Genomic DNA, 493771 nt, shown 5'->3' on the forward strand with positions numbered 1-493771 from the left:
TCTCTGGGTTCAAGCAGGTTCTTGGCCAGAAGCAGAAAAACAGCACAAGCCCGGCTGTTGAATTGGTTGTGCCCCTCGGAAGTTTGGGGTTAAAATCAGGTTGCAAGATTTTAAAGGCCAGCTGAGAAGGGTTCAGCTTTAGGATTGGGCCTTCTGCTTCAGAGTTCTGGAGTGTGGATCTGGATTCTCCTTCAGAGCGCTTCGCGAGTAGATCAGTTGATGGGTGTATGTGTGTCTGTCGCTGGGCCCTCAACAGTCAATATTTATGTATTCCCCAAGGGGGTGGATAGGCTGATCATACTATGCCCACCCTCTAGGAAACCGATTGGTCCAAGTATTCCCTCTCTCCTGATTTGAGAAGGAACAGTGTGTCATGATGTGTCATGTTTATGGTCCAGGGAGAAAACCCTCCCCTTTGTTTCTGTACACTATATCTTATTTTTCACAAAAAGCATATTTATAATATCACCAACTTACTAATACTACATATTTACATCCCAAATTAAATAAAGTACGTATCTGTTCAAGTCCCATCTTCTTAAGAGTTTCGGTTCACAAATGACAGTTTTTCACTCTTTTAGTCGGTTACCCAGTGTCAGATCATGGGAGACATGAGTGGGGGCCTGGTGGAGGGTGCCCCTGGATGCTGGGGGCTGGGGGTGCAGGGAGACATGAGTGGGGGCCTGGTGGAGGGTGCCTCTGGATGCTGGTGGGTGGGGGTCCAGGGGGACATGAGTGGGGGACTGGTGGAGGGTGCCCTGCACTGCTGGGGGGTGGGGGTGATGGGAGACATGAGTGGGGGCCTGGTGGAGGATGCCCTGCACTGCTGGGGGGTGGGGGTGATGGGAGAAATGAGTGGGGGCCTGGTGGAGGGTGCCCCTGGATGCTGGGGGGTGGGGGTGCAGGGGGACATGAGTGGGGACCTGGTGGAGGGTGCCCCTGGATGCTGGGGGGTGGGGGTGCTGGGAGACATGAGTTGGTCATGAGTGGGGGCCTGGTGGAGGGTGCCCTGCACTGCTGGGGGGTGGGGGTGATTGGAGACATGAGTGGGGGCCTGATGGAGGGTGCCCCTGGATGCTGGGGGTTGGGGATGCAGGGGGACTTGAGTGGGGGCCTGGTGGAGGGTGCCCCACAGTGCTAGGGGGTGGGGGTGATGGGAGACATCAGTTGGACATGTGTGGGGGCCTGGTGGAGGGTGCCCTGCACTGTTGGGGGGTGGGGGTGCTGGGAGACATGAGTTGGACATGAGTGGGGGCCTGATGGAGGGTGCCCTGCACTGCTGGGGGGTGGGGGTGATGGGAGACATGAGTGGGGGCCTGGTGGATGGTGCCCCTGGATGCTGGTGGGTGGGGGTGCTGGGAGACATGAGTGGGGGCCTGGTGGAGGGTGCCCCTGGATGCTGGGGGCTGGGGGTGCAGGGAGACATGAGTTGGACATGAGTGGGGGCCTGGTGGAGGGTGCCCTGCACTGCTGGGGGGTGGGGGTGCTGGGAGACATGAGTTGGACATGAGTGGGGGCCTGGTGGAGGGTGCCCTGCACTGCTGGGGGGTGGGGGTGATGGGAGGCATGAGTGGGGGCCTGGTGGAGGGTGCCCCTGGATGCTGGGGGGTGGGGGTGCAGGGGGACATGAGTGGGGGCCTGGTGGAGGGTGCCCCACAGTGCTGGGGGTGGGGGTGATGGGAGACATGAGTTGGACATGAGTGGGGGCCTGCTGGAGGATGCCCTGCACTGCTGGGGGGTAGGGGTGCTGGGAGACATGAGTTGGACATGAGTGGGGGCCTTGTGGAGGGTGCCCTGCACTGCTGGGGGGTGGGGGTGATGGGAGACATTAGTGGGGGCCTGGTGGAGGGTGCCCCTGGATGCTGGTGGGTGGGGGTGCTGGGAGACATGAGTGGGGGCCTGGTGGAGGGTGCCCCTGGATGCTGGGGGGTTGGGGGTGCTGGGAGACATGAGTGGGGGCCTGGTGGAGGGTGCCCCTGACTGGTGGGTGGTGGGGGTGCAGGGAGACATGAGTGGGGGCCTGGTGGAGGGTGCCCCTGGATGCTGGGGGGTGGGGGTGCAGGGGGACATGAGTGGGGACCTGGTGGAGGGTGCCCCTGGATGCTGGGGGTTGGGGGTGCTGGGAGACATGAGTTGGTCATGAGTGGGGGCCTGGTGGAGGGTGCCCTGCACTGCTGGGGGGTGGGGGTGATGGGAGACATGAGTGGGGGCCTGATGGAGGGTGCCCCTGGATGCTGGGGGTTGGGGATGCAGGGGGACTTGAGTGGGGGCCTGGTGGAGGGTGCCCCACAGTGCTAGGGGGTGGGGGTGATGGGAGACATCAGTTGGACATGTGTGGGGGCCTGGTGGAGGGTGCCCTGCACTGCTGGGGGGTGGGGGTGATGGGAGACATGAGTGGGGGCCTGGTGGATGGTGCCCCTGGATGCTGGTGGGTGGGGGTGCTGGGAGACATGAGTGGGGGCCTGGTGGAGGGTGCCCCTGGATGCTGGGGGCTGGGGGTGCAGGGAGACATGAGTGGGGGCCTGGTGGAGGGTGCCTCTGGATGCTGGTGGGTGGGGGTCCAGGGGGACATGAGTGGGGGCCTGGTGGAGGGTGCCCTGCAATGCTGGGGGGTGGGGGTGATGGGAGACATGAGTGGGGGCCTGGTGGAGGATGCCCCTGGATGCTGGGGGGTGGGGGTGCAGGGGGACATGCGTGGGGGCCTGGTGGAGGGTGCCCCTGGATGCTGGTGGGTGGGGGTGCAGGGGTACATGAGTGGGGGTCTGGTGGAGGGTGCCCTGCACTGCTGGGGGGTGGGGGTGCAGGGGGACATGAGTGGGGGCCTGGTGGAGGGTGCCCTGCACTGCTGGGTGGTGGGGGTGATGGGAGACATGAGTTGGACATGAGTGGGTCCTAGTGGAGGGTGCCCTGCACTGTTGGGGGGTGGGGGTGATGGGAGACATGAGTTGGACATGAGTGGGGGCCTGGTGGAGGGTGCCCTGCACTGCTGGGGGGTGGGGGTGAAGGGAGACATGAGTGGGGGCCTGGTGGAGGGTGCCCCTGGATGCTGGTGGGTGGGGGTGCAGGGGGACATGAGTGGGGGCCTGGTGGAGGGTGCCCCTGGATGCTGGTGGGTGGGGGTGCATGGGGAAATGAGTGGGGGCCTGGTGGAGGGTGCCCCTGGATGCTGGTGGGTGGGGGTGATGGGAGACATGAGTTGGATATGAGTGGTGGCCTGGTGGAGGGTGCCCCTGGATGCTGGTGGGTGGGGGTGCAGGGGGACATGAGTGGGGGCCTGGTGGAGCGTGCCCTGCACTGCTGGGGGGTGCGGGTGGTGGGAGACATGAGTTGGACATGAGTGGGGGCCTGGTGGAGGGTGCCCTGCACTGCTGGGGGGTGGGGGTGCTGGGAGACATGAGTTGGACATGAGTGGGGGCCTGGTGGAGGGTGCCTCTGGATGCTGGGGGGTGGGGGCGAAGGGGGACATGAGTGGGGGCCTGGTGGAGGGTGCTCTCTACTGCTGGGGGGTGGGGGTGCAGGGGGACATGAGTGGGGGCCTGGTGGAGGGTGCCCTGCACTGCTGGGGGGTGGGGGTGATGGGAGGCATGAGTTGGACATGAGTGGGGGCCTGGTGGAGGGTGCCCTGCACTGCTGGGGGGTGGGGGTGATGGGAGACATGAGTTGGACATGAGTGGGGGTCTGGTGGAGGGTGCCCTGCACTGCTGGGGGTTGGGGGTGATGGGAGACATGAGTGGGGGCCTGGTGAAGGGTGCCCCTGGATGCTGGTGGGTGGGGGCGCAGGGGGACATGAGTGGGGGCCTGGTGGAGGGTGCCCCTGGATGCTGGTGGGTGGGGGTGATGGGAGACATGAGTTGGACATGAGTGGGGGCCTGGTGGAGGGTGCCCCTGGATGCTGGTGGGTGGGGGTGCAGGGGGACATGAGTGGGGGCCTGGTGGAGGGTGCCCTGCACTGCTGGGGGGTGGGGGTGGTGGGAGACATGAGTTGGACATGAGTGGAGGCCTGGTGGAGGGTGCCCCTGGATGCTGGGGGGTGGGGGTGCAGGGGGACATGAGTTGGACATGAGTGGGGGCCTGGTGGAGGGTGTCCTGCACTGCTGGGGGGTGGGGGTGCTGGGGGACATGAGTTGGACATGAGTGGGGGCCTGGTGGACGGTGCCCCTGGATGCTGGCAGGTGGGGGTGGGGGTGCAGGGGGACATGAGTGGGGGCATGGTGGAGGTTGCCGCTGGATGCTGGGGGGTGGGGGTGCAGGGGGACATGAGTGGGGACCTGGTGGAGGGTGCCCTGCACTGCTGGGGGGTGGGGGTGCAGGGGGACATGAGTGGGGGCCTGGTGGAGGGTGCCCTGCACTGCTGGGGGGTGGGGGTGATGGGAGACATGAGTTGGACATGAGTGGGGGCCTGGTGGAGGGTGTCCTGCACTGCTGGGGGGTGGGGGTGATGGGAGACATGAGTTGGACATGAGTGGGGGCCTGGTGGAGGGTGCCCTGCACTGCTGAGGGTGGGGGTGATGGGAGACATGAGTGGGTGCCTGGTGGAGGGTGCCCCTGGATGCTGGTGGGTGGGGGTGCAGGGGGACATGAGTGGGGGCCTGGTGGAGGGTGCCTCTGGATGCTGGGGGGTGGGGGCGAAGGGGGGCATGAGTGGGGGCCTAGTGGAGGGTGCCCTCTACTGCTGGGGGGTGGGGGTGCAGGGGGACATGAGTGGGGGCCTGGTGGAGGGTGCCCTGCACTGCTGGGGGGTGGGGGTGATGGGAGACATGAGTTGGACATGAGTGGGGGCCTGGTGGAGGGTGCCCTGCACTGCTGGGGGGTGGGGGTGATGGGAGACATGAGTGGGGGCCTGGTGAAGGGTGCCCCTGGATGCTGGTGGGCGGGGGTGCAGGGGGACATGAGTGGGGGCCTGGTGGAGGGTGCCCCTGGATGCTGGTGGGTGGGGGTGATGGGAGACATGAGTTGGACATGAGTGGGAGCCTGGTGGAGGGTGCCCCTGGATGCTGGTGGGTGGGGGTGCAGGGGGACATGAGTGGGGGCCTGGTGGAGGGTGCCCCGCACTGCTGGGGAGTGGGGGTGGTGGGAGACATGAGTTGGACATGAGTGGGGGCCTGGTGGAGGGTGCCCCTGGATGCTGGGGGGTGGGGGTGCAGGGGGACATGAGTTGGACATGAGTGGGGGCCTGGTGGAGGGTGTCCTGCACTGCTGTGGGGTGGGGGTGCTGGGGGACATGAGTTGGACATGAGTGGGGGCCTGGTGGAGGGTGCCCCTGGATGCTGGGGGTGGGGGTGGGGGTGCAGGGGGACATGAGTGGGGACCTGGTGGAGGGTGCCCCTGAATGCTGGGGGGTGGGGGTGCAGGGGGACATGAGTGGGGGCCTGGTGGAGGGTGCCCTGCACTGCTGGGGGGTGGGGGTGATGGGAGACATGAGTTGGACATGAGTGGGGGCCTGGTGGAGGGTGCCCTGCACTGCTGGGGGTGGGGGTGATGGGAGACATGAGTGGGGGCCTGGTGGAGGGTGCCCCTGGATGCTGGTGGGTGGGGGTGCAGGGGGACATGAGTGGGGGCCTGGTGGAGGGTGCCCCTGGATGCTGGGGGGTGGGGGTGCAGGGGGACATGAGTGGGGACCTGGTGGAGGGTGCCCCTGGATGCTGGGGGGTGGGGGTGCTGGGAGACATGAGTTGGTCATGAGTGGGGGCCTGGTGGAGGGTGCCCTGCACTGCTGGGGGGTGGGGGTGATGGGAGACATGAGTGGGGGCCTGATGGAGGGTGCCCCTGGATGCTGGGGGTTTGGGATGCAGGGGGACTTGAGTGGGGGCCTGGTGGAGGGTGCCCCACAGTGCTAGGGGGTGGGGGTGATGGGAGACATCAGTTGGACATGTGTCGGGGCCTGATGGAGGGTGCCCTGCACTGCTGGGGGGGTGGGGGTGATGGGAGAAATGAGTGGGGGCCTGGTGGATGGTGCCCCTGGATGCTGGTGGGTGGGGGTGCAGGGAGACATGAGTGGGGGCCTGGTGGAGGGTGCCTCTGGATGCTGGTGGGTGGGGGTCCAGGGGGACATGAGTGGGGGCCTGGTGGAGGGTGCCCTGCACTGCTGGGGGGTGGGGGTGATGGGAGACATGAGTGGGGGCCTGGTGGAGGATGCCCTGCACTGCTGGGGGGTGGGGTGATGGGAGAAATGAGTGGGGGCCTGGTGGAGGGTGCCCCTGGATGCTGGGGGGTGGGGGTGCAGGGGGACATGAGTGGGGACCTGGTGGAGGGTGCCCCTGGATGCTGGGGGGTGGGGGTGCTGGGAGACATGAGTTGGTCATGAGTGGGGGCCTGGTGGAGGGTGCCCTGCACTGCTGGGGGGTGGGGGTGATGGGAGACATGAGTGGGGGCCTGGTGGAGGGTGCCCCTGGATGCTGGGGGCTGGGGGTGCAGGGAGACATGAGTGGGGGCCTGGTGGAGGGTGCCTCTGGATGCTGGTGGGTGGGGGTCCAGGGGGACATGAGTGGGGGACTGGTGGAGGGTGCCCTGCACTGCTGGGGGGTGGGGGTGATGGGAGACATGAGTGGGGGCCTGGTGGAGGATGCCCTGCACTGCTGGGGGGTGGGGGTGATGGGAGAAATGAGTGGGGGCCTGGTGGAGGGTGCCCCTGGATGCTGGGGGGTGGGGGTGCAGGGGGACATGAGTGGGGACCTGGTGGAGGGTGCCCCTGGATGCTGGGGGGTGGGGGTGCTGGGAGACATGAGTTGGTCATGAGTGGGGGCCTGGTGGAGGGTGCCCTGCACTGCTGGGGGGTGGGGGTGATGGGAGCATGAGTGGGGGCCTGATGGAGGGTGCCCCTGGATGCTGGGGGTTGGGGTTGCAGGGGGACTTGAGTGGGGGCCTGGTGGAGGGTGCCCCACAGTGCTAGGGGGTGGGGGTGATGGGAGACATCAGTTGGACATGTGTGGGGGCCTGGTGGAGGGTCCCCCTGGATGCTGGGGGGTGGTGGTGCAGGGGGACATGAGTGGGGGCCTGGTGGAGGGTGCCCCTGGATGCTGGTGGGTGGGGGTGCAGGGGGACATGAGTGGGGGCCTGGTGGAGGGTGCCCTGCACTGCTGGGGGGTGGGGGTGATGGGAGACATGAGTGGGGGCCTGGTGGAGGGTGCCCCTGGATGCTGGGGGGTGGGGGTGCAGGGGGACATGAGTGGGGACCTGGTGGAGGGTGCCCCTGGATGCTGGGGGTTGGGGGTGCTGGGAGACATGAGTTGGTCATGAGTGGGGGCCTGGTGGAGGGTGCCCTGCACTGCTGGGGGGTGGGGGTGATGGGAGACATGAGTGGGGGCCTGATGGAGGGTGCCCCTGGATGCTGGGGGTTGGGGATGCAGGGGGACTTGAGTGGGGGCCTGGTGGAGGGTGCCCCACAGTGCTAGGGGGTGGGGGTGATGGGAGACATCAGTTGGACATGTGTGGGGGCCTGGTGGAGGGTGCCCTGCACTGTTGGGGGGTGGGGGTGCTGGGAGACATGAGTTGGACATGAGTGGGGGCCTGATGGAGGGTGCCCTGCACTGCTGGGGGGTGGGGGTGATGGGAGACATGAGTGGGGGCCTGGTGGATGGTGCCCCTGGATGCTGGTGGGTGGGGGTGCTGGGAGACATGAGTGGGGGCCTGGTGGAGGGTGCCCCTGGATGCTGGGGGCTGGGGGTGCAGGGAGACATGAGTGGGGGCCTGGTGGAGGGTGCCTCTGGATGCTGGTGGGTGGGGGTCCAGGGGGACATGAGTGGGGGCTTGGTGGAGGGTGCCCTGCAATGCTGGGGGGTGGGGGTGATGGGAGACATGAGTGGGGGCCTGGTGGAGGATGTCCCTGGATGCTGGGGGGTGGGGGTGCAGGGGGACATGCGTGGGGGCCTGGTGGAGGGTGCCCCTGGATGCTGGTGGGTGGGGGTGCAGGGGTACATGAGTGGGGGCCTGGTGGAGGGTGCCCTGCACTGCTGGGGGGTGGGGGTGCAGAGGGACATGGGTGGGGGCCTGGTGGAGGGTGCCCTGCACTGCTGGGTGGTGGGGGTGATGGGAGACATGAGTTGGACATGAGTGGGTCCTAGTGGAGGGTGCCCTGCACTGTTGGGGGGTGGGGGTGATGGGAGACATGAGTTGGACATGAGTGGGGGCCTGGTGGAGGGTGCCCTGCACTGCTGGGGGGTGGGGGTGAAGGGAGACATGAGTGGGGGCCTGGTGGAGGGTGCCCCTGGATGCTGGTGGGTGGGGGTGCAGGGGGACATGAGTGGGGGCCTGGTGGAGGGTGCCCCTGGATGCTGGTGGGTGGGGGTGCATGGGGAAATGAGTGGGGGCCTGGTGGAGGGTGCCCCTGGATGCTGGTGGGTGGGGGTGATGGGAGACATGAGTTGGATATGAGTGGTGGCCTGGTGGAGGGTGCCCCTGGATGCTGGTGGGTGGGGGTGCAGGGGGACATGAGTGGGGGCCTGGTGGAGCGTGCCCTGCACTGCTGGGGGGTGCGGGTGGTGGGAGACATGAGTTGGACATGAGTGGGGGCCTGGTGGAGGGTGCCCTGCACTGCTGGGGGGTGGGGGTGCTGGGAGACATGAGTTGGACATGAGTGGGGGCCTGGTGGAGGGTGCCTCTGGATGCTGGGGGGTGGGGGCGAAGGGGGACATGAGTGGGGGCCTGGTGGAGGGTGCTCTCTACTGCTGGGGGGTGGGGGTGCAGGGGGACATGAGTGGGGGCCTGGTGGAGGGTGCCCTGCACTGCTGGGGGGTGGGGGTGATGGGAGACATGAGTTGGACATGAGTGGGGGCCTGGTGGAGGGTGCCCTGCACTGCTGGGGGGTGGGGGTGATGGGAGACATGAGTTGGACATGAGTGGGGGTCTGGTGGAGGGTGCCCTGCACTGCTGGGGGTTGGGGGTGATGGGAGACATGAGTGGGGGCCTGGTGAAGGGTGCCCCTGGATGCTGGTGGGTGGGGGCGCAGGGGGACATGAGTGGGGGCCTGGTGGAGGGTGCCCCTGGATGCTGGTGGGTGGGGGTGATGGGAGACATGAGTTGGACATGAGTGGGGGCCTGGTGGAGGGTGCCCCTGGATGCTGGTGGGTGGGGGTGCAGGGGGACATGAGTGGGGGCCTGGTGGAGGGTGCCCTGCACTGCTGGGGGGTGGGGGTGGTGGGAGACATGAGTTGGACATGAGTGGAGGCCTGGTGGAGGGTGCCCCTGGATGCTGGGGGGTGGGGGTGCAGGGGGACATGAGTTGGACATGAGTGGGGGCCTGGTGGAGGGTGTCCTGCACTGCTGGGGGGTGGGGGTGCTGGGGGACATGAGTTGGACATGAGTGGGGGCCTGGTGGACGGTGCCCCTGGATGCTGGCAGGTGGGGGTGGGGGTGCAGGGGGACATGAGTGGGGGCATGGTGGAGGTTGCCGCTGGATGCTGGGGGGTGGGGGTGCAGGGGGACATGAGTGGGGACCTGGTGGAGGGTGCCCTGCACTGCTGGGGGGTGGGGGTGCAGGGGGACATGAGTGGGGGCCTGGTGGAGGGTGCCCTGCACTGCTGGGGGGTGGGGGTGATGGGAGACATGAGTTGGACATGAGTGGGGGCCTGGTGGAGGGTGTCCTGCACTGCTGGGGGGTGGGGGTGATGGGAGACATGAGTTGGACATGAGTGGGGGCCTGGTGGAGGGTGCCCTGCACTGCTGAGGGTGGGGGTGATGGGAGACATGAGTGGGTGCCTGGTGGAGGGTGCCCCTGGATGCTGGTGGGTGGGGGTGCAGGGGGACATGAGTGGGGGCCTGGTGGAGGGTGCCTCTGGATGCTGGGGGGTGGGGGCGAAGGGGGGCATGAGTGGGGGCCTAGTGGAGGGTGCCCTCTACTGCTGGGGGGTGGGGGTGCAGGGGGACATGAGTGGGGGCCTGGTGGAGGGTGCCCTGCACTGCTGGGGGGTGGGGGTGATGGGAGACATGAGTTGGACATGAGTGGGGGCCTGGTGGAGGGTGCCCTGCACTGCTGGGGGGTGGGGGTGATGGGAGACATGAGTGGGGGCCTGGTGAAGGGTGCCCCTGGATGCTGGTGGGCGGGGGTGCAGGGGGACATGAGTGGGGGCCTGGTGGAGGGTGCCCCTGGATGCTGGTGGGTGGGGGTGATGGGAGACATGAGTTGGACATGAGTGGGAGCCTGGTGGAGGGTGCCCCTGGATGCTGGTGGGTGGGGGTGCAGGGGGACATGAGTGGGGGCCTGGTGGAGGGTGCCCCGCACTGCTGGGGAGTGGGGGTGGTGGGAGACATGAGTTGGACATGAGTGGGGGCCTGGTGGAGGGTGCCCCTGGATGCTGGGGGGTGGGGGTGCAGGGGGACATGAGTTGGACATGAGTGGGGGCCTGGTGGAGGGTGTCCTGCACTGCTGTGGGGTGGGGGTGCTGGGGGACATGAGTTGGACATGAGTGGGGGCCTGGTGGAGGGTGCCCCTGGATGCTGGGGGTGGGGGTGGGGGTGCAGGGGGACATGAGTGGGGACCTGGTGGAGGGTGCCCCGCACTGCTGGGGAGTGGGGGTGGTGGGAGACATGAGTTGGACATGAGTGGGGGCCTGGTGGAGGGTGCCCCTGGATGCTGGGGGGTGGGGGTGCAGGGGGACATGAGTTGGACATGAGTGGGGGCCTGGTGGAGGGTGTCCTGCACTGCTGTGGGGTGGGGGTGCTGGGGGACATGAGTTGGACATGAGTGGGGGCCTGGTGGAGGGTGCCCTGCACTGCTGGGGGGTGGGGGTGATGGGAGACATGAGTTGGACATGAGTGGGGGCCTGGTGGAGGGTGCCCTGCACTGCTGGGGGTGGGGGTGATGGGAGACATGAGTGGGGGCCTGGTGGAGGGTGCCCCTGGATGCTGGTGGGTGGGGGTGCAGGGGGACATGAGTGGGGGCCTGGTGGAGGGTGCCCCTGGATGCTGGGGGGTGGGGGTGCAGGGGGACATGAGTGGGGACCTGGTGGAGGGTGCCCCTGGATGCTGGGGGGTGGTGGTGCTGGGAGACATGAGTTGGTCATGAGTGGGGGCCTGGTGGAGGGTGCCCTGCACTGCTGGGGGGTGGGGTGATGGGAGACATGAGTGGGGGCCTGATGGAGGGTGCCCCTGGATGCTGGGGGTTTGGGATGCAGGGGGACTTGAGTGGGGGACTGGTGGAGGGTGCCCCACAGTGCTAGGGGGTGGGGGTGATGGGAGACATCAGTTGGACATGTGTCGGGGCCTGGTGGAGGGTGCCCTGCACTGTTGGGGGGTGGGGGTGCTGGGAGACATGAGTTGGACATGAGTGGGGGCCTGATGGAGGGTGCCCTGCACTGCTGGGGGGTGGGGGTGATGGGAGAAATGAGTGGGGGCCTGGTGGATGGTGCCCCTGGATGCTGGTGGGTGGGGGTGCAGGGAGACATGAGTGGGGGCCTGGTGGAGGGTGCCTCTGGATGCTGGTGGGTGGGGGTCCAGGGGGACATGAGTGGGGGCCTGGTGGAGGGTGCCCTGCACTGCTGGGGGGTGGGGGTGATGGGAGACATGAGTGGGGGCCTGGTGGAGGATGCCCTGCACTGCTGGGGGGTGGGGTGATGGGAGAAATGAGTGGGGGCCTGGTGGAGGGTGCCCCTGGATGCTGGGGGGTGGGGGTGCAGGGGGACATGAGTGGGGACCTGGTGGAGGGTGCCCCTGGATGCTGGGGGGTGGGGGTGCTGGGAGACATGAGTTGGTCATGAGTGGGGGCCTGGTGGAGGGTGCCCTGCACTGCTGGGGGGTGGGGGTGATGGGAGACATGAGTGGGGGCCTGGTGGAGGGTGCCCCTGGATGCTGGGGGCTGGGGGTGCAGGGAGACATGAGTGGGGGCCTGGTGGAGGGTGCCTCTGGATGCTGGTGGGTGGGGGTCCAGGGGGACATGAGTGGGGGACTGGTGGAGGGTGCCCTGCACTGCTGGGGGGTGGGGGTGATGGGAGACATGAGTGGGGGCCTGGTGGAGGATGCCCTGCACTGCTGGGGGGTGGGGGTGATGGGAGAAATGAGTGGGGGCCTGGTGGAGGGTGCCCCTGGATGCTGGGGGGTGGGGGTGCAGGGGGACATGAGTGGGGACCTGGTGGAGGGTGCCCCTGGATGCTGGGGGGTGGGGGTGCTGGGAGACATGAGTTGGTCATGAGTGGGGGCCTGGTGGAGGGTGCCCTGCACTGCTGGGGGGTGGGGGTGATGGGAGACATGAGTGGGGGCCTGATGGAGGGTGCCCCTGGATGCTGGGGGTTGGGGATGCAGGGGGACTTGAGTGGGGGCCTGGTGGAGGGTGCCCCACAGTGCTAGGGGGTGGGGGTGATGGGAGACATCAGTTGGACATGTGTGGGGGCCTGGTGGAGGGTCCCCCTGGATGCTGGGGGGTGGTGGTGCAGGGGGACATGAGTGGGGGCCTGGTGGAGGGTGCCCCTGGATGCTGGTGGGTGGGGGTGCAGGGGGACATGAGTGGGGGCCTGGTGGAGGGTGCCCTGCACTGCTGGGGGGTGGGGGTGATGGGAGACATGAGTGGGGGCCTGGTGGAGGGTGCCCCTGGATGCTGGGGGGTGGGGGTGCAGGGGGACATGAGTGGGGACCTGGTGGAGGGTGCCCCTGGATGCTGGGGGTTGGGGGTGCTGGGAGACATGAGTTGGTCATGAGTGGGGGCCTGGTGGAGGGTGCCCTGCACTGCTGGGGGGTGGGGGTGATGGGAGACATGAGTGGGGGCCTGATGGAGGGTGCCCCTGGATGCTGGGGGTTGGGGATGCAGGGGGACTTGAGTGGGGGCCTGGTGGAGGGTGCCCCACAGTGCTAGGGGGTGGGGGTGATGGGAGACATCAGTTGGACATGTGTGGGGGCCTGGTGGAGGGTGCCCTGCACTGTTGGGGGGTGGGGGTGCTGGGAGACATGAGTTGGACATGAGTGGGGGCCTGATGGAGGGTGCCCTGCACTGCTGGGGGGTGGGGGTGATGGGAGACATGAGTGGGGGCCTGGTGGATGGTGCCCCTGGATGCTGGTGGGTGGGGGTGCTGGGAGACATGAGTGGGGGCCTGGTGGAGGGTGCCCCTGGATGCTGGGGGCTGGGGGTGCAGGGAGACATGAGTGGGGGCCTGGTGGAGGGTGCCTCTGGATGCTGGTGGGTGGGGGTCCAGGGGGACATGAGTGGGGGCTTGGTGGAGGGTGCCCTGCAATGCTGGGGGGTGGGGGTGATGGGAGACATGAGTGGGGGCCTGGTGGAGGATGTCCCTGGATGCTGGGGGGTGGGGGTGCAGGGGGACATGCGTGGGGGCCTGGTGGAGGGTGCCCCTGGATGCTGGTGGGTGGGGGTGCAGGGGTACATGAGTGGGGGCCTGGTGGAGGGTGCCCTGCACTGCTGGGGGGTGGGGGTGCAGAGGGACATGGGTGGGGGCCTGGTGGAGGGTGCCCTGCACTGCTGGGTGGTGGGGGTGATGGGAGACATGAGTTGGACATGAGTGGGTCCTAGTGGAGGGTGCCCTGCACTGTTGGGGGGTGGGGGTGATGGGAGACATGAGTTGGACATGAGTGGGGGCCTGGTGGAGGGTGCCCTGCACTGCTGGGGGGTGGGGGTGAAGGGAGACATGAGTGGGGGCCTGTTGGAGGGTGCCCCTGGATGCTGGTGGGTGGGGGTGCAGGGGGACATGAGTGGGGGCCTGGTGGAGGGTGCCCCTGGATGCTGGTGGGTGGGGGTGCATGGGGACATGAGTGGGGGCCTGGTGGAGGGTGCCCCTGGATGCTGGTGGGTGGGGGTGATGGGAGACATGAGTTGGATATGAGTGGGGGCCTGGTGGAGGGTGCCCCTGGATGCTGGTGGGTGGGGGTGCAGGGGGACATGAGTGGGGGCCTGGTGGAGCGTGCCCTGCACTGCTGGGGGGTGGGGGTGGTGGGAGACATGAGTTGGACATGAGTGGGGGCCTGGTGGAGGGTGCCCTGCACTGCTGGGGGGTGGGGGTGCTGGGAGACATGAGTTGGACATGAGTGGGGGCCTGGTGGAGGGTGCCCTGCACTGCTGGGGGGTGGGGGTGATGGGAGACATGAGTGGGGGCCTGGTGGAGGGTGCCTCTGGATGCTGGGGGGTGGGGGCGAAGGGGGACATGAGTGGGGGCCTGGTGGAGGGTGCCCTCTACTGCTGGGGGGTGGGGGTGCAGGGGGACATGAGTGGGGGCCTGGTGGAGGGTGCCCTGCACTGCTGGGGGGTGGGGGTGATGGGAGACATGAGTTGGACATGAGTGGGGGCCTGGTGGAGGGTGCCCTGCACTGCTGGGGGGTGCGGGTGATGGGAGACATGAGTTGGACATGAGTGGGGGTCTGGTGGAGGGTGCCCTGCACTGCTGGGGGTTGGGGGTGATGGGAGACATGAGTGGGTGCCTGGTGAAGGGTGCCCCTGGATGCTGGTGGGTGGGGGCGCAGGGGGACATGAGTGGGGGCCTGGTGGAGGGTGCCCCTGGATGCTGGTGGGTGGGGGTGATGGGAGACATGAGTTGGACATGAGTGGGGGCCTGGTGGAGGGTGCCCCTGGATGCTGTTGGTTGGGGTGCAGGGGGACATGAGTGGGGGCCTGGTGGAGGGTGCCCTGCACTGCTGGGGGGTGGGTGTGGTGGGAGACATGAGTTGGACATGAGTGGAGGCCTGGTGGAGGGTGCCCCTGGATGCTGGGGGGTGGGGGTGCAGGGGGACATGAGTTGGACATGAGTGGGGGCCTGGTGGAGGGTGTCCTGCACTGCTGGGGGGTGGGGGTGCTGGGGGACATGAGTTGGACATGAGTGGGGGCCTGGTGGAGGGTGCCCCTGGATGCTGGCAGGTGGTGGTGCAGGGGGACATGAGTGGGGTCATGGTGGAGGGTGCCCCTGGATGCTGGGGGGTGTGGGTGCAGGGGGACATGAGTGGGGACCTGGTGGAGGGTGCCCTGCACTGCTGGGGGGTGGGGGTGCAGGGGGACATGAGTGGGGGCCTGGTGGAGGGTGCCCTGCACTGCTGGGGGTGGGGGTGATGGGAGACATGAGTTGGACATGAGTGGGGGCCTGGTGGAGGGTGCCCTGCACTGCTGAGGGTGGGGGTGATGGGAGACATGAGTGGGTGCCTGGTGGAGGGTGCCCCTGGATGCTGGTAGGTGGGGGTGCAGGGGTACATGAGTGGGGGCCTGGTGGAGGGTGCCTCTGGATGCTGGGGGGTGGGGGCGAAGGGGGGCATGAGTGGGGGCCTAGTGGAGGGTGCCCTGCACTGCTGGGGGGTGGGGGTGATGGGAGACATGAGTGGGGGCCTGGTGGATGGTGCCCCTGGATGCTGGTGGGTGGGGGTGCTGGGAGACATGAGTGGGGGCCTGGTGGAGGGTGCCCCTGGATGCTGGGGGCTGGGGGTGCAGGGAGACATGAGTGGGGGCCTGGTGGAGGGTGCCTCTGGATGCTGGTGGGTGGGGGTCCAGGGGGACATGAGTGGGGGCCTGGTGGAGGATGCCCTGCACTGCTGGGGGGTGGGGGTGCAGGGGGACATGCGTGGGGGCCTGGTGGAGGGTGCCCCTGGATGCTGGGGGGTGGGGGTGCAGGGGTACATGAGTGGGGCCTGGTGGAGGGTGCCCTGAACTGCTGGGGGGTGGGGGTGCAGGGGGACATGAGTGGGGGCCTGGTGGAGGGTGCCCTGCACTGCTGGGTGGTGGGGGTGATGGGAGACATGAGTTGGACATGAGTGGGTCCTAGTGGAGGGTGCCCTGCACTGTTGGGGGGTGGGGGTGATGGGAGACATGAGTTGGACATGAGTGGGGGCCTGGTGGAGGGTGCCCTGCACTGCTCGGGGGTGGGGGTGAAGGGAGACATGAGTGGGGGCCTGGTGGAGGGTGCCCCTGGATGCTGGTGGGTGGGGGTGCAGGGGGACATGAGTGGGGGCCTGGTGGAGGGTGCCCCTGGATGCTGGTGGGTGGGGGTGCATGGGGACATGAGTGGGGGCCTGGTGGAGGGTGCCCCTGGATGCTGGTGGGTGGGGGTGATGGGAGACATGAGTTGGATATGAGTGGGGGCCTGGTGGAGGGTGCCCCTGGATGCTGGTGGGTGGGGGTGCAGGGGGACATGAGTGGGGGCCTGGTGGAGCGTGCCCTGCACTGCTGGGGGGTGGGGGTGATGGGGGACATGAGTTGGACATGAGTGGGGGCCTGGTGGAGGGTGCCCTGCACTGCTGGGGGGTGGGGGTGCTGGGAGACATGAGTTGGACATGAGTGGGGGCCTGGTGGATGGTGCCCTGCACTGCTGGGGGGTGGGGGTGATGGGAGACATGAGTGGGGGCCTGGTGGAGGGTGCCCCTGGATGCTGTGTGGTGGGGGTGCAGGGGGACATGAGTGGGGGCCTGGTGGAGGGTGCCTCTGGATGCTGGGGGTTGGGGGCGAAGGGGGACATGAGTGGGGGCCTGGTGGAGGGTGCCCTCTACTGCTGGGGGGTGGGGGTGCAGGGGGACATGAGTGGGGGCCTGGTGGAGGGTGCCCTGCACTGCTGGGGGGTGGGGGTGATGGGAGACATGAGTTGGACATGAGTGGGGGCCTGGTGGAGGGTGCCCTGCACTGCTGGGGGGTGGGGGTGATGGGAGACATGAGTTGGACATGAGTGGGGGTCTGGTGGAGGGTGCCCTGCACTGCTGGGGGGTGGGGGTGACGGGAGACATGAGTGGGGGCCTGTTGAAGGGTGCCCCTGGATGCTGGTGGGTGGGGGTGCAGGGGGACATGAGTGTGGGCCTGGTGGAGGGTGCCCCTGGATGCTGGTGGGTGGGGGTGATGGGAGACATGAGTTGGACATGAGTGGGGGCCTGGTGGAGGGTGCCCCTGGATGCTGGTGGGTGGGGGTGCAGGGGGACATGAGTGGGGGCCTGGTGGAGGGTGTCCCTGGCTGCTGGGGGGTGGGGGTGATGGGAGACATGAGTGGAGGCCTGGTGGAGGGTGCCCCTGGATGCTGGGGGGTGGGGGTGCAGGGGGACATGAGTTGGACATGAGTGGGGGCCTGGTGGAGGGTGTCCTGCACTGCTGGTGGGTGGGGGTGCTGGGGGACATGAGTTGGACATGAGTGGGGGCCTGGTGGAGGGTGCCCCTGGATGCTGGCAAGTGGGGGTGGGGGTGCAGGGGGACATGAGTGGGGGCATGGTGGAGGCTGCCCCTGGATGCTGGGGGGTGGGGGTGCAGGGGGACATGAGTGGGGACCTGGTGGAGGGTGCCCTGCACTGCTGGGGGGTGGGGGTGCAGGGGGACATGAGTGGGGGCCTGGTGGAGGGTGCCCTGCACTGCTGGGGGGTGGGGGTGATGGGAGACATGAGTTGGACATGAGTGGGGGCCTGGTGGAGGGTGTCCTGCACTGCTGGGGGGTGGGGGTGCAGGGGGACATGAGTGGGGGCCTGGTGGAGGGTGCCCTGCACTGCTGGGGGGTGGGGGTGATGGGAGACATGAGTTGGACATGAGTGGGGGCCTGGTGGAGGGTGTCCTGCACTGCTGGGGGGTGGGGGTGATGGGAGACATGAGTTGGACATGAGTGGGGGCCTGGTGGAGGGTGCCCTGCACTGCTGAGGGTGGGGGTGATGGGAGACATGAGTGGGTGCCTGGTGGAGGGTGCCCCTGGATGCTGGTGGGTGGGGGTGCAGGGGGACATGAGTGGGGGCCTGGTGGAGGGTGCCTCTGGATGCTGGGGGGTGGGGGCGAAGGGGGGCATGAGTGGGGGCCTAGTGGAGGGTGCCCTCTACTGCTGGGGGGTGGGGGTGCAGGGGGACATGAGTGGGGGCCTGGTGGAGGGTGCCCTGCACTGCTGGGGGGTGGGGGTGATGGGAGACATGAGTTGGACATGAGTGGGGGCCTGGTGGAGGGTGCCCTGCACTGCTGGGGGGTGGGGGTGATGGGAGACATGAGTGGGGGCCTGGTGAAGGGTGCCCCTGGATGCTGGTGGGCGGGGGTGCAGGGGGACATGAGTGGGGGCCTGGTGGAGGGTGCCCCTGGATGCTGGTGGGTGGGGGTGATGGGAGACATGAGTTGGACATGAGTGGGGGCCTGGTGGAGGGTGCCCCTGGATGCTGGTGGGTGGGGGTGCAGGGGGACATGAGTGGGGGCCTGGTGGAGGGTGCCCCGCACTGCTGGGGAGTGGGGGTGGTGGGAGACATGAGTTGGACATGAGTGGGGGCCTGGTGGAGGGTGCCCCTGGATGCTGGGGGGTGGGGGTGCAGGGGGACATGAGTTGGACATGAGTGGGGGCCTGGTGGAGGGTGTCCTGCACTGCTGTGGGGTGGGGGTGCTGGGGGACATGAGTTGGACATGAGTGGGGGCCTGGTGGAGGGTGCCCCTGGATGCTGGGGGTGGGGGTGGGGGTGCAGGGGGAAATGAGTGGGGACCTGGTGGAGGGTGCCCCTGAATGCTGGGGGGTGGGGGTGCAGGGGGACATGAGTGGGGGCCTGGTGGAGGGTGCCCTGCACTGCTGGGGGGTGGGGGTGATGGGAGACATGAGTTGGACATGAGTGGGGGCCTGGTGGAGGGTGCCCTGCACTGCTGGGGGTGGGGGTGATGGGAGACATGAGTGGGGGCCTGGTGGAGGGTGCCCCTGGATGCTGGTGGGTGGGGGTGCAGGGGGACATGAGTGGGGGCCTGGTGGAGGGTGCCCCTGGATGCTGGGGGGTGGGGGTGCAGGGGGACATGAGTGGGGACCTGATGGAGGGTGCCCCTGGATGCTGGGGGGTGGGGGTGCTGGGAGACATGAGTTGGTCATGAGTGGGGGCCTGGTGGAGGGTGCCCTGCACTGCTGGGGGGTGGGGGTGATGGGAGACATGAGTGGGGGCCTGATGGAGGGTGCCCCTGGATGCTGGGGGTTTGGGATGCAGGGGGACTTGAGTGGGGGCCTGGTGGAGGGTGCCCCACAGTGCTAGGGGGTGGGGGTGATGGGAGACATCAGTTGGACATGTGTCGGGGCCTGGTGGAGGGTGCCCTGCACTGTTGGGGGGTGGGGGTGCTGGGAGACATGAGTTGGACATGAGTGGGGGCCTGATGGAGGGTGCCCTGCACTGCTGGGGGGTGGGGGTGATGGGAGAAATGAGTGGGGGCCTGGTGGATGGTGCCCCTGGATGCTGGTGGGTGGGGGTGTTGGGAGACATGAGTGGGGGACTGGTGGAGGGTGCCCCTGGATGCTGGGGGCTGGGGGTGCAGGGAGACATGAGTGGGGGCCTGGTGGATGGTGCCTCTGGATGCTGGTGGGTGGGGGTCCAGGGGGACATGAGTGGGGGCCTGGTGGAGGGTGCCCTGCACTGCTGGGGGGTGGGGGTGATGGGAGACATGAGTGGGGGCCTGGTGGAGGATGCCCTGCACTGCTGGGGGGTGGGGTGATGGGAGAAATGAGTGGGGGCCTGGTGGAGGGTGCCCCTCTATGCTGGGGGGTGGGGGTGCAGGGGGACATGAGTGGGGACCTGTTGGAAGGTGCCCCTGGATGCTGGGGGGTGGGGGTGCTGGGAGACATGAGTTGGTCATGAGTGGGGGCCTGGTGGAGGGTGCCCTGCACTGCTGGGGGGTGGGGGTGATGGGAGACATGAGTGGGGGCCTGGTGGAGGGTGCCCCTGGATGCTGGGGGCTGGGGGTGCAGGGAGACATGAGTGGGGGCCTGGTGGAGGGTGCCTCTGGATGCTGGTGGGTGGGGGTCCAGGGGGACATGAGTGGGGGACTGGTGGAGGGTGCCCTGCACTGCTGGGGGGTGGGGGTGATGGGAGACATGAGTGGGGGCCTGGTGGAGGATGCCCTGCACTGCTGGGGGGTGGGGGTGATGGGAGAAATGAGTGGGGGCCTGGTGGAGGGTGCCCCTGGATGCTGGGGGGTGGGGGTGCAGGGGGACATGAGTGGGGACCTGGTGGAGGGTGCCCCTGGATGCTGGGGGGTGGGGGTGCTGGGAGACATGAGTTGGTCATGAGTGGGCGCCTGGTGGAGGGTGCCCTGCACTGCTGGGGGGTGGGGGTGATGGGAGACATGAGTGGGGGCCTGATGGAGGGTGCCCCTGGATGCTGGGGGTTGGGGATGCAGGGGGACTTGAGTGGGGGCCTGGTGGAGGGTGCCCCACAGTGCTAGGGGGTGGGGGTGATGGGAGACATCAGTTGGACATGTGTGGGGGCCTGGTGGAGGGTCCCCCTGGATGCTGGGGGGTGGTGGTGCAGGGGGACATGAGTGGGGGCCTGGTGGAGGGTGCCCCTGGATGCTGGTGGGTGGGGGTGCAGGGGGACATGAGTGGGGGCCTGGTGGAGGGTGCCCTGCACTGCTGGGGGGTGGGGGGATGGGAGACATGAGTGGGGGCCTGGTGGAGGGTGCCCCTGGATGCTGGGGGGTGGGGGTTCAGGGGGACATGAGTGGGGACCTGGTGGAGGGTGCCCCTGGATGCTGGGGGTTGGGGGTGCTGGGAGACATGAGTTGGTCATGAGTGGGGGCCTGCTGGAGGGTGCCCTGCACTGCTGGGGGGTGGGGGTGATGGGAGACATGAGTGGGGGCCTGATGGAGGGTGCCCCTGGATGCTGGGGGTTGGGGATGCAGGGGGACTTGAGTGGGGGCCTGGTGGAGGGTGCCCCACAGTGCTAGGGGGTGGGGGTGATGGGAGACATCAGTTGGACATGTGTGGGGGCCTGGTGGAGGGTGCCCTGCACTGTTGGGGGGTGGGGGTGCTGGGAGACATGAGTTGGACATGAGTGGGGGCCTGATGGAGGGTGCCCTGCACTGCTGGGGGGTGGGGGTGATGGGAGACATGAGTGGGGGCCTGGTGGATGGTGCCCCTGGATGCTGGTGGGTGGGGGTGCTGGGAGACATGAGTGGGGGCCTGGTGGAGGGTGCCCCTGGATGCTGGGGGCTGGGGGTGCAGGGAGACATGAGTGGGGGCCTGGTGGAGGGTGCCTCTGGATGCTGGTGGGTGGGGGTCCAGGGGGACATGAGTGGGGGCCTGGTGGAGGGTGCCCTGCAATGCTGGGGGGTGGGGGTGATGGGAGACATGAGTGGGGGCCTGGTGGAGGATGTCCCTGGATGCTGGGGGGTGGGGGTGCAGGGGGACATGCGTGGGGGCCTGGTGGAGGGTGCCCCTGGATGCTGGTGGGTGGGGGTGCAGGGGTACATGAGTGGGGGCCTGGTGGAGGGTGCCCTGCACTGCTGGGGGGTGGGGGTGCAGAGGGACATGAGTGGGGGCCTGGTGGAGGGTGCCCTGCACTGCTGGGTGGTGGGGGTGATGGGAGACATGAGTTGGACATGAGTGGGTCCTAGTGGAGGGTGCCCTGCACTGTTGGGGGGTGGGGGTGATGGGAGACATGAGTTGGACATGAGTGGGGGCCTGGTGGAGGGTGCCCTGCACTGCTGGGGGGTGGGGGTGAAGGGAGACATGAGTGGGGGCCTGTTGGAGGGTGCCCCTGGATGCTGGTGGGTGGGGGTGCAGGGGGACATGAGTGGGGGCCTGGTGGAGGGTGCCCCTGGATGCTGGTGGGTGGGGGTGCATGGGGACATGAGTGGGGGCCTGGTGGAGGGTGCCCCTGGATGCTGGTGGGTGGGGGTGATGGGAGACATGAGTTGGATATGAGTGGGGGCCTGGTGGAGGGTGCCCCTGGATGCTGGTGGGTGGGGGTGCAGGGGGACATGAGTGGGGGCCTGGTGGAGCGTGCCCTGCACTGCTGGGGGGTGGGGGTGGTGGGAGACATGAGTTGGACATGAGTGGGGGCCTGGTGGAGGGTGCCCTGCACTGCTGGGGGGTGGGGGTGCTGGGAGACATGAGTTGGACATGAGTGGGGGCCTGGTGGAGGGTGCCCTGCACTGCTGGGGGGTGGGGGTGATGGGAGACATGAGTGGGGGCCTGGTGGAGGGTGCCTCTGGATGCTGGGGGGTGGGGGCGAAGGGGGACATGAGTGGGGGCCTGGTGGAGGGTGCCCTCTACTGCTGGGGGGTGGGGGTGCAGGGGGACATGAGTGGGGGCCTGGTGGAGGGTGCCCTGCACTGCTGGGGGGTGGGGGTGATGGGAGACATGAGTTGGACATGAGTGGGGGCCTGGTGGAGGGTGCCCTGCACTGCTGGGGGGTGCGGGTGATGGGAGACATGAGTTGGACATGAGTGGGGGTCTGGTGGAGGGTGCCCTGCACTGCTGGGGGTTGGGGGTGATGGGAGACATGAGTGGGGGCCTGGTGAAGGGTGCCCCTGGATGCTGGTGGGTGGGGGCGCAGGGGGACATGAGTGGGGGCCTGGTGGAGGGTGCCCCTGGATGCTGGTGGGTGGGGGTGATGGGAGACATGAGTTGGACATGAGTGGGGGCCTGGTGGAGGGTGCCCCTGGATGCTGTTGGTTGGGGTGCAGGGGGACATGAGCGGGGGCCTGGTGGAGGGTGCCCTGCACTGCTGGGGGGTGGGGGTGGTGGGAGACATGAGTTGGACATGAGTGGAGGCCTGGTGGAGGGTGCCCCTGGATGCTGGGGGGTGGGGGTGCAGGGGGACATGAGTTGGACATGAGTGGGGGCCTGGTGGAGGGTGTCCTGCACTGCTGGGGGGTGGGGGTGCTGGGGGACATGAGTTGGACATGAGTGGGGGCCTGGTGGAGGGTGCCCCTGGATGCTGGCAGGTGGTGGTGCAGGGGGACATGAGTGGGGTCATGGTGGAGGGTGCCCCTGGATGCTGGGGGGTGGGGGTGCAGGGGGACATGAGTGGGGACCTGGTGGAGGGTGCCCTGCACTGCTGGGGGGTGGGGGTGCAGGGGGACATGAGTGGGGGCCTGGTGGAGGGTGCCCTGCACTGCTGGGGGGTGGGGGTGATGGGAGACATGAGTTGGACATGAGTGGGGGCCTGGTGGAGGGTGCCCTGCACTGCTGAGGGTGGGGGTGATGGGAGACATGAGTGGGTGCCTGGTGGAGGGTGCCCCTGGATGCTGGTAGGTGGGGGTGCAGGGGGACATGAGTGGGGGCCTGGTGGAGGGTGCCTCTGGATGCTGGGGGGTGGGGGCGAAGGGGGGCATGAGTGGGGGCCTAGTGGAGGGTGCCCTGCACTGCTGGGGGGTGGGGGTGATGGGAGACATGAGTGGGGGCCTGGTGGATGGTGCCCCTGGATGCTGGTGGGTGGGGGTGCTGGGAGACATGAGTGGGGGGCTGGTGGAGGGTGCCCCTGGATGCTGGGGGCTGGGGGTGCAGGGAGACATGAGTGGGGGCCTGGTGGAGGGTGCCTCTGGATTCTGGTGGGTGGGGGTCCAGGGGGACATGAGTGGGGGCCTGGTGGAGGGTGCCCTGCACTGCTGGGGGGTGGGGGTGATGGGAGACATGAGTGGGGGCCTGGTGGAGGATGCCCCTGGATGCTGGGGGGTGGGGGTGCAGGGGGACATGCGTGGGGGCCTGGTGGAGGGTGCCCCTGGATGCTGGGGGGTGGGGGTGCAGGGGTACATGAGTGGGGGCCTGGTGGAGGGTGCCCTGAACTGCTGGGGGGTGGGGGTGCAGGGGGACATGAGTGGGGGCCTGGTGGAGGGTGCCCTGCACTGCTGGGTGGTGGGGGTGATGGGAGACATGAGTTGGACATGAGTGGGTCCTAGTGGAGGGTGCCCTGCACTGTTGGGGGGTGGGGGTGATGGGAGACATGAGTTGGACATGAGTGGGGGCCTGGTGGAGGGTGCCCTGCACTGCTCGGGGGTGGGGGTGAAGGGAGACATGAGTGGGGGCCTGGTGGAGGGTGCCCCTGGATGCTGGTGGGTGGGGGTGCAGGGGGACATGAGTGGGGGCCTGGTGGAGGGTGCCCCTGGATGCTGGTGGGTGGGGGTGCATGGGGACATGAGTGGGGGCCTGGTGGAGGGTGCCCCTGGATGCTGGTGGGTGGGGGTGATGGGAGACATGAGTTGGATATGAGTGGGGGCCTGGTGGAGGGTGCCCCTGGATGCTGGTGGGTGGGGGTGCAGGGGGACATGAGTGGGGGCCTGGTGGAGCGTGCCCTGCACTGCTGGGGGGTGGGGGTAATGGGGGACATGAGTTGGACTTGAGTGGGGGCCTGGTGGAGGGTGCCCTGCACTGCTGGGGGGTGGGGGTGCTGGGAGACATGATTTGGACATGAGTGGGGGCCTGGTGGATGGTGCCCTGCACTGCTGGGGGGTGGGGGTGATGGGAGACATGAGTGGGGGCCTGGTGGAGGGTGCCCCTGGATGCTGTTTGGTGGGGGTGCAGGGGGACATGAGTGGGGGCCTGGTGGAGGGTGCCTCTGGATGCTGGGGGTTGGGGGCGAAGGGGGACATGAGTGGGGGCCTGGTGGAGGGTGCCCTCTACTGCTGGGGGGTGGGGGTGCAGGGGGACATGAGTGGGGGCCTGGTGGAGAGTGCCCTGCACTGCTGGGGGGTGGGGGTGATGGGAGACATGAATTGGACATGAGTGGGGGCCTGGTGGAGGGTGCCCTGCACTGCTGGGGGGTGGGGGTGATGGGAGACATGAGTTGGACATGAGTGGGGGTCTGGTGGAGGGTGCCCTGCACTGCTGGGGGGTGGGGGTGACGGGAGACATGAGTGGGGGCCTGGTGAAGGGTGCCCCTGGATGCTGGTGGGTGGGGGTGCAGGGGGACATGAGTGGGGGCCTGGTGGAGGGTGCCCCTGGATGCTGGTGGGTGGGGGTGATGGGAGACATGAGTTGGACATGAGTGGGGGCCTGGTGGAGGGTGCCCCTGGATGCTGGTGGGTGGGGGTGCAGGGGGACATGAGTGGGGGCCTGGTGGAGGGTGTCCCTGGCTGCTGGGGGGTGGGGGTGATGGGAGACATGAGTGGAGGCCTGGTGGAGGGTGCCCCTGGATGCTGGGGGGTGGGGGTGCAGGGGGACATGAGTTGGACATGAGTGGGGGCCTGGTGGAGGGTGTCCTGCACTGCTGGTGGGTGGGGGTGCTGGGGGACATGAGTTGGACATGAGTGGGGGCCTGGTGGAGGGTGCCCCTGGATGCTGGCAAGTGGGGGTGGGGGTGCAGGGGGACATGAGTGGGGGCATGGTGGAGGGTGCCCCTGGATGCTGGGGGGTGGGGGTGCAGGGGGACATGAGTGGGGACCTGGTGGAGGGTGCCCTGCACTGCTGGGGGGTGGGGGTGCAGGGGGACATGAGTGGGGGCCTGGTGGAGGGTGCCCTGCACTGCTGGGGGGTGGGGGTGATGGGAGACATGAGTTGGACATGAGTGGGGGCCTGGTGGAGGGTGTCCTGCACTGCTGGGGGGTGGGGGTGATGGGAGACATGAGTTGGGCATGAGTGGGGGCCTGGTGGAGGGTGCCCTGCACTGCTGAGGGTGGGGGTGATGGGAGACATGAGTGGGTGCCTGGTGGAGGGTGCCCCTGGATGCTGGTGGGTGGGGGTGCAGGGGGACATTAGTGGGGGCCTGGTGGAGGGTGCCTCTGGATGCTGGGGGGTGGGGGCGAAGGGGGGCATGAGTGGGGGCCTAGTGGAGGGTGCCCTCTACTGCTGGGGGGTGGGGGTGCAGGGGGACATGAGTGGGGGCCTGGTGGAGGGTGCCCTGCACTGCTGGGGGGTGGGGGTGATGGGAGACATGAGTTGGACATGAGTGGGGGCCTGGTGGAGGGTGCCCTGCACTGCTGGGGGGTGGGGGTGATGGGAGACATGAGTGGGGGCCTGGTGAAGGGTGCCCCTGGATGCTGGTGGGCGGGGGTGGAAGGGGACATGAGTGGGGGCCTGGTGGAGGGTGCCCCTGGATGCTGGTGGGTGGGGGTGATGGGAGACATGAGTTGGACATGAGTGGGGGCCTGGTGGAGGGTGCCCCTGGATGCTGGTGGGTGGGGGAGCAGGGGGACATGAGTGGGGGCCTGGTGGAGGGTGCCCTGCACTGCTGGGGGGTGGGGGTGGTGGGAGACATGAGTTGGACATGAGTGGGGGCCTGGTGGTGGGTGCCCCTGGATTCTGGGGGGTGGGGGTGCAGGGGGACATGAGGTGGACATGAGTGGGGGCCTGGTGGAGGGTGTCCTGCACTGCTGTGGGGTGGGGGTGCTGGGGGACATGAGTTGGGCATGAGTGGGGGCCTGGTGGAGGGTGCCCCTGGATGCTGGGGTTGGGGGTCCTGGTGCAGGGGGACATGAGTGGGGACCTGGTGGAGGGTGCCCCTGAATGCTGGGGGGTGGGGGTGCAGGGGGACATGAGTGGGGGCCTGGTGGAGGGTGCCCTGCACTGCTGGGGGGTGGGGGTGATGGGAGACATGAGTTGGACATGAGTGGGGGCCTGGTGGAGGGTGCCCTGCACTGCTGTGGGGTGGGGGTGATGGGAGACATGAGTGGGGGCCTGGGGAAGGGTGCCCCTGGATTCTGGTGGGCGGGGGTGGAGGGGGACATGAGTGGGGGCCTGGTGGAGGGTGCCCCTGGATGCTGGTGGGTGGGGGTGATGGGAGACATGAGTTGGACATGAGTGGGGGCCTGGTGGAGGGTGCCCTGCACTGCTGGGGGGTGGGGGTGGTGGGAGACATGAGTTGGACATGAGTGGGGGCCTGGTGGAGGGTGCCCCTGGATTCTGGGGGGTGGGGGTGCAGGGGGACATGAGTTGGACATGAGTGGGGGCCTGGTGGAGGGTGTCCTGCACTGCTGTGGGGTGGGGGTGCTGGGGGACATGCGTTGGGCATGAGTGGGGGCCTGGTGGAGGGTGCCCCTGGATGCTGGGGTTGGGGGTCCTGGTGCAGGGGGACATGAGTCGGGACCTGGTGGAGGGTGCCCCTGAATGCTGGGGGGTGGGGGTGCAGGGGGACATGAGTGGGGGCCTGGTGGAGGGTGCCCTGCACTGCTGGGGGTGGGGGTGATGGGAGACATGAGTTGGACATGAGTGGGGGCCTGGTGGAGGGTGTCCTGCACTGCTGGGGGGTGGGGTGATGGGAGACATGAGTTGGACATGAGTGGGGGCCTGGTGGAGGGTGCCCTGCACTGCTGGGGGTGGGGGTGATGGGAGACATGAGTGGGGGCCTGGTGGAGGGTGCCCCTGGATGCTGGTGGGTGGGGGTGCAGGGGGACATGAGTGGGGGCCTGGTGGAGGGTGCCCCTGGATGCTGGGGGTGCAGGGGAACATGAGTGGGGGCCTGGTGGAGGGTGCCCTGCACTGCTGGGGGGTGGGGGTGCAGGGAGACATGAGTTGGACATGAGTGGGGGCCTGGTGGAGGGTGCCCGGCACTGCTGGGGGGTGGGGGTGATGGGAGACATGAGTGGGGGCCTGGTGGAGGGTGCCCCTGGATGCTGGGGGGTGGGGGTGCAGGGGGACATGAGTGGGGTCCTGGTGGAGGGTGCCCCTGGATGCTGGGGGGTGGGGGTGCAGGGGGACATGAGTGGGGGCCTGGTGGAGGGTGCCCTGCACTGCTGGGGGGTGGGGGTGCAGGGGGACATGAGTGGGGTCCTGGTGGAGGGTGCCCTGCACTGCTGGGGGTTGGGGGTGATGGGAGACATGAGTGGGGGCCTGGTGGAGGGTGCCCCTGGATGCTGGGGGGTGGGGGTGCAGGGGGACATGAGTGGGGTCCTGGTGGAGGGTGCCCCTGGATGCTGGGGGGTGGGGGTGCAGGGGGACATGAGTGGGGGCCTGGTGGAGGGTGCCCTGCACTGCTGGGGGGTGGGGGTGCAGGGGGACATGAGTGGGGTCCTGGTGGAGGGTGCTCTGCACTGCTGGGGGTTGGGGGTGCAGGGGGACATGAGTGGGGGCCTGGTGGAGGGTGCCCCTGACTGGTGGGGGGTGGGGGTGCAGGGGGACATGAGTGGGGTCCTGGTGGAGGGTGCCCCTGGATGCTGGGGGGTGGGGGTGCAGGGGGACATGAGTGGGGGCCTGGTGGAGGGTGCCCTGCACTGCTGGGGGGTGGGGGTGCAGGGGGACATGAGTGGGGTCCTGGTGGAGGGTGCCCTGCACTGCTGGGGGCTGGGGGTGCAGGGGGACATGAGTGGGGGCCTGGTGGAGGGTGCCCCTGACTGGTGGGGGGGGTGCAGGGAGACATGAGTGGGGGCCTGGTGGAGGGTGCCCCACAGTGCTGGGGGGTGGGGGTGCAGGGGGACATGAGTGGGGGCCTGGTGGAGGGTGCCCTGCACTGCTGGGGGTTGGGGGTGCAGGGGGACATGAGTGGGGGTCTGGTGGAGGGTGCCCCTGACTGGTGGGGGGTGGGGGTGCAGGGAGACATGAGTGGGGGCCTGGTGGAGGGTGCCCCACAGTGCTGGGGGGTGGGGGTGCTGGGAGACATGAGTGGGGGCCTGGTGGAGTGTGCCCCTGACTGGTGAGGGGTGGGGGTGCTGGGAGACATGAGTGGGGGGCTGGTGGAGGGTCTTCCATGAATCGATGTGCGCTGGTTTCCCTGCGATTTTCGCACATGCACTGCGATTTTCGCACTTTTACTGCGATTTGCACGTTTTGGCACCTCTGCGCGGGAATTTTTGGCGCACATTAATTCCATGAATCGGCACCCTAGGTGTGGTAGTCAACAGGGGCAGGAAGCAGTACGCAGGTAAATGTCCCACCAGCACTACTCCATGTGGCTGTTCACCCACCCTTGCGGGCGAACATTGGCAGAATCCCTTTGTATCGCCATGGTCAGAGCTGAAGTAACAGAGACCGAAGAGGAGCACCTGTTCAAGAACAGGAGGGTGTCAGTGGAGCTACTTCAGTGTACTGGTCTGATGTTGATGGGGGTCAGGGCAGTCTGGAGGGCAGCAAATGGCCTGAGGGAGGCGCCACTGGGCGAGCCCTGTTAGACATGTATGGAGGCAGGGCTCATGGGGAAGGAGGCGGCAGCTAACTGTGAACATGTTTCGAAGGAGGCCAGCCTGGTGACAGAGCATGCTTTCTAATTCAATACATAAGAAGATTGTTGAGAGTCAAGGCTGAAACCCAAAACGACTTAAGAATGTTAGACTTTGGACACAGGCAGAGGAGAGTGCCACCAAAGGCTCCTTCAGCTGGCAGATGGTCCATACTAACCCTGGGCATGCCCGGTGACAAGCCCCATCACTCAGCTGCTAGAGCAGGCCAGGTGCGGCCTACGGGGAGAATGGCTCAAACAGCACAGGGACAGAGGTTGCCCCTTCCTAAAAGTAGAGGAAAGTATTCTTGGGCTAGTCGCAAGGCAGCGCGTGGAGCAAGAATGTGGGCAGTTGAACGCGTTGGATTTTTAAGGGGACAGGGTGATACGTCCACATGTTATACTCAATACTCACACTTACAGAGACTTTCTGGTCTATATTACTGTGAAAGTTATATGTATTCAGTCATCCGTGTCATTTTATACCTGCATTGTAGCTCATGTCCGGCAGCATGTTTTGCATTTGCCCATGCTTCCCATTCATATCCGTGTCCCGGGGTGGCATGGGTGAATTTCTCCACATGGCTATATTTGGCAAGAGGCAGCACAATGCTACAGTACAAAACACCTTATCTGTTTTACACTGTAGTTTTAGTCTAGTCTGTTTTGAGCAATTCAGCAGCTTTTGAGGATCCTAAATGCTCTGTCATTGGTATTGCGGTTCTTGATGTGTGCATTGTTGAAAGGGTACTAGGAGAAGGTGACATGTGCCTCAACTGGGCTATCAGCCAAGGATGCTATGGGTTAGATAAAGACTAACCCATGAGAATGGACATTTGCCTGTAGGCCATGCACAATCACTGTTACATCATCCATGCTTCAGTGGGGCATGTATTGTCAAATTTCACCAATTTATAGTGGGGGCAAATGTGTGTTTGCCTGGTGTTGGCTGGTGTATTTTTCTGCGGGTGTTTGAATAGCCTTTTCTACTTTGACCTCTCTAGTGTTGCCTGTTCACAGGCTCATAGGTCAAAAAAAGAAGGACAAAGTGTGACTTCATCGACCGTGTGGTTTTTTGAGGGCATGGCTGGATCCACCACGCACTCTAGAAGCGACACTTAGGAAGTAGGAGGAGTAAGGTTTTTAGAGGTCAGGCACTTGATTGGGGATATGAGCAGGGGTAGTATTCCCTTTGATACGGACTCCAGTATGGTCAAATACAATTTCTCTCAGTGAAAGCGAGTAGCTATGGCACGTGACGCCCATTTCTCATTTGGAACTGTGGCTTAATCTGGTTTGTGTTGCAGGGCCTTTGCCATGTGGACCATTGACCTCTTTCTACAGTCGTGCAACACCAGTTGAGTCCATTAGAAATTGTTATTGACGAATCTGAATGTGGCCTGCCCCCACACAATGTGAGATACTAATATGTGGGGATACTACTATGATGGTATAGATAAATACTATCCAGGTGTCTGCAGTTGGCTCTCAGCAAGTTCTTAAAGGTTTGCATTTCTCCTTACAAGTAAGGAGCCTCGCGTGAAGTATTGCCTTCTGTAGGGGTCGTCAGATAGCCTACAGTTTTATGCATGTTTTTCTTTAGAGTGATTTCTTTAGAGTGATGAAAGGAGAGAATTGATGGTTTAAATATATACTGTTCACCTTTTCTACTTTTCAGAAAATGTGCAGAGCATTTAAAAATAACTTAGTTTACCTATTTCTGTTCTGAACGCAATCATTGTTGTTATAGGATCTCTCTCAGGTACACAGGAAGGCATGAGCCCCTGTCTTCCAGATTCTGGGATCAAGGATGAGGAAAACCTAAAATATCAAATCTGGAACAATATATTTGCAAATCAATGTGAATATTGCACGAAAAAATATATCAGCTTTTGTTTATAGTTCATGAAAAAAGGAACACATCAATGGTACATACAACAGCAAAGAAATGGGTGATAAAACAAAATTCAACCTAAAACCCAATCAAATCACAAACATCACATTCAATCATACCATGTATGCCTATGCATATATATATATATATATATATATATATATATATATATATATATATATATATGCCTATGGCTATGCATATAATTGTCTATAGTTATAATTACTTTAATCCACATGAAATTGCTGATCTCACAAGGCTTCAAGGTGACCTACTTCATACTTCTATATTTCTAGTCTAACTTGCATAAGAAAGGAACGCATATGCGATATTCATCCATGAAAGCCTTTTCTGACCCAGAGTCATCCTTCCCAGAACTAACATAGCCTACAACCGTTGGCGGCCTGCAACTATGGGCTGGGGGCACCGCCCTTCCCCTGAATGGCTGACAGTACAGTCCCCCATGCGCGTTATTTGCACTGGGGACTCTGCTGTCTGCCTCTGAGCAGGGGAATATCCCCAGCTATGCATTTTGCTTTCTTGCAGAGCCCTTTTGGCTCTGCAACAAACACAGAATATAATAGTTGGAGGCGGTGGGAAGTCGAAAGACTGACCCTGTCGGCTCCCATTATTACAGCAAAGACACACTGACTGACAGGATAGGAGACCACTCCTGTCAAGAATTTCTCCTCCTTACCCATCCCAATAGTGCATTGCCTCTCTGTGCCATTCTGGGTGGTTCTAGTTGTCACCAGGAGAAGATTTGACCTAATCATAAGTACAGCCCTCCTACACTCATGAGATTTTATTTTTGTCACAAAGTTTGTGGATACTCCGTCTATGCAAGTCTCACTATAAAGTCTTATGGAAGGCAGCCTCATGATGCGCAACTGGGTATTCTCAAACTCCTCTTTTTCGGGGCATTTCTTGATCAACTTTTTCTGTTGCTGTTTTGTCATATATCTACCTCAATTAGCTCCGATTTTGACATGAAAGCGATCCCCTTGTATTCCCGAGTAACATTGATACTTCCCTTGTGCAGCGGATCAAGCCATCTGCTTATAGGCATCCCCTATGTTTGGATTCATTACGGAATCAAACTGCACTTTAAGAGAAAACTGCCGGAAGCAAATCTGTGCCCGACACCCTCGTGCCCCTAACTCTCGTCGTAGCGTGTCTCCTGGTGTTGCTGGTGATAACCCTACTAATCGCCTTAGAAACATGTTCTTTATAGTTTCCGACCTTGTACAGGAGGAAAAGCCCCATGAATGACTTCCACATATCATGGCCATGCGAGTTCTGAGCTTTAAAACAGAGGCATTTATCCAGCATTTTTCCCCGCGTAGAGATAACAAAATCGTAAGAGAGCCTTGAAACTTTCTTCCACCTGCTTAACTGTCAGCTTAATATAGTTCTTACAACTCACATCCATAGAAAATACCAACCATAAATAGCTATATGAGTTGAACACCTCTATTTGATGCACCATTTACCCTGTCACCTTCCTTTTCCAAATACCGTGATCTTAGTTTTTAGTAGATTTAAAAAAATGGATCTGCATATAGAAGACTCTTCTATAGCCCCTCCCCCTCTTCTACAGCCCCTCCCCCTTCTGTAAGATCAATCAGCGCAGTATCGTCAGCATACAGCTGGGAAAAAACCTTGGCTAGAGCATATAGAAGACTCTTCTATAGCCCCTCCCCCTTCTGTAAGATCAATCAGCGCAGTATCGTCAGCATACAGCAGGGAAAAAACCTTGGATAGAGCATATAGAAGACTCTTCTATAGCCCCCCCTTCTGTAAGATCAATCAGCGCAGTATCGTCAGCATACAGCAGGGAAAAAACCTTGGCTAGAGCATATAGAAGACTCTTCTATAGCCCTCCCCTTCTGTAAGATCAATCAGCGCAGTATCGTCAGCATACAGCAGGGAAAAAACCTTGGCTAGAGCATATAGAAGACTCTTCTATAGCCCCCCCCTTCTGTAAAATCAATCAGCGCAGTATCGTCAGCATACAGCAGGGAAAAAACCTTGGCTAGAGCATATAGAAGACTCTTCTATAGCCCTCCCCTTCTGTAAGATCAATCAGCGCAGTATCGTCAGCATACAGCAGGGAAAAAACCTTGGCTAGAGCATATAGAAGACTCTTCTATAGCCCCCCCTTCTGTAAAATCAATCAGCGCAGTATCGTCAGCATACAGCAGGGAAAAAACCTTGGCTAGAGCATATAGAAGACTCTTCTATAGCCCCCCCCCTTCTGTAAGATCAATCAGCGCAGTATTGTCAGCATACAGCAGGGAAAAAACCTTGGCTAGAGCATATAGAAGACTCTTCTATAGCCCCCCCCTTCTGTAAGATCAATCAGCGCAGTATCGTCAGCATACAGCAGGGAACAAACCTTGGCTAGAGCACCATGTGGGTTGAAATCCAATAAAAACAAGGTAAATGACGGTGGGGCTACTGAGCACCCCTGTTTGACCCCTCTATTAGTGCAGATAACCTCTGAGCATTCATTTACCCCTGAGCAGCGCATTGCTACTGAAGTGTCCACATGGACTAGCTGAATAAGCTTCAGTAGCCCTGAAGGTGCGGCCAGTTGGTCTAACATCTTCCATAGCAGATTCCTCCCAATTGAATCAAGGGCCTTAGAAAGATCAAGAAAAGCTACATATACCTCTGATCTTGGTATACTTCTCCACTTTTGTGTGCAGCAAGAGGAGTTGATCTAGTGTGGAGAATCTTTTTCTAAAACCAGCTTGATTATCTGATAGCACATTATTATCTAACGGCCAGTTCTGTATCCTGGTTGCCAGGCAACCTGCAAATATCTTGCTTGAGACTTCTGGTAGTGATATCGGTTGATAGCAGTGGGGATCAGCTGCCATATCCTTTTTGAATACAGGGATAATAGGCTCCTCTTCCACGATAATGGGCAGTTCTGTCTCTGGGAAATTGCATTAAATGCGCGCATCAGCGCTGGGGCACCCCACTTGTACAAGCATATACATCTCTGATTGCCTAACTGCCATTCAAGATTGGTGTTCTGCCAATGATCTTTGAATGGCAGCAAGATGGAGATCCTCCTCATCGGCACACCTTCACCATCCTTTCCCCTCACTCTCTGGCTGGCCTCCCTTGGCCCTCCTCCTATCCCCACCTGCAAGGCTAAGAACCTCGGGGTCATCTTTGACTCCACCCTTTCCTTCTCCGCCCACATCTCTGCGGTCTCTAAAAAGTAAAATTTCCGACTGCAGCTCCTCAGAGGTACTCTGCCTTTCCTCTCCTTCCCCCAGAAGCTCATGGTATCCCAAGCTCTGGTTCTCTCTAGCTTGGACTATTGTAACAGCCTCTTTCTAAATCTACCTGCCTCTACTCTCCGCCCTCTGCAATTAATCCAGAACAGGACTGCAAGACTTGTCCTTGGCCTCAAGCCCTGGGATTATATTTCTCCAGCTCAGAAATCTCTCCACTGGCTCCCAGTGGATGCAAGGATTAAATTCAAAACCCTCTGCATTGTCCACAAGGCTTTCTGGGGCCTGGGTCCAAAATACCTTCAGCTATCCCTCCGCAAATACCTCCCCTCTCGAGCTCTTCACTCCTCTATCTCCAACTCCCTCAGGGTCAGTCGTTTTTCAAAGAAACGAGCTGGGGGTAGATCTCTGTCTTCGGCTGGGGCCTCCCTCTGGAATGGCCTCCCTGCCACTCTTAAACTTGAGGAGAACCATCTCCGGTTCCGGAAGCACCTCAAGACCTTCCTCTTTTCTTCTGCCTTCGCTCCCCCTCTCCCCTGCTGATCTGTTTTCTCTTGGTACTGTGCACCTGGCCACCCTCTGTCCTTCGGGCCCAGGTACCTGCTCACCCTGCCACCCTCCCACACTGCTTCTGGGCCACCCCTTGCACTAGGGTCTGTATCTGTACCCATACACCTCGCCCTTTTTTCTTCCTGCACTTATCAGACCTACCCTGTCTGCTGCCTTAAACCTAGCACTTGCAAATTGCTGGCTGCATTACCACTGTTTGTTGCCTTTATTATTTATTTATTGTTATTTATCTGTTTCTCCTCTGCTCCGCACTTTCCACTTCTCCCTCCTTCCATGCACTTTTCTCCTCCCGCTCTCCCATGCACTTGCACATTCTCAATGTCACTGGGCCTAGTAAGATCGCTGTTTTGTTCTCTCCTGTTCCCCTCCCTTACCTTGTCGCGCTCTGAAACACTTGTGTACGAGCGCGATAGAAATAAAATATCAATCAATCAATATAAATATTTCAGGCCTTCCCCATAAGGGCTTGCAACTTTGCCAGTTTTCATCGTATGGATGTGGGTAGCAATTTCTTCCTGAGATAAAAGTAACTTTCCAGAGGATTTTAAATCAATTGCTTTGTACCTATGGCTCTCAGGTTCCTTCTTAAACAGGACCCCATGAAAGTGCGATCTCAACACAGGGGGTGGTATAGATCATTGGTCAGCTTCCCCATTTTCCCCAAACCCTATTGTTACCATTCCCCAACATGCCTTAACATTATTCTCTTGAATTACCCTGTCTAACTGTTCCCATTGTTGTTCGATAAATGGATGTTTCTTATTCCATAAAATGTTCTTATACGCAATCTTTTTTGCATGCATAAAGTAGCTCTTAAGGCGCCCTCCCTCGATTCTGAGTTCAGTACCCTTTCAGCATGCATGCACTCTGAGTCAAGCTAGGGTGCTCTGATTACCTCTTTCACTTTACCTCTGTATGGATAATAATAATAATGGTGTCAACTGAGGCTGAAAGTTTTATTGTGTGATTCTGTATACAGACTGGTATCATTGTAAACTGACCTGATGATGATCATAACATCGAAGTCTCTGCAAAATTATGGTATACATAGTATCACTCTGATGTGTTAATGTAAAGAATTCTACAAATGTGGGTGTTCGACATTAGTCTCTCACCTGTTTCTCACTCACCTCACTATTGTAAGCGATTGCGTTGAAAGAGTGTCGTTCCTCGTGTTTGCATTGACTCCCTCTGTGGCAAAGTCATTATTTGGAAATGCAAATCGAGTGGTCAAAAATCACGCGATGATAATGTTGAAATGATCCGTGAGATTGTACTTGTGTGATCTAAATGTTATAATCTGTCGTGCTTCTTACCAGGGAGAGCCATCAATGTGTTCCCTTTGAACGCTGCTGGGACGCGTTGTGCAAAGAAGTAGTTAATCTAAGCAACGATGCGTTGTCATAGTAACTAGAATGCTTGTCAAAGACGCACGGGTCGGCCATCTTTGAATGGTCGGAGAGCGCCTCTAATCCATGCAGAGTTTCACAAAAAGGGGGGATAGAAGAATTCTTACCTACTCGGCTTGCCACAATATTTTATAATATGCATCGGCGGTCTGTACAATAGAATATTGTACTAATCTAAACAATCAAGAGTCTAAATTTATGATGTATAGTAACTGTATATTTACTCTAATCCTCAATGCAATTGGGTATCACTAAAGCGTGCACAGTGCCATACTATTCACATATGTAATGGACGGCCGTCATTGTTAGTATGTCTGTGGTAGACACAGATACATTATAATTTGTGCCTGATTGTAACGTGTCTTGTACCTAAATCACTGTCAATGTTGTGCACTCAAGTGTTCAATTCCATGTGTATATATTATGTATGTATTCTCATAAAGTACGAGTTGAAGTCTATAGGTGCGATATGCAATAGGCTTGATACTCTTATGGTCATAGCTGTAGTCAAAGCTATGTTCTCCATATCAATTGGCCACCTATTATGATGGTGTGTAGTGCAAAATGGTGCAGATTCTTTGCAAGCAATTCTTGATTCTCAATGTGAGGTGCATCAAACAATATAGATGTCACTTCACAAGGGCTAATGATATTATGATAATGGCTATTGCACTGCTACAGTGTGAATGAATGATTTCTAACAAAACTAGAGTCTATATACTAGATATCTTTGTGATGCATTATTCTGTATCTTAGTTATTATACATTGATAGTTTTATAGAAAACAAATCAAGTCCAATTCCTCATTAATTCCACCAGGGGAAAGAGAATCTAATCTCTCAATCCAGAAAGCCTCTTTTTGGGCTCTTCTTTTTTATGTCTGTGCTGTAACCTCTCGATTGTACATTTTCTAGCACTATGAATCGCAGTTGTGGCACAGAGTGTCTCTTTTCTGTAAAATATCTAGCCACTGCTGATGCTTGATTGTTGTTCCTAATGCAGAATTTATGCTCTTTGATCCGTAGTCTCGATGTTTCACCAACATAATAGATCCCACATGGGCATCTAATGCTGTATAAGACATTCTCAGATAGGCACTTGGCATGATGTTTCAGTTGGATTATCTCGCCAGTTCTTGGGTGTGACACTGTTGCGCCCTTAATGATGTTATTGTAGTTCCTGCAGCTGAGACATGGAAAGGTTCCTGGATGTTTATCTGGTTTTTGGAGGGTTGCTCTATCTCGGGTGGTGACTAACATATTTCGAAGGTTGTTGCTTTTCTGTTAGCAAATACAGGTGAATGTGGAAATAGGTCCTTCGTTCTGGTGTCACTAGTCAGAATACTCCATCGGTGCATGATATTTTGCTTGTTTTTTCAGCTTTGTATAGAATATGTAGTTACAAAAACTAGATCTGGACTCTCTCATTTTGGTGTGTTCAGTAGAAGGTTTTCACGTCCGTTGGTGTTTGTTTTAGATAATGCCATTTCTAAGTCACGGTCGGGATATCCTCTTGTGCGCAATATTTCTTGTAGTTTGGGTAACTGTGCCTCACACTCCTCTGGATCAATAACGATCCTCTTCACTTTCTGCATTTGTCTGTATGGTAAGTTGCAGAAGATGTTTGGAGGATGAAAACTCATTCTATGTAATAATGTAATCCTGTCAGTCACTTTTGTGAATAAAGTTGTGGTGATTTTAGATCCTTTGATTTTGGTTTGTACCTCCAAATAATATACATCTGAATCTCCGATTTCCATGGTAAATTGGATATGGTTGTCAATACTGTTCAAATAGCCCAAGAATTCCTCTAATTCCTTTTTGTTTCCACTCCATACTTCAAAAATGTTGTCGATGTAACAGACCCATTTTTTAATGAATTTGTTCCAGCGTTGGTTTTCTAATATGTGCATTGTCTCAAATCGGAATATGAAGGTGTTTGAAAAAGTGGTGCCATTGTGGCCCTCATAGCTGTTCCTGATGTTTGCAAGTAGTATTTTGGTTATATTCAAAGTGAAACCAGAAGTACACACCAATACCTGGTTCACACCAGACCTGCAGACCTTGCGAGCGACCAAAACGTCCACCGAATGTAATTGTCTAAAATCACCAACACCTGCAAACAAAGCCATCTTTCAAACTCTAGCCAACAATTACAAGGAAATTCATCAAAGCTAAAAGCTCTCACAATCTGAGAATTCAGAATGCCCAATCAAACTCCAAAGAATTATTTGCCATTCACTGTGAGCTGGAGTCACCAGCCCTGACCCTCGACCACTCCACCAAAAATCAGCAATGGGGCACTAATTTGTAAAAGGCTCTAGCAGACAAAATCACGCTCCTGCAAAATAAATTGTAGATAAAAAAAACTAAACTCAGTTTAGGCCTTGCCCCCCAAACTACACCTTCAAGCGTAGAACCACAAGTGGTGAATAAATTCACGTTAAAACCAGTGTTCATAGCAGAAACCAGTAACATCATCAAAGGTCTAAAACCTTCGAGATGTAAAGTGGACACCTGCCATGCCAACTTCATAAAAGAGTGTGCTAATGAACTGGCACCATTTATCACCTCCATCATTAATAGCTCATTCGCCACCAGCTAAGTACACGATGACCTAAAAGAACTCGAGGTACTACCCCTGCTATAAAAAAAACACCTTTGACCCTAACATCCAAACCAATTTCCGACCGATCACTACAGTCCCATTTCCATAAAAAATCCTCGACCGAGCAGCCTACCTGCAGATCCAACAATTCTTGGAAACCAACAAACTTTGAGGACTGAGACAATCTGGGTTTAGACCTGGTCATGGAACAGAGATGGCTCTACTGGACTTTAAAACAGAAATGAACCAATTTAGGGAGAGAGGAGACCTCTGTATCCTTCTCCTACTAGAGCTCTCCGCAGCCTTCGTCTGGTCAATCACAAAATCCCATGCCACCATCTCGAAACTGCAGTCCACTTCTCCCCTGAAGCCATCAAATGGATCAAATCTTTTCTGTCCAATCGTACAATGAGAGTCTTTTGCACCTCATCAGCAGCCTCACCAGTTCCAGCAACATGCAGCTTACCGCAAGGTTCCTTTGTTTCACCAACGTTGTATAATGCTTTCACGAAGTTGCTATTTGACAAACTAGACAAAATGGGTTATGTATACTAATTATTCAGATGATACGCAAATACTCATACCTATCACAGGTTGCTATGACACAAAACACTGATAGCCTCAACAAAATCTACCTTGCCAACCAGGCCTGGATGGCTCAAAATGAATTATGCCCCAACAATGACAAGACAGAGGTAATCTTAATAGGAAACAAATCCAAACTGAACAACCTCCCAAAACAATACAAATCTTTCAATATTGATGGCAATACCATCAATGTCGCCAATGAAATAATAAACCTTGGGGTCTACATTGACTCCTCCCGCACCCTTACCAGGCAGGTCAATGCCATTGTCTCGTCGTCAGGCTACAAGTCTAAACTTATTAGACTGAGTAGACCTTTCCTCTCGACAGATAACAGTATTATCTTAGCTAGAGCACTGAGCCTCTCGAGGATAGACTATTGTAATTCCCTATTTGCAGGAACTAGTACTAGAAACATCAAAAATCTCCAAATAGTACAGAATAACGCTATCAGAGCTGCGCTGAACACACCCAAGAATTAGCATAGTTCATCAATCAGACAACACATTCACTGGCTTCCTGTCCAAGATGGGATCAATTTTAAAATCCTTACCCTCACCCACAAAGGTCTTGCCAACAATGCACCAGCTTATCACAGCAATAATATTGTCAAAACTCAGTCTAATAGACCTACTCGACCCTCATATGCTAACCTCATTGTTACACTGAGATTCAGGAGACAGAAAGAAGGTGGGTCCAGCTTTCCGGTAGTAGCGGCCAAACAGTGGAACACCTTGCCACCCCAAACGACCCATGTCTCTGGTCCTTCAGAAAAAGCCTGAAAACTAGACTCTTCTGGCTGGACTCCCAACATTGAGTCATCAGACCCAGATTAGACAGTTCACGCCCAACATACCACCTAGCCATATTATTTATTTCACAATACATAGTACATAGATACTGTTAGTACCACCTGCCCGAACAACAATCACCCTTGAGGTAACTAGTTTAACCATACATGTCATGCCTGCTTTGTATATCTGCATACCATGTATTCTGTAAGTTTAAAATTCATATGTCAATGTGAAACTGTAACTGCTAACTTCTCTCTTGTAACCAATTTCTTATGATCCAGCGCCTAGATGCCTCTGTGTTTTGTGCGCTCTACAAATGTAAAAATAAATAAATAGGATGGCATCTGCCTGTTCGGTTGAAAAGCCTAATGCCGTTGCTCTATTGTCCATTAGGTGATCTAACTCTTCATAAAACATTTTAGGGCGTGCAACCACTCAAATTGTTCACGGATGTACGGCTAAAGGGTGGTGAGTGTGCGCAACCTCTGTTTTATGTTCACTTTCATTAAAGTTTTTAAATTCAAGTAGTTAGTCTGCTTGGGGTGCGCACTCACTGAAAAGGTGCCTCCGTGAAAAGCACTCCAAATACAAGCAAAAACAAGACGTTGGCTACAAAGCCAACGATGTGGGCTGCACTCCCAAAAACCACATACTGGTATGTGTTATAGTTGATTAATTTGAAAGACAAAATGCATGTGTTAAAAAAATCTGATTATTCAATATTCTTTAATTCTTAAGTAATCTTAGAAGATAATTTCATCGATAGTCAGCAGATGCAAAATAGAGCCAGGACCTAGGCATTTCGAAAAGTAATATCCTTCATCAGGGCCAGTGCTGTTTATTCATTAGGTCAGATAATTATAATTAATTGTCCATAACCAAATATTATTTGTTTATTTGATCCACATTATTAAAGTCCAAATTAGTGTTCATTTAGTGCACAGTACATTTCCGCATATTTTATGTACCATTTGTATGATACAGAGTGCCAGCTTGCGTTTGTAAAAAATAAGACAAGTATGACAAACATGGATAACATTGTTATAAGGTTCATAAGTACATCATACCTACGTTCAGTCGCATTGCATAGGTGGAAGAAAGAAAAAATCAATTGTATTAATTGAGGCTGAAAGTTGTATGGTGTAATTCTGTATACAGCCTGGTATCATTGTAAACTGACCTGATGATGATCATAACATCGATGTCCCTGCAAAATTATAGTATACATGGGGCCTCATTACGAGTCCGGCGGTAACCGCGGCGGTAAAACCGCCTGGTTACCGCCGGACTCGTATTACCATTCTGCCTCCGTGATTCCCGGAATTACCAGGGCATTACAACCCCGGTTTTCTGGGAATCACAGAGGCGGAATGGTGTTAATCCCCATTCCATCGAGTCCTATGGGACTCGATGGGAATGGGGATCATGGAAACACTGGCAGCATCTCGTAATGCTGCCGGTGTTTCCTCGTCCACCTGCAGGCGGGCGGTGTTAAACCCGCCAGGTCACACCTGGCGGGAACATCACCTCCCGCCTGCAGGAGTCGGGATCAGGCAGTCCGGAAACAATAATGGTGGCGGGTTTACCGCCACTGTTATTTCCGGACCGCCTGAGTTATAATGAGGCCCATAGTATCACTCTAATGTGTTAGCGTTAAGAATTCTACCAATGTGGGTGTGCGACAAATACATTACTCTTACCTGTTTTTTACTCAACCAGCGATTGTAAGAGACTGTGTTGAAAAAGTGTCATTCCTCGTGTTTGCATGGGCTCCAACTGTGGTGAAGTCACTATTTGGAAATGCGAATCGAGGGGTCAAATATTGTGCGATAATAATGTTAAAATGATCAGTGAGATTGTACTCGTGTGATCTAAATGTTATAATCTGTTGTGCTTCTTACCACAGAGAGCGATCAATGTGTCCTCTTTGAACGCTGCAGGGACGCATTGTGTGAAGCGGTAGTTAATCTAAGCTACAATGCCTTGTCATAGTAACTAGTATGCTTCTAAAAGCCGCACATGGTCGGCCATCTTGGAATGGTTGGAACGTGCCTCTAATCCATGTAGAGTTTCACAAAAAGTGGATATATTCATTATGTATCAACTCCAAAATCTATGATCTTCCATTGATGTGGATAAAAGAATTCTTATCTACTCAAGCGGCCATGATGTTTTATAATGTGTATCAGCGGTCTGTACAGTAGAATATTGTGATAATCAAAACAATCATGAATCTTGTGCTCCTGCACCCTGCCGAACACGCACTCTCTGCATGCACCTTTACCATCTGTACAGCTGTTTTTTCCTCTAGTCCTGAAGATCCCGCGCTCTGTGTGTGCACCTCTAACCAGGATCAGCTGTGCCTTTCTGAAACACTATGGACCACGCACTCTCTGCATGCACCTTTGCCATCATCAGCTGTTTCTGCATTCAGAGGCTGAGCTTGTGCACTCAACGCATTCCAAACCCCTGATCAGCTGTGCAGTATTCATCTCCACAGCGTTCCTGTGATGCTTACTGTGAAGCTGTAAATGCATCGGAGGGACAGGGCCTCCGTATCCTTGTCCTTTACTGTTTTTTATTGTGTGTTCTGTTGTGTTTTCCACGCAGGAGTTCCTGTGGGACTCTTGGCAGTGCAGCTCTCTCTTATAGCACCCATGGGTGGGGGTACAACCCTGTGCCCCTAGTCTATGTTTTTGGGCACCTGCGTGGGGCCCACAGAGCAGGGTATGGGCTGGTGGTGGCTCCATGCTGAATTTGACAGGTGCTCTGAGTATCCTCAATTTTGGGTATACCCAGGCCCTGCCATTGGAATCAGTTGATTCCTGATAGGAAACAAGATGCACCCTGTGGCCTCTTGCGTTCTATTGCCTGTTACCTTGTTTTCCCAAGGTCCTGGGAAGCCTTGACTCTGTCCCTTCCCCCTGACCGGCTGTTGGGTGGAAGTTCCATATAAGGTGGTGTTGTGAATTCCAGGCCAGACTGGCTGGAGCCTTCCCAGTGACTGTTGTGGGTTCACCCTGTGGGTGGGACCTGGGTGAATGGATTGGGTGACCAATATGTACTTCTTGTTGTGGATGTCTAGTTTCTGGTGTTTGACACAATGACTGAGACAGCCCTGCCTGAAACTGGTATGAATGCAGTGTGGAGTGTTGAATGGCTGGGTACATAAACATAACTTGTTGTGAGTGTCTGGAGAGAAGTGAATGGCCTGAATGCACAAGCACCTGATTGGCTGCCTTCTGCATGAATGCCCTTCGGACCGATTGGTTGCCTGAGTGTGACCCAGCAGAATGAATGGGACATCAACTAGTGTATCTGGGGGCTCTCACTGCTAGAATTCGTGTTCAGAAGCTGAAGAGAAAATGGAGTTGAAACTGAAGCTTAACCTTGAAGCCCTGCTGGAAGAGAAGTCTTGCTGCTGCTCTACTTCACCAATCTGAAAGCTGCTGTTTCTCCAAGGACTGACCCAGAGAGGACCTGGTTAGGTGCCCTCTTCCCGAGCTACGAGGGACCATCGTGCACTGCTAATCTTTGCCAGCACTCCATGGTAGACAGACCTACGACAGGCTGCCGACCGGAGATGGGGACTGCCGCGGAATCACAAGGAGAAGTGCCCAAACACTGCTGTACATCACCGTTGACGACTGTCATCGCCGACGGGAGCCTGCCGGGCTCCCTTATCCTAAGTAACATTTGATCCAAGGACGCTCTCACCTGCACCGTCGACCGTTTTGTCCCACCGGAGAAAGTCTAGGCCGCTGACGCGCCAAGGAACATCCGCTGGTGGGTTTCCCACCACCTGAAGACCACAGAGACACCGACGACTCGATGCCCTTGCTGGACCACAGTTCTTCAAACTCTTTGCGGTCCTGAACTATCATCACCGAGGTGCCCCGCATGCCTCTTCCTCGCAGGACGTCAACGCTCCGTTGTCACGGAGCACCACTAGGAACGAAGCGGCCACCTCCCCGTCGTCGTTCAACCCTTTTCTTTGTGGGAGATCTACGATCTGTGGCTCCTGCTTTAAAGGGAGCCGCTCAAGAAGGATCCGTCGATGACCTGACGTCGAACTGTGCTATTCCAGGTACATTGGGGTGATAGAAACATTATAGTAGGAAATAACTTATAGAACAATATATGGACTGGGCTTGTGATACATCTTTGCTTTACAGGTTGCCCAGGTGGGGGGATCTCCACACATAACTGTGTCTAGGTAATGGGGCCAGTATTCTGCCAATTGTTCTAACCAACTGCTTTCCTCCTATGTCTATTGTTGGTTACCTCTATTCATTGATTTGTGTGACTTTTACCGAGCGTACAGTTGATGCACTTTAAAAGAATCTAATAATAACTGTGGTACCACTTAGATCCGTATATATTTGCCATTGTAAATTCACTGAGCACAAAGTGAGTTATTGTGATTGTGTACATAACCTTGAATTTAATTATATAAAGACTGTGTTTTAACTAATACAGTGTGTGGACATTCCTTTATGGGGGCTTGGGGACTACACTGTACTTAAGAGCCTTGTCCACCATTGCAGTTGGCTTTTACCCCTTTCCAAGATGTCTGTGTGATGGTGTAGAGCAGCCTGTGCAGCTTGGCCTGGGCCCTTGCCCATTGGCTGTTTGTGGTCTCATCCACCAATCGATTGGATCAGGAGGCGGGAGGCGGGAGCCTTCCCTTTGCCCAAAGGCCCATTTCTAAGGCCCCTGTCAGCTCCTGTCTGATAACGGGACGCTACATGATTCCACTGCTGCTACCCGACCCTCCCTGGGGCTGCAGGCTCACTCAGTAATGAAACTGGACTACCAAGACTCTCTTACTTCCCTCTCTATGTTCTAGTTCCCTCCTTCTGCTTCCCCTCTCATGCCTTCAAGTTCCTTCACTCTCCCCTCTGCCTGCTCAAATTTGGGTGTGTTTTTGAAGTAAAATGTGGGTGTGTTTTTGAAAGTCAAATTTGGGTGTGTTTCCATAAGTCAAATTTGGCTGTGTTTTCATAAGTCAAATTTGGGTGTGTTTTCATTAGTCAAATTTGGGTGTGTTTTTGAATGTCAAATTTTGGTGTGTTTCCATAAGTCAAATTTGGGTGTGTTTTCATAAGTCAAATTTGGGTGTGTTTTTCATTTGAACTTTTGGCCCTCAATTGTTACCTGCTAGCCCAGTGACTGTTCCTTTACTGCTGTTCTTGCATATTTCAACTACTGCCTCCACTCTCCACTGCCCCACAGCGTCATCTGTTTCTCCTATCTACTCCAACTGCTTCCCTATCAACAATCCTTCAATTCTTACTAAGTCTGGTAAGAAGAAACTTAAAAAGGGTATCTTGGCCTCCAACCCAGGTCTCCCCATTGCTGATACCTATTCAAGCGCCTCTGCCAGACAAACCCTCACTGACAACCCTTTGTCGTTCCTTCGCCAGCTCTCTCGACCCCTCATATGTTCTCTGTGCTCTGTCCTGTCTCCTCCTCTCCCATTAATGGTGGCACCCGCTGGGAAGTCCTCATGGATTCTTTCGACTCCTCCAGAGTCATCATTAATGTCTACCTAAATGGCACTGACATGGTGCAAGGCCCTCAGGCCAATCTCCTCCTCTTTGATAGGTGGATCCCTCACCTCATCAACTTCATCTCATCTCCAGCTGTCCCTTACTCTCCTCCCTTTCCTTCCTCCTATGTCCCATTTCATGCTCCCTCCACACCTGCACAGGGTGTACCCCTAATTTGTACCCCTCCCCAGAAGGTCTTTAAGGCTGGCAACCTTCTTCACCTTGCCACTCTCAACTCTCGCTCTGCTGTCAAACTCTCCTCTGACATCTGCCACCTCTTTGAAGAACTTGACCTTGATTTCCTCAGTCTTACTGAGACATAGTTCACAACCTGTGTGTCAAAAGCTTTGACACTCTCCTTCCTGACGGCTCCAAGATCCTCTCCGCCCCCAGATCCACCCGGCACAGAGGAGGAGTTGCTCTGATCTTTCCTGAGTGTGTTCCTGCCACTATCATCCCCAATCAAACATATTCCTCTTTCGAATGCCTTGTCTGTAGGCTCTCTCTCTCTCCCCTAGGCACTCTCTTACTGTTGCTACTCTCTACTATCAAACTGGTCAAATAAACTCTTTTCTCTCTGAGTGGGCAAACCTATCCTCCTCCCTCCTGGCCTCAACCACTCAACTTCTCCTTGGTGACCTCAACATCCATCTTGATTTTCCCTGTTCCTCATCTGCGCTCTTTCTTTTGCAACCTCAGCAATTTGCTCTCCCTCTCTATCCTCCCCTCCGGCCCGACTTACTCTGCTGGTCACACACTTCCTCAGACCACTCCTCTCTCCTGGAGTGATCACTGCCTCCTCTCTTCCCATCTTTCCATCTCCTCCCCTCAAGCCAAGCCTACCCCAAAACTGACACCCACCTTCTCGGACATCCTGCCCATGAAGCGTGTGTCAGTCGAGGCTTTTGCTGCCAACTTCTCTGCCCCCTCCACCCTCTGCTAACTCACACTCTGACACAGACCTGTCCCTGATTTACTCCTCTCTTTCTGCTACTCTTGATGCTCTTGCCCCCATCATGAGTATCCATTTTAAGTCCAAAGCCAAGTGCAATTCTTGGTACGACACTGACCTAGCTACACTCAAACGTAAGTGTAGGGTGGCTGAGAGGAAATGGAGGGCTTCTTGCACATCTTCTGACAAACTGGCCTGCCGCCTGCTCCAAAGGCAATACCGACTCTCTGTCTGCATCAAGAAGAGAGTCCACATTCAAGCCCCTGTCTCTGCGCATCTAACTACTCGGATGAACTCTTTAAGGAGCTGGCCAACACTGCTGCAGCCTCCACCCCTCCTCTCGCCTCCCAGGATCTTTGCAATGTCCTTGCCTCTCACTTTATCTCTAAAACTCAGGACAGCTTGTCCACCCTCTCCTACTCTCCCCCTTCTCTCCCCTCTCCTTCTCTTCTTAATGGCCCCCCTTCAGCTAATACCCTCCCTCTTTCTCCTCCTTTCCTCTTTTCTCCCCTGAAGAGGTCACTAGACAAGTCCGATCTATGAAAGCCTCATCAAAACAGGTCCATCCCTGTTCCTCAAAACACATTAAGGACCACATTGATACCTTCACTCTGGCCCTTGCCAATTTTTGCAACCTCTCTTTTGCCTCTGGTTTTTTCCTCTCCCCTATGAAGCACTCCCTTGTGCATCCTATCCTCAAGAAACCCTCAGCTGATCCTTTTTGTCTGGCTAACTATCGCCCAATTTCCATTACTCCCTTTTTGGACAAACTCCTGGAACAACTGTCTATCTCCCAGCTTAACCTTCATTCTGATGCTGTTGGCTCTCTCCATGACCACCAATCTGGTGTTGGAGCTGCCAGAAGCACGGAAACTGCTCTCCTGAACTTCTGTGAAGACCTGCTCTCCAACCTTGACTCTAACATTCCCTCTGTCCTCATCCTACTTGATCTCTCCTCTGCCTTTGACATGGTCAACCATACCACCCTGCTCAACCGCCTCCATGACAACCTGGGTATCACCGATCAGGCTCTGGCCTGGTTGACCTCTTTCCTTTCCAATTGACCCTCCCAGGTTCAACTGGGTTCCTTCCTATCCTCTATCTCCCTCTCTACCTATGGTGTTCCCCAGGGGTCTAACCTCGTGCCCTGGCTTTTCAACCAATTCCTTGCAACTCTCGCCTACTTCATCCCCATTTTCTGCTCAAATTTCCAGTGCTATGCTGATGACACCCAACTAATTTTCAGGATTCTTTCAGCCACCTCCTCTCCTTTCCTCATCTCTGATTGCCTAATCGCCAATCCAAATTGGTGTGCCACCAAGGATCTTTGTCTAAATGCCAACAAGACTGAGATCCTCCTCATTGGTACCCCTTCACCATCCTTTCCCCTCACTCTCTGGCCAGCCTCCCTTGGTCCTCCTCCTACATCCAAGTCGGAGGCTAAGAACCTTGGTGTCATCTTTGACTCTACACTGTTCTTCTCTTCACACATCTCTGGAGTATCTAAAAAAATATAACTTCCTAATGCATCTCCTCAGAGGTACTCTGCTTTTCCTCTCCTTCCCTCAAAAGCTCACTGTCTCCCGATCTTCGGTTCTCTCCAGATTGCACTAGTGCAACAGTCTAAATTTACCTGCCTCCACTCTCCGCCCTTTACAACTAATCTAGAACAGGACTGCATGACTTGTCCTTTGTCTCAAGCCCTGGGATCGTATCTCTCCAGCTTGGAAATCCCTCCATTGGCTCCCAGTCGATCCAAGGATTCAATTTAAAACCTCCTGCATTGTCCACAAGGCTTTCTTGGGCCTGGGTCCAAAATACCTTCAACTATCCCTCCGCAAATGCCTCCCCGCTCAAGCCCTTTGCTCCTCTACTTCTAAGTCCATCAGGGTCAGTCATTTTTCAAACATGCCAGGGGTAGATATCTGTGTTTGTCTGGGGCCTCCCTCTGGAGCAGCCTTCCGGCCATCATGATCCTTGAGGAGAACCATCTCCGGTTCATGAAGCACCTCAAGACTTTCCTCTTTGGCTCTGCTTTTTCCCCTCTTCTACCCTCCTGATTCTTCTCTCGTCACCATGAACCTGGCCACACTCTGTCCCTCGGGCCCAGGTACCTGCTCACCCTGCCACCCTCCTGCACTGCCTCCGGGCCACCACTTGCACTGGGGTCTGTATCTGTACCCATACAGTGCCCCACCCACTTTTTATTTTTTTCTGCACTTATCAGATATACCCTATCTGACTAACCTAGCACTTGCCAATTGCTCGCTGCACTACCATTGTTTATTCGTCTTTAATTATATATTTATCTTACTTATTAATATCTATTCTGAATCTCTCCCCTGATCCGCGCTTTCCATTCCTCCCCCTTCCATGCACTTTCCCCCTTTTCTCTTTCCCATGCACTTGCATGCTCTTAAAGTCACTGGGCCTAGTAAGATTATTGTTTTTACTCTCCCCTGTTCCGCTCCCTTTGCCTGGTCGCGCTCTGAAACACTTGTGTATCAGCGCAATATAAATAAAATATAATTACATTTAATTGCATCTAAATTTATGATGTATAGTAACTGTATATTTATTCTAATACTCAATGCGGGTGGGGGGTAAGTAAAGCGTGCACAGTGCTGTACTATTCACATTTTTAATGGACGGCCATCATTGTTGGTATGTCTGCGGTTGACATGGATACATTATAATTTGTGCCTTATTGTAACGTGTCTTGTACCTAAATCGTTGTCAATGTTGCACACTCAAGTGTTCAATTCCATTTGTATGCTTTATGTATGCATTCTCATAAAGTGTGAGATGAAGTCTAAGGGCCACATTACGAGGAAAGAGGTAACCATGATGCTTTTTGCAGCATGGCTAACTCCATTCCAGGTACCGGGTCTGGGTTCCCTGAATGGGGAAATACCGGGCCATTCCAACCTTGGAGGGCCCGGTATTTCCCCATTCAGGGAACCCAGACCCGGTACATCCCCATTCCCATTTCAGCCCCCATAAGGCTCAATGGGAATGGAGATGATGCTAACAATGGGCCCATTAATGATGGGCCTGTTAATGACAGGCCCGTTGTTAGCATCCTGGTCTGCTCGCGGTACCCGCTAATGACGCCTGGTAAAACCAGGCGTCATTAGTGGGTCCTGCGAGCAGACCTCGTAATGGGGCGGTAAGGGGATAACGGCTCTGGCACCTTTACCGGAGCCGTTAACCCCTTACCACATACCTCGTAATGAGGCCCCAGGTGTGTATGCAATAGGCGTGATACTCCTATGATCATAACTGTATTCAAAGCTATGGTCTCCATATCAATTGATTATGATGGTGTGTAGTGTAAAATGGTGCAGATTATATGCAGGCATTTTTTGGCTCTCAATGTGAGGAGCATCAAACAATACAGATGTCACTTCACAAGAGCTAATGATATTATGGTCATAGCTATTGTGCTGCTAGAGTGTGGATGAATGATTACTAAGAAAATTAGTAACAGCAAAATTTATGGCTGTTTTTTTATGCTGTTCCTTATAGGGTCATGGGTGAAAATTATTAACACGAAGAGTGAAAGATAAAGAAAAACCTGCATGTCTAATTTGTTTTTCCCCTGACGAAGTTCTAGTATTGATGTAAATGAATGTTGTAGAACGAAACATGTTGGGCAAGGTTGTTGCCACGTCATAAGGCAACATTTATTAATCGATTATTTAGTTGATCAGAACCTAGAGTAGCAAGGATTCACCAAATCAGGACATTATGGGTGAGGAGAGAGCAACTCAGAGTTTTGAGAGCTTTCTGGAGAGTTATATTCAACGTTTGAATGGATTTTAGTGGATGGTGAATTGAGTATGAGTCAACAAGCGAACGCATGGTGTGCGGTTTGAAAGGAGGCAATTTTTGCACTTTGTGTGTTTTACCATATTGTAATATGAATTGTAGACAGCTTTCAGTTGGCAGTGAGTTTTTTTTATTGAGGTTGATTTCATATATTTAAAAAAAAATACATTGTCTTAATAAAATAATTTTTGTATTGTACAAGTAAATGTTTCTAGTGTTCAAGTGCTTTTTTGTAATGTTTCTGGGTATTTGAACCTAATGGTGTTTGTCGTCCCCTTCATAAGGTTCAGCATAAAGGCAACAAGGTTCCTAAGTTAAGTAGCTTTCGCTAGTTGTCCAGAAGGGATGAATCTCGAGGCCGGTAAATAATTCCCCTCAATCGTTCGATTGTATTTGTATGTATAGAGTGGGTTATCCCCGTAAGATCTAACAAGTAGGTAATCATCTGTTGTGGTTTCACCCAGTAGGTTTGCCACACGGTTCACAGCTCAAGCATTAGCGTAGATTTATTATTCAAGCAATAACGCAGTGTCTAGGTACTATAAATCCATAACTAGTGACTGTAGACATCCCACTTATTCCTGAACATAACCACAATCATGACAGCTGAACGCACAAAGAGTTATGATGATAAGTATGTCCTTTAACTTTTAGCACCGACCACCCTCTTTTCAGATGAGGGTGAAGGGTTGTGATTGACCAACCTGAGTAATTGGGATGAGTTGCTGCAACTCAAGAAAAGACTGATACACACTGAATTGCATGGCTCGATAAGGATAGAGTATTTACGATCAGGGACTCTACCACAGGGTTTAGTGGTCCGAGATGAGCCTCACTTGTTCTTGGATACCAAAGAATTTATTATACAATGGAGTTACATTGCAAATAAGTGCAGCCGTGATTGGACGATTTTTATCATAGATACAGCTCACGAAATGACAATAAAGATTTCTGGTGATCTAGATAAGATGGAAGAAGAGATTAAAAAATTGGTACCACTTGAAACCTATAAGAAACGTCTGGAGGAGATCACTAAAGAAATCTCAGAGTTCAAGAGCTTTTGCACCCAAGACCGGATAGGAAGAATGAAGAAAGATTTACTTCAGTTCTCACATGAAAATGCTTTCTGATATGCAAAAGAATGGTACGACCCGTTTGCAAATCGTCAACAACAAGGAGGCCAAAACCAAACCAGACAAGTGAACTTTGGGAACACTTCATTCAGTTCAGCTAGTTATAATGGTGGTTCCTCTTCTAACCAAAGAGGGTACAGAGGGTCTCGCCAATGTGGTAGGAATCAAGGCCGTCAAGGAAGACCTGCACGGAACAAAATGAATTTCCATACTGGGAATCAGGGCAATACGGTTGGTGGTCTGCCACAACAGCAGCAACCACAATCTTTTTTAGATCCACGCCAGTTTCCCGACAATTGGGATGAACCGAGACAGTTACGCAGCAGCAGACCCTATTAGTGAACCTCTCCTCTTACCTACCGATTGTAGAGGAAGAGGCTTTGATTAATAGATGTTTTGGTTTTGTACCGACTGTCAGTTAAGACAAATTTCGCACTTGTGTAGAAATTGAAAAGTTATTGCGTAAAATCCACCTATGACAATTCTTTTTCCAGCAAGCTTTCGATGTTGAGAAAAATGAAAGTGGGTTTAGAAATACATTTTCCTTCAGTCCGCCGGTTGGCAGTTACCCGCCAGAAGCAGTGGTTTTTACCAAGAGAGTCTGGAAGGAAATTCAACAACTGGAAGCTCAGGGTTTTAAACGGCCGTTTCAAAATATTTCTCAAACAGAGAAAACAGCCCTAAAGAGTCTGGCCTCTAATCCGGATATCATCTTGCGGAAGGTAGACAAGGGTGGTGCAATTGTCATGCTCAACCGCCAGGCATACATAATAGAATGCCACAGCCAACTGGAAGACAGACATTTTTACCAACCGATCAAGGAAGACCCAACCAACAGACTTGCAATACTGATTAACCACAAAGTTGATAAAGCTTGTGCTAGAGGCTGGATCTGTCTGCAGGAGAGTGATTTTCTTAAGGTTAAGAATCCTACAATACCAAAATGTTACATTCTCTCTAAAATTCATAAGACACTGGTAAACCCCCCGGGTCGTCCCATAGTCTCGGGGACTGGTACCTTATTGGAACCATTGTCTAAATTTGCTGACTGGTATCTTAAACCCTTTGTGGACACTATGGGCCTCATTACACGGTAATGCCGGTAAAATACCGGCACCGCCTTGGCGGAAAGGGGATTTACCGCCCCATTCCAAGGTTGGAGGGGCGGTAAATCCCCTTTCCGCCATTGCCCTTCCCCATTCCCATTTCTGCCCCATAGGGCTCTATGGAAATGGGGAAGGCGCTAATTACGGCACCGCAATTTGGCGGTGCCGTAATTAGCTCCGAGGTCCCTTAGCGGGTTGGATTTTAACGCCTGCAAGAAGCAGGCGTTAAATCCTCCAACCCCCGTTTTGTGACCTCGTAGTACGGCGGTAATGGTTAACGGTCACCGTTGCCATTAACGGTGACCGTTAACGCTTACCGCCGTCCCTGTAATGAGGCCCAATGTATTCGTTTGTACAGGATACCACAGAAATGACCAATATAGTTGAAGAGATGCAGTTTGATCCAACCACACAATTGCTTGTAAGCTTGGATATAGTGTCATTGTATAACTGTATCCCGCAACAAGAAACTTTACAGGTGATAGAGGAGATACTCCCCACTAAAAGAACAGAGGGGAGTACACCACATAGTTTCATCCTTTGGTGTGCCGAAATGGCACTTACCGAGAACTACTTTAGTTTGAATGGACAGCTTTATCACCAGTCCCATGGGACAGCAATGGGCTCGTCAGTATCCCCTTCGAGTTTTGAACATCAGGTCATCTATAGCTCACTAACCCGTACTTTTCTAAATTGGGTTTGTGGCGCCATTATATAGACGATATTCTGATTGTGTGGGACGGTTCTGTTGAACAGTTCAATTAATTCATGACATGGATTAATTGTTAAAGTCCTAATCTTAAATTTACTTCCACACAAAGCAACCTAGAGATTAACTTCCTAGATATTACAATTTGGGTAGATGTTAGGCATAACATTCTCCAGGTAAAACCATATCATAAACCAACTGACCGTAACTCCCTGTTAGAGTTTGACAGTTGTCACCCACGCCACACAAGGGAGAATCATCCGTTTGGCCAGTTCCTGCGTCTTAAACGTAATAGCTCTATAAAGGAAATGTTCCTGTCAGAAGCAGATACCCTGAGTTCAAAATTAGTCCCAAGAATATATCCGACTAAGATAGTACGTTGTGCACTCAAAAGATCTAAGAATAGCAATCACGAAGGGTTGCTAGTGTATAACGACAGACCTAAAGACAAGGACGGCATACTATTTGTTAGTACATTCACCCCCCAAACAAATCAAATTATTAAGATCTTTAAGAAGAATTGGCATGTCCTGCAAGGTGGCGACTGTCCCTTGGACATGCCGCTTTGTACTTTCAAAAGAGGTCCAAACCTCAAAGATCTTCTTACTAAAAATGACATCACGAGAGAACCAGCCAAACAGAAAAGTGTCACATATACATGGGGGTTATCTAAAACTGTAGGACATACCTCTTGTGGACAGTGTGTCAATTGTCACTTAACAAGTCGTACTAAACAAGTAGATATAGGTCTGGCGAAATCTTGGTCTCAAATAACGCTCACCAATTGTAATACCAGCAACGTGATCTACGCGATATGGTGTCCGTGCGGGAAGCTCTATATAGGGATGATGAAACGAAGGATTAAAGTCCGTATTTCAGAACATAGGAGTTGTATTAAGAACAAAGTCACCACGGCCGTGATGGTCAACCACTTTATGATGATGGACCACGGGAGTAATTATCTAAAATGGTCAGTTTTACTTCATATCCAATGCCATAATGGTATAGACATAACCAAGAGGTTACAAGCGAAAGAGCTATGGCTCTTTTTTTTATGTCAAACAGTGTTAACCTGACTTAATGAAGGTTATGAGGTAAGCAAGTATGATATTTTTTTTTCCAATGAGGGTCTAAGATTTGTTCGAAATCTTGTTTGTTCTCCATTGTTGGATCTTTTGATAATTTAGAGTATGTTCTTTGGTCTTATAATTGTTGCATGCATTCCCGGTGGTAATTGTCTGTGTCTTGAATTATGATAGCACCTTCTTTGCCGGCAGTTCAGATTGTTATGGAGTTGTCCAAAAATAAGGATTTGATCTGTGAGAGTTCTCCTCTGTTAAGATTATGCATTTTGGGATTTTTTAATTGGATTTTCTTGAGGTCACTCAGGACCATTTTATGAAATTTTCAATAGATGGTACGTTAACCAGTGCTTAGAAAGTACTTTTTGGATTTAATTCAATGTATTTGTTAATGTCTTCATGAGGTTCTGTGGATGTGGGTAACTCAGCAATAACACTTTCAATTTGCATATTAATATATATACTTCACTTGAGTGTTAAATCTATTGCTACTGTAAGTGGGTATGAATTTCAACCCTTTTTCTAGTGTTTTGATTTCATGTGCAGGTAATGGTCCTTTTGACAAATTCACCACTAGGTCCGTTGTGTCTGTAACCGGGTGAGCATTCCTTGCTTTTTTCTTCTTCCCTCTCCTTGTCCTCTTCCTCTTTGGTTTTGTTCTAAACAAGGAACAGTTGTATCCTTTATAAGACCTACTACCGTTGAAATTATCTTCTAATATGAATTGTGAATAAAAGAATATTGAATAATCAGATTACTATACTATGTATGCTATAATTTTTCAGAGACATCATCATCAGGTCAGTTTACAATGATATCAGCCTGTATACAGAATTGCATCATACAACTTTCAGCCTCAGTTGACACCATTGTTTTTCCTTTCTTTCCACCTTTGCAATGCGACTATACGTACGTATGAACCTTATAACAATGTTATCTATATTTGACTTACTTGTCTTATTTTTTACAAACGCAAGCTGGCACTCTGTATCATACAAATGGTACATAATATATGCAGAAATGTACTGTGCAGCAAATGAACATACATTTTGACTTTAACAATGTGGATCATATAAACAAATAATGTTTGGTCATGGATAATCAATTATAATTATCTGACCTAATGAATAAACAGCACTGGCCCTGATGAAGGACATTACTCTCCGAAATAGCTAGGTCCTGGCTCTTATATGCATCTGCTGACTACCAATGACATTATCTTCTAAGATGAATTGTGAATAAAAGAATATTGAATAATCAGATTTTTGAACATATACATTTTGTCTTCCGAAATAATCCAGAATAACACATACCACTACATGGTTTTTGGGACTGCAGCCCACACTGTTGGCTTTATAGCCAAGGTCTTATTTTTGCTTGTATTTGGAGTGCTTTTCACGGAGGCACCTTTTCAGTGAGTTTGTACCGCACGCAGAGTAACTACTTGAATTTAAAAACTTAAATGAAAGGGAACAGAAAACAAAGCTTGTGCACACTCACCACCCTTTAACCAGCTCATCTTTCCCTGCACCGCTCGTGGGCTGACGTTCCAAGAGTCCACCCTGTTTCTGGGGCCTTAGCTTAGAGAGAGCCTGCATCTTCCACTATACTACTAACAGGGTATGATCACTCTCTGACCTGAAGAATCATGAAGTGTTTTATTTTATGAAACAAGAAGCAGTTTACAAAATAATAATCGATTATTGATTTTGTACTGCCACATTTTAACGTATATTTGGGTGGCATGTCCCAAGTACATCTGGCGTTTATTATGACTAAAAGATAATGGGCATCATTACGAGTAAAGTGGTAAGGGATACCGGGCACCGGTAAGGAGACCGGTACCGGTAATCACTTACCACCCTACTACGAGTTCCCTTAGCGAGTCTCTCCTTTAACGCCTGGTCTGACCAGGCGTTATGGACGGGACCCATTAAGGGAAATCAGAGTCAATAACGGTACCACAAATTGCAGTACCGTTATTAGCTACTTCCCCATTCCCATTGAGCTCTGTGAGGGCTCAATGGGAATGAGGAATGTTTTTTTCAATGGGGACTCACCGGTCCCGCAAAGGTCAGACTACACCGGTAAGTCCCCATTGAATGAGACCGGTGCCGGTACCGTTATTGGAGGCAGTCATGACACAAATAGCGCCATGACTACCTCCAATCTCGGAATGAGGCCCAATGATTCAGAAAGTGATCAAAAGTGCGGCCCCTTCTGTCATGATCTGTATTAAAACTGTTCCTTTTTGGTATGCTATGCAATTCCTCTATGATTCTTTTCGTTCGGATTGTATAAAATCGTTCCCTAATCTGACATTAAAATCCCCTAAAAACAATTGTACTTGTCTCTCGTACTTCAACTAAAGCTATAGAAAGTGGACTGCACTCCTTAAAAATACTTATAGCAATGAATTTAGGCAGGATATTTATATGTATTAGTACAAAATGTACATATGTTTCACAGCCAGTACTGGGGGAGGGCTCCACATTGAAGTGGCCAGACGCCTCCTCCAGTGACCCTTACTGCATTTACTGAATAGACCTTGCACCCAACAAGCAGATCCCTGAGAATACCGTCGTCCTTCAAACAGGTTTCCTGAAGACATATGATATCATAGCTGCTTAGCCAATGTATCCACCCTACATCAGACGCTTTATTCTTCAGTTCAGCGATGTTCTGACTGATTATCCTCAGAGTTTCAATGTTTAAAGGGGCACCCAGTCCAAGTTTTGCTCTCCCCTCTATCCTTCCTCTTGATGAAATATTAATAATATCTAAAGAGAATAACAATTCAGCCCCCCTATACACTCCCTCAGGATTGAAATGGTGGAGCGCAATTGATGCAGCGATACACACTGGGCCTCATTACGACCCAGGCGGTAATCTTCCGTCATTACCGCCATGGCATAATGAGCGTTTACGCCGTGGGCCGATGGCGTAAAGAGCACCACATTACGACCCATCGCGCACGAGAATTACGCCATGGCGGTAATGCAATTAACGCCATGGCGGAAAAGGCCCCTACCGGCATCGTAAAGCGAGCAAGGTGCACTTCCGCCACCGTAATTAGCGGCCACCGTAATTTGCGGTGGCCGTAAAAAGCAGGACCGGAAATAGCGTCATCGCGCCGGAACGGGAAACAGTACGTCGGCCATCTTTAAAAACACAATCCATTGCCATCCTACAGAACAACACCAGATCCAACCCTGACACCTGTCCCAACAAATCACCCACCCATCCAAGTACCCGAAAATGCCTAAAGTTGTAAAGAAGGCATGTGACCGCCAGCGCCAGGAGAGATTCAGCCGGGAGGAACTCTGCATGCTTGCGGAGACCCTGCAAGACAACGCAGGTGTCGTTTTCTCCCCGGAAATGACCAGGACAGCGATAGCGAAGAAGAAGGCCATCTGGGCCCTGGTGGCCGAGCGCGTCAGCGCGGTGGGGACCGTACCCCGCACCCCACAGCAGTGCAGGAAGCGCTGGGATGACCTACGCATACGGGTCAGAGCCGTCATCTCTGCAAACCGCAACCTTGCCCTGAGTACCGGTGGAGGGTCGGAATCCCCACTAAAACTCCAACCGTGGGAGGAGATCTGTGCAACCACGATTGGCATGGAATCCATTGAAGGCGTCGGAGGGATGGAAAGGGGAGCTCCGACATCAGGCGATGAAGGTAGGTGCCTCAAACAAGACATGCCATAGTCACTGCAGTCCATTCATGTGTAGCACAAGGTTGCCCTACATTGTAAATGCAACACATTTCAACACTGCCCATAGCCACATGCGAGCACCACCCTGTATACACTGCTGGCACCCGCATACCTGCATCCACATTCCACACAAAAAGGAGACAACCTGCATGGCCCTGCCTGAAATCTGCCTCATCTACTGACCAGAATAATGTCAATCATTGTCATTCCAAAGTTCGCAGACCCATCAATAACGCCCTCCCTCCTTTGCTCCACCACAGGCACAGATTCACACCCCGAGGACCAGGACACCCCTGCGACGAAGAGAGCCAAGAAGGCCATCAATACCGTCCCCGCACCCTCAACCTCAGCTGCAGTGAGGCAGACCCCACAACAAGCAGGACCCACTGCGAGCATACCGGACGTCCCACCGGCAAGCACCCCTGTAGGCAGCAGGCCAGCAGCAGCTGCTCCACCTCTACCGACATTGCCTGCCACAGAAGGCACCGGGTCAGCGGCCAGCAGCAACATCGGTGAGACAGCTGCAATAGCTGCATGTTCAGACTCAGACATGGAGCACGAGGTCAGAAGCCCCACTGACCTACTACATTCCCCCTGTTTCTCTGATGCCAGCCCCCATGAGGATCACACACAGGGGCACACAGAGGTAGAGGAGTGGCCTTCCACCCCATGCCCAGTCCTCACTCCACAGGAGGGGAGCAGCCCCTCCATCACACCACCAGCACTGGCCATGGGCCAGCAGGGGCAGCAGTCCCTCGAGGACATCACAGAACGGCAGCAACAACTGTCCACGATGCTGACTGAGCATGCCGCAGAATGTGTGGGGGCTAGGGCAACCATTGAATAGGCCACGGAGACCCTAAGGGCCGAAGTAGCGCAGAGCACTGCCACCCTGAGGGATGCCATGCAGGCCATGTCCAGGGACATCTGTGCTGAACTTGCCGGCTTGCGTCGTGCGCTCACTGAGCTCACCCACACCCTACAGGACGTGCATGCACGGGGGCAGGCAGGGACATCCTCCACTGCCAGTTCTGCACAGAGCAGCCCCGTGTGACGTTCCGGACGTAACCTGCGCTCCACAGCCAGGGGTGCCCCCGGGGCCGGGAGAGGGGGCTTGTAACAGCCTGTGGCCACTGTCACAGGCATCTGTTGACACCTACATGGGGTGTGTTGGGGTGTGCAGGGGGGAGGTGGGAGGGGGTGTGTTGGGGTGTGCAGGGGGGAGGTGGGAAGGGGTGTGTTGGGGTGTGCAGGGGGGAGGTGGGAGGGGGTGTGTTGGGGTGTGCAGGGGGGAGGTGGGAGGGGGTGTGTTGGGGTGTGCAGGGGGGAAGTGGGAGGGGGTGTGTTGGGTGTGCAGGGGGGAGGTGGGAGGGGGTGTGTTGGGGTGTGCAGGGGGGAGGTGGGAGGGGGTGTGTTGGGGTTTGCAGGGGGGAGGTGGGAGGGGGTGTGTTGGGGTGTGCAGGGGGAGGTGGGAGGGGGTGTTTTGGGGTGTGCAGGGGGGAGGTGGGAGGGGGTGTGTCACGACGTTTCATAGTTTGAATACACTTTTTTCTTTCCGAAAAAGAAATGTGTGGACATTTTCATTGCGTATGTGTGCTTTATTGGTGTACAGTCCACAGTGTGCATGTCCCAGAGCCACACAGTGCCCCAAGTGCAGTCACCATGTGATACGCACCAGCCGTGTGTGCTAGAAGCAGTGGTCGATGATACTTTGGCGCATTGCACGCCCCTCCTGTGCATCGCCTCCTCCATGGGGTGCCGCCCCATCTGCACCCTCCTCATCCTCATCGTCAGGTGGTTGCAGTTCTGCGTCAGAGGGCAGGGGCACATTCCGTCTGACGCACATATTGTGTAGCATGACACATGCCATGACGATCTTTGCCACCTTCTCATGGCCATACAGGAGTGCCCCACCAGACCTGCTGAGGCTTCGGAACCGTGCCTTCAATAGGCCGAATGTCTGCTCTATGACCACACGAGTACGTGTATGTGCACGGTTGAAGCCCTCCTCGTGCTGGTTCTGCGGGTTCCGGACTGGTGTAAGGAGCCACCTCTTCAGGGGATAGCCTGCATCACCTGTATGTAGGCGAGAATGTATGTGTCAGTCATGTTGTCTGATGAAGAACATGATGTTCCACCATGGCTTGCATCCAACTGTTACTTTGGCTCACTTCTACATGCACTAATTGATTCACACAATGCAACCAGTATATGCTCATGGCTCCCATGGCCTGTTTTGCATGCCATCACCCAATGTATGCAGAGGGGTTGTGTGCATTGTGAGTGCCCATCCTCTGTCTCCGTTCTCTGTGTTACTCACAGCCAGGTGGCGTATGCATCCACCCCCCTTTCAGCCAGGTGGAGTATGCATCATCCCCCCCCCTTTCAGCCAGGTGGAGTATGCATCACCCCCCACCCCCTTTCAGGCAGGTGAAGTATGCATCATCCCCCCCCCCTTCAGCCAGGTGGAGTATGCATCGGTACGTCATTCACCTGCCCACTTCCATGACATTGGACTCACCGAGTAGCCAGGATCTTGGCCCTGCATGTCGCTCCATGTAGCGTGGTATTGTGGAGTTCCTCAGGACCATAGAATCATGGGTTGATCCGGGGAATCGGGCACAACAATGTGTGATGATCTTGTTGGAGTCACAGACCATTTGCACGTTGATTGAGTGGAACTGTTTCCGGTTGCGGTACGGTACCTCCATGGCACGTGGAACCACCAATTCCACATGGGTGCAGTCGATGGCACCAATGCAACCGGGTATGCCGGCTAGTGCATGGAAACCCACTTTGGTGTTTGCAATCTCCTGGCCAGTCCGTGGTAATGAGATGTGGTCATCTGTGTGCTTGAGGAGGGCATCAAGCACTTGGATGAGTGTTCGTGAGAATAATGGTTGTGAAATGCCATGCAGGTGCCCCACTGTGTGCTGGTAGGTGCCTGTGGCCAGGAAGTGGAGTACAGACACTACCTTCAGTAGGGGGGGGGTGGCGGTTGGAGTTTCTATCATGCTGACGATGTCGTTGTGTGTCATGTCTACGATGGCGGTGATGGTGTCCCGGTCCAAACGGTACAGGGTGTGGATCTGCTCAGCAGTGAGGTTGAATGGATTGGCTCTGATGCGTGGGATTGGGGGCTGCCTGCGTGGTGGCACTGGCTGTGCTGGTGGGGCTTGCTGGGCCTGCCTTGCCCTCCTTCTCCTCCTGCGTCTCCTCTGTGCTGCCTGTTGTTGTTGTTGCTGTTGTAGCACATGCATTGCTATCAGGTCCTCCAGCCCCAACATTGCTAGTCGTATTGGTATCATTGTGGAGTGTGACTGGGTGTGGGAAGGGGTGGGGTGTGCTCTTTTTGTACTTCCTGAGTCTGTATTGCCTTCACCTGTGCTGTTTCTGTGCACCTGTGGCAGCTGCATTCACTTAACATGGCCCTTTACGGTTGGTTCGCGATGGCGTTATTAGCACCATGGCGGTAAGGTACTTAACGGGCTGGGTGATGGCGTTAGGTGCATGTCCGCTTGGGTCGGCATTTGCGTACCTTTCCGCCATGGCGCTAAGTACGGTGTGGGCGGTCGCGTGCGTGCACCCTTAGCGCAGTTAGCGGCAGCATTAACTACGATGCCGCTAATGGCATCGTAGTTAACGGTCACGGGTCATGATCGGACCTGGCGGAAAACGATGGCGGTAACCATTTACCGCCATCGTTTTTCACTTAGCGCCAGGGTCGTAATGAGGCCCACTATCTGATGCTTTACTCGAGATGCAATTTTGACCATAGTTCTTTCTTAGCAATTGTTCCAGTTATTGGATCGATCAACCTAATAGCAAGGTCTTAGGGATCGTTTCCATATGAACTTTGCGTGCTCCTGCTTTCCGAGACGATAAAGACAGAGTTCCATTAATAGATGTGTGGCAAGCATCATGTGAGTGACATATTTTGAACAATGATCTACAAACACAACAACCCCCCTTGCTTTGAGTGCTTCCTTACAGTTTAGTATGCAAAGTCTAATATAAGGATTCACAAAGCCAACTCGCACACTACATCCATTGCAAAATATGTAATCAGACAGGAGCCAGAGTTCTTAAAAGATTTTACATGTATATACACAGACACCTTTGTTTATACATTAGTCTGTTTGGAAGGCTCTGCACTGCTCTTTTCTACACACTCTTGGTGGGAAGTTGTGTTGCATTGTGCAATAGCATGCTGCTCTTCCAGCAGTTTCCCATACAATACTGACTCCGTCTCTGATGTTCCATCAGCCGTGATTATTTCAACTCTGTCCTGTCTGACGACTAGGCTGCAGCACTTGTCGACCAAGTAAAGCTCTTGTCAGCCTCTCAATATCACCAACACACTTATGCAGGAGCAATTCATCCCTGTGCCTTCATTGCCCTACTCATACATTGTCTGCATATAATTGTTCAGCTCCCTGGACATGGTGTCAACTCTTGCTGCCGTGGCAAGAAGGGAAACTGAAATATCCTCTTTCCGCTTATCTTTGGGGTCTGCTGCCATCCATTATTCTATCCATTGAACCACAGTTTTGAGGGGAGAATAGATCTCGTCTTAGGGTATATTTCTTGAGCTCGCAGAAGAGAGAAACTATCTTCCCTATCACCCTCATCATCCCCAGTAGGATCTGTCAAGGTCACTTCCCTGCCAACTCCAGGAGGACCATGGACCCTATCAGGGGCCAGAGCATTGGGGATCGCCCATGTGGCTATCTATCTGTAATAATAGAATTCATCATTGGGATTTCTGCAAAGGATGCTAGTATCGCAGTCTTATGTTGGCCCGCTGCTGCATTTCCAATGTTAATGGGGTGGGGCACTACTTCTGCTTCGACGTAACCCCCTGTATTCCTCCCAGCTCCCCTGTTATCAAGGACCTCCAGGCAGTTTTCAACATACATGTGGTCGATTGAGTGATCTAATGCTTCAACAAGAATCCATTTGTCAGATGGGATATCATGAGATGGAGTATCCTGAGATGTGCCAGCAGCGTCTACAGTTTGTGGGGAATTATTCCTTAGCTCTTTGCTGCCCACACCTGAGCCGTCTAGTGCCATCACTAACTGAGGGCCCTCTTTTACACTCACTGTGATCTCCATCATCATTTCCATCCCACCCAACAGGTTCACCTCTGCACTATCAATGGCAGTCATGTTTGACAGTGGATTGGTAGCTGTATCGGTGCCGGTGTCTGCACCAGTGACCAGGTTAGATCTTATGCTGACTTTAGAATTATACTCATCTTATCTGTTTTAAGGCCAGAAGCTGACAGCTTCTGACTCCTCAATGTTCATTTGAGTGTTGATTACATGTATTTAGTCATGCCATGCAAGTTGAACAGCCGTGTTGGCTCCTTCGTTCTCCTTTTCCTTGCAGTAGGCACCCTCTTTGTTTTAGATGTCAGTGCCATTTTTTCCAGATTTTACTGTTCTTAATGGCTATTCATGCTCAGCACTATTTCCTTGCACCCCTAGGCTCTAGACTTTAGGTGTGCTAAAGGACCCTATGGGGGCCTGACCGTGTACGACTTCAGCCTACTGCTGCCAGGCACTAGATAGCGTACACTCGTGTACAATAGTGAGCAACCCTACCCCTCTGCAGTTATCTTTTTCCCTTGCTCAGGGATACTAAATGTCAGTCAGGGTCCCACTGGGACAAGCTTTATCGTAACCCAGCACCAACAGCCAGCAGACGGTCCAGTGTGCGCCACCTAAACGGGAGCTAGGCCAGAACCCCCATTCCAGGCAGCCATGCAGTGTACTGCCACCTGCTCACCACCAGAGCAACTGTGGATCAGATTTAATGGGGCAAAGTAACTCCACAGCTGCCCAGCACGCACTTGGCATACTGCATCAGCAACCTTCTGTGGAGCCAGCAGACTGGTAGCAGACTGGTAGGCGGTCCCAACTCCCATTGCAGTTTTGTCGCCCTATAATTCTCTGTATAGCATGTGTAAATGTTGGAAAGGGAAATTATTTTGGGAAAGAGATGCTAAATTCCCTGTTCAATGGACCCCAGGAAAAAGTTAGGTAACCGATTGGTTTGTCATTTCTGATGGATGTGTGACGAGAAAAATGTTTTTCTCATGGCCAACAAGGATTCACATATTGACCAACCAGTCATCCACTTTCAAATGGATTGGAGATGTTAAGGATTTCAATCAGCGACACATACCTTGGTCTGGGCCTAGTATGCAGAGCATGACTGAAATGCTTATCTTTTTATATTGATTCAATATTGAGATGGTACCCCACTCATATCACACGTCCTTTTCAAATACCCCGGGTCACTACGGACCAATAACCATGCTGGTTGGTAAAATACAATATTTATTTAATTATTTTAAAATTCAAAATAAATCATACACATTTAATATGGGGCTGCAATCACCAATGGGGTGATAATTACAATGAGAATGTGAGCAATGCTTTTAACCTTCTAGTGGAACATAGACACAGCACAGCGAAATAGGAGCACTTTTTGATTTAGGAAAGATAGCATCTAAGTTAGAATGTCCCCCTGCAATGTTCCCTCAACCCGCAAATAATCAATTCTGAGTGGATAAACAGATTTTAAGCCCATTGCAATGTTATAAAATGACACAAGGAAATGGACAAGTAAATAATTAATGTGTGTTAAAAACCTTGAAGCAAATATAATTCCTCACTAAAGCAAAAATGCAAAGACACTAACAATCACAAACAATGGATTACCCAAAACATACAGTTTGAAAATGAGTGGAAAGTTTAAAACAGATTGTAGCAAAATGACATGTGTGAAAGTTTCAATTTTTCCATTCCTGCCTAAAATTCACCAAACGGTTTTTAATAAAAACAGGTGAAAGACACTGATTCGGACACAGTAAACTCAAGGGTTGATTCACAAGTTCAACCCTCTCCCCCCAGCGTCCAACCTTGGCGGAACTATTCCGATCACTCGAAATAGGACTAATGGCTTAGGATTACACAAGTCAAAATTACTAAAGAGGTGGTGCTAGCACCAGAATCAAGGGCAGGGTTGCAAGAATTATCCTGACAGTTTTAACAAGTTAGCAGGGTAAGGATAGGATGACTTAGAGAGTGGAATGAGAACAAAGACAAGATAGGCTATGGGTTTAGTTGGGGTGGCGATACTTACAGTCCACTTTTAGTTTGGGATTTTGGACCATCAAGGGTTCTGGTCACTACACGGCAGGGCGGCTGGCAAACGTCTGTGCAGTTCTGGTCACCGGATGGCACTCCTGGACTGGCAATTGTGGTCATTGGAAACTAAAGGTCAAGTGGATGGCAGGATTGCAGCAGGCATGCAGTTAGGTGCATCAGGATGCTTCCCAAAAACACCACAGCTTTCCCCTTTGGTTATTTGGGAATGGTAGTGGGTTTTCAGAATTGAGGCCTTGCTGGAGCAGGATCAGCAATGCTTGGGTTTTGTAGTGGGTCGTGGAGTAGGGTCAGCAATGTTTTGGCCTTGTAGTTGGGATCTGGAATCTGGATGGATGAAACAGGAACAGCACGCCGGCGCAGGTAAATAAGGAAGAGTGTGTGTGTCTGTCTAGAGTCTTGTCAGGGACTCTTATTTTGAATGCCTTGTGACATCATCAAAGTATATGAATGGGCCAGGCTTAACTAAGCATGCCTCTAACAACGGGATTGGACAAGGGTGATAGTCTCCGCCTCGCTCTCAGCTGGTTGAATTTCAGGAAAATGATGTCAGATTTATGGTGTGAGTTTTACAATGTCCAAAAACCTCCCACAGTTACTTTAACTAAAATCCGATTTTGCCACAAACATACATTTATAGAATTGCAATCTCTTAGCAAATGATATACACAGGTTACATATTTTGTGCAGCACAATACAGTCCAATCCCCTAGTCTGTTAGACCTTGTTACGCCCTTCTACCAGTTTTTTGAGATTTTCAATGGGAATTATATTACTCAAAATTCTATAACTTTATACATGGGAGTAGATTATCATAAGGGATGTATGTACAAAAATTTGCATTTGCAACACGGATGCTTTTCTTGTGATCCGCTATACTTCACCATTTCTGTCCCCAAGGTGTCAATGAATTCTACCAAGTTTTAAAAGAAAGCCCGAATTTCACTTTTACGCTGCAACAATTCTAAATTTTTACAAAGTCTTGCTGCAGAGATAAAAGTCTTTAAGGTTTATTTATGAAATAGTCTTTGGACACCAATGGCAGTCCTTGCCACTGGATCATTTTTATTTCCTTCCGTCCACGGTTACCAACTGTCATTTCCTTCAAAGCAAGGTGGGGGTATCTCAGCTTAGTTGAAGGTTTTATTGCCCCTTCACACTTCAAACTTTCTTGCCCTGCGAGTTCCATTGTCAATGGGTTAGCCTAGCCTAGATTCTTCCCACACTATAATTATCAGTGGGGTGCTAGTCTCTGCTGAGAGTTTATGGTGTGTCTCCCTTCCTTAGAGGAAGGCTTTTAGCTAAGCCATCTGGAATAACTGGTTTTTGAGAGCTTGCAAATTCTAGCCTATGTGTTTTAAAATCTTTATTTTCTTATTTTGGGTCTGGACTTAAAACGAACCTGTGTAATAAGATAGCCTATGTGTGTATTATTACCAGCTACAAACCTCTTCACATTACTAGGTAATGCAAGCTTTTCTTCAACAATGAAGGTGTCAATGAATTCTACCAAGTTTTAAAAGAATGCCCAAATTTCACTTTTACGCTGCAACAATTCTACAATTTTACAAAGTCTTGCTGCAGAGATAAAAGTCTTTAAGGTTTATTTATGAAATAGTCTTTGGACACCAATGGCAGTCCTTGCCACTGGATCATTTTTATTTCCTTCCGTCCACGGTTACCAACTGTCATTTCCTTCAAAGCAAGGTGTGGGTATCTCAGCTTAGTTGAAGGTTTTATTGCCCCTTCACACTTCAAACTTTCTTGCCCTGCGAGTTCCATTGTCAATGGGTTAGCCTAGCCTAGATTCTTCCCACACTATAATTATCAGTGGGGTGCTAGTCTCTGCTGAGAGTTTATGGTGTGTCTCCCTTCCTTAGAGGAAGGCTTTTAGCTAAGCCATCTGGAATAACTGGTTTTTGAGAGCTTGCAAATTCTAGCCTATGTGTTTTAAAATCTTTATTTTCTTATTTTGGGTCTGGATTTAAAACAAACCTGTGTAATAAGATAGCCTATGTGTGTATTATTACCAGCTACAAACCTCTTCACATTACTAGGTAATGCAAGCTTTTCTTCAACAGTTTCCTTTTTTAAATTGGCATTTTCCTCCTTCAGTTTTGCAAAAGCCCATTTTTACCCATGTGTTGAAAACTGCTAGCATTTCCTTTCAAATTCGATTTTGCATCTTCATCAGATTCCCACACTGTCTTGCAGCTATAGTTATTTTCCTGAATGCAGGAGTTTTGTCTGGAGCACAGATACCTTGAAACTGACCTGGTTCAGATAGCTGGAGTCTCTTTTGAACTACTGAGCTTTGATACATTTGTAATGAAATTGACGCGTTTTCCCGTGCCAGTAAAAGTGTAAGTTCCTTGTTGATTTCTTTCAGAGTTGGTTTGATAGGGCCTGTCATTCAGGAATTATGCCTGGGTTTGGTGAAGCACAATGAAATATCCTAGGCATGGCAGGGCCTTTTGAATCACAGTAGTTTAAGACAGAACAGATGCAATTAATGTCAAAGCAGCATTTTTAAAGAGTGAAAAAGTTTCATTTTGAAGGGTAATTTTGGGTTTTCAGCAAAGCAGTGCTCCCTTTTCACTTTATTCCATTTATATGTTTCAGAACACACTATCACGCTCCTTCAGTGTAACTGTAACGCTCACCTGATTCCCACGGAGGCGCTGGTCTTGGCAGGAAGGTGTCTGTGACCCGAAAAGTGATGTGCAGGACTCGATTTGCTTCTGGGGCCGAACCTCTTCGCACTGTGTGTCGAACTCGAAGAGTGAGATTTCTGCAGGTGAAAGAATATGGGGGTTAATGATCTGGGTTGTTGAATGTCCCTCTCTCTCTCTCTCTTCTTAGCTTCTCCGTAGAGTCCCCAGGTCAACGTGCTCACCTTAGATAGGTGAATGCTGGACTCTCCATCTGTGTCTGGTGCAGGGTGCCGTTGCCAGTTCCTTCACTGGTGAAACATAGGCCTCTTGACATCAGAGGATCGCTACCGTCGTTAACTGCACGAGCGGTGAGTTTCTGGACACCTTTTTAGTCCTTTTAGTCTTTAGGTGCGCGGGCACGTTAATATAGAACAGGACTCTGTATAATGCTTTTTCCTATTTGTCTTGCAGGGCTCTTGAGATAGGAGATGGTGTGAAGAGAGCCGAAGTTGGAGCCAGAGCCTTGGAATAAAGCGCTTGGAAATGCGTAAGTAAATGCAAGCGCTCTAACTGTCTCTTTTCCCTTGCAGCTGTGAGTTCGTGCTGAAGAGATGCTGGAAAACGCCGGAGTATTTGCAGGCGTTCTACTGTGGCGAGCGCGATGGACGTGAGTAAATACCTGTCTAATGTCTCTTCGTTTGTCTTTCAGATGCTGGGTTGCAGATTTGAAGAAATCCGGAATTCGCGGAGTGCCGGTAAGTAATAACCATGCTTTTGTCTTCACAGGCGGAGGTGCAGCGTGAAGAAATGTTCGCTGCCGATGGATCAGGTGAGGAAAGCGCTGCGTGTAAAGGTTGCAGTGCTAACCTGTTGTTTCTTGTCTTTGCAGGTGCTGCTGAATACTGGATACAGGAGTGGTAAGTATTGTTCTTGCAGGTTCAGGATCGGAAGGAAGAAAGGCTGGAACAGACTCGGTGAGCGTTCTGCTGCAGATGCAGAATAACGCGAAGCACGTTTGTTCAATCGGGTGTGGTTTAAATAGCCTTGGAGTGATGAGGTGTCTTCCTCCACGGCCCCGCCTAGGTAAGAAAAGAGTTCCAGTTCCAGAAGAGTTCCCGTGTTGTATCCAGGGAGTGGAGCTTGCCCCACCCAGGTAAGAAAGTAGTTCCTGTTCACAGAGGATTCCTATGTGGCTGGTAAGTAAGCAGCATGGTCTGCTGCAGGTAAGTCCACCCAAGCATCTTCATACATATTATGAGCCTGGCGCTTCCAGTGCCGGGATCGATGGCTTTGATGAGCCTGGTGCCACCGGCGCCAGGACAAGGTCCAAAAGGTCCCAGTGGGGACCGGCTGGTGCCTAAGATAACGGTTAGGGGCCTGCTTCCAAGGAGTTGGGCTGTTCCTGACTCCTTGGAAGCAGTGATCATGGCAGCACCCCCCCTCAAGGCCCCTCCCAAGCGTGTCTTCTCCGGGGGTTTTGGCTTGTCGGGGTGATTCAAATGGAATTTCTTGACCAGACGAGGTGCGTGGACATGCTCTGAGGGTTCCCAAGACCTTTCCTGGGGGCCGTATCCTTTCCAATCAACCAGGTAATATAATTTAGATTTGGAGATTTTGGAGTCTAGGATGTTCTTTACTTCGAACTCAAGTTCTCCATCTACTAAAACAGGTTCCGGGAGTTCGGTCAATCGGGTTCCTGGTTGCACTGGTTTTAGTAAGGAGACATGGAATACTGGATGTATTTTCATATGCGAAGGCAATTCCAATTTAATAGCCACCGGATTAATTATGGTAGAGATAAGATAGGGTCCAAGGTATCTCGGGATGAAAGTGCGGGGTCCATTTAGAGGTAGGTGCTTAGTGGATAACCAGACCTGATCTCCCACTGCGTAGTGAGGGGCCTCTTTACGGTGCTGATCTGCTCCTTTCTTAAATTGAGCTTTAGCTCTTTGCAGAAGGGCAGTGGCTTCCTTAAAAGCACAAGTGATCTCCGAGTGCAAGTGATCCACAGCAGGTGTTTCGAATTCTTGGGGAGGATCCAGGTTAGAGGTTCTAGGATGGTGTCCGTATAATAGGAAGAAGGGAGTCTTCCCGGTTCCAGAATGAGTCGAATTGTTATAGGCGTATTCAGCGATCCAAAGAATGTCCTTCCAAGGGTTTTCAGTTTGTTGGAGCATGCAACGTAGATATTGCTCTAGAGTTTGATTTGTCCTCTCGGTTTGTCCGTCAGTTTGGGGATGGTGACTGGTAGAAAGTCTCACATCAATGTGGGCTAAACGACAGCAACTTCGCCAAAAGTGGGAAATGAATTGACTTCCCCTATCGGAGACCAAAACCGAGGGGAAACCGTGTAACCGAACAATGTTTTCTAAGAATTCTCGGGCTAATACTGAAGCTGAAGGTAGGCCCTTCAGGGGAATGAAGTGAGCCATCTTGGAGAATAGATCCACGACTACTAAAATGGTATTATACCCTGAGCATGGAGGTAAGTCCGTGATGAAATCCATGGACAGGGTATGCCATGGACAGGGAGGGATGTCTAGTGGGTGTAAGAGACCGGCTGGTTTCTCCTTCTGACTCTTATTCTGGGCACACACACCGCAGGAGATTACAAAGTCTCTAATGTCCTTCTTCCATGATGGCCACCAGAAATGTCTTTTGACCTTTTCCATGGTTTTGGTTATGCCAGGGTGACCCTCCATTAGTGAATCGTGATAACAGGAGATTACCTGTTTTTGTATTTTCTCACTGGGCAAGTACAATCGTCCTCGGAAATATGGTAGGTCTTGATCCACTGAGAATTCTTTTGCTTTTAATTGCCAGTTCTGTAAGTCGACCGGAGTTAAAAGTGATTTGACTGTAGTCTTAATATCTTCAAAGGATTGAGCGCTGACCAAGCCCAAAATCCTTTGTTCTGGGATTATGGGTATTGGTTCTGGATTGGTCAAATGTTCATCTATTCCCAACCGGGAGAGGGCATCTGCTTTTCCATTTTTACTGCCTGGTCGATAAGTAATTATAAAGTCAAACTCAGCCAAAAACAGAGCCCAGCGAAGCTGCCTGGAAGACTGAGCTTTGGCTGTCTTCAGATACTGTAAGTTGCGGTGATCAGTCATTACGGTGACTGTGTGTCTGGCTCCCAAAAGATAATGCCGCCAGGCTTTAAAGGCCTATCTGATAGCTAAAAGTTCCTTGTCTGTAATTGAATAGTTGATCTCGGGAGCCGAGAATTTGCGGGACCAAAAGGCTACAGGATGTAATTGGTGTGTGACCGGATCCCTTTGTGATAAAACTGCCCCCATAGCAAGACTAGAAGCATCTGTTTCTACGATGTAGGGGAGTTCTGGGCGAGGATGTTTTAGAACAGGTGCAGAAATGAATTTAGTCTTTAAATCCTGAAAAGCTTGTTCTGCCTCGGTAGACCACTCAAAACGTTTGTTTTTCTTTAACAGAGCGGTGATGGGCTGGACTATTCGAGAGAATTCAGGGATGAATCTGCGGTAAAAGTTAGCGAAGCCTAACATGCTTTGGACTCCTTTTACAGAGGTTGGTGAAGGCCACTTGATGATTGCATCGACTTTCTTTGAATCCATATGGACTCCGTTAGGTGACAATATGAATCCCAGGAACTCAACTTCAGTTACGTTGAAAACGCATTTTTCGAGCTTAGCAAAAAGGTTATGTTGACGTAATCTCTCGAGGACCTCTCTAACGTGTTTCCGATGTTCTTCTTCAGATGATGAATAGACGAGGATGTCATCAATGTAGACAACAACACACACATCAATGAGTTCTCTAAGGACATCATTCATAAAATACTGGAAGGCGGCAGGAGCGTTGCAAAGTCCAAAGGGCATAACCTGATATTCAAACAGCCCATACTTAGTGCGGAAGGCCGTCTTCCATTCATCGCCCTCTTTTATTCGTACCAAATGGTAGGCTCCTCTGAGATCCAACTTTGTATATATACATGCGTCTTTGACTTGGTCCAGGAGTTCAGGGATCAAAGGTAACGGGTATCTGTTTTTAACAGTGATTTGATTCAGGGCGCGGTAATCTATACAAGTCCTAAGGTCTCCTTCCTTTTTCGGAACGAAGAACAAAGCCGAGGAAGCTGGAGATTTTGAAGGACGGATAAACCCGTTAGCTAGGTACTGGTCCAGATATTGTCTGAGGTGAAGATTCTCTGGCTCGGTGAGGGCATAAATCCTACTGCAAGGAGGAGTTGTTCCGGGTATCAGATCTATTTGACAGTCGTAAGACCTATGAGGAGGCAGGGTGTTAGCTTGGTCCTTCCGAAAGACGTCTTGGAATTCCTGGTATTCGGGAGGTAGTTTGGGAACCTCAGAAGAGATTGCCGCCAGTGAAACATCAGGCCGAGGATAACAAGTGGTAAAACATTCTGGAAACTGAACCGTCTTTGCTCGCCAATCGATCTGAGGATTGTGCTTCTCTAACCAAGGGATTCCCAGAATGATCTGGAAGTCAGGGGCCTTGATCACATCGAACACTATTTTCTCCCGGTGTCCATCTTGGCTCACTAACGTCACTTCTTGGGTGGCGTGCGTTACTGGTCCAGAGGCTATCTCCGTGCCATCCACTGTAGTAATGACGTCTTTTACTGCCTTAGGGACAAGGGGTAGATTCATCCTTGATACCAGTTCACGGTCCACATAATTACCGATTGCTCCGCTGTCGATGTAAGCTTCAATTGCATGCAAACGATCTGGACGTTCAGGACTAATGAGGACCATAGGCACCACGAAATGCGAGGTCAAGGGACAGATTTTAACGCTCGGCAAGAGGACCTCTACACTTGTCGGGCTAGGTCGTTTCCCTGCTCAGAATTTGTGGTACAGGTATCTGCGGCTCCTACAGCCTTCTTAGCTGGTTTCACTGGACAGTCTCGAAGAAAGTGCCCCGAGTTTCCGCAAAAGAAGCATAATTGTAGCTGTCTTCTTCTTTCCCGCTCCTTTTGGGTTAAAGGTCCTTTCATGCCCCCTATTTGCATGGGTTCCACAGTGTCAGCTCCCCTAGTAGAGGTCTGTGGTTTAGAAAACATTCGGGTATCAAATTTGGAACGATCAGCCTTCCTGTTCTGTAATCTGTGGTCCAATTGGACAACTAAGTCAATATAGTCTGAGCATTCTTGTGGAGGATTCACGACTTGAGCTAACACATCCTTGAGCTCTCCACGCAGGCCTCTGTAGAAGAGCGTTATTCTCTTATCCTCAGGCCATTGAGTTTCCACTATAAGTCTGTTGAATGAGGCTATATAAGTCAAGAGTTCTTGATTACCCTGTCGTAACGAAAGAAGTTCATTGTCCAAGTCCTGCCCTTGTGCATGTCTTGCGAACAGTTTCTCCATGCTGGACTGGAAGGCCTGGAAATCATGCAGAACCGGATCATCCTGAGTGACTAAAGGGATCGACCAATCTGCGGCGCTGCCACTGAGATAAGAAAGCACGAAAGCCACCTTGGTCTGATCTGTTGGGAAGGCAGCTGGTCCACATAAGAAGTGTAGGCGGCACTGGTTAATGAACACTGCAAATTTCTTTGGGTCACCAGAAAAGCGTTCGGGCGGAGCCAAGGGCACATTGCCGGGTAGATTGATTTGCACAGGATTTAAGGATGATGCAGAAGGATAACTTCCTCCTGGAGCGGGCAAAGGTGTCTGTCCTGCCTGCGTTTGTAGCAATTGCCTAGCAAGGTCCTCTGTTCGCTCCTTGGAAATTATCAGCTCTCTTCTTAGAGAGTTTGTTTCCTGACAAGCTGCATGCACTTCTGCTTTTAGTTCCCCAAGCAACTGGGCTAATTGATCAGTGTCTGAGGTCTCCATTGCGCCTGGGTAGGAGTTTTGCGGTGGGCTTCGCGTTCTGTAACGCTCACCTGATTCCCACGGAGGCGCTGGTCTTGGCAGGAAGGTGTCTGTGACCCGAAAAGTGATGTGCAGGACTCGATTTGCTTCTGGGGCCAAACCTCTTCGCACTGTGTGTCGAACTCGAAGAGTGAGATTTCTGCAGGTGAAAGAATATGGGGGTTAATGATCTGGGTTGTTGAATGTCCCTCTCTCTCTCTCTCTTCTTAGCTTCTCCATAGAGTCCCCAGGTCAACGTGCTCACCTTAGATAGGCGAATGCTGGACTCTCCATCTGCGTCTGGTGCAGGGTGCCGTTGCCAGTTCCTTCACTGCTGAAACATAGGCCTCTTGACATCAGAGGATCGCTACCGTCGTTAACTGCACGAGCGGTGAGTTTCTGGACACCTTTTTAGTCCTTTTAGTCTTTAGGTGCGCGGGCACGTTAATATAGAACAGGACTCTGTATAATGCTTTTTCCTATTTGTCTTGCAGGGCTCTTGAGATAGGAGATGGTGTGAAGAGAGCCGAAGTTGGAGCCAGAGCCTTGGAATGAAGCGCTTGGAAATGCGTAAGTAAATGCAAGCGCTCTAACTGTCTCTTTTCCCTTGCAGCTGTGAGTTCGTGCTGAAGAGATGCTGGAAAACGCCGGAGTATTTGCAGGCGTTCTACTGTGGCGAGTGCGATGGACGTGAGTAAATACCTGTCTAATGTCTCTTTGTTTGTCTTTCAGATGCTGGGTTGCAGATTTGAAGAAATCCGGAATTCGCGGAGTGCCGGTAAGTAATAACCATGCTTTTGTCTTCACAGGCGGAGGTGCAGCGTGAAGAAATGTTCGCTGCCGATGGATCAGGTGAGGAAAGCGCTGCGTGTAAAGGTTGCAGTGCTGACCTGTTGTTTCTTGTCTTTGCAGGTGCTGCTGAATACTGGATACAGGAGTGGTAAGTATTGTTCTTGCAGGTTCAGGATCGGAAGGAAGAAAGGCTGGAACAGACTCGGTGAGCGTTCTGCTGCAGATGCAGAATAACGCGAAGCACGTTTGTTCAATCGGGTGTGGTTTAAATAGCCTTGGAGTGATGAGGTGTCTTCCTCCACGGCCCCGCCTAGGTAAGAAAAGAGTTCCAGTTCCAGAAGAGTTCCCGTGTTGTATCCAGGGAGTGGAGCTTGCCCCACCCAGGTAAGAAAGTAGTTCCTGTTCACAGAGGATTCCTATGTGGCTGGTAAGTAAGCAGCATGGTCTGCTGCAGGTAAGTCCACCCAAGCATCTTCATACATATTATGAGCCTGGCGCTTCCAGTGCCGGGATCGATGGCTTTGATGAGCCTGGTGCCACCGGCGCCAGGACAAGGTCCAAAAGGTCCCAGTGGGGACCGGCTGGTGCCTAAGATAACGGTTAGGGGCCTGCTTCCAAGGACGTTGGGCTGTTCCTGACTCCTTGGAAGCAGTGATCATGGCAGCACCCCCCCTCAAGGCCCCTCCCAAGCGTGTCTTCTCCGGGGGTTTTGGCTTGTCGGGGTGATTCAAATGGAATTTCTTGACCAGACGAGGTGCGTGGACATGCTCTGAGGGTTCCCAAGACCTTTCCTGGGGGCCGTATCCTTTCCAATCAACCAGGTAATATAATTTAGATTTGGAGATTTTGGAGTCTAGGATGTTCTTTACTTCGAACTCAAGTTCTCCATCTACTAAAACAGGTTCCGGGAGTTCGGTCAATCGGGTTCCTGGTTGCACTGGTTTTAGTAAGGAGACATGGAATACTGGATGTATTTTCATATGCGAAGGCAATTCCAATTTAATAGCCACCGGATTAATTATGGTAGAGATAAGATAGGGTCCAAGGTATCTCGGGATGAAAGTGCGGGGTCCTTTTAGAGGTAGGTGCTTAGTGGATAACCAGACCTGATCTCCCACTGCGTAGTGAGGGGCCTCTTTACGGTGCTGATCTGCTCCTTTCTTAAATTGAGCTTTAGCTCTTTGCAGAAGGGCAGTGGCTTCCTTAAAAGCACGAGTGATCTCCGAGTGCAAGTGATCCACAGCAGGTGTTTCGAATTCTTGGGGAGGATCCAGGTTAGAGGTTCTAGGATGGTGTCCGTATAATAGGAAGAAGGGAGTCTTCCCGGTTCCAGAATGAGTCGAATTGTTATAGGCGTATTCAGCGATCCAAAGAATGTCCTTCCAAGGGTTTTCAGTTTGTTGGAGCATGCAACGTAGATATTGCTCTAGAGTTTGATTTGTCCTCTCGGTTTGTCCGTCAGTTTGGGGATGGTGACTGGTAGAAAGTCTCACATCAATTTGGGCTAAACGACAGCAACTTCGCCAAAAGTGGGAAATGAATTGACTTCCCCTATCGGAGACCAAAACCGAGGGGAAACCGTGTAACCGAACAATGTTTTCTAAGAATTCTCGGGCTAATACTGAAGCTGAAGGTAGGCCCTTCAGGGGAATGAAGTGAGACATCTTGGAGAATAGATCCACGACTACTAAAATGGTATTATACCCTGAGCATGGAGGTAAGTCCGTGATGAAATCCATGGACAGGGTATGCCATGGACAGGGAGGGATGTCTAGTGGGTGTAAGAGACCGGCTGGTTTCTCCTTCTGACTCTTATTCTGGGCACACACACCGCAGGAGATTACAAAGTCTCTAATGTCCTTCTTCCATGATGGCCACCAGAAATGTCTTTTTGACCTTTTCCATGGTTTTGGTTATGCCAGGGTGACCCTCCATTAGTGAATCGTGATAACAGGAGATTACCTGTTTTTGTATTTTCTCACTGGGCAAGTACAATCGTCCTCGGAAATATGGTAGGTCTTGATCCACTGAGAATTCTTTTCCTTTTAATTGCCAGTTCTGTAAGTCGACCGGAGTTAAAAGTGATTTGACTGTAGTCTTAATGTCTTCAAAGGATTGAGCGCTGACCAAGCCCAAAATCCTTTGTTCTGGGATTATGGGTATTGGTTCTGGATTGGTCAAATGTTCATCTATTCCCATCCGGGAGAGGGCATCTGCTTTTCCATTTTTACTGCCTGGTCGATAAGTAATTATAAAGTCAAACTCAGCCAAAAACAGAGCCCAGCGAAGCTGCCTGGAAGACTGAGCTTTGGCTGTCTTCAGATACTGTAAGTTGCGGTGATCAGTCATTACGGTGATTGTGTGTCTGGCTCCCAAAAGATAATGCCGCCAGGCTTTAAAGGCCTATCTGATAGCTAAAAGTTCCTTGTCTGTAATTGAATAGTTGATCTCGGGAGCCGAGAATTTGCGGGACCAAAAGGCTACAGGATGTAATTGGTGTGTGACCGGATCCCTTTGTGATAAAACTGCCCCCATAGCAAGACTAGAAGCATCTGTTTCTACGATGTAGGGGAGTTCTGGGCGAGGATGTTTTAGAACAGGTGCAGAAATGAATTTAGTCTTTAAATCCTGAAAAGCTTGTTCTGCCTCGGTAGACCACTCAAAACGTTTGTTTTTCTTTAACAGAGCGGTGATGGGCTGGACTATTCGAGAGAATGCAGGGATGAATCTGCGGTAAAAGTTAGCGAAGCCTAACATGCTTTGGACTCCTTTTACAGAGGTTGGTGAAGGCCACTTGATGATTGCATCGACTTTCTTTGAATCCATATGGACTCCGTTAGGTGACAATATGAATCCCAGGAACTCAACTTCAGTTACGTTGAAAACGCATTTTTCGAGCTTAGCAAAAAGGTTATGTTGACGTAATCTCTCGAGGACCTCTCTAACGTGTTTCCGATGTTCTTCTTCAGATGATGAATAGACGAGGATGTCATCAATGTAGACAACAACACACACATCAATGAGTTCTCTAAGGACATCATTCATAAAATACTGGAAGGCGGCAGGAGCGTTGCAAAGTCCAAAGGGCATAACTTGATATTCAAACAGCCCATACTTAGTGCGGAAGGCCGTCTTCCATTCATCGCCCTCTTTTATTCGTACCAAATGGTAGGCTCCTCTGAGATCCAACTTTGTATATATACATGCGTCTTTGACTTGGTCCAGGAGTTCAGGGATCAAAGGTAACGGGTATCTGTTTTTAACAGTGATTTGATTCAGGGCGCGGTAATCTATACAAGTCCTAAGGTCTCCTTCCTTTTTCGGAACGAAGAACAAAGCCGAGGAAGCTGGAGATTTTGAAGGACGGATAAACCCGTTAGCTAGGTACTGGTCCAGATATTGTCTGAGGTGAAGATTCTCTGGCTCGGTGAGGGCATAAATCCTACTGCAAGGAGGAGTTGTTCCGGGTATCAGATCTATTTGACAGTCGTAAGACCTATGAGGAGGCAGGGTGTTAGCTTGGTCCTTCCGAAAGACGTCTTGGAATTCCTGGTATTCGGGAGGTAGTTTGGGAACCTCAGAAGAGATTGCCGCCAGTGAAACATCAGGCCGAGGATAACAAGTGGTAAAACATTCTGGAAACTGAACCGTCTTTGCTCGCCAATCGATCTGAGGATTGTGCTTCTCTAACCAAGGGATTCCCAGAATGATCTGGAACTCAGGGGCCTTGATCACATCGAACACTATTTTCTCCCGGTGTCCATCTTGGCTCACTAACGTCACTTCTTGGGTGGCGTGCGTTACTGGTCCAGAGGCTATCTCCGTGCCATCCACTGTAGTAATGACGGCTTTTACTGCCTTAGGGACAAGGGGTAGATTCATCCTTGATACCAGTTCACGGTCCACATAATTACCGATTGCTCCGCTGTCGATGTAAGCTTCAATTGCATGCAAACGATCCGGACGTTCAGGACTAATGAGGACCATAGGCACCACGAAATGCGAGGTCAAGGGACAGATTTTAACGCTCGGCAAGAGGACCTCTACACTTGTCGGGCTAGGTCGTTTCCCTGCTCAGAATTTGTGGTACAGGTATCTGCGGCTCCTACAGCCTTCTTAGCTGGTTTCACTGGACAGTCTCGAAGAAAGTGCCCCGAGTTTCCGCAAAAGAAGCATAATTGTAGCTGTCTTCTTCTTTCCCGCTCCTTTTGGGTTAAAGGTCCTTTCATGCCCCCTATTTGCATGGGTTCCACAGTGTCAGCTCCCCTAGTAGAGGTCTGTGGTTTAGAAAACATTCGGGTATCAAATTTGGAACGATCAGCCTTCCTGTTCTGTAATCTGTGGTCCAATTGGACAACTAAGTCAATATAGTCTGAGCATTCTTGTGGAGGATTCACGACTTGAGCTAACACATCCTTGAGCTCTCCACGCAGGCCTCTGTAGAAGAGCGTTATTCTCTTATCCTCAGGCCATTGAGTTTCCACTATAAGTCTGTTGAATGAGGCTATATAAGTCAAGAGTTCTTGATTACCCTGTCGTAACGAAAGAAGTTCATTGTCCAAGGCCTGCCCTTGTGCATGTCTTGCGAACAGTTTCTCCATGCTGGACTGGAAGGCCTGGAAATCATGCAGAACCGGATCATCCTGAGTGACTAAAGGGATCGACCAATCTGTGGCGCTGCCACTGAGATAAGAAAGCACGAAAGCCACCTTGGTCTGATCTGTTGGGAAGGCAGCTGGTCCACATAAGAAGTGTAGGCGGCACTGGTTAATGAACACTGCAAATTTCTTTGGGTCACCAGAAAAGCGTTCGGGCGGAGCCAAGGGCACATTGCCGGGTAGATTGATTTGCACAGGATTTAAGGATGATGCAGAAGGATAACTTCCTCCTGGAGCGGGCAAAGGTGTCTGTCCTGCCTGCGTTTGTAGCAATTGCCTAGCAAGGTCCTCTGTTCGCTCCTTGGAAATTATCAGCTCTCTTCTTAGAGAGTTTGTTTCCTGACAAGCTGCATGCACTTCTGCTCTTAGTTCCCCAAGCAACTGGGCTAATTGATCAGTGTCTGAGGTTTCCATTGCGCCTGGGTAGGAGTTTTGCGGTGGGCTTCGCGTTCTGTAACGCTCACCTGATTCCCACGGAGGCGCTGGTCTTGGCAGGAAGGTGTCTGTGACCCGAAAAGTGATGTGCAGGACTCGATTTGCTTCTGGGGCCAAACCTCTTTGCACTGTGTGTCGAACTCGAAGAGTGAGATTTCTGCAGGTGAAAGAATATGGGGGTTAATGATCTGGGTTGTTGAATGTCCCTCTCTCTCTCTCTCTTCTTAGCTTCCCCGTAGAGCCCCCAGGTCAATGTGCTCACCTTAGATAGGTGAATGCTGGACTCTCCATCACATTCCACACTAAAAGGAGACAACCTGCATGGCCCTGCCTGAAATCTGCCTCATCTACTGACCAGAATAATGTCAATCATTGTCATTCCAAAGTTCGCAGACCCATCAATAACGCCCTCCCTCCTTTGCTCCACCACAGGCACAGATTCACACCCCGAGGACCAGGACACCCCTGCGACGAAGAGAGCCAAGAAGGCCATCAATACCGTCCCCGCACCCTCAACCTCAGCTGCAGTGAGGCAGACCCCACAACAAGCAGGACCCACTGCGAGCATACCGGACGTCCCACCGGCAAGCACCCCTGTAGGCAGCAGGCCAGCAGCAGCTGCTCCACCTCTACCGACATTGCCTGCCACAGAAGGCACCGGGTCAGCGCCCAGCAGCAACATCGGTGAGACAGCTGCAATAGCTGCATGTTCAGACTCAGACATAGAGCACGAGGTCAGAAGCCCCACTGACCTACTACATTCCCCCTGTTTCTCAGATGCCAGCCCCCATGAGGATCACACACAGGGGCACACAGAGGTAGAGGAGTGGCCTTCCACCCCATGCCCAGTCCTCACTCCACAGGAGGGGAGCAGCCCCTCCATCACACCACCAGCACTGGCCATGGGCCAGCAGGGGCAGCAGTCCCTCGAGGACATCACAGAACGGCAGCAACAACTGTCCACGATGCTGACTGAGCATGCCGCAGAATGTGTGGGGGCTAGGGCAACCATTGAATAGGCCACGGAGACCCTAAGGGCCGAAGTAGCGCAGAGCACTGCCACCCTGAGGGATGCCATGCAGGCCATGTCCAGGGACATCTGTGCTGAACTTGCCGGCTTGCGTCGTGCGCTCACTGAGCTCACCCACACCCTACAGGACGTGCATGCACGGGGGCAGGCAGGGACATCCTCCACTGCCAGTTCTGCACAGAGCAGCCCCGTGTGACGTTCCGGACGTAACCTGCGCTCCACAGCCAGGGGTGCCCCCGGGGCCGGGAGAGGGGGCTTGTAACAGCCTGTGGCCACTGTCACAGGCATCTGTTGACACCTACATGGGGTGTGTTGGGGTGTGCAGGGGGGAGGTGGGAGGGGGTGTGTTGGGGTGTGCAGGGGGGAGGTGGGAAGGGGTGTGTTGGGGTGTGCAGGGGGGAGGTGGGAGGGGGTGTGTTGGGGTGTGCAGGGGGGAGGTGGGAGGGGGTGTGTTGGGGTGTGCAGGGGGGAAGTGGGAGGGGGTGTGTTGGGTGTGCAGGGGGGAGGTGGGAGGGGGTGTGTTGGGGTGTGCAGGGGGGAGGTGGGAGGGGGTGTGTTGGGGTTTGCAGGGGGGAGGTGGGAGGGGGTGTGTTGGGGTGTGCAGGGGGAGGTGGGAGGGGGTGTGTTGGGGTGTGCAGGGGGGAGGTGGGAGGGGGTGTGTCACGACGTTTCATAGTTTGAATACACTTTTTTCTTTCCGAAAAAGAAATGTGTGGACATTTTCATTGCGTATGTGTGCTTTATTGGTGTACAGTCCACAGTGTGCATGTCCCAGAGCCACACAGTGCCCCAAGTGCAGTCACCATGTGATACGCACCAGCCGTGTGTGCTAGAAGCAGTGGTCGATGATACTTTGGCGCATTGCACGCCCCTCCTGTGCATCGCCTCCTCCATGGGGTGCCGCCCCATCTGCACCCTCCTCATCCTCATCGTCAGGTGGTTGCAGTTCTGCGTCAGAGGGCAGGGGCACATTCCGTCTGACGCACATATTGTGTAGCATGACACATGCCATGACGATCTTTGCCACCTTCTCATGGCCATACAGGAGTGCCCCACCAGACCTGCTGAGGCTTCGGAACCGTGCCTTCAATAGGCCGAATGTCTGCTCTATGACCACACGAGTACGTGTATGTGCACGGTTGAAGCCCTCCTCGTGCTGGTTCTGCGGGTTCCGGACTGGTGTAAGGAGCCACCTCTTCAGGGGATAGCCTGCATCACCTGTATGTAGGCGAGAATGTATGTGTCAGTCATGTTGTCTGATGAAGAACATGATGTTCCACCATGGCTTGCATCCAACTGTTACTTTGGCTCACTTCTACATGCACTAATTGATTCACACAATGCAACCAGTATATGCTCATGGCTCCCATGGCCTGTTTTGCATGCCATCACCCAATGTATGCAGAGGGGTTGTGTGCATTGTGAGTGCCCATCCTCTGTCTCCGTTCTCTGTGTTACTCACAGCCAGGTGGCGTATGCATCCACCCCCCTCCTTTCAGCCAGGTGGAGTATGCATCATCCCCCCCCCCTTTCAGCCAGGTGGAGTATGCATCACCCCCCGCCCCCTTTCAGGCAGGTGAAGTATGCATCATCCCCCCCCCTTCAGCCAGGTGGAGTATGCATCGGTACGTCATTCACCTGCCCACTTCCATGACATTGGACTCACCGAGTAGCCAGGATCTTGGCCCTGCATGTCACTCCATGTAGCGTGGTATTGTGGAGTTCCTCAGGACCATAGAATCATGGGTTGATCCGGGGAATCGGGCACAACAATGTGTGATGATCTTGTTGGAGTCACAGACCATTTGCACGTTGATTGAGTGGAACTGTTTCCGGTTGCGGTACGGTACCTCCATGGCACGTGGAACCACCAATTCCACATGGGTGCAGTCGATGGCACCAATGCAACCGGGTATGCCGGCTAGTGCATGGAAACCCACTTTGGTGTTTGCAATCTCCTGGCCAGTCCGTGGTAATGAGATGTGGTCATCTGTGTGCTTGAGGAGGGCATCAAGCACTTGGATGAGTGTTCGTGAGAATAATGGTTGTGAAATGCCATGCAGGTGCCCCACTGTGTGCTGGTAGGTGCCTGTGGCCAGGAAGTGGAGTACAGACACTACCTTCAGTAGGGGGGGGGTGGCGGTTGGAGTTTCTATCATGCTGACGATGTCGTTGTGTGTCATGTCTACGATGGCGGTGATGGTGTCCCGGTCCAAACGGTACAGGGTGTGGATCTGCTCAGCAGTGAGGTTGAATGGATTGGCTCTGATGCGTGGGATTGGGGGCTGCCTGCGTGGTGGCACTGGCTGTGCTGGTGGGGCTTGCTGGGCCTGCCTTGCCCTCCTTCTCCTCCTGCGTCTCCTCTGTGCTGCCTGTTGTTGTTGTTGCTGTTGTAGCACATGCATTGCTATCAGGTCCTCCAGCCCCAACATTGCTAGTCGTATTGGTATCATTGTGGAGTGTGACTGGGTGTGGGAAGGGGTGGGGTGTGCTCTTTTTGTACTTCCTGAGTCTGTATTGCCTTCACCTGTGCTGTTTCTGTGCACCTGTGGCAGCTGCATTCACTTAACATGGCCCTTTACGGTTGGTTCGCGATGGCGTTATTAGCACCATGGCGGTAAGGTACTTAACGGGCTGGGTGATGGCGTTAGGTGCATGTCCGCTTGGGTCGGCATTTGCGTACCTTTCCGCCATGGCGCTAAGTACGGTGTGGGCGGTCGCGTGCGTGCACCCTTAGCGCAGTTAGCGGCAGCATTAACTACGATGCCGCTAATGGCATCGTAGTTAACGGTCACGGGTCATGATCGGACCTGGCGGAAAACGATGGCGGTAACCATTTACCGCCATCGTTTTTCACTTAGCGCCAGGGTCGTAATGAGGCCCACTATCTGATGCTTTACTCGAGATGCAATTTTGACCATAGTTCTTTCTTAGCAATTGTTCCAGTTATTGGATCGATCAACCTAATCGCAAGGTCTTAGGGATCGTTTCCATATGAACTTTGCGTGCTCCTGCTTTCCGAGACGATAAAGACAGAGTTCCATTAATAGATGTGTGGCAAGCATCATGTGAGTGACATATTTTGAACAATGATCTACAAACACAACAACCCCCCTTGCTTTGAGTGCTTCCTTACAGTTTAGTATGCAAAGTCTAATATAAGGATTCACAAAGCCAACTCGCACACTACATCCATTGCAAAATATGTAATCAGACAGGAGCCAGAGTTCTTAAAAGATTTTACATGTATATACACAGACACCTTTGTTTATACATTAGTCTGTTTGGAAGGCTCTGCACTGCTCTTTTCTACACACTCTTGGTGGGAAGTTGTGTTGCATTGTGCAATAGCATGCTGCTCTTCCAGCAGTTTCCCATACAATACTGACTCCGTCTCTGATGTTCCATCAGCCGTGATTATTTCAACTCTGTCCTGTCTGACGACTAGGCTGCAGCACTTGTCGACCAAGTAAAGCTCTTGTCAGCCTCTCAATATCACCAACACACTTATGCAGGAGCAATTCATCCCTGTGCCTTCATTGCCCTACTCATACATTGTCTGCATATAATTGTTCAGCTCCCTGGACATGGTGTCAACTCTTGCTGCCGTGGCAAGAAGGGAAACTGAAATATCCTCTTTCCGCTTATCTTTGGGGTCTGCTGCCATCCATTATTCTATCCATTGAACCACAGTTTTGAGGGGAGAATAGATCTCGTCTTAGGGTATATTTCTTGAGCTCGCAGAAGAGAGAAACTATCTTCCCTATCACCCTCATCATCCCCAGTAGGATCTGTCAAGGTCACTTCCCTGCCAACTCCAGGAGGACCATGGACCCTATCAGGGGCCAGAGCATTGGGGATCGCCCATGTGGCTATCTATCTGTAATAATAGAATTCATCATTGGGATTTCTGCAAAGGATGCTAGTATCGCAGTCTTATGTTGGCCCGCTGCTGCATTTCCAATGTTAATGGGGTGGGGCACTACTTCTGCTTCGACGTAACCCCCTGTATTCCTCCCAGCTCCCCTGTTATCAAGGACCTCCAGGCAGTTTTCAACATACATGTGGTCGATTGAGTGATCTAATGCTTCAACAAGAATCCATTTGTCAGATGGGATATCATGAGATGGAGTATCCTGAGATGTGCCAGCAGCGTCTACAGTTTGTGGGGAATTATTCCTTAGCTCTTTGCTGCCCACACCTGAGCCGTCTAGTGCCATCACTAACTGAGGGCCCTCTTTTACACTCACTGTGATCTCCATCATCATTTCCATCCCACCCAACAGGTTCACCTCTGCACTATCAATGGCAGTCATGTTTGACAGTGGATTGGTAGCTGTATCGGTGCCGGTGTCTGCACCAGTGACCAGGTTAGATCTTATGCTGACTTTAGAATTATACTCATCTTATCTGTTTTAAGGCCAGAAGCTGACAGCTTCTGACTCCTCAATGTTCATTTGAGTGTTGATTACATGTATTTAGTCATGCCATGCAAGTTGAACAGCCGTGTTGGCTCCTTCGTTCTCCTTTTCCTTGCAGTAGGCACCCTCTTTGTTTTAGATGTCAGTGCCATTTTTTCCAGATTTTACTGTTCTTAATGGCTATTCATGCTCAGCACTATTTCCTTGCACCCCTAGGCTCTAGACTTTAGGTGTGCTAAAGGACCCTATGGGGGCCTGACCGTGTACGACTTCAGCCTACTGCTGCCAGGCACTAGATAGCGTACACTCGTGTACAATAGTGAGCAACCCTACCCCTCTGCAGTTATCTTTTTCCCTTGCTCAGGGATACTAAATGTCAGTCAGGGTCCCACTGGGACAAGCTTTATCGTAACCCAGCACCAACAGCCAGCAGACGGTCCAGTGTGCGCCACCTAAACGGGAGCTAGGCCAGAACCCCCATTCCAGGCAGCCATGCAGTGTACTGCCACCTGCTCACCACCAGAGCAACTGTGGATCAGATTTAATGGGGCAAAGTAACTCCACAGCTGCCCAGCACGCACTTGGCATACTGCATCAGCAACCTTCTGTGGAGCCAGCAGACTGGTAGCAGACTGGTAGGCGGTCCCAACTCCCATTGCAGTTTTGTCGCCCTATAATTCTCTGTATAGCATGTGTAAATGTTGGAAAGGGAAATTATTTTGGGAAAGAGATGCTAAATTCCCTGTTCAATGGACCCCAGGAAAAAGTTAGGTAACCGATTGGTTTGTCATTTCTGATGGATGTGTGACGAGAAAAATGTTTTTCTCATGGCCAACAAGGATTCACATATTGACCAACCAGTCATCCACTTTCAAATGGATTGGAGATGTTAAGGATTTCAATCAGCGACACATACCTTGGTCTGGGCCTAGTATGCAGAGCATGACTGAAATGCTTATCTTTTTATATTGATTCAATATTGAGATGGTACCCCACTCATATCACACGTCCTTTTCAAATACCCCGGGTCACTACGGACCAATAACCATGCTGGTTGGTAAAATACAATATTTATTTAATTATTTTAAAATTCAAAATAAATCATACACATTTAATATGGGGCTGCAATCACCAATGGGGTGATAATTACAATGAGAATGTGAGCAATGCTTTTAACCTTCTAGTGGAACATAGACACAGCACAGCGAAATAGGAGCACTTTTTGATTTAGGAAAGATAGCATCTAAGTTAGAATGTCCCCCTGCAATGTTCCCTCAACCCGCAAATAATCAATTCTGAGTGGATAAACAGATTTTAAGCCCATTGCAATGTTATAAAATGACACAAGGAAATGGACAAGTAAATAATTAATGTGTGTTAAAAACCTTGAAGCAAATATAATTCCTCACTAAAGCAAAAATGCAAAGACACTAACAATCACAAACAATGGATTACCCAAAACATACAGTTTGAAAATGAGTGGAAAGTTTAAAACAGATTGTAGCAAAATGACATGTGTGAAAGTTTCAATTTTTCCATTCCTGCCTAAAATTCACCAAACGGTTTTTAATAAAAACAGGTGAAAGACACTGATTCGGACACAGTAAACTCAAGGGTTGATTCACAAGTTCAACCCTCTCCCCCCAGCGTCCAACCTTGGCGGAACTATTCCGATCACTCGAAATAGGACTAATGGCTTAGGATTACACAAGTCAAAATTACTAAAGAGGTGGTGCTAGCACCAGAATCAAGGGCAGGGTTGCAAGAATTATCCTGACAGTTTTAACAAGTTAGCAGGGTAAGGATAGGATGACTTAGAGAGTGGAATGAGAACAAAGACAAGATAGGCTATGGGTTTAGTTGGGGTGGCGATACTTACAGTCCACTTTTAGTTTGGGATTTTGGACCATCAAGGGTTCTGGTCACTACACGGCAGGGCGGCTGGCAAACGTCTGTGCAGTTCTGGTCACCGGATGGCACTCCTGGACTGGCAATTGTGGTCATTGGAAACTAAAGGTCAAGTGGATGGCAGGATTGCAGCAGGCATGCAGTTAGGTGCATCAGGATGCTTCCCAAAAACACCACAGCTTTCCCCTTTGGTTATTTGGGAATGGTAGTGGGTTTTCAGAATTGAGGCCTTGCTGGAGCAGGATCAGCAATGCTTGGGTTTTGTAGTGGGCCGTGGAGTAGGGTCAGCAATGTTTTGGCCTTGTAGTTGGGATCTGGAATCTGGATGGATGAAACAGGAACAGCACGCCGGCGCAGGTAAATAAGGAAGAGTGTGTGTGTCTGTCTAGAGTCTTGTCAGGGACTCTTATTTTGAATGCCTTGTGACATCATCAAAGTATATGAATGGGCCAGGCTTAACTAAGCATGCCTCTAACAACGGGATTGGACAAGGGTGATAGTCTCCGCCTCGCTCTCAGCTGGTTGAATTTCAGGAAAATGATGTCAGATTTATGGTGTGAGTTTTACAATGTCCAAAAACCTCCCACAGTTACTTTAACTAAAATCCGATTTTGCCACAAACATACATTTATAGAATTGCAATCTCTTAGCAAATGATATACACAGGTTACATATTTTGTGCAGCACAATACAGTCCAATCCCCTAGTCTGTTAGACCTTGTTACGCCCTTCTACCAGTTTTTTGAGATTTTCAATGGGAATTATATTACTCAAAATTCTATAACTTTATACATGGGAGTAGATTATCATAAGGGATGTATGTACAAAAATTTGCATTTGCAACACGGATGCTTTTCTTGTGATCCGCTATACTTCACCATTTCTGTCCCCAAGGTGTCAATGAATTCTACCAAGTTTTAAAAGAAAGCCCGAATTTCACTTTTACGCTGCAACAATTCTAAATTTTTACAAAGTCTTGCTGCAGAGATAAAAGTCTTTAAGGTTTATTTATGAAATAGTCTTTGGACACCAATGGCAGTCCTTGCCACTGGATCATTTTTATTTCCTTCCGTCCACGGTTACCAACTGTCATTTCCTTCAAAGCAAGGTGGGGGTATCTCAGCTTAGTTGAAGGTTTTATTGCCCCTTCACACTTCAAACTTTCTTGCCCTGCGAGTTCCATTGTCAATGGGTTAGCCTAGCCTAGATTCTTCCCACACTATAATTATCAGTGGGGTGCTAGTCTCTGCTGAGAGTTTATGGTGTGTCTCCCTTCCTTAGAGGAAGGCTTTTAGCTAAGCCATCTGGAATAACTGGTTTTTGAGAGCTTGCAAATTCTAGCCTATGTGTTTTAAAATCTTTATTTTCTTATTTTGGGTCTGGACTTAAAACGAACCCGTGTAATAAGATAGCCTATGTGTGTATTATTACCAGCTACAAACCTCTTCACATTACTAGGTAATGCAAGCTTTTCTTCAACAGTTTCCTTTTTTAAATTGGCATTTTCCTCCTTCAGTTTTGCAAAAGCCCATTTTTACCCATGTGTTGAAAACTGCTAGCATTTCCTTTCAAATTCGATTTTGCATCTTCATCAGATTCCCACACTGTCTTGCAGCTATAGTTATTTTCCTGAATGCAGGAGTTTTGTCTGGAGCACAGATACCTTGAAACTGACCTGGTTCAGATAGCTGGAGTCTCTTTTGAACTACTGAGCTTTGATACATTTGTAATGAAATTGACGCGTTTTCCCGTGCCAGTAAAAGTGTAAGTTCCTTGTTGATTTCTTTCAGAGTTGGTTTGATAGGGCCTGTCATTCAGGAATTATGCCTGGGTTTGGTGAAGCACAATGAAATATCCTAGGCATGGCAGGGCCTTTTGAATCACAGTAGTTTAAGACAGAACAGATGCAATTAATGTCAAAGCAGCATTTTTAAAGAGTGAAAAAGTTTCATTTTGAAGGGTAATTTTGGGTTTTCAGCAAAGCAGTGCTCCCTTTTCACTTTATTCCATTTATATGTTTCAGAACACACTATCACGCTCCTTCAGTGTAACTGTAACGCTCACCTGATTCCCACGGAGGCGCTGGTCTTGGCAGGAAGGTGTCTGTGACCCGAAAAGTGATGTGCAGGACTCGATTTGCTTCTGGGGCCGAACCTCTTCGCACTGTGTGTCGAACTCGAAGAGTGAGATTTCTGCAGGTGAAAGAATATGGGGGTTAATGATCTGGGTTGTTGAATGTCCCTCTCTCTCTCTCTCTTCTTAGCTTCTCCGTAGAGTCCCCAGGTCAACGTGCTCACCTTAGATAGTTGAATGCTGGACTCTCCATCTGCGTCTGGTGCAGGGTGCCGTTGCCAGTTCCTTCACTGGTGAAACATAGGCCTCTTGACATCAGAGGATCGCTACCGTCGTTAACTGCACGAGCGGTGAGTTTCTGGACACCTTTTTAGTCCTTTTAGTCTTTAGGTGCGCGGGCACGTTAATATAGAACAGGACTCTGTATAATGCTTTTTCCTATTTGTCTTGCAGGGCTCTTGAGATAGGAGATGGTGTGAAGAGAGCCGAAGTTGGAGCCAGAGCCTTGGAATGAAGCGCTTGGAAATGCGTAAGTAAATGCAAGCGCTCTAACTGTCTCTTTTCCCTTGCAGCTGTGAGTTCGTGCTGAAGAGATGCTGGAAAATGCCGGAGTATTTGCAGGCGTTCTACTGTGGCGAGCGCGATGGACGTGAGTAAATACCTGTCTAATGTCTCTTCGTTTGTCTTTCAGATGCTGGGTTGCAGATTTGAAGAAATCCGGAATTCGCGGAGTGCCGGTAAGTAATAACCATGCTTTTGTCTTCACAGGCGGAGGTGCAGCGTGAAGAAATGTTCGCTGCCGATGGATCAGGTGAGGAAAGCGCTGCGTGTAAAGGTTGCAGTGCTAACCTGTTGTTTCTTGTCTTTGCAGGTGCTGCTGAATACTGGATACAGGAGTGGTAAGTATTGTTCTTGCAGGTTCAGGATCGGAAGGAAGAAAGGCTGGAACAGACTCGGTGAGCGTTCTGCTGCAGATGCAGAATAACGCGAAGCACGTTTGTTCAATCGGGTGTGGTTTAAATAGCCTTGGAGTGATGAGGTGTCTTCCTCCACGGCCCCGCCTAGGTAAGAAAAGAGTTCCAGTTCCAGAAGAGTTCCCGTGTTGTATCCAGGGAGTGGAGCTTGCCCCACCCAGGTAAGAAAGTAGTTCCTGTTCACAGAGGATTCCTATGTGGCTGGTAAGTAAGCAGCATGGTCTGCTGCAGGTAAGTCCACCCAAGCATCTTCATACATATTATGAGCCTGGCGCTTCCAGTGCCGGGATCGATGGCTTTGATGAGCCTGGTGCCACCGGCGCCAGGACAAGGTCCAAAAGGTACCAGTGGGGACCGGCTGGTGCCTAAGATAACGGTTAGGGGCCTGCTTCCAAGGAGTTGGGCTGTTCCTGACTCCTTGGAAGCAGTGATCATGGCAGCACCCCCCCTCAAGGCCCCTCCCAAGCGTGTCTTCTCCGGGGGTTTTGGCTTGTCGGGGTGATTCAAATGGAATTTCTTGACCAGACGAGGTGCGTGGACATGCTCTGAGGGTTCCCAAGACCTTTCCTGGGGGCCGTATCCTTTCCAATCAACCAGGTAATATAATTTAGATTTGGAGATTTTGGAGTCTAGGATGTTCTTTACTTCGAACTCAAGTTCTCCATCTACTAAAACAGGTTCCGGGAGTTCGGTCAATCGGGTTCCTGGTTGCACTGGTTTTAGTAAGGAGACATGGAATACTGGATGTATTTTCATATGCGAAGGCAATTCCAATTTAATAGCCACCGGATTAATTATGGTAGAGATAAGATAGGGTCCAAGGTATCTCGGGATGAAAGTGCGGGGTCCATTTAGAGGTAGGTGCTTAGTGGATAACCAGACCTGATCTCCCACTGCGTAGTGAGGGGCCTCTTTACGGTGCTGATCTGCTCCTTTCTTAAATTGAGCTTTAGCTCTTTGCAGAAGGGCAGTGGCTTCCTTAAAAGCACGAGTGATCTCCGAGTGCAAGTGATCCACAGCAGGTGTTTCGAATTCTTGGGGAGGATCCAGGTTAGAGGTTCTAGGATGGTGTCCGTATAATAGGAAGAAGGGAGTCTTCCCGGTTCCAGAATGAGTCGAATTGTTATAGGCGTATTCAGCGATCCAAAGAATGTCCTTCCAAGGGTTTTCAGTTTGTTGGAGCATGCAACGTAGATATTGCTCTAGAGTTTGATTTGTCCTCTCGGTTTGTCCGTCAGTTTGGGGATGGTGACTGGTAGAAAGTCTCACATCAATGTGGGCTAAACGACAGCAACTTCGCCAAAAGTGGGAAATGAATTGACTTCCCCTATCGGAGACCAAAACCGAGGGGAAACCGTGTAACCGAACAATGTTTTCTAAGAATTCTCGGGCTAATACTGAAGCTGAAGGTAGGCCCTTCAGGGGAATGAAGTGAGCCATCTTGGAGAATAGATCCACGACTACTAAAATGGTATTATACCCTGAGCATGGAGGTAAGTCCGTGATGAAATCCATGGACAGGGTATGCCATGGACAGGGAGGGATGTCTAGTGGGTGTAAGAGACCGGCTGGTTTCTCCTTCTGACTCTTATTCTGGGCACACACACCGCAGGAGATTACAAAGTCTCTAATGTCCTTCTTCCATGATGGCCACCAGAAATGTCTTTTGACCTTTTCCATGGTTTTGGTTATGCCAGGGTGACCCTCCATTAGTGAATCGTGATAACAGGAGATTACCTGTTTTTGTATTTTCTCACTGGGCAAGTACAATCGTCCTCGGAAATATGGTAGGTCTTGATCCACTGAGAATTCTTTTGCTTTTAATTGCCAGTTCTGTAAGTCGACCGGAGTTAAAAGTGATTTGACTGTAGTCTTAATGTCTTCAAAGGATTGAGCGCTGACCAAGCCCAAAATCCTTTGTTCTGGGATTATGGGTATTGGTTCTGGATTGGTCAAATGTTCATCTATTCCCAACCGGGAGAGGGCATCTGCTTTTCCATTTTTACTGCCTGGTCGATAAGTAATTATAAAGTCAAACTCAGCCAAAAACAGAGCCCAGCGAAGCTGCCTGGAAGACTGAGCTTTGGCTGTCTTCAGATACTGTAAGTTGCGGTGATCAGTCATTACGGTGACTGTGTGTCTGGCTCCCAAAAGATAATGCCGCCAGGCTTTAAAGGCCTATCTGATAGCTAAAAGTTCCTTGTCTGTAATTGAATAGTTGATCTCGGGAGCCGAGAATTTGCGGGACCAAAAGGCTACAGGATGTAATTGGTGTGTGACCGGATCCCTTTGTGATAAAACTGCCCCCATAGCAAGACTAGAAGCATCTGTTTCTACGATGTAGGGGAGTTCTGGGCGAGGATGTTTTAGAACAGGTGCAGAAATGAATTTAGTCTTTAAATCCTGAAAAGCTTGTTCTGCCTCGGTAGACCACTCAAAACGTTTGTTTTTCTTTAACAGAGCGGTGATGGGCTGGACTATTCGAGAGAATTCAGGGATGAATCTGCGGTAAAAGTTAGCGAAGCCTAACATGCTTTGGACTCCTTTTACAGAGGTTGGTGAAGGCCACTTGATGATTGCATCGACTTTCTTTGAATCCATATGGACTCCGTTAGGTGACAATATGAATCCCAGGAACTCAACTTCAGTTACGTTGAAAACGCATTTTTCGAGCTTAGCAAAAAGGTTATGTTGACGTAATCTCTCGAGGACCTCTCTAACGTGTTTCCGATGTTCTTCTTCAGATGATGAATAGACGAGGATGTCATCAATGTAGACAACAACACACACATCAATGAGTTCTCTAAGGACATCATTCATAAAATACTGGAAGGCGGCAGGAGCGTTGCAAAGTCCAAAGGGCATAACTTGATATTCAAACAGCCCATACTTAGTGCGGAAGGCCGTCTTCCATTCATCGCCCTCTTTTATTCGTACCAAATGGTAGGCTCCTCTGAGATCCAACTTTGTATATATACATGCGTCTTTGACTTGGTCCAGGAGTTCAGGGATCAAAGGTAACGGGTATCTGTTTTTAACAGTGATTTGATTCAGGGCGCGGTAATCTATACAAGTCCTAAGGTCTCCTTCCTTTTTCGGAACGAAGAACAAAGCCGAGGAAGCTGGAGATTTTGAAGGACGGATAAACCCGTTAGCTAGGTACTGGTCCAGATATTGTCTGAGGTGAAGATTCTCTGGCTCGGTGAGGGCATAAATCCTACTGCAAGGAGGAGTTGTTCCGGGTATCAGATCTATTTGACAGTCGTAAGACCTATGAGGAGGCAGGGTGTTAGCTTGGTCCTTCCGAAAGACGTCTTGGAATTCCTGGTATTCGGGAGGTAGTTTGGGAACCTCAGAAGAGATTGCCGCCAGTGAAACATCAGGCCGAGGATAACAAGTGGTAAAACATTCTGGAAACTGAACCGTCTTTGCTCGCCAATCGATCTGAGGATTGTGCTTCTCTAACCAAGGGATTCCCAGAATGATCTGGAACTCAGGGGCCTTGATCACATCGAACACTATTTTCTCACGGTGTCCATCTTGGCTCACTAACGTCACTTCTTGGGTGGCGTGCGTTACTGGTCCAGAGGCTATCTCCGTGCCATCCACTGTAGTAATGACGTCTTTTACTGCCTTAGGGACAAGGGGTAGATTCATCCTTGATACCAGTTCACGGTCCACATAATTACCGATTGCTCCGCTGTCGATGTAAGCTTCAATTGCATGCAAACGATCTGGACGTTCAGGACTAATGAGGACCATAGGCACCACGAAATGCGAGGTCAAGGGACAGATTTTAACGCTCGGCAAGAGGACCTCTACACTTGTCGGGCTAGGTCATTTCCCTGCTCAGAATTTGTGGTACAGGTATCTGCGGCTCCTACAGCCTTCTTAGCTGGTTTCACTGGACAGTCTCGAAGAAAGTGCCCCGAGTTTCCGCAAAAGAAGCATAATTGTAGCTGTCTTCTTCTTTCCCGCTCCTTTTGGGTTAAAGGTCCTTTCATGCCCCCTATTTGCATGGGTTCCACAGTGTCAGCTCCCCTAGTAGAGGTCTGTGGTTTAGAAAACATTCGGGTATCAAATTTGGAACGATCAGCCTTCCTGTTCTGTAATCTGTGGTCCAATTGGACAACTAAGTCAATATAGTCTGAGCATTCTTGTGGAGGATTCACGACTTGAGCTAACACATCCTTGAGCTCTCCACGCAGGCCTCTGTAGAAGAGCGTTATTCTCTTATCCTCAGGCCATTGAGTTTCCACTATAAGTCTGTTGAATGAGGCTATATAAGTCAAGAGTTCTTGATTACCCTGTCGTAACGAAAGAAGTTCATTGTCCAAGGCCTGCCCTTGTGCATGTCTTGCGAACAGTTTCTCCATGCTGGACTGGAAGGCCTGGAAATCATGCAGAACCGGATCATCCTGAGTGACTAAAGGGATCGACCAATCTGCGGCGCTGCCACTGAGATAAGAAAGCACGAAAGCCACCTTGGTCTGATCTGTTGGGAAGGCAGCTGGTCCACATAAGAAGTGTAGGCGGCACTGGTTAATGAACACTGCAAATTTCTTTGGGTCACCAGAAAAGCGTTCGGGCGGAGCCAAGGGCACATTGCCGGGTAGATTGATTTGCACAGGATTTAAGGATGATGCAGAAGGATAACTTCCTCCTGGAGCGGGCAAAGGTGTCTGTCCTGCCTGCGTTTGTAGCAATTGCCTAGCAAGGTCCTCTGTTCGCTCCTTGGAAATTATCAGCTCTCTTCTTAGAGAGTTTGTTTCCTGACAAGCTGCATGCACTTCTGCTCTTAGTTCCCCAAGCAACTGGGCTAATTGATCAGTGTCTGAGGTTTCCATTGCGCCTGGGTAGGAGTTTTGCGGTGGGCTTCGCGTTCTGTAACGCTCACCTGATTCCCACGGAGGCGCTGGTCTTGGCAGGAAGGTGTCTGTGACCCGAAAAGTGATGTGCAGGACTCGATTTGCTTCTGGGGCCAAACCTCTTCGCACTGTGTGTCGAACTCGAAGAGTGAGATTTCTGCAGGTGAAAGAATATGGGGGTTAATGATCTGGGTTGTTGAATGTCCCTCTCTCTCTCTCTCTTCTTAGCTTCTCCGTAGAGTCCCCAGGTCAACGTGCTCACCTTAGATAGGTGAATGCTGGACTCTCCATCTGCGTCTGGTGCAGGGTGCCGTTGCCAGTTCCTTCACTGGTGAAACATAGGCCTCTTGACATCAGAGGATCGCTACCGTCGTTAACTGCACGAGCGGTGAGTTTCTGGACACCTTTTTAGTCCTTTTAGTCTTTAGGTGCGCGGGCACGTTAATATAGAACAGGACTCTGTATAATGCTTTTTCCTATTTGTCTTGCAGGGCTCTTGAGATAGGAGATGGTGTGAAGAGAGCCGAAGTTGGAGCCAGAGCCTTGGAATGAAGCGCTTGGAAATGCGTAAGTAAATGCAAGCGCTCTAACTGTCTCTTTTCCCTTGCAGCTGTGAGTTCGTGCTGAAGAGATGCTGGAAAACGCCGGAGTATTTGCAGGCGTTCTACTGTGGCGAGCGCGATGGACGTGAGTAAATACCTGTCTAATGTCTCTTTGTTTGTCTTTCAGATGCTGGGTTGCAGATTTGAAGAAATCCGGAATTCGCGGAGTGCCGGTAAGTAATAACCATGCTTTTGTCTTCACAGGCGGAGGTGCAGCGTGAAGAAATGTTCGCTGCCGATGGATCAGGTGAGGAAAGCGCTGCGTGTAAAGGTTGCAGTGCTGACCTGTTGTTTCTTGTCTTTGCAGGTGCTGCTGAATACTGGATACAGGAGTGGTAAGTATTGTTCTTGCAGGTTCAGGATCGGAAGGAAGAAAGGCTGGAACAGACTCGGTGAGCGTTCTGCTGCAGATGCAGAATAACGCGAAGCACGTTTGTTCAATCGGGTGTGGTTTAAATAGCCTTGGAGTGATGAGGTATCTTCCTCCACGGCCCCGCCTAGGTAAGAAAAGAGTTCCAGTTCCAGAAGAGTTCCCGTGTTGTATCCAGGGAGTGGAGCTTGCCCCACCCAGGTAAGAAAGTAGTTCCTGTTCACAGAGGATTCCTATGTGGCTGGTAAGTAAGCAGCATGGTCTGCTGCAGGTAAGTCCACCCAAGCATCTTCATACATATTATGAGCCTGGCGCTTCCAGTGCCGGGATCGATGGCTTTGATGAGCCTGGTGCCACCGGCGCCAGGACAAGGTCCAAAAGGTCCCAGTGGGGACCGGCTGGTGCCTAAGATAACGGTTAGGGGCCTGCTTCCAAGGACGTTGGGCTGTTCCTGACTCCTTGGAAGCAGTGATCATGGCAGCACCCCCCCTCAAGGCCCCTCCCAAGCGTGTCTTCTCCGGGGGTTTTGGCTTGTCGGGGTGATTCAAATGGAATTTCTTGACCAGACGAGGTGCGTGGACATGCTCTGAGGGTTCCCAAGACCTTTCCTGGGGGCCGTATCCTTTCCAATCAACCAGGTAATATAATTTAGATTTGGAGATTTTGGAGTCTAGGATGTTCTTTACTTCGAACTCAAGTTCTCCATCTACTAAAACAGGTTCCGGGAGTTCGGTCAATCGGGTTCCTGGTTGCACTGGTTTTAGTAAGGAGACATGGAATACTGGATGTATTTTCATATGCGAAGGCAATTCCAATTTAATAGCCACCGGATTAATTATGGTAGAGATAAGATAGGGTCCAAGGTATCTCGGGATGAAAGTGCGGGGTCCTTTTAGAGGTAGGTGCTTAGTGGATAACCAGACCTGATCTCCCACTGCGTAGTGAGGGGCCTCTTTACGGTGCTGATCTGCTCCTTTCTTAAATTGAGCTTTAGCTCTTTGCAGAAGGGCAGTGGCTTCCTTAAAAGCACGAGTGATCTCCGAGTGCAAGTGATCCACAGCAGGTGTTTCGAATTCTTGGGGAGGATCCAGGTTAGAGGTTCTAGGATGGTGTCCGTATAATAGGAAGAAGGGAGTCTTCCCGGTTCCAGAATGAGTCGAATTGTTATAGGCGTATTCAGCGATCCAAAGAATGTCCTTCCAAGGGTTTTCAGTTTGTTGGAGCATGCAACGTAGATATTGCTCTAGAGTTTGATTTGTCCTCTCGGTTTGTCCGTCAGTTTGGGGATGGTGACTGGTAGAAAGTCTCACATCAATTTGGGCTAAACGACAGCAACTTCGCCAAAAGTGGGAAATGAATTGACTTCCCCTATCGGAGACCAAAACCGAGGGGAAACCGTGTAACCGAACAATGTTTTCTAAGAATTCTCGGGCTAATACTGAAGCTGAAGGTAGGCCCTTCAGGGGAATGAAGTGAGCCATCTTGGAGAATAGATCCACGACTACTAAAATGGTATTATACCCTGAGCATGGAGGTAAGTCCGTGATGAAATCCATGGACAGGGTATGCCATGGACAGGGAGGGATGTCTAGTGGGTGTAAGAGACCGGCTGGTTTCTCCTTCTGACTCTTATTCTGGGCACACACACCGCAGGAGATTACAAAGTCTCTAATGTCCTTCTTCCATGATGGCCACCAGAAATGTCTTTTTGACCTTTTCCATGGTTTTGGTTATGCCAGGGTGACCCTCCATTAGTGAATCGTGATAACAGGAGATTACCTGTTTTTGTATTTTCTCACTGGGCAAGTACAATCGTCCTCGGAAATATGGTAGGTCTTGATCCACTGAGAATTCTTTTCCTTTTAATTGCCAGTTCTGTAAGTCGACCGGAGTTAAAAGTGATTTGACTGTAGTCTTAATGTCTTCAAAGGATTGAGCGCTGACCAAGCCCAAAATCCTTTGTTCTGGGATTATGGGTATTGGTTCTGGATTGGTCAAATGTTCATCTATTCCCATCCGGGAGAGGGCATCTGCTTTTCCATTTTTACTGCCTGGTCGATAAGTAATTATAAAGTCAAACTCAGCCAAAAACAGAGCCCAGCGAAGCTGCCTGGAAGACTGAGCTTTGGCTGTCTTCAGATACTGTAAGTTGCGGTGATCAGTCATTACGGTGATTGTGTGTCTGGCTCCCAAAAGATAATGCCGCCAGGCTTTAAAGGCCTATCTGATAGCTAAAAGTTCCTTGTCTGTAATTGAATAGTTGATCTCGGGAGCCGAGAATTTGCGGGACCAAAAGGCTACAGGATGTAATTGGTGTGTGACCGGATCCCTTTGTGATAAAACTGCCCCCATAGCAAGACTAGAAGCATCTGTTTCTACGATGTAGGGGAGTTCTGGGCGAGGATGTTTTAGAACAGGTGCAGAAATGAATTTAGTCTTTAAATCCTGAAAAGCTTGTTCTGCCTCGGTAGACCACTCAAAACGTTTGTTTTTCTTTAACAGAGCGGTGATGGGCTGGACTATTCGAGAGAATGCAGGGATGAATCTGCGGTAAAAGTTAGCGAAGCCTAACATGCTTTGGACTCCTTTTACAGAGGTTGGTGAAGGCCACTTGATGATTGCATCGACTTTCTTTGAATCCATATGGACTCCGTTAGGTGACAATATGAATCCCAGGAACTCAACTTCAGTTACGTTGAAAACGCATTTTTCGAGCTTAGCAAAAAGGTTATGTTGACGTAATCTCTCGAGGACCTCTCTAACGTGTTTCCGATGTTCTTCTTCAGATGATGAATAGACGAGGATGTCATCAATGTAGACAACAACACACACATCAATGAGTTCTCTAAGGACATCATTCATAAAATACTGGAAGGCGGCAGGAGCGTTGCAAAGTCCAAAGGGCATAACTTGATATTCAAACAGCCCATACTTAGTGCGGAAGGCCGTCTTCCATTCATCGCCCTCTTTTATTCGTACCAAATGGTAGGCTCCTCTGAGATCCAACTTTGTATATATACATGCGTCTTTGACTTGGTCCAGGAGTTCAGGGATCAAAGGTAACGGGTATCTGTTTTTAACAGTGATTTGATTCAGGGCGCGGTAATCTATACAAGTCCTAAGGTCTCCTTCCTTTTTCGGAACGAAGAACAAAGCCGAGGAAGCTGGAGATTTTGAAGGACGGATAAACCCGTTAGCTAGGTACTGGTCCAGATATTGTCTGAGGTGAAGATTCTCTGGCTCGGTGAGGGCATAAATCCTACTGCAAGGAGGAGTTGTTCCGGGTATCAGATCTATTTGACAGTCGTAAGACCTATGAGGAGGCAGGGTGTTAGCTTGGTCCTTCCGAAAGACGTCTTGGAATTCCTGGTATTCGGGAGGTAGTTTGGGAACCTCAGAAGAGATTGCCGCCAGTGAAACATCAGGCCGAGGATAACAAGTGGTAAAACATTCTGGAAACTGAACCGTCTTTGCTCGCCAATCGATCTGAGGATTGTGCTTCTCTAACCAAGGGATTCCCAGAATGATCTGGAACTCAGGGGCCTTGATCACATCGAACACTATTTTCTCCCGGTGTCCATCTTGGCTCACTAACGTCACTTCTTGGGTGGCGTGCGTTACTGGTCCAGAGGCTATCTCCGTGCCATCCACTGTAGTAATGACGTCTTTTACTGCCTTAGGGACAAGGGGTAGATTCATCCTTGATACCAGTTCACGGTCCACATAATTACCGATTGCTCCGCTGTCGATGTAAGCTTCAATTGCATGCAAACGATCCGGACGTTCAGGACTAATGAGGACCATAGGCACCACGAAATGCGAGGTCAAGGGACAGATTTTAACGCTCGGCAAGAGGACCTCTACACTTGTCGGGCTAGGTCGTTTCCCTGCTCAGAATTTGTGGTACAGGTATCTGCGGCTCCTACAGCCTTCTTAGCTGGTTTCACTGGACAGTCTCAAAGAAAGTGCCCCGAGTTTCCGCAAAAGAAGCATAATTGTAGCTGTCTTCTTCTTTCCCGCTCCTTTTGGGTTAAAGGTCCTTTCATGCCCCCTATTTGCATGGGTTCCACAGTGTCAGCTCCCCTAGTAGAGGTCTGTGGTTTAGAAAACATTCGGGTATCAAATTTGGAACGATCAGCCTTCCTGTTCTGTAATCTGTGGTCCAATTGGACAACTAAGTCAATATAGTCTGAGCATTCTTGTGGAGGATTCACGACTTGAGCTAACACATCCTTGAGCTCTCCACGCAGGCCTCTGTAGAAGAGCGTTATTCTCTTATCCTCAGGCCATTGAGTTTCCACTATAAGTCTGTTGAATGAGGCTATATAAGTCAAGAGTTCTTGATTACCCTGTCGTAACGAAAGAAGTTCATTGTCCAAGGCCTGCCCTTGTGCATGTCTTGCGAACAGTTTCTCCATGCTGGACTGGAAGGCCTGGAAATCATGCAGAACCGGATCATCCTGAGTGACTAAAGGGATCGACCAATCTGTGGCGCTGCCACTGAGATAAGAAAGCACGAAAGCCACCTTGGTCTGATCTGTTGGGAAGGCAGCTGGTCCACATAAGAAGTGTAGGCGGCACTGGTTAATGAACACTGCAAATTTCTTTGGGTCACCAGAAAAGCGTTCGGGCGGAGCCAAGGGCACATTGCCGGGTAGATTGATTTGCACAGGATTTAAGGATGATGCAGAAGGATAACTTCCTCCTGGAGCGGGCAAAGGTGTCTGTCCTGCCTGCGTTTGTAGCAATTGCCTAGCAAGGTCCTCTGTTCGCTCCTTGGAAATTATCAGCTCTCTTCTTAGAGAGTTTGTTTCCTGACAAGCTGCATGCACTTCTGCTCTTAGTTCCCCAAGCAACTGGGCTAATTGATCAGTGTCTGAGGTTTCCATTGCGCCTGGGTAGGAGTTTTGCGGTGGGCTTCGCGTTCTGTAACGCTCACCTGATTCCCACGGAGGCGCTGGTCTTGGCAGGAAGGTGTCTGTGACCCGAAAAGTGATGTGCAGGACTCGATTTGCTTCTGGGGCCAAACCTCTTCGCACTGTGTGTCGAACTCGAAGAGTGAGATTTCTGCAGGTGAAAGAATATGGGGGTTAATGATCTGGGTTGTTGAATGTCCCTCTCTCTCTCTCTCTTCTTAGCTTCCCCGTAGAGCCCCCAGGTCAATGTGCTCACCTTAGATAGGTGAATGCTGGACTCTCCATCTGCGTCTGGTGCAGGGTGCCGTTGCCAGTTCCTTCACTGCTGAAACATAGGCCTCTTGACATCAGAGGATCGCTACCGTCGTTAACTGCACGAGCGGTGAGTTTCTCGACACCTTTTTAGTCCTTTTAGTCTTTAGGTGCGCGGGCACGTTAATATAGAACAGGACTCTGTATAATGCTTTTTCCTATTTATCTTGCAGGGCTCTTGAGATAGGAGATGGTGTGAAGAGAGCCGAAGTTGGAGCCAGAGCCTTGGAATGAAGCGCTTGGAAATGCGTAAGTAAATGCAAGCGCTCTAACTGTCTCTTTTCCCTTGCAGCTGTGAGTTCGTGCTGAAGAGATGCTGGAAAACGCCGGAGTATTTGCAGGCGTTCTACTGTGGCGAGCGCGATGGACGTGAGTAAATACCTGTCTAATGTCTCTTTGTTTGTCTTTCAGAAGCTGGGTTGCAGCGTTGAAGAAATCCGTAATTCGCGGAGTGCCGTTAAGTAATAACCATGCTTTTGTCTTCACAGGCGGAGGTGCAGCAAGAAGAAATGTTCGCTGCCGATGGATCAGGTGAGGAAAGCGCTGCGTGCAAAGGTTGCAGTGCTAACCTGTTGTTTCTTGTCTTTGCAGGTGCTGCTGAATACTGGATACAGGAGTGGTAAGTATTGTTCTTGCAGGTTCAGGATCGGAAGGAAGAAAGGCTGGAACAGACTCGGTGAGCGTTCTGCTGCAGATGCAGAATAACGCGAAGCACGTTTGTTCAATCGGGTGTGGTTTAAATAGCCTTGGAGTGATGAGGCATCTTCCTCCACGGCCCCGCCTAAGTAAGAAAAGAGTTCCAGTTCCAGAAGAGTTCCCGTGTTGTATCCAGGGAGTGGAGCTTGCCCCACCCAGGTAAGAAAGTAGTTCCTGTTCACAGAGGATTCCTATGTGGCTGGTAAGTAAGCAGCATGGTCTGCTGCAGGTAAGTCCACCCAAGCATCTTCATACATATTATGAGCCCGGCGCTTCCAGTGCCGGGACCGATGGCTTTGATGAGCCTGGTGCCACCGGCGCCAGGAAAAGGTCCAAAAGGTCCCAGTGGGGACCGGCTGGTGCCTAAGATAACGGTTAGGGGCCTGCTTCCAAGGACGTTGGGCTGTTCCTGACTCCTTGGAAGCAGTGATCATGGCAGCACCCCCCCTCAAGGCCCCTCCCAAGCGTGTCTTCTCCGGGGGTTTTGGCTTGTCGGGGTGATTCAAATGGAATTTCTTGACCAGACGAGGTGCGTGGACATGCTCTGAGGGTTCCCAAGACCTTTCCTGGGGGCCGTATCCTTTCCAATCAACCAGGTAATATAATTTAGATTTGGAGATTTTGGAGTCTAGGATGTTCTTTACTTCGAACTCAAGTTCTCCATCTACTAAAACAGGTTCCGGGAGTTCGGTCAATCGGGTTCCTGGTTGCACTGGTTTTAGTAAGGAGACATGGAATACTGGATGTATTTTCATATGCGAAGGCAATTCCAATTTAATAGCCACCGGATTAATTATGGTAGAGATAAGATAGGGTCCAAGGTATCTCGGGATGAAAGTGCGGGGTCCTTTTAAAGGTAGGTGCTTAGTGGATAACCAGACCTGATCTCCCACTGCGTAGTGAGGGGCCTCTTTACGGTGCTGATCTGCTCCTTTCTTAAATTGAGCTTTAGCTCTTTGCAGATGGGCAGTGGCTTCCTTAAAAGCACGAGTGATCTCCGAGTGCAAGTGATCCACAGCAGGTGTTTCGAATTCTTGGGGAGGATCCAGGTTAGAGGTTCTAGGATGTTGTCCGTATAATAGGAAGAAGGGAGTCTTCCCGGTTCCAGAATGAGTCGAATTGTTATAGGCGTATTCGGCGATCCAAAGAATGTCCTTCCAAGGGTTTTCAGTTTGTTGGAGCATGCAACGTAGATATTGCTCGAGAGTTTGATTTGTCCTCTCGGTTTGTCCATCAGTTTGGGGATGGTGACTGGTAGAAAGTCTCTCATCAATTTGGGCTAAACGACAGCAACTTCGCCAAAAGTGGGAAATGAATTGACTTCCCCTATCGGAGACCAAAACCGAGGGGAAACCGTGTAACCGAACAATGTTTTCTAAGAATTCTCGGGCTAATACTGAAGCTGAAGGTAGGCCCTTCAGGGGAATGAAGTGAGCCATCTTGGAGAATAGATCCACGACTACTAAAATGGTATTATACCCTGAGCATGGAGGTAAGTCTGTGATGAAATCCATGGACAGGGTATGCCATGGACTGGGAGGGATGTCTAGTGGGTGTAAGAGACCGGCTGGTTTCTCCTTCTGACTCCTATTCTGGGCACACACACCGCAGGAGATTACAAAGTCTCTAATGTCCTTCTTCCATGATGGCCACCAGAAATGTCTTTTGACCTTTTCCATGGTTTTGGTTATGCCAGGGTGACCCTCCATTAGTGAATCGTGATAACAGGAGATTACCTGTTTTTGTATTTTCTCACTGGGCAAGTACAATCGTCCTCGGAAATATGGTAGGTCTTGATCCACTGAGAATTCTTTTGCTTTTAATTGCCAGTTCTGTAAGTCGACCGGAGTTAAAAGTGATTTGACTGTAGTCTTAATGTCTTCAAAGGATTGAGCGCTGACCAAGCCCAAAATCCTTTGTTCTGGGATTATGGGTATTGGTTCTGGATTGGTCAAATGTTCATCTATTCCCAACCGGGAGAGGGCATCTGCTTTTCCATTTTTACTGCCTGGTCGATAAGTAATTATAAAGTCAAACTCAGCCAAAAACAGAGCCCAGCGAAGCTGCCTGGAAGACTGAGCTTTGGCTGTCTTCAGATACTGTAAGTTGCGGTGATCAGTCATTACGGTGACTGTGTGTCTGGCTCCCAAAAGATAATGCCGCCAGGCTTTAAAGGCCGATCTGATAGCTAAAAGTTCATTGTCTGTAATTGAATAGTTGATCTCGGGAGCCGAGAATTTGCGGGACCAAAAGGCTACAGGATATTATTGGTGTGTGACCGGATCCCTTTGTGATAAAACTGCCCCCATAGCAAGACTAGAAGCATCTGTTTCTACGATGTAGGGGAGTTCTGGGCGAGGATGTTTTAGAACAGGTGCAGAAATGAATTTAGTCTTTAAATCCTGAAAAGCTTGTTCTGCCTCGGTAGACCACTCAAAACGTTTGTTTTTCTTTAACAGAGCGGTGATGGGCTGGACTATTCGAGAGAATTCAGGGATGAATCTGCGGTAAAAGTTAGCGAAGCCTAACATGCTTTGGACTCCTTTTACAGAGGTTGGTGAAGGCCACTTGATGATTGCATCGACTTTCTTTGAATCCATATGGACTCCGTTAGGTGACAATATGAATCCCAGGAACTCAACTTCAGTTACGTTGAAAACGCATTTTTCGAGCTTAGCAAAAAGGTTATGTTGACGTAATCTCTCGAGGACCTCTCTAACGTGTTTCCGATGTTCTTCTTCAGATGATGAATAGACGAGGATGTCATCAATGTAGACAACAACACACACATCAATGAGTTCTCTAAGGACATCATTCATAAAATACTGGAAGGCGGCAGGAGCGTTGCAAAGTCCAAAGGGCATAACTTGATATTCAAACAGCCCATACTTAGTGCGGAAGGCCGTCTTCCATTCATCGCCCTCTTTTATTCGTACCAAATGGTAGGCTCCTCTGAGATCCAACTTTGTATATATACATGCGTCTTTGACTTGGTCCAGGAGTTCAGGGATCAAAGGTAACGGGTATCTGTTTTTAACGGTGATTTGATTCAGGGCGCGGTAATCTATACAAGTCCTAAGGTCTCCTTCCTTTTTCGGAACGAAGAACAAAGCCGAGGAAGCTGAAGATTTTGAAGGACGGATAAACCCGTTAGCTAGGTACTGGTCCAGATATTGTCTGAGGTGAAGATTCTCTGGCTCGGTGAGGGCATAAATCCTACTGCAAGGAGGAGTTGTTCCGGGTATCAGATCTATTTGACAGTCGTAAAACCTATGAGGAGGCAGGGTGTTAGCTTGGTCCTTCCGAAAGACGTCTTGGAATTCCTGGTATTCGGGAGGTAGTTTGGGAACCTCAGAAGAGATTGCCGCCAGTGAAACATCAGGCCGAGGATAACAAGTGGTAAAACATTCTGGAAACTGAACCGTCTTTGCTCGCCAATCGATCTGAGGATTGTGCTTCTCTAACCAAGGGATTCCCAGAATGATCTGGAACTGAGGGGCCTTGATCACATCGAACACTATTTTCTCCCGGTGTCCATCTTGGCTCACTAACGTCACTTCTTGGGTGGCGTGCGTTACTGGTCCGGAGGCTATCTCTGTGCCATCCACTGTAGTAATGACGTCTTTTACTGCCTTATGGACAAGGGGTAGATTCATCCTTGATACCAGTTCACGGTCCACATAATTACCGATTGCTCCGCTGTCGATGTAAGCTTCAATTGCATGCAAACGATCCGGACGTTCAGGACTAATGAGGACCATAGGCACCACGAAATGCGAGGTCACGGGACAGATTTTAACGCTCGGCAAGAGGACCCCTACACTTGTCGGGCTAGGTCGTTTCCCTGCTCAGAATTTGTGGTACAGGTATCTGCGGCTCCTACAGCCTTCTTAGCTGGTTTCACTGGACAGTCTCGAAGAAAGTGCCCCGAGTTTCCGCAATAGAAGCATAATTGCAGCTGTCTTCTTCTTTCCCGCTCCTTTTGGGTTAAAGGTCCTTTCATGCCCCCTATTTGCATGGGTTCCACAGTGTCAGCTCCCCTAGTAGAGGTCTGTGGTTTAGAAAACATTTGGGTATCAAATTTGGAACGATCAGCCTTCCTGTTCTGTAATCTGTGGTCCAATTGGACAACTAAGTCAATATAGTCTGAGCATTCTTGTGGAGGATTCACGACTTGAGCTAACACATCCTTGAGCTCTCCACGCAGGCCTCTGTAGAAGAGCGTTATTCTCTTATCCTCAGGCCATTGAGTTTCCACTATAAGTCTGTTGAATGAGGCTATATAAGTCAAGAGTTCTTGATTACCCTGTCGTAACGAAAAAAGTTCATTGTCCAAGGCCTGCCCTTGTGCATGTCTTGCGAACAGTTTCTCCATGCTGGACTGGAAGGCCTGGAAATCATGCAGAACCGGATCATCCTGAGTGACTAAAGGGATCGACCAATCTGCGGCGCTGCCACTGAGATAAGAAAGCACGAAAGCCACCTTGGTCTGATCTGTTGGGAAGGCAGCTGGTCCACATAAGAAGTGTAGGCGGCACTGGTTAATGAACACTGCAAATTTCTTTGGGTCACCAGAAAAGCGTTCGGGTGGAGCCAAGGGCACATTGCCGGGTAGATTGATTTGCACAGGATTTAAGGATGATGCAGAAGGATAACTTCCTCCTGGAGCGGGCAAAGGTGTCTGTCCTGCCTGCGTTTGTAGCAATTGCCTAGCGAGGTCCTCTGTTCGCTCCTTGGAAATTATCAGCTCTCTTCTTAGAGAGTTTGTTTCCTGACGAGCTGCATGCACTTCTGCTCTTAGTTCCCCAAGCAACTGGGCTAATTGATCAGTGTCTGAGGTTTCCATTGCGTATGGGTAGGAGTTTTGCGGTGGGCTTCGCGTTCTGTAACGCTCACCTGATTCCCACGGAGGCGCTGGTCTTGGCAGGAAGGTGTCTGTGACCCGAAAAGTGATGTGCAGGACTCGATTTGCTTCTGGGGCCAAACCTCTTCGCACTGTGTGTCGAACTCGAAGAGTGAGATTTCTGCAGGTGAAAGAATATGGGGGTTAATGATCTGGGTTGTTGAATGTCCCTCTCTCTCTCTCTCTTCTTAGCTTCTCCGTAGAGCCCCCAGGTCAACGTGCTCACCTTAGATAGGTGAATGCTGGACTCTCCATCTGCGTCTGGTGCAGGGTGCCGTTGCCAGTTCCTTCACTGGTGAAACATAGGCCACTTGACATCAGAGGATCGCTACCGTCGTTAACTGCACGAGCGGTGAGTTTCTGGACACCTTTTTAGTCCTTTTAGTCTTTAGGTGCGCGGGCACGTTAATATAGAACAGGACTCTGTATAATGATTTTTCCTATTTGTCTTGCAGGGCTCTTGAGATAGGAGATGGTGTGAAGAGAGCCGAAGTTGGAGCCAAAGCCTTGGAATGAAGCGCTTGGAAATGCGTAAGTAAATGCAAGCGCTCTAACTGTCTCTTTCCCTTGCAGCTGTGAGTTCGTGCTGAAGAGATGCTGGAAAACGCCAGAGTATTTGCAGGCGTTCTACTGTGGCGAGCGCGATGGACGTGAGTAAATACCTGTCTAATGTCTCTTCGTTTGTCTTTCAGATGCTGGGTTGCAGCGTTGAAGAAATCCGGAATTCGCAGAGTGCCGGTAAGTAATAACCATGCTTTTGTCTTCACAGGCGGAGGTGCAGCGTGAAGAAATGTTCGCTGCCGATGGATCAGGTGAGGAAAGCGCTGCGTGTAAAGGTTGCAGTGCTAACCTGTTGTTTCTTGTCTTTGCAGGTGCTGCTGAATACTGGATACAGGAGTGGTAAGTATTGTTCTTGCAGGTTCAGGATCGGAAGGAAGAAAGGCTGGAACAGACTCGGTGAGCGTTCTGCTGCAGATGCAGAATAACGCGAAGCACGTTTGTTCAATCGGGTGTGGTTTAAATAGCCTTGGAGTGATGAGGCGTCTTCCTCCACGGCCCCGCCTAAGTAAGAAAAGAGTTCCAGTTCCAGAAGAGTTCCCGTGTTGTATCCAGGGAGTGGAGCTTGCCCCACCCAGGTAAGAAAGTAGTTCCTGTTCACAGAGGATTCCTATGTGGCTGGTAAGTAAGCAGCATGGTCTGCTGCAGGTAAGTCCACCCAAGCATCTTCATACATATTATGAGCCCGGCGCTTCCAGTGCCGGGACCGATGGCTTTGATGAGCCTGGTACCACCGGCGCCAGGACAAGGTCCAAAAGGTCCCAGTGGGGACCGGCAGGTGCCTAAGATAACGGTTAGGGGCCTGCTTCCAAGGACGTTGGGCTGTTCCTGACTCCTTGGAAGCAGTGATCATGGCAGCACCCCCCCTCAAGGCCCCTCCCAAGCGTGTCTTCTCCGGGGGTTTTGGCTTGTCGGGGTGATTCAAATGGAATTTCTTGACCAGACGAGGTGCGTGGACATGCTCTGAGGGTTCCCAAGACCTTTCCTGGGGGCCGTATCCTTTCCAATCAACCAGGTAATATAATTTAGATTTGGAGATTTTGGAGTCTAGGATGTTCTTTACTTCGAACTCAAGTTCTCCATCTACTAAAACAGGTTCCGGGAGTTCGGTCAATCGGGTTCCTGGTTGCACTGGTTTTAGTAAGGAGACATGGAATACTGGATGTATTTTCATATGCGAAGGCAATTCCAATTTAATAGCCACCGGATTAATTATGGTAGAGATAAGATAGGGTCCAAGGTATCTCGGGATGAAAGTGCGGGGTCCTTTTAGAGGTAGGTGCTTAGTGGATAACCAGACCTGATCTCCCACTGCGTAGTGAGGGGCCTCTTTACGGTGCTGATCTGCTCCTTTCTTAAATTGAACTTTAGCTCTTTGCAGATGGGCAGTGGCTTCCTTAAAAGCATGAGTGATCTCCGAGTGCAAGTGATCCACAGCAGGTGTTTCGAATTCTTGGGGAGGATCCAGGTTAGAGGTTCTAGGATGGTGTCCGTATAATAGGAAGAAGGGAGTCTTCCCGGTTCCAGAATGAGTCGAATTGTTATAGGCGTATTCAGCGATCCAAAGAATGTCCTTCCAAGGGTTTTCAGTTTGTTGGAGCATGCAACTAGATATTGCTCTAGAGTTTGATTTGTCCTCTCGGTTTGTCCGTCAGTTTGGGGATGGTGACTGGTAGAAAGTCTCACATCAATTTGGGCTAAACGACAGCAACTTCGCCAAAAGTGGGAAATGAATTGACTTCCCCTATCGGAGACCAAAACCGAGGGGAAACCGTGTAACCGAACAATGTTTTCTAAGAATTCTCGGGCTAATACTGAAGCTGAAGGTAGGCCCTTCAGGGGAATGAAGTGAGCCATCTTGGAGAATAGATCCACGACTACTAAAATGGTATTATACCCTGAGCATGGAGGTAAGTCCGTGATGAAATCCATGGACAGGGTATGCCATGGACAGGGAGGGATGTCTAGTGAGTGTAAGAGACCGGCTGGTTTCTCCTTCTGACTCCTATTCTGGGCACACACACCGCAGGAGATTACAAAGCCTCTAATGTCCTTCTTCCATGATGGCCACCAGAAATGTCTTTTGACCTTTTCCATGGTTTTGGTTATGCCAGGGTGACCCTCCATTAGTGAATCGTGATAACAGGAGATTACCTGTTTTTGTATTTTCTCACTGGGCAAGTACAATCGTCCTCGGAAATATGGTAGGTCTTGATCCACTGAGAATTCTTTTGCTTTTAATTGCCAGTTCTGTAAGTCGACCGGAGTTAAAAGTGATTTGACTGTAGTCTTAATGGGCCTCATTACGACCCTGGCGCTAAGTAAAAAACGATGGCGGTAAATGGTTACCGCCATCGTTTTCCGCCAGGTACGATCATGACCCGTGACCGTTAACTACGATGCCATTAGCGGCATCGTAGTTAACGCTGGCGCTAACTGCGCCAAGGGTGCGCGCACGCGACCGGCCACACCGTACTTAACGCCATGGCGGAAAGGTACGCAAATGCCAACCCAAGCGGACATGCACCTAACGCCATCACCCAGCCCGTTAAGTACCTTACCGCCATGGTGCAAATAACGCCATCGCGAGCCAACCGTAAAGGGCCATGTTAAGTGAATGCAGCTGCCACAGGTGCACAGAAACAGCACAGGTGAAGGCAATACAGACTCAGGGAAGCACAAAAAGAGCACACCCCACCCCTTCCCACACCCAGTCACACTCCACAATGATGGCAATACGACTAGCAATGTTGGGGCTGGAGGACCTGATAGCAATGCATGTGCTACAACAGCAACAACAACAACAACAACAGGCAGCACAGAGGAGACGCAGGAGGAGAAGGATGGCAAAGCAGGCCCAGCAAGCCCCACCAGCACAGCCAGTGCCACCACGCAGGCAGCCCCCAATCCCACGCATCAGAGCCAATCCATTCAACCTCACTGCTGAGCAGATCCACACCCTGTACCGTTTGGACCGGGACACCATCACCGCCATCGTAGACATGACACACAACGACATCGTCAGCATGATAGAAAGTCCAACTGCCACCCCCCCCCCCCTACTGAAGGTAGTGTCTGTACTCCACTTCCTGGCCACAGGCACCTACCAGCACACAGTGGGGCACCTGCATGGCATTTCACAACCATTATTCTCACGAACACTCATCCAAGTGCTCGATGCCCTCCTCAAGCACACAGACGACCACATCTCATTACCACGGACTGCCCAGGAGATTGCAAACACCAAAGTGGGTTTCCATGCACTAGCCGGCATACCCGGTTGCATTGGTGCCATCGACTGCACCCATGTGGAATTGGTGGTTCCACGTGCCATGGAGGTACCATACCGCAACCGGAAACAGTTCCACTCAATCAACGTGCAAATGGTCTGTGACTCCAACAAGATCATCACACATTGTTGTGCCCGATTCCCCAGATCAACCCATGATTCAATGGTCCTGAGGAACTCCACAATACCACGCTACATGGAGCGACATGCAGGCCCAAGATCCTGGCTACTCGGTGAGTCCAATGTCATGGAAGTGGGCAGGTGAATGACGTACCGATGCATACTCCACCTGGCAGAAAGGGGGGGGGGATGATGCATACTCCACCTGGCAGAAAGGGGGGGGATGATGCATACTCCACCTGGCAGAAAGGGGGGGGTGATGCATACTCCACCTGGCAGAAAGGGGGGGGTGATGCATACTCCACCTGGCAGAAAGGGGGGGGGATGATGCATACTCCACCTGGCAGAAAGGGGGGGGGATGATGCATACTCCACCTGGCAGAAAGGGGGGGGGGATGATGCATACTCCACCTGGCAGAAAGGGGGGGGGATGATGCATACTCCACCTGGCTGTGAGTAACACAGAGAACGGAGACAGCGGATGTGCACTCACAATGCACACAACCCCTCTGCATACATTGGGTGATGGCATGCAAAACAGGCCATGGGAGCCATGAGCATATACTGGTTGCATTGTGTGAATCAATCAGTGCATGTAGAAGTGAGCCAAAGTAACAGTTGGATGCGAGCCATGGCGGAACATCATGTTCCTGATCAGACAACATGACTGACACATACATTCTCGCCTACATACAGGTGATGCAGGCTATCCCCTGAAGAGGTGGCTCCTTACACCAGTCCGGAACCCGCAGAACCAGCACGAGGAGGACTTCAACCGTGCACATACACGTACTCGTGTGGTCATAGAGCAGACATTCGGACTATTGAAGACACGGTTCCGAAGCCTCAGCAGGTCTGGTGGCGCACTCCTGTATGGCCATGAGAAGGTGGCAAAGATCGTCATGGCATGTGTCATGCTACACAATATGTGCGTCAGACGGAATGTGCCCCTGCCCCCTGACGCAGAACTGCAACCACCTGACGATGAGGATGAGGAGGGTGCAGATGGGGCGGCACCCCATGGAGGAGGCGATGCACAGGAGGGGCGTGCAATGCGCCAAAGTATCATCGACCACTGCTTCTAGCACACACGGCTGGTGTTTATCACATGGAGACTGCACTTGGGGCACTGTGTGTCTCTGGGACATGCATACTGTGGACTGTACACCAATAAAGCACACATACGCAATGAAAATGTCCACACATTACTTTTTTTGAAAGACTAAAGTGTATTGAAACCATGAAATGTCGTGTCACACCCCCTCCCACCTCCCCCCTGCACACCCCAACACACCCCCTCCCACCTCCCCCCTGCACACCCCAACACACCCCCTCCCACCTCCCCCCTGCACACCCCAACACACCCCCTCCCACCTCCCCCCTGCACACCCCAACACACACCCTATAGGTGTCAACAGATGCCTGTGACAGTGGCCACAGGCTGTTACAAGCCCCCTCTCCCGGCCCCCGGGGCACCCCTGGCTGTGGAGCGCAGGTTACGACCGGAACGTCGCACGGGGCTGCTCTGCGCAGAACTGGCAGTGGAGGATGTCCCTGGCTGCCCCTGTGCATGCACGTCCTGTCGTGTGTGGGTGAGGCCAGTGACCGCACGACGCAAGGCCGCAAGTTCTGCACAGATGTCCCTGGACATGGCCTGCATGGCATCCCTCAGGGTGGCAGTGCTCTGCGCCACTTCGGCCCTTAGGGTCTCCGTGGCCTGTTCAATGCTAGACCTAGCCCCCACACATTCCGCGGCATGCTCATCCAGCATTGCGGACAGTTGATGCTGCCGTTGAGTGATGTCCTGTAGGGACTGCTGGCCGTGCTGGCCCATGGCCAGTGCTGGTGGAGTGATGGAGGGGCTGCTCCCCTCCTGTGGAGTGTGGACAGGGCATGGGGTGGATGGCCACTCCTCTACCTCTGTGTGCCCCTGTGTGTGACCCTCATGTGGGCTGGCGTCTGAGAAACAGGGGGAATGTAGTAGGTCAGTGGGGCTTCTGACCTCGTGCTCCATGTCCGAGTCTGAACATGCAGCTGTTGCAGCTGTCTCCCCGATGTTGCTGCTGGCCGCTGACCCCCTGCCTCCTGTGGCAGGCAATGTCGGTGGAGGTGGAGCATCTGCTGCTGGCCTGCTGCCAACAGGGGTGCTTGCCGGTGGGACCTCCGGTATGCCTGCAGTGGGACCTGCTTGTTGTGGGGTCTGCCTCACTGCAGCTGAGGTTGAGGGTGCAGGGCCGTTGTTGATGGCCTTCTTGGCTCTCTTTGGCGCAGGGGTGTCCTGGTCCTCTGGGTGTGAATCTGTGCCTGTGGTGGAGCAAAGGAGGGAGGGCGTTATTGATGGGTCTGCGTACTTTGGAATGAAATGTTTGACATTATTGTGGTCAGTGGATGAGGAAGATTTCAGGCAGTGCCATGCAGGTTGTCTCCTTTTGGTGTGGAATGTGGATGCAGGTATGCGGGTGCCAGCAGTGTATGCAGGGTGGTGCTCGCATGTGGCTATGGGCAGTGTTGATATGTGTTGCATTTACACTCTAGGGCAACCTTGTGCTACACATGATTGGACTGCTGTGACTATGGCATGTCTTGTTTGAGGCACCTACCTTCATCGCCTGATGTCGGAGCTCCCCTTTCCATCCCTCCGACGCCTTCAATGGATTCCATGCCAATCATGGTTGCACAGATCTCCTCCCACGGTTGGAGTTTCAGGGGGGATTCCGACCCTCCACCGGTACCCAGGGCAAGGTTGCGGTTTGCTGAGATGACGGCTCTGACCCGTATGCGTAGGTCATCCCAGCGCTTCCTGCACTGCTGTTGGGTGCGGGGTACGGTCCCTACCGCGCTGACGCGCTCAGCCACCAGGGCCCAGATGGCCTTCTTCTTCCCGATCGCTGTCCTGGTCATGTCCGGGGAGAAAACGACACCTGCGTTGTCTTGCAGGGTCTCCGCAAGCATGCAGAGTTCCTCCCGGCTGAATCTCTCCTGGCGCTGGCGGTCACATGCCTTTTTCACAGATTTAGGCATTTTCGGGTACTTGGATGGGTGGGTGGTTGGTTGGGACAGGTGTCAGGGTTGGGCCTGGTGTTGTTTGGTAGGATGGCGATGGATTGTGTTTTTCAAGATGGCCGACGGGCTGTTTCCCGTTCCGGCGCGATGACGCTATTTCCGGTTCGACTTTTTACGGCCGCCGCTAATTACGGCCGCCGCTACTTACGGTGGCCGCTACTTACGGTGGCCGCTACTTACGGTGGCGGAAGTGCACCTTGCTCGCTTAACGATGCCGGTAGGGGCCTTTTCCGCAATGGCGTTAATTGCATTACCGCCATGGCGTAATGCTCGTGCGCAATGGGTCGTGATGTGGCGCTCTTTACGCCATCGTCCCACGGCGTAAACGCTCATTACGCCATGGCGGTAATGACGGGCGATTACCGCCAGGGTCGTAATGAGGCCCAATGTCTTCAAAGGATTGAGCGCTGACCAAGCCCAAAATCCTTTGTTCTGGGATTATGGGTATTGGTTCTGGATTGGTCAAATGTTCATCTATTCCCATCCGGGAGAGGGCATCTGCTTTTCCATTTTTACTGCCTGGTCGATAAGTAATTATAAAGTCAAACTCAGCCAAAAACAGAGCCCAGCGAAGCTGCCTGGAAGACTGAGCTTTGGCTGTCTTCAGATACTGTAAGTTGCGGTGATCAGTCATTACGGTGACTGTGTGTCTGGCTCCCAAAAGATAATGCCGCCAGGCTTTAAAGGCCGATCTGATAGCTAAAAGTTCATTGTCTGTAATTGAATAGTTGATCTCGGGAGCCGAGAATTTGCGGGACCAAAAGGCTACAGGATGTAATTGGTGTGTGACCGGATCCCTTTGTGATAAAACTGCCCCCATAGCAAGACTAGAAGCATCTGTTTCTACGATGTAGGGGAGTTCTGGGCGAGGATGTTTTAGAACAGGTGCAGAAATGAATTTAGACTTTAAATCCTGAAAAGCTTGTTCTGCCTCGGTAGACCACTCAAAACGTTTGTTTTTCTTTAACAGAGCGGTGATGGGCTGGACTATTCGAGAGAATTCAGGGATGAATCTGCGGTAAAAGTTAGCGAAGCCTAACATGCTTTGGACTCCTTTTACAGAGGTTGGTGAAGGCCACTTGATGATTGCATCGACTTTCTTTGAATCCATATGGACTCCGTTAGGTGACAATATGAATCCCAGGAACTCAACTTCAGTTACATTGAAAACGCATTTTTCGAGTTTAGCAAAAAGGTTATGTTGACGTAATCTCTCGAGGACCTCTCTAACGTGTTTCCGATGTTCTTCTTCAGATGATGAATAGACGAGGATGTCATCAATGTAGACAACAACACACACATCAATGAGTTCTCTAAGGACATCATTCATAAAATACTGGAAGGCGGCAGGAGCGTTGCAAAGTCCAAAGGGATTAACTTGATATTCAAACAGCCCATACTTGGTGCGGAAGGCCGTCTTCCATTCATCGCCCTCTTTTATTCGTACCAAATGGTAGGCTCCTCTGAGATCCAACTTTGTATATATACATGCGTCTTTGACTTGGTCCAGGAGTTCAGGGATCAAAGGTAACGGGTATCTGTTTTTAACAGTAATTTGATTCAGGGCGCAGTAATCTATACAAGTCCTAAGGTCTCCTTCCTTTTTCGGAACGAAGAACAAAGCAGAGGAAGCTGGAGAATTTGAAGGACGGATAAACCCGTTAGCTAGGTACTGGTCCAGATATTGTCTGAGGTGAAGATTCTCTGGCTCGGTGAGGGCATAAATCCTACTGCAAGGAGGAGTTGTTCCGGGTATCAGATCTATTTGACAGTCGTAAGACCTATGAGGAGGCAGGGTGTTAGCTTGGTCCTTCCGAAAGACGTCTTGGAATTCCTGGTATTCGGGAGGTAGTTTGGGAACCTCAGAAGAGATTGCCGCCAGTGAAACATCAGGCTGAGGATAACAAGTGGTAAAACATTCTGGAAACTGAACCGTCTTTGCTCGCCAATCGATCTGAGGATTGTGCTTCTCCAACCAAGGGATTCCCAGAATGATCTGGAACTGAGGGGCCTTGATCACATCGAACACTATTTTCTCCCGGTGTCCATCTTGGCTCACTAACGTCACTTCTTGGGTGGCGTGCGTTACTGGTCCGGAGGCTATCTCCGTGCCATCCACTGTAGTAATGACGTCTTTTACTGCCTTAGGGACAAGGGGTAGATTCATCCTTGATACCAGTTCACGGTCCACATAATTACCGATTGCTCCGCTGTCGATGTAAGCTTCAATTGCATGCAAACGATCCGGACGTTCAGGACTAATGAGGACCATAGGCACCACGAAATGCGAGGTCACGGGACAGATTTGAACGCTCGGCAAGAGGACCTCTACACTTGTTGGGCTAGGTCGTTTCCCTGCTCAGAATTTGTGGTACAGGTATCTGCGGCTCCTACAGCCTTCTTAGCTGGTTTCACTGGACAGTCTCGAAGAAAGTGCCCCGAGTTTCCGCAATAGAGGCATAATTGCAGCTGTCTTCTTCTTTCCCGCTCCTTTGGGTTAAAGGTCCTTTCATGCCCCCTATTTACATGGGTTCCACAGTGTCAGCTCCCCTAGTAGAGGTCTGTGGTTTAGAAAACATTCGGGTATCAAATTTGGAACGATCAGCCTTCCTGTTCTGTAATCTGTGGTCCAATTGGACAACTAAGTCAATATAGTCTGAGCATTCTTGTGGAGGATTCACGACTTGAGCTAACACATCCTTGAGCTCTCCACGCAGGCCTCTGTAGAAGAGCGTTATTCTCTTATCCTCAGGCCATAGAGTTTCCACTATAAGTCTGTTGAATGAGGCTATATAAGTCAAGAGTTCTTGATTACCCTGTCGTAACGAAAAAAGTTCATTGTCCAAGGCCTGCCCTTGTGCATGTCTTGCGAACAGTTTCTCCATGCTGGACTGGAAGGCCTGGAAATCATGCAGAACCGGATCATCCTGAGTGACTAAAGGGATCGACCAATCTGCGGCGCTGCCACTGAGATAAGAAAGCACGAAAGCCACCTTGGTCTGATCTGTTGGGAAGGCAGCTGGTCCACATAAGAAGTGTAGGCGGCACTGGTTAATGAACACTGCAAATTTCTTTGGGTCACCAGAAAAGCGTTCGGGCGGAGCCAAGGGCACATTGCCGGGTAGATTGATTTGCACAGGATTTAAGGATGATGCAGAAGGATAACTTTCTCCTGGAGCGGGCAAAGGTGTCTGTCCTGCCTGCGTTTGTAGCAATTGCCTAGCGAGGTCCTCTGTTCGCTCCTTGGAAATTATCAGCTCTCTTCTTAGAGAGTTTGTTTCCTGACGAGCTGCATGCACTTCTGCTCTTAGTTCCCCAAGCAACTGGGCTAATTGATCAGTGTCTGAGGTTTCCATTGCGCCTGGGTAGGAGTTTTGCGGTGGGCTTCGCGTTCTGTAACGCTCACCTGATTCCCACGGAGGCGCTGGTCTTGGCAGGAAGGTATCTGTGACCCGAAAAGTGATGTGCAGGACTCGATTTGCTTCTGGGGCCGAACCTCTTCGCACTGTGTGTCGATCTCGAAGAGTGAGATTTCTGCAGGTGAAAGAATATGGGGGTTAATGATCTGGGTTGTTGAATGTCCCTCTCTCTCTCTCTCTTCTTAGCTTCTCCGTAGAGCCCCCAGGTCAACGTGCTCACCTTAGATAGGTGAATGCTGGACTCTCCATCTGCGTCTGGTGCAGGGTGCCATTGCCAGTTCCTTCACTGGTGAAACATCGGCCTCTTGACATCAGAGGATCGCTACCGTCGTTAACTGCACGAGCGGTGAGTTTCTGGACACCTTTTTAGTCCTTTTAGTCTTTAGGTGCGCGGGCACGTTAATATAGAACAGGACTCTGTATAATGCTTTTTCCTATTTGTCTTGCAGGGCTCTTGAGATAGGAGATGGTGTGAAGAGAGCCGAAGTTGGAGCCAAAGCCTTGGAATGAAGCGCTTGGAAATGCGTAAGTAAATGCAAGCGCTCTAACTGTCTCTTTCCCTTGCAGCTGTGAGTTCGTGCTGAAGAGATGCTGGAAAACGCCGGAGTATTTGCAGGCGTTCTACTGTGGCGAGCGCGATGGACGTGAGTAAATACCTGTCTAATGTCTCTTCGTTTGTCTTTCAGATGCTGGGTTGCAGCGTTGAAGAAATCTGGAATTCGCGGAGTGCCGGTAAGTAATAACCATGCTTTTGTCTTCACAGGCGGAGGTGCAGCGTGAAGAAATGTTCGCTGCCGATGGATCAGGTGAGGAAAGCGCTGCGTGTAAAGGTTGCGGTGCTAACCTGTTGTTTCTTGTCTTTGCAGGTGCTGCTGAATACTGGATACAGGAGTGGTAAGTATTGTTCTTGCAGGTTCAGGATCGGAAGGAAGAAAGGCTGGAACAGACTCGGTGAGCGTTCTGCTGCAGATGCAGAGTAACGCGAAGCACGTTTGTTCAATCGGGTGTGGTTTAAATAGCCTTGGAGTGATGAGGCTTCTTCCTCCACGGCCCCGCCTAGGTAAGAAAAGAGTTCCAGTTCCAGAAGAGTTCCCGTGTTGTATCCAGGGAGTGGAGCTTGCCCCACCCAGGTAAGAAAGTAGTTCCTGTTCACAGAGGATTCCTATTTGGCTGGTAAGTAAGCAGCATGGTCTGCTGCAGGTAAGTCCACCCAAGCATCTTCATACATATTATGAGCCCGGCACTTCCAGTGCCGGGACCGATGACTTTGATGAGCCTGGTGCCACCGGCGCCAGGACAAGGTCCAAAAGGTCCCAGTGGGGACCGGCTGGTGCCTAAGATAACGGTTAGGGGCCTGCTTCCAAGGACGTTGGGCTGTTCCTGACTCCTTGGAAGCAGTGATCATGACAGTAACCCCTTGTTCCATCCTGCCTAAAGTGTGCCTGTGTCATGCCTGCGCCATGGGCGCATTCATTTGCGCTCAATATGGACTATTTGTTTATCATTTATTTACAACAGACTCTTGGATCAATCTATATTTACTTTGGGGACTTTATTTCCCATTTGCAAGACTTTGGTGCTTTATTATTTTTTCCAACAAACTACGCATACCACAATGCACTTGGCTATAAGCATCGATTCCTGGCTGTTCCTATTGGTCATCAAAGGAACTACACCCCCCAGAAGCCCTAGGGATTGGCTCTGCTTCCACCAACTCAGGAACAGAGAGGGAGGTGGCCGATTGTCTGCAGGTGTGCTTAGCCAGGTGCAACCAATTAGCCTGCCTCTGTGCTGGGCTAGGCAGTATAAAAGGCTGCTGCCTGCAGTGGCTCAGCCTCTTGCATTGAGAGACCTTCCTCCACCTTTCGTGGTTTTCTACGGATCTTTGTATGCTGTTTACCATCACTCCTGCTTGGACCCTGCCTTGCAGCTTGCTTCACCCTGCTGCCTACAGCCCTAGCCTTCTGGGCTCCCTGCCTCAGTCCAGCTCCTTTGGGCTTCCTGCCTTGCAGCCTGTTACTCTTCGCTGCCTACAGCCATAGCCTTCCAGGCTCTCTTCCTCACAGCCCTGCTCCTCCGGGCTCTCCACATTGCAGCCGATCACGCTCTGCTGCCTTCCAGCCTCCGCCCTTGCCCTACCGGGCTTTCTACATTGCAGCTGATCACGCTCTGCTGCCTTCCAGCCTCCGCCCTTGCCCTGCCGGGCTCTCCACATTGCAGCCGATCACGCTCTGCTGCCTTCCAGCCTCCGCCCTTGCCCTACCAGGCTTTATAGATTGCAGCTGATCACGCTCTGCTGCCTTCCAGCCTCCGCCCTTGCCCTGCCGGGCTCTCCACATTGCAGCTGATCACGCTCTGCTGCCTTCCAGCCTCCGCCCTTGCCCTACCGGGCTTTCTACATTGCAGCTGATCACGCTCTGCTGCCTTCCAGCCTCCGCCCTTGCCCTGCCGGGCTCTCCACATTGCAGCCGATCACGCTCTGCTGCCTTCCAGCCTCCGCCCTTGCCCTACCGGGCTTTCTACATTGCAGCTGATCACGCTCTGCTGCTTTCCAGTCTCAGCCCTTGTCCTCTGGGCTCCCTGCTCTGCAGCCTGCCTGACTCCGGCTGCCTACAGCCCTTGTCCTCTTGGCTTCCTACTTTGCAGCTGGTCACGCTCCGCTGCTTACTACCTTCCTTTTTCCGCTGGGTTCTTGGCCTAGCAGCCCTCTACAGTCCTCTGCAACCTTCTACGGTCAGCGGCCCTGCCCTTCAGGGCTCACTCCTTGCTGCCCGGTCCTTCTGGGTTCCTTGCCGTGCAGCCTGCTTTACTCTGCTGCCCTAAGCCCTTTCCCTCTGGGCTCTCTACCTTACAGCCCTGCTCCTGTGGGCTTGCTCATTGCTTTCCTGCTCCTCTGAGCTCTCAACCTTGTTCCTTACTGTCCTCTGCTATCCTATCCTGTTACACGACTTTCCCTTCATTTCCTTCTGCGAGTTTGCTATCAACCTCCTTTTCCTGGATTTGTCTGTAAGTATCTTCTCTTGTCCTGTTTGTAGACCCTTTTGTACAGAGCTTGTCTGTTGGTTCCCATCAGTCAACCTCTGCCCCTTCCCTTGTCTCATTTCTACATTACAGACACCCATAGCTGCTGTTCCAAGTCATGAGCAAACAGCGTGGGCCTCTGTTATAGCAAACTGTGCAGAAGGCTTGAGTATTTCCTAAGGTTCGTGGAATACTCTTTTCCTATATCTGCATACACCCCAAGAGGGAATTCATTCTGTACCTTTCCTTGCTACTCTTGCCTACTCTTCGTTCTCTTTCCTTTCTGCTGTGTGTGGGCTTCTCTGTCCACTTTATTTAGGCACAACCACCCAAACCCTTTTTGAGTGTCCTGTGCCACTCTTAATAGAGTGCCATCCCTGACAGCCTGGCAGGATGGTGCCGCCATCTTTCTGTTTGTGCAGAAACACAGTTTTGAGGTCCTGGTGCACACAGGAGCCAGTGCAGGCATTTGCTGTTTTCTGCAGACAGGCAGCTTGGTGATATGGTGAAATACTGTTGCGTGAGTCAATATATCCCACAGAGATTTCCGAAGTTGAAGAATATTCTACTTTCCCACACTCACTGCCTTGAGCAGAAATGTCTTTCCACCCCGAGCTGCTCTTCTAGAAGGCTGGGCTACACTCAGAGGAGGGAGAGGCTTGCATTGGCTATAGTAAAATCCAAAGTCAGATTCACTCTTGCAAATACATCAGCCCAAAAGCTATATGACTGACCACAATCCAATAACATATGACAGAGGCCCACTTGTTACTCTCTGCATGTCAACTGTGTATCTTCTGTTTTAAGCACTACTTAGAAAACTTATGGCATGATCAGTAAATCCAGAAGTAGACATTTTTCTACAGCAGGCAGAGATTGTTATCTATTGTGAAGTGAATGGACGTGATAACATCTATGCCCATTTTTCTTCAGAAATATCACATCCTAGTTATTCTGAACACTTTCCCCTAAGATCTCTACTGTCTAACCGTGATACCTATTTAACCTGTAATGTGTAATTCGAGAAGGCTGAGCATAGTCTGGGCACCATGGTGGCTATTAAAGTGGGGTATTGTCCAGATGAGATCTCTGCACTCAATCAGGCCTAGAATCGTAGTTAATACAGGAAGTTTATATTTAAAGGAGAGGAGCCAAAAATAAAGACTTATATCTGCACCCCAGACATGTGCCACCAGCCAAATTGCCATAGATACCCAGGTACATTAATGGGATTGTATTTAACAGCGGCCATCAACCTTTGGCTCTCCAGATGTTTTAGACTACAACTACCACAAGAACAAGCCAATGCATTCAGTGGTGAAAGAATGTGCAAGTCATAATTTGAAATGTTGGGAGAGCCACACGTTCCAGACCCTCAGTCTATAAGTGTGATGAATCTGGGGACATCATCATTCCTTTTCTGTGGAGAGTCTCTCCTCATGTGGCCAGGGTAGGGCAGAGCTGCCTGATACTGACCCTGGGGTTGGCTATCTACCGGAGGACCACATGGGGGCAGGTAGCCCTTGGAGGAGAAGTGGGGAATTCCCAGATGAGACATGGTATCCCCCATTCCCTTTTAGGGACACCCCTTCAGTACCTCTGGCCCTCATAACATATTGAGGCAGCAACCCTCAATATTCTCCAACACTTAGTCGTAGAATATTCAAACATCACATTGTTGCATCAGTGGCAAAGACTAACACGAGGAAGAGAGTAACCGTAATGAAGATTACTCAGCTAGACTGAAGTGAGCTGTCTAGATGTTCGAGGTATCTGAATGGCTCCACACAGCTCTTTTCTGTAACTTGGGAGATCAAAGATAGAGCCTTGGAGAACTGCAGAGAGACCTGACCAGCTAGTGACTGTCGGGGAAGCGAATCTGTCAGGTGGACACACAAGCGAAGGAGCGGCCAGAAGAAAGAGAGAGGCATGGCATCTGGACCGGAGATGCATTCTTGCTGGTAGGAGAGACGCCAAAGCGGTACATGAGGCATATGAGCTTTGAATCGGCAAGAAAAGCCGGCGCAATGTGCAGACCACCACCTTGCAGAGACACGCTGCCCAAAGTGGAGAGAGAAAGCAGAAGCTGAGAAGAACCCGAGAGAGTCAGAGAAGCCAAGGAAGCTGTCCTAAAATCGGTGAGACCAGACTGGAAGGTTTGGGCCCCTGGAGGGAGCTGGAAATGCCACTGCTTGCCACTAATTGAATGGGGGAAAATTCCCTATGGCTTACATAATGAACTGAGTTTCATATGTCCCTGTATTTGGGGGGATACAAATACACCACTGATAAAAGGAACTTGGGGAAAAGCATATGCCCTCAGAGAACATGGCAGAAAAGTATATCAGGCGGTTAAATTACATCAAGAAAATATATGAGAGAACCTGGCAGGAGTGCATACCAGGTGTTCTGTGAGTCTCAGACCCGCACCCAAGCTACATTAAGGAGCTGTATGAGAAGAACCTGGCAGGAGAGTATACCAGAGAGTCAGAGAATTCCCAAGGAAGATTCATGTCCTTATGATTTTTAATTGTATTTGTGGTACTTTGAAGAAAGAAAATCCCAAGTAAGATTCATGGCCTTAGGATTGTGAATTGTATTTGTGGTATTTTGAAAAAAGAATCCCAAGGAAGATTCATGGCCTTAGGATTGTGAATTACATTGAATGGGGAAAATACCTGGGGAAAGGAGTGTAGGAATTTTTGTCTTATTGGGGCAAATTCAGGATTTGGCAGTATTTTCCTTACGTACCATTTTGGTGGTAAATTAGCAGTAAACTGGCCTTACATTTAGAGCGGTTTTGATACTACTCTATTTTGGTGATTATATATTGTCAGCTTGTGTTGGTGGTAATTTTAGTGGTATTTTACTTTGTTGTATTTTCAGGATTACCTTATTTTCGTGGTATAGTGATGAGCGTGTTTTTTTTATACTACAACCCCATCATAAAACAAACCTTTCCTTTCAATTAGAATGTCTTTTAGTCACCTGTAGAGAGCCCCCAGACTTATGACACTTCAGAGAACCCAATGAGTTTATTCATAATGCCACCTATGGTTTGTGGCTGATATTACTGGCTTATGTACATCCAGTAATCTATGTGTCTTATTTGACAATGCCTTATTTTTCAGCATGCAAAGAAGGTATCACTCGCAACACTTACACACACCATCCTACCTTGCAAGTATCTGCTCACTTTTCCTTGCTTGCTATTTTAGCTAGAATTGTAAATTGGTAAATGCTTTACCACTCTGGTATAAACATCAAACCCCTGTGATTCCCCTATATAGAAATCATTCACAGACACATGAATGACACCAAAATCCCAACCTTTGTTTTCTTTTTTTTTATACTCAGTATTATGATAACTATTATAAACAGGAATACATCTTACCACATGATATTACAGCATCACCTAAAAAATATAAAAGAGAACAGAAACAAACAGGCAAGCATTGCAAGCAAAACAAATTTGATTTTAAATACTTTAAACAAGCAGCATTTTTCTTTTTTCTAAACTCTCTGCACCGCCAATAAATTGTATCAATTCGCAGTCATTCTATTTTCCTCACTTGGCACTAACTCACCAAGGCCAGTGAAATTTGAAGACCCTGTATGACCTCGCCGCTTTGCAGACCCAGTGCCAAACTCCTTCGCATGTGTGGGGAGCTGCCAGCTGTTTAGGTTTGTAGCTAGCCCTCACTCCTACATGGAGTTCATCAGATGTAGCACTGTCTGTCTCTCTGCCCAACACAAACTGATTCCTCGCTTCCTTAAGAAAACTCTAAGTCATCCCTCTGTTGACGTGGATTATCCACCTACAACCCCTACCAATCAGAACAACAAGAATGTGCCCTGTACCAGCCTTCAGTTTTCAAGACAATGAAGATTTCAGTTGCAATGCAACTGTTTCTGTTTTCCTTTCCTGCTGGTGTATATTTCTGCTCTCCACAAGAGAAGAGAAAAATAAACGCTCACATAAACTGAGTGTGCATCTCTTCATGGAAAAATGAATTTCAAACTGTGCATGTAAAACATAGAATGCATTTCATTGTGCACCAAAAACTTAATTATAATGTTATGGGGTGAAATTAGTATATTAGTAATGGAGTTAGTACAAGGTTAATCAGTTATGTATTTCTAATGCACTTTGCACACATGAAAACATCCAATGTATGCACCTATGCACCTCCTTATTTTAAAATGGCTGCACACTGTGCTAAAACATTTTTTTTTTTTACTAAATGTTCTGAGAAATTTTACTGCTGGTTCTTACTGAAATAATGTCTGTCATTTGAAAAACTGGGCCAGGCTGCATTTCCATGCCGCATGTTGCATGCTGACAATAAAACCCCATATATATCCTTACTTACCCTCCTTTTTCCGACAATTCTGGCTAACAAACCCATAATTTAGGGAAACCTTTTAAAATGTACATCTCTCTTTTTCCATTCTATGAATCACAATTGAAATAATAGCATCTTAATAAAATGTACAATTAAACATTTCAGAACAAACCATGGCTAAATCATAACAAAAGTAAAACAGATCCCAAATGGTCCCATTAGTCCTCATACACATGTGCATGTGCATGCATAATGGAATATATTCCACGTATATTTCCAACCGAAGTGTCCACGTATGTTTGAATGTCTTTTCAATCATAGTCTTTATATTTGTGTGAAATCAACATTTCTCATATATGACAACAAAATAATAAAATAAAATAAATAGATAAAACAAATGACTAACATAACTAACTAAAACAAATAATTTAAATAACAAACTTGTGAGTCTCCATTACTCCCATTTCCAGTCACATAGTACAATACTATGCCCCATCAGCAACACTGCAGAATTAAGTTCAACTCACTACTGTTCCATTGATGGCATTTACCATCTTCATGACCGCACCTCGTAGATGTCCTGATCACCAAATTTCCATTATATCATCCTTTCGGTGGAATTCTTTCATCCTGGCGCTCTTGGGCGTTTTTCCACAGAAATCATTTCTTTTGGCATCCCAGTCTCTTTGTCTTCACCTCCATACTTCGGTTCGGAGGCTTTACTTGTGCTTCCTCCCGTGGACTCCAGGAATCCATCATCTCTTGTACCCTCTGGTCCTGAGTCCTCTGACCCCTACCAATATATCATTTAGTTGTTTCTAAATCAAATAGAAAAGGAACAGATTAAGTACGTAGCGCAATACCAATTTTACCCTTTCTACTACTTTGCCAAAAACATAAATGTGACCCAAAACATTATGATCTTTTACTTCCGAATACCTGCAACTAAGCATATGTTAGAGAGAAAACAATAATATTTACATTTCACATTATTATACATCACAACAATTTCCATGCAAAATACTCGTTCAGCACCTTCCATCAATGCATATTACCACACTTTTTCCAAATGTGGTACTTTCATTGGCATTTATCTCCACACTAAACAATATATCCGGTTTCTCATGGCATGAGACATATCTCACCCTATCATTAAGTTACATGGATTATGAAATAGTCAACTGCATCTTTCTTTTCCATGTAATTAATACACTTAACCTGTCTCTACCTGCTCAAGTCTCCTGACTTCATGTTTCGGATAACAGAGATTAATTTGGTTAACATGAACAAATTGTTCTCTCACCATTTCACCCTCTTTCTTTAATATTTTATAGACTAGCAGGGACACTTTATCCACTATTTCAAAGTGACCATGCCATGCTACCAGAAATTCTGAATTTTTATGTTTACCTTTCCCAAAATGAAACTTATATACCCGATCACCTATTTTGTACTCTTTCACAGATGTCTTTTTATCGTAATATGACTTCGGACTATCAGCAGCTCTTTACAAATTTTGCTGCACAAATGCAAATGCATGTTGTAAATGCGTTCTCAGTTCTTCCACATATTCATGAACTGTAGATGCACTTACAAGTGTCTGCTCATGTGTCCTCTATAATAAATGTTGTGGCAGTACCATTTTCCTTCCTGTCAACACCTCATGAGGACTTACACCTGTCGCTTTAGCAGGAGTCGTTCTAATGGCCATCAATACTAAACATAATCACAAATCCCAACTAGAACCTGCCTCCGCTACAAACTTCTTAGTACCTCCCTGACAGATCTGTTGCAACGTTCAACATTCCCAGAAGAGGCGGGCCGATATGCAATATGCAATTTCCTTTTTACCCCCAATATCTGCCATACTTTGCTCATTAAGGTGCTCGTGAAATGACTTCCTCTGTCTGACTCTATTCTTTGTGGTAACCCAAGTCCTGAAAATATGTGATTTACCAGCAATGTAGCTGCTGTCTGCGCACTACAATCTGGTGCCGGAATACATTCTACCCATTTCAACATCAAACATACCACAGTTAAAAGATAACAGTTTCCCCTACTCGATCTCTTTACAGGCCCTACATAGTCGATTTGTAAATCTAGCCATGGAAGAGTTAAACCTCTTTTCATTAATGGAGCACTATGCATTTGTGAAGCTGGCTTTAATTGTGCAAAAACCAGACACCCCCTGGTATATAATTCCACATCTTGGGACATGTGTGGCCAGTAAGCATAATCTTTCAGTATCTCTAAAGTTTTTTGTGAGCCTCTGTAACACGCAGTTATTGCATCATGTGCACTGTGTAACATTAGCCCTCTGAATGAAAGAGGTACCACCCACTGTATCTGCGCTGTTATGGATTCCCTGATCATCAGACCATCCTGTATTTTAATTCATTTTTTGTTCTTTAATAACACTCTCAACTCTTCTTTTCCTGTACAATCATTTTCAGTTAAAGGATTTAGTTCGGTGTCCATCAAATAATTATAATAGACCGCCAATACTGGGTCATCTTTTTGTGCCTTAATCAGATCCTGATCTGGTGTATCATAACTCCATTGCACTACGGGTTGTTCAACTTCTTTTGGAACTTTAGAGCGTGTAACTGCATCTATTTGTATTTCACCAATTAAGTGTTCAATGGGCAACAACTCTCCCATAACAGCCCCAATCTTGGCCAATTGATCTGCTTTATCATTTCCCTCCTTATCCTCTCCTGGTGTTTTCAAATGTCCCCACATTTTTCTCCAGTATACTGTTAAATCATTCTCTGACACTAATTTGTCTATAGCTTGTATCATTTTCCCATGTTTGAGGGGCGTTTTGTTATATGTGAGCATGCCTCTTGCTTTCCAGCCAGGCAAATATTCTACAAAGCTATTTCATGCATAATCAGAATCAGTCACCACGACAATTTCACTGAATTTGTTATCAACTGCAGAAGTAATTGCTTTATAAATGGCCGCTAACTATGCTACCTGGCTACTCCTAGCCCCAATTCTCATTCCTATACTAGGAATGTCCTCACATCTCAACCAGACATTTCCTATCCCTGACACCAACTGTTTATTGCTGTCAATTTTCCATGTGAAAAGCACATCTATTGACATATGCAATTGGCAATTCCTTGCATGTATTTTCATCAAAGGCTTTGGGGGTCATTACAACCCAGGCGCTAATTGCGCCAACTTTACCACCATGGTGTAAACTACATTTACACCATGGTGGATGGCGGATTTACCGCCCCATTCCAAGGTGAGTGGGGCGGTAAATCCCCATTTCCCATTTTCCCTTCCCCATTCCCATTTTTGCCCCATAGGGCAGGGAGTGGGGAAGGGGCTAATTACGCCACCGTAAATTACGGTGGCGTAATTAGCATCATGGCAGGTTAGCGCCATGGATTTTAACGGCTGCTAAAAGCAGCCGTTAAAATCGGAATAGGCGTTAAGGGTTAACGACGGCGTTAACCCTTAACGCCTGGGTCGTAATGAGGCCCTTTGTGTAGTGATTGTTCAAACTCCTGCAAATTGGACTCCACCTCTACTTCATCTGATACACATTCAGCTGCACAGTCATATAAATCTGCTAACCCTTGAGCAATTGGGCTCTTTTCATTCTGGCCATATCTCACTTCTACAGGAAAGCCCTGCAATGCTTATGTCCATGAAGTACTTCTGGACTGTGCTAGATTGCCTGATGTAATCGTTTTACTCTGTAAAAACTGCAATGGTTGATGATTTGTCTCAATGATCACCTTCTCCCCTTGTTGTAACGCCCCTACAGTGGTCAGAAGAGCCTTTTCACATTCACTGAATTTAATTTCAACCTGAGAAAATGCCTTACTTGCATAAGCAATAGTTTTATGGTTCAAATCATGTTTTTGAGATAACACTGCTGACATACAATGCTCAATGAATACTCTTTCTATAAAGAAATATTTGTTGTTTATGGGATAGGCCAAGCATGGTGCCTTTACGAGGCATTTTTTCAATTTAGCAACTGCCTCAGATTGCTCCTTTTCCCATTTCCAGGGTGTATTCAGTTCAATAGTTCAGTCAATGGTTGAGTGAATTCAGCATAATTTTCAATAAATTTCTTGTTATATCCCGTCATTCCTAATAAACTTTTTAAACCTTTCATATTTCTAGGATCATTCAATTTCTGTATGGCCCCTACCTTTTTATTTTGTGGATTTAACCCGTGTTCAGTTACTTCATGGCCTAGGAAATTCACCCTTTTCTCGCACCATTGGGCTTTCTGTAAAGATACTTCGGCACCCGCCTTTTGCAATTGCTCAAGTACATGTCTAATTTCATCGAAATTACTTTATAAGTTTTCATTTTTTATCAGGACATCATCTACATAGACTATGAACCCTCTTTCCGTTGCATCTGGCATAGCTTTTCTCAAAAATATGCCAAATTCGCTCCCACTATTGACATACCCAAATGGTGTTCTGAACCAAGCGTATTGCGTTTTAGCAAATGAAAATGCAACTAAATTCTGAATATTTTCTGCCAATGGCACACACCAGTACCCAGATGTAAGATCTAATGTGGTAAATACCTTTGACCCATGCACTTGAGCAATGCCTTGATCATTGAATGGCAGTAGACATCTAGACACTGGCACTCTTTTATTTAATTCCCTCAGGTCTGCACACAGACACCATTGCCCATTTGGCTTAAATACACCCAAAATGGGATGGTTGGAGGTACTATGAATGGGTTTGATAATTCCTCTAGACTCCAAATTTTTTATTATCTCTACCAACGAGTCTTAGCATGCCAGTGGCAATCGATATTGGTGCACAAATACTGGATTTCTACCACACCCCTCCGGTAATGTGGCAACGTGTAAATCAGTTATGCCGCAATCATATGCATCTTTGGCAAAAACATCCTTAAATTCCATAAATATTTTTCTGAATTCATTCTTATCCTCTTCGCTATCACAGGCATCTGCTAACAGAATCTGCTCCTCTACCATTTTTGAAAATTCTAGGAAATTCTTCAATGAAGGAACCTCTGTGCTTTCTCCCAACTTTGTGGTTGTATCTCTCTGCAAAGCTGCCACTTTTAAATATTTTGGCAAATCAGCATCCATTTCAATGTGCTGATTTCCTGTTTCATTTTCATTTAAGTCAAACAATATACAATTCTCTTGGTGACAACACACTGTCTCATTGGAATCATAATGGTATACAGATTGAATCTTGAACATCCCTTTCGGTTGAGAATCCAAGTACTGTGGCAACAAATCCTGTGCATCTACATATCTCCGAGGGATATTTCCAATCACCATATTATTGAAATCTGCAGTATAATGTGATTTTTGTATGGCCATTCCTAGCAAGGAATTCCCTTCTAAATGAACATCTTGACATCCTCTATTATCTACCATAATTTTGATAGACCACTCCCCAACATCTATCAATGGGGTATATTCATAATCCAGCCCTTGCTGTTTCATGGATTCATTCAAGCACACAAATGCATCATAATCCTTCATTTGCTGTCCATTCTTGCGCTTTAGTGTTATAGCAACCTGCTTGGTGAATGCAGGAACAGTAATATCCTTCTTCAGCTGTAGTTCAAATACATATGGCACCAATTGTGCACAATGATAAGCCTTTCTTTTGTTTTCAAATTCGGGTGCAGGCCCACCTAGCCGGGACCATACCTTTTGGTTAAGGAAATCTAACACCATGCACATCCTGTGCATAATATCATTGCCCAGATAAAAATCATATTGTGTTCCACTCACTATCCACACATTGTGGTAGATGGTTTTTTGTCCAACATTAATCTTTAGCATGCACCTTCCAGCAATTCGATTTTCAACATCTGGATTGTCCAAACTAGAGATGTATTGGTTTTTGATTCTAAATTTTGGGATCTCCTCTCTTTCCATTATTCTCTGCAGTAGTTTCTCATTAATAAAACTCCTTTCTTGTTCTAGCACCAAAGTGGCTTTTAACATTATAGAATAGCCTTTTATACGAATATGAATCCATAGCTGCTCATCTTTCAGATGTAATAGCACACAGCTATTCTGGAGGTACACCTCCACTGCATCATTCCATTTGGCAACAGTATGGCATTCATTTACACTGCTGTTTTGTGACTTTATTTTCTTAAACCTTAATGGTGTTTTGGTTAAGGACCACAGAACCCCATTTACCGCATAAATGAGAGGAGACAATCTTTTCAGGCAATCTGTTCCAATCAAGAATGGAATTTCACAAATAGATGTGATCAATACTTCCTGTTTCATTCTGTGTTTTCCTATCTTTATATCAACTTCAGTGACACCTTTGATAGGTACCTCCTCACCATGAAAGTTATGTACTGGGCCTTCACTCTGTCTCACTTTGATCTGATTCTGTGACGATCTCCCTTCATTGATAATTTTTACCAATTCTTTGGACATAACTGTGGCCTGTGCACCTGTGTCAATCATTGCAAATGTATTGCACTTCTCCTCCACAGTAAGGGAGCACAATATCTGTCTTCAACTTCCTCTAATACACACAAAAAGTGAGAATTGTTACTGATTTCAGGATTCACTTTTCTCAGAATCTTTTCACTCTTGGCTAAGCACATTGGTAAATGAAAGGACATTTTTCCCTCCTTTCTTTCCATTTCCATTTGAGAAAACATACTCATCTCCCCGTGTTCAGAGGTCTCTTGGAGTGTGGCCACTGTTCGCCCTTCCATCCGGGGATCATCAGAAGTCACACTGCAATTCTCCGACTGAATATGCATTTAAACATCACCTGATAAGTTGTCATTTTCTAATTCTGGGCATTTGTGGGTATTTGGTATGATACCAGTCTTTTTAATCTCTTCAAAAATCTGTGGCTCAAAGAACTCTTCAGGTGACTGAACTTTACCCTCCTTTTTAGTACTTATTCTTCCTGCCTGTATTTCATTAGCATCTTCATTGTCTAGGGAGGGTGTTCTAACATTCACATCTACTCCCTCATCAATTATTTTATCCGTGCATGAGTTGTCTTTTTTAAATCAGTCTCTTTGTTCCTTTCGAATTTCATGTTCTTCTCGTTTTCTTTTTTCATTTGTACAAATTTCCAACGTTTGATTCAACGCCAGGTTAAACCAAACCTCTTTTTTAGATGTGTTTGCAATTTCTGCCTCATGTTCATTTGCAAGTATTTTCATTTTTAAATCATTAAAATCTCAGGGTCATTATGCAAAACCGGATCAGGGGAATCTGTCTTTTTATCATTGCAGGTGTCATGAATATTTAGTCACTTATTATCAGATGTCACCAGGTCACTTCTATGACCTTCTGCCCCTTCATTTGATGACAGTTTTTGAGCTGTACAGAGTTTTTCTGTTTGTTCAGCCAACATTTTTACTTGGGCCTTGAGACACTGGAATCTTTCCATTTCTCTAGAATCTTCTCTTTGCGGCCTATGCCGATATTGGTTGTTCTCCCCCTGGTTAAATCTATTCTGGTATCTCTCAAGAGAGTGATTCCTATTTGAGTTGTTTCTGAACTCTTGATTCATGTGGGGCAGGGTGAGGGGTGTACCCATTCTTTGGTTGTAATCTCCTGGTGGCAGTGATTGATTGTATTAATGCGGAGCATAGTTCATATTCTGTCTCGTGTCCTGTCTCTCATTTTGTGAGTACTGTCCCCTATGCTGATTCCCATTTTCAGTAAATCAATCCACATACCGGGGTCTGTCCTGGTTACCATATATCATGGTGTTGGGGTCAAATCTGCTATTCATCCCCAATGTCTGGTAGGGACTATTACTTCTTTGATCTTGATTTTGTCTCTGATTATTGTTCATGCCTGACATATCGGGTCGATATCCTGCCCTGGGCCTGTCTCCTAAGTACCATGGGCTAACATAACTCTCCCTATTATTAGGATCATGTGACTGAAACATCGGTGCCAAGGGAAGCAACCTCTGTGGAGTACCCCTCTGTTAGAAGTCAGATTATTTTTGCCTGGATGTTGAGCGGATTCAAGTGACATTTTAGCCGACCTGATCTCCATTACTGTTTTGTACTTTGGTGCACAATCCATTCAAAGGACTTCTCACAATCAAATTCGTGGACTAACTGTGATATAATGTCTTTCTGCAAACCATAAAAATAGGCAGTTTTAAACTCATTGGAATTTACGATCAAAAGATACATCAAAACGAAAAAAAGCTCTTTTTAAGTCTTGAAGAAATTGGTGAGGGGACGTATTTGGCCCAGCTGTAATCATGTATGCAACTTTCTTTGCCTCTTAAAATGACTGGAATGGAGCAAAATGATGCCTAATCTCTTTTTCAAATTCTACCCATGACATGTTCTGCTGTTCATTTAATCCCCTGATGATGCTCGCTGTGGGGGCATCCAGAGTTAAGTGAAAGTATTGTCTGTATTATTTCTTAGGTATGTGTAGGGCTTTAAATATATTGTGCACCACTTCTAAGTGGTCCTCTGTACAGCACTCCCCTCCTTTTTTGAACGGTTTGATCAGGGCCTTCATTGACTTCATTATCTTGATAGCATTACTTGGCGCTATATTTGGGATTGCACTACTTTGTGGTTCAACCCTTGTCTCAGGTGTACAGGATTTGTGACAACCCCAATGGGTGTTTCAAACCCCCCAAAGGCGCTGCAACCAAGCTCAGACACTGGCACAGCCACTGGGGCGCTACCTCCCCATGTAGAAATGGAATTCACTTCAATCCCATTGAATGTGGTGCCCTGTCGCTTGTCCTGGGACCTGAAAGTGCTTATCTGCTGTTCCAGATCCTTGCACTTTTTAAGGAGTCGATCTGCCTCATTACGCAAGTAATTGTTTTCATCACCCATCTTATTAATCACATTTTGCATATCGCTAATTTGAATTTGACATTCATTAAACTCTTTGACTCGCTTGTCTCTTTCTTTAAACATTTTAGCTATCTCTTGTTCAACAGTTTGAAGCTCACCTTCTTCCTCTAAATTCTCTTTTAGTAAAACATGTATTTCTAAAATAGCCTCGTCTTTATCTTGTCTAATGTGTCCTACCAATCCTTTCAAGTGTTTTAATTCTTGCTCACTGTCCTCAAATAGTTTTTTCCTTTGAGACAATTGAGTGTCAAATTCTTTACACATTGATTGCATGTCCTTTTGACATATCTCCAGTTCTGCTCTTAACTTTGTTCTCCTTTTCACTAGCTCCATCTAATTTGCCTTTTGTCTGCTAATTAGCTTGGAATCATTTTCCTGCATCCACAGAAACCTATTTAGAATAAACCATGTTTTGGAACATAGCCGTATCAGACAATCTTTCTCTGCAGGTTTGTCAGCAGAATTTAATAATCTCAGAAGACAAACTTGAATTATGCTACCCTCTTCAAAGATGTTGTCCAATGGTTCTTTCTGAACCTTCCCATAGATACGGTCATGCCACTCTGTGGCATTATTTGATGACCATGTTCCATGTGCATATAATTTTGCCTCCAAATATTTCACCAACTCTGGGAATGTGGCATCAATTTGAGACATTCTGAGATTCACCTTCAGTGTCACACTGCTCTCACAAAATGAGTTCCCTTTAATGCACGTATAATGCTCTACAGTCTGTTTCCCAGCCAACGCACCATTTCTGTAGGAATTTTTGTCTTATTGGGGTAAATTCGGGATATGGCAGTATTTTCCTTACCATACTATTTTGGTGGTAAATTGCCAGTAAACTGGCCTTACATTTAGAGCGGGTTTGGTATTACTCTATTTTGGTGATTATATATTGTTAGCTTGTGTTGGTGGTAATTTTAGTGGTATCTTACTTCGTGGTATTTTCAGGATTACCTTATTTTTGTGGTATAGTGGTAAGCGTGGTTTTTTATACTGCAACCCCATCATAAAACAAACCTTTCCTTTCTATTAGAATGTTTTTTATTTGCCCTGTAGGGAGCCCCCAGACGTAAGACACTTCAGAGAACCCAATGAGTTTATTCATAACACCACCTATGGTTTGTGGCTGATATTACTGGCTTATGTACATCCAGTAATCTATGTGTCTTATTTGACACTGTCTTCTTTTTCAGCATGCAAAGAAGGTATCACTCGCAACACTTACATACACCTTCCTACCTTGCAAGTATCTGTTCACTTTACCATGCTTGCTACTTTAGCTATAATTGTAAATCGGTAAATGCTTTACCGCTCTGGTATAAACGTCAAACCCATGTGATTCCCCTATATAGAAATCCTTCACAGACACATGAATGACACCAAAATCCCGACCTTTGTTTTCTTTTTTTTATACTTTTATACTCAGTATTATGATAACAATTATAAACAGCAATACATATTACCACATGATATTACAGCATCACCTAAAAAATATAAAAGAGAACAGAGCAAACACGCATATTGCAAGAAAAACAAATTTGATTTTAAACACTTTAAACATAGAGAAAAATAAACATACAGTAATTTTCTTTTTTTAAATCTCTGTGCACTGTCAATTAATTGTATCAACTTGCATTCATTCTATTTTCCTCACTTGGCACTAACTCACCAAGGCCAGTGAAATTGAAGTCCCCGTACGAACTGGCCGCTTTGCAGACCCAGTGCAAAACTCCTTTGCATGTGTGGGGAGCTGCCAGCTGTTTAGGTTCGTAGCTAGCCCTCACTCCCACATGGAGTTCATCAGATGTAGCACTGTCTGTCTCTCTGCCCAGCACAAACTGAATTCTCCCTCCTGTACGTTCCTTAAGAAAACTCTAAGTCAGCCCTCTGTTGACGTGGATTATCCACCTACAACCCCTACCAATCAGAACAACAAGAATGTGCCCTGTACCAGCCTTCAATTTTCAAGACAATGAAGATTTCAGTTGCAATGCAACTGTTTCTGTTTTCCTTTCCTGCTGGTGTATATTTCTGCTCTCCACAAGAGAAGAGAAAAATAAACGCTCGCATAAACTGAGTGTGCATCTCTTCATGGAAAAATGAATTTCAAACTGTGCACGTAAAACATTGAATGCATTTCATTGTGCACCAAAAACTGCATTATAATGTTATGGGTTGAAATTAGTATATTAGTAATGGAGTTAGTAGAAGGTAAATCAGTTATGTTTAAGGTTTTTTTATTGTTGTTTTTTTTAACTAAATATTCTGAAATAATGGCTGCCATTTGAAAAATTGGGCCTGGCTGCATTTCCATGCCACATGTTGCATGCTGGCAATAAAACCCCATATATATCCTTACAGGAGCCATTTCCCCTGGAGTGAATTGCAACACCAAAAGAAGGGGGTTATCCTCTTTGGCTACAAAGAACTTGGTTATTCTTTTGAACTTTTGTTTTGATGGAGAGAAACCTGGGGCAGCGAGCCATTCCCTGGAACTGTGAACATTATCCATTTGGAACCTTTGTTGGATGTATATCTATTCGTTGTCCTTGAACATTTGTCCACTTTTCAAGCCGAAGAAAATACTGTGAACACCTTAGAGTTACTTTTAGAATGAGGGCTAGTATAGGATTTCGGATACCGGACATTTTTGCTTTGGACATCTTTACACAGGCCAGTCCCTTTGTGTTTTTGGTTGAGGTAGGGAAAGACCTACTAGATTAGGGACAGTGAGGCATTTACCAAACCTTTTTTTATTTAATAAATGTGTATACCAATCATCATGAGTCCTCTGTGTCTCTCTTTCATTCCTGGTTCCTCAAAAAGCATTTATCACAACAAGCCCACCTGTCTAAGCCCTTGCTGCACATCTCTGTAGGCCCTAACAGATTCCACCATGGCATTCTTTCTGTGCGGCTCATTAAGAAGCACATTTTGGAGAAAATTGACTAGATCAGGGGTATGCAACCTTTTGCTCTCCAGATATTTTGTACTATAAATTCCTTCAGCCCTCTTTGGCGTGGTGAATAGTGAGATCCATGGGAGTCACAGTCCAAAACATCTAAAGAGCTGCAGGTTGCAGAACTCTGCTCTAGATCATGAGGATGGAAAATACATTTCTCAACATCCACCCAAATATGCCTCTTTTCTCCTTGGATTATATCAGATAATTTATAAAGGTAAGATGGCAGCGTTGAGGAGTAAAAGTTATGGAACTAGAAGCCACCATCACACATGTCAGCATATAAGGTCCTGCATGGGTATAGTGTCCTTTTTGCCCGCAACCCACAAGAATTTGTTCACATAGTTGTAAAACACCCTTTGATCACTTTAGAGCATGTAAAAGATGACTCACTAAAGATACTTTGACACATCATCAATTTTCAGTGTATGTGTCTTGCCGCAGAGGTTTAGGTTTAATGCAGCCCAGTGTTTAAAATCCCCCATAGCCTTATCGGTAACCATCTTCATACTGCTACTCATGACTTCTCTATAGTGAGTACTACATGTACACCCATTCATCCGACATCCCACCTGCTCACATCACCTGTGTAACCTTAGTGAGATGTTAAACTCAAACATAATTTGGACTTTTTACACTTACAATTTTTCAAATCATTCAAACTTAGTAGCAATTGCATATGATTCGAGTAATAAGACACGTATAGCAGTGACCGTAGGCCACTTCCATAGTCATAATCATCAGCCTGCTGTTTAACTAATTCATATAGATATCTTCAAGGTTCTTTCAATTTCTGACCATACTCTAAAGGTGGCAATCTGCAGCTGAATACTCTGAGTGTTCATGAGGCGTTGCCAGAAGGCAGGATCCCTGATGTACTCCGCATCATGTACAAAATTGCTAAAATTTACTAAATAAGAGTCCATCATATTTACACATCTAGAGAGAACATGCTGAGCAGTTTCTTGACATCCTTTATTCTTACAAAGTCTGCAGTATCTTTCTGCAGAGATTAAACCATTATATTTGCTTTTGTTGGTTCGCAGCGGTAGATTATCAACCCTCAAAAGGAGTAGGAATCGTCTAAGCCTACTAGAGGGGCAAAGAGATAAGTATGGCTGCATTTGTTTAAATGTATAAAGCATATAATGAATAAATTTATATTTTTGAAGCTTCTCAAGATGTGCATAATTTTCTAACCAATCCCAGAGATCGATTTTTTTAGATAATGCTTTTTTTTGAGGATCGTTGAGTTTCTCTTCGCTCATGGTCCAACATATTGTCCTCAGAAGGTCTTCAGTCTCCTTTTTCATATGGCATTTGGTGGATTCCTTTATGCTTTCCATACTGAATTCTTTTAATAGCCGAGACTCGGGTTGATTGGACATCCTTAGATACAGTTCTGCTCTCCTTTTCAGGACGATAGATCCCAGTGAGGAAACCCCAACTTCCAATCTTAGCAATGCCATTGGAATAGATTGAGGGAGACCTAGTATTCTCCTCCAGAACTTCCCCTCAATCACTTGGAGCCAGCTTAAGTTCATCTGTAATAGCGCTTCCAGGCCATAGACCACCATTGGGGTTAATACCTGGGTATAGATTTGACGGATACCATAAAGTGACATACCGCAATTCTGCCTTGCAAATTGGCTGATCAGCGACGTCACTTGAGCTGCCCGATGTTTTCTTGTTTGAATGCAGCTATTGTATCCCAACTTGGCGTCTATTTCGACCCCCAGACACAATTGTATTAATAGGCTGGAAGGTCGGAAGCGGCCTCAGTGCAATTCGTACGTACGTACGTGCTTTGGAGAGGTGCGGCTTGACTTCCGGTTCTCAGATTTGCGTCGCTCGAGGCTTTGGACGCTTCTGCGGTTCTGCGGCTGCGACGGAGTGAGAGGGGCCGCGAGCTGCAAGCTGAGAGTGGGCCGTGAATTGCAGGCGGGCTGGCCTGACGCGTGTGGGCGTTTGAGCGGGCGTCCGGACGATTCTGGATTGCTTCTGGCTCGGGTGGAGGCTCATCTGAGGGCTGGCCCCGTTGTTGACAGGCACTTGCAGACTTGGACAACTGAACCGCGGCATTTGGATCCCTTGCGGATCAGCTGGAGGCTTGCCGCGGATCGGTCTGCAAGTCCGGTACTTGGAGTCTCTGTGGTTTGGTCGGAGGCTTGTTTTAAAAAAAAAGTAAGTGAGCTGTTATGTTGCGGGGGGTTGATTTATTACGTATCACCCCTCAGCAGCAATAGACAGCTGGAATCGGGGCCAGAGTGTGTGTGGCGCCCGGAGCGCTTTGAGCCTGCTGGAAGTTTGTTTTGGAGGCGAGTAAAAAAGGCACCGCCATAGGAATCCGACTTTAAGGGAGGCGGTAAAATTATTACTTAGGACCCTATTTTAAAGTTCTGGACCTACAGCAGCACATCACAAGCTATATATTTTTTTTTTTTTTTATTCTAAGTGCACCTATTGTGACCCTGAAGCTAATATTGCACTGCTGAATCTATAATCACTTAGTGCGGATTAAATCCAGACAGCCCAGTAATATACACCAATAAACGTTTAAAAAATAAATTAACTATATGCCTCCACGTAAGAAGCTTCAAGCACCCTATAATCTGCGACAGCGGAAAACTGGGAATAGTCCAACGAAAGGCGAAAGAACGATGGACAATGAGAAGCCAACAAAGTTAGCACCTGTTACCAAAGGTGCAATAACTGACTTTTTCCCTGTGAACCTGCATCCCGAAAATAACTCCACCACCATGGACGAGGGTGAGGCAAATAAGACGGACCTGCAGGATCAAGAGAGCTTTGGAGATATCGATAACAACTCCCTATTGGAGTTATGTCTCTCAATGCAAAGATCAATGACACCTGCAGCGATCAAAACATTACAACCGGCTCCGAGAGATCAAATTGATGGAACTATTTTACCACCGAATGCTGGTCTTGTGAGATTATCTACAACACCTAATTTAGAAATCCTCAATGACTCCGAGCTAGAACCCCGAAAGGAGGATGCAAGCTGTACCATATCATCCAGCCCTATAGAACTGGCTGAACTGCAATCATCGGTTGCATCTGTACAATTTGCACTCAAGATTTTACTAAAATTATGTGGCCGCATATTAGAAACCACACTAAGTCTACATACGCAAAATCCTGCTGCAGAAATAACTATTATCAGCTCTCCAGAGAAGAACCCGGGCCCTATTCCAACAGTACCCGAGATAGTGGACAACCTAGAAAGGTCTCCTAGCATAGCTAACACATTTGAAGTATTTCTCTCTCGTAAACAGCGGAGATTGGCTAAAAGAGCGGCAAAGAGGAAGAAGGCTGGCGAAGTGATACCCCCGGTATTGGAGATCGAGACATTAGGGAATAATAAGAAAAAACCGAAGAAACCAATTACAGGAGGGGGCAAACGTACAAAGAAGCAAGCTGGCTATTTAACAAGCTGGGCATTGTCAGAGGATGAAGGGGACCATGATATTGAAAGGGGCACTACCCCTACACCTGTCAATACAGCTGACATTGAACAGCCAGAGGAAATTTATGTAATGGATGGCGAAGGTAACACATCAGCTGAGGGCGATCAAAGCAATATGAAAACTATGGCCAACCCTAAGAATAAGGAGGTTCCCCCCAAAGAGAACAGGATATGCCTCATTAAAAACCTGTACCAACAAAATGAAAACTGCTGGCTTGCTAGAACTGAGTTAATGACTAGACTACATGCTGTTCCACAACTTCGAGTATTAAGATCAGATGATTTTGAATTCGTTGAGCCGCTGCAAGTGCCTAATTCCAATGTCTCTGCCATCCACTGTAAATTTATTTCTTCTGCCCAACTGATGCGCAATTACAAAGAAAGTCTTCGAGATGTCGACATCGAAGTTGATACCGATCCTGACCAGGAGGATCCAAACTGGCCACGTAAAACGCCTTTAGTGGTAAAAGAATCCTCCGAAAGTCTGCCAAAATTGAAAAGTGACCAGGTAGCGATAGCTGATGTCCAAAATGTGTTAACATGGCTAGTATCAGCACTACCAAAGGTAGTAAACTCAAATTGAACTTCCACACTTGTATCATGGAACTGCAGAGGTTTTAAGCATTTATTTGCCACGGTAGGTTCGCTCCAGCTCTTGACTGAAAACATTTGTATATGCTTGCAAGAGACTTGGCTGAGGACACCTATTATCCTTAATGGCTATTCAATTTACCAATCTCCGGCGATGAAGGGAAAGAGAGGAAGACCTTATGGAGGGTTGATTATAGGCATTAGAAACACTGTTACTTCTAGACAGCTGAAGACATTATCCAGCGATAAAGTGATGGCAGTGGAAATGGAGAGTATAAGTGATGTAGGCAAAGAAAACATACTTATCATTAATCTATATAGCCCACCTAATGGAAATGGAACTGAACCCCTTCAAGAAGCAATCCATGAATTACTAGCAGCATGGGTGCTCGATCCAGCTAATAAATCGGTAATTATTGTCGGGGACTTTAATTGTCATATGCCAGGTACAACTGTCCCCACGAATAATCCTCTGCTGAACTCAACAAATAATTTGAAGCATAAAATTGAAGATTCAATTGGTATTTCCTGGCAGTCATTTTTTAAGGAATGGGAAATGGAGATGATAAATGGCAGAACCATCAGTGACAATCCTGGAAATTACACCTGGCATAGTAGGAATGCAAAAAGTACCCTGGATTATATATTTGTGAGCCCTCAGATGGCTCTGAACGTAAGAGATTTAAAGATCACCACAAATGAATGGAGTGATCACTCCACACTCATGCTAAAGTGTAATATAGGTGTGACAGCTACATATATTAAACCCCTGGGGGATATGTCATCTAATTACGCGGGTACACGAATACGCTGGTCGGATAAAAACATCAACGCAGCTGTACACTCCATACAAACTATGGACGATAACATATTGTCCCAGCTCCAAAGCATGTCCTTAAATGAGTTGGAACAATGGGCCGCCACTTTTTCCGCTGTTCATGCGACATCGGCAGTAAATCAGATAGCGACAGAGGATAGAATATCAGTAACATACGATAAAAGTATAAGAGATGCTAAGCGCAAGTTGAGAGCTGAAATTCGGCAGGCGAAATATACTAGTGCAACCTTTGGAGGCTACCATGGAGTATGCAGGACCCTAAAAAATAAATATAGAGGGTGGATTAAAGCCAAAAGAAATGAGCAAAAACTTAAACAATGGCAGTCAATGGTTCAAATCATATGCTCCAAAAACACGAGAAGCATATGGTCATTATTGAGCCAAGCAAGGGGTAGTGGTTGTAGGGATATGATCAATCCGATAAGTGCAAGTGAATGGTCAGATTTCCTTATATGCCGAAATATCCCCGATGAAGAAGTAGGTAAGCCGGTAGAAAAGATGACACCAAGATCCGTCCCATTCAACTTAACAAATGATCATTTAATTTGTAAAATTAAAAAGCTTAAATCATCTAGGGCGCCTGGGCCCAATGGTCTCTCAAATGCCGTGTTGAGGAGCCAGCCGGAATTCTGGGCCAAATTTGTAAGTATACTATTTGGTAAAGTGCTAGCAGTTGGGAGGATTCCTAAATCATGGCAGCATGCTTATTTAATTCCAGTTTATAAGAAGGGAGTCAAGAAGGATCCCTGTAATTACAGACTACTTTCAATGTTAGACTGCACTGGAAAACTTTTTGCAGCCCTTCTATTGGAAAAATTAGAAGAATGGGTGTCCAAAACTGAAATATTCAATACATTTCAAAGTGGTTTCCGGAGAGGATATTCAACAACCCACAACATTATTATCTTGGACACCCTGCGCACAAAAGCAATGAGGAAAGGAAATCCACCTTTATATGCTATGTTTGTAGATTTTAAAGCAGCTTTTGACTCGGTCCGGCGTGAGAAACTGTGGGCAAAACTTGAATTATTAGGCTGCCCCGAGAGCCTCTTGTACTATTTAAAATTACTACACGAGGATAACACAGTGGCCTGTAGACTTAGTAGTCAGGGGGTTTTTACAGCGAAGATCCCACAAAATCGAGGTGTTAAGCAGGGTTGTGTGACGGCCCCATTCTTGTACAATTTGTTTACATATGATTTACCAGGGGTTATTTTAAGCGAACAAAATTGTCCTCCTGCTATCGGCTCTACTCATTGCGCGGTACTAGCATATGCCGATGATCTGATTATTATGGATCACACATTTAGTGGCTTACGGAGGTCCGCACTGAAACTCTGGGAATATGCATTAAATAACAATCTAATCATCAACCAGGAGAAAACTCAGGTGATGGTCTTCTCAAATAAGAAGATAGCACGACCCAGATTAATTCTGCATGATATAGAAATTAAATATACCCAACAATATAAATATCTGGGGGTCGAAATAGACGCCAAGTTGGGATACAATAGCTGCATTCAAACAAGAAAACATCGGGCAGCTCAAGTGACGTCGCTGATCAGCCAATTTGCAAGGCAGAATTGCGGTATGTCACTTTATGGTATCCGTCAAATCTATACCCAGGTATTAACCCCAATGGTGGTCTATGGCCTGGAAGCGCTATTACAGATGAACTTAAGCTGGCTCCAAGTGATTGAGGGGAAGTTCTGGAGGAGAATACTAGGTCTCCCTCAATCTATTCCAATGGCATTGCTAAGATTGGAAGTTGGGGTTTCCTCACTGGGATCTATCGTCCTGAAAAGGAGAGCAGAACTGTATCTAAGGATGTCCAATCAACCCGAGTCTCGGCTATTAAAAGAATTCAGTATGGAAAGCATAAAGGAATCCACCAAATGCCATATGAAAAAGGAGACTGAAGACCTTCTGAGGACAATATGTTGGACCATGAGCGAAGAGAAACTCAACGATCCTCAAAAAAAAGCATTATCTAAAAAAATCGATCTCTGGGATTGGTTAGAAAATTATGCACATCTTGAGAAGCTTCAAAAATATAAATTTATTCATTATATGCTTTATACATTTAAACAAATGCAGCCATACTTATCTCTTTGCCCCTCTAGTAGGCTTAGACGATTCCTACTCCTTTTGAGGGTTGATAATCTACCGCTGCGAACCAACAAAAGCAAATATAATGGTTTAATCTCTGCAGAAAGATACTGCAGACTTTGTAAGAATAAAGGATGTCAAGAAACTGCTCAGCATGTTCTCTCTAGATGTGTAAATATGATGGACTCTTATTTAGTAAATTTTAGCAATTTTGTACATGATGCGGAGTACATCAGGGATCCTGCCTTCTGGCAACGCCTCATGAACACTCAGAGTATTCAGCTGCAGATTGCCACCTTTAGAGTATGGTCAGAAATTGAAAGAACCTTGAAGATATCTATATGAATTAGTTAAACAGCAGGCTGATGATTATGACTATGGAAGTGGCCTACGGTCACTGCTATACGTGTCTTATTACTCGAATCATATGCAATTGCTACTAAGTTTGAATGATTTGAAAAATTGTAAGTGTAAAAAGTCCAAATTATGTTTGAGTTTAATAATATTTTCTTTTTCTTTTCTTTTTATATTCTCTTTTAATATGTAATATGCAATATGATGAATTTGTATATTTATCAGTATGTGTAAAGTTTAAATATAAACTGTAACACATTATTAATAAATTAGTGAGATGTGCATCACTTCAGTTCTTGCCATTTTATGCATATGTCCAGAGACATCATTAATATCCTGGGTTTGCTATGGGACAACCACTGGCGCTTCAAGGGGAGGATCAAGAAAAAAGAGGATATCCCGTGCACACTGTAGTCGTTTATACTCCTGTTCCTTCACTGTTAAAACTATCTGATATGTTGGTCCTTCAAATACTTTGGTGCAAGAGTTCTAAAACCAGAATAAATAGGGTAGGGTAAATGGGGCAGCCGAGACTGCTACGCCCTCCCAGCAGAACTCCCTGGATATGTGTCCACTGGCCAACAGCTTTGCCCATGCTCTGCAATAAATATATAATTTTACACTCGACGGACTATGGGGTCAAAATGTGGTAGGAACTGTTATAATAGTGCCAGTTCACCCAGTCAAAGGCCTTCTCAGATCAAGACTGACTGCTGCCATGTGTTCAGCTCTGTCCTTTGAATCTTGATTTTGCTTTTGATTTCATCTATCATTTCAACAAATGTCTCCTTTCAGGCACGCAAATTCAGGTGCTAGAGAAGGAGCCTTTGTGGGGTGTCTGCTGTTTTCTCTTTGGAGAACCGATTTGCATTTTTGCTAATAGTACGTCTGTTAATTAATGCCGGCAAACTTGAGATTACATGACATAAATGGGTTATTTGGAATTGCAGCCAACACCCATCTCGCAATTTGAATGGAAAGCTAAAATCACTGTTGGCAATGGCTCTGGTATGCACTTAAACAACTGGCAGACATGTTCACTCCACTCTCTGCTGATTAGAATTAATTTCTGGAATCTCAAACGAGTTGCTCATTGGCCAAAGAGTTTTGACCCATTATATTAAAGTGTACGGGCCATAGCTGAGGTCTTTGGATTTTCTTAAGTCCCCAAATGAGTCTTCAGAAGACAGAACCCGATCATGCACTGTGATCAATTGATCCTAAACTCACATAAAAAACAATGGCCTAAAATAAACAATGATGAGTATTTCTTTTTTAAGGGTATGGCTACTACCTTAGCGTCACAGAGAGTGAGGAAAGTTATCATTATTCCACTTTCGAATGATGCCCTCGTTATGAAAATACCGAAGATATTCTAGTAAAAAGGCTCTGCCCACCTATGTCACTGTATGACATAATGCCAACTAGGAGAGTGGAAAGTTATGAGCTTGTTTGATTTGATTTTGCTTTATAATAAAAATGATTCTATTAAGTGTTATCTGCTTTTAAGACCTTACTTTTAAAAATGCTTCGTGCTGAAACGTTTAGTGCAAACATGCAACTCTGCTGAGTCTACTGACACCCCCTAGCCACTGCCTTGTCATTTGGAAACATGGCAGTTACACAGTGGCATGCACGTTCATGGAAACAGCTTGATGGAACACAAAGTTCCAACAGCCAAGAATTGCATTTTACAATGGGCAAACTTGAGCTAAATTCTACAACTGTGTGCTTCCAGGGTCTGGTGGCATAATTACAATCTAAAATTAAGTTATGTCTAGTTTTGTACATGGTGGTCTCTGGGAATCCACAATCAAATAGGCCAAACCCGTTTTCTACCATTTTATTGTTGCCTTGGTTGCTAGCAGGCTGCCAGGGCCTTTTGTGTATCAGCACGTCTGGCACTGGGTTTCACTCAAAAAAAAACATCTGGGTCCAGACCAGGGAAACTCTTTTTGATCTCTGTTGGAAGGCTTTCCCAGAAAAAAGGAAATCTCCCCAATAGGTTAGCTGGTAAGCAGTGCTCGAATGGTGAGCCCTTGTGAAGCACGGTATCTCGACGCTGTTGAGGGACTGTTCGCTGTGGGCTATGCAGCTAAACGCTTTGTGGCTTTGGGATTCCAGAATGGCTGCGACGTGGAGAAGGAGCTGACCTCAGAACAGTCCCATTGAGTATACATAGAAGGTCAACCGGAGACCCGCTCCCTGCACCTTGGACCAGCTTCCCTGGATTAATGTGAAACAGGACAACGACAAGCGCTGAATCAGGGATCTGGATTACTGCGAGGACAGGCAGTGACAGCAGATGCTGGCAAGATGGAAGGCCACGGCAGTCAGGTGGAATGGAACAGAGTGAAGGAAGGCAGGCAAGAGGGTCAGGCCAGGAAGGGAAAAGAACCTGGCAGGTCAAGCTAAGAGTGGAAAAAAGCAGGACTGCAACTCAGAGGGAATCCAAAAATAATGGGGCCAAGAAGGTAGAATGGAAAGACAGGGAGTGTTCAGGAGTCTGGGTGCACAAAAAGGGGGAACTAGAAGCAGAGACGTCTTTATGGCAGGGCAAATGGGGCACTTGCCCCAGGCCCCAATGTTGGAGGGGGCCACGCAAGGCTACCTGATTTAAAGAAGTCTATTCCATTGTTTAACAAACTTAAATAGCACACGTCAGGATATTTGATGTCATGTTGCTGAGGCTCTAAAGCTATTGCCTTTTTGTTGTTGATAAGTACATTCTGCTCTGATCAATTCATCCTGTAATGTATTCTGTAAACACTGTGGTATACAAAGCTTTTGCATGCACTACGGCACAACTCGTGTAGCATTCTCACCTTTCTGCAGAATTATATTGATTATGTGCAATAGCCAAAGTTGAAATGCATGTTGATATATTTTATTGCCACAATAGCTCAGTGTGATAAACACTATTTGCAGAGATCTGTGTTCACATGCAATATTACAATATCAAATTACAGCAAGGTCGACTCACCCTTTCCTATTCTCAAGATGATGAACATGCAAGTATAGTTACTTTGTTTTGTAGCACAACAGGTGCTATTATCAGCAATTTACATGAACCAGATAGCGGTTTCTATAATAAAAGCAAACATACCATCAGTATGGAGAAGCTCTAGAAAATGGTTTGTTCAGATGCGTACATGTAAAACATATGCAGTCACCTCCAATGATGAGCATAAAGTGTTCACCCCAGAGGTGATTCGGTATCCATATTCAAGACTGTGGAATCAAAGCGTTGATGCATTATCCTGGCTTTGCCGGCAGACTATACAGTGATCTTGGCCAAATCATCTTATATCACTGACATTACTGTGCTGTATTGTGTGGAAAGGTTGGCCTTCTCACATTCTGGTGGCATTGTTTAGCGCATTATCTGATCTTGATTTTTATCTTGGCCATTTGAGTGAAAGAGGATCTAGAAAGAAGCGAGTGAACCTGATATTGCATGCATCTGGCATGCATATGTTAAGGTATGCTCATTTGACACAAAAGAAACAGTTTCCTTTTTTTGTACAATTCAAGGATTGTTCTGCTCATTTATAAATATTTTACAAGCCCATGTGTGTGGCTTATTTAAACCTTTAAAATACAAAATACATCAATGTGTATGCTGCTACTTTCATACTTCCCTTGAGGTTGGAGACACTGATGCTAGAATCATTCCCAAAAGGCCATGTTATGTTAAGTGATTTGTGCACTTTCAAAATCAGGTCTATAAAATTGGATTGTTTTAGTTCATGGTAAAAAGAGTCAGAACAAATCCCAGCTGCACCGCTTAACTGATGTGTGATCCTGGGCATCTCATTTAATCTTGTATTGCCTAATCTTTCAAAATGTCCAGTCCCTAAACTTTTCAAAATTGCCACCCTTCAGAGTGATTTATTTCACAGGTATGTGATTGCTTCCGCTATAACATTAGTGAGCATTAACATATCATGCAACACATGTTCTCTAATGGCAACACCACTTGTAAACCATGCCCCTCTTCTAAGCTCAGTCTGTCTGGAAAAGGACACTTTACTAGTAGCTTCTTATCTTCATCTACTATCTGTGGTATGGTATGTGTAGCTTTATCCTTGCTTCCAATTGGTCTCCTGTATCCATGCTTAAGCATGTTTGCATTCTGGGAAGAAGCTTATCTAAGTGTGTCTATTTTGGATTATGTGGACCTTTTTCATATGATCTATTTCCTGCATTTATATGATGGATATAGCTTGAAATGCTGCCTCTCACGTGTACTCTCCTGCAGGCCCCTTAACCTCTTCATTCTTGCTGTAATCGAATTATAAACAAGTTGCATTTCAAAGGCAACATTATCAGTGCGTGAATAGGATACTTGTGTTCTAGCATAGAGGTAGGACACTTCACATGTGTGGCTTGGAGCATCATGCCAAATACCCCTGAAACTACTTTTAATGAAAACATATTACTAATTTATGTTCAGACCATGCACAGAATTAAATACTTATAAAATGTGATGTCCTCACTTTGCTTGGTCTATTTAAGCTGAAATACAGATAGTGTTGATGTCCACATGGCAGCGAGATACACCAGCAAACCTTAGCTTGATAGGTCCACCCCTCTGCTTCGCGGTTTGGTGGGAGTCTGCAGTCTTTGTAAGGCCACTCTTTGGCTGATTTCAGCTGGCATTTTATTTGTAAAATGTCCAGAGCTGAAATACAGCTCGTATTTCTCCAAATTCAAATGCAGGCCCTTCTTTGTGCTCAGGAAGACGTGCGCCTCCAGTTTTTAATGCCATCAGAAACATGCCCCAGAATCAAACAGCCAAAGGTCCTTCTCTCTTCATCTTTGCCCTCTTCCTTCTCGTTTTCTTCTTTTTTAGGGAAACATGCAGTCACTTTTTATATCCACTCCTTCTGCCACACATTCCATAAGAATCTATGTGCTCATCCAATGAGAATGCCTGTGTTCATCTACTCCAAATGTCCTAAATACATAATGTTATCTGATGGATTATTACTTCTGATCAAAAGAACCCTTGTTAGAACATTTCTATCTAATTGTATTTCTGATTCCCCCTTTTTGCAGAACGATACTGTAACCAATCTTTTCCTTGTCATCTCCAGCAACACCGCTTCTGTTTACAGCTCACCCATTGAGATTCCTGGCGTTTCCCCCTTCACCTTTAATTTTACATTTGCCATCTTATTACAATGTAACCATTCCCTGGCTAAGCCATCTCCAGGATTGTGGGCTTTAGTAACATGCCACACTGATTTTTACAGTATTTTAGAACATGCGTTTTATTTCTTAGCACTTAGCCTCTACAGCTCAGCAAATCATTTGTTAATGTGTTCACAATTAAAAGCATTCAATATATTTCCCATTATTATGTTATTTGCATTTAGTTATCAGAGTGTCCATACTACTTAAGTGGTTAATATTCATGTAATACACTTCCCTCACATTTTACACCCATCTCATGGTACTCCTTTCATCTTTTGTCCTTTTTGTCCTGACAGAACCATCACCAAATCAATGACTGCCTCACTCGTATTCAAAGTCAAATGAAACTAAAATGCATCTGGTGAAATATCAAGGACGGAAGTCCATGTTCCAGCCTTTTATGTGGCTACCTCATGGATTTCCCGCTTCTCGATAGCAGAGTCTATCTGGTAAGCCAAACCCCAGTCCTTCTAGGCGCAGAGAGAGTTTGAATGGAGTCACAACTTTCCCTGCCACGTCCCTGAATGCCTCCAACCCTGCTCATCTCCCCTACTCCACTGGTACGGTTTGGGGGAGTGCAGGAAAGTATCACTCGTTCCCTGTGACCTGCTTCTCCACTGTGCAGTTCAGAGGAGAGGAGTACAGCATGCCTGTTCTCTGCTGCCCCAGGTTGCTTCACACTTCTCTGCAGAGACAGCAGGGCTAGAAAGGTTATTACCTGGCTGTATGGGAGAAGAGACAGACATGTTGTGCTACTTCTGTGGCTGCAAAAACCTGTGCATATCATCCCAATGCCTTGCAAGTGGTGTGAGTTCATGTTTTTATGGCATGAACAGGCAATGGTGTGAGTATAAAGGGAAATGTGTGATAATACATGGTAATGGTGCTGCTACACATGATAAGGTTGTGAGTTACTATCCTTTTAATGGCGTCACCCCTCAGTGATGTGAGAAACTGGGATTTAAGTATCAATTCCCGTAATTGCCTGAGTATGTTATGTTATGTTATGTTAATTTGTGTTATGTTAGTGTAGAGGAGCAGTTACATCTCTCTGCATGAAATCCCAACCCCTACCTCCTTTATGTTGGAAGTCTGAGATTGTGCCATGCTTAACACCAGCAGTTGTGCCAATTCTGCAGCAAGTATTCGAAAGAAGGTATTCTCTAAGAAAACCCTATCAAATGTATTCCCAACGAGAAGACAATCTGAGGGAGGAACTCCCTGAAGGAATATGAAAAAGAGTGAAAGAGAAACCAGTGATGTCACATGAGACGAGCATGACACAGTGAGAATTCTGGCTGAAGAGAATGCATGGAGCTTACAGAAACTGATGACGAAGTTAAGAATAGAGTAAATTTTCAAATGTGAAAAGAAGATTGCACGTGTGCGAAGCACTGCAGAAAATGCAATCATTCGATGATTGTACAGTTGCTGAAATGGAAGTAGATTAAGTAATCTTAGAAGCTGGCTATATGTAGTGAATAGACTGCAGGTGAAGCCACCATTGTATAGAAACTGGACATCGGTGTCATGAATTTAGTATGCCAGGACCCATGGAGAGAAAAAGCGAGAACTGTGTTGCAGCAAGAATAAGCTGAGATCGTGAAAACAAATGGTGAGGATGTTTGGCCTGGTGTCAAAGCTGAAGCAGCCAAGGTTGGTTATATATTCTTCAAGGAAGTGAAAAGGAGAAGCTGAATCATCTCTTGTTAAGGTGGCAAGAGAGAACACCAAGTGTGTCAAGTTGTATTCATTTAAGACATTTAAATGCTGCAAAATGGACCAAATCGTGGTCTCCTGTCACGTGAGGCAAGGATGGAAATAGAGTTGAGCGTGGTGTCCTAGAACAATGATAGTGAGTGCTCCCACTCCCATATATTCCCAGGGACAAGAATACTTTGCAAGGCCAAGTTCAAAGACAATCTGCATGGCAGAAGGGATGGGTGATGAGAGATGTCGGGCTAATTGAGTGGGGAGGTAAAGTCAAGTCCACCTCCTGGCACCTAGGTCTGAGTTTACGTGCTGCTGAGTGAACTGAATGTTCCAGACATGGCACTACCGTGCCAATCAAATATAGAGGGCCATATAACAAAGGGCCTTATAGTTTGAGAGCCAACGATATATTGTGTACTTAATAGTGTTGAAGATTATGGGCCTCATTACAAGTATTGCGGAATGGGTTAATGGGTGCCGCTAATGGTGGCGGACCCGTTAAACCCATTCCGCAATATTACGAGGTTCCCTTGCGGGACACGATGTGGACGTCTGGTTTTACCAGACGTCCTTAACGGGTCCCGACAGGGGACCAGGGAGCTAACAACGGGCCGGTCGTAATCGGCCAGTTGTTAGCTCCTGCGCCCATTCCCATTGAGCCCTGTGGGGGCTCAAATGGGAATGGGGAAGGTCCGGGCCCATGTTCCCTGAGGGAGGAATTACCAGGCCCTCCAAACTCGGAATGGCCCGGTAATTCCCCATTGAGGGAACCCGGACCCAGACAAGGTTTTGGAGGCAGCCATGCCCTTATTAAGGGCATAGCTACCTCCAAAGTCGTAATGAGGCCCAATATGTTTTAGAGGTAGGCATAAATTGTCCACCTGACAGTGGACAGCCAATCACAATCCCAGCCCTTATAGAAAGTATGCTTAGCTGTTCCCCTTGAATGTATCACAATCCCTCATAGGTTTTTCTTATTTGCCACCTATTATGACAACACAGCTGACTTTTTTTTGCATACAAGGACGTTTTTATAAGAAATGCACAGAGAGCTCAAGCGTCCATTGATGTCTGTTGTAAGTAGCTGTTTTAGATAATTGTGAATAAAACAGCAACTTTGCCATCTTCCTGAGTTGGTTCGATTATTTGGTGTCTGAATTATTCTGCATCCCGAAAGTCCATATGCTCATTATTGAGTTTTATAGAGTACTTATGCCATTGTCATGATTTCATAATGCTTTAGGACCTGACCAGAAAAGGTATTGGGTTTGGTTAGAAAATAAGTGGTAGTGCAGATTGCTTAGCAGTCATGTTGATGTCTGCTTATCGAAAGGAGCCAGGCTTAGTGTGCTGAAACATTTCTAGGTGAGTTATGGAGAGGGCCCTTGGAGTGTGTCTGTCCATAAGGGAGCTCCAGGTGCAGAAATTCGGCTTGGTTTCCTACTAATGAATTCTGCTTTAAGAAAGAGGAAGGGAAGAAGGTTGTGGAAGTGCTGTCGGTCACACACTTGTTAGTGTGAGCACGGGAGGTGGTATCTGCTGATGTCACCTGCTGTCTGTGAGGGGCGAGCTGATCTAGAATATTGAAAAGGTTAGGGGCTCAGACAAGTAAGATGCCACTTATGGGAAGATACAACATGGCACAGCAGGGCGTGACAACTCATGACAAGTTAACGCAAGGCCTCTTCCTCTCCTCATACACCCCTACAACTGGATTCTGCAGACAACACCCATTTCACTTAGCCTCTGTCAACTCTTCTCTCTCTCTCTCTTTCTCTTTCTCTGTCTCTCTTTTGTTCATATAGATTTATAGATACATTGTACACCATCTGCTACAGAGATCGGGAGGACAGATGAGGGAAGTGTTTTTACGTATATTATAGCACTAGGGGTAACGGGAAGAATGCACATTTTGGTTCAAAGAGAGAGCTTCCAAGATATGGAAACCCCCAGCGCTCCTCTCAGCTTCCTTGGTATTTTTGTGAAGAGCAGGAATGTTGCATATGCTAGCTCTAGGCTAACTCTTTTTGTCTTACAGCTTTGAAAAAGAAAAGCTCTTTGGCAGAACATTTGAAAGAATACAGGGAAGATGCAAAGTTTGGGTTAGACTCCTGAAGAATGCTAAATGATGATGGCAGAAACATGCGGGTTTAAGAGCACTGGTAAGCACGCAAGTTCTGCTTGAAAACATGTCCTTTCTTTTGATACTGTTTATCAGAACAATTCTATGCCTATCCCCTCGCAAACAACTTTGTAATGTAACACAATGACTCCCCATTTCTTGTTTGTTCTTTCCCCAGTTGAAAGGGGAAGGTGGCCTAATTTAGCTGATAAAATAGGGGTTTTATAGACGGGCAGCTCCACTCCCACTTTCAAGGGATAATAATCCATCCACTCTGTTCAAACATCGTTGGTCCACGATAGAGAGTGACCTTTTAATTATCTTGCTTGCCAAGTACTCGATGATGCCAACTGGACTGAGTCGGCATACGGCACAACTTGACCTTGGGGAATTTCAGTAGTGACCCAGTTCATGACCAGATGCAGCTTACTAAATATTTTGGGGGGATTCTAAATATGTGTTAAGTAATACAATAAATCCACAAGATCCGCTTGGGATCTCTATGCCAGTTAATGTACAGTACCTGCAGTGGGACTGACTCCTTTCAGATGTCCAGCCAGGGGGCTACTGAAACGTGCTTGGTGGAATGTGGTGCTTCCAAAAGCAACATAAAGACAATTGTATCCATAGAGTATTCTTGAAAGTCATGTGCACTTGAACGCCTTTTTTAATGGTGTAACTTGGCTCACATGCTGTGCAAAGGTTATGGAGTATTACTGAGAAGCAGAGAGCAAAATCCCATTGCCTGTGCCAAGGCAGTACCTTATTAAACATAAATAGTATCTCTAAAATACCTGTACTGCAGAGTCCATTATACGTTGGGCTTCAATGCATTATGTAAAATGCTATGAAGAATCATCATCACCTAATAAGTGCACATAGGATGCACTTTTTTTAGATGACCTTTTTTTTTTTAAATCACAGGTCATTTTCAAGTGCCATTTCTTAGTAACATCCTAAAGGGTATCTAAGTGACTGAAGTCAATAGAGGCGAAGAAAGATAACACATCCTTAAAACCAGTGCTTGAAATGGAAAAAATGTATTGTGGGACCCTCACATCCTTGGATGGATGTGGGTCCCAGGACACGTCATGCAATAGATTATCTCTTCATAGAGCCCAATCCTGGCGATTTGCATAAAAGCAAAGAGCATTATGGGAACATAAGAATGACCAAAATGTTTAAATTGAAACATGCTAAATGTTAAATTTTAAAGGTATTTGTACCGTGCACCGTCACCAACGGAGTTGGTCCCCAGGCACTCTGGCGGATCTGTAAACGAGAAGGTGGGATGGGTTAGTAGGTGAAGCGGGAGTAGGATAGTGAGAGGAGTGGTATTCTGTTGGCAGCTTCAACTCGGTATACACCGGGTGCTGAGCTTTAGTGCGAGCATCGGATCAATGTCAATCCTCCTGTGCTGTTGGTGTGGCGTATGTGTTGATGCGGTGTTGTGAAGTGCGTGCGGGTTGCTGTGCGAGAGATGGTTGTGTGAAATTTTTGAGTGAGATACATCTGCAGAATTGCTGAGTTTTTTGTTAGTGGGTTATATGAAGTTTAATATGCTAACATTCAGAGCTCTGTCCGAGTGTGGCGCTCACCAATCCTCCCAATCTCATCAGTGTGAGTGAAGGGGTTATGCCTAGGAGGGTTTTAGGTTTGTGTGAGGCACTCCCTGTGCTGTTCTAACGTGCTCTGTAAGTGTTCTATTTGCTCCTCGCCGTTCTATTCTAGCGAGTTCTGTAGGAGTTCTAATGCTTATGGATTGATTAGTGTTGGTTGGGTGTCTATTCTCCTCCTCTGGTGCTGGAGCTGGTGTTGTGGTCTCCTCTCACAAACTTTCAATCTAAATGTGTCTGCTGTGGGTTTGGATATGGTACATCTGGGGGGCAGTGAATGAGTTGTTCAAGGGCTTTCGTCTCGGTCTGAGTATGTGATCAGTCTATGGTGACGTCCTTTTGTGGCTATTTCCCATAATATTTTATGGTCTGTCGTGGGGTCCGTTCTTTGGGTTCTGTGTATGTCCATTTTGGGAGTGACCGAGCTTGGTGTTTTTTTCCATCGTTGTTTAACGGGGTGGGCATTCTAGTGCATCACTGTTGTAGTTACGCTGTGAAGAGCCATGATTTGAGGAGTTTCTTGAATGCTAGGTGGTTTGTTGTGTTCCGTATATTCTTAGGTAGGTCATTCCAGGTTTTCGGTGCCTGGTTAGAGAATGAGGATCCTCCAAGTTTTCTTCTGTTATAAAGTCTTGGTTCCAGGCAGATGTCGGTGTTTGATCTCAGTGTTCTTGTTGGTTGATGTAGGCGTAGTTTATCGCTTAGGAATTCTGCGCCTTGTTTGTGTATTGCTCTGCGCATGATGCACATGGACTTGAACTTTATTTGCTGTTTTAATGGTAGACAGTGTAGTATTTTTAGCGCAGGTCTGATGTGTTCTCTTCTGTGTAACTTGAGGAGGAGTCTGGCTGCCGCATTTTGTATGCATTGTAGTTTTTTAGAAGTCATTCGTGGCATGCCCAGGTATAGGCTATTGGAGTAATCTACTTTGGACATGATCAGAGCGATGATGCTAAGTGTTTTGTTGGCGAATGACAGGAACTGTAGGATTTGTTTTGCTGCTCGCAGGAGGAAGAAACATTTATTGAGTAGAGTGTCTACTTGTGGCTCTAGGGTGAGGTTGTTATCCATCAGGACCCCTAGGTTTTTTACAGTTGATGATGGTGCTGGTGTGGTGCCGAGCTCTTTTGGCCACGGGATGTAGCTGATGTCTCCTCCCTTTTTTGAAACAATCATTATCTCTGTTTTGCCTGGGTTGATTTTGAGGTGGTTGAGGTTCATCTAGCTGAATATATCATGAAGGCAATTCTCTAGTGTAGTGTTTTCTTCTCGGGTGTCTTGTATGTTGAAGATTATTTGAGTATTGTTGGCGTAGTTGTAGCATGTGAGACCGTGTTTTTTAATGAGTTTGATTAATAGGTACATGTAGATGTTGAATAGAAGCGGGGAGAAAGATGATCCTTGTGGTACTCAGCAAGTGGAGACTCTAGGTTCGGACTTAAAAGGTTTTAACCATACAGTTTCGGTTCTGTTTGTTAGGAAGGATTTGATCCATAGTAGGGCGGTGTCTGTTATTCCTAGTCCTTCTAATCTCTTTATGGGGATGTCGTGGTTGACAGTGTCGAAAGCTGCAGATAGATCAAGAAGAATCAGGGCGGTACTATTGTCTGAGTCTGCGTTAATTTTTAGGTTGTCCCATATTGAGAGGAGAGCTGATTCTGTTCCTCCCATTGGTCTGAAACCAACTTGTGCCTGGTCTAGTAGGCAGTGCTCGTCTATGAATTCTTGGGTTATTTTATAGATGTACATTACTAGTAGTTTGGCTATGAAGGGTATGTTGGAAATGGGTCTGTAGTTAGATAAGTCCTCTACGTTTCCTGTTGTGTCTTTGAGTAGCGGGTTGATGTAAGCCAATTTGAAGGCCTGTGGTACTTTACTGTTGAGATTGAGAGGTTGAAGAGATTCTTGTCGTATTCCATGGGGGTTCCTTGTTTGAGAATTGTTTCGTATATGTCTGGGGGGCAGGGGTCTTCAGGAGAGCCTGATTTGTTGCTTTGGTTTACCAGTTTGACGAAAGTCTCCACTGATATTTCTGGGAAGCTTCGTAGCTTGTTTTTATATTCCTCGTCGGTGTCGATGGGGTTTGAGGTGTGATCGCTTGGTCTGTTTTGTATGGTGCGTTGGATGGAAGTTATTTTGTTTTGAACTGGTCTCCTAGGTCATCGCAATGTTTCATCGATGGAATTGGAATTTTGTTGCAGCCGGTGGGTTTTTTATTTAGTTTAAGATTTTTAAGAGTTCTTTTTGGGTGTTTGGTGCTCTGAAGATTCGGTTGTCATAGTGTTTCCTCTTCGCTTTTTGTATTTCCTTTTTATATGAGTGGATCAGTTGCAGAAATTTCAATTTGTTTGCAGTGGTGTTGTTGGTCCTCCATTCAGATTCTAGTTTTTGTTTTTTTCTTTTCATGGCGCTGGGGTGAACCATTTTTCTGTTGTTTTTTACGTGATGGGGTGAAGGGTTTTTCTTTGACAATGTCATCTAGAGTTGTTAGGATCCAGGTATGGAGTAAGGTAACTTTTTTGTTTAGGTCAGCTTCTTCCATGGTTGTTGCTTGTGGTTTGCTGAGTTCCAGGAGCTCGGTTAGGTTGGAGTTTTTTATGGTTCTCCAATTTCTTTTCATCATGATCAGTGTTTTTTCTTGTTGCTTCTTTGTTGGAGCAGTCGTTGTGATTATGAATGGAATGATGAGGTGGTCACTCCAGAATATTTGAATTGGGGGTGCCGTGGTGATGAGATCCTTGTTGGCAAAGATTGCATCAAGTGTGTGCTCTGCTGAGTGTTGTTGTAGGTTCATGGCTGCTAGTTGGGCGGTTAAGGATTTTTGTGTGGTTGTGGTTCTTCGTCGAACCAGATGTTGAAATCTCCGAGGATGATCAGATGATTGTACTTGATGTCTAGGATGGTGATTGCTTCTGTGAAGGCATCTATGAAAGTCGCATCGTAGGTTGGTGATCTGTATATCAGTATGAATTTCAGGTTTGTTTTGAGGGTTTACTGATAGCCGTAGTATTAAGGATTTGCATTCATCGATGTTTAGTGATCTTCCATTTTGATGGCCAGTTGCTCCTTGTGGATGATCGTTAGTCCCCCCCTCTTTTAGATTTCCTGCTTTCTTGGATGCATTTGAAGTTTTCAGGCAGGCAGTTGTTGAGGGTGATCTTGTAGTTGTCGTCTAGCCATGTTTCGGTTACAAATAGGATGTCTATGCCTCCTTCTGATAGGAGGTTGTATATTTTGATTGAATGTTTGGACATTGACCTTGCGTTTATTAAGTTACAGTGGATTCTCTGGGTGTGATTTTGTTTTGTGGTTATTCATTGTTCAGGTTTGTAGTTGTCCGGTCGTGGTGTTTTTCCACATTGATGTTGGTAGGATGAAGAACGGCGACAGCTGCTTCTTCTTTGAAGCGGTCCAATAGGTTGATAACAGGGCTGATCAATCGTGGTGCTTCTGTTGTGATGATGCTCGGTTGAAGATCAGCGATGGCTTCTTCTTCATTGAGTCCAATTGTTAGGTTGGAGGTAGCATTGTTGGTTGTCGGGGCTTCATCGTATTGTGTGGGGTGTTGTGGAAATCGATGGTGCCCCTCTGTTCTTGTGATGTAAGGGGTAATGAGATTGGAGTCATCCCACTCTATTGTTGAGTGCTCCTGCCTTTTTTCTGGGTGTTTCAGGAAATTCTTTGCATGTCTCGAGGTTTCCGTGTTGAGGTGTCGGTGTTCCGTGGTTGTCGCGAGGTAAGGTGTGAGGTATAAGGATTTTTCTCTTACATAATTTGTTCCAGTTATGACTGCGTTAGGAGTGTTTCCTGTCGATGAGGCTGCTTCTTCTGGGTTCTGTTGATGTTGTGTGTTCGTGGCCCTTGTTGCACGATCTTGCTCTCTTTCTCAGCATCCTTTTCTGGGTAAGCCCATTTTTCAGTTCAAGGTGCAGACATAGGGCCTCATCACGACTTGGGCGGTAACGGTAACGCTATTAGCGCGGGCGGTATTAGCCCTACCGCCGAACTCCACGGCGCTAATAGCGCCGGATCACGAGTTCGGCGGTAATGTCAGTCCCCATTCCCCACTGAGCCCATTCGGGAATGCCCCATTCCCCATTGGGCTCAATGGGGAATCTTTGCGCTATTACTGCCGGCGGATTTCCCGCCGGCGGTAATAGCGCGAATTTTCGGCGGATTTCCCCCCAGCTCAGAGCTGGGGAGAAATCCGCCGAAGTCCTGCTTTGGCAGACCCTTAAATCCGGCGGTAATAGCGCTACCGCCAGATTTAAGGGTTACCGCCAAAGTCGTGATGAGGCCCATAGTAGGGTAGTTGGTCCTCTATGCTGTGTTGTGCAGGTGCAGTAATCTTGGTTTTTCCTTCTCTGGACACGCTAAGGTGTTCTCTGGTTCAGTCTGTCGTTTCTGTCGGTGGGTAGGGTGTGTTTCCTAAGGGTGCACTGTCGGGGAGGGTTATGGGCGTTAAATGGTCTGGTGGTATGGGACTCAATTAAGCTAGGTAGTAATGGGTTTCTGGGATTAATAGAGTACCGAACTAAACACAGTTGTATTAGCGGCTCTGTATATTGGGAGAAAGGCCTACGCCTAAGAAGGTGACAGAGTACTGGACCCAACACACCTAGATTTGAGGGCCAGCCGAAACAGTGGAGCGCGATACCAAGCACAGCTAGAGTTGACGGTCCTGCACCGTGGGAGAGAGGCCCACGCCTAGGAGAGCAACAGGGTATCAGACTAAACACAGCTAGATTTGAGGGTCAGTTGAAGCAGTACTGTCTGATGCCAAACACAGCTAGATTTGGGGGTAAGCCGAAACAGTGGAGCACGATACCAAGCACAGATAGACTCGAGAGTCCTGCACCGAGGGAGAGAGGCCCACGCCTAGGAGAGCAACATGGTATCAGACCAAACACAACTATATTTGAGGGTCAGCTGAAACAGTACTGTATGATACCAAACACCGCTAGATCTGAGGGTAAATTGAAGCAGTGGAGCGCGATACCAAACGCAGCTAGATCTGGGTGTCCTGCACAGTGGACGTCTCCCTGAACGTGGTTCACTGCGGTGAGCTAGCCATGTAGGTTCGGGGGGAACATGTACTAGTTGAGGAGTGAGTTTGAGGGGCACAGCTAGGACTTACTCCATTAATGCAATCCGGCCACAGAAGTCCTGCTAGATTTGAGAGACAGGCCTCACACTGCAGTCTGAGCATCATACAATGCGATCTAGACACCAAACCAAACTGGATTTGAGAGACCTGTATAGTGGGAGACAGGACTATCAATGCAATCTAAACATCATACAATGCAATTTAGAGACAGAACCCTTTGGTAAACTGGAGAGACCTGTATAGTGGGAGAGAGCCCTATCAATGCAATCTAAATATCAATCAATGCAATCTGGACACAAAACCCAACTGGATGTGAGAGATCTGTGTAGTGGAAGAGAGGTCTATCAATGCAATCTGAATATCATACAATGCAATCTGGATATGAAAACCCAACTAGATTTGTGAGACCTGTATATTTGGAGAGAGGGCTATCAATGCAATCTAAATATCATACAATGCAGTTTGGAGACAAAACCCCTGCTAAATTTGAGAGACCTGTATATTGGGAGAGATGCCTATCAGTGCAATCTAAATATCATAAAATGCAATTTGGAGACAGAAGCCCTGCTAAATTTGAGAGACCTGTATAGAGGGAGTGAGGCCTATCAATGCAATCTAAATATCATACAATGCAGTTTGGAGATCGAAACCCTGCTAAATTTGATAGACTTGTGTTGTGGGAGAGAGGCCTATTCATGCATACTAGCTATCACTTAATGCAATGTGGACTTAGAAGCCCTGCTATATTTGAGAGACAGGCCTATCAATGCAATCTAAATATCATACAATGCAATCTGGACACAAAACCCAACTAGATCTGAGAGATCTGTGTAGTGGGAGAGAGTTCTATCAATGCAATCTGAATATCATACAATGCAATCTGGACACAAAACCCAACTAGATTTGAGAGACCTGTATATCTGGAAAGAGGCCTATCAATGCAATCTAAATATCATACAATGCAGTTTTGAGACAGAACCCCTGATACATTTGTGATACCTGTATATTTGGAGAGAGGCCTATCAATGAAATCTAAATATCATACAATGCAATCTGGATACAAAACCCAACTAGATTTGAGAGACTTGTATATTTGTAGAGAGGCCTATCAATGCAATCTAAATATCATACAATGCAGTTTGGAGACAGAACCCCTGATACATTTTAGAGACCTGTATAGTGGGAGAGAGGCCTATCAATGCAACCTAAATATCATACAATGCAGTTAGTTTGGACAGACCCGTGCTAAACTGGAGAGACTTGTATAGTGGGAGAGAGGCCTATTAATGCAATCTAAATATCATACAATGCAATTTGGACAGAATACCTGCTAAATTTGAGAGACCTGTATAGGTCTATAGAGAGGAAGGGGGTCTGTGCCTAGCCAGATTGGTACAGTATTAAATAATGATTCAATTTGAGGGTGAGGGAAAGAGAGATGCAGAGGGAAGTAATCAACTTGTTTACTATGGGTTTGGTAAGTGGCTCGGAATCTAGGGTAGAGTAGTTGCTCTACTCCTGTCCCAGGCCACTCCTACCTTACTGGTCCTTGTAGATTATGGTTGACGGCTGGCCACTGCTTCCCCTGCAGACACCTGCTGACACTTCTTGGAGCCGCCTCTGTTGGAGCTGCCCTTGGCCTTGGGGCCCTTAGAAACAGGGCTGCACGGGCAGAGGGCTGCCCTGGGAAGACAGGTGATGAAGGTTGGGAGGACCAATCAGAGTGGGGGTAGGCGGGTCTGGAGGCGGGAGGGGCTGCAACCAGGAAGAGAGTGTGTGTGTGGGAGAGGACGGCAGCAGGGGGAGCAAAGGGCATGGGGGGGTCTAAACAAGATGTAACAGTCAAATGGGTGCCCGAATTGGGAATATAGTTAGATGCACTCACCGCGCTTCCACTTGAAATGTGGAGGCGGGTGGGAGCGGGGAAGTGAGGAATTGGATGCAAGGGGGGGTTGGGGAGACTGGAGCAACGGCGCTGCAAGCGCAAGGCTACGCCCCAAGAGAGTCAAGAAAGAGGGCCATGGGGGCTCTTCAGGCACGAGCCCACACTCACCTGCCTCGGATGGCACAAGGCGAACGGCGGCTTCTGCAGGTCACTAGGCCTGCAGGCTCTGGCGATATTCCACCAATCAGGGGAGGTGGTAGGTCTGGGAGGCGGGTGGGAGCGGGGAAGTGAGGAAGTGGATGCAAGGGGGGTGTGGGGGAGACTGGAGCAACGGCGCTGTAAGCGCAAGGCTATGGCCCAAGAGAGTCAAGAAAGAGGGCCCTGTGGGCTCTTCAGGCACGAGCCCACACTCACCTGCCTCAGATGGCACAAGGCGAGCGGCAGCTGCTGCAGGTCACTAGGCTTGCAGGCTACGGCGATATTCCACCAATCAGGGGAGGTGGGAGATCCGGGAGGCGGGTGGGAGCGGGGAAGTGAGGAAGTGGATGCAAGAGCGGTTGGGGGAGACTGGAGCAACAGCGCTGTAAGCGCAAGGCTACGGCCCAAGAGAGTCAATAAAGAGGGCCATGGGGACTCTTCAGGCACGAGCCCTCACTCAACATGTGTTATAGTGATTTAGTAATAAACACGTTTCAGTGAATAATGGAAGTTGGGCTCTGCAGTTTTAATTGGTCAGTGGGTCACCCGAAGGAGAACATGTCTGTACATTGCAGGATATGCAGTTTGGACAGTGGAACCGTGCAAAGTGTATTTTGCCGTACAAAGTCCGGACAAAGTCAGCACATAGTCATTTTTGCAGTACAAATTGACTTTGCCCGTACTTTGCACGGCAAAAATACACTTTGGACAGTTCCATGAATCTGGGTTTGTGTCGGCAGTGCAAAGTCACTTTTCAGCATTGCAAATTCACTTTGAACCGGGCAAATAGTCTATGAATCAGGCCCAAAGTGTCTGCTTGCTGAAACGTGTGTTTCCTCGTGCATGTGATAACTTGGCTTCAGGGCCGATATCGCTGGGAATACCCTGTTCTGAATCCGAGTTTTATGCACAAGCAACGAGCAGACCGCTTGTGCCAGGCCGAGTGGGATAACTGGCTTCAGAGCAGATCTGGTGAATGTCGGGGAAAAGCCCCTGGGTCTGGGAATAGGGCAGGGATCCAGTAAGACAAGGCTTGCAGGAGGGCTGCTCTGTCTTATTGCAGCCCATTTCCTGCACTGCTAAAAACAACTGTGTCTTTAGTGACAACTTCTGCACAAAGGTGACCTGCCCATTTCATGAAGACCGTGTGCTAGCATAAATGATATGGTGGTCTGACCCTTGAAGATACCATGCTGACGCACACACCTGACACTACAGTGTCTCTGTATATTTCAGCATGACAGTGCTTAAAGGACTTGTCATGACTTGTCCAGGAACATTTAAAAAAAATACATTTCTGTCCTTGTTTAAGGGGCAGAAATGAAAGTGGGACGTCAGTGGTGCATTCCAATGCTGTCCCGGTTTTAAGTAATACATAAATGCTGGAATATGCTGCTGGCAGAGCAACGTTAGTGTCAGGACTGAAGGGTCATAAGTACACTCCTTTTTGCTGTGCATCCTCTTTTTACATTTTAGACACATACAATCAGAGGTCGTTTGTGAATAAGACACATCTACCCAGTTGCTTTTAAAACATGGTTTCTTTGTAAATATGGATCTTAGTTACTATTATTAGATATGGATTGTCCAACCCATGAAATGCCTTCAGTGTGTACAATACATTGCACAGTGTCCTCACTGAACCGACCGCCATGTGGGGACCTGCACCGAAGGATAGGACTCAAGCTCGAAAGCACAAGTGGTAAGGGGCACACCCCTTGACACTGTGCTTGCTATTTCTTCGCGCAATCCTCCCTTGAACAAACGTTTAACGGGAGATACCATTGGACCAAAACAACAGGAAGCTTCACAGGTCAGGAAACCTTGAGCCAAATGTAGTAAAGATGGCCAAGTGTGTCCGCCATTACGTCATTCAAGTCAATTGACTCGGCTCCCGGAAGTATTCGCGCACCTGTGTTCCGGGCGGGCGCACACATTGTTGGTGGTCATACTTTGTACAGTCAGGCAGCTGAAGCAAGCTATGTGAGGTCCCATTAGCACCCCTCGCCTATGTGCTACCCAAAATACACGTGGGTGGCGGCTCTGCAAACATTCCCAGCTTGATAAGCACTTTGTGAGGTCTCGGTCAGGTGCCCAGAGGGCCCACATGCTGCTAGAGACAAAACATTGCACCCTAAAGTCAATGCAAACAGCTCCCTGTGGGAAATCTCTTTTCTGTGGAGCACTTCTAATTCGCCAGCAATGCAAACAGCATAAATTGGCCATACGGTTGCAAATAGAGCTCTCTAATGGACAGCTGACAAAACACACAGTTGCAAGGGTGTCCTGCGGAAACGGTAAACAGTCAGGGTACCAGAGCCGGGTAACGAGATTGCACCTGCACGCAAAGGCCGTCACGGAGCACAGAGTCCCCCGAGCCTGAGAGCGATACATCACAAGCAATAACCGTGGAAGGATTTTAGAGTGGGACAGTTGTGACATACTTGAAATGCGTGATATATGCACAGAGAGGAGTGCAGTAAGTGCTCAACACACGGATCTATCCACGGTGGCCTGCAGCCACACGCCGCTATCCTTTAACTGAGAAACTCACCGAAGTCACGTTTATGGTGACCCGCCACACACCTCAGTCCCAGTTCTAGAGCCAGGGCTCGAGTCATAAAACAAACTGTGGGATTGACGTCCCATGAAGTGCGTATATCGTGAAGTGCAGTGTGGACATTTAATTCAACTTGTTTTTTCCAATTGAAGAAAACCGCATAAGCATAACTGGGAAGCACAGATTGTACTATTATGTTGCTGGCTCAGTGTAAAGCATACGCACCTTTTCATAACTAAAAACAGTAACACAACGTTATGCATTTCAGAATGTCAATATGGGCCGTTTCACTGTTTCACAGTAAGAGATTTTGTATTGTTGGGGCTAAGTCTCTCACTGGACGACCTCAGTTCAAATCCCAACGCAGCACTTTACACAGTGGTAAATTATTGTCTTTTTTATATTACTTAAATACTCTGGGGAAGGTGTCAGGGCCGTCATTTCACCAAAATGCCAGGGGTAGCGGAAGTGGCATCACACAACCCTTCACCTCTGATGACATCACAGGACGTGATGTCATTTGACCTCACCCTGAAGGGACATCACGAGAAGCGAGCGAACACGACCTTTCACCACTTGAAAAAACAGGAAGTGGCATCACATCACATTGGCCCTCATCACAGGGTTGGCGCTCCGGTAAGAACGGCACCGGTAAAGCAATACCGGCATCCATTACCGGGCCGGTGTATCATGACCCTAGATGCCGTTGCTACTGGCATCGTCAAGGACCCGCTGTGGCCGTGCACCACCGTACCGGCATGCTGGCACATGCGCAGATGGGGAGGCCTTAATACCGGCATGCCGGAAAGAAGGGGACACCACAAGTCGTACGTACAAGTACATACCGTCATCAAGATGCCGGTAAGAAGAGCCACCATGATGCCGGCAATACCGGCATCGCGAACCACCCGTAAACTGCAAACTGCTGTGTAACCAAGTGCCACAGGTGCACACAATCAACACAGGTGGAGGCAATGGAGTCAGTCAGCACAAAAGGAGCACACCCACACACCACACCCCCTTCCAATCCAAAATGCTACCACTTGTACTTGCCATACTGGGCCTGGAGGACATGCCTGCACTGCTACTCCTTGACCAGGCAGTACAACAGGAAACACAGAGGAGACGCAGGAGGAAAAGGAGAGTGAGACATGCCCAGCAAATCTCACCAGTGCAGGCAGTCGCTCACCGCAGACAGCCAACAATCCCAAGTATAAGGGCCAATCCATTTGACTTAACCCCAGCACAGATCCACAACCTGTACCGCCTGGACAGAGACACCATCACCAACATTGTGGAATTAATACAAGATGACTTGGTCAGCCTGATCAACATCCGCACAGCCATCCCCCCTTTGCTGAAGGTGGCATCTGTGCTCCACTTCCGGGCCACAGGCACTTACCAACACACAGTGGCCCAAATGCATGGCATGTCCCAATCATGCTTCTCTGTTGTGTTAAACCAAGTGCTGGATGCACTACTGAAGCACGCAAGTGCCCACATATCCTTACCAAGGACACCACAGGAGGCAAATGCCACCAAAATAGCATTCCATGCACTGGCAGGCATGCCCAATGTAATTGGTGCCCTCGACTATACCCATGTAGAGTTGGTAGTCCCACATGCTGTGGAGGCGGTGTACCTTAATCGGAAGCTATACCATTCCATCAATGTGCAGATGGTGTGTGATGCCAGCCAGATAATAACACATTGCTGTGCCAGATACCCAGGATCCACGCATGATGCCATGGTGCTGCAGAACTCCTCACTACCCCGCTACATGGAAGGAGACTTGTACGAAGTGGCTGGCTGTTGGGTGAGTCTGCCCTCTGGGCCATGGGGGCAGATGGATTGGGGGGGTACATGCAAATGTAAGGGGAATGCCCTCTGGGCCATGGGGGCAGATGGATTGGGGGGGGTACATGCATATGCAAGGGGAATGCCCTCTGGGGCATGGGGGCAGATGGATTGGGGGGTGCATGCATATGCAAGGGGAATGCCCTCTGGGCCACGGGGGCAGATGGATTGGGGGGGTACATGCATATGCAAGGGGAATGCCCTCTGGGCCATGGGGGCAGATGAATTGGGGGAGGGGTACATGCATATGCAAGGGGAATGGCCTGTGGGCCATGGGGGCAGATGGATTGGGGGGTACATGCATATACAGGGCTGACAGTCATGTGGATGTGGCTGCCAATGACGAGATTGTGCATATGAACTTGAATGATGTACAGGCTGAGCACACCTATCAACTGAGCCTCATCCTCACACATACCTCCATTTGCTCCCATGTAGGTGATGCTGGATATCCTCTGAAGCCGTGGCTACTCACCCCTGTCAGGAACCTGCAGAACAGGCACGAGGAGGACTTCAATCTTGCACATACACGTACACATGTGGTCATTGAGCAGACGTTTGGCCTTTTGAAGGCACGGTTTCGCTGCATCAGCAGGTCGGGAGGGGGACTCACATATGGGCCTGAGAAGGTGGGCAAGATCATCACGCATGTGCAATGCTGAATAACATGTGCATCCGGCAGAACATACTCCCACCACCTGACGTGGAGCTGCCACCACCTGGTGAAGTAGAAGGAGAGGAAGGAGTAGAAGTAGGACATAGGCCAGGACGCGAAACACGTGAGGGTCGCGCAGTGCGCCAAGTGGTCATAGACCAATCATTCTGATGTACTTTGATGCAGAGGGTGCCATGTGTTGTGAACTGTGGGCACTGGGTGTGTGGGCACATGTGCACGAATCACCATGAAGCAATAAATTGACATACAAAAAAGCCGTAATGTACATTCATGTGATGTTTACTACACTACTGGTGTATTCGTGAGGAATTTAGTACAACATGATTCAACAATCCACGCCCCCACCACCCCTCCACCTCCCCCTACCCTACTCCCATGCCCCAAACACCCTAGTACTACACACTACACCCACCACCCCTCCACCTCCCCCCACCCTACTCCCATGCCCCCAAACACCCCCCTACTACACACTACAGCCACCACCCCTCCACCTCCCCCCACCCTACTCCCATGCCCCCAAACACCCCAGTACTACACACTACACCCACCACCACCCTCCACCCACCCCCTAACACACAAAGTCAACTATGGCACGACATGTGTCTGGATGTATACCCAAAGAGATTCTGCAGGGTGGCCCTGCTACTGTTGAGCCCCCTTTGGAGATGGGGGTTGGACCTCTGAGCGGCGGGAACTCCGCAGGGACATGCGCATGGGGCTGGTCTGCCTCAAGCTCGATTGGCATGGATGATGCAGATGACCCAGATGGTTGTGATCCCAGGGGCAGGGTTTGCCGTTGGTCCATGCTGTCAGCAATCCTGGTGAGGATCTGACCCAAGACATTGAAGCCATCACGCACTTGCTGTGCACTTGAGTTAATGGCCTGGATTACGGCCGCAGTGCTGTCCTGGATGATACGGCGTGTTGGTTCCCCTTCAGCAAGGTACTGCTGCACACAGCCTTGCATCACCTCCTGCCGGGCCTCCATCCTGGAGAGACATCCCTCAAGGTCCCGATGGCAGTGTGGGTTGTGGTCGGTGGGTGATGTGGTGGCACAGCATGAATCATGGGTCTGTGCATGGCCGGAGACCACTCTCCATGGCTGCCCTGGTCGGATGAGTCCCACCGAGGTGTGTCCTGTGGGGTGGCCTGATGTGTGCACTACAGGCTCTGAGTGGACAAGTCCTGCATCACCCTCATTGTCCGGCTCAGCTCCCTCATCAGCACTATGATCTGCCAATGCAGCCATCTCCCCAATTGTGCTGGCAGCAGCAGACTGTGTGCCTTCCTCCATGCCTGCTGTGTCCTCAGCCAGTGTGGATGGTGTGACCAGGGGTGCAGGGGCAGGTGTCTGCTCGTCCTGTGTGGTTGTCTGTGTGGCTGTATTGGCACCGGTTGTTGACCCGCTTCCCGCTTGGCCCATCCTTGGTCCACTTGAGGTTGATGGTCCTGTGCCATCAGCTTGCTCGTAGGCCTTTTGGCTGCTGTTGTGCATTGTGCCCAGTATTACGGCCATTTGGGGGTTGAATCCGATTGTGGATCACTACCCTTGTGGCTCATGTGGAGTTTGTAAATTGACCAAGAAGACAACAGAGGTGGATATAGGGACTGGTAAATCTTGACAACAGAAAACCATGACAAATTGTAATTCGGACCATGTAATATATCTAATTAGATGTAAATGTGGGTTGCCCTATGTAGGTAAAATGACTAGAAAAATCAAAACAAGAATAATGGAGCACCGAAGCTGTTTAAAGAACAACACCGAAAATGCACCGATGGTTCAACATTTCCTCTCGATCAAACATGGGCATGCAGATTTTACATGGACAATTCTACAGATGGTGAAAGGAGGTACGTTTAGTAGTGACTCCAAATTGTTCAAACTTGAACATGAGATGATTTTTAGAATGAGGAGTGATCAACGAGGACTGAATGAATCCATAGAGTGGAATAAAATAAAAAACTGATGTTTGGGAGTAGGTTATTTATTATTCTTGTACAGCTATAACTCACTTGATCCCAAATAGAGTTTAGAGATCTGGGGTTTGGGGTTCCACTTTTGGAGAGTTTAGATGACAAAAGTATGCTTCCTGTTCCCTCTCCCAAGGATAGGAGTTAGCGAGTACTGTGTTAAGATGCATTATGGGAAACAAGCTATGAGTGATGGAACAAGTCTAAAACATGTATATGATTATTGCTGACTAAACTTCTAAATTGAATTCCTTTTGTACCACCTTTTTTGTTTATCATGTTTATATTATTCTTTTGATCCACCAGACCTGAGTCAGTCTCCATCACGCTCTTTGAATTTGTTGTAATGGAGTGGTCCACCGGTTCCTAGTGTGGGCTCTAGTGGGTGAAGTTAACCACAGTTCATGAGGACATGAAGTGTCGTTTGACTGTGATTATTCACTTGTTTTCACTTCACTTTAATTTAAGATTTTGGCCGTTTGACCGGCAGATTAAAGATTGTGTATTTTTATTACTGGTCCAATCTTCCATTCTTCTGCCATTTTTCTGCATTTTTCTGCATTTTGTGTCCCCTATGCGAGTTGTGTGTAGCTGGTTGCAAGTGGTCTTTGCCCGCAGGCTCGCAGTGGGTAGGTGCCGGGCTTCATTTAAATATGGTGCTTAGGTTTTCGTAATTTATACGTACCACACGATTGCAGTTGAGCTTGACACTTGCTTATGGGTTACCATAGTAACCGGGACGCCATAAATGGAAGTCCGTCTTCCTTTCCTTTGCCATACGCAAGTGATTTTTCGACTCGACGCAGACGTGGAAGTGAAGCAGTGGTTTTCGAGGACCTAGACCGGAGAGGTTACGAAGGTAAGGGTGTACTTTGCAATCACCTGTGACCCCCTCCTGCATAGTTTAGTGCTTGGGTAGACCATACGAAGAGATAGTTTAACATTCTGCTCATAAGTGGGTGTACGCGTTAAGGTGCTAGTGGGATTGCTCGCCTAGTGGTGGTCTAACCCGGCCTTCCTAGAGACGTATGTTTGTTGATTTTACCACGAGGGTACAGGCTTGAGCGTTGTATATGTATATGTGTTTACATACTCAGGGATTTTTTCTCTTGGTTTTTGTAGGAGGAGTGATGTCCCTTCAGTGACGTAGTGATTACCAGCTGTCTACTGACTATTAGCTGTATGTGGGATTTACTACTGCAGGTATTTGGAATTGTAATGGAGTATCTCTACCTTTGCTATGTTCTAAATGGGTATTTTCACTCACTGTGGTTTAGGGGTGTGGTCAACACTGAGTCTGTGAGTTTCTGAGTATGCATTCTGTCTCTGTCTCTGTTTGTACTGGGAACACGTGAGTCCTAGGCTGCCCACGGTGTTTGGGTTAATTACAAACTTTTCCTCTCTACATTATAGAGGATGATAGGACGAGTGGGCTAAGCGATACGCCCATTGATACCAGTGTTTACAAGTATTGCGACACTTTACCCGGCTACGGAGAAGGATAATTATCTGACGGCTCCCCTATATTCCTTGAATGAGAGATTCTTGACACAGGTGGGTGTTGTTTATCTGATTTTCTGATAATTTGCCTCGAGCATGCCACTTTTTTCATTTTGCGTTTGTCTAATTCAGACTTTGTGCTCTATTTTTGTAGTTGCCACTGAGTGGGAGAGTAGTGTACCCCACCTCAATTCATTGCAAGAATTGTTCGCCCCCGCAAGAACCCCCTGAGGTAATTTTGTGATCTTAGGTGGAGGGTTCTGAGTTCATTAATGAACCTTTTGAGACTAATTCTAGCAATTATAGCTGACCAGTGCACTTTTCTTTTAAATCTGGACAGGTTGTGTATGGTTTGTGGTTTTAACTTTACTCAAACTGGATGCACAATATGAACTGGATGCACACTATTTTCTCCTGATGAAAGTTCTATATTTATGACATAAAGAACTGAAACATGTCGAGATGAGTTATCTGTGTGGAAGAACAGAGTGTTAATAGAGACATCTACTGTTAAAATTGATTAATGATTGTGAAACATGATGGATCATTTTTTGCCTTCTTTCTATGCTCCAAATTGGTGTAGCCTATGAATGGGCTTTATATTAAGACATTTGTATTCTGAATATATCTGATTTAATATTGGTTTTATTTTTATATGTGATTGTATTATTAAAATATCAAAACAGTTTTTTTCACTGACCTGTCCTTCTAGTTCTATTTTTCTTATACCAGAATAGATAGAACAGACACGTGTAGCAGGTGCTTATATAGTGTCTACTGGGTTTCCTTCTCTATCTCCATGCTGTGCATTGTGCACTCCCATGTGCTTCATCACTGTCTACATCCGTACCTATGGGGGACAAAGTGTGGCAGGGCATCAGTGATTGCGGAGCATGCATTATGCATGCATTGGTCTTTGGGCATGTGGCGCCATCTGATCAGTTGCATTCCTGGCTTTTTAGGGGACTGTGTACATGCAATGTTGGAGGGTGCATTTTGAAAGCGTAGTCGTGTTCACATGTACACCATGTTGGCTGCTGTTGGGCCTTGATGTGTGTTGGGAGTGTCGTCCTGGGTGACACATGTCCGTAATATGTGTGTCGGGTGTGTATTCGTGTATGGGCCAAACATGCATTTGGATGGGATAGTGGTGGACCCGGCATGTGAATATGGATATGTGTAGGTGTGCATGATGGGCCATGTATCGGCTGGCGTTGCTGCCACATTTGGGGGACAATGATTTTGATTAGTTATCGTGTTTTTCTAGGGACACTCACCTTCATCTGCCGATGTTGGCACGCTAAACTCTGCTCCACCAACTCCTTCGATTGACCCCACGTCTATGACGGAGCTGCAGGTCTCCTCCCATCTGGCCAATTTCAGTGGTGAGTGTGGTCCTCCTCCTGTTGCCAGCCCCTGGCTCCGATTGGCCGACAATATGTGCCGGACTCTCAGCCTGAGGTCGTCCCACCTTTTTTTACAATCGCGCACTGTGCGTGCTATGGTGCCGACTGCACTTACTTTCTGGGCAACTTCTTCCCAGATGGCCTTCTTCTTTAGCTGGGCTGGACGCCTGAGGTCATTGCAGAACACCACTTCAGCATTTGACATTAGGGTGTCGGCTAACATGTTGAGCTCATCGTCCGTGAAACGTGGTTTGCGCAGGCGGGCCGTGCTTTTCCGGGTGGCCTTCGACATGTTGTCCGTGGTGGCCTAGGAGTTGTGGTCTAGAAGGTTCTGTAGGTGGGGGATGGCAATGGATGGTGTTTTTGAAGATGGCCGCCATGGCATTTCCCGTTCCGGCGCGATGACGTTACTTCCGGGTCCGGTATTAACAGACCCGTTATTAGCACTATGTTCATAATGGTAGCGCTATTTAGGGGTTGCCGAGGCCAGAGGCGTTCTGTGTGTATTGGTCAATGCCGCTATCTGGGGGGTTTGAGGGTCGTTAACGGCATGCCGGTTTGGCCGTTACCGGCATGCAGGGGTGCGCATGCTCGCGCACTCTTGATCTCCCGCTATTTGCGGGTTGGTGCCAAGCCAGACATGTTTTTACTGCCATGCTGGTACAGGCTGATTTTTAGCGCCAACCTTATGATGAGGCCCATTGCATTGTTCCTAAGTACACAATGGAAAATATGGTTACAATATCACTGAAATGTGATATACATTGCATGCAAGAATGGATCACCATATGCATTGTTAAAATCAGTGTGTATAGGCCCAAATTACCAAATCACTGTGAATGCAAGCAGATGTCCAAGGCCAAATGATTATTTGTTTATTAATTTATGTATTTGTATTTGTAGAGCGCGCACCAGCCTGAGGGCATCATGGTGCTTGTTACAGAGAGTGATCAGAGCTTAGTTACACATGAAAAACACATACAGGCATGATTATTGTACAATTTGCATAGGACAGTTCGTACAGCAGGTAGTAGCGAGCGTTTTAGTTAAAGAGAGCAGTTTTCAGGTTTTTTCTAAAGGCATGGAGAGAAGTCTCTGCACGGAGAGCAGTGGGGAGTGCATTCTAGAGCTTTGGGGATAAATATGGGAAGCCTATCCCTCTTGCTTTTGCCCTGTTAATGCGCGGTACAGTGTGTTGGTTGGTGTAGCATATTCTAGTAGGCCTGGTAGAGATGGATCTGTGGAGTGTGTCTGAAAGATAGGGCGGCGCTGGGTGGTTGATGCATTTATGTGTAGTCGTCAGGAACTTGAACGTGATGCGTTCTTTGACTGGGAGCCAGTGAGAAGACTGTCTTGCTTGGGAGATGTGGTCTCTTTTTGGAATGCTTAAGGCTGCTCTTAGTGAGTTATTTTGGGTGATTTGGAGTCTGTTTAAGTTTTTAGAGGAAGTGCTGCCTAAGAGTGCATTGCAGTAGTCAAGCTTTGCACCTATGGTTGCTCTAGCTATTGAGAGACAGTTTTCCTTAATTAAGAAGGTTTTAATGGCGTTGATGAATTTAGTATTAAAGGCGGAGGCAGAGACAATAGCGCTGACTTGCTTGTTCATAGTCAATGTAGCATCAATGTGGACCGCTAGAGTTTTGACAGATGATCAGACTGGGATGATGCAGTTGTCAATGTTGAAGTTGGAATAAAGACAGTCTAGCTTGGCTAGAGTGGCCTTTTGGTCAAGAATAAGAATCTCAGTCTTGTCCCCGTTGACGCATAGGCCGTTAGTGGCCATCCAAGCTTGGATGGTGGTGTAGATTTGCCTTAGCGCTGTGGCGACCTGGTGATATGAGCCTGTTAACGGAAGGAGTACCTGGGTATCATCTGCATAATTTGTATATGCGATCCCAAGTGCATCAAGTTTGTCAAAGAGAGGATTTGTGAAGAGATTGTATAGCGTGGGAGCAGTACAGGATCCCTGTGGGACACCGCAGTGTATGATGGTATGGGCTGCATTAGCTGTGTTTGAGAAGACTTTAATTGCTCTTCCTTCTAAGAACGAGGTGATACAGGAAGCAGCTTGGTCGGAAAAGTGTGCTCAATGCGTGAGGTATGCGGTGAGAGTTTTATGGTCAACAGATCAAACGCCGCTGCGAGGTCTAGGAGGAGAAGGAGGGCGGGCTTACCATTGTCCAGGATTTGAGTAATTAATTTTTTTTAGATCCAGCAGGGCGGTTTCGGTTCCGTGCCCTTCATGGAAGCCCGACTGTCTATTTCCTAGGATAGAGAATGATGTGTTGTTATATACCACTTACACTTAAGTGCTTTATATAGAACAGACATACATACAATATCAACCAACCTGTGTTGGGACTCATCAACCTCAGAAGGATGAAAGGCTGATTTGGCCTTGCCTGCCGGGATTCAAACCTGCAACCTGCAGATCTGACACACATTGAAGCAGCAGGACTCGACAAACTGAGCTATCTTACCAGCTGTAGCTATCTTACTGGCTACGAGCAATTCCATGTCTGAATGTTCTCAAAATCAGAAAGCAAATGACACTCTCTAGTGGATACCATTAAACTGGTGACTGAGATTTAACAGCAGGCCAGTTCATCTGCAGGTCTGGTGCAAAGTTGGCCACATGTCAAGCCTGGCTGGATCTACTTTTCAGGCTTCAGAGATTGGCAAAATACATACCATTGGGAGGGTTCATAACTGTGCATTAAAGAATTTAGAGTGGCGCAGGGAAAGCAGCGCACTAACACGGCTTCCCGTACTCTGGGCACTACCTCATACATGCAAACAAATATCCTGAACAGCATGCCATGGAGATAGGAAACATAAACACATTACAACAAAGTATTAATTGTGGCAAAATGAAATCAAGGGCCACTTTATGCGCTATGTTCAAACATTTCTACACTTTACACAAGCTTTTAGGCACAAGGATTTTTTCAAGTAACCGAGGACACTGAGATGAAATGTCTTGTAACAGAGATAGCGGCAGAAAAAAACATGCTATAACTGCAAATTGCAAAAAGCAAAATACATAGTCCGAAATGGATGCTTATACTACTCTATACTACTCTTAATGCTTTTTGCAAGTTTTTGTCTGCATTGTGAATTTGTGGTGTTTAAGAACAAACTAAATCAGTGACTCGGCCCCTGAAGTGTGCCTGAAATAAACCTTTAATGAGTCTAGCAATTATTGTATATTCTTTCTTATTTAGGGTCACTACTCAAAGTGTGGAACCCCTTTTAGCAGTAGCAAGGGAGACCACATGGGTAGCAAGTCCAGCTTGTTCCCTGGATGTGAGCCCTGTGACAGAGCTTTTAGTGCTTTTGGCTTACATCAAATTTAGGTGTGTTACCAATTTGCTAACTGATCGGTATTTCTCAGCATCTCCAACATGCTCAATAATCTCTGTCTGCTTGGCCGCCTGGTGTGATTATACTGTTGCACAGTGCTTGACCTTCTCCCCTGCTATCCTCTGGCTCCACCTCCACCTCTTCTCTACCTCCATGGCACTCTCTGTCTCCCCTATATTTTCTAACTGCCTCTCCATCTCCTATCCTCCCACTCTTACAAAGACTGGAAGGAAGAAACTAAAAAAGGCATTCCTGAGTTCCAACACTGATCTGCCCATCACCAACACCTACATCAATGTCTCCTCTAGACAGACCATCACTGACATTCTCTTTGCTGTTCCTTCTTCTAACCTGTGGACCCCACATATGGTGTCTGTCCTCTCCCCTTTCTCCGGGTCTCCCATTACTGGTGGCACCAGATGGGAAGTTTTTTTGGCGTACCTTGCATCTTCCAAATGCACCATTAATGTCTGTTATAATGTTACTACCATGGCCCAGGGCTCTCAGACCAACCTCCACCTTCTTGACGGGTGTCTTCCTTCTCTCTTCAACTTCCTTCCCTCTCCTTCCACCCCTCCTTCCTTCATCCCCCTTCTCCCCTTCCCTCCAATGGTGACCCCCAACCCCTGTGCCCCCCTCGCAAATATTTTAAAGGAGGAAACCAGCTTCACTTAGCCATATTCAATTCTTCTCTGCTATCAAACATTCCTTTGACATCTGTCACCTCTTTGAAGACCTTGAGCTTGAAGTCCTTTCTCGCACTGAGACGTGGTTCAAGGCCAGCTCCATCACTTCTTTTGACACTTTCCCCATGAAAACTACAAGATCCTGGTCAATCCAGGGCCCTACCAGGCTGGTGGTTGAGTGGCTCTGATCTTCCCTGAGTCGGTTCCTGCCTCCATAATCCCTACTCAAACCTACACATCCATTGAAAGACTAGTCTGCAGGCTGTCTGTCTCACCTACTTTCTCTCTTACTCTCGCTACCATCTACAGACCCCCAAGAACATCCCCCTTCTTCCTCTCTGAATGAGCCGATGTGTCCTCCTCCCTTCTTGCCTCCTACTCCAAACTTAACTTCCTTGGGGACTTCAAAATCCATCTTGACTCTCTCGATGAGGCCACTGTTCTCTTCTGCAACCTTTGCAACACTCTTTCCCTCTCTATCCTTGCTTCTGGCCCAACCCACTCGGCTGTACACACTCTTGATGCGCTCATCTCAAAAGACATCCCTCTCACCAACCCTCTTACTACCCTTCAGTCCTGGTGACAACTTTCTCCTCTCTTCCCACCTTGGCTTTCCCTGTCCCCTGACGCCTAAACCCACACCGCCAGTCTCCTTCTTCATCATTCAACCAATAAAGCGGGAGGGGAGCCTGGCGCATAATCCTGGTGGAATATCAGGGTCATACTGTTAATTCCAGCCACCACCAGAGTTTCCAGCTTAACGTGCGGGCGAGTCAAAGAGCTAGGGTACCAGTAAGTGGCATATTGGGCTTGTGGGGTATCCAGTATAGTGTTAGGTCCGGAGCTGTGAATCCCCCTTTCTCGTATGGGAGCGTCATGTCCAGCCATTTCTTACGGACCTCACCCGAGTGACACAAAAACTGTGCACACGATGTATGCAATCTAGCAAAGAATTGTTTCCCAGGCCAGATGGGTACGTTACTAAAGATGTAAAGCAATTTGGGGACCAGGATCATCTTGATGAGGAAGAGTTTCCCTGCAAGTTACAGCAGAAGAGAACACCATCGCAACATTTTCGACTCAGCTAGTTGCGCTACGGTCGAGTAGTTATCTGCCAATAGAGTGGACCTAGACAGGGACATCTGGACTCCCAAATACTTGATTCCATAGGGGGCCCAGCGTAGTGGATATTCCGAGGCAGGTTGTTGGGTAGCATGCATGAGTGGAAGAATCTCCGACTTGGAGTAGTTGATTGTGAAACCCGAGAAGGTACCTGCACGTGTGATATCGCGCAAGACTTGGTCAAGGTGGGTAGCTGGGGTCTCTGAGATATATTAACACATCATTAGCATATAAGGATATTATCTCGGGTGAACCTTTCAATTGTATTCCTCTATATATATGACGCTTTTGAATATGGTACGCCATTGGCTCTATCACCAATGCAAAAATGTTCGGGGAGAATGGGCAACTTTGTTGGGTACCCCTGAAGAGCATGAATAATTTGAATGTTAAAGAGTTGACTCAGACTCTCACCATCGGATTAGTGTATAGCAGTTTAATGTATCTAATCATGCTGGGGCCAATCCCCATTGTCTCTAGAACCAGCCACATGTATTTCCATGAGACCATGTCAAATGCCTTTTGAGCATCAAGTGTAACAGCGACAGCACTCCTGTCCTGGTCAACTCTGGACATCACATTGAAAAGCCACCGAATGTTATGGGAAGTGGATCTCCCAGGTACAAATCACCCTTGTTCCTCATGGACCAGGTATGTCATGATCGGGAGGAATCGATTCGCTATTACTTTGGCAAAGATCTTGGTGTCGATGTTCATGAGGGAGAGGGGCCTGTATGAGCCCCATTCGTCACTAGGTTTGTCAGGCTTAAGTAAAACCGTTATGACGGCTTCACACAGGGAGGGAGGGAGGATAGAAATATGGAGTGATTCATCCCAGAACTCCAGCAATTTGGGAGCGAGGATAGTGACATGTTCCTGGTACAACTCAGGGGTGAGCCCGTCGGGGCCTGGCACTCTACCCTTCGGAAGTTCAGAGATGGCTTTGACTATTTCTTCCAGTAAAATTGAGGAGTCTAGTTGGTCCCTGGTTGCGGGGGAAATGCATGTTGTGGGGATCTGATCGATGAAATTTGTAATGTGCTGCTCACTATGTTCCGGGAGTAATGCATAGAGATTTTTTTAAAACTCAGCAAAAATCTTTAGTATTTGCTGATCTGACCATAACTGATCACCCTGTGTGTCTCTGATGGACACAATCTGAGCCTGGCCCCACTCCCCTCTCTTTAGTTTTTCTAGCGTCTTACTCGGTCTCTCACCCTCGCCGTATTTCCATGCATCTTGTTGGCGACGGCAGTATCAAACCTCCCTCATGGCGTGTATCTCAAAGGTCCTGAGTTCGTCACTGATTTGTGCGAGTTTGGCAGGGGTGGCTGCTGATGAGCAATCCCACGCCAACTCCCGTAGCCTGGCATCAGAACGATTCAGGTTGTTTCTAATAGTTTTCAATACTCCCGCCTCCCTCAAGATGGACATCCCCCTTATATACACTTCGAAAGCATCCCAGCGAACCCAAGCAGTGGTGGCCTGTAGGGAGTTACATTCAAAATAGGTCTCAATGTCTGCCAGTATGTCTGCCTTAAATACTAAATCAAGAAGAGCAGCAGACTTGAAAAGCCATGTACTACAAGTAGGCGCGGCCATTCCAAAGTCCACTGACAGGGTGATCGGGGCATGGTCTGACAGTGTGCGGGTAAGTATTTGTGCCTCGTTGACCCATCCGATCAAGCTCCCAGACACCAAGATGAGGTCAATCCTAGAGGAGCTATCGTGTGCGGGTGAGTAATAGGTATATTCACGCCGGTGGGGGTGAAAGGCTCTCCAAACATCACAGATATCCAGTGTTGTGCTATGCATATGTAGTCTGCATGCCGTGCGCGACAAAGTTCTTGGTGCAGTTCCCGTTCTGTCCAAGGTGGTATTAAGTATAAGGTTCATATCGCCTCCCCAGATGATTTGAACTCCCACATACCCCAATAGTATAGAAGCGATGGCATCAACAAAATCTGGGGTGTCTACGTTGAGACCATAAGTGTTCACCAGGAGGTATTCTCTATTTACTATTGTGCAGTGTTGGACAACATACCTGCCTTCGGGGTCAATGTAACTCTTCTGGAGAGTAAATTTAATGGATTTATGAATCAATGTCAGCACGCCTCTAGCCTGTGTAGAGTAGGTCATGTAGTATCTATTTGGCCCCCAGGAAGGTGCAATACTTATCGCCAGGCGTCCCCGAGAATGAGTTTCGGGTAACATGAGTATCTTGATGCCATGTCTCTGGGCATAAACCGCAATCTTGTGGCCCTTGGTGTAGTTACTCAATCCCTGTATATTCCAGGACATTATTTTTATGGACATTTCAGTATCCCAGGGTACATCACAGGTGGTACGACCTTGCGTGTATTTGCAGTTAAGAGTATATCTATTGTGATGCCCTAACATGATGTGGAATTCCGTTTCGCCTCTGCCCTTTTCAATATAAATTCCCAAAACAACACCTCCGCCCCATCACAGCTGGCAGTGTCCCCACCCTCCCACTTCCCAATTAAGCTAATAGATCCCTTAAAACAGGAGTCAGCGGGCCAATCCCAACATGGATCAGTCACACTGCTGGCCCAACAAGGGCCAACAACTAACAAATCCTCTAAGATGGCCATTGCAACTGCAGCGGGGTGCGCTGTTGCCATGCAGTTAACTTGAAAAGGAGCAATGGAGTACCGGCTTGGTACTTAGGGCCGGCAGTATATATAATTAGAACACAGTTTCCATTACACTGACACATGCCATAACAGGGAACAGTGGTACAGCCACTGGGTATGCAGTCTATCAGGTGCAAATAACATAGGCAAATCAAAATGCAACAATGGGTAGAAATACAGACCGGTATCACATTGTAGCTGACATAATATTCACCGGGAAATGCCTAGCGTCAACCCAGTCAACCAGATGCACCCCAATTCAGAACACTATTAGTACATGTGGTGAAAAGCATGTAAAGTAGGTGCTGCAATCAACTCAACAGTTAAAGGATAATAATCATCAAGCCCCTGTGGGGTCAAGTACAACTCAGTAAAGTCTAGACAGTGCTCATAGGGTCTATGGCCGGATTGTTAAGTGGTATCCGTGCCTCAATAAGCTTCACCGCTTCATCAGGGACCGGTAAGTCAGTCGCTGTCCGTGAGGTCTGCGGCCAGATTATTGAGCGGAATCTGTGCTTCTATAAACTTTACTGCTTCATCAGGGACTGTAAAGAAATATAGTTTCTCCCTGAAGGAGAATTTTAGTCGTGCCGGGAACAGCATTGCGTAGGTGATGTTTGAATCCCTTAACATCTTTTTCACACCCAGAAACTGGCTTCTCTCCTGCTGCACTCCTACAGAGAAGTTGGGGAAGATCCTGATGGCATTGGAGCCAAGGCTCAGTTCCCCCTTCTCACGGGACAGACGAAGGATAAGGTCCTGTGCTCCGGGACCCCCAACCGGCCCATAGAGCTGGGGTTTGCCCAGAAGCACTTTAAGACACGATAGCAGCACCCTTGAGATGGATGAGGGTGCAGATGTAATACTACACCAAATCAATAATGACAACTCGACATTTTGGCAAAGGGAGTCCGTTTAATGACAAGTACAAAAAACGGGGAGTCTCACGAATATCAGCGGATGCGTGATCTTCTCTCTCGCTTCACAACTCCAACAAACTTCATAAAACACATAACATTTATACTGAAAACTCGTCATCATTGAGGTGTAACACTTAAAAGTTGGCATGCACTTTTATCGGTTCAGGAAAGGTAACTTTAATATAGGTACTATAACTGTATATGGTAATGGAGTAAGGAGATTGGGTAAACACTGTCAGGTGGGGCATCTAAGCCCGTCCTTCAAAATAGCTACTGTAGACATCACTAAAAGTACGACGTCCTATTGGTTCTAGTAACTATAGGACCCTAGTTTTCTTGGTCCATTGTGATTGGGTTGGAATCAATCCCACTCATATTGCTCCACTTTGCTTAGCAGCACGCAGAATGGTCATCCAGGTGCAGGGTGCCCCCCTAGATCCCCCGGACTTCCTCCAATTATTGTTACAATCAATCATCACTTTAGTGGCCATGTGTCAATTATTTCACTGTGGTTAGCCTCGAGACTGCATCTCCTGTCTGGAAAAGTTCAGGTATCTTCCCCTGGCCTGGTACATGCGTAGGTGTGAAGGTCCAACTTCTCATTGCTCGGCTGGTCACGTTATTCAGAGACCGTGAATTTGCCTCTTGTTCGTGTAATTCGTGTATTTGATTTTTGTTTCACCCACCACCTGCCTTTAGTTTCTTATCTTGACCTTTCTGAAGCAGGATATTCTATTCTTAGCTTCAATTAATTGTAGCTACTGTTTGTCTATTCTACTGATACGACCTTGGTTCTGCTGGCACGGGTTGCCTCTGCTGAGTTTCGTTTGTGCCACTTATTCTTTATTTTGCTAAATATGAAGCTCTTCTCGTGTGGCCTTTAGTAACCTTTGGTTAATTCTGCTTCTTGTGCAAAGTAGATGTATACTTATAGAACGTGCTTCCTTTGAGGTAGATATGTATAGGTGGCACTTGCCACACTATCTTTCTACTAAGCATCGCAAGCCACACGATTTCCTTAACTTTCTTGTGGTTCCAAGCATATGTACATGCGTAAACTGGTCGAATATCTTCATCAGGCTTATGGTTTAGGCTTCTTACATTTGACATCGTACTTCCACTTTAGGTTCATGATATCCCTGCCCATGGCATTTCGTCTCTTTACGTCATTCTCGGTCATCATTTCTTCCATATGTGAGTCAGTTCGGGTTTTCGTGTCGTCACCATTCGTCTTCCATTAAGACCTTATTGGTTTCTTCAGGGACTGTACTTAGACGATCTTCATTTCGTTTTATGTATTGTTGTTGTTGATATGGTTTTCTCAATGGGTACATTACTGTTCATGGTTTCCTTGGTATCGGTACTTCAATAGGAGCTGTTCTTCCGATAGGTACTGGACAGAGCCCCACTGCGGCACTCTGCTGGTCTATTTGCTCATCATACATTATATATTTCAGCATGAACGTTCCTGGTACTTCAAAATGGACGGTTGGAGTGCGGGCTGACTTTGGGACCTCCTCTACACTCCCTATCTCTATAGCTCAGAATTTTGGCGATGACAGGCCTAGGGAAGTCTCTGGGCTTGGGGCGGGGAGACGGGCTCAGGTGCCAGTATAGGATTGTCCAACAGTTCTCTGATCAGGTTTTAAACTGCCAGTTCCATGCATCCTTTAAGGGCATGTTCCGGGACACCTATAATTCATATATTGTTCCTTTGAGACCTGGACTCCAAATCATCGCATTTCGCTTTAACGAATTTCATGTCCCGAGTAGGAGAGGCAACCGTATCCTGGAGAGCGTGTAATCCATCCTCATTGGCACTGATTCTGGACTCCGCCTTGGTGATCCTAGTGCTGGCTTGATCTAACTGAGATTTTAGTGATGCGACGTTAGCGTTAATATCGTCTAATTTTTCGTGGCAAGAGGCAACGTTTTCAGCCATGGATTCCATCATCACTGTGAGTTCTGGAGCCAGATTAACTGAGGGTGGAACAGGCTCTTCCTGGTCGGATGATGAGCGGCCCATCTCCGGCCTAGGCGCCACTTTGGCAAACTTATCCATAACACCCCGGGATCTATTCGACATCACTATTCAGAGAGGAGTGCGGTTGAGTTCCGATAAGTGAAGCTGAGCTGAAGTGTTAGTATACGCTCCCCGAACTAGGGTCACAATGGCCGCAGCAGGTGGTGGTGAAGGACTAGGGAAGGAGCACAGTATGCCAAGGGCAGTTGATTGGAGCAGGTCCCTTGATTATACAGTGACCGTGGCTGGCCGGTGGGTGTCACTTGAGCAAGGTAAGTCTATGTGCAGTGGTCACCATAGTTGGTGATGCGAACCAGGGGGGGAGGCCCCGCGGAGAGGGGAATACCAGTTATAGCCAATCCTCCAGTCGCTAGGCGGCCAGGGCTGGTCGAGCAGTTCAGTATAGGGGGAGTCAAAATGATAGCATGGCCCGCCCAGCAGAACCCAACCCGGGAGAATGGGGGTAGAGGGAATTAAAGATACTGGCCTTACCCTCTGCCCCAGGTCCACCACAGAAGTATAAGTGGGATATATATATATGTGCTGCACACTCTTTAAGGCCCCTAGATGATCAGGTTCTGGCAAGCAACTGTGCACGTAGATATCCATATGTGAATGGGGTGTAATGTACTGTAGATCTGTGGTGGGGCCGTGTGGATGATCAGAGGAACCACAGGGGTGGCATGTATGCAATATGAGGGTTCTTGAAGCAACAAAGCATGCACACATGGCCACCGATTACAGCCAAGGCAGGGACGGCGCCAGTGAGGACGGTAGAGGGGAAAGGAACCCCAGCACCTCCACGGGTTCAGCACATCTGTAGGAGGGACCTAGATCATAGAAGGTCTGCGCACCCAGGACCCCGCGTGGAGCAACGGTGGGGGACGCTTTCAGGCGGAGCCCAGGAGCAGCCCACGGTGACCAGGATCCAGATGTGAATAGCCACGGCTGCGGCGCAGCCCACATCATTGTCCCCAGCCGGATGAAGGCGCGGTCGAGCTACAGCAGTATTGGAAACAGTCCGCGGCCGACCTCCTGACCAAGGCAGCGGCCACGGGAGCCACAAGGACCGCCCACCCCAACCAACAGGCACTGGCACGGGCGCCCACCCCAACCAACAGGCACAGGCACGGGTGTGGTGACCGATGTTGTGAGGGACGGGGGCACCCGAAGGAGGGGGGACACTAGAGCGTGGGCACTCCTCACTGCTTTGGTCGGTGGCGGCGTAGGCAGGCCGCGGGTTTTACGAGTGGGGCCTCCAGTAAGTTGAGCTTTCACCCCATAGCCGGGATTAGGATAGAGCTGCATGTGAGCCACCACGGTGTCCACCGAGGCGGCTAGCAGATGGGGAGTCGCAGTTCCGGGTGGCAGCAAGTACGGATGCCTCAAGCTGCAGAGGGCAACGGCCCAAAATCAGTCCACGGTTCCGGGGGTGGCCGTGCTGCGGCCTCGCAGGGCCCAGGAAATCCCAGCTGGTGCCTCGGCCCCCAACGCCAAATACAATCAGCCACAGCTTGGGTATGGAAGTCCGATTATCTTCGGGATTCGGCGCAGAGGAGCCTTAGGCACTATATTACATATGATGAAAGTTATGGCTGGCAAATATAGAGAAATACGCCGATTTAGTCGGATTGGTCCTGAAGGTGCACAGAGCTTACGAGCTAAGCGGCCATTTTCCAGGCAGCACAACTGCGCCCCCCTTGGATCGACATTTTGATGTGCATGTGAGTACTGTGTTGGAAAGGTATAATTTTGGTATGCGAGTGCATCATGAGGGAGAGTGTGTGGAGGAATATATTACTGCTTTGGGGCAACTAGCTCTGACTTGTAAATTTGAAGAATAATTGGGTGAGTACATCTGTGACGAATTCATGTTGCATTGTTCCAACGATAAAATACGGGAAGAAATTTGACTAAAGGATGACCCTGATTTGGAGGAGGAGGTTAGGTTAGCAAAAAGGGTCGAACATACAATGCTGCGTGTGGCAAAGTTAAACCGCAAGGAGTCACAATCAAATGATTTACTGTGGGTGAGTGACTATAAAAAAGAACAGCACAAAGGTGTGAAGAAGAAGGGTATAGACAAGGCAGCTCCTAGGGTGGGAGAGACTGCAACAGAAAAACTGCCATATGAGAAGGGAAATAAAAGGGAGGCAAGGCTATGTTTCCTTTGTGCGAGTCCTAAACACTTTGCAAATTCGCCAGTGTGTCAAGGAAGGAGAGCTATGTGTAATAACTCTAAGAGATGGGGACATTTGCAAATTTCTGCAAACATTAGGCATTTGGCGATGGGAGGAAGGTGCTGTATGTAGGAGAGGATGCACAACAATCGTCGGGAGATGATAATGAAAGAGTTGAAGTTGTCACGGTATTTATGGTTATGTGTGCAGGTGAGGGAGAATGTGAAAGTCCTTTTTTCAAATATTTTAGCAAATGGTTAAATGGTGCGTATGATGGCAGACTAAGGCACCAAGTTGTCTCTGATGTCACGTGAAGTATACAAAGGCGTGGTGGGTGGAAATGTGGAAGAATTACTGCCATCTGACAAGAGGGCTGGGGACTATAACTGTAGCAGGATTGATGTGATTGGGTATTTCATTGCCACATTCCAATTCAAAGGAAGGGAGACAAAAGGGAAAATATATGTAACAAGGAGTGGAGAAGATCTTCTTGGATGCAGAGAACAGAAGGTGTGGAAGATACAGTTTGGACCCCAATACTGAAGAACAAGTTTTGAACATAATAGATAACCATCACGTCATTGATAGTTTCCCAGAGGTGCTCTCGAGAGAGGTGGGATGTGCCAAGGGCATGGTATATAAGATTGAAATATCGGAGGAAGGTCTCGAGCCGAAAAAGGAGCTGGTTGAAGGTATTAAGTAAATTAGATCTCCAAGGGATAAAGCCGAGTTGCGGTCCTTTATGGGCATGGTCGAATTCTATCACAGTTTTGTGGATAACTTTGCGCATAGGGCTGATAGAATGAGGAATTTGTTGGAGAAGGGAGAGGAGTTTAAATGGGCCAAAGCATGTAAGTGGGGTTTCAAGGCATAAAAGGAAGGATTGATATGGCCAAAGCATTAGCCATGTTTGATACTACATAAAGGTGTGTTATATCAGTTGATGCCAGTGAGTCCAGCATTGGAGCTGTTTTGTCTCAAATTGGTGAGCATGGAGAAGATAATGTAACGCATGCATTTAGGATGTTGAAAGGAGCGGAGAAAAACGATTCAGTTTTGGAGAAGGAGGCTCTGGCATGCCACTGGGGAATTGAAAGGTTTCGGAATTTTATTTGGGGTTTGGAATTCACATTGAGGATGGATCACAAACCACTAAAATGCATATTGGAAAAGAAGGGATTGAACAAAGTGTCTAGGAGAGTAGCGTGTTGTGTGGCGAGGCTACAGGGGCACAAATTCAAGATTTAAGGGATTTCAGGGAAGGAAAATGCTAAAGCTGATCTTGCGTCAAGGATGTGGGATGGGAGTGTTGATATACCATCAGGTGTGAAAGATGGTCCCACATATATGGTGTTTGTGTCTCATGATGGTGTGATTAATCGTGCAGAATGGGAGTGTGCGCTGTGTTCGAGTGAGGTCTAGAGGCAGACATAAGACTTTATTCGACAGGGATGGCCTGAGAAGAGGCTGTTGAATGGTGAAGGGAGAGCAACATGGGAGGTCAGGGAGGAACTTAGTGTGAGGAATGAGATTGTGTACCGGTGGGATCGTGTGGCTGTCCCAGGGAGTTTGCACAGAAGATTAATTGAGATTGGCCATCAGGGTCATATTGGTGTATATATAAGACCAAAGAGGTGCTTAGAAGTGACTATTACTGGCCGGGTTTCGATCGTAATATAGAGAGAGTGGTAACATCATGTGTCGAGTGTGAAGCATCTGCAAAAAATGGCAACCGATGATGAAGGTTGATGCCTCGGTGGGGGTGTGGTGTGACCTGCACATGGATGTCATTGGTCCTATGGATCTGGGAAGTGGACGGGGGAGGTTTGTAGTTGTGGTAGTAGATTTATTTTCTGGGCGGATGGAGTTTAATATTGTGAGAGACGTAACGTCTCAGTGCATGATTGAATTTTTACAAAGTATTTTTGAAAGGGAAGGTTTACCCAGATCCATTTTAACAGACAATGGTAGACAGTTTGTGGGTGAGTTGTTTCAGAAGTATTTGAGGTTGAGTGGGATCAAATGCAAGAGAACGGCTTTGTAACAACCTCAAACAAATGGAATGGCAGAAAGGGTTAATCGTTGCATTATGGATGCTGTACGCATGTGTGGTGTAACAGGTAAAGACAAGAAGACTGCAATAAGAACATGGATATTTGCGTTGCGGTTAGCGCCTTGTGCAGAGACAGGTGTCAGTGCTTTCGAATTAATGAGGGGTAGGAAACCCAACACAGTGGTATCACTGCCGTGGTTAGGCAGGGCAAAGGAATCTGATTGTGTAGTCGAAGAAGTGAGGAAGAGGATGGATGAGGGGAGGTATAGTCGGGTGAGGAAGGCGAACGAGAAAATGTCAGGGAGAGCAACTAGTGCTGAAGTAGGAGATTGGGTGCATGTAAAAAAGGTGTTGTTAAGAGGAAAGTACATATGATGTATTCTGACGCAATGTTGGTGACCAAAGAGTTGAGAGGTGCGGTAAGAATACAAAATGGACAAGTTTGGAATATGTCTAGAGTCGTGAAAGTAAGGCCGAATGCTGATAGGGAACGAGAGGTAGGAGTGTGAAGGACTTCCACTAACATGTGTAGGTAATAGGCGTTTTTTTCCTGACGTCACATCACAATATTTTGTTGAATGTAAGTAGTTTAATTATGTATATTTACTTCTGTTCTGTTAGACTTGTTCTTCGTTGCATGAGAAAATAAAGGGGGAGATGTGTTGTGTATTATGTCTTTAGGGCAGGAGTGGAATTGCATTGTGGAAGCCTAGGAAGGAGTTCTAAGATTGCGGAAGTTTGTTTAGGCAGTTGCTGAAGGATTTCTTAGATGAAGGGTGGGGGTCTTTTTTATGCTATGTAACTTGCAAATAAAGAGTGATCATCCATGCATGGAGATCTCCTTCATCACACCCTGCTTCCAGAATAGCCTGCAATGGCTTGCTCTGTAAACAATCAGGTGGAGACCACCCTTACACCAGTTGTACAGCTGTCATTGGTACCTTGTGTTGCAGTGTTGTTACCTACATAGAAAGCTGTGTAGATTGGACATGTCATGACTCTTATCTTTTGCGTGTACGCAATCATGGATGCTGACATTCGAAGGGCCCTCATCTCCTTCTCCACACAAACCCGGCTCTATGTCATCAAGATGATAGTTCAATTGGTTGGGGCCATTGGGTTGAGTGGGTGCTGTGGGTGTCTACACTGATCATGATGGGACAAGGGTGAATGTGCAAGAACACATTTGATTATTAGTGGGTTGTGGGACCAAGACACTGCATGTCACCACTTTAAAAGTCGCATGGGCTTACATTTCAATGAACTGCTGTAGCATACATACTCACGTGAGGTTTGGGTAACCACGGATTTCAGCAAGTGCTGTGCACCTCCAGGACACTTGTGTTTTGTACTGGGTTCAGAGTATGAGGGTGATGTGAAGGAATGACCATTGCCTTCCACCCATCCACTACAACAGACCCATGTCTTGAATACACACATGCATGATACTATGAGGGAGTATCTGGTGCATATGTACCATATGTGCACATGACGTACTATCACGCCCTTTGAGGCTTGGCCAATCTATGTGATTTCATTGGAATCACTGGGAGTACATGTACATTTTGGCTTGCACACATTCATGTGTCCACAGGGTGCAGTTCAGTGATGACTTCATGTCCCCTGCGAGGTAGCAAAGGGGTGTAGGCCACTGGTATGTGTGCTCTGCTGTTCACCAGATGTTGGAATTTATGTGACAATGACTATTTTTCAATGAAGCTGCCAGACATGGCTTGGATTCCTGAGTGTGGTAGGTTCCATGTCATTTCATCATGGGATTTTTTTTCTCGGGGTTTTTACGGAGGATTTTTTAACGAAAAAACAAATCGAATTGGGCCCCCTCCATCGAACCCCAAATATATCTTTTTCTAACACTGCTGTAAAAGAAACCACGAAAAAACACCCCGCGCTGAAAGGACGTCATACCAGTGCGGTCATGGGTACACACACATTTCTTTAATCTCATGTGGTCATCATCCTCCCATGTGGACACGGGCATGTGTAAATTGGCAGCAGGGACAGGACTTGAGGTGCATACATTGTTAATGTCAAATGTCCACATTGACAGTCATGGGGGGGTATGTTTTGGGAGCCCATGCTGATATTTGGGAGGATTGCCCACTCATACGCTTCACCCAAGTAGATATGTCAAATGCATGCAGTGGGCTCATTTCCAGTCCCAAACTCGACTACTCTAATTCCTGCAAGGATGCTGACATCCATGATGGTCAGTGCTTGCTCCTCCCATGGCTACAGGACCAGGCATGGCAGTAGTGAGCCATCTCCTGTTACCTGGCACTCACTACTGTGTTCGGCGACTATTTTCCAGACAGTCCTCTTCAGGTCCTGCCAGTGTTTCTAGATCTGAGCCATTCTGCTAGAGCACTGACATTGTGCAGGATGGCCTAGATTTCTTTGCTCTGGACCTACGAGGCCTGCAGCCTCCTTTGCAACTCCCTCCACCAGGACCTTCAACTCCACATCCGAAAACGTGGCACAGCATTGTTGCGGCATGGTCCTGGTGTGTGCCCTTATTTGAGAGGGTGGGAAGGGAGCACAGTGGTCAGGCAGGGACTTAGCCAGTGGCATCAAGAGCTGGGAAATGGGGATAATGGGGAGTGTCTGAGGATGTTCATGCGGCAACTCTGGGGCGTGCACAAACAGATTGGAGGTGCCAGTTTATGGATGATGGTGCCACGAGTAGAGGGGCGTGGGTGTCTGCAGGGATGAGATGGCACAGCATTTGGAGATTCAAATGGATATCACATATGCAAATTAGGCGTGTCACCTATCCATGAGAATGTCATGGGCAAAACAGAGTCAGCCGCCTAATGTCAGGGGAAAAACGGGGGCGTCACCTGTCTCCAAATGCTGTGCCATCTCATCCCTGCACACACCCACGCCCCTCTACTCGTGGCATCACCATCCAGGGGGCAGCAGGAGTCAGGGAGGCCAGGTTGCAGAGGTAGTTAGGGGAGCCAGGTCCATAGGAACCCACAGCATTTTCCTCAGCATGAAAACATCATGCCGGCGTACATGCTGGTGCACGGAACGGCAGAGAGAATGGGAGGCAGGGGGTGCAAACATTGATATTCCTTTCCTTGCCCTCTCTGCCATAGAAATGAATGAAAATACGGCGTGGAATAAGAATCATGCGTAACATGTTTATGCAGACATTTTCCACACGATTTATACTCTGCACCATAATAAACAAAAGCTCAGTTAGGCAAATAACAGAGGAGCATACAAAAAAAAAATACAGGAGGCGGAGCAGGCCTTGGAAAAAGGATTGAAGGCTAGTCGATTAGTAACCAAACAGGTCATGAGATGACCTCACGAAAACAATTAGAAATCAGATAAATCGCCAAGGTTTTTTCCAAACACCACTGTGCATGGAAATCCTTAGTTGGAAAGCTTTCCAAAGCTGCCAATTTACCCAATTCCTCTTTCTAAATACATTCTAATCCATTACAGTCGCATTCCTCTTCTTGCCTCCCTTTCATCTGCGCGCGCTCCCATGCCACGCATGCGAAGCACTTACTTTCATCCCTCTTATAATTGCATCTGATCTGGGACCATACTTCCCCGGATTTTTTTTCTCCAGATTTGAAAGTGAGCCGGGCGTGATGACGACAGGACCCGAGGAGACTGGCTGCGCGCCAGCACCGGGGGACCAGCTCTCCTAAAGATTCCATGCACTGATCACGTCTAGCTCTGCATTCTTTTCATGCTGTGTCTTGATTGTTCCCTCATGCTAGACAATGACCTTTTGCATTTCCTATTCCCAGATTTCCAGCCTCTGGGAGGTGGGATCCAGACGTGCTGTAAGTTATTTGTTGCAGGAGGCCAAGATTGGGGCATTAAGGAACCTACCAGTTGTCCTTTTCCTGACATTACATGAAAAGAGCATCCTTGGATATTTTATTTTACACCTCACCCACTTCACAGCAATAGAAACATATTTCAGTAACCCTTCCTAGAAAAGGCAAAGAGTTAACTGCATGAGTTGCTGCCAACTATTACTTTGTGTGCATATAACATGCAATATAGTATGGAGCTCTTTTTGCACAATAGAGTAATTTGACTTCAGGCACCTGGTACGTTTGCATTCAGGCGTAGCCATGTCCCTTCCATCAAATTCTCTTCATTTGCATGGCGGAGGGGGAAATGTGCAGGGCAAAAGGCATGCACTTATGCCAGGCATTGTTTACTTTTCATTGTTAGCTCCACTTGCCATGCTTGCATGTTGGGCAGCATTGAATTCTAATTGTAAACGCTACCTGTCGAACATGGCAAGCAGCATTTACAATGGATCCCTACGGGGAAGACATACTTTATGCTGGTGCATAAAGGGTCAGGCACACATATAGATGATTTGGACAGAGCTTGTCACCTTGTTAGACATTGACCGTATTTGTTTTCCCTGAGTGTTGGTTGATGTTCAGTTGTCAAATAGTGCCTGCTGGTTTAATGTTATCAGATAATGTTAATTTATCTCTATGAGATTTGATCTAACCCTACAAGATTATCAGACGTGAATGTCACGTGCTTCATAATAATTGTACATCTTTCTGTTTACAAAGCAAAAAAATAACAACATGAAATCGTTCAGCATTGATTCTTGTATGAGACTGAATAAATGTTTGGGCAGCTACTTCAGCTTTCAAGACCACATATGTCCCTTATCGTAAGTGCACTAGAAAGGGTCCTGTGTGGTCTTGAAAGCTAGCGACTAAAATATCTGTTAGCGTCACAAAGGCGTAATCTCTGCTGGAGAGCATTCTTTTTGTTTTTAAACAACAGGCTGCATTTTTAAGCTGGCGGACTAAAATGTACCTCCAACCAGGTCTTAAATGCACTGCTAAGGGAAAGGTTTTGATGCAGCTCAGGAGTGCATAGAAGCTTCTTAAAATCGGTAGCGAGCAGCAGAGTGTGAAAGATCACGGGTAACGATAGCACAAATTACAAAAGTACGAGTTGGGAGTTCCAAACAGAGAGCTCCAAAAGCTATGAAAACGTACAGTTTAGTTTAATGTTCATAACGTGCCAAAGGTCAGTAGGCAAAAGGGCGCACATATAAATCAAAGACAAGCAATGCACCACGACAAGTGAGGGATGACAAGAGTAGTACGATGATTGTAAACAACCATACAGGAAATGGGTCAAATTTAGATTAATAAACCAACATATAGATCAAGAGTTTAAGTGACGAAGAAGGTCTTTAAAGCCTTTGTAAAGATTGAGAGAGAACGTAATTCTCAGAAATTGGGAGGCTGCTCCATACACAAGGCGCTATGGAATCAAATGCCAGATTACCGGCTCTAACTAGTGTTACCCGTGGTTTGACCAGAAGATTGGAGTTGTTGGATCGCAGCACACAGGAATTTGGTTTAAAGGCTCATCTATTTTGCAAGCAGATGGGAGCCTTCCTGTATAGACACTTATTCCTGATGGTAATGACCCTGAAAGCAATGCGCTCCCTTACAGGCACAGCAGACCTCACTGATATGGTCCCTGTGTTTGAGTTGATTAATAATCTGCACATCACTATTTTGAAATGTTTGAAGTTTGGGCATTATTACCCAGAGATGAGCCAAATAACAGGCTGCTGCCGTAGTCTATTTTCTCCCCAATAATAGCTCATGCCAAATGGGAACAGTTCTCCTTAGATCAGAAGGTACAAATGCAAGAGAGAAGCTTCACGTATTAGGAGGTTGTTGAGACAATATGATTGGTGTGCGCTTTTATGTTCAATAAGGTCTTAACTTTGTCTTCCACTGGAATAGAGCAGCCAGCAATTGTAAACTGCTTGTACTTAATCGGTAGCTTATTTAACCTCTTCTGTGTACCGACAATCAGGAGATCGGTTTTGGAGTCATTGAGGGCCACTTTCTTGTGGGCCATTCAGTTCTGGATAAAGTTGTAGATCTTATTGATGTAATCAAAGTCATGCCTATAGATCCCAGATAACAGATATAGTACCTGAGTGTGATCCACATAATTGGTGTAGAAAACACCTAAATCATCCATGATTTCAAAGAGGGGCTTAGTGAATATACTTTACAGCGTTGGGGACAAGCATGATCCTTGCAGAACTCCGCAACCAAGTGGAACTGGAACTGCTGCTGCTAAATCACTAAATGCTCTTGCGGAATGTTCAGATAGAAAGGAATGTATCCAACTACCCTCCTTGGATGAAAAGTGAGCTGAGGTACATAATCTCTCTGTTAGTATTTCATGATCAAGCAAGTCAAAAGCAGCTGAAAGGAAGGAGCATAAGCAATGCTTATCCTCCTTTCAGCATTGTCTGTAGCATGCTGGATTTAAGATCCAGGGAGACGGTCTCCGAAACACGTGCCACACTAAAACCCTACTGCCTATGACCAAAAAAGAATACTCTTCTAGGTAGGACTGTACTTGCAGATAAGCAGTCCTAGCAATGATTTTTGTATTAAAAAGGGCGGTGTTATTATAGGCCGGTAGTCGGTAGACACCCTAGGATTAAGGGACTATTTTTCAGCAAAGGGGTAATTGAAGATGGAATAGTGTTATATTCTGTCTCTCTACCTGCCACCTCAGAAGATGACAATATTTCACTGGCGTCAAGGATGGGAAGGTAGATTTGTGGGGCAATCTTCTGCGGAATGTCAGTTACGCCTGGTTGGGTCTATCTATCTGCATCTGTCGTTGGCTGTGTTGTGAATAGGGTTGTGTGGTGCAGAGCATTTGTTGGGTTCTGTTGTAGGAAGGAAGGTGTGTTGTGTTCCCTCCTCAGTGTACTGCTTTGTCCAACTTGTGCATTAGTGTTTCTTGTGGTCTGCTGAAGAAAGGGGAGTGGTGTCACGACTGAATGTCCTGCAAGTGCATGACATTTTTGGGATTATTATTTGTTTGTAATTGTGTGAGAGTTCCACCTGAGGCAATTGGAGATATGCAGCCTGGGCGGTGGGCGCCATTGAGCTCTCCTGAAGGTGTTGTTCCTGATCCCCATAACTTGGTGTCCTGTATGTGGCCTGATTTACCCTGTAGCAATAAAGGACCTTAAGGACTTACCTGCCGCCTCAGAAGATGAATTTATTTCAGAATAGTGGGTTACCTAAAGGATGCATTCATGAACTTAGTAATAGGTCCAACCAGGAGAGTGGCACATTCCTTAACAGTGACTGCAGGCCAGGGATCACCGTTACATGCTGTAGGTTTAAGAGACCTAATCAAAACTGTAATGTCTTGTTCTGAGACCTCAGTGAATTGAAAAAGTGGAAAACCTGGCATAAAGGGGTCTTTAAGTCCATATTGAATGGCATAGATAGCACTAGAAATGTCTTGCTGTAACGTGTGAATTTTGTTCACGAGAGCCTTTTGTATTGACGTACACCAAGTTACATCTTCCAAAATAGCATCTTGAGGCTTCACATCCGGGGACTCCAACTCCCCTAGATCTTTAAACAATTCTTTGGAGTTAGAATCTGGGGATGCAATGCGAGATTCATGATATTGCATTTTTGCTTTAATAAGAGCATTCTTCTACTGTTTAGAAGTAGACAAGTATATTTCCTTCTTAGTATCTGAGTTCTGCGCCAGATTATATAGGATTTATTCCTGAGAGCTGGGCAACGCTGGCCTAAACCAAATGTGTTTATTGGCTCTAATACAAGTCTTCCATTCTTTAAGTGGATCAATATTATCATTTGTGGATAGTAGAGTTCGGTGATAACGTTCAGCAGTATCATGCGCTGTTGCGGGAGTGCCTGGTCATTCAAAGGAGGAGCTTAGCAGAAGGACTAACACAGTTTTCATAGCGTTATGCATATTGCATCTAGTGGTCAGGATATGAGTGATTGCGATCTGAGCTTTAAACCTAAAGCAAACCTAATGAGAACTTTATCCGATCAGGGACACAAATATATATTCAAACTGGTGATGGTCACACTGTGCCTACATAGCCAATCTAGTGTATCCCCACCTATGTGTGTTGGAACAGAGATGTTCTGACAAAACCCCAAATCAGCTCATGCTTGATTAAGAGAGTCAGCCTTAGATCAGTGCAATCATCAATGCAATGATTAAAATCGCCAAGTAACACAAAGTTAGATGAAGGTTTAAGTGTTATTGTAAGTATAGACATCAATTGAGTTTCGAAAAGTGGCATGTTGTCCACGTGCTTATATTAAATGTAAAGGCTGAAAGTAACACAGGGATTAACTAATAATGTAATCAACACACATTCTGTACCTTCTTGGGCTTCAATATTTACATCATGAATATTAAGAGTACAGCAGAACGTGACGGCTACCCCGCCACCTCTACCTGTAACCCTTCTCTGAACGAATACCCATCGGGGACCTGGAAAGCCAAGTTAGGACCAGCAGATTCGGAAAGCCAGGCTTCTGTAATTGTTAAATGTCAATGTTATTTTCTAGAATGCATTCAGATGTCTGGATGGCAGGATCCACAGTGAGCATTGATTTATCAGTCTTTTCTATTTGCTAGGGCAACATCCTGTGACCTGCCAGGGCTTGGTGCCCCCTGGATCCTATCTCCAGTAGTAGACCTGACTCCAAATGCAGGTGTTAGGGTGGCATGCATAGCAGGCAACACATTGGTTTCCCCAGTTGAGATACTATTAGACACATTATTATGAGCAGGAGGCACTGGAGCAGTAGGTTGAGGGAGCGCACATGCAGCAGGCATTGCCCCACTAAGTTTGTTCTTAGAGGAAATATCTGAAGACATAGCATTGCCCCTAAAATGATTATATGTATCCTCAGATTTAACAGGTAACGCAAAAGAGAACGAGCCCTCAATCGCGAGCTTGCCGTTGGAGTGGGCCCCCAAGGAGATAATATACAGAGATGCTTCCATTCCCATGTCATTTACCTCAGATGGGGTTAGAACGTCGACCTGAGCAACAGCCTGCGAGTGCGCGAGGCGATTATGTTTCCTGTTGTTACAGCTGCGTCAGCAACTGCCTCATACTGTGAAGAGATGACTCTGCTGTATTAAGCGTCGGATGCTCATGATATTTACATTAAATCGCCTCGTAGAGTTCTTTATATGAGACAGCTAGGCGTTTTATGATGATCTGAGACCACATTGTAATAGAGACCAATAGAAATGCAGTAAGATACAGTTTATGGAAGAGAGAGGTAACAAACGAAGCAGCACTTACTGCCTCGGAAGCGCGACCCTGCACTAACTGATGAACCCATATGCATGCATCATTGTCAGACGACCCCAAACCCTCACCCGAAATAATTTGTCTCACAACATTTGGTCAAGTGTTGGCAATAAAAGGCCATAGGATTTTATTGTCCAGATATGGTTATGCAGATAACAATAATCACATATCATAATAATATCATACTTTTGGGCACCGGGTCCTGAGGTTACCCCCTCCGGCCCGTGCCTCCTTCTCATGTCCCACGACTCGTTGTGGACACCGTACAGTGCCCTGTACTTCTTTTCCTTTGTTCTTCTCCCTTATTTGTACGGTGGGAGGGTTTTGTGGTAAAGAAGCAAAGTGTGGAAGACGCTGAGTGAACAACGAACCTCCTGTTAGTTTGAGTCCTGGTTCAGGGTCCACAAACGAATTGTGTTTTCTTAGGGCATTCTGCTCTTATTTATAAGACCCAGGGGAGCCCTGGGTCTTTGATGTGTATAGTAGTGGGGGCTGTGCGCCAGCCCCCGGCCGGATAACCAACATGTTTGGCCCCCTGAGAAGGGGGCATGTCTTTGAACCTGGGCCCTGCCTGACTGTTGGTTTTCCTTAGGTGCTTAGCACCTTGTTGCTTGGAGGAAGGGTGAGGAGATTGTTCACACCTCACCCTTCCTCGGCTTTGTGTGACAGAGACTGTGTGTCTCTGTGGCTTGTGGGGGAGAGGAGCAGGCATGGGGGCAGGAGCTGCCCCTCTCCTGGCCTTCCGGATGGTAACATCAGTTACTCCGCCTCGCCATGGGCGGCCCTGCGGAATTGCCCATAACTGATGAACCCATATGCATACATCATTGTCGTCCGACCCCGAAAGCTCACCCAAAATAATTTGTCTCACAACATTTGGTCAAGTGTTGGCAATACAAGGCAGTAGGATTTTATTGTACAGATATGGTTATGCAGATAACAATAATCAAATATCATAATAATATACTTTTGGACACCGGGTCCTGAGGTTACCCCCTCCGGCCCGTGCCGCCACACACGGCAGATTACCGGCTGACCGTGTTCCCCCAAAAGTATCTCCTAGTAACAGCCCCTGAAAGCCAGGGTTGCAGTGATTTCTCAAAAGAAATGTTCCATGCCCTGGTTTGATAAATGAGTGTCGTCTTTGTGAAACAGATCCGGGTCACCCAGGGTAATAGCCAGGTGTTTTATGAAGCCCAGCCCTCTAGCTGTACAGAATTTCTCTAGCCCCCTATTGAGTTTTCTTCTAGCAATGTCTACTGATTTGTAACAGTGGGCCCCCTGCCATTTCTTTCTTGGTAGGATGGCCGAGAAGTATATTTCTGTTTCCCTCCAGTTGTGTGAAATGCCCGCTAGGGAAGAGCAGATTTCCTCTAATAGGTTTCTCCTTCCTTTGGTAACCAGATAATTGCCCCCTAAATGTATTATCAGAAATTCTGGCAGGTCTCTGTATGCGATCCGGTCTGCTATTGTTTCGTGGATGTCGGCCCACCGTAGGCCTCTGTATCCCTACCATGAAGCAATGGTGTTTCTGAAGGGTGGCCTATCTTTGGTTTCTTCCGCCCAACGGCCTGTCCTAAAAACAAAAGAGTGGCCGACAATCCATGCTGATCTGAGTGAGGTCCTCCCTTCTCCTGTTGTTTCTGCAGGAGGGAGGGAGAGAAAGAAAGAAGGGGGGTGGCTATATTAGCTGGGGTCTGATGTATCTTTTGTAGCAATCTGACTTCCATCCCCCTATGTTTTTTAGCTGTTGTGTTGCCAGGCCTCCTTGCCATGCTGATGTGGCAGCACCTACTCTAAAGCAGTGGGTGCCAAAACCCTTGGGGTCCCACCCTGCTTTGCTGATTGCTTTCATCAGCACCCCTTTAAATTGGTAGTGGCTCAGTGCCGAGGCGTCTTTGTGGATTAAAACCTCCCACCCACTTTAGTCCTTTGTGCGTAATAACGGTTGGTAATACATACTGGGCAGTTTGTTACCTCATCAATGCAACAAATGTTGATGGTTCTTTTGGCCCCTGTTTTTGACTGTTGGATTTCTATGTTGACGCTGTCCTGTCTGACCCTGACCTCCATAACGCCTAACCCGTTTCCGGCCTTTGTGCTGGAGGCGATAAGTTCTCCAACCCGGAACGCCCCGAAGTAGGCCAGAAAAAATGCTGTTTTGAATAATGTGATCTCATATGGGCAGCATATGGCTTCCAACTGGTCTGCTATTTTGACCAGTTTGCTGAAATCAAGGGGGCGGCGGGTGTCTACGTGGGGGCCTTCAACTCTGGCGCATCCTTTCATAGCGTAGGAAATGAGGGCATTCTGGGTGGGGTCTGAGTGCCCCTGTATTTTTTAGAAATATGAGATTGCTACTAGGTGTCTTTTTGCCCAGTCTTTCTTAAAGCCCTGCTCGTGCACCCATTTTAAGAATGTTTCTATGTCTTTAATCGTTAATAACTCAACATGGTTTAACCCTGTGGCTCTAAATACCATTTGCAAACACTTACTGTACTGAGCTGCAGTAGTGCTTGCCAGTGCTTTCTCTGCCCTCTCTGTTAAGAACCCTGAGCCAGGGTTCGTGTTTTCTGTGGGCAGCGAGTTGCTGGCACCCGTTTTAGAGGTGCCTGGTTCTTGTTGGGCATCCCGGCCTGGGCTCTCTGGCGCTGGCGTTGATGCCGTTATGTTGTTGGCACCAGTTTTTGAGGGGCCTGGTTCTTGTTGGACATCACAGCCTGGGCTCTCTGGCGCTGGCGTTGATGCTGTTATGTTGTTGGCACCCGTTTTTGAGGTGCCTGGTTCTTGTTGGGCATCCCGGCCTGGGCTCTCTAGTGTGGGCGTTGATGCCGTTATTCTTGTATTCCCATAATAGCCCAGCATTCCGCTGGTATTAGCGTCATCTGTTCCTGGGCGTGTGGCGCTAGCTCCCGGAATCTTGGCCACTGAAAGCGAGATAAAGCATCTGCAATATTATTGTCTGCACCAGCGATGTGCTTTGCTTTGATCACAATGTTTTCTTGTAGTGTGACCGCTGTAATGGCTCGTAGCACTTTCAGCACTAAAGGGCATTTAGTAGATCTTCTGTTTATGGAGCCTACCACGGCCATGTTGTCGCACCAGACCAAGAGTTCCGTGTTAGCTAGCTGCCTGCCCCAGATGTGTAATGTTAGCCAAATGGGAAATATTTCTAGGAGGGTGATGTTTTTTGTCCACCCTGCAGATTGCCATGTTTTGGGCCAGTGTCCTGCCACCCATTTTGAGACTAGTATGGCTCCAAACCCCCTGCTCCCGGCTGCATCAGTGCAGAGGACCCTTTTTGTCCATGTGTTCAATGGCGTACGCCAAAGTGCGGTCCCGTTAAATTCTTTCAGGAAATTCCCTCAAATTTCCAGATCTTGTTTCACCTCTGTGCCTAGCCGGATGTGCAGATGGGGTTTGGTGTATGATTTGATTTTTAGTTCCAGACTTCTAGAAAATACCCTCCCCTGAGGGATGAATCTGGCTGAAGTTGAGACTTCCTGCTAGTGACTGAATTTCTTTTACTGTGCCCTTCTCTTTTGTTGTCAGGCTTTGTATTTTCTCTAGGAGTTCTGCTATTTTTGTTTTCGGGATTTTGCATAGGCCCCTTGCGGAATCTATTTCAATACCTAGTAAAGTTATGTTGGTGGCTGGGTTGGTCGTTTTTTCCACTGCCAGGGGGATGCCCCACTGTGAGGCCATTCCTTCTAACTTCACCAGGGCTCTGCTGCATTCTTCAGAATTTGCTGGCCCCATTACCATGAAATCATCGAGGTAGTGTATTATCCTGGTCCCTGGTCTTTTTTGGAAAGCTTATTGAAAAATGGAGCTTAATCGTGCAAATAGGGCGTAAGATACTGCGCATCCCATGGGGATGCATCTGTCTACATAGAACTTGTTTTTAAATGTAAAACCTAGCCATTGCTGGGAGTCTGGGTGAACTGGCAATAATCTGAAGGCGGATTCAATGTCCAGTTTGGCCATCAGGGCGTTCATGCCACATTCCTGTATGAGTCTTACCGCCTCTTGGAAGTGTGTGTAGGATACCGCGGATTCTGTGTGCGGAATACCGTCATTTAGTGATTGGCCCTTAGGATAGGCTAGGTGATGAATTAGCCTCATTTTCCCGGGTTCTTTTTTGGGGACCAGACCTAGGGGTGATATTATGTACTCCTTGAGAGGCAAGTGGTACCAAGGTCCCGCAATCCTGCCTAGTAGTAATTCCTTCTTAATTTTGCTTTCCACCATCTGCGGGTTGTCCCTGGCTGACTTCAGGTTATTTGGAACATTCTGAGACCCGATGCCCTTGAAGGGTATGACAAAACCCTTGGTGAAACCCTGCCGAATTGCTTTGCTGGTTTCCCTGTCTGGGAAATTCATGAGAGCCTCTCTGAAATTGTTTGGATTTATAGGGGTGCTGCCCGGTGCTAAACATGGGGTTGGCGGGATGCTTTTGGTGCTACTCTTTGTATTTCTAGGTGGCAGTCTGGTACAGTTTCTTGCTGTGTAGTCACCATTGCAGTTTGTGTAAGTGTGTTTGTACCAGCATTCTTTTCCTCATGTGCACTGGTTTTTTCCAAAGTTCTTACATGGGATGTTGTCTTTTGGTGAGTGGTTTTTGTTCTGCCTGATGGCATTAGACTTAGCCGCCGATGGCTAATTCTTCCGAAAGGGCTGTTCCCCTTTTTTGTTGTTTTCTTTGTTGGAGAATCTGGGGCCCTGTGGGTTTTTGCTATTTTTGGGGATTGTTTGTGCGATCTCCTCCTCTGAAGGAGGCTCAGTGTTTAACATGTATAAATCATTCTGGACCTCGTCCCATTCTATGGCTGGCCTCTCTAACATGCTTCTCCTGAATCTAATATCATATGCTAGCCAGGTCTTCCCTTTTTGAGCGATTTTCACTTCTCTGATTTTATCCACCAATGCCCATAATTTTCTACCGTCATTGGGGATTTTTTTCTCATATATAGTTGCCAAGATGGCAAAGGCCTGTAGCCAGTTGTCCCAATTCTGTTCAACTTGGGCGTTTCTGACTATGGCTTTTTCCTCTATCTTTTTGAGATCCCTAAAAGCATCTTTCCCTTTGCCTTGGGCTTCTATAAGTGAAAAGATTCCGATGAACTCTTTCGCCCCTTATGGCTTCTTTGATTGTAATGTCAATGTTCCATGCTAAACACCTTTTGTATCTGTTCAATATTTCTGTCTGCAAAGATTTAAGTTTTATGTCTGAGTACTACTAATCATTACCGTGTCTAATGGGTTGTTGTTGCTCGCTCCTGTCTGTCCTGGTGTATTTGTATCGGGGATTGTCCATGCTTTTAAAGCACCTGTTGTGTCAGGAGCTGCCGTTGTCGGCATAGGTAAAACTGTATTGGCTGCTGCTGGTGTTGTTGGCACCTGTGTTATTGGTGCTGATGGGGCTGCTGCTGTTGTCGCTGCTGCTGGTGGGGTCCGGTACTAGTGGTATGGTGGGGTTTGCTAGCCTAGTCTTGGCTGTGGGAAGTGTTTGTTTGCCCTTGATTTCCTGCAATAATTGCTGCATCTCACTCATATTCTTGCATAATTTAGACAGTTTCTTATTACCTTTTCCCATGCCTTCTGTAGACTTCCTTTTCTTTGATTTTGTTGTTTCATCCTCTTGACTGGTTGGTATAGGGACCCCTTCTTTTGGTAGGCCGTACATATTTTCTCTGACCCAGGGCCAGCCATAATGCTCAGCTGCCTCCATGGCTGCAAGTAGGTATACTAAAGAAAGCATTTTTCAAATCCACAACACTAAAATGTGTAGCTGTGGCTGGAATCATAGTCAGAATTGTGGAAACATCAGGCACAATCGGAAACTGTGGAGCAACAACCGTATTAATTGCGCGCAAATCAATAATAAAACGAAAAGGAATCGCATTATCCCCTTTCATGTAAACTGGTAAAATCAGAATAATACTCTCCTAAACCTGTTCACCTTCGTCCGAAATCTTATACAGCGGAATACGCTGCAATTGAACTCCTGGTTTCAACACAATTTTAACAGGTTCAATTTGTAAAATTCCAACGTCATTATCATTAACTGCCCATAAACATGTCGGATCCTTATGCAATTCAATTGGTAAAGACATAGACACAAATTGTGGAAAGGAAGTTAGTTGGCGCGAAATCGTTAAGTACACTCCATCTGGAGAACAGTAAATCACAGCATTCAATTCCTTTAATAAATTTAATTCCAACACATTTTTGCCACAATTTGTCGTCAATATAAATGGACAAGAATCAGTGCATGGTCCCAGTGAAATTGGTCCCGGCAGAGAGACTGGACTTACCACTGGTGTCCAAGAGAACCCGACAGAAATGTTGTTCTGCCCTGACAGTGGACTATCTGGAACCTGTGAATGATCAATAGAACACTTCTGTGCTCCTGTATCTATCGAAAAGAGATGCTCCCTATTCCCCACCTTCATTTCAATGTAGGGCCCTTTCTGATCAACGGGAATAGGTATTGGTTCCAGACCCTGCTTTGGGGTGCCCTAACGGAACAGTATATCGTCAGATCCAAAATCCTCAGAAAAATAGACATTCGAAGAATTATCAAAAATATTCCCCTAGTAACACTCTGTTGCTGATTATCTTGTGATGGTGTCTGTTGATTTTGTGCAAACTGACTTCTACCAGGACCCGCTGTCCCAGGACAGCCTCTGGATTGTCTACACATGGCACCATATGTGCAGTTTGATCTCTGCTGAGGGATCGGATATTGTGCTGGCCAATGACCCTCCTGTCTACAATATGCACACTGGTTAATATGTACAGGATCCAGCTGTGCACCACCCTGTGGTGTAACTGGACTGCTGAACTTTGTATTCCCACCTCTGGCTCCTCTATTTTTTTTTTTTAAGTTTATTGATTGAAATTTTGTTTTTGATGCATACGCATCTTTACAAAATTATAGCATTGTTCGTAAGAATTACATTCAATAAACATCATTACATCTTTACATTCTTTCCCTTATACTTCATTTAAAAACAGTTCAACACTCGTACATTACACTTTCAAAAATTCAAAATAAGCCAGATAGACAAAACATCTAACCTACGTTATAATATATAATACATAATGAACACATAATTAACACATAGTTAACACATACTTAACACATCAAAATAAAAAGAAAAAGTCAAAAAGGACAATTCACTATTTACACGTCGTTACTTGTGCCAAAATCAGACGAAAAGGAAAAAAAGCAATATATTCTATAAAACACAAACAAGACTTAAGTAGTAAGAGCTGTAATTTCACAATTTATTTTTCAGTCTGAGATAGCTGATAATGCTGTGACAATGATCTTCACCAGGCGTGCTGTCGCCATAATTATCGAATTCGAAGAGCCCCACATACAACGCGACCAGATTAATTCTCTTCCAAAGATTGAATGCGTCAAACTAAAGGCAGTGATCGTGTTCACTCTTTTAATTTCAAAAAATGGACATAAAAGAAAAAGATGTTTTAAAGTTTCAGATGATTCGGCCTTGTTACAAAATCTGCAGATGGTATCATGAGTATTAATAGCAGTATTGTTCCAATATTTCGTTCTCGATTTAGTGTGCAATAGATCTAATCCAAATCGCATATATAAGGCCCTGAGTTCAGCACTGGGGCAAAGCATAAGATAAGGTAATCTTGGCAATTGCTTGTGTCTGAATTTTGCATATTCAGTAAATGAAGCAAAAGAAGCTATTTTAGAACAGGTAACAGCCCAATCATTCCAAAACAGGCGTTTCTGAGCTATGAATAGTTTAGATGGTAATACTACGGGAGAGATGTTAATCCCCTCTAATATAACAAGTATGCGCTTGTGGAAGGTTCTAATAGATGTTGGATTGGATTCCTTCAACATAATAAAAAAGTCCTCATAAATAGAGTTTTCAATTGGAGAACACATTTTTGTAAAATTCTTTAGGATGCGCCAATTATGGCGCACTGCTAGGGAGTTTAGTCCTAATTCATGGAGTAATATTGCATTGGGGAGATAAGTAGGAAGACCAAGAGTGACTTTCCACAGTTTTGCTTGAAGTTTATTTAAGAAGCTAGACATATCTAATAAACATAGGTCTAAGCTATACAGAATAATTGCCTCTATCTTTTTAGAGTAAAATTCAAACAGCGGAAGTAAGGAGAATTTGCAATATTTACGGAAGATAATTTTCATTTGATTTTGTAGAGGTAAAGTTTTTTCCTCCAGTGTTCTTTACCAGAAAATGGCAGAAGAATTATTTGCAAGATTATAGCCGAGATAGGTAGTCTGAGTTACAATTTGAATATCAACAGAGTCCAATCGCCATCGGAATTTACGAATTTCTTTTTTGAGGAAAGCACGAGGATGTTGGATTTTAAGAAATTTATAGTCAAATTATTTGCTCTACAAAAGTTCTGAAAGGTTTCTAATTTGTTCTGCAAACCTGATTGGGTACTATCGAATAAAACACATCGTCGGCATACGCCAGCCAAGACAGCTGAAGTTTGCCAAGTCGGACCGAGTAAGATTTGGCGGAGTCCCATAAGCCTTCGATGTCTGATAAGTATAAGTTAAATAGGACTGCCGCCAGATTACATCCTTGCTTAACCCCAATTGCTGTAGGAATTGGGTTAGACAAACTGCCTTTACTCGAAATGCATACTCTGAAAAATGTCTTATGATGTAACAGCGCAATGAGTGCTACTAAGTAAGGTGGAAATTTCAGTTTAAGCATTTTGTCCCAAAGTCTACTGCGAATAACGCAATCGAAAGCGGAAGATAAATCTAAGGATGCGATAAATATTGGACCATGATGAGGACGAAGCGCCTCAGCTTTTAGATGTGCAAGAATCGTAGCATTTAGCTGTGTCCCCATATTTTTTCAAAAACCAGTCTGGACTTTATTTAAAATGTGGTTCACAGTAATATGAGTTTCCACCTCCTTCAATAGGAGGAGAGAAACAATTTTGGACGCTACATCCATAAGGGCGATAGGTCTGAAATTAAGGGGATTATTTAGAGGTAACTTTTTTATGTAACGGGATAATGATTGAACTAACCCAAGAGGGTGGAAGATGTTTTAGGATAAAGATGGATTGAAATATCTTCAGAAGAATATTGGCCCAAAACAAAGGGTCATCCTTAATTATACAGGGAGGTAGGCCATCAGGGCCTGCACATTTCGAGGATTTGAGTTTGGAAATAGCAAACAGAATGTCCTCGCTAGACCATGGGCATAGCATCGGAATGACTAGGTCCTCGATATCAACTGGGAGAAAGCGAGATGGTGACAGATATTTTTGTTCGTAGAATTTAAACCATGCAGTGCCATCTATAGCAGATTCGAATGGAGGCATAGTATTTTTGTTTGCTGTCCTAAGTAATTGCCAAATATCGCGAAAATTGTGCTTACAAATTAGGCGTACCATGTTTTGATTACCTATTAAATGAAAAGAGGCTCTGGTTGCTCTTATCTTATTTTTATAGTTACGTAGCGATAGCTTTTTCGCTATTAGATAACTATTGCAAGAATTAGAGCAAAAATGTATTTTCAAAGATCTTAACTCACGGTTTCTTTCCGATTTTAAATTCGCAATTCGGCAGGTCAAAATATAAGCCGGGTCTTTGATTTTGGGGTATATCTGCGCCATTTCTGCAAGGGTATTTAAATGGTTATTGATCATTTGTAAATTCCATGCAAGAATAACCTGGGCAGATTGCGCCCCATAATCATAGTCAGCACACCAGTCCCGATTGACTAAAAATGTCAATCGGCGACAAGTAGATGTATTCCAACGGATAGACAAAAATTGTCTTTGCTCTGAACTAGATTCAAAGTCTGTAACTCACCAAAGGACTTAATTTCTGCCAATATAACACCCAAAAGAATGGCATGATCACTGTACGATGGAAAAAAGGAAGTAATTGGTCAGATGATTCCAGAGAGATATTGAGAAGCTATTATGTAATCAATGGTAGAACATGCCTTTCCCCTGCGCCAAGTTAAAAAGGAATGTGGGTGAAGGGGTTCTAACACTACTAAATCCCACGAGAGGAAGAATTGTGTCCATTTTATCCCATTTACATAAGCTGTTTTGAAATGCTGTGAGGATACATGAGAAGGAGGCATCTTTATGGATGCAAATAAGTAAGCATTAAATTTGCCGCAGATCAACACTTCTGCGGCCGGATATTTGCAAAAGCTTTCTGTTAATGCTTTGTTTAAGATATAGATGGCTTCTTCAATATCAAGCGTAGCAGGATTCCAATAAATAGAAATCAATACCACTTTTTTTAGCCCTAAAATGTTAATGTCAATATTTGTCATTAAGAATAATTGAGAGGACAGTGTTGAATTTATTACAAAAGCCAGATCATTGTTCAATAGAATTGAGATACCTCCAACTGGACGACCAGACCCGGGCTGAGTTGCGGTATTATGAACGGCTGTGAAACCGTCAAGACAAAATTCTTTATAACACATGGTTTCTTGTAAAAATAAAATAGCAGGAAGATCTTTTAGGTTTCTATTTGCGAACCAAGTTAGAAGATTGTTCAGACCGCAGCAGTTCCAGGATTGAATAATGAACTTGTTACATTATGATGTTAGCGTAGCGATAGAGTTCATGCCCGCTGTTTGTGAGGAGTTTTGCAAAAGCGGCAAGATTCTCAAGAATCCATTCAAAGCAGATGTAAGGGAGGCCAACTGTCCCAGTATTTTTCATTCTCAGAAGAAGTTGAGGTGGAGTTAATTGCAACTGGACACTTTGTCAAAATTGGTGGAGGCGTAAATTCTAAAAATTGTATAGCCTTTTCAAAGGAAGCAAATGCTTGCAATTCAAAGCCCAAAAAGATGAAGTCAGACTTATACTCCCAAATCAACTTCGAAATAATGGGCGAGATTACCTTACAGAGCATACGATTGTTATTGATTAATGGTAACTTTATCCAATCTATGTCTTGGGAAATTAGGTTACGCAAGGAAGGAATTTTATATAGGGCGTTCATCAAAAAGGAGCGGTTGATAGGGGCCACTCCATTGGTATGTTGGTTACTGGCCCAGCCAATTAAGGTGTGCATTTCCTCAGGAATTTCATTAAAAGATCGTAACTCGTGATTAATTATGATCCGTGGAGCGGAAGGGATGCATTCAGAAGTTGACTTTCCATGAATATCTTTCATTTCTATCGAGGATATTGCAGGCGGGACTTGATTATCTCCAGCAAAGGGGAAGTTGTTCAAAGATGAACCGGATTGCTTTGCTAAATCTACTCCTGAAGAATTAGAGATGTCTAACCTTGTAATTGGAGGAAGCATCTGAGGAGGAAGCATCTGAGGAACCATATGCTGTGAGGTAGTTATCTGGGGTTCCAGCAATGGTATAACAGACAATGGTTGATGAATCACAGCTGGAACACTCATAGAAGCTGAGGTAATCACTTCCGGAGCCTCTTTGTTAATAATGTTGGACCCACCACAACATGATGTTTTTTTATTTTCAACTAAAGGCAATTGGTTTAAGAGAGGTTGGCTGCGTACCTTTCTTCCCTTTTTTTGATTTTTTTTAGAAGATTTTATTTGAATAGCTTTAAACTCTCTTCGTTCAATTGGCTCGAGTTAAACTTAAAATCTTCCCTTCCAATTTGCGAAGTATTCAGTGTCACATAAATATTGTTACAATTTTTGGCTGAGCATTGTACTGATGGAGCTGCATTGCTACTATTAGAAATAGAGGGCTTATTCCTCTTTGATTTGTTTCTGCGTTTCAGAGCTCTCTGATAGGATTTTTTCATCCTGCGAGAAGGATGGTAAATATTAGTCGACATCTCAATTGAATCTGGAGAGGTAGATTTCTCAAGTAGGTTCGTAAACGCAGAAGGACTGTCTGGAGCTGGCTCGGTCGAAGTAACAGCCGAAGTTATTGTATGATTATTTAACAATTCGGCAGAGAACAGCTCAGATTTAAATAGCAATTGTTCAATTTGAAGAATGCGCTCGTGTTGGAGTTTCGCCACTTCGACTATGTCTATTGATTCTGGACTAGTCGTAGAAGAATCCATTAAGTTAGCTTTGGCAGCGGCATTGGCAAAAGAAGTGGGCATGCCATTTAACAAATAAGTAACTTCAGTCGTTTGAGTGCTTTGCAAGGTCAAAGCATGCATTGCAAGAGTAGCTGGCAGGCCCCTCTTTACAAGCTCAGCCGTGCGTTCAGGACACATAATATGAAAGTTGTGACATGATTCTTGGGCTAGCATCAATCCTTCAATTTTTGAAAGTTTGATGGAATTAGTTACAATGGAGTCTTTTATATCCTTTAGTAGCACATGTGTAAATTCGTGGCCCTTGTCAAGTAGATTGAGAATGCAAGTAAGTACAGGAAATGAATGTAATTCCTGCTCTAGTGAATGTGAGGAATTTCCATTAATCGGTATTGGGGACAAAGGAGAGTGGGAAGTGGTCGGGTCAAAAGTCGCTACTTGTGGCAGTTGATTATTCAACGCGCTAGAATGAGTCGGATCGTCAAGCTGAAGTTTCCTAAGGGATTGAAATTCAAAAGTGGGAGAACTTCTCATTTTACTCGACGCAAACACTTCCCTCGAGGGGCTACTAGATGTTGCAGGCTGATTCAAAAAAGCCAAAGGCGGCAAGGCGTCGGATGGAAATGCACTTGTTCACGTAGTCCACATGAGGATGCAGCTGGAGTGGATGGACCTAGTGAAAGGCTAATTCGCCTTTCTAGGGCAGAAAGTATGCCTGGTGCAAGCATAGAGGTGTCAGAAATGGGCATGGGAGCATTACCAGTCACATCCAGAACAACACTAGTTTGAATAGCTATATCATTAGCTGTTTGGAGACTGAAAGATGTATTTTCTTGTGCTTCTGATAAAGAAGTAGACAATTCAATGTCTATGTGGTGTTTGCAAGCATTTTGAGGAGCCAACTGCTCTACAGAGGTCGAGAAGGAGGCTGTTTGAATAACAGCAGATAGACCGGGCTGTTGGCTAATTTTAGATATAACTGGTCCCTCCATTTTTATTTTAGGGAATGTTTTAATTCCTGATTTTTTAATGGATTCCCTCAGACGCTTCCCGTTCCTTAAAGTAAGTAAGGGGGAATCCATAGAGTTGGGTTTTTGAAAGTACAACAGCTCACATGCTATAATCTCTTACCAATAAAAGTTCACAAAGAGAATATGTGAAGATTATTATTATTATTATTATTTTTTCCTCCCTTTTCCCCTCTAAGAGTTACAGGGGAACAAGAAAGAAGGTACCTAGACGTGTGTCTTAGTTAAACAGTCTAAAACAAAGAAGAAGAAAAAAACAAAAAATAAAACAAAGCCAAGCAAGGCTTACCTAAACCATAAGAATTGCAGCATAGAACCAGCCCAGTGCCATGCGCGGGTGCGCTAGAGGCCAATGAATTTATGGAGACGGAAAGGGCGTTGCACAAACCAGAGGGGGCGCGATTAGCTCCACAACACCTTTAGAAAAAGTGAAAAGGTAATTAGATTTTAATAACTGCTTGCCTCATATTCATTGTCCAGTATATTTTGCAAGTCCAATTACTATTCAAAGAGCCTCACAACCCTAAGGGCGGAGGACGAGGTACGCTGCAAATCACCCGTTTCCTTCTCGGACGCAGGTCAGGCACGACGGTGTAACTTCCAAAGACTTCCTCCTTATCCAGCGGCAATGTAAATGCTAGGAGAAACGAGGTTGACAAGAGAGAGGGCCATAGGGAAGCCGTGCAAAATCCCAGCGCCGGATCTGCAAGCAATTCCCCCGCACAGCAAACAGTCCTTTGCGGTGCTTCCCGGTGCGCTGGAGGCCAATGAATTTATGGAGACGGAAAGGGTGTTGCACAAACCAGAGGGGGCGTGATTAGCTCTACAACACCTGTTTCCTTCTCGGACGCAGGTCAGGCACGACGGTGTAAATTCCAAAGACTTCCTCCTTATCCAGCGGCAGTGCAAATGCCAGGAGAAACAAGGTTGACGAGAGCGAGGGCCATAGGGAAGCCATGCAAAATCCCAGTGCCGGATCCGCGAGCAAGTCCCCCGCACAGCAAACAGTCCTTCTAACTATTTGTTGCAATAACACTCTAGTTTTCTGGTCTCCCTTCTTCTTTTCCACCTTCTCCGTCTCTGTATTAACCCTGTTTTCATAGTACTGAGCCCTGTGTAACACTTCAGATTGTGATTTCGCTTGCCATGCACTCTCAGAAGTCATGATCTGTGGTTGGATATCAGGCAATGATCCATGCACAAACTTATCAACGAACAGCCTCTTTCCTGGCTCTGTACTTAAGTCTTGACCACTAAAATCCAAAAATACTTGCTTAAATCTGATAAAATACTCAGTTGCACCCTCTGACTTCAATTGCATGCAAGCCATAAGCTTATCCCATATGATTATTTTTTCAGGAACCAGAGTTTTCAATTTAGTCACTATTCTATCTGGCAACATCAGTATCACCTGTGGTGGTTTCTCACCAGCATTCCTTTCCCCATCTTCTGGTACTAAGGCATCCCATGTATCACCCATCCCTGCCTGATCCTCTACAGTTCTAATCTGCTTCCACAAATCAGCAGGAAGGATCACAGGAAACAACAAATCTATATCATCTTCTGTTGCTTGCCCCTGGACAGTCCTATACTGCTGCCGCCGGGCCAAGCGTACCCTGAGCATGCACCCCCACCACCTGGATGTTGCACGACGAGGGGTACAGTACCAGCAATGTCATAATGTTCCATCTGCCCCACTGATGCCTCTTCCTCTGCATGTGCCTGGGCAGGCATAGCAACCACCTCTGCTGTACTTTTTCTGACTTCCACCTTAGGCAGGGGCGTGCTGACCACAAGACTGGGTGGTGTGGGTAGGGCAGTAGGAGAGGAGGCCGTGATGGGAAGTGGCAAGGAAGGCCACCCGGAGGGCGACTGAGGCACAGAGGAGGCAGTGGAGGAGGGGGCAGCTGAATGTGTCAGTGCATGGAGACCTCCCAAAATCAGTGCTGGGACATTGAGACGCCAAGGTTTTGTGATGATGTGAGAGGAGGCCAGGAACCTCTCCAATATCATCATGAATCCTGCATGTATGACTCGTAATCCCAGCAAGCAGGGCATGCAACATCTCAGGGGTGATTTCCATGGCCCAAAAGGCAGGCTCAGCCAGGGTGGAGGCATCCACAACGGTGGTCATGGCTGCATCAGATGGAGCAGGCACAGGTGGTTGGTCAGCTCCCTCCATGGTGCACTGCACATCCTCATGTCCCTGGCCCAGCAGTGCAGCCTGAACACCCTCCTGGATGTTATGTTCCCACCCGTGCTCTGGCCTTCATCTTACTCCTCCTCCACCATCACCTCCATCTTCCTGGATGACTCCTGGTAGCCTTCCTCCCTGGATGGCCCCTCTGTCCCTGCACCCTGACTCACAGCCACTGAAGAGTCCCCCTCCACAACAACCTCCTGGGACATACCCCAAGAAGGTCCGCCCGATGGAACTTGCCAACTCACCGTCGGAAGTTGTATACTCCAGTCTGGCCACCCGGGGTCTGCGATTTTGCCTGGTGGCTATGTCCCTGCCCTTCTGTTCCAAAATGATACCTCCGCAGTCTTCACGAGATGCAATAACTGGATAAAATTCCACAAAAACATTGACATCAGTAAACATCATCAATAGATGTCTTGCATACACACAATTAACAAGTGCAATCATGCATCATGTCACAACTATGAACTGACACACACAAAATGCACACATACATGTATGTGCCGTGGCAAACAGCATTTAAGATGTGGCATGATTGTAGTGTGAAGGCTCAATCACAGTGATGACCCATGCACATGTAAACAAGGCACATTGTACAGTGCCCAACAACACATCCCCTTCAACAGGCAACGCCGCAATACCAATCATCAACCAACAGAACAACCTTCAGCCATGATCATGGAAACAGCACCAGGTCACATGCCCACACAAACCCAGTCACCAATGTCTGCCAGCAAGCAACATGTACCGCTAGCCATGACGGACATCAAATTCGCCAACCATACTATTATTGCATGTACACACATACACTTGTCTTACAAATCCAGAGAAATGACATGTCACATCACAGCGCAGGAGGCGTCAATGCATGAACCCCACACACAGGCATCAGAGCACATATGTCATTATCATCAGATGTGCCTGCATGGATGCAATGTCAGTTGGGCCACACATCGACTCGGACATCATGCACATCACTCATATTCCCACAACATGGCAGGTCCACATTAGTAATGTCCAGGCACCTGCTGCATGCTCACACTTGCACGTGCACAGCAACAACAATCCATGAATGCACAATCTGGCAATCCTTCTGTAAATGACTGCATGAAAGGTCTGATGTCACAAATGGCCTGCATTGGCATGAATCACCAATCAGCTGCATCTCACAACACACAGAAGCCACAAACAGGATGCAACATCTGCAAACATGCATGCCACACATACGCTCAAGAGCATTGCTCCACATAGGTACTCATCAGCGGTCTCCAGGTGACTTTTCCAGGCAAAAAGATTGGACTGGAGGTCCCGAGAGAACCTCTCAAATACCTGCAGCTATATCTGGCTAAACCGGTGGCAAAGGGGCAGTCTTGAGGTCATCCCAGCAATACGGACTGTTTCCTAGGGCTGGACTGCCACCCCCTCCACATTGATGGCAGCTGTGATGTCATCCAGGATCCTTTGCCTTGTATTGGTGCCAAGCTGTGTAGCTGGGTTGCAGAGGGCATCATAGGCGCCCAGGACCCGATCCGTCAGGATGCCAAGCTTGATGTTGCTGAGGTTGGTGGCCCTCTGCCTCAACGTGGGGGTGCTGCCCTCCCCAGATGATGTGGATGGGGGCGGCATGGCACACCCGAGGCAGTATGGGCTTCCTGAGTCCTGGGAAGGTTTAGTGGAGCAACGATAGTGTTGGCAGAGGTGGAAGTCCTGGAAAGTACAGAGGAGGTGGTCACAGGGCCAGCACAGGAGTCCAGGCAAAAGTGGGGCAGCTGGCACACCAAGAGAGTGCTGGTTGCACGCAGGCACTTACTCTCGAGCATCCAGCAGCACAATAGGACTGAATGCGGCCAAGCAGGGCCAGAGGAGTCATAATCAGCAGCAGTTTAGGCAGGAGGAGCAGTGGTGTGCATCTTGCAGCTGTAACAGCCCATAGCAGAGCAACGGTTCAAAGTGTAAGCTACATCCTGAATGCAGTGATGCTGCCCACCTACGCAAGACACCTACGCGGCTCACGGAAATGACGCTGTTAAATAAGTGAAGTGATGCGCATCACTAGTTGTGCGCAAAGGTCACTATCCGGAGGATTAACAGAGTTGTATGTGTATTTTGCTATGGAAACCTTACCTTCAGGTATTGCATACCCAATTTCCTTTGGGTGGGGATGTTTGCCTCTCCGCATTGTCACATATTTTTGTGTACTTTCTGAGGCACACAGTGTGTTGCATACACACATTTTGGATATCGGAGTGCCACTGCGTATTGCATACCACTTTTTCAGTTATCGGAAGCTTCCCGGGTACAACGTACACTATTTTTGTGTTTCAGGATGCCACTGTGTATCGCGTACTGCTTTATTCCCTTTTGGGGTACATTTGAGCCTTGCTGGACCACACATCTACATCGTACATCACGTGGACTGTTCCCTGATTCACATTGCCCAGGACAATAACATGGTGGGCCTCCCATTCATCCCTTGCACCAGTGAAATAAGTGGAAAGGCCCCAAGAGGGAAAGTGGGCAGACGGGGTCGGGGTGGGGGTCGTGGTTGTGATACTCCTGCCCCAGGCCAAGGGGCTTGGGGATGTGGTGGTGAAACACCTACCTCAGCCCCAGGGGGTCAGGAACATGGTAGTGAAACACCTGCCCCAGCCCCAGGGGGTCAGGGACATGGTGTGGAGATATTTACAGCAGCTGCGGGAGGACATGGCAGGCTCCAGTCCAAAGGTGACTCGGCACCTGGATGCCAACATGGCTCCACCAGAGAAGGGTAGCTCCAACCCCCCATGCGACCATTGGCAGGTAGGAATATCGTGCACAGCAGGAATAGGCTCAAACCCAAGACACGGCATAGGACACTGGCCCGCAGACGAAGAAGAACTTCACTGATGAGGAGGTCTAGATCCTCACTGACTACATGACCAATCACAATCGTGGCATGTGCCTGTATGCGGGGAGCATACATACATTCACACAACGTATGGTGCATTGGCATTGTGTCACAGACCAGATAAATGCCTTAGGGGTGGAGATGCACACAGTGGAATAGGTTGTAAAGCGCTGGAATGATCTCACCCGTGGCACCAAGCACAAGCTGAGTATCAACCTGGATTCTGCAATAGCAACTGGAGGGGGTCAAGGAGAGGAGGAGCAGCTGGCACTGCATGAAGAGGCCATGAACCAATTCATACACCTTCAGCAGGTGCAAGGCATGGGAAACTTGGAGAATTATTAGGACATATCGGGTGAGCGTCCATCATTGCACCCTCTGTGTTATTCCTGTCCTGCATCACCCACATCAATTGTCTATTGGCACATGTAGCTGCCTTCGCATGACAGTCCTGGGTAAAACATGTCCTGTGACGTACAGACTCATGTCAATTTGCCATCATACTGGGTGTTGGCCCTGTGACAAACATTTATGGCACGTGTCTTTGTGACAGGACACATCCCCCATCAGTTGTCTATTGGCACATGTAGCTGCCTTCGCATGACAGTCCTGGGTAAAACATGTCCTGTGACGTACAGACTCATGTCAATTTGCCATCATACTGTGTGTTGCCCGTGTGACAAACATTTATGGCACGTGTCTTTGTGACAGGACACATCCCCCACACAAGCTAATCCCTCAGCATATGTGTACCATGTGACACCTACAAGTACTGTTTATTGCTACTTTCTTGTTGCTTTTCACTCTGAATTGCTAGACCGGTGCATTCAGACAAAGTTTAACATACACACCATGTCATGCAGAGTTGCATGTTCCATTTGTTACCTGCAGGGAACATAGCTCTGCTACTTCTTTTCGTACACTTTGACCACTGCTTACCCTCCCACACTTTGGGCCCACTCCATGTGGCCATTCCCCTCTTGTGGATCTGTAAACCTTGTTCACATCACCCAATCCACTCTCCATCTTTCTGCACTTCACAGACCTTCACTAGAAGGCAAACTTTCGGAAACTACTCATGGGCTTCTTCCCTTTCCACAGCTTCCTGCTGGTCCTCATTGTCTCCAGCTCCCTGTCTCAGATCTGATTAGTGTGTCATTTGTTGACCATGTTTTTTCTGTGGATATGGATGTCTGCCTGTTCCCATGTTATGTCATTGAACATTCAAATGTCACATGTGCATTACTTTTTCCCTAGTATGTGTGGAGACTTCACAGTTGAATGTCCCCTCATTGTGCGTGTACACCACTGTTAAATGTCAATGTGCCGCCTACCATGGAGGTTTGGGGGGTCACTTGTCAGCAAATGCCATGTATCTGTTGCTTACTGAACCAAGTGTGTGAATGCACAATGTCTGATGGGTGCGTGTCCTGTCATTTATTATTAGAGTACACCTTGAAGCATATGTGTATTGTTGTTTCTTTTAACATGTATCAATATTTCTTTATCTGTCCATGTGCATGTGAGGATGCACCAGATGCAGAGGAAAAGGAGGAGGAAGAGTTAACCACCAGTAACGGGTGTGGTGTGGTAGGCCGTGAGAACCGACTGGTGCTCCAGACCATCATGAGTCATGCCGCAGACTTTTCAGACTCTTCTGACTCAGCTGACTTTGATGCTGGACCTTATGTGCATACCTCAAATAGGGCAAAGATGAGTGGCCCAATGGGCAGATCAGGTGGGGTGTGAGTCTACGGTGGGGCAGCTAGCTTCTCAAGGCCACTGAGTGGTTGCCTCGGTTGTTACAGCTGCAATGCCACCTTCCCATGATTTGGCTTCAGGTCCTGGGGCTGATGTCCAAGGAAGGGTTGCAGACCTGCATTCAATGATAGGGGCACCACAGCAATGAGCATGGCACCTTGCATCTGGCCGTCGTGGGCCCTGCAGACGTGGGGGGCGTCTGCAGGCTGGGGAGACAGAGTGGATGCAGCAGATGTGCATGCCGCCCTCCAACATGGGGATGTGTTGGACAAGATATCTGAGTGGATGAATTGGATGGCTAAATCCATGAACCTGCCAGTGCCCCAGGTAGAGCAATAGCCGCAGGTCATGCAGTCCTCATGCCGCTCCTACAGACTGCGCCTGGAGCCTACATCAAGTGCTGACGGGCCTATCCTCAGGCACACAGTGAAGCCCTGAGGCGTGAAATGTTCGCCATGAGTACTGTCATCCGTGACGGGCTCTCAGCCACTTGGACACTGATCCATGAGGAGATGGATGCCTTAATGCAGTCACTCTCGGAGCAATTCAAGGCATCATGGGTGAGCGCACATACAGACTCTGCAGCCATCCATGAGGAGATGCATGTAGACCTCACCAACCTCACTGTGCTGGTGCATTAAACTGGGCTACGGGTGGCCGTGGTCAGTGAAGACCAGGCCTCGGCATTGTGTGGTGTGGCTCCAACACCACATCCTCCTGGAAATCAACCACAGGATGGGGGTCCCAGCACAGACCGGCCTCCTTGTCCACCGTTGCTGTGAGGTCCATCAGCCTATGGATGTATTTTTCATTTTTTTTTGTCTAATTTTTGGTCCACTCATTGACATGACATGCACACTACCCCCACCTCTCTTGGGTGCCCCTCACCCCCCGTCCATCATGGAAGTTTATTTTTTTTGGGTCCATGGCCAGAGTTTTTTTTTTGTTCCCCTTGATTTTACATGTACACTTTGTGTTGGTTTGTTATATTCCTTTGGCCCGGATATGGGCTTATGTATTTTGTTTCATTTTCCAAGGTGGATTCATTCTTTTCTCGATTTTTTGGGTCCCTTGACATGTGCAGTTGCACTCTCAGGGGCATGATGGATGCAGCTGGGGACAAGCATCCATGCCCAGTTACGTCAACTGCCATGGCTACACCGTGGAAAATAGGAGGGCATGTGCAGGTAACATTGTGTTAAGTGATTCTTAGTGCATGTGTGCTTGATTGTGAAATATGACTATTGTAATGCATTGTCCCATGTGTTTGCAGTGCTACAGAATCAGGCAGAGACTGCACTCCATGGGAAGTCAACCATGCACACTTTGGCAACCATAGTCCACATCCCCTCTGCTAGGCACTGACCCTTCTCTCACGCATTCCTGGTGAAGGTGATGAGGGAATCGCATCATGCCAGCTCAGACAGCAGGTTAACGTGATATGTTTCACATGTTGTGTGGGTGTTATTGGTCACCATGGAATTTTCATGGAGTGCACACCTTGAAATAGGGGTGGCTTAACCTTGTGTCGTGGGGAATGTCTGGGAAGATGTGTGTCTGTACACATGCATGTGTATGTGCAGTTACACTTCTATATGAGTGCATTGTTTGTGTGGATGCACTTAGATGATTGATGCCCTAATTTGAAGTGAATGGATGGCACTATACACACTTTACCCATTGGATGAATGGGCTGATTGATGGCAGGCATTCACTGTGCATCTGCATGACCAACTGTGACTATGTGTCCTTACTGCCACCCTTCCACTCCCCCCTGTCCACATGTTTCCTACCATGCCATGCAAGGGTATTCCCTTTTCACACTTCTCTTTCACCTGTGCCACTTTGCAATCCACTCCCTATGCACTTTCATGACCTGCCCAGACATGTCAATGTTCCACATGTGCCACACACACTGATTCTCATGTATCATCATCCTCTGCTGCAGTGCTCATGGTGTAGACTATGGATGATCATTCTGCACTCTTGTATGCATTGATTCCACAGGACATGTTTGTCAGACTTGATGGATGTCAGGTTAGACAAATATGCGCATGAGCTCCTGTGACATTCTGTGTTGCACAATGAGTACACTTTTATATATAGTGGATCCATGCATGTGTATGATCATCCCCTACCCACAGCTTGTCTTCATCTGTTCTCCCCGTGTGAGTTGCAAGTGCACCTTGGAATCCATGCACACTTTCTGGGGCAGTGTCAATCAGGGTGTGTGCGGTGTTGGGGGGTGAGGGAACAGCTGTATGTTGTCTTTTGCAGTGTATGTTTATTTCACTTGTTTGGGTGGGAAGGGGTCCAGCTTTGTGCGTGCATGAGACACAGGTTGTTGTTATGATGATTTGTGTATGCATGCTGTTTGTTAGCGATAATCATGTTGGCACTGGTTTGAGTGATACTAGTTAGGTGTGGGTATCATTTGTTGGTGAGTTATCATGATGGTGACATCCCCGGCTCTTTATGTGCTGTGACACATCTTTAAGGTGGTGGTGGTGAGTGCTTCCTTTTACTTTATACATGTGCCTTGCCAGTCACATGTCTTCCCATTTGAAGATTTTTTTACAGTAATTCCTACCCACATAGGCAGTATAATCTTAGTGCTACTTCCCATTCTGAGGTTGCTGCCCCTAAACCAATCCACACACATACCAGCATTGATGCACATAGTTGTGATGCAAGGTACTCCACAGACCAGGCACAGATGGTTGTCCATTCTTTTTTGGTTGCCATGGAGATCATGTACCATGCCGGGTGCACAATCACTTATTATGAGGCATGTTAACAGCTGCTGGGTGCATTTTAATGCTAACTTCAGTTCAATTCACATTTCACCAAATTCAGTCCATTATCAGTGAAGTCTGACTTCCCTTGCACTTTCCTTTTGCATGCTCCATTCTGTGTGTGCCTGTCCTTGTCCTCTGTTTGTCATTGCTTTCTCATGTCTGCTTGTGTGTTTCATGCCAGTTGCCTCGGTCACCTGGCTTCCAGTCTAACAGCTGTCTCTGTGATGTGCTGCCATCTGCAAGAATAAGTTTTGTGTGAAATTGGTGAGATTTCTGTTTCACTTCTTCTTGGGTTTAGCATCAAAGTCTACGTTGCCAGTGTTTACTGCATTGTCACACTGCCTCCTTGACAAGGGTATGGCTTACCATGGCATTGGCAATACTATGAAGGTGCTCCTTGGCTTCCATCCTCTCAATGTTCTCTTGTTGTGTGTCATCACAATGTCATGCTGACTGTGGCCAGATGCATGTGTTGCGAAGGTCTCATCAGCATGATGATGGGTAGGTGTAACATGGTCATTCACTGTTTGTCACTCAGGGGAGAGGGGCACCCAGTGTAGAGGTTGTGGGTGGCTAAGGTGTAATTGTGAAGGGTCATTCATCCTGCATTGGCATGAGGCAGGCGGAGGTGGCTGCATGTGTGATGGGACACATGGTGATGGATGGCTGGTGAGTTGGCGTATGCATTTGTACCATGTCTCTCAGGGGGGCTAATGTTGGTGTATGTTTGGGTGCATGGCTGTGTTGCTGGCACGCACATTGATTTGTTTTTCTCTACCAATGATTTTGGCATGGATCGATGGATGCATGAATTGTGGTGGGAGTAGTAGCTCTATGTATGCCAGGAACAGCATGTGGGTTTGGAGGTTTCCAGGCCAACAGAGGGGGAGTTTGGTTGACTGCACAGTCCTGGTGATGCAGGCTCACATGGGATATGGTAAGATGTGCATTTCTCTTCCAGTTCACTTTATTTTCTGGTTTCAACATGACTGCTTTGATGTGACTATGTATTGTGTGCATAGTGGTTGTTAGGGAATGGTTTGGAAACTAAACCGGTTTATTGTTGTGTGACACAAATTGTGGGTCCAGGGCTGTCCTCACATGACTTTGTTAGCAACACATTAGTAATATGCCTTTCTACTTGTGGTCTCATGTGTGTGGTTTGGTGTCTACATGAGGTCCAGTTGTTGTACAGATGACAGCGCTCTAGGACTTTGTTCCTTGTGCTATTTGCTTTTGTGTGTACTATATGGCCACTGTTGTGTCAAGTTGATATGCCTGTGTGGTTGAGTTATGCACTGCCAGGCAGATTTATGGCACGAGTCACAGGCAGCTTTCATGTGTGGTTTCACCATTATTTGACCGGCCTCTGAATGTGGACTTTGGGGTCTGTAGAACACTTTTGCTCTATTGTAAATTGGCTATTATTCTGATGTTTTGATAGGGGGGCAATGTATGCCTATTTCCAGTATGTATTTCACATTTTTAATCGTGTACTCCTGCTTTGACACTCACAGCAAAATGGATAGGTTTTTGCCTGTAGTGCACATGGTCCCTCTGGTCTTTCATCAGATTTTGGTTTGCTTCTCGGACTTGGTGGAGTTGTTTAATTTGGCGCCCATGAATGGCCAGGTACTAAAATGTGATTGTTATCTATTTCATGCATTTTTGTATAGTGTCATATGTGTACTTGTGCCAGATATTCAGGATTGATTTCACTACATACTTCACAGAGTGGTAGTGCTATATTGCCACTTACAAGTATTTTCAGGGGCCTCTGATTGGCCATCTTGTTTTATGTCTAATGGACACACACACATTTGCACTCCCAGTGCCACATTCTCAGGGTGTTGTTGTAGGCACTGAGGATAGTCTCCAATTCATCATTGAAAGGCACCTAGGAGGTGGCCTTACAGTGTGTACTCCACACGGGCTGGTATTTTGGTGAAGTGTGATTGCACCAGCTGTGTGCATGCAGTCTCTCCAGCCTCTCCATGTGCCCTTTCGACAGCCATGACCAAGGGTGTTGCCTGTGGGTGTGGGCAGTGTCCCACATGCATGTCCAGTGGTACACCGTGCCATGTGACAACATTGTGCTGGACACATCCAGCAACAATTATTCGATACACTACTGCAACACCCCACCATAGTGTTCAAGGGAGTGGAACCGTGAATTTAGCACTCTAAATGTGCGCTCCACTATGCCCCGAGTTGCTACATGTGCAGTATTGTACCACACCTGAGCTGGTGTTGTGGGGTTCCTGATGGGTGTCATCATGAATGCAGTCAGTGGTTAGGCACTGTCCCCTGTAAATGTTGACATGGTTGTTATTGTCATTCTATGCCAGTGTCTATTGTTCAGTGTGTGATGTGCATGCATGTGGATGAGTGTTCCAATGAGCTATGCGTTGCCACATTTCCCAGCTAACGGGGCCCGGTGCAGTGGTGACATACGGAAGATGTAGCTGTCGTGTGTGCTGCCTGGGAAATTAGCATAGACTTCCATGATGATTCCCTTGGCATCACACACGACTTGCACATTAATGGAGTGCCAGTGCTTTCTGTACCTGTATATGTGCTCTGTCAGTCAGGGTGGCCGTAGAGCTACAGGGTGCAGTCTATGGCACCTAGTAAACAGGGGAAGCATGCCACTGCATAGAACTCCTGCATGACTGTCTACCTTTCCGTACGTGTTCGGGGCATATATATGTGCCTGCGTGCACATGCAAGTAATGTTATACAGGACAGCACTGGGTGTAGACAGCATGATTGGGAGGCCTGTGATATCCCACCAACTACTGCAGTGGTCCGCTGGAAGCATCCGCTGGCAAGGAAATGTAGTGGGGTGAGCACTTTTCTAGCAGGGGAAGGGCGTGGGAGCAGATGGTGGGTGATGTTACGTCATTCCCCCACTCCTTGACAACGTCTAGGATTATATGGGGGGCAACCTGTACCTGCCATAGACCTGATCATCGGACATCCCAAAAAGTGTGGTGCATGTTGCGAAGATCTGGGCACTGGGCATTATCCTCCTCCTGCAGTGTTCGTGCACAATGGCTCCTAGTACTGCTGGATTCATCATGGCTGTAGACGTTTGTTTGCTGTGTATTGCATGCTTTATATGCATTTGTTCCTATGCGTGTTGACGTTTACGCCTGCCATCATCTGGTGTATGGGTTCTGGGATTTGTGTTTTTATTTTCGCGATCCGACGTTCCCAGTTCAAATCCATTAATATGGTTCTATTTGCGCGGCGAGGAGCGTGCTATTGCTTGGTTGCGTACGTCCCTCGACATGCCTCCATTTTTGCATGCTCTTCCTCATTCTGCATGTTCCGCCCCTAATTTTGGTCGATGCACAGGCATGTAGTCTCGTGCAATGCGCTTGTCGACTTGCACAAGTGTGCCGGGCTGGCACAAACTCCACGTAAGTCTCAAGAAAGTCTTGCGCAACCATGAATGGCCCAAGATATTTTACGTTTCCTAGCAGTACTTTATACAAACAAACACACGAATAAACAGAGTGCAACAGGGCATAATTTCAGCAATGGAAATGCTAAATAAACAAGATGTTTTACGTTTCCTAGCAGTACTTTATACAAACAAACAAACAAACAGAGTGCAACATAGCAGAGTTTAAGCAATAGGAAAGCTAAATACACAAGTTGTTTTACGTTTCTTAGAAGTACTTCATACAAAAAAACAAATGATTAAAGAGAGTGCAACAAGGCACAGTTCAGGGGATAGATGGGTCCAAACAAGAATTGGAAATATAGGGGAGAGCTCTAGGCATTCGTGTAATGACAACTTGTAGTAGTGTTTGAGTTGCTCAGTCACCAGGGATGTTTTAAAGATTTGTAGTGCTTCGGGTAAGTTGTAACCCCAAGTGTCAGTGGGGGCAGATTTGCTGTTTGTAAGGCCAATATAGCGCATACTTGTGTCAACTGCTTCTGGTGCTACAAGTGTCTTCCCAGAACTGCCTGTTGATCTGGCCTGCAGTCGACATCGTCCCAGGTTACTTAGATGACTTCACCAGTCGTGTAACTGACAAGGAGAAACATATCATCTATTTCTGGAAGAAAATGGTGCAACAAGTTAAACATGTTTGCAACTCTTCTTTCTTAGTCAGATCTCCTCAGCACTCTGGGTGTCCATGCTTCCGGCAGCATGACACAGCGACGACAGGACTCTGCAGGAAAGGTGGAATGTGTTGCGCCCATGCTGCTGGTCAGTGTTGATGGGCTGCTCCACCTTCTGGAACTTGGATTCTTTTTGCAGCTTGTTGCCCTGAGAATGAGATTGATTCTTCAGGGCGATGGTACATTTTGGCATATACAGGCATCTGGCTATGTGGATATGTGACCTCTGTCTGCAGCAGTGGGGACTGGAAACCAGGGGAGTTGCTAGGTCTGGAAAAGACCCGGGGCTACGCTGATGTCGGAACTGTTGGGACTGGGGGCTAGCTAGTCTTTTGGCTGTAGCTCCTGAGATTCTATCCGGGGCTACAACCAAAAGATCAGGGGCTATAGCCCCCTTAGCCCCCCCCTAGCAAAGCCCCTGCTCGAAACGAAATGCAAACTTGCCCAATGACTATCTGATATGTTTTTTTTGTGAAGTGGGCTGCGGGTTGTTAAAGCCCATGTATGCCCCTGAGCTGGGGCATGAAAGCTATTCACAGCCGGGTATTTACTGGGGTGCAGATATTTTACTTTTGTTCATCCGATGGGAGATCAGCTCTGGGCGAGCCCATCTCCTGGTGAAGAACAAAATGCACACAAAAAAATGGCCTGCCACCATTGAAATGGAAAGGGGACGAGGTCCCTTTTCGGATTTGACAGCTGCGATAGAAAACATGTTCCAAAATGGCCACCGTCACCAGGAAAGGGACATAGTCTATTTTGATAGCGGCAGCCAGATGAGAGCAGCATTGAGGGCTGGAGCGCAAGGGTCTGGTCCCAAAGGTAAATTGGAGACGGGGGAAGGGAAATAGGGTTTTTCTAACTTGGGGAGGCAACAGGGTAAGCCTCCTTGTTACCTCCCCACATTATAAAAAATAAAAAAGGGAAAAATGTGTCACCCGGGAAGGGCATTGGGTGGCTGGAACAGTGGGCGGGGATTGTGTATTCTCGACCACTGCCATGGCATATCCACATTGGTCATGTCGAAGCGCTTGCTTCTTGCTCACAGACTGCACATGCACACAACAACAATCCAGGAATGCACAATCTGGCAATCCTTCTGCAAATGGCTGCATACAAAGTCTGATGTCACAAATGGCCTGCATTGGCATGTGTCTCCAATCAGCTGCCTCTCACAAAACACACAAGCCACAAACAGGATGTGGCACCTGCAAACATGCATGCCACACATACATCCTAGAGCATTGCCCCACATAGCTACTCACCAGCGGCATCCATGTGACTTTTCCAGGCAAAGAGATAGGACTGGAGGTCTGGAGAGAACATCTCAAATACATGCAGCTGTATCTAGCTTAACGGGCTTAAGCGGGTTCCGTGGAGAGGGCTGCCAGCGCCTTGGTATGGTTGCTGGTCTTGAGATCGTCCCAGCCGTGTAGCTGGGTTGTAGAGGGCATCATAGGTGCCCAGGACCTGATCTGCCAGGATGCCAAGCTCGGTGTTGCTGAAGTTGGCAGCCCTCTGCCTCAATGTGGGGGTGCTGTGCCCTCCCCAGATGATATGGATGGGGGAGACATGGCACACCCGAGGCAAGTATGGGCTTCCTGGGTCCTAGATAGGTGTAGTGGAGCAACGATAGTGGTGGCAGAGGTGGAAGTCATGGAAAGTACAGATGAGGTGGTCACAGGGCCAGCACAGGAGTCCAGGCAAAAGTGGGGCAGCGGGCACACCAAGACAGTGCTGGTTGCAGGCAGGCACTTACTCTCAAGCAGGCAGCACCACGATAGGACTGAGTGCAGCCAAGCAGGGTCAGTGGAGCCATAATCAGCAGGAGTTTAGGCAGGAGGAACAGTGGTGTGCGTCTTGCATCTGCAACAGCCCATAGCAGAGTAACAGTTCAAACTGTGCAAGCTACATCCTGCATGCGGTGACACTGCCCACCTATGTAACACGCCACACAGCTCACGGCAATAAGTCAAGTGATGCACATCACTAGTTGTGCACGTAGGTCACAATCCGGAGGAGTCACAGAGTTGTATGTGTATTTTGCTATGGAAACCTTACCTTCAGGTATCGCGTACCCAATTTCCTTTGGGGGTTAGGGTGCGTTTGCCCCCGAGCATAGGTGCATATTTTTGTGTACTTTCTGAGGCATATGGTATGTCGCATACACACATTTTTGATTTCTGGGTGCCACTGTGTACCGCATACCACTTTTTCAGTTATCAAAAGCTTCCCAGGCACCATGTACACTATTTGTGTGTTTCCGGGTGCCACTGCGTGTCCCATACTGCTTTTTCAGTCCTCAGAAGCTTTCCGGGTAATGTGCATGCACTTTTTGTGTTTTTGGGTTCCACTGTTTATTCCCTTTTGAGGTACATTTGAGCCTTGCTGGACCACATATCTACATCATATACCATGCAGACTGTTCCCTGATTCACATTGCCCAGGACAGTTACTTGGTGGGCCTCCTATGCATCGCTTACACCTGTGAAATGAGTGGAAAGGCCCCAAGAGGGAAAGGGGTCAGATGGGGTTGGGTGGGGTTGTGCTTGTGAAACACCTGCCCCAGGGGCTCGGGACGTGGTGGTGAAACACCTGCACCAGCCCCAGGGGGTTGGGGGCATGGTGTGGAGACATCTGCCTCAGCTCCGGGAAGAGATGACATGCCCAATCCAAAAGTAACTCGGCACCTGGTTGCCAACATGGTTCCAGCCAGAGAGGGGCAGCTCCAACCCCCATGCCACCCATGGCAGGAAGGGACATCCTGCACAGCAGGAATAGGCTCAACCCCAAGACACGGCATAGGACACTGGCCCGCAGAGGAAGAATAACTTCACTGATGAGGAACCCTAGACCCTCATTGACTACATGACCAATCACAATCCTGGCATGTGCCTGTATGCGGGGAGCATACATACTATGGTGCATTGGCATTGTGTCACAGACCAGATAAACACCTTAGGGGTGGAGATGCACACAGTGGAACAGGTTGTAAAGCGCTGAAGTGAACTCACCCGTCACACCATGCACAAGCTGACTATCATCCTGGTCTTTGCAATAGCAACTGGAGTGGGTCAAGCAGAGGAGGGGCAGCTGACACCGCATGAAGAGGCCTTGAGCCAATTCATCCTCCTTGAGCAGGTGCAAGGTGTGGGAAACCTGGAGAATTATCAGAACACATCAGGTGTGTGTCCGTCATTGTGTTATTCCAGTCCTGCATCACCCATTTCATTTGTGTATTGGCACATCTAGCTGCATTCATATGACAGTCCTGGGTAAAACATGTCCTGTGACGTACAGATTTGTGTCAATTGGTCATCATACTGGGCGTAACCCATGTGACAGCCATTTATGGCAAGTGTCTTTGTGACTGGACACATCCCCCACACAGGCTACTCCCTCAGCACATGTCTACCATGTGACACCTAAAAGTACCGTTCAATGCTACTTTCTTGTTGCTTTTCACCCTTCACACAATTGCTAGACCGGTGCATGCAGACAAAGTTTAACTTCCACGCCATGTCATGCAGAGTTGCATGTTCCATTTGTAACCTGCTCCTATGGGTTTCCTTGTCACAACGCATATCTGAACTACCAACACACATTGTCGTGTTCCCAGAGTGTAACTGCATTAGTGTCCACAGACCACATAACATTGACTCAATTCCAGTGACACAGAGAGCCTACTCATTGTCACACATTCTCCTTCTTACCCTCCCACACTCCCCTCACCCTCTTGTGGATCTGTGGACCTTGTTTACATCACCCAATCCACTCTCCATCTTTCTGCACTTCACGGACCTTCACTAGAAGGCACACTTTCGGATGGACCTACTCATGGGCTTCCTCCCTTTCCACACCTTCCTGCTGGTCCTCATTGTCTCCAGTTCCATGTCTCAGACCTGATTAGTGTGTCATTTGTTGACCATGGTCTTGTCTGTGGATATGGATGTCTGGCTGTTCCCATGTTATAACATTGAACATTCAAATGTCACATGTGCATTACTTTTCCCCTGGTATGTGTGGCGACTTGACAGTTGAATGTCCTCTCATTGTGCGTTTACACCACTGTTGAATGTCAATGTGCCCCCTTCCATGGGGGAGATTTTGGGGGGTCACTTGTCAGCAAATGACATGCCTCTGTTGCTTACTGAACCAAGTGTGTGAATGCACAATGTCTGATGGGTGCGTGTCCTTCACTTTTTGTTGTATATGTCTCTAGGGAGGGACAGATACAACGTTCTATCGCTAGTGTGTTTAAATGTTGAATCTGTCCCTCCCTAGAGACATATACAACACGTCACATGCCCATGCGTGCAGTAGTTTGATTCTACTCACCTACACAGGTTGTGCAGACAGTTGGAACAAGGACATTTACAATTTTTACAAAATCTTGTCACCTACGACCAGTTAGTCACAAGATTGAGTATAAGATCATTGTAAGACTCCCTGTATTCACAAATAGGGCTCAGCCCTGACAAAGCAGTAATTGACTCTGAAATGCATTGGCACAGGAGCCCTTGACACATAGAGGCTACAGCTGGCCTCCTCTTCTTTAAAAAATGAAATCACCCATTTGTTCAAACAAACTTAAAATTCTGATTCTACTTTAAAGCATAAAGCCAGCCAAAGAAAATTGGAACCAATGTTTATATTCTTGAACTTTTGCAAAATGTAACATTAACCCCTTATGAGGTACAGTATGTGAGCGACTGATTAGATGAGTGTTTCTTTTTCAACTTGATATTTTATTAGCATTTAAAACACAACAAAGACATCAGCCATCATCACATATGCATGAAAGTTTGACACCACACATTTTAACGGAAATCCCAGACGGTTCAGAGCTCAGTGAGGCACTCTGTTCCTGTGGGGGGAAAGTGCTCCGTTCGATAACGGCTCCTGAGTGCTTGGCTTATTCCAACCAGCGGGTTAGCGGGGGCCTATGTGTGAGTCCACGGAAACTTTCTGCATAGTCCATGAATGGGGCCCAAATATTTCGGAAGAGATTTAGGTTGCCCACACAATTCTTTCAGCTACTACGCTGTCCCAGCATTTGGACCACCATAATGGATGGAAGGGCCCTCAGGGTGTTTCTAGAGTCTCGCCAGGGTGATTTTGGCTGCTGTTAGTAGATGTGTGCATAGGCATAATAGATGCCTGATGATGGGAGGTCCCCATCCCCAGTATCTCCCAGCAAGAAAATCCCTGGGTCCCAAGGAATGGTGAGGCCTGCAATCGAGCAGATATGGTCCAATACAGCCCTCCAGTAGTCCGTCACTTTTGGGCAAGCCCACAAGAGGTGGAATAGTGTTCCCTCAGAGGGGCAGCCTCTCCAGCAGTTCAGCGAAATATCTGGGATAGCTTTGTGTAGTTGTGCCAGGGTGACATAGTATCTACAGCACACCTTATACCCACCGTCCCTGTTAATAATGTAGAGGGTGCTTTTGTGCAGTCTTGACCAGATTTTATTCCACGTTGCAAAGTCCATTGTTCGCCCCAGGTCTCTTTCCCAGTTGACCATATATTTTTCTTTGGATTCAGGATTTGATTTCTCCAGGAGCCGATACAAGGTGGAGACTTTCCCTTTAGGAGGGGTTGATGTTAATGTGAGTTCTAGCAGTGTTAAGTCCCTAGAGCCACGCTCCTTAACAGTTTTCTGGGAGATCCAATAACAAATCTGTGAGTAGTGAAATCTCTCCCCTTCTGGAACTTTAAATTTCACCTTGCAAGCTTCAAATGTGAGGGGGTGGCATCCCTCTAGGAAATCAGAAACCTTCCGGGGCCCGCCTCTTTCCAGGCTGAGAAGCTTCGGGAGTGAAGTCCTAGGGTAAATTCGTGATTATCCCATATTGCTGTGAGAGGGCATACAGTCCCTGTGTTTCCCCATTTCTTGGATGCTGCCTTCCAGCTCCCCACTGTGTTACATGTTGCAGTAAGACGATTTAAGTTAGGCTGGGCCTTCCCAGTCTGCATATGTGGAAGGTTGGCTAGTGGGGGTCTACACCATGCCTCCTCTATCTGCAACCAGCATGGCTGGTCTGTCGCCTGGGACCAGGAGAATGCATGTGAAAGTTGTGCCGCTCGCCTATATCTGGACACGTCTGGTGCCCCCAGGGCCCCTAAATTGTGGCTTTGGATCATGATCTTCCTTGCTATGCAGGGCTTTTTCGCCCTCCAGATAAACTTCATTATGTCTCTTGCAGGGCACTGAGGTCACTTTCAGGGATATGTGTCGGGAGCGCTAAATATTGGTAAATCAGCCTGGGGATCAAGTTCATTTTTATCGCTGCCATATGGCCCAACCAGGAGATCTCTTGATTAATCCAGCGACTGAGGTCCCCCCGGAAATCTCTGAACAGCTGTGGGAAGTTGCACTGGTAGACCTTGGTGCTATTTTTGGGAATCCGGACCCCAGGTATCCGATCATGGTGTCCACCCACGGAATAGTGAGCCTCGGGTAGAGGAGTTCCCTCTGCTGTTTCGCCAGGTTAATTGCTAGAACAGAGGATTTATCATAGTTCATCCTGAATCCGGATGCTTTCCCAAAAGCATTAAGGTCCTCTAGCAGGGGCTTTAGGGATGTATTTGGACATGTTATGGTCAGTAGAGAAAGTCATTTGCGTATAGTGCGTATAGTGCGGCTTTGTATTCCTGTCCTCCTATTGTAAGCCCCTGAATGCCTGAGTTTTGCCGGATCCTCTCTACAAAAGGCTCCATGGACAAGGCGAACACCATGGGGGATAATGGAAAGCTCTGGCATGTACCCCTGGTTATGGCTATGCCCTCTGATCTAGAGCCATTCACCCAGAGTTGAGTGGTTGGGAGCTGATAGTTTGCTGTGATCCATTTTACAAAATTGTGGCTGAATCCCATGTGTGTGAGTGTGTGTCTGATATAATCCCAGTCCACCAGGTCGAACGCTTTGTGTGCATCCAGGGAAATGACCAGTAATCCCTCCCATCTTCTGTTGGTGGTTTCAATAAGGTTCAGCGTTCTTCTAACATTGTTGTGCGTCCCCCTTCCTGGTGTGAATCCCGTCTGGTCCCTGGATTCTAACACCGGGAGAATACTTCCCAATCTAGATGCCAAGACTTTGGAGTAGATCTTCCCATCTGTGTTCATAAGTGTGTTATCGGTCTGTACGAGGCCTCTTGTTCGGGGTATTTCCCTGGTTTGTGGATTACTATGGTGAGAGATTCCACCATAGACTTAGTAACCCTCCCAGATCTCAAGAAAGAGTTAAACAAGAACGTTAATTGTGGGGCCAAGATATGTGCAAATGTTTTATAATATTTGGTCGTCAGCCCATCCAGGCCTGGGGCAGTGGTCTTCAGGGACTTAATGGCATCAGAAACCTCTTCTAGTGTGATTAAGGCTTCCAGTGACTCAAAGTGTGTTTTGGCAGTCGGTGGATTGGAGGACTGTAAATATTGGCGGTACAGGGGTTGGCCTGTCGAGAGGGTTTGTGGGCCTGTCACGATTGTTCTGTTGTGGGCCACCAGGACTTCCAACTTGTTGGCATCTGTATATCGGGCTATACCATCCTCCCCGATAAGCCGGGTTATGTTATTTCCGCTATGTACTTTCTGCAATTTGTAAGCAAGGATACGGTTCGCTTTGTTACTTTTATGGAAATAAAACAGTTTTGTGGTCCACCCAATGTATTTCTCTGGCACTTCTAGCCTTTTTTCAGCACACTCTCTGACTTTCTCGTTCGGCATGCTTTTAGTTCCTTCTCCAGAACTGAGATTTTTCGTTTTAGGGCTGAGGCTTATATCTTGGAAATCCGATACTGTTCGGTGGCTACGCTAATGAGTGCCCTCTTATTACTGGTTTCATGGCCTCCCATAGTATCTCTGCAGTTGTGTCAGGGGCCGTATTTTCCTTGAAGTAATTCATTAATGGCTTTCCTACTTCTGCTTTAATATCTTCGTCTAGTAGGAGGGAGTTGCTCAGCTTCCAGTACCTTGGTGGGGGAGCAGGGGCGTCAGTTATTGAGAGGTCAGCCGATACTGGTGTTTGATCGCAGATCATGCGAGTGTGGATTTCTACTTTTCGAATGCAGGGGAATAACGCTCCCGTTATGAGGAGGATGTCAATCCGAGAGTGACCTTCGTGCGCATTGTAGTAGAAAGTGTAATCCCTATCCTCCAAGTTTGCTAATCTCCATACGTCCACCGTTTCCGTCTCCCTTAATAGCTTTGCCAAGGCCAGGGCTCTTGTAAAGCCTGGGTTGAACGGGGGGAGAGTTTTGTCTTTCAGCAGGTTGGGGACCATGTTAAAGTTTCCTCCGATAATAAGGTGCCCTGATGCAGAGGTTACTAATGCTGGTAGTAAATCCACTAGGAACTTATCCTGGCCTGTGTGAGGGGCATAGATTCCCACTATACTGATCGTCTGCTCCACAATATGCCCTTTCAATAGGAGGTACCTGCCCGTGGAATCCTTTTTTTTTGTGGGGTTGGTTAGGGGAAATTTGTCGCTGAGTAGGATTGCCACCCCGCTCTTTTGCACCCCGGAGGTTGCGAAATAGGCCTTTTTAAACCGCTTAAATCTAATGTGATGCTCGTCTTCCGCTATTAGGTGTGTCTCCTGGAGAGTTACTATATCCCCGCTTATGGCATTGAGTCTGTTCTCTACTGACTTGCGCTTCCTGGGGGAATTGAGGCCCTGGATGTTCCAAGTGAGAATGTGACCATCTCTACCTTCCTCCGAACCCACGAGACTCTCAGGTATTTCCAACTAAGGGCGCCTGTGCAAAGGTTCTTAGGTTGGGTTTCTGGGATATCCCTCTGAATGAGTGTGTGCAAGTCTCGTCTGAGGATGTCTGAGTTGTGAACTGTTTTATTAACTGGGAGATTATGGATGCAGAGCTATACCCATCTCCCTTGCCCTCCCCTTCCCCATCCCCCCCCCTCTCTCCCAAACTCTAGGGATGAGAACAGCCTCATCCAACAGGATTACTAACCAGCCCCCTCGTCGGTTAACTGTGGCCAACGGGCCGAGCCAGCGTCAACGGCATAACGATAACTGGCGAGTTGATCAACGTGCTGGACCTAAGCACTTCTGAACCGGTCACTTTGTATGTTCTGATTGGGATGTGTAAGCATGCCCCGAGTGGTGTTGGAAATCCGCTGCATAGTCAGCGCTCTTCCCCCCCTGGTAGAGTGGGTGCGAATGAATGCCAAGAGTTTCTGCATGTGGGTTATGTGGGGTGAAGGAACACTCAACTTACATGGGATAGGAGCGGCATGGCCGGTCAGCCCGGATTGAGCGGTTTCCGAGGGCCCCAGAGTCTACGTCACCTGCTGGCCTAGGACCAGGAGCCAGTGGAGGATGGATTTGTTTGGTCTTGAGTGTGCATTTCAGACTCGGAGCACCCACAGTGCACTCCTTTTCCCAGGAAATTATCTGCTTCCTTCGGCGTGCGGATCTGCCTACGCATTCCTTCCCACGTAAAATTTAAGGCAGTTGGAAAACTCCAGCGCTATTGCACCTTTCGTTCTTGAAGCCATTCCGTGAGGCCCCGGAGCGCTTTTTGTTTCTGCAGGGTTGCATTTGCTAAATCTTGGTACAGTAGAATGGTAACCCCTCTGAAAAGTATTTGCTTAGAAGATCTAGCATCCCTCATTATTTTTTCTTTTATTTTGAAGAAGTGAATTTGTGCGAGGACATCTGGGTGGGATGTGGATGCTTGTCTCCGGGCCGTCCGGTGGACTTGGTCGATCTCCAGGGGATAGCTATCCGGGAGAGTTAAGAAGAACCTAAACAGAGTCGTTTGTGAAGCTCTCCAACTCAGAATCGACTATCGTCGTGGGATCCCTCAGAGGCGTATATTATTCCACCTAGAGGTGTTTTCTGCGTCCTCCTGCTTAGCCTCAAGTGCTTCACATCTTTCTTCAAGGGATGGGATTCTGTCCAAGTCACCCTCTAGCTCGAAGGCGTTATCACAGAGACTATTTTCCATGCCTACAGTGCACTTTTCTGCCTCTTCTACCCTGCTGACTAGCGAGGCGATCTTCCTTGTGACCTTGTCTGCTCCTTTATGAATTTCCTTTGTCAGCGTGGACAGGAGATCTTTAAGATCAGATTTGGTGGCAAACTGGATTGGGTCTGGTGCCTCCGAGGCCTGGGCCGCCTCAGTAGTGGAGCCTGTTGCCTGGTTGTTCTTCTTCGACTTTTCTTGGTTGGGACTGCTCATCATTGTTGCAATGTCAGCCTGGTTTTGCTGCTTTCTCGGTTTTCGCCATAATGTCCAAAATGGGCACTGTTATTTGCGGGAAGGAGGAATTCCTAGCTCCAAAGAGGCTATGCTGGGGGTCAGTTTCTCTATAAGAGTGGAGCGAAGGTGTTCAGGCCCTGGCTGGCCCCAACCGGTGTTCCCCTGTGGACCTTTCCTTCCCGGATCCCCCTTAGTTGTGGTACGCCATGCTGTTGCCAGTGCTGGGTGTAGTAACCCTCTGTTCTCTCTGTTTAACGGATGAGGCGTGCAAATAGTTCATAGTCTTTTTCCTCCGCTCGTGCTTGCTTAGCTTGGTTTTTCAAAACAGTTGCCACTGCGTTTGCTCAGTGCCGGCAGGGAGATTTAGCAGTCCGCGAGGATTAGGGGCCTCGAGCAAACAGGGTACGAGGCTCCAGGGCTGCCTAGCCTCCAGCCCCTGTGGGCACATTGATTTATGCAGGGTCAGTGGGGTGCATTTCTTCTCCGTGCACCGGATTGCTGAAGCTTATAGATTGCTGCAATACCAGACAAGAGTCGTGGCGGATTCTTACGCGCTTTAATGGCCGTGATCCCGCAGTCAGAATGGTATCATCCCGATTGCGTGTGCTGGACCAGGGATGCCCCCCAGTAGATGGCTGTCTCTGGGCGCACCTCATGCCCTCCACTGGAGCGGATCGGGAAGGCTTCATTTGGAGAAGTGGTGGATTGGCCCCCAGGCACTCGATGGGCATGTGAAGTGCTGCACTTGCTGCGTAGGTTGGGGCCAACTCGCAGACACTCAGTTATGCGACTCATTAGGTGGAAAGAGCTTTCAGGCTGCTGCTCCGGTGTGCCAGGCACCCGGGGAGCGGCAGCACAGAATGTGCTCTTCTGCCGATTCACTGATGGGCCGCCTGAATCCGGGGGCTCACAGCAAGGTCGTGACAGATAGGTACGGATCCTCGACAGGTTACGGCAAAATCCCATGGCGATTGTCCCTCTCCTAAGTTACGTGCTTCGAGGGATGTGAACGGCAGTGGGTCCAGTTGCTGTCTCGCCTTTACACCCGATGGTGTAATTATTTTGGCAGGAGCCCGGGTCGCCGGCGAGGACACGGCTCCTCTCCCACCGCAGCCACAGGGCAGGGCTCCAGGGACGATTGCCCACCATCTTGGTTTCACCGCTTCAGGCCGGGACAGAGCTTTCTGTCGCAGATAACAGCTAGTAAACGGCAGTTAGGCGCCCCAGCCTTGATGAGTTAGAAGGTTCATACCCCCCGGGGGTTTTGCACGGTGCGTTGCACACTCTAGCCTGCTGAAATTCCCTTTGTCGGCAAGGCTGGTCAGGAGCTAACACGGAGCCATGTTACTCAGTCGGCTCCAAGCCACGCCCCCAGATGAGTGATTTTCATTCAGTTTTCCTTGTGTGGCAGTCTTTTGGGTCCAGGTGTCTCTGGATTTTCTTCAGTCAGCTCCTTGTAATTCAAACTATCTGTACAGCAGACACTGAAATTATTGTTATTATTTAGCTCATGCAATGGTGCCCACCTTTTCCCCTCTGACAAGTCCATGACCCCGCCAACGCCCCAGGTAGAGCAACAGCTGCAGGTCATGCAGTCCTCATGCCGCTCCCACAGACTGCGCATGGAGCCAAATATTAAGGGCCGATGGGCTGATCTTCAGGCACACAGTGAAGCCCCGAGGTGTGAAATGTTCGCCATGAGGACTGCCATCCATGACGGGCTCTTAGCCACTAGGACACTGATCCACAAGGAGATGGATGCCTTCAGGAAGTCACTCTCAGAGCAACTCAATGCATCATGGGTGAGCGCACATACAGACTCTGCAACCATCTGTGAGGAGATGCATGGAGACCTCACCAACATCACTGTGCTGGTGCATTCAACTCTGTCACGGGTGGCCGCGGCCAGTGAAGACCAGGCCTTGACACTGTGTGGTGTGGCTACAACACCACATCCTCCTGCAGATCAATTGCAGGATGGGGTCCCAGCACAGACAAGCCCCCTCGTCCACCATTGCTGTGAGGTCCATGAGCCCATGTACGTATTTTTCTTTTTTGTTCCCCTTGATTTTGCATTGACACTTTTTGTTTGTTTGTTATATTCCCCTGGCCCGGATATGGGCTTATCGATTTTGTTTAATTTTCCAAGGTGGATTCATTCTTTTCTCAATTTTTTGGATCCCGTGACATGTGCAGTTGCACGCTGAGGGGCATGATAAATGTAGTTGGGGACAAGCAGCCATGCACAGTGACATCAACTGCCATGGTCACATCGTGGAAAACAGGAGGGCATGTCCAGGTAACATTGTGTTAAGTTATTCTTAATGTATGTGTGCTTGATTGTGAAAAATAGCTGTTGTAATGCATTGTCCCATGTGTTTGCAGTGCTACAGAATCAGGCAGTGACTGCACTCCATGGGAGGTCCACCATGCAAACATTTGCATCCTGGTCCCCATGCCCTCTGCCATGCACTGACTCTTCTCTCGCGCATTCACGGTGGAGGTGATGAGGGAATCACATCATGCCAGCTCAGTCAGCTGGTAAACATGTGATATGTCTCGCATGTTGTTTGGGTGTTATTGGTCACCATGGAATTTGCATGCAGTGCACACCTTGACATATTGGTGGCTTAACCTTGTGTCGTGGGGAATGTCTGGGCAGATATGTGTCTGTACACATGCATGTGTGTGCATGTGCAGTTACATTTCTATGCGTGTGCATTGTTTGTGCGGATGCACTTAGATGAATGATGCCCTAATTTGAAGTGAATGGATGGCACTATACACACTATGCCCATTGGCAATGTTTCATTGAGTCTGGATGTATGGACTGATTGATGGCATGCATTCACTGTGCATCTGCATGACCAACTGTGATGATGTGTCCTTACTGCCAACCTTCCAGTGCCCCTGTCCACATATTTCCTACCATGCCCTGCAAGGGTACTCCCTGTGCACACTTCTCTTTGACTTGTGCCACTTCACAATCCACTCCCTTCTACACTTCCATGACCTGCCCAGACATGTCAGTGTTCTACATGTGCCACACACATTGATCCTCATGTATCAGCATCCTCCACTGCAGTGCTTCATTATGTAGACTATGGATGATCATTCTGGCCTCTTGCATGCATTGACTCCACAGGACATGTTTGTCACACTTGATGCATGTCGGGTTAGACAAATATGTGCATGTGTTCCTGTGACTGACTGGTTCTGTGTTGCACAATAAGGACACTTTTATATATATTGTGGACCCATGCATTTGTCCACTCTCCATAGCTTGTCTTCATCTGTTCTCCCCGTGTGAATTGCAAATGCACCCTGGAATCCATGCCCACTTTCTGAGCACCCTTCCATGGGTGCAAATCTGAATTTCCGACCTGGAATAAGAGTTCCCCAGTCCCAAATGTGCTGCATCTGCCTGCAGGATGAAAGGCAGATTCGCATAATCAGCAATAGCAGATGGCTCTCCCATTAGCCTGCCGAGTACTACAAGGGTTTAGATGAGGATCAAAGCCTCTAGAGCCAATCTGCCCCGAGGGACAGTGCGGTGGGCTGGGATTGGACACCAGGAATGGCATGTGGACATGCAATGTGACTGCCCTAGGCCCTGTGTCGGGAACTAGGGTAAGGTGACCAGGGGAACATTCCTTGACCACCTACAGGTCCAACATCCACTGGCTCAGGGTGGCACGAAGTCCCCTACCTGGTGTCAGGTCAGGGCATCTCGTCATGCTCCATATCAAAAGAGCTGAAAAGGCACTGAAGCTCTAAGGCTGCAGTAATTTCAATGCTTGTAAGGTGTCCATTGTAACATAGCCTCTCCATGTTCCATCTGTTTACTACTCACTGTCAGATAACAATGATGGGAGGTATTGTGGTGAGCAGCGCTAAAAAGGTTAATGTGGAGGCCTTCACCCAACTCACGGATGATGCACGATGCAGCATTGCTGTCACCCTATTTTTTTCTGAATCTCAACCAATGCCAATGACAAACCCAGGAGTTTCTACACTAGAATTACCATTGTCAGCAATGAATATGACATTTACAACATTATCAAAGTTAAATGACAAGATCTTAGCCCACATAGCTTTACTTTCGATACTACTGGCAAAGATCTTGAGCCGCAAGGAAAAATTGGTTAACAAGGCGACGGCAGTCGTAATGCAATTGCCAGCAGTGCCTAATGACCCACACTCAGATCAGAAGATCCCGATATCCGTCAGAGTGTTGACAGCGAGAGAGTTGATAATGAAAGAAGGGGAGATACCCCCTCGCCCACAACCCAAGAGGAACGCTTGGATATACCCACCCAGAAGAAGCTATTAGGGAGTACTATCAATCTCAATGACGAGATAGAACCTATCACCTTGGCCTCGGAAGACGAATCAAAAGGCCAGGGTTCTCCCCACCCCCTCTTTGAAATATTCACTAAAAGGAAGGTGGGTCGAAAGCTGACAAAAGAATAAAAAAAAAACAAAAAACGAAAATCTCCCAGGCAGATCACAAACGTCGGAATAAAGAAAGTTCCTAAGAGCTCTACCAGTGCCGCTGAGAATCCAGCTAATTACTCCTTTACGGAGGAAGAAACCAAAGGATAGAAAAAGAAAACCGGCTCCAAAATAGGCACTGATCACTACTCATGCTTACTCCAAGGAAGAGGACCCGATTCCAGAGGTTGAAACCTCGAGTTTTCTTCTGGTCGCAGATATGTTGGATTTAACTTTACATTCAGTAGATGAAAGTACAGATAGATTGGGCCTCATTACGACCCTGATGTTAACCAATGGTGCAATTAGCGCCATGGTTAACGCCGGTAACTTACCGAATCCGCCATGGTGAAATGGGGAATTACCACCCCATTCCAAGGTTGGCGGGGCGGTAATTCCCCATTTACCATTGGCCCTTCCCCATTCCCATTTTTGCCCCATAGGGCTCAATGGGAATGGGGAAGGCGGTAATTATGGTACCGCAAATTGCGGTACCGTAATTACCTTCAAGGTCCCTTTGCAGGTCCCTACCTTAACGGCTGGTATAGACCAACCGTTAAGGTTGGGAGCCGCAAAGGGACCTCGTAGTAAGGCATTAAGGGGTTAACAGCACCGCAACCTTTTACGGCACCGTTAACCCCTTAACACCTAGGTCATAATGAGGCCCACTGACAGCTATACGACCCTTCCCAATGCCCGCTCCTATAAGCGAGTAACTGCATTAAATCAGAATACTGTCTCAGGAGGCAACCAGGAGGGCCCTATATTACTGCCTGAAGCCCTGAACCCGATACCAGAGATTCACATTCTTTTTCACATTAGAGCAGAGGAGGTTAAGGCTAGCTAACTCTCAGCCAACAAATAACTCCTCTCTAGTTCATTGGATTGGTTCACTAAGGGAGCAAATTGAAGACTCAAATAAAGCACACATGGTGATGCGACAACCAATTACAGGCGAGACCAAGGAAAAGGCACAAAAAGATAATTCTTATGATCATCAGGAACGCTTAAAACGAAGAGAAGGCATCGCTTCAGAAAAGAGACCTCTGAAGATCCTAATGCAAACCGTGTTTGCTGCCTTCTCTTAGAACCCCTGCCAGACTGTAATGATCATCTGGTGCTGAATAGATCACTTGTCTTCGGATTATATGATAAGAGCACTTGAATTCAATCCGTTCAATCAAGAGACAGCCCAGGTTCAGTTTGTCAATGATAATGAATTTCACAGATTATTTTTATACATCCCATCTAGGGTGGTTAATGGAGGCAATTACGGAGGTGGGTGCACAATTTTGCCCCCTGGGCTATATTGCATTTGAAGTGAGTGCATTGGAAACACAGCAAGTGCCTACACCACCTGCATGGTACATTGGCGCTCTGGCGGATCTGTAAAGGAAGAGGGTAAAGGGGGCATAAGCTAGTAGGACTGAGTGGGAGAAAAGAGCAAGAGAGCTTGTGATGTGCTGTTGGCAGCATCAGTTCGGTTTACACTGCTGAGAATAGGTGTGAATAGGTGTGATTTTCGATCAGTAGCTGTCATGTGCTGATGTGCGAGGATATGTGCGAGGATATGTGTGGTTTGGTTCATTGTTGTGGTGTAGTGAAGTGCATGCGGTTTGTTGTGCTGTAGAGGTATGGTTGTGTTTAGTGCAGAGTTTGAGAGGTGTATGCAGAGGATGAACTTTTAGCAGGGTTTGATTGGTACCCTATCCAATCTCTTCTGTTTAAACTGTCTACTGCGTATGTCCCTCCCCGTGTCGTACATTGTGATCTGCTACAATTACCACTTCCATGTTGTGTGTGGAGGTGTGGGTGGTCAACAGGGTTGTTTATTGGTGGCACCCATTCATTTTCAACCCGTTTTGAATTGAAGAGCCAGGTTTCTAGAAGTTTTCTGAATTTTAGATGCACCTTCATGGTTCGTATTTCTCTGGGGATGGAGTTCCAAAGTTTAGTGACTATGCAATAGGATGCTGATCCACCTAGTTTTTTCTTTGTGCATGGTTTAGGTTCTAGGTGGATGTCATTGCTGGATCTGAGTGTTCTAGTCATCTGGTAGATGGTACTTTCTTTTGTATAAATTCTGCTCCTCGCCCGTGGATAGCTCTGTGTGTTATGCACATTGTTTTGAAAGTGATTTGTTTTTTGACTGGCAGCCAGTGTAGCATCTTTAGCGCTGAATTGATATGGTCCCTTCATGAGAGTTTCAGGAGTAGTCTAGCAGCTGCATTTTGTCAATGTTGGAGTTTCTTCAGTAAATAGTCCAGCATACTGAGGTATAGGCTGTTGGCGTAGTCTATACTGGACATAATGAGGGAGATGATGGCCAGTGTTTTGTGCGTTAAGGAGAGGAAGGGTAGAATCTTAATGATTGTATGTGTAGATGGGAGATTATTACGTTTACATGCGGTTCTAAGGTTAGCTTGTTGTCCATTAGAACTACAAGGGTTTTGACATCTTTGGATGGTGTGGGTCCTGGTCCCAGTTCGGTGGGCTAGGGGATGTACTGGTTGCTTTATAGGGAGTTCCTGGAGACCGTCTGTTAGCGTTGTGTTCTCTTCTTGTTCATTGCCGATTTTATAGATGATTTGGGAGTCATCTCCGTAGTTGTAGCATGTGAAGCCATGTCTTTTGATGAGTATTTGTAGTATTTTATTTATTTGTATAGCGCACCAGGCCCGAGGGCAACTGGGCGCATTACTTAGCTACAGACACGTTACAAGCAGAAGCATTTACATTAAATATATTAGATATACAAGTTACATATTTGAGGATATGCAGGTTACACAGGGCTATACAAGAATACAAAGGCAGGATATGATACAAGGCCTATAATGCAATAGGTAAAGGTTACAATCAGGGTCATGGGGAGTCGTGGGTGGGCAACCAAGCTTTGGCTTTGCGCTTAAAGGCTGAGAAAGAGGGTTCAGCTCTGAGAGGATTAGGTAATGCATTCCACAACTTGGCTGCCAGGACAGGGAAGCTGCGACCGCCTGATCTTTGGAGGTTGAAGCGCGGGATGACGAGGCAGTTAGTTTGGGCACTTCTGAGTGGTCTCGCAGCAGTATGAGATGTGAACTTGTTGGTTAGGTAGCTGGGGGCTTGGTTGCCGATACTTTTGTGTGTGAGTGCAAGAGCTTTAACAGAGACTCTTTGGGTAACTGAGAGCCAACGGAAATGTCTGAGGTCCTAGAAATGTTAAGGGCTGCTCTAATTGCATTGTTTTGGATAATTTGAAGTTTTCTGATATTGCATTGGTTGGTACCCAGATAAAGGGCATTGCAATAATCAATTTCGGAGAGGACCAGGGTCCTGGCTATTGCAGTGCAGTTGGCTGGTGACAGAAAAGGACAGCATGCTGTGATGAGCTTGCAGGTGTAAGATGCGGCTGATGAAACTGTGTTGGTTTGCCAAGGTAAGGAGAGGGTGGAATCAAGGTGGATGCCTAGCGTCTTAGTATTCTTGGCCACTTTGATGGAATTGCCATCAATGGTGAAAGATTTGAACAATGGGTCAAGCTTACTGAGTTTTTGGGGTGAACCAAGGATGAGGAGCTCAGTCTTCTCGTCATTTAAGCACAGTTCGTGCTGCGCCATCCAGGCCTGGATGACTTGATAAATGGCGTTGATGGACAGAGAGTCGGTTTTGTGGTCACCTGTAATGGGGATAAGTATCTGAGTGTCGTCGGCGTAATTGGTTTACGTGACACCCATAAGGTCCAAGATGTCAAATACAGGTTTTGTGAAGACACTTTAGAGTGTCGGGGATACACATGATCATTGGGGACTCCACAAGTGACAGGGGAGGGTTCAGCAGTGGCGGAGGGGGAGAAGACCCTTATGGATCTATTGTCCAGGAAGGAAGTGATCCAGGCTGTAGCTTTATCCGAGAAGTGGGCAGCAGTTTTAAGGTGGTGGCATAAGATTTGATGATTAACTAAATCAAATGCCGCGGAAAGATCTAATAAGAGTAAGAGGGCCAGTTTTCCCTTGTCTTTTAGGTCTTCAATTTGAGTTTTGAGGTCTAAGAGAGCGGTTTCTGTGCCATAGCGGGGGCGGAAACCAGATTCCCCTACACCCAAAAGAGATAATCTTGGATCTCGAAGTATGCAGCTCGATCAAGAATTTTTAAAAGAAAAGGGACCGTGATGATCGGTCTGTAATTGGTGGGTGTGTTAGCGTCCAAGGTCGGTTTTCTCATGAGAGGAATAACCCAGGGATCCTTGAGGTTGCCAGGGACAATCCTGGTAGCAGGGCAAGAGTATTCCTGACAATTAGAAGGCTTAAGGTTGTTAATAATGTGTTCAACTTCAGTGGTAGAGAGAGGTGAGAAGCAGAATGGTTGCAGGGATTCAGTATTGGGTTTGTTATTAGCCTGAGGGGCTAACTGAGATATAAAGGAATGCAGGCTGTTTTTTTTCTCATTAAATTTGGTTTGGAGGGAGGTGATTTTTCCCAAGAGAGCCTTTTGAATGTTTGTGCACCAAGTGCTGTCTTTGGCACAGGTGTCTGGTGGAGTGGCAGGGGTTAGTGGTGGTTAATTAGTGGTTAATTAGTGGTGTCATGTAGATGTTCAAGAGGAGTGGGGATAGCAAGGATCCTTGTGGTACTCCACAGGTGGTGTCCCGTGGTGTGGATTTGAATGGTTTTATCCAAACTGTTTCTGTTCTTTCAGACAAGAAGTATTTAATCCATCCTATATAGAGAGAATTACTGTCTCTGTCCCACTGATGGGTCTGAAACCGACTTATGCCTAGTCCAATAGATAGTGATTTTCTATGTGTTCCAGTGTTTGTTCATAGACATAAATCTCTAATAATGTTGCTGGATGGGGAATGTTTGAGATCAGCCTGTAGTTTGAGAGGTCTTCCATATCGCCCGTTGTGTCCTTGAGGAGTGATTTGATGTATGCTGATTTGAATGCTTGAGGTACTTTTCCTGATTAGAGTGATATAGTTTTAAGAGTTTTAGGAAGCATTCCAAGGGTGTGCCCAGTGTAAGGATTGGTTTATAGATGTCAGGTGGGCAGGGGTCCATTGGGGAGCCTGCCTTGTTGCTTTTTTACACCAGATTGATGAATTTTTCCCTTGACATTTAGACAAAGCTTTTCAGCTTCTTCTGTGGTCCTGCGGTAGGTGCATAGTGTGTTAGGTTGGCCTAGTTTGTATGATCCGGTGTATGCCAGTGATTCTATTCTTAAAATGGTCTTCAAGATCATCACATATTTTTTGTGAAGGTGCCGGTGTGTTGTTGCCTCCACGGGATTTCTCATTTAATTCATGATGTTGAATACTTCCTAGTGCATGTTGGTAGCTTTTGTGATCCGGTCATCTTAGTATTTCTTTTTAGCTTTGAGAGTTTCCTTTTTGTATGCTTGGATTTGTTTTTGAAAAAGTAATCTTTTGGCTTGGTAATAGTTTTTCCTCCATTCTTGTTCTAGTTTCTGTTTTTTTTCTTCATTTTTTTGAGGTGGGGCGTGAACCATCTTGCCACTACTTTCTTTCGTGAGGGGATGAAAGGTTTTTTCAGGGAGATGTTGTCCACTGTTTCATCGATCCATTTCTGGTTAACGTCTGCTTTGTTCATCTAAGTCAGTTGTGTCCCAAGTTTCGCTGAATGGTTTTGAGGATTCCAGTTGTTCCTCTAAGTTACTTCTTTTGACTGTTTTCCAGTTTTGTTTACAAAATGAGGGGAGCTTTTTGGGCTGTTTGGATGCATTAGATGGTAGTTGGATCATGAACCGAATAATGACTTGGGCACTCCAATATAGTTGCATTGGTGGTACAGTTGAGATCAGTTTTTGTGTTGGTGAAGATTGCGTCGAGAGAGTGTCCTGCCATGTGTGTCGCTCATTTTACCATCTGATGTAGTCTCATTATATCAAGTTGCTTAATTCAGGATTTCTGCAAGTTTCTTTTCTCTTCTTCAGACTATATGTTGAAGTCCCCAAGGGTTTCCAGGTAATCTGTATGATAGCCAGGTTTGTGATGGCTTCTATGAAGGTGTCTGGAAAGGTGGCGTCATAGGTTGGTGGTCTATAGATTAGTATGAAAGTGAGGTTTGTTTGTGGGTTCAGTGTCAGGTGAAGGACGAGGGATTTGCAGTTCGGGATGTTCAGCGGGGCAGCTGTTTTTATTCTAAGGTGTTATATGTAGGCTACTGCAAGTCCTCCTCTTCTTCCTTTTCTGTTTACCTGTGTGATTTTGAAAATGGCGGGTAGATAGCTGTGTAGTGTAACTTTGTAGTTGTCACCTCATCAGGTTTATGTGATGAATAGAATCTCAATTCCACCATCATAGAGTAGATCATAGATCTGTGTAGCATGTTTGGACATCGACCTTGCATTGATCAGATTGCAGTGAATTTCTTTCTTTCTAGTACCCTGTTTTGTAGTTGTTTTCCTCTTAGTGTCGTAATGCTAGCTCCTCAGTATTTTCAGGAGGTGAGTTGTGTTCTGTAGGGTCTGTTTCATCATTGAATAGATTGGCTAGGTTCCGTATCGGGTCCATGACTTCTTCTGGCCCCTCTTTTATATCTCATTGACATTGCTGTTGGTCCCCTTGAGTTTTGGTGATGTATAGGGTGAGGGTCTTGTTCCCATTGTTCCCCTGACGCATGTTTCTGCCTTTTTCCTATCTGGTCTGGTATCCTGCTGGTGTGTCCAGCTTTTATGGGGGTTGCAAGTTGCTCTGGTGGCTGGTCCATTGCGAGGTACCGTGTTAGATATAGTGATTTTTGTCTTATGGGTGTGTGCTCCGTTGCTACGCTGGTATTTGTCAGTGTGATGACCTGGTGTGGTTCCATTTTGTTTATCCTTTGGGATTGCCCTTTTCAGATTATCTTGGTCAACCAACAAAGAAAGGGCAGGGAGTTCATTGGGATTGAATGATTTATACTGGAACCCCTAGGGATAACCATGGAGGCCTTTATGGAGGGAGTGGTACTCCTTTTCAATGTGTGTGCTTTGGCTGCCTTATTACTGGAGGTGGTTATAGTGGGGGACTTGCATATATCCTGTGTGACCAATTGAAGTGGGCCTAAGCAGATAAGAACCAATGCTGGATTAATTTAATGAAAGCCAGAGGACTTCTTATTGTAAATGGCACACTGAAAGGTTATCCCACCGCATACAACATGGACTAGAGAACAGCATTTGGCAACACTCCATTTGTTTTGTCTCAATGAATTTATATATTTGTGGATGGTGGTGATTTCACAGCAAAAAGTGATCATGATTTGGTTACCACAAGATGTTCATTTCTGATAACACCATATTTAATAGAAAATTATAGGGACAATGTGATGGTGGGGATGGGGACATTTTTTTTTATGCTCTACTAAATTGCTTGAGGCCCGCAACAGACAGTTTAAGGTAAACATTAATCAGATACAGGAGTAGCCGACTATATTCAACCAGTTCATAATTAAACACACTGGTTTAAATCAATTGGCTTTTGTACACAAGCATGGGTTCGACTGAGAAGTCCAAATAAAAAAGAAGGAATCTCGAAGGGATATTAAAGGTGTGAGGTTACAGTATAGGGAGTGGGGACTAAGTAAAATCAAGTCCCTGAATTTGAAGTTAAACAATTGGCTTGGACGCCATAAGGTTATTATAATGCTAACAGAGGCTGAACAAATGTTTAGAGCTTTAACCTCCAAAAATAGTGCGGCCATATGGGCTCTGCTAAACTATAATAACAATTCTAATCAGTTGGCACTACAGGCAAATGTTATATCGGAGGAAATATGGGTTGCTCATTTTCTGGTACTGTTTGCTGTTCCCGTTGGAGCAACAGGAATAACAATAAATCATTTAGAGGTCACTGGGAACTCCCTTTTGATCACAACAATATTAAAATGATCATATTAAAGTCAAGCAAATCACGATTGCCTGGCCCTGATGAGGTATCTAATATGATGTTAAAAGCCCACCCAGAGGAATGGGCAAAAATACTGGCAATAATGTTTCCCGACCTCTTGGAAAAAAAGACAGTAATTCTGATTTTGAAGAAGGGGGCTAGGGGACATCCAGAAAATTACTGCCCAATAGCCTTCCTTGATGTATCGGGTAGGGTCTTTGCCAGGTTGGTTTTGAAAGAACTCCTGGACTGGATTAAAGAAACAGAAATGTTCCGTGAGGATTTGTTTTGGGATTGGGAACCACGGTAAATTTGAACACACTGGCTTTTTTTTTTTTTTTTTAAACTTCTTTTTTATTCATTTCGTTTCCAGAACAGAATTGTAAATAGCATACAAAGGTAAAGAAATTAAACAACAAAGTCCCTTATCAACTGGACCCTCCCCCCTCAACCCCCCCTCTTAGGTACAGCGTCCTGAAGCCCCCCCCCCATTCTCATCCCCTCTGAGCCCACTTCTATCCGCCAATGTCCAGGAGTTTAAGTCTCTGCGGACGCCACTGCTCTCTAAAGTCCCCTTTTAAAAATTCAAGAGTCTCCCCCCATTCCGCATGGAATGTTTCCAATTTGTTGTCCGCTGTGTAAGAGGCCCATTCCAAGGAGACGATGTCCCAGAGTTTCCTGAGCCATTCCTGCTCCGTCGGGACTACGGGGCTCTTCCATTTTTGCGCAATGAGGGATAAGGCTGCTAGTACAAAGATTGTAGATGCCCTGCCCCGGCCCGATCCTGTCCCATTAGCCCCCAACCCGACTCCTACCCCGCTTTTCCCCAGCAGGGTTTCGCATGGATGTCGGGGGGATCCTTCTCCCAGAGCCTGGGCTGTTGCTTTCTTAAGATCTTCCCAGAAGGGCTGGATAGCCGCGCAGTCCCACCAGATATGTGTGGCCGTGCCCCTCTCCCCACACCCACGCCAACAGTCCCCCGAAACAGTGGAGTTCATTGCCTGAAGGCGGGCGGGGGTATAATGCCAACCCAATAGGCACTTATACCACACTTCACGGACCTGGATCGCCTTTGCCAATTTAGGGATCCGCGCCCATAGTCTTTCCCAGTCTGCTAGCTCCAAGTGGACCCCCGTATACCTCTCCCAGTTAGCCATGTATGGCCAGGTGGTGCGCGGGGTGCCTCTCTCAAGATGTTTATATAGGGCCCCTATCAACCCCCTAGTGCCCTCATTAGTTGTCAGGAACCTCTCGAAGTGAGTTAGATCTCTGGTTGCCGCCTGTCTAACCATCGGGGACATCACCCAGTGTCTAATTTGAAAGTAGCGGTGCCGCTCCTTTTCTCCCAGGCCAAATTCTTTTTTACATTCTAGGAATGTTTTTACTCTATCCCCGATGAACATGTCCCTAATGATCCTACATCCCCCCTCTTCCCATGCTGAAAACGCTCCCGGCTCCGTCCCTGGGGTGAAGTCCCCGTTGCGGAGGACAGGGGAAAACGGGGAAGGGAAAGTCGTGATTCCCCATTGTAATACAGAACGATCCCAACATTCAACCACACTTTTTGTGATGTCGCTTAGGTAAATATGAGTGGGTCGCAATCGTCTCGGGAGCCAAAGCACCTCTCCCAAGTGGTGCCCAGCCACAGCCCGATCCATCTTCACCCAGTGTTTCTGATACTCCTCCGCAAACCATTCTCTAATAATTCGGAGCTGGGCCGCGTCGTGGTAGCGGCGGAAGTCAGGGAAGGCCAAACCGCCTCTATCTCTGGAAGTTGTGAGGAGTTGCCTAGAGACCCGCGGTCTTCTCCCTCCCCAGACAAAACTTCTAACCATTTTATCTAGCCTCCGGAAGAAACACTCCGGGACCCTCAAAGGGATAGCTTGGAAAAGGTAGAGTGCCAGAGGGAGTATCACCATCCTAAGGACCGCCCCTCTCCCCAGCCATGAAATCGGGAGGGCCCCCCATCTTCGTAGGTCTTTCTGAATTGCCATCAGGAGCGGTTCATAGTTCGCACCGTACCAACCCGCCAGGGAGGGGGTGATCCGCACCCCCAGGTATCGCAGTCCCGAGGGGCTCCACTTAAAGGGGGACAGCTCCCTGACCTCTCTCGCCTCCCCCTCTCCCAAGGATAGGGTCATCAATTCCGATTTTTGGAAGTTGACCCGAAGGCCCGAGGCTTCGCCGAAGGAAGTTAATAGTGTCATGCATGCTGGGAGGGATTTTCTCGGGTTGGTAAGTGTGAGCAGCATGTCGTCGGCGAAGGCCGCCACCTTATGTTGTCCACCACCAAATGGGATCCCCTCTATCTCCGGAGACCGGCGGATAGCCGCTAACAGGGGTTCTAAATAGATAGCAAACAACAGCGGGGAGAGGGGGCATCCTTGTTTCGTTCCCCTCCGGAGGCTAAAGGGCCTAGTCACTTCCCCATTGACCAATATGCGTGAGGTGGGGTGTTTGTAATTGGCTGCGACCAGGTTAATAAAGCCCTCACCTAGACCCATCCTCTCCATAACCTGAAATAAGAAGGACCACTCAACTCGGTCAAACGCCTTCTCGGCGTCTAATGCTAATAGGAGTGCCGGGGTATCTGTTTTACGGGATTTCTCAATGAGATGGGCTACCCTCCTAATGTTATCTGCTGTTTGCCGCCCCGCGACAAACCCCGCCTGGTCCCGATGGATCAGGGAGGGAAGGTGTCTCTCCAACCGTTTTGCTAGAATCTTAGTGAATATTTTGGCCTCAGTGTTAATGAGGGCAATCGGACGGTAAGAAGTGCAGTCCTCCGGATCCTTCCCTACCTTGTGGATCAGGGTGATCTTAGCCTCCTCCATCGTTCAGGTGATGCCGCCCTCCGTGTTAAAAGAATTAAAGAGCTGGGTTAAGTGTGGAACCAATAGATGAGAGAAGGCTTTATAGAAGGAGGCCAAGAAGCCATCGTTGCCAGGCGCCTTACCGCGGGGAAGAGCAGCGATAACGGCCCTAACCTCGTCCTCCGAGATGGGGGCGCCCAGTTCCTCCGCCACATTTTCGGGGACCTGCGGGAGACATATATTTTCGAGGAAATTTTCCTGTAGGAGGGGGGAAGGGTCCTGAGAGGAGTATAGAGCCTCATAGAATTCCACAAATCTTTCCCTTATCTGGTCAGACCGGGACAAACGCCTACCCTCCTGGTCCCTAAGTGCGGTGATTTTTCTCTGATCTCTCTGCCCCCTCAGGAGGCGGGCAAGCAAGGTGCCTGCCTTATTGGCCTTAGCATAGAAAGTTTGTCTCATTCTGAGGAGGGCGCCTTCCGCTCTCTTGGTCCTCAGAATCCCCAATTGGCCCTCCGCCAGTCTATAGGCCCTAAAGGCCCTTCGCGTGGGTGTAACTCGCAGTTGGGCTCTGGCGGCTTCCACCTCCCCCTCATGCTGGACCTCCAGCCTTCTCAGTTGCCTATTCCTCTCCGCCCGCAGGGCAATGAGGTCGCCCCGAATAGTTGCCTTAAAGGCATCCCACCTCGTGCCCAGGCTCGTGTCGGTGGGCGCGTTTCTCCCGAAGAAGTCCCAAATTTTTTCCTCCAACTCACTGTGTATCACAGGGTCCCTCAAAAGCTCTCCCGGGATTCTCCAATTCCACACCCGTGGTCCGCGTCTCTCCAGTTTCAATACCATTTCTACGACCCTGTGGTCGGCTATCCCCAGGGGGCCCACTTCAACCGCCTCCACAGCCCCTAGTAAGCTAGCAGAGACCCAGATATAATCAATTCGAGATTGGGATCTATGGACATCAGAGAGGAATGTGAAGCCCTCCTCGCTCCCCCGCAGAGACCGCCAGACATCTCGAAGGCCCGCTCCCGACCATCTCTCCCTTAATTGGGGGGAGGCAACTGCACCTCCTCCTCCCTCCTCACCTCTGGATCGGTCTCCAATCCTATCCCAAGCCAGGTTAAAGTCCCCCAACAGGACCACTTGGCCACTAGCAAACTTCTCTATGGTGTTTAGAGTGTCCCGCAAAAATTGGTCCTGGCCCACATTAGGCGCGTATATTGACCCAATAGTGTAACTCGATCCCATTACGGTCCCCTTCACCACCACATACCTCCCATTAGCATCTCTAAGAACCTCCTGGGGCTGTAAATTTGTTCTCCTGCTGAAGGCCAGCGCCACCCCTCCCCTCTTCGTGGGGCCTGACGCAAAGTATATCAGGGGATATCCCTTTAGCCGCAATCGGGTTTGATCTCGTTTCCTTAGGTGGGTCTCCTGCAAGGCCAACACATCCGGTTTATGGGATCTCACATATTGTTCCAACTTTGCACGCTTGAGGGGGGAATTCAGTCCCCTCACATTGTGTTTGCCACTTGAATGCGTAGCTGGGTGTATAGGGCCATCAAGAATTCATGTTCTGGGGTAGCCAACAGGAGCCCCAACCGGGTTCCCCTCTTAGTGTGCAACCCAGAACCCCTTCTCCTCCCGCTCCTCCCCTCCCAGGGAGTTGCCAACCAGATGTCCAGTTCCAAGGGTAATGCTTCCCTGACGTGTGCTGTACCACTTCCCCCCCCCCCTTCCCCCCCTTTCCCCTCCCTGGTATCCCTCCCCTACTCATCCCCTTACCTCCCGATCCCCAACTTGGGAGGCATTCCATTTCTCCCCCCTAACCCCCGGACACTCGGGTCCTTGCGTGATCCAAGAGGTGCAACCCCGTCCCCTCCCCGGAACCATAAAACAGCTTTCTTCCCACCACCCCCTTTTCAAATTCCACGGTTCTTTCAGTCCTTCTCTATCGGACTCCCCCGGATCGGGGGGTGCCCCCCTCTCTTTCCTGGTTAGGCCTTTCCTTCTCCTCCTGTGGGCGCCTCCGTGACCTTGTCTTCTTAGAGCTGGCGCCCACCGTGGTCCACATCCACGGTCTAGATCCGTCTCCCGAGGTCGGGCGACCATTTCCGCTTCTCCAAGGGGCAGATTAATAATATTCGCTGCCTCCTGCACACTGGTGGCCCTCCTTTGGACGCCTTCCCATTCAAACAACAACCCAAACGGGAAGGTCCACTTGTACTTGACATTCTTCTTCAAGAGTGCCCCAAGAACAGGGCGCATCGCCCTCCTTTTCACCAGTGTGCTGTTGGCCAGGTCTTGGAAAAGAGCAATCTCCTGGCTCTTGTAGAGCAGTGGTTCTCGCAATCTAGCCACCCGTAACACTGCCTCCTTTTGGGCGTATCGTGTGAACGCTGCCAGAACATCCCGTGGCCTGGCATCTCGGCCGGGGGGAGGCCGGCCCACTCTGTGCACCCTGTCCAGCTCTATCTCCTCAGGATTGTCTCCCCCCAGCAGATCCACACAGATGCTCTGTACTACTTTCTTCAAGTCTTTATCCGAGACGGATTCCGGGAGGAATTTCATCCTGATGTTGACGCGTCTCGATCTATTTTCCAAATCTTCTAGTTGGATTTCCAGGTTGCGAGTCGCCAGGTCGAGGCGGTCGATCGCCTCTCCGGTGGCCGTGCCATCTTTTTCCAGTTCCTGCAGGCCTCTTTCCAAAATGTCAGTCCTCTCGCCCAGTTGAGCTACCTCCTGTTTCACCTCCCCCAAGGCAGTATTTAGGTCCGACCGTAGTAGCTGGAACTGATCCTGGACTGCCTTGGCTAGAGTCTCTCCCAGGGCCTGCAACTCGCCTCTGAGGTCCCCCCTTGTCAGGGGCTCCCGGTCCCCCGCCCCAGGCACCTCATGTTGCTCAGAACCTTCTCCACAGGCGGCCTCCATTGTTGCTGACCACAGGGAGGGAAGGGTGCCCAGTGGGTCTGAGGTAGTCCGCCGTTGCTTCCCCGGGTGTCTCAAGGGGCCACAGGGGCCCGTCCGCTACTTCCAGGAGGGGTGATTGTCCGATTTACGGAGGGCCTCCGAGGTCTCGCCCCCACCCGCGCCCACGGGCCTAAACGGCGGGGGGGGCCAGGCTCAGTCCTCGAGTCGCGTCTCCGGACCCGGATTGCTAATGGGCCTCGCGGGGACCGAGCCACCCACCCGGGGGCCACCTCCAAAGTTTGCTTCCTCCTGCTCGCCAGCTCCACTCGCTCCTCACCTCCCCGTCGCAGGCCGAGAGGCCCTCTCCTGTTCCCCAGATGGCCGCTTCTCCAGCCGCTCGCCGACGGGCTCGGGGCCTCGGCCGCCCGCGGGTCCTCCTGTCGCCTCTCGCGTGTTCCGAGCCTTCCAACTCACTCGCCCGGCTTAGCCGCTGGGCTCGCCTCCTCCGCGGGGTCCTCTGCTCGTCGCGGGTCGGGGGGCCGGGCTTCCCCGCTCGCGGATCGGGACCCGCCGCTCGAGCGACTCCCCGCCGGCGCCAAGCACGGAGCGGCTCACGGTCCACGGTAGCCGCCAATTCGTCTCGACTGGCTGCCCAAGCTCGCTCCCAATGCCGCACCAGTCTTCCGCTGCCGCTGGATGCCTTCAGGGGGTGGTGGATCCCTTATGTAGGCCTTGGGGTGCGGGAGCTGCCGGCGGCACGTCTAGTCGCTGCCGGCGGCCATCTTGAATCTCCACACTGGCTTTAATATAATGTTTTGTTTTGTTTTTTATATAGCGCTTTGATCTAAAGCACTTCATACAGGCCATATTTACATACATTACTATTTAATCAAGGAACAAGTATACGACACAGGGCAACCAGTTTTCCTGGCTTTCATCAATTTCAAATTAGCATTTGATTCTGTTGATCGATCTACATTATGAATGCAGCTCGACAAATGGGGCTGTCCTATCCATCTTTTGGTGATAATAAAGGGCCTGTACCCGGGAACATCTATGCAGGTCATATTAAACCACCAGGGACAATTGCATAAATAGATTGCAACGTTCAGATGATTAAACCAGCAGTATGGGGAGGTATGTAATCCCATGGCTCTTGTATGCAGACGACCTGGTCCTCATGGACCAGACATCCAGGGGCCTCCAGAGGCAGATAACAAAGTTAGAGCTATGTTGCCAAGAAAACAGATTCACAATGAACATAACAAAATCGAACATGATGATTTTTAAGCCAAGATTTGTAAAAAACAAAAATCTTTAACCAAGAGAGTTTATAATTCTCCCTTGCTGAGGTTGCAGGAGTATAGATACTGAGGGATTCCCACAAATGATACATGGGTGGAAACCCCCTATTGAAATGAATTAAAATTGAAGACAATTACAGCGGCTTCACAGGGGTTGATTTTACATAAAAAATGTGCAAGATTTTCTTATGAACCACTGGTGTTTTGTAAACAGAAAGGGATCCCGACCATAACATAGGGAGTGGAAGGTACATTATTTCTGGGAACGTTGGACTGGAATAAGGTTGATGGTCACTTTTGTAAGAAGGTCCTAAGATTACCGGGCCGGGGGCCCCAATCCAAATCATACGTTATGCGCTGGGACTGCTTTCCTTGTCAGTGATAGTAAAATGGAAGTTCTTACCCGTATTTCGGAACATCTTGACGGGGCAGTCAGACTCTCTTCTTGCCCTGATAAGAACATTAATCAAGGAACCGCATCCTGGGCTAATGTTGGGATGGAAGATGGACTGCCTGAACTGATTAAATGTGGCCGGTATATCACTGGAAACTCTAATTTGTAGGCCTGAAAGTGCAAAAAATAAGTTGTGGCGATTTGATTGGTGCATAACTATTGATAAATGTTATAGATATAAGACATTTAAGAATAATGTTTATGAATTTAGAGTTTTAAACTCATAGCCGAAGTACTTAAGTATTTTCCCATGTGATAAAATCCATAGAGCTTTATTAAAAAGGGAAATAATTGGTACTAAGATGAAAGATATGAAGGAATAAAAAAGTTGCTGTTTTTGTGAAAATGAAAAGAAACACTAAAGCATTTAATCAGAATATGCCCAAAATTGAATGTACATAGGCAATTGCATCTGAAAATGTATCTTGAAAATGTTAAAGAATTAACAGAGGATAAGACCTGGGTGATGATCTTTAGAAGAGAATATGTCCCATTGGTCTTAGCAACTATTCGATTTTTAGACGCAATTGAGATAGGGACTATTTAAATCAATTTAATGATCATGCTAATTATATGGGGTTGTTACCTGCAGGGGATTAAGAATTGTGAATTATTGTGTGATTGAAACAAAATGATTGAACCTTTAAAATTCTCTTTTTAGTTGAATGTTTATGGTATATGTTCGACTATTGTATTTTAATGTTGAAAGGTTGAGAATTCAGCCATAATAATAACAAAATAAAATAGAAATAACCCACACACATCCTTGGAGAAGGAAATAGCTCTAAGCAAAGGGGGTTGTTATTAAACTCATTATTTCTTCCACCTGACACATACCCACCATACATGACTGCCATTACAGGCTATGTCTCATCTTTGTGTATCCTCTTCAAGAAAACCTTATGCCTTGCTTGTAGCATGTGCATAATCATGCTCTGAGTCTTGCTCTGATCTTCCTCATGGCTCTGAGATTGTGGAAATCGATATAATATTGTGACCCCAATCGCATTGTTTGAATGTATGTTGGCCTACGCCAAGTTGTCTAAAGAATACCATGTACATAGGTTCCGCGGCAAGGTCTTGACCTTATTGTATTGTGTAAGCCGCCATCTTGGATCTAGCCGCCATTTAGGTACTCTTGCAGTGTGGAAGTCACCCTGAATCACAAAATGGAGGCCGAATGACATTTTGGGGCTGATTCATAGAATTCAGCGCACAAGTGGCGCACGCGGCTGGCGCACAGTGTGCGCGTGCGAATCCCTGCGCCAGCCGTGTGCGCTAAAATCCATTTCCGCGCACAGCGTATTCATGGATTCCAGCCACCAAAACCAGCCGTGGCGCACAGTTGCGCAGCGACCCTGCAGCACCGCCAGTTACGCCTCCAAGAACGCCTCTCGCGCAGGGAAAAGCCATCAAAATCCCCAACCGAGCGCAAAGGGCAGCAGCAAACGCAGAGCTGGGAGCGTGCATTCCAGGGGGGTGCGGGTGTTCCCATACGCGACTGGGCTGGGTACGTGTATTACAGGGGTGCGCGAGAAAGTCTACACGCGATTGGCCTGGGTACGTGGATTTCAGGGGTGCGCGAGAAAGACTACACGCGATTGGCCTGGGTACGTGGATTACAGGGGTGCGCGAGAAAGTCTACACGCGATTGGCCTGGGTACGTGGATTCCAGGGGTGCGCGAGAAAGACTACACGCGATTGGCCTGGGTACGTGGATTTCAGGGGTGCGCGAGAAAGTCTACACGCGATTGGCCTGGGTACGTGGATTTCAGGGGTGCGCGAGAAAGTCTACACGCGATTGGCCTGGGTACGTGGATTTCAGGGGTGCGCGAGAAAGTCTACACGCGATTGGCCTGGGTACGTGGATTTCAGGGGTGCGCGAGAAAGTCTACACGCGATTGGCCTGGGTACGTGGATTTCAGGGGTGCGCGAGAAAGTCTACACGCGATTGGCCTGGGTACGTGGATTCCAGGGGTGCGCGAGAAAGACTACACGCGATTGGCCTGGGTACGTGGATTTCAGGGGTGCGCGAGAAATTCTACACGCGATTGGCCTGGGTACGTGGATTTCAGGGGTGCGCGAGAAAGTCTACACGCGATTGGCCTGGGTACGTGGATTCCAGGGGTGCGCGAGAAAGACTACACGCGATTGGCCTGGGTACGTGGATTTCAGGGGTGCGCGAGAAAGTCTACACGCGATTGGCCTGGGTACGTGGATTTCAGGGGTGCGCGAGAAAGTCTACACGCGATTGGCCTGGGTACGTGGATTTCAGGGGTGCGCGAGAAAGACTACACGCGATTGGCCTGGGTACGTGGATTTCAGGGGTGCGCGAGAAAGTCTACACGCGATTGGCCTGGGTACGTGGATTTCAGGGGTGCGCAGGTGGTGGGTGTGCGGGAAGTTCAAGACGTGAATTGGCAGTGTGGGTCCTCCCAGGTCTCCCCTCTACCCCCTCCACGACCTCTGTAGGCATCCCACACCACAGGGGACTACCCTGCACCCCATGTCATGTCCCACAGGCAGCCCATCCACCATGGCCATGCCCCCCAGCCAAGCCACATGTCCCCTTGCACCCCCACCCCCCAGCACTGTGGGGCACCCTCCACCAGGCCCCCACCCATGTCTCCCAGCACCCCCACCCCCCAGCCACCAGGGGCACCCTCCACCAGGCCCCCACCCATGTCTCCCACCACCCCCACCCCCCCAGCCACCAGGGGCACCCTCCACCAGGCCCCCACCCATGTCTCCCAGCACCCCCACCCCCCCAGCCACCAGGGGCACCCTCCACCAGGCCCCCACACATGTCTCCCAGCACCCCCACCCCCCAGCCACCAGGGGCAGCCTCCACCAGGCCCCCACCCATGTCCGACTCATGTCTCCCAGCACCCCCACCCCCCCAGCCACCAGGGGCACCCTCCACCAGGCCCCCACCCATGTCTCCCAGCACACCCACCCCCCAGCCACCAGGGGCAGCCTCCACCAGGCCCCCACCCATGTCCGACTCATGTCTCCCAGCACCCCCACCCCCCCAGCCACCAGGGGCAGCCTCCACCAGGCCCCCACCCATGTCTCCCAGCACCCCCACCCCCCAGCCACCAGGGGCAGCCTCCACCAGGCCCCCACACATGTCTCCCAGCACCACCACCCCCCAGCCACCAGGGGCAGCCTCCACCAGGCCCCCACCCATGTCTCCCAGCACCACCACCCCCCAGCCACCAGGGGCAGCCTCCACCAGGCCCCCACACATGTCTCCCAGCACCACCACCCCCCAGCCACCAGGGGCAGCCTCCACCAGGCCCCCACACATGTCCGACTCATGTCTCCCATCACCCCCACCCCCCCAGCCACCAGGGGCAGCCTCCACCAGGCCCCCACCCATGTCTCCCACCACCCCCACCCCCCAGCCACCAGGGGCAGCCTCCACCAGGCCCCCACCCATGTCTCCAAGCACCCCCACCCCCCCAGCCACCAGGGGCACCCTCCACCAGGCCCCCACACATGTCCCCCTGCACCCCACCCCCTAGCATCCAGGGGCACCCTCCACCTGGCACCCACACATGTCTCCCACCACCCCCACCCCCCAGCCACCAGGGGCAGCCTCCACCAGGCCCCCACCCATGTCTCCCAGCACCCCCACCCCCCAGCCACCAGGGGCACCCTCCACCAGGCCCCCACCCATGTCTCCCAGCACCCCCACCCCCCCAGCCACCAGGGGCACCCTCCACCAGGCCCCCACACATGTCTCCCAGCACCCCCACCCCCCCAGCCACCAGGGGCACCCTCCACCAGGCCCCCACCCATGTCTCCCAGCACCCCCACCCCCCAGCCACCAGGGGCAGCCTCCACCAGGCCCCCACCCATGTCCGACTCATGTCTCCCAGCACCCCCACCCCCCAGCCACCAGGGGCAGCCTCCACCAGGCCCCCACACATGTCTCCCAGCACCACCACCCCCCAGCCACCAGGGGCAGCCTCCACCAGGCCCCCACCCATGTCCGACTCATGTCTCCCAGCACCCCCACCCCCCAGCCACCAGGGGCAGCCTCCACCAGGCCCCCACACATGTCTCACAGCACCACCACCCCCCAGCCACCAGGGGCAGCCTCCACCAGGCCCCCACCCATGTCCGACTCATGTCTCCCAGCACCCCCACCCCCCCAACCACCAGGGGCACCCTCCACCAGGCCCCCACCCATGTCTCCCAGCACACCCACCCCCCAGCCACCAGGCACAGCCTCCACCAGGCCCCCACACATGTCTCACAGCACCACCACCCCCCAGCCACCAGGGGCAGCCTCCACCAGGCCCCCACCCATGTCCGACTCATGTCTCCCAGCACCCCCACCCCCCCAGCCACCAGGGGCAGCCTCCACCAGGCCCCCACCCATGTCTCCCAGCACCCCCACCCCCCAGCCACCAGGGGCAGCCTCCACCAGCCCCCACCCATGTCTCCCAGCACCACCACCCCCCAGCCACCAGGGGCAGCCTCCACCAGGCCCCCACCCATGTCTCCCAGCACCACCCCCCCCCAGCCACCAGGGGCAGCCTCCACCAGGCCCCGCACACATGTCTCCCAGCACCACCACCCCCCAGCCACCAGGGGCAGCCTCCACCAGGCCCCCACACATGTCTCCCACCACCCCCACCCCCCCAGCCACCAGGGGCACCCTCCACCAGGCCCCCACACATGTCTCCCAGCACCCCCACCCCCCAGCCACCAGGGGCAGCCTCCACCAGGCCCCCACCCATGTCCGACTCATGTCTCCCAGCACCCCCACCCCCCAGCCACCAGGGGCAGCCTCCACCAGGCCCCCACACATGTCTCCCAGCACCACCACCCCCCAGCCACCAGGGGCAGCCTCCACCAGGCCCCCACCCATGTCCGACTCATGTCTCCCAGCACCCCCACCCCCCAGCCACCAGGGGCAGCCTCCACCAGGCCCCCACACATGTCTCACAGCACCACCACCCCCCAGCCACCAGGGGCAGCCTCCACCAGGCCCCCACCCATGTCCGACTCATGTCTCCCAGCACCCCCACCCCCCCAGCCACCAGGGGCACCCTCCACCAGGCCCCCACCCATGTCTCCCAGCACACCCACCCCCCAGCCACCAGGGGCAGCCTGCACCAGGCCCCCACCCATGTCCGACTCATGTCTCCCAGCACCCCCACCCCCCCAGCCACCAGGGGCAGCCTCCACCAGGCCCCCACCCATGTCTCCCAGCACCCCCACCCCCCAGCCACCAGGGGCAGCCTCCACCAGGCCCCCACCCATGTCTCCCAGCACCACCACCCCCCAGCCACCAGGGGCAGCCTCCACCAGGCCCCCACCCATGTCTCCCAGCACCACCACCCCCCAGCCACCAGGGGCACCCTCCACCAGGCCCCCACACATGTCTCCCAGCACCACCACCCCCCAGCCACCAGGGGCAGCCTCCACCAGGCCCCCACACATGTCTCCCAGCACCCCCACCCCCCCAGCCACCAGGGGCAGCCTCCACCAGGCCCCCACCCATGTCTCCCAGCACCCCCAACCCCCAGCCACCAGGGGCAGCCTCCACCAGGCCCCCACACATGTCCGACTCATGTCTCCCAGCACCCCCACCCCCCCAGCCACCAGGGGCAGCCTCCACCAGGCCCCCACCCATGTCTCCCACCACCCCCACCCCCCAGCCACCAGGGGCAGCCTCCACCAGGCCCCCACCCATGTCTCCCAGCACCACCACCCCCCAGCCACCAGGGGCAGCCTCCACCAGGCCCCCACACATGTCTCCCAGCACCACCACCCCCCAGCCACCAGGGGCAGCCTCCACCAGGCCCCCACCCATGTCTCCCACCACCCCCACCCCCCAGCCACCAGGGGCAGCCTCCACCAGGCCCCCACCCATGTCTCCAAGCACCCCCACCCCCCCAGCCACCAGGGGCACCCTCCACCAGGCCCCCACACATGTCCCCCTGCACCCCCACCCCCTAGCATCCAGGGGCACCCTCCACCTGGCACCCACACATGTCTCCCACCACCCCCACCCCCCAGCCACCAGGGGCAGCCTCCACCAGGCCCCCACCCATGTCTCCCAGCACCCCCACCCCCCAGCCACCAGGGGCACCCTCCACCAGGCCCCCACCCATGTCCAGGAACAGAGACTTCCATGCTGTCATGTGTGCAATCTGCACAGGGCTCCCCATGTCACATTCAAACACATGCAACAACCATGCGGTTCACACATTACAGGTCGCACATGCATTACCATGATGTCCCTGCACACATACATGCGTACATGGCCTATGTCACACATACAGGCAGGTATCAGACAACCAGCACACTGCAACATGCCCTGTCTCACACAGCAATGCTTGGCCACTTACCGCTCAACTCCAGACGGGTCTCCCTCTCAAGGACCTGGGCGTGGAGCGCTGGGTGTATGCGTTCCAGGACCCTCAACTGGATGGAACTCATGCGGCCCCGGCCCCCCTCCACAAGGCGCCGGGCCTTCATGAGGGTCCTTGACCACAAGTCCTCCCAGCGCTTCTTGACCTTCTGGATGGTGCGGGTTGCCACCCCCTCCGCGTCCTCTCCCGTCCTTCCCTCTTGGCGCGGGACGATCCGAAGAGGGCATCATACTGCCCCAGGACTTGCTCCACCAGGACACCAACTTCGGTGGCAGTGAAGCTGGTGCCCCTCTGCCCCTCTGCCCCTCTGGCCGGGGGTTGCAACTGGTGTCAGATGTGGATGTGCTCCACATGGCAACCCCAGGGGCAGGAGTGGGTGACCAACTGGGTCCTGGGGCTGGGCTGTGGAGCGATGTCATTTGAGTCGGGACTCTTCTGTACCAGCAGGGGTGGACACAGCAACTGGACCCCTGCAGATGGCTGATGTGCAGGCACCAAATGGCAGGGCACGGTGGCAGCAGGCAGGCAGGCAGGCAGCAGCAGATGGCATGTGGGAGGCTGCTTGGGGCACTGGGGGCCAGTGAAGTGTCCTTCTGGGCAGGAGCGTGGTCTTCCGTGCGTTTTCGCGTGGCCAGCTTCATACGGAGTGATTAGGCACGTGAAAAATCTGCACGCTGCGTGTAATGCGCGTAAGCGCGCGTGAAAAACTGCACGTCCGCGTGTAATAGGAGGAAAGGGCCCATGCATAAGCGTGCGCGCGTGAAAAACTGCACGTCCGCGTGTAATGCGCGTAATCAAACGTGAAAAAGTGCACGTCCGCATGTGACTTGACGCGCGCGTGCGTTTTCCCTCAGCACGGGTTAAAGGTGAGCGGGCCCAGCAGTTCGCTGTACGTGCCTTTCGTGGAGACCGACGTGTGTTGCTGCTTCCAGTTGTTTCGCGCGCCATCTACTTCACAGCTCTCAAGGACGTATCTCTTCTTTTGGCGGGGGTATTGGCTACGCGTGTTTTTCTGCATCGCGCTAGTCAGACGGTGAGTCGCAAACGCTCCTTTTCCCACTGCGGGTGCCCCTGTGTATCGCACCCATTTTCGATGTCATCGTAGCCTGCGTGTCCCACGCGTACGCGTTATACGTGTTACTGGGTGCCACCGCGTACTGCGGGAGGTTTAATCCACGCACGTAGGCTGCAGGGTTGCGTGCACGGTTTTACTGCAGTTTTGGGGTGCCTGAGCGTTGCGTGACCCGTCAACACATCACCGGGGTCACATACAGCCTTGCAGGTGCAGGGGGGCTGTTAACATCTTGCTTCCCACCCCCTTCACCCCAATTGCCCAGGTCAATTGTGCTGTACACCTCCCATTGGCACCACTCCATCTGTGCCAGCACTATAACATCTGTGCCATGGAAGGGAGGCTACCAAAGGTGAGGGGCGCCTCAGCTGGGCGTCCTCCTCGTGGCGGGCGTGGTCGGGGACGTGGCCGTGGTGACCAGGGAGTAGGGGGACTCCAGGGTGTCCAGGGCAGCCACAGAGGGGGAAGAGGCAGGGGTGCGCCACTTGAGCACAATGTTGTGCCATGTGTCGGTGCAGCCATGCCACCACCCCCTGTGGTTCAGGGGGATGCAGCTCCTGCATCTGGCACTGGCACCCGTATGACCCGGCAGTCCGTTTCATCGACTGCCACAGGCCCAAGGGTAGCGGTAGCTGCAGGTGCAGTTGTGGACACCGCCACCCAGGCTCAGGGTCTGCCAGCGCAGGCTGCGTTGGCACTTGAAGAGCCCTTGGTAGATCTCCAACAGGCCAGGGGGGAAACCATTGGGGCAGGCCGGGCTGCTCAGACCAAGACACGTGTCCCTGGGGCAGTCATGTCATCTGCTGCCCCGAACAGCCGGGTGTTGGCAAGTGCAGGGGCAGATGCACCCAACAGCACCCCGGTTGTGAGTCTGCCAACCAGGACCGTTGCGGTCAATGACCCTGCCACAGCTGATGTTGCTGCGCAGGGTCCATTAGTGGGCACCCAGCTGCCACTGACACAAGTCAGGCCTTTGGTCATCCCTCCACCTGCCACTCCCTCGGCTCAATCCACCCAACCCACTGGCCATACTGGTCAGGGCGGCATTAGCCAGCCAGGGTCTGCGCCACAGTCCAAGAGGAGGAAGGTTGCATCTGCAGCACAGGCTGGGACCCCACACACAGCCACGACCTCCTGCACGTCGAGGAAGAAGCCTTTCTGTAAGCAGGAACTGGACTTCCTCGTGGACTACGTGCGGGGACACAGCCGTGACATGCTAGTGGGTGCCAATAGTCAGACTACGGCTGCCCAACGTGACACCCACTGGAAGCATGTGGCGGAACATGTCAGTTCATTCGGCCATGAGGTGCGCACGGCGCAGGAGTGCAAAAAGCGCTGGAATGACATCAAGCGCAGCACTAAGGCCAAGCGTGCCTCAAATTACAACTTGACTCTGGTGACTGGCGGTGGGCCTGCACCAGAGGAGGAAGAACTCACTCCGCATGAGGCTCTCGTTGCGGAGTTCATATCACCAGAATTGGTCGAAGGTGTGGGAGAGATGCTGGACTTTGATGCCCAGTCCAGTGAGTGTTGATGCGTAGTTGTTGAGGACGTGTGTGTTTCACTTGTGGGATGTGTTGTGCATGATTGCTGCTACATGTGACCTGTACATGGTTCTGATGTGTAAGTAATGCAATGCCACCGTCATGCATGTCTCCTCTGCCTGCATGCGGGACTCCATGTGGCCATGCTCCCTTGCCCCTCCTCCGCCACTCTGCACCCCAGTTCCACCTTTGCACTGGTCTGCTACATTCTTGCCAATGTGTAGTTTCATGTTCATGTGTCCTGTGTAGATGCTAACTTCCAGCTTAGAAACTGCCAGACATATGCCGTGTGGTACAGCCTTAGTACTCGATGCAGGGCATCCCACTTGTACTGTGCATGGGTCAGATGTCCCGCAGGGACATGAGTGCCCATTCATGCTCCATGTGCATTGCACACATGCCCCTATGTGTCCTTGACTGGATGATCACTGTAATATGAGTCCTTGGTTACATACATTGCCTGCCATATTATCGGCCTCCCCATGTCAACTGTAGCTCAGTCCTGCGTTGCACACATGTTTAGGCTCTGACAATCTGTGTGGCTCACAGGCCTCAGCCTGTTCAATGGCCAATGACTCTGTCCAACTCCTGTCGTGTCTTCTACACACGTGGCCGGCCTCCGGATCTTCCATCATGTGTCCTGCCCACTGTCCCAGCATCATTTGCAGTGTTGTAATTGAAATCACATTAAGCTGTTGATGCCAGTCAACACTGCTTGTCAATACACAGGTGTATGGTCAGCCTTTTGATACCATGCTAGGCATCCCTGCTTTGGTACTGGGGTGGAGGGGTGCTTGCCTTCTAGACATGGTACACATTGAATACACAATGCACGTGATGTCTGATTTTGACATTGCACTGCCTTCACATTTCCTGGCACACACCATGGAGTGCTTGTACATGTAGGTAGTGAGTGGCGTACACATTTTCTGCACTGCATAGACCCACTTCCATGCAAACTGCCACCTTTCAACAGGTCTGATCACAGAAGCTATTCTAAGTAGACCCAGCATGCATGCAAGGTCATATGTTGTGTGTCACATGTCTGCCAGATGCCTTTGCTGTCGGTGTGTGTGTGTGTGTGTTGTGTGCTTCTGACATGTGTACTGACCTTTTCCTCTCTATTTTTCAGGTGATGACGCAATGGATGCAGAGGATGGTGTTGTCATGCCAGACACAGGGTTGGTAAGACCACATCAACCCGGCACTAGTGGGGGTCGTGGGGTGGTAGGCCACGAAAACCCCCAAGTGCTGCAGTCCATCCTGTCTCTGGCTGCCTATGAGTCCAGCCTTGATGACGACTCTGACGTCCATGTTGAGTTGGATGACCATCAAGTCCATGTGTCAGGGGTGAGTGATTCTGATGTGGACACTCCTCTGTCTGCGACCCCTGCACTGAGGGATCAGACAGTCTTGGTTCCTCCGCCCGTGGTGGATCGGGACGCAGGGTCACCCTCCACACCAGTCACTGATGTGCCTGGGACATCACGTCGACGGGGGCATGTAGTCGTGCAGCCGCAGGCGGTGCCAACACAGCGAGGACCCCCGGTCCTTGGGTCCCGCAGGGGTCAAGCCCGGCAACGCGGTCGCCGCGCGCAACCGCTGTATACTGAGTGGGAGCAAGACATGACTGCCAATTCAGAACGGCAGGGGGCAGCAATGGAGAACATCGCTGACAGCATGGAGCGTGTGGCCCGATCTGTGCTCCCCCCTGCTAGGCAGGTGCTTCTCCAGCAGGAGGCGGCACGGTCCACGGCCCGCTCACTCAGGCTGGGCATGGCGGCCTCAGACAGGGCACGCCAGGCTGAAATGTCGTCTCTGCGTCAAGCAATTGCTGCTCACGCAGAGGCGCACATGGATGCCCTCAGGGAGGAGTATGCCTCCCTCAGATCCACTCTGGGTGTCCTTATGATGTCCCAGAGGCAGCAGGCAGAGGAGAGGTTTGCACAGCTTGAGCGCACCATCTCGGCTGAGCTACAGGCTTGCCGGGAGGTGCAGCGGTTGTCCAGCCAGGCCTTGCAGGAGGAACTCCGTGTTACACGTGCTACCTTGCAAGAGGAAGCACGTGTATCACGTGAGGTCCTGCATGCAGACCTATGTAACATCGCCACACAGAACCAGGCTCACCTGTCCGGCAGACTTGCTGCCGACGAGGGGCAAGCTGCGGCTAGGCGTGGCCAGGCTACTGTGCCACGTCCTCCTTTACAGGATGAGCCAGACTCGGACGACCATCTATCTCCCACATAGGTCGTGCTGTGAAGGCGTTGAGCCCATGGAGGTATTTTTTTTTGGCTCAGCATCATCGCATGTGGATGTTGAGCAGCACCCTGTACCTCCCCCCTCCTGGGTGCCTCCCCTCCCCCCCGGGTCGTATGTGGCCATTTTTGATTTTTCTTTTAGTTTAGTTAGTTAAGTTTCTGTTTGATAGTTAGTTTAAATAGGTAATGTAGGTTTTCCTTAGTTAGTGTAATTAGTTAATAGTTGAGTTAGTTTAAAATTTGTAGTCTATTGTGCTTACATGTGACAGTGCGGTGCCTTGTGGTTTTTGAAGGCATCCACTGTCTGTTCCAGCTGGGCCCTTCATGGTTGTCTTGTGTATGTGTTTGCTGCTTGGGTTCCTTGACTCACATATGCCACTCCTGCCTCCCTTATCCATGGGCTCGCAAGGATGGTTCGGTGTAACAGAATTTTACACAAGGGCTTTGGACTGTCATATCTGTGGCATGTCTGGTGCTTTTTGACTTGTGTTGACACCCCTAGTGGGGATGATTTAGGTGTAATTGTCCACTGTTCAGCTTTTGCTAGATGGGGCGTGTCATGATTAATGTGGACATTGATTGCTATGCATTGTGTATTATGTTTCATATCTTTCCTGTACACGTGCTTGTTGCAAATCATGCTGTAGATAGTGTTCCACACTTTGGAGGTGAAAGACGGACTGATGGTGTGATTTGTGATGTGACTCTCTGACATGGTCAAGTAATGAGATGCCTGATGAGACACACACAGATCACTTTGATGCATTAATCATGTGTTTCATGCACTTTCTGCAGGGGGATGAGGCATCAGAGCACCTTTGCCAGCAGACATGGCCCATTGGACGACCTAATTCCTGACCCGTTTGTTGGTGCCCACATGCACATGTGTGCACAAGCAGAGCCACAGTGATTGCAGACCCACATCCTAGAACTGCTGACATGTTCCAAGCAACTCCAGGCAAGGTGAGCATCACAGGGGGGCCACGAGACAGCAAAGCTTGCACCAGGCGAGTTGCACGTGCAGGCTTAGTCACAGCACTGAGGGTGAGCTTAGACAAATATTGGTGTTGAAGCACAGAATGCAGCTCAGATGTGTTTGTGGACTGATGGCTGTTGATAGTAGGGTTGTCTGGGACACATGCAGGGGCAGTGGCACATACCCTGCGGTACACCAAGGTTCATTGAGGCACTTGTATCAACCATGTAGCCTTCCAAGACATGGAAAGGGGCAGCTCACAGGGACATACAGCAAGGGACATACTCGGGTGCAGTGCATGTCTATTCCACGTACTTCATGATAAATGCACTGGCAACTTTGTTTTGGTCATGGTGGTACGCAACTTGATCTTTAGTCATGGCTTGCCATATGGGTCTGTCTGCTTACCCAGGGAACATTGCATGTTGTGTGAATTGTGACACATTGGTGTTCCATTTGCCACGCACCCACCAGCGGCTGACTTACTGCATTGACTGTGAATGACCCGTCACAGGGTTGATGTTATATATGGGTACGAAGCATGGAGCACAGAATTTCTGTTTGTAGAGGTGTATGTTGTTATGGGGCATGTTTTGTGTTGTGTTTTTGTGTAATTGGCATGTACTGGTTGCTGACTGTGTCTCTCTTTGCAGCATTGCAGTGCTCCTGTAACCGGACCTGAGAGTGCGCAGGCAGGAGGCCAGCACTCAAAACCAGAGCTAAGTGTCTTGTTGTATTTTCTTACAAACTGCCCTGCATAGGCTTGCTGGGGAGTGTACTGATGCATGGATTTATGTGTGGTCCTATTTGGTATGTTTTTTACCCTAATCACCCTTGATCCTATGCAATTTCGAAACCTGTACCCTCTACCCGGTGTTCCTGCTTCCCATGCCTATCCAAGCAATGTTCCCTGACCCTCTTTCCCCACTGGGGTTGCGGATGCCTGTGTAAGCCCCGAACTTGCAGGCGCCAAAACCCTAGAGGGGGTGGTTGGTTCGTACCACTCCTGAGCCTGGACTACAGAAGGCCATGACAATGATGTCCAAGTTTGTTTGGATTGTGCATGTGTTCATGCAGGTTGTACATTTTCGTGCATTCCCTGGTTTCATGTGTCATTCCTGCTCCCCTCACCTGCCACGCATTCCAGTCATCCAGTGTGTCTACACCTGTCCAGACTGCATATCCCTGAACCTCTTTCCCCACCAGGATCTCAGGGGCCTGTGTGAGTTTGACCTTGCAGGCACCCGGGACATGGTGTGGGTGGTTGTTTCATGAGACTCCAGCGCCTGTACAGGGGATCTGTGACAGTACACATCCATTCATGGTGCATCATCCTATGTCATGTACCACACATGTCTCACATCCTGTCGTGACATTGTTTTGCTGTGCTACCTTGGTTGTTGCATCATTGTGGTAGTACTTGGCCTTTGAGACGTACTGCTATGTCAAGTCATCTACTGGAGGGTGTTTGGGTTCCTTTTCATGCCTTGGATTATGTGATTTTGGAAATGAGTGTGGATTCTGAGGGTTCAGGCATCTCTTTACACACAAGGTGGGAGATGGACACGAAGGGTAAAGGTGATCCTGTGGCCAGGTGGGAATGAGGGTTGGAGGCTCCATGACCCAGGTGCAGTTGTTCAGTGGGTCATGGTCATTTGCGAGGGGGGGGGGGTTGTTGTTGATAGTTGCGTTGCCCTGCAGTGTGATGGGAACTCTGACATTGTAATGTTGTTGTCCTATGTACATGTTGTGTTCTGCTGATCAATGCCTGTTCATGTGTTGTGTTTTCCTTTCAGGTGCGAGGGGATAGTAGTGGTTTGACATGCTGGGGTGTACACATGGTGGATGTTCACATGTGATGTGTAGGGAACACTGATGGTCACTTGAGTGCACATGCATATGTGGAGTGCATGTCCTTGCAGAACCACACACTTGCACTCGGATGCACTCCATGTACTCCCACCCTTGCATATCCACGTGTACACTGTTTGCCTTCTGGTGGCCACTGTGTCCCGCCAGCACATGTTCTGTGACCGATTATGGTTCGAGTACATGCCTAATTTGATGTTTGATGTAGTCTGTCACTTAGATGTGATGCTCAGGGTGTGCATCACACGCAATGGCTGTTCACTGTGCTGTGCGCTGAGCAGTGTGATGCAGGAGTAGGACATTGCACACATGAGCTGCAGTGTTCATTTTGCAATGCATCATGTGCATATAGCCAGGCATTCATTGTGATGTTACGTCTACGACTGTTGTAATGCATTTGGAATCGACTTATTTTTGGTGGGACATTTTGTTGGTCTGTCATTTCATCGGATTCCGTGTCAGGCATCATTGTCCGATGCCACTGTACATTTAGGACATGGAAATGTGTACCTTATCGTTACTGGGTCGGTGTATGGGTATTGCTTGCCATGTCATGTTGATGTTTGGGAGGGTTTGACTGTCATGACAGTGATGGCCATGGCCTGTTTTGCAGGTGTGTGTGATGCACACCTTGCATGTCCAGGTCATCCGCTTCTCAGAGCAACTAGCTGGGGGTAGGTTTCTCTCCGCAGCAGGGCCCTACCCCTCAAACAGACTTCCTGACTTGAACTTGAGGGGAACCATCTCCAGTTCAGGAAGCACCTCAAGACCTTCCTCTTTGCTTCTGCTTACTCTCTGCCTCTCCCTTGCAGAATTCTTCACTGGAACTGCACAGGAGCTGCAACTGGGCCACTCTCACCAACCTCGGTCCCTGGGCCAGCCACTGTCCACTTGCACTGCCACCCTGGCAACCCCTGCACTGCAGTACTGTCTCTCTATCCCTACAGCCCTCCCTTCCCAGCACTCGTCTGCACTTACCTTAGCAGTTGCCACCAGGCGACCTATGTATAATTGTTTGGCCTACTTCCCCTGTACTGGACTCCCCCCCACCCTTGCACTTTTCCCTTCCCCCTACCCCTGCACTTGCACAATCACAATGACACCTGGCCTAGTAGTACCATTCTCTGTGTTCCCTTGTTCCCCCCCCCCCTGCCTCATTGTGCCTTGTAATACTTGTGTATGGCTCATGTCATGTCACATGTCATATGTGTGCATTTTGGTTGCACAGGATAGCTTCTGTTTAAGTAGCTAGGGATGCAGACGATGTGGCACTTCCATGGCAACTATCTCAGGGTGGTAGGGTTGTGACAGTTGACTGTCACTTTGTCATCATCGATTGTCACCTGGTATGTGCCAGGCCTGTGTGCACTCCGCAGGGGTGGGAGTTTAGGTGAAAAATGTGGCCACAAGCTGGGTCCGGGCTACCTCGCCACGTGCCCTGTCCCCTCCCATGGGCAGCGCCTGTGCCTGTGGTTGGGGATGTGGGGGCACCACCATGTCCACCGGGACGCCCTGCCGTGTTGCAACATTGTGCAGGACACATGCTGCCACAATGATCCTGCACACAACTGCTGGTGCATAGAGTAGTTGCCCACCAGAGCGGTCAAGGGAGCGGAAACGTGACTTGAGCACTCCGAATGTGCGCTCCACTATGCCCCTGGTTCCAATATGGGCAGCGTTGTATCTTACCTGGGGTGGTGTGTTGGGGTTCCGGATTGGCGTCATCATGTGGTTGCTCAGAGGGTAGGCACTGTCCCCTGGGGAGGTGATAATTGTTCAGATTATTGGGGTTGGTATATTTGTCTGTGTGTGACTTGCATGCATGTGCAAGGGCATTTGTACTCACCTAGGAGCCATGTGTCGCCATGCTGCCCAGCTTCCAGGGCCCGGCTCAGGGCGGACATTCTGTATATGAAACTGTCATGGGTGGAGCCAGGGTAGTTTGCATACACAGAGGTGATGATTCCCTTTGCATCGCATACCACCTGTACATTGATGGAATGCCAGTGCTTGCGGTTTCGGTAGATGTGCTCAGTGGCCCTAGGTGGACGTAGGGCCACATGGGTGCAATCTATGGCACCGAGCACTTTGGGGAAGTGTGCCACCCTGAAAAAATCCAGGACAACGGCCTGCCTTTCTGCGGGTGTTCTGGGCATGTATATGTGCCTGCGGACTGAGGGGCGCGCTGTCATGATTGCCAGTACCTGGTGTAGGCAGCGTGACTGCGTGGCCTGTGAGACCCCCCCCACTATGGCAGTGGTCCGCTGAAACGACCCAGTGGCCAAGAAATGCAAGACATTGAGCAGCTTCTCCAAGGGGCTCAATGCTTGGGAGCAAAGGGTGGGGGATGTGAGGTCATCTTCCCACTCCCTGACCAGGTCTAGGATGATATGGGGTGGAAACCTATACCTGCCGTAGACCTGGTCGTCAGGCATCCCAAAAAGGCCTGTCCGTGGTGCAAAAATGCGTGGCCTGGCTATTCTCCTCCTCCTGCGGTGTCCCACAATCACTGCAGCAACAAATGGGGCATTCATCGTCGCTGTATATACGCGTTTGTTGTTTGCGCGCACTTTTATGCTGTGCGCGGGCGCGGGACGCCTCCGTGTGGGCGGACTCGTTGGTTTCCCGTATTCTGGTGTCATCGCATGTGATCGGAGGGGAGCGAGCGTACACGCGATTGGCCTGGGTACGTGTGTTTCGGGGTGCGCGGGTAGTTCCACACGCGATTGGCCTGGGTACGTGTGTTTCGGGGTGCGCGGGAAGTTCCACACGCGATTGGCCTGGGTACGTGTGTTTCGGGGTGCGCGGGTAGTTCCACACGCGATTGGCCTGGGTACGTGTGTTTCGGGGTGCGCGGGAAGTTCCACACGCGATTGGCCTGGGTACGTGTGTTTCGGGGTGCGCGGGAAGTTCCACACGCGATTGGCCTGGGTACGTGTGTTTCGGGGTGCGCGGGAAGTTCCACACGCGATTGGCCTGGGTACGTGTGTTTCGGGGTGCGCGGGAAGTTCCACACGCGATTGGCCTGGGTACGTGTGTTTCGGGGTGCGCGGGAAGTTCCACAAGCGATTGGCCTGGGTACGTGTGTTTCGGGGTGCGCGGGAAGTTCCACACGCGATTGGCCTGGGTACGTGTGTTTCGGGGTGCGCGGGAAGTTCCACACGCGATTGGCCTGGGTACGTGTGTTTCGGGGTGCGCGGGTAGTTCCACACGCGATTGGCCGGGGTACGTGTGTTTCGGGGTCCCGTGAACTTTCACACGCGATTGGTTGGGATCCACGTGTGTACTGTCATCACGTGCAATGAGGGATACTCCCTCGCACGTCACGTCACAGACGCGCTCACGCGCTGAGGGCCTTTGGTCCAATGAAAATGCGTATGCGTGCAGACGCGCTTACGCGCTAAGGGCCTTTCCTCGAATTACACGCTGACGTGCAGAATTTTCACGTGCCTAATCACTCCGTATCAAGCTGGCCACGCGTAAGCACACGGAAGACCACGCTCCTGCCCAGAAGGCCGAACTACTGCCCCCCAGAGCCTCGAGCACGCTCCCACCTGCCATCTGCTGCTGCCTGACTGCCTGCTGCCCACGTGCCCTGCCATTTGCTGCCTGCACATCAGCCAGGGGTGCTGTTGGTGTGACCACCCCTGCTGGAACCAAAGACTCCCGACTGGGATTCCATCGCTCCCCAGCCCCAGGACCCAGTTGCCCACCCACTCCTGCCTCTGGGGTTGTCATGTCGGGGCCAACTCCATCTGTGACCACTGACAACCCCCGGCCAGAGAGGCAGAGGGGCACCAGCTTCAGTGCCACCGAAGTTGGTGTCCTGGTGGAGCAAGTCCTGGGGCAGTATGATGCCCTCTTCGGAAGTTGCCGCGCCGACAAGGAAGGACGGACTCGGATCTGGACTGACATCGTGACTGCCATCAACGCGGAGGGGGTGGCAGTCCGCGACTTCCAACATGTCAAGAAGCGCTGGGAGGACTTCAGGTCCAGGACCCTGACCAAGGCCCGGCGCCTCTTGAAGGCAGCGGATGCCAAGGGGCGCCGGGGCCACTTGTCGGAAGAACAGATGAGGGTCCTGGAACACATATCCCCAGCGCTCCACGTCCAGGTCCTTGAGAGGCAGACCCGTCTGGAGTCGAGCGGTGAGTGTACATGCATCCTGATTGTGAGCAGTGCGTGTGGTGATTGTTCAGTAGTGTGCAGGTTGCACATCTGTTTGTATGGGGTCGAGTATGGGTGCGGGTGTACAGGGCCGTGGGGCTGACACATGCGAGGGCTGTAATGTGTGAGACATGGATGGTGCCTGTGTGTGTGGGCTTGCATGCCAAATGCAGTTGTGTGGGCACACAAGTCTGTATGAATGTGTATGTGAGTAGACATGTCCGTGATGTCACGCATGTATGTTGTTTTCAGCTGATTGTATCAGCGCTGTGTACATGTGCATGTGTGTGTATTTGACAAGGGTGCAACAGTGATGCAACATGGATGCATGTGACAGCGGTATGTGGAAGCCTGATTGGCAGATGTGACATGGATGCCCGTCTGAACACTGCGACACTTAGCAGAGGTGTACACATGCATGCAAGTGTGGTGGTGTGTGTACATGTGTGGTGCACTTCCTGTGTTGCATGTGATGTCTGGCTCACCTTTGCCTGCTGATGCTGTTGTATGTGTATGGATGGTGTTGGCAGTTGCAACATGGCTGTGGTATGGCTCGTGTGTGCAAGTTGTAATGACATGTGTGTTGGGGATTGTGATGACATGTCAGAGGTTTGCCAATGCCACTCATGTACAACTGTCATGTGTGTATGTGTACATTGTACAGTGCCCTGATGCCTGTGTTTTGTTTCTCCCTGTCTGCAGCGTCAACTGATGAAGAGGGCGGAGAAGGTGCTGTGGAGCACAGCGGCGGGGATCCCACCGCCAGCCGGAGACGCAAGGCCCGGCTCCCCTCCCAGGTTGTCATCTCGTCGGGGAGTGAGGAGTCCGGTGCCGCGTCCCAGGCCGCAGCTGCCGGGGGAGGTCCAAGAGGCGGAGGTTGCAGTTGGACTCCTCGGCAGCAGAAGGGGCAGCTGGGACCCCACAGGGCCCAACGGGGGAAGATGGCACAGAGTCACCCAGGTTGGTGGGGGGTTTGGTGGAGGAGGAGGCCGTGCAAGCACCGGAGACGGGGTCTGGGGGTGGGGATCCCACTGGTGCTAGTGGTGCAGTGCAGGACCAGGGACAGGAGGCAGCACAGGCCGCCGCGGAGGTGCCTGTGTGCAATCCTGTCCCTGCATCATCTTGCACCAGCAGGGATGCCCATGTCCAGACCAGTTTTCAGGCAGGGGATGAGCTGACGTCAACTGGCCTTCCCCTGCCTGCGGACGTGGCTATCCAGGCCCGGGTTGAGCCTGTCCTGGCTGGAGTGCCGTTGCGTCAACGGGCCATGCGAGGCGACCTGCAGTCTTTTCATGAAGAGACTGCAGGTCATCTCGAATGGCTCGTTGACCACGTCAGCCTGCTGGGACAGGTCACCCAGGCCGGATTCCTCCGTCTGATGGGGCTTGCCACGACCCCCTCCTCAGCTGGACCCCCTACGCGCCAGTCGTCCTCTGTGCCATCTTCCCACCCATCAGTCACCTGGGTGCCCTGTGGAGCTGCCTCTGACGGTGCGGCCAGGCTGGTGGAGGAGGCATCCCTGCCACAGTCGGGAGTCGGACGACCAGCAGGGGTGGCCACGTCAACGACTGCACCCCAGCCGGCGGAGGATGTGCAGGCAGCAGGAGGCAGTGCAGGGGCAGAGGCACAGCAGCAGCAGCTCCATGGTGGGAGCCATGAAGGCTCGGGGCCTTCGACATCGGAGGGGCAGGCATCGGCCGGAGGGCAGGAGGACCCAGGACAAAAAGTGTCTTCCGTGTGGCAGCGGTTGGGCCACGCCATAGATGCGGAGCGGCAGCGGGCGGAAGAGGCATGGCTCTCAATGGTCAGGGCGGAGAACTCCATGCAGAGGGCCCTGAGGCGGGTCGAGTGCCTCGAGGCAATCCGCAGGGCTTTGGAGGTGGACACGTCGACGGCCCTGCGGACCCTCGGGGCCATGGAGGAGGACCGCCTCCGGGACATAGAGGAGGAGTTCGATGATGCCCTGGCCCGGCACATCCAGAAGTGAGCCGTGGAACTAGCCCGCTGCCCTTGTACATAGTTATGTAGGTAGTGTTAAGTTTCATTTTTGTTTTTATTTCATTTGGACCTTTTGGACATTGGCCACATTTTTGTATATAGTTTTTTTTATTAGTTAGTGTAGTTAGTTAGGTTTCCTTTATTTTGTTGGGATGATGGACCCTGGCTTCTTGCTTTGTACATAGTTATGGACTTGTACATACTTTTTTTTTTTAAATTATCCATGGATCAATGGCTTATGTTTTTTTTTCACATTGGATTTTGTTTGGTGGACATTGACTTTGTAGTACATTACTTTGGATTTCTATATTCTTTGATTTTTTCTTTTTTTTGGACGGACATGCTTCTTTTCATTTTTTTCCATTCACATTTCAGTTTCTTCATTTTTGTTTCTATTCATCTTTCCTTTAATACATTATTTATTTGTTGCACTTCAATGTGTGGTGTCTCATTGTTTTCATGCATTTCATGTTATGTGTTTTGAGATTCACTGACACCCATTGGGTGTATGTGAGGGACATGTGTTTGTTTTGGAACTTGCAATTGGTGTTCTGTGATGTAATTGCAGAATATGAGTGGGTGGATGCAATACTCGGGTGGGTGTTTTGCATTTGGGGGCTGACCATAGAGACCAGGGATCTGGACTGTGATGACATGTTGGGTGGGGAACATGAGTTGGACATGGGTGGGGGCCTGCTGGCAGGTGCCCCACAGTGCTGGGGGGTGGGAGACATGAGTGGGGGCCTGGTGGAGGGTGCACCTGGATGCTGGGGGGTGGGGGTGTTGGGAGACATGAGTGGGGGCCTGGTGGAGGGTGCCCTGCACTGCTGGGGAGTGGGGGGGATGGGAGACATGTGTGGGGGCCTGGTGGAGGGTGCCCCTGGATGCTGGGGGGGTGGGGGTGGTGGGAGACATGAGTGGGGGCCTGGTGGAGGGTGCCCTGCACTGCTGGGGAGTGGGGGGGATGGGAGACATGTGTGGGGGCCTGGTGGAGGGTGCCCCTGGATGCTGGGGGGGTGGGGGTGGTGGGAGACATGAGTGGGGGCCTGGTGGAGGGTGCCCCTTGTGGCTGGGGGGTGGGGGTGGTGGGAGACATGAGTGGGGGCCTGGTGGAGGGTGCCCCTGGATGCTAGGGGGTGGGGGTGCTGGGAGACATGTGTGGGGGCCTGGTGGAGGGTGCCCCTGGATGCTGGGGGGGTGGGGGGGGTTGGAGACATGAGTGGGGGCCTGGTGGAGGGTGCCCTGCACTGCTGGGGAGTGGGGGGGATGGGAGACATGAGTGGGGGCCTGGTGGAGGGTGCCCCTGGATGCTGGGGGGTGGGGGTGCTGGGAGACATGTGTGGGGGCCTGGTGGAGGGTGCCCCTGGATTCTGGGGGGGTGGGGGTGGTGGGAGACATGAGTGGGGGCCTGGTGGAGGGTGCCCTGCACTGCTGGGGAGTGGGGGTGATGGGAGACATGAGTGGGTGCCAGGTGGAGGGTGCCCCTGGATGCTGGGGGGGTGGGGGTGGTGGGAGACATGGGTGGGGGCCTGCTGGCAGGTGCCCCACAGTGCTGGGGGGTGGGAGACATGAGTGGGGGCCTGGTGGAGGGTGCCCCTGGATGCTAGGGGGTGGGGGTGCAGGGGGACATGAGTGGGGGCCTGTTTGAGGCTGCCCCTGCACTGCTGGGGGGTGGGGGTGGGGGGAGACATGGGTGGGGGCCTGCTGGAGGCTGCCCCTGGTGGCTGGGGGTGCAGGGGGACATGCGTTGGTGGGCAGTAGTGCTAGTTGATATGTGGGTTGGCTGGTGGGCATGGCCATGGTGGATGGGGTGCCTGCAGGACATGTGCTGGGTAGGCCCCTGTGGTGTGAGCCACCTGCAGGGGCCGTGGAGGGTGTAGAGGGTACACCTGGGAGGACCCACACGTGCAATTCACGTGTGCTGCTCCCCGCGCACCCCCGGAATACACGTACCCGCTCAATCGCGTGTGGAACTTCCCGCGCACCCCTGGAATCGTCGTACCCGGCCAAATCGCGTGTGGAACTTCCCGCGCACCCCTGAAATCCACGTGCCCGGCCAAATCGCGTGTGTCACTTCCCGCGCACCCCCGAAATACACGTACCCCGCTCAATCGCGTGTGGAACTTCCCGCGCACCCCTGATATCCACGTACCAGGCCGAATCGCGTGTGGAACTTCCCGCGCACCCCCAAAATACACGTACCCCGCTCAATCGCGTGTGGAACTTCCCGCGCACCCCTGATATCCACGTACCCGGCCAAATCGCGTGTGTCACTTCCCGCGCACCCCCGAAATACACGTACCCCGCTCAATCGCGTGTGGAACTTCCCGCGCACCCATGAAATCCACGTACCCGGCCAAATCGCGTGTGGAACTTCCCGCGCACCCCCGAAATACACGTACCCCGGTCTATCGCGTGTGGAACTTCCCGCGCACCCCTGAAATCCACGTACCCGGCCAAATCGCGTGTGGAACTTCCCGCGCACCCCTGGAATCGTCGTACCCGGCCAAATCGCGTGTGGAACTTCCCGCGCACCCCTGAAATCCACGTGCCCAGCCAAATCGCGTGTGTCACTTCCCGCGCACCCCCGAAATACACGTACCCCGCTCAATCGCGTGTGGAACTTCCCGCGCACCCCTGATATCCACGTACCAGGCCGATTCGCGTGTGGAACTTCCTGCGCACCCCCGAAATACACGTACCCCGCTCAATCGCGTGTGGAACTTCCCGCGCACCCCTGATATCCACGTACCCGCCCAAATCGCGTGTGGCACTTCCCGCGCACCCCCGAAATACACATACCCCGCTCAATCGCGTGTGGAACTTCCTGCGCACCCATGAAATCCACGTACCCGGCCAAATCGCGTGTGGAACTTCCCGCGCACCCCCGAAATACACGTACCCCGCTCAATCGCGTGTGGAACTTCCCGCGCACCCCTGAAATCCACGTACCCGGCCAAATCGCGTGTGGAACTTCCCGCGCACCCCTGGAATCATCGTACCCGGCCAAATCGCGTGTGGAACTTCCCACGCACCCCTGAAATCCACGTGCCCGGCCAAATCGCGTGTGTCACTTCCCGCGCACCCCCGAAATACACGTACCCCGCTCAATCGCGTGTGGAACTTCCCGCGCACCCCTGATATCCACGTACCAGGCCGAATCGCGTGTGGAACTTCCCGCGCACCCATGAAATCCACGTACCCGGCCAAATCGCGTGTGGAACTTCCCGCGCACCCCCGAAATACACGTACCCCGCTCAATCGCGTGTGGAACTTCCCGCGCCCCCCTGAAATCCACGTACCCGGCCAAATCGCGTGTGGAACTTCCCGCGCACCCCTGGAATCGTCGTACCCGGCCAAATCGCGTGTGGAACTTCCCGCGCACCCCTGAAATCCACGTGCCCGGCCAAATCGCGTGTGTCACTTCCCGCGCACCCCCGAAATACACGTACCCCGCTCAATCGCGTGTGGAACTTCCCGCGCACCCCTGATATCCACATACCAGGCCGAATCGCGTGTGGAACTTCCCGCGCACCCCCGAAATACACGTACCCTGCTCAATCGCGTGTGGAACTTCCCACGCACCCCTGATATCCACGTACCCGGCCAAATCGCGTGTGGAACTTCCCGCGCACCCCCGGAATACACGTACCCCGCTCATTCGCGTGTGTAACTTCCCGCGCACCCCCGGAATGCACGTACCCGCTCAATCGCGTGTGTCACTTCCCGTGCACCCCCGGAATACACGTAGCCCGCTCATTCGCGTGTGTAACTTCCCGCGCACCCCCGGAATACACGTACCCCGCTCAATCGCGTATTTTACTTCCCGCGGCGCCACTTTTTTGATGCGCTGGGACTCTACCACCTGCCTTCGTGTGGCGGACGTGTTTCAGCTTGTGCGCGGCTTTGGCTGTGCGTGGGTTTGCCCTATTCCATTCCATGAATACGTGTGGTTCGTGTGCGTGTGGGCGTTACCTCTGCTTCCGTGCAGTGCATCCCCAGTTACGCCCTTATTTTCGCGTGTTGTTCCCCATTCCGCGCGTTACGCCCCATGTCCCGCCCACTTTCTGCTGTGTGCGCTGAGGTTGTGCGCTTTCACTGTGCGCGTCGCGCACCGTCGCGCACGCCTTTCGCGATGTTGCAGTGACTTGTGCGCCATGCACGGGTTTGGCGCACATCGCGCGGTGAACACGCGCAGGGACTTCCATGAATCGCACGCGTGCGCGTGCGCCTGTTTTTTTCCGCTTGCGCCTGCTTGCGCCTGCTTGCGCCTACTTGCGCGTGGATTTTCGGCGCACGTTTGTTCCATGAATCGGCCCCTTAGAGTAAGACTCCGGCCATGGTGACCTCCGCACACGTGAATAAATAATATGTCCGCAGGCCACTTGTTAGGGTCACTAACTAAGACCTTGTCCTCTCTTTAACCTGTGTGTAAATATGTAACTGTATCAGCGGAACTGATCAAATTATGTAAATTGTGTGTTCGACCTGGCTACGAACCCTAGCCACAGTTCAAAGAATGGTTAACTTGCAAGAGGGCTGGCCAATGCAGGACAAAACGTATAAAAACCCAAGCATCCCGATGATCGGTCTCTCCCACTTTCAGTACGAACCTAACGTTGAAGGTTCGTGTGTTAGTCAGAGGGCCGAATAGCTATTCGTATGTCAATTGACTTTGGTAACTTTGTAACTTTGAAATAAAGCGCTTTGTATGTCCTTTGTAACCTGTGTTGGTGTGTTTCCTCTTGGGCTTCCCGGCCTCATATCAATTTCTCTGTTTCCACAGTTGGCGCCCGAATAGGGACCCTCAAGATTGATGCCGGATCATTGAAGGTTGACGCAGACTATCGAATCGGGATCGGACGGTGTGATTCTGCGGGCCCGACCGATCGAGACGCGATACCTCGGCAGCGCTGCACGATCCGATCCTTGGGCGATAGTCGTGCGGTCTGACACGGCATCTTGACGAGGGTCCAAATCCGAGGCGGGCAGATTTGCCGAAACCACCGAACGCAGGTAAAAATTTGTTAGTTGAAGTCCTTTGTAAACCGTACGGTCCTCCTTAGGTTTGGTCAGGTGCAGTCGTGACCCGGCTCTTAATTTAACCCTGACAATTTGAATTTGGCATATTGTATCTGCAGACACAATTATTGGACCAGGTAGCACCAATTTTTTGAGAAATGCCTGGGAAATTGTCTAGCTGCTTTAGGGCTCTGTTCCGCAGCGATCGACAATCTTTGGAATTTAGCCGTCCGGCACCACAGGAGGGGTCGCCGGCGTGTACTATGTACTGTAAGTATGGCATTGGTAGTATTGTATTTAATGACATTTGGCACAGACAGACCAGAAATGCCTCCGAATTTCAGTGGCCAATCAATGGTAGTTTTGAGATACCCCGTATTGAATACTTAGAATCGATCTTGCTTAAGAAAAAGGCTAGGCCAGCAGCCTTTGATGTATTACAAAATTGGAAAAAGGAAGCATTGCAGCAGCTTAAAAGTAGGGATAAACATGCACGTCGTCATAAAACAAATGCCGAAAAAGCATTGTTGTATGACAAGGAAAAACGATTAGAAGAAGCCCAGAAAAAGGATAGAGCTTTCTCGCTCGAGGTCCAGAAAATTTACCCCTCTAAAGATTTCCATGTTTCCGAGGAGTTTATTGAGAAAATATTGAACGAACGGAGGCCTGATTCTTCAGCGCCACCTCCGTATGCTCCTGTTGTGGGCACCTTGCCCATTCCTGCTATTGTTCCCGTTGCTATTCCTACTCCCCCTGCACAGCCTACTGCTCTTAGTTCTTTGGTTGTCGCTCCTTTGTCTATTACTCTGCCTCTCTCCCCTGCACCCTTGTTAAGTCCACCTACACTTTCGATTCCGGGGAGCCCCGTGTTCGTTAAAACAGATCCCGGTGCAGGGTCAACAATTGTGACTCGTAGTACTGTTCCTGCGGGCAGGAAACAGGAACTATTTGCTTGGGCTAAGCATTGCATGGAAAAAGGTGATCAAACTGATGCATTTTCAACATTATCTAATTTGCTTGATTTTCCCGAGAAAAATGTTTTTATTGAAGGACTGGGGATTCACTTAGGGGTAATGTGGGGTAGATTGCAGACTTCAGATCTCCCACAAGGGGTGAGAGATCTGAATGCTTTGGCACTTTCGAGGGACACAGAGAAGAAAGTATATGGACATGTTGATAGGTTGTTTGAGTTTAGGAGTGATTTTGAAAGATTACAAAACGAGGATCATGAGGACGATAGGATATATGTACAGAAACGGTTCCTTTCGTGCCGGAGATCAGCACCTGAGGAATACGAATTTGTACCAAAGACGCGATTCGATGGATCTCGGATTCATCGATACCGCCAGATGAGGTGTATGACACATACAGTCAATACACGGTAGAGATGCAAACAAAGGTAATCCAAGTGATGGTACAACACTTACAGGAGGAATGTATAGGGAAGAAGGTTGGTTGCCCCATAGAGTTATTAGATATTTGTAAAAGAGCTTTTTCACCCGACACTTCTACAGCTGCTTTAGCGCTCGATTTGGCCCTATTGCTCAGTAAGCGGTCGGAGGTCCCTATATCTCAGTTGCCTATGAGAGAGGTCCCTCCAACCCTTGTCCCAAAAGCAGAAATCCCCGCCGACGCGGCGGCTGGTACTCCCGCGGTGGATATCCCTGCACATTACGTATCGCAGTTTGTTCACGTCCCGTTCTCTCGACAGGAAGTGAACACGATTAGACAATCAGTCCCTGATATTAGGAAAAACCCGACAGGGTTTTATAAAGCGATAGAATCCGTCCTACAGTCTTCTGTGTTCACCTTAAGTGACATGGACTTATTGTTTCCAGTGCTTTTACCAGTTGATACATGGAAACAGATACGGACAGTAGATGATGTGCCGGGGCTAGGGGATACATGGGTAAATCTGATTAGAATAGATGGGGAACGGCCAGCTGGTGAGAAACCACCCCAGGTAATACTTACCTTACCCGATAGAATAGTTGCTAAACTAAAAACTATAATCCCAGAAAAAAGGATTATTTGGGACAAGCTTACGGCCTGCGTCCAAGGGAAAACTGAAGGTACTACTGAATTCTTTAATAGATTTGAACAGGTGTTCTCTGACTTCAGTGGACAGGATTTAGGCACAGAGTCGGGGAAGAGGTTGTTTGTGGACAAATTTGTACGTGGATTGTTGCCCGACATCCAGTCACAAATTATGTCCTCAGAGAGCGCTTGGCAGGCAAAGTCTCAGTCAGAAGTTTTGCATATGGCTCAGTATTATGAGAATCGGGTTAATAATGAAAAAGAGAAAATCGAAAAAAGAAGGGGCGACTTAAAGACTAAGGTATTGTTGCAGCAAATTGTCAGAAACCCCAGAGGAGGTACGACACAGACTAGAGGTCAGTACATTCCAAGAGGAAATACTCCTCTGAATTCTATCAATATTAATCAGTGTGCTTATTGCCGCCAGGAAGGTCACTGGCGAGCACAGTGCCCTGCCCTTCGTCAGAGGTCAGGAGGCACATTTGGAGGTATGGGTAGGCGACCAAGGGGCCGCCCCGGAGCAGGGGGCCCCGATAGGGGTCAGCTTCTACAAGATCCACAACAACCTTTTTCACGGGAAAATCAGACTCAGAGTATGGACTCGAGAAATATATTTGATCACCCTTCTGCTGCCTATCTTTCTGAAGAACTTCCCTTTGACGAAGTTCTGCCTTACTAGGATTGCCCGAAGCAGCGTTTGGAACCTTTACCTATTCCCGTTATTCAGAAGGGCCCCTACGTTGAATTATTGGTGGGGAATAGAAAACACCAGTTCTTGATTGACACTGGAGCACAAAAGTGCTCCATTGACCATTCTAGGGTTCCAAACATCCCACTGTCAGGGCAAACAAACGTTTCTATAGGGTTCTCTGGTATACCAACTGTTTGTCCGGTTTCTGCGCCGGTATCTGTTTCTTTGGGTCCTTTCACAGACCAGTGCCCTTTTCTTCTTACTTCAAACTGCGGAGAAAATTTGCTAGGGTTGAATTTGTTAAAGAAACTAAATGCAGTGATTCATTGTTCCCCTGACGGAATAAGATTAACAGTTTCACCACAGCAACCCTTTAACTCCCAGTACTTGACCCGACCTCTACCTCCCGAGTTTGACATTGTCCCGGAATGTTTGTGGGCAATAGACGACAATGATGTCGGGATATTACACATCGAGCCTGTTAAGATAGTCTTGAAACATGGGGTTAAGCTACCGCGCATTCCGCAATATAAAATTTCAATTGAAGGTGAGCGTGCTCTGAAATGCATTGTCTCCGATTTTGTACATCGTGGAGTGATCGAAGAGATAACAGGTAGCTTATGTAATAGTCCGATCTTGCCAGTATATAAGAAAGGCGACAATGCAATTCCGTACCGGTTTATAATAGATCTTCGTGCTATTAACCGGGTGGTAGCCCCACAATTTCCAATCGTGCCTGATGTAACAACGATCTTAACAATGATCCCTGCTACGGCTACACACTTTAGTGTAGTAGATTTGAAAAACGCCTTCTTTAGTATTCCGATACATGAGGAGAGCAGGTATTTGTTCGCGTTCACCTTGGGGGGACGCTCGTTTACATTCACAAGAGCACCTCAAGGGTATACTGAAAGTCCTACTATCTATAGTAGAGCCTTAAAGGAGCAGCTCGACACCCTTGAATTGCCACCTACTTGCACGCTGCTTCAATATGTAGACGATTTGCTCTTGGCTGCAGACTCTGAGAAAGCTTGTAAGGAAGGCACTATATAGTTGCTTGTTCATTTAGCTGAAAATGGTCACAAAGCTTCACTTAAAAAATTTCAATATTGTTGCCAGGAGGTTGCCTACTTAGGCTACCTCCTGTCAAAGGAGGGGAGAAGATTGACACCTGAACGAATAAAACACATTTCTGGCATGTCTGTCCCAAAAACACAGAAGGAAGTCAGAGCCCTGATAGGGATGGCATCCTACTGTAGACTGTGGATCCCGAATTTTGCCCTAGTGGTAAAACCGATGTTGGCTTTGACGAAGAAGGGCATTTCTCTGCCACTGCCATGGGAATCGGAACATCAACGATCATTTGAGCTTCTCAAAACCGCGCTGTGTTCAGCACCGGTTCTGGGTACACCAAATTACGATAAGGCCTTTGTGTTGTTTGTGCATGAATGTGATGGATGTGCTTTGTCTGTGTTAACACAGGAACATGGAGGGAAGAATAGGCCGTGCGGCTATTATTCCTCCGCCCTCGATCCTGTTGCATGCGCTTTGCCGCGATGTCTGCGCGCTGTTGCTGCTGCCGCTGCGTCTGTAAAACAGAGTGAGGGGATGGTCTTAGGCCACGATTTAATTTTGATGGTACCTCACTCTGTTGATATTCTATTGAATAAAACTCAAACGCAACACCTTACCTCTGCCCGGTTGACAAGGTACGAATTAGTCCTATTTGCTCCTCATATCCAAATTAAAAGGTGTTGTGTTCTCAATCCGGCTGAACTCTTACCTCTCCCGCAAAATATTGTTTGCAGTGATGAAGGATCACATGACTGCCTGTATGCCACCGAACAAGAAACGAAGGGCAGGATAGACCTCTCAGATACTCCTTTAGAGAATGCGGAAGGGGAGCTGTTTTGCGATGGCTCCTGCTTCAAACTTCCGAATGGCACATCTACAGCTGCTTATGCAGTTACTACTTTGAACAAGATTGTTGAAACTAAAAGGATTCCGCATAACTCCGCGCAGGCCGCGGAGATTATAGCGTTGACCCGCGCTTGTGAGCTCTCCCAAGGGCATAAAGTCAATATTTATACGGATAGCCAGTACGCCTTTGGGGTGGCTCACAACTTCGGAAAACTGTGGTCGGAAAGAGGGTTTCTGACCTCACATGGGACCAAGATTCAGCATGGTCCCTTAATAGTACAACTACTTTCAGCGCTCTCACTCCCTGAACAATTAGCGATCATGAAATGTGCAGCACATCGCAAGGTCATAGACAATGTGGGCAGAGGAAATGCTTTTGCAGATTTGATAGCTAGACAAACAGCCACAGACCTTAGCACAGACATCTACACCTCGAGGGAAGTGAGAGATGTTTGTATAATAGATGAAGGCATTGGGTCTGTGCGAGACATGCAGACTGATGCCTCAGTTGAAGAGTCTAGGAAGTGGGCTGAAGGCATGGGAAAATTGGATGACGAAGGGTGTTGGGTGGACGCATCCAACGGGAAATGGTTGCTTCCTGATTCTTATGTGTTAGCAATGGTTACAATGGCACACGGTCCAACGCATGTGTGTGCCCAGCAAATTACGAAGATATTACAGCAGGTTTGGGTGAATGATAAAATTTTGGAAACTGCAAAGAGACATGTTCAGAATTGCATGATTTGCCTGCAGCACAATGTGGGTAAAGGGACAGTGACTCCAAGGGGAAGTTTCGGGCCCCCCTCTGTCCCCTTTGAAACCATTCACCTTGATTTTATTGAAATGGAGCGATGTAATAACTTGAAATATGTTCTTGTCATCATTTGTGCTTTTAGCAAATGGGTCGAGGCCTTCCCTGTCAAAGATGCTGCCGCTATGACCACCGCAAAGATCCTGGTGAAAGTGTACTTCCCTCGATTTGGGCTCCCGAGGATAATTTGGTCGGACAACAGCCCCCATTTCATCGCAGCCGTAATGTTGCAAATATGTATTGCCCTAGGGATTGAGAAACGTTTTCATTCAGCTAGGCACCCTCAAAGTGCGGGGTTGGTAGAGAGACACAACGGTATTTTGAAAAACAAACTTGCAAAAACATGTGCCGACACTAAGCTAAAATGGCCCGACGCTTTACCTATTGTGTTGTTAGCTATGCGCACCACACCCCAGACTAGAACTGGGCTCTCTCCGTTCGAGGTGGTAATGGGAAGGCCTGCTAATATTTGGGGTCTCCCTAAACCTAAAGCCCTGAGGGATGTGGATAATGTATTGCTCATAGATTACTGTAATCAATTGACTAAAAATCTGTATTTCATTTACCACCAGGTGAATGCCGCCTTACCTGTACGGTTTACGGGCCCAGGACACGATATACTACCCGGTAGCTGGATCCTGGTGAAGGCCTACGAAAGGTCTTCCTGTCTTGCGCCTCGCTGGCGCGGACCCTACCAGGTATTATTGGTCACCAGGACGGCAGTGCGGGTGGCAGGAAAGAAGAACTGGATACATGCAACACACGTTAAGAAGATCCCTCACCCGACGCCAGACGCTACAGAAGAAACAGAACCCTTCGCTGGTGCTACAATCTCTGATCTCGGAGTAGCAGGCAGCATTGTGAGTGCGTCGGAGAAATTCTCTGAGCCTGAGGAGCTCGGGGAGCCGTCCATTTTGTCTCCGCACTCTCTTGATCAATCACTTCCGGAAAATCTTGTTTCGAGCTCTGCGACTTCCGTCGCCACCGACACGACGCTCCCCTCAGGGAGCGACGATACTTTGCTTTTGGATTCAACAAACTTGGGTACCATCAGGTACAACCTTCGACCACGGAAATAGGACTACGGCACGAGTATCGTGCATCTGGAAGGAAAAAAAAATTGATTGAAGTACTGTTGTCTTTCCTTTTTTCGAACGAAGAAAAGGAGGGTTCTGTTGGCTAGGGTTGGGAAGGACTAAGAAATCGCGCGGCCGAAGTGCCGCCAGCAACGAACATTGGGGCCGTCGATCGGGATGACCATGATGCCTGCCGCCTTCACCGCTGCTCCCCGTATTGAACTATTAGATAAGGAGGTGACCAAATCGAACAATGAACAATGTGCCTGGGCCCAGAAAACGTACTGTTGTGTTCTCGTTCTGATTATTGTTACTTTTGCAACTGCTGCCGTGGGGCTTTGGTATTTTGAAGAAATGTATCCTTTGAAGCCTCTGTTACCGACCAAAATCGTACCAACTGTTTTGACTCCCTCTGTACACCTTCACACTCTGTCCCCTAGAGACTCTCGGCATAGACAGAAATATCATAATAACACTTTGATGATAGTGATGAATGCTACGCATGCTATTTTGAATAAGAGTAATTGTTGGATCTGCACCCACTTACCACAACATGGGAACAAGGGACTGGGATGGTATATACATCCCTTACCTTTAACAACTTCTTGCTATGCCTCTCTTAGAGCACTCTTCTTTGGCCGATGGAATGATAGCATCTCAGGGAATTTCGATGGGACTAATTTGAATGAATTTGAAAAACGTGAATTGACTCCCCTGGGATGCTCGCTTTTCGCAAATAGAAGTAAACCTAACGTCGCTTCTATTAGGCCGTCTGATAAACTATCTTTTCCTTTCCAAAATCTAGTTTCTTTTAAGATGGCTCCGATAGGCAATAAGGATGCCATGCCTCCTTCTTATTCTGTGAATCATAGTCCTGATTCAGTTCCCTTCTGTGTACAAAGAAATGGCACTAGGCCAATGGGAGACTTCGAGCCTTGTGTAAATACTGTAAACTTGACTGGGGAAAATAGGCCTTTGTATGTAGGGGGACCCGTTTATTTTGTTTGTGGTAGTTTAGCTTTTCCCTGGTTGCCCAAGGATTGGCAGGGGACTTGTTATTTAGGGATATTGTTACCAGGTGTATTTATAGTCAGTACCTTAGAGGTATCTAAGGCTCGCCCGCGACGGGATAGTAATGGAAATACCCCTGGACAAGTGTTCGGGGATATAGCCAAATCAGTAGTGCCCTTTTGGGGACAAATAGCAAATTCAGAAAACATTAGGGGATTAGCGAGGGTGTTGGAGAAAACGATCAACCGGACCACGGACATACTTTACAATATGACCTTAGAGCAAAAAGCGATAAGATTGGTAGCACTTCAAAATCGAATGGCATTAGATGTCATTTTAGCTGAACGAGGTGGAGTATGTAAATTAGTGGGGTCCGCTTGTTGTGTTTTCGTACCAGATTCTTCGCCAACAATTTTTAAAGCAATTTAGAATTTACACACTCTCAGTTCTGAAGTCCATATCCCTGTAGAAGACTGGAACCTTAGTACTTGGTTTTGGGATTCCTTACGATCTTGGGGGTGGAAGGTGCTTTCTGTCATTTTAGGTATTTTAGGGATTCTGTTAGTTCTTTGTTGTTGTTTTCAATGCCTCCCGAGTATATGTGGAATGATGGGGGGATGTTGTGCTCAGGTAATGAGCGCAATAGGGCATAAGATATACACCCCGAAGACAGCATCTAAAGAGTTCATGTTGCAAGAAGTTCTTATGAACAACTTTATGGCTATTGACATTTCGGACAATGATGCGGAACCTATGGATGATGATGCCTTCAGTTATTTTCGAAAGCATTAGGAAATGATGTATTAGCACTTGGCATAGGCCAAAAAGGAGGATCTGTGGAAATCTATATAATATTGTGACCCCAATCGCATTGTTTGAATGTATGTTGGCCTACGCCAAGTTGTCTAAAGAATACCATGTACATAGGTTCCGCGGCAAGGTCTTGACCTTATTGTATTGTGTAAGCCGCCATCTTGGATCTAGCTGCCATTTTAGGTACTCTTGCAGTGTGGAAGTCACCCTGAATCACAAAATGGAGGCCGAATGACATTTTGAGTAAGACTCCGGCCATGGTGACCTCCGCACACGTGAATAAATAATATGTCCGCAGGCCACTTGTTAGGGTCACGAACTAAGACCTTGTCCTCTCTTTAACCTGTGTGTAAATATGTAACTGTATAAGCGGAACATTGTGTGTTCGACCTGGCTACGAACCCTAGCCACAGTTCAAAGAATGGTTAACTTGCGAGAGGGCTGGCCAATGCAGGACAAAACGTATAAAAACCCAAGCATCCCGATGATCGGTCTCTCCCACTTTCAGTACGAACCTAACGTTGAAGGTTTGTGTGTTAGTCAGAGGGCCGAATAGCTATTTGTATGTCAATTGACTTTGGTAACTTTGTAACTTTGAAATAAAGCGCTTTGTATGTCCTTTGTAACCTGTGTTGGTGTGTTTCCTCTTGGGCTTCCCAGCCTCATATCAATTTCTCTGTTTCCACAAGATAGGCAACACTAATGCATCTGTGAGTGATACAGTGTTTCTATACTTTGCATCTAAAATAATTTTGTTGAATGTTTGTTGTTAGACATGTATGTGAATGGTGATTATGATCAAACAAGAAGATAAAAAAAACAGTTTAGATATTCTTGCCAGATATTTTGTGTTAAGGTGCTTCTAAAAAGAGACATTTTGTTGCACAATCAGACTACAAATAGTAGTACTCTGCCATATTATTTGAGTCTGTCCAGTTATGGGAGTCTGAGATCATGATTGGTAATTCCATTGAGCACAGGAGACGCTCCAAATTGCTAATGCACATTTTTTTAGCAGTGTGTAGCAGTGTTCTGATCCAGCTGACCTGGGCCCAGATCTAGACTTTCTGACTATCGACCACTTTCGCCATTAGCCAGAAGATGATGGAACTTCCTGTGGAGAGAGGCATGCAATACACATGTGTGAAAAGAATTGGTTGGCAGGTGCCCCTTTGAAGAAAATCCTGTCCGGTCCCCACAGGTGCCCCGTGGACTGGCAGTGAACTGGTTGTTTGGGGAAAAATCAATGCTGAGGGACTCGAGCTGAGCCACAGCTGTAAGTAGAGAATCGAAAGTGGCAAACAAGGGGATGATTTAAGGCCTTCGGCTCCTGTTTTCCATTCTGAAAACAAGAGTGCAGACATTGAGATGCAGACATTGAGAAGCAGCGATTTGATCCTTTAAAAGAATTGAAAAAAGCAGCAGTGTATGTCAATCCGGCATACAGGCCCCCCGCTTATAACATTGAGGACAATGTGAAGAGAACAAAAATAGAGAATGCAAATACATGTCTACACGCTAATGAAAATTAACAGAGTGATGAGAGAAAGGACAGAAAGATAGAGGAAGAAGCAAAGAGACAAAGAGATGTGAAGGACAATGCTAAAGAAGTGACAATAGTACAGAATGAATGGATGAGAGGATGAGAGGACAGGTATTAATCAAACTAGATGACAAGGGCATTGATGGTGTTAGAGAAAGAGAAGAAAGAGAAGAGCAGGAAAAGAAAGAAAGACAATGAGAAAAAGCATACAAGGAAGAGAAGGAAAAAGAGAGGACGCAAATAGAAGAAAGTATTAGGAGAGGAAAGTGACGGAGAGGTTAGAAGAGAAGAAACTAGAGCAGATAGAAAAACAGAGATTGAAAGTATGCAGGTTACAAGGAAAGCGGGTGGAAGGAGAGATGAGAGAGATGTGGAGAAGGGAAGAAGAGATGAACAGGAGTAGGGGACAAAGGGATGATGAAATAGATCATCTACTAAATAGTGACATGGAGCTGATCAAAGCATGAGAACAATGGAAGGAAGAGAGAGGTTCACAACAGGTCTGCAGGGAGCTTCAAGGGATACAGAGAATATAAAAATGGGCTGACGAGAATGAAGCAGAAAACATTTGGAAACGAATTGGGGATGTATATAGGCCAATAAGAGTTAAAGATGGGTATATTAAACAAAAGAGAATATCGAAGGATCTCTAGCGAGGGAAACAGGAGGAAGGTCAAATGACGTAATAACAGATGAACATAGAACGCTGTCTTTAAGTAGATTAGATCTTGATGATGTGGAAAGGGACGAAAGACATACAAGTTGGGGCATAATGATTTCAGACGAATAAAGGGAGGAAAACAAGAAAGAGCCAAGAGAGGGCGCATGTAGTTTTTCGAAATATTCAAGTGTAGAAAAAGGGGGACAATGGTCAGAATTAGAGGGCCCTAAAGAAAAAACACCAGAACCGACACAATACACTGAGCGACCACAAGTACGGTCGTGCAGTGCAGGGGATATATCCGTGTTTTATGTAAGCAGATTAAGGTCACTGCCAGGACAGAGACAAACGGTAGAGACAAGCTCCACCTGGGAAACAAGAAGTGTAGCTATGATTACTGATCAGGGTTTACACAATTTCCGTTATTAGAGAAACAGGGAGGATGACCACAATATATACCATGGCCACAAATGGACAAGGATAATTTGTAATGTAAATGACCTAGATTGATTTCAGATGCAGGAACATGGATTTATGATTCATAGTGAAGGACATTGGGAATGACGTTAGCAATAGGTGACATAAAAGGCCTGCTAGCAGCCATTCTAGGGGAGAGGGCTGATGACATTTGGAAATGAGCAGGGTATGCCAGTGTGACTGCTCAAAACACAACACATGATGGAGCAGCATTTAATAATTGCAGAGCAGTTGCATGAAGGGCGCTTAGGGTAAAATATGCCGATACATCAGACATGGGTTTCATTATGACTAGAAAAATGGGTGAGGATGAAGATCCTGTTGCCTTTATTCAAGATATTCAAGAGCGATGGCGTCTGGAGATGAGAGAACTGTGGGATAAAATGGTGGCATTATTCTGCCACAAGGACTGCCCGAGCCAGTGCAATGGCAGATGAAGAAACATGTAGGGATGGAAGCAAAGCAATGTCTAGAAATACAGTTGACTATTGTACATCATTGTTGATTGTTACAGGAGAAGAATAAGAAGAAAGCTGAGAGTAGAAAACCGGAGGAAGCAAAGTTAGTGCAGAAAGAAATATCAAATCTAGCCATAGAATGAGCCTAGCAGAGGATGTGGTGGATTTCAAAACCCTCAGGGAGGAGGAGGATTTAATGGTGGATGAGCCGCAACAATGTTTGGAATTGTGGGAGGATGGGACAGATAGCCAAACATGTAGAAGTAGAGGGGGCATGCATCAAAATTGGCAAACTCCAAGAGGGAAGATAGGCTTTGTTCCACAATATAATATAGAAGCACATGGGTTTTATGCCCAAGATCACACACAAAATCAGACACGAGTGCCCCAAACTCAGCAAAAACAGCAAGCTGCATTACAAATGCAACCGCCACAAGGACAACTACAGCAAGTGCCTATGCAAACACAACAGTCCATGGTATCACAATGGAATATGAGCGCAGTGTTCCCACAAACACCCACACCTAGAAGAGGGAGTGTGACCGTATTAGGAGGAAATCCTTCTACAGGTACAGGGATGCATTTATATGCACAATATGACAGCCTACCGAGCAACCTGATGTGTTCAGTACTATCAGAGACACCGGACCCCCAAGAGGAACCAAGGGTCAAGGTAACGATAGGAGGCAAGACATTTTTGTTCCTTGTAGACACTGTAGTGACTTGTTCCTGTGTCTGTGAGGGAAAATACCCAAAGTCAGGCATTGCCATGAATGTGCAGCGACTATCTAGCGCAATGAGCTTAGTTCCTTTAACAGACACATTACCAATATCTATAGGAGAACATGATGTGTCTATGCCATTATTGTATTCTTGGCAGACACCAGTTAACAGATTAGGACGTGACTTGAGGACAAAACTTAACATGACAATGGGCCTCATTACAAGTTTGCTGGTCCGGGAACTACGGTACAGGTAAGGTTGCCGGTACCATAGTTCCGGGACCGGCAACCTACAAGTTGCACTCGCGGGTGCCTTTCTGCCCGCCAGGTCAGACCTAGCGGGCAGAACGGCACCCGCAAGCACAGCATGTCGGATCCACCGGCCCCGTTAATAACGGTGCCGGTGCATCCGGCTTCCCAATTCCCATTGAGACCTATGGGGCTTAATGGGAAAGGAGAAGAATTTTTCCCGGCGGCCAGGAATGGGTAAATACCGGGTCCGGCAAGTCCGTAATGATCCGGTAATTGCCCATTTCTGGGCACTGGAAAAAAATAAAACACTGCTGGCAGCCGTGCCTGTATTACAGGCAGGGCTACCGCCAGCCTCCTAATGAAGGCCATTTATCTTTTACTGACAAACGAATAGCGTGCTCCACTCCAGGGACATATCATATGAATGTGATAGAGTTTAATTAGCATTTACAGTCCAGAAGGCATTACGAGGAGTCCCTCTAGATCCAGAAATATTTTGCAGCAGTGACCGTTTTATTAACCTGGTTACCCAGGTTGGTAGGTAAAATATTGAGAATACCTGAAGAGTTTTTGTTCAGACTCGAAATACCTATGGATGATGAAAAAGGACTGGTTATCCCCTTAGAGTTAGAAGCCTCACTGGTCACAGAAGAAAGGGTGGTTGTTAATGGGACAGATGATGAGGGAAGAGGATGGAGAGCAGTAATAGCCCTCTGTTAAGGATATAAGTTGCCAGACTTGACAGACAAGGAGCTTTTCAGGGATGATTATTCAGATGATGAATTCGTATTTTTCATGAGTCTCACTTATTGGATTAAAGTGGAGAATAGAGAAATACCACAGAGAATGACAATGGTAAAAAAGAAACTGTCATTTTTCCAGGAAGATTTAGAGAAAGCGCCAAATATTTTATGAACTGACAGTCCATGTGTACTGGGTCTATTGAAAGAGTAGGATCAGTTCAAATCAAGCTTAAACTAGGTGTTCGCTTGCCACAAGCAAAGCAATATCCCTTGTCCAGAGAAGTGGATGAATATTTGAGACTATTTCTGCTTAAAGAAGCAGGGAATATTGGTGCCATCTGAGTCCCCAGGTAACACAGCGGTGTACCCAGTGGAGAAATCAACAGGGGAGTCATGGAGATTTATTCAGGATCTCCATCCCCTAAACATTTCGCTTCATGAGGACTTGAAGATTGGACTTCATTTTCATATAGAAATAACCTCCTGAAACATACTTGTTTGCCTCAGGGGTACTGTGAGTCACACTCAATTTCTAACAGGGTCCTCCAGATGGACCTAGGTAATGTACAGCTTGAGAGTGCAATAGCTCAGGACATAGATGACATATTAGTATGCAGTGAGGCAGAAGAAAGATGCAGAGAAAACTCAGTTTGACTCATGACCATACTAGCAGAGAAGGGATATGAAGTAAACAATGAGAAGTTATAATATTGTCAGGAAGAGGTCCTGTATATAGGACAGCTAATCTCTCAAGAAGGGAGAAAAGTGACACCTGAAAGAGCAGAAGCAATTATGAAGATTCCATAACCTAAAACATTGAGGGAAATGCAACAATGTGTAGGCCTATTTAACTGTTGTAGGGCCTGGGTTTTTGATTGCAGCACATATATTCAACCACTTTTAAAAGGACTCAAAGAAGCACAAGTAGACAAAAGTAAGATAACATACATGGACAGATGAAATGACTGAAGGATTTGAAGAATTAAAAAAGGCAATTAGTACAGCCCCTGTGCTAGGAACTCCTGATTATCATGAATAATTGTATTTATTTTCTCATTCAAATGGAAATGTTATGACAGCAGTTCTTACACAGAAAATTACATTGGGACATGGACACAAACCATTGGCTTACTATAGTGGGATTTAAGGTCCAGTAATGAATGGGCATTAACCTTGTGGACAAGCATTGCTGCTGCCTTTGCTATTTAAAAAGCTTCAAGTATTACAATTGAGTGTTCAGTGACATTTATTTGTTGAGGATGCATCATTTGCTAGTCTAGAGCAACCCAAAAGAACATTAACTACACAAAGAGCATCAAGGTACAAGGTAATTATTTCGGACCCTGCGATTAAAATTGTTAGATGTAGAATAGTGTACCCAGCACCATTCATAGCAGAACCAGTAGGGAAGGATGACTATGTACATGACTGCACAACGTATACTGAGTTTTATGAAGACATTCCTTGCTTTAGAGAAAATGCTCTTGGAGTAGGGGGGAATTTTCTTTATTGATGGTTCTTCAGAAATGTACCAAACGACTGGTTAAAGGCATATTGGATCAGCAGTAGTGAGGCAGAATTGTGAGGGTGAATTTGAAATAGTGACAAGTGCAAGATTGCCTTCTCATTGCTCAGCATAGACTCTAGAATTAGTATCGCTTATCGCCGCACTTCAAATATATGAGGATGAGGAAGTGACATTGTACTCTGACTCTGCATATGTGACGTCAACTGTACACGCAGGTTTGTCACGCTGGAAAAGGATGCACTTCCTCCTTGCAGACGGCACACCGGTGCAACATGCACCCCTGTTGAATAAGCTTATTGAGGCACTATGACTCCCATTGGTTATCACTGTTGTGAAATGTGCAGCCCACACTAAAAGAACACATTTAAATAGAGAGTGCCATCATCTAATGCGCTTGTTCTTTCTTGGAGCACTTGCATAGGGATGTACCCACACATAACTCACTTATTGAAGAAGGAATCAGTAAGAATAGTGCAAATAGTAAATGACATATGCCTAAAGTCATGGGCCAAGTATTCCAAGCTATTAATATGGGTTGACAATGAAGCAGGACCGGAGTCAATAATACCAATAAATAATGCAATACATGTTTAAGGAACAAATACCTGGTTATACTTGGAGAAAATAAAGGATGTAAGCAGGTGCTCAAAGTACCAGGAATAAATGAACTGCTGTAGTAATGGATCGTTATTGGGCCTGTGGATCCCGAGCTTAAAAGCAGCTGCCTAAGAATTGGGGAAGAATATGTACTTTTGTGATCATACATGTTCCTGCATTAGTAATTCCACAAAGTGACCTGCAAATTGAAGAGTTTCCAAAGATGGATACACACCAGAGAAAAAAGAGGTTGCTCAACCTCCATCGGCTGAAGAGGGAGAACTATTTCTCAGCAAAATCAATAGCAGCCTACACCGATATTCCAGCGGAGCATACGTTGTTCAGCAAGAAGGCAGTGATATTTACAGCCATATGCATGCCAGGAATACAGACTGCAGTAAACGCCAAGTGGCTGCAGAACACTGATTGGGAGCTGCTACAAATGATCGACACAACAATAAAAAGATTTAATGCAATCAAAGAAGAAATACGGGCCATCAGGCTTATGACCTCTTGAACAGGTATGTCCTGGAGCTAAATACAGCAATGGAAGGAGGCGTGTGCAAAAAGATCGGTCCTTCTTGCTTTACATTCACACCTGTCCCTGATGGAGAAAATGGAACCCTGGCAGAGGCAATAACTATGCTGACAACCTTGCACACGAAAATGGAGGAGGTAATTGATGAGATAGAAGAGGATGATTGGTGCTCGTCTCTGTTTTCATGGATTCCAATATGGCCGGCAAATGCCTTCAAACTACTTGGAGCAATACCAGTGTTGGTATTGCTAGGATTCTGTCTTTTAAGGATCATTATGGGAGAATGCAAGAAGACAGCTAAGAAAGCTATTGGGATAAAGATAATGATTGATGGAATGGGGACCATACACCACAAACTGGAGACACCACCTGTGAGAACATAAAGAAGAGTTTGCTGGCACACCCAGGGATGAAGTTTTATTACCTACTGGAGCATAAGAACTGTATTGGACGTTGGGAATTCTGTCAACTGACTGGAGAATGCTGTCTCATGACCTGGAGTGAGGATGAGCATATAAAGAATGCAGACGTGCTCAGGGGGGTGGCAAAAGTTTGATCCCAAAGAAATCAAGGTGTGGGAAAAAAATTAACAAGATTGAAGAGGAGGAGGGGGTCGTGGACTGGACCAGAGGGGGGAATGTAGAGGAGCACATGGACACGCCATGCCCAGCTCCCCTGCCCTCACCTCCATCATATTGGAACAGCAGGAGAAGAACCCTAAGTGGGACACCAGGTATTGTCCCAATACTGCATCGGGTGTACGAGAGATGATGTGCACTCAGACAACAGTTTTGAATGTGCCCTCGCACTGAAAGTTTGGAAGGATGTCTGCACACACCATTGTACATCGAAGAGCTATAAGTGAAATTGAACAAGGGCAGAGTGAAATCATAAAGGAAAGACACGAAGAAGCACTGAAATGATATACAAATACTTAACGAATGAAGATGTAACTGAAGTAACAATAGAAATATGTAATTGAATATGAAGAAATCAGGTGCACCAAAGAAATTAGTGATTAGAGATGAAGTGAATGCACATATGCAGAAACGCAAGGTAGCTGAGAAACATATAAGTTTGATGCAGAAGAAAACATAAGATGACCGAAGCAACCACTAGAAAAAGATGGAATTCGGCCTTGTGTTGCAATCATTTAAACTACCGCAGAGATAGACCTGGGCTGCAGAGTCAGGAGATGCTTTTCGAGGAATAAATAAGAGTCTATTGGCCTGGGATCAAGGATGCTACATAAAGGAATAATTCCAAGGCACAAAGGGAGTCAAGAGGCTAAGACACGTACATAAGACATAAGACATATTTCTCTTAGATGAAGCAAAGAATAAAACATCTGCAAGTGGCAAGTATTGGACAATCAAGGACGAGAAAAGCATTTGCAGGGTGGAGTGGCTAAAGGAGTAATGGCACCCAGTTTAATTGAATTACATAGAATTAAATAAAAGGTCAACATGGACTAAATCATGGTACTCGCATGCGATTCAGAAGTCAAAAACAAGGGCTATTCATTAAGCTCTAGATGAAGATAATGGTGTACCTTCACTCCCTTGAAAGTCGTAGAACAGAGATCAACCTGCAAGTTCAACTACAAAGGAGAAGCCTTGGCTTGTGGCCTGACTGATGAGAGAAGATGGACTAATTGGGCAAGTGGGTAGTAGTCTGATGTTGCTCTCTACACCTAGGTTTCGTTTTGCTCATGTGCTGCTAACTAGCTAAAAGTCAAAGGTTGGGAGAGAATTCCAACCAATCATAGGGGTCTATGTAACGACATGCTCTACAATGTTGCACAGGCCAACCCGCTACTTTTATTCTGCTATAATCTGCATTATAGGTATTTAGAGGTGTTCAAGGCGTGCCTAGTAGATAAGTTAATCCCGTGATATTACGAATATATGATGTATAGGTATATATGTTCCCTTAACCAATCCCTCCCTTCAATAGGTTTTTAGGTTTGCCAGGTAGGATGACGTCATAGCTTACTTACATTGAGGTATAAAACCGTTGTGTAATCAAAATTGAAATGTGAGTGCATGGACTACAGTTTGATGTTTGCCAGATTGCCCTACTTTATTTTAGCTGACAATAAAGTAGTACCATAGTCTGTCCTGTTATTTGTGTCTGAGATCATTATTGGTAATTCCATCGAGGACAGGAGACGCTCCAAGATGATGGTGTACATTTATGATGGAATAATTTTAATGTTGGAAAATCCCAATGGGCCTCATTACAACCTGCCAGTCCGGGACCGTGCAAAATCCGTGATGGCGGTAAAAACGTTTCCGTGTCCGCAAGGGTGCGGAAAAACCGCCCGATTACACGCTGTCGGTCGCGCGCACCACACGGACTCGGAAACGTTGTTACCGCCGTCACGGAATACCCCACGGAAATGGAAATAACGAAGCCACAAGTGGCGCAAAACCCGTTTCCGCCTCCGCCGCCACGGACACGGAACCGGAAATACCATGATCGCCAAAACAGGAAACAGAGAGGCGGCCATCATATAAAAGCACAATCCATTGCCATCCAGAGCCAGCACAAGCACAATCCTGACTCTGAGAAGCCAAAAGGGACCACAAGCATGTCTGCCAGAATTCCTGCTCAGAGGCAGCGCAAACAGCGCTTCAGCGAGGCGGAGCTAACCGTCTTGGTGGAGCACATTGTGGACAATGCTGAGATGCTGTTCAGCGCCGACCAACGGCGTGCCACACAGCAGCGGAGGAAGGAGGTGTGGGCCGAAGCTGCACGCAAGTGCACTGCTGTGGGCGTGGCAGTGAGGAGCGTGAAGGACTGCCACAAGCGGTGGGACGACCTGAGGCTGAGGGTACGCAACCTCATTTCCACGCACCGCCAACGCAGCAGTGGGACAGGCGGAGGACCCCCTTCCCCACTGAGGCTGCAAGCATGGGAGGAGCGTTGCAGCAGCGTCCTCCACCTAGAGGGAATCCATGGGATTGGGCAGGCTGAGGCAGGAGTGAGCCCACCTGCAGATGCCGGTAAGTGCCCAAACATGAATGCCACATGTAAATATGCTGTTGTGAGTACTGGGCCAAAGGACCCATTAACAACCCCCCCCCCAGGCAGTGCATGTGTGGGCCAAAGGACCCATTAACAACCCCCCCCCCCCAGGCAGTGCATGTGTGGGCCAAAGGACCCATTAACAACCCCCCCCCCAGGCAGTGCATGTGTGGGCCAAAGGACCCATTAACACCCCCCCCCCCAGGCAGTGCATGTGTGGGCCAAAGGACCCATTATGATCCGTATGGCAACCAATATCACTGAATGCAGACACCAGCAATCAGATGCATGTGACTAACACTATTCAATGTACAATCTCAATGACGCATGTGATGCACCCATCTGCCACCACAACAACACTAATTGCATGCCCTTTGTGTCCCCACAGCCGTTTCAAGTGACACTGATACTGCACAACAGGCCAGCCAATCAGCATCGGCAAGTACACTAGCCACCGCCACCACACAGGAGGATGCTGCCGGCAGTTCTGCACCTCTGGCCACATTACCAGCCACTACAGATGTGCAGCACACCACCACCAACATCCCCACCATCTCCACACTGGCTGAGTCCAGACAGGTGCCACAGGAACCTATCATGGCCACCCAACACAACACCGAAGGCAGCAGCACTGCAGAGGGGGCGGCCTGCAGTGATAACAGTGCCCCGCAAGAGCACTCGGAAACGGGGCCACAGGGGGAGATGCCCACATTGGAAGACCTGGGCTCCTTCCATGAGCTGGGGTTCAGCCCCACTTCACTGGGGAGTCCCATGAGGTCGCCCACCCCATCCATGGCCGAACTGAATGCCCGCATGCAGCGGATGGAGGACCAGCAGGCTACCCTCACCCAGCTGGTGGAGAGGCAGCTAGAGGAATCCAGGCTGCAGAGGGAGAGCTACAGCGCCTCAGTGCGTCGCCTGTCGAGGTCCATAGGACGCTTTGCGACCACCATAGTGACCCTTGCACGCCATGTGCGGGAGGGCAATGACCACACCTCCAGGCTTGTGGAGGCCATGTTGGTTGGCCAACAGGCAAATCTGGCACGGATGCCCTCAATCCCTGATTCTGGCCAATCAAACACTACCACCCCATCCAGCTCCACTACTGCCAGTCCAAGGAGGCGCTCGAGTAGGCTAACGGGTCCCTTGGGCAAGGTTGCACAGAAGCGCACACGGAAGTGATGGCATGTGTGTGGGGCAGTGCAGGACACATGTGGACTACAAGGGTGTGAGAGGGGTGGTGACGTTTGGGTGGTGGGGTAGGTAGTTTTGGGGGTTTGGACAATGGGCTCTGGGTGGGGGTGGGCACGTTTGGGTGGTGGGGTAGGTAGTTTTGGGGGTTTGGACAATGGGCTCTGGGTGGGGGTGGGCACGTTTGGGTGGTGGGTGGCCCCGGGTGTACAGCTTCCCTAACCAATGCACCTTCTTCCCTGTTGTGATTACATCAATACATCACCATTTCAAATCAAGATATACATGTGTGGACATTGATCATTTATTTTGCAGTGCAACTATTAATTCATTGTCGTCACCATGTTTGTGCATTACTGTGAATGTGCTGTGACTCAAAAGTAAATGCGAATCAGGGCATCCCGTGCTCTCTGGCCATCATGTGCACCCCCAGGGGGAGGCGGTGCCATCCCATCCCCATCTCCATCTCCATCCCCATCTCCATCCCCATCCCCATCCCCATCCCCATCTCCATCCCCATCTCCATCCCCATCCCCATCCCCATCTTCCTCATCTGCGTCTGGTGGCATTGGGATGTTCCTGCGCAGGCATATATTGTGCAGCATGGCACATACCAGCGTGATTTTGCCCGTCTTCACTGGGCTGTACAGCAGTGATCCGCCAGATCTGCTCAGACAGCGGAAACGGGCCTTCAGCAGTCCAAATGTCCTCTCAATCATTCCACGTGTGCGGATATGTGCCCTATTGTATGCCTCTTCATGCCTGTTCCTTGGTCTCCGTACAGGTGTCATCAACCATGGCGTGAGTGCATATCCCGCATCACCTACATGGGATGTAGATGGGGGAACATGTCAGTGTTTGTGGCATCATGTCCTCATCTGCTGCTGTGCATTCTTGTATCATCATTCATTCATGCATATGAACCATGCAGTGTCTGGAGGTATGTTTTGGCCATCACGAGGAATGTCGCTGACTGCATATGGGCCTACACATTAACTTGCATGTTTGCTGTGCCCTGCGGGTGAGATTTGATTGTGTGCATGTCATGGTGCAGTGCTGTCCACACATGGCAGAGTGACTCCACTGTACGGAAGTAGTAAATACTCGTCGTATGATTTGCACGCCTCTCGTGCTTTTTGGGGCAGTGTTTCAATTGAGGGTGGGTGTCTGCAGTGGCACAGGGTTCATGGGACAGTGACGGGATTGGCTGTGGCAGCGTGTGCACGGGCACATTGTGGTGCCCTGTCATGTCTTCCTTCATGATGTTTGGCATCCGCTGTGTATTTGGTAGATGGAAGGGGGGTGATGCATGTGCGGTCACAGCGGCACACTCACAATGCTCATTGCCTGGACACACACACACCACTCTGACAGGGTTGTAGCATCGTCAGCTGTACTCACCCAATAGCCATGTGCTTTGTCCGGCATAGCGTTCCATGTACCGTGGCAACGTGGAATTCCGCAGTACCATTGAGTCATGTGATGAGCCTGGGAAACGTGCGCAGCAGTGTGTAATCAGTTGCATGGCATCACAAACCATCTGGACATTCAAAGAGTGATACTGTTTCCTATTGCGGAACACCGCCTCAATTGCATGTGGTACTGTCAGCTCGACGTGGGTGCAGTCAACTGCGCCTATGCAATTTGGCATGCCTGCTATGGCATGGAAGGCCAACTTGGTGGCAATGACCTCGGGGAGGGTGCGGGGTAGGGCTATGTGTTCCGACACATGGCGCAACAGGGCATCCAGTACCTGTACCAGGACTTTTGAGAAACACGGTTGTGATATGCCGTGCAGCTCACCAACCGTGTGTTGATAGGTGCCAGTGCCAAGGAAATGCAGAACTGAGACAACCTTCAAGAGGGGGGGGATGGCGGTGGGGGTGTCAATAAGGCTGCTGATGTTGTCCTCAATCATGGCGGTGATGTGCATGATTGTTGCACGGTCCAGCCGGTATAGGGTGTGGATCTGTCCTGGGGTGAGGTTCCATGGTGAGGCCCTGATGCGTGGTATTGGTGGCTGGCGGCGGGGTCGGGCTGGCTGGGCAATGGGGTTTGCCATAGCTGCAGGGTTGGCTGGTTGCCGCCTGCGCCTCCTCCGCCTACGCCTCCTCCTCTGCGCCATTGCTGCCACCATGTGCAGTACTGCCTGTTGGTTGAGTAGGCCCAGTCCCAGTGCTACTAGCCCTGCTGCCTGCATGGTTCAGTGTTGTGTTGGGCTGGGTATGGCCCTTTTGTAGGCTCCCAGTGGCCTGCTAGGTCCAGCTGGGCTGATTTGGTGCACCTGTGCCCTGATTCAGTTCAGCCGGCAGTGTATAACGCCATGTTCGCGGTGGCGGCGGTTCCGCCACCGTGATCACGGTATTTCCGCCATTTTTTTCCCGGTATTTCCGTGTCCGCGCTAGTTGTGATGCTCACAGTGTTTCGTGTTGCCGGTAACGGAGGGGTTTCCGTGCAGGCGGAATTAAGGGGAACCCTATTTCCGCGGTGGCGGTTTAGGGTGGTGCTATTACCGGGGCCGCGGGTCATGATTGCGCGGACATGCAAACGGTGCCGGTATGGTTTTACCGGCAGTGTTAATTCCGGACCGGAGTACTTGTAATGAGGCCCAATGTCTTTAAATCTTGTGCCTTAACTTCTATTCATTCCCTGCCATTCCACCATGTCTCTGAAACGGGGTGAGCCTCATGTCCCCTGTTTCATTTTTCAGAACCCCTAATTTCTATTTTGCTCTCTGCCACCCCTGTTTCTATTTCTGCTGTAGTGCTCGCCCGTTATTTTACTTTTTCTAGCATAATTAAACATGGGAAGTGGCATTTTGGGTTTCTCCGATTGACTTTTTTATGACACTTAACAATGAGTAAGAAAAACATTGATGAAGGGCATTTTAACTATTTTGTCTTCTCATTGCTTCTCCGTTGCTATCTTCCCAGTGCAATGTGAATGAATTTAGAAAGAGAACATGCTGACGGGTGATCCCTTTCGTAAAGATGAACACGGCACAAGCTGAATGTACTGCCTCCTTTGCCACGTGTGGTACAGTAGGCAACCTCAGGCTATACTCTTCAGAAGGGGATGCGAGCCTGGTGACAGTAGTACACCAAACCGCATTAGCGCAATGGATCCAAAACAAAAGAATGGCCAATCACATTTCTATATGGGACCTTTAATGAAACTAAAAAAGCAAGCAGTAATTAAAAACACAGCCCGCATTGGAATGAGCACAGAGAATGCAGACTATAGAGTAGAAAAATGGCACTCTGCTTGGATCTTGTAGACAGGAGGAGCAGGACAGTCTGTTCTTTATCAGCAATGTCAATAAGAATATGTATTTGGGATAAAAAAATAGAAAACGGGGTTTTGTCAGTGAATAGGGCTTCAGTGGCGGGCTATGTAAACAACGCCACCAACAGTACCTTTACACGCTTGTCTTGGAGCTCAAACGCACTGGGTTGGGCTTCTTGGTGCTGCATTGCACGCCCAGCTTTGATTGAGATGGCCTTTCAAATGGCGAGTTGCCTTTGAGATGCCTAGAGATGGGTCCTCCAATAGGTCAAAACGGCGTTCAGACAGGTTGAGACAATTGCTTCAAGCAGTGTAAGTCCGTGTCAAGATGAGCAGGATGATGGATGTAGCTGCATCGAGTCAGCTGTCAAGCCACAGTGAGTCCACTGCTTCTTCGGGTCAGAGCCAGCTGGTGAGTTGAGTGAAGCCATGGAATCAGATGGGTCGAGTCAGCATTGACATGGCTCAAAAGTGCAAGTAAGAAAATCACAGTTTATTTATTTATTGTATTACATTTATGTAGCGCCCACACCCGGGAGTATCACAGACGCTTGTACCTTGTTAGTGAGAAGAAACAGTGAGGCAGTGTGCATAGTAGCTATACATTTTTTACATATTTGTTGAATAGCCCCGTGTTTTAATGTTTATTGAAGACATGATAAGATGGTTCATTTCTGATGTGAACTGGGAGGGTGTTTGAAAGGGTCCGAGCAGTGATACGAAAACTGGAGTCTCCGGCTCACTTTAGATGAAATCTGTGAATAAACAAAGTGCAGCTACATGAGGATCAGAGGGATCGAGCGTCTGGGTTTGCTCATACCAGGGTCAGGTTTCTGGTGCAGGCATCGGTGACTGATGGTCAGCATTTTGAATTCAATTTGTGCTTTTATTGGAAGCCACTGCACCTCCCTTCTTGCTGCTGAAATGCGGACGGAAGGTTTTAGACCCATGGCTGCACTTAGGGCCTTATTTGGTGGGAGCTGCAGTTCCGCAAGGTTCTTAGATGAGGTACCATTTGGAATGCCAAAAGCAGCACCATGGACCCTGTAGTGGCTCAGGTTGGGATGCCCAGTGGGGCCATCTTAAAATGCATCTTGAGGCATAATGCAGGCTTTGGGCTGCTTCTAAGGCTTCTTGGGTGCTGGAATACCAAATCCAGGGTCTCTGAAGGACAACAAATATATGTGCTGCACTTCCAAGTAAGGAAGGGTTGTCGAGCACACTTCCAGGCTTCTTCTACCCCTAGCATCATGTTCCTGGGTACCATTGTCTAAGTTGAAGAGGGTCTTGGTGAGCCAACTTGTTATTTCAAATAACCCCTTGAGATGGGTACACGAGTTCCGTCTTCCTTGGAAGTCTCATGTCTTCACCTCTGTGCCAGAGGAATTTGGAATAGACTATTGTCATGGTGCATGCTCCGAAACCCCTGGAACTGTTCGGCCCACCCCAGTCCCTGTCGCCCAGAAGGACTTATCAGGCCCCAAGGAAGTGCCCCAGAGCCTCATGGACCCAGTCCTGGCGCCGATGGCACCATGCTCATGAAATGGGCTGAACTTATGGAACTACTTAATCTGCCTAGTGAGGCTGAGCCTTCTGTATATCCAGGTTGTGGCAGAGGGATTACTTTTCCTGAGAGACAGGGTGTGGTAAAGGGACTACTTTACCTGGAACTACTTGCAAGGCTATTTAAGCCACACCCTGCAGGCAGAACACGCTTTGTGTCATTCTGCACTCCTGCAGCGTAACGCTCACCGTGTCTGCTCTGTTCTCGAGTTTCTACAGCCACGCCCATCTGAGATTTCCATTCATCGGTGCCTGGAAGAAGAAAAGGAGAAGAACAGGTGTTACTACAGTGACAAAGGCCTTACCTGCAATTCCGTCCATCGGTCTCGTCTCCAGCTGGTCTTCCGACCGCCGCCCCTGTTGGGAAAGGACTTCTGCACAGGCATCCAATACTCACCCGGGATTCTGCATTCCTCTGGGTTACTTCGGAGCGGTTCTTCCATCCTTCATCTTGGGGCCGTGCTGCGCCTGCAAAAAGGGAACAGAAAACAGCAGGTTAGTCGCGCACAATACCAAACGAACAATTGTTCAGCCATGCCGCAGCACTCATCCGCCCTAATACTCACCTGGAGGCAACCAGTTCAGCATTTTAGGAGAGTCAATTCTTCTTCTAACCTTCCGTACGAAACCGCGTCTGCAAGAAAGACAAAACGCGTTTAAATCTTGGAACAATAAGACTTTGAGCATCTATACCAAGCTTTCATTGGGATAGAGACTTAGCTGATTAATCCAAGCATTCCCGAAACACAGCAACAGACACTCAGGAACAGTGAAGTAACTGTGCCCAGAGAAAGACTGAACCTACTGCGCCCCTGCTGAAGGTCAAGCAGGACGGAGAGCCAACCTCACCAAACTCAAAGGTGAGCAGGAGACGAGTCGGGCATCAGGAGGTTGCAGGAAGTTGGGCCAATCCAACCCACTCATTAACTAACATCTTGTTTCAACATTGCAGGCTAACGCCTCCTGGGGAGATAACAGGGGAGAGGACACCATCATACCATCCAAACTACGCCAGTACAGATATCGGTCATACGACTACGTGCTACTCCCCCGTGGAGACCAGGTGAGCGTGACAGAACACGAACCCTTCTACAACTGGACGTCATGGAAACCTCAGAGACAGACCAACTAGCCCAGCTTTTGGGGGAACTCAGGGCCGAGGTACATTCGGCTCGGCAGGAGACCAATGCTTTAAGGAGGGAATTGATAATGGCTAAAGATCGTACCGATGAGCTTGCTAAACAATAGCTTCAATCCCAGGCGGGGCAAACACTGTTACCTGGATTGGGGTCAACGGTTCCGAATACACCCAGCAATCCAGTTCAAGTGGTCCTTCCAGGAGCCGTACCTTTGGCACCTCCAGAGCGCTTTGCAGGAGGCCCAAAAAGGTATGCGGTTTTCATGAACCAGTGCCGACTACATTTCCTATGTAGGCCAGGGACCTTTCCAAACGACCAATCAAGGGTAGCCTTTGTATTGTCTTATCTCAGTGGCAGTGCTGCGGACTGGTTGGTACCTCTAGTCAATAGGGACGATCCCATCTTGCGAGACTTCCAGAGGTTCCAAATGAACATGGAGAAGTTGTTTGCCCGCCACTCTCAGGGTCAGGCATTGGATAATTAACTCTTGTCCCTGCGCCAAGGCAATCAAGATCTGTTGACGTACATTGCAACCTTTAATAGACTGATAGTAGAAACTGATTGGCCAGACGACAAAAGAACAACTCTGTTTTACCGGGGCTTAAGAGGGGAGTTGAAGGATGTTTTAGCTCAAGTGGTCAACCCTCCTAGTGATTGTGCGGAATACATAGATCTGGTGGTTCAGCTTGATCATAGACTACAGAACCGTAAGGCAGATTGAGCTAGAACGGACACTTGGGTTTTTGTACGCCCAAAGGAGAATGCATCCAAGACTTCCGACTTGGCCGAACCCATGCAGATTGGAGAAGTGTGAGGGCCGTTAACCAAGGCTGAAAGAGATAGAAGAAGACAACAACAGCTATGTTTGTATTGTGGCTCAGCCGGCCACTTGCTTCGAGACTGCCCTGTAAAGCCACCCAAGAAGGCAGTTGAAGTTGGCGGCAAAGTGGAAACAGAGCCGGAGTCAGAAAACTTCCTCGCTCGACAAGCGTAGAGGTCCGCTTGTCGAGCGAAAAGAAGGACTCTCAGACCTCGCACCTCGTCTTGCCAATGATCCTCATAAATCACCAACAGCCGTCTCAAATGTATGCAGTCAGAGCATACATTGAAAGCAGAGCCATTGGAATTTATATGGATCACGATTTGGCTACAAGGATGAATCTTCCTCTGTGCGAAAAGGCAACTACAGATTTAGTCACCACTGTCGATGGAACTGAGATCGCTTCGGGTCCAGAGACGCACTCGACAACAGAAAAGACACTTTTGTGCCAAGACGGACATCAGGAAGACATTGTGTTCGATCTAATCAAGGCGCCACAATTTCAAATCATTCTGGGAATGCCATGGCTAGAATCACACAATCCTTGCATCGACTGGCATGCTAAGAGGCTGATCTTCTCAGTCGAATGTGCTCATACCTGTTACCAAACAAAGGAACCTTTGGTTAAGGAAGCAGCAACTATCATGAATCTGACTAATCCGCTACCTCCAGAATACCAAGACTATCAGGATGTTTTCCAGAAGGACCAAGCGAATACTCTTCCTCCCCATAGATCGTACGATTGTCAGATCAACCTTATACCTGGCACACAGATTCCATGTGGCCGAATCTACGCACTTACGGAACCTGAAAATCTGCATTAAAAAAAGTATCTGGACGAATACCTGGCTAACGGCTTTATCCACCCATCCAAGTCCCCAGCAGCCTCGCCCTTGTTCTTCCTGCCTAAAAAAGAAGGAGACCTTAGGACTTGCATCGATTACCGCGCATTAAACCAAGTCACAGTTAAAAACCGTTACCCCTTGCCACTAATTCCTGAACTTTTGGACCAAGTTAAAGATGCCCGAATCTATACCAAGCTAGATCTTAGAGGGGCATATCATCTGGTATGAATAAAAAAAGGGGACAAATGGAAGACTGCCTTCTGCACCAAATATGGATTATTCGAATACCAAGTGATGCCCTTTGGCCTTTGCAATGCCCCAGCGGCCTTCCAGTATTTCATGAATGACGTCCTGCATGAATTGATTGATTTGTGTGTCGTAGTACATAGACGACATTCTGGTATATTCATCGTCTGAATAGGAACATGTGAAACACATCTGTGCAGTTTTGGAGAAACTTCGACAACACAGATTGTTCGCAAAACTGGAAAAATGCTTCATCCATGTTACGGAGGTCGAATTCCTTGGGTTTGTCCTAACCCCACATGGTGTACGCATGGATTCACGGAAGGTTGACGCCATTCTCAACTGGCCTTCCCCATCCTCGATTAAAGGAGTTCAGAGTATGCTTGGATTTGCGAACTTCTATCGCCGCTTCATTTCGGGCTTCTCGCAGCTAGTATATCCAATTACCTCTCACTGTGAAAGAACAAATGTTTTCAATGGTCAGAGGAAGCCGAGAAAGCCTTTCAGGACTTAAAGCAAAAATTAATCTCAGCCCCGATCCTGAAACACCCACGTCCAGACCTAACGTACGTGGTCGAGACCAATGCTTCCAGTTCGGCAATGGGAGCGGTCCTCTCGCGAAAAGATCCTGAAACGGGTCAACTCCATCCAGTGACCTTCTGGTCACGGAAATTCACGGCACCAGAATTGAATTATGCCATTACGTACAAGGAACTTCTGGCCATCAAGGCGGCCTTCAAGGCTTGGCGGCATTACCTTCTGGGAGCAAGACATACAATTACAGTAATCACTGACCACTGGAATCTACAGTACTTGAAGGTGGCAAAGGCCCAATCATCCCACCAACTCCGATGGGCATTATTTTTTGCTGAATTTGACTTTGTGATTACTTATGACCTGGTTGTCGAAATGGCAAGGCAGACGCTCTATCTCGCATTGGGGTAGAAGAGGAATCCACCAACTCAGACCCAGTGCCCATCATCCCCGGAGAAAAGATCTTAGGAGTGACAACGTCTCTAACCTTAGATGACATCCTCAAAGAAATCACACATCTCATGGATAAAGACACTCTGAGCGACTGGTCTACCAAAAGTGTTCATCATTCTGTCTCAAACCATTTACCATATTTTCAGGGACGTCTCTACCTACCCAGCAAAGAACTTCAGGAGAGGGTCATCTCGAATTACCATGAATCACTGGTTGAAGGTCATCCTGGGATAGCTAAGACTGAAGCCAAGATCAAGACATACTATTGGTGGCCAACATGGTGTAAAGACATCAAGAAATGTGTATTATCCTGTGGTATTTGCACACAAAATAAGGCCTTGAAGAAAAGATCACCAGGTCAACTGCAACCACTGGATATTCCGCCTAAACCTTGGCATACGTTGTCTCTTGATTTTATAACTGACCTTCCTCCTTGTAACAGGTTCAACACAATTTTCGTGGTGGTGGACTTGTTTTCGAAGATGGCTCATTTCATTCCACTGAAGGGCTTACCCTCAGCTTCAATCTTGGCAAAAGAATTCTTAGAGCAGATAGTCTGTACATTCCCTTCCATCCTAATTTCGGATCGTGGCAGTCAGTTTATCTCACGATTTTGGAAAAAGTGTTTGAAATTAGCGCAAATCGATGTAAGACTTTCCACAAGCCACCATCCCCAGACTGATGGTCAGACTGAGAGGACCAACCAGACTCTAGAACAATACCTCAGATGTATGTTACATCAAACTGAAAGCAGTTGGAAAGACATTTTATGGATAACTGAGTACGCCTACAACAATTCCCTGCACTCCAGCATCGGACAGACTCCCTTCTACACCATTTATAGGTTGCATCCACGAACCTTCAATCTTGACTGGCCTCAACCTTTGGAAATGCCAGCAGTAAGAAGTATGCACACTACTATTACTCAAGCTTTCAAACAAGCAACGGATCAGCTGAAACAAGCCAAGGAAAGATACAAGAAGTCAGCAGACATCCGTAGGAGTGAAGCTCCAAAGTATCAAGTCAGATATGAAGTCTGGCTGGCATCGAAGCACATACCAATGAAAGGAACCCGAACCTTCAACCCCACATACACCATTAAGGCCATCATCAATCCGGTAGCTGTGAAGTAGAATTTAACTTCGCACATGAAAATTCAATCCGTGTTTCATGCCTCACTTCTGAAACTAGTGCAACCGGGAACCCGAGTACTGAAACCACCAAAACCGATCATGGTCGACGGGGAACCTGAATTTGAAGTCAAAGATATCCTGGACTCGAAAATCGTCAAATCAAAACTGTTTTATCTAACAGACTGGAAAGGATATGGACCACATGAAAGATCATGGGAACCTAGTGAACACATTCATGCACCACGGTTGTTGAAAAGGTTTAATCAGAGTCACCCGAACAAACCAGGACCAAGGGGAGATCCCGCTATGAGGGGGGCCTTGGGGGTGGGAGCTGTCATGGTGCGTGCCCCGAATCCCCTGGAACTGTTGGGCCCACCCCAGTCCCTGTCACCCAGAAGGACTTATCAGGCCCCAAGGAAGTGCCCCAGAGCCTCATGGACTCAGTCCTGGCGCCATTGGCACCAGGCTCATGAAATGGGCTGAATTTATGGAACTACTTAATCTGCCTAGTGAGGCTGAGCCTTCTGTATATCCAGGATGTGGCAGAGGGACTACTTTTCCTGAGAGACAGGGTGTGGTAAAGGGACTACTTTACCTGGAACTACTTGCAAGGCTATTTAAGCCACACCCTGCAGACAGAACACGCTTCGCGTTATTCTGCACTCCTGCAGTATAACGCTCACTGTGTCTGCTCTGTCCTCGAGTTTCTACAGCCACGCCCATCTAAGATTTCCATCCATCGGTGCCTGGAAGAAGAAAAGGAGAAGAACAGGTGTTACTACAGCGACAAAGGCCTTACCTGCAATTCCGTCCATCAGTCTCGTCTCCAGCTGGTCTTCCAACCACCGCCCCTGTTGGGAAAGGACTTCTGCGCAGGCATCCAATACTCACCCGGAATTCTGCATTCCTCCGGGTTACTTCGGAGCGGTTCTTCCATCCTTCATCTTGGGGCCGCGCCACACCTGCAAAAAGGGAACAGAAAACAGCAGGTTAGTCGCGCATAATACCAAACGAACAATTGTTCAGTCATCCAGCGCCACTCATCCGCGCTAATACTCACCTGTAGGCAACCAGTTCAGCATCCTAGGAGAGTCAATTCTTCTTCTCACCTTCCGTACAAATCCGCATCTGCAAGAAAGACAAAACACGTTTAAACCTTGGAACAATAAGACTTTGAGCATCTATACCAAGCTGTCATTGGGATAGAGACTTACCTGATTGCTCCAAGCATTCCGGAAACACAGCAACAGACACTCAGGAACAGTGAAGTAACTGTGCCCAGAGAAAGACTGAGCCTACTGCACCCCTGCTGAAGGTCAAGCAGGACGGAGAGCCAACCTCACCAAACTCAAAGGTGAGCAGGAGAGGAGTCGGGCATCAGGAGGTTGCAGGAAGTGGGACCAATCCAACCCACTCATTAGCTAACATCTTGTTTCAACATTGCAGGCTAACGCCTCCTGGGGAGATAACAGGGGAGAGGACACCATCATACCATCAAAACTACACCAATACAGATATCGGTCATATGACTACGTGCTATGCCCCCGTGGAGACCAGGTGAGTGTGACAACTATACTCTCAACCACACTCCAAACGAATCCTTCCTCAAGAGTGTCCCAAAGATGAAAACACTAAGGAGAGGGTCTCCAAACTCCCTTATGTAGGCAAAATCCCAGGGCAGATTGATTCCCTTCTAGCCTTCTTCCAGTGCTGGAATCATGGATGCTGTGACACATGTCCTTTGCTGTGTAATGTAATACCCAAAGTGCTCTATGTGCAGGAAGGGGGAGGGGGTAGAAAATGTGAGATGTCCCAGAAAGAAACAAAATGGTGGAAACACTTAGTGGATCATATCACTCTCCCAGTCCGCTCTAGCTCTGCCCTTCCTTTGTCCGCCTAAATTAAAAAAGACTCCAGATATCAGCACCCTCATGAGGACTCCTTGCAGGCAGCAAAGCTACATGGGTGCACCATGCTTTTACTGTCATGGTGTATTAAGGGGTGAGATCTGATTAGCAGGCCACCCCTCGAGAAAGAGAACTAGCCTCATCATTTTATGAATACAAAAAGCTTAGGCTATAGCACCCTCACTCATGGCCATTCTGTTGCAGCGGCCATTTGCTGTCCATGTAAGCTGGCACAGTGCAACCGTTTTGTTTTGTATGGGTTAATTGGCACTCGCTGGTGGAGACTCCTTTGGCAGCTACCTAGACTTACGTTGTCCTTGAAAATACACCGCTAGAAGTGGTTGTTTGCTAATCCTACCACTTTGATACTTAGCTCTGAGCTTCCTATGTGTACCCCCACATTTGCCTGTAAAGACATTAAGTTAGTCTTTTGCGGAACAATCTGCTATCACTAAATTCACTGGTCAAGGCAGTGACTATTGCTATCAGAATTAGAAAAATGGTCGTAAAGTTATGCAATTTATTGCGCCATTCCACAAATCCGTAATGATGTCATCCCTATCTCATCTGCTGCTGGCGTTTCCTATTCAAGACTTTCCGCTGATTCAGGGCTGCTATCTGGACAGTGCTGGTTGCCATGGCAGGGAAGATTGAGTTCAAAGCACCCTGAATTGTGTATCTGGCTAAATATTCCATGGGCACATCTTCTGTGTACACCACTGCATTCACACCCATACCGGAAGGCCAACTGGAAATACAATCTTCCAGGTGCCCCATTTCAAGTCCAAATGCAGGTTTTGCAATTATTCTGTATAGTCTGGAAAGCCGCACACCTAGGATGATCGGTTCACATGTTTTCATTGACCTTTTCAAAGAATGATTCCCTTAGCTGATGCCTCTTAACTTTGGGGATTAGCACCAGTGGAGCGCACATGTGCGAGAAGAGCACTGCCAACATTAATAAAAGCATGCAGCACAGTAAATAAATAAATAACTACATCTAATCTCAAACGCTTGATACGTTCAACTATTCAGACATCACCAACAACAAGAAAAAGAGGATTATAGAGAGCTAGCAATGTATCCCGTTATGTGGTGCTGCAGGGATGCGCTGCCATCATTTGTAGCACTCCTGGGCTACATCTTCTGGAGAAAATGATGGCAGCTGCTCGTATATGATCTCCAGAAATGAGAAACTCTCCTATCAAAACTAACTTAAACATTAGGAAGCAATGTGGGTGCGGATGATGTGATTGCGAGCTTACATGGATGGCACAGCCTGGAGGCTATAGATTTCCAAGGTCACCTGGTATTGCGCGGTGCTGGGGCAGGGCCCTACCAGGCGGGTCAGCTCAAATGACCCTCCTAGAAATACTTGAGTGTGTCCAGGTGCATTATGAGGCCTGTCACTAAATACAGTCTGGTGTCTCTCAAATAGGTCCTCTGCAGATGAAATCCAATGGGACAAGATTGGTCAAGGCCAACAGGTCCCTCGGTTGCAAAGGTGGAGTGGACGTTGTGAACTGCCCTCTCTCCAGCCATCCCAATAGCAGTCTCGAGGGCCCCTTTCCCTCCTACTTCTCTTTGAACTCCGCTGTGCTGCAGCAGCATCCCATTCCGCAATGTGTCATGTTACATTTATAGCACATGCAAAAATGATTTTTTTTTTGTAGCTGAGCCTGATTGTATTATTTGTTCTTTTTCCAATAAAAGGATGTTGACAATGGAAAAAGAGTTGTTTTTTTCTGTCAAAAGATGAGCATGCCCCACCGCCCTGTCGGCCCACAAGGTCATGGCAGGCCGGTGGCGAATGTTCAAGGGCCTTCAGGTGATTGCCAGCCTACCCTCCTAGGTAGGTCACCCAAAAAGACTGAGAGCCCGATTCATGGATTTTTTTTGCACTGTTCAAAGTGACTTTGCACTGCTGAAAAGTGACATTGGGCTGCCGTCACAAACTCTGATTCATGGAACTGTGCAACGTGTATTTTTGCAGGGCAAAGTCTGTGAAAATTCATTTTTGCAGCACAAAATGAACTTTGCACTGACTTTGCTCCACATCTTCTAAACGCAATAGACAGGCTACATCAGAAATCTTAAAAGTGCAATTTCAAGGCTACCTGCATATATCTTCTCTGTGCAATTCATTGGCTACCCTCATCAATTTCTATGCGCAATAGACAGGCTAACATTGTGACTCTTCTGGGTGCAATATCAGGCTAAGTATAACAGACAGGCTATCCTAAAACATCTTCTTAGCACAATACATAGGCTACTGTCAGAAATCCTTTTGGTGCAATATCAAGGACACCTGCATATATCTTATATTTGCAATACATAGATCTTCTGTGTGCAATAGACAGGCTACAATTATATATATTTAAGTAGAAGACAGGCTATCCCTATACATCCTCTAGTCTAATATGCTATCCTAATATATGCAACACATTGCCCACCCCCTATTTCCATCTGCGTGCAACACATTTCTCACCCCAACATCTAAGGGCAACCCATTGCCCACCCCCTAATTTCATCTAAGTGCAACCCATTGCTCACCCCCACAATCCATCTAAGTGCAACCCATGGCCCACATCAATTCCATTTAATTGAAACACATTGTCTGCACCCTAATTCTATCTAATTGTAATACATTGCCCACCCACAAATTCAATCTAAATGCAACACATTGTCCACATCCTAATTCCATCTAAGTGCAACACATTGCCCACCCACACTTTCAATCTAAGTGCAACCCATTGCCCACCACCATTTCCAACTTAGTGCAACACATGTTCTGCACCCTAATTCCATCTACATGCAACATATTGCCCATCCCCAAATTCCATCTAAGTGCAACCCATTGCCCACACCATAACTCCATCTAAGTGTAACACATTGCCTGCTTATAGAGTGCAGGCATGTTTAACACAGTTGTTAGACAAGATTGTATGCAGTACCCTTTGGATGCACTACAATAACCATGACCTCCTGGCAATAGGGACCCAACCTTTGGTAATAGCCTGAACTACACAGTCTGGCAGTGTGGCTGAGCAGCCAGGCTTATCTCAAGAGGGGTCAATGTGAGCAGTACTATTGTGACACAGAGTTTCACAGTAGCAGTTATTCAATTAAACACTTACACTCAAGGTTTCTTGATAACACATATATTAATTTATTTCACAGTCAGTTGTATAAGCCTTCTTCAGAAGGGAGCAATATATATATATAACACTTATAATACACTTCAAAACACACTCTGTTTCTCTAAATCAGATGATATCCATTGGGGATGGCACACAGCCACTTCCTACACTTGCAGGTGACTTAAATAACTAGGGTACTGCGGACATTGATTTAACACTGGTGCATTTAGATCAATACTGAGTTGGGTGCAAAAGATAGAATAGAGGAATGAAACAAAGGTTAACAAATAATTCACAAACAGGTAAGCACTTTTGAAAACCTTCCGATGTCAAATAAGTTTAACCCTTTCCTGGGGGAAAAGATAAAGCACAGAGTCAAAGGTAAGAAGAGTCTCTCACGGAACCAGGGCAGCCAATGTTAATTGCACAATGTCAAAGGGAGCTGGAGATCTTCTTTGCTGGTAGGTAAAAAGTCTAGCACAATGTTTTTTGAAATGTTTGTAGAAAATAGAACACTTGAAGGGCCACAAGCTGGGAGGCTTGTTTGGGGCAAACCTTTAGCAACTCTGCAAGGTAATCAAGACAGGTCTCAACTGAGAGCAAGCAAGGCTACACAACAAGAGGTAAGTTCTCTTAGACTTTACAGTACCTCTGGTTAGACAAAATGCTTCCAGCTGGCTTCTGTTCCTGTACAGCTCTGCAGACGCAGGTGTTCCTGAGCCTTAGTCACGGGGACAAGAGGGAGGACATCTGGGACCTCCTGCTCTGCAATGGGAAGGTTAGGGGCAGCTATGGGCAAACATCAATTCAGCGGTTTTTCAGTGTTTCAGCTTCTCGCATCAGACAGCAATAGCAACACCACGGTTCTCAGATACCACTTTAGACTTTCCTTGCTTCTGGGGTCCAGAAACCTGTTGAGGTGGCTCAGGCTTGGTCAGTCTTGCATCAGGAAAGTCCGCAGGTCTTCCTAACGCTCGGGTCGGACTTAAAAGCAACACACACAATATGGTGTTCCTCTCCCTGGTGCTTTGGTTCCAGCAGCAGCAGCAGTAGAAGTACAGCCAGCTCCGAGAGGATGCCCAGACGGGCTTACTTTGGAATTGATTGGTCCCACCAACTCAAAGGGAGAAGTCGACCTTGCAGGGCTTCTCTAGTCGAGGCAAATTCAGAGCTTCAGCACAGCAGCAGGGCTTCACCGGGCAAACCAACAGTCCAGGAGTTGCAGCAGGTATCTCTTCCAGGTTCTTCTTCGGATTTCTTCGTCCACGGTTGACTCTGCCTTCCAAGCTAAAAAGCCTTGCCTTTATGCAGGTTTCTCCCATTCATTCCAGCCTAGCTGTCAATCACACAGCAGAGTGGCTGTCCTTGCCGGACAGCCTGTCGGTCAATCACCTTTCGGTACATTCCTGTAAACAAGGGGATTAAGCACAGGGAGTTTCGGGCACCTCCCTCACTTCCTGACCCTGCCAGACATACTGGAGCCAGAGGTGGGCTTCACTCATGAATTCTGCCAAAGACAAAATGAACAAAGGGACCAAACCTGGTTTGACGCACAGAGTAAATCTCAAGAAGGACCCTTCCAGCAATAAATGGTGAAAAAAGAAGACCGGGGCCTTTTTGACGAAAAAAGGGCACCCATGGGTGCCTTACTGTGACTGTGAACGCAGCCCGCAGTAAAAACACACAATGGTAGTAAAAAGTAAACCACTGCCACCAGCCATTAACTGTAGAAAGGGTAACATACAATTGTTACATGACAAACTAGACAAAGGGTATATACTAAGTTACCGCTCCGGCACCCTAATCTAAGATAGTGTGTGCTGGGTCTAGAAAGTTACAAAATGTAAGTAAAGTCAATTTCACTTCACTGCTCTTGGAAACAGTAGTTTCACCAAGGGAAGGAATTTAAACCTTTGGGAAATCTGAAAGACTTCCCTGTGTCGCTGCACTGAGGGTGCACAGTGTAAAAGATGATGCCTATGGAGTTTGTCAGACTCCAAAGTTAAAAGAAACACAGAGTCTAAATCACAATAAAAATACATGAGAGAGTGAGAAAAAAGGGCTCACTCTCTCCAGGTTAGAAATTAAAAGTCCTGAAGTCCAGCAAAAGAGCTGGGGGTCTCTAAGGTATAATGGAATTAGCACATTTTTGAGAATTCTCCCTAACACTAGTGACAACCCAAAGCACAGCATGATTAACACATCACCGATTTACCAGTGCACAGAGGAGAACATCACACTGCTAGCAACAGGTGGTAGTAAGTTGGGTAAGTGTGTCAGGGTTTTACCAGAGCACATTTTTACAATTTAGTGCACATTGTGTGTGACCAATTCCGTCTATCGTAAGAGGAAGTTGCTTAATGCGAGAAGTGCAATGGTGCTCTTCAGAGCTAAACCTTGATTTGAGGTACTCGATGCTTGCCATGCTGGATGGCCAGGATTCTGCTTGAATGCCAGGCATTGTATGTGTCCGGTTTGATTATGGTCCTCAGGTCAGGTATGTGTTTGCCTCAGAGGTATTTTCTTTTGGCGCTTTGTAATTGGCATACAACGAGTACGTTCTTTCTATCACCAGCAATGTTTTGATTTAATATAATTCATTTTAGTTTAAGTTTTGTTCATCAATTAAAGTACTTGCGGTCTTAATATGCGTCATTTGGGAAGGACGGCACAGAAGATAAAATCATTTTTCATCCACATAAAAAAGTCTGATGACCTCTTAAATGGTAAGTAGGGTGAGATAATTTTTAGCATACGTGGGGATGATTCAAGGAGCGTATGATGGTTCTGACTGTGGAGACAAAGCCACAGTACCAGTGGGGTCAAAATTATATTAAAAGGTGAATGTTAAATGATATTTGTACCGCACACTATCACCACCGGAGTGGTCCCATGTTGCTCTAGAGGCTCTAAATAAAGGGAGGGGGGTGAGTTAGTGGGGATAAACTGGAAAAGTGCAAGAGAGCAGTGATGTGCTGTTGGCGGCCTCAACCCTGAATTCCGTTGGCTGGGTTTGGGGTGTTTTCTGGTCGGTAGTCGTCGTTTGCTGTTGTGCGAGTCTATGTGTGGTTTGTTTTGTTGTTGCAGTGTAGTGAAGTTTGTGCGGATTGTTGCGTTATAGATTTTTGGTTGTGTTTGGTTAGAGTTTGAGAGGTATATGCAGAGGGGTGAAATCACTAGTGGATTGGTTAATTGGGCAAATTCTAACATTCACAATTCTAAGTGTGGCACATGCTGACATTTTAACCTATCTAGGTGCGACACCGGCTAGTGTTTATGATTACATCTTGTAAGAGGATTCAATTCAACACTACAGCTAAGCCAATGCCTAGTCTGGGATACTGAATGGAAACCCTTATTGATATATCTTTATGTCCAGTTCACGCGTTCTGGATGACTACCCCTATATAACACCCCTCTCTTGGAATCCCCCTGACCCCACTGAGCCAAGAAGTAGTTCTGTTTTGCAAGTTAAAAGGTTTATTTGATCATTTAAACAATAGATATATATATCACACTTTATAATAATTAATAATTGGATATCACACTTAATCTGAGCAGTAATCAATAATGGATAGTCTGGCACTAGCACACTTGTGAATAGGAACAGAAGAATAAGGTGGTAGAGAATACTTTATATAAGTTCAGATGGATGTAATGTTGAATGAAAATGCAATACAGAAAATACTCAATATGATTTCAACAAAACAATGTAATCACTTTTCTCTGGCAATTCACCCCCCCTTTATGCAATGCAAGGAAATGGAAGGAAAGCACACAGTTCTCAGAAATGCAATCAAATGTAATTCAGTTCACCCCAGCAAGCTTAGACTACAGAAGTTTGAAACACAGGCCCAAAATGCTTTTATATGTGCTGGCAATGAAGTGAGGAATATGCTAAATATGGTTTTATTTGCCTCTAGAGGTTCAGGGTGAGTGGTGTCAAGTTAATATTAGTCCAGGCTCACTCTAGCAATGATTCAGGGATGGTTCTTAAGAGGCAAACAAATTTTTAGCAAGGAAAGCAAGGAAGCTGCTGTTTTCACACGTGGAGAAATTTGCAAATCGTGGTAAAATTTGCGAGTGCGTTTTTCGCGATTGCGGCAAAAGTATAAAGAATAGGAATGCGGTTCTAGGTTCGTTGAAAAAACAAGATTCCCAGCTGTCAGAGGAAAGTTACTGGAAGTCTCTAAGACAAACGGTCATGGAGATATGAGCGATATGGTAAAGGTTGTTTTTCAGATTTGAAATTTTAAAAGTTAAAAGTGACAGTTACAGCTAGCAACTAGAAAATGACAGGTGACAGCTTTGCAAATGACAGGTGACCGTTAGGAGACAGTTCTGGTTAGATTAAAATAGATTGAATTATATTATTTTAACTAAGTGATTGGTTCTGCACAGTTCTGCTAGGTACTCACAATATATTTAGAAATAAAATGGGCCTCGCCACGGATCTGGTCAGGTTTTAGACTGGTCTCTGGTCTGGTCTCGGCACTTCACAGTGATCTGGGTCAGCTCTCTGGTTCTGCTAACAGTGGTCTGGATCAGCTCTGCTCTCTCTGGGTACAGCACTGCTTCTGGATCTTTCTGCACAGCTTTCTCTGGAGATTGATGGATTTGAAGTCTGGATCTCTGGATGTGGTATGGTCCGGCAGCATGCTCCGCAGCAAATGGAATTGAATGTCTCTATCTGTCCTGACTGTCTGCTTTTACGTGTTTTGAAAATGGGTGGAGAGGCTAGCTTCCTAGGCCCTACCCCTCTCCACTTGTCATTGGCCACTTCATCCTCTTCCCCTTGATTGGGGGAATGAAATGAAGTGTCATCATGATGAGGTCTGTTTATGGTACAGAGAACCCACCCCTGTCAAATTACACACAATCTATATTTTGACCCAAAAGACATATTTGCACAGGTACACATTTGTTTAAAATTACATGCACCCATCACATATCACAGGAGGTATAGCCTGTCCAAATCTGCTCTTCCTGGGAGCTTGCATTCAGAAATGGCAACATTTGCACTTTTTAACTGGTTTCGTAATATCAGACATTACCCCAAATTTACACACATGTGCGCAAGGAGTATGGACATTAAGTGATGAAGTGTCAGATTTTTAACATGCATACATTTTAAGTAATACCCACTTAACTGCTAGCTTGCCCCCAGATCATGCCACCGGTTCTAAAAACCTCTTAAAATGTGGGCAGAAAAATCACAAGAATTATGGTATCATTTAAATAATTTTCACAAGTCCGCTCTATGAATGATCCATCTTTTTAGAGTTATGTTCTGGCCCCAAAGGGGTGTGGTTTCCCCCCAGCACAAGGTTGAATTTCTGGTTTCTCCAGTTCTGCCAAGCCAGCTTGCTCTCACAGGCAGTGCTCCTCCCTTTTCCTTCCAGGAGGAAGCCACTTTTACGGCCCCCATAATAAAACATTTGCCTGAGTCAGGACAAGGCTTTGTTCAATTTCCTGCAGAGCCCAGGTAATTCAATCAGAGAAGTGTCATATCCCTTTTGGTGGGAGCAGCAAAAGGCAGCTAGGCCTGGGAACACAGCTGTTGTGCAAGTCTCATCTCCTGTCGGGGGTAGCTGGTGGGAAGAATTCAGTTCCTTAAGCCAGGCCCCAGCTAATGTCACTTTTAGTTACCCAGTTTTCTGCATTCAAATAAAACTAACCATTTTTTACATATGCAGCTAAAATGCTGATTCTAAGTTTAAAACTATGACATTTAAACAATTGCAACCTATGTGACACTCAAAGTAGGTCACTCATTTCTTTTAAACATTTAGATTTTTAGTGTCTTTCAGTCCAAATTTACTTAAACTGCTGAAATCCACAGCTCAGCCAGTCTTGTTATAAACCTTCAAGTCACTTCAGAAATAACTTTACATTGTATCCACCTCTCAGTAAGTCTTTCTTTGGCCTGCTTTGGGTTCATTTATTCAGTTTTACACAAATGTCTGGTGTTGTTTTAAAACGCCGGCTTTCTGATAGTGGTGAGTACTGGTAATGCACCCATTTTTGGGATTTAAGAAAATGAATTCCCCACAATTCTAGGTTGCTTTTGGCAATCAGCATTGCCATTCCCAATGGTTTCAGAATACTGTGTGGGTAGTCCAATGGTGGTTTTAGGCAGTGCCCTTCTGTGCCCATAACATCGGCAAAAATGAGTGGCAGCCTATTCTTCATGCACTTCCCTGTGCATTTTCTGGGAAGCTCTGGCCATCATGATGTTTTCCATGTCAGTACTGCACAGTTTTGAGGTAGGGCTCGGATGCATGGATAAAAACATCCCACAATCTAGATGTGACGCCGGCTAATGTTCAAGATTACGTCCAGGTGTGGCACGTGCTAATGATCACAATTCCATCTAAGTGTGGCACATGCTGATCTTCACGATCCCTTCTAGATGCGACGCCGGCTAATGTTCAAGCTTTCGTCTAGAGGTGACGGCAGCTAATGTTCACGATTACATCTAGATGCAATGCCAGCTAATGTTCAAGTTTACGTCTGGGTGTGGCAAATTCATGATGTACCTGGACCAGGTAAGTAAGTAGACAAGAATCAAGGCCCAGTCTGATCCAGGTAGGTGCACAAAGAAAGATTCTTTGTTACTCTTTAGTTTTTAAGTTACAGGTAAGAAATGGGAGAGCAGGGTCTGAGTATCGACCCTTGCACTTGCGCGATATGAATGACACCTGGCCTAGTAGGATCGTTGTCTGTTCCCCCCTCCCTGCCTCGTCGCGCCTTGTAACACTTGTGTATAGGCGCGTTACAAATGCCATATCATATCATATCATATCCACTCTGGTTCCTTCCTTAGCTCCCAGTCCCAAGCGACTTTACTATAACCTCTAGGGCCCACAAGTTCCACTCACAGCTCACTACATTCCACTAGACCTTACACACATCACTGCATACCACGAGGGCTTTCTTTTGCAAACAGTCAACACACATTCCTTCAAAGTCACCACAACTCACTCACTCGGAGAGGAGGATACAGCTGCACCTGACTGATGAGACCCCAAAAGGGCGAAACAAGTCTAGGGTCCCTTCTGTTCTCGTGCAGCGGAGGACGTCGTCTAGCAACTCCGCCTGGTACTCTGCCAGTGACAATATGACCCAGACTGACTTGCATATGGCTGCCCCATTAGATATCGTAGCAGACGGATGCAGCATTGTGGATTGGAAGGAGGCCCAGAGCCATGCCAGTGCTTATGACTATATCACTTTTTGGGTTCTACTGGATGACTCTGGCACCCTCATGGACTAATAAGAAAACAGCTGGAGAGAGGAGCTTTGTGATGTTCTGTTCTTACAGTGACATCCTCCCGCATAAGAGGCTGCACAGGAAGCATGGTCACAGTAACACCATGCGCTTTTGCTGATAACAGCAGGACATCCAGTACATTTCTGGAAAGCAAGGCTACCATTCACATCATTAACCACAATGGATTTTTCCATCAGATGTTAGTTCTGCAGTGCTCAGTGGGTGTCGATATCAGAAAGCCTAATAGCTCAAACTATGAATAACAGCGTGGGGTGCATGGCTGGTAACAATGTCAGCATTAGCGAAACACACGCAATGTTGATTCATATTGTTATGCTTCAACAGTTTATCGTTGTTCATGTTTTATGTATCATGTTGTTCTTCGTACAGCGCGTTGGCGTAAGGCGCGGCGCTTTATAAATCAATGAAATACAAATACAAACACTCCATGCAAGTGCTGACAGTGTACTTTGGCAGCCTTCCCTTGTGGCTCAATTCAGTTAGCTGTGTCCTCATAGGGCATGGAAGGGGGGGGTGGCTGCACCCTGGGAGGTGGGAGAACGGGTGGTCTGAGAGGTTGAGGAGCTATATCCAGGTGGGAGGGAACAACTTTCCGACGGGCCACTTTACGGTAATCTTCACTTCTGCTAAAGCAGAAGAGCGAGTTTATAAGTAGTGGGTTTTACTCTCTTCCTAAAGTCAATACCCTCACAGTCACAACTCCCAGCAGAATAAAAAGATTCCGATTTTTTCCAGCTAATGTTCAGACATCTTTTTGTGATTAGGCACATTTAGGAAAGCATATTTCTGCTTGCCGTTCAAATGTTTAGCAGTTCAGTTAAAAGCTTATTTAGTATTCGGCCGAATACCGAATAGTTTGTAAACTTTCCATATGAGGCCGAATAGATGTTCTTTTTAATAAATCATGTTCTAAACAGGATAAATGCACTTTCGTAAAAAAATAAAAGCTCTACTTAAAATATGTGTTCACTTGTTTCCTTTATTTCTCTTGATTTTTTAATTAACATATCATCCTTATTTGAAACAGACAAGTCAGAAAAGCACAGATTAACTAAAAAAGAAGGACCATATGCACGGCTGGATGTTGCATATGCAAACCCAGTTATCCTCCAAGGGGCAGGCTTCACGAATGCAAAGGACTAGGATGCAATAAATAGATTAGATGCCACAAGTTCAATTGCCATTATAAATCGCACCCGTTGCAATCTCTTGAGAGTTGCAAGTTAGCTTAGGTGGAAAGTGAGTTTTGAACGTTCTTTGTAGCTTCTGTAGGAATGTGCAAATGGTTTCTGTTCGCTCATGAAGGACACAAGTCGAGGGTACATGTGACGCGAGTGCATTCCATATTCCCACGATTTTTAAAGAGGAGTCTCCTTCCCCATGTGACAAACAGGAAAGAAGAGTTTCACAGGGAGGCAGATAGGGAGGCAGATAGGGTAATCACACCAAGTAAAGCCTGATACGACTGAATCTGCACAGATTCTATAAGCTCTGGCCTATTTGTTTGAGGCCCATTTGCTCTTTTCTTTTACACATTTCACCCAAAGGTAGATGTGGGGTTAGATTTAGGTATTTATTAAGGTGGAGGGCATGTGGGGGATATGAGGTTTTTTTTACAGTGAAACGTCTAAAAAAGAATTAGAACAAATGGACCACAAGCAATTTATCTGGAGCAAAAATAATAGAACCACTCTAAGGCACTTGCTGGTTTGCAAGTCACTCAGTTCCACCAAATTGCAATCCACATTCACATACCCCACTTCTTTCCTGCCACAGTAGCGGATGTAAATCTCTATGACATTGTCTATGCCTCCCACCCTTTAACTCTAAACCCCACAGCGCCAACAGATACAGTGATATCTAGCTCTCTTTACACAAACTGAAATGTGGTCTCATGTCTCACTCCATTCCGGTTCCGGCAGACTGGCCTGTAATGCTATTCAAGAGATTTCCCAATAAACATGTTCTCCGAGCCAAGAGGCCACCATGGGTTGGGAAATATTTTCCACATCTTCCGCTGCCTGACATATAACTGATTCATCTCCAGTCCTATTGACCTGGAAGAGGCAGTCTGCCTTTTGGTAAGTCTTCTGACAGTAAACCCTCCCTCCTACCATTTTCTCTGACCGTGCGTGCTCTTTGACTATGTACCATACAGGCAGAGTCATCACACATACCTCTCTATACTTTCTCTGGCAGACTGGTCCATAGGGTAACTAGAGAGATTTCCCAACATGAAGTTCCTCTGAGATGCCTCTTAGATGGGGGCCTGTCACTCTACCTCACATGTAACAAACTCCCACAGCCCTGCTGGTCTCCACTACATATACATGTTAATTTTCCAGGTTTCTGCATAGCCATTTCCCATAGGAGCAAAAAAGGCTTACCTCTCATTCATCTTCACCATTACTTCACCGTAGTGTTATGTTTATTATGTTATGTGGGGTATTATGTGTAATTCAATTTCCTTTGCACTCCACATTTGCCTCAAGAGTTGTTACAGTGCACACAAAAGAGACAATAAAGTATTCAGAAATTAATCAGCCATAGCCAAATAACTTTTTCAGCTAGAATTCGGCCGCATACTTAATTGAAGCCTATGTCCAGTACACCCCCAGTTGAAAGATGCATTTTAAGTGCATGGGAATTTAACAGATTTTGGTCACATCATTATTTATCAACTGCTCTTGTGGCTGTTCTCAAAGTATGCACTTTGCATTTAAAATCCAATGTGTGTGGTGCCACATGTGTGTGTGCACACACACACACACACACAACCCCCCCAAACACACAGGCACATAGATATTTTAGTCGTATAACCATCAAGAGTAGAAGTAAATGTCAATTAGCTAAGTAGCATTGATGAAACCACAGAGAACGCAGGGGGGCTCTTCTCCTCCTAGGGATCCACCACCTTGCTAGCTCACCTCTCAGTCTTAAGGTAATAGTACCCAGCACGCATCTTAATTTGCTTGGCAATCTCATACTTGTATTGCCCAGCACACTTAGTAGTTTACGCCTCTGTCTCAGGGTTGCAGCACGCTGTATGGTCACCCTTCATTCTAAGGGTAATAGTACCTGGCATGTTGCTTTCTTCCTCACTGTCGGGATTATTGCACACGTTATGCACCTTGCTTAACTTCTCATTGTCAGGGTCATAGTATTCCTGCACTCTCTGCATCTAGGGATAAATCTTCCAGCTGGCTATGCATCCAAGGATACAGCACACAGCTCGCTCTGCAGTTCCAGCTTTCACATGATGTTCTCAGTGATAAAACACCCAGAACCGCTGGCCCCCAGGGAGATAGGGACCAGCTCGCTCTGCTGCTTGTACTGTGCCTTCCTGGGCATAATGTCTACTGAGGCATAGTACCCGGCTTGTTCTGCAGCTTGTACTGTACCTTTACGATATAGCACCCACCTCCCTCTGTGAACCCTACGGTTCTTGCCTCCATCACAATCTACAGATTGCCTCCAGTAGTATAGTGCCAAGCTTAGGCTGCAGTGCTCTCCTCACTCCATCCATCTCCCTTCACATCTCTCTAGCCCTCTCTCCCGTGCTTCTCTAGTGAAGACTTGTGTGTTTTTTTGTTCATTGGGATTACCTTCAGCTGTTGAGGCTTGAAAAGAAGTTCTGCCCTTCCTCCAGCATCCATGTTGCCCTGTGCTGCAGTAAACTGGCTTTGCGTCTGGGAGACCGAAAATACTCCCGGATTTTTCCAGGCTCCATGATTGGGTCTTATTCAGGTGGTTTGTTTGCTGGGTGCATTGTTTCCTGCTTTGCCAATTTCGTTGTCCATGCTGGCTCCATGCTGGTGCTGCAGGGAGCCCTACTGTAGGGTAGAAAGTCACCCTTTTTCCATTTTTGTGAATTCCCTTCATTGGGACAAATTAGCAGTTTGGGGCCTCATATGGGAAAATCCTACCAGTGGCAATCACAATGTTCTGTTTGGATATGACGTGTGGCAGACTTGTTGTGTCCAAAGTGGGGATCCTCAGGTGATCAGCCCTTTGCCCTAAGGTGCAAAGGGCTGAGGATATCGCTGTTTGCTGTGGCGAGCGTTCCTTCCAAGTGAAGAGAAGAGTGAAGATCAGAAGAGAGGAGGAGATGAAAAGAGGTGCGTGTGCCTGTGCCTTTAACTGCCTGACTGACCTAGTCACCTGACCCGGCAAAACTGGTACTTAAGGCCGCCTCTTTCCCCCTTGTGGCGCTAATCCCTGAGGTGCAAAGGGCTGAGGATATCGCTGTTTGCTGTTTGGCGAGCGGCGCAAGGTGTAATACACAGATCATAGCACCAGCAATGGATCCATCTAATCTAATGTCAACAAATCAGATTTTAAGAACTAGAGCCCAAGCGAAATGAACTGCAAATTCAGATGCAATGCCTGCAAAACGATTGAGAACTAAACAGGCGAGCCAATACTTCTCTTGTGGATCGGCAACTGATAAAACGGATAAAACAGATTTATCTGAAGACCCATCTGTGGTTCTGACAGAGGATGTGTTTGAACCCTCAAGACCGGAGGAGGGAAATCTGCCTCCAAATTATGCTGCTTCGACGCCTTCGCCCGTGCAGTCAAATCTAACCCCTCCCGCCACAGTGCCTCCCCCTGGCTTCTCATTAGCCGACCTGGTGGAGGAGGGTTTGTTTCTTCAAAAAAGAAGAACAGAAAGGCTGCCAATGTTTCCGTTGACAATAACAATAGTGAACTTGACTCACCGAGTGGTGGGGCCGCGGTGTCACGATCCCTGTGTGGGTCTGGAGAGGCTGTGTTAATTAATGCAGTACCGGCGACCGAGGATGTTGCTGCGGAGCGGTCGATGGAGGACGTGACACGAGCCCCGGCGCGGCATCCACGGATGACGTTGGTACGCAAGATTGCAGGGTGTGGCCTGTGGCGGCGGGTGAGCCCGGCGCGGCTGCAGAGATCTCGCGCGGAGAAGATTTCGCGCATCGCCGGGTCGCTCTGCTGGATGTGAATGTGAGTGATGTTGCGACTACTCGACCTGAGTCTGCTCTTGGCCGGACCATGTCGCCATGTGAGTCAAGGAGTGCCAGAGCGGTCCCTGCACATGAAGTAAGTGCATCCCATGCTTCACTTATGTTACCGATTTATGCTATAAACGATTCTCAGCGTGAGACTTTTTCCTCCATTCCTCATGCTATGATCCACATTCCCAAGCCGTCCCTTATGGACACTCTTCATAAAGAATCTTCTGTAAATACAACATGGCAGAAGGAAAATGTCCAGAATGGGGTGGAAAAGGCTTCTTCTGCTGTGGTTAATGACAAAAGAAATTCATTAGAGGTGGTTTCAGCAGTTTTGCAAAACCTGATAAACCTGAACAAATCCAGAACCTCTGATCGGTTGGCTGTATCTACTCCAACCCATGATACACCACATAAAGTCACCCAGAAAAGACACTGTATGAACGTCACCAATATTAATCGAGATATCTGGGGATCTGATAATCACAAAAGACACAAACCACGAGAGATTGTGTCTCGTGCCGGTTCAGTACAGTCACAGGAGGGAAATGTGGCTGATTCCCAGAAAAGAGTGCCCATCCCTTACAATGCTGGACTGCCTAATAGGAAGAGGAACCAACTTAATAGAAGTATAAATTCATTTCATGAAGACTCAGACGATTCTGAAACAACTGACTCCTCGATTGGTGAACGTCCATTTCAAAAGATCAGGAGAGAAGGGGCATGCTCTAGACGAATCACACGTGATTCACAGGAAAGTACTAAAAGCATGCACCCAGCGTCGTGTGTCCACGTGCCCTCTAATGACCTATTAATAGCTTTAACATCTGCAATGGCAATTTCCCTCACCCCATTCACCAAGTTGTATGAAACATTAAATGAAAATGTGAAGGACGTCACGACGCTATTAGCAATGATGAATTCAAAATTGGTTCACCTAGAGGCAAAGCAGGGGACATACGGATACAAACAAAACGAAGTGAACCATCAAATTTTGTCAGGCATACAAGCTTTAAATGAAGCCAAACAGAATGATATGCTCGACAAAAAGCTGTTTGCAGAAGTGGCGAAGGAAGCCTTGCCTTTATTTCAGAAGTCACATATAGTGCAAAAAAGTGAAGAGTTGAAGAATGACGGAAATCAGAAAGACTTGGGCAACAAAGTTTCAGTTTCCAACTCATTTGCTGTAGTTAACTTTCCCAAGCTGGCCACGAAGTCTGTTTGCCAAGCACAGCCGGCCCACCGCATAACCTTACTCTCCAAGCTAACAGGTCACCGGAAAGCTTGCCGATTGAAGTGATTGACTTAGTTAATGAAGGACCAAAAGTGGGTGCCTCATTGACGGATCCTGAGGTGGGAAATCAGACGACGGTCAACGCGATAAACGGGACAGCCAAACGAACTCGGTTGAAACTTTGTTTAATACAGCTTTTCTACAAGCAAAAAACGCATCAAATCCAGCCTTGGTGGACTTTCAAACGGCTTCTGGCTCATCCCCTTGTCAGAAAATATCGTACTTGGTCTCCTTCCCGCAAGATGCGCCGCTAGGGCAACCAAAGCCGGCAGGTCTATTTCCCATTTTTGGAAACTCAGATGCAGAAGCGCAACCTACTCGGACGGTGGGTGTAAAGAAAAATCTCCCCCAAACAAAAAAGAAAAAAAACATGCCAGCCCGAAAAAAATCACAACAAAAAGGAGCCCGAAAATATCTGCGTAATGTAAATATGTTTCAATTAGTTGACATGGCTATTTCTACAAGTTTAAAATTACCAGACACAATTAAAGAGACCAAAATCGCTCACCTCGATCAAGGGGATGCAAAGTCGAATGTTATGGAGAGTCTGCTCAACGAAGAGGAATTGGCTATACAGGCGGACTTAATGGAACTATCAGTCTATGAAGACAAGGTTGAGGATGACGTCGAAGTTGTGAAAGCTCCTGTGGAAACAAGTGACACTCAAAGATTTGCCGGATCTTCATCAGAATCAAATTCTAAGAACCTAAATCAGTTACCGAGTGTACCACAGAAGTGGCAAGATCTCTCAACCAATCCTACACGGGAGGTTAGAGACAGAGTGTGTGAGATAATTCCTCCTGCTGCAGAGACAATGGATGAAGGCAGTGAACCAAGGAGTCCGGAGTTCATCACATTACAAGAAAAAAGAGATAGACAAAGGCCCCAAGAACAATATAAAACCCTGAATGCTGATGGTTTAAGTCAGCGTCTTCCGAATGGGGTAATTTTGAAGAGAGGAACCGAATTAGTGGCAGATGCCAACTCAAACGCCAAAGCACTTAAGTTTCAGAAATTGGACTTCCACCATTCAGAAATGCCGGCGCAAAATCAGAAAAACAGAAACCGGCTGCCAACGGCTCGATTGGCGCAGCCGTCGTCTCTGATTAAACTAATGTTAGAGCGACTGGAGGGCACCGATAAACTAATTTTGAATTGAACAAATGCGTTAAGGTTGCTGCATCATGTTCCTTGACTCCGTTCTCTCGAGTCAAAATACTTGAAAATCATTGAATTTCCAGATGACTTGTGTACTGACAAGGTGATTCTACATCTAAACTCCAATTTAATTGCAAACGTAATCTTGGAGGCAGACGAAGAGCTGCTGTCGCTAGGTTTTGATACCTACAAAGTGCTGGACCCGAATCGATGTGAAAAAGAAGAGATGAAAATTAGTCAAGGGGAGCCATTGCTTTCTAGCAAGGGTGATTCCACGCCATTGGAGGACTTGAGAAAGAGGGATCAAATGGGCCAAAACTGGCAGCTTCAATCTGGTAAGAGCGGACTAGTTCATAATGTCCAACTAACCGCTTTCCCGCTTCAAAGTTCGGCGGCGGTAGAACAGGAGTCGAAGATCAGAACAAGTCCTATGAAGAAAATCAAAATTACCATAGATAATGAGAGACTATCCGATAAACCCTCTTCTATACAATCTAGCAACCAAAGAGCACACACCCCAGGGGAAGATTGGAACTGGATGGCCTCTGCGTTAAATACAAATTTGAACAGCTAATGCCTAAAGTCTAACATAACTCAGGAATGTTCCTTTGCTTCATGGAACACACGTGGTTTCTTACATCTCTTAAACAACAACTGGGCACACAAGCTACCTCGAGTGCCCAGTTTCCTGGAGACAGATTAGTTATCTGTCTCCAGGAAACCTGGATGTGTGAATTACCAACTATCACAGACTTTGAATGTGCGCTGAACCCAGCTATTAAGGCCGAGAAGGGCCGCCCTTTAGCTGGTCTCTTGACAATGATCAAACGGTCGTCAGGATACCGGTTGCTGAAATCAGTGAATTACACGCCTTACATTCAAGTCTGCGCGATAAGAAAATCCGGTGCTACTCACAAGGCTTGCGATGCGATCCATATTATTAATTTATATTGGAACCACCAACGAACTGGGATACAACTTTTATTGATCAGGTTACCGCTATTCTTGATAATTTGTTAGAGTCCAGTACTGGAAGTGGCTTGATTGTCTGTGGTGACTTAAATATTGACTTCTTTAATCCACAGAGTTCCCTCAAAGGTCATTTAGCAAAATCATGGTTAGACGAAATGGAAGTAAGAGGTCTCTCAATGCTAAAAGGCTGCATGCAAGGTGATATACCGGCAAAGCCGACGTGGCAGCGAGAAGGCCAAAGTTCCATTCTTGAATATATCTTCGTTTCTGACACCATGCATGGGAAAATTAACTCAATGAAAATTCGGACAATGAACAACAGTGACCACGAAATGCTGGAACTAAAATTTTAAGATTTAAGAGGCCCGCAGAGTAAAAAATGGAACACTAAAATTTCAGTGGAACCAAATCGCTTTCGTTTAAAGCTGGAAGAAAAGGAGGTAATCACAATCTGCAACCAATTCAAGTCAACGTCGAAGGAGATTGATTATGTGCGAATCTTGACGCAATTCAAAACAAAAAATATTGGTCTGAAAAACTGGTCTTTTCAGAAAAAACATAGTTTTGATCTTATGATAAAACAACGAAAAAGAACGATGAAAGCGGAAATTTGAAAAAATAATCAAGGCCCAAAGGGAGAAATACAAATTGACAAGGGGGGTCCTGGGAGTACTGATGAGGTCCAACCAGACCGAAACACGTGTCTGGGGATGCTGTTGGTACTCTTGTTCAGAGGAGAATTGCCTAGCATTTCGGTGCTGGACTGCCCCAGGGCAGGACAAAGACTGATATGTTTGGGATATTTCTTCTCTGTGAAAGATAGTGAGCTAAAGACTCTGGGTAAGTCTCTCGTAACCAGGACTAATGTCTGGCAGAGAGACTCCCAGGACCCCCCTTGTCAATTTGCATATTTAAGTAACTTTGGGTCTCACCCTAAGTTACTAGGGGAATCCAGACGTGGACCCCTTGCTCGCTATTCTTAGAGAGGCACAGCTCCTCCCTACTGATGAGGTCCAAACAGACTGAAACACGTGTCTGGGGATGCTGTTGGTACTCTTGTTCAGAGGAGAATTGCCTAGCATTTCGGTGCTGGACTGCCCCAGGGCAGGACAAAGACTGATATGTTTGGGATATTTCTTCTCTGTGAAAGATAGTGAGCTAAAGACTCTGGGTAAGTCTCTCGTAACCAGGACTAATGTCTGGCAGAGGGACTCCCAGGACCCCCCTTGTCAATTTGCATATTTAAGTAACTTTGGGTCTCACCCTAAGTTACTAGGGGAATCCAGACGTGGACCCCTTGCTCGCTATTCTTAGAGAGGCACAGCTCCTCCCTACTGATGAGGTCCAAACAGACCGAAACACGTGTCTGGGGATGCTGTTGGTACTCTTGTTCAGAGGAGAATTGCCTAGCATTTCGGTGCTGGACTGCCCCAGGGCAGGACAAAGACTGATATGTTTGGGATATTTCTTCTCTGTGAAAGATAGTGAGCTAAAGACTCTGGGTAAGTCTCTTGTAACCAGGACTAATGTCTGGCAGAGAGACTCCCAGGACCCCCCTTGTCAATTTGCATATTTAAGTAACTTTGGGTCTCACCCTAAGTTACTAGGGGAATCCAGACGTGGACCCCTTGCTCACTATTCTTAGAGAGGCACAGCTCCTCCCTACTGATGAGGTCCAACCAGACCGAAACACGTGTCTGGGGATGCTGTTGGTACTCTTGTTCAGAGGAGAATTGCCTAGCATTGCGGTGCTGGACTGCCCCAGGGCAGGACAAAGACTGATATGTTTGGGATATTTCTTCTCTGTGAGAGATAGTGAGCTAAAGACTCTGGGTAAGTCTCTCGTAACCAGGACTAATGTCTGGCAGAGAGACTCCCAGGACCCCCCTTGTCAATTTCCAAAGGGAGAAATAGCAGCGGAAAACAAAGCAGTTAGACAATCCTACAAAAATTGGATTAAAAGCCATCGCGCAATATTACACCAGAATGATGCCGAAGCAATGATGAAGATTCTAATGAATTAAAACAGTGGTGAGTTCTGGCGAACAATCAATTGCATGGAAACCCCGCAAGTGGCCCTGCAAGCTTGCCCGGTTCCAGAAATAGGTTGGGTGAACCACTTCACAGCCCTATATCATAAAGATATCGTTCCAAATAAGTCAACTTTTAACATAATATCATGGAATCTACAGTTCTCAAAAGACGACATCCGTGAGATAATCGTGAGAGCAAAAAACTCTCGGGCACCTGGCCCGGATGGGTTGTCGAACTGTATGATTAAACAGTTCCCGACTTATGGGCTGACCTGTGTTGTGATAATACCAGCCTCATGGAAGACAGGGATAATAGTGCCTATATTCAAGAAAGGTAATAGATCATCACCGAAAAACTACCGACCGGTGACCTTGCTTGATGTACTGGGCAAGATTTTCGCATCTCTGTTGCAAATATAACTGACTGCTTGGGCGAAAACAGCGAATAGAGTGGACTAAATCTGCTGAAAATGGACGCCCTAAGAACAAACACGAGAGTGTATCTTGCCTTTGTTGACTTTTCCATGGCATTTGACATGATCGACCGTGAAGTGTTTTGGCAAAAATTGGAATTGTGGGGCTGTCCAGTCGGATTACTTGCAGCAATTAACTAACTTAACACTGACACCTCAATTGCAATTCGGCTCGATCAATCTGGGACCTTATCTGCTCAAATCAAGACGCATAAAGGTGTCAAGCAGGGTTGCCCGTTAGCAGCAGCAATTTTCAGCCTTTTTATCTCTGATATCGGTGCAACGATTCAATCTGTGAGATCTTTTCCACCAAAACTCAATTCATCGAAGGTAAACTGGCTGTTGTATGCTGACGACTTGGTTATCCTTGACTTGGCACCAATTGGGCTTCAACGCAAACTGGAAGCAGTTCAAAAATATGTGTGCCAGAACAACTTAAAGATCAATACTACCAAGACTGAAATACTGGTTTTTGAGAACTTAAAATAAGCCGGAAATCAAGGGGCTTAAGACATGTGTGGTCTTTAAATCAAGAGAAATTGCAAATCTCAAAAAGTGTAAAATATCTCGGCATGATTCTAAACTCCAGTATCTGCGACGAGCCTTGGGTAGCAGACTCAAAGCGAAAGTGCGGCCAGCTGGCTTGTCAGGGCCTAGTGATACACAGAAAATACGGGCGCTTCGCAATGCAACCCCTGCGCAATTTTTATGAACAAAAAGTTGTCCCGATCTTGACCTACGGTGCGGAAAATGCTTTTGGATGCCCGTCGACTCACTGGGCCTCACTGGAACATATGTTCTGGACTAAGTCCTTAAGCTTACCGCCTGGAATTGCATCAGCTTGTATAAGATATGAATTATCCCTAATCTCACTGCATGCTAGGATATGCTGGAACCAGCTAGCACTGTTTCGAAAAACCAGAGCAGAGGAAGGAATATTCCAATTTCAGATATTCCATCATCTCCATGTGAAGGTCCAGATATTCTCTCGCAATGGGTTAAACGATGTGAAGATCTTTTAGTAATGAATAACATCAACTTGAAAACTCTTCACACAAATCCAACGGCAGCTAAAGTCACATTATGGCGCGCCGACTGGATAAATACATGTACTGAACGTCTAGCTGCAAACGCGATGAAAGATTCACCTGCCGAAGCAAGAGGGTACAACATCCTTCAAAAATATCTGACTCGCTTTCCGAATCCGAAAGCTAGAAGATCATTTATGCTATCCCGGCTAAATGCAATGAAAACCAGGGATCGAATTTGTCACTGGGCATGCAATGTGGGTCTAAATCCCATCTGTCGGTTGTGTAAAAAGGAGCCGGAGTCCCTTAGACATTTAGTCCTTTCTTGTTCAGCGTTGAAAGATGTAAGATCAATTCATCTGGGCCGGTGGCACGACGATCATCAGTCGGCATGCACTGATGTGTGGTGGCAGAGCATGTGGAGTGGTTTGGACATGAAACTAATCATACCCTTGACCTCCTTCCTGGCCGACATAGAAGAGAGCTTAAAGGATAACAATGAGTAATTAGGAGACGGCTATACCAAGCGGTCTATGTACTTTAAGAACGATCAAGCAACGTCAAGATTGGGGGATAAAAGGGAGGAGGTTAATTGGGGAGAAATGATAAAGGTTCATGTGTTATTTTTAATTTTTAATTCTTCATTTTGCTTTGTGAAATATTTTAAAGGTTTGAATCTAAACCAATAAAATTAATTAAAAAATTTTAAAAAAAAGATACAGTTGCAGCAGATGGACCCAAGCAGCTCCAGAGGGATTGAAGATGAAATTCTGAGTCCAGGACAGAGTCCCAGAGCAGTTAAGGTGTAAGAGTCCAGAGGTGGTCCAGAGGTAATTTTCTCCAGAGACCCCTGAAGTCTTTGGTCATACTGTGCAAGTGCAGAAGGGACCAGCAGACCCCAAAGTGGGTGGATTGTTACATATGTACAGCCAGCTTAACCCCTGGTACTAACCTGCAGCATGGGAAGTAGGTGTCTGGTGTCCAGAAAGTTGGTACTCATCGGAGATCCTTGGCTCCTAAGGCTCAGGATCAGGAATCCACTGATGGTCAGGAGACCACAGAGAAGAAATGTATTGAAGATACATCTTTGGAACTACATTTGAGAGGACAGAACGAACAATGTCCCCCAATTCAGTGCGCCCAGTTCAATATGCATCATCAATAAACACTTTAAACCTGATTTGTAATGTTCAATTATTTATTTGAGCTAAAGGTTTGAGTTCACATGCCATTAACAACAGTGTACCTGATGAGTGCCTACAAGAACCATTGGTGCACATGCAACTGTTTCACCATAGACAGCTTTATCTAGGCTAGATATATTATTTCTATTCTAAAAATCCATATTCATACTTTTTCTGATTCAGTCCATATTTCTAGATAACACAATAGTTTAGCAGATTGACCTTCAACCTATCAGATAGCATGTTGGAGAAAAAAAGGAGAAGCAATAAACACTTCATTAAAGGAAAAGTCAATAATACATGAGTCTAATTAAAAAGATGAATACACTACCTGTGGGTTAAGCTCATCCATGCTAACTCCAGTGGTGCATTCAGTGTCATGGCATCCCAGGTAAGAAGGAACAACACCATGATACGAGTATGTCGATTTTCATAGATGCATTCCTGTGACCTGAAGTTTACAAACTCCCCTCGTATGTGAAAGATACCATGCAGGTCCTTGACATCTGAAACCAAGTTAAATGGGAAACAGGCTTTATCTTAGCAACCATATACGTTAAGCCGTTGTCCGTTGTATACTTCTATAGACAATAAGATAGCCTTAACTACTATTGATCACTACTTCAACGATCTATTCTCCACCTTTCTACTCTAATAGAAATTATTAAAGAATTCCTTGCGTTAACTTTGGAACATAACATCTTTCTATTCAATGACAATTTATACAAACAGACAAAGGGAGTTGCCATGGGGGCCAGCTATACACCCTATTGGCAAACTTATTTATGGGGGTTTACAAAGAAACACTTGTTTTCCCTTCCCTGATGCTTTCTGCAAATGATGCATCTTGACAAGAGACATGGGCGACATTCTACTCATATGAAATGCTACTGAGGGACAACTGATTGCATTTCATGACTACCTTAACAATAACAAATCTGGGATTGAGTTAACTTTAGGTGATCAGTAAAAATCACATTGCTTTTTTAGATCTTAACATTGATATAATTGATGACTCAATATGTACAAGAACCTACAGGAAAGAAACTGAGGTGAATGTGACATTACATTAGAAAAGCTGTCATAAAATGAGCGAGATCAGCAATATCCCAAAAGGGGAATTCACACGAATAAAAGGAAATTGTAGAATTGACACAAATTATCTTGAAGAATCAACTTTCATCCAACGGAAATTCCTTAATGGGGGTCACTCCAGAAAATGCATTCAAGGGGCAAAGAAGCAGGTAGACAAGGTCAATAGAGACCTATTGCTTAGCCCCAGAGAAAAACCCACCAATGAAACCAACACGACTCGGGTGAATACCTAATATTGCAGAGACAACAATGAGATAATTGAAATGTTCAGAAAACATTGGCATATTCTATTATTGGATAAAGAATTTAGTAATTACATCTCTGACAAACCAGAATTTGTGTTTACCAAAAACCCAACTTTAAAAACTAAACACAGTCCAACCTTTATGGAAACCAGGCAGGAGGAAGTACAAACCAGTTTTATCTCGGGGCTCAAAATGATTCATTTTCTACAAGTGTATGACCTGCACTATGTGCAAATATGCCTTAAGCAGTGTCAAACCATTGTAGCAAATGATAATTAGGAATTGCGAATCATGGATCTGATCAACTGTAATACCACAATTTTTAATATACAAACTCATCTGCATATGTAACAAGCTATATGTGGGGTCCACAATACGGGAATTTAGATTCAGAACTACGGATTATTGAATATGTCTACTGTCTCAGAAAGAAGATCATCTATACTGGAACACTCGGCCAATCATCACTCAATGGAGGATAAAGAGAAAATCAAGTTTGTAGGCATTAAACACAGATCACTGGATGCCAGATGGGTTGATCGGGAGTTGAGATTAAGATGCGAAGATGCCAAAATGATCTGCAAATTACAGAGCACACTCGTTGGCCTTGGGATGCAGGTTTTTTTTATGAATTTGATCACAATCATGTAATGACTCTTGACTCTTACAGCCTTTCACAAATATCTCTCCAGGGCCATTTAATATCTCTCAGGGGTTGTCAATGGGCATTAAACGGCACACGATACTTACATCACATGATGCTGTAACCTGGAACAGAATATAACTGGCAATCTTTCTTTGGGGAAACTATATTGTTGATTACTGTAAATAGAGATTAGTAACCGGACAGGTGTATTATATATATATATTGGAGTGTTAGAGAAGCTGGTAAGTGAGATGGTGCAGGAGTAATGGTATGATGTGGTGGCCCACGTCGAGCTGTGCACACCAGACACATATTACCCAGAAATTGTCTCAATTTGATCACGGGTCAATTGGATGATGCAAAACTCTATAGCAACACCCAATGCATGTATATCATGTTTGAATTGTCGGTTCGCTACTAACCACAATTATGACAGATTTCGTGGCAAACTGTGCCCTCAAAATAATCCCCAAAATGAAAATAAAACGGTGGCCCAACTATGGCTGGGTAACTTTACATCTCCAACATGTAGACTTTCCATCTACAAATAACCTATAGTGAACACTATACTAATTTCCCAATCTGAATATGTATATGCATACAAACCTAGGTCGGGTATTAGCCCAACACAAATATGTAGAAGGGTAATCCACAACTAATCTTTAGTGTGGTCTAAATCGATGAATTAGGTCCTGAGATAATTTCACTTGCTTTACTTACAGATGTGTGCATGGTTAATCAGACTATCTGCCATAGATTTCCAATGCCTCTGTTCCTAGCGTGAATTAATTACATGTGGAGTTCCATATCAATTCTGCTAATGAATTTGTGCAGCATTTCAATCCTGGGACCTCACAATAGGTCCGCCTTCAAGTCAATATCCATGCCTCTGCCCTCACAGCGTATCGGTACGAGGCCGTAAGACATTTAATAATTATGCGCACAATGTAAGTAAACATAACGCAATGACATCACGTGCCGGTGGCATCATCGCATTTACGTGTGCATGATGTCCAATGTATATATTAGAGTTTCAAAATGGCTCCAGAGTCCCTACACGCAGAATGCTGCAGGCACTTAGAAATAATCTAAACCTGGCTCTTTGTGTAAGAACTGCTGCCCCCTTACACCACCCAAAAGTAGAACCTGTCAAGCCTCCTCCCTCGGCCTCCCCTTTACCCTCTCTTGCCTAATTAGGAAGGCCCCCCTCCCTTAACTAGGTTACCCCCCCAATATTGTCTTTGTGTTTCTTTTTTCCCCTGTCCCTTTTCTACTGTCAAGATGAATGTAAGATGTCTGAAACAGCACCCTGATGCCCTCGGGCTTGGGCGCTTTACAAATGTAAATAAATAAATTAAATAAATAATCAACCTGACCGCACTAGCAGGTAAGAAGTGGAGCCAATAGGCAATTTCGTGCTACTCAAGCACCATTTTGATGTTATAGGGGTAACACAACCTTGACTTGCACCATGCACTTTGGGTGGTGCTATGAAACAACCCCCTACTCACCTCCCGGGAGGATAGTTAAAATTGAAAACTACTGCAAAGGTGCGGTTTCCTAAATGGAATAATTTAACAGCATTCACCAACGCTGCACTTCCACTATATGTGATTTATGTACTATTACACCAATAAGGCATTTATAGCACCATCAATCCCCCAAACATGTTTTTACAGGTGTCGAATCTAATCAACTTAAGACATCATAGTCGGATGTCTTCAATATAAACAGCTGGAGAAGCTAAAATTGGTAATTTGGATGCACCCACCGCTGTATTGGAATTAAACAGGCAATTCAAGTAAGATAAAACTCTGGTATATCTTAACTGAACAGACATAGATCACCCAGAATGGATGATAATTAATGTCTCTCTTGCCTCATGTTTTCATAGGCCATTGCAATACTGGAAATTCATCCCAGAGACGCATGCTTGTCAACCTTGTGACTACCGCACTGGACATAAACTGTCAGAACACAATGCACAACAAATCAAATCAAGAGGCAATATAAAGACACAATCTACAATATTGTTTCACAAGTTTGAAGTGGTTAACCGTATGGTTCACAATAAGGAATCTCAGTAATAACCACACAGGGTAACTTTTTACTATTCATTTTTTCACTGTATGTGCACGGCTGGGAGGTGTCGCGGTGTCATTCCCTCCCACCTGGGATGCCATGTCACTGGGTGCACCACTGGAGTTAACATGGGTGAGCTTAACCCAGAGGTCATTTATTCATCTTTTTAATTAGACTCATGTATTCATGACTTTTCATTTAATGAAGTGTTTATTGCTTCTCCTTTTTTTCTACAACATGCTATCTGACCGCTTGAATGTCAAGCTGCTAAACCATTGTGTTATCTATGAATCATAAACTGTATTAGGAAATGCATGAAGAAGGATTTCTAGACCAGAAACCATATGTCTAGCCTAGATAAAGCCGTCTATGACTATGCCCCAATGGTTAATGTAGGCACCAATGCAAGGGTACAGGTACATTATTGTTAATGACATATGTACTCACACCTTTAGCTCAAATAAATAACTGAACTTGAAAAATCGGTATTAAAGTGTTTATTGATGATGCACATTATCCTGAGTGCACTGAATTGGGGGTGAGGAGGAGGGGGAGTATTCGTTCTGTTGTGTCTTTAAAGCTTGTTCAGGTGTTAAAGCCCTTCTTCAACAGCAGTTTCAAACAGTTCGCCAATATTTATTAAAAGTTTGAAAGAGTGCAGCACCAATATACTAACTGAGGTGGGAGGTAGATCGCCCCAACACTGTTGTCTTCGTCTTTATCTTCACATTTGAGAGGAGCCTGCAATCTCGCTCTCTCTGGGTTCAAGGTTCAGTGATGCAGTCGGGCCATAGCAGCCTCTTGAATTTCCCAGATGGAGCTAGAGATGGAAGAAGAGTTCTTGATAGGTGTACCGAGATGAAACCAGGCCCAACTGTCATGGAGGAATTGAGGGAGGTGGAGCCTTTGGGAATGCGAGGTTATCCCTCTGTTCCTGATGGGTCAGAGGGTAGGAGAGCTGTAGTCAGTCCTTTTTAGCTCACTGAAGAGGCAGAGCTTTGCCATCGGATTTCTTGGAGAGCCTAAGATGTTGGAGCATAGGTTAAGTCCCCTTCCTCGAGCAACAGGCCTTCCAGATGTGCAGGTTTGTGTTCTGGCCGCAAGACCAGGTGAGTGGGTAAGAGGTCTTTTATTATTCCCCACATATGAGGCAGGCTGGGTTTTTGCCCCAGTCTTCTACCACACACCAAGCTATGGCGAAACATTTGGCAGCCATCGACTCAGGCATCCCCAATCATTCATGCAGGCTTGGGGGTTCAACAAAGTAACCAAATCCACCCTCTTGCAGGCAGGCATCTATCTATGCCAGTCAGAACTGGTTTGTGCTCCTACAGCTCCCTCCCAGCTCTGGACAACGAACACTGTGCTAACTGGTATGGTCACACCCCCTTTCTAACACTCATGAAGGGACACGTATATTCATGTATTCCCTCAGCACTTCCAGAAGGGCAAAAACATCCTCCATTAGAGGAACGTGGGGAGTGGGTAAAAATGATCCCATCTAGATAACATGGTAATACATAGTGAAGGCCATTTTCCACAAAGAAAATCTGGCACGAGACTAGCCACATGACTATCTGGCAACATTAATCTCCTCTGGGACACCTTTAAGGTTCACCATAGCTAAGGACTCCTAAGGACTCTGAGGGCACAACGCAAAAACGGGAGTCACTCTATCAGAGAGGCTTCAGATTAAACCAGGCTGAGATGAAAGCCAGTGAATCAGGAATATTTTTGGACTGGACGGTCACAAAAAAATGAACAATACAATTTTAACTTAAGAACACAGACTTCTTCTTTTAACTAGACATGGTGTTGAGGTATTGGGGTGTCAAGCCAGGAGTGCCTCATTTGCACGTTGCTTGGCAATCTAGGCTTTTCCTCTGGATTGGATCATGGAGGCCTGAAGGTGAGAGGGTGGGCTATAGAATACATTATCAAAGCAATATACACGAAGGGTCACTCCCTGACCTTTGATGTATATAAGACACACTTCCATTTGACAGAGGCTGTGAGGATTGAGTACACTCAATGATGACACTAGATTACTCAGCCACGGTTTAGGATGGCAGGTAGTAGCCAGGGATTACCTCTGGAACTTAACTTGGCAGATGAGACAAATAATGGATGTGTCTCTAAACTATATAAACTCCTAGACAAAGCAGATCCTGACAGAAACACTTGGTGGATCACCAAGTGGGAAGAGAAGTTGGATAGCTGAACTTAGTCCAAAATCCCAAATATAGTCCAGTGGCCAGAGAACGTGCTGAAAATATGTGTTTGTTTATGCTCTGTGTCCAATAAGGCTTTTGTTCTCTGCAAGCCCCCCCCCCAATGATGTCTACATACAGTTATCCCAGACGACTCCCTGTTATGCTGTGTGTTTAGCTGCTTTTGGACCCTTGGGGGTTATAGAGTCAGAGGAACATTAGCCAAAGTCAGAAATTCAGGTTACCTGGCCGGCCACATCACACATTTCATCAATGCTGCCCAGCGGACTGTAGTTCAGCTTTGGATGTCTCCTGAGGGCCCACTACTAATTGTTTGGTCGGGAAAGCTATGGGAGATCCTAGCAATGGAAAAGGAGCCAGCAATAGTAAATGATACAATGCTGACAATGTTGAATATATGCTCTCTTTGTCTTGATTATCTCAAGGACAATGAGTGTACCAGACCTTTAACACATTTCTTTTGAAACATTTTGTTGCCTATTGATTGTTGGGTGTTGTCTACAGTTATGTGGGGGACGGAGGGCTGAATAAGCACGCCAGTAGCTGGTCAAAGATTGGTATCAGCTATTGGAGAGTTCATGTGTTAAGCTAGTGGGGCACTTCGCATTTCATATGTGTTTGCTAGTGTATGTTGGATCCTAAAAATCGAACTAATGCTCTTCAAAAAATAACAGCTCTTTACAAATGTTATTCCCTGGTACGATGGTTGGCTTAGTCTACGATTGCATACTGGATTGACTCATGCATTTTTCAATTACACACACTGAGGAAAATGTTACCGCCAAAGAGACTACATGCCTACCTAGAGCTCAGATGGCTTCTGCTGCCCATCAGCTTCATGTGCCTGTAGAGCACATCTGCCAGGTGGCAAGATTGTCCCCTCGCCAAGCCTTCTGAAACACTATTTTATGGAATCCAGTTACAGGGATGATGTCAAGTTTGGACAGGAAATCCTCTGGAATTATTTTTGCATATGTCTATCGATACTTGTTACTATCAGACTAAGGGGCTGATTCATGGAATTATTTACGTCAAAAAACGGGGATTTGTGCGCCATTCTGATCGCAAATCCCTGTTTAACAAATGGGGATTTGCAGGCAGAATGGCGCACAAATCCCCGTTTTTCGGCGCAAATAATTCCATGTATCAGCCCCTAAGAGTCCCCAGTGACCATTTGCCCTTATAAAGGGTGCTTTTGAATCTCCATTAAGTATGCCGAAAAGGGGATAGGCTGTAAGGCCATATTCAAACCACCAGGATATTGCGTAATGGATTAAAACATTTTGCGACATATAAAAATTACATTTTGCCGGCACACGGTTTGATTTTTTAGGGCATTTTGGTGGCACTTTAATTTACACCGAAGAGTTGCATTAGTAGCTCAAACAGAATCTGCTATGCCACTGCATGGACGCATACTCATTATATGTCCTAGCCCTCCAAACTCCTGTGTCAGCACCACTACCACCTGCAGTTTCAGAATCATCTCAGACTGCCATCATGCCTAAAATATTCGAATTTGATTTACTTATTATTATTATTAGAGAAGTCATTGAGCACAGCCCTACATTCAGGAAGCAGCAGAGCTCTTTACAAGTCGAAGGGGCAGTGCTTTAAGTGGGCCGGGGCCTGCCGGGGCCGGGCCCCGGCAGTCTCCAAAAAGTGGGGCTGAGCCGGGGCCCTGCCGGGGCCCCCCGACCTCATCACGCCATGGCAGGACGCATTATCCCGCCGCGGCCGCAGCCGCGACGGGAGATGCGCCCACCACTTTAACGTCAGGCAAGCTGACAGAAGTGCCAGCCAGGCACACCGTTGCTGTGCCTGGCTGGCACTTCCGTCAGTCACTGTAACTTTCTCTGATGACCCCTCATCTGAGGGGCCATCAGAGGAAGCTAGAGTCCTTTAGTTTTCCCTCGCCAGGTCACTGACCCTCAGCGAACCCGCGGGCTCCATGATCAAATATGCAGATTAGATCACGGAGCCCGCGGGTTCGCAGAGGGTGAAAGACGCCTCAGGGTCTGTGATCTCTGCTCAGAGCAGAGATCACTGAGCTCGAGTCGCCTTTCTCCTTTGGCAAGGCTTTATAAAAGATGCCTTCAACTGTGTACGTTTAAGCCATCTTTTATAAACGTAGAAATATTTCTATGTTTATAACAGACTGCTTGAATCGTACACAATTCAAGGCATCTTTTATAAAGCTTTGTCGACGGACAAAGCCACCTTGGGTTTTGTCCGTCCTCAACGCTTTATAAAAGATGCCTACTTTTCAAGCCGTCTTTTATAAACATAGACATATGTTACAAATGTCTATGTTTATAAAAGGCAGCTTGAAAAGTACACAGATCATAGTAAGGTAAGCACACAAGTGTGTGTAATTTACTATGCTTTGTGCACTTACAAGCCACCTTTTATAAACATAGAAATATGTAACATTGCTATGTATATAAAAGAAGGCTTGAAAAGTCACAAACCATAGTAGTACGCAAAAACAAATATATAAATGCTCAAATACATTTATATATTTGTTTGCGCACCTTACTATGATTTGTGCACTTTTAGGCCACTCCCACAATGGAAGCCACGCCCCCAAACCAGGGCCCCCCCTCAATTTCTTACCCCACTTAAAGCACTGCGAAGGGGTATGGACATGGTAAGAGAAGCAAAGATACAAAGGAGTGGGTAACTAACAACTGGGGAGAGCTGGCAATTTGGTAGCAAGGAGTCTTCGAGCAACCAGGGGAGGAAACAGGGGGGAGGGCATGGATCGTCCAGTCTCAGGTATGGAGTGTATGTGAAACTAGCTGTTAGGGAGGAGCCATTCCTTAAAAAGGAGGTTTTAAGCAATTTCCTGAAATATAAAATGGTGTTAATGAGAAGGGGGTTCCAGAGTCTTGGGGCGTAGACAGAGAAGGCCTGTCTTTTGGTTCTTTCGTTCCTGCACTGGTGGAGTTCAAGTCTGCGCATGTCCTGACTTCTGGGTGATCTTTGAAGTGGTGAATTATACAAGTGTCACTGAACAGTAAACACCCTCCTGATTCACCCTCACTATATCTTTTGCTACTTCATACCCATCCTCTTTTTGAATTTGAAAGTAGAAGGCAAATGCACGGAATTAACCACTGACTTCATCCTTCTGACTCATATCCAGAATTAGCTTCCGACAGACCCTTTAAACGCACAATCCAATATTATCCTTTGTTAAACCCTAGCCGAGCTCCCACGCCTTAACCACCCCTATGATGGGCATTCTGCTTTCCTCCCAGCCTCCAAATCGATCTCCATACATTCTGCTTTCCATCCACTCTCTAAAACACTCATACATGGTGTCCTGCCTTGGTGGCTCTACCATCAACCAACCCCTATTGCGGGAAAGCAGTCACTCCCCCCACCCACCAAAAAATATTTTTTAAAAAAGTGGCCTTTATAACCTAATAGTATGTAGTGCACGCAATACTTGCTATGTTTACATTACAACAAACGGGCTCGCTTGCACAGTCTTTTGGTGGCCGAGCTGGGGCTTAGAACGGAACTTCTGTCCAGCAGCTGCTGACTGAAGACATCACATTATATGACAGAACCGACATAGCACAAGAAAGCAACCCGCAGGCAGAGCTTAATGGAGGCATTTTGAGGATAAATGTGTACTTCACACGGTGCCTGGAGCTTTGATGTTGGTCCTGAACAAGGTGTTTACAGTGTCTCTGTGCAGTGACTGACCCCCTTACCAAACTCCCACCTCAGTGACGGATGTTATTTTGCCCTGAAGAGAAAAAGGGATCCGATTAGAAAAGAATCGCTGGAATGCACAGAAGAGGACGAGCATTTCCAGCATAAGACACACCCGGCCGGGTCACCTCAGTGACAGATGTTAGAGCAGAAGAGAAATGCATGTTTTGTTTCTATTAAGAAATGTGCTTGTTACTATGATAACCACAGCGTGATTTTGAAGAGGCAAGAGCAAGAACATAGTGTCCCCTTTTTACCTCGGGGCACGGGTCCGCTGAGCCTAACAAGGAACAGACACGACAGCTGCACATGTTCTACAATTTCACGGGGACTTTGATGGGAAACACTGCCCTTCTCCGAGTCTGCTGAGTTTGCACTTTTGGCGAGAAGTACGTAATTGCTATAAGTGGTGGAGTTCGGGGGCGGGGGGTTCCAGGGTGACCACTGTACTCCTATTACAATGTTCCTTTTCCTCTCAACGGCCTTCTAGACCGTCCTCTTGTTAAAAAGGATTGACATTCAGGAGCACGCGTGGTGGAGGCGCCGGTAAGGGCCCCGGGACCAGATTTCTCATCTCATAAATATGGAGTCAGGGGAACTATGCACTAGGAGTACAGTAGTCACCATGTGAGTACATTTCTTTTCCTGTCATGTCTTACAATGGCAAGTGGAACATAGCTGTAGCTTGTGTTGTGTCCCTCTCATGTTCTCCTTCTCGGTAGTACTGACTTGCTTCCTCAGTTCGATGGAGCTTCATTTAAATTTTACATTTTGTTACTTGAGCACATAGTAATACAATAGGCAAAAATCCTCCATGCCCACTTTATGGTTCTGCAAGTGAGGGCCAAAGACCATTTAAGCGGCTTCGCAAAGTTGTGGGATATTCCAGTAGAGTATGCAGACTTCACGCTGAGAGGAATCAAGCTCAGCTGGGTCGTCCGGAGCAAAGAAAATGAGGCAACACACCCAATGATCAGACGTGCGAAAGGTAGACCTGGCAGGACTCTCCATGACCCCTTCTGAGGAGGATGTCATGGCTCTATAGCCCACCTGCTCAATACCAGATGTGCTGCGGAAGGTACGTGATCCATCTGATCCAAATCCACCCTCAATTGCCTCCTTGCTGATGAGTTACAACAGGAGTGTGCACACGTTGGCTCCCCAGATGCTTTGGACTATCAGCATAGTCAATGGAGAGGGATCATGGGAATCATAGTCCAAAACATTTGGCGAGCCAGAGGTTAGCAGAGTCTTGAGCAGGGTTGGATTGGCCCCTCTGCCTTTCGTCCCGGGGCTGGGCTGAAATCGTGCCTGGGGAATGGGGGGGCCGTTTTCTGGCCAGGCCTGGGCCAGTTTGGAAGAAACTAAAATTGATTTATTTCTTTGTCCATTTTTTTTTCATATTGATTTTCATCCATCTTAGGTCAATAAATGAGTACCAACACAGGTTGGGTGATATTGTATGCATATTTGTTCTATAAAAAGAGCTTAAGCATAAGTGCTATACAATAACATATTATCATTTGGCCTTGGATGTCTGTCTGGATTCACAGTAATTTAGTGTACTTAGGAACAATGCTATTTGATGCCACTTCCTGTTTTGTCAAGGGGTGAACGGACGTGTTTCATCCCTTCCCGGGATGTCACTTTGGGGTGGGTTCAAATGACATCACTTCAGGTGATATCAGATGCAAGGGTCATGAGGCGAGGGGTGGGCCATTTTTTTGAGGCAAGGGGTTGGGCCACTTTTCTTTGGGTGACTGGGCCTATTTCTTGTCCCAGTGCGATCGTGGTCTTGAGTTAACGAAATGTATTCCTGGGCAGACATCAGTGGGTCTCAGCAGAAAGATTTCTCCGGGCATCCCAACTGAAGGCCCTTGGCTGGGATGTTTCCCAGCTATCTGACTTACTTCTCCAATAGCATTGGTGCAGAACAGTGCAGCAATGTAAGCTGGTGGGCTCGGCAAGCAAACAGCCATATGCCCTTTGAGGCTGCTCCAGCCTTTCATAATGGGGAAAGTGCTTATCCTTGTACATCCTAGTCAAAAGGAGGGATGCAAAAAATAACCTCCTTGCACCTGCATACTAGCTGATGGGTGAAGCGAAAATGATTAAGTATGCTTGCAGCGGATTGCTGTTTCCTCCTTGCACAACATATGTCATATTATGTGAGCTTACATTTGTAGAGGGCCTACTGCCATGGTAGATGGTTTCAAAGCTCTTTTGCCTGTTAGAGCGCTAAAGGATGAGTATGATAGAACTTTCTGTAGTAGTAGGGAGGAGCAAAGTCGGACACATAGTTGGGATGAAGGCGAGGGATATCTAAGGTGCTCAGGAAGACACAAAAAGGACAAAGGTGGAAGAGCTGTGTGTACAACTGGACCAAAGTTATTGCGGGGCTCAACGGTATTCTGTGGGGCACAGTGCCGAAAGGAGAGATAAATGAGGTGTTTGCTGCGCCAGGCGGTATGTCTGGGATGTACTCATTGCGTGGTGAGCTGAGTAATGTTGAAGGCAGGTCCGAGAAAACACAGGCAGCAAAGCCCTTCTGCTTACTTCCCTAGGGCCCCCAACAACATTTGGCAAGGATTGTATGTACGAAATTCGAATTTGCCAATTTTGCAGCAGCTCTTTGGAAAGCAAGAAAAACAACCTCACATTTTATGGTTTCCTTATTTAGTTATGTCACGGTACCCAAAATCCTAGGCTTGTGCTTTTGTGTGCAAAGTGCTTAAGAACACCAAGCCTAATGATGGTGTTGTCAGACATCTGAGCCTTTCACTGTCCTGGGGAGCAAAGGCATATGCAAACCATGCCCAAGTAAAAACACAACATGCAAAGCACCCCCTTTTTATAGATGGGAAAGCTGGAAGGAAATAAAGGTATATTTAACTGAGGGTGGGATTTCAAACACAACTTCCCTGCAAGCAGAAGTCCCAGTCTGGCCTTCCTGGGGGTGCCTGAGTCCTTCTTGGGGTTTTAATGTAATGGTTATATTGGTGTGCAAGGCAGGAATACTCTTAGGCTGAGACTGGGCACTTATGGGAGTTAATTTAAATAATCCTGCCTTTGACTAGCCTTCTCACCGTGGGTACTGTATCCTGTTATTAGAGGCCATCATGCGAAAGCTAGGTCAAAACAAGGGGTATGGTTTAGTTAACTGATCAGATTTCCTATTCAACCCTTCTGGTTTTTCTTTCTTTTCCTGAGTTTAGGGGGTTGCTACCTGATGTCTTATGGCAGCTTCAAAGGCTCTTGACAAATAGGCATTTAAAGAAAAACATTATAATGAAACTTCAGTATATTATGTAACATGACCTATCCAGTTGGAATAAAAGGAAACCAACATGATATTCCACTACTCCTCCCACCGAAGGAGTGGATGAGTTCATACAGTAGCACTCAAGTAGATTCTAGTTAACGTGTTTTTATCTTTGGAGAAAGAACACATTGATCCCAGCAAAACAAGACATTACACAACATGTTTCAAAGTAAAACATGAAATGGCAGAACATAGCATAACAAACACAGTGTAGCATAACCCATCTAACTGAGAGTAGCACTTCAAAAACAGGCATGGAATAGGTAATGTAGCTCAGTGCAGGCACAAGCAAAACATGCCATTGCTAGGCATCCCAAACAAATAATGAAGCACCCCAGCAGAATATATATATGTATATATATATATATATATCGTCTCTCTCTCTCTTCTCTCTCTCTCTTCTCTCTCTCTCTCTCTCTCTCTCCCCCGTCCATCACAAAATATGTGCAAACGTCCATCACTCAGAAGATATAACATAAGCAACAACATTGCATCTTTACCCATTAACAGAATAGACGCTTCCACCACAGATGCTGCAGAGGTAGAGCTTTGGCAGAAGCATTGTAGTGTTCCTGTTTAAACAGAGTGTGCAGAGAGTTACCTAGACACACACACTGTGGAAGCAGAGTGTGGGCAGAGGCATTGTATCGTTCCTCTTTAAACATAACATGCACAGAGCCTGCAGAGAGTTACCTAGACACAGACACTGTGGAAGCAGAGTGTGGGCAGAGGCATTGCAGCGTTCCTCTTTAAAGAGATATGAACGGCGTCTGCTAAGAGTTACCTAGACATAGACATTGTGGAGGCAGAGTGTGGGCAGAGGCATTGCAGTGTTCCTCATTAAACATATTATGCACAGAGTGTGGAGAGAGTACCTAGACAGAGACACTTTGGAAGCAGAGTGTGGGCAGAAGCATTGCAGTGTTCCTCTTTAAACAGATTATGCACAGAGTCTGCAGAGAGTTACCTAGACAAATACACGTGGAAGCACAGTGTGGGTAGAAGCATTGCAGCATTACTCTTTAAAGGGATTATGCACAGAGTCTGTAGGGAGTTATCTAGATATAGACACTGTGGAGGCAGAGAGTGGCCAGAGGCATTGCAGCGTTCCTGTTTAAACAGATTATCACAGTGTGTGAAGAGAGTTACCTAGACAAAGACACTGTGGAGGCAGAGTGTGGGCAGATGCATTGCAGTGTTCCTGTTTAAACAGATTATGCACAGAGTGTGCAGAGAGATACTGAGACACAGACACTGTGGAGGCACAGTGTGGGCAGAAGCATTGCAGAGTTCCTCCCTAAACAGATTATGCACAGAGTGTGGTGAGAGTTACCTAGACACAGACACTGTGGAAGCAGAGTGCGGGCAGATGCATTGCAACGTTCCTGTTTAAACAGAACATGCACAGAGTGTGCATATAGATACCTAGACATAGACACTGTGGAGGCAGAGTGTGGCCAGAAGCATTGCAGCATTCCTCTTTAAACAGATCACAGAGTGAGCAGAGAGTTACCTAGACACAGACACTGTGGAAGCAGAGTGTGGGTCGAAACATTGCAAGGTTCCTCTTTTAACATATTATGCACATAGTGTGCAGAGAGTACCTAGACACAGACCCTGTGGAAGCACAGTCTGGGCAGAAGCATTGCAGTGTTACTCTTTAAAGGGATTATGCACAGAGTGTGGTGAGAGTTACCTAGACACAGACACTGTGGAAGCAGAGTGCGGGCAGATGCATTGCAGCGTTCCTGTTTAAACAGAACATGCACAGAGTGTGCATATAGATACCTAGACATAGACACTGTGGAGGCAGAGTGTGGCCAGAAGCATTGCAGCATTCCTCTTTAAACAGATCACAGAGTGAGCAGAGAGGTACCTAGACACATACACTGTGGAAGCAGAGTGTGGGTCGAAACATTGCAAGGTCCCTCTTTTAACAGATTATGCACAGAGTGTGGTGAGTGTTACCTAGGCACAGACACTGCGGAAGCAGAGTGTGGGCAGAAGCATTGCAGCATTCCTATTTTCACATATTATGCACAGAGTGTACAGAGGGTTATCTAGACACAGACACTGGGGAAGCAGAGTTTGGGCAGAAACATTGCAGCATCATTCTTTAAAGAGATTATGCACAGAGTCTGCAGGGACTTACCTAGACACAGACACTGTGGGGCAGAGTGTGGGCAGAGGCATTGCAGCATTCCTGTTTAAACAGATTATGCACAGTGTGTGAAGAGAGTTACCTAGACACAGACACTGTGGAGGCAGAATGTGGGCAGAGGCATTGCAGCATTCCTGTTTAAACAGAGTATGCAGAGTGTGTGCAGAGAGTTACCTAGACACATACACTGTGGAGGCACAGTGTGGGCAGATGCAGTGCAGCTTTCCTGTTTAAACAGATCATGCACAGAGTGTGCAGGGAGGTACCTACACCCAGACAATGTAGGCACAGCACAATCAGAAGCAGTGGATTGGTCACACTTCATATCGTAAGTAGTGTACATTTAATTCACAGACAACGTTACAGATGGACGACGTACCGTACCAAGAACTGTATTTCCCTAAAAGTGGGCAACTGCCTGAAAACGAAACAAGTAGTCAAAATACTCAAACAAATCCAAAATGAAACGCCCAACACGAAGGAGCACGCCCCTGTATCTGGCTACACAGCTCTGGGACATGTTAAATCAGCGGTATGGGCTGAGAAGTGCACAGGGGAGGAGTGTTAGCAGTCTGACCGGCTGATGCTATTAAGAGGAATAACAAGTTAAAAAGGCATCTTTTACTTAAGGTGCATTATTAAGTAAAACAAATTATGGATTACAAAATGATACCTGTTTTAGGGTTAAATGCATTTTTATTTTGGTAAAAAATACCTCCAATGGGAAAGGAAATACTATTTTTACTTCTTAAAAAATGATTTCACCCCCAGTTCCAAGGGGGTCTTTTTTTTTTTTTTTTTACAAAGGGCGGTATAGCGAATGGAGGCGTAGCGCTATAGTTAGTTCTGTCTGAAAAGGAACCAGGTGCAGAGAGAAAACTTTACCTTTTGGTCATTAGGGGTACATTTTATGGTTCCGTCCCAGTTAGAGCACAAGCAGACCCAAAGGGTAAAAGGGATGATCGAAAAGGCCCTGCCCAGGAGGGGTGTGTCACACAGTGACAGAGCCACAGACATCAGCACATCTGCTGGGTCTTCTGGAAGGCCAGGTAAAGAAGAGTGCAGTGGGGATTGAAACACCCTTAGACTCTGAGTTCATCCAATTACACTGTGCAGGGTGCTGACTCCCCGCAAATGCATGGAATATAATAGTAATTAGATGTTGGCCAAAGGACAGTTGCTCCTCTTGGTGTAGGCCCTTTCACTGGATGTGATTCACTCATGTACCACCACACCGTAACCTGAGAACCTCCCTTTTATGTTTATTAGGTGTTCCCCGGTGACATGTGGCCCTTTCTCTGAACCTATTCAAACCCTTGGGCTCAGTTGAAGAGGAACCAGGAATTGGTTTTGGATCATCGATCTACGGTAACAAGATCAATCATAGGGCAATAATTGTGGAAGAGCGAAAAACCACCCTTCGATGCAGGCTGTAATTTATGTTACCCGAGTGTATCAAGTATGCAATGTAGCTTATTCTTTGTTGAGCGAGGCCCCTTTTTTCTGACCTTTGGGTCACAATCTCTGCTCTGGCAAGTAGGCAATTCTCTGTGCTGCATCCCTCTCCTCACCGGTCTCACCCTTTGTTTCGGCCCAAATAAAACAGACCATATTTAATTGGCGCGTGTCAGTGGTTTGTTCTTCCCTCCTGATGAGACCCGAAAAATTGTCACTATATTACTTGTGTAGAATCAGCTAAATATTTTTGCTACAAAATTCATTAAGTACTGTTTTGACTGTGTGCCTGGAATCATTCAGGCATGTCATGTTTATCCTTTAAAATTATCAGTAAACAAATGCTGCTGTCACTTTTTTGATTGATTTCAGACAGAGCAAAGGTGTGAAAGTGCACAGTCCCTGCCCTTCATGCGCTGGATAGACAGACATTCCTCTGGTTCTTTGCTGGGCAAGGATGAGCTGATGGAAAACTCTCAATATTTTAAATGCATCTCTGGTCTCTCCTGTATTTTGCCATTGAGCTGGAACAATAGTTTGTGAAGTCACTGTTGGGCAATGGTATTTTCCTACCTGTGTGAGAAATCTGATGGTTACATTTACCAATCCCTCAAATTCCCAATCCAAATAATATAATTAAGTCTATTAATTTAGCTGCTGCAGAGATCCCAGTAAGTTCCAAACCTTGAGTAAAACAGCTCAGGAGGTAGTGTGCCTTCTGCAAAGTATTGTAGTCAACTTGCAGGCCAAGGTTATAAAGCAAGTAAGATGGCTCAGTGGGAAGTGCGCCTGTGGCAGTGGAAGTGCTTGTAATATTGAAATATGGGTCACAATTCCTGCCCTCCAACTTTCTCATGTTGCCAAAATCAGTCCCTTTGAATTGAATAAAAATGACAGATGTTACTGAGGATTGTGACTACATTTGTTTAACCAAAATGTGTTACACTCACCTGGTCTCTACGGGGACGTTGGGGCAAGGTTGGAGCCCTCCCTTGACTTGGCTCCATTGGATAGACTCTCTCCCCCAGCTGCTGCTGAGCCTGCTGTTCTGGACGCAAGATGAGAAGCAATGAGAATGGCATGGTGGTGTTGTGAATTCCCTCGAATTTAAGCGTTTTCCCATGCAAGCTCACCTGTGGTTTTGTAACGCTGAGCTCTACATCCTGCTTCATGTAACAGGGGGGCGTAGGGTGGACCTAGTGGCTTCACTAGTCTTTGGAAGTGCTGATCCAGACCGGCTGCGACCAATCCACTTAGAAGGCAAATATTTTGGTTATGATTAATGTTTGTTTTCTTTATAATGTCTTTTGCTTTGATTATTAATGGTAATTCTTGCAATGTCTTATCTCTTTCCCAATAGGTGTGAAGATGGCCAATCGGAGTCGTGGAGCAAGACCGGGGATTCCCTTGAGGATGATGGAGCTCCCGAATTAGCTGGTAAGTTGGCCTTTATAATGGAACTCTAGACTCAGATATGATGCGGCCAAGCATTCGTTATTTATATGGTTTCTAACCTGTTGTGTTCTTTTTCCCTTGCAGGAGAAGACTGGCGGCGTAGAGCAGAGTTTGGAGGCTCGGGAGTAGCTACGCGGCTCTAGATGAAGGTACCAGGAAGATGAAGAAAGGAAGTGGAGCTCCGCGTTGCTGGAAGCCCGGATCAGGTGAGGAAAGACTCCGACTCCGGTAGCAACAGGATGCAGGTAAGATGCAAGCCCAGCGATGGAGCGGCTGGATTCAGGTAAGGAGTGCCTTCAGTGATGGAGTAGCTGGATTCAGGTAAGAGGCGCCTTCAGGGATGGAGTAGCTGGAATCAGGTGAGATACGCCTTCAGTGATGGAGTAGCTGGATTCAGGTAAGAGGCGTCTTCACGATGGAGTAGCTGGAATCAGGTAATCAGGTTAAATCGACTGGCCCTGGCCCTTCCCTTTGGCCCCGCCCTGTGGCTCCACCATGTCCCTCCCAGAGGTGCCAGCAATGGGTCCCTTTGAACCCTGGGGGTGATGAAGGCCTGGACCCTTGTCCAATGACCATGACAAAATGCCACACTCTGTGGCTTAAAAAATATTCCTCCTAACATTAGAGAGTTAAACAAAGGGGGATATTTGTGTAATAAAGACAAGGAGATAAACATTTACAGTTTGGAATCATTGGATCAAATGGATGTGCAAGTGAAATAAATAAGTAAAATGAACATGTTCATGCCAATAAAAGATCTGAAAATCAGCACCCTCCATTCCCTAAATGGTCAACTGAGAACCATGGAAGACTACGCACTTGCTATATATTTTTGTGTGGTGTCTTTTACCAATTTCCCAAAACATCACAAGCATACCCCACCTGAAAAAGAAAGTAAAATACATTACTAAAAAGACATCTTTCAAATGGCTCGTCTCCTGTCAGTACCACAGGTAGAACACATGGCTTTAGCATCGCAAAGGTTTGTATTCAGTTGCACTTAAGGAGTCAGCAGGGCACTAATCACTCCTTTTGTGTTTCAGTGCCTTGCTGGAGCCAGAAGGCTAGGGATGGGCAGGCTCAAAAGTAACATTTGAAAGTACATGTAGACACATTCCTGTCTCCCTGCACATTTATTGCATATATGCATACTTTACTTTTGGGCTAGTCCTAGTTACTTGGGCCCTGCCCAACAAGCAACACCTAAGAATGCACAGAAACACAAACTGAACGGTTATTGAACAATTTATTTTCTGATAATTTATGCCCTTCATGGTTTACATAAACATCTTCTGTAGACAACAAAGAAAAGAAATGCAGTAAAGAACGGATATACATATATAGTCTGTTTTTTAATTCATGAAGTGTTTTTTCTTGTCAATATAACTATACGGCTATGTATTTGGCTTCAGACGAATACTTGCCCAACTATTCGGCATTCTGCCGAATACTTACATCTATTATTCGATACACTCCTAATGCCATGTTGAATGCCCACAACTAACTTGTGTGTGCATTAATTTTCGATTTTGATGCTATTTTTAACTGTTAATTTCCTTGAGTCTAATTTTGTGATATTTTCTTGTGCAAAGTTTATATATGTATACTACCCTGCTAAGACTCTCTTTATTTATTGAAATTGCATCTGTGTGATATGCAGTAACGTGAGCCAATCTATCTGGCATCTTCAAATTACCACCTGACTATTCAGCTCTCTTAACAATACGGGATACACATGTACTTCTAAACCTTCTGTTTGAATATATATTAAGAGTTGGTCATCCTGGAGTGCCACGATTTTAGGGGGATCGTCCTTGTGTCTGGCAAAGTCTCTTTGAGTTTTACAGACCATCTCACGGTCTCAGAGTTGCAGCCAGCACCACTGCCTGGGTGTGCTCATTTATTAAGGTAGGGGTGGCAATGTTGACACACTGAATAGTAGAACCGTGTCAGGTTTTATAGCTAAACACAGTGCACCCACATGAGAAATTCGCAAGTAATGAAATTATTAAATATTATTTGGAGATTGGCTGGTCATTTTGAGAACCTGACTGCCTTTCACTGTTCATGGGTGAATTGCGCGCAGACCTACATTTAGTGCATCAGCTAACGAAGTAACTAAGTGTGCAAAACAAGGGGACCTTTGGAGGGGATGGACTGGGACTCAAAGGGGACCCTGGAAATAATATTCAAAGTGGCCCATATTACACATTTTCAGCAATCCCAACCCTTTTCCTATGAGAAAATTTGAAAATGAAATAGGTTACCATACAAAAGAGGCCCAGGGTCCACAGGCCTACCGGGAAATCGCCAGAGTTCCCTATAGGCCAGCCTGCCCCTGGACCATTATTCGCCTGGGAAATAAAACAGAGTATTAGCAGAGCCCGTTTCCTTTCCCAATAAAAAAAATAAAAAACTCCACCATAGCTTTTGATTGAGTAATGCTTAGCCGTAGGACAGCTGTGTGCTGCTGCATGTTCAGCAGTCTTCCCAGCGCGATACACCAGGAAATATTGGGTGGATCTGATTCCTTCCACTAATGAAAAATTGCCTTCACAACCTGCAAAGGGGAGACGAGGCATGAGCAATTTGCAGGGTTTGGATATTTTCATAGGGTGTATTGGATATCTTTTCCAGACAACCCAATGAAAGGGAAATCGGAGTGACTGGGTTGGGCTGACCACCCTTCTCCAGAGGGTTAGCATTTATGAAGCCAGAGGTTATTCTTACCTCAGATCAACCAGGACAGGAGGGAACTCGGCAGCAGGCATACGGCCCACATGGAACTACCCGGGGATCTCACTATAGAGTCTCCGTGCCTGAGTCACAGAAGCTTTTTATACTGGTGCAATCCCATTGGAAAACACTCTGTGAATCAGGCCCTCTGTTGTATAGTTACACACTGGAAGATGTGGAGTTGCTTTCCAGTAACAATTTGTTGCACGGTTAGACTATGGCCGGGAATCTTTGCTTTCATATGCAATAAGCAAATTTACTCTAATTATGCATGTCATCGAACTTTTAAGTTGGGCTATGCCATGAATCGTCCCCTCAAGTCTTGTTTTTCTGCATTCAGAATCCAAAAACTCGAACTACAAGTACCAACATGCTCGAGATAAAACCAGGATTGGATGAGCTACTCTGACCAAACATGTGCACCATAGAGCGATGAGGACAGAATCTGTGACGCTACCTGGGGCTGGATAGGGATCCTGAGCAGAGATTTACAAGTACTAACATTTGATTTTACTTGTTTTCATGCCCATTTTATTTTCATACAACGGTTGTCCCTTCACGGGCATTTGCACATATGTTGCCAATGTCATATCAATGTGCAGATTATCCAATTTTTTGTCCCCTTATTTCTACATTGCTCAGGTCAGGATTAAGAGTGCAGAAAGGTGTGTTTAAAAACATTAACAAATTTGAATACTTTCAAGTGAGCGCTATGTGGGTGTTCACTAACCTGGCATTGCCCTTTCCAAGCACCACCTCCACACTACACAGGGACTACACAGTTGTGCAGATCTTATAATAAGTAACATGTGGATATGTATTTATTTACTTATTTTTTCATACGCAGAGGATCAATGCTCAATCACAAAAGAACGGACAATGATATGATATGATATGTCATTTATATAGCGTCTGTACGCAAGTGTTTCTAGGCGCAAGTGACAATAGATAAGACATCAGAGTTGATGGGAAGCAGTGAGCTTCTACAATGGGGTGAGCTTGATGGACATTCTAACCAGGTTGTGGGGCTACGGGGAATAAATGGAGCAGTCATCAGGGTCAATACATGGGTGGATATACATAGATTAAGGACAATAAACATTCGATGTTGATATATTGTTATTAGATATGAAGATAATGAATGTGTTTGTGTGCACAGGGCAAGCTCATAAATTGCCCTCATGAACAAGCAATGCAACTCTTTTGTGTAACATTCCTAATGTATGCATGTGTACACTTCAATGTTTGTCTAGTCATAAGGTATGCTTAATTTTTCTGGACAGACAGATAACGTGTAACACATGTTACTTGATTCACATGTGTTTCACATATTACCGACACGTATAATTCACCTACTGTAGGGCCCTAGTCCCTAAAAAATGCCTACATTGACAAATAAACTGGTGCTTATGGAAAGTAAATTAGTTTTCTCAGCTGTCGTATTTCAAACATTGCTGTAGTGACATTGCTACTAATGCTCCCATTTCGCAAAAGAGAGAGGTCCCGAGGCGATCCTGCGGACTGAGCAGGGATAAAGGGCTCAACATAGAGGACTTGCAATAAGGGGCGCAAACAATATCCAAAAGGAAAATGTGTCGTCGAGTCTTAACATACATGCAGCTAAAGCATATCCGCTGCTAGCTCAGAAGGGGGGCAGCCGCAGCCCCCTACATAAGCTCTGATGTTGAGTAGAGGCGGTAGACCTGGACTATGAAACGCTTATTGTAATGTTGCTGCTTTACAGTTTTGAAACGTTAAGGTGCACGCTATTTAAACTGTGAACTTTGAAACCCGGAGTACCATTTCAGCCATATGACTGCTGAGAACTCGCAGTCTGCAGCTCTCCTGCAAGAGTGTGCCTCCATGACTGCCCCTTTGGCATTCTGGAGATGCCTATACATTCCGGACGTGTTTCTATGCATTCTGGGAATTGCAGTCATGCTTTTCCCAGACTACTACAATTCCCAGAATGCAAAAAAACACGATTGCATTACCCTCTTCTGAATGGCACGGTGTATTTGGGGAAGTCTGTGCTTTGTTATACCTCTTTCTGTGAAATCAGGTATTAGGTTTACTGGTGGTGGTGTGATTTTATTGACTCGTTGTTTAGTTGTTTTCTTGTTGTTGGTTAAATATATTCCACTTAGTATTGATTTCTTTTTCTTGTTCGTTGAAACTTTAGAGGTAGGAATTTGAAATTATTTGGATTTGTGTGGAAAAGTCTTTGTTTATGTTTTAATTTTTCTTTGCAAGTGATGTTAACTAGAGCCATTACATTTTGTAGTTCCTTATTCTGGTGGTCCATACACCACTGGATACATTATTGGTTTTTTAATGTTGGTGTTTTAATATCTTCCCATGTATTGCCTGCCACCTTGACGTGAGCATTTAAGAGGAAGAGTAGTACACGGGAGTATACACATTTTATTCTTCACTGCAGCAGCTCTGACATGGTTCGAACACATCAGAATGACTTGACTAGTATCTGCCCTGTAGCAGAAAATGACCACAAGTACATAATGCAAGGCAACTGAAGTGAATGTATTCATATCCTAAAACAACTTATTTGTTGAACACCTGTCGGGTTTTACAGCAGGGTACAACTCAGAAACTGTCACTCCTCAAGTCTTCTCGTGGGAGAGTGGATGCGAGATCAGTTCCTCAAGCTCAACGAGAAGACAGAGGAGATAGTGGTAGCCCCCCCCCATCTACATCCTCCTATTGGGCTCTTGCTTGCTAGCCTTTGACTCTTGGTCCTTTCCCTTCCCCTGTCATGGCAGTCAAGGATCTTGGGGCGAAGATAGTGGCCTCTTTGTCCATGGAGGCTCAGGTTTGAGCTGTCTGCCAGCGTGGCTATTATCATCTCAAGATGCTCTGTAAAGTCCTGCCGCTTATTCCTGCCCAGTATCAGGCCCCAGTGGTCTCAGCCCTGGTAGTTTTATCCATTGACTATAATAACTCTCTGTATCTGTCACAGCCGGCATACTTCCTGCCCCGGCTACAGGTTCTCCAAAACTCAGCCACCCGGGTAGCCACCTCTACACCTCGTGTTCATATTTCTCCTGTGCTACGGGCACTTCACTAGCTTCCGGTGGCACATCACATTCAAGGCTCTGTGGCTTGTTCATTGGGCCTTTTATCATCAAGGAGCAGAATTGCTCCAGGTGAAGTTTTGACCATATATCCCTGGGCGAGCTCTTTGCTTGGCCAGTGCATTCCTTGTCCCTATTCCTATCCCTAAATTCAAAACTTAGCCGGGTGGGGGGGTGGTTCCTTCTAGGTTGCAGCGACAGTTTTATGGAACTCTCTGTCTCTGGCTTTGCGCCCTATTTCAACTCGTGCACTTTCGCCATGCTTTCAAAACTTATCTTTTCTAGGCCACTCATTTTCTCTTCTTCAGGAGTAGCTCTAAGGTGCCTTTGGGTGTATGTTGGCTTTAGAAATTACACTAACATAACATAACATAACTTAGCACTTCAAATTATGGAGAACCATCGGATCATCAAAAAGTTCACCACATTATGAAATTTCTTTTTTTTGTGAGTATAACTGTCCTTGAATGGTTGCCTCATTCATGCTGAGCTGTACCTTACTATTAAAAATGGAAAATCAAAATCTCTGTTCTGATGCCTTCTGTTTATGGTGTCCCCCAAGGCCTGATTCTTTCACCCATGTTGTTTAACATTTATAAAAAGAACCTAGGAGAACCGATTAAACACGGAAATATCCATCAACTGGTGCAGTGATGACACGCAGGTTTACTTGAAGATACACTCAGAGCAATATATCGTACATCTCACTGACTATCGCAGGGAAATTCTCCACTGGATGACTGGCTACTATCTAATGGTTAACCCGAAAAACAACAAGATTTCTACACCTCTATGCAGCCTCCACAAAGCCCCCCATAATGGATCTGGCCTGACAAGGAATAACTACAGAGCTATAAGGTTGTGGCAGCTACAAAGACAATGTTGATGTGGAGCTGTGTAATCAGTTGTGAAATGGCCTAAGTTGCAGAACAGATCTATGTATTTTGTTGCCTTATGCTTGCTGATCGAATTGACTTTTTCTCTAATATTTTTACAGAAAAGTATCCCTCTCCTCTGCTTTTATGAATGTTCACCAACCTACTGCTGAACTCCCACTCCCACTCCCCCTCCACCTATATAGATCCCTTATGCCCTGTTTTTTTCTATCTTTTATTTATGTATGTATGTATTTATTTATGTGTTTGTTGATTTATTTTAGGCAATATTATTACAATGTTCATAATGGTATACTAACAGAATCAACATTCCTGATCCTACAAAATCCCATTACCTACTCCCACTAAACCAAGGTCCTGCTCCTTCTCCCACATCTCGTCAACCTATAAAGAATTGTAGTGTATGCAACATAAAAATATGAGAAGTTCTTTGATCGAACAGTACACGTTCAGGAACCAGCCCAAGTCTCTGCTGCATTTCTATGTCTACTGGTGTCTACACATAGGCCTCATAGGCAGCAATTAATGACATTAGACCATTCCATTCTTTCAGCATGTCCAGATTTGCCTGTTTCCAGTGGCAGATTGATGAACATGCCTTTCTTCAGGTTTTGAGGAGTTTCTCTTATTTTAGTGCAGTGATTTTCAGTCAGTGAACACAAACTCTTGTACAGCGACGTTCTGAACAAAAATTGACACATTGTTGTCCTCTCGGTTTTCCACTGGTTCAATAGTTTCAGAAAATTCCACTATCACTGGTTCTCAAATTTTGTTTAGTGGCAACCCACATGCATGTATCATGTTCAAGGATTTGCCACAGTTCATAATACTAACACTAACTCTACTCATCCGCATACTCCATGCATTTCCCGTCCACTTTTATTCTTTGAGTTAACCACAGTGGAGCCGTTGAGAACTCAAAGAGACTCAAAATCAACTGAAACACACAAGAACCACCTGTGATTTCTTGTTACAAATGTCATGGCAAAGTACAATAAAGCAAGACATTTCCTTCACACATAACATGCGTTATACAAATGAATGTTTAAAACAAAGAGATTTACCCTGTCAGTTTTTGCCTGTTTCCTCAGATCACATTGGTATGAAGTTCATTCATTGACAGTGTTTTTTTTTTATTTATTTTTGCTGAAAATGTTTTATTAAAAAAAGTAATACAAAAATATCAGGGGTTGTGGATAAGGGTATTTAAGGTGTGGGGTGGGGTCAGGAATAGTCTAAAAATGAATAGGTGAGGGGGATTTCGGTCGAGAAAACCCCCGAAAATAAAAAACAAATTTTTAATGATTTTTCTTTAAAGAAAATGTTGGCAAAAAACCCGTACAAAAACACTGTAGATTTATGAAGATAGAACCATCACATTCGATACCCATTACACGCAGCAAGCAACATTTCCATAATTTACTGCATATTGTCTAGATCCAACCAATTGTGGCCATCCTCATCAAACTTTGAGAAGCCCATTGTTCCCTTTGGTGAAGTAAATAAGCAGAGTGATACTTTCAATGAATTTGGTATCCAGGAAATAGACAAAAAGATTGTATCTAAAATGCTGAATGCACGTTTAGTGTGCATTTTGCATAGTAGATTATATTGAAGCCCATAATACTGAACAGGGGAGTACAGGTTTTAGGGTTATCCCCCGCTCCATCAGTTCGGTACTATAGGCTGCAGGAATTGGGGGGTGGGATGTGCCCTGCATACATGGAAGCCAGTGCAGGGGACACACAGTTAAAATCCCAAAAGTTGAATTACAAAATTGCGGACAAGTGGGCTCTGTAATTCTTTTCGCATACGTTCTTTTAACGTACATTCGGGTATCCAAAGTCAACTGCAACAAAAGAAACCAGTAGTCCCCTAAGTGCCAGAAGAGGTTTGATTTTGTTGGCCCAAATATTTATTGATTAGCCAATGATACCTAGAAACTAATCAAACACACTTTCATTAGAGATGCAAAGATGCAAAGACAATACACAGACATCATATTGCTACCATATTCAAAACGCACAGGAGCTTGGTCAGGACAATCCTTCTGAAATAAAAGATACTTCCTAAGAGACTAAGGTTAAGAGTTGTGTTATTGAGAGGTCTGTTCCAGTTCTGCTGCTCTATTACACTAATGTCCCTTGGACGGATTACTCCTATGCACATAAGTGAATCCTTCATCCACTCAAAAAAATTGCGCTCATCATAGTCTATTTCAATTTCCGATTTTAGAATGGAATTACTCTGACATTTTTACATTTTCTCTGTAACCCGGTATCCCTCCAAACTCTACAAATAGATGATAAATCACAGGCATAGAGAGAGAAAGTGATGCTATAAACAGGAGCAAATCACTGGCGTGGGTTAAGAAATGAAACAAAGACCTTGAATGCATCCACTTGATTCTGTAGCAACCAGCATTAGTTCTATAGTAATGTTGTATAGCAGCACTGACATTGCACCCTGCCTAGTGCTCTTTTGTAGCCAGAAAATATGAGGGGATCCCATTTGTCAGTGTGAGAGCTCTTAATCTCGAATACAATGCTTTTACAGCCTCATGCAAGTCAATTCCAGTTTTCATGGGATTAAGGAATTTCAGTTAAGCCTCTTCAAAGCGAGCTCTGCATCTAGATTGATTGCTGCACAGGGTAGTAGATAGTTTTAGACAATTGCATTGTACATTGGACTTGACTGATGTTATTGTTTTATACTTAAGAAAAATGTGCTTAATAGTTCTCCCTAGCCTATTATCCCAAACTTTGTCCAGACTATTTCAATCCATCTAAAAAAGGGCCTTTCGAAAATAAAGACACCATGATATCTCTGACTTCCTTGGGAAGTAAGACAGTAATACAGAGATCATCCTCATTGGGACCCCTGCCCCGCTTTCCCAATTTCACACTGGTCAGCCTCCCTTCGCCCTGTGCACCCACCTGCTAGATAGGCAAAATATCTGGGGGTAATTTTTGACTCACATCCCAGACATCTCCAAAAAGTCCCACTACGAGCTGCACCTCCTCAGGGGTATTATTACCTTTTCTCATCTTCCCCCAAAGGCTCGCCGTCTCCAGAGCCCCGGTTGTCTCTAAGCTCAACTAATTGCAACAGCCTCTTTCTCAACCTTCCTACATCTACTCTCCATCCACTACAACTCATCCAGAACAGAACCACAAAACTTTTCCCTGGCCTGAAGCCCAGGGACAGCATCTCTTTGGCACTGAAATCCCTCCACTGGCTCCCCGTGGCTGCTAGGATCAAGTTCAAGATCCTCTCCACAGTCCACAAAGCTTTCCGGGGCCAGGGCCTGTACTATCTACAACGCTCTCTTCCTAAATACTCGCCTTCTAGAGCCCTCCCCTCGTCCTCCTCCAAATCATTGCCTGTGAGTCGTTTTTAAAAGCAGAGATTTGGTGGTAGATGTTTATCCTCTGCAAGTGCCTCTCTCTGGAAAAGCCTCCCTGTCTCTCTCCGCCTTGAGCCGGAGTGCTTTAAGTTCCAGAAACTCCTCAAGACCTTCATCTCCTCTTCCTCCTTCTCTCTACCACTCCCCTGCTAACCTCCTCTCTCTTGCTCTCCTGCCTCACCCCTCCATCTCTCCCCTAACTCTGTTCAGCTTTTTGCAGACTGGCCACCTGGCTCACCTCCAGATCCTCACAGGTCCCAGACACCCACACCAGTCTTAGCACTAGGGAGGGGTAACCTCTCTGCACTTAACTCGGGGCCCTGCTGGACTGGGCACACTTGTTCGCCCACCACCCTCCATTGCACTTCCGTCTGTACATTTGCATGACCTGAATTTACTAGGCTTTGTAAATTCTGTCTTGTCCCCCCCTTTTCTCCCCTCCCTAATCTGGTTGCGCCTGAAACACTTCATGCACTTGCACTAGGAGAAATGCTGTCAGGCATAGTATGCTAGTTAATTTTGTGCTATATCATTCGGAAACCTCGAGGTCTAAGAATGGCTACTGCATTCCCATGCTCCCTTCCCGCCTTGAAGCACTTTGAAGCACTTCACTTGTGTATAAGCGCTGTACAAATAAACAATAACAAATACAATTACAATTAAAGTGATTTCTGTCTTCTTTTTATCACAGGAATGGAGCATTCAGACACACTTTGATTGCACACTCTCTTTGAGCATAATTACATGTTTAAATATATTACATTAATTTGAAAACTCACCTTAGCCATAATTTGATTTCTATTTTCAGAAAATCAATGGATTCAGAAATCTCAGTTTAAGTACTTTTAAGTAATCCTTTCTTTGCTTTCATTTATCAGCTTGAGAACATTTAACATAGTGTGCAGTAGCACTTTTGAGTGTTCTTATTCGCAGAATGGGATTACCATACTAGGTTATCACGAAGCCAAATAACCAGACAGACTCAAAGAATATTGCCAAATACTTCCTTATTATCAGCTCAATAAAGTAGGGAAACCTGACAAACATCAAATCGTAGCCCACACACTCTCAGTTGAATTTCAAGTACACAAAGGCTTTATACCTCGATGTGCGTTAGCTATGACGTCATCCTAGGGGCAAATAATAAAACCTATCAAATGGAGGGGTTGGTTAGGGTAAGGTATCTACTTATAGATTCTATAAGTGTTAATAACATAATTGGCTGCCCTTCATCTGGCAGGCAAGCCTCAAACTTTCCTCTGACTGCGTATAATACAGATTATGGCAGCATAACAGCAGCGGATTGGCACCTGCAACATTGTATGCTCATCATTGCATAGGTCCTTTAGATAGATTTGCGTCCTCTCCCAACCATGGACATTTGATTCAATAGCAGCATGTAAGCAAAACAAAACCCAGGTGCAGAGAACAACATCAGACTACTGCCCACTTGCCCAATTAGTCTACCATCTCTCATCAGCCAAGCCTTCAGCCAAGGCTTCTCCTTTGTTCTTGACCTTGCTGGATGTTCTCTTCTCTGAAACCTTAAGGGGAGTTAAGGTACATCGTTAACTTTGCTCGGTGCTTATGAATAGGCCTTGTTTTCTGGCCTTGCCCCATGTGTGAAGAGACCATGATTTTATCCATTTCACCTTCTATTCAATTGTCTTGGGTGTCATGACTCTTCGGCCTCTGGAGTCTTGGTTGCTCCGTCTCACATACGCTTTCTCCATCTTCAATTGTCAATACTTAGTATTCACAAATGGTCACTCATTTACTTAATCTAAGAGAAATATGTCCTTGCTTATCCTCGTTGACTCCCTTTGTACCCTTCGGTTACTTCTTGATGCTGCATACTCGATCTCTGGCCAACAGCTATTCTTTGTTCATGCACAAATGTGTATTTCCAGCATCTGTCAGATCTGCAGCCCTGGTCTCTCTCTTTTGAGCTCTTTGCTTACTATCATTCAGAGCCGACCTCCATCTTTTCAACATGGCCGCTTTACCCGTGTTATATTTTATACTGCAGCAAGCTTCTGTGTGGCTCATCTACCTTGCGTTTCTGCATGTTTACATTTATTAATAATAATAATAATAATAATAATAATAATAATAATACTCCTCATCTGGTTACTTATCTTCTTGGTTTATATAGTTTCTTCTCACTCATATACAAATTTACTGTGTTTCTTCATTTACATCTTCATTCTTTAAGTATTCTCATATTGTTTCTGTGCGTCATCGTATCTTCTCCTGATGGATATCACTTTGTGCCTGTCAGATTTTCTTTACAATTCTTTGATGTTCAGTGGTGTCAGCAAGTCTCCAACTACCACCTCGGTGTGAAGATACATTCGGTACGGTTGTCTAAGTGCAGACATTCTCTCCTATTCTCGATGCAGTATTGGAATAATACCTGGTGTCCTGTCCTTCATCCAGTATGATGGAGGCGAGAGGGTGGGTTCTATGAATGACGTACATGTTTGCTCCTCTACAATAGTGAGATATTCTCTGATCTTACTGGTGTAAAGTTTTTTAAAATGGAAACAAAAAAGCCCTTTTGATTTTGCCATTATTAAGATGTAGTCCATTTCAAACAGCCCTAACAATCCTGCTCTGAGCACCCTTGTCTGACCTAGTATCCCTCTCTTAGAACTGCACTTATTTTTCTCTTCACAGAAAATAACCTGCTGGAGGCGCCCACATTGGAAATCGACTAACTATCATTCTATTATTAGCCTGGGCAGGATCAATTGTGCTGGAAATATGAAACTTTTTTTATTTCTAAAGCAAGTGCCCACAATATGTGTATTATTTCCATTCCTAGCACAAGTGTGCACGCTCATGCTAGAGAAAGATGTCTTTGTCTGTTTCTAGATCGAGCGCTCACACCAGAAATATAAATCTTAGTTATTCTATTTCCAGCAAGGGGCGATCCTGGTCAAACTAAAACTATGATTTTTCCTATTTTATTTTTTATTTCATTGTTTAAAGTTCTTCCTAGCTTGAGAGCAGTGGAGCGCTGTACAGGGTGTGGGTAGCCAGCATTTGGTTTGTATCTTTTAACAGTAGTGCAGTTGCTGTCTGTACATCAGTATATGTGTCTATTGGAATCTCCTTGGCAGGTGTTGTTGGAAAAAGCTGTTTTGAGAGATTTATAAAACTGGAGGATTGTGGGGGCATTCTGAGCTGATACAGAGATCATGTTTCAGAGGATGGGTGCATGACAAGAGAAGGATTATTTGTGGGTCCTCTCTTTGCAGACAAATTGTGATTCATGCCAGTTTGTCAGTTTGCTGCGTGAGGAGCGCGTACCACCAGATATGTCACGCCTAGCTGCCAGGTACACTTGTATGCTGCTTGTCACTGCTTTGTAGATGATGAATTGTGTCTTGAACAGTATCCTGGTTTGGAGATGAAGTCAATGTAGTTTGCGTAGGACGGGGGTGATTTGGTCAAATTTCCATGCACCCATCTTAAGAAGTAATGCAGGACCGCTTTTAGGGGAGCCTAGTGAACAACCGGGAACACCTGTCAGGGTGAATTTCCCCCATTGATATGCAAGACCACAAGTACCTGCACTACGCTCCAGAATTCCTGCAATGGGCTGATGGATTTGACTTTGCGAAATGTGGATATTTGAAGCTTTGTCATTTGGGCCTTCTTGGCTATGTATTTCTGGAAGGGCAGGCTGCTGCCAATGTTGAAGCCTAAGGATTTTGCTGAATCCGAGAGTTGCAGTTCAAATCCTTGTAGACACATATCATTCAGACATTGTTGTACAAGTTGTTATTTCGGGGGTTGGAGGGACCGATAAGGATGAGTTCAGTCTTGGCTGGATTAAGTTTGATGAAGGCAGTCGACATCCAGGACTGGACTCAATCAAAGAGATGACTAATGTCTTTTGGGATTTTTACTCTCATGCACAACGGTATCAGGTAATACAATTGCAGCAAAAATGTTGCCAGTAAAAAAAATCATGGTGTACCCCATAATACCCTTTAAGGGGAGCTGGGGTTATGGGTCCAGGGGTTGCGGGGTTGTCCCCCGCATCCTTTTCATGATTGTGGTGGCAAAACCACAGCTTTTTTGCTGCAATATTTTGTAAACAGGGCCATTTTTGCCATGATTTTAAGACATGGAACCTGCACAACTGAGTATCACCCACGTATTGGTGGATGGCTGTAGAGGAATCTTTGATCCCTGCAAAGGTAAACAATTATTGTTGAGCGTATTAAGCCTTGGGGAACTCTGCAGGAGACTGGGAGTCAGTTAGAACACAATGGGTACATCTGGATGCCTGGTGCATGCCCGAGAGATAAGAGGTAAACCAATTCAGGACAGTTCCAGAGAATCCCATCCTTTTTTTAGGAGGGAGGGGAGAATGCGGTGGTCAACAATGTCGTATGCAGCCGAGGTCAAGGAGGTTGAGGAGGCATGAGTCGCCCTTATCCATGATTTGAGGGCAAAATCCACCACCTAGATGGTGGCTACCTAACTGCTACATCTGAGGCAGAACCCCAACTGATAGTCATTTAGTGCTGTAGTTGTTTGTTTCTGGTGAGATGTCGTGCAGCAATTACTTTTTCCAAGATTTTGCCAATAAATGGAAGGTTTGTAATGGGCCGGTAGTTGGTCATGTCGTCTGGGTCTAGAGTTGTTTTTTTCAAATAAGGTGTATGAAATCAGTTTTGAGGGTATCCTGGAATGACCCTACTGTGAGGGAGGTATTGATGATACTGAGAACTACATTGAGCAGCATGCTCATCAGTTGTTTAATGATGGAGCCTGGGAGGATATCGTCAGAGTATAAAGTAAGTTTGAGGGAGGTGATCGTATTTAGGACGTCTGGGAGGAGAGAGAGGAGAGAATTCATTCCATAGGGGCAGTGTTAATGCTGGTGCGCAGAGTAGCTAATGCCTTGGGAGATTGATTAGATGATCTGTCAGGTTTTTTCAATTTTTTTGATAAAAGGTTGCTAATTCCATCACAGTTTTCCTGAGTTGATGCCAAATTCGGGTCGGGTGAGGGTTTGGTACAATGCTTTACTGCTTCACAAATGGCTGTGCTTTTGTCAGTGGCTGCTGTGATGGTGGAAGACTAGTAAGCAGCTTTGGTCTAGGTAATCACAATCCTATGGTTGGCACACGTAGATCTGAGGTTGGTGAAATCTCCAGGTTTACTTGTTTGCATTTACCTATGGCTCTGTTTGTGAGTTTGTTGGAGGCGAGCTCAGGGGTGTACCAAAGGGAGTATGGGTGGTCTCAGCGTTGCTGGTTTTAAGGGAGGCATGACAGTCCACCAATTTCATAGCAGAGTTGTTGAATAATTCTAGGAGGGTCGATGCATTTCCTGTGTTCGAGAAGTCTGCGAAGTTGGCTTCTAGTTCATTGACGGGAAGACTTTGAATGAGCAGTGTGGGGGCATTTAGCCTGACCTTTGAGAGACATTGTTGACTGGGTTGTTTGATAGTGGGATGGTATCGTCGTCAGATCAGTTGAGCGAGGTAGGGTATGCGCACATGATGAGGGGGATGATGTAAAGTCTAAATTTGGTGGGACATGAGAGAGGAAATATGCCCTAATGCCTTGCAGTGACAGGGCCAGGCTCTGGCAGGGAAGTAGAAAATATTTTAGCATCCTGTCGGGGATGGCAGTCTGCCTTCTCCTGTGGGGACATGGCTATTCAAAGTTGCTGTTGCTCAAAATGTTCAGTAGTTTGAGATCATTCAAACCATTTTCAATGCTGGCAGCAAAAGATTTTCCCAAGCTTGTTTCAAAAAGGCCTACTGGGATCTTTTGAATTAACTGATATTATCTAAAACTACATGCAACCCTATCAGGAACTCAACTCAACTGTGTTTTTTTATACAGCCTCTTTTACATCACAAAGTAGACACCATAAGGACCGATTCTCTAGCCAGATCCTCTGAATCGGTCAACAATGTGCATACCTTTGAGTGGGACCCCTTGATACAGCCACAGTCATCTAGAAGCTTTTTGCCTCTCTCATCAGATACATGTTTAGCAGTATACAGACTATTCACCAATATAATTTTCATTGAGAGCTTTTTCACTTAAAAATGTTTAGCGAAAGACATTTTCTTCGAAAAAATCTTTTTACTGATAGTTTTAATATCGAATGTTAACTGTTTTTTAATGTTACATTGTTATTAAATATACATATTAAATATAACAATGTAACATTAAAAATGTTTAAGGTATAATGTATTTTTGGGTGGGTTAAAGGGTTCAATTTGTTTGGGAATGTTTGGGGTGTTTTTAAGGGCAGCACACAGGGGTTTGGGGGGACCCCCAATACAAAATAAAAAGACATCAAAAATGAATTCAGTATACAGGTTTACAAGGGTATGGGGGGCCCTCAATAAAACACATTTTAAAAAAATCGGTATATAGGTTTTCGGTACAACATTTTCGGTAGATAAACACTTTTAGTTATGTGAATCTACATTTGGTAAATAAGTTTTAGGTGAAAGAATTTTGATGAAAAATACTTTAGGTGTAAAAAATTCGTTGAAAAGACATGTAACCATGTTTAGCTCTACCAGCCAAGAAGATACCCTATGGCTTTTCTATAGATCCCCGCCCAGCAACTATTTCTAAAGAAAGTCGGAGTGCTCATTAACCCCTCCTTCTCACACGACTGGTCTCAGAAGAACTTAAAGGTGTAATGGTTCGCCTTTTGCTTAGGAACCCTCCTCAAATCCTTTGGATTCTTCCAACTTTCACACAATGTCATATGTACCCATAGTGGCAAAACTGGCTCAAACTTGATAGGGCATGAAAAGGAATGCACATATCAACTACTGCAACATGTCCAATATTACCATCTTCCGGACGTCTGTCAAGCAGGTTTTAGCAGGTATTTTGTTGTGGAGGTGCTGGATTTTGGTGGTGCCAGAGTGCGAATATTATTATGCATATCCGTAGCCCTCAACATCTATCTAAGTGGGGCAGCTGTAAAACATGCGAATAACTGTTTTGCCCATGAAATGTCCATGGACTTTCTTAATAGACAACACCCAAATTGTGTGATTGAAGTCTGTGAATGATAGTGGGCCGCCACACAGCTCGGCCCTGTCTCCAAAGTGGTTTAATCTGCCTTTGCAACCACTTATCATGATGCTTCACTCCTATGAAATTTCTTTTCTTACGTAAATGGTATCCAATGCCTTCTCTTTGCTCATGATAAAACCGTTGTAGGTCAAATGAGCTTTTTTCCCGACTGCAAAAGAAATCGATTTAGAAAGACTGCTTAGTGGCTGCACAGACTGGTCTTTCTAAATCGAACTGTCAGCCCCTGCCGCACACAACTGCGCGCTGGGGCTGACAGGCTCACCAGGACCCGGAAGCGGAAAAGGAGGAGAATGGTTAAATGTGTGTGTGTTGGTGGTTGTATTGTGTGTCTGTGTGTGTTTTGGTTTGGGGGACTATTGGGTGGGGAGGGGTACCTTGGGGGGTGAGGGAGTGGGGTTTGGGGTAGCGAGTACATTTATCTTTAATTTTAAGTGGGAAAAAACACAGGCATGTCCCTTTCCTGCCAGGGCTATCACAACGTGTGGTGAGGCCCAGGGCAAAACGTTTGGTGAGGCTCCCTTATAATTTTTTGCACTGGGCCAGCGTTGCCACCGCAAACAGGAGACGCAAGAAATCTCCCATTGAGTTTGTGTGGAGGAACCCAAATATGGTTCATTATTATGACAGTAAATCAACTACAGCAAAGTTATGTTTCTGTACTGAAGACAAGTTCACTCCAGACTTACAATTTTGCCATATGCATAAATATATATAGGATGGCATGACGGCGGGTGGTGCGTGATGCCAGCTTTAGGGAGGAGCGCCTTGCCCCTTCGTGCGCATTAAAACACACATCATACACAGTGACGGGTAAATGATGTTCAGTGGTAGCTGATGAATTTTTGAACTGCAGAAGCTTAAATGTTTGCAAAAATTATGTGGGACTGATGGAGCGCAGTGAGGAAGCCCAAACAAGGGGTGCTTGAGAAGGTTTCCCACCCCCATAAATTGTTTTGAAGCAAATTAAAATGGTGCATTTTACAGCACTTAGTTTATAAATTAGGGTGAAAAGCCATAGAGTTTGCAATTGGTTTTGTCTGGTAGCCCACGGACAAACACAGTAGATGTAAGTCACGAAACATGCACAGGGTCATTTTTCATTGCGTTTAATGTTGCCTTTGCCCACATCATATGCCAGTTAGAAAACATATCCATGCAGGCTGCATCAATATATTTTAGACCAGCATTACCATATAAGGACTCACAGCCAGTAAAAGAAATCATGCCGTGGAACGTATATATAGACCAGCTGTGCAGTCTATCCAAATTATAACACTTATGTTTTCTTTACCTAGGCCTGGCTGAAGATGAGTTGGGGCCCATATAAACATGACGGTAGGGGGTCCCCCATTGCTTAGAGCGGAAAATAGTCTCATTATAATGGAGACAAAGAAGAACAGCCAGGAGTTAATTGCCACTGATTATCAGAAAACGGCCAGCCAGCAGGGAGCTGAAACACTAAATGCCCACTGAAAATCTTAAAATCCCCCTTTGTCAGAAGTTGGCTGATGTGGGGGAACCGGTGTTAAAAGGCAATGTGGTGATAACAATTCTGTATACCTCAGGGAAGTGACCGCTGAAAGGCCTCCAGCAAACGCAGCTGTAAAACGAGCATTTGACAGCGCTCATTTTAAGCCCCAGAACGAAAGGAATATAGAAAGGAATATATTGCCATTTTACAAAACTGCTGACTGGCAACATGGGGGCATTTGCTGGGGTCCCCCGAAGCCACTTTCAACTGAAATAGCTGAAAGGCCCTGGTGAGACAGACAGCCAGCTAGCAGGGAGCTGAAATACTAAATGCCCACTGAAAATCTTTCAATACTACTTTGTCAGCAAGTGGGTGATGAGGAGGAACTGGTGTCAAAAGGCAACAAGGTGATAACCCTTCTATGTAACCCAGGGAATTGAAAGCCGGAAGGGGTCCATCAATTGCAGCTTGATGGAGCACACCTAGATATGCTGTTTGTTTCATTTCCACTAAAGGAATGCCTAAAAGCGGGCCTTCTAGGTTCTGAGTGGTAGTTTTCAGCTTGCAGCGCAGCATCTGTGCACGTGGCGGATCCACACAATTGTACATATTATGAGAAAAGTGAATCTAGTGATCTTACAGTCTATAAACTGAAAGAGGTGTTAAACGCGAGCAAAATCTGGTACATGCCAACCCACTGTATTTGAAAAACAGAAGGCTACATTGATGTTCTCATAGCTCTGAACTCGCACGCTTTTGCAGGGTGTCACCCTCCTTACAATCAGCTGCCTCACTGGCCAAACCCCCTATACGCCGACTCACTTCATTGGGCACTTAGGCCATCTAAAAAAAAGAAATCTGGTGTTTTCACACACCTTGGTAAGGTTGAGTACTATGTAACTATCAGCTGGAAGTTTGGGACAATGAATATGCATATCTATCTTTGTGTTGCATTCTGGGACTAATAGTTTACACGCTGACGGTGCTGACCACACACACACACGGGTTGCGATTGATTCATACACGGCTCAAGTCGAGGGTACACGGGGGTGGACGGAGTCCACCCACTTTTTTCAGAGGGTGGACTCAGTCCCCCCCATCTAAAATAAGAAACATTGAATGTCCTCTTTGAATTTATGTCATCAGGTTTCTAGGCCGGACACTTCACCACTGCACTATATAACCTGATGAAAAATAACGAACAACTAAAGGTGAAATGTCCCATTTCAGTGCTGCAAACTCCAGGGAAAACATTTGTATTGGTTTTGGAGTTTAAATCGGGCACACCTTTTAACATTTTCAAAAATACTATTCAATGAAATATCCTCTCTTACATTGTACAGTGCAGCCAGCGCCACCTGCACAATGCCCACTATATCCCAAGTGGGCCATGGCCCGCCCTGCCCCCAATGCTGTGTGTGGCATGTAACTTTTTTTTTTAAATCCTTTTTTTCTCAATCTTAATGACCTCGCAGCTCGCAAGATGAAATGTCATCCAGAAGGCCGCGAGGCCCCCCCTAAGCGCGAGGCCTGGGGCAGTTTGCCCCCCTGGACCCCCCTCGTTATGGCCCTGTTTCCTGCTTTGTGGGGGCTGCACAAAATGGGCCGAAAAAATGTGTTTTTGTTTAGTGTGCAACCTTTAGGAAGGGGGAGAATTACATAGGACTGATAAAACCAGTTTTATTGCTCATAGATTCTCCGACTATAAATGACCAGCCAGCACATGGGTGTCGCCCGCAGGATAAAATTAAATTCTTGCATGATGGAAGTAATACTGTGTGGCTCATGTGATGACACCTGAATATCCTCGTTTTAGCAATCAATGTTTAGGCCTCTCCAGTGCCAGTAAAAGAAGTACATAATTTCCATAGAGTCCTGTCATATAATTGCCCAACACTGACTTAATTAAACAACGTTGGTCAATCTTCCTTTGCACAATCTGGAACTCTTAAAAAAAATCATCTTTTTCTTCTCCCCCCACGTTTCTGTTCCTTCTCGCACACTATGTAATTTGATGTGCTTATGCCTTTTCTGTCCAAAGAGCACAGCTGTGGAATCCCCTGCCCCTACTGCTAAACAAAACAAATGACATTCTTCAGGAAATCTCTAAAACATTCCTAGACCCAAAATAAGATGATCTAACAGGTTGCAGTGTCTGCCATGGTGCAATTCCGGGCATAAGATGCATTTTATAACTTGCAAATAACATGACATAACATGTTCCAGCTATCATCATCCCTTATCCAACACACTATATTCTTGTTCTTCAGCTGACACATTGGCAAGCGAACATCTGTCATAAGCTCATTGTGGACAGAACACACATTCAGCTGTTTTGTATGTTGCTTTGTGGGGTGAATTTAAAGGCCCCAAACAGAAGTCCCTTTCACATGAACAGCAGCCATTTAAACACTGCAACTAAAAACGGCCTGGCTTTTGCTTTCATGTAAAGTGAAAGAACCTTGAGGAAAGAGGCCTACTTTTCATTATCAACAGACAAGCAGCAGTTTCATTCACAAAAGAAGGAGGAATCAAAGAATCCTGGAAAGCAGGATTTTTAAACATTGGAAGCAAAAACATTATGCACATGTGTTTGCAAATACAAATGGCTTAAAAAAGCCTCAATGGAAAAAGATATCACTGTTCACCGAAAAATGTCAGGAAAGCAGAACATGATGTGTGGGTTGACCAAAGCAATGTATATATGGTTCACCCACAAAACTCTAGTGACAGTTGAAGAGACACTTACTTCAGAAAAAACCTGTTCTGGCTGGGTGCAAAACTTCACAATGAAAAGCCCAACTCCAGCTGGATGTCACAGCTCCCATCTAATTACCCAACTATAAAATGTAATGCTGCTGAAGGAGTCAGAATCCACTATTCTGCAGACTTGCTGGCAGAAAGACAGGGACTTCAAGAGAAGGCTGTCCAGGGCTGAAGCATAACTAAAATGTGCGAGTCCTTGTTGCACCCACTTCAAAGAGCCCACACTAACTCAAAGTGACTCATCAAAATCTCGGGTCACAGGCTGTCCCTCGGGAACATATGGCTATGGGGCATGAAGCAGCCATTCCATTTGCTGACAGAAACACTTATCATTAATATTAAAGACTATTTCATTTTTAGGCATTTTGCGCAGCAATCAGACTGGGGATTGACTTTGTTTTTATGCCATTTTTCATTTAATTTCCAGTTGGTTTGGGGGGTATAAAATACATCTACCTGTGACTCTGGCAACTGTAATGGCCAGTTAGACTAGGTTTCTAGCTGATCTAAACATGTTACAAATGTGAGAGTTGGCGAAAAGGTGGAAAATGAAATTAGGAATATGTTTCATAACTTACATATTCATAACTGTTGTACATTTTACGAAAATGACAGAAATGTGACACATGGCCATGCTACATCATATGGATTTGGCAGTTGGCTTATCTAATTCCCCATGATCAGCTCAAACAGAATATATGTTTCGTTTGGCAGTTGCTAGTACAATTATGAAGTCGTGATACATAACCAGTTTTGCCAAAAAGTTGTAAGGAGAACAAAGGATGATGAGAAATGGAAAAGACAGATGGTGCTCCGAACTCCTAAACCAATCCTGACTGGGGGCGGAGAGAGAGAGAGGGCAACTATCCAATACTAGCAGCAGGGATTATTGCAGGGTACTTCCTCTAAAATGTAAAATTAGTGATGTAATTTCTGCTATATAAGAGGGAGTGTACAGTACTCAAAATAAAACTAAATAAACGGGGAAACAGGAAAAAGAGGACAGAGAGAAGGCTTCTGAAACTTACCATCTTTTAGAGTGGAGTGGCCAGACCCCTGCCCTATCTGTCCAGGATGTCCTGGAATACAGCTGGCTTTCCTGATCCTTAAACAAAGACTTGCTATGTAAGTAGCAATACCCAGCCCTAAATTGCATAGGCCCTTCATTTTTGTAGCAGTGCATCCAATATTTCCCCATTGAAAACCGCAATAGCCAGTGAAATTCAGTAATTTCCCCATAGAAGAATCTCTTGCTTGCCTGTGTATGTTAGCATATTCCCATTGGAAAACCCCTCATTTGTCAGTGTGAATCCTTAGTATTTTTGTAAGTAAACAATGAATTCCCCATTGAATTTCACAGGATCAGGATTGGTGGAGTTCGAAAACAACAATCTTTGTCCCAGTGTTTTTATTAATTGTTATAGTCATTAAAGTGTTGCCCAAAAGAATAAATCCCCTTGTGAGCTGAAAAACAAATTTGTCCCTGTGTTTAAATTATGCCCTGCTAAGCAAATTTTCCTTTGCCAGTGTCATTCCTCTTTGCATTTGTTAGCCTGTACCAAAACCGATTTTATTCTTGTGAAGTAAACCCCTTTCCCAGAGCCTGTAATTTTAGCCTCAGTGTAAACGAATTTCCATTTGCCACTGTATTTTCTTTTTGCATTTACTATATCCAAAAAAATGATTTTCCTACTCTATTTCTATTTTCCATGGTGTGCTGATTAGCATTCTCTAAAACTCTGCCTGTCTCTGAAGTGTAGGCAGTACAGATTTTTATCTATTCCGCCACCCTAGCAGCACAATTTTCTAGTGATGTGCAGTCATTTTAGCATCAAGGATATTGCCACTCCAGTTTTCAGGTCAATGTTCTCAGCAAAAGAGTTTATTTTATTTCTGTGTTCAGAAATAGGATAGATGTATCCCTGTTCTGGCTTTTTACAGAGCAAGCAGCAACATTTTTCCTTTAGTTACTTTCCCCATACCTGGAATCTAGGGCATAGTGATGATCCCTAAATCTGTGACAACCGTCGCTCTTGTAGTCCCATTCGTATGTCCCACTTCCCTCCTCCGACTCCTCACCTGATGAGCTAGAGTCCTTGGAGTATCTGGGGGCTTCTCTATATTGGCGATCGTCGGAAGTTAAATTCCCGCCGTGGTGGGAAACCACAGCGACCACTAGTAAATAGTGGCCTCTGCGGCCCCGTCACCGAAGGCAGGTGAAATTAGGGAAAAATCCAAAGGCAAAAAACCCCTTTGCAGATCTTGAAGAGCTGGAGGATGCGATGCAGGAGTACTGGGCAGTCTGAGGGAGGCCAGAAATTGGGGTCCAATGAGGCCAGGTAAACAGAAAATTGGGCAGAGGGAAGGAACAGGAAAACACAGGAAGTCTGAATATGGGAAGAGAAGACTGGGAAAGATAGGCAACAGGGAACAGGCGGGATGCGAGCGATGGCAGTCGCCAGGAAAAGAAGGAAGAGAGAACAGCAGAAACTAGCATACAGCAACAAGGAAACGAGCGAGGCTCAAAATTGCAACGCGCCGTTTGCCGGGAAGACGCGGAGTATGTCTTCCGGCAACGGCGACGTCACAACGTAAAGAAAACGTGAAAAAGACTAGACCGCCACCTGCACGACAGTAGAGAAACGTGTATCCTTTTAATGGCCACTCCATCGAAACCTTCGCCACAGTCTCCATGCGGTCGGGCGCATGACAAAATCCCCTGTTCAGACATGCAATTGTCACGTGTGTTTTATGAATGTTGTGTTATTGAATTGTGCTTAATACTGTGCACACATGATACCTCTGTGCTTCCTTTTAATGGCTGCTCGAGTTTTGTAACTATTTTTGTTTTCAGACCCATAACTAATCCCGCAGTATCAATTGAGTGGCCATTATCGTGCATTCTTCTAGAGTTCAGAAATGGGGTTTGGCACTTTATGGTGAAGTTTTGTAGTAAATGAGGCACTTTAGGCAGCTCATATTTCGTAAGGCAATCTTGTATCAGACCGTATTTAAAAGAAGCACTAGGCAATATCAAATTCCTCTTGGATCTATTGGAATATTTTAATATTTGTGGCTCGAAAAACTGAGTGGCATATTAAATTGACTGGATCTTCCATGAAATGGTTGTTGAATGTGTTTAGGGAGATTTCAGTTAAGCCATACAGGTGCATTTCGATGAAGCCAGGGAATTTAAAGGCGTTTCCCTATGTTATACCATACATGTATGTATGTATGTATGTATGTATGTATGTGTAGATATCTCCACCTTTAGGATGTCTAGGTGAAGATTATTGATATACAAGTTTATCACTAGTTTCCATCAAAGTATTAAGCTTGAGGTGAATTGATCTGATTCTTAAGCTGTATAATAAGTATTTCCTGCATTTTCTCACTTTACTCATTGACCATGTGTGCTGTCTTTGTAAATCAAATATTGTCTTTTTGACAAATGTTTAGACAAACCACCCAGGAGTAGTAGCAGTGACCAGGTATTTGCACTTTTCTGAGTGCCCACTGTCCATCAGACTTTATATTATAAATTACGTGTATTGCGCAGAGGGAGAGACGCTATCTAGCTGTCTTCAGGAAAAAGATAGCATGCATGATTTCCATTATCTCGTATGGCACTTCCCTTTGGAACACTCTTCCTGTGACAATAAAGTCTGAAGCCAACACCTGAAATTCATAAGAATTCTAAAACTCACATTTTCAAACAGGCCTACACAGGTGCTTATGTAAGTGTCCCATGGGCATAGGATGTTTGTAGACTAGAGTGGAGTGCCCTCAGATCCAATATCTTCCACAACTTACCTGACTCTAGCATATCTTACACAATCTTAGGGCTGCACTCTCTCTGGTCTACTAGGCCATCAGCTCTTGTACATGACAATCTGTGATAATTGCCCCACTGCTTTGCTCTGACTTCTTGTTCTGTGTTCCCCCTACCCACATACTGTAAATGGTCTGTATCTGTTCCCAACCTGTCTTTGTTACTCCAGCCCTTCCTCTTGGGGAGCCGCAAGGCATTCTTTGTATTGTGGATGCCGCCTTATAAACCAATAATAAAAAAATAAATATAACCAAATAATCCTCCTAACAGAGAGTTAGGTTGCTTTAAGTATGTGTTGGGAATACACAAAGGGAGAGATACAACAAAAGGTAAAGCAATTTAGGGAGGATTACCTATTGTGTTATATTTCTGTAGCAATCATCGTCCCTGAAACAGGCTACCAGCCTGAACTTTGGCAGGCTCAAGTGAGCGAGGGCCGCGGAAAGGGCTGGGGCCAATTTCCGGCTGTGTATGCAACCCCAACAAGGGGGTGATAGCTATTCACACACCAGGGTTTGCCCAGGGTAAAAATATGCAATTAGTTTAATTTTTTTTATGGGAGATGCACTTGCTTGAGCCCAATCTCTCGATACAAAAAAGAAGGCTGCCACAGTTGGAAAAGTGACTTACTCCCTTCTCCATTTCCATAACGATTTGAACCATCGGGTAAGTGGGGAGGGAGGGGGTAGGGCGAGGGAGAATAATCTCTTTGGGGGTGTGGGCAGCATGGGGACATGGGGAGGCAACAGGGAGTTGCTACCTGTTGCCTCACCACAATCAAGGTGTCTAGAAATGTGAGTGGTACACTGTGCGTTCTCGTCTGCTTTCTCAGCTGCCTAATTTGCTGAGCGCCCTTCACAGGCCAAGGTGCAATACATTCAAGTGTTGATTATTTCACCAGGTTCATAGCTTCCATCGAAGCAGTGGATGATGCACAGCCCTTTTTTCCCACATACTGGCATATTCAGGTATTTTGCAAAGCCATTTCTGAAGGATTTGAAAAGTCAAATGATGTAATGGTTCTTCCGTCAACACTAAAAGAGTACCTACAGTTTTGGTGGAATAAATACTCAAAACGGTTTTACTATCACTAATATAGCACAACAAAGACCCCTGGTTACTACAGCAATGCAATTTCATCAACGCAGGACAGTGGCTTAACCTAGTTTTAACATGTGTGACTATTAGTACAAGTTTGAAACATTGTAACCAATGGACCCTTACTTATAGTGAATTAAAAAGGTGATTGTGGGCATGTTTGTTTGTATTTGGGTGCAAACCTAGCTAAGAAGCAACACTGTTGTACACGTCATTTCGGTGTTAAGGCCTGGGAAACCCCTAAAATTGCACAGTGGACCAGGAGTGAGAAAGTCTGAACTCAAATAACGGAAGCAGACAGGGTCAAAGGCAATACCCAGCTTTATTTTATTAACCTCCAAATAAAACAAGGACAGCATACAAGCAAAAAGATTTTTGCTGTCAGAGCTTCCATACAAAACAAAATCTTTAAACCAAAAAATCATCATGAAAGACGTCACATTACAATCTCAGTTTCCAAAACCTATGGGGTAAAGGGATTGGTTAAAGGGATTGATTACATATGTATTGTATACAGGTTAAACTTCTAATTGGATAATCATAGACGGATGGCTCCTCCTGAGACACCTCTAAATTGATAGTAGAGAGCACACATCATTTCTGCACAACCCTATTAGTTGGCATAATACATACTGAGCGACCTAGCATCAGAGGCTCTGATTGGTTGGCATTCTACTGACCAACCTTGAAAAATTGACAGGTCTTCAAGACATGAGCCAGACAGGAGTAGGGGGAGAGTGGTCCAAGGGCTGCTTTCCTTTCAACAAAAAAATATACCATCCCTTATTCCTAGGCCATGAGCCAGGGTGATTCATCTGTAGTTGGCCTTGTATGGCACCTAAAGTCTGGGAATATGCATGAGGAGTAAGGCCGGTGTCCTATCTGTGTTTGTTGCTAATGTATAGTGTTCTTCGATTATGGGTCATGTGTGATTTGGGATTTTTGCTAATTTTAGTGTGAGTGTTATTGTTTTCTCTACCACTGGGGACTTTCTTGACTCATTCCCTATGGAGTCTTTGGGCTCATAATTATTCTACACCTGACTCACAATGGTCGGTTGTTCTTCTCCTAAATTTAGACGGGGAGTATTCTTCTTGTGTTCTGTGAATTATTATCTTGTGCCTTTTCTGCAGCATTCTGACCCTCCCTAATTTCTCAGTAACCTTGGCTTGGTCTGCAATATTCCTGTATGAGCTCTGCGTGAATTTGCATTTCAGTAAATTCAGCATTTTGAGTTCTCATGAAGCCTTGAGGCCTTCCATTTCCTTAGAAGCATGTTGTGACTTCCATTTTGGAAAAGATGGCTGCAAATTACTGTTGTGTTTTTATGTTTGTGAGATAGTGTCGTTCCTGTTGCATTTAGCTTAGATATTGCTTATGTTAGTATTATTCATGTTGTATGGATGCAATGTTAACATTCTTTGTGTATAAATGCATATTTGACCTACTGTATCTCTTCTTCGTGTTGTATTCATGTTTGCTTCATGTCTAATGCATGCACATGAGTTGTTTCATTGTGAGTTTGTTTATTCTCGCCATCTTTAGTTTGGATCATGTTCATATTCTTCTGTCTGGGATATGGGCAGTATGTCTGCCTTAGGGAGTAATGTTTCTCACCTGTGAGATTTTGGGTCGGGGAGGGGCAAAAGCAGTAGCTATGGCTGATATATTCATCTGCCTCTCAACTTTCCCCTCTCTGTTCAAGTCCTCAACCACAACATCCTTCACCTCCTCCCCCGTAAGTGCTCTTTGGGTATTCATACTTTGGTCATCCTCCTCAAGGTGCCTGTATGCCTGACAAGTCCGTCCACACTCTAGGTCATATAGCAGCATTCCCTGTTGGAATCACAACATACTGAGTGCTCAGTGTAGTGTGGGTCCTGATGACTATTATACATTGATCCAGGAGGGGCTATAGTGCTTCCCATTTTCTGGGTATTAGAACGGACTTCTAAACTCTGCTCTGGTGAACACATGTTTAGGAGGCCAGCATTATTAGTGAAACAGGGAACACTTCTGGGAAAATAGCCAGATCAATTCATGGTAGCTTGGAGAGCAGTCACGGCTAAGTTGCAGGAGGAGTGGGGGTGATCTGGGGTCTTTGACGACCACACACAGTAAGACACCAAGAATTACCCTTAGACAGTAGCATACAAAAATATACAATTTATTAGGCCCAAGAATAAACACAAGTGAATAATGAAATGCATAGTAAAAGCATCACTCAAACAACACACTTTATAAAATATATACAGTCACTGATGTCAATGCTGTAAAGTGCTAAACTCCATCAAAACCTGTAAGGGAAAAGGGCAGACAAACTTTATAGCGTAGACAGTCTTCAGAGATGGATAACCCTAATTGTTCGATGCATGGCTATAAGCGCTCGGTCGTGCGTAAAGTTACAAAGTACAATTTCTAAGGAGCTGGCAAAAGTAGGGGCAGGATTCTGAAGGGTGAAAACTTGTTCCAAGAGACAGGGGAGGATCCTCTGTGGTTAAAAAAGCTATTCCCAACTTTTGGAGGACTTTAGGAAGTGAAGGCTACCTTAGCCAATGAGAGGACCACAAGGAATCCTCCATGTGCAAAATACAATGGATGAACAAAGGGTCACTGGTAAATGGTTTCAGTACTCACCGCCCTTAGCTCGGTTTGGGTACAAATTTGGCAGGTCTGGAGGGGGTAACAAGAGGTTCGATTTCAGGCCCTTGAACCGGCTTCAAATTGCAAAGGCACTGCAGATGAAGATGAGGGTCCGGTTTACAACAGGAGCTGTATCTCTCATCTCGTAGAACAAAGAAAACACTGATGCAGCAGGTCACAGGGCACAAGAAGGACCATAGAAAACTCGCCTTTAATGACTGTCACTGTCAACGCTCATGATCTGACACACTCTTCTCTCTCGAGGCGTAAAGCAGCTGGGACCATAACATTTGGTGAAAAGGTGCTCTGCAGTGCAAGCTAGGATTCCCCAAAGTTTGCAGCAAAACTAAATGGGACGATGCTCCTGCATGGGTGCCAAAGTTTTGAGCTTGACAGTCCACTGGATGGCCCAGGAACATTCCTGAACAAGCTTGTTTGCAGGGCAGCCAGGAAGCTTCAAGAGTGATTGGTCCTACCACTCCAAAGGTTTGAAGCACCTTCACAGGTCTTCGGAGATCGAGAACAATGCAGGACTCTACAGGAACAATAGCAGGCTCAGAGTGCAAACCTTCCTCTGCATGGTTCCAGATATTCCTTGGATCTGCTTGGCTCTTCTGGACACTTGGCTGTGTCTGCAGGTCGATTTGGACCTGTTGCTGATCTGTGGGTCTGCATTCTGGACCCCTCCTATAATCAACAAATCTGGTGAATGCTCACCCCCAGCCGGCCAATGAGGAGATCTGCCTCACTCATCCAATCAGGGACCACTGTGGCTATCATGCACTCATGCACACCAGACATCCTAGAACCAGTAGTGTGGATTGGGACCAGACTGTCCCAGCCCACTTCCTGGGTACCCACACACGTGACCTGCAGTAGCCCATAAAAGAAGTGGCTTTCCCAGGCAACTACATGGCCAAATAAGGAATTCCTCAGCCATGAAGCCCAGGGGAAGGCCAATGGACAAAATGACCAAAGGAGTAGACAAAAAAGCTCACGTCACGGCCATGCCGGACACTTGTCACAGTTATGAGCCAAACGCGGCAAGTGTGGTATGGCTCAGTAAAAAGTTATAAAATTACAGGAAAAAGCTTCTGCTGCCACCAGTCCACTCCTAGGCACATTGTCCAATCACAAAAAAAATCATTAGTGGATGGCTGGGGTCAGAAAACTCAAGGACCCCATTGCATGGTACAGTAATGTACTTTGCACAATGATTAACTATTACCAAAGTGGCAGTAAAACGACTAAGAGAAACAAAGTTTCTCAGTACTGAAAGCCTGAAGGATGTGTCAGTTTCCCCATAACAATGAGCAAAAAGCCAATGCAGTGCAGCTGAAGGCTGTGCTCCACTTGCGAATGTAAAGTAGGATGCTGAAACAAATGCAACATGTTTAGGGTGGGTCCACAAATATAGAGGTAAAATAGTTGTAAGATAAATGTTCCGTAACACTTGCACCTCCCAGACTAAGGACAGGGGGGAACTAATACACCCCTGTCTCATGTTCAGGTTGGTAAAACATTCTGGCCAACCCATCAGCATTTCTATGTTGGACACATGGCCTATGCTCAATAGTGAAGTCAAAGCCTTGAAGGCTAATGGACCACCTGAGCAACATAGGGTTCTCACCCTTCATGTTCATCAGCCACTTTAAAGGCCTATGGTCAGTCTGCACAGTGAAGTGGGTCCCATAGAGCTAGGGCCTCGGCTTCCTAAGGGCCAACATGATGGAAACACATTATATTTCCACAGTGGACCAACTGAGCTCTCTGTCCTTAAGCTGGTGACTGATAAATCCAATAGGGTGTTCCCTGCCTTTCTGATATAGTTGTGATAGAACTGCACCTATACCAGTGTCAGAGGCATCTGTCTGCACAATAAAAGGTTTCTGATAGTCAGGGGCTGTGAGATCAGGGGCCCTGCACTGAGAGTCTTTTAAGCCTTGAAAGGCCTTCTTACATTCCCCAGACCAAGTGATCTTCATGGGTTTCTTTGGAGTTGTGAGGGCAGTCAGAAGGGCAGTTATGGTACCATAGTCTGCCATGAAGTTCCTGTATTACCCATTGAGGCCCTAACTTGGGTTTGGGTTGTAGGGATATATCAGTCTTGTACTACTTCTACCTCCACCAACCTCATGCCCAAGGTAGACCACTGAGCCCTGACCAATTTGACACTTACTGGCCTTTATGGTCAGAGGGGTCTTCTGAAGAGCCTGCAACACTATTCCTAGGTGTCTCACATATTCCTCCCAAGTGGGGCTGAAGACTGCTATATCATCCAGATATACAATACAGAATTGATCTAGCCCATTCAGAACATGGTTTGACCAACCTTTGGAAAGTGGCAGGTGCATTCATTAATCCAAATGGCATTAACCTGAACTGGTCAGCCTTTTCTGCAGTTGAGAATGCAGTCTTCTCCTTTGCATCTTCTGTCAGGGAAATGTGCCAATACCCTGCAGTGAGATCAAAAGTGCTGAGATACTTGGAAGCACCCAGCTTGTCTACCAATACATCTGTTCTTGGTAGAATCTGTGAGCATCTGTCTTGTTAACAGCATTCAGAACACTGTAATCCACACAGAACCTTAACTCAGAGGTACCTGCCTTTGGCACCAGAACTACAGGACTGGATCATGAACTACCAGAGGGTTCAATCACCCCTAGATCCAACATCTAGTTGACCTCAGACTTGATGTGCGACCTTACTTTATCTGACATCCTATAGATGCACATTTGGTAGGCACACTCTCCAGTGTTACTTTCATGTTTGCGCCAAGGTGTCAAACCTGGACTAAGTGAGAAGAAGGGAGAGAATTGCCTCAGCAAAGTTCCCACCTCACGTTGCTGCTGAGGAGACAGTTGAGGAACCAAATTGACACCCTCATGTGAGCCCTCTGAAGGACTGCCTTGGAACAAATCAGGGAGGGGTTCAGATTTCTCTTCCCCTGACTCTGATGCCAAGAGCAGAGCAGCCATTTTAATCCTAGGAATGATTGATTTTTAGCCTATTTATATGGAACACTTTAGTTGCTTGACCAGGCCTCACAAGGTCCACTAAATAGTTCACCCCACTAAGTTCCTCCACAACGTTCTAAGGGCCTAACCATTTATCCTGTAGGGCCCTAGGCCTGATGGAATTCATGATCAGAACTTTCTTGACTGGGGAGAAATGCACAGATGAGGCCTTTTGGTCATACCAATGCTTGACCAATGCCTGACCAGACTTTAACTTGTTACTGGTCTGTGCCATCAGTAAGGCCATCCTCTTTCTCATTTGTATTGATAGGAGGAGTGGGGAGCTTCGATCCGTCCTTGACTATAGCTAATGGTCCCCTGACAGGGTGACCAAAGAGAAGATCAAAGGGACTATAACAAACCCCTTACTGAGTGAACTCTCTGTGGGCACAGAATAAGCATGGTAGGGGGATATCCCACTTTCTCCTTTGGGGCTCCTCAATAACTCCAATCATGCTTTTGAGAGTTCTGTTAAACATGTCATTTAAGCCATTTGTCTGTGGATGATAGCTGAAGAAAACCTATAAGAGACCCACACTCCTTCCACATGGCTTGCATGTACTTGGACATCAAGTTGCTGCCTCTGTCGGACACAACGTATTTAGGGAAGCCAACCCTAGTGAAAATGCCAAGAAATGCTTTAGCAACTGACCTGAAAGTCACTGTCTTAAGTCGGATGGCTTCAGGATATCTGGTGGCATGGTCAACTAACACCAGCATAAACCTGCTATCAGAGTATGTTGGAAGATCAAGGGGACCAACAATGTCAATCCCTGCCCTCTCAAATGGTGCACCCTCTACAGGGAGTGCTAGCCTGAATTGTTGCACCACTTTTTCCAGAGACCTGTCAGTTGGCACAACACCTGCAGTGGCTTTCTATCTCGGCCCTCATCTTGGGCCAGTAGAAGTGAATGGCTAACCACTCCTAGTCTTCTTGATGCCAATATGATCTGCAAGGGGGACCGCATGTGCCAACTGCTGGAGGAAGGGTCTCACTTGAATGGAGACCATCAACCTCCTATGGTCTTCTGTGGACTCTGTGGGCTCGCTATATAGGAGCCCATCTTCCTAGTAGATTCTGTGTTTCCCTGGAGGGGCGCCCACAAGCTGGGAACAGGCCTGTCTCCTTAGGCCTTCCAAAGATGGGCACTCCGTTGGCCCAATACTAAATTCCTGCAGTTTAGGATGGTCATGGGGGTTGAGAATTTTATACAGCCCCTCTTCCTCGTCAGGTTCACGGGCTTGACCAACTGCCTCTACCTGAGTGGTAGGTGAGTTGGGGGGAAAGTTCTCTTTGCCTCTTTTTGGTTTCTTTACCCCCTTGCCATGGGTAGCCTTGGTCTGTGACCTAGTGCAGGGTCATTCTGTTGTATCTCCCACAGGACCTATGTCTCTGAAATAACTTCCCAACAGAACTCTCCCAGGGACTATCCTCTGAACACGCACAAGCACCCTAACTACTCAACCATTCACAGCTAGATTTACAGGCATAACTGGGAACTTGAGAGGGGTACATCAGCCAACTTAGTGGGTATCAAAGGGGGTTTGACCAGATCCTATGGGTTTACCAAAGTGGAATCCACAACAGTTCTGCTGGACACAGTATCCATAATTGCATGGGGTGTCCACGCCATTGACCATGACACTATTTTATAGTAATGGTTTGTGTTATCAGGGATGGAGGCATATGCCTCAGCTACTCTAGGTTCCAAGGATCCACTGGAAACTAAGACTACTTCTTATCCTATCCCACAGGGTAAATTGTCTGAAAAGAAGTATGCCCCTGCAAGTATTTCTTAATCATCATGAGAAACGGCCAGATTCACAGAGTGGACCCCCAAGGTTTTGACCTTACATCTGGGATACCCCTTTACAAGGTAAGTTGCTCCACAAGCCACACAAGGTCCACTGGGTCTTGAGACATCGGGAGACCAGATTTTTGCTTGGGATTATTAGTCCCACTACCCTCTACATGGTCATGTGATTTACCCGTTTTAAACCTTTTATGGCCCTATTGGGATGAAGATTTTTCAGGTGTTTCTCTTTTTGCTACTTTCCCCCTTCCTGCTTCCCAGAAGCAGGCTTGTCATTATGGGACACCCTGTGGGATACCCATAAATCTGCTGCAGTGGTCAAATTCTTAGGATCTATCTCCTTGGAGTCAGCCAGATGCTGCTTAAGCTCAGGGGAACATGAGGCAAAAATAGGTTCAAACATTAATTATATGATATGATGTGGCATTTATAATGGGTATACATGCATTTCGTCGAATGATTTTACATCGTGGGACTTTTCATCGCCAACCCTTTCATCGCCAAAAACTTTTTTTTTTTAACTTTTTTATGGGGGGGTGTTCGGTGCGGTTTAGGGTATGATTATTTAAGTAAAGGGGGGCTTGGGGAGATGAAGCCCCCATAAATAAAAAAAAAAAGGAGTTTTTGGCGATGAAAGGTTGGCGATGAAAAGTCCCATGATGTAAAATCATTTGGCGAAATAACATAGAACCATATAATGTACCTGTACACAAGTGTTTCTAGGCGTGACAAGACAAGGAAGGGGAAACTCAGGAGGACAAAATAACGATCTTACTAGGCCTTGTGTCATTCAGATTGCACAAGTGCAGGCAAGAAGGAAGGGGAGAAGTGCCAGGAGGTAGGGGAAGGGGGAAGTGCAGTTAACTCACAAGTGCAGCCTGTGGGTGGCTCATAAGTGCAGAGGGAAGGGACTGTAGGGTTGCAGATACAGACCCTTTAGTGCTGGGAGCCCGGAAGCAGTGTGAGGGCAACTGGACATGCAGGACCCTGGGCCCGAGTTCACTGGGTGACCAGGTGATCAGTGCACGGAGCAGTCAGGCGCTTCAGCAGGGGAGAGAAAGCTAGAAAGTGGAAGCGAAAAGGAAGGTCTTGAGTTGCTTCTGGCACCAAAGGTGTTTCTGCTGAAGTTTGAGAGAGGCAGGGAGACTGTTCTAGAGGGAGGCCCCAGCCGAGGATATAAATCTGCCCCCAACTCTCTGCTTGGAGAAGCGTCTGACCCTCAGAGAGTTGGCGCATAACCAAATGGATCGTGCCTTCAAAGGTGGTGACCTTAGAACCTTTGACCAAACCAGTCAGTAACATATGTGACCCAAATACTATTTATCTTTTCTTGTACTCCCTGGATCCTTTGAAGTATTGGACAGGAGTCTTCCCAAACTTTAAGATAAGGGTTTGCTTCAAGTTTGAAAAATATTTTCTCTCAGTCTTTGACATTTCCACAATGGCACTGCAGCCAGAGTTGGGCAGTCTACTGAGTAATCATGGTAATGGTAATGGTAATGTTTATTTATAAAGCGCCTATGCACAGGCAAGTGTTTCAAAGCGCTCAATGAGAGGGGGGAACATGGGGAAAAAACAACAGTTGCTCAGAGCCCTTGAAATTCTGAGACGATAATAGTTTGCACAGGCAGAGTAGGTGCATATAATATATACAACAGTTGTGGCACAGCAAATAGGCCTGACGACGAAACTGCAGTTTTACCAAGTGCAATTAAGGGGTGAGGAAACGGGGGGAGCAGACAGATGATCTTCAAGCAGGGTGCATTCGGATCATGAAAGTGCACAGACGGTCAACAGAGAGGAGGAGATCTAAGTGCACCAAATCAGAGGAGACTGGGGTAAGTGCGGAGAGAGACACTCTCATAGGTTATTTCTCAAGTGCATTGAGTATTGGTATGCAATCTTATCAGCATCTACTACTTCTTGCACTTCACGTGCATACTCAAACGCAGTCAGCCAGTCCAGGATGTCATTTTCTTCATCATACACACTGAGCAGATCTTTAGGAAATCTAGGATGTGAGGAGGGAAGGGGCCTGTTGATTGTTGCTTTTGTTGATTGCAGTCACTGCAGGGGTCGTAACATGGGAGGGGGGAGCAGGAAGCCACAGGAAGGATAAGGTGCACAGCGACAGTAAAGGGTCATTTGTTTTTCCCACAGTTTTTGCCAGTTGATTGCCTTTCCTTTGGCCCTTTGACTTAGGCGCTGCCTTGCCCGGGATGTTATTGTTTGGGGAAGACTAGTTGATTTACCTTTCTACAAGCGCCTGCACATAGAAAGTAGGCGCGGCTACCCTCAAATACCTAAACAGAGATCAAGTCACTGATGTGCACTTTCAAGTGCTAGCAATAGTTAATTACCTCTCCCGATGGCTTGTGCCACAGTTTAGAAGTCCACCTAAGAGACCTTTTATACTGCACTCTGCACACTGCCACTTTAACAGACAAAAGGGAGCCGTGTCTTTTATGCTCACCAGCAGTTTAACAGGATCGTAGCCCCGCAATCCCGTGGGAGTTCAAAGTGAATTCCTGCCCACAGTCACTCCTGCCCTCAAAAGGTTTTTATAATAGAGAATGCAAGGTCCGTTGCCGATAACAGCCGTTATAAGTTACTTTCAATTGAAGAACATAGTCAGGCAGCTGGTGGCACGCGGCAACCGACAGCCGAACACTGAACACTCAGCTCACTCCGCTATGCTCCACTTCCAAAGGAGCTTTAGTAGGCGGACTTCCAATGCGTGCAGAAATGAATGAAAGACTGCAAAAGGCACCACAGCCACAGTAGCAAGAGTGTTTACCACAGACACAGGCACTGAACGCTCGGCTCACTCCCATTCTTGAAAATACAATGGGGTATTTTCACGTATCCTCTCATAGAGGCTTTCCAAGATGTCTGCATATTCCTACAGAAACTCAGAAAGAACATAGATTATATGACAGGTGTTCTTATGTACAGTGTTTCATCATTCACTATAATAACCAATCAACAACTGACACTCTCCCTGCTTCCAGGTTCCTGTCTACGTGGAGCACAGGATCTAGAGGCCTGGAGTGATGCTGCAGACTGTCGAACCAAAGCTTCAGCAGGAAACATCTAAGACAGCTTTTTAAGTGTACTGTGTGTACTATGCATGCATGCGATGTACATCGGATGCATGCATAAGGTGTATGTGTATACATGTGATTGTGTGTGAGAGAATGTTCAGGGTGGGTGCCGAATGCAGTGTTAGTGAATGTAAGAGAAGGTGTATGGGTGAGTGCATGTTGGGTGAATTGGTATGAATGTGATTATGTGTTTATGTGAATGTTCTGGGCAGGTAGGTTAGCGTACCCAAATATAGAATGCAGTGCGAGTAAATGTGAGAGAAGATGTATGGGTAAGTGACAGGTAGGTGAATGGTAATGAATGCGAGTGTGAAGGATCTGGTTGGTTTGGTACCTGTGTGAAGAATGAAGCGTGAGCGAATGTGAGAGAACGTGTATGGCTGAGTGACTGGTAGGCGAATGGGTGTGAATGTGTTTATGTGGGTGTATGAGGTGATGGGGGCCCACAGAGCACTGAACATTGTTTCCTTAAGTGACATAGCATGTTTTACTGGAATGTTTAGACAAAACCAAATTGATGTGAGTTATTACGTGGCTAGACTAACATTTTGGTGCAGCAAATCTCGCCAATTCTTATTGTGGGGAGACATTTTTTACTGGGCGTCTATGATAAAGCATACATGGTATGTGTTATTATTTATCTTGACTGGCATTGTGGTCCAGCCAGTAAAGTAATTTCTTACTCTGTCATGACAATGTGTGCTGTGCATCTATGATGAAGTAAGCACATATGATAAATGATAATATGTGACTAGATTGCCATTTTGGTGCAGCCAGTCAGGCCATTTCTTGCTGGGGCATGACATGTTTTACTGGGAATCTATGATAAAGCACTCATAATAAGTGTTATGTGGATAGACTGGCATTTTGGTCCAGCTAGCGATTTCTTACTGTGGCATGAGATCTTTTACTGAGCATCTATGATAAAGGGAGCACATTTAATTTGGCTTTTGTCTTGTTAAAACTAGAAACTCATGTGTTGTGCTGGTTAGAAACATAAGCAATACACACCATACACACCACTCCTTCAAGATCTAGTGCTGACCTTTGACCAAAACCAATTCTTCTATGTTCATACACTCTCCCACTCTCAATATGCCCATCCATATGCCCTTCAGACCTTAACTCTCCCAACCTAGACACAGGGCCTCATTACGAGTTTGGAGGCAGCCATGCCCTTATTAAGGGCATGGCTGCCTCCAAACACGGGTCCGGGTCCGTGGTCCCTGAATGGGGAAGTACCAGGCCATTCCGACTTTGGAGGGCCCGGTATTTCCCCATTCAGGGAACCCAGACTCGGACCATCCCCATTCCCATTGAGCCCCTATAGGGCTCAATGGGAATGGGGGGTGTGCTACCAATGGGCCCATTAATGACGGGCCTGTTGTTAGCATGCTGGTCCCCTTGTGGGATCCGGAAAGGACGTCTGATCTGACCAGACATCCAGAGCGGGTCCTGCAAGGGGACCTCGTAATGAGGCTGTATGGCGTTAACGTCGCCGGCACCTTTACCGGTGCCGTTAACCCCTTACCGCCTCACTTGTAATGAGGCCCACACTCATTGGGCCACTGCAGTCATCATTCAGTGCCAACCACTTCACATGCTATTTCTGGTTAAACAAAATATGTCCACCTTCCTTTGAATTACCATCTGCTCTCCTTCACCTATAGCAACACGTCTGTCAAAATTCCCACCTCACTTGGTGAACTCTTACCCATCATTTATGTTTGCTCTAGCACCTTCAAGCGACTTTTGTGCTAGATGGAATTACAATAATAGATCTTAAACCAAATAACCAGACCGCCTCAAAGAATATGGCAAAATATTACTTTATTATTAGTTCAATAAAGCAGGGTGGTATGGCAGACATTGGACTGATAGTTGCACATTCACACACTTACTTGAACACATTCACACAGTAACTTGATTACATGGAGGTCTTATACCTCAATATACATCATCTATGACATCATTCTACGTGGCAAAATACAAAACCTATCAAAGGGAGGGATTGGTTAAGGGAACATATCTATTAATAAAATATATAAGCAGTAGTGCTTCATTGACTACCCCTTGTTTTAAGGGGACACACTGGACAACCTTTAAATGCATACAGTACTGATTATGATTGACAAAACATCAGGGGATTGGCTCTTGCAACATTGTATGTTAGGCTGTCTCCCCAACTCCACTGATTAGTTGGCATACTATCCCAACCTTGGACTTTCGGCTCTTTAGCAGCACATACGTGAAACAAAACTTAGGTGCTTGAATCCCACCAGTCTACTCCCCATTTTCCCAATCAGACCATCATCTGTCAGAAATAGGCCATCAGCCAAAGTCTTCCGTCTGCAGTTGACCTTGTTGCTGCTCACTGTTCTAAAACATTCAAGGGAGTATGAACACACCACTATCTTAGCTTAGAGCTCTAATAAATAATCTTTGTTTTCGACATCTGGGTCACATGTGAGTGGACCACAAATGTGTCCATGTCAGCCTTCCATTTACTGCTGTTTTATTTAATTATGCAAGGTGCTGTTGCTCCTCTTGCCCTATAGAGACTTGCTCACTCTATCTCATATGAACTTTATCCACTTTTAATTGTCCAGCAGTTTGGCTCTCACAGATGTTTTCGTCTTCCTTCATCTAAGAAGAATGTCTCATGCTCAGGGTGTATCCATGTACTCCCTGTGTGCTCTGTACTTATCCTTTAAAAATAGAATCTTCGCTCTGGTCCAACCTTGACTCATCGTCGGGTTTGCTCACGGGGCTGTCTTTTCATGTCTTCTGATTCTTGCAACTCGGCCTGTTTCTAAGGTAGCTTAGTTACTTTCAACTAGAACTGTGGTCCAGTTTCCTAATATGGCTGTCCTTGCCATAATATATATTCCTCTATAGCAAGCTTCTATACATTTTCTTTCTACCTTGCGTTACTGCGTTTTTACTGTTATTGGTCAATAAGTTGCTTCATTTATTTTTAGATTCATTATCACTTTAACTTCAGGTCCATGTTACTCTTAGTGCTTCAGTTACTTCATTACTTAGTATTTTCATATTGTTTCAGCAGGGGTTCATATATCTTCATCATGACATCACTTTGTCCTTGCCAGATTTCATTTAACGTCCATCCACGATATTCACTGATGCATTCTGACATCTCAGCAGGTGATTTGTTTCCATGTAACATTCTTCCATACAACATCCTACCACGCTTTCAGGGCAAGGGCACAATCTGTATGGCTGTGTAAGTGCAGAATGCCTCTCTCCACTCAATGCGGTATAGTAACAATACATTAGGTCCCACCTATAGCTTTTCTCTGACTGTTCCAATATGACGGTGGTGAGGGGGCGGGGACTGATAGAATAGCACCTACCTGCTCCTCTACATTCCCTCTTCTGTTCGAAACTTTGGCCACATTCTATTCTTCCATCGTCCTTATCTCCTTTTCATCATTTAACAAAATGTTTTCTTCATCCTGCTTTTATTTCTTAACCAAATCTTTGCCACCCCCTCAGGTGTCCTGCATTATTTATGTGTTCATCCACACTCCAAGTCATGTGAGCAGAATATCCAACGTCCCACATATATTTTCCGATCCTTAGGGTAATAGAATCAGGTTCCTGGAGGTGCAAGAGTGCTTTTATTTATATTCTCACGGATACTGGCTTCATTTTGGATCTGCTCTCATGTCCCAGCATCAATGTCAATCATTATCTTCAACCAAATAGCTTTTTTGGCTGTCTTCTTGCATTGTCCATCTTTTATCCTTATGAGACAGAATCCTATAAATGCAAGCACTAGTATTGCTCTAAGTATTTTAAAAAGCATTTGATCGACAAGTTGGTATCCATGGAATCCATGAGAACAGAGATGTAAAACAATCATCTTCAGTTTTGTTTACTTCTTCCACCAACACTGGCAACATAGTTATTGCTTATGTCAGAGTTCCATTCCTGTCATCATGGGCCGGTTTAAATCTACAGCAAGAAGGCCCAATCTTTGCGCAAATGTCTCCTCTCATTTCTGTAATTAAATCCAGAACATGCATGTTCTGGAGGGCCATAAGCCTGATCACCCTCATTTCTTCTCATATTGCATTGAATCCGTTTATTGTCGAATGCATTGTTTGCCGCAGCTCCCATCTGGTAATCTGCAACCACTTGGCATTTGTTGCAGCCTGGAGTTCGGGCATGAATATAGATGTAAGTATCTCTGCTGTTTGGCTAAACAGTTTATGTTCATCTGGATTGTCATAATATGCATCATCTGATTTTGCTGAAAAATAATTCTCTCTCTTTTCACAATAGAGATTGAATGATCTTTTCTTTCTCAAGTGTACATCCATCTTCGGGAAATGCATTGTCTGCAAGTCACTATGTGGTATTACCAAGGCTGGTATACTTATTAGTACCAATGAGCACACTCCTCCCCACTTTGGTGGTAACTTCTTATATGCTCTAGATCCGCAGGCCCAATAGTGATCCAGTAATACTTCTGTTCCTTCCTCCATGCCTGGAACATCAAAAATTCGACCGCACTTGAGATTCTTTCCTACTTTCATTGTGCCATTGTTTCTGAAATTTAAGGACGCATCTTTCAGAGGTAGTACTTGCAGTCCCCCCTCATCAACCCATGTCAGCAATCTTGCAGTCTTAGACGACTGGTCTTTATATTCCTTTTCTTCATTCATCATGACTGCTTCCACTTGTCCGATAAGTGCTAATGTTTTGCACATGATGAATCCTTCAGCTCATCCTTCAGGAGTAAGTACTGTTCCTTTTATTCATAGATGGCCTCTTTCCCAGCGTTCTCGTCTTGCCTCCCCAGTCTTGTCTTCACTTGAGCATCGTATTTTCTTCTGTCCTAATTCCTGCTCCATTTATTCCAGTCTGTTCATATTTTAGTATTCAATGTTTCGTTTCTTGCTTTTCTCTTGAATTTATATCTTGTACACAAATGTCTTGTCTTTACGATGTTGCTTTATTCACCCATACTGTGGATGCTTTCCTGCCTTGAAATTGTCCTCTGGTCAGGCAAAGTGCAAGATGTTTCAGGCAATGTGCCTTTTTCACTGAAACCTCAATAGCTTTGAATATTTTAGATGTCCTGAAAGCATAAGGTACACACATAACAATTTTCGTCTGATGTTCTCCTTCTCACCTTTTGCATGTGTTGGTATCATAAGTTATTTTTTAAAATAGCCGAATTATCTAGGTATGCATTGATGTCTTCCTTGTTGTCTTCAACATCCCTTTTAAATCAAACAACCTCCTAGTGATATTATAAAGTTAGAGACTGCCAGAGAGTACGGTGCAGCTTGACAATCTTCGCTCTGATCGTGATCGTGCTGCGCCTGTTGAGAGGTACTTTCCTCTAGTCCTCCTGCTGGACCTCCAGCTTCTCCAGGGCCTCTGATTTCTGTGGGGCATGTCGCAGGTGCTGGAGCGGTTTTCGCACCTGTGGCACTGACTGGCTGGGTGCCTGCCTGGTGCTTGAGACCCGCGAGCGTCCCGCGATTTGCGATTATCCCACGACTCGCCTCGACTGCTGTGTGGTGTTTGGCTGAGCGCCAGCCTGGAGACAGAGACTCGCGTTCAACCGCAACCCGCCACGAACGCTGAGAGGTTTGTGATTGGTTGGAGCAGCAGAGGAGAGTTACGCGGCTACAGAGAGCCGCGTTGGTAACGCAGAAAAGGAGTTTCCGACATAAAACTCAGCCGCACATGTGGTGCGGAGTGAGTTGTAGAGTGTCGGACGGGGGTTATAGAAATTTGTGAGACCTAAGTGTCTCCCCTCTCTCCCCTCCTGAATTAGTCATTTTTATACATTTATATCAACTATTTTTAAAAATTGTTGTATTAAGACAATCCCTGTAGTTTTGGAGATTTCTTATATTGGACGGCTGCTAATTTTATACTTCGTTGGTGTTTTTCTTCCCTTTTTACTATGCCTGGAAAAGCTCAGGGGAGAAGTAAACATTACAATTTACATAAAAGCAAACCCTATGGGAAAAATGCTAAATCCAACACTGCATCGCAGTGCAGTGACTCACTGCTTAGTGGAGGCAGATGTGAGAGGAATTATGGACCTAAGAAAACAACCATACTTCCTGGAAGATCTCCCATACAAATCACTGATTTTTTCAAACCTGATAATGTCACGAATACTGAAAACTGTCAAAAAAACGACTGTTCAGGTACATGCTAAAGCTGGTTTGAGTAACCTGAGTGTAGTATCTTGTAAGCGACTTCAATTCAACACTACAGCTAAGTCAATGCCTAGTCTGGGATGCTGAGGGAAACCCTTATTGATATATTTTTATGTCCAGTTCGTTTACTCTGGATGACAACCTCTCTTAGAATCCCCCTGACCGCACTGAGCCAAGAAGAAGGTTTGTTTTGCAAATTAAAAGGTTTATTTGAAAATTCAACAATATATATCTATCACACTTCTATAGTAAATTAATATTTGATAGCACACTTGTGAAGATGATAGTGATCAACAATGGATAATGTTACAGTGGTACACTCTTCTTGATGGCTTAGAAGTGATATAGAGAGGATAAAGTAGCTGAGAATGCTTTTATGGCTTCAAGGACAATGCAATGATGAATGAAAATGCAGTACAGAAAATAAACTTGATATGACTTCAACAAAAGACAATGTAATCACTTTTCTTTGACAATTCACCCCCCCACCCTCTATGCAAGGTAAAGAGATGGGAGGAAAGCACACAGTTCTCAGGAATGCAATCAAATATAATTCAGTTCCCCCCTAGAAAGCTTAGAGGAAAACAGGTAGAAGTTTTAAACACAGGCCCAAATCCTTTTAAATGTGGTGGCAATGAAGTGAGAAATGTGCTAAAATTGCTTTTAATTCCCTATAGGAGGTTCAGGGTAGGTGATAGATACTTGGAATGAGTTCAGGTCTGCGCTACAATGATTAATGAGGGATTATTAGGTTGGAAACGGATTTCAGCAAAGGAAAGCAAGGACAAATATTTTTACACGTGGCTGAAATTAAGCAAAATGTCAAATCGCTGCAATTAAGTCGTGTGCGTTGACAGCAATTACGGAGGCACTATGAGGAGTAGCAAGTCAGTTCAGAGTTTGTTGGAAGGTGTAGAATCTCAGCTTCAAAATAGAAGTTAAATCTCGCTTCTATCACAAACGCTTCCGGAGATACGGCCGATTTAGTAAAGGTAGATTTTCGGATTTGAAATTTGAAAGCTCAGAATGACAGATGACAGTTTTCAGGTTTAAAGATGACAGAATGACCCGATCCTAGGAGGCAGTTCTAATAGATTAAAATAGTTTGGATTAGATTATTTTAAACTAAGAGATTGGTTTTGGCACAGTGAGTACTCACACTATATTTTTGAAATAAGCCGTCAAGGTCTGGTCAGGTTGCACGGGACTTCCAGCGGGTGGTTCCGAAGTCCCTGCTATCTGGGTCAGCTCTGCTCTCTGGGTCTGTCAGGCACCGGTTCTGCTCACAACGGTCTGGTCTGTGGTTCTCTCTGGTTCCGGATACAGCACTGCTTTCTGGATACTGCTACAGGTTCTTGCAAAAGTTCTTGGCAAAGAATTCAAACAGCTCACCCGTTTGTTGAATAGTTTGGTTGGTTTTGAGGCCTGCTGAAGAGAACTCAGCTTGTGGTTTAGGCCTTTGCTTTAAATTGTGGAGTCAGAGTTCTAAGTTTTGGTCTCTGTCTAGCTGGAGTCAGTCTAGGTCTCTGGAGTTCTGGATGTGAATTCGTCCGTCAGCGTGCTCCGCAGAAAATGGGAATTGAGTCTCTCTACCTGTCCCAGCAGTCTCTTTTTATGTGTTCTACAAGTGGGTGTGTGCATGGACATAACTGAGCCGGCCCCTCGCAATCTATCATTGGCCACGTCCTCCTCTCTCCCTTGATTGGGGAGCTGGGTTGTGTGTCATCTTTATGGCTTACAGAAAGACACTCCCCATGTCAATGTGCACACAAACCTATTTCTGATCCAAATACATATTTCACAGATACACAATTTGTTGAAATTTCATGTACATATTACAGATTCCTTATGGTCCATGCTTGTCCGACTCGGATCTTCCTGGGGGCTTGCATTAAAAAATGACAACTTAATTTCGTTTTTAATTGGTTTACCAATGTTAAATCTGTATCAAAATTACACCAATGTACACCCTCCTTCTACACACATTCCAGTAATTTACTAGGTTTCTAGCATAAACCCGGTGTCTGTAATATCAACAAATAGCGGGGTTTTGCCTCAGAACATGGTACAAAGTTGAATCAAGTCTTGAATTGTGGGTAGATTTCTTAGATTGAGGTTCTCCAAATTGCACATTTTTGTAAGCTTAATACAATATTTTAGAAGCATTTAACTTAAACATATATTTGCTGCAATATGATTCCACAAAAGTGTCTGGGTCCCTTCCCCCAGAAACTTGGGAGTACCACATGTCTCTCCTCTCCCAGGCAGGGCTCTGTTTACAGTCCACTCTGAAAATCAACATACCCCATTCAAGTGCAAGGGTCTATTGTGTCGGCTGAGGTCAGCAGGCCAGGGGGCCACTCTGCATTTGGTTAGCATGTCCATGTGATCTCCTGGGCTGTTGTGTGGGTCTCTGAGGTGAGAAGGTTTCCCAGCCTCTTGGCCTGTTAATGCAATCAGATTGTCTCTGGGAACAGCAGGTGGTTAAGAGTTTTAATTAACCAGCAGGCCTTTGAAGGTTTCCAGCTGTCTCAGGAGGCTGATTAGCTTCTGAAGTAGCAGTTCTCCTGTCAGAGTTTAGACTGCCAGCGCCGGTTTGTGGACAAAGCTGGTACTGCACCCATTTTTGGGATCTGTCTTGAATTAATGCATTTCAATAGAGTGGTCGTTTTGCTTGATAGTATAGGATCCTTGCTTAACATTGTTTTGATGGCATCCTTACAGTAGAGTGGTGATGTGGAACCCCCACAAGAAGGTTGTATCTTTAGAGTGGTCTTGTGCCCATGATTTTAGCAACTTTTTGACATCAATAAAAACGGATTTTGAACAGAACCATCTTTCTTTGCACTGGTGGGTGGCAGATTAGGTGACCATTTTGGTGTGCGCAAACTGCGCAGTCCTCCTGGATTCTGGCGTGAATGTGGGCTGCGACAGCTCATCCCCAAATCTACCCAGTCTATTGATTTAGTTTGTCCTGGGATATAATAATGGGCGGCGACAGCTCATCCCCACATCTACCCAGTCTATTCATTCAACATGAGTCAAAACCCTTGACAAGACCCCCGCACGACTGCGCTTTGATTTGGAGTCGAGGGGGAGTCGGGTGCAAAGGATGTTTTTGATCCACGCGCTGTATGTCTGCATCATCTTCTTCCAATTCCATAGATGGCACAGTTCAGCATCTTTTCCTCCATCCGGTTGGATCGATCGGTTCTTCTCGCCGGTCCTGATGGGAATATTGGGCGGTAACCTGGGCCCCTCGGATCTTTGCTCCCGGTCCCCGGTCATCCTCCTTAGTCAGTCTCCATGGTTTCATCACTCCTAGGATGATAAAGCAAAAGCGGCAATACCTATTCGTAGACATTTTTCCACCACTATCAATGGTGTGGCGAACATATACATTTTATACCTCAAGAGACAAAGCATTCTTATTTTGAAAAACAAGATATAACATGAAACATTTTTTTTTTCAAATTATAATATGTTAGAGACTATATGTGGGATATTTTAGGATGGGAACTGAATAAATCTGGAGCGGTCCCCTCTGGTATTGCAGAGGACTCCTCCAGTTGCTGCAGAGTGTGCCTGGGATGGCAACACTTTAGCTGATTTATATGTACCCACTTGTCTTCCCCTTCCGCCAGACTACCTTTGGGGATGCGGATCTTATACGCTACTGGGGAGACCTTGTCTATAATTTCAAACGGTCCCTTCAATGTAGGCAAAATTTTTCGCTGTTTGGCCTGGTTCCTTTGGAAATTGTATAGATAAACCCGGTCTACCACAGTATATTCCTTCCTGGTGGTCTTCAGGTCGTAGTGGGTTTTCATGCTATCAGCAGATCTTTCTAGATTCCGCTGAGCATAGGCAAAAGCATGCTGAAGGTGTTTCCTTAAATTCTCCACATACTCATGAGTTGTGGAGGCATTTATCAGTGTCTGCTCTTGGGTCCTGTAGAGCAAATGCTGGGGAAGCACCATCTTGCGTCCGGTCATCAACTCAAATGGTGACATTTTAATTGCAGATGAAGGGGTAAATCTGATGGCCATTAGGACCAGAGGTAATCGGATATCCCAACTTGGCCCAGAATCTGCCACAAACTTTTTTAAGATTCTCACAATGGTTCGGTTGTATCTCTCCACTGCTCCAGAAGAAGCTGGCCTGTAAGCAATATGTAGCTTCCTTTTGACCCCCATTATCTCCCACATCTTTGTCATTACTTCACTGGTGAAGTGGCTACCCCTGTCTGACTCAATCCTTTGAGGTAGACCAAAACGGGAAAAGATGTGGTTAATCATCAGGGCAGCTGCTGTTTCTGTCTTGCAGTTTGGGGCCGGGAGACATTCCACCCACTTGGTAAACAAGCATGTGACGGTCAACATGTACTTGTTTCCTCTAGACGAGCGAATCACAGGGCCTACAAAGTCGATTTGCAAATCTGACCATGGCAGTGTCATCCCCCTCTTTTGGAGAGGCGCCCGGTGTGTGAGGGATGTTGGCTGATATTGTGCACACACAAGACACCCCTTCAAGTATTGGTCGAGGTCCTACCCCATGTGTGGCCAGTATGCAACCTCTCTTAAGATTTCCAGTGTTGTGTGAAACCTCCTATGACCGGCGGTGGCCGCATCATGGGCGTGACTTAACATCAGGCTTCGGAATGAAGTAGGCACCACCCACTGATCATGGCCAGCTTGGGATTTCCTTACCAACAAACCATCTTGGATTCAGAACATTTTTGGACATTTCATCAACACTCTAAGGTCCTCCTTCCCAATGTAATCGGTATCCGCCAGGGGAAAGTTCTCCGGGTCCTCAATGTGTTGGTAAAACTTACCAATTATTGGATCCCCCTTTTGAGCCGTAATTAAATCAGCATCAGGGGTCTCCTTACTCCATTGTGCAGTTGAAAGATCATTGTGAGCATTTGTCTGGTACCTAGTGATAGCAGTGACCTGGATTTCCCCCAACAGGGACTCTATTTCTATTAGATCCCCTTTGATGGCCCCGGTTTTGGCCAGCTGATCAGCTAAGTCATTTCCAGTTTTGTCTGGTCCCTCTACTTTGGAATGACCCTTGATCTTCTTCCAGTAGATGGTCATCCCATTTGAGGTGACCAGATCATCTATGTTTTGAATTAACTTCCCATGTTTCAAAGGTTTGTTATTAGCACATAGCATGCCTCTGGTTTTCCAGTTAACCAGGTGCTCCACAAACCCGTTCAGTACATAACCCCAATCTGTGATTATGACCAGTTCGTGGAGTTGATGTTGGACAGCAGTGAGGATGGCTTGATGCACAGCCATCAATTCTGCCACCTGACTACTTCGGGGACCAATTTTGTATCCAGCGGAGGGTTCTGGGGACTCATTCACCCATGCATTCCCTACGCTGGCCACCAGTTCTTTTTCCCCGTTGTTGTCAACATGGTAAGAGCATCCATCCACATAGACAGTGGGCTTTCCCTCACACTTGTCTTCTTCAAAGACTTTGTGGGGGGAATTAAGGTATGCCCCCATGTTGTCCTTGATTGTTAGACTTTCGTCCTCAAGACAGTTTTCTCTGGCACAATCATGCAAGTCAGCCAGACCTTGCGCGAGGGGACTCTTCTTGTTTTGGCCATATCTGACCTCCACAGGAAAGCCTTGCATTGACAGAATCCAGGAAGTAATTCGGGAATTACTCACATTTCCGGCCCGGATTCTGTCACTTTGGAGGTATTGCAGAGGCTGGTGTGGAGTCTCCACTATGATGTGTTCCCCCTGGATGAACGGGCGGTAATTCTTCAATGCCCACACCGTTGCCAGGAGTGCCTTTTCACAATCGTTGAATTTTTCCTCCACAGAGGATAAAGTTTTGCTCGCATAGGAGATTACTTTATTGACCTGGTCATGCTTTTGGTATAATACTGCCGTCAAGCACGTATTAGAGAACCCTGTCTCCAGGAAGAACTCTGTGTTTCTGACAGGGTAAGCTAGGCAAGGCGCTTGTGAGAGGCTTCTTTTGAGTTGTCTTACTGCCTCGGATTGTTCTGGACCCCATTCCCACTTGACCCCCCCCCTTCAAAAGATGAATCAGGGGTCTGGTGATCTCTGCGTAGCCCTCAATGAACTTTCTGCTGTAATTAGTCAGTCCAAGGAGGCTCCTTAGTTCCCGCAGGGTTGTGGGATCCTTCAGTTTCTGAAGTGCTTCCACTTTCTTTTCCTGGGGACACAGACCCTGAGGAGTAATCTCATTCCCCAAGAAATTAACACGGGTTCTACACCACTGTGCTTTCTGAAAGGAAAGTTTTGCTCCGGCGGCCCTCAACTGCGTCAGGACATAACGGATCTCTGCTATGTGTTCCTCCACAGATGAACTTTTGATGAGGACATCATCTACATAAACCAGGTTACCCCTCGCACCCAGGTCGGGCATGGCCTTATGTAGGAAAATGTTGAATTCATTGCCGGAGTTGAGGTATCCGAAGGAAGTCCGGGTCCATGTGTACTGCTGGCCCCCAAAGGTAAAAGCCAGTTTGTATTGGTCCTCCCTACTGACAGGCACGGTCCAATATCCATTGGTCAGGTCTATTGCAGTGAATACCTGTGACCCCTGGATCTGGGCCAGCCCTTGGTCAATGTAGGGCAGAAGCCATCGGGAAGTATGGACCCATTTGTTGAGCTCCCTAAGGTCGGCGCAGAGTCTCCACTGGTCGTTTGGCTTCAATATTCCCAGCACGGATTATTGAAAGTGCTGTGGACTGGACGGATTATTCCCCGGGACTCAAGGTTCTTAATTATTTCAGTAAGGGACTCCATGGATGCGAGAGGCAAACGATATTGCTTCACGAACACTGGAGTCATGCCAGGGTCCGTGGGAATTGTTGTTGTGTGGATGTCTGTGCGACCACAGTCATATGAGTCTACCGCAAAGAGATCTTGGAAATCCAAGAAAACTTGTTTCAACTTTTGCTTCTGTCCCAGAGTCACACAGGCATCAGCTAGGTTGACTCTCTCTTCCACCATCTGCCTGAAGCCTGGAAAGACTTCTGGTTTGGCTATCTCAGCGGCCTCCTCCAGCTGGGTGGAGAAGTCCCTGGTCAGAGTGCTGATTTGGACTGGAGGCTTCAGGTGGGAAAGGCAGCCCTCCATGACCTGGAAAATCATCTCATCCCTCCTGAAGTCACAAGTCACATCTTCCTTACCATAAGGGCAAGAAGTGTACACCAGGAAGTTCCCCCCATGCTGGGTGAAAATCCTGTCTGGTGTTGTATTGTCATCACTGTCACTGTCAAAACAGTCCTTGGGGATGGGTCCTAACAGTTCATTTCCTAAATCAATTGAGAAATGTCGATCATCAACTGCCATTCCAATAATGGTGCCTGCAGCTACAGTAATACTCTTTAAGTCGCTGTTATCCACCTCTATTGGAATGGTGTCATGTTCTATGTTGACTAATGGTGTTGGGTTTACCCCCAACCCTTGCTGTTGGAGAGAAGCATTTAGATGAATATAAGCATCAGGGTTTTTCAATTTTTGTCCTCTTAACTTTCGCTTCCAGGGAGAATTGTCGGGTCCTTTCTGGGATGGTGACTTCCTCTTTAAGCTGAATTTCAACTGCATAAGGTAGCAGTTGAGCTGACCTAAATGCTTTTTCTGGATCATCGAAGCCCATGGGATTATGCGCTAATCGGGACCAAGCTTTGAAGTTTATTAGGTCCAAACTAATGGCAAAGCGATTGAGAATGTCACTGCCTAAGTAAAAGGCGGCAGTGACGTCTCGCACGACCCAACAATTATGGACTATGCTCTTGTTGCCAATGGAGATTTTGAGCATACACCTGCTTGGCAGGAGATGTTTGGAATTGGGTGCTTCCAGGTCCATTTCCCATTTGTCTATCAGTTTGAATGTGGGAATGGCTGGATCTTTTGGGAGTTGGCAGAACATGGCTTCGCTGATGAATCCCCTACCGTTGTTCACACACACTCGAGCGAGAACAGAGTCCTTCCCATCATTTAACTGAACAGGGATGAACAACTGCTCTCCAATTTGCTGAATATCAGCCAGGCTCTGAGCTGATTTCACATCTTTCTGGACTATAGGAGTGGGAGTGTCTGATCGTGGATTGGTAAAGAATTTCAGAGTATTTCCTTCCAGTGTGGAATACCACCTTAAACTGGAAGGAAGGTTGATTTTCAGAAATAGAGAGGACCCCCCATCACCAGTCTGTTGTCCTACTGCTATTACTGTCACGTCTGGAATTTGGTTGTTCTGGAAGTGAAATTCTACTTGGTCAGATTTTTGTTCAACCATGTGGTAGGTGCCATTTAAACTAACATGGTTGACACTCTGTTTTAATTTTATTGGTCGGCTAGTCTGGGTCCAGAGGACCTAGTTTACGCAATCTATTAGGGGTGACAACCTTCTCAGGAGGTCATTCCCTAGTAAACAAGGGGTGCCCTCTGGAGTCACTACTATGACAGGGTGTTTCACCTTGTGTCGCCCAATTTTGATGTCCAAATCTGCAGTCCCCTCGACAGGAATTTCCTTCCCATCAAAGTTCTGCAGTTGTCCAGGAAGAGAGGTGAGAGGAATACGGTAATTCTCCCCCCTTCCTGCATTTAGTTCATCAAAGGTCCTTTTGAACAGAAGGGTAGCTTGGGATCCAGTGTCCACCAGTGCCAAAATTGTACCCTGCCCCTGTACTTGTACCGGGGCATAGTATCTTCCCTCCTTCTCCTCAAGTGGGCACAGATAATGCACATTTTTTGGACAACTGGTGGGCTAACTTTCTGGTTTTGGACATTGAGAGAGAAGAGATTTGGGCAGAATTCTGTGAAGAGCCTGGGGAATCTGAAAGAAAAAGTTGGCAACTGTAAATGGTTTCGGGTTCTGGGCCGCCCCCCCTTTTTGGAGGCAGTCATCAGGATGGGTTTGACCCAGGGGATTTTGGTATTGTTGGTTCTGGGATAGAATGATGGGCGGCGACAGCTCAATCCCCACTTCTACCCAGTCTGTTGATTCGGTTTTAGGTTCCCCTGGTTCTGGGCTGCCCCTGCCTTTTTGGAGGCAGTCACCATGATGGGTTTGAACCAGGGAAGTTTGGTTTTGTTGGTTCTGGGATAGGATGATGGGCGGCGACAGCTCAATCCCCACATCTACCCAGTCGGGATTGGAATCTCTTGGGACCCATTTTTCCTTGGGAGGAGTTCCCCCATCTCTGAAGGAGAAAATACTTTTCCCAGGATCCTCTGAGGATCCCTCTCTCTCAAATTGGAAGACCTGTACCTCCTCCACAAAATGGGTCTGTTTGGGTACTTTGTTTCTCCTACCTCCCCTCTGTTACTTTGGTGGCAGACTTTCAGGGGTAGGAGATTTTGTTTCCGGTTCCTGGTTTTCCAGGGGCTGTTTACAGGTTGAGAAGGAAGCTTCCTCCAAGGCTTTACACCCCCCTTCCCCTTGTGCCCCCTCCCTGGGAACCGGTGGGTTATCGGGGTGCTGCCCCCGTCATTGTTCTGGAGCACTAGGTCCAGAGTTTGGGGCATTCTGTGCCGGCATGCCCATCTGAGGGTTCTGTTGGACCCTCAGCATGCGGCCCAAATCCTGTGCCATGTTCTGAACCTGGCGCTCTAACTGGGAAACCCGCTCAGGCTGATACGGGGTCCGGTTTTCTCCCCTGAACTGCTCCCGGGAAGGGTAGCTATCCCTTCTCTGGTAATACCCTGGGTTGGGAAGATTTGGGTACCCCTCCACCCTTGGCCTCCCCTCTCCCGGATTAGGTTGTCTGGGCTCAGGGAATTGGGGAAAGAAGGATGGATGGTTTTGGGGTTGGAAATTGGGTGGATACCTGGGAAAAAAGTTCTGCCCAGTGTTTGGGGAATTTCTGCCCTCCTGTGGGAAGTTAGGAGGGAAGTTCCCTGGGTCAGGTGCTTGGCTGGATCCCCCCCCCTTGGGCTGGAGGAGTCCACACATAACCCAGGATTGGTCTGTTTCCCTTGTAGCGGGGACTTACGTAGGCAGGGGAGCGAGGGACCCCATTTGTGGGACTACCTCTTTGACTCCCTGCTTGTGACTGGCCCGAGGGCCTTCTGGGCTGTGAATTATTTGGCGCAGGCAGGTTTTTAGGTCCCCATCTCCAAATCTAAAACGGGGGCAACCTTTACCTCTGCCACCTTGGCAGCAGCAGGGGTGCTGTTTGTTTTGGGGTTTTTCTGCGCATTACTTTTATTTTCTATGGGCTTCTGCACCTCATAGATCCGGGTGGCTTGCTCAATGACCCAGTCTAAAGATCTTTTCTCATGAAAATCTCTCACGAGCTGGGTCATTATGTACTTGGGAAGAGCATGGAAAAATGTGTTGATGAATTCTCTGCTGTCCGTGCGCACCCTTCTGGTGGTCTGCGCAAAGGCACGCTTCAATTCTAGCACGAATTCTTGTGGGGCCTGATCCTGCCCACATTGAAAATTGTAGGCTGCCTTGCGAGCCTCTTGGGGATTTCTATGTACAGAAAAATGTTTCAAGATGGCCGCCCAATATGTGGACCATCTTGAATGGCTTTGGTCCTCCAGCCCCGCAAAGAAACTGGAGTATTCAGGGGAGAATGTCCATTTGACGTACTGGATGCAGCTACTGCTGTCCTTCAAATGATGGAAAGTCTCCATTATTTGCTCATAGAACTCCAAGTGTTCCCAAACAGAATACTTGGCGTTCTTATGATACGGCGTGATGACACTCCTGATTGCCTTAATCTGTTTTAAGGGGTCCTTAAGCAAGGCCCTTTTCACCTTATTGGCCTTTTTGGTTTGGGTAACCCTGGTCCATTCATCCTCTGATTCAGAAGCACTGCTCCCAGAGGTGCGCGTCTGATCTTCCAGGTTTTCCCGGATTTTGCGAGCCTGGGAATAGCTGGCAGAATGTGGGGACCTGGTCTCCTGTGTCCTGTGATGCTCAGAGGAGTCTTGAGATCCCTCCTTGCTACCAGGATTAGATGGGTACACCCCCCACTGACCTAACTGGGCAGAGGTTTTCAGGGTGCCCTTAGTGGGCCTACTCTCCTGGGGTTCCCCACTAAATTGCACTGTACTTAGGTGCCCATACCCGATGCCCACCCATCCATTCCTGGGTGGTACTGGCCTATGAGCCCCATCCTTTTGGCTGGATAGTAATCTGCCACCCCTGTGGCCCTGTGCTCATGTGCGCCAGGGGACATTGGGGTGGCAGAGTCCAGGGACTGGGAGAGATGAAGGCCTCTGGTACTAGGGCTCCTGAGGTTATGCTCAGGCGTTTCCCTTTGCCAGCGAACCTCATCTCCATCAGCCCCTGCTCCCTGTTGCAATGCAAGAGCCTGCGCTTTCAGTTCCTCAGTTAAGGCCTTACTAGACTATCAGTCTCTCCTGCATGGCTACCTGTTGCTGGAGCCTATCATTGTGCCTCATTCTCTCTCTGTGCCTCCTGATTGGTCCTGGAGTACCGGGCCAGTCTTTGCTGCAGGAGGGTTACCTCCTGAGTTCCATCCCTACTGGCCTGCTCCTTTCTTGCCAGAGCCTCTTCCACCCTCCTGGTGTGCTCTAACAAGTTCTGATGCTCTTTTTGGAGGTCACTCAGCCCCTGGAGGGCCAAGTGATTTTCTTCAGTTTTTCTTTTTAAATGGCAGACTTCCTGGCCTAAGGTGTCCCTTTCCTGACTAAGATTCTGCATCTGTGCCGCCAGGTCGTCCCTATGCCTTTGAAAGGCACCAGCTTTCTGGCGCTCCTGATCAAACTCTGCCTGGGTATCCAGGTCTTTCAGGATCAGTTTATTGCTCTCTGCCTTTTCCCCATCTAGGTGGCTTTGCAGGGTAACTACCTGCTCAGCATATGCCCTATTGAAATCTAATTGTTGCTCCAGCTTTTTCTGGCTCTGCAGTACGGAGTCCAAACCTTCTTGGTACTCCTTCTGCAAGGCCAGAAATCTGGTATCCTGGTCAGACTTTTCCTGTTGCAGGATACACATGTCCTCTTTGATTTTAATGAGATGCTGTCTTCTCTCATTTTCTGACTTCTGGCTTCTGTGCATCCTCTGCTCAGAGGAGACCAGGTCAGATTGGGCCTTCTCTAACGCGATCTGTTGCCTATTTGCCATATCTTGGCCTTCAGCACATTTGTCCTGCATGACTCCCATATATAGATACAAATATGCCGCTATCCTAACCATCTTGTCGTGTTCATCTTTAGCTTTAGGAGCCATGTATAGTTCACTCAGGGCCACATGTAAGCGACCCTGATCTCTCCAGATATCTAACCCAGTTGCAGTGACCTGTTGTATGATTGCCTGCAACCACGCATCCTGGCCCTGCTCAGTCCATTCACCTCTCACAAATAGCTTATGTAAGAAGTGCTCTCTGGCTATTTTGATGTCTACCAGTGTCGTCATTCTGGAATTTGAGTTCCTTCCTGACTTACAGAAGTTTGTATTTTATTTTGCAAAACAGACCGTTTCCTTAGAGCGTTCCTTTGAGGGGTGCTTTCACAGTGTAAAACAGCGTGGTGATCTAACCGGATATATGTATGTATCCGGTCAGTTGGCACACTGTATTAAGCTGCACAAGTGGTAAATCTAACCCAGAATCTCCCGGCTCCAAGCCCCCACTTTGTAAGCGACTTCAATTCAACACTACAGCTAAGTCAATGCCTAGTCTGGGATGCTGAGGGAAACCCTTATTGATATATTTTTATGTCCAGTTTGTTTACTCTGGATGACAACCCTTATATAACACCCCTCTCTTAGAATCCCCCTGACCCCACTGATCCAAGAAGTAGGTTTGATTTGCAAATTAAAAGGTTTATTTGAATCAACAATATATATCGCACTTTTATAGTAAATTAATATTTGATAGCACACTTGTGAAGATGATAGTGATCAACAATGGATAATGTTACAGTGGTACACTCTTTTTGATGGCTTAGAAGTGATAGAGAGGATAAAGTAGCTGAGAATGCTTTTATGGCTTCAAGGACAATGCAATGATGAATGAAAATGCAGTACAGAAAATAAACTTGATATGACTTCAACAAAAGACAATGTAATCACTTTTCTTTGACAATTCACCCCCCCCCCCTAATGCAAGGTAAAGAGATGGGAGGAAAGCACACAGTTCTCAGGAATGCAATCAAATATAATTCAGTTCCCCCCCATCAAGCTTAGAGGAAAACAGGTAGAAGTTTTAAACACAGGCCCAAATCCTTTTAAATGTGGTGGCAATGAAGTGAGAAATGTGCTAAAATTTCTTTAATTCCTTATAGGAGGTTCAGGGTAGGTGATAGATACTTGGAATGAGTTCAAGTCCGCGCAACAATGATTAATGAGGGATTATTAGGTTGGAAACGGATTTCAGCAAAGGAAAGCAAGGACAAATATTTTTACACGTGGCTGAAATTAAGCAAAATGTCAAATCGGTGCAATTTAGTCGTGTGTGTCAAGCGCAATTACGGAGGCACTATGTAGGAGTAGCAAGTCCGTTTAGAGCTTGTTGGAAAGCTTCGAATCTCATCTTCAAAATAGAAGTTAAATATCGCTTCTATCACAAACGGTTCTGGAGAAACGGCCAATTTAGTAAAGGTAGTTTTTCGGATTTGAAATTTGAAAGCTCAGAATGACAGATGACAGTTTTCAGGTTTAAAGATGACAGAATTACCCGATTCTAGGAGGCAGTTCTAATAGATTAAAATAGTTTGGATTAGATTATTTTAAACTAAGAGATTGGTTTTGGCACAGTGAGTGCTCACACTATATTTTTGAAATAAGCCGTCAAGGTCTGGTCAGGTTGGACGGGACTTCCGGCGGGTGGTTCCGAAGTCCCGGCTATCTGGGTCAGCTCTGCTCTCTGGGTCTGTCAGGCACCGGTTCTGCTCACAACGGTCTGGTCTGTGGTTCTCTCTGGTTCCGGATACAGCACTGCTTTCTGGATATTGCTACAGGTTCTTGTCAAAGAATTCAACAGCTCGCCCGGCTGTTGAAAAGTTTGGTTGGTTTTGAGGCCTGCTGAAGAGAACTCAGCTTGTGGTTTAGGCCTTTGCTTTAAATGGTGGAGTCAGAGTTCTAAGTTCTGGTCTCTGTCTAGCTGGAGTCAGTCTAGGTCTCTGGAGTTCTGGATGTGAATTCGTCCGTCAGCGTGCTCCTCAGAAAATGGGAATTGAGTCCCTCTACCTGTCCCAGCAGTCTCTTTTTATGTGTTCTACAAGTGGGTGTGTGCATGGACATAACTGAGCCGGCCCCTTGCAAACTATCATTGGCCACGTCCTCCTCTCTCCCTTGATTGGGGAGCTGGGTTGTGTGTCATCTTTATGGCTTACAGAAAGACACTCCCCTTGTCAATGTGCACACAAATCTATTTCTGATCCAAATACATATTTCCCAGATACACAATTTGTTGAAATTACATGTACATATTACAGATTCCTTATGGTCCATGCTTGTCTGACTCTGATCTTCCTGGGGGCTTGCATTAAAAAATGACAACTTAATTTAGTTTTTAATTTGTTTACCAATGTTAAATCTGTATAAAAAATTACACCAATGTACTCCCTCCTTCTACACACATTCCAGTACTTTACTAGGTTTCTAGCATAAACCCGGTGTCTGTAATATCAATAAATAGCGGGGTTTTGCCTCAGAACATGGTACAAAGTTGAATCAAGTCTTGAATTGTGGGTACATTTCTTATATTGAGGTTCTCCAAATTGCACATTTTTGTAAGCTTAATACAATATTGTAGAAGCATTTAACTTAAACATATATTTGCTGCAATATGATTCCACAAAAGTGTCTGGGTCCCTTCCCCCAGAAACTTGGGAGTACCACATGTCTCCCCTCTCCCAGGCAGGGCTCTGTTTACAGTCCACACTGAAAATCAACATACCCCATTCAAGTGCAAGAGTCTATTGTGTCGGCTGAGGTCAGCAGGCCAGGGGGCCACTCTGCATTTGGTTAGCATGTCCATGTGATCTCCTGGGCTGTTGTGTGGGTCTCTGAGGTCAGAAGGTTTCCCAGCCTCTTGGCCTGTTAATGCAATCAGATTGTCTCTGGGAACAGCAGGTGGGTAAGAGTTTTAATTAACCAGCGGGCCTTTGAAGGTTTCCAGCTTTCTCAGGAGGCTGATTAGCTTCTGAAGTAGCAGTTCTCCTGTCAGAGTTTAGACCGCTAGTGCCGGTTTGTGGACAAAGCTGGTACTGCACCCATTTTTGGGATCTGTCTGGAATTAATGCATTTCAATAGAGTGTTCTTTTGCTTGATAGTATAGGATCCTTGCTTAACATTGTTTTGATGGCATCCTTACAGTAGAGTGGTGATGTGGAACCCCCCACAAGAAGGTTGTATCTTTAGAGTGGTCTTGTGCCCAAGATTTTAGCAACTTTTTGACATCAATAAAAACGGATTTTGAACAGAACCATCTTTCTTTGCACTGGTGGGTGGCAGATTAGGTGACCATTTTGGTGTGCGCAAACTGCGCGGTTCTCCTGGATTCTGGCGTGAATGTGGGCGGCGACAGCTCATCCCCACATCTACCCAGTCTATTGATTTAGTTGGTCCTGAGATAGACTAATGGGTGGCGACAGCTCATCCCCACATCTACCCAGTCTATTGATTCAACATGGTTCAAAACCCTTAACAATCTGTTCCATCTTTTAGCCAAAAGACGATAACTCTTGAATTTGTGTTATCAACTATGTGGATCCAATCAACATGATATCGAGAAAAGTAATAACAACTTCAGCCAAATGCCATGTGGAATCAATAATGGGGTTAGTGGGAAAGAACAGAGTATACAACAAGAAACTGACAGATTATCCAGTACCCCATTTATATTTCCTCCAACCAATATACCTGAAACGATATCCAATACAGGAAGAGAAGAAGAGGTAGTAAATGATATGCTGAACCATGAAGGGTCCGCAAGAGAGATTAGTGAAACAGACAATATAAATGCCCCTATGATTAGTATTTCCACTCCATCACTGAGCCTGTTGCATTTTGCCCTTAAAATTCTGATTAAATTGTGTGATAGCATTTACTCCCAGACTCAGATGCATAGTCAATATCTAAATATTCTTATGAATAATGTGAAGACAATGCATCAGAACATAGTCAATGACAATGAAGTTCAAGATGCTATTGAAATTGATGAAAGCAGAAATTCGGTAGTGATTGTTGAACCTGTAAAAAGTTTGAATCAACTTGACGAAAAACCAGTTTCAAATGGACCTCAAAAAAAGCCCAAGATAAATGAACAACTTAAGAAAAAACAACCAAGTGGAACTAACAAAACCGAAAATACTAAAGAAGATGAGATTGTCCCCTGTCATCCATTGAATTCAACCACAACCTCTTGTAAAGATCAGAAAATCAATGAGAGGTGTGCTCGTAAGCGGGCAAATCGGAAAAGAAGAAGACAGGAAATGAAAACCGGTATGTTAACAAGCTGGTTACTCCAAAATAACAAGGTTAATGAGAAAAAAGAACTACCATTGGAAGACGAAAGATCTCATTCAGAAAGTGAACTGGAAGGGTCTTCAATCAGTTCTGCGACTACGCACTCGGATATAAAAAGGAAAAGTGATGGTAAAAGGGGAAAGGTTTGTGCAGAGAACAAGTATGCCCCCCTCGGTGATAAAGAGGATAAAGAACTTGACTCACACATTGTCATAATTAGTGAAAAAATAGACAAATGAACAAAGAATCCTATTAACAGACCCTCTTTATTAAACTTATTTGCCAAAATTCCAGAATTGAGAATATTTAAATCATGTAATTTTGAATTTATTGAACCAATCAGGAGACAATTTGGGGCAATATCTAGAGTGCATTGTGTTATGCCTGCAACTGCTAAGGTAATAAGAGCCCAGGGAGAATCTCTTGACTTCCTTGGCTACGATTTGGATTTAGAAATTACTGAGGAAGACCAGCGGTATGTATGTCAGGGGTGTCATGCTGGGAAGCTCGAAGAACAGAAAAAAAAATATTGCCCCCAAAGAAGACACAGATAATCAAATTGGAATACGCTGGCTACAACAAGTAGTAGACATTATGAAAAAACCTGTCTATGAGTATGTAAGATTGTGTCGTGGAATACTAGGAATACTAAATTGTATTCTTAACCATCAAATATTTCTCTTACAGGAAACTTGGTTGTTGAAAGTTTCTGGTAGACTTTCATATCCTCTTCCATAATCATGCAAAAAAGGGAAATAAGGGAAGGCCATATGGTGGACTAATTATTGGTGTCAGTCATGAATTTGATTCTGAAACCCTTACACCCATAGAAACAAACGATAATGTCCTTGCAGTGGTTATTAGTCTGAAACAAAAATCCCATGTTGTTAATATATTGATCATTAATATATATGATCCCCCATGTGGGAGTAAAACTATGGCTATATTCAATACTATCGATGAACTTATTACCACCTGGCTATCTGATGATAACAACTCTATGATCTTGATAGGAGGAGATTTGAACACACAATGTGGAATAATGAGCATGAAAGCCAAATTTCACAATTTGGCTGCTAACAACAAGGCATTCAGTTCTAAGTCCAATACAAGGGCAGGAGCCCCAGACCAGCGCTGCCGGAGCAGCTGATCGAGCTGTGTCTGATGCTGCAGGAGCAGCTAGACCTACGATCCCTCAACTCGGCTGCCGGGATCAACATCCACATTCCACAGCCTCCCCCAGACCAACGTGGAGTGCCCATATGAGGTACGAGCCTCGCTGCAAATCCAAGATGGCCGCCGCCATCTGATCCATTGTTCGGATCGTTGTTGATACGTTGCTTAGCAACTATCCCCGTGTGCCTTCTTAACCAACCAGGCATCACGGGAGGCGGAAGCCGGCCTCCACCAACAAAGGCCCCATAACTAAGGCTACCCCCCTGTCTGTGCCCACTCGACTTCCCCCTCCACAAGGGCAGGAGCCCCAGACCAGCGCTGCCGGAGCAGCTGATCGAGCCGTGTCTGATGCTGCAGGAGCAGCTAGACCTGCGATCCCTCAACTCGGCTTCCGGGATCAACATCACTGCAGGAGCAGCATTCTAAGTAAGCATCCGCGCTTACATGCCCTGTAAAACCCTGCTTCCCCTACCCACGGCTTCCACGGCCTCCCCCAGACCAACGTGGAGTGCCCATATGAGGTACGAGCCTCGCCGTAAATCCAAGATGGCCGCCCCCATCTGATCCATTGTTCAGATCGTTGTTGATACGTTGCTTAGAAACTATCCCCGTGTGCCTTCTTAACCAACCAGGCATCCCCGGAGGCGGAAGCCGGCCTCCACCAACAAAGGCCCCATAACTAAGGCTACCCCCCTGTCTGTGCCTGTCTTGGCATGTCGTGCACGAGTGCTCCGGAGTACTACATTTGTAACTCGAAATAACGCAGAGGCCAAGGATGGTCCCCCTGGTGAAATCTTCCTGATTCTTGGGTAAGAACTCAGCTATACTAATCCGCTTCTGATGTATGCCCTCTCCTAGTTTAGTCTTTCTTTCCTTAGTCTAATGTTAAGACTAAAAACGTTGCCCACTGCTTAAGACCACTTCTCCCAGAACAGATCACAGACGCCACTGGGGACAATCATCTTGTTACTTCTACTGTAATGACCACTGTAACTACAATCAGAACGATACCTAAGCTGAACTGACGTGTACTCTTGCAAAAATACCCACCATGTTCACCTATGAGTACTGCATCTTCTTTACCCTATCACTCAGAATGAATCCTAGGATTTATGCCTGCCTCAATTGCCCTATGATTATCAACTGCTACCTTACTGCACTTTAGTCGCCTGTCATTGTCGGAACAAGTCGCAATAGGAATACCAATTCTTGATGTCTCACCATAATATACCTGTACCTTACTTGCGAATAGGAATGCCAAATTTAGGTGACTTGTGGTCTGCCTCACGGTCGCTAACAGACCACACTTGATTTGTGTTGTGCCCTATGGTTGCTAATAGACCACACTTGATTGTATTGTGACCTCTGGTCGCTAACAGACCACTCTCACTGTGTTGTGCCTTTGGTCGCTACTAGACCATATGGATTATGATGTGCCTCTTGGTCGCTAACAGACCACACTCACTGTGCTGTGCCTTTGGTCGCTACTAGACCACATTGATTGTATTGTGCCCTCTGGTCGCTAACAGACCACTCTCACTGTGTTGTGCCTTTGGTCGCTACTAGACCACATTGACTGTATTGTGCCCTCTGGTCGCTAACAGACCACTATCACTGTGTTGTGCCTTTGGTCGCCACTAGACCACATTGATTGTACTGTGCCCTCTGGTTGCTAGCCAGATACTACCCAAATCCATATTCAAACTATGCCAGCCTGGCTAGTACTCATCATGTTCCCCTTCTGCATTATGCCCGACTGCACACCATGTAGCAGAAATAGCTATATCCCATTCAGTAATGGACTCGCTAAGCTTGGCTGTCCTAGACATCACCCCATTCCCTGCCCAACACCCTTCCTACCTTCCCTACCTCCTTTCTCCCACAGCGCATCCACAGACCATAGTACTAAAATGAGCATTACTTTAGGTAACACCCCACTCAGCCTTGTTACAGATGACCACTCTGACAACATCCAGAACCTGCGCAGCTCGATTGAACATTACCCTGCAGCCCACCCCAACCTCATGACCCGTAACGATAGACTAGGTTGTAGACTCCCTACCCTACTTAGCAAAATGACCACGAATCATATTACTAAAATCACCAATAAAAACACCATTGCAAACTCTGTGCCACTTAAAGGAGCCTTACTCAATGTTAGATCCCTTGTGGCCCACCCCACGGAAATTGCAGACATCATCTGCTCAGCAGACCTGGATTTCCTCGCCACCACAGAAACTTGGCTCCATACTGCAGCAGGCCCCTCTCTATCTCTCGCAGTTCCAGACAACTACTCCTTCCTCAGGGCCGACAGACCGGATGCCCGTGGAGGAGGTGTAGCACTCATTTTCAAATCCTCGCTTGACATTAGATCTGTGACCGCCCCTCCTTTAAAGTCCTGCGAATATCTATCCATAAAAATTCAAACCTCCCCCAAGAATTCCATTACCTTGGATCTATTATACAGACCCCCTGGGCCCTTAGGTTCATTCGAGGAAGATATAACCACCCTCATAGCCGAAAAATCCAAACCTCTATCACAGAATATTATTCTCGGTGACTTCAACCTGGGCTACAATGACCCCCATGACACTCCAGCATCCTCCCTCGCCAATGTACTTGGTGAACACAACTACACTCAACTTAACACCTTACCCACACATCATAAAGGCAGAACCCTAGACTGGCTTGCTGCCCACAACTGCAACATCATCTGCAGGGACCCACAACTACTGATATGGACCGACCACTTCCTACTCTCATTTGATATCAGTACTAATAACCCCCTCCACAGACAACACCCGCCAGCACCAGCATGCCTGACGAGAAACAAACGGAACATCACTGCTGAAGCCCTCATCCCACTGGTTCTACCCACCCTTAACATGATCCCCAACACATAAAACCCTAACCTACTAGTAGACACCTACAATAACGCCATGACCAACGCTATTGACCGTGTTGCCCCACTGAAATTACGTAAAAGCAAATCTAAAACACACCTCAATTCCTGGTATACTCCAGAACTCATAATACTAAGAAAAAATAAGTCCAAAATGGAAACCCTTTGGAAAAAAAATCCATCAGCGGAACATAAAGTTAATCTCACAAATGCATCTTGCCTTTATAAAAAATAAATTATTCGCACAAAAAAGGAAGCCTACAACACAAGAATAAGTAATGCTAGCTCCAGTACCAAAGAACTATTCACTATCCTGAAGGAGTTAGAAAACCCCAATCCACCTATGGATTCGTCCGTGAAGGACCAATCTTGGTGCACAAGTATCCAAGATGCCCTGGCAAACAAAATTACTGGCCTACAAATTAAAATCGAAAACAAAAAGATTTCAACTCTCTAATAGTAGCCCCACCCTTAGCCCGCTCATGCCCAGCCCACCTACCACCCCTAACACCAACCAGGGCTTCACCTTCAAAAACGTAACCGCACTAGAAGTGCAAAAAATTATAACATCCCTCAAACCATCAAACTGTAAAGGGGAGAGCTGCCCTGCACAGATCATAAAAGATGCAGCAAGAGACCTCGCCCCCTTCATATCCAAGCTCATAAACGCATCTTTCTCCACTAATTAGGTACCCAACAATCTGAAACAATCATGGGTCCTCCCGCTACTAAAAAAACAGACTCTGGACCCCTCCATCCCCACAAATCACAGGCCCATCACATCTGTTCCCTTCCTACTGAAAATTCTCGATAGAGTTGCTTACCTGCAAATTCAGCATTACCTAGAGTCTAACCAATTACTCGGATTGCGTCAGTCTGGCTTCCGGCCTCAGCATGGAACAGAAACTGCCCTTGTTGACCTTAAAAGTCAGATTGACCAAATTAAAGATAAGGGCAAGGTTGCCATCCTACTCCTCTTAGATCTCTCAGCCGCCTTCGAACTGGTTGACCACAAAATACTCTGCAACCACCTCTCCTCTGCCGCCCACTTCTCCCCCTCTGCTGTCACGTGGATACAGTCCTTTCTAGCCAACAGAACCATGAGGGTATTCTCTCTGGAGGCAGCAGCAGACCCTATCCCTATTTCCTGCGGTGTCCCACAAGGATCATGTGTTTCACCTACCCTTTACAATATCTTTACAAAGCCCCTCTTTGATAAACTGGACCGCCTGGGTGTCACCTATACAAACTACGCGGATGACACCCAGATACTCCTCACTATCTCGGGCAACTACGATATTGATGTAGCCAGGATCAATGAAATCTTCTCCATCATTCAGGCATGGATGGCCTCTGCCTCAATGACGAGAAGACCAAACTGCTCATTGTTGGCTCGCCCAACAACCTACAAAAATTAAGCCCCAGCTACTCTAACATCATAATCGATGGCAACACCATCCTGGTCGCCAAAAATGTGAAAACACTTGGCTTCTATCTTTATGCCAACGTTAACCTCACTAAACAAATTAACGCAACTGCCGCCGTCACTGCATATACCGGAAAACTCATTAGAGCCTGTAGACCATTTCTCTCCCCTAACAGTTGCCTCATACTAGCCAGAGCCCTTATACAATCGAAACTAGATTATTCGGAATAGTCTCTACTTAGGTGCCAACAAAGCGATAATTAACAATCTCCAAGTCCTTCAAAATAATGCGCTACGGGTAGCGCTAAATATCCCCAGACGTGAGCACATCTCGACCACCAGAACCACATGCAGATGGCTCACCATCCAACACAAAATTGACCTAAAAACACTTTGCCTGACTTACAAAGCTCTCAACAATCTAGCACCCCCATACCTGACCAACAAACTCACCATGAAACCCTCCGTTAGAACCACGAGATCCTCCAACACCTTATGCCTAACAGTACCTAGATTTAACTCTAAAAGAGCCGGAGGCTCGAGCTTTACTGTCCTCGCCCCCCAACTTTGGAACTCCCTGCCACTGAGCATCAAATCCTCCAATTCCTTCCAGTCATTCAGGAAACTTGTCATTGGGTGGCTTCTGACAAATAGTCAACTTTGAAGTCAGACCTTGCTATATAATGTATTGACTGATCATGCCTCACTTATGTCATGATTGGGTATAACTGCTATTTACTGCCACTGCCTGTATATAATTGCTATTTAAATTGCTCTAGCATCACTGTCTATTACCATGTACTGTGCCTTGTAACCTTGTACTAAGCGCCCCTATACTCCTGGGTCCGGAGCGCTATAGAAATAAAATAAACAAACAAACGCAAGGGAGAGTATTGAAAAGATATATGAATGAATGGGGATTTCATTTTCTTAATGGTAGAACTGATGGGGATACCCCAGGGAAACATACATGGTCTTGTGGTATGAAGTTCTCCACGATCGATTACATATGGGGTAATACTGAAATGCTTGACTCCGTTAATGACTTTGAAATAGTGGAGAACAAATATAGTGACCATGCAATGCTGTGTGCTAAATTGGAATTTGGCACGGACTACAAGATACCAACGAGTTACACTGGTAGTATTTGTACTAATCATAAGGGTACAGATATTAAGTGGAACATAAAAAAATGTAAGATAATGTCTCATAACTTACATGGCCCCTTTGAGTCAGTTTATAAACATGCCAATTCCCTTAGCGGCAATGAGATTGAATGCATGATTAAAGCTATCACGGACGATGTTGGATCAGTGAAGGGAAGTACTAAAAGTATTACTGGAAACAAGGTAAATTTATCTTTTGATGGGAACTGTTGGTGGCAAAATGAAAATACTGACGCTCTCTTCGGCTTCTGATAAAATCTACTATGGGGACCATTGAGATCACTAAAGAGAAAAAGTGGTTGAAAAATGGATTTACCAATTGGTGTAAACGAAGAAAATGGTCTAAATTAAACACCAAATGGCAAACCATGTTTAATACCCTCCAACGAAATGAGTTTTGTGCAGTTTGGAAAATCTTGAATAATGTAAGAAATGTGAATAAAGCTTGTATTCTGAATCCGATAGGAGAGAAAATATGGACAACCCACATTAACAACACCATGTATAAGAGAATAGATAAGAAATTTCCACGCCCCTTTTGTAGAGAATGGCCTCTTTTCTTTTCCATTGAAATGATTGAATCCATTATCATTAAAATGAACAAATCACGAGCTCCTGGACCCAATGGGCTTGCCACCGTTGTATTGAAATATGGTCCTGATATATGGAGCAATGTATTATTCAAGTTGTTTACTAGTGTTTGTCGAGATTGCTGTATTCCCGATTCATGGAAGAATGCCATTCTTATTCCGGTGTTTAAAGCAGGTAATAGATCCCTTCCTGAAAATTAACAACTGTTGTCGATTTTAGATTCTACTGGGAAAGTTTTTTCAGCTATTGTACTTGAACATTTGAATGCCTGGGTTCATACCAACCACCTACTTCATTCTTTTCAAACCGGGTTTCGACGTGGTACAAGTACCACCCACAATATCCACGTCCTAGATGCCATCACTTCCAACGCCAAATCTAGCACTGGGTCATCTGTTTCTGTAATCTGTGTTGATTTCAGGTCAGCGTTTGATAGTGTTGACCAAATCAAATTGTGGGACATTCTGCTGAAACTAGCCTGTCCTAGTTGGTTAGTTGATATACTCATTCGCCTCCATGATAACAATACTGTGCAGATTCGTCTTGACAATGAGGGCAGCCTGACACAGCCGATTAATGTTAACAGAGTAGTCAAACAAGGCTGCCTTTTGGCTGCCCTCTTATTCAATCTCTATCTAGCAGATCTTATCAGATGCCTTGTTAAAAAAGCCCAATGTCCAGCTAAATTTGAAAAAGCGCTAATATCTGCTATGCTTTATGCAGATGACTTGGTGATAATCGAACACACCATGGCCGGCACAAAGGCAATGTTGGAAGAACATGGCTGTTTTGTAAAAGAATATGGCCTTACAATTAATTTGCAAAAAACCAAGGCAATGCTGTTTTCCCGCAAAAATTTCAATAGAGTAAAAGTAGAAGTTTCGTGGGGTATTGTAGAATACACCGAGGTATATAAATACCTAGGGATTCTCTTTAATTGCAAAATCGAATATAGGTATCTCATTGAGAATACACTTTGGAGGGCCAAGCAAATCACTATGATAGTGCACAAGTTTGTTAAAGAGTATGCTGGTTACTTATTAAAAGGTATTCTTATACTATATCGCCAATGGTTTACCCCGGTTTTCAGTTACGTGTTAGAAGCCATAACCATTTCTGACCTTTCTTTCCTTACCAGGATTGAAGGTTTATTTTGGCGTACCATTCTGAGAGTACCTCGTTCGTGCCCCATCCAATACATCAGAGGGGAACTCGGTCTACAATCTTTGAGATCCACTGTGAGACAACAACGTGGCCTCCTTAATCTGAAAGCGATATGCCACCCTGACAGCGATCTGTTACAAATTATCGGAACTAATGTGACTAAACTAGATAGGTCTACCTCTAGGAGCAACTATCTATCCAGTTGCTGCAAATACTTTAAAGAATTACAGTGGGAGGTAAAAACGAACCAATGTGGTTTCTTTCCAGCAATTAAAAAAGTGTTCAAAAGCAAAGCAAAAAGAGTTGACTGGGAAATGAATTTTATTCGTATGTACGAATTGAAAAATGTTAAATACATTGAATGGATTGTACATGAGTATTATACGCCCCAAAGATATTTAATACGTTGTCCGGACCCTTTAGTTAGAAATTTTAGACTTTTAATGTGTACCAATCAACTCCCAGTGAAGTCCACCTTTGGTTCTCAGTGGAAGATTCCAAAAACAGAGAGATATTGTCGAATGTGTCTGGACATGGATAAATGTGAGACTGCTAGGCATGTACTAACTTCATACCCAGAAAGACAAAATCACTATATGTTGAACTATGGTCGACTAGTCCATAACATGAATTATATACAGACGGAGGAATTTTTGAGATGGTGCCTGAATGCGCAATCTGAGGCAGTCCATATAGTATTATACAGAGTATGGAAAACATTTCCGTCTAGAAATACTGAAAATGTTAATGGTAAATTGGTATTGACAAGTGCTAATAGTGATTTAAGGTAACTATCACATCATTGCATTGTATTTATATCTATATATTTATGTATTGTACTTTGTATTGTACTTTTGTATTGAGTATGAATGAATTAGGATGTATTATGTTAATATTGTATAATGAGTTAATATGTGAATGATATGAATGTATGTAAAGTTGTAAAAGTTTTATGAACTGAAAACAACTTAAAAATAAATAAGAAATTATAAAGCAGGCTGTCTGTGCCTTTAGTGGGGACAATAATAGATGCTTCATTATTACCTTCTATATCAATACTACCTTTTGTCACATTTTGAATTGCCATAATAATAAGGAGAAAAATACAAATCACAAAACCCACAAGAATCAACATTATTATTTTATGAAAACCTATTTACCTTCTCAGTGATATGATATGATATGATATGGCATTTATTATCCGCCTATACAGAGGTGTTTCAAGGCGCGACGAGGCAAGGGAGGGGAACAGAGTGAAGACAGACAACGATCCTACTAGGCCAGGTGTCATTCAGATCGCACAAATGCATGGGAAAGGGAGGGGGGAGAAGTGCAGGGTGGGAAGGGGGAGAGGACAGTGCAGCACATGCGACAAGAAATAATAACAAAAGGTAAAGTATGGCCAGCAGGTGGCAAGTGCAAGGGTAAGTGCAGACAACAGGTGTCAAGTGCTGGTAGTGGGACTGTTGGGATACAGAAACAGTCCCCAAGTGTGGGGTTGCCAGGAGGGCAGTGCAGGAGTGCGACTGGCAGGGGTAGACCTGGCCCTAGATCAGAGGGAGGATGACCAGGCAACCAGTGCAAAGTCAGTGTCAGCCAGGAAGTCAGCAAGGGAGGGGAGGAGAAAAAGCAGAAGCAAAGAGAAAGGTTTTTAAGTGCTTCCGGAACCGAAGATGATTCTCGTCAAGTTTCATGGAGGGAGGGAGGCTGTTCCAGAGGAAGGCCCCAGCCGAAGAAAGAGATCTTCCACCAACTTGTTGCTTGGAGAAGTGACTGACCCTGAGGGAGTTTGAGGCAGATGAGCTAAGAGCTCGAGGAGGAAGGTATTTAGGAAGAGAGAGTTGAGGGTATTGAGGCCTCAGGCCCCAGAAGACCTTGTGGACAATGCAGAGGGTTTTGAACTTAATCCTCGCAACCACAGGGAGCCAGTGTAGAGATTTCAGTCCTGGGGAGATATGATCTCTGAGCTTGAGATCAAGGACAAGTCTCGCAGTCCTTTTCTGGAGACTTGTCCTTGGCCTTGATTCTCTAAAATGTTGAAGTCTCTCCAGATTATATTCACTTTAATGTGCACATGTGTTAGCTCCTTTATAATCACTTCTATATCAAAAACTGAAGTATTACTGCAATTATCACTCTCAAGACAATACTGTTGTTTTTTGGGTCCTCCAAAAAGGTAATAATGTTTTTTTCCTCTTTGAACTAAAGCTAGATACATCTGCAATACATAGGGGAAAAGAACAGATAACAATGTGTATAGTGCGTCTACAGGTATCATAGATAGTAGTTGATACTCTTCTTTTTTTTTCAAGGTCTGGACTCTTTCCTCATTGTTCTTTAAATTCTGTCCAACGGGAATGATCCAATGTAGCTGTAAGTCTAGTTTCTCTTTGTCAAATCAGGAACTCAATGATCTTTAGTGGATTCAAAGAGATGTTAACTCCTAGTCTATAGTGCTTATGTCCTTCATTCTCCTTGTTTTCGGTCCTAGCCATTTGGTGGGTCAGCATACATAGAACTACTAGTCTTGTTTCTCTTGGGGTGTCTTTGGGAGGGGTCAATATTTTGCCTTTCTATGGTTTGATGTCATGAAGATGTAGCCACACTCTTTGCCCCTTTAATTTCATGACAGTAGGGCTTGCTTCCTCTACTTCATAAGGACCTTCAAAACGAAGAGTGCTGCAGGTGCCTATGAATTTTTCTACTAACACCTGGTATCTGGGATACAGTTTTGGGGGTTTGAGCAGATCTACAATTTCCTGGGATTGATTGTTTCGATCACTTCTTTTTTACCCCTCCTTCCGGTTTTTGATCTGCTGAGACATGAAAGAAACACTTGCAATCATTGTTGTTAAATAATCATGCATCTCATCATGTAATGCCCTCCCTATACTGTTGGCATCAGTTTTTACCTTAGTTGGACGATTCAATGGGGTTCTGAAACAAAATCCAGTCACCAACTAATGAGGAATCAAATGGTGATCCAAACCAGCTTGGTTTCTTAATGCAAACAAAGGAAGGGGCAGACAATGCAACCACCCCCTTTTCAAAGTTATTTTAATTTTGGCTATTATCTCCTTAAGAAGTCTTTTTAGTTTTTCACAGAGACTGTCGGCCTGTGGATGGTAAACAGATGAAAATGTATGCTTTATACCTAACAAAAGTACTATCTGCTCAAAAAGTTCATTTTCAATTGTCGGACAGCAAAATCTTGCACACCCCCCACCTGGGGTACACCTTGTGTACCAAAACACTACAGCACATGAGGCAGCAGGGTGTATACATGGACCTGCCTTGATCATCTAGAAAAATGACATACTACAACCAGCACATATCTATAGCCATTTCATATCTGTAGCATGTCTACATACTCTATAAGCAAATGTTGAAATGGGCCATTTGGTCTAGGAATTACTCTGTTTACTGTTCACAAAGTATGTCCTGTGTTAAATATCCGACACAGAATGCAATTCACAATGAACAGTGCCACATGTTCTAGGAGATTGGGCAATTGTTGCAGCTAGACTCCCTTGAGTCGGGTGTGCTGGGTAGTCAAGCTGCTCCAGAGCTACTCTCAATAATGCTAGAGGCATAACTGGCTTTCCAGTGCTATCTTGCTTCCAAATTGCTTAAGTGGGGGGTAAAGAACACACCTGCTTCCTCCATACATCCTGTTCTTCTTGTGGAACTCCACCTTATTTTTCAATTAACTGGACAAAAGACTGCATGTTAAAGCCCTCCTTTACTAACATGCATCGTCCTGTCATCTGTTTAACATCTTCTTTCTCTAAACTGAATATGGACCAGTTGTAGGCCGCTTTTTTAGCTTCTATTTCTGCAGTTTTGTTTCTGAAGGAAATTAAATCTGTTCATTTAGAATGTGCTGAGCATTTTACGATTGCTAGGGTTAATGGAAGACTCAATGTTTCTATAAGACTATCCAATAGGGCCGCATGTTGCATTGGAGTGCTGTCTGCATGGAGGAAGCCCCTCCTTTTCCCGGATGACAGACCTGCACGCACAGTTGAAGTCACATAGGCGGAGTCAGAGTACACTGTCACTTCCTTGTCCTCAAAGCTTCATAGTGCTTCGATGAGCCCCACTCAATCTGTAGCCTGTTCTGAGTAACTCAAAGGCAACCTCATGCTCGTTACAACCTCAAATTCACCTTCTCAATTCAACTTTACTACCTCTGATTCAGTATGCCTTTCCCCAGTTGTCTGGTCAATTTTTGAAGAACCATTAATAAAGACAACTTTCCCCCTCCCAATAGCATTTTTTCTAACTTGGGGGATATCATTATAATTCTCAATATATGTTGTACACTCATTTACATAGTCAACCTCTCCTACTGGGTCTGCTTTAAATGTGGCTGGGTTCACTCTCTTACATCTAACAATTTTAATTGCTGGGTTAGAAATTATTACTTGATATCCCAATGCACTTTGTGTAGTCAATGTACTTTTGGGGTTTTCCAAAATTGCAAATGATGCATGCTCTACAAATAATGTTACTGAACACCCCATCATTATACTTGAAGCTTTTTCAATTGCAAATGCAGCCGCAGCTAAAGGTTGCTCATAGGGATATTGTCCATTCATTGCTGAATATAGAATCCCTCTATAATATGCCAATGGTTTGTGTACATGTCTTAATGTCATCTTCTGTGCAAGAACTGCTGTCCTGACCTCTCCATTTGAATAGGAGAATAAATAAAATTCCTCAATATCATTTGGGATCCCCAAGACAGGGGCTTTACTGATTGTTTTTTTCAATTCCTCAAATCCTTCAGTCATCTCATCTGTCCATGTTATTGTACTCCTATCTACTTGTACCTCTGAATTCCTTTTAAAAGTGGTTGAATATATGTACTGTAATCAAAAACCCAGGCCCTACAGTAGTTGCAGAGACCTAGAAACTGCTGCATTTCCCTAACTGTTTTAGGTGCAATAGTTTTCATAATGTCCTCTTCTCTTGCAGGTGTCACTTTTCTCCCCTTGTGAGAGATTAGCTATCCTATATACAAGACTTCTTCTTGACAATATTGCAATTTCTCGCAGTCTACCTTATATCCTTTTTCTAAAAGTATAGTCATGATTTTAACTGAGTCCTCTCTGCACCTTTTTTCTGTCTCACTACACACCAAAATATCATCCACATACTCAATTATTGCACTTTCAAGTTGGACATTACTCAAGTCTATCTGGAGAACTCTGTTAAAAATTAAAGAGGACTCACAGTATGCTTGAGGCAAATGAGCGTGTTTCAGGTGGATCATTCTATACAAAAGGGAAGCCAAATCTTGTGAGTCAACAACTGTGAAATATTTGGCTGCAGATGGAATGTTACACAATCTCGTCACAGGATTTAGAACTAAAGGAAACTCAGCTTTGAGATTATTGTTTAAAGAGCGAATGTCCTGGATGAATCTCTACGACCCCGTGCCCCCTTTGATTTGACAGGGTACACTGCTGTGTTAAATGATGAATCTGATGGCCCTAATATGCCTTGCTTCATTAATGCGGATACGGTCTCAAATATACCTTCATCCCCCACTCTAGATATGGGGTATTGTTTTGCTTGTGGTAGGAGAGCTCCTGGTTTTAATTACATTTTAACTGCCCCTATCTCCTTTAAGAGACCTCCTTCATATGGGCTCTTGGGCCATAAAATGTCTGGCACTTTCTCCAAGTCTTCCAGAATAAATGGCGGTCCTCTGTTTACCAGTGCCATTCTCTGCGGTATTTCTATATTCTTCACTTTGATCCAATAAGTGATAATTATAAAAAAAACACTAGTTCTTCCTCTATCAAATCTGCCAACCTGTATCCTTTTCTGAAGGCTATCACTATTCTCCACCCTCTTCCCTCATTGCCTGTTCCATGGAGCATCACCCTTTCATCTCTGACTACTGCTGCTTTTAATTCTAAGGGAATGATCGGCCCTTCCTCATTGTCCATGGAAATGTCTGGCCTAAACAAAAACTCATCAGGTATTCTCAATATTTTACCTTCCAACCTTGGTAACCAAGATAATAAAATGGTCACTCCATGCAAAAATACTTCTGGATTACAGGTACTCCTCGTAATACCTTCTGGCCTGTAAATATTAACTCTCTCAAATTCATATGGTGTTTCCCTGGAGTAAAGCGCACCATCCATTAATCATTAAAAGAAATTGTCATGTTAAGCTTTATCATTGAATCAGTCCTAGTATATTAACTGGTGTCTGCCTAGATTATAATAATGGCATTGACATGTAATGTTCTCCTATCGAAATGTGCAATTCGTCTGTTAAAGGAACTACATTTGTCGCCCCAGAGAACCCTTGAGCATGGATGGCAATACCTGACATTGGATATTTTACCTCGTGGACACAGGAATGAGTAGCTCCAGTGTCTTATAAAAATGAAAATGTCCTGCCTCCTATCGCCACCTTGACACTTGGCTCCTCTTGGGGGTCTGGTGTTGATGATCGTACTGAACACATCAAGTCACTCTGTGGGATGTCCAATTGTGGATATAAATTCATCCCCGTACCTGTGAAAGGATTTCCTTCTATCACAGTCACACTCCCCATTTTAAGCGCGGATGCCTGCTCCGTTCCCAAAGTCATGTTCCATTTGGTACCATAGCCTGTTGTACCTGTCTTTGCTGAGGTTGTGCTTGTTGCGTTTGCATGGGTACTTGCTGTGGTTGCCCTGGCAGTGATTGCATTTTTTAGTGGTGCGGGCTGCAGTTGTTGGAGTTGCTGCGCATATGTCTGAGCCTACATGTGATCTTGGGCCTAATATTCCTGTGATTCTGCATTATATTGTGGAGTATAATCCATCCCCCCCTATTGGAGCTTGCCAATTCTGTTGCATGCCTCCTCTGCTTCTGCATGTCCTATCTATATATCCCGTCTTCCCACAATCCCAACATTGCTGTCTCTGTCCACGATTAAATCCTCCTCTTCCCTGAGAGTTTTGAAATCCATCTCATCCTATTCCTCTAAACCCATTCCCTCTTCCTCTTGGCCACAAATTGTACCTGCTCTGATCTGCTGGATATCCAGTGTTGTTTTGCTGCCCTGACTGTATCTCCCGTGTCACTCCAACTTCATTACTTGTCAATACCGCTCCCTCAAAGGCTATTTTAGACAATTTCTTCTGAACTAACTTTGCTTCCTCCTGCTTTCTATTTCCAGCTTTCTTCTTATTTTTTTCCTGCATAATCGGCAATGATGTACGATTGTCAAGTGTATGTCTGGCCAGGGCTTTGCTTCCACTTCCACCTGTTTTTTCAATTGTCTTTCTACTGGCTCGGTCAGCCTCTGACACATAATCTGGTGAAATAATGCTACTGTTTTATCCCATGGTTCACACATCTCCTGTCTCCAGCTGTCCTGAATATCATGAATATAAACAATAGCATCTTCATCCTCTCAAATTTTCCTAGTCATAATCGCACCCATAACTGATGTATCAGGATATTGTACTCTGAGCGCTCGGCATACGTCTGCTCTGCAATTATTAAATGGCGCTCCATTGTGTGTCGTGTTGTTTTGTGCTGTCATACCTGCAGATCCTGCTCGGTTCCAAATGCCATTAGCTCTCTTCCCTAGAAAAGTCACTAGCAGCCCTTTTATGTCACCTATAGCTAACGTCATTCCTGATGTCATCCTTTCTAATTCATGAATCTATTTTCCCACACCAGAAGTTAAATGCTGCAATTTACACCTTATATGATCCTTATCCATCTGTGGCAATGGTTTATATTGTGGTTGTCATCCCCCCTTCTCCAATAATAGAAATTGCCTGATTCATAATCATTTTTACCTACACTCATTGTCTTCACAGCAGAACTAGCCTTACTCATTTGTTTCCTTCCTGGTAATGATCTTAATCCACTTACTTCATATTGGAGTGATATATCCCCTTGTACTGTGTGATCATGCTGGTGGTTGCTTAGTATATGGTACTGATTCTGATGTCCTCACTCTTGGATCCTCTAAATCTGACCATTTTACTCCTTTATCTATGCTAAATTATTTCAAAAACCTGCATAGAGGTTCGTAGAGTCTTGCCAACTTGCCATAAAGTCCGATATGTGAATGGGGACTTACAATTTTCTGGCGCCTGACTTTCCGGGCCACCGGTGTTGTAATCTCCAAGTGGCACCGGGAAGTCAGGCACCTGTAAACCTGCAGGTAGCCCCGGCACGGTTACCGCCAGACCCGTAATGAGGCCCATTCTTTCATCCTCATCTGCTATGATGTCACGTGATCTACCTTCAGTTCCCTTTAATAGGGAGCCTTCTATATTCTCTTGCGTTTCGTACCTTCCTATGTCCCTCATTTGCCTATATAACTTCCCAAGCCTTCACCCTATGTCCTCTGTATCCTGCCCAACAGCCCATGCTGATCGCTGCATTCCTTGCAGCTCCCTATGGGGCTGTTGTGATCCTCTCTCATCCTCCCGTCGTTCTTGTGCATCAATCGCCAAGATGCTCCTACGGCATAAATATTCTCATCGCCTTTTAATTCTGATACTCTTATTCATTTCTTCTCCTCAGCTCCCTTGATTCATCTTCTCCTCACCTTCATTGCAACCTATGCATTTTCATTCGTTGGGCTTCTATCACCTCCAATTTCTTCTCTTCTAGCTTCTTCTCTTTTCTTGCTTCATGTCTGCTTCATTCTTCTCTTCGCTTGCAATTTTTCCCCCTCTTCTTTGTATGCCCTTTCTTCTTCCTTTTCTTTCCTTTCCCGCACTTCTCTTGCCTCTCTTCTCGAACCCCATCAATGCCTTTACCGTCTAACTTAAGTAATATTTGTCTTCCCGTCCATTAATTCTGTACTATCATTATTTCCTTAGTTTTGTCTTTTATTTCTTTCTGTTTCCCTGCTTCTTACTCTATCTCCAGGTGTCTGTCTTGCCTGTCTTTCCTCTCATCACACTGTTTACTTTCATTGCGTGCTTATATATTCTTGCTTTCTCTGCTCTTGTCCTTTTCCACATTATCCTCACTGCTATAAACCGGGGGCACATACGTTGGATTAACATACCCCACTGCTGCTTTCAATTCCTTCTAAGGGTAAAATCCTTCTCCTCTATATCTGCACCCTTCTCTCCACAGGGTCAAAGGGCAGCCGAAGGCATTTTATCCTCCCCTTTATGCTGATTGAGCATCCACTCTCTATAGGCTGGATCTTACTTCTCACTCGGGTACATTTTACAAAGTTCTAAAATGGCTTATCTTTTCTGCAGCTGTTTTCCCTTATGTGTGGCATGCAAATATGTTGTCATATGCTGCAATACATCTTTTGACAACAAACCTTCTTGAGGCCACAGCATGAGTGTCGTATTGGTCATGCCTCGAACCCATTCCAAATGATATTTCAATATTTTCGCTGTGTATCTAGGTAGTGTCCTACATACATGTAAAAGAGGTGTATCCCCCAAGAGGACAGATCGGTTTCGATCATCGATACTTACGGGTTGTTTTATTCAATTCTTTATTTTATCAAATATACCACAACAATCAAAAGCAGAGGCACCATCAATCGTTGTTTATTATCTCACTCGAAATATATTTGAACTGTTCCCTTTATTTATAAATATTTTCAAAATCTGTTCAATGATGTTTTGTTTCCTCCTTCGTTTACACTTTCTATTAATCTTTTTCATATCCTTCTTATATTATTTTTATGTTAAGAGTTTCTTCTTTACTTGTATATTATTTTCCTTTGATTTCTCTCTTCCTAATTGATGTCAATCTCTTGGTCAAAATGTTCACTAATCTCTTTAATGTTTTACTATTGTCAGGGCCATCTTAAGAACTTTGGGGACCTGGGGCACGGACACCTCTGGGGCCCCCCTCCAACAGACCAAAGGAATTCATGGATATAGAATATCTAGTGTGCCACACCCCGTATCACGATAACAACCCATAGCTTGATATGCTGCATCACAGAGATCAAAATAAGCATGGTAAACTCCCATTCAGATACCTTACCCTCCTCATTCTTGTTGTAATCAGAGTGATACACAAGTCGCATGTCAAGGGCAACATTAGCAGTATATGACAATTGTACTTGTGTTCAAGCATAGGTACAGCAAACATTTCATCAATAGCAGCCATGTGGAAGGTGTACTGGACATAGTATAACTGCAGGACACAGATTTTATGACAAAAGTACACATAATCCAGAATAGTCAAACGACTCAGATTAGCTGCCTCAGAGACAGCAAAAGTGCTCAAGGATGGATACAGGCGACCAAGGGAAACAAGGATAAAACTACACATACCATAGCATAGAGAGTGGATGACGATTTGAAGATACCAGGAAGATGTCTGTATCCAGACAGACTGAAATTAGAAGTGGGACATGGTTTTCAAGCAGTGTTGCCATTGGAGAGCAAAGAAACAGGTGGCTGTGTTGTGTAATATATCAATGTGCTCTATCATTATAGAGAAAGCAACTCCATATATAGCTAGTGAAACCATGGGTGAGTCTTTTTTAAAGATCATACCCAGAGAATGAAATCACTCTGAAGGGCTGACAATTTTGAAAGGTTTAGGGACTTGCAATTTTGACAGGTGAGGACATGCAAGATTATATGAGATACCCAGGATCACACATTCATTAAGAGGTGAAGCTGGGATTCGTACCTACTCTGCAATTTCTGCTCTTTACCAATTTATTTTCTAGTTTTTACCTTAAACTAAAATAAACCCATTTTACAGAACTGACTTGGAAAATATGAAAATCACATAACCCAATAGAAACAATTTACAAAACAAAATGTTATAGAAACATATTATGCAAAATGGGAATGATTCTAGCTTCATTATCTCATCATCAAGTAAAGTATATAAATACCAGCATACTAATGGATGAGATCTTAAAAGATTTCAGATAGGTTTCTCTTTTGTATTGTAAAGCTTTAAATACACCCCAAACACAGGCGTGTGCCATGGTATTTAAAAACGGGCAGACAAACCTTTGAATTGTAAAGAAAAGCAGACCATTTTGTTGTCACATAAGCAGACCTTAACATATGCTGGTAAGAAGCCTGCAATATCTGGTCTGCTCTCTTCTGTCTAGAACTCCTTCCACTCAAATGGCCTACATGATAGGAAAGATCAGGTAATTGGCCAAACAATGCCACCAGTATGTGAGAACCAAACCTTTTCATAGAAGGCAGTACAGTGCTGTCAGTGATATAAGATTTGTCCAGGATCACTGTATCGTCTGCTGGTCAATATGTATTTCAATTTTGGCTATTGAACATGATCAATTTAATCCACACAGAAAGGGGAGAATGCCACAGGTGTTGTGCCATGCAAACTATGTATACCACAGTGAACATTGCATTACAGGAAGAAAATAGCAGAACAAAATGTGCTTGTCAACAACAGACAGAAAATAGGTTCAACCATAGCAGCACACCATAGAAAATCCTGATGTCCCTTTTGCCCTCCCATAGAGACGTCTCTGACTATCGTTTATATTCATCAGTCTAAACACAACAACAAATGTACATTAACACTTTTATAAACCCACACATGTGCACTTTCAAAAATATGTTTACTCTGTACGCCTTTCTTTACTATCTTAGTAAAAGGTATCCCTTCTCTATTTCACTCTGTTCCAGAGTTTGATATGCACTCTTCTATGGATCTTGCCTCAGGAATCTTAAATAACTTAGTGCGTACCCTTCTGCCCTTTTGGGATCAGGAAGCAAGGTATCTCTTTTACTTTGTATTCTCCCCATACATCCTCTTTTTACACATATTTATTTATACCACAGACCCTCCCCCTTATTTTGCCTTTCTTTGTTCTAATTACATGACTCAGCTCGAGTCCTCCCATTTTGACTCTCCCTCAACCAACCAGTTCGTCTTTCATCGAAGGGGCGCCTGTGAGGACCAGACTGGAGTTTACTCAAAGAGAGACGTGCCGACCAAATTGTCTGCACAGGAAACTCTTCTGTCGTCTGGCTAATGACGGGAGTAGCCAATTGTCTGGGGGTATGGATCTGGCCCAGGTCGACTACACTGTAACCATACACACCACTATCAAATGTGCTCTAGCACCTTGAAGTGTCTTTTGTGCTAGATGAAATTACAAAAATAGATTTTAGACCAAATAACCGTACTGACTCCAAGAATATGGCGAAATACTACTTTATTATCAGTTCAATAAAGCAGGGTTATCTGGCAGACATCGGACTGATGCTTGCGCACTCACACGGTAACTTGATTACATGGAGGTCTTATACCCCAATATACATCATCTATGATGTCATTCCATGTGGCAAAATACAAAACCTATCGAAGGGAAGGATTGGTTAAGGAAACATATCTACTTATAAAATATATACGTATGAGTGCTTCATTGGCTACCCCTTGTATTTAGGGCATGCCTTGGACCACCTCTAAATGCATGCAGTACTGATTATGATGGACAAAATATCAGGGGATTGGCTCTTGCAATGTTGTATGTTAGGCTGTCTCCCCAACCTCACTGATTTGGTTGGCAACCTTGGCCTTTCGGCTCCTTAGCAGCAGGTATGTGAAACAAAACATAGGTGTTTGAATCCCACCAGACTACTCCCCATTTTCCCAATCAGACCATCATCTGTCATCAGTAGGCAATCAGCCAAAGTCTTCCGTCTGTAGTTGACCTTGTTGCTGTTCACTGTTCTGGAACATTAAAGGGAGTACGAGCACACCACTATCTTAGCTTAGAGCTATCATGAATTGTCTTTTTTTTTCAACTTCTGGGTCAAACGTGAGTGGGCCACAAATGTGTCCATTTCAGCCTTACATTTACCGCTATTTGATTTAATTATGCAAGGTGCTGTTGCTCCTCTTGGCCTCAGGAGACTTGCTTACTCTATCTCATATGAACTTTATACACTTTTAATTGACCAGCAGTTTGGCTCTCACAGATGTTTTCGTCTTCCTTCATCTAAGAAGAACGTCTCACGTTCAGGCCTTATCCCTGTACTCCCTGTGTGGCCCCTTACTTATCCTATAAAAACAGAATCTGCATTCTGGGCCAACCTTGAGTCAATGTCTGGTCTGCTCACGGGGCTGTTTTTTCATGCCTTCTGATGCTTGCAACTTCGGCCTGTTTCTGAGGTAGCTTGATTACTTTCAATGTGAGCCGTCGTCCATTTTCCTAATATGCTATGATATATATTCCTCTTTAGCAAGCTTCTATACCCGTTCTTTCCACCATGCGTTACTGCATATTTACTGTTATTGGTCAATAAGTTGCTTCATTTCTTTTTAGATTCATGATCACTTTCACTTCAGATTGTTTCTCCTAGGGCTTCACTTCCTTCATGACTTAGTATTTTCATATTGTTTCATCATATGTTCATATATCTTCTTCATGACATCACTTTGTCCTTGTCAGATTTCTTTTAACGTCCAACCACGATAATCACTGAAGCCTTCTGACATCTTGGCAGGCAACATCCTGCCATGTAACACTCTTCTATACGACATGCTTCCACATTTTCAGTGCCTTCTGCATGGCTGTCTAAGTGCATAACGCCTCTCATACACTCAATGCCTTATAGGAACGATATGGGCGGTCCCACCTATAGCATTTCTCTGACTGTTCCAATATGACGGTGGTGAGGGGGCGACTGGTAGGATAGTGCCTACCTGCTCCATCTCTTCTCCAGCCGCAAAACACTACAAAACCTTTCCTGCTTCTACAACCGCAAATTCATTATTAGCACTTTTCCAGTACCCCTCACCCACTGCCGCCATGTAATGTATTGTGCTAAATTTGTGGAGCGCAGACTAAGGCCCAATGGCATTTAGGCATTAAGGGGGGGACACTAGTGAGCTCGGGGCACTAATGGGCATTGTTTAAAAGAGGTGTGTTTTTAAAGCATTTCACCCATTGACAGAAAGGCAAAGGATTCCAGACAATGGGGCGAGGACCGAAAATGACCGGCACCCATCCAAACTTTCAAAAAGCATGGAATTTTCAGCAGCATTTGGGACTCTGATCGCGGACACCGGTGGGCGGGTAGCGCTCTAGTTTAGTTTGAAGGTGGGAGCACCCGTACTGTGAATTGCTCCATTAGTAAAGCAAAAACTCAATTCGAGATTTGATGGGTAGCCATTGGAGCTGCACAGCGCAGGAGCAGAAGGAGTAAGTCTTGGTGCATCTAAGGCCAATCGTGCTGCAGAATTTTCGAGAACTTGCAGGCGATCGATCTGAATGGCTGGTTGGCCTAAGTAGATCCCGTTGCAGTAATCAATCGATCCCATGATCGATGAGGTGACCACCTTGCCCCGACATTCCGTGGGTTGGAAGAGGAGTACTTTCTTAAGCACTTTACATTTGGCAAAGCCAGTGTTACAGACTGTGGTAATCTGTGGCTCTCTCGACCCTGATGAAAGAAGCTTCACACCCAGGCTCTTAACCGAGGTACTGGGGCCCAGGCAGGGGCCGAGAGAATCTGGTCAATACTCAGCATTCCAGCTGGCTTTCATTGTCCATGGCCCCGCTCCATCTCCTCGCTTTGTACATACCTAGCTGACATCACCAGAGTTTCAGTAACGTTACAGTAGTCAGTGGTTTGGGCAGAAAAAAATATTAGCCTGCAGGCCCTCTTTGTCAACACGTGATTTTCAAATCGTATTGATAAAATGTTCAAATCTTTCTGTACTCTTAATGCAGGTAAGTCGAATGCGTTGCTATCACAGTCGGATTCCATTTTAAATCCCCTTTAGGATGGGTGGGTAGAGACCTATAAAGAAAGCAAGAGAATTCCCATCAGGCTTGTACATAAGAATTGGTGTTCCAGCCCCGCCTTCCGGAGGTTACCACGAACTCTCCAGATTTTCTCAGCCAAGTTTGCAACTGCTTACACATGTATTCGTGTTGTGGGGCAGTGATGCTTTCGTTAAAAGTAAAGTGGTTAAACAGCATATAGCGTAAAAATGCGACTTTGGTTTCTGCATGACTGAACAGGCGATGAAAATGTAACTCTAGGATACAAAGTGAACAGTGTGTGTGTTACTGAGTCAGACCATTGTGAAAGGGCCAAGTGCGCCCACGCCTGCCGCCTTCATCCTAACAGGCAGTGCACGACTTCGATTTTGGGAAAAGATCCTAAGGTGTTTCCCATTTGTGAACAGACATGGTTTGTTCGCTGGGACTAGAAACACCTCATTGTGACACGGCTCCTACATCGCAGCGCACATGACGAGCCACAGAAATGCGGATAGGAACAGAGACTGTCTGTCATAGGCACTTCCACCTGTGGCGAGACGTCATGCAGTGATGCAGCTCCCAGTAGCGGCGGCTCTTAGCAAGCACTTGGTCATTTTGTTGGTTTGCGGCTCAACGTACATCAGGCCGAACAGCTCAGACAACAAACGCTGTGGGGCCTGACACTGTAAAACTAAGAATAGGCAATGGCTCAGGTGGTTAGGTGCGAGGTCTTTGCAATATTGTTTGCGTCTTTTATGTGAGACATATTTTGTAGTGTTCTGGATGTCCGCAGAGCGCGCCCAGACGGTTGCACCCTGACCTGCCGGCGAGAGTGGGAGAACGTTGGGACTCCGATAGGCGCGGTCTAGCAAAGATACAGCACTCTCCCACGCCATGCAGTTCCCTCACTGCTATGTGCATGCGTGCTCCTTTCCTGATTCGAATGCTGTAGAAGTTATACTGATGCAGAAATAAGCACCATCACAAGCGATTTTGTTGTGAGGTAGGAAAGTAATGAGGAATAGAAAAGTAGATTATTCCACAAGTTTAATAACACCCCAACAGCACCGGCTCATAATCATCAACCGTCGTTTTCCCTGCGCGTGATAGAATTCATCCACCATTCTAAGTGCCTGATGATAGAAAATGCACATAGACCCCGCAGTCCTCTGGGCGTAACACCATTTTGCGCATACTTGCACGCAAAAGCATGTCATGCGCCATCCGCGTATTCTTGGAGCTTGAACCGCAAAGTAACCTTAGGCGCAAGTAGCGGCTGGAAACGCTTACGACATGCCCCCACTCAAAGCAAAACCATTGCCAAAGACAAACCTATGCACAAACCTTCACGTCCACCTCTGGCATACAATCCAGCGCCCCCCTGCGAAACTGCACATGGTCCCCCTCAAGTCAGCGCTGCACCCTGGCGAAACTGCGAGCAAACCCATTGTCATGAACTCCTTATCCCAGAATACCTCTGCAGTGCACCCGACATACTCAAGCACACCCACCTGTTCCTCTCCTCCCAGCACAGTGCAGCAGCAGGGGGAAGTCCGTTTGGTTCCAACGCGAACAGGTTCGCATTTCCGGACAAAACAACGTGGTTCGCATCCACTCAGGAGACTGCGCCCATTCCTCCACTGGCAGTTGCCTTGGCATTTACCGACTTGGTCGCCAAGCAACCATGGACTGTTGCTCGTCACGTGATGCAAAACTCGCAGTCACATGACGTTTACTTGGCAACCTTCAAATAGCTGCTTTTCCCGCTACACTGCGCTTCACAGCAGTGTTATCATCTCAGCGTTTGGCCTTTGCTGCTCATCTCGTTTCAGGAAGACCTTGACCATGGACAATATGTATTAGCTTTGATCTAGCTCAACCCTCTGGATAACTTGTCTTTCGTCTTACGGCCCTTCATGGATAACCCAACCTCGGACTGTGCTCAACGGACTGATTTTGCAATTTGATTCTGTTTTGGCACTTTTCCCTAAGACCCGGATACTCCACTCTGCAACTTGTTCTTGGACTTCTTGCACTGTCAGGCCTTGCACTAGCTTGTCAGTGACTTGCCCTACCTGCATTCCACCTCAGGGGCGTCCAGTGTGTGTTTCCAACCTGCCAGGTGCAGTCTCCTACAGATTCCTCTTGCTGCTGCTCCTGCACTCACTGAGGGTACAGCGTACACAGTTAAGGGAACCATCACCCAGCACCATCCTTCTTGGTTTCCTATTTGGATCCTCCCCCTCTCTCAAACAGCCGTTCGGGGGTTCCAGTGTTCCTGTACCTGCCACCTGTGGCCCTAAAGACTGAACAGTGAGTTATTGGTATCTCCCTGTTTGGTACTTAGGGACAGAGGTTACCATAATCCATGCGACAATCAAGTCTTGACACCCATGCATATAATTAATGGCTGCCCAATTATGTGAAATATACTTTAACACCCTCACTCCTGTCACTACTCCAGGCAGTCCCCTCAAGTCCTGACACCACTCACCAGAACCCCTCATCTCTGCCACTACCCCAGGCAGCACCCTCAAGTCCCCACACCACCCACTAGCCCCCCTCACCTCTGAAAGCACCACAGGGAGCATCCTTAAGCCTCCACACCACCCACCAGCCCCCTTCGCTCCAGCTACTACCCAGACAGCCCCCTCAAGTCCTGACACCCCCCACCAGCCCCCCTTTGCCCCACCACTACCCCAGGCAGCACCCTCAAGTCCCCACACCACCCACTAGCCCCCCTGCATGTGACAGTACCGCAGGCAGAAACCTTAAGCCTCCACACCATCCACTAGCCCCCCTCACCACTGCTACTACCCAGGCAGCCCCCTCAAGTCCTGACACCCCACGAGCCCCCCCTTGCCTCCACAACTGCCCCAGGCAGCGCCCTGAAGTCCCCATACTACCCACTAGCCCCCCTAAACTCTGACACTACCACAGGCAGCACCCTCAAGTCCTCATACCACCCACCAGCACCCTCACCCCAGCCACTATCCCAGGCAGTCCCCTCAAGTCCTCACACCAATCACCAGCACCCCTCACCTCTCCCACTACCCCAGGAAGCACCCTCAAGTCCTCAGACCACTCTTCAGTCCCACTCACCTCCGACACTACCCCTGGGATCTGCCAGTACCCCCAGGCTGGCTCTGCTGATTGACATACCTACCAGTGCATTATCAATGAATACCACACCTCAAAGACACTGGCCTGTAGCAAACATGAAGTTCAGTGGTCACATATCCACCTACAACTTGAATAAGTGGTAGCACAGCTGCAGATTCAATGTCTGGAGCTCATCACAGGACTCCCTGGTACATCACACTTAGCTGCACAGCAAAAGGACTGCAGAACTTCTCAACAGCAACACTGTGACCACACCATATACATGTGACATACCAAGGAAATGCAATACAACAAACATATCATGCTGGCCATGTGCCATTACAATCGTCTCTAAGCGCTGTATGTGAATGCCTGTGGAGGCCCCAAGTCTGAGACATCACAGATTGTACTGAGTCACATGTAATGTGTGTCTGCATAGTAGCCCGTACAAAGGAATGAAGGAAGTCAGTGAGGAAGGCATTCAGGGGTGGCAAAGCCCCTGCAAGTGACAAAAGTCCAACTGGCATGTAGCTGTTTGATGTGAAGGCTGTGAGAGTGTGCAAGTCAAGAAGATGGACAATGTGCACAGGCAGACCAAATAATAAAGAAGCACAGAACCCTGCATGTCAGTGGCTGATGTGCAGCATGATGCAAGACCAGGTTGTGGGTGACTGCAGATGTGTGCTAGTGGGGGCCTATGCCTTGTGAGGGATACAGTTACCGAAGAATGATTGCACAAGTGATGAGTGCAGCACACACATCCAAAGTGAGTTCCCAACCCACGTAACAGTCATAGTTGAAATGCAGTACAAAAACATAGTAAAAGTAATTTTGCACATAGACAAAAAGAGACTGCAACAAGGGTGTGATCATGAAACATAAACATTTATTATGAAATGCACACAGCAAAAACAAAACATGGGGATGGGTGAAATGTACAGGAATGAAAGGAAAACAAAATGCAAAATGAAACCTAACACTAAGAACTATGTGCACAGGCAGCAGGGCTGCATGTCCTTCAAAGCCTCCTCCAGGGCAGAGTCACATTCATCATCCTCCTACTGTAGGCAGGCCTCCGTTCTTTCCTGGATGTCTTGCAGGCCCTCCATCATCCTCCTCTCCTCCTCCTCCACACCCCTGCAAGCTTCCTTCAGGAAGGTAGCCCACCTCAATGCCCAATGCCCACCTCATCAACACCACTGCCCCGGCCCTTTCAATCCTTGCCTCCCTAGCTCACTGCCTCTCTGCCATCAGCTGCCTACTGTAATTTGTGCACATGCACACTAGATTACAGAGCCGCCTCCTCTCCTCTTGTCATATGCCAAGCATGTCCTGCCTCATTTGCCTCCTCTGTGTAGATTGGCCCTGCATGGAGTGCCTCTGTATACTCATCTGCTGCTGCCTGGCTGAGTGCAAGCTATGCTAATACCCCCACCGTCTGGATGACACAATTTGGGGGTGGTGGCACAACGCCAGCCCTATTCCAAAGTGCCAGCTGTCTGACTACTTCCTCTCCCTGTGTTGGAGCCTGGCCAGGCACAGTGACCACCTCATCTGTCGCACGTGGGACTTCCACCGGAGACAGGGATGTACCCACCACAAGGCCGGGCGGTGTGGGTGGGATTGGTGTACATGGTGCAGTATTGGAATGTGGCATGGAAGGCCTCTCGGAGGACAATGGGGCACAGAGGAGGAAGTGTAGGAGAGGGCAATTGAATGTGTCAGTGTACAGCGGCCACCCGAGAGCAGTGCTCTTGCCAAATGGCCCAGGGAATAGCACATTGAATCGTCATGCTGCGCCAGCTCCTCACGAGGAGCTGACACAGCATTGAATCATGCCCATTTGCCTCGCCAGACCAGCCAGCAGGTCCCAGACACATTCTGGGGTGGTCTCCTTGGGCAAAAGGGGGAGCTCATTCTGGGTGTAGCATCCACAAAGCTGGTCACTGCCGCAGCAGATGGACCTGGTACAGGAGGTTGTGCAGCAACTTTCACGGTGCACTGCACATCCTTGTGCCCCTGGCCCAGATGTACAACCTGAACTCACTCCTGGATGCCCACAACAGACCCAATGCACGGGTCTTTGGTTGCCTCTTCCTCCACCACCACCTCCATCTCCCTGGATAACTCCAGAGACCCTTCCTCCCCCGATGGCTCCTCTGTCCCTGCACCCTGGCCACAGCCACTGAGGAGTTCCCCACCACAACAACCTCCTGGGACTTACCCCCAGCAGCTCCGCCTAATGGAACTGGTGCTCCCCCAGCCAACTCATCCTCAGAAGAGGTGGTATCAATGGGGGCTGGCTGGGGAGTGCACATAAGTCTGGTGACCAGTCCCTGCCCTTCCGCTCCACAGCATGGCCTCCGCCCTCTTCACGAGCTGCAGCAACTGTGGAAAAGGGGCTAAAGGACACTGACTTCAGTCATAAGTGCCAATGCATGTGTTGCATACTCAACATCAGCAGTACCAATTATGTAGCACGTGTCAACTAGCAACTGACACACACACACACACAATGCAGACACACACAGACACACCCATGCAATCTACATGGCAACTGCCACATGAGTGTAGTGTCAACGATTAATCACAATCATGACAATCATGACACACGCACATGTCAACACTGCACATTGTTGCGTGGCCACAAACACATAAGCAAAAACATTCAGTACCACCATGTCAATGCCAAATTTACACAAGTATGACATGCAGTGAGGGGCATGGGAAATGCACTTGGGCACCTGACTACCTAATTACAGTCAGCAACATGCATCCACGGCAGCCTGACCTTCAAACAAGCAACATGTACCAGCACTCTTACAATCGATTATGTTGTGAGGGCCAGCACATACATATTGCATGAAAACACATTAACTTGTGCATCAAATGCAGTGGGATGTCACATCACATCCCCGTCCATGAGAAGTGAATGCTCCAACTTTTGTGCCAGAGTACAAAAAAGTCACTGAGGACAAATTCTGTAAATACCCATGCACATGCCAGAAAACAATGTCTGCCACCACATACACCGGGCATCAGTATGAGGCAGCATGCAGCTGCGTCTCACACCTGCATACATGCTACATACAGAATGGGGCACCTGTAATCATGCATGCCACACATACACTGTAGAGCAGTGCTCCACATGGGTTCTGTAAGGAAGGCATGGTATCAAACAGTGAAGACAAGTGATCACGAGTCAAGGGTGTTTATTGATGGGTTGGTTGAATGCCTATCTAACCTTAATCTAAGGATAGGAGCAAGCTACAACCATCAAATAATAATAACGCAGTCCTAGTACAGTCTCTGTCAAAATAAAAGAGCCTATACGAATAAACCTGTTGTCAATCCTTACTTCTAAATACAAAAGGATAACGTAAAATTGTGTATGCAAAAAGAAAGGTGTTCAAGAAATAATATGTCAGGACAGGTGAGCAGTTGGCTTCACTTTCCCACGTTTTCAGCATGGGGCAAGGTGGCATGTTCAAGCATCGTACACACTCTGGCTTCTCTGCCACGAGGATACAGTTCAAAGCATAGGTATCAGTGGCTTCTGCCAAAGCCTCTTTTCCAATAACAGTCTCTTACTGTAGAGGGCCTGTCGTAACAAACAAATATCAACATTTTCACTATTGCCACGAAGTATGATGTCATTCTGATGCAGAAAGAAATATATAATTGTATTTTTTGAGGAAATTGCTGAGATACTGAGCGTACGGCGGTTGATGTTCGTTGTAAACTCTGTGTTTTAGATAATTGCTGATAAAACAGCAACTTGCCATCTTTTTTTATTTGTCCGGTTATTTGGACACAGAATTATTCTGTTGTGATCCCATCAAGTGACATATGCACGTTTCCAAAGGTGAAGTGGTCGGATTGGAGGAAGAGTCGAAACCAAAGGCCTCGAGTTGATCAAACGTACCTAAGTAGACTAAGGGAAATGGCAATATAAAGGAGCAGGATGGTGATATTTTATGAAAAATAAGTGGGTAACAGGAATTTTGTGTGGATAAAGGCATGCATAGATAATCCTATTTCAAGGCAGATAGAAGAAGACGTCTCCAATTACAGTCGGAATATTAAGTGAAAGCTACACACAGTCAGGACTATGGGAAATGACGTCAAACTCTGTAGAGGGTAATATAATTGGAGGCGTAGAAGAATACCTCTTACTATAACTATCATAGGGAATAGAGAAGGTGATAATGTGTATTATTTTATTATTTTATTTTATTGTTTGATGTATGAAGTTCTGAAAAGTGATACATTGTGAAATTTGGAATTGAATTTGGTTTGAGTTAAGTGTAGTAAACGATTGGCGCCAGTCATAAGACAGATAGGTTGTTGAGACAAAAGAGCAATGAGTGGTGATTGATGGTGATTGCTCATATTTATTGTTTTTGAGATTAAAACAGTTAAGCAATACGCTTTGGGATGAATTGAGTTTCATTAAATATAAACAAGGTAATGATCTGGTAAGTATTGACAGTTAATTGTCACTTGTCATTATGGAGGACACTCCTCTCATGCACCTTTGTAAAACATTACCACAGCATGTGAGCATGCTCAAACAGTATAGTGCAGAATGGGTAAAGGTCACCGCTGATAAAATGTTTATGCCATGGCAACAAGGGGATCATTGTCAAAGGTAGTATTCCAAAACATGAACACATATATGTATACTGCGTACACGGGGAAGACATTAGAGAAAAGACTGTCAGTTTTAGGACTATGGAAAATGTATCAAGAGGAGAAAGTGGACCCGCCACCGAAGGAGTGGATGCTTAATCAGCATAAATGGGAGGACATTGAACCCTCCCCTCCTCTTACTCCACCTGAAATTAACAATGTAGATGTAGAGGAGACAGGATTTTACCCTTTGAAAGAATTAAAAGCAGCGGTGGGGTAGTGTAACCCGACATATGCACCTCCCGCTTATAGTAGGGCTGACAGTCTAGAAGAGAACACAAAGAAGGAAGACACTTGTAAGTTTATACAAGATAAAGAGGAACAAGGTGAGAGATTGGATATATCAACAGATATAGAAAGGGAAATCAAGAGAAGGATATCGACGATGAGGTAATGTTTGTACAGAACGGATGGATGGAAGGACAGATATTACTCAAGTTCGATGGGAAAAGCATCAAGAAGGTTACGAAAAAGGAAGATAAAGACGAGTAAGAAAAGTAGGATAGGAAACGAGGTAAGCGGTTTAGGGAGGATGACAAAGGAAGTTAAAGCAGGGAACTATGGGAAAAGATGTATAGAGAAGAACAAGAGAAAGACGAAAAGTGGGAAGTGGAACAAAGGTAGTATGAAAGTTGGAAGATTGAAATAGAAGAAAGGGATAGGAGAGAAAGAAAGAGAGAGGAAGAAGAGGCATGACGAGTGAAGGACAAATGATTACAGAGAAGAAGAGAACAAGAAATAAGAAGGGAAGCACAGATGCAAGAAGAAGAGAGGGCAAGAAGGGATGTGAGAGAGGAAAGGGAAGAGGAAGAACGAATAAAGCAGAATAGAAGGCAGTGAGATCTTGACGCCAGTCTTGTTCCTAAATAACGAATAAGACCAAGTGATAAAACATAGGGGTGATGGGAAACAATAAGGGAAACTTTCCCAATAAGAGAAGTGACTCAAGAAATACCTAAAGTAGCACAAGAAGAGGAAAGATATGATTCAGAAGGTATTGGAGAGAGGATCAATAAAATATATCAGCAAATAAGGCAGAACCGGTAGTATGGGAATCAAGGGAGCAGTAGACGATCCTCAATACCAATAACATGGGATGAGGAGGAAAACATGTGAAGTGATGAACAAAGAGCATTCTCTTTGAGTAGACTAGATTTATATAGGGGAGTGAAGTATGATAGTCACACCAGGTGAGCTGTAGCTATATCAGACACAGAAAGGGAGTCAGGTCGTGAGATAGAAGGGGAGGGTGCACGCGCCCCCTTGGGAAGTCAAAATCTAGACAAAGAGGTAAGATTGTCAGATCCGGAACACCATAAGGAAAGAACACCAGATCCTGTATCATATCCCGAACTTTCCCGAAGACGATCATGTAGTGTGATGGGAGAATCTCCCCCTTAAGTGAGTAGGTTAAGGCTGTTACCAGCATGAAGGTGAATAGGGATGATTGCCCCTACATTGAATAAATGAATAATGGGATTCAGTTATGGAATGGGGTTCACACAGTTCCTCTTGCTATGGAAGGGGGAGCAAGACCGCAGTATATTCTGTGGCCTCAGATGGATAAGGAACACTTGAAATGCAAGTTACCTAGTTTGACTTCAGGGTCTTGAAAATGGATCTATGAATTAGAGAAAATGACAGGGGGAAATACATTGGCCATAGGGGATATAAAAGGTCTGTTGGCAGCTATTCCTGGAGAGAGCTGACGACATCTGGAAATTTGCAGGATATGCACGTGTGACAGCACAAAACATGGCACATAATGGAGCACCATTTACTCATTTTAGAGATGATGTTTGGAGGCCTTTTAGGGTACAGTATCCTGATACGTCAGATATGGGTGAAACTATGACACGTAAAATTAAAGAAGATGAAGACCCTATTGCTTATATTCAGGATATTCAAGAGAGATGGCAGCTTTTGACACGTTTGCTTTGGGAAATAACAGTGGCATTGTTCTATCACATTTTGTGTCAGGTATTGCCAGAACAAGTACAGAGACAAATGAAAAAACAAGTAGGAATGGAAGCAAAGCCGTGGGCTGAGATACAGTTGACTGTTGTGCATCATTGCCAATTATTACACGAGAAGAATGGAAAGAAATTTGAGAACAGGAAGATTGAGGAAGTCAAGTTAGTTCAGAAGAAATTGTCAACATTTTCTATAGAAGGGGCATTATTGGCAAGTGGAGAAGGAGGGGGAATGCAAGAAACAATGTGTGCATCACAGGTGAATAATGTACACCCAGTAGGTGCATATGGGCATGGGTTGTGGCCATGAGATAGAGCTGGAGGTTTTAGAGGAAGAGGTGATGGATTTCAGAATACCCAAGGTGGAATTCAGAATGCCCAGGGTGGAAGTCAGAACACTCAGGGAGGATATAAAGGTGGGTTTGCCAGAGGGCCATCCCCAGCGTGTTGGAATTATGGAATGAGAGGGCATATTGCACATATGTGTGGAAGCCAAGGAAGTATGTAACAAAAGGGACACAATTCAAGAGGTGGGACAAATCATGCACCACCATACAGCACACAAACACAATACAGTTTTGCCCATGATCACACATCCTATCAGACACAGGCACCACACGCACAGCAGGCATAGCAGCATAGGTCAGTGCAAATTCACCCACCGCAAGGGCAATCACAAGAAGCACCTATGCAGATGAAACAGAATGTGAACACAGGGCAAATACTAACACCTAGGGTAGGTGGTGTCACTGTGGTAGGAGGGAACCTTTTTACAAGGACAGGGACAAATTTGTGCCCTGAATAGAACAGCTCACAGGGTGACTTGATGTGCTCAGTACTATGAGTGACACCAGACCTCCAACAGGAACCAAGGGTCAATGTGACAATAGGAGGCACATCTTTTTCTTTTCTTGTAGACACTGGGCCGACTTGCTCTTGTATAAGGGAGGGAAAATGCCCAATGCCAGGTATTCCCATGAATGTTCAAAAGTTCTGTGGAGCTACAAATTTAGTTCCTGTTACTGATAAATTACCTGTTTCTATAGAGAAATGTGACATGTCTGTCCCCTTGTTATACTTGTGACAAACACCAGTTAACATTCTGGGTAGAGATCTGATGACGAAACTTAACATGACAATTTCTTTCCCTGATCAAAGAATAGATGACAAAGGCAGAGGATGGAGAACAGTGATAGCTCTTGAAGAGGGCTACATATTGACTGACATAACAGATGCAGATATGTTCATAGATGAACAAATAGATGATAAGATAGTGTTCTTTATAAGCATTACATATTTGATAAAGATGGATAAAAGGGAAGTCCCACAGCGAATGTCACCGATGCAGAAAAGACCAGCCTTCTTTCAGAAAGACATAGACAGGTGCCAAGTGTCCTTTGGATTACAGGCCCATATGACGTTGGCCTATTGAAGGGAATAGGGGAGATTAAAGGATTTGAGGGATTAAAAAGAACAATTTGTACAGCTCCAGTTTTGGGAAATACCAATTATAGTGAAGAATTGTATTTGTTTCCACACACCAATGGATCAGTAATGACAGCAGTTCTTACACAAAGAAAAATACTAGGGTATAAACCTTTGGCGTAGTACAGTGGGATTTTAGATACAGTTATGAGAGGACATTTTCCACACAAACAATTTTTGGCTGCTGCCACATTTATGATTGAGAAGTCCACAAGTATTACCATGGGGTGTGCAATGCCACTATATGTGGAGCACACCATATTTGCCATTTTAGAGAAACCCAAAGGGATTCTGAAATCACAAAGAGCTCCAGCATACAAAGTGATGATTTCTAATCCAGTGATTCAAATAGTGAGATGTAAAATAGTTAACCCAGCCACGTTTGTAGCCGAACCAGTAGAAGAAGGTGATCATGTACACAATTGCACTATGTTAAATATTATGATGATATACCCTGTGTGAAAGAAAATGCTTTAGCGGGAGGGGAGATCCTTTTTATTGATTGTTCATCAAAAATTGACCAAACTAGTGGGTAGAGGCATTCAGGATTCGCAGTTGTAAGACACCGAATAAATGGTGAATTTGAGGTAGTGGCGAGTGCGCAACTACCATCTCATTTTTCAGCACACGCAGCAGAATTGGTTAAGATCACGAAGTGACGGTGTACAGTGACTCTGCCTATGTGACGTCAACCGTACATGCAGGGCTGTCACATTGGAAAAGGAGGGGTTTTCTCCACACAGACAGCACACCAGTGAAATGTGCGTCTATCTTGGACAGGCTCATTAAGGCACTGCAACTCTCAGTAGCCATAGTGGTTGTAAAATGTGCAGCGCATAATATACAAACAGACTTTATCTCTCACGGAAACAAAGCCGCAGACTTAGACGCCAAAAGGGTTGCATATTCCTCTGAAATTTCAAGTTTTGAAACTGAAAATGTCAAGGAGGTAATAAATAGAAGCATGTTAGGACGACAGGGGTTCCATATGCTGTCAATTACGCAACTAATAGAGGTACAGGGCAGGGCCCCACAAGAAGAGCAGGAGCTATGGAGACGTAGGGTGTGTTCTTTATCCACCACGGAAGCACTATCGAAGACAGGAAACACTGGAAAGCAAGTGATGCAAGCAGCATTACTAAAAGTCACACTTGAGCAGCTGCATTCTCCTGTGCAATAACCTGAGAAAGTCTTGCTGCAACTATTACAGAAGACTGGTTTGTTCCCAATCTATTGGAACATGTTGCACATTTCATTGTGAATTGCATTGTGTTTCAGACGTTCACAGCTGGGCATACACTACTCTGGGCATACATTACTCAGAGGAGTAATACCCTGTCCAAATGGCCCGTTTCAACATTTGCACATCGGCTATGTTGATATGCTGCAGACATGTAATGGATACAGGTATCTAGTAGTGGTGGTGTGTTCCTTTTCTTAATGGATCAAAGCTAGTTCTTGTACACATCCTGATGCCACCTGCACAGCAAAGTTACTAGTATTTCAAAGATGGGGTGTGTGCGAAGAATTAAGATTCGATAATGGAACACACTTTGCCAATGAGCTATTTGAAAAAATAGGACTTCTATTGAGTATAAGGTATATGTTTTTGTCTGCTTATCACCTACAAACAAATGGAATATGCGAGAGGCTCAAAAGCATCCACAAGGAGAGAATAGCAAAGATCAGATTAACTTTGAAAAAGGGATGGCTGTACTGCCTACCCGTAGCCTTGTATGCCCATCGAAATCATCCAGGTTCTGACAATCACCTTACATGCCATGAATTAGTAACAGGGCATCGCAAGAGGATGCCCCTCACAACCCAATCTAGAATCAGAAGTGATGCCCAGAGTGTAGCGCAGAATCTAGTTGACAAAATGCATGATTATTTGACATGATGACTACTGGTGTTTCTTTCATTTCAGATCAAGTCAAGCATTGGAGGGAGGAGTTGAGGAACACGGAAGAGGACAGCCCAGTAACTGATCAAAGCAAATTATTGCCACCACCAAAGTTGTATGGTGGAGATCAAGTGCTTATTAAAAATCTCACGTGTAGATGGCAGGAGACAATATTTAATGGACCATTTCAAGTTGAGGAAGTTTCCCCTACTGCAGTCAGGGTATCAAGAAGAAGAGCTTGGTTACATTTGGGTGTCTTAAAGATCTACAAAGGTGAGACCCTCCATCTAGCACCCGCTGACTGGGAATCAAGACAAGAAGAAGAATTGCCACATGTGCAGACTTGATCGATGACTAAGAAGAAGGATGATAAAATAGTGTGTGATTAAAACATTTCTTTTGGACTGGAATTCATTGGACACTCCTTAAAATATTCGCAGGAAGTGCATGGACTTGCAAAGAATTCCAGAGCTTGAATGTACTTTTTAGAAATTCTTTGAAAAAGTAAAATCACATCGGCACATCAGCACTATGCCCAAGCACCAATTCCAAAGAGAGCTCAATACCCAGATTAATTTTTGGAAAATATCTGTTTTTATAAACACATACACCAGCCGATAGTGGCACACATAGGCTTATGGTTGCAGTTTTTATGCTTATACTTCAGTCATACCCTACCCTCGTTAGGAGAGATGTTGATATTCTCACTTTTCTTCATGATCCAAAGAACAGCCCCGTTATAAGAAGGCTTTTGATTGCAATAATCAAGCAGATTGTGCAACTGCAAATGTGATTTGAGTGTATAGAAATACATATCAAAATGATTCAGGAAGGAGAAAATACAGTTTCAGGAAGACTAGCAGTTCTTCTTTCTGTATCTTGCATTTCAACGTCTTTATTATTCTGATGTTTTTTTTGAAAACACAACACCTGTGATCTTTCCCAGCATAAGTACAAATGATGATAATTTCTTTGACCTATTTGGGAATGTCAAAAGACATAAGAGGGATACAGAAGAAGATAACCAAGGGATGCATACTTATCTTGATAATTCGGCTCACTTTAATTCTGCTCACTTGGGGAATAATATGTGGTACCAACATATGAAAAAGTTGGGGGAGAGAGCATTTGATGAGAGCTGTTATGTCTGCTCTCTCGTTCCCTATGCCATGAGTACAGTAAAAAATTCATTTCAAAGAGATGCTGGTGCATGATGCGAAGTGCCTCAGCCATCTAGCAGAATGTACTACTTGAGGACATTTCCAAGGATGTTGGGCCACCCTGCGATGGCGAACAAGGGAGACATTCCCATACCAGGATGATTATATCAAGACAAAGCAAATGGACAAAGAGCCTGTATGGACAGACACGATGCTTGTGTATCCTTCTGTAGGACAAGACAAAGTAGTAATTGAAGACATGAAGAGGATGAACTGCTTTGCCAAAACTGAAAAGGCTGGAATGCCTCTAAGTTGGAAGCGCTCACAGCTGTTGATCTATGGATGAGTGATTACGACCAAAGGATGGGAAGATGGGATGACGTCCTGTGCAGCTCATCTACTAAGGAAGGACCCAGTGCACGAGGTGCAGAAAGTGAATGATGAGTGCCTAAAGTCATAGGCGAAGAACTCTAAACTGCTAACATGGGTGGATGAAGAAGCAGAACCAGTGGCTGTAGTCCCATTGATTAATGCTACAATGTGCTTTCAAAGCAATGGTAAAGTCCAGGTTGGAGAGAATAAAGGGTGCAAGAACATAATTGATATCCCAGGAATTGGGAGAGGGGCGGCTCTCCTAATGGATCGATTTTGGGCCTGTGGATTCAGAGCATATATGGAGCTGCACTAAGAACTGGGGAGGAGTGTGTTCCGTTGTACTCATCCAAGTTCCAGCCTTGGTGTTTCCACGGTGTGACCGGAACATTGAGGGATTTACAAACGAGGATGAGCACTTGAGCAAAAGAAGGTCACTTGCACTTCGGTGGATGAAAAGAGAGAATTATTTCTCATTGAAATCAGTAAAGGCTTATGAAGACATTCCTGATGTACACAAGTTGTTCAGCAAGACAGTTATGATAATGACATATATATTACTGCCTGGACTCCAAACAGCAGTGAATGCCAAATAGCTGCAGATCACCAGTTGGGAGCTGTTACAGACAATTAACGCCACTATAAACGGATTTAACGCCATAAAGGAAGAGTTGAGGACCATAAGGTTAATGACCCTCCAGAACAGGTGTCATTACAGCAATTGAAGGAGGTGTTTGTGCCAAGGTCTAGCCTTCTTGCTGTAGTTCCATATAATCTCATGATGGTGTGAACGGGACTCTGACGGATCCCATAACCATGCTGACAAAACTGCAAATGAAAATGGAGGAGGAGACAGAGACTATTGGAGATGATGATTGGTTCTCCTTCCTGTTTGCATGGATTCCCGACTGGATGGAAAATATATTCAAGTTCCTTGGATCAATATTATTGATGATAATGTTTGGATTCTGTGTTATTAGGATAGTAATTGGACAATGCCAGAAAACAGCAAAGAAAGCAGTAGGAATGAAGATCATGATTGATGTGAAGGATGAAAGAGAAGACAACACGCAGACTGAAAGTGCCATTAGAGACTGCAAAAAAGCAAGTAGGCCCCTGAAGGAATGAAATTCCTCTATCCAAGAGATCATAAGAATTATGTGGAATGCTGGAGCTTCTGTAGCCCAAGTGGAGAATGCAATTACATGAGTCTGGATGAACATATAAGAAATGCAGGCACCCTGACGGGGGTGATGAAGATATGGATAACCAAGAAACCTTTTTTCAAGAGAAGATTGAAAGAAGCAGTAACACTTGAGGAGGTGGTCGAGGACTCGACCAGAGGGGGGAATGTAGAGGAGCAGATGTATACAACCACAGGAGATCCTACCCCACTACCTACCTGTATTGGAGACATGAGATTGTGCCCTGTCTAACACCAGTTGTTGTACCAATACCGCAGCAAGTATTTGGAAGATGGTTTCCACTGAGTCAACCGCATTGAATGTACACTCTTAATTATGACAGCCTGCAGGAGGAACTCACTGAAGGAATATGAGAAAGAGCTAAGAAAAGAACTGATGACGCCACAAGAAAGTGTGCATAAATCCTGAAATACTGAATGAAGACAATGTACGCATCCTGGAGGGGAAATGGTGAATTAAAGACTCAAGTGAATCTAAAAAGTGTAAAAGAAGACTATTACATGGTAAGAAGATGCTGCAGAAATAGGAAGTATAATGAATGTACATATGCAGAAATGCAAGATAGACCAAGTCATCGTATAAGCTAGCTACAAAAAAGTGAATAGAATGCAGGCACAGCCACCATTGTACAGAAGCTGGATATTGGTATCATGAAATAAATAAGCCAAAGAGCCATGGAGAGGAAATTAAAGGCTGTATCCCAATAGAATAACAGGTTGTTGGAGCTGTGTTGAGAGGCTGTCTAGCTTGAAGTCAAGAACTAAGAAGTTGATAGGTGTTGTGGAGCTGTGGGGGTGTTAGTAGGGAGAGGTGGAAGTCCCAACGTACAGATGAGGTGGTTAGAGGCCCAACACAGGAGTACAGGCAAATGCAAGACAGCTGGCACCCCAAGACAGTGCAGGCACTCACATTCAATCAGGAAGCAGCAGATATGAAGTGTGTGAGGCAAAGCAGGGCCAGAGGAGGCAAAGGCAATGGCTCACAGGCAGGAGGAACTCCAGTGCGCGTCTCTCATCCGAGACAGTTGAAAACAGAGTAAAGGTAAAGGCCCTGAGTGTGCTAGTTACGTTATATGCACTGAACGCTGTGCGCCTACGCTTTGCACCTACACCGCTCACATGAATTACAGTGCTATTTGAGGGGTGCGGCAGGCATCACTGGTTGTACACGCATTGGTCCAAAGATGGAAACATGTTTTTTTTAGGGCTACGCAAGCCATTTCCTTCAGGTAACACGTACCACATTATACATTTTGGGAGTTGCTTGTGTGCATACAGGCATGTATTTTTGCCCATTTTGAGGCCTACTGGGTGTTGCATATGCAATTGTTTGTTTTGGGGTGCCTCTGCATATTGCGCACTGCTTTTTTCACCTTTCATAACCTTTACGGGTATCACAAATGCAATTTTCTATTTTGCGGTGCCTCTGCGTATCGCATACTGCTTTTTTTAACTTTCGGAAGCTTTCCGGTATTGCATATGCAATTTTCTATTTTTGGGGGCCTCTGCATATCACGTACTACATGTTTTGGGGTACATTGGAGCCTTGCTGGACCAGGCATCCACGTAGGACGTCCCGTAGGCCATATATTGCCAAGAAAAATATACTGGTGTGCTTTCCATTCATTCATTAAATCAGCAACATGAGTGGACAGACTGTAAAAGGGAAAGGGAAATGGAGATTACGGGGACATGGAGAGGACACATCTGTCCCATCCCCAGCAGGACATTTATTTTGCCTTTTTAAAGCGCTCTCACAGACCGCGGGCATCGAGGCGCTGTTACAGGAATTGTTCTTTTTTTTTATTGCGTAATTGTGTTTTTTTTGTCTTAGTTGCGTATTTATAACGCGCTTAAACACCCAGAGGTTTCTAAGCGCGGACCCGGGGATCGAACCTGTGTTGCTTCGTGTCGCCTTGCTTCCAAGGTGCGCACGTTGCCGTTAAGCCTCAGCCCACAGGTGACCCAGCACCCCGACCCGCGGCGTCAGAGAGGTGAAGCAGCTGCATCTAGAGCGACTAGGTCCAAGGAGGGACGCCCTACAGAGCAGGAAGAGACTCCACCTCAAAACACGGCACAAGAGAAGGGTCTGCAGAGGAAGAGGCTCTTCAGTGATGAGTCATTCCAGATCCTTGTTGACTATGTTAGCAATCACCATCATGAGATGTACCAGCATGCAGGGAGCACCCATACACCCGCAAAACGAATGGTGCATTGGCAGCATGTCACAGGATTCTTCAATGTCTTAGGTATGGAGAATCGCACTGCAGAACAGTTCCAGAAGCGGATCAGTGATCTCACGCAAAGGACCAAGCATAAGCTCAGTGTCAACCTGGCCGCTGCACTGGCCACTGGAGTGGGGGTACCAGAGCAGGAGAAGCTGACTCCATTTGAAGGGGCCACGAGTCAATTGACCACCATTGAGCAGGTGCAAGGCATTGGAGCTGTGAAGACATGTGAGGACACATCTGGTGAGTGGCTTTTGTGTGCATCGTATGTGTGGACAATCATGGGTTGACACACCCATATATGTGCAGCAGTACAGTTGGCTGCAGTTGTCAGTCATCCTCGGGAAATGCAGGTTTTCTACTGTGTACACTTCTGTCACATGGCTGGCATTCTGAGAGGTTGCTGTTTGGGTCACATGTGTGGCACATGTCAGTGTGACAGTACACATCACTGTCTGTTGGCGTACACAGCTGTGTCAGTACGTGCATGCCAAGTTACAATGTCCGAATTATGTGCAAATTGCAAGACCCCATGACGTGCAACCCTGACAGGCACACATCACCCACAGGGCACACCTCGTGTCACACCAAAAAATGCAACATCCACATGTATCGATCCTTGCAATATTCGTGTGGTCTGTCTCTTTGCATTGTACATCAAGGACATGCAATTTAAGTCAAACACGCACATCATTTACTGCTAAATTGCATGTTTGCAAATCCACCTGCTCTTACGGGATGCCATGACTAAATGCATAGCCAAGCTGCTTGCCATGCTACACTGTGTTGTGATCAGCCTGCCATGGCATTAGTGCCGATAGAACACGGCATGTATAGCAGGCAAACCAAAAACACCTAGGATGTAGCTTCGAGCTATAGAAGCTTCAATTGCATTCCTACTCTATAGGAGACATTCAGGAGATGAACCACGAGTAAGTCCCTGTATCACTGCTCCAAGAATGATTGCAAATAGGAGCATGAAGTTCAAAGGATTTATTCAAGGAACAGCCTGACACGTGTTTCGAGCCTTGACCGGCTCTTCATCTGAGGCTAATGTTAAACGTAAGTTACAAATCAAAAATAAAAACAGATTGTACAACATACAGTGTTGAAAGAATAATATCAGTTGCAACACCATCAATTAATAAAAGCAAAGCAAAAAATGGCATATCATCCAGGGACAGAAAACGGGTGGTAGATTTACCAGTTTGAATGGATGCAATTTACGATCGAATGATTACAAAAAGCCACATTGGAAAAAAGGGGACACACAAATATAAAAGTTTGTAAATAATTTGGAACGATACCGCAGTTGGTTGATGTTGATTAGAAGGTAGGTACCCAAAAGTCAAAAGAAACAAAAAAGAAAAAACAAAAGGGAAAAGGAAAACAAATGATGCATAAGTTAAAATGATGCAATACCAATGACTGGAGCATCAAGAAGAAGGAATGTGTATATTCGTGCAACTTATATTAAAAACCCCCACGAGTCAAGGGGAGTATTACCTTGACTTGATGAAGGACTTGGAAATTATGCAATACGGACGATGCCAAGAAAACTCTAAAAAAGAAAAGTGAACTATGGGCAATTGCCCAAATTATAACAACCAAGATGTTAATAAATAAAGTAAATTGCATACCTCAAAGCTTCGCAAATGCGGAAATGCTGGAAGAAGAAAATGTTTTGCTTTGCTTTTATTAATTGATGGTGTTGCAACTGATATTATTCTTTCAACACTGTATGTTGTACAATCTGTTTTTATTTTTGATTTGTAACTTACGTTTAACATTAGCCTCAGATGAAGAGCCGCTCAAGGCTCGAAACACGTGTCAGGCTGTTCCTTGAATAAATCCTTTGGACTTCATGCTCCTATTTACAATCTTTCTTGGCGCAGTGATACTGGGACTTACTCGTGCTTCATTTGTATTTACCACAGTGGAATTATACTGGCAGTATATCCACACTCCCCAGATACCTGCAGCCTTGTTGCTCTCTGTTTAAATTGCTTCATACAAGCGCTGTGGTTTGTGACTTTCTCTGCTAAATTGATTCCTTGACATTCAGGAGATGCAACTGAACTTGTATATTGCAAGGGGCAGTTGAAACAGCCTGTAAAACAGGTAATGGTGGTTCATCATGCCAATGTAGCCAATTTGGTACTCTCCAATTCAAATGTCTTCCAACAGAACCCTGTGAACGGTTACTGCCATAAATAATGTCTATGGGCCTCATTACGAGTTTGCCGGTCCGGATACAACGGTACCGGTAAGCTTGCCAGTACGGTTGTATCCGGACCGGCAAAATCTGAGTTCTGCTCACGGGTGCATTTCATTCCGCCCACCCGCGAGTGCAGCATTACGGATGCACAGGCACTGTTGATAACGTGCCTGTGCATCCGGCTTCCCCATTCCCAGTGAGCCCTATTGGGCTCTGTGGAAAAGGGGAAGAATCCTTTCCGGCGCCCAGGTATGGGCAAATACTGGGTCCGGCAAGGCTGTAATTACCCGGTAATGGCCCATTTCTGGGCGCCGGAAGGGATGCAACTCTGTCGGCAGCCGTGCCTGTTTTATAGGCATGGCTCCCGCCAGGGTTGTAATGAAGCCCTATGAGTGTGCCTGTCTGCATTGCATGGCATGTATGTGCATGGTTTAATTTTAAAATGTGAATTCAGTTCATATTAGAGTCCCCACTCTGACATTAAAGGCCTGCATGTGTTCATCAGTTGATGCCTGAAAGACACACGCCTAGTTCCATGCATCATTGTGGATGAAACACGCACAAACATTGGTCTTTCTGTGTACTTTTCCAGACGTGTAAACTGTAAGAAATGTAATGACATGGTAGCGACATCACCCACTCAGGTGTGGCATGAGGGCTTGTGTCGTGGGATCTGTAGATGTGGAAGTGCTGGTTATCAGTCTGAGAATGCCCGGTCAACAATACTGACACATCATCGTAGGATGATGCTCATAGACAGGGACTGATGCCCCAACAAAATCACCTATACAGGATGCATGAATGTAGGGAATGATTGTTGCACTTACGTAATACTCTCAGACCACAAATTACCTTTAGCAGTATGAATGTCAAAGGCGGCTCGTGATATGTCGTATGGGGTCCACATTCGCACAGACACAGCCTCCTCACCATCAGGCATGCCTCATGGGTGAATTGTGCACAAATGAGCAGGGCCATTCTTCGACTACCAGTGCTGGAATTAGCGTCTTTACATAGTGCTGGCCCGCAGCCAGTGAATGCCATGTTGTGGAGGCGTGACAAGGGGTTTTGTACAGTGGAGTATAACATTTGAGGAGAGTTCTGTGATTGATCCAGTTGAGTGTGGGTTCAGTTTGGCACACTCGTAGTGGATGCATATGTCAATGTTCTCAGTGCACTAATGAATGTACAAGTGGCACAGAGCTGGCCCAAGGGACTACCAAGTTGCTCAGTCACACAAAGCAAGGATGAATTTAGTGCACAGAAAATACACACAATGTGAAGTGACACACCAGATGTGTGGTCAGATTTTGGCAAACCACAGGGAGGCCTTCACTGAGAGGGCTGTGAATTGGCCACCACACACATCATTGCTTCACACATATCAAGTCATTGATTGTACATGGACTACTCTCTGCTCAATGACGCAATGGATGTGCTGTGCGGATCAGGGTGCAGAGTCACATTTAGGAGTAATATGGCAGTGGTTGGCATGTTGGGTTATTGTTGAGGATGCTGATGGTCAGTGAATGCCTGTAGGCCATGTCCTGATGCATCCACGGGAGCACTTTGTCAAGGACATCACTGTTTGCCATCTCCGGCATGTTTCATATGTAGCAATTCTGGGACCTGGATGAGTAGTCATATTTTGATCTTGGTAGTATCTGTGGATTTGACCGGCTAACCAAGGCCATGTGTTGGCCTTCAGCATTACAATGCACCATGTGCAGTACTTGTCTCTGTGTTGTGTGATAAAATGCTTGTTGCATGTCCCATTAGTCATTGTGTATGCCACTGTTGTATGTCTATGTGTCCACTAATGACATGGCCAGGACTGGGGAGTGTGGGGTTCATGTCAGAAAATGCCACACTTCTGTGGCTTACAGCTCACAATGTGCCAAGTCACAGTGTCAGGTGTATGGGTGTCCAGACATTTTGTGTCGGTCTGCACTTTGATGTACATGTGCATGTTTGTCAGGAAACACATGACTCAAACTTTCGTTCTCTGTCCATGTGCAGGTGATGATGCAGCAGATACAGAGGAGAAGGGGGAGGAAGATGAGGAGCAGCTATGCCAGACCACCAGTGGAGGCCTCGGTGTCCTTCTCCATGAAAATCCACAGGTGCTATAGGTGATTATCAGTCATGCTCCTGACTCTTTTGACTCTGCAGATTTGGATGCAGAACCAGAAGTGGATGACTCACACAGGGAGAAGGTGAGTTTCCCAACGGGCAGATCAGATGAGGCCATTCAGTCTACATCAGTGCAGCAGGCTTCAGCTGGCCGGTCAGTGGTGAGCCCAATGTCAGCGGTGGTTACGGGTGCAAGACAGCCCTCCCATGAGTTGGTATCAGGATCTGGGGCTGATGTCCAATTGATGGTTTCAGACCTGCAGCCAATGACAAGGGCCTGCAGCAATGGGCCTTCTCTCAAGCATCACACCACCGTGTGCCCCCAAACGTGGTGGGTATCTGCATGCTGGGGAAACAGTGTGGGAGCAGCAAATCTTGTGTGCCACCATCCGCAATGGCGATATGTTGAGTTGTGTTGAAGAGGGCATGGATTCCCTGGCTGAGAACATGTCAATACCAGTGGCCCTGTATACGCAATGGCTGAAAGACATGCGGTCCTCAAGCTGCTCCCACGGTTTGGGCGTTGAGGCCAACATCAAGGGATGATTGTATTATGTGAGGTGTCTGCAGGAGTCCCTGCATGCACATAGAGAGGTCTTGAGGCGTGAGATGTTGGCATGTTGTAGATCCAATCAGTGTGAGATGGAGAGCTTGAGTGCTTCACTGCATGATGAACTCTCAGCCACAAGGACACAGCTCCATGAAGAGATGGATGCCTTGAGACAGAAAACTGCCCCAGCAACTTGATGCATCATGAGTGAGCGCACATACAGACTCTGTGGCCATTCAGGATGAAGCACATCATGACCGCACCACCTTTGGGGTGCTGGTGCATGTATCTGTGTCATGGCTGGCCCTGGCCAATGAAAACCAGGCCTTGGCACTGCGTGGACAGGATCCACCATCACCACCACAACCACCTGCAGATCCACCACAGGATGACAGGCCCAGCACACCCACACCTCCTCAACTACCACTGCCTTGATGTCCATATGCCAGTGGAAGGATTTGTTTTTTATAATTCTTTCTCATTAATTATTGTGAATATGGACACGCACCTCCCTCCTGCCCCCTCTAGGGTGAGCATTTTCTTTACTTGACTGGTGTGGTGTGGTCTGATTTTTGGTTTTTTTGCCCCCTTGATCAGGGTGGATACTTTCTTCTTATTTTTTCATACCCCTCTCCAGGATGGAGGCCTGTGTTTTTTTCCCCCTGTCTGGGATGGACTATTTCTTTTGTTTTGAGAGATGTGCAGTACTAGAGATACTGCCATGCACAGTGGTGTGAACCGCCATGGTTGACTTCAGAAGAACATGATGACATGTGCAGGTAACAACGGGTTGATGGCCTTTTTGCACATATGTGCAGTATGCATGATTTGCTACCATGGTTTGTGACATACAATGTTACATGTTGTTGCAGTGATCCTGGTTCATCCAGTGACTGTACTGCATGGCAGGTCCACCCTTCACCCTTTCACCTCCCTAGTTCCCATGACCCTCTGTCAACATTGGCCCTCACTTGAACCATTGGCAGTATTTGCCACATTCTGGATCAACATCCTCATTCACGTCCTGCATTCTCTTTGCATCGGGACTCTGTGTTTTTTGGGTGTTCACCACTTGCCTCACTGACCGTTATGATGTCTTCTTGCTACCACCCTTCTCATCCCCCTGCACCATTTGTCCTATGGGGCTCTGCAGGTGTACTCCCTGTTCACACTACTATTTGACCTGTGCCAGAGCCCACTCCACACCCTTAACCTCTCACATGACATGCTCTGCTACAATTTAACATCTTCCACACAGGTCCATTGTCAGGTCTACACGTCCTCGACTGCTCCCCTTCATTTCCTTGCCTCTGGTAACACAGATCTGGTCATTTGTCTCGATTGACTCCACAGGAGAGGTTTGGTACACCTGGTGCAACTAGCGTTGTACTGGTTTATGCATGTGTACACCTGACAGACTTTACCTGTCTTCCCCAATCAGGTAACTTGTTGTTCATTGTTGTTTTCAGTATGTTCTGCATTGCATGACTTTGTTTTTAAATAATATTTGTTCAGATCCAGCACTGTGAGTGACTGTGCGCTGTCTGTGTACAATGTGGGCACATGCATGTGGTACATTGGCCACTCCCCCAACTTCAGTTAATTTATTGTCCCTGTAGGTGTTGCTAGTGCGCCATGTGATCCCGCACAATTACTGGGACTGTCTCGTCCAGGGTGTGTGGTCTGTTGGAGGGTGAGACAAGAGCTGGGAATTGTTGTCATCTCCATTTACTGTGGTGTCCAACAGGGGGGTTGGTGGTTGGTGCAGGTCTGGAGATATGGTTTGATTGACTTATTTGTGTGGATGTTGCTGCCATGGGTGTCTTTCTGGTTTACATGCCATTGTGGGTTGAGCAAGTTGTTTTAGTGATGAGGAGCTGGGGATTGCCCTTTCACAGGTGGCCTTTGTTTCCCAGTCTGCCCTTCCCCCTCATCCACTATTGTCCTTCCTCGCCCCTATCATGTGCTATTTTTCCATCTATGTGCCTTCCATGCTCTGAAATCATGCTGCATTTTTCCCGGTCTTTCTGTCTTCCTCTCTTCACCAACTTGTCTCTCTGCCCTCACCCACTTTGACAGCCAGCATCTCTCTCCTCATCTCCCCACCAGCCAGTCTCCTCCTTGCACCACCATTTCCCAATCCCTCCCTCTCTATCGCCACTCTGAGGCACACATGATACCTGACAGTGGGTGTGAAGAACTTTTATGGCTGACTGACACCTGTTTCCAGAGTGCATGTCATGTTGTGCTTAAAATCTATTTGCTTCACTGCCAGTTAGTCCTCTGTTGATGAGATTTGCTGTTGTAAGGTTGATGACAATGATGGCAATGACCCTGCTGCAAATTGACTATGCCACACCATGTGGCAACATTTTGCAGGACACATGCTGTCAGGATGATTTTACATACTACTGGTGGGGCATATAGCAACAACCGACCAGAGTGATCAAGGAAGTGAAAACATGACTTTAGCACACCAAATGTGTGCTCCCCTCTGCCCCTAGTGGCTATATGTGATGCATTGTATCTTACCTCAGCTGGTGGTGCCAGATTCCTGGATGGAGTGAGCAGGAATCTTGATAGCAGGTAGGCAGTATCCCCTGCAAATGTTTTGATGGTTGTTATTGCCATTTATTGTCATGATCAGTCATTCACTGTGTCACATGAGTACATGCATGTGCATGACAATTGATACTCACCTAGGAGCCAGCTGTTATTGAACGTTCCCGAGGCCAGGACCCGGTAGTGTGGTGACTGGCGTTAGACATAACTGTCATGTGTGCTTCTGGGAACATTGACTTGCATGATGACTCCTTTTGCTTCACAGTTGACCTGCACATTGATGGACTGGCAATGCTTTAGGTAGCAGTAAATGTGCTTCGTCAATTGGGGGGGGGGCGGCATAGCGTAACATGTGTACAATCAATGGCTCCAAGTACTTGTGGGACGTGTGCTACCACATAAAAGTCCTGACACAGTTGCTGCCTTTCCTACAGTGTGCGTGGCATGTATGTGTTCCTACACACACTCGCACGTGATATTATGCAGGCGAACACCTGCTCGAGACAGCGAGATTGTGTCGCTTGGGATAAGCTACCAACAATAGCTATGGTGCGCTGGAAGGAGCCTGTGGCTATGACATGGAGTGCTGTCAGCACCTTTCCCAGGGGGGGATGAGGGCATGGGAGCACATGGCCGGGGATGCAAGGACTTGTTCCCACTCCCTGACTAGTTCTAGTATGCCATGTGGTGGGAACCGGTACCTTGCATACACCCGGTCGTCTGGCATCCCAAACAGCATGGTGCATGTTGTGAAAATACGGGATCACTGCATGCTCCTTTTCCTTTTGTGCCCAACTACAATGGCTACCAGTATTCCTTCATTCATTGTGGCTTTTCGACATAGGAACATTGTGCATTGCGTTTTTTATATGCGTTGTTTCCATTGCACATTGTACGCACACTGAACTTTGCGTGTACTATCATGTGGCACATACATTCGGTTATGTTTGCGCTTGAATGGGAGTGTGTTTTCTCTGCTTGTCTCGTCCTTCAACACACCCACGTTATTACTCATTCTGCCTGGGGAATGGGGACTATGCATGTTCCGGCCCCCTATTTATTTCCTTGCATAGGCCCGTCCCACACTTTGCGTGGAGTCTCGCGCACAGCTCACGACTTCACGCAAAGACGTGACAGCCCACGCAAAGCCACGGAAAGGCATGCAAAGTCTTTTCCATGCATCGCCAAAAGGAGTCTTGCATGCTGATTAGTGCGCAGTCACATTTCAGCGTGCAAAACATTCTGTAAATCAGGCCCTAAGTTGGAATGCCATAACGTGCACACAGCTTACTACAAGTTTATATAGCCAAGGCTTAATTTCACTCATTCTGTTCACAACAGTGGCAAAAAGAATGGGACCAAACTACAGCTCCATTAAGCACGGTGAGCAAGCTCCAAGAATGCAGAGTGCCACTCCACCACTGCCCGTCTGCTAGATCCGCTCAAATGAAATGATTTAACCCCACAGATGAATCACAGATTTATTGAAGGCAGATTTGCATTTATAAGTAACATCATAAACTTCCGCTGTTAATTCTCTCCAATTTTGTACCCATACATTTTCTTCTCTCTATATTAATTTTCAATCATCGTTGGCACTCTTGGCCTTCTAACAATCTCCCATTTCTCTTCTTTGAGCCCTCCTTTATAACTCACCTCCATGTCCAATAGATTGCATATATATTTATGTATTTATTTATTTGTTTGTTTATGTAAATTGAGCACTTTAAGCAAAGCGGTCAACAAAGAACATGCTCAAATAAATAGGATATTCAACAAATATGACCAAATTTAGTCAAGGGAAGTAGATACAATGTGATTCTTCAGGTGAGAGCGAAAGAGTGGAATATAGAATGAATAGTAAGACGTCTATTCCAATATTTTGGATCAAGGAGGGAAAAGAGTGAAAGCATGATTGAGCACATGGAAGACAGGAAATGGTTACAAGAAACTGAGGTTGTGATCAAAGAGTGTGAGCGGTAAAATAAAAAGAGATTACTGTGGAGAAATAAGGGGGAGCCAGCCCTTGAAGGAACTTCAAAACAATACATCAAACATGAGATTCAAGAGATAATCATTGTAAGGAAGTTGGATCAGAATGAACCGAGTCATGGTGAGAAAGACCAAACAAAAGACAAATAGCAGGTTCATATATAGAGCAGAGAGGGGTGGGGGGGATTGATTAGCAGGAAGACCAGGGAGGAGGACAGAGCAATAGTCAAGTTGAGAGAAAAAAAGAGCAGAAGTCGGTTCTATGTGATATTTCCACTTTTAAAGGCCAATCACAAAAAAACAGATTTTTCAGCTGGCCCTCTGACTTCAAAAGGCTATCCCGGCCTACCCCCACCACCTCCCGCTTGTTTTCCATTACATTTGTGGGGGGGGGGGTTAACCCCTTGAACCTCCTATTTCCTCACCCAACACCTCCTTCCCAGCCCAAGACACACTTACTCCCAAAACGCACACACGCACTCAAACAACTCATTAAACATACTTACCTCACTAGACGCACCTTCCCTCTCCTGCCAACGTTTGCCAGCCCCTCCGTGCAATCGCGTGCGGCAGTGGCATGTCAGTTTCATTTAGAAAGGCTGCTCTGTGCGGTCACAGAGCGGTCTTACTAAATTGGTATTTTTTCCGTTTAATTGAAAACTACATTTTCACTTGATACCCAGAAATAAGGCACTCAGTAGAACGAAAAGTAATTAACATTGAGCTTTCCCAAAATTTAAAAGATGGAACCAACATGATTTGGCAACAGCCAAAATGTATAGAGAAAAGGAAAGAGAGGTGTCAAAGAATATGCAAATGCCAAGATTATGGGCGGAGTAGAAAAAAACAAGGAAGAGATGGAAGGAAAGAGATAGAGGCAAGAGGGAGAGCTGGGAGTGGTGGAAGCAGGAACAAATACAACCTCGCTTTTAAAGGGGTCCAAGGTAGAGAAAGTTAGCTCACCTTCAAGACTGTACAGCATGTAAGGAGGCAGAAAGAGTGAAGCAAATCTGTAAAGGATTAAAAGGAGAAAACAATTCATGAACCATCCACATTGAAATGAAAAGCAACACCAAACAGTGAAATAATAGAGTATAGAGGAGTTGTGTAGCAGGAGAAAAGAAGCACACCCAAGACAGAGTTCTGGGGAATAACGTGGTGCAAGGGAATAATCTGAGAAGTTTCTCCAGCCCAGGTTACAGAGTAAGTACGATCAGCGAGAAATGAGTACAACCAAGAGAGAGCAGTCCTATCTAAGGCTAGATGGGACCGAGTAGAAAGACACCCACAGTGTTGAAAGCAGAGGAAAGATCCTGTAGTACAAGAAGAGAGGATTATGCAGAAAGAAGAGTTGGAACAGAGGACCGAATCCAGACTGATAGAGTGGCTGGAGTTAAGAATGGTTAAGATAGTCAGAAACAGTGTAAACTTTACACTCAAGAAGTTTAAAGACAAATGGAAGAAGAGAAAAGGGGCGAAATCTACAAGGTAGGCATGCATTGATTGAGGGTTTATTTAGAATAAGCAATATAGATGCATGTTTACATTCTAAAGGAAAGGTAGCAGTGCACAAGGAAATATTACAGAACTAGTTAAATGAGGAACAATGAGCAGATATATGTTTGGGATTCAAGTGGAAGCGAGAGGATCAGAAGGAGTAGCGGTAGGGTGAGCCGGAGACATATAAGTAGCAACACCAGCTTCAGAAAGTGAAAGGAGGGAAGTCAAGGAAGAAAAAGAAAAAGGAAGAGTTAGGGGGATCAGCAAAGAAAGTAAAAGAAATAGCGGAGTGAAGAAGGGTAACCTTGGAAGTAAATAAATCGGCACAGTGGACAGGGGAATAGAAAGATTATGAGTGAGTAGTTGATGGAATAGTTCAGTGGAAGGTTGCCGTAGCACCGACTGTTAGCTGATAACAAAGCTTCATCGTAGGAAGCATCAAGAGAGGAAAGAAGTTCAAAGTCAAGAGGAAACAACACCTTCTACCATTGACGCTCATCCCATCACAGAGAATGATGGAAAGAGCAAAGTGAGAGGGTTATCCAAGGCTGATGAGGATTGCGGGAGGAAGCGAATGGTGTAGCAGGATAGATTAGATGAAGAGTAGCAGAAGTAACAGGAGAAATAAAGCAGGACGGTTGAAAAGACTGAAGCTTTTGACTCTGGTATACAGCAGAGGGTGGAATAGACCAAGATGGGGGAGGAGACAAAGAGTGAAGAAAAGTAGAAAAGGGTCAGATGAGTAGATTGGAAAAGCAAAAGGTACAGAAAAAGAAAAGGGCAGTAGAGAGATCCAAAGAGGATCCTAAGATATGAGAAGGATGAGTGGGAATAGGAAAGAAATAGCAAGAATCCAGAACAGCAAGAAGAGGAGTACAGGTGGGATTAGAGTCAAGATGGGGATTAAAATCCCCAAATATGATGAAATGAATGTCAAGGGGAGAAACAAAAGAAAGGAAAGCATCAAGGTCATCACACAAATAATTGAGTGGGCCAAGCAGGCAGTAAACAACAATCAAAGCCAGAAAAGAGGGCATTAAGAAAAAACACAAAATGATAGTGAAATGATGTAAAAGTAGGCAGATTAGCAGGAACAACCATAGTGACCCAAGAAGAGTAGTGGAGAATACCAACGCCAGCAAACCTTCCAGTTAGGCAGGGGGTGTGGCTGGAAACCTGAATGGGTGACTAATCAGTAAGAACTAACGTAGACCCTATGAGTTATACATTCCACTTCACTCTCTCTGATCCCCTCACATGAGGTAACCTATAATTTGTTGTCTCGTCCTTCGTGTATCTCTGCCTCTGGATTCCAGATGCACACGATGCAATTTATAATCTGTTGTCCTGCCCTTCATGTGTTTTTGCCTACGGAAACCTTATTGCTTCTTAATGTAAACCTGTAACTTGCCATATGCCTTCTTCAACAAGTGTAACTGTAATTTGACTATTGGTCCATGTCTGTACCAATTGTAATTTTGCTCTAACGCGCCCAGATACCTCAGGGTTAGGTGCGCTATCGAAATAAATAAAACAAACAAAACAAACAAATAGAAGAGGAAAGAGCAGCAGTAGTCATGGTGTGAGATGAAGTGATCCATGTTTCAGTCTAAACGATCAAGAACAGAGTGTACCTTAGTACAATGAACCACACATTCCACAAAGCCATAGGAATGTGTGGAGAAGCAGAGGGGAGAATGGAAGGATACATTGGAAACTGGAATTTCGTAGAGAGCGTAGAGAGCAAAAAGAGGTTGGAAAGAAAAAAGTAAATTGAGTAGAAAAAGTAACTGAATAAAAGATTGGTCGCCAAGACACCAAGATGCAAATGAGGCAGGTTGTAAAGAACAGTGGTGTCATAGGGCTAGAAGTATGGGCATAAAAATTCAAGTTAGCAATAGACGGATGGGCAAGGCATGATTACTAGGAGTAATTATACAGAAATACATATTGTCATGGGACAAGAGGGATAACAAGCCAAAGGGAACAGATGAAAGAAAGACATCTATGTGAGGTACATGGTCAGCAGCAGACAGCTGAAGACAGTAAATGGGCTTAGTCGACGTTTGCCAAGGCTTCACCCAAAGGACATTATTTGATGCCTTCCTTCTTTGTCACAGTGGCATGTAGAGGGAACTGGGAGAGCTGCAGCTAGGGTTACAGACCTCGGTTGCCACCACACATGACAATGTTCCGCAGGTGAATCCACTGCGCAGTCAGGTCAGCATATTCTTACATATATGACATGATGCAAGCAGTGTGGGGCTGAGACCCCGGACTTCAATACGAGTTTGATATTGCAAGAAAAAGTGCTGGTAATTCTTTTACTGGTACTTTACTGCCTCTTTCCAACACTGCCAAGTTCTGTGTTGCCGAAAAGATCTCCAATTTTCAACCTTATTTTCAACCTAATGCCGTATTAGCGATTAATAAAAAAGAGCAAACCGTTGTCCCAATCATAGTTGAGACTTGTCAGACCTCCCCTCAGTACCAAACAACTTCTGTCTGAGATATTAAGCTTCTCTTCAGTGGGCCTAAGCTGTTTCCACCAATGGCAAGCTCTCCTGCTGTCCCCGTGGAGACATGATTGTTGTGACCTGATATGGCAAGTGAGCCAAAGCACACGGATGTGTACTGGCAGCGATAAAGGAGACATGGACAACGTTATGTGCTCTTCAGTCCCTGCTCGTGCACAAACTATTTGCGAGTGTGGGGCCATATTTATTAACCAGGCACAATGACGTTCCAAGTAATCGCACTTTAAAGGGGACACACACCACATCCCTCCTTTACAATATAAACCAAACAGGACAAGTATACTACCATAACATCACAACTCTTATGTTACAACGTAACAGACCAACAAATACTTTATGTTCATCAACCATCAGTTGCATAGTGCTCTAGGTATGCCGGACGGCACCTGGACTCAAGAGCATGATACCCTGTCTCTCTTACCGGTGCCAGGGGTTCACCAACACTCATCTCCGGGTGAAAGCGATCATCAACGTCCTTTTTCTGCATCACCCACCTTTGGTCATCATCACCATCATCGCTCTCTCACAATTCCAGCCTCATCGTTTGGCCGTTTCTCACCCTCTAGCTCATCACTTTCCTCACCACAGGTGAACCCGAACATTTTTGGAAGAAGCTGGATTTCATGGTGATGAAACTCTGTCTGTCTGAGGCTGTCACCTTTGACCCCTGGACTTGAGTGGTCTTGGTTCATAGGTGAGAGATATCTTCCCAGTAGGATACCTTTATCATACCAATACCTCTCCCACAGCCGCTGGATATCTTCAAAGGCCTCTCTGAGTATCCTCTCACTCAAAGGCCCTTTCTCTTTCTCCACTCAACACAATGTGCTCTAGCCTTGAGGCGTCTCTTGTGCTAGATGGAATTACCAATAAAGATCTCAGACCAAATAACCAGACAGACTCAAAGAATATGGCAAAATACAACTTTATTATCAGTTTAATAAAGCAGGGTCAATTGGCAAACATCAGATGGATTCTTGCACACTCACACACATACTTGATTACACAGAGGTCTTATACCACAAAATGCGTCATCTTAGACGTCAGCCTACGTGGCAAACCATAAAATGTATTAGTGTGAGGGATTGGTTAGGGGAACATATCTACTTATAGAATATATTTGTGTTAGTATTTCATTGGCTGTCTCCTACCTGTAAAATACACCTCAAACTACCTCTAAATAAGTATAATACTGATTATAGCGAATAAAATGGTGGCAGATTGGTATATGCAAGATTGTATAGCAGGTTGCCCCATAGATCCACTGATTGGCTGGCATTCTCACCCAACCTTGGACATTCGGCTCGGCTAGCAGCACACAAGGAAACCGAAACCTTGGTGCTTGAATCAGGTCAGATTACTCGCTACTTTGCCAATTATTTCATCATCTCTCATCAGACCAGCCATGAGCCAACGTTTCCCATCTGTAGTTGAACTTGTTTCCTGCTCTCTGTTCATGGATATTCATGTGAGTGAAAGCACATCACTATCTTCACTCCAGGCTTAATGAATAGTCCTTGTTTTCGACTTCTGAGTCACCTGTGAAGAGACCAAGAATTTGTCAGTTTCAGCCTCTTATTTACTGCTATTTGATTTAATTATCCTGCCTGTCATTGCTCATCTTGCCTCTAGAGATTTGCTCACTCTATCTTGTATAGACTTTATACACTTTTAATTGTCCAATACTTGGCTCCTGCAGATTGTTTCTTCTTCTTTAATCTGAGAGAAATATGTCTCATCCATGGCTTATCCATCTGCCTCCCGTTCGTGAATTTCAGCTATTCCTTAGAAATGCCATCCTTGATCCTAAGCCAACATAGACTCCTCTTTGTTTTGCACACAAAGCTGTTCTTACAGCGTCACCTGACTCTGCAACTCTGACCTGTTTCTGCGGTAGTTGAATTGAATATTTACATGAGCCGCTGGCGTACATTTAACAACTATGGCCATCCTTGCCTCATTACATATTCCTCTATAGCAAGCTTCTATGTATCTTTTATACTTTGCGTTACTGAGTATTTACACTTATTGATCAGCAAGTTACATTGCCTTTTTTTGTATTCATGATTACTTTATCATTTCATACACGTTTCTCTTATCGCGTCACTCTTAAGTATGTTCATATTGTTTCAGTATGGCTTTGTATACCTTATTTATGACATCACTCTATCCACGTCAGATTTCACTCAGTGCTCCATGATGTTCAGTGTTTAATGGTGGCTGCTGACATTCTTCCATACGGCATCCTTCCACACTTTCACTGCAAGGGTATATTCGATACAGTTGTATGAGTGCATATTATATCTCGTACACTGAACGTGGTATAGGCATAACATATGGAGTCTCACATGGGCCCTTCTCCTGCTGTTCCAGTATTACGGTGGTGATGGTGAGGGAGTTATGAAAAATGCATCCAACTGCTCCTCTACAACATCATTTTCAATAATCCCTGGTGTCCTTTCCACATCTTTAGAGAGGAATCCCTGTGGACATCTCTGAAACAAAGCCTCAGCTGGAGCAACATCCGTGCAGCAGTGAGGTGTTGTTCGATACTCCAATAGGAATAGGAACAGCGCTCTTTTTTCACATAGCCCCTGACTATGACTGATTCAAAACACCTTGTTCAGAGTGCGCATAAAACGTTCTGCCTAACCATTAGCATGAGGCCACACTGGGGTGACTTTTTTCAGTGATGTATTCCTTGTTCAAAATCCTCCTCTCTGAAAAGGGGGTCCATTGTCTGAGCATAATGTTTTTGGTAATCCCTGTGTGGCAAAAAACCTTCTCCATTGCTGTGTTAAGGATTTCAATCAGGCGATACACCCTGGTCTCTGCCTAGTATGCAGCGCACAACTGGAATGCTTATTTTATTATATATGTAGGTTCAATATTTGAGAGATACACCACTCATATCACACCCCTTTTCAAATAGCCCGGGTCACGATGGACCAGGAATCAGGCTGGTTGGTAAAGGTAATATTTATTTATTTATTTAAAATTCAAATGAAACATACTTTTTAATATATGGGGCAGTAATCACCAATGTGGTGACAATAACAAATAATAAGGTATGTAACGCACTTAAATTCACTCTTTAGCAACACAAAATAGAAAAGACCAGAGAAATTGGAACACTGAATGTTTGGAAAGATAGCACTCAAGTTAGAATTTCCCCCTGCAATATTCCTCAACCCACAAATCATCAATTCTAAAGCGATATAAGGAAGCAGCAGGTAATCAGGAATGAGGAACAATAAACAAAATTCGAATCCAACCTTCCCTCCTCAAACAAGAGAGAAAAACAGATTTGAAACCTCACAATGATAAACTGACACTCGAAAATGGCTGAATAAAACACTGAAAGTGTGCAAAAATCCATAAATTAGTACAATTTCTATGGGAGCAACAGTGGAAAGATACAAGCAGCCATAAGCAATAGTGTGAGAAAAAGTAAACAATTTGAATTTGAATGGAAGGTTGAAAATAATTTAGAATAAAAATAACACGTGTAAAACTTTGCAAAAATGTTGATTCCCGCCTAAAATTAACCGAACGGTTTTCAATAAAAACGAGCGGAATATACTGATTTTGAATGTGGTTATACTCTATACTAGAGCATTCTGGCTAGAATACCAAAGAGGGACACAGTAAGCTCTAGAGTTGATTCATAACTTCAACCCCAGATCATCAGCACCCGCCATGGCGGAACCAGTCCGGTCACTAGAAATAGGATTGATAGTTTAGGGTTTACACAAGATAAAAATGACTAAAGAAATGGTGCTTAGCAAGATAAATTAAGGACAGGATTGCAATAAGGATTCTGACAATGTTACAAGTTGTTAAGGTAAGGATAGTATGGTTTAGAGATTGGGATAGGACAAGGCAAGGCAAGGTATGCTATGGTTTTCTATGATTCCTATTAATACTTACAGTCCACTTTAATTTAGGATTTTGGACAGTCAGCACTCTGGATCACCACACGGATCTGGTCTAACATAGGACAGCAGGGCAAATCTGTTGGGAACGGATCAGCTCGTCCGTTATGGTCACCGGACTGCACTGGACTGACCCTTCTGGTTACTGGATACTAAGTTTGCAGCAGCCATGCATCTAGTAGCAGCAAGCCAGGCTGGATCAGGATGGTTCCCTTGGGTTTTTGGGATTTTTTGGAATTTGAGGCCTAGCTGAAAATGGGGTCAACAATGCATAGGCCTTGGCTTTGCAATGAAAATCTGGACTCAGGATCAAACGGATGAAGAAATCAGGAACCGGATGCCACTCGGGAATTCAGGAAGAAAGTCAGGAATCAGTGTCTGTCTGTCTGCTGTCAAGGGCCCTTATTTATCATGCCAAATGACATCACTAAAGTATATGACCAGGGCAGGCTTACTACTCCCGCCTCTAATAACAGGATTGGGCAAGGTAGAAGTCTCCTCATAGCTCTTCGCTGAAAGGATCACAGCAAAAGGACGTTGTGTTTATGGGGTGATTTTTACAATGTCTAGAAACCTCCCCTTGCTATTGGAACCAAAATCTAATTTTGCCTCAAACACATATTTATGCAGTTGCAACCTCTGAGAAAATCAGATACACGGGTTACATATTTTGTGCATCATATTTCAATCCAAACCCCAAGTCTGTGGGACTTGGTTTCGCCTTTCTGACACATTTTGGTAATTCTAAACATGAAGGATTTGGCCTAAAATTCCCCAATTTTGTACACAGATGCACATTTACCCCAGGAATGTATGTACAAAATGTTATGTTCGCAGCATCATTACTTTCCCCATAATCTGTCATTTTATTATAACTTCTGTTCCTTGTGCAGTAATGAGTTCTACCAAGTTTTCAAAGAAAGAGCATAAAATTAGATTTAGAACTACAAACTTTTCATATTTTTCCTAATTCTTGCTGCAAAGTTAAACGTCTTTAAAGTTCAGTTACAAAATAGCCTTTAAAACCAAAAGGAAGTCCAGTGTCAATTGATCAGTTTTTTTCCTTCTTTTTTCCCACAACTGCTGTCAATTGCCACTTCCTTTGAAGCAGAATGAGGGGCCTCTCTCTTGATTGAAGGTTTTATTGCCACTCACATTTGAGATTTTCAGCCTGCTATTGTCCCAGCCTGGAGCAAAGACGATTGTCTGATGAGCTTGTGAAGTTTCTTTGTCCTGGTACATTCAAAGTCTTTCAAGCTCACAATTTGCGCTTTCCTGTGTCAGAAGTTTATGATGCGTCACCCTTTCTCAAGGCTAGCAACTGGCAGAGCAAGTTTGTTTTTAGCTTGCCAACTTAGCCTATGAGTTTTACATCTTGACTTAAACCTGTGGAATCAAAACAGTTTATTGTCATGCGCAGCCGGGCCGATTGGCGTATACTTCCGCATTGGAGGCTCCGGCGCAGACCGTAGTTCCAGCACGTTGCTTTCTCTACGTGCAGCCGCGGTCTAGTTCTTCGGCAACATGGCGGTCGTCGGGAAGTATTTCAGTCTCTCACTCCCGGCGATCTCTGCGTTGCAACCCCCATAATGTTTTGTTTCCTGCTTTGGGTGAGAACGCTAGTACACAGGGGTTCACCATCACTCCTCTCCGGGTGAAAGCGATCATCAACGTCCTTTTTCTGCATCACCCACCTTTGGTCATCATCACCATCATCGCTCTCTCACAATTCCAGCCTCATCGTTTGGCCGTTTCTCACCCTCTAGCTCATCACTTTCCTCACCACAGGTGAACCCGAACATTTTTGGAAGAAGCTGGATTTCATGGTGATGAAACTCTGTCTGTCTGAGGCTGTCACCTTTGACCCCTGGACTTGAGTGGTCTTGGTTCATAGGTGAGAGATATCTTCCCAGTAGGATACCTTTATCATACCAATACCTCTCCCACAGCCGCTGGATATCTTCAAAGGCCTCTCTGAGTATCCTCTCACTCAAAGGCCCTTTCTCTTTCTCCACTCAACACAATGTGCTCTAGCCTTGAGGCGTCTCTTGTGCTAGATGGAATTACCAATAAAGATCTCAGACCAAATAACCAGACAGACTCAAAGAATATGGCAAAATACAACTTTATTATCAGTTTAATAAAGCAGGGTCAATTGGCAAACATCAGATGGATTCTTGCACACTCACACACATACTTGATTACACAGAGGTCTTATACCACAACATGCGTCATCTTAGACGTCAGCCTACGTGGCAAACCATAAAATGTATTAGTGTGAGGGATTGGTTAGGGGAACATATCTACTTATAGAATATATTTGTGTTAGTATTTCATTGGCTGTCTCCTACCTGTAAAATACACCTCAAACTACCTCTAAATAAGTATAATACTGATTATAGCGAATAAAATGGTGGCAGATTGGTATATGCAAGATTGTATAGCAGGTTGCCCCATAGATCCACTGATTGGCTGGCATACTCACCCAACCTTGGACATTCGGCTCGGCTAGCAGCACACAAGGAAACCGAAACCTTGGTGCTTGAATCAGGTCAGATTACTCGCTACTTTGCCAATTATTTCATCATCTCTCATCAGACCAGCCATGAGCCAACGTTTCCCATCTGTAGTTGAACTTGTTTCCTGCTCTCTGTTCATGGATATTCATGTGAGTGAAAGCACATCACTATCTTCACTCCAGGCTTAATGAATAGTCCTTGTTTTCGACTTCTGAGTCACCTGTGAAGAGACCAAGAATTTGTCAGTTTCAGCCTCTTATTTACTGCTATTTGATTTAATTATCCTGCCTGTCATTGCTCATCTTGCCTCTAGAGATTTGCTCACTCTATCTTGTATAGACTTTATACACTTTTAATTGTCCAATACTTGGCTCCTGCAGATTGTTTCTTCTTCTTTAATCTGAGAGAAATATGTCTCATCCATGGCTTATCCATCTGCCTCCCGTTCGTGAATTTCAGCTATTCCTTAGAAATGCCATCCTTGATCCTAAGCCAACATAGACTCCTCTTTGTTTTGCACACAAAGCTGTTCTTACAGCGTCACCTGACTCTGCAACTCTGACCTGTTTCTGCGGTAGTTGAATTGAATATTTACATGAGCCGCTGGCGTACATTTAACAACTATGGCCATCCTTGCCTCATTACATATTCCTCTATAGCAAGCTTCTATGTATCTTTTATACTTTGCGTTACTGAGTATTTACACTTATTGATCAGCAAGTTACATTGCCTTTTTTTGTATTCATGATTACTTTATCATTTCATACACGTTTCTCTTATCGCGTCACTCTTAAGTATGTTCATATTGTTTCAGTATGGCTTTGTATACCTTATTTATGACATCACTCTATCCACGTTAGATTTCACTCAGTGCTCCATGATGTTCAGTGTTTAATGGTGGCTGCTGACATTCTTCCATACGGCATCCTTCCACACTTTCACTGCAAGGGTATATTCGATACAGTTGTATGAGTGCATATTATATCTCGTACACTGAACGTGGTATAGGCATAACATATGGAGTCTCACATGGGCCCTTCTCCTGCTGTTCCAGTATTACGGTGGTGATGGTGAGGGAGTTATGAAAAATGCATCCAACTGCTCCTCTACAACATCATTTTCAATAATCCCTGGTGTCCTTTCCACATCTTTAGAGAGGAATCCCTGTGGACATCTCTGAAACAAAGCCTCAGCTGGAGCAACATCCGTGCAGCAGTGAGGTGTTGTTCGATACTCCAATAGGAATAGGAACAGCGCTCTTTTTTCACATAGCCCCTGACTATGACTGATTCAAAACACCTTGTTCAGAGTGCGCATAAAACGTTCTGCCTAACCATTAGCATGAGGCCACACTGGGGTGACTTTTTTCAGTGATGTATTCCTTGTTCAAAATCCTCCTCTCTGAAAAGGGGGTCCATTGTCTGAGCATAATGTTTTTGGTAATCCCTGTGTGGCAAAAAACCTTCTCCATTGCTGTGTTAAGGATTTCAATCAGGCGATACACCCTGGTCTCTGCCTAGTATGCAGCGCACAACTGGAATGCTTATTTTATTATATATGTAGGTTCAATATTTGAGAGATACACCACTCATATCACACCCCTTTTCAAATAGCCCGGGTCACGATGGACCAGGAATCAGGCTGGTTGGTGAAGGTAATATTTATTTATTTATTTAAAATTCAAATGAAACATACTTTTTAATATATGGGGCAGTAATCACCAATGTGGTGACAATAACAAATAATAAGGTATGTAACGCACTTAAATTCACTCTTTAGCAACACAAAATAGAAAAGACCAGAGAAATTGGAACACTGAATGTTTGGAAAGATAGCACTCAAGTTAGAATTTCCCCCTGCAATATTCCTCAACCCACAAATCATCAATTCTAAAGCGATATAAGGAAGCAGCAGGTAATCAGGAATGAGGAACAATAAACAAAATTCGAATCCAACCTTCCCTCCTCAAACAAGAGAGAAAAACAGATTTGAAACCTCACAATGATAAACTGACACTCGAAAATGGCTGAATAAAACACTGAAAGTGTGCAAAAATCCATAAATTAGTACAATTTCTATGGGAGCAACAGTGGAAAGATACAAGCAGCCATAAGCAATAGTGTGAGAAAAAGTAAACAATTTGAATTTGAATGGAAGGTTGAAAATAATTTAGAATAAAAATAACACGTGTAAAACTTTGCAAAAATGTTGATTCCCGCCTAAAATTAACCGAACGGTTTTCAATAAAAACGAGCGGAATATACTGATTTTGAATGTGGTTATACTCTATACTAGAGCATTCTGGCTAGAATACCAAAGAGGGACACAGTAAGCTCTAGAGTTGATTCATAACTTCAACCCCAGATCATCAGCACCCGCCATGGCGGAACCAGTCCGGTCACTAGAAATAGGATTGATAGTTTAGGGTTTACACAAGATAAAAATGACTAAAGAAATGGTGCTTAGCAAGATAAATTAAGGACAGGATTGCAATAAGGATTCTGACAATGTTACAAGTTGTTAAGGTAAGGATAGTATGGTTTAGAGATTGGGATAGGACAAGGCAAGGCAAGGTATGCTATGGTTTTCTATGATTCCTATTAATACTTACAGTCCACTTTAATTTAGGATTTTGGACAGTCAGCACTCTGGATCACCACACGGATCTGGTCTAACATAGGACAGCAGGGCAAATCTGTTGGGAACGGATCAGCTCGTCCGTTATGGTCACCGGACTGCACTGGACTGACCCTTCTGGTTACTGGATACTAAGTTTGCAGCAGCCATGCATCTAGTAGCAGCAAGCCAGGCTGGATCAGGATGGTTCCCTTGGGTTTTTGGGATTTTTTGGAATTTGAGGCCTAGCTGAAAATGGGGTCAACAATGCATAGGCCTTGGCTTTGCAATGAAAATCTGGACTCAGGATCAAACGGATGAAGAAATCAGGAACCGGATGCCACTCGGGAATTCAGGAAGAAAGTCAGGAATCAGTGTCTGTCTGTCTGCTGTCAAGGGCCCTTATTTATCATGCCAAATGACATCACTAAAGTATATGACCAGGGCAGGCTTACTACTCCCGCCTCTAATAACAGGATTGGGCAAGGTAGAAGTCTCCTCATAGCTCTTCGCTGAAAGGATCACAGCAAAAGGACGTTGTGTTTATGGGGTGATTTTTACAATGTCTAGAAACCTCCCCTTGCTATTGGAACCAAAATCTAATTTTGCCTCAAACACATATTTATGCAGTTGCAACCTCTGAGAAAATCAGATACACGGGTTACATATTTTGTGCATCATATTTCAATCCAAACCCCAAGTCTGTGGGACTTGGTTTCGCCTTTCTGACACATTTTGGTAATTCTAAACATGAAGGATTTGGCCTAAAATTCCCCAATTTTGTACACAGATGCACATTTACCCCAGGAATGTATGTACAAAATGTTATGTTCGCAGCATCATTACTTTCCCCATAATCTGTCATTTTATTATAACTTCTGTTCCTTGTGCAGTAATGAGTTCTACCAAGTTTTCAAAGAAAGAGCATAAAATTAGATTTAGAACTACAAACTTTTCATATTTTTCCTAATTCTTGCTGCAAAGTTAAACGTCTTTAAAGTTCAGTTACAAAATAGCCTTTAAAACCAAAAGGAAGTCCAGTGTCAATTGATCAGTTTTTTTCCTTCTTTTTTCCCACAACTGCTGTCAATTGCCACTTCCTTTGAAGCAGAATGAGGGGCCTCTCTCTTGATTGAAGGTTTTATTGCCACTCACATTTGAGATTTTCAGCCTGCTATTGTCCCAGCCTGGAGCAAAGACGATTGTCTGATGAGCTTGTGAAGTTTCTTTGTCCTGGTACATTCAAAGTCTTTCAAGCTCACAATTTGCGCTTTCCTGTGTCAGAAGTTTATGATGCGTCACCCTTTCTCAAGGCTAGCAACTGGCAGAGCAAGTTTGTTTTTAGCTTGCCAACTTAGCCTATGAGTTTTACATCTTGACTTAAACCTGTGGAATCAAAACAGTTTATTGTCATGCGCAGCCGGGCCGATTGGCGTATACTTCCGCATTGGAGGCTCCGGCGCAGACCGTAGTTCCAGCACGTTGCTTTCTCTACGTGCAGCCGCGGTCTAGTTCTTCGGCAACATGGCGGTCGTCGGGAAGTATTTCAGTCTCTCACTCCCGGCGATCTCTGCGTTGCAACCCCCATAATGTTTTGTTTCCTGCTTTGGGTGAGAACGCTAGTACACAGGGGTTCACCATCACTCCTCTCCGGGTGAAAGCGATCATCAACGTCCTTTTTCTGCATCACCCACCTTTGGTCATCATCACCATCATCGCTCTCTCACAATTCCAGCCTCATCGTTTGGCCGTTTCTCACCCTCTAGCTCATCACTTTCCTCACCACAGGTGAACCCGAACATTTTTGGAAGAAGCTGGATTTCATGGTGATGAAACTCTGTCTGTCTGAGGCTGTCACCTTTGACCCCTGGACTTGAGTGGTCTTGGTTCATAGGTGAGAGATATCTTCCCAGTAGGATACCTTTATCATACCAATACCTCTCCCACAGCCGCTGGATATCTTCAAAGGCCTCTCTGAGTATCCTCTCACTCAAAGGCCCTTTCTCTTTCTCCACTCAACACAATGTGCTCTAGCCTTGAGGCGTCTCTTGTGCTAGATGGAATTACCAATAAAGATCTCAGACCAAATAACCAGACAGACTCAAAGAATATGGCAAAATACAACTTTATTATCAGTTTAATAAAGCAGGGTCAATTGGCAAACATCAGATGGATTCTTGCACACTCACACACATACTTGATTACACAGAGGTCTTATACCACAACATGCGTCATCTTAGACGTCAGCCTACGTGGCAAACCATAAAATGTATTAGTGTGAGGGATTGGTTAGGGGAACATATCTACTTATAGAATATATTTGTGTTAGTATTTCATTGGCTGTCTCCTACCTGTAAAATACACCTCAAACTACCTCTAAATAAGTATAATACTGATTATAGCGAATAAAATGGTGGCAGATTGGTATATGCAAGATTGTATAGCAGGTTGCCCCATAGATCCACTGATTGGCTGGCATACTCACCCAACCTTGGACATTCGGCTCGGCTAGCAGCACACAAGGAAACCGAAACCTTGGTGCTTGAATCAGGTCAGATTACTCGCTACTTTGCCAATTATTTCATCATCTCTCATCAGACCAGCCATGAGCCAACGTTTCCCATCTGTAGTTGAACTTGTTTCCTGCTCTCTGTTCATGGATATTCATGTGAGTGAAAGCACATCACTATCTTCACTCCAGGCTTAATGAATAGTCCTTGTTTTCGACTTCTGAGTCACCTGTGAAGAGACCAAGAATTTGTCAGTTTCAGCCTCTTATTTACTGCTATTTGATTTAATTATCCTGCCTGTCATTGCTCATCTTGCCTCTAGAGATTTGCTCACTCTATCTTGTATAGACTTTATACACTTTTAATTGTCCAATACTTGGCTCCTGCAGATTGTTTCTTCTTCTTTAATCTGAGAGAAATATGTCTCATCCATGGCTTATCCATCTGCCTCCCGTTCGTGAATTTCAGCTATTCCTTAGAAATGCCATCCTTGATCCTAAGCCAACATAGACTCCTCTTTGTTTTGCACACAAAGCTGTTCTTACAGCGTCACCTGACTCTGCAACTCTGACCTGTTTCTGCGGTAGTTGAATTGAATATTTACATGAGCCGCTGGCGTACATTTAACAACTATGGCCATCCTTGCCTCATTACATATTCCTCTATAGCAAGCTTCTATGTATCTTTTATACTTTGCGTTACTGAGTATTTACACTTATTGATCAGCAAGTTACATTGCCTTTTTTTGTATTCATGATTACTTTATCATTTCATACACGTTTCTCTTATCGCGTCACTCTTAAGTATGTTCATATTGTTTCAGTATGGCTTTGTATACCTTATTTATGACATCACTCTATCCACGTTAGATTTCACTCAGTGCTCCATGATGTTCAGTGTTTAATGGTGGCTGCTGACATTCTTCCATACGGCATCCTTCCACACTTTCACTGCAAGGGTATATTCGATACAGTTGTATGAGTGCATATTATATCTCGTACACTGAACGTGGTATAGGCATAACATATGGAGTCTCACATGGGCCCTTCTCCTGCTGTTCCAGTATTACGGTGGTGATGGTGAGGGAGTTATGAAAAATGCATCCAACTGCTCCTCTACAACATCATTTTCAATAATCCCTGGTGTCCTTTCCACATCTTTAGAGAGGAATCCCTGTGGACATCTCTGAAACAAAGCCTCAGCTGGAGCAACATCCGTGCAGCAGTGAGGTGTTGTTCGATACTCCAATAGGAATAGGAACAGCGCTCTTTTTTCACATAGCCCCTGACTATGACTGATTCAAAACACCTTGTTCAGAGTGCGCATAAAACGTTCTGCCTAACCATTAGCATGAGGCCACACTGGGGTGACTTTTTTCAGTGATGTATTCCTTGTTCAAAATCCTCCTCTCTGAAAAGGGGGTCCATTGTCTGAGCATAATGTTTTTGGTAATCCCTGTGTGGCAAAAAACCTTCTCCATTGCTGTGTTAAGGATTTCAATCAGGCGATACACCCTGGTCTCTGCCTAGTATGCAGCGCACAACTGGAATGCTTATTTTATTATATATGTAGGTTCAATATTTGAGAGATACACCACTCATATCACACCCCTTTTCAAATAGCCCGGGTCACGATGGACCAGGAATCAGGCTGGTTGGTGAAGGTAATATTTATTTATTTATTTAAAATTCAAATGAAACATACTTTTTAATATATGGGGCAGTAATCACCAATGTGGTGACAATAACAAATAATAAGGTATGTAACGCACTTAAATTCACTCTTTAGCAACACAAAATAGAAAAGACCAGAGAAATTGGAACACTGAATGTTTGGAAAGATAGCACTCAAGTTAGAATTTCCCCCTGCAATATTCCTCAACCCACAAATCATCAATTCTAAAGCGATATAAGGAAGCAGCAGGTAATCAGGAATGAGGAACAATAAACAAAATTCGAATCCAACCTTCCCTCCTCAAACAAGAGAGAAAAACAGATTTGAAACCTCACAATGATAAACTGACACTCGAAAATGGCTGAATAAAACACTGAAAGTGTGCAAAAATCCATAAATTAGTACAATTTCTATGGGAGCAACAGTGGAAAGATACAAGCAGCCATAAGCAATAGTGTGAGAAAAAGTAAACAATTTGAATTTGAATGGAAGGTTGAAAATAATTTAGAATAAAAATAACACGTGTAAAACTTTGCAAAAATGTTGATTCCCGCCTAAAATTAACCGAACGGTTTTCAATAAAAACGAGCGGAATATACTGATTTTGAATGTGGTTATACTCTATACTAGAGCATTCTGGCTAGAATACCAAAGAGGGACACAGTAAGCTCTAGAGTTGATTCATAACTTCAACCCCAGATCATCAGCACCCGCCATGGCGGAACCAGTCCGGTCACTAGAAATAGGATTGATAGTTTAGGGTTTACACAAGATAAAAATGACTAAAGAAATGGTGCTTAGCAAGATAAATTAAGGACAGGATTGCAATAAGGATTCTGACAATGTTACAAGTTGTTAAGGTAAGGATAGTATGGTTTAGAGATTGGGATAGGACAAGGCAAGGCAAGGTATGCTATGGTTTTCTATGATTCCTATTAATACTTACAGTCCACTTTAATTTAGGATTTTGGACAGTCAGCACTCTGGATCACCACACGGATCTGGTCTAACATAGGACAGCAGGGCAAATCTGTTGGGAACGGATCAGCTCGTCCGTTATGGTCACCGGACTGCACTGGACTGACCCTTCTGGTTACTGGATACTAAGTTTGCAGCAGCCATGCATCTAGTAGCAGCAAGCCAGGCTGGATCAGGATGGTTCCCTTGGGTTTTTGGGATTTTTTGGAATTTGAGGCCTAGCTGAAAATGGGGTCAACAATGCATAGGCCTTGGCTTTGCAATGAAAATCTGGACTCAGGATCAAACGGATGAAGAAATCAGGAACCGGATGCCACTCGGGAATTCAGGAAGAAAGTCAGGAATCAGTGTCTGTCTGTCTGCTGTCAAGGGCCCTTATTTATCATGCCAAATGACATCACTAAAGTATATGACCAGGGCAGGCTTACTACTCCCGCCTCTAATAACAGGATTGGGCAAGGTAGAAGTCTCCTCATAGCTCTTCGCTGAAAGGATCACAGCAAAAGGACGTTGTGTTTATGGGGTGATTTTTACAATGTCTAGAAACCTCCCCTTGCTATTGGAACCAAAATCTAATTTTGCCACAAACACATATTTATGCAGTTGCAACCTCTGAGAAAATCAGATACACGGGTTACATATTTTGTGCATCATATTTCAATCCAAACCCCAAGTCTGTGGGACTTGGTTTCGCCTTTCTGACACATTTTGGTAATTCTAAACATGAAGGATTTGGCCTAAAATTCCCCAATTTTGTACACAGATGCACATTTACCCCAGGAATGTATGTACAAAATGTTATGTTCGCAGCATCATTACTTTCCCCATAATCTGTCATTTTATTATAACTTCTGTTCCTTGTGCAGTAATGAGTTCTACCAAGTTTTCAAAGAAAGAGCATAAAATTAGATTTAGAACTACAAACTTTTCATATTTTTCCTAATTCTTGCTGCAAAGTTAAATGTCTTTAAAGTTCAGTTACAAAATAGCCTTTAAAACCAAAAGGAAGTCCAGTGTCAATTGATCAGTTTTTTTCCTTCTTTTTTCCCACAACTGCTGTCAATTGCCACTTCCTTTGAAGCAGAATGAGGGGCCTCTCTCTTGATTGAAGGTTTTATTGCCACTCACATTTGAGATTTTCAGCCTGCTATTGTCCCAGCCTGGAGCAAAGACGATTGTCTGATGAGCTTGTGAAGTTTCTTTGTCCTGGTACATTCAAAGTCTTTCAAGCTCACAATTTGCGCTTTCCTGTGTCAGAAGTTTATGATGCGTCACCCTTTCTCAAGGCTAGCAACTGGCAGAGCAAGTTTGTTTTTAGCTTGCCAACTTAGCCTATGAGTTTTACATCTTGACTTAAACCTGTGGAATCAAAACAGTTTATTGTCATGCGCAGCCGGGCCGATTGGCGGATACTTCCGCATTGGAGGCTCCGGCGCAGACCGTAGTTCCAGCACGTTGCTTTCTCTACGTGCAGCCGCGGTCTAGTTCTTCGGCAACATGGCGGTCGTCGGGAAGTATTTCAGTCTCTCACTCCCGGCGATCTCTGCGTTGCAACCCCCATAATGTTTTGTTTCCTGCTTTGGGTGAGAACGCTAGTACACAGGGGTTCACCATCACTCATCTCCGGGTGAAAGCGATCATCAACGTCCTTTTTCTGCATCACCCACCTTTGGTCATCATCACCATCATCGCTCTCTCACAATTCCAGCCTCATCGTTTGGCCGTTTCTCACCCTCTAGCTCATCACTTTCCTCACCACAGGTGAACCCGAACATTTTTGGAAGAAGCTGGATTTCATGGTGATGAAACTCTGTCTGTCTGAGGCTGTCACCTTTGACCCCTGGACTTGAGTGGTCTTGGTTCATAGGTGAGAGATATCTTCCCAGTAGGATACCTTTATCATACCAATACCTCTCCCACAGCCGCTGGATATCTTCAAAGGCCTCTCTGAGTATCCTCTCACTCAAAGGCCCTTTCTCTTTCTCCACTCAACACAATGTGCTCTAGCCTTGAGGCGTCTCTTGTGCTAGATGGAATTACCAATAAAGATCTCAGACCAAATAACCAGACAGACTCAAAGAATATGGCAAAATACAACTTTATTATCAGTTTAATAAAGCAGGGTCAATTGGCAAACATCAGATGGATTCTTGCACACTCACACACATACTTGATTACACAGAGGTCTTATACCACAACATGCGTCATCTTAGACGTCAGCCTACGTGGCAAACCATAAAATGTATTAGTGTGAGGGATTGGTTAGGGGAACATATCTACTTATAGAATATATTTGTGTTAGTATTTCATTGGCTGTCTCCTACCTGTAAAATACACCTCAAACTACCTCTAAATAAGTATAATACTGATTATAGCGAATAAAATGGTGGCAGATTGGTATATGCAAGATTGTATAGCAGGTTGCCCCATAGATCCACTGATTGGCTGGCATACTCACCCAACCTTGGACATTCGGCTCGGCTAGCAGCACACAAGGAAACCGAAACCTTGGTGCTTGAATCAGGTCAGATTACTCGCTACTTTGCCAATTATTTCATCATCTCTCATCAGACCAGCCATGAGCCAACGTTTCCCATCTGTAGTTGAACTTGTTTCCTGCTCTCTGTTCATGGATATTCATGTGAGTGAAAGCACATCACTATCTTCACTCCAGGCTTAATGAATAGTCCTTGTTTTCGACTTCTGAGTCACCTGTGAAGAGACCAAGAATTTGTCAGTTTCAGCCTCTTATTTACTGCTATTTGATTTAATTATCCTGCCTGTCATTGCTCATCTTGCCTCTAGAGATTTGCTCACTCTATCTTGTATAGACTTTATACACTTTTAATTGTCCAATACTTGGCTCCTGCAGATTGTTTCTTCTTCTTTAATCTGAGAGAAATATGTCTCATCCATGGCTTATACATCTGCCTCCCGTTCGTGAATTTCAGCTATTCCTTAGAAATGCCATCCTTGATCCTAAGCCAACATAGACTCCTCTTTGTTTTGCACACAAAGCTGTTCTTACAGCGTCACCTGACTCTGCAACTCTGACCTGTTTCTGCGGTAGTTGAATTGAATATTTACATGAGCCGCTGGCGTACATTTAACAACTATGGCCATCCTTGCCTCATTACATATTCCTCTATAGCAAGCTTCTATGTATCTTTTATACTTTGCGTTACTGAGTATTTACACTTATTGATCAGCAAGTTACATTGCCTTTTTTTGTATTCATGATTACTTTATCATTTCATACACGTTTCTCTTATCGCGTCACTCTTAAGTATGTTCATATTGTTTCAGTATGGCTTTGTATACCTTATTTATGACATCACTCTATCCACGTCAGATTTCACTCAGTGCTCCATGATGTTCAGTGTTTAATGGTGGCTGCTGACATTCTTCCATACGGCATCCTTCCACACTTTCACTGCAAGGGTATATTCGATACAGTTGTATGAGTGCATATTATATCTCGTACACTGAACGTGGTATAGGCATAACATATGGAGTCTCACATGGGCCCTTCTCCTGCTGTTCCAGTATTACGGTGGTGATGGTGAGGGAGTTATGAAAAATGCATCCAACTGCTCCTCTACAACATCATTTTCAATAATCCCTGGTGTCCTTTCCACATCTTTAGAGAGGAATCCCTGTGGACATCTCTGAAACAAAGCCTCAGCTGGAGCAACATCCGTGCAGCAGTGAGGTGTTGTTCGATACTCCAATAGGAATAGGAACAGCGCTCTTTTTTCACATAGCCCCTGACTATGACTGATTCAAAACACCTTGTTCAGAGTGCGCATAAAACGTTCTGCCTAACCATTAGCATGAGGCCACACTGGGGTGACTTTTTTCAGTGATGTATTCCTTGTTCAAAATCCTCCTCTCTGAAAAGGGGGTCCATTGTCTGAGCATAATGTTTTTGGTAATCCCTGTGTGGCAAAAAACCTTCTCCATTGCTGTGTTAAGGATTTCAATCAGGCGATACACCCTGGTCTCTGCCTAGTATGCAGCGCAAAACTGGAATGCTTATTTTATTATATATGTAGGTTCAATATTTGAGAGATACACCACTCATATCACACCCCTTTTCAAATAGCCCGGGTCACGATGGACCAGGAATCAGGCTGGTTGGTAAAGGTAATATTTATTTATTTATTTAAAATTCAAATGAAACATACTTTTTAATATATGGGGCAGTAATCACCAATGTGGTGACAATAATAAATAATAAGGTATGTAACGCACTTAAATTCACTCTTTAGCAACACAAAATAGAAAAGACCAGAGAAATTGGAACACTGAATGTTTGGAAAGATAGCACTCAAGTTAGAATTTCCCCCTGCAATATTCCTCAACCCACAAATCATCAATTCTAAAGCGATATAAGGAAGCAGCAGGTAATCAGGAATGAGGAACAATAAACAAAATTCGAATCCAACCTTCCCTCCTCAAACAAGAGAGAAAAACAGATTTGAAACCTCACAATGATAAACTGACACTCGAAAATGGCTGAATAAAACACTGAAAGTGTGCAAAAATCCATAAATTAGTACAATTTCTATGGGAGCAACAGTGGAAAGATACAAGCAGCCATAAGCAATAGTGTGAGAAAAAGTAAACAATTTGAATTTGAATGGAAGGTTGAAAATAATTTAGAATAAAAATAACACGTGTAAAACTTTGCAAAAATGTTGATTCCCGCCTAAAATTAACCGAACGGTTTTCAATAAAAACGAGCGGAATATACTGATTTTGAATGTGGTTATACTCTATACTAGAGCATTCTGGCTAGAATACCAAAGAGGGACACAGTAAGCTCTAGAGTTGATTCATAACTTCAACCCCAGATCATCAGCACCCGCCATGGCGGAACCAGTCCGGTCACTAGAAATAGGATTGATAGTTTAGGGTTTACACAAGATAAAAATGACTAAAGAAATGGTGCTTAGCAAGATAAATTAAGGACAGGATTGCAATAAGGATTCTGACAATGTTACAAGTTGTTAAGGTAAGGATAGTATGGTTTAGAGATTGGGATAGGACAAGGCAAGGCAAGGTATGCTATGGTTTTCTATGATTCCTATTTATACTTACAGTCCACTTTAATTTAGGATTTTGGACAGTCAGCACTCTGGATCACCACACGGATCTGGTCTAACATAGGACAGCAGGGCAAATCTGTTGGGAACGGATCAGCTCGTCCGTTATGGTCACCGGACTGCACTGGACTGACCCTTCTGGTTACTGGATACTAAGCTTGCAGCAGCCATGCATCTAGTAGCAGCAAGCCAGGCTGGATCAGGATGGTTCCCTTGGGTTTTTGGGATTTTTTGGAATTTGAGGCCTAGCTGAAAATGGGGTCAACAATGCATAGGCCTTGGCTTTGCAATGAAAATCTGGACTCAGGATCAAACGGATGAAGAAATCAGGAACCGGATGCCACTCGGGAATTCAGGAAGAAAGTCAGGAATCAGTGTCTGTCTGTCTGCTGTCAAGGGCCCTTATTTATCATGCCAAATGACATCACTAAAGTATATGACCAGGGCAGGCTTACTACTCCCGCCTCTAATAACAGGATTGGGCAAGGTAGAAGTCTCCTCATAGCTCTTCGCTGAAAGGATCACAGCAAAAGGACGTTGTGTTTATGGGGTGATTTTTACAATGTCTAGAAACCTCCCCTTGCTATTGGAACCAAAATCTAATTTTGCCACAAACACATATTTATGCAGTTGCAACCTCTGAGAAAATCAGATACACGGGTTACATATTTTGTGCATCATATTTCAATCCAAACCCCAAGTCTGTGGGACTTGGTTTCGCCTTTCTGACACATTTTGGTAATTCTAAACATGAAGGATTTGGCCTAAAATTCCCCAATTTTGTACACAGATGCACATTTACCCCAGGAATGTATGTACAAAATGTTATGTTCGCAGCATCATTACTTTCCCCATAATCTGTCATTTTATTATAACTTCTGTTCCTTGTGCAGTAATGAGTTCTACCAAGTTTTCAAAGAAAGAGCATAAAATTAGATTTAGAACTACAAACTTTTCATATTTTTCCTAATTCTTGCTGCAAAGTTAAACGTCTTTAAAGTTCAGTTACAAAATAGCCTTTAAAACCAAAAGGAAGTCCAGTGTCAATTGATCAGTTTTTTTCCTTCTTTTTTCCCACAACTGCTGTCAATTGCCACTTCCTTTGAAGCAGAATGAGGGGCCTCTCTCTTGATTGAAGGTTTTATTGCCACTCACATTTGAGATTTTCAGCCTGCTATTGTCCCAGCCTGGAGCAAAGACGATTGTCTGATGAGCTTGTGAAGTTTCTTTGTCCTGGTACATTCAAAGTCTTTCAAGCTCACAATTTGCGCTTTCCTGTGTCAGAAGTTTATGATGCGTCACCCTTTCTCAAGGCTAGCAACTGGCAGAGCAAGTTTGTTTTTAGCTTGCCAACTTAGCCTATGAGTTTTACATCTTGACTTAAACCTGTGGAATCAAAACAGTTTATTGTCATGCGCAGCCGGGCCGATTGGCGGATACTTCCGCATTGGAGGCTCCGGCGCAGACCGTAGTTCCAGCACGTTGCTTTCTCTACGTGCAGCCGCGGTCTAGTTCTTCGGCAACATGGCGGTCGTCGGGAAGTATTTCAGTCTCTCACTCCCGGCGATCTCTGCGTTGCAACCCCCATAATGTTTTGTTTCCTGCTTTGGGTGAGAACGCTAGTACACAGGGGTTCACCATCACTCATCTCCGGGTGAAAGCGATCATCAACGTCCTTTTTCTGCATCACCCACCTTTGGTCATCATCACCATCATCGCTCTCTCACAATTCCAGCCTCATCGTTTGGCCGTTTCTCACCCTCTAGCTCATCACTTTCCTCACCACAGGTGAACCCGAACATTTTTGGAAGAAGCTGGATTTCATGGTGATGAAACTCTGTCTGTCTGAGGCTGTCACCTTTGACCCCTGGACTTGAGTGGTCTTGGTTCATAGGTGAGAGATATCTTCCCAGTAGGATACCTTTATCATAGCAATACCTCTCCCACAGCCGCTGGATATCTTCAAAGGCCTCTCTGAGTATCCTCTCACTCAAAGGCCCTTTCTCTTTCTCCACTCAACACAATGTGCTCTAGCCTTGAGGCGTCTCTTGTGCTAGATGGAATTACCAATAAAGATCTCAGACCAAATAACCAGACAGACTCAAAGAATATGGCAAAATACAACTTTATTATCAGTTTAATAAAGCAGGGTCAATTGGCAAACATCAGATGGATTCTTGCACACTCACACACATACTTGATTACACAGAGGTCTTATACCACAACATGCGTCATCTTAGACGTCAGCCTACGTGGCAAACCATAAAATGTATTAGTGTGAGGGATTGGTTAGGGGAACATATCTACTTATAGAATATATTTGTGTTAGTATTTCATTGGCTGTCTCCTACCTGTAAAATACACCTCAAACTACCTCTAAATAAGTATAATACTGATTATAGCGAATAAAATGGTGGCAGATTGGTATATGCAAGATTGTATAGCAGGTTGCCCCATAGATCCACTGATTGGCTGGCATACTCACCCAACCTTGGACATTCGGCTCGGCTAGCAGCACACAAGGAAACCGAAACCTTGGTGCTTGAATCAGGTCAGATTACTCGCTACTTTGCCAATTATTTCATCATCTCTCATCAGACCAGCCATGAGCCAACGTTTCCCATCTGTAGTTGAACTTGTTTCCTGCTCTCTGTTCATGGATATTCATGTGAGTGAAAGCACATCACTATCTTCACTCCAGGCTTAATGAATAGTCCTTGTTTTCGACTTCTGAGTCACCTGTGAAGAGACCAAGAATTTGTCAGTTTCAGCCTCTTATTTACTGCTATTTGATTTAATTATCCTGCCTGTCATTGCTCATCTTGCCTCTAGAGATTTGCTCACTCTATCTTGTATAGACTTTATACACTTTTAATTGTCCAATACTTGGCTCCTGCAGATTGTTTCTTCTTCTTTAATCTGAGAGAAATATGTCTCATCCATGGCTTATACATCTGCCTCCCGTTCGTGAATTTCAGCTATTCCTTAGAAATGCCATCCTTGATCCTAAGCCAACATAGACTCCTCTTTGTTTTGCACACAAAGCTGTTCTTACAGCGTCACCTGACTCTGCAACTCTGACCTGTTTCTGCGGTAGTTGAATTGAATATTTACATGAGCCGCTGGCGTACATTTAACAACTATGGCCATCCTTGCCTCATTACATATTCCTCTATAGCAAGCTTCTATGTATCTTTTATACTTTGCGTTACTGAGTATTTACACTTATTGATCAGCAAGTTACATTGCCTTTTTTTGTATTCATGATTACTTTATCATTTCATACACGTTTCTCTTATCGCGTCACTCTTAAGTATGTTCATATTGTTTCAGTATGGCTTTGTATACCTTATTTATGACATCACTCTATCCACGTCAGATTTCACTCAGTGCTCCATGATGTTCAGTGTTTAATGGTGGCTGCTGACATTCTTCCATACGGCATCCTTCCACACTTTCACTGCAAGGGTATATTCGATACAGTTGTATGAGTGCATATTATATCTCGTACACTGAACGTGGTATAGGCATAACATATGGAGTCTCACATGGGCCCTTCTCCTGCTGTTCCAGTATTACGGTGGTGATGGTGAGGGAGTTATGAAAAATGCATCCAACTGCTCCTCTACAACATCATTTTCAATAATCCCTGGTGTCCTTTCCACATCTTTAGAGAGGAATCCCTGTGGACATCTCTGAAACAAAGCCTCAGCTGGAGCAACATCCGTGCAGCAGTGAGGTGTTGTTCGATACTCCAATAGGAATAGGAACAGCGCTCTTTTTTCACATAGCCCCTGACTATGACTGATTCAAAACACCTTGTTCAGAGTGCGCATAAAACGTTCTGCCTAACCATTAGCATGAGGCCACACTGGGGTGACTTTTTTCAGTGATGTATTCCTTGTTCAAAATCCTCCTCTCTGAAAAGGGGGTCCATTGTCTGAGCATAATGTTTTTGGTAATCCCTGTGTGGCAAAAAACCTTCTCCATTGCTGTGTTAAGGATTTCAATCAGGCGATACACCCTGGTCTCTGCCTAGTATGCAGCGCAAAACTGGAATGCTTATTTTATTATATATGTAGGTTCAATATTTGAGAGATACACCACTCATATCACACCCCTTTTCAAATAGCCCGGGTCACGATGGACCAGGAATCAGGCTGGTTGGTAAAGGTAATATTTATTTATTTATTTAAAATTCAAATGAAACATACTTTTTAATATATGGGGCAGTAATCACCAATGTGGTGACAATAATAAATAATAAGGTATGTAACGCACTTAAATTCACTCTTTAGCAACACAAAATAGAAAAGACCAGAGAAATTGGAACACTGAATGTTTGGAAAGATAGCACTCAAGTTAGAATTTCCCCCTGCAATATTCCTCAACCCACAAATCATCAATTCTAAAGCGATATAAGGAAGCAGCAGGTAATCAGGAATGAGGAACAATAAACAAAATTCGAATCCAACCTTCCCTCCTCAAACAAGAGAGAAAAACAGATTTGAAACCTCACAATGATAAACTGACACTCGAAAATGGCTGAATAAAACACTGAAAGTGTGCAAAAATCCATAAATTAGTACAATTTCTATGGGAGCAACAGTGGAAAGATACAAGCAGCCATAAGCAATAGTGTGAGAAAAAGTAAACAATTTGAATTTGAATGGAAGGTTGAAAATAATTTAGAATAAAAATAACACGTGTAAAACTTTGCAAAAATGTTGATTCCCGCCTAAAATTAACCGAACGGTTTTCAATAAAAACGAGCGGAATATACTGATTTTGAATGTGGTTATACTCTATACTAGAGCATTCTGGCTAGAATACCAAAGAGGGACACAGTAAGCTCTAGAGTTGATTCATAACTTCAACCCCAGATCATCAGCACCCGCCATGGCGGAACCAGTCCGGTCACTAGAAATAGGATTGATAGTTTAGGGTTTACACAAGATAAAAATGACTAAAGAAATGGTGCTTAGCAAGATAAATTAAGGACAGGATTGCAATAAGGATTCTGACAATGTTACAAGTTGTTAAGGTAAGGATAGTATGGTTTAGAGATTGGGATAGGACAAGGCAAGGCAAGGTATGCTATGGTTTTCTATGATTCCTATTTATACTTACAGTCCACTTTAATTTAGGATTTTGGACAGTCAGCACTCTGGATCACCACACGGATCTGGTCTAACATAGGACAGCAGGGCAAATCTGTTGGGAACGGATCAGCTCGTCCGTTATGGTCACCGGACTGCACTGGACTGACCCTTCTGGTTACTGGATACTAAGCTTGCAGCAGCCATGCATCTAGTAGCAGCAAGCCAGGCTGGATCAGGATGGTTCCCTTGGGTTTTTGGGATTTTTTGGAATTTGAGGCCTAGCTGAAAATGGGGTCAACAATGCATAGGCCTTGGCTTTGCAATGAAAATCTGGACTCAGGATCAAACGGATGAAGAAATCAGGAACCGGATGCCACTCGGGAATTCAGGAAGAAAGTCAGGAATCAGTGTCTGTCTGTCTGCTGTCAAGGGCCCTTATTTATCATGCCAAATGACATCACTAAAGTATATGACCAGGGCAGGCTTACTACTCCCGCCTCTAATAACAGGATTGGGCAAGGTAGAAGTCTCCTCATAGCTCTTCGCTGAAAGGATCACAGCAAAAGGACGTTGTGTTTATGGGGTGATTTTTACAATGTCTAGAAACCTCCCCTTGCTATTGGAACCAAAATCTAATTTTGCCACAAACACATATTTATGCAGTTGCAACCTCTGAGAAAATCAGATACACGGGTTACATATTTTGTGCATCATATTTCAATCCAAACCCCAAGTCTGTGGGACTTGGTTTCGCCTTTCTGACACATTTTGGTAATTCTAAACATGAAGGATTTGGCCTAAAATTCCCCAATTTTGTACACAGATGCACATTTACCCCAGGAATGTATGTACAAAATGTTATGTTCGCAGCATCATTACTTTCCCCATAATCTGTCATTTTATTATAACTTCTGTTCCTTGTGCAGTAATGAGTTCTACCAAGTTTTCAAAGAAAGAGCATAAAATTAGATTTAGAACTACAAACTTTTCATATTTTTCCTAATTCTTGCTGCAAAGTTAAACGTCTTTAAAGTTCAGTTACAAAATAGCCTTTAAAACCAAAAGGAAGTCCAGTGTCAATTGATCAGTTTTTTTCCTTCTTTTTTCCCACAACTGCTGTCAATTGCCACTTCCTTTGAAGCAGAATGAGGGGCCTCTCTCTTGATTGAAGGTTTTATTGCCACTCACATTTGAGATTTTCAGCCTGCTATTGTCCCAGCCTGGAGCAAAGACGATTGTCTGATGAGCTTGTGAAGTTTCTTTGTCCTGGTACATTCAAAGTCTTTCAAGCTCACAATTTGCGCTTTCCTGTGTCGGAAGTTTATGATGCGTCACCCTTTCTCAAGGCTAGCAACTGGCAGAGCAAGTTTGTTTTTAGCTTGCCAACTTAGCCTATGAGTTTTACATCTTGACTTAAACCTGTGGAATCAAAACAGTTTATTGTCATGCGCAGCCGGGCCGATTGGCGGATACTTCCGCATTGGAGGCTCCGGCGCAGACCGTAGTTCCAGCACGTTGCTTTCTCTACGTGCAGCCGCGGTCTAGTTCTTCGGCAACATGGCGGTCGTCGGGAAGTATTTCAGTCTCTCACTCCCGGCGATCTCTGCGTTGCAACCCCCATAATGTTTTGTTTCCTGCTTTGGGTGAGAACGCTAGTACACAGGGGTTCACCATCACTCATCTCCGGGTGAAAGCGATCATCAACGTCCTTTTTCTGCATCACCCACCTTTGGTCATCATCACCATCATCGCTCTCTCACAATTCCAGCCTCATCGTTTGGCCGTTTCTCACCCTCTAGCTCATCACTTTCCTCACCACAGGTGAACCCGAACATTTTTGGAAGAAGCTGGATTTCATGGTGATGAAACTCTGTCTGTCTGAGGCTGTCACCTTTGACCCCTGGACTTGAGTGGTCTTGGTTCATAGGTGAGAGATATCTTCCCAGTAGGATACCTTTATCATAGCAATACCTCTCCCACAGCCGCTGGATATCTTCAAAGGCCTCTCTGAGTATCCTCTCACTCAAAGGCCCTTTCTCTTTCTCCACTCAACACAATGTGCTCTAGCCTTGAGGCGTCTCTTGTGCTAGATGGAATTACCAATAAAGATCTCAGACCAAATAACCAGACAGACTCAAAGAATATGGCAAAATACAACTTTATTATCAGTTTAATAAAGCAGGGTCAATTGGCAAACATCAGATGGATTCTTGCACACTCACACACATACTTGATTACACAGAGGTCTTATACCACAACATGCGTCATCTTAGACGTCAGCCTACGTGGCAAACCATAAAATGTATTAGTGTGAGGGATTGGTTAGGGGAACATATCTACTTATAGAATATATTTGTGTTAGTATTTCATTGGCTGTCTCCTACCTGTAAAATACACCTCAAACTACCTCTAAATAAGTATAATACTGATTATAGCGAATAAAATGGTGGCAGATTGGTATATGCAAGATTGTATAGCAGGTTGCCCCATAGATCCACTGATTGGCTGGCATACTCACCCAACCTTGGACATTCGGCTCGGCTAGCAGCACACAAGGAAACCGAAACCTTGGTGCTTGAATCAGGTCAGATTACTCGCTACTTTGCCAATTATTTCATCATCTCTCATCAGACCAGCCATGAGCCAACGTTTCCCATCTGTAGTTGAACTTGTTTCCTGCTCTCTGTTCATGGATATTCATGTGAGTGAAAGCACATCACTATCTTCACTCCAGGCTTAATGAATAGTCCTTGTTTTCGACTTCTGAGTCACCTGTGAAGAGACCAAGAATTTGTCAGTTTCAGCCTCTTATTTACTGCTATTTGATTTAATTATCCTGCCTGTCATTGCTCATCTTGCCTCTAGAGATTTGCTCACTCTATCTTGTATAGACTTTATACACTTTTAATTGTCCAATACTTGGCTCCTGCAGATTGTTTCTTCTTCTTTAATCTGAGAGAAATATGTCTCATCCATGGCTTATACATCTGCCTCCCGTTCGTGAATTTCAGCTATTCCTTAGAAATGCCATCCTTGATCCTAAGCCAACATAGACTCCTCTTTGTTTTGCACACAAAGCTGTTCTTACAGCGTCACCTGACTCTGCAACTCTGACCTGTTTCTGCGGTAGTTGAATTGAATATTTACATGAGCCGCTGGCGTACA

General features: G+C 47.1%; 1 long non-coding RNA gene across 1 annotated transcript; it reads right to left on the reverse strand.

Moving 5' to 3' along the window:
• Nucleotides 1-123348: 123348 nt before the first annotated feature.
• Nucleotides 123349-436210, reverse strand: LOC138541893 (uncharacterized). The gene is made up of 3 exons (XR_011290389.1): nt 436065-436210; nt 333679-333853; nt 123349-125155 (listed from the first exon to the last, which is right to left on the reverse strand). It is a non-coding gene; the product is annotated as an uncharacterized lncRNA (long non-coding RNA).
• Between the last annotated feature and the right edge of the window lie 57561 nt (nt 436211-493771).

Source organism: Ambystoma mexicanum, chromosome 1p (genome assembly GCF_040938575.1).
Source record: "Ambystoma mexicanum isolate Mex_15411 chromosome 1p, UKY_AmexF1_1, whole genome shotgun sequence".
NCBI classification, from domain to species: domain Eukaryota; kingdom Metazoa; phylum Chordata; class Amphibia; order Caudata; family Ambystomatidae; genus Ambystoma; species Ambystoma mexicanum.